General features: G+C 54.2%; 136 protein-coding genes across 136 annotated transcripts; 61 read left to right on the top strand and 75 right to left on the bottom strand.

The window, feature by feature from the left end:
- Positions 1-2,760: 2,760 nt before the first annotated feature.
- TRIREDRAFT_108559 (uncharacterized protein) lies at positions 2,761-3,642 on the bottom strand (the record flags this gene model as incomplete). Its single annotated transcript, XM_006966259.1, has 1 exon — positions 2,761-3,642. The coding sequence occupies one exon, from the start codon at positions 3,640-3,642 to the stop codon at positions 2,761-2,763; it is 882 nt and encodes a 293-aa protein (XP_006966321.1).
- A 7,943-nt stretch (positions 3,643-11,585) lies between these two features.
- TRIREDRAFT_49295 (uncharacterized protein) lies at positions 11,586-13,477 on the top strand. The gene is made up of 4 exons (XM_006966359.1): positions 11,586-11,633; positions 12,089-12,431; positions 12,491-12,840; positions 12,902-13,477. Exons 2-4 carry the CDS (start codon positions 12,239-12,241, stop codon positions 13,121-13,123), a joined length of 765 nt encoding a protein of 254 aa, XP_006966421.1. The 5' UTR covers positions 11,586-11,633; positions 12,089-12,238; the 3' UTR covers positions 13,124-13,477.
- An 891-nt stretch (positions 13,478-14,368) lies between these two features.
- TRIREDRAFT_108557 (uncharacterized protein) lies at positions 14,369-16,378 on the top strand (the record flags this gene model as incomplete). The annotated part of the gene is made up of 1 exon (XM_006966358.1): positions 14,369-16,378. The coding sequence occupies one exon, from the start codon at positions 14,369-14,371 to the stop codon at positions 16,376-16,378; it is 2,010 nt and encodes a 669-aa protein (XP_006966420.1).
- Positions 16,379-20,021: 3,643 nt separating this feature from the next.
- Positions 20,022-22,217, bottom strand: TRIREDRAFT_122448 (uncharacterized protein). Its single transcript, XM_006966258.1, has one exon. The coding sequence runs from the start codon at positions 21,868-21,870 to the stop codon at positions 20,329-20,331; it is 1,542 nt and encodes a 513-aa protein (XP_006966320.1). The 5' UTR covers positions 21,871-22,217; the 3' UTR covers positions 20,022-20,328.
- A 20,663-nt stretch (positions 22,218-42,880) lies between these two features.
- Positions 42,881-43,084, top strand: TRIREDRAFT_63868 (uncharacterized protein; the record flags this gene model as incomplete). The annotated part of the gene is made up of 1 exon (XM_006966357.1): positions 42,881-43,084. One exon carries the CDS (start codon positions 42,881-42,883, stop codon positions 43,082-43,084), a length of 204 nt encoding a protein of 67 aa, XP_006966419.1.
- A 1,280-nt stretch (positions 43,085-44,364) lies between these two features.
- TRIREDRAFT_108555 (uncharacterized protein) lies at positions 44,365-45,123 on the bottom strand (the record flags this gene model as incomplete). The annotated part of the gene is made up of 4 exons (XM_006966257.1): positions 44,365-44,543; positions 44,656-44,713; positions 44,780-44,814; positions 45,033-45,123. The coding sequence occupies 4 exons, from the start codon at positions 45,121-45,123 to the stop codon at positions 44,365-44,367; spliced, it is 363 nt and encodes a 120-aa protein (XP_006966319.1).
- Positions 45,124-45,496: 373 nt separating this feature from the next.
- TRIREDRAFT_4428 (uncharacterized protein) lies at positions 45,497-47,125 on the top strand (the record flags this gene model as incomplete). The annotated part of the gene is made up of 2 exons (XM_006966137.1): positions 45,497-45,834; positions 45,892-47,125. 2 exons carry the CDS (start codon positions 45,497-45,499, stop codon positions 47,123-47,125), a joined length of 1,572 nt encoding a protein of 523 aa, XP_006966199.1.
- A 533-nt stretch (positions 47,126-47,658) lies between these two features.
- TRIREDRAFT_108553 (uncharacterized protein) lies at positions 47,659-48,401 on the top strand (the record flags this gene model as incomplete). The annotated part of the gene is made up of 2 exons (XM_006966356.1): positions 47,659-48,150; positions 48,357-48,401. The coding sequence occupies 2 exons, from the start codon at positions 47,659-47,661 to the stop codon at positions 48,399-48,401; spliced, it is 537 nt and encodes a 178-aa protein (XP_006966418.1).
- Positions 48,402-49,269: 868 nt separating this feature from the next.
- Positions 49,270-50,910, bottom strand: TRIREDRAFT_122447 (DNA repair protein; the record flags this gene model as incomplete). The annotated part of the gene is made up of 3 exons (XM_006966256.1): positions 49,270-50,045; positions 50,096-50,838; positions 50,903-50,910. The coding sequence occupies 3 exons, from the start codon at positions 50,908-50,910 to the stop codon at positions 49,270-49,272; spliced, it is 1,527 nt and encodes a 508-aa protein (XP_006966318.1).
- A 942-nt stretch (positions 50,911-51,852) lies between these two features.
- Positions 51,853-53,228, bottom strand: TRIREDRAFT_22618 (uncharacterized protein; the record flags this gene model as incomplete). Its single annotated transcript, XM_006966154.1, has 2 exons — positions 52,816-53,228; positions 51,853-52,673 (listed from the first exon to the last, which is right to left on the bottom strand). Exons 1-2 carry the CDS (start codon positions 52,889-52,891, stop codon positions 51,853-51,855), a joined length of 897 nt encoding a protein of 298 aa, XP_006966216.1. The 5' UTR covers positions 52,892-53,228.
- Positions 53,229-56,090: 2,862 nt separating this feature from the next.
- On the top strand, positions 56,091-57,233 carry TRIREDRAFT_29333 (uncharacterized protein; the record flags this gene model as incomplete). The annotated part of the gene is made up of 1 exon (XM_006966164.2): positions 56,091-57,233. A coding segment is annotated over one exon (1,143 nt), but the record flags the coding sequence as incomplete, so codon positions are not given.
- A 1,044-nt stretch (positions 57,234-58,277) lies between these two features.
- TRIREDRAFT_4426 (uncharacterized protein) lies at positions 58,278-60,254 on the bottom strand (the record flags this gene model as incomplete). Its single annotated transcript, XM_006966136.1, has 1 exon — positions 58,278-60,254. The coding sequence occupies one exon, from the start codon at positions 60,252-60,254 to the stop codon at positions 58,278-58,280; it is 1,977 nt and encodes a 658-aa protein (XP_006966198.1).
- Positions 60,255-63,545: 3,291 nt separating this feature from the next.
- TRIREDRAFT_108548 (uncharacterized protein) lies at positions 63,546-65,883 on the bottom strand (the record flags this gene model as incomplete). Its single annotated transcript, XM_006966255.1, has 2 exons — positions 63,546-64,179; positions 64,289-65,883. 2 exons carry the CDS (start codon positions 65,881-65,883, stop codon positions 63,546-63,548), a joined length of 2,229 nt encoding a protein of 742 aa, XP_006966317.1.
- Positions 65,884-68,926: 3,043 nt separating this feature from the next.
- Positions 68,927-70,084, top strand: TRIREDRAFT_79075 (uncharacterized protein; the record flags this gene model as incomplete). The annotated part of the gene is made up of 3 exons (XM_006966355.1): positions 68,927-69,068; positions 69,163-69,521; positions 69,591-70,084. 3 exons carry the CDS (start codon positions 68,927-68,929, stop codon positions 69,648-69,650), a joined length of 561 nt encoding a protein of 186 aa, XP_006966417.1. The 3' UTR covers positions 69,651-70,084.
- Positions 70,085-70,368: 284 nt separating this feature from the next.
- Positions 70,369-71,136, top strand: TRIREDRAFT_108546 (uncharacterized protein; the record flags this gene model as incomplete). The annotated part of the gene is made up of 1 exon (XM_006966354.1): positions 70,369-71,136. The coding sequence occupies one exon, from the start codon at positions 70,369-70,371 to the stop codon at positions 71,134-71,136; it is 768 nt and encodes a 255-aa protein (XP_006966416.1).
- Positions 71,137-72,572: 1,436 nt separating this feature from the next.
- On the bottom strand, positions 72,573-75,457 carry TRIREDRAFT_63568 (uncharacterized protein; the record flags this gene model as incomplete). The annotated part of the gene is made up of 8 exons (XM_006966254.1): positions 72,573-72,714; positions 72,779-72,826; positions 72,888-73,073; positions 73,136-74,030; positions 74,094-74,287; positions 74,349-74,379; positions 74,456-74,670; positions 74,904-75,457. Coding segments are annotated over 8 exons (2,265 nt in total), but the record flags the coding sequence as incomplete, so codon positions are not given.
- Positions 75,458-76,175: 718 nt separating this feature from the next.
- TRIREDRAFT_35552 (uncharacterized protein) lies at positions 76,176-79,206 on the top strand (the record flags this gene model as incomplete). The annotated part of the gene is made up of 7 exons (XM_006966166.1): positions 76,176-76,478; positions 76,550-76,742; positions 76,809-77,455; positions 77,870-77,991; positions 78,061-78,301; positions 78,424-78,802; positions 78,983-79,206. Coding segments are annotated over 7 exons (2,109 nt in total), but the record flags the coding sequence as incomplete, so codon positions are not given.
- A 1,909-nt stretch (positions 79,207-81,115) lies between these two features.
- Positions 81,116-81,840, bottom strand: TRIREDRAFT_108543 (uncharacterized protein; the record flags this gene model as incomplete). Its single annotated transcript, XM_006966253.1, has 2 exons — positions 81,116-81,575; positions 81,650-81,840. The coding sequence occupies 2 exons, from the start codon at positions 81,838-81,840 to the stop codon at positions 81,116-81,118; spliced, it is 651 nt and encodes a 216-aa protein (XP_006966315.1).
- A 2,023-nt stretch (positions 81,841-83,863) lies between these two features.
- On the bottom strand, positions 83,864-84,776 carry TRIREDRAFT_108542 (uncharacterized protein; the record flags this gene model as incomplete). The annotated part of the gene is made up of 3 exons (XM_006966252.1): positions 83,864-83,927; positions 83,973-84,511; positions 84,612-84,776. The coding sequence occupies 3 exons, from the start codon at positions 84,774-84,776 to the stop codon at positions 83,864-83,866; spliced, it is 768 nt and encodes a 255-aa protein (XP_006966314.1).
- Positions 84,777-85,269: 493 nt separating this feature from the next.
- Positions 85,270-87,498, top strand: TRIREDRAFT_4422 (uncharacterized protein; the record flags this gene model as incomplete). The annotated part of the gene is made up of 3 exons (XM_006966135.1): positions 85,270-85,662; positions 85,720-87,101; positions 87,210-87,498. 3 exons carry the CDS (start codon positions 85,270-85,272, stop codon positions 87,496-87,498), a joined length of 2,064 nt encoding a protein of 687 aa, XP_006966197.1.
- Positions 87,499-87,629: 131 nt separating this feature from the next.
- TRIREDRAFT_108540 (uncharacterized protein) lies at positions 87,630-88,445 on the top strand (the record flags this gene model as incomplete). Its single annotated transcript, XM_006966353.1, has 2 exons — positions 87,630-87,674; positions 87,714-88,445. 2 exons carry the CDS (start codon positions 87,630-87,632, stop codon positions 88,443-88,445), a joined length of 777 nt encoding a protein of 258 aa, XP_006966415.1.
- A 1,515-nt stretch (positions 88,446-89,960) lies between these two features.
- On the bottom strand, positions 89,961-91,243 carry TRIREDRAFT_49274 (uncharacterized protein; the record flags this gene model as incomplete). Its single annotated transcript, XM_006966251.1, has 3 exons — positions 90,972-91,243; positions 90,384-90,897; positions 89,961-90,325 (listed from the first exon to the last, which is right to left on the bottom strand). Coding segments are annotated over exons 1-3 (1,005 nt in total), but the record flags the coding sequence as incomplete, so codon positions are not given.
- A 3,370-nt stretch (positions 91,244-94,613) lies between these two features.
- On the bottom strand, positions 94,614-95,928 carry TRIREDRAFT_4421 (uncharacterized protein; the record flags this gene model as incomplete). The annotated part of the gene is made up of 5 exons (XM_006966134.1): positions 94,614-94,766; positions 94,824-95,286; positions 95,352-95,467; positions 95,533-95,603; positions 95,667-95,928. 5 exons carry the CDS (start codon positions 95,926-95,928, stop codon positions 94,614-94,616), a joined length of 1,065 nt encoding a protein of 354 aa, XP_006966196.1.
- A 642-nt stretch (positions 95,929-96,570) lies between these two features.
- On the bottom strand, positions 96,571-97,386 carry TRIREDRAFT_108537 (uncharacterized protein; the record flags this gene model as incomplete). The annotated part of the gene is made up of 2 exons (XM_006966250.1): positions 96,571-97,265; positions 97,369-97,386. Coding segments are annotated over 2 exons (713 nt in total), but the record flags the coding sequence as incomplete, so codon positions are not given.
- A 1,101-nt stretch (positions 97,387-98,487) lies between these two features.
- On the bottom strand, positions 98,488-100,308 carry TRIREDRAFT_63382 (uncharacterized protein; the record flags this gene model as incomplete). Its single annotated transcript, XM_006966249.1, has 2 exons — positions 98,488-99,753; positions 99,934-100,308. Coding segments are annotated over 2 exons (1,641 nt in total), but the record flags the coding sequence as incomplete, so codon positions are not given.
- A 4,306-nt stretch (positions 100,309-104,614) lies between these two features.
- Positions 104,615-107,140, bottom strand: TRIREDRAFT_108535 (uncharacterized protein; the record flags this gene model as incomplete). Its single annotated transcript, XM_006966248.1, has 3 exons — positions 104,615-106,806; positions 106,901-106,960; positions 107,020-107,140. The coding sequence occupies 3 exons, from the start codon at positions 107,138-107,140 to the stop codon at positions 104,615-104,617; spliced, it is 2,373 nt and encodes a 790-aa protein (XP_006966310.1).
- A 5,335-nt stretch (positions 107,141-112,475) lies between these two features.
- Positions 112,476-114,752, top strand: ino1 (Myo-inositol-1-phosphate synthase). Its single transcript, XM_006966352.1, has 3 exons — positions 112,476-112,656; positions 112,728-114,204; positions 114,260-114,752. Exons 2-3 carry the CDS (start codon positions 112,880-112,882, stop codon positions 114,567-114,569), a joined length of 1,635 nt encoding a protein of 544 aa, XP_006966414.1. The 5' UTR covers positions 112,476-112,656; positions 112,728-112,879; the 3' UTR covers positions 114,570-114,752.
- A 603-nt stretch (positions 114,753-115,355) lies between these two features.
- Positions 115,356-119,727, top strand: TRIREDRAFT_108533 (uncharacterized protein; the record flags this gene model as incomplete). The annotated part of the gene is made up of 3 exons (XM_006966351.1): positions 115,356-118,294; positions 118,357-119,320; positions 119,677-119,727. 3 exons carry the CDS (start codon positions 115,356-115,358, stop codon positions 119,725-119,727), a joined length of 3,954 nt encoding a protein of 1,317 aa, XP_006966413.1.
- A 919-nt stretch (positions 119,728-120,646) lies between these two features.
- TRIREDRAFT_63653 (uncharacterized protein) lies at positions 120,647-121,153 on the top strand (the record flags this gene model as incomplete). Its single annotated transcript, XM_006966350.1, has 1 exon — positions 120,647-121,153. A coding segment is annotated over one exon (507 nt), but the record flags the coding sequence as incomplete, so codon positions are not given.
- A 1,611-nt stretch (positions 121,154-122,764) lies between these two features.
- On the bottom strand, positions 122,765-125,113 carry TRIREDRAFT_108530 (uncharacterized protein; the record flags this gene model as incomplete). Its single annotated transcript, XM_006966247.1, has 6 exons — positions 122,765-123,619; positions 123,673-124,201; positions 124,261-124,412; positions 124,483-124,602; positions 124,666-124,938; positions 125,000-125,113. The coding sequence occupies 6 exons, from the start codon at positions 125,111-125,113 to the stop codon at positions 122,765-122,767; spliced, it is 2,043 nt and encodes a 680-aa protein (XP_006966309.1).
- Positions 125,114-125,715: 602 nt separating this feature from the next.
- Positions 125,716-126,598, bottom strand: TRIREDRAFT_63378 (uncharacterized protein; the record flags this gene model as incomplete). Its single annotated transcript, XM_006966246.1, has 2 exons — positions 125,716-125,827; positions 125,892-126,598. The coding sequence occupies 2 exons, from the start codon at positions 126,596-126,598 to the stop codon at positions 125,716-125,718; spliced, it is 819 nt and encodes a 272-aa protein (XP_006966308.1).
- A 1,146-nt stretch (positions 126,599-127,744) lies between these two features.
- Positions 127,745-129,847, top strand: TRIREDRAFT_63441 (uncharacterized protein; the record flags this gene model as incomplete). The annotated part of the gene is made up of 3 exons (XM_006966349.1): positions 127,745-127,903; positions 128,126-129,539; positions 129,600-129,847. 3 exons carry the CDS (start codon positions 127,745-127,747, stop codon positions 129,845-129,847), a joined length of 1,821 nt encoding a protein of 606 aa, XP_006966411.1.
- Positions 129,848-131,362: 1,515 nt separating this feature from the next.
- Positions 131,363-132,607, bottom strand: sso1 (t-snare, syntaxin; the record flags this gene model as incomplete). Its single annotated transcript, XM_006966245.1, has 3 exons — positions 131,363-131,707; positions 131,847-132,353; positions 132,533-132,607. The coding sequence occupies 3 exons, from the start codon at positions 132,605-132,607 to the stop codon at positions 131,363-131,365; spliced, it is 927 nt and encodes a 308-aa protein (XP_006966307.1).
- Positions 132,608-134,964: 2,357 nt separating this feature from the next.
- TRIREDRAFT_22611 (uncharacterized protein) lies at positions 134,965-136,040 on the bottom strand (the record flags this gene model as incomplete). The annotated part of the gene is made up of 2 exons (XM_006966153.1): positions 134,965-135,967; positions 136,035-136,040. The coding sequence occupies 2 exons, from the start codon at positions 136,038-136,040 to the stop codon at positions 135,080-135,082; spliced, it is 894 nt and encodes a 297-aa protein (XP_006966215.1). The 3' UTR covers positions 134,965-135,079.
- Positions 136,041-140,542: 4,502 nt separating this feature from the next.
- On the bottom strand, positions 140,543-141,482 carry TRIREDRAFT_108524 (uncharacterized protein; the record flags this gene model as incomplete). Its single annotated transcript, XM_006966244.1, has 4 exons — positions 140,543-140,610; positions 140,896-140,978; positions 141,244-141,329; positions 141,477-141,482. The coding sequence occupies 4 exons, from the start codon at positions 141,480-141,482 to the stop codon at positions 140,543-140,545; spliced, it is 243 nt and encodes an 80-aa protein (XP_006966306.1).
- Positions 141,483-142,268: 786 nt separating this feature from the next.
- Positions 142,269-144,241, top strand: TRIREDRAFT_79044 (glycoside hydrolase family 47; the record flags this gene model as incomplete). The annotated part of the gene is made up of 2 exons (XM_006966348.1): positions 142,269-144,002; positions 144,080-144,241. Exons 1-2 carry the CDS (start codon positions 142,452-142,454, stop codon positions 144,239-144,241), a joined length of 1,713 nt encoding a protein of 570 aa, XP_006966410.1. The 5' UTR covers positions 142,269-142,451.
- Positions 144,242-145,030: 789 nt separating this feature from the next.
- TRIREDRAFT_63899 (uncharacterized protein) lies at positions 145,031-145,967 on the top strand (the record flags this gene model as incomplete). Its single annotated transcript, XM_006966347.1, has 2 exons — positions 145,031-145,089; positions 145,193-145,967. Coding segments are annotated over 2 exons (834 nt in total), but the record flags the coding sequence as incomplete, so codon positions are not given.
- A 599-nt stretch (positions 145,968-146,566) lies between these two features.
- Positions 146,567-148,034, bottom strand: TRIREDRAFT_22608 (uncharacterized protein; the record flags this gene model as incomplete). Its single annotated transcript, XM_006966152.1, has 5 exons — positions 147,937-148,034; positions 147,625-147,747; positions 147,435-147,465; positions 146,797-147,299; positions 146,567-146,716 (listed from the first exon to the last, which is right to left on the bottom strand). The coding sequence occupies exons 1-5, from the start codon at positions 147,979-147,981 to the stop codon at positions 146,567-146,569; spliced, it is 852 nt and encodes a 283-aa protein (XP_006966214.1). The 5' UTR covers positions 147,982-148,034.
- An 855-nt stretch (positions 148,035-148,889) lies between these two features.
- Positions 148,890-151,443, bottom strand: asn1 (asparagine synthase; the record flags this gene model as incomplete). The annotated part of the gene is made up of 10 exons (XM_006966243.1): positions 151,353-151,443; positions 151,099-151,149; positions 151,017-151,042; positions 150,886-150,912; positions 150,791-150,826; positions 150,589-150,737; positions 149,530-150,525; positions 149,178-149,461; positions 149,015-149,119; positions 148,890-148,932 (listed from the first exon to the last, which is right to left on the bottom strand). Exons 1-10 carry the CDS (start codon positions 151,376-151,378, stop codon positions 148,890-148,892), a joined length of 1,743 nt encoding a protein of 580 aa, XP_006966305.1. The 5' UTR covers positions 151,379-151,443.
- A 1,208-nt stretch (positions 151,444-152,651) lies between these two features.
- On the bottom strand, positions 152,652-153,323 carry TRIREDRAFT_108519 (uncharacterized protein; the record flags this gene model as incomplete). The annotated part of the gene is made up of 4 exons (XM_006966242.1): positions 152,652-152,905; positions 152,969-152,992; positions 153,060-153,220; positions 153,289-153,323. The coding sequence occupies 4 exons, from the start codon at positions 153,321-153,323 to the stop codon at positions 152,652-152,654; spliced, it is 474 nt and encodes a 157-aa protein (XP_006966304.1).
- Positions 153,324-154,026: 703 nt separating this feature from the next.
- Positions 154,027-155,575, top strand: TRIREDRAFT_122431 (uncharacterized protein; the record flags this gene model as incomplete). The annotated part of the gene is made up of 4 exons (XM_006966346.1): positions 154,027-154,461; positions 154,536-154,702; positions 154,767-155,414; positions 155,477-155,575. The coding sequence occupies exons 1-4, from the start codon at positions 154,263-154,265 to the stop codon at positions 155,573-155,575; spliced, it is 1,113 nt and encodes a 370-aa protein (XP_006966408.1). The 5' UTR covers positions 154,027-154,262.
- A 228-nt stretch (positions 155,576-155,803) lies between these two features.
- Positions 155,804-156,535, bottom strand: TRIREDRAFT_108517 (uncharacterized protein; the record flags this gene model as incomplete). The annotated part of the gene is made up of 2 exons (XM_006966241.1): positions 155,804-156,139; positions 156,218-156,535. The coding sequence occupies 2 exons, from the start codon at positions 156,533-156,535 to the stop codon at positions 155,804-155,806; spliced, it is 654 nt and encodes a 217-aa protein (XP_006966303.1).
- Positions 156,536-157,293: 758 nt separating this feature from the next.
- On the top strand, positions 157,294-159,246 carry TRIREDRAFT_79034 (uncharacterized protein; the record flags this gene model as incomplete). Its single annotated transcript, XM_006966345.1, has 3 exons — positions 157,294-157,640; positions 157,698-157,848; positions 157,912-159,246. 3 exons carry the CDS (start codon positions 157,294-157,296, stop codon positions 159,244-159,246), a joined length of 1,833 nt encoding a protein of 610 aa, XP_006966407.1.
- A 3,101-nt stretch (positions 159,247-162,347) lies between these two features.
- On the bottom strand, positions 162,348-163,709 carry TRIREDRAFT_63909 (uncharacterized protein; the record flags this gene model as incomplete). The annotated part of the gene is made up of 1 exon (XM_006966240.1): positions 162,348-163,709. A coding segment is annotated over one exon (1,362 nt), but the record flags the coding sequence as incomplete, so codon positions are not given.
- A 1,615-nt stretch (positions 163,710-165,324) lies between these two features.
- On the bottom strand, positions 165,325-166,920 carry TRIREDRAFT_79031 (uncharacterized protein; the record flags this gene model as incomplete). The annotated part of the gene is made up of 3 exons (XM_006966239.1): positions 165,325-165,396; positions 165,455-166,574; positions 166,823-166,920. 3 exons carry the CDS (start codon positions 166,918-166,920, stop codon positions 165,367-165,369), a joined length of 1,248 nt encoding a protein of 415 aa, XP_006966301.1. The 3' UTR covers positions 165,325-165,366.
- A 488-nt stretch (positions 166,921-167,408) lies between these two features.
- Positions 167,409-169,338, top strand: TRIREDRAFT_122428 (uncharacterized protein; the record flags this gene model as incomplete). The annotated part of the gene is made up of 4 exons (XM_006966344.1): positions 167,409-167,702; positions 167,776-167,964; positions 168,098-168,979; positions 169,225-169,338. Exons 1-4 carry the CDS (start codon positions 167,439-167,441, stop codon positions 169,336-169,338), a joined length of 1,449 nt encoding a protein of 482 aa, XP_006966406.1. The 5' UTR covers positions 167,409-167,438.
- Positions 169,339-172,823: 3,485 nt separating this feature from the next.
- Positions 172,824-176,163, top strand: TRIREDRAFT_49232 (N-terminal binuclear Zn cluster-containing/DNA binding domain-containing protein; the record flags this gene model as incomplete). The annotated part of the gene is made up of 3 exons (XM_006966343.1): positions 172,824-173,322; positions 173,461-174,416; positions 174,481-176,163. 3 exons carry the CDS (start codon positions 172,824-172,826, stop codon positions 175,672-175,674), a joined length of 2,649 nt encoding a protein of 882 aa, XP_006966405.1. The 3' UTR covers positions 175,675-176,163.
- Positions 176,164-178,303: 2,140 nt separating this feature from the next.
- Positions 178,304-179,700, top strand: TRIREDRAFT_63395 (uncharacterized protein; the record flags this gene model as incomplete). The annotated part of the gene is made up of 4 exons (XM_006966342.1): positions 178,304-178,459; positions 178,588-178,770; positions 178,904-179,008; positions 179,218-179,700. Coding segments are annotated over 4 exons (927 nt in total), but the record flags the coding sequence as incomplete, so codon positions are not given.
- Positions 179,701-180,479: 779 nt separating this feature from the next.
- Positions 180,480-182,257, bottom strand: TRIREDRAFT_63678 (uncharacterized protein; the record flags this gene model as incomplete). Its single annotated transcript, XM_006966238.1, has 4 exons — positions 180,480-180,680; positions 180,762-181,232; positions 181,297-181,433; positions 181,492-182,257. 4 exons carry the CDS (start codon positions 182,255-182,257, stop codon positions 180,480-180,482), a joined length of 1,575 nt encoding a protein of 524 aa, XP_006966300.1.
- A 938-nt stretch (positions 182,258-183,195) lies between these two features.
- TRIREDRAFT_63742 (demethoxyubiquinone hydroxylase) lies at positions 183,196-184,008 on the top strand (the record flags this gene model as incomplete). The annotated part of the gene is made up of 2 exons (XM_006966341.1): positions 183,196-183,393; positions 183,475-184,008. 2 exons carry the CDS (start codon positions 183,196-183,198, stop codon positions 184,006-184,008), a joined length of 732 nt encoding a protein of 243 aa, XP_006966403.1.
- Positions 184,009-184,457: 449 nt separating this feature from the next.
- On the bottom strand, positions 184,458-189,365 carry TRIREDRAFT_79019 (uncharacterized protein; the record flags this gene model as incomplete). Its single annotated transcript, XM_006966237.1, has 1 exon — positions 184,458-189,365. One exon carries the CDS (start codon positions 189,363-189,365, stop codon positions 184,458-184,460), a length of 4,908 nt encoding a protein of 1,635 aa, XP_006966299.1.
- A 2,819-nt stretch (positions 189,366-192,184) lies between these two features.
- TRIREDRAFT_71655 (uncharacterized protein) lies at positions 192,185-194,732 on the top strand. Its single transcript, XM_006966340.1, has 5 exons — positions 192,185-192,395; positions 192,560-193,684; positions 193,754-194,158; positions 194,241-194,382; positions 194,452-194,732. The coding sequence occupies exons 1-5, from the start codon at positions 192,361-192,363 to the stop codon at positions 194,461-194,463; spliced, it is 1,719 nt and encodes a 572-aa protein (XP_006966402.1). The 5' UTR covers positions 192,185-192,360; the 3' UTR covers positions 194,464-194,732.
- Positions 194,733-195,023: 291 nt separating this feature from the next.
- Positions 195,024-196,157, bottom strand: TRIREDRAFT_79014 (uncharacterized protein). The gene is made up of 5 exons (XM_006966236.1): positions 196,031-196,157; positions 195,851-195,863; positions 195,586-195,715; positions 195,267-195,527; positions 195,024-195,196 (listed from the first exon to the last, which is right to left on the bottom strand). Exons 1-5 carry the CDS (start codon positions 196,045-196,047, stop codon positions 195,129-195,131), a joined length of 489 nt encoding a protein of 162 aa, XP_006966298.1. The 5' UTR covers positions 196,048-196,157; the 3' UTR covers positions 195,024-195,128.
- A 1,380-nt stretch (positions 196,158-197,537) lies between these two features.
- Positions 197,538-198,610, top strand: TRIREDRAFT_122422 (uncharacterized protein; the record flags this gene model as incomplete). The annotated part of the gene is made up of 3 exons (XM_006966339.1): positions 197,538-198,176; positions 198,261-198,408; positions 198,599-198,610. The coding sequence occupies exons 1-3, from the start codon at positions 197,785-197,787 to the stop codon at positions 198,608-198,610; spliced, it is 552 nt and encodes a 183-aa protein (XP_006966401.1). The 5' UTR covers positions 197,538-197,784.
- A 673-nt stretch (positions 198,611-199,283) lies between these two features.
- TRIREDRAFT_79010 (uncharacterized protein) lies at positions 199,284-201,019 on the top strand. Its single transcript, XM_006966338.1, has one exon. The coding sequence runs from the start codon at positions 199,534-199,536 to the stop codon at positions 200,752-200,754; it is 1,221 nt and encodes a 406-aa protein (XP_006966400.1). The 5' UTR covers positions 199,284-199,533; the 3' UTR covers positions 200,755-201,019.
- A 3,519-nt stretch (positions 201,020-204,538) lies between these two features.
- ftt2 (14-3-3 class protein) lies at positions 204,539-206,864 on the top strand. Its single transcript, XM_006966337.1, has 4 exons — positions 204,539-204,661; positions 205,073-205,434; positions 205,568-205,655; positions 205,761-206,864. Exons 1-4 carry the CDS (start codon positions 204,650-204,652, stop codon positions 206,115-206,117), a joined length of 819 nt encoding a protein of 272 aa, XP_006966399.1. The 5' UTR covers positions 204,539-204,649; the 3' UTR covers positions 206,118-206,864.
- Positions 206,865-208,015: 1,151 nt separating this feature from the next.
- On the bottom strand, positions 208,016-208,507 carry TRIREDRAFT_108502 (uncharacterized protein; the record flags this gene model as incomplete). Its single annotated transcript, XM_006966235.1, has 1 exon — positions 208,016-208,507. The coding sequence occupies one exon, from the start codon at positions 208,505-208,507 to the stop codon at positions 208,016-208,018; it is 492 nt and encodes a 163-aa protein (XP_006966297.1).
- A 3,910-nt stretch (positions 208,508-212,417) lies between these two features.
- TRIREDRAFT_122419 (phosphatidylinositol 4,5-bisphosphate 5-phosphatase) lies at positions 212,418-216,836 on the bottom strand (the record flags this gene model as incomplete). Its single annotated transcript, XM_006966234.1, has 4 exons — positions 212,418-213,923; positions 214,005-214,224; positions 214,312-216,125; positions 216,196-216,836. The coding sequence occupies 4 exons, from the start codon at positions 216,834-216,836 to the stop codon at positions 212,615-212,617; spliced, it is 3,984 nt and encodes a 1,327-aa protein (XP_006966296.1). The 3' UTR covers positions 212,418-212,614.
- A 1,829-nt stretch (positions 216,837-218,665) lies between these two features.
- Positions 218,666-221,366, top strand: TRIREDRAFT_22598 (uncharacterized protein). The gene is made up of 5 exons (XM_006966151.1): positions 218,666-218,782; positions 218,878-219,093; positions 219,168-219,271; positions 219,654-220,862; positions 220,923-221,366. Exons 1-5 carry the CDS (start codon positions 218,711-218,713, stop codon positions 221,098-221,100), a joined length of 1,779 nt encoding a protein of 592 aa, XP_006966213.1. The 5' UTR covers positions 218,666-218,710; the 3' UTR covers positions 221,101-221,366.
- Positions 221,367-223,205: 1,839 nt separating this feature from the next.
- TRIREDRAFT_49205 (uncharacterized protein) lies at positions 223,206-224,394 on the top strand (the record flags this gene model as incomplete). Its single annotated transcript, XM_006966336.1, has 2 exons — positions 223,206-223,680; positions 223,744-224,394. The coding sequence occupies 2 exons, from the start codon at positions 223,206-223,208 to the stop codon at positions 224,334-224,336; spliced, it is 1,068 nt and encodes a 355-aa protein (XP_006966398.1). The 3' UTR covers positions 224,337-224,394.
- Positions 224,395-227,603: 3,209 nt separating this feature from the next.
- TRIREDRAFT_122416 (uncharacterized protein) lies at positions 227,604-229,171 on the top strand (the record flags this gene model as incomplete). The annotated part of the gene is made up of 2 exons (XM_006966335.1): positions 227,604-228,302; positions 228,379-229,171. 2 exons carry the CDS (start codon positions 227,604-227,606, stop codon positions 228,925-228,927), a joined length of 1,248 nt encoding a protein of 415 aa, XP_006966397.1. The 3' UTR covers positions 228,928-229,171.
- Positions 229,172-231,003: 1,832 nt separating this feature from the next.
- Positions 231,004-232,910, top strand: pdi1 (protein disulfide isomerase). Its single transcript, XM_006966334.1, has 3 exons — positions 231,004-231,245; positions 231,375-231,591; positions 231,659-232,910. Exons 1-3 carry the CDS (start codon positions 231,110-231,112, stop codon positions 232,812-232,814), a joined length of 1,509 nt encoding a protein of 502 aa, XP_006966396.1. The 5' UTR covers positions 231,004-231,109; the 3' UTR covers positions 232,815-232,910.
- Positions 232,911-233,316: 406 nt separating this feature from the next.
- Positions 233,317-233,913, bottom strand: TRIREDRAFT_63746 (uncharacterized protein; the record flags this gene model as incomplete). Its single annotated transcript, XM_006966233.1, has 3 exons — positions 233,317-233,394; positions 233,551-233,656; positions 233,768-233,913. 3 exons carry the CDS (start codon positions 233,911-233,913, stop codon positions 233,317-233,319), a joined length of 330 nt encoding a protein of 109 aa, XP_006966295.1.
- Positions 233,914-234,506: 593 nt separating this feature from the next.
- TRIREDRAFT_63632 (uncharacterized protein) lies at positions 234,507-235,393 on the top strand (the record flags this gene model as incomplete). Its single annotated transcript, XM_006966333.1, has 2 exons — positions 234,507-234,777; positions 234,849-235,393. The coding sequence occupies 2 exons, from the start codon at positions 234,507-234,509 to the stop codon at positions 235,391-235,393; spliced, it is 816 nt and encodes a 271-aa protein (XP_006966395.1).
- An 848-nt stretch (positions 235,394-236,241) lies between these two features.
- TRIREDRAFT_49197 (uncharacterized protein) lies at positions 236,242-239,166 on the top strand. Its single transcript, XM_006966332.1, has 8 exons — positions 236,242-236,435; positions 236,513-236,594; positions 236,687-236,902; positions 237,000-237,135; positions 237,191-237,458; positions 237,531-238,106; positions 238,165-238,825; positions 238,887-239,166. The coding sequence occupies exons 1-8, from the start codon at positions 236,313-236,315 to the stop codon at positions 239,039-239,041; spliced, it is 2,217 nt and encodes a 738-aa protein (XP_006966394.1). The 5' UTR covers positions 236,242-236,312; the 3' UTR covers positions 239,042-239,166.
- A 9,519-nt stretch (positions 239,167-248,685) lies between these two features.
- Positions 248,686-250,776, top strand: TRIREDRAFT_78988 (uncharacterized protein; the record flags this gene model as incomplete). The annotated part of the gene is made up of 2 exons (XM_006966331.1): positions 248,686-249,129; positions 249,287-250,776. 2 exons carry the CDS (start codon positions 248,686-248,688, stop codon positions 250,418-250,420), a joined length of 1,578 nt encoding a protein of 525 aa, XP_006966393.1. The 3' UTR covers positions 250,421-250,776.
- Positions 250,777-253,394: 2,618 nt separating this feature from the next.
- On the bottom strand, positions 253,395-255,348 carry TRIREDRAFT_49193 (glycoside hydrolase family 17; the record flags this gene model as incomplete). The annotated part of the gene is made up of 3 exons (XM_006966232.1): positions 255,084-255,348; positions 254,316-254,968; positions 253,395-254,231 (listed from the first exon to the last, which is right to left on the bottom strand). Coding segments are annotated over exons 1-3 (1,662 nt in total), but the record flags the coding sequence as incomplete, so codon positions are not given.
- Positions 255,349-258,616: 3,268 nt separating this feature from the next.
- On the top strand, positions 258,617-261,647 carry TRIREDRAFT_63400 (uncharacterized protein; the record flags this gene model as incomplete). The annotated part of the gene is made up of 3 exons (XM_006966330.1): positions 258,617-258,960; positions 259,016-260,552; positions 260,688-261,647. Coding segments are annotated over 3 exons (2,841 nt in total), but the record flags the coding sequence as incomplete, so codon positions are not given.
- A 2,468-nt stretch (positions 261,648-264,115) lies between these two features.
- TRIREDRAFT_78984 (uncharacterized protein) lies at positions 264,116-266,112 on the bottom strand (the record flags this gene model as incomplete). The annotated part of the gene is made up of 2 exons (XM_006966231.1): positions 264,116-265,340; positions 265,415-266,112. 2 exons carry the CDS (start codon positions 266,110-266,112, stop codon positions 264,299-264,301), a joined length of 1,740 nt encoding a protein of 579 aa, XP_006966293.1. The 3' UTR covers positions 264,116-264,298.
- A 12,364-nt stretch (positions 266,113-278,476) lies between these two features.
- On the bottom strand, positions 278,477-280,115 carry TRIREDRAFT_63419 (uncharacterized protein; the record flags this gene model as incomplete). Its single annotated transcript, XM_006966230.1, has 5 exons — positions 278,477-278,992; positions 279,058-279,476; positions 279,534-279,611; positions 279,676-279,777; positions 279,860-280,115. The coding sequence occupies 5 exons, from the start codon at positions 280,113-280,115 to the stop codon at positions 278,477-278,479; spliced, it is 1,371 nt and encodes a 456-aa protein (XP_006966292.1).
- Positions 280,116-280,543: 428 nt separating this feature from the next.
- TRIREDRAFT_63869 (uncharacterized protein) lies at positions 280,544-281,656 on the top strand (the record flags this gene model as incomplete). Its single annotated transcript, XM_006966329.1, has 3 exons — positions 280,544-280,648; positions 280,704-280,918; positions 281,029-281,656. The coding sequence occupies 3 exons, from the start codon at positions 280,544-280,546 to the stop codon at positions 281,654-281,656; spliced, it is 948 nt and encodes a 315-aa protein (XP_006966391.1).
- A 70-nt stretch (positions 281,657-281,726) lies between these two features.
- On the bottom strand, positions 281,727-282,834 carry TRIREDRAFT_63507 (uncharacterized protein; the record flags this gene model as incomplete). The annotated part of the gene is made up of 3 exons (XM_006966229.1): positions 281,727-282,205; positions 282,269-282,680; positions 282,739-282,834. The coding sequence occupies 3 exons, from the start codon at positions 282,832-282,834 to the stop codon at positions 281,727-281,729; spliced, it is 987 nt and encodes a 328-aa protein (XP_006966291.1).
- A 782-nt stretch (positions 282,835-283,616) lies between these two features.
- TRIREDRAFT_122410 (exocyst, sec10 subunit) lies at positions 283,617-286,230 on the top strand (the record flags this gene model as incomplete). The annotated part of the gene is made up of 2 exons (XM_006966328.1): positions 283,617-283,812; positions 283,892-286,230. The coding sequence occupies 2 exons, from the start codon at positions 283,617-283,619 to the stop codon at positions 286,228-286,230; spliced, it is 2,535 nt and encodes an 844-aa protein (XP_006966390.1).
- A 134-nt stretch (positions 286,231-286,364) lies between these two features.
- TRIREDRAFT_71649 (uncharacterized protein) lies at positions 286,365-288,092 on the bottom strand (the record flags this gene model as incomplete). Its single annotated transcript, XM_006966228.1, has 5 exons — positions 288,041-288,092; positions 287,824-287,902; positions 287,611-287,713; positions 287,214-287,538; positions 286,365-287,067 (listed from the first exon to the last, which is right to left on the bottom strand). Exons 1-5 carry the CDS (start codon positions 288,085-288,087, stop codon positions 286,365-286,367), a joined length of 1,257 nt encoding a protein of 418 aa, XP_006966290.1. The 5' UTR covers positions 288,088-288,092.
- A 701-nt stretch (positions 288,093-288,793) lies between these two features.
- On the bottom strand, positions 288,794-289,553 carry TRIREDRAFT_63416 (uncharacterized protein; the record flags this gene model as incomplete). The annotated part of the gene is made up of 3 exons (XM_006966227.1): positions 288,794-289,150; positions 289,232-289,350; positions 289,421-289,553. The coding sequence occupies 3 exons, from the start codon at positions 289,551-289,553 to the stop codon at positions 288,794-288,796; spliced, it is 609 nt and encodes a 202-aa protein (XP_006966289.1).
- A 2,698-nt stretch (positions 289,554-292,251) lies between these two features.
- Positions 292,252-294,529, bottom strand: TRIREDRAFT_22590 (uncharacterized protein; the record flags this gene model as incomplete). The annotated part of the gene is made up of 2 exons (XM_006966150.1): positions 292,252-293,695; positions 293,790-294,529. The coding sequence occupies 2 exons, from the start codon at positions 294,527-294,529 to the stop codon at positions 292,252-292,254; spliced, it is 2,184 nt and encodes a 727-aa protein (XP_006966212.1).
- A 1,153-nt stretch (positions 294,530-295,682) lies between these two features.
- TRIREDRAFT_108482 (uncharacterized protein) lies at positions 295,683-296,799 on the bottom strand (the record flags this gene model as incomplete). The annotated part of the gene is made up of 4 exons (XM_006966226.1): positions 295,683-295,725; positions 295,820-296,040; positions 296,095-296,715; positions 296,782-296,799. The coding sequence occupies 4 exons, from the start codon at positions 296,797-296,799 to the stop codon at positions 295,683-295,685; spliced, it is 903 nt and encodes a 300-aa protein (XP_006966288.1).
- Positions 296,800-297,381: 582 nt separating this feature from the next.
- On the top strand, positions 297,382-297,756 carry TRIREDRAFT_108481 (uncharacterized protein; the record flags this gene model as incomplete). Its single annotated transcript, XM_006966327.1, has 3 exons — positions 297,382-297,459; positions 297,542-297,573; positions 297,633-297,756. The coding sequence occupies 3 exons, from the start codon at positions 297,382-297,384 to the stop codon at positions 297,754-297,756; spliced, it is 234 nt and encodes a 77-aa protein (XP_006966389.1).
- A 3,214-nt stretch (positions 297,757-300,970) lies between these two features.
- On the bottom strand, positions 300,971-303,118 carry TRIREDRAFT_22589 (uncharacterized protein; the record flags this gene model as incomplete). The annotated part of the gene is made up of 5 exons (XM_006966149.1): positions 302,800-303,118; positions 302,359-302,673; positions 302,232-302,271; positions 301,737-302,095; positions 300,971-301,613 (listed from the first exon to the last, which is right to left on the bottom strand). Exons 1-5 carry the CDS (start codon positions 302,862-302,864, stop codon positions 300,971-300,973), a joined length of 1,422 nt encoding a protein of 473 aa, XP_006966211.1. The 5' UTR covers positions 302,865-303,118.
- A 605-nt stretch (positions 303,119-303,723) lies between these two features.
- On the top strand, positions 303,724-305,098 carry TRIREDRAFT_108479 (uncharacterized protein; the record flags this gene model as incomplete). Its single annotated transcript, XM_006966326.1, has 3 exons — positions 303,724-303,762; positions 303,817-303,876; positions 303,932-305,098. The coding sequence occupies 3 exons, from the start codon at positions 303,724-303,726 to the stop codon at positions 305,096-305,098; spliced, it is 1,266 nt and encodes a 421-aa protein (XP_006966388.1).
- A 678-nt stretch (positions 305,099-305,776) lies between these two features.
- TRIREDRAFT_63703 (uncharacterized protein) lies at positions 305,777-306,067 on the top strand (the record flags this gene model as incomplete). The annotated part of the gene is made up of 1 exon (XM_006966325.1): positions 305,777-306,067. The coding sequence occupies one exon, from the start codon at positions 305,777-305,779 to the stop codon at positions 306,065-306,067; it is 291 nt and encodes a 96-aa protein (XP_006966387.1).
- A 1,192-nt stretch (positions 306,068-307,259) lies between these two features.
- TRIREDRAFT_108477 (glycoside hydrolase family 13) lies at positions 307,260-309,325 on the bottom strand (the record flags this gene model as incomplete). The annotated part of the gene is made up of 5 exons (XM_006966225.1): positions 307,260-307,770; positions 307,855-308,193; positions 308,277-308,679; positions 308,778-309,045; positions 309,125-309,325. The coding sequence occupies 5 exons, from the start codon at positions 309,323-309,325 to the stop codon at positions 307,260-307,262; spliced, it is 1,722 nt and encodes a 573-aa protein (XP_006966287.1).
- A 5,905-nt stretch (positions 309,326-315,230) lies between these two features.
- On the top strand, positions 315,231-321,879 carry acy1 (adenylate cyclase; the record flags this gene model as incomplete). Its single annotated transcript, XM_006966324.1, has 5 exons — positions 315,231-315,812; positions 316,195-319,885; positions 319,937-321,552; positions 321,613-321,807; positions 321,850-321,879. The coding sequence occupies 5 exons, from the start codon at positions 315,231-315,233 to the stop codon at positions 321,877-321,879; spliced, it is 6,114 nt and encodes a 2,037-aa protein (XP_006966386.1).
- A 935-nt stretch (positions 321,880-322,814) lies between these two features.
- Positions 322,815-324,634, bottom strand: TRIREDRAFT_63828 (uncharacterized protein; the record flags this gene model as incomplete). Its single annotated transcript, XM_006966224.1, has 2 exons — positions 322,815-323,991; positions 324,183-324,634. Coding segments are annotated over 2 exons (1,629 nt in total), but the record flags the coding sequence as incomplete, so codon positions are not given.
- Positions 324,635-325,756: 1,122 nt separating this feature from the next.
- On the bottom strand, positions 325,757-328,569 carry creb (deubiquinating enzyme; the record flags this gene model as incomplete). Its single annotated transcript, XM_006966223.1, has 3 exons — positions 328,238-328,569; positions 327,948-328,091; positions 325,757-327,763 (listed from the first exon to the last, which is right to left on the bottom strand). Exons 1-3 carry the CDS (start codon positions 328,274-328,276, stop codon positions 325,757-325,759), a joined length of 2,190 nt encoding a protein of 729 aa, XP_006966285.1. The 5' UTR covers positions 328,277-328,569.
- A 4,600-nt stretch (positions 328,570-333,169) lies between these two features.
- On the bottom strand, positions 333,170-334,790 carry TRIREDRAFT_78970 (uncharacterized protein; the record flags this gene model as incomplete). Its single annotated transcript, XM_006966222.1, has 4 exons — positions 334,704-334,790; positions 334,155-334,487; positions 333,300-334,088; positions 333,170-333,238 (listed from the first exon to the last, which is right to left on the bottom strand). Exons 2-4 carry the CDS (start codon positions 334,440-334,442, stop codon positions 333,170-333,172), a joined length of 1,146 nt encoding a protein of 381 aa, XP_006966284.1. The 5' UTR covers positions 334,443-334,487; positions 334,704-334,790.
- Positions 334,791-336,097: 1,307 nt separating this feature from the next.
- Positions 336,098-336,698, top strand: TRIREDRAFT_63709 (uncharacterized protein; the record flags this gene model as incomplete). Its single annotated transcript, XM_006966323.1, has 2 exons — positions 336,098-336,205; positions 336,273-336,698. 2 exons carry the CDS (start codon positions 336,098-336,100, stop codon positions 336,696-336,698), a joined length of 534 nt encoding a protein of 177 aa, XP_006966385.1.
- A 429-nt stretch (positions 336,699-337,127) lies between these two features.
- Positions 337,128-338,182, bottom strand: TRIREDRAFT_78968 (uncharacterized protein; the record flags this gene model as incomplete). The annotated part of the gene is made up of 2 exons (XM_006966221.1): positions 338,023-338,182; positions 337,128-337,652 (listed from the first exon to the last, which is right to left on the bottom strand). Exons 1-2 carry the CDS (start codon positions 338,074-338,076, stop codon positions 337,128-337,130), a joined length of 579 nt encoding a protein of 192 aa, XP_006966283.1. The 5' UTR covers positions 338,077-338,182.
- A 712-nt stretch (positions 338,183-338,894) lies between these two features.
- Positions 338,895-340,714, bottom strand: TRIREDRAFT_78966 (uncharacterized protein; the record flags this gene model as incomplete). Its single annotated transcript, XM_006966220.1, has 3 exons — positions 338,895-340,058; positions 340,123-340,423; positions 340,510-340,714. 3 exons carry the CDS (start codon positions 340,712-340,714, stop codon positions 339,434-339,436), a joined length of 1,131 nt encoding a protein of 376 aa, XP_006966282.1. The 3' UTR covers positions 338,895-339,433.
- Positions 340,715-346,900: 6,186 nt separating this feature from the next.
- Positions 346,901-348,202, bottom strand: TRIREDRAFT_78961 (uncharacterized protein). Its single transcript, XM_006966219.1, has 3 exons — positions 348,141-348,202; positions 347,511-347,938; positions 346,901-347,406 (listed from the first exon to the last, which is right to left on the bottom strand). Exons 1-3 carry the CDS (start codon positions 348,167-348,169, stop codon positions 347,012-347,014), a joined length of 852 nt encoding a protein of 283 aa, XP_006966281.1. The 5' UTR covers positions 348,170-348,202; the 3' UTR covers positions 346,901-347,011.
- A 1,086-nt stretch (positions 348,203-349,288) lies between these two features.
- TRIREDRAFT_78960 (uncharacterized protein) lies at positions 349,289-350,875 on the bottom strand (the record flags this gene model as incomplete). Its single annotated transcript, XM_006966218.1, has 4 exons — positions 349,289-349,891; positions 349,965-350,095; positions 350,152-350,439; positions 350,527-350,875. 4 exons carry the CDS (start codon positions 350,873-350,875, stop codon positions 349,289-349,291), a joined length of 1,371 nt encoding a protein of 456 aa, XP_006966280.1.
- A 1,646-nt stretch (positions 350,876-352,521) lies between these two features.
- On the bottom strand, positions 352,522-354,841 carry TRIREDRAFT_78958 (uncharacterized protein; the record flags this gene model as incomplete). Its single annotated transcript, XM_006966217.1, has 2 exons — positions 352,522-354,401; positions 354,568-354,841. 2 exons carry the CDS (start codon positions 354,839-354,841, stop codon positions 352,732-352,734), a joined length of 1,944 nt encoding a protein of 647 aa, XP_006966279.1. The 3' UTR covers positions 352,522-352,731.
- A 1,532-nt stretch (positions 354,842-356,373) lies between these two features.
- On the bottom strand, positions 356,374-356,985 carry TRIREDRAFT_78956 (uncharacterized protein; the record flags this gene model as incomplete). Its single annotated transcript, XM_006966216.1, has 2 exons — positions 356,374-356,724; positions 356,847-356,985. The coding sequence occupies 2 exons, from the start codon at positions 356,983-356,985 to the stop codon at positions 356,489-356,491; spliced, it is 375 nt and encodes a 124-aa protein (XP_006966278.1). The 3' UTR covers positions 356,374-356,488.
- Positions 356,986-357,974: 989 nt separating this feature from the next.
- On the bottom strand, positions 357,975-359,137 carry TRIREDRAFT_78953 (uncharacterized protein; the record flags this gene model as incomplete). The annotated part of the gene is made up of 3 exons (XM_006966215.1): positions 357,975-358,293; positions 358,366-358,900; positions 359,029-359,137. The coding sequence occupies 3 exons, from the start codon at positions 359,132-359,134 to the stop codon at positions 357,975-357,977; spliced, it is 960 nt and encodes a 319-aa protein (XP_006966277.1).
- A 776-nt stretch (positions 359,138-359,913) lies between these two features.
- On the top strand, positions 359,914-360,293 carry TRIREDRAFT_4373 (uncharacterized protein; the record flags this gene model as incomplete). The annotated part of the gene is made up of 2 exons (XM_006966133.1): positions 359,914-360,108; positions 360,168-360,293. 2 exons carry the CDS (start codon positions 359,914-359,916, stop codon positions 360,291-360,293), a joined length of 321 nt encoding a protein of 106 aa, XP_006966195.1.
- An 84-nt stretch (positions 360,294-360,377) lies between these two features.
- Positions 360,378-361,544, bottom strand: TRIREDRAFT_108463 (uncharacterized protein; the record flags this gene model as incomplete). The annotated part of the gene is made up of 5 exons (XM_006966214.1): positions 360,378-360,613; positions 360,685-360,952; positions 361,045-361,070; positions 361,135-361,227; positions 361,343-361,544. The coding sequence occupies 5 exons, from the start codon at positions 361,542-361,544 to the stop codon at positions 360,378-360,380; spliced, it is 825 nt and encodes a 274-aa protein (XP_006966276.1).
- A 1,182-nt stretch (positions 361,545-362,726) lies between these two features.
- On the bottom strand, positions 362,727-363,358 carry TRIREDRAFT_63547 (uncharacterized protein; the record flags this gene model as incomplete). Its single annotated transcript, XM_006966213.1, has 3 exons — positions 362,727-362,909; positions 362,977-363,057; positions 363,110-363,358. The coding sequence occupies 3 exons, from the start codon at positions 363,356-363,358 to the stop codon at positions 362,727-362,729; spliced, it is 513 nt and encodes a 170-aa protein (XP_006966275.1).
- Positions 363,359-365,096: 1,738 nt separating this feature from the next.
- Positions 365,097-365,824, top strand: TRIREDRAFT_4370 (ER membrane protein; the record flags this gene model as incomplete). Its single annotated transcript, XM_006966132.1, has 3 exons — positions 365,097-365,129; positions 365,198-365,281; positions 365,369-365,824. The coding sequence occupies 3 exons, from the start codon at positions 365,097-365,099 to the stop codon at positions 365,822-365,824; spliced, it is 573 nt and encodes a 190-aa protein (XP_006966194.1).
- A 552-nt stretch (positions 365,825-366,376) lies between these two features.
- On the bottom strand, positions 366,377-367,935 carry TRIREDRAFT_108460 (uncharacterized protein; the record flags this gene model as incomplete). Its single annotated transcript, XM_006966212.1, has 2 exons — positions 366,377-367,614; positions 367,866-367,935. The coding sequence occupies 2 exons, from the start codon at positions 367,933-367,935 to the stop codon at positions 366,377-366,379; spliced, it is 1,308 nt and encodes a 435-aa protein (XP_006966274.1).
- A 2,028-nt stretch (positions 367,936-369,963) lies between these two features.
- On the top strand, positions 369,964-373,793 carry TRIREDRAFT_108459 (carbamoyl-phosphate synthase, arginine-specific large chain; the record flags this gene model as incomplete). Its single annotated transcript, XM_006966322.1, has 5 exons — positions 369,964-370,291; positions 370,406-370,582; positions 370,652-372,151; positions 372,245-373,620; positions 373,686-373,793. 5 exons carry the CDS (start codon positions 369,964-369,966, stop codon positions 373,791-373,793), a joined length of 3,489 nt encoding a protein of 1,162 aa, XP_006966384.1.
- A 2,486-nt stretch (positions 373,794-376,279) lies between these two features.
- TRIREDRAFT_108458 (uncharacterized protein) lies at positions 376,280-379,906 on the top strand (the record flags this gene model as incomplete). Its single annotated transcript, XM_006966321.1, has 1 exon — positions 376,280-379,906. The coding sequence occupies one exon, from the start codon at positions 376,280-376,282 to the stop codon at positions 379,904-379,906; it is 3,627 nt and encodes a 1,208-aa protein (XP_006966383.1).
- Positions 379,907-380,779: 873 nt separating this feature from the next.
- On the bottom strand, positions 380,780-381,815 carry TRIREDRAFT_108457 (uncharacterized protein; the record flags this gene model as incomplete). Its single annotated transcript, XM_006966211.1, has 2 exons — positions 380,780-381,636; positions 381,698-381,815. 2 exons carry the CDS (start codon positions 381,813-381,815, stop codon positions 380,780-380,782), a joined length of 975 nt encoding a protein of 324 aa, XP_006966273.1.
- Positions 381,816-382,510: 695 nt separating this feature from the next.
- On the bottom strand, positions 382,511-384,736 carry TRIREDRAFT_122396 (nuclear pore complex, npl4 component; the record flags this gene model as incomplete). The annotated part of the gene is made up of 4 exons (XM_006966210.1): positions 382,511-382,834; positions 382,918-384,376; positions 384,450-384,574; positions 384,653-384,736. 4 exons carry the CDS (start codon positions 384,734-384,736, stop codon positions 382,511-382,513), a joined length of 1,992 nt encoding a protein of 663 aa, XP_006966272.1.
- A 787-nt stretch (positions 384,737-385,523) lies between these two features.
- On the top strand, positions 385,524-386,929 carry TRIREDRAFT_49149 (uncharacterized protein). The gene is made up of 3 exons (XM_006966320.1): positions 385,524-385,829; positions 385,957-386,258; positions 386,348-386,929. Exons 1-3 carry the CDS (start codon positions 385,724-385,726, stop codon positions 386,609-386,611), a joined length of 672 nt encoding a protein of 223 aa, XP_006966382.1. The 5' UTR covers positions 385,524-385,723; the 3' UTR covers positions 386,612-386,929.
- A 375-nt stretch (positions 386,930-387,304) lies between these two features.
- Positions 387,305-387,760, bottom strand: TRIREDRAFT_63413 (uncharacterized protein; the record flags this gene model as incomplete). The annotated part of the gene is made up of 1 exon (XM_006966209.1): positions 387,305-387,760. One exon carries the CDS (start codon positions 387,758-387,760, stop codon positions 387,305-387,307), a length of 456 nt encoding a protein of 151 aa, XP_006966271.1.
- A 7,129-nt stretch (positions 387,761-394,889) lies between these two features.
- Positions 394,890-397,560, bottom strand: TRIREDRAFT_4366 (uncharacterized protein; the record flags this gene model as incomplete). The annotated part of the gene is made up of 7 exons (XM_006966131.1): positions 394,890-395,006; positions 395,100-396,140; positions 396,192-396,465; positions 396,533-396,907; positions 397,028-397,101; positions 397,182-397,415; positions 397,513-397,560. The coding sequence occupies 7 exons, from the start codon at positions 397,558-397,560 to the stop codon at positions 394,890-394,892; spliced, it is 2,163 nt and encodes a 720-aa protein (XP_006966193.1).
- Positions 397,561-398,605: 1,045 nt separating this feature from the next.
- Positions 398,606-400,370, bottom strand: TRIREDRAFT_63747 (uncharacterized protein; the record flags this gene model as incomplete). The annotated part of the gene is made up of 4 exons (XM_006966208.1): positions 398,606-399,118; positions 399,176-399,385; positions 399,456-399,783; positions 399,853-400,370. 4 exons carry the CDS (start codon positions 400,368-400,370, stop codon positions 398,606-398,608), a joined length of 1,569 nt encoding a protein of 522 aa, XP_006966270.1.
- Positions 400,371-400,569: 199 nt separating this feature from the next.
- On the bottom strand, positions 400,570-400,735 carry TRIREDRAFT_108451 (uncharacterized protein; the record flags this gene model as incomplete). The annotated part of the gene is made up of 1 exon (XM_006966207.1): positions 400,570-400,735. A coding segment is annotated over one exon (166 nt), but the record flags the coding sequence as incomplete, so codon positions are not given.
- Positions 400,736-401,645: 910 nt separating this feature from the next.
- Positions 401,646-408,306, bottom strand: TRIREDRAFT_78939 (uncharacterized protein; the record flags this gene model as incomplete). The annotated part of the gene is made up of 2 exons (XM_006966206.1): positions 401,646-402,177; positions 402,239-408,306. The coding sequence occupies 2 exons, from the start codon at positions 408,304-408,306 to the stop codon at positions 401,646-401,648; spliced, it is 6,600 nt and encodes a 2,199-aa protein (XP_006966268.1).
- Positions 408,307-408,847: 541 nt separating this feature from the next.
- On the top strand, positions 408,848-410,383 carry TRIREDRAFT_108449 (uncharacterized protein; the record flags this gene model as incomplete). Its single annotated transcript, XM_006966319.1, has 1 exon — positions 408,848-410,383. One exon carries the CDS (start codon positions 408,848-408,850, stop codon positions 410,381-410,383), a length of 1,536 nt encoding a protein of 511 aa, XP_006966381.1.
- A 168-nt stretch (positions 410,384-410,551) lies between these two features.
- TRIREDRAFT_122392 (uncharacterized protein) lies at positions 410,552-411,931 on the bottom strand (the record flags this gene model as incomplete). The annotated part of the gene is made up of 5 exons (XM_006966205.1): positions 411,772-411,931; positions 411,629-411,707; positions 411,011-411,562; positions 410,786-410,932; positions 410,552-410,716 (listed from the first exon to the last, which is right to left on the bottom strand). The coding sequence occupies exons 1-5, from the start codon at positions 411,882-411,884 to the stop codon at positions 410,552-410,554; spliced, it is 1,056 nt and encodes a 351-aa protein (XP_006966267.1). The 5' UTR covers positions 411,885-411,931.
- A 1,531-nt stretch (positions 411,932-413,462) lies between these two features.
- TRIREDRAFT_78935 (uncharacterized protein) lies at positions 413,463-415,275 on the top strand (the record flags this gene model as incomplete). Its single annotated transcript, XM_006966318.1, has 5 exons — positions 413,463-413,492; positions 413,657-413,781; positions 413,934-414,038; positions 414,170-414,338; positions 414,400-415,275. The coding sequence occupies 5 exons, from the start codon at positions 413,463-413,465 to the stop codon at positions 415,273-415,275; spliced, it is 1,305 nt and encodes a 434-aa protein (XP_006966380.1).
- Positions 415,276-416,165: 890 nt separating this feature from the next.
- TRIREDRAFT_42329 (uncharacterized protein) lies at positions 416,166-416,924 on the bottom strand (the record flags this gene model as incomplete). Its single annotated transcript, XM_006966170.1, has 1 exon — positions 416,166-416,924. A coding segment is annotated over one exon (759 nt), but the record flags the coding sequence as incomplete, so codon positions are not given.
- A 3,569-nt stretch (positions 416,925-420,493) lies between these two features.
- TRIREDRAFT_42858 (uncharacterized protein) lies at positions 420,494-420,823 on the top strand (the record flags this gene model as incomplete). The annotated part of the gene is made up of 1 exon (XM_006966172.1): positions 420,494-420,823. A coding segment is annotated over one exon (330 nt), but the record flags the coding sequence as incomplete, so codon positions are not given.
- A 1,256-nt stretch (positions 420,824-422,079) lies between these two features.
- On the top strand, positions 422,080-423,713 carry TRIREDRAFT_63914 (uncharacterized protein; the record flags this gene model as incomplete). The annotated part of the gene is made up of 2 exons (XM_006966317.1): positions 422,080-422,472; positions 422,553-423,713. 2 exons carry the CDS (start codon positions 422,080-422,082, stop codon positions 423,711-423,713), a joined length of 1,554 nt encoding a protein of 517 aa, XP_006966379.1.
- A 3,762-nt stretch (positions 423,714-427,475) lies between these two features.
- On the top strand, positions 427,476-430,819 carry TRIREDRAFT_25040 (uncharacterized protein; the record flags this gene model as incomplete). Its single annotated transcript, XM_006966161.1, has 4 exons — positions 427,476-427,637; positions 427,776-428,451; positions 428,550-430,528; positions 430,586-430,819. Coding segments are annotated over 4 exons (3,051 nt in total), but the record flags the coding sequence as incomplete, so codon positions are not given.
- A 1,480-nt stretch (positions 430,820-432,299) lies between these two features.
- Positions 432,300-433,725, bottom strand: TRIREDRAFT_78929 (3-beta hydroxysteroid dehydrogenase/isomerase; the record flags this gene model as incomplete). Its single annotated transcript, XM_006966204.1, has 2 exons — positions 432,300-433,120; positions 433,249-433,725. The coding sequence occupies 2 exons, from the start codon at positions 433,723-433,725 to the stop codon at positions 432,479-432,481; spliced, it is 1,119 nt and encodes a 372-aa protein (XP_006966266.1). The 3' UTR covers positions 432,300-432,478.
- A 646-nt stretch (positions 433,726-434,371) lies between these two features.
- On the top strand, positions 434,372-435,796 carry TRIREDRAFT_22573 (uncharacterized protein; the record flags this gene model as incomplete). Its single annotated transcript, XM_006966148.1, has 1 exon — positions 434,372-435,796. The coding sequence occupies one exon, from the start codon at positions 434,372-434,374 to the stop codon at positions 435,794-435,796; it is 1,425 nt and encodes a 474-aa protein (XP_006966210.1).
- A 468-nt stretch (positions 435,797-436,264) lies between these two features.
- Positions 436,265-437,422, bottom strand: TRIREDRAFT_122387 (uncharacterized protein; the record flags this gene model as incomplete). Its single annotated transcript, XM_006966203.1, has 2 exons — positions 436,774-437,422; positions 436,265-436,681 (listed from the first exon to the last, which is right to left on the bottom strand). Exons 1-2 carry the CDS (start codon positions 437,311-437,313, stop codon positions 436,265-436,267), a joined length of 957 nt encoding a protein of 318 aa, XP_006966265.1. The 5' UTR covers positions 437,314-437,422.
- Positions 437,423-437,970: 548 nt separating this feature from the next.
- psb4 (proteasome, subunit beta 4) lies at positions 437,971-439,131 on the top strand (the record flags this gene model as incomplete). Its single annotated transcript, XM_006966316.1, has 3 exons — positions 437,971-438,187; positions 438,252-438,399; positions 438,524-439,131. Exons 1-3 carry the CDS (start codon positions 438,158-438,160, stop codon positions 439,129-439,131), a joined length of 786 nt encoding a protein of 261 aa, XP_006966378.1. The 5' UTR covers positions 437,971-438,157.
- A 203-nt stretch (positions 439,132-439,334) lies between these two features.
- Positions 439,335-442,342, bottom strand: TRIREDRAFT_122385 (uncharacterized protein). The gene is made up of 5 exons (XM_006966202.1): positions 442,225-442,342; positions 442,007-442,077; positions 441,655-441,886; positions 440,006-441,579; positions 439,335-439,946 (listed from the first exon to the last, which is right to left on the bottom strand). Exons 1-5 carry the CDS (start codon positions 442,227-442,229, stop codon positions 439,726-439,728), a joined length of 2,103 nt encoding a protein of 700 aa, XP_006966264.1. The 5' UTR covers positions 442,230-442,342; the 3' UTR covers positions 439,335-439,725.
- Positions 442,343-446,979: 4,637 nt separating this feature from the next.
- On the bottom strand, positions 446,980-448,398 carry TRIREDRAFT_63751 (uncharacterized protein; the record flags this gene model as incomplete). The annotated part of the gene is made up of 4 exons (XM_006966201.1): positions 446,980-447,100; positions 447,178-447,634; positions 447,709-448,095; positions 448,188-448,398. 4 exons carry the CDS (start codon positions 448,396-448,398, stop codon positions 446,980-446,982), a joined length of 1,176 nt encoding a protein of 391 aa, XP_006966263.1.
- A 943-nt stretch (positions 448,399-449,341) lies between these two features.
- TRIREDRAFT_122384 (uncharacterized protein) lies at positions 449,342-450,127 on the bottom strand (the record flags this gene model as incomplete). Its single annotated transcript, XM_006966200.1, has 1 exon — positions 449,342-450,127. Exon 1 carries the CDS (start codon positions 449,960-449,962, stop codon positions 449,342-449,344), a length of 621 nt encoding a protein of 206 aa, XP_006966262.1. The 5' UTR covers positions 449,963-450,127.
- Positions 450,128-451,481: 1,354 nt separating this feature from the next.
- On the top strand, positions 451,482-451,779 carry TRIREDRAFT_43236 (uncharacterized protein; the record flags this gene model as incomplete). Its single annotated transcript, XM_006966173.2, has 3 exons — positions 451,482-451,546; positions 451,613-451,661; positions 451,723-451,779. Coding segments are annotated over 3 exons (171 nt in total), but the record flags the coding sequence as incomplete, so codon positions are not given.
- Positions 451,780-452,660: 881 nt separating this feature from the next.
- Positions 452,661-459,232, top strand: TRIREDRAFT_63702 (uncharacterized protein; the record flags this gene model as incomplete). Its single annotated transcript, XM_006966315.1, has 2 exons — positions 452,661-458,887; positions 458,965-459,232. The coding sequence occupies 2 exons, from the start codon at positions 452,661-452,663 to the stop codon at positions 459,230-459,232; spliced, it is 6,495 nt and encodes a 2,164-aa protein (XP_006966377.1).
- Positions 459,233-460,392: 1,160 nt separating this feature from the next.
- Positions 460,393-462,058, top strand: TRIREDRAFT_63772 (uncharacterized protein; the record flags this gene model as incomplete). Its single annotated transcript, XM_006966314.1, has 2 exons — positions 460,393-461,495; positions 461,581-462,058. 2 exons carry the CDS (start codon positions 460,393-460,395, stop codon positions 462,056-462,058), a joined length of 1,581 nt encoding a protein of 526 aa, XP_006966376.1.
- Positions 462,059-463,971: 1,913 nt separating this feature from the next.
- On the bottom strand, positions 463,972-465,109 carry TRIREDRAFT_63354 (uncharacterized protein; the record flags this gene model as incomplete). The annotated part of the gene is made up of 6 exons (XM_006966199.1): positions 463,972-464,106; positions 464,169-464,213; positions 464,278-464,291; positions 464,355-464,768; positions 464,868-464,908; positions 464,991-465,109. The coding sequence occupies 6 exons, from the start codon at positions 465,107-465,109 to the stop codon at positions 463,972-463,974; spliced, it is 768 nt and encodes a 255-aa protein (XP_006966261.1).
- An 11,418-nt stretch (positions 465,110-476,527) lies between these two features.
- On the top strand, positions 476,528-477,692 carry TRIREDRAFT_122381 (uncharacterized protein; the record flags this gene model as incomplete). Its single annotated transcript, XM_006966313.1, has 1 exon — positions 476,528-477,692. One exon carries the CDS (start codon positions 476,528-476,530, stop codon positions 477,524-477,526), a length of 999 nt encoding a protein of 332 aa, XP_006966375.1. The 3' UTR covers positions 477,527-477,692.
- Positions 477,693-478,921: 1,229 nt separating this feature from the next.
- On the bottom strand, positions 478,922-479,697 carry TRIREDRAFT_108431 (uncharacterized protein; the record flags this gene model as incomplete). Its single annotated transcript, XM_006966198.1, has 3 exons — positions 478,922-479,200; positions 479,294-479,446; positions 479,684-479,697. Coding segments are annotated over 3 exons (444 nt in total), but the record flags the coding sequence as incomplete, so codon positions are not given.
- A 142-nt stretch (positions 479,698-479,839) lies between these two features.
- Positions 479,840-480,822, top strand: TRIREDRAFT_108430 (uncharacterized protein; the record flags this gene model as incomplete). The annotated part of the gene is made up of 3 exons (XM_006966312.1): positions 479,840-480,119; positions 480,260-480,633; positions 480,763-480,822. The coding sequence occupies 3 exons, from the start codon at positions 479,840-479,842 to the stop codon at positions 480,820-480,822; spliced, it is 714 nt and encodes a 237-aa protein (XP_006966374.1).
- Positions 480,823-481,144: 322 nt separating this feature from the next.
- Positions 481,145-482,419, bottom strand: TRIREDRAFT_63780 (uncharacterized protein; the record flags this gene model as incomplete). Its single annotated transcript, XM_006966197.1, has 1 exon — positions 481,145-482,419. The coding sequence occupies one exon, from the start codon at positions 482,417-482,419 to the stop codon at positions 481,145-481,147; it is 1,275 nt and encodes a 424-aa protein (XP_006966259.1).
- Positions 482,420-484,648: 2,229 nt separating this feature from the next.
- cot1 (serine/threonine protein kinase) lies at positions 484,649-486,782 on the top strand (the record flags this gene model as incomplete). Its single annotated transcript, XM_006966311.1, has 4 exons — positions 484,649-485,253; positions 485,382-485,882; positions 485,937-486,410; positions 486,476-486,782. 4 exons carry the CDS (start codon positions 484,652-484,654, stop codon positions 486,780-486,782), a joined length of 1,884 nt encoding a protein of 627 aa, XP_006966373.1.
- An 855-nt stretch (positions 486,783-487,637) lies between these two features.
- TRIREDRAFT_63624 (uncharacterized protein) lies at positions 487,638-488,354 on the bottom strand (the record flags this gene model as incomplete). Its single annotated transcript, XM_006966196.1, has 1 exon — positions 487,638-488,354. The coding sequence occupies one exon, from the start codon at positions 488,352-488,354 to the stop codon at positions 487,638-487,640; it is 717 nt and encodes a 238-aa protein (XP_006966258.1).
- Positions 488,355-488,607: 253 nt separating this feature from the next.
- On the bottom strand, positions 488,608-490,161 carry TRIREDRAFT_49112 (glutamate-1-semialdehyde aminotransferase; the record flags this gene model as incomplete). Its single annotated transcript, XM_006966195.1, has 3 exons — positions 488,608-489,312; positions 489,384-489,876; positions 489,950-490,161. The coding sequence occupies 3 exons, from the start codon at positions 490,159-490,161 to the stop codon at positions 488,701-488,703; spliced, it is 1,317 nt and encodes a 438-aa protein (XP_006966257.1). The 3' UTR covers positions 488,608-488,700.
- An 853-nt stretch (positions 490,162-491,014) lies between these two features.
- On the top strand, positions 491,015-492,789 carry TRIREDRAFT_63774 (GTPase; the record flags this gene model as incomplete). The annotated part of the gene is made up of 2 exons (XM_006966310.1): positions 491,015-491,042; positions 491,117-492,789. 2 exons carry the CDS (start codon positions 491,015-491,017, stop codon positions 492,787-492,789), a joined length of 1,701 nt encoding a protein of 566 aa, XP_006966372.1.
- A 309-nt stretch (positions 492,790-493,098) lies between these two features.
- On the bottom strand, positions 493,099-496,233 carry TRIREDRAFT_122378 (uncharacterized protein). The gene is made up of 2 exons (XM_006966194.1): positions 495,983-496,233; positions 493,099-495,907 (listed from the first exon to the last, which is right to left on the bottom strand). The coding sequence occupies exons 1-2, from the start codon at positions 496,176-496,178 to the stop codon at positions 493,146-493,148; spliced, it is 2,958 nt and encodes a 985-aa protein (XP_006966256.1). The 5' UTR covers positions 496,179-496,233; the 3' UTR covers positions 493,099-493,145.
- Between the last annotated feature and the right edge of the window lie 5,895 nt (positions 496,234-502,128).

Genomic DNA, 502,128 nt, shown 5'->3' with positions numbered 1-502,128 from the left:
TTTGCATGTGTGTGGGGTGTTCCTATGCCAAAGGGTAACATGATCACCTGGCAGCAGCAACAGGCCTTCGCTCGGATCGGCCAGTGGATCGGGCCTCGAACATGCTGGTCGAGAACTGGCAGAGCTTTGGGGAGACGACGATCAGGATGAAACGATGCGATACGCGGCTCCGATGAGATGACCCTGCATATCGCCGGCCCTGGCAGCGGCAGCGGCAGCGGCCATGCACGGCGACGACAGCCAACTCACTCGTTCGCCCGTACTTCCGCCCTGCCTCTCGAGCAATTGCCGACTCGGCCTGTCTAGCTCGGTGCACTTGCAGCCAGCTCGTTTGCATTTCCATCGCCATCGTGAGCGTCGATCCTGCATCCCTGCGATCGAGTGCAACCGTACCTGTTCCTGGCTCCAGAAAGTTGAACCACCAAGACCATGCATAACCACGCGAGTGGTAGCAATGTTTCAGCGACGAATGTCATTGCCAAGTCAACAGCCGCCATCCAGGGAGGATGCCATTCGGCACCAGGACCGCTGGGCGGGTCCAGGCAACTGCCTCGAGCTCGTGCACAAAGGGCGGTGGTTCCCTAGAAGGCAGGGGAGGGGTGTTCGTGTCTCAAAAGATACAACTCGATCCTCTGTTTTAAGGATGTAGCACCGATCTCGCAAAGCCGTAGTCGTCCAGAGCCCATTCTAGTATCAGATCCGGAGCCTCAATGGCTCATCCAACACAATCTCGATCTGGCGTCCTGCCTCACAGGGATCACTCGACCCTCGCAGGTAGGGGAACCCCGTGGAGGAGATGAGAGAAAACAATGCGGAGACAGGGACGTAAGAGCCTCAGCATCCGAACATCTCACCAACTTGTCCAGCACGTGTCGGAGGGTGAGAAAGAGGCAATTTCCCTTGGGCGAGTGTAGCACCCATCTGGTGCCTGTGCTTGGGTTACACGACCCATGAAGCGGCTCTCGATTTCAGATTGAATCCGTCGATGCATCCGCTGTCTTTGCTGGTGCCTTGCAAACGCAGCCACCAAGCTCTCAGTCAACTCACCAGAAGGAGAGGGAGGAAGAGACAACAAAGGGCCCCAGCGTTGCGGTCCGGGACCTGCATACTGCAGATGCGCGCTGATTGGACAGAAAGTGGCCGCACAAGCTGTGCAGCAGGAAGCAAACAAACACGGTCACGACAAGAATAGAACAGACTGATGAGCTCATGCAGTAAGAGATGAAGGTCCTGTAGGTGTAGACGGTAGTTGGGGGGGAGAAAGGAAATGAAATCTGGAGCTCTAGAGGTAGCTTGGGGCAGATCAGCGGAAGAAGCTCACACCGCCTTCACTGCTTGCCCACGATAGTTACGGCAAGTGCTACTGAGAGTGACTAGCAAGTGGTTCTGTTAAGGTTAACTGCTAGATCGCTGCTAATCGCGGTTACCTTCCAGCTGGTAGAACCACAAAGTATCCCGTACCTGAATTGGCTCCAGAATTGCCCGCCAGCGCCCCAATCGGCGGCAGTACTAGGGACAAGCATCCGCACCGGTGCTAGTACGATGGAGCAGGTACCCGAGCCGAGCCCGGGCTGGCGGTAGTCTGGCGGATCCCATATCTAAGGTATGGTCCAAGTCGGACGCACAATCGCGATCCAGCAAGCACAGGTGGGATCATGAAGTAATACCCAAGGTACCATCCAATATCTATCTAAGTTGAACTCCGTCGGGGCCGTCGGCCGTTTGGCTTTGCATGCATCCGAGTGGACACACAATGAGTAGGAGAGACGCTGGCACCACGTGGATTGGGTAAGCAATACTGTAGCACGAAATGTGATATGTATGCACATGTACGGACTAACGATGCATATGTAGGACGACGGAGGCCGGGCGGGGCCACGCGAGAGGGCGAGTGAGAGAGGGTGAGATGACAGGAATCACTCAGTTTTCCATGTTCCATCTCCGTATCACGTCCAGCAGCCCGGTGCAAGAGCTACCAGTCATTACTACTAGCAGTGAAGCCATACTAGCTGTGCGAGCATGTGATAGTGCTCCTTAGTATAGGGAGGGAGGCAGTTCGCAGTGTCGTAGTATTGCTTGACCCCTACTCTGTCTGCATGTACGCGTGCTCTAGAGCAATCAGAATTTTCAGCACTTGATACGTCGCATCTCGTCCGTCTCCCACGTAGTGAAGCCATCCAAGTCCATGCATCGCAAGTCACACCGCGTCCCGTCCAACTCAGGTTGCTGTCAGTCCCAAAAGCATCCCAACCTAAATAGCCCGAATAACGCCGTACCCAGTCCAGTTATCAAAATGCACCTAGATGGATGCTTGCATGTTGCGCCATCCTTCCCCCGCCTGCACGGGACGAGTCAGACCCGACTCTTGCTCGGCCACCCCGGGACCGTATAAACCATGTATCCCACTCCGCTTGGCCATAACTCATGTCGTGGATGAGGAGCCGGTGCTTGCGTCCTCGTGAACAAGATCAAATAGAGGAGGGATTGAGACATCTTTTAGAAGAGTAGAAACAAGAGGCCAGTGTATGTGTTAGATGTGCCAAGGAGTTGACATCTTTCTTCTTTTGTAGTCCACATATGATGTGCACATGATGAATAGATAGCAACAATTTGAGAAATGAAAGGCCCGCCAAGCCCAAAACCATGCGCATACTAAATGCAATCCGATATGATTCCCCAAAACGCCACGTAAATATCGTGTTTTAGTCGTTGTTTGCGCGCCAACAACCGCTGTGAGAAGCCCATGTGTCGACTTCGTGATTAGCCTGCAGCCACTGTGGATGCCTGCGCTTGACTCGGCTCGCCGGTCGTGCCCTTCGACGCTCGGAGCCTGTGCTCCTTCTTCTTCTGCGTCCTCTTCCGCATTCGAGGAACATTCCGCACAAGCTTGGGGCATCGCATGGCCGCCTCGGCAGACGTGGTGAAGCTCAGAAGCCCTTGGCTTCTCAGGACTCCGGTGAGTCCACTAGAAGGCTTCTCGCCCAGCCATGGAAACTCGTCGGGTCCTTCGTCGTAGCCCTCATCGGCCTGCAAATCGGCGCCTGCCAGTTCACTCGGATCAATTTCGATAACAGGGGCCGGGCTTGAATTGGCAGGCAACGGAACAGAGTCCAATGCAGGCTGCGTGTTGGCCTGCATTCGGGCTAATACTCTGGAGGCAACGTCCGGATCAATGCTCGTCGCAGGAGCCACTGGTGCGATATGTGGAAGGGGACGGTACCGCCGCGATGGGCGGATGCTCTGAGTCCGTGATGATGATGTAGGTATAGAAGCATCGTTGTCGCATGTTTCGTCGACATCGATCTCCATGTGCATACTGTTGAAAGCACTCCAGCCGCTGTCAACCCGCGAGTGAGAGGACGAGTCCATGGGTGGTTGTGGTGATTGTGGGGCGAGAGGCGGCTGAGAGGTACGGGACTGGTTTTGCTGCTGCTGTAGAAGGGATTGTCGACTCATACGGCGAGAGAGCAACTCCATGAGAAGGCTGTCCTGTGATTGTTGGCGCTCCCGACCTCTGGGCCTGGGCATCGAGGAGGCATCCGAGGTGAAAATGGGCAAGGCCTCGGGCGTGAATGGCAGCTGGGGCACTGTCATGTCGTTGGTGACAGGCGCGCTGTGTGGCGAGGTCCGCTCAGGCTCCATGGTGGTGGTATTGTCGTCGTCCCGTCTCGGTGAGGGGTCACCTCATAACCAAGCATCCGCAGGTGAAAATGATGTCAGATATCCCAAGCTGCTGGCTCGCAGCAGCTGTCGACGGTAGCTGGGGCTTTGTCCCTTGATCCCCGCTATTACAGGCAATAGCCAACAACGTTGGTTTGGAAGTCGTCGTGCAGGGCAAAACACGATGATGGTGCAGTGATGCTCGGTGCAAGCGGCGATGTTGAACCCACGCTTTGGACAACCCGGTCTGTATCCGACAAGGCGGGTCAAAGTAGGTGAGTGCGTGTGTGGAGGAGGCGTCAGCTGGTGGTAAGGAGGAGGAGGAGAGGAAGAAGAAGAAGAAGAAAGGGACATGAAGTAAGAACCGAAGCCACAGAGAGGAGATCGGGGGGGCGGCTAAGATAGATGTACTCGTAGTGTTGCGGGCTAGAGGGAAAGCGCAAGCCCCCCCAGTCAATGATCTGGATGGGCAAGAGCTAAAAGTCTGCCACCTGGGAAGTGTCGACAGGTACCTAATGACCAGGTATCGACTGGGCCATGTGCTGGGATCCTGTACTTTTGGTGCCGGTCCGGACAGGGCGCTGTCGGCAGCGGCCGGGGGGGCAGCAGCGCGGTACCGGCTACAAGGGCGCGGCATGGCAGGTACAGGCATTGGATCGGCTTGTACATACGAGGACACCCCGTGCCTCGGGCCATCCAGGCTGGGCTGGCGCCAGCACCAGCACCAGCACCAGCACCAGCGCCAGCGCCAGCATCAGCACCTGTAGCGGCCAGCTGCTGTGCTGTAAAGGCGCCATCAGCAGCCCACTTGCCGAGACAAGACACTGTGCGCTACATGTATCGAATGGATGGGATCCAGGATCCATGGCATTTCATCGCTGCTGGGGCAGGGCTAGGCCAGGGATGGATGACAGCATGACACCTGGACAAGAGGCAGCGAGGCAGCAGGAAACCCTGGGTCCCGTTCCCACGGACAGCGGCGATGGTCCCGAAGGACGGGTCCAGGTGCTGAAGGGATGGATGGATAAATGCTGGGGGGGGCCAGTCCACGCCTGTGCACGCTGCACTGTGGGCACCTGGAACCGAGGCGGCCGACCGCAGCGCCGGGAACATTGAAGCCACTGAGCCCGCCGACGCCCACCTGCACCATTGAGTGCTCAGCGGACTGGATGGGGGTGGATTGGGCGCTACAGCTGCCACCGGCTAGCTGGAAGCGCCCTAGAGGGAGCTACGATCCGCTAATAGGGCAGTTCCGAGGGCTGGGACGAGTTGGGCAACGCCGCATCTGAGAAGATGAAAACATAAGTCGACCAGTCGCAGAATCCGATGAGTTTTCCGTTGATTCGACATGGGCAATGGCAGGGCAGCACAAGCAACGAGACGCATGGACGAGTTTTGGAAAAACCGGGCTGCTTTCTCCATGGCATCTGCTCTCCAGCACCTGAACCATTTCTGCCTTGCTCCGCTCTGTAGAGACCTAGGAATGGCAGTTCGGAGCCTAAGCAGCCAATCACCACCAGCTCCCGTTGTTGGAACTTTCATGGGCCCTCCATTTCGTCCCTCCAGCTGTAGGTTGTTTCCTATAATTAGGTGGATTCAACGCGACATAAAGCTACTTACGCCGCAGACAGTTGAAGCGCATCCGAGCTGGTCCAGATACCCGCCAGTGGTGTGCCAGCCCCCCTCCGCCTGCGCCTACAACAGAGAGTGACGCCGAGAGGACGAGTCCAATGTCCAGGTAGAGGTACAGCCAGTCGTGGCATCTCAGCCGCGTGTGAGTGAGCAAGCCGCACATACAAATTTGTATAGGCACATGTTCGGACCGGCTGAGTTGACTTGAGGTGCGCATCGGAGCGGGCTGGCTCGGAGTTTGATGGCAGTTGACCTCTTCTCATTCGTACGGCAACACCCTTTCGGTGCCTATTGGAGACGTCAGAGTGCGATATGGATGGAAAAGGCTGCACGAGGCTGCGCCTTGAGCGTTTCCCGTGCATCTGAAGGGCGGTTTTGCTTCTGTCTGAGTGTCGGTCGTCGGGAGATTCACATCAAGCCCTGTACAGTACTGTACAGATACTTGGCAGTACGGAGCCAACAGCGCCTTTCCCCGGGCCAAAGACGAGGTGGGTTAAACGAGGCAGGGCAGCAGTCCTGGGTACATGTACGTCTGGGGCTTTCAAAGGGGTCGAAGCAAGGCGTCGGGCTATGCAGCCGTTGAGAGACATCAAATGTCAGTGATTTATCACGATGAGCGTGACTTTTTGGGGTGATCTAGGATATGCGGTGCATATCCATTCATAGAGCCAAACGATCAAATGGTTCACATAATACATGTATAATATAAGTACTCGTGAGTGAGTGTGCGTGTCCTAGCGCTGCCAGTTTTGTTCTGGTCACATTTCCGTGCTCCCTCTTTATCGCCTCTTTACCATCCAATGTTACATAGGCGCCCTCTTCCCTCTCGTCACCATGTCCGGCCGCCAACTCGATGTTTCGGGCATACTTTTTGACACATGTCTCTCTTCCAGACCACTTTATGATATCACTTGACCACTCAAGCCCAAATAGCCGTGTGTTTGTGCAGCCTCGCGCGGCTCTTCTAGCGCCTGCGATGCCAGAGATTCCGACAATCTGGTTCTGGGTACTATCAGGGCTTTCTGTACATACCAGCAGCTTCCGCTTACCCACCCTCACAAGCAGGGTTCAGGCCAACTGGAAGGCGTCGGGTCGAATCTACATGTATCCGCTAGCCCATCCACTTACAATCCCGTTCAATATTCAATCTCTGCCTGTCTTCTTCTTTTCTTTTTCCTCTCTCTGCCGCCATCCCCAGAGTCCGTCCGCCCTGGGTCCGCAGTAAAATGGAGGCCAGGGTCGGGCTGGAGCAAATCCCGGTCTGCAGGGCTGTCGCGCCCTCTCCCGGTTTTCTTCACCTTGCTGTGACGCTGCCGGCTACCTACTATGTCCTCACTGACACCTGATGGTTTTAATCCATTATTACATAGGTATCCAAGGATGCAATCCCAGCGAATCGGCTCGGCGCCACTACGAAACGGTCTTGCGATTGGTCCATGTACGAGGCCTTCAAGGGGGCCTTCTCGGAACACGCTTCCCATCACGGCTAATATCTCCAGCAACCTGGTCCAATGATGCCTGTCGTTCGTGATGATTGCGGTACATACAAGGAGGTCACGGGCTCTCGAGTCAGAAAAGCACATGCGAGTATTATGGCACTAATCCCAGTGACAGATGTCCCCTTCAATCCCCCCCTTGACGGCATTGACTATCATCAATGCGGGTCAAATGCCACGCTCTCTGGTGTAGTGCCGAAGCGCGAGAGGCTCATCTCGTCCGTGCTGGTCGTGTTTCGAGGATCACTCTGACAAGGAGGCCGCGCTACCACATGGTCAAACAAGCATGAGGTTTGCACGCGTGCTTGCAGCCGCATAATATGCACCGTTGCTTCATGTTGTGTGCTTGTAGTACGGACCACAAATGCTTGACGGCCTTGTCGAAACATTCAAGGAACATCCGCAAGTGCTCAGTTACGAACATTGAGAATTAGAAATACACTGTTGATTTGCTCACCTGCATACATGTACATCACATACAGGATCACATAATCACTGTCGGCCACGGGGCTAATTATCTATCATTTCCTGCGTGAGTCCATCGGCTGCCGAATCTCTCCTTCATCCCCAAGGTCCCTCATGAGTTGTCCGAGATTAGGCGAGTTGACGTTCGCCAGTGGGAAAGCCAAGAGCCAAGAGGGCAAATTCACACAAGCAAGGTTGCCCAACGCTGGATGCTATTACTACTGTCAGAGTATGCTCCAATACGATGTTCGGGCAATCCTTGAGACCAGCATCTACCAACCCCGGCTGCATCACACGTGCTATCAACCTGGCATTCATGGTTCCAGTCAACTCTCGCTACTCCGTACTAGTAGTAACCTTGGCTTTTGCTTGTCTGACAAGCTGTTTAGGTACGTAGTACCATATGACCGCACTCCTTGGTACGAGTAATATATCGGAACCCGTTCCGTGGACCGAGCGTTTGGGTTCAGGGCACGACACCGCTTTCTTCAAGGCCCGAAGCCCATGCCGACTCCAAAGCAAAGCCATTCCAAAATCCGGGCAAATGCCGTACGATCCTCGTCGCTTGTCAAGAAGACGGATACTACCATGTAGAAGCACCGCACACTGTACGGAGTCGGGAGCAATCTATGGTTAGCAAAGTAACGTGTCGACACGATGGGACCAGCCACGAGGTAGGTTGTCAAGGATGATGTCAATCCAGAAGAGAAAAAGAAAGAAAGAAAAAACAGAGGTTTCGGTTGGATCCACGTCAATCACATTATGCCCCTCGTACGAAAGGGGCATTGGCTGCGGTGTCATTCGGCGTACCACCTTGATGCAAAATCTCGGCATCTTGCGGTGCCTACTGGTTGTGTTACATATACCGCTACCCCAGGGCAGCAGTTGAGCCTCGAGCATGACCGTCTGGTATAAGCATGTAGGCACTGCCTGTGTAAAAGCTCGAGTTACCTAGATCTTTGCAGTCCCTCTTCAGTAGGTAATGTCAACGGAAAATTTGTCCATTTCATTCGAACAACATCTAAGATATCACGACTCCATGGCCTATAACCTGCTCCCATAATCTATCAATGAGTAAGTAAACTACCGACATTTGTTTACTCATTACAACCTGAACTACTATATCACGCGAAGTAGGAGTATATACATGCATGTCTTTTGAGCAAAGGCACCTCCCTCATCACCCAAGATGAGACGAGGACGCCTTTGCTGTACCTGCATATAAAGAATACATAGTACGTACATGATGGTCACCTGAAATACCACCACATTGGTGTATCTATGTATTCCACCCTCCCTCACTATATGTCTGGAGCTTTCCATCACGGTCCGCCCTTCCGCTACCAGGGAATTTCGGAGCCGATACCTCACAATCATGTGTATAGCACCGGCCCAATCCTTGCAATGCTACCAGCGGGTTTGGCAATGCGTGGACGCCGGCCAATATCTTGATGGCCGTCGCTGTCTCCTGCAACAATCCAGCTGTTCCGGTGAACGACACGCGGAGCAGGGAGTCCATGTGCCATACCTACATGTTGGTAATGCCATGCGGCCGCATGAGTACTGTACTACACATGTACTGCAAGGGCTCTACGTATGCTCTCGGGGCCATTCCACAACTCCTACAAAACACGACGGATACTATACAAGTACATATATACGAACAGCCGAATCAGACGCCATTCCGGGGGAATACAACCCACTCCGTCGGTCCAGCGCTTGCCAGACAGCTCGCTTCCAGCTATCGGGTTCGTCTTTGACCAAACTCCCCAAATGTCAGAATTTTGCCCAGCCCACTCTCACTCCCTTGTTCCGAGGCTTCGGTTTCCAGATCAAAGCAGAAACTCCGGCCCTGGGTGACGATACCTCCAGAACCCATAGTACTACTAGTAGTACCTGGAGGCGGACCCTTGCCGGGAAGAGAGGCTCCGCTGAATTCCAATGTTCTTGTTCCAGCCCCCATGTCAGACCAAATTATCCCACAAACCAACAGCAATGCCGTGCCAAAAGGGGCAATGCTCGCTTTTCCCTGCCTGTCTAGAGAATGGCACAGCACACTAGCAGGGACCGATCAAAATCCTATTCATGGCAGGGACCTACTACCAAGCTATGAGAATGTAGCCGATGATATTAATACTACTACTGGGGAGTTGTGGGCAAATTCTGTTGGTGGCGTAGCTCGCCAAGCTCAATTCATTACTGAATGAGGCAGTTGAGCGGAGCAGTTGTGCTGGTGAGGCTTACAGCTGATGTTGCAAATGGGAGTAAATACGAAGAACCTGGAGCAACAGAATCCCGTCTCTTCGGGACCCCCTTCTTCTTTCTTTCACATGGCATGAGGTCTGCCGCGGTCATATTCGACAGAAGGCCGAGACGTTTATTGGGCCTCCATGCGCTTGAAACGCCTGCTGGCGGAGACCTCTGCCAGCCAAGAGCCAAGCTTTGCAGGCGACGGCGAGGCTGCTTGCTATTGTTTCTTGGCTGTTCTTACGTTTTTGTTTCTTCTGTGCTGATGTTGCCGGGTCTGGAATACGAGATATACGTCTTTCCCTTGTTTCTTTCTCTCCTGATTCCATCTGTCACTTGCACATCCCGAGTGCATTCCTAGCCTCCGGTCTGATCTCTGACGTCTCACGCGGCATATTCCCAACCAGTACATACATAAACCCGTCGCAGCAGCTAAGAAAGAAGAAGATGATGATGATGAGATAAAAATGTCTCCCCGACACGGATAGAGGACGGGCGCTCAATGCGGCATGTGGCATGGTCGTTTGCTCTTTCCGGTGCCCTTGAGAAGCCGGGTATCAGGCCCCCGTGTTCCTAACGTCTGCGTGTAGATGTATTGACATGCCGTCTGGGAACGTGTAAATATAGCTATCGGGCAGAGCTGCGATATACATGCACATACATGCCTGATAGTGTCAGCTGTATGCCTGAGTGAAGCCGCAAGCTTCTGAGACTTGCTAGCACAGCGATGATCTAATTGCGTGTCTTACCCTACACATAGATAGTTGCAGGAGGAAAAGAAGCAAAGAGAATAGATAGGTGCTGATGAAGAACAGAGAGTCGATCAATTACATCTGATACATCGATTGTAGTGCAAGTTGCGCATCACATATTGATTTGATCTTATACCTACACTGTCCACGGACAGGAGGTTTGGTGTCTGATGCACCCGACACGTTATAAAGATGTGAACCTCCTTTGACGTGGTGATCCGGAGAGTACTGCCATGCCCAGGCAGCGTTCAACAAATTGCTGTTTCGACACGGCTGGGAATCTTCAATACATGTATCAAGATTGCTGCGACGTGCGCTCACAGGTACACTCTGATGACACGGTCGTGGAAGTATTCATGGCAAAGTAATATCAGAGGTAGAATGAGGGCGTCAATACACACCTCAGGCATTTGCAAGTTGAGGCCATCTGTCTGGATTAGGTACAGCTTCAATAGGGGGAGACATTTCCGGACATGGGAAGAGAGCTTCAAGTCGAGTTGTTGCCGTAGCTGCCAGTGTGTGTTCTATTTCGAGCCCATAGCAACGTCAACGTCAACGGAAGTGATTAGGTGATGCATTGTGCAACCGTATTGGTGCACCTCAAATGTCCATCAACTGCCGTCCAGTCTGCAAGTGGCCCCCCTGTGCTGTAAACCGCCCTGTGAGCCTCGTGGTGGAAGCGCTGACGAAGGCGCCTAACGAGCGCTGCCGGCCAATGGAGGCGCAGAGGCGGGGGCGCTGAAGGGCGATTCCAAACCAAACCAACGGGGGGTTCGTTGGATTGATGGACCCGACACCTCTGGCGAGGCGCGGCGATGCAGCGCCTACGAGTAGATAGAGAGAGAGGATGGATGAATTGTGACGGCCTCCAAGATTCTATAATAGGTACCTAATGTACCCTCGCCTGGATGCCGTCCGTTGAGGAAATCCACAACTGTCGACTCCAGCGATATCGACTGCCAGAATAGAGTGCAGGTGGCGTGATTGTCAATCAATCAATCAATCAATCACTCATTCACTCATTCATCCAGTCATCAGATTGGTTGCATCCCTCCAGTCCTCGGCTGAGCTAATCGATAGGTACAATACATGTGCCCCAGCGCGCGGCCTCTCCAACTCTGTACAACACCCAACATACATAGCGGGGCTCTTGGCCGTCTTACATTTGAGCGACCTCGACCAGCTCCAACTGCGTCCTTTCGTCCTTTGCTTCCTCGTCGTCTTCTCTTGTCCCTCCTCCTTCGTCGTCGTCCTCCTCATTCTATCCGGCACATCGTCATCTTTCCGACTCCATCACCGTCGTCATGTCCGGCCAGCAGCAGCAGCACTTCTATCCGCGTATGTCTCCCCTCCCCAAGAATCGTCGGCTTCACCACCACAAGTCTCCAAATACTGACTCACGACATCACCACAGCTCCGCCTGGCGCTGGCGCAGGTCAAGGTCCGTCCGAGAAAGCCATTGCGACAAGACTCGACTCTACACTACAGTTCCAATCCTAACCCAACCAACCTACAGCGCCGCCTCCCCAGCAGCAGCAGCAATACGCTCCTCCTCCCCAGCAGTATCAGTCGCCGCCCCAGCATCAATATGCGCCTCCCCCGACCTCGCCCCCCGCGAACCAGACGCACTTCTACCCTCCTCCCCAGGGCACTCCCGGACAGCCCAGCTACGCTCCGCCGCCCCAGCACACGCCCTCTCCCCAGATCCAGCAGCCTACGCCGGGCCATTACCCGCCGCCTCCCAGTAGCCAGACGCCTCAACACCAACACTCGTCATCACAGCAGATGAACTTGGCCTTGCGCCCGGCGGCAACTCCCGACTCGGGCCACTACCAGCAGGTACAATCGCCGCCGCCGCCTCAGCAGCAGCAGCAACAACACCAGCAGCAACCGATTCAACATCAGCAGCAGCAATCACAGCAATTCTCTCCCCCGCCGTTCCCCCAACAGCAGCAGAATGCGCCCTATCCCCAGGAGAAGCCGCCGATGCAGACTAACCTCAATAACCCGGCGAATCTGGTCGGTGGAGCCCCGCCGCCGACACACTTTGTGGGAGCTGTTGCGACGAGTGACGACGTCGGAACCTTTAACGGCGGAAGCTATCGCATCAGCCACCGGGACACCAACACCATCTTGACCGTCCAGCTAGCCGTGGGCTGCCCACTGCATGCAAAGCCAGGTAGGTTGCCGAGGAGCGAGAATTGCTGCGTTGCTCTGCTCAAAGCTAACGTACGGTAGGTGCCATGGTTGCCATGTCTCCGACCATCACCCTCAAGGGCAATGTCAAATTTAGCGTCAAGAAGATTATCGCAGGCGGAGAGCTGTCAAGTTCAACGTACACGGGTCCGGGAGAGCTTATCCTCGCGCCCTCCGCTCTGGGCGACATCACCAGCATCAGACTGACCGGCCAGGAGCAGTGGTCAGTGGGACATGACGCTTACTTGGCGTCCACGCAAGCCGTTGTCAAGGATTACAAGCGTCAGGGTCTGGGCAAGGCCATCTTCAGTGGCGAGGGTCTGTTTGTCTACAAGATCTCGGGTACCGGCCTGCTCTGGGTCTCGAGTTTTGGCGCCATCATTAGGAAAGACGTGAGTATATGAATACCGCCCTCTGGGCTGTGCACGACGACATGCTAACCTGGATCCATAGCTCGCTGCAGGGGAAAAGTACATCGTGGACAATGGCCACCTTGTGGCATGGAATACCAGCTACGTCTTGGAGCGTGTAGCCTCTGGCGGTCTAATTTCTGGTCTCTCTTCAGGAGAAGGCCTAGTCTGCAAGTTTACCGGTCCTGGCACCGTCTTCCTGCAGACAAGGAACCCCAGAGAATTTGCTGTCTTCCTTGGCGGCATTGCCCCTCAGAATGCGTAAAGGGGGGCTGACGAATCTCTGGCCAGAGAGTTGCTATGATCTCTGGCACTTACACAAAATGGCTGACGATATATCTGCCGTTCGCTTTTTTTTTTCCCCTGGACAAAGCTTTTGGAATATTATTCACTGTTCTTTTGTATCATCTCGTTGGAAATTCAGCACTTGCTAGGATTTGAGTTCAGCGATGGAGGCCATTTCAAACTTGTTTACTATTTCATGACTCGCCTATGTATGTTTGCACCGGGTTGCCGTGTATCACGATCTCCCTGTTCACATGCTCGAGACTGTGTATACTATCCTTGTCTTTTTCTCATCGACTCAGCGTGTCCGTAACGAATGAGGCAGTTATAAGAGGCCAAGCAGCAGGATAGATTTACCTTTCTTTTCTGTGCCTGACAAGGCAGATAGATAAGCAAAGTGAGTTGCGACTACCAACCCAACAGATGCACTTGCCTACGTATCACAACACATGTCAAACGTGGGAACCAGCTGACTCGTGTACGCATTACAGTCTCGAGGTAGGCGTGATTGAGGCATACTGACGCCCTGGTTGCCATAGCAAGCACTCTTGAGGCTGGCCTGGAGCGAGTCCGCTCGTCCTTTGGATTCTTCTTCCGAACAACACTCAGTACGTCTGTACGGGAAGCCCATCGTTGCAGTTCCGCTTCTCTCATCAGCCGTTTCTTTTTGGCATTTGAGCGTCTTCGTTTCTTTTTCTTTTTGTCTTTCCACTTAAAGATTCAGCGCCTCCCCCCCCTCGCGAAATTTTTGGCCCCGGATATCTCCAGCTGTCTGCCAGTTGCCAGCTACTGTCAGACTCCAGCTCAGCCCTTCTTCTGCTCCGACATCGTCTGCCTCTCTTGCTTCCTTTCTCATCTCTTGGTTGCTCTTGGCGCAACTGCTTCCTTTTGCGCGGTTGTTGGGACAGCGCCTGGAGGGATTCACTTGAGCGGACTTTTGTTTGTTTCGCGGTTCTTTCTGTTTCGACATCATTGGATTAGAGAAGCGTTGCTATTCGAAGAAGGAGGAAAGGAAGAGGCTGCAGAAGAGCCATCTCCCAAGAATTCAGCCCCTAGGAGCCTTCGATTCCCACCAAGACAGCTCCAAGCTCCAGATATTGATCGAACCATCGACAACAACCTAGCACTCGACTGTTCCTCAGCCTGCCACCTGGTAATTAAACCAAGACACGCTCGCCCCTTTTGTGCTAAAAGCTTCAGCTGACATTGACCTGTCAGGCTTGAAATGGCCGTCGCCAGCATTCTCGGACAGTACAAACGGGCACAACCCTCTGCTGCCATGACCAAAGAGGGAACATCAAAGAACGAAACCCGCAGCAAGCCCTTGGGCCCCTCTCATGACTACCAACGATTGAAGAAGCTCAACTCTCAGCAGGCTCTTGACAACCCAGATTGGCGAACGCGCCCTTCCGACTCCAGTGGCTCGTCGACTCGGGACGACGAACAGAAGCTGCGCGCCCTGATCGGTGCTGCGAAGCAGTGGTCTGAGGTGGAAGCCTCCCCCATCACTCCATCAGCCGTGGACAAGGGCCACAGGAGACGCTCATACGGCCCTCAGCCAACCACTGACTCGTCCCAAGATGGTGCGACCGACAGCGAGTCGAAACACAAAAGGCGCAATGTGTATTCTCTGTCATCAGAGTTGGAGCCCGCAATCGTCAAGACCATGAACGAGGAAAAGCCCGTCCAGTACGAGGTGTTGAAGCAGATCTGCCTCTCGTCCTCGCGTGAGCATCCCTTGAGCCTCTTTGAAGTCGTCCCTCTCGGCACAGTCTCTGGCTACCTGTCGCCATCCGTCGTCGACATTCGGCCCCTGAAGGAAAATGTCGCACCGAGGAGATCATACACTGCTCAGAGTGAGCACATGTCAGCGGCACTCATGGTTGCCGGGAACACGCCCAACAAGGTTCGAGTCCTCCCAAAGCCTCCTGTGCACAAGGAAGAAGCACAGAAGAAGTATACCACCCCGGACCGGCTGCAACAACGGAGCAAGGCCACTGAGCAACCGGAAACGTCTATTACGCCAAATAACAGGAGCGATCCTCGTTCCAATGAGCGGCTGTCTCCTGGCCAGACAGCACGTTTGGTGACCGAAGGAGGGCCTGCGGCAGCGGCCGAGGCCGAGCGAGACCAGGCCTTTCGGCGATTTCTCAGAAGACTAGTCCAAAAGAACAAGGGCTTGCAGACTGAGAAGCCTCAGCAACGGACTGTTGGGTATCATGGCAATGCAAAAGAAGACGATCGACAGGGTTCAACTGACACCTGCGTGCTACGAAATCGGGTCAATGGGAGCGATGGACGGAAAGAGATTGCTTCGACATACTTCATGAACCATCAGGCACGAAGCTCCGAGATCTCTCCCAAGGACAAGCGAGCACGTCTTCCGGCTGGGGAAACTGTCAAGTTCAAGGACTTGAATCCCAAGGCACGAGAGTTTCTGTCTTTTGTTAACCAAAGCCCCAACGCAGGGAACGGCAGCACGTTGGCTTATCACCCGCTTCCACCTCTTCCAACCCAGGTAGCAAAGCCTGTCGTCGACAAGAATGGGCAGCCTGATGCCCCGTCTCTTTCCGGGTCTGGTCTGCCCAATATTTCTCCTCCTCCAGGACTCGGTCTGCCTAATGTCCCTCCCCATTTGGCGATTGGGCTGCCCACTGGTTCTACGTTTCAGCAGCAGCAACTGCCACCACCATATGGGTTTATGCCGTCTGCTGCCCCTGATACGACGATAGAGTCCATGGCTTTCAACAACTCGATACCAGGAAGATTGGTGCCGCTACCAATGACCACGGATCACTCAGGGGGCCCATTTCAGGCGCCTGCTATACCAATGCCGCCGCTGCCTCCGCTCCTCCCAGCAATGTTTAGACCGCAGACGGTGATGCAAAACATGATGGGAAATACAAGCACATGGGGCTTTCCGCCGGCGCCGATGACGAGTGCTGCGTACCCCTGGATGGGTGGTTCCATCAGCCCAGGCTTCAACATGCCTCCATACCAGATGCCGTCCATGGCGGACATCCACCAGCCACCGCAGCCGGTGCCCAAGCCTCGGCGTCCTGATCCAGGAGATCAACAGGCATACGAGGCGTGGATCGAGTGGCGCAAGGCCAACGAGCCGGGCTATGCCCTCGAGTGCCGTCTCCGACAACAGCGACGAGCTCAGCGGAGCATGACGGACAGGGGAGGGAGCAAGCACACCATGCAGAAGAGCGAAGCTTCTGCTGCGTCGTGAGGCGTACGGCATCGGACGTAGTGGTGATGCCTTCGGATACGAAGCTTGGCCCGACGCTCTTGGTGGCGCCTCAGGGAGCAGTACCCGTGTGGAGATGTCAGAGAGGAACGCCCCTTTCCCCCCAGCCCACTAGCTTTACATCCAAACGTTCTACTACTTCTGTTTCTTCTTGTTTCAATTTTCTTTATACTTTACACTGTTCGGCCGCATCATGCAGATCTTCGGAATCAGCCGCAACGGAGTGGATATGATTTGTTTTGAACATGTCTTCCGATTGCTCGTTTGGGGCCGTCAGGTGATGGCCGACTCCAGGGTTACCCCTTGATGGGGGTGGGTGGTCGGTTGTGGCCTGGTGGTGATTGGGCGGTGATTGGCACAATTACGAGCGGCGAGGTAATGGGCTGACTTGTATGGACTGGATTGTCAAGTTGCTTGGAGCAATTGTGTATGAATAGCTACGTTACGTTACGTTACTTGTGGCTTGGATTTTGGTGGCTCCAAGGCATGGGGAAGGAGACTGAAGTGAGGGAACTACGCCAGGGGCTGTGAGCTCTTGGGGTAACGGAGCGTCTTGTGTGGCACAGCAGTTAATCAGATTGTGAGATTAACTAGCCTTTAAAGCATACCATATGCATGGTTATCCCTCCACACCTCACTCTCTTGTCTACAAATGGTATCATCTGCCGCTCGTATGATATAGAAGTTGGGTAGGCAGCAGGTAAGAGGATCAAGCACGATGCTGCTACAGATTATAGGCTCCGAGTATTTGGAATCAAGAGACGTGAGTCTATCAAGCGAGACGGGGTGACTCAGGGGGATTCGGAAGGACTCAGGAAGAACGACAAGAAGGGTCTTGAATTCGAGGGAAAATGTAGGATGAATGTGGGATTGTGCATACTGGTAGCTTTTGTCTCTGATGCTGTGGAGAGGGGAACTTTTGATGCATATACGAAGAGTTTTGGCTATGTAGGGAGAACGTTTTTTTTTGCCGTGATGTGCGAGGCGTAGTGATTGTCGCGAAGGATTGATGAACAGGGCGCAAGGGTAGGTAATGAGTATGTAGGTAGGGAGGTAGGTAGGTAATACTGAGCCAAGGAAGACTACCTCTGACAAAGAGATTGGTGTTAGAGGCGTGGAGGATATATAACTTATTACGGGTATTTTTAGGAAAGGAATCTCAAGAGGAAGAGGGAGATTTCTTTTTTTATATTTGAGTGTATGTCTGAGACATACATGTACGGGCTTGACGGCATGGAAAAAGGGGGGGCTGAGGAGGGACTTTGTACGGTAGGAAGCTTTTTGTTACGCCACTTGGTTATTCATATAGTACTTGTTGTTTTTTGCGTCAACTTCGATGGCCATTGATAAGTGATTGGCTGTTTGCAGATAAGAGAATTCATCAGGAGGGCTAAATCTATCTTCTGATGAGATCGCGGGTTTGGGGAGGGAGGGATTTGTGTGGGCTAATTTGGTGGCTTTTGTTTTGATATTGTGCGACGGCGAGGCGTTTTTTGTGGTGATCTCGCTGTCTCCGATTTCCCCCTTTCAGTTGTCCACTACCTTGATATAGTAGCAGTGAATCGTGTTTTATGTGTACTTACCTATAAAGTGAATGATTGTCCTGTCTGTATGCGCGTTACTTTAGATGAGTTGGAATGGGGTCACACACGGGAGATGGCCATGCTGGGTTTCGATATCGCCTGAATTTCTGTTGTTCTCTGACGTGTATGTATGGAAATTCCCAAACTAATATATGATGTAGTGATTTAGTTTTGATTACACTTGCTTTTTTGTCGTGATGTTTGGCTTTGTGTGCTTGGCTGCTGATGGCGATGCATTTTTTTTTCCGGTAAGCCAGTCCAGATGTTTTCCCTTGCTTCTGTTCTTCACTCGCTTCGTGTCTAATGGTACAGTATCTGACATGCTTTTTACCTGCATCCTACAACCCGTCAGAAGGGCAAACGCCTTGCCCATCTGACCGAAATCGTCTCTCCTGGTCCGGTTGATCTTTTTTGTCCTGCCTTTTTTTCTCCCCCGGTGGCTTGCTCGCCTTCTTTTTTTGTTCTCTTTCAGAATGCTTCTGCCTGATGTACTTTGACGTACATCCATCTGCAGAGAAATATAGTCATTGTGGGAAAAAAAAAAAAGGCAACGCCTATTCGCAATGCACTCTGTGTGACACAGCATAAAAAGGAGGGGGAGGGGGGGGGGGGGGGCGTGTCTATAACTGTTCTCAGTCTGATTCGCTGGGTAAGCTTGGTGAATTTGGAGATGGCTGCTGGGTGCCAAATTGAAGGCACTTGTTCGAAGCTGCATATCACGCCTCGAGTGTTTTTATTTTTTATTTTTTTTTTGCCCAATGGTAGGACTTTGTCTTGGAGCAGAGCCGCAAAGAAATATGTAGAGTGATGGATATGAGAATCGATGTCCCAAGAGGGTTTCATTCTTGCCGATGCTTTTATTACACCTTGTCTTACTGCGTAGGCACATAACTCTGCTGTTCTGTCGTAATCTACGGGCTGGATCACGGTCCTAGGTATTGAATGATTTTTGAAGGCGCATGTGGGACAGTAAAGTACGTTTCCTGACGTATGCAGTCCAGCAGAGCTATTCGTTTGTTTGCGTATCAGTCACCTCGACATCTTTTCCTCTCGGCCAAAGACTCCCGACCACGAAATTGACCAACATCCTCCCCTATCTAACACCGATCAACACAACCTGATCCTTCACAGATCTCAAACAAGTCTGAAAGAACACCCCAGAACATCGCGGAAACAAATCTTAGAAACTCATCTGCCTGAAACGGGCAAAGTCCTATCTGGAAAAAGAAAAGTCATTCAAGATCCGCCAACATCGCCCCATTCTCCCTAGAACTACCTAGGACACAAGAAACCTATCAACAAGGACAACGTAATTTACTAACACACCCCGACACACAAAACACAGGGACACACAAGGAGATGAACACAACAAGCCCCAAAAAAAAAAAATGCAGAAAAAGATCCCCCAGTGTCGTACTGACCCAGAAAATCCTCCTTTAGGGCTGACAAGGCAGAAAAAAACAGCGAGATTCGCCCCCCTTCTCTCTCCCCCCTTTATCCACAAACTCTGAATATTCTCTCCCATCACCCTCTTAATCAAAAACATTACTGGGTTGCCTTTACAAGTGCTACTACCTTACCATTACATCACCCAAATGTCTACCTTTGTATCAGCAACATATACCTTCAGGCAAACCCATTGGCTCTCATCAATGTTCAGTGGCATCGTCCCAAGGCTGTCCCACAAAACGAATGAAATGAAGGAAGGGAAACAGGGGACCAGAAATCGTCCCTCCCTACGCCTTGCGTCAGGCCCCCACGGGGGGTCACTCCAACGTCAAAAAATCTAGAAGTGTCCCCCAATGTTGAGGCTCTGCATGTTCTTTCCCCCCTCCAGCAGGAACGTCTCCCGGCCAAAGAATCAACGGGAATCCTGGGCCGGCAGGACGTGCCCTGTTTCAGGTCTGCGAACCATGGGGGCCGATTCTCACAAGGCTACTACTAGTATGTGCGTGAATGTCGGTTTCATCGTGATAATGGAGGCGAAAAGCCTGCAGTACATCTTATCTAGTCTATCGTATCCATCCATCCCATCCAGTCTATCCCATGTTTTTTTGAAAGAGTTTCAGAAGCTTCGTGGGAGCACGTGTGTAGATTCAAGACGAACAGGAGAAATTTAGGAAAAAAAATTACAATGTAACAAATGGAAAACGATACAGTAAAGAAGGGCAGCGTGCCAGAATCCCATAGTCCGTACCAACAAGGTGTATACCCAAACTCTACCAAGCAAATCAAAACCACCAAAACCAAACAATAGACTGAAGGAAATAGGTAGTTGAACAATCTCAAATCCAGATTTTTTATCCCAATAACACACAAGGAGAAGACAAAGAAACATAGGGAACCAGACTACTCCTCGTCATCAGGAGTGGCCATTCTATACTCAGTGTCACCTTTAAGGGGGTCGCAGAGCTCCCAGCCCGTCTCCGTCTTCTTGACGATGCGGATGTCGGGGCGCTGAGCCCACTCGGTGAGAACGGTGTCATGGGGACCGCCAAACTCAACCGGAGGCTCCCTGCCGGCAGCTGCGTTGTCAAAGTGCTGCTGGGCCACGTGCTCCATCCGCTCATCCCAGGCGTTTGCGCCGGTAAAGGTCTTGTCGCACGACTGCACGGGGCAAGGCATCCAGGTCGGGAGCCTGCACCGGATGCGCAGGGCATCCTCCTGCATCTTCTTGACCATGCAGTCGGATCGCGCGTCCGCCCCCTTGTAGTCCGTCGTGTTCTGGCCAGTGATTGTGGCGTGCATCCGTCGGATGTGCTGCGTGTATAGATCCTTGCGGTTGAAGATGTTGCCGAACATAGGCAGGCCCGCGTATCGCTGGCAGGCTGACTGCCGCTCCTCGGCGCACTTGCCCTCGGTGCAGACCCAGTACCTCAGGCCGAGATGCTTCGTGCTGACGTGCCGCTTCCACTCGTTCTTTGCATCGAACCTAGCGGTGCAGCCGGCGTAGTGGAAGACGCAGATGTAGGGTCGAGGGTGCTCAAGGTTCGTGTGCTCCTCGAGCGTCGTTCGGCTTTGGAAGTTCTTCTTGCACTTGTGGCAGAACCGCTTGTTGGTGATGTGAGTCTTGCGCCTCTTGTCGCCCTGCGACGAACATTCGTTGTCGGGAGAGGCTCGCTTGTTGGAGACGGGCTCCAAGTCGCTTCGAGAGCTATACGGATGCCTTTTTGCGGGTTTGGCGATGGAGACCTTTTCGTCCGCACTCGATGACAGGCTCTCTTCTTTGATGTGTCTGCCTGAGTTGACGTAAGGAAGAGTGGTCGAGAAAGAGCCCATGTGACCATTGAATGCGTTGCCAGCGGGCATCAGGGGGCTGCCGTTGGGGGCTGAACCGAACACGTATGGGCCATTGAGCGTGACCATGTCCATGCCGCCATAGTACGATGAGTCTGGGTAGAAGCTGGCGTCTGACTGATCCACGTTGGAGTCGTAGGAGTAGTCAGAGTCGTATGAGTTTCCGAGCGAGAGATGCGCGTCCGGCGGCGTAGCTGGGTCCACAATCTCATAGTTGGCATCGCTGCCAATCGACGGGCTTTCAATCAAGCTGAAGGCCGGCGAAGGCTGAAAGGAGAAGGGCGAGTCATTTCGCCCGACTGCTGGCTGATAGAGGCTCGCGGCGCCGGGCGCAAGACTGGGGTCGAGACAAGCATCGCTGGATGGTTGCTGATAGTAGGACATGTCCTGCACTCCCCAGAGCTGCTGGCCACCATCTGTCGACTCTCGTAGCAACGGGTCGATTGGCTGATAGAGATGGTCTCCTCCCATGGATGCGTGGGGTAGGGAGACGGGCACTTCGTACTCATAGACAACCCGTCCACCCTGCACAATGGTTGGCGTGGAGTAAGGGGGAAGAGAGGAGGCAGCAGAGGTGGAAGTTTGTGCAGCCATTCTGATGAACTATATATAGTATATGTTTTCTTCTTCTTTTCCCTTGTGTTTGAAACAGGGCGATCGAAAAGGGCTGAACGGCACTTCCGAGGCGGCAAGGGTTGGCGTGAGTGTGCTGGCTCTCAGCTCAAGGTGCAAGGCGTGGAATTGTGGTTGACGAAGCAAGGGGTGCCATATAAGAGCAAAGCCGGAGATTGATGGTCGCCGTCCTGTATACAAAGTAGATGCGCGGGATGTAACACGGCGCTTGGTCTGCGAACAGGAACAGATCGTTGGAGACGACGAAGACGACGACGAAGAATAGTAAGGAAGTGAGAGAGACAGAGTGAGATAGACTTGAAAAGGTAAAGCAAGCTGACAAGGGGAAAACCTGACAGCAAGCGGGTTATTTGCCAGGACGAAGATGAATAGACGATCCAAGGCTCCAAGAGGATGGGAGCTCTGGGCTTGTTATATGGATCGGGCTGGGAGTCTGGGACCGAGATCCATCAAGCCGGTGACAAGTTGGCATACGTACAAGAACGAATAAGGCCAGCAGCTGGTACGCCGGGACTCGAGAAAACACAGAGCCTCACCTCACACATTTGCGCATAGTAGATGCATTACCAAGATAGGCACCATTGGCTGTCGCTAAGGGGACGTCTCTGGTAGGATCGGTGATACAATCCACACGCCCCCGGCCGCAGCTTGGGGATGGAGCAGTGGGCTGGCACAGATGGGGAACAGCGGCTGGTGTTCGACGCACACGCCCTGTAGGGGTACTCTCTGTGAGGAACCTGGACTCAGCCGGGGGGCGAAGTGCATCGCATGGAGGGGCATCGCAAATGGGGGGACCCCCCCCCCCCCCCCCCCCCCTGGCTGGTTGGACGGACGGACATCGACAGGCGATCTGAGCTGCTCGTACTTTGCATTTGGTACCCCGGCCTTGTCTCGCCTTGGGCTTGTCGTCGATGGCCCAGGACAGCTCTCCGTGGCAGTCTGCGTGAGCTGCTTCAGCGGGACATGGGCACATAAGCGGCCTAGCAGCAGCAGCAGCGCCCATCTGCCGGATTGCAAGAGGAGAGAGGACGTCGTCTTCAGCGGCACTCGTGGCCGTGAGTGAAGTGGTGCCGTCCAGCCTAGCCTGACCATCCCGCGCAACTATATGCAGAAGCAGTTAGATGGGGACGCAGTAGTATCAATTCTTCATGTCGACGACCAACAGCACAAAGAGCAGCAGCCGTGTATCATGTCCCGGCAGACGCGCTCAAAGGCATTGGCGAGCGGCTGACGGACCCGTTGACGGCAATGTAGTAGACATCTAATTCTGGGCTCGTCAAAGTCGCACTTTGCTCCAGGCCTCAGCAGAAGCAGGCAGACACAAGACACATGCAACCTCTGATGCATCACGCATGCCGCCTCGCGGCGCAGAGAATAGAAGCGTAGCTGGCCATCAGTGGTGGAGCGGGTGGTGGCCGAAAGCTGGCCGGGGCCCCGAGCTGGAACTGGAGGGGGGACAGCAGCAGAAGGAGGAGCACAAGAGGCGTCAAGGCAGGGAGTCGCATCGAATCGTCCTGTGGTCGGCCGCCAGAATCTCGGCGCAACTGGGCCCTGAGGCGCTGCGCCAGCCATGATGACGGTCCGTGGGCGCCGACCTGTGGTGCGCATGGTTCGCTGCTAGTGGAGGCGGGAGAAGACGAGGAGAAACAAGGGGCCCTGTTTTAGCCCCCGGAGGACTGCAGTCGTCTTTGTTTTGTTTCGGTTTGCATCGCCCAAGAAACGGAGGGGAGGATGGGTGGATGGATAAGGATGGATGCGGCCACAGATGGGGAGAGGGATCAGTGGGAGATGATGGTATTCAGAGAGTGACTTGGGCGAGCAGTGCCCTGGAGCCTGAGCAGCAAGGCGCCAAGGCAGAAACCGAAAGAGTCTGGTCCATCGAAGCGAGAGTGACTCGAGAGTTGATGTATCGATATCGAGGTACGTTCCGAGCTGCGCATCCAAGGTTTGCTTTCAGGTACGAGTACCTTGACGGGCCCACCCGCAGGTGTTCGCGCTTGTACATACATAAGGTAGGTACTCGGAGTCATCATCATCTACCTTACAGCAACATCAGACGATTGCCATTACGTGCATTTTCGTCTGCACCGTCGAATGCTGTGCTGGCTGAGACAGGATCCAAGCGCTGATCGGGACAGTCGAGATAGTACTACTAGTACCTGTAACAGCACCCACCCGCATCTGCCAGCAGCTCACAGCCCCTCGCCTTGCGAGCGTTGTACGGTTTCTGTGCAAATATGCTCGTATGTACTGTACTAGACTTATCTGCTACCTTACGTTACAGACACGCCCTCGTTTTCTCGCGGCCTCAACGGCATTCTCCATCCTTTCCCCACTGAAGCAGACCGGGGCGCATGCGAAGTGAGCGACAAACCCCCAAATAGGGCTTCGCTACAGCACAAGCGCGAACCGGCCCCAGAACCCTCGATGACCTCTTGGGAAAAGGCACTTAATCCGTTTTTCCAATTCCTCGCTCGCCTTTTCCCGACGTCCATTCATCTACGTACTAGTAGTAGTAGTACTGCTTAGCGGCCGTGACTGGTGTGGGGGCTCCTCCTCATGTGCGAAAGGGGAGCAGCAGGGGGGCCAGCAAACCGGCCGCGCACATGAAATACATCGTACGGTCCAAGTCGCAACTCCACACATAGAGACGCAGGGTGTTTTCCTCTTATTTCCGCCCTCTTACTGACAAGATATGATTTGATGTGATGTGCTGTAAGATGCTCGGCGGAATGAGTCAAGGGGTGTACATGGACGTGGCTGGGTCTGACCGGCAACTGCAAAGCGAAACCCACGCAAGTGGGAGCTGCGGTATCACTTGCAGCAACACTCGCAGCATCACTATGTATATTCACAGGTACGACAAGCCGGTAGTAGGCCATGGGGCGGCATAGATGTAGTGTCAAGTGGCGGGAGCATCTCCGGTGGTATCAGATGGGATGACGGCTTCAGAGAGACACAACAGTAACAGGATAGACTGCGTCTGCCTGTGGCCCTGAGTACGTGCGTCCGAGAGGGTGGGTAAGAAATCAAACAAACACCACACATCGCGGCAGGAAGAAATCAAGAGATGCACCAACGAAACCTCAAGAGACGGAGGAAGACGAAGGCAAATACCCCTGGCGCGCTGAGCAGAAGCGTGAGAAGTGCGTGAAGGGGGGTTGTAAGACCATCCGCAACGATGAGACACAAATGGCGGACCAACGTGATGATCCGAGGAGGGTCGGTCTCCAGTCAAATGTTTCCCTTTTGCTTGTGTAACCAGTGCTTCAGAGCCGGCGCTCCGCCGTTGCTGCGCGGTCAAGGCGCCCGAGACTGCGTAGAATGGCGGAGCGAAGCAGAATTGGGGACTGGCCGTGAGAAACATTCGATGACAATCTCGCTGGCTAGCGCTGCTGGGCTGCAGGACGCAATTTCGATTTGCTTGCTGCATGCTTGCCATGCTGCCAATTTTTTTGCTTGCTTCACGTTGCTTGCTTGCTTGCCTGCTTGCTTGCTTGATGTCTGTGGCACTAGGCATGGCCGTGAGCGGGTGGCGCCACTGCCCGACATCTTTGGCGGTGGCATTTCGGAACGCCAATGTTTCTGCATCGTCTTGATGTGCTCATTTGCTGTGCAGCGAGCCATCTGATGCAATGGGGCGTCGATGCGAGTGTGAAGTAGCGTCTGCGAGTCCCTGCAATGACGACGATGACGGCGATGACGATGATGCTCTTTCTGTTTCTTTTGCTTCATGTGCCGTCTCTCGCCTCTCTGCTGTCAAGTGACCGTTAGCAGTGCGACGGTGTTGGCGGTCGAGGAGCGGTGATGGCGAGGGCAATGCGACTCCGTACTGTACTGTACCGCGTGCACCGTTCGTGCCTGGATATAGGTAGGTAGCTCCTCATTGCACGCACGCTGTGTGGGTAGGTAGGTATCTGGGAGGGCTGTCACCACAAAGCCCATCGCCATGCTGTTGCCGACACTGCTGTGTTCGGTGCGCTCCAGCTCCCAGATCGGCGACCCAGGACGCATCCCGTTTCCTTTTCGACGTATCAGCGCCCGCCTTGAATCGCCGAGTCGCTGCAGCAAGAGGCGTTCAGCCCATCGGCAGGTCCGTCCACCGTCGATTCTGGTGTCGACTGTTCTGGGCGAGCTGCATCACGCCGCCCAGCCAGCAGCAGCCCGTACGTGCGCTCTCCCACGCACCACCCACCGCTAGTTGCGCCATCATGATCACTTTAATCAATGCTAGTGCGCGTCTTGTGCCGCAGTAGTCGTCGTTGTCGTCGTATGTCATATGTCGGGTATCATATGTACTCAGTACCATGAACATGGGAGCTGTGTCCATCTGCTGATAGCCGTCCCGTCCGTGGAGGTTGAAAGAATTGGATGACGCTGACCCGGTGCAGGTTGCAATCGTGCTGGACCCCACGCGCTAGCGGTGCCGTCTTTAGAACATTTTTAGGGCACTGGCAGCGCTCAAACTGTGGTGGAGCGACGGGGGGGCTGGGCCCTGGGGCGCCTTGGGGGGCTGCCGGATATCGATGGACGGCTCCCCGGGGCTGTACCTGAGTCCGGCGGGGGCCATCAGACGGCGGGGACTGAATCAGGTGAGACTTGAGGGCCTGTGCCGCCGCCACGGTTGATAGCATAAGGTATTGACGCCCGGATACATATTGTACGAGGGCGGAATAGAGTGCTGACGGCAGTCCACGGCCCAGTGTGGTGCTTTCAAGTTGCCTGTATCCATGCTGAAGCGTACCTACCTAGGAATGGGCAGAGTCGCAATATTGATTCCATCCATAGGTTGCTTCAAAGCGACGAGGATAAAGGGCAAAAGGAAGCCCAGATAGGGGAGCTGGCTCTCCGAGTACCTACATGTAGGATCCTAGCACCAACTCTGATGCTACTTTGGGACCTGATCTGGATGTCGTATGTCTGAGATGTAGCTTCACGTAGCCTAGTAGGTACTCCGTAGACATCCCTGGACGACAATTACTGCTGGCGAATGATGCTGCCCCCTTACAGCTGACATGCCGGGTGTCTTGCCCAGACACACTTGAGTCGATTCTTACACACACACACGCTCAACGCCATCCAATCCAATGCTCACGACAAGCAAGAGCTAAGACCACGGCAACCCCACGCTCTGCTCCAGATAGATTGCCCATGAGTCCCGGTGGCGTTGCCGTTGGCATTTAGTCCATCCTCTGCCGATATCTGTGTCCAGTTGCTACCACACGCAGTTGGATACACGCAGCTCCACGGGGTAAGTCACTGTCAGCATCACCCACATTGACCTCACATCGCATCAGAGTCTTGATATCGCTTGTCCTACCACCGTGTCTCAGCACGCATGGTTTCTTCCCACACAAGAGTGCCAGTTCTGTGCACAGTGGGTGCACTTTCATCCATAGGAATGCATGGCAAGGCCGTGGAAGCTTCCTTGAGGTTGCCATCTTGCTTCTAGCCTGCCACATCTGCGCGCGCCCGTCATCGTCAACAGCTGCTTCAAACTGGATAAGCAAATGGGTTAATTAGTCTCCTTTCCGACGGCGACTTTGCCTTCCTTACCTTACCTGGTATGATAAGGGTACTAGTAGAGCGATACACCTGTCGATTGAACCTTACGTCAACTTTGATCCTAGTCCCGGCAACATATCCCTTTCAACCAAGATACCGTACGCTAGATCTCGTAGGATTCGACATGGCCGTCTCCTCCCGAGGATCCAAGCCACACAACTGGTGCAGTCAGCAAAGCCAGAATCCCGCCCTGTTTGCCCTACGGCCAAGGCATCAGCAAATCGAGCAAGCCCTCGGAAAGAAAATAGGGAGGGGAGAAGACGTTCCAGCCCTACCCGCGCCGGTGGCTCGTCTTACATACCTACATCCTCCTGGGTAGGTACGTGCCAAAGGGATAGTCCAGCTCTACTACTGCCACCCTCCCCCCAAGCTGCCTGGCTCTCTCCCCTCTCTTCCCGATAGCAGTGCCACCATCACTCCGTACTCCGTCCTCCGTCCTCCCGTGCTCTGGCTCTTGTCTAAAAAGTGTCTGGCGCCAGTTCGCTGCCCTGCCCCATGTTCGCGTTGCCGCCGTAAAGTCGGTGTCGTAGGGCTGGCTGGGGGGGAAAGCTTCAAGGTTCTGTGTGCAGCTCGAGACAGGTTGACGGCCCTGTAATTGGTACCCATCTGTTTGGTCGGGTACATGAACCTTGGTGCTGATGCTGATGCTACGCTGCTTCTGGCGGTCAGGTCTTTCACATCCCGGCAGAGATGGCATGGCGACCACTCTAGCTCAGAACAGCAGAAAAACCAAGCATCGGCCGAAGTTAGCACGAGATATCTGCTGCCTCATGCCCCGGTAGTCTCGCCAACCTCTATCTCTTTTGCTAAGCCCCCAAAGTCCAGTCGAGGCGCTCCCTGGCCTGTCGTGGCCTTGCAGTCTTCATGTATGTTGGTTCGCAACAGCCCTCTGCCCGATCCCCGAAAACAGTAATGACCCATGGCACTACGACGTGGCTCGTCTCCTAACAGGGAAATAGAAGCAATAATGCAACGGAAGGCAAGGATAATCTTTCGTTACCGGGATTTCTGTTTTCCTGATGCTCTCCAGTGCTCTCGGGTTTGTGCATCGGCCGAGGCGGCGATACTTTACGCCGTTGCTGTGTTTGATGTCATTCAGGTACATATGATTCCCGACCAGCTTTCATGTCCCATAACGGCGTTCACAGCGATGCTCTTTGGCCACCAAACTGCGGCCAAAGGAACCTGGAAATGAAAAAGAAAAGAAGGCAAATGCTTGTGGCCATAATGACACCCGCTGCGGGGGAAACCACTAGGTACCTTCCTACACATCTGCATGTCTCACCCATTAGACGTACCTACCTAGGTAGGTACTATACTGTACCTTAACCTTCGAGTTAAGGTACCTTAGTAGTAGACTTGAATGAGATCTGCCATAGCCCCAGATTTTTTTTCCTCGTCACTTGCAGTGGCAGTAGCAGGACTCGCACCTTCTTTTTCAGCTTGCTCGCTTAAGAGCGCCAATGACGAGGCTTGAGACAGAGCGAGCACATGACCAGCCAATGGAACTGCCTTTAACCGCCAAACCTCGAACCGTCATGGGCAGAGATTTGAACCACAGTAAAGCAGCAGACTCAGACTCAGACTCAGACTCAGACTCAGACAAGAGCCCAAGACGAACAAACAGCCACTGATGCCAGGCGCTACCACATCCTCCTCTGTCTCTCAACTTCTCAACCCGCCGAGGCCTCCTCCCTAGACTGCCTACAACGACTCACTACAACGACTCCCTACTTCCAGCTTCTCGACAAAAAGGCCCATCTGCGGCTCCACACTTCATCAGCAGCCATGGTCCTGGTCAAGCCGTCTTTAAGCTTTTCAAGGGTATCGGAGCGGCGTCTTGGTTTTCCCCAAATCTTTCGGAGACTTCCAGGTGGACGGTTTGACAGTCGATGCTCGTCCACCTCGGGGCAAGATGCCTGTCATACGAAGCTGCCTAGTACTTCTTGGGGCAATGGCCGGGAGACAGTCAGCAGGCCATCAGGAAGACACACCTCGTTGCCGTGGCCCTGCTTTTGTTCAATGCCTGCTATTGCAGGACTTGAAGAGAGATGACTCTGCATGTTGTCTTTCGCACTATTATTATTCGTGTCCGGACTACACGCAGGGAGAGGAGTCTCGTTTCTGCTGTGCTGCCACCGCGGCAGACGAGTGTCTACAGGACGAGTGAGTACATCCCTCCAGGCACGGCGTCTTTCTTGACATTTTTATCTTGCTGCTCGACCTACGGAGGCGCATAGGTCAGTCACGAGAATGGATGGCGTATGGCTTACATCTCATCCCGTGTCGTCCATGTCCTGGGCATCAAGTGTTGCGACTCCTTCTCCTGGGGGTGCGCTACGCCAGCAGAAGCGCCCCTTCATGGACGGGGACACGTTCCTGGTTTTGGCTGCCGCCAACTGGGAGAGATCATTGCCAGGGAGAGAAGCGTCTGCCTTGACCGACCACGAACACAGCATTGGCGTCAAGCTCTAGCCTGACAGGATGCGATATGCCCGATGAAGCGCCACGGAGATCGCTCAACTTGCTCTCGGCAACCCTGAGAAGCCCGGAATGGCTTCTCGCAAAAGTGCATTAGCTTTGCCTCTTGACCCTGGTCTTGAGGCATTCCCGATCACCAATGCACTCCATTGGGTGACAGGGCGAGTATGAGGGCAGACTCAGTAGCTGAACTCTCTCCACAGCCCCCCCCCCCCCCCCCCCCCCCCCCCCCGACGCTGTGAAACCCTCCACACTCGTCATCTTGCCTATCCCCCCCGGCTGCCCCTCATCCCGAGGGGCCATGGAAATCCCATGCCGCTATTGGCAAATTTCCATCCCAAGATTCTACCCTAGCAGCTGGCTGTCGTCACGGCATTCGGTCCTCCTCTGACTTGCTCAACTCGGCATGTGGGCAGGGGCCTCGGACCCGTCAGCGTCCGAAGAACGTTGTGTGCCCGTTAGATGTTTGTCTTGTCGCGGCCAAGCCAAGTGAGGCCCGGTTGCTCAACGATACACGAGCTCACCTTGATGTTCTTCTCGCGAACTTGATCACAAGCTTACCTGATGACGGAAATAGAAGGCATGCATCTCTTTCTTCGTACAGACATGCTTCTGCACACCCACCCAGGACGCCGAGCCAGGGCCTGGCTCTCCTCGGGTTCATCAAGTTCGACGGTTGTGCTGAAGGCTCGGCATCCCTGTCACTACTCTTCTACAAGGACATGCCGGTATGCAGCTCACCCTCAGTCGGTGGGCCAATGGAAGACGACGATCTGCCTTGAGCGCTTATCCTCACACCCCCCCTTCCTTTGCTAGTAGGTCAACGTGCACACCCCATGCCCATCTATCCCCCCCCATTACAGGCACACCCAATATCCAGGTTGCGTAGAATGGTACAAACATTCTCGAGCAAGCGAGTGCATGGTGCCTTGTACTGTACATCTACGCAGCAGGATAGCCCTGATTGATCGGTTGGCTGCTGTCCCATGCCAGGCCGCCGCCGCTGCTTGGCACCATGACATATTGGCTCGGTCTCAGCGAAGTTCACATTATGACGGATCAAGTGCAAGGTTTCCGAGACGAGCAGCTCCCTGTTGTCTTGTGCTGCTCTTCCTCGTTTTCAGGCGGGTCGGCAGAACGGCCCCAGCAGTGCAATACCACCTGGAAAAGGGCAAGACAAGGCAAGAATGCGACGCCAGCAGGCCCGTTCTCGAGACCCTAGCGCTGGGCATAGGAAGGCTTGCTCCTCGTTCACCTGTTTTTAGCTTCCCAGCTGTCACTCAGCGGGTCCGGGCATTGTCAAATCGATGCTGATGCTCGACAGTCCTTTCTCTCGACGCCTGTACACCACACATGATAATATGATACGGACAACGTGGACCAGTTCCGGAAGGATCGTGTGCCTCCCAAGCTGATGGAGGTGCTCCAAAACGACCCCACGAAGTTGGGTTTCATCGTCTGAACTTTCCAAAACATATCCTCCAGCTGTTTTGCCTTGTCGTCGCTCAATGAAGCCTCTTTTGGGAAACAGGTCGCCCGCCACGGTCCTGTTCTACACCTCCATCCCCTGCAAATATCCCATGCCCTCACATCCTACCTCATGTCAGTGCCCGTACACCCGTCTGTCTGTCCTCCCATCTCCACGCTGCACTCTGCTCCTTGATCAAGACGAAACTGGCCCCAACCGCACCACACCCAATCACGGCATCCCGATGGCACGACGATGCGCGAGCATGACTATTCATCGAAGCACGGCATGTTGAGCCCGTACAAGCAAGACGAGGCACCGTAATTGCGGCCCCCAAATGGCCGCCTTTCAGCGGTTTGCTTGCTGCCTGGCAGGTACGGAGTATATGCTTCATACACATCCACTTGGGGATCACCTGAGAGCAGCAACTCGCAGATGTATCTGCAAACACATCTACATCTCCAACAGCCACCATCATGCCCAGCCCCCTGGTACCGATACATTGGTACTATTGCATTTCCCCGGTCTCATTTTTCTCGACTTACCTCTTCTGACACAGAGACAGGTGGACTAATGCAGCGGGCCAAGCCACGGCTCGCCTTGCATCATAGTATCCAGTACAATGAGCCAAGCGCAGGTCGAGGTCTAGCGGCTTGCAGGAGACCCTGGCTTCTGATGTCTCGTCGATTGGACCGCCAGGAGACGCGCAGCTGCTGCTGCTAAGCCATTTTGACCACACTCAGCTGAAGATGAGAAGCACATGGACGGGCAATCCATCTACCACCCCTCTCTTTTTATATACGTTGCGGTATGAATAGACACGAGAACTTTGCTCGGAACGTATCCGAATCTGCCCTTTCCTCCAGTATCCAATGCTAAGTATGCGCATGCAGGATAGCCTCAGAGTGCTACCATGTCTACCGGTCTGGACCTCACATTATTGCTATTTGTCTGTTCAGAACGACAGCCTCTCCAGGTACTTCGGGCGTACTTCATGGACGCATGCATGCACAGTTCAGGTAGGGCTTCAGCTACTCTCTCCAATGGCGAGGACTTGCAAACGGCGCTTATTATTCATGCTTCTCATTCCCATCCATGCCGGCCCCCTTTCCTTTTCTTTCTTTCTTTCTTTCTTTTTTTTCTATCTCTTTTCCGTTTTTCACCCTCCCTGGTCTTTCAGACGAATAGCTAATGGTATTGAGGATTTCTGATTGACAGCTCAGATCTACTCTGCAGCTGCTTGCAGATATGCGATAGGTTGTATTTTGCCGCTTTCAGTCCGCCTGTCTTCAGTTTTACTGCCTGCCAGGGACTTGCCTGCATGTACCATACAGTACACGGCCTTCCTCTCGTCGATTTCTCCCGTCCCCCTCCACGGCGACCACACCAGAGGTCGGCACTTCGTCACTCCCTCACACGTTGACGACCCCTGGAGACACCGACTAATGCAGCCAGCGGATGTCGCCCACTGGCACGGTATCATTGGCACAACACCACCCCTTCCCCCTCTCTCACTGTGTCTCTCTTGTACTCCCCTTTTCCCTTTCTCCCTTTTGCCGCAGTCACCACATTACTGCTTATGGCTTCGCTCCTGCCACCTCTGGCCCTTTTAGAGGGGGGCATCCCGTAGTATTTACTATCTTTATCACACACACTGACTCCAGATGAAACCCAACCTCTTTGGCTTCTCCCAAATAGGATTTCTTTTCTAGAAGTCAAGGAGAAGGAAAAACTTCATATCGCTCACACCCTTCTTCTTCTCTACATTTTCCCTTATGTCCAGTACCCACCTACACACTCAAACACCCTGCAAAGGCACCACCACGCGGGCAGAGTACAATTTTGGACTTCACTTTCATGTAGGGTAACATTCAGTCTGCCTTCGTCTGCCTAGTTTGTCTTCCGCTTCGTGCGTTGTGTGTCCCACTCTCGCCTCTTCCCAGATCCTCTCCCACGTGGGTATCACGGCCGCAAGGCCCGGAACTGGAACCGGAAACCGGGGGGCTGATGGGCGAAGGGACCGAAATACAAGCATACTCCGACTTTCCAAGTTGAGGCGAGGATATGTAACATCAGAAAGACGCAGACGCTGCTCTTTCCGCCATTCTAACGCTTCGTTGCACCGATGGGAGAGAGGCTGATATCATTGTACAGACTTGGATTTTCGTGTTCTGAGATGCATACGTTACGCTGCCTAATGGTTGGCTGAGGCTGTTTGTATATACGAGCCTTGGGGTCGATGAGAACCTTCGAGGCTGAACGGAACGAGAAGCAGAACACTTGGTCCAGTGTGAGCTTAAAGCTTTCTGCCCTTTTTGCCCTTTTATATCTTCAATCTCTTCTGTTTACCTTTCAACCACTCAAGACATCTCACGCAACTTATGTACCTATCCATTTACGTCCCGGATATGTACGTAAATACGAATGCAGGTCTAGCTCCAAAGTACGAAAATGCTTGGGATGAGGCAGACGCTGCCAATGCACGATTTTCTATTCGCGGAAATCACGCGCACAAGTCAGACCCCGTCTGACCCCAATGTAACACTGACTGCAAAGAAAGCAGAGTCGGATAACCGGCCAAGCAGAAAAAAGAAAGGAAAAAAAAAATCTGCCCCAAACAGAAAGAAAAAACACAAATACTTGTTCAGAAAGTGAGAAATCCTGTTGCTCTTGCACACATGATGGAGTTGCGTGCGAAGCGGCCGCAACTGTCATCCTGGGCCAGCTTTCTCACCTTCCCCCCTTTTTACCTTTCTGCCGTGTCCTCCTCGTCGGCAATCGTCTTTCTCAGAAATCCCTACTTCTTCCCTCGGACCGTGTTTCTTTCTTCTCGACTGGGTCTGACTCGGAAAGTTGTTGTCGCCATAATGGAGACGCATTAGTCGAGACAACAACACCAACAGAAAAGCAGCCAATACGTCAAATGTCTCACCGAATAAATACCAAAAATAAGATTAAAAAAACAAAAAAGGCATCCCCTTGTTAGGAAAGCCTTCCTAGGGTCCTTTCCGAGGCTGAAAACAAGGCAACCCGCTTGTTAATGCCAAGCGTGCAGGCACCAGGTTGCCTTTTTTTTTTTCCTTTTTTCCTCTTCCACCTTTCTCCCTACCTACCTAGATCATGTTGTTGATGGGCTTTACATTCTATATCTCGATTTCACCCTGCTTGTGGTTCCATCCACTCAGTAGGCTGTGCTGCTTGGTTGCATCATGGCATCATGGCATCATTGCCTGGCGTCTAATTCTTCTCGTGTTGCTGCTAACACTTGACGCGAGCTTCCTCTGCCCCAGATGACGGCGCTTATCCCACAGACATGGCTTTGGCTGCGCCTCAATCGCAATCGCTTCCGCCAACTTCTATGACATGGAGACAAAATGGCTACCAAACATCACTTGAGCCAGCTCGTAATCAATCCGGCCCGATCATTGCCCCCGTATGACCGTCATGCTCAGCAACTTACTGCCCGTGCGATGCTACACCATCCCACGCCGACAAGCCTCAATTGTATATACGATTTCGAACAGTAACAGGCGAATCCCCACAGTAGGAGGCAAGATATGGAAGGGGCCCTTCGCCGCCCGACGCTCAGCCACGGCCTCCATTCTTTGTCTCCAGCTCAGTCCTCATCCACCATTTCAGCATCCTCGTTGGGTACAAGCGTCACCTCGACACGGCAATTACCGCAACGTTGGTGTTGGCAATTGCTCTCCTGGCAGCTGGTGCTGGTGCTCAAGCTCTCCATGTGCTCACAGTGACACTGCTCTTTCGATTAGCTTTTGAGACGCAAGTTGAAAAGGGGGTGACCAGACTTACACATTCCCATCTGTAGTGCTTTCTTTTTGCAGGACGCGTATTCAAATCTTCCGTGGCCTTGCGCTTCTTGCTCGGCTCAGATGGCCTCTCCAACGCTGCACCTTCACGCTCTTCCTCTGCCAACTTGTCTTCAAGATAGCGCCACTCGCTCATGGCCTTCTTTTCCATTCCCTCTTTGCCGAACAGGTGATTGTCGATGTGGTCGCACCTCTTTGTCCATGAGTTGACCACTTCACCCTTGACTTCGACAAATTTATCGCAGAAACCGCACCAGAAGCGTGGATCGCAGTGCCGACCCAGTCTGCACTTTTCCAGCTTATTTTCGACCTCTTTACCATCTGTCAGCTTGTGGCGGTTGAGGAGATGCGACCTGAACAACTCTCGACGAGGCAACACCTTGTCGCAGCCCACCATGTCGCAGTTCCAGGACTCAAGCTGGAAATGCTGGCTACTTTCATGCCTTTTCCAGTCATTCTTACTACCAAAGTTCTTTTCGCATGTCTTATAAGTGCAGCCATAGGGTTTCTTGTGCCGTTTCATATGCTTCCTAGAATGCCGTATAAGTCGTGTGTCTGATGAGAAAGTGGCAAGCAAAGGAGTGAAATGTAGGGCAGCAGCAGGCGAAGGGGGGGAGGGTGAAGCATACCTAAGTTCACATTGCCGGAAGAATACTTTCCCACAATCTGATTCCTCGCACACTACTGTTGCTTTGTTCGAAGCTCCATGATCACTAGCAGGATTGCTCACTGTTCCTTCGTGATCCTCAGGGCTCAACGCCTTCTCCAGCAGATCTTTGGGAATGCTCCTGAGAAATGAAAGGATGTCCGACGTTCCATTCTTCAAGGCCACGTCCATGGGAACTTGCTTGAGAAAAGTGAACAGTTCTGAAGGGTTGCGTGAGTCAAATGTAACAGTGTCGGGAACCGCATCGCAAGGTGATCCAGGAGCGTCATGTGACCCGACTGTTGTTTGCTGGCCTTCGAGAGTGCAATCTTGAGAAGCACTGGGCTTGGACGGGAGAGATGTACCGGGGGCCTCGATTCTCGTCGGCGATGATTCTTGAGGATTGTGTGAATCCTCCTCGTCTCCAAGAAGATCGACTTCGTCTTGGTAAAATGCTTCCGCTCTAGCCCCGTCGCCTCGCAGAGTAATTCTGGAAGCTCCAATGGAAGCTTCAACCATTGGTGCTACCTCAACAGCGTGATTGTTACCAAGAGGGACGGAACCAGGTACCGGAGATAGGTCTAGGTCTTCAAAAGCATTTGACTGCATTGCGTCAGGTTTCTCACCGCTCGATGTGTACGGCGAGCTGCTATGGTCTGGGAGGTCATTGTGCGCTGCATCAGAGGGAGAAATCGAAGTTTGATCACCCCGCAAGTCAGGGGAATCTTGTAGCTGCGCCGGCCGCGGCCCAGGGTCAACATCAGCAACCGATGATCCAACACCTCGAAGCTCGGGGGCCTCTGTTGCTTCTGGCATAATCGCAGCTTCATCACGGCGGGCCTGAACGGGAGGCGAATCCTGCAGCTGCAGTGGTCGATGTCCCGGATTGACATTTGAAAGTGAGCCCCCATGGTGTCGGGACTCTCGAGGCTTTGCTACACCCAACCTGCTTACAACGTTTTAGAAGCCAGCTCACATTGGGAAATCCAACCGGGTCAGAGCTATTACCACATACTGATGACGGTACTCCCTGAGATCATTGTCTGCTTTGAGGTGTATACCATGAGCGCGTAACAGATGACTCCGGAAGTTATCGGCTCTTGGCCACGGCTTCTCCTTTTTGCGTGTGCAAGGGTCGTGACGACAGATATAAACGGGACTATTCGCGCTATACTCGCGGTGCACTGTTCTCTTGTGCCTGGACAGGTCGTTGGGTGTGCTGAATCCCTGTACAGCTTTGGGACAAGATTCGTAGTCGCACTTGTATGGCTTGTTATGCCTATGGCGATGCTTCCTGGATATGGATCAGCAACTGGTAGATACCGGAGCGGGTCGAAGTAGTCCAATTCTCTGTGTTGGCATGAGACATACTTGAGTTCCGATCTCGTATTGAGGATGGCAGGACACTGGTCGCAGGGATGTTTTACAGACGGACTGTGAGTATATGGCATCGGCGGCTGATATACCGGGATGGCGGAATTGATGTTCAAGTCGCCGATCAACTGTTCTGCGGTTTGTGTCTCGAGATACCCGGTGTCCGTGCATCTGTCATTCTCTGGTATAGACGCAGCACTCTCGACGAGGCTGTAAGTCGAGCGGGTCCCTCCATAACCAGAGTCTTCCGGAGCTGTGCCACTTTCAGATGGCAAGCCGGCGCTCCTGTAGCCCTGAAAGCTCCGCTCTCCGCTGCTGAAAGGCAGGCGAGACGATTGATTCAATGTTGCTGCTGGCGGAATGGCGGCGTTGGGGATCCAAGGACCATCTGATGCAGAGTAGAAAGCATAGAGATTGTACGGCTCTGGGGGAAACCGCGGGCTGTCTCGGGATTGTCGACTCATACTGGGCTAGTAGTAAGGCAACAGAGCTGCCAGCTGCAAAGTATCGGGTGTGGTCGCGCACAACTTGCCTCGATCTGCCTGAGCGAGCTTAGGGGGAACGGAGTCGAGTTATAGCCTGGGGCTTTCAGCAACGAGCATGAACAGAATTCCACCACGGGTCATTTGCTGGGCTGCTGAAGGAGTCGAGCCAATATCCGTCGAGACAAGAGCACGACGGGGCTAGGACAAACAGTGCGACAGCGTGAACTGGGCGGCGGGGATCATCGGGAGACTTGGAGTCGGTCTGCAGACGCTCACGGACTCAACGATTGGACTCGAACGTAACACCGAGTAACAGGTAGGAGCCAGGACGAGGGCCAGAACGAGTGTCGAGGCACACACACCTCGGCGCTGGGCAGCGTCGATGAGCGTAAAGGCACCCAAATGCTGAGCAGAGCATCACCGCTCTGCGCTCGTTGCTGTGGATGGATTGCGCGCCTCAGCAGGGCGTCCAAGACGAGGCAACCGCAGCGGCGGCGAGGCAACGGGCTAATAATAGTAGCTGGCAGTCGTGGTTCCTGTCTCAGCAGCGGTGAAAACACGCAAGCGACCTGACGCCCATGTCCCTTCAAGACTCGACGTCGCTCTTGTGCGATAAACGATGAGTCGGATCAGGTCGCTCGTGGCTGGCTATTGGCCGTCCGCCTGTCGTCGGTGGTGCCGGGCGCCTCCCGGTTTTTCTCAGTCGGATGCGCCGTATCGTGACCCGATTGCACCAGGGCTTCCGCGATTTGCTGGGCCTCGGATTCAGGGGCCGCAGCTGTGCATGATGACCGACGATGATGCTGAGGATGCGCTTCACCTGGACGCCTCACTTTTTTGCCTCAAGCCACTGCATGACCTCTTCAGGTCGTGCCAAGTAGTACTTCGTACGAGTACCTTACCTCCGCCTCGCTGCTTCCTACCCAGCTTGTTCGGTAAGCCGCAGGCAGGCGCAAGGGGACTGGACTTGCATGTGTGCGGTCTTGATTCATCCCATCCGGCCAATCAAAGGGCTGCTGTCCACCGATCAGCCCCGATTGCAGCTGGTGCGCGACTCCCAACGGCAGGAAGCACGGCAAGGCAGCCGCGACTAGGGGGAAAAGGCAACCGCGCCCTCGCAAGGCGTCCAAAAGGCGTCCAAAAGGCAGCCGCAGGCCAAATGTCACGAGCCAAGGCCTGACCACGACCCAAAGCCCAAAGCCCAACAACTCTCCAGGGGTTTGTCTCGATCAGCTCCGAAACAGCACAAACGGCGAAAACGGCCCCCAAATCAGATCCAACAGGCTCTTGTTTGCTACCTAATTACATACTATAGCCGGTCGTATTCGTACCACTGCTTCGTCGGCAGCAGGCCATGATTGGATTGGACGCCCACGACGCTGCGGCTGGCCTGTTCCATCCCCGACGATGCCTCCTGATTGATTTCCTCGGCCTCCCCTGGCGTCTCCAGCAGATGCGCGCACTTGGCCGAAGCCGGCTCTGGATAGCAAACGTGCATGTCGCGCAGCTCGTCAGTGCGAGCACAGCCCATGAGATCCATGTTCCACGTCACATATCACGGGTAATGCCAGCTACTGTGCCGGGCCAATGACCATCGCCAACGGCTGGTTCGGTCTGGCGTCGCTTGTCGCACGTCCACGTCGGCCATCTGATGAAGCTGCGGCCGCATAGGATCCGTTGGCCTCATTCTCGCCTGTCGTCGCAAGGGCCGAGACTCGCGACCCCGGTTTTCTCCCAAAGGCAAACAGTTGCCTTTTCAAACCCTTGAATTTGCGCGCCGACCGTTAGCGAAGTGGTAGGTCGATGTGATGCTCTGGTGATGTCTGTGATGTCTGTGATGTCTTTCGGGTGTGACATACTTTTGGGGAAATAGCCGAGTTGACTGTATCGCATCAACCAGAAGCGCAATCACAACTGGTCATCTGTGTGCAGTATAGCCATTCTTGTGCTACCTAGGTTGTTTTAGAGGGATAACCGTCATACGAACATGTGCCGAGGGAAAGTCAAATACAGAGAGCTACAGTATGATGATTTGCGTCGCCTCTGTGTGAGTGATGTTGCAGTAGATTTTCGAATGGATGGATATCAGGGAACCATGGGCATGCCTCATTTATAACAGCACTACTCTCAATTGCAGATCTGGTAATGAAACTATTAGACACCTATTGAGTAGAGCTACATTTGACCCATTGCTAAGAGGGATCGGATCGTACGGCATTATAAGTTGGGCTATCTAGCACTTTAGATGTCTCAACCACCGTCGTGATTCTACAATTAAAAATTGTTGATATCCTGGCAACATGAGGTATGGGCTCAGGGGTACTTTTCAAATGACATCGTCTTCTATCGTCATCTACGGCTTGATATGCATATCAACCACATCTTGCATTCGATTCGCAACTCCTTTTATGAAGCATCTTAGGTGCTCATCTATGGATTCCCTAGTCTCGACGTTTGCCATGGATCAGAGAGAATCCACGTGAGCCTTGGAAGCGTCTGGATAAATCATGGATTCAAAGCACTTGTTCCACTATATGTAATACTTATATCATCTCTTGCTTCACCTCTGAGTTCGATCAAGCTATAATACACTCCAAGATATTACGCTTGTGGTCGAACCGCTTGCTATTTGTATGCCACTTGTTACATACCAACAGCCTCTTTAGCCAAAGGAAATGCCTGAAATTTCGATGACTGGTCCACCTGATGAATCTTCTTCCAGCACTTTACCTTATACCGCAGCAAATATAACCCGAGGTCCAAAAAGGAATCATATAATGCCATGGGTATACAGGTGACCCGAAGGTGGTTCTTTCACTCTGCCTACAAGATTGTCTATCAAAGCTACATGCACCCCTTTGACTGAAAAGCATGCGTTCTTATGTAAAAGCGTAATACTCAACATGAATACCACATTCAGAAGCTATAGCATGAACAGAAAACGGTTCAGGCTTTCGCTCAGAATGAAATTGGACAGTGTGTCAAGTGTAATAGGCAGACCTCTAGGGTCTGGAGTCGATACATTGATGCTTCTGGACATAGCATTGATGTTTCTCAGACACAATACGTGGCTTCAATAAAATATTGACGCAATCATAACTTTCAGGTTCCGGATTTCGTAGCGGATTTGACTGACACGAATTAAACCCTTTGGTGAGTTTACTCTTTTAGATCCCTGAGATACTCGCACTATCGACAAACAGCCCAGCTCCGTAATCAGGTGAATATGGTGATAAAGCTAGTAATCATGCGGCAGCAAAGCGATTCAGTCCGCTTTTGCAGACGGGGAGACTCTTCCAGAGTTCCGGTTGGCTGCGGAAGCAAGCCGGCTGCAAGGAGCTGGATCCCAGCAGGAAAATGCAAGAGATGCCGCTTTCGTCTCTCTCTCGCTTCTTTTCAGCTTTGATTTCTCTTTGAATTGCGATATGTGAGGAGTAATTGCTTTAGAGAAGAAGAAAACAGAACAGAGACAGAGACGTCGTATGCCGTGTGTGAATTCAATTCCTGGCTCTTCACGAACACACATGGCAGTCATAGAGGGCTTATAACCAAGTGGGAAAAGGTCTTCTTAGGTACCTACCCCAGAGTTCGGTTTGACGTATAGTACAGAGTAGAAATCACATCACAAGACATTGCTGCCTTACAGCATCTAAGCGTACTGCCTGACCATCACAAAGGGTGACAATCCGAGCTCAGTAGGTTAGTTATGAAGAAGCAAGCCCATTCCATGTTGTCTCTCCTTAAGCGAAACCGGGTACCCGGAACCCGAACCGCTCCCGCCCACGAGCCAGCCGCAGCGGGACCGTCAGAGACATCCACGTAAGTTCAGGGCACAGGATGTCCTGGACCCCCCGTCAATTCAGCTCCTTTACCGTTGACATGAAGTGATCGATGCCTGTCCGATGCTGTTGTGTGTCACCGTAAGCGCCACCGCGGGACTCTCCCACCCTTGTCCCGCGCAGCTTTGCATTGCCCACCAGTTTCCAGTCGTCGCTTTTCCGAGCCCATGTATTTCGAAGAAGCGGGCCGAAAGGAAAATGGAGAGGAGATTCGGGATTAGTAGATCGTGGATAATGTTCGCGGGTTCGTTGTCTGTGATACACTCGGCGCCGTAAGAGGCTTTTGCGGAGATTGATGGATGCACGAGAAGAGGAAACAAACATGTTACGGAGCACAAAGCTGACAGGTGGAATGGTTGAGAGACGGACGGACGGGCTTTCTTTTCAATTCTTTCGCTTTCTGTTTCTGCTCTATTTGCTCGCTCGCTTGACATGATCTATTCTCGTTGTTGTTGTTGTTGTTGTTGTTGTTGTTGTTGTCGTTCTTGATTATGCATGCATGCTCTCAGCTCGCTAGCCGTCTCCGGACACGGGCAATGGTGGAGGTTGGGAGCTGTATTTTACCCATGCCCTCTCACGTATGCACATTACAGTATCCTGTGTTGATGATGGTACAGCTGCAAAGATCTCATATCGTGTTCTTCTCCTCGTAATCCTTAGCTACCCAGGCACAGTCCCCTCAACCAACACTCTGTGCAACTCTCATTGCTCCTTTTTGGAAGCCAGCCCCAGCTTTTGGTGATGAGAATCCAGAATCGACAACGGCCTTGTAGTACACGATGGAGCTCATTTGGATGATCTATCATTTTCCGATCAAGATGGCCTCCGGGGTTGGCCGATATGATGCCACAAGATCCCTCTTTTGTCTTTGAGCATTGTACGCTGCTTGATTGAATATTATGGCGCTAACCTACCTCCTTGCTTCGACCTCGCGCACATATTTCGGGGGTGGAGATGTTTGTCTGTATGCAGGATATCAGAAAGGTAGCTGTCGTGAAGGAGGCTCGGTGCCTGTATTGAGAGGGCATCGGGGACTTTTGCGTTGTCATGTTTGTTTGCACATAAAAGGCTCCCCAACTCCTAGACCCCCCCACCGTTTAAGGATTCTTTATCTTCTATTCACGATCTGGATACTCATTGACAAAACCCAATAGAGCAATTCTCTTTCTGAACCCGCCTGGTAAGCACGACAACACCCAAATGTAAAGATTGCTGTAGCATTACTAACGGCGTCCCGGATATAACGTTTGACCAGCCTCACCAAGTCCGATACTCTGCCCATAATGTGCGACTGGGAAGAATTCCTATTCACCTGCAATCACTCCCAGGTCCGGCTCAAGTCCTACTGCCACTTTGCGCGCAACGACCCCAACCACGGCTGTCTAGGGGTCAAAGTCCTCCGCAGCTCGTGGCGACAGGCGGTTCCGTGCGATGACTGCCTCCTCAAGGGCTACTCCGCTGGGATACCACACCGGGACTTTCAATGAAGGGCACTGTGTATTTTACGGACGAATACAGTGAGAAGCTACGGGGAAGGGGGGAGGGGGGAGGGGGGATGACGGGGACTTGGGGGGGGAACGACAGCTGGAAATCTTCAAGGTTCGAGGGAGTGTACATAACCCGTTTAAACGGTATGGGAGGGATGGATGCCAACGGTCTGCGGCTGATGGCGGGCCTACAAGGGCGGAAGAGACTATCACGGCAAAGGGTTGTTCAGGTGGACATGGAGAGGAGGGGAGAGGGGTGTTGGATCGGTTGCGCCGAGTACATGGGATGAGGAAGATTCCAGCGAATGAGTGATGCCCAACCTGTATTGGAGTCAAGCTAATGAATATGACTTACTCATGACACTCCTGTAAACAAAGTGACCATTCACATTCTGCATCCGCGTTAGTACTCGAATGTAGAGGAGCCAATATCGCTCTGGCGTTGGGGACGATATCTCCGCGAGTCACACCGGGGGTGTAACACTCGCTCGGGCATCCTCACTCCCGTCGCTTGCAGGTGCAATGTTGGCCTCCCTGGCCCCAGCCTGCAACGATACAATCGATACAAAGCTGCTGTATGGGAGCCCAAATGCAAGTGTATGCACGTTCTACCGAATTCGACTTATCCTTGCGACTTGGTGGGTATGCTGCTGAATGAGTGCATACAAGTATTTGTCAGGTGTATACGGACAAGGAGGGTGTGTGCCTTGGAGACGCCGTGCTTTGATTTTTTAACAGTTACTAATGATCATGTAGCTTATAAAGAATGAGCAGGTGTGTGCATGTCTGGTGTTGATACTCGCCTATGAGCAGCGCAGAGAATGATGTGGGCGTGTAAAACATAGACTTGGAGGTACAAGGGGGAATCAAGGATTGACACAAGGCATTTCACGCCCTTCTTCATGCCCATGATGAAGAGTCATTGCATAAGATTGTCAAATGAATAGATGCTGTGGCGTTAAAATCCATGCATTGTACGAATTTGTCGACGAGCCGCAGTCTGTCACATTGATGCTTTCCATACCTAGGTAAGCTACCGGCGACGTCAAGAACCGCCATTGGCAGCCGCCAGATAAACAGCAGCCTTGTCACTTGGAGAAGAGCCCAGCACTTGCCATGCAAATTGGAAATGAACAACGGATGGGAATTTGGGTGAAGAAGTATGCCGCCATTATCACACCGCACGCTATAGTGTCGTAGATCAAGCTCAGTAGATAAAGTACATTGGGACAAGCAACCACGCCTCGACGCCACGTTCAGAGAGATTCATCTGGATGCAACTAGAGATTTGTAGCGCCTTCAACAACTCCCACGACGTTGTATCGCTTGGAAAAGAAAGTGACCCAGTCTTCGAGAGTGTCCTTTTCCTTGTCTGTGAGGTCAGACCAGTCTGGCGAAACGTCCTCGGGCTTGGTGGATGTCTTGCCGAGTGCTCGGGAAGCGTCCTTGCCGGCGAAAACTGAGGCAACTTGTTAGTTTACCTTGTTTCAGGCTTGACTAGGTAGGTAGCGATCTTGAAGTGATACTGAGGAGATGGGTGCGAAGAAACCGAGTCATGACACAATACGTACCGTGGTATGAGCCTCCAGGTTGGTAGGCCTTGTTGCCCGTCACATCGTAAACTTTGCCCTGGAGAGGATTGTCAGCCGTGACTGCTAGCTTGACAAACATACAGATGTTGTGTCACGAACATACCTTGATTGCAACGTACGTCTTTGCTCCATCAACACCTATGGGGGGGACAGAGTCAGCCAAGGCCTGGAGCATGTGATGCCGGGAAGAGAAGAGTGTCGGCGGAGCAAGTGAAGGCCATCAAGGTGTCATTGATCCCAGTCAAACTTCGAATTTGAGCAGACGAAGCTTCGGATCATAGATTTAGAGCAGAGCTTGATTTGCTGGGAGATGCCATCCTAGATCCGCCGCAGTTAGAGTAACTCGAGCAACTCACCGTTGGCAGCGGCCAGAGTCTCGAGAGAAATGGGATCGCTCTTGGGAGGGTCCAGCTGGACGGGCACTTTGGGCTCGAATCTTCCGGCCATTTTTGCTGACAGAGATGAGATTGAGGTTGAGGGGGGGAGCAAGTCTGGAGTCTCGAGCGTCGAAGAAGAGTTGAGGAGCTGAAGAGCTGCAGAGCTGACCGAGGCTTGGTCTGATATTATCCGAATCCGACGAGATGCCCTATTATTGCATTACCATACCCCCCCACCTCGGCAACTTGAGTCGCGAATTCAAAGGCGGCAGCGCACGGACCACACGCCACCCGGATGCCGTCATGCCTCGACTCGGGCAAAATATCGAAATCTTTCCAGCTTCGAGCTTCGTTCGAGCTTCCACTCACCAACACCACGGCAAGCCACCGCAAGTCCAGGATATTGTCAGATACCGGCACAATTGGCTTGAACTCACTCCAACATGTCAATATCGGCAATCGCCTCGCTGCGGCCCGCCAGAGGCAACTGCATCCGCCATGCCACCACCGGCTTGCTCTCCGTCCAAGTCAAATCACCAGCTGCGACTGTCCACTTGCGAGCTGTCGTGGCTCTGCGACCCGAGCAGAAGCGGCATCAGTCGACCTCTCCATCCCCTCAGGAGAAAGATTCAGCATCCGACAAGCCCCAGATCACGTTCCGCCAGTTCGCCGGGCGCGCGCTCGGAGTCAGTCTGCGGAACCTCGTCGTTGCGCTGAGCCCTCGCGGCATTCGGCAGGCGTATCGCGAGAATCCCACGGCGACGACGCTGAACATCCTGCTGTATGTATTGCCAAACTACATCCACAAAAAGGGAACAAAGTATGCTAATCTGATCAGCCTCTTATTTACCTTTGCCTTCTCGGCGGTCGCCATTCGAGCATACGTCAACACGTTCTACAACTCGCAGTTTAGCAGATACCCCGAGCCAGTCGCAAACACTCTGCGCCGCGCCATCTACTACACCAACTACAAGCCAGACCCCGAACTCGCGCTGAGGTACTACAAGAAGGCGATGGAGCAGTGTGCTGAAATCGGCCTGGACCCCTTCTCCGACGAAGTGCTGGGCATCAGGATACAAGTGGCGTTTTGGCTCGAGAAGATCAACAGCCACAAGGCGGCCATTGACGTGCTCGAGTCTGTCCTGGGAGACTGCAGGAAGTGGATCGACGTCATGGAGCAATCCGTCAAGGACGGCAAGGTGGACGAGCAGGGGAGATACGTCGGCGATGCTCAACAACGGATTGCTGCGGCTGAGGCGGCTTCTGAGAGCAAGGCCGGACAAGCAGCTTCTGAGAGCAAAGATGGGCAAACAGAAGACTCAACTGAAGCTCCTCCAGAGCCCAGTGAGACACTATGGCGCAAACGCGAGAGACTGCTTCTCAAGGCAATCTCAACAAGCGTCAAGCTTGGTGAACTATACGCAGACGAGCATGTCCTCAACCCCGACAAGTCGCGATCTCATCTCGTCTGGGCGGTCGAGACCTCACTGAAAGAGTTTAGAAGACGGAGAACTGATGGCCCCAAACCGGGAGAGGAAAAGTGGCTCAGCCCGGAAGAGCTTGGAGGCTCAATGGAATCGCTTGGCCGCGACTACGAGCGGCGCTCCCAGTTCCAGCTTGCCATTCCTCTCTTCTTCCAGGCCCTCCGGCTGTGCGAAAGCCCGTGCCATCGTGCGGTCATCATGAACAATTTGGCAGCGGCATTTGCTCAGCAGCCCATCTACGCCGCTGGCACGACGGAGCCGGCCGAGGGATTGAAGGAGTTATTCGACGCTTCCATGCCCACGACGCGCAAGGAGTGCCTCGAGGCAGGTCTCAACTGGGCGAAGAACGCCTATGTCCATGCTCAAGACGTCAAGGGCGACGATCGGACACCGGAGTGTGACGAAGCCTGTGCCGTTGCGCTTTGCAACTGGGGAGACGTTGCAGCCATGCTCGGAAAGCCTGAGCTGGCAAAGAAGAAGTACGAGAAATGCATCGAGATGAGCAACAAGATGGAGTTTCCAGACGGGGTGAAGCAAGCTCAGCTGGGCCTCGCCAGGTTGGCTTCTGCATCCTCGGCCAAGGCATAGAGAAGAGAAGACTGGCCTTGAGATACATCATAGGTTTGGGGGGCTCATCTACGCGAGGGTTCCCGAACATGGCCAGTGTATAATACTTCCCAATTGTACTATTACCACGCATCACGCTGACCCGGCTGCTTCTGTTCGCGAAATCTCCCAACAGCACTGCAAAGGCAACCCTGGCCCAACTTGTGGATCGATACGAAAACACTAGACCTCACTCTGTTGTTTCCTTGTTGGTGGCTTGCTCTTTTTTTTTTTTTTTTTTCTTCTTCATCCGGCCTTGTGGAGTTGGCTGCCTGGTGGAATCGCGCATTGGTCCGGGTAGCAAACTCTGTTAAGATTGCAAGGAGAGGCTGCCTAAATAAAGGCAGACGACAATTGACGAGTATATATATACATATAAAGCGACAATATGACTTCCATGGTGGGAATGCATCCAAATACAACCAGATATCCCGAGTCATCTGATCAATCGTTTGGAAAATTAAGAACCATTGCTCGTCTTCAGTTACTACCTGCCTAGGTAGACCCCAGCAGCCATGAAGTCGACGGCAGACATGCACCCCTTCTACCGCGTCTTCTTCCTCAAACTCGATCCCCTCATCATGATATGCAGCGCCTACCGCAACATCTTCACAGCCACCTCCGCCGTCGACATGTACTACGACGCGCTGGAGGAGGAGCATGAGGCCATGTACATCAACAACAACGACAACTACTACTACAACAACTATAACAACAACATCTACCACGACCCTTACACCTCCCGGCAGCAGATATTCGCCCTCATCACCGCACTAGCAACCATGGCGGCCCTGCTGCAGCACTACTCGGACGACTACAACCTCTGGCGCATCGTCCAGTTGGTGCTGCTGGTCTGGAACTTTACCTTTTTCAACCAGACGACCTGTTGGGTGCTGTCGTGGTGGTGGAGGGCGGGTGATGATGATGATGGCAAGATGAAGGGGTGGTGGCGGCCGGTGAGGGTTGAGGATCTTTATTGCATGGAGGTGCTTACGCTGGTGATTCTGGTGAGGATTGCGTTTTTGGTCGGGGCGTGGACGAGGGGGCGGAGGGTTATTAAGAATGGCGTTCTTTATAATGCTTGGATATAGAGAGCTTTCTATGTGAATTAGTAGGCATTGGGAGGTTGTGGGAATACATACTTTGGGGATGGAAAGATATCACAGGGGTTTTGAGCCTAGAGTGATGAACATGTCAAATTAAATTGACATAGAAAGCAGTCACTGGTATAACAACAACCGAGATGTTTAAGCTGTAAACGAAGAAACAAACGAGAGGTCAAAGGGAAAAAAAAAAACAAAGATGAAGCTGGAGATTAGAAAGAAAAAGCCGGTATGAGAATGCGGCAAAAAAATGAAGTCCGACAGAGACAGGATTCGAACCTGTGAGGCCGAAGCCATATGATTTCTAGTCATACCCATTAACCACTCTGGCACTCTGCCTTGGTTGCTTGATGACCACCATAGCGCTAACATGCACTATGACTTGCAGCTTGTAAGAAGACAAAGTCCGTCCAGAGCGTCACGAGAGGAAAGTTGAATAGATATCCATTTACTTTCTGTCAATATTGGATACAATCATCAGATTTACTTGTGAATTTTCCCAACAGATATGTTTGGGTGTGTTGTGGGGAGTTGTGGTGAGGGTCCAGCCGCAAGGCGTCTTGTAGCGCTGAGGACTTGAGACCGCAAGCTGTGAGCAACGTCATACAGAAAACGGGATGCTTTTTGGCTTTCTTTACATAAACCATATCTTGATATTCTGGCTGTCAAGAATGCTCATAAATTTCGCATGCTCTGGTAATGATTCTCTCTCTCCAAACCTGTTCCCAGAGGCAGCAGTCTAGGCCCTCAAGCTGGAGGGTTGACGTGGACATACCGTACTTCAGAGAACCAAAGGGCACGGCCGGGAGAGTATCTAGACACGGCGGGAGAGTTTCTAGACACGGTGGGTGATAGATCGAACCTGGTCTCATTGGCGAGTCAAATACGCAATCAAAATATTGACATCTGTCTAAGCCCATAGAGGCCAAAATCAAGCACTGGCTACCGTCGTCCACCAACCCAAACTCCAAAAACTCCTTGCTCTTTGATGCCCGAACACTGTCTGTGCCCCAGTCGTAATGATCATGCTACTTTTTGCCTCTTTGCATCCAGCCCATCCCCGCCACTGGTATTGCCAGCATTTGTCGGAATGTCCACGAGCGGAGCCCTTGGTCCAGTAGCCGCGTTGCCCTCAGTTGGCAACGTTCGTTTCATTGTAGGGGGCTTATATTGACCTCGATTCGCAAGGGGACTGCCGGCACCGGGTGCTCCTATCCTGCGAGCTTGGTCCAGAGACGGATTCATCACGCTGCCCCTGGCCTGGGAGCTGCTGACTCCCTGCCGTAAGGGTGTGAAGCCGCTGGTGTTGCCGCTCTGCGCAGATGTCGCTTGACTGTTAGCGGGTGGGACATGCTGGCCGTTTCTCGCAACTGGCTTGGATGAAGTGTGGTCGATTCCGGGCGTCTTGCGTATCGACGGGCTTTCAGCCTTGGGGTTGAAGAGCTGCTTGGGCTGGTTCTGAGTACCAGCGGACTGATTTGCATCAGCTAGAGTAGATTTCGCCGAGAAGAAAGCTACAGGCTCTCCGGGGGGTGCCTGTGGAGGTGGCGCCATTCCTTGGTTCGAATACTCCTTGCCCTGCTGTGGATTGTGCGGCTGCTGCGGTGGACCCTGTCTGGGGGTGTGCGGTTGCGGCTGAGGCGGTCGGTTCATGTTGTTCCCTGGTGTAGGCTTTGCTGGCTGACCGGGCCGGGATTCGTTGGCAGCAGGCTTTTCGAGCGCGGGAACGGCACCGTTGGGGAGCATAATCTCGTCAGGATGGCCGTCTCCCGGAACGCAAAAATCGGCCTCATCGAGTTCTATAGATATTCAGCCTCGATCTCTTCAAAACCATCCGAGGACAGCATACCCCCTAGAAAGTCATCGAAGGAGTCCATTGGTTCCAGCTTGAAAGCCCCGGCTGCAGATGTAGGGCCACCAGCAGCGGTAGTGGTGGTCGCGTTAGTTGCAGTTGTGCTGTTGCTGTTGTTGGTGGTGGTGCCAGTGTTGCCCATGTTGCCAGTCGGTGGCTCCCTTTTGACAAAATCCGAGTGTCGATGCAGATTGTCCGGATCAAACTTCTTGTTCGTCTGCGTCTTAATCTTGGTCACCTGCTTGACGTAGTCCTGATCGTAGATGCAGTTGCCCAGCACGTTGCCAAAGTTCCGCAGCGTCCTCTTCAGCGCATCCGTCGTGCCCTCCTTCTTCGCCTTCTCAAAGGCCATGGCCTTGCCCTTTGCATTCTCAATCGACCCGTACCCGACATCCTCGTGGTACGTCCCGTCGCGCAGCGTGACGCGGACGATGACAGACAGGCCGATGCTCACGCGCTGCGACTGCGGGTTTTCGTCGGCAAAGTCCACCTGGATGTTTTGGATCGAGGACGACCAGCCGTTGAAGCCAAAGACCTCGTTGGCCAGCCCGATAACCTTTTCGGCCGTGAGATAGTGCACCCGTGAACCGCCCGGGCCGGCGCGAGAGGAGATGTACTCGGGCCCGAGCTGCTTGTCGAGCCGCGAGGCAATGGTGGCGATTTCTTTGGCCGTCCATTCTGCGATGCGCGGCTTTGTCTCTTCAAAGGGGTTGGCCCAGGCCTGGTGTTGATCGCCCGGACTGCAAAGAGCTGCTTGTTAACCGCTGTCGATTTCACCACAAGTTCGTTGGGAGAGGGGCATACGCAGGCATGGAGGGCAACCGTATTCACCCTGTCATCTATGTAGCAGATGGACAGAAAAGAACAAAAGACAGTGCACCGAGTTCGGTAGGTATACCTAGCAGCCGTCGGGACTGGTAGCTGGAGTGCCTCTAGTATTGCTGGCTGTTTAGGGTCGTCGTGCCAGATGATTCACGGTGTCGCGTCCAGCTGCGTGCCTCAACCCAAACAGGCGCGTCTTTGTTTAATTGACAACAGGAGAGCACGTGACCAGAATCGAAGCTGCGAGGTACCGAGGTACCTCTTGCGTAACCCCAGATCTCTCCATGTCCACGCCCTACCAAGGGACCTTACTAACATGGGCAAGCATGGATCTTGTCCGGCTGACCTCGAATAGCACTTGCAAGGAAGCCGGAAGCTTTACCAAGGTGTGTCGTCAGCCTCGAAAAGGTGGTTGTATAGGTTGTCATAGAGGGTTATGGTCAGATGTGGAAAAGAACTAAAGCCGAAGCTGGCAACTCACACTCAAGGATATCACAAGGAGGCACCATCTCATCTGATTACGAATATAGTACGGGGAGTTATTACATGCTCAGCCAAATAAAATCCACGCCTGTCGTCCATATTAGAGGTGCAAGTCTATGGACTGTTTTCGTATTTACAAAATGAGGATACGCCTGTACCAGGTACAAAATACACAAAATATGCCACACTGTAAAGCCCCCGTTGCCCACTTGAGTTTGATGAGGTAAGGTAGGGAAGGATATCAAAAAGGACAAAACAAAGGAAAGAAGAGAACGCCTGCCATCCAGTTGTGCGTAAAGAAAGAAAATGAGTGCCGAAGTCTATAAAAGCCCGTTGATGCGAATGAAAGATGATGTCGTGAGAGGATCCGATTAGCGTTGTGAATGCTCCGGTTCCGAGTGGAAAGAGGATGGGCCGACTGCTCTCGTCGTATGCTTTACGAGCAGCCGTTACCACGGCCCAACCCGAACGGGCGATCCAAACGACCCAGAAACAATCTGGTTCAGGATCGAGCTCTGCTCTGAGGAACCGCCATTCTCACCAGAACCCATCCAGCCGACGCTATTCGACATGGCCGTAATGGCGGTGCCTAGCCGTCCGCCAGACTGTTCGTTGTGCCTAGCCAGCTTATGGTCCCAACCGTCCGTGTGCAAATTGAATCCGCCACCCCGTTTCGCAGCCTCGTTGATGACCAATGCCCACGCTTTGGAAATGTCTTCGTACGCATTCTCCTTGTGGTGGCGGTAAGCCTGCGGTTGCCAGTTGGGAAGGTTGTGGATGAACTTTGTGGCACCGTCAAGGAAGTCGAGGGATTTTGTCGGCTGGGTTTCGATGGGCGGAAGGAACTGAGGGGTGAAGTCGGAGAGAGCGTCGATAAGGGCCATCAAGGGAGCCTTGACTCGGTTGTAGGTGTATTCGGCGCTGCTGTTGCCATACGGGGCGGCGGCGTTGAGCTTGTCCTGATATGACTGGAGCACATTCATGGCTGAGGCAACGCTGGGCCGGGGCGCCCCGGAAACCACCTCCTGGCCAATGTCGGGATGTCGCTCGCAAATGCGTTCCAGAACAGACCGGAGTTGATCGGTGTTGAGTGTTTCCAGAAGGCGTGGCAAAGGCAGCGGTCGTCCGATCAAGTCATTTGATCGAAACTTTTTCGACGGACGAATGAGAGGTCGAGAGGATACGGCGGGCGAGCTCATGGGTGACATGCTTTCGTCGCCATCGTCGTCGGCCTTTCGTTTTCGGCTGCTCATGTTGTGAAGAGGAGAGACTGCAGGGTAATGTGAGTCCAAGAACATGACGCGCGCATGTGCGGAAGAGACACCAGAGATCAAGAGATGGGCCGATATCCCCGATGGATCGAACCAAGAAAAAAAATCGAGGCTGTTGAAGGAAGGGACGATGCGACTTACGATTTCGCTGGGAGAGATGCGGGCTTTCGTGCTGGTGAGGGAAAACTGGCAACTGCGGCGAGAGCAGCACATTCATCGTGATGGGCGAAGCTGGTGGTGAATCGCACCGAACCCCGATGCGGATGGTGAAGCCGGCGGCGCTGGCGGATGGGCGAGTCCTGAAGAAAGATGTCGGCGTCTGTCGTCGGCGGCGGCAGCAGCGACGTCGTTGTTGTCGTCGTCGTCGTCCTTCAGCTGGCGTTCAGCTGGCGTTGTCGGAAGAAGAGTTTGGCCAAGCTTCAAACGGCCGTCTTCCACGAGCGTCCGGACGAGAGGGGCGAGGCAACGGAAGGCAAAGAGGAGAATGAGCCGAGAAAAACGGCGGCGGCAGCGCAATAAAGCGCCAGAGAGCGGTCAACGGGGCACTGCATGGGTGCCCGGCCAGTGCAAGGGCAGAAACGGCTCGAGTGAGTGGGTGAGTTGTTGTCAAGGGCAGAAAAAAAAAGAGAGAGGCGAGCGAGTGGGTGGGTAAAGGCAATCCGTGGTTAAAAAGGATCATCAGATGCGGAGACTGGAGCCGGCCTTGCCTTGCCTTCCATGTCTTGCCTCGCCTTGCTTTTTATTTTATTTTATTTTTTTTTTCCTATTTTTTGTAGGTACCAGTACCTCTTTTTGCCTGGAGGACGTGAGTCGAGTCGAGCTGCCAGGGAGGGCCAGACCAAGGCCACGCGCATACCACACCAAGTACCGGTACCTTAATGCCTTAGTAGTACTACTGCCTTACCAGCAACGGCTCCTTATTAGCCGCTGAATCCGCCGCAGTGGTCCACAGCTCGAGTGCCCCGACGAGGTCGTTTGCGTGCGTCCAGGAGCTGGGAGGCCACAGGCTCCTACTGCTAGGTAGTACTAGTAGCACAAGGTACCTCCTACAGGGCTAGGTGTTGATGCGCTGGAGGGCAGCGCTGTTGCCCGCTGCAACGTGGGCAAGGTGCAGGTGGGCTTGAGGCACTCGACCAGACAAGACCCGACAATGGAGGTGCGTCAGCGGCTCAGGCAAGCTACTAGAACGGCCAGCAGTACCGGTACTCACGCTAGTAATAAAGGGAATGGAAGGCCATGGCCAATCCTCCACCGCCGTTGGGCTGCAACGCTACTGTCATTGTACCGGTACGAGCACTTGCAAGTTGCGCTACCTTACCCTGCCTTAAGGTACCTAGCTGAAGCCAGCACTGCAAAGCTGCATGTGAGAGAGCATGGATGGACCAACTTGAAGATGGTGGCATCAACCCAAGCAAAAAAAAGGTACAGGTGAATGAAGCGGAAAAGCATCACGCACACAAGGTAGAGCGTGAAGCTATCAGAGTCTAGATCGGTCGCTTCAGCTATCACTCGATCTAGGAACGGCTCGGCTTCACCCCCAAGCTACTACCTACGTAAGGAACCTTACTATTGCCTACCTGATCCCTCTCCTTCCAAGGTTCTCGTTCATTTCCCATCTTCCCTTTTGGCATCAGATAATACTCTCAATGTTTTCTCCGGCGCTATTCGGCCCTCGTCCCTGCAGCGTGCCTTAGCTGTGCAAGGGAAATGTTTCATTCGCGCTGGCCCGCACACACAAGGAAGGGAGCCGATGCTGCGCGAGGCCTTGCGGGTCCCGATCTGCTTTGTTTGCTCCGGAAGACCGCATCGTGAGCCTTGCCTTTTAAGATGGGGGAGAGCAGTGAGCTGTAACAGCACGGTTGGCATCTCTTGGTGTCCTTTGTCGTGTGCTTTCACAGACAGGGGCGAGACGTGGTAGGATTCGATGGACATATAGTCGTGATCGGCAGTGTTTCTAGTAGTATTACCTACCTTACACATACCTGGTTGTGCAATCCTTTGCAACGACTGCCGATGGCGATCGAATGGAAGGGAGCAAGAGTCATCCCGCCTCTGCGCCTAATGTCGGTCGAAGCGCAGCAGCCCTGGACGACGAGCCGTCATCTATGCTATCCTTGCATCTCACAGCAAAAAAAAAAAAAACATGTTTCTCCTTTCATGTAGAGCATCTCCCGGGCAGGGCCTTGGTCATGGTCACAGTCGTCAATTGGACAGTCGTGGTCATACGCACATGCAATGTGAATGCCATCGCAATGACACACCACTAACAACTGGCCTGGCAGTGGGCCTCAGCCCGCACGATCCAACCCGAGATGAATTGTCATGTCCACGTCCACAATCGTCCACGCCATTCCACCATGACGGACCCGGTGCCATGTGGGCTGTTTCGCCTGGGATATTAACTGTAGTACTACCAAACACTAGTACTCCGCACTCAATATCAGCGTGGTAGTAATGGCTCGTATATGCTGCTGTTATAATACCACCTTACCTTGACAAGTCGAATCCCCCGACCAAGAGGCATTCCATTCCAGCAGTGCATTAACTCTGGTCGAGAAGCAAAAAAAAAAAACTCTCACCAAGGCCTCCTCCAGCCCTCGATTCATCCATCCGAAGCCCACGTCGCAGTCGCCAGAGTGCGCACACGACTCAGCCTGCATTAGGAAGCTCATGCGCCGCATCGCTAGCCGTCACATTTTCCCTCTCGCCCAGGCTCTCCTTCGCCCATGGTTACATAGCTGCCACTCGTCGACCGTCGTGTCCGTCGAGACGCTTTTTGCCATTCTTCCTCTCCTTGCCGTTGCAACGCTAATGCCGGGCAAAATAGACGTGGCTTTGCGCCAACATCGTCATGTCAGCCATTCACAGGCCTGGCTGTGCGCTGGCGGAGATGTAACACGGCCGCCGAGTGTGTGACGGCAAGATTACCTTCATTCCTATTGATGTTTCGGGTTCTTCCCGAATGGAGCCGTTGGTACTTTCTGTCGCATGCGCAGACAAAGCGATTGCTTTCGAGACGCAGCTTGCTTCATAGGCCGTACATACAGATGAGTACTCGTTTGCCCGTTGGGTGTTGCGCAGAACAAAAAAAGGACAAAGAAAACGGCTTCGTGGTTGGTTCCTTGGCTCAATGTTCCGTGGCCCGCTAAGCCCAATTCTTAGGGGGAAAGGCTCCACTTTAGCCACGGGTAGTTATCGCCTTATCGATTTGTGATTCTCCAAAAAATTTCTGATGAGACCGGCCTCACAGAGAAGGTAGATTTTCCGTGCGAAGCCATACACCTCCCTACTGTACGCATTACTTTTGTTCGTAGCACGGCCATTTAAAAGCTCCAATGGCAGCCACGGAACTGGAATCTCCTCAATTGGAGCAAGTCGACAAGTCGGCGTCTTCTTCCAAACGCAAGGCCGTGGTCGAGGAGATCGAGGTCGACGTAAACGCACCCGAGCCGCCGTCCAAGCGAGCGCGACGAGCCCTCAAGAAGGGAAAGCCTCTGCCGACCAAGCCCTCGAGCGACGATGAGAAGGAGGACAAGAACGGAGAAAAGGAGGGCAAGGAGAAGACGCGGTCCGAGCACGGCGTCTGGATCGGCAACCTGCCGTTCCGGCTGACGGCCGCGGAGCTGCGCACATGGCTGGTGGACAACTCGGGAGGCGTCATCACCCCCGAGGCGATTACGAGAATCAAGCTGCCGACGGTCAAGGATGCCACTCGGCGCAAGGACGAGAAGCCGGCGAACAAGGGCTTTGCGTATGTCGACTTCACAGACATTGGCGGCAAGGTCGCCGCCATTGCGCTCTCGGAGACGGACCTGAACGGACGCAAGCTGCTCATCAAGGACGCCAAGTCGTTCGAGGGCCGTCCGGCCAAGGAGAAGGAGCCCGAGGACGCGGCTGCCGGGAAGGCGGATGCAAAGGACCCGTCAAAGAACAAGACGGAGCAGCGCCAGGAGACCAACGCCAGCCGCAAGGTGTTTGTGGGCAACCTCAGCTTCAAGACGACCGAGGAGGACCTGATGCGCAACTTTGAAAAGTGCGGCGAGATTGAGTGGGCCAAGCTGGCGACGTTTGAGGACTCGGGAAAGTGCAAGGGCTACGGCTGGATCAAGTTCAAGGAGCCGGAGGCTGCGGCATGGGCCGTCAAGGGCTTTGTCAAGATCAAGGAGGCGGTGGAGACGGAAGATGACTTCCGGGATGACAAGAGCGACAACAACGAGGAGGCCGAGGATGAGGAGGGGGGAGAAAAGGGTAACAAGGCGGCGCAGAAGCAGTTCAAGACGCGCAAGTGGTGGGTGAACCGTATGCTGGGCCGCGAGCTCAAGCTGGAGCTTGCCGAGGACGACCAGGTGCGGTACAAGAAGCGGTTCGGCAAGGATGCTTCCAAGAGGATGGACGACACATCAAGACCTCCCCGGAGAAGCAGGACGGATGACAGAGATCATGGCAAGGGAGGCAAGGCGGAGGCTGCGACGCCGGCAAAGGCCGCGCCGGATATTGCTGTGGCTCGTTTGACGGGAGGACTGGTGGAGCATACGGGAACCAAGGTGACTTTTGACTAGCATTGGCTATCTTGTGAAAGAGATACCCTCAGCATTTGTTTTGCAACATTTTCAGTTCAGCAATCAACTTTCGTATTCATGAGAGATTTGAAATTGATTCAGTTGTGCCAATGTCGGGTCTTTTGTTATTGCATCAACCCATTGATATGCCATTTCCCCGCAATCTCTTAATTGAACAACAGTAAGGTTGAATCCTCATTGCAAGGCCCTTCCATATGATAGCTATAACATTGCCGCATATTCTATACTCAAAGTTTCATTCCAAGTCACATCATCGACCGAAAAACAGGTATGAACCGCAAGTTATCTATACACTAGATACGATCTGCCCTTGGTCCATATTCAGCCACGCAGAACTCCCTCCATCTCATACACCCTCATCTCCGCCCCCTTAGCTCAACGCGGACTTTCCCCCCGAAGCAGATAGAAAGAAGTGGTACCTCGAAAACAAGCCTTTAAAAAAGGGGAAGAATCCTTCCACGGACAAGATCTTGGTTAGGCCCTGTGTAGAAGCAGGTATCCCGAAAGAAGAAGCGAGAATAGGGGTAGAAGACAACGATATGGGAGTGGTAAAGGTGAGTGAAAATGAAGCTGAGGGAAGGTAGTCGCGATGTTGATGCCGGTGTCAATGGTGATGGTTGGAGGGAGAAAGAGGGATATCACGCTGATAGGGGCGAAGGAGGTGGATGATCATGTCAAGACGCTGGAGAGGATTGCGAATGAGAGTCGTTGATGATCGTGAGTAGAGTGTTTATTAATAGTACCAGCAGTAAATGATAAATCATGCCCTCCATCCGAATATCAATATCAATACAGATAGAAAGTACAACAAAGAGACTCGTTATCCCAAAGAGTGACAGAAGAGAAATCAAACAAAGAAAAAGTCATAAGCCGATAATCATTTCGTCGTATCGTCATGAAGAGTAAAAAGTCGTAAGGAGTCGTAAGAAAGAAAAGGCCCAAACAAGAAAGTCATGACAAGAAGAAATTCATAAGTCGTCACATCAGATAGCATCACCCCAGCCATTACCTCTCCCCCCTTCTTCAAGTCCGACTGAACATCAGGGGCACCAACGCACTCCTGCTCTCCAAGCCCCTCCAATCCTCAATCACCATCTCCCCGCTGCATCCGCTCACCTCTCTGGCGCCCATATACCGACACATGGACGCCGCATCCGCAACTCTCTCTTTCTTGTTGCTGTTGTTGTTGTTATTGTTATAAAACTCCTTGCCAAGCTTCGCCAGCACAGCCTCCTTGGCCTTGTGCAGAGCGCTCGCCCTTGCGTCTGCGTCCTCGGCAAACAGGCGGTGCGCCTTTTCCTGCTCGAGGTTGCGCTGCACGGTGGAGATGCCCTCGTCGGGGCCGGCTTGGCGGTGGGAGGACGGGGAGTAGATGGTTGGCTGGAGGAGGACGGGCTGGGGCTCGGATGTCATGATGGGGGACGTGATGAGGTTCAACGGCTCGGGGATGGCAGAGTAGGCAACCTGGCTGGACCCGGAAGAGAATCTGAAGCGCATCTTGAGCGACTTGTTATTACTGTGAGAAGACGGAGGAGGCGACAGAGGAGACGGGCTGTCGGGGGCTCGGTCTCCCGAATCCGTCGTCGTCGTCGTCGTCTTGGAGTGCTTTCTATGGCGCCGACGAACACGCTTCCGCGTGATCTTGGTGGAGAAGCTCGGCTCAGAGTCCCTTTGCTCAGGGGTGTCGCTCGTCGACATACCCCGAACGACATCCCTCTCGCTGTCGCTGAGTATGAGACTGTTCAGGTAACCAGCAGCCTCGACAGCCGCACTGGGGCTGGGCAAGCAGCCCTCTTCGCTGGCGCCCGTTACGACGGAGATATCCGAGGGCGCCTTGATGCTGCTCCGAGACCACTTGTCGTCGCCGTCTACAGGGGCGAGGGCCTCCTCCCAGCTGCCATTGTTCGCAAGGACGACGCTCTCGAAGCCAAACTGCTTGACGGTGCCCTGATGGGCGGCGATCAAGCCCTTGAGCTGAGGGGAATTCATGGTGGCATTACGGATCTGCAGGTAGCGCAGCTTGGGGAAGTGGATGGGACAGCGCGGAGGCCGCGTGGGCAGGGGCGACATGGGGGAGGTGACCTCGTGGAAGAGCTTCTTTGCGCTGCGCGGAGGCGCGAAGAGAGGGTCGGCGGAGAGGGCTATGGGACACGGCCCCTTGGCGCCGACCCAGGCGAAGGTGAGCTTCTCCAGGCCCGGGGCGAAGTTGCGGATGTAGTCGTCCATGACCTTGAGGTGGTCGAGGCCCGGGCAGGGGCCGTAAAAGTCCCACGCCTCGACGGAGATGTGCAGCTTGGTGATCTGGTGCCATCTGCGGCTGGCGGAGGGCACGCTGCCGATGCCGTTGATGTAGCGGAGGTAGTTGAAGGCCGACGGGTGCAGCGAGGCGAGGGACAGCTTGTTGAGCTTGGTCATGGGGGCGCGCTCGACGGCGATGCGCAGGCTGATGAGGGCATAGTCGACAATGTCGCGGCGGTATCGCTCGCGCGGATCCTGGCCGGGGCAGCGGATGGTCAGGTGGCGCATGTTGGGGATGTGGTTGAGGGCGTAGATGAAGCTGGGGACGTTTGTGGCGGCGTGGAAGAGCGGAGGGTACTGCTGCGTCAGGATCTCGCCCAGCTCCGTGTTGGCGTACTTGGGCCGGGTCAGGGCCGAGCCCATGCTCGTGTGCGGCTTGTACAAAAAGGCAATCTCGTCGCCCGTCAGCGGATGGACGAGCGGCGGCAAGAAGGTGGCCTCGGAGTGGGCAAAGTGGAACGTCAGGTGCTCGATGTGGTGTCCGATGCGGCCGAGGGCGGCGATGCGCGCCGGCCGCGTGAAGGTGGCCGCCGTGAAGGTGACGCGGATGCGGGTGAAGAGGCGCTTGGTGACGAGGTTGCAGCAGGCGGACGAGGCCGCGCGGACGGCGCAGAGGTCGGCCGTGGCAAGATGGGGGAAGAGGCAGTCCTTGATGTGGTCGCTCCTCAGCATGGCGATGAAGAGCTGTTGTGTGGACGCCATAGCCGTGTCATGTCGGGGGGGGAGAGAGATGAAGCACCCTCGACCAGTTTTTGGCTCTGTCTGTTTTGGTTTCTGCAGATGTTCAAGTGCAGGTTCTGGTTGCAGATGTTGTAATGTTCTGTTGTAATGGATGGTTGTTGACGTTGGGATATTATATATATATATATATGAGTCTGATGGAGAGAGCTGTGTCGTATAAGTGATGCGGACTCAATGAAGTCGTTCTCAACCGGAAGCACCAAGAGAAAACGGAATACAGTTTGCTTTTTCAAAACACCGTCATTTCATTCATACAATAAGAATTATCTGAAGAAGAAGAGAGATTTAAGAAAGAGAAAGAAGTCTAGAGCAAGTGTGGACGGAAACTCTTGTCGACCTCGCCTGTATATAACCCTGACCCTGACATACTCCCGAAAACCAAAACCCAATCGGGCACCTCTCTCACCTCTCTCCATAGGTAGCTTTACTAGCTCACCCCTTGCCGTATTTTCATGCCCAAGGGAATCAACAAGCACTTACAGCACACAAGCTCAAGCGAACAACAAAAAAAACCTTTCGACTTCCTAGAGTGAAAGTCGGAGAGGAACAAAAAGATCCATTAACTGCTCTCTCTATCCCCCCCTGTTTAGCGCCCATCTCTCCCGGCCCTCCGCGCTCCAATCGTTTAACACAACTTGCATGCTGGCTTCACGAAAACAACTGGCCAAGAGCATCGAGTGACTCACGGCAAGCAGCACAAGAAAAAAAGCCTTTCAGTCTCCATCAGAGAGCGAGCAACGCCAGCTGTCCCGCCTTTTTTGTTTTTCTTCCTTTCTCTCTCTTGTCTCTCACCGTGTCCTGTCCGCGTCGTTGTCACACACACACAGGATCCGCGCCCACAGCGAGTTACGTTGCAAGGTATTGCAGCAGCAAGTGGATGGACCAAGATGAAGCGGAAACGAAACGAGCTGCATGTGCCCACCCTTTTTTTGTTTCTCTCCTGCTGTCGTCCCACAGGGGCACCGTCTCGAGGTTGTGGGATCCAGAGCCAGTGGATGATGCCGAATGTGGAGGACGGGATGCATAAGCGTGGGACAGGGGGGAGCGTTGGTTCAACCTTTGGGTCGAGGTTGGGATTTTTTTTTTTTTTTTTCTTTTTCAATTCAACTTCTGCTCTAAGCTCACTTTCTACTCCTTGCTGTCTTCTGAAAGTGGAGGAAGATGATGTTGTACAATCAATAGCGGGATTCTTGACTCGACGCGGTGAGACAACGAAAGAGAATATGGGTGGTAAAGCAGGCAGTGGGAACATGTAGGTGAGAAGAGGTGGTGGCGACGCGATGCGACGACTTACACGCGAGAAAAAAAGAATGAAGCTTGATGGCGAAGCTTAAGCGCGACTGCGATTCGCGCGGATGCACGTTGGCCGACTTATGTCGCCTATTCTGACCCTCAACACCACGGATCGTCATACAGAGAGCTTACATGCCTACATACATACATTAGTACCGACAGCCATCAACGGTGACCAGTATCATCACTCTAGATATTCTTTTTCCCTTTGATAAACACACATACATACATGTGATATCCGTAGACGATCCTCTTACTCATCCCCCCCCCTGCAACAGTCAGGCACTCACTCTAATCGGGCACTTATTAGACTTTCATGTTGTCTCCTCTCAGGTCCCCTCCTCAGGCCGCAACTCATGCCCAACCCTTCCCATCTTTCTCCCCCCCTCCCATCCCAACCCAAACAAATCCTTTTTACCCATGAAATTCCCTCCTGGGCACTTCTCATTCCTTTACCACTAGCAAGTCAGAGACTAATCTCATGCTCAAAACCACGTCCATCCCCAGTCAGGACTCAGGACGCCTCCTCCTCCTCCTCCTCCTCCTCCTCCTCCCAACCTACCAAACCTGCAAAGGCTTCCTTCCCGTCACCTTCTTCACCCGCATCCTCCCTCGTGGCGCGTCGACACACCAATATGCACCTTTATCGACCTATTAGGTAGCGTCCTCCTCCTTCATGTATCTTGGCTCTGCATCTCGACAACCTTTCGGCAAATCACAAGAATGTGCTCCATCACGGCACGCTTTGAGTGGCTCGGGGCTCTGCTTCCATGACCTAGTCAACAGGCCACTTTCGTCGGAGCACTTACCGAAAAGGAGGCTATTCTGAAATCTGCATCTATTATTGATTGCTACCTGCTGTACATGCACACATACAACTTGTGCCACCGCTGGTACGACCCGAGATGCAGGATGCAGGAAAAGTGGCCATATATTTGGCAAGGCACCAGTAGTATCAACCGCGTATCATGTATGGCTTGTAAGAAATTGCATTTGACCATACTCTTGCGAATCACCTCCGGCGTGGCGAAACGCAGAGGACACAAGCACGGGAAGTGCCTCCAAGCGAAGGACCCCAAGCTAATGTGCTCCCTGCATCTATGCACCCCGCGGGAGACATCAAGAGCAAAGCAAGCAGTACTATTAGCCTCTCCTCCCCTCCCCTCCCTCCCCTTTCCCGATCTATCCCGTGTAGCTTCCGTCCTAATCTATCGTCTAGTGTCTGGGGATCTTTTCTCCATCGGTTAAGCATCCGGGCCGCAGAGTCGGCCGGTCCTACCGAGTCAGGGGTCTCATTGTACGTATTTGTATCTCTCTTTGAATGCTTGTGGCATATCGCCGGTCCGAAAGCGGAGAGGGGCATCAGAGCGTGTCTTTCCTTTCCATTGGCAAGTCGTAGTGTGATTATATCCACGAATCAGTCGTTGTCCCGTAGACTTCTCCACGCCTGTACGGCCTCCAGAGCTCCATCTCCTCTGGAATCGGCCGCCTCTGCTCCTCCGTGAGAACTCCGTGAAGGCTTCTGTATCCTCCTGGCCTTTGCCACCTTGGCCAATGTTGGCCTACTTGGCCTCCATGTGCACCTGGCTGTGCACCCTGTACAGGTTTGTCATCTTCCCTCATCGTTATGTAGTCGGGAAGCGATGGTAAATGCTTGGAACGTAAGCATGTAAAGGGCTTCAACTTGACACCAAAACCAATTACTAGATTTGCCGCATGATGTTGGTGTTATTGTCGAGGAATTGCTTCTTGGGTATAGAAAGGTTAATGTCTGGTTCGTGGATGGCGTCCAACTCCCTGCAAGGGATCACCAAGTCGTCTCAGTCTGGCGATATGGGCCTCCTTGGCGATCTCGTCCCCGACCTTTACCCCGTTTGCCTTGATGATTTTGCTCAACTGAGCCATCTTAGCCATCTTGGCCACCCTGCGGATCTTGAGGTGCCCAGTCTACTGGGCGTGTTAGGACCCAGTCCTCCAGGCCCCGTTCATTTTGGCCTTGGTGAATCTGTCCACGTCGTCCCTGTCTTGTAGCTCGTTTTCCCTGGCCGTTTTGTTCACCTGCGTCGACTTGGCCTGCTTGATCACCCTGATGAGCTGGGACATCTTGTGCAACTTGTCCGTCTTGGCCTCATTGGTGTCCATCTGAACTTCTTCGGCCACGTCGTGGCTTCTTTTTGCCTCGCTTTCCCTGGCCATTCTGTTGGCCTGGGCCGTTTTCGTCTTCTCGAACACCCTGGATATTGTGTACATCAGGGCCTTCATGATGTCCTTGTCCATCTTGACCTTTCTGGCCACCTCGTTTCCCGCTTTTGCCGCTTTTACCTCTGCCACGCCGGCCGCCTCGGCCAGTCTGCTCGCCTTGTCCACTCTGCACATGTTGGCCACCTTGCACTTGTTCCTCATGACGTCTCTGGACATCCTGAGCAGCCTGACCACTTTGTCCCTGTTGGCGACCTGGGCCACCATGATGGCCGCCTCGACCACGTCTTCCTCCTCCTCCGCCTCGACGAGATGGCACAGGATGCGGTGGAGGTGTCGGGGGGCGATATGGTGAACTGTCTCGTGACGACAATGAGCCAAGGGATGGCGATGACTGGCGTGTTGGCGGTGAATGGTAGGTGGCTGAAGGTGGTGATTGAAGGCACGGCGGGGGTGGTTCGCAGTTGTAGCTGCGGGAGGGCACCGTTGAGGTCACAACACACAGCCCTTCATCGGAATCGTCGCTGCCGGAGTAGTAGTGCACGTTGTCGACAGGCGAGGCCAAGACTTGGCCGTAGACCCTGAAACCTCCTGCCTTGGGAGCCACTCTGCATGCATCTGCGCCGATGATGGGGCCGGCACTGCTCGTCGGGTCCAGATACTGGCGCATATTGTCCAGGTGGAACCTGTGGTCACAACGCAGGGCGGGCATTCCATTTGGACGGCAGTCCCCGTGGAAATGCTTCTTACTCCCGCATTTGGCGCATGACACAGGCAGTGTATTGACCTTCTTGATAGTGTCTGGGCCGGGACGAAAGGACCTGTAGAGTGACATGCAGTCCGAAGACAAGTGGCTCTCGGCTGACCTGCAGTATGTGCAAAAAACCCAGTAGTGTTCCTCAGGATACCAACAGGCTTCATCCGAGTGGCCAACCCGATAACATTTTCCGCAGTTGGCCTGCCATAATGGGCAGCAAAGGTCCCAGTGGTCTTTTTTCCCGCAGAGTTGGCACGACCGGGTGCACTTGTCGGCAACATGGCCCTCTGCTCCACAGAGCAAGCACATGTTGAAGGGGTCCCTGGCCGAAGGGAAATACAGGCGCTGCTGCCTGAGGGCTTCGGCGCCGGAAGGGACAGCAGATGGGAGCGACATGGTGACTTTGACAGAGGCGTGTTGGGTCTGTCGAAGATGCTTCGGTTGTGGTTCTGGAAGCAAGTCTAGCTGTGATGCTGGCTGTGATCCTTGCTGTGATGCTGGTATTGTCTCGCACATCGTTGCGTCCTGGGGAAGCTGGGGGGCCACGTCTAATATATAGAGAGCGCCGGACTGCTCTGTAAGCAAACTAGGAGGCGCCGCAGCAGAAGAGAGGATTTGGCTTTGAGGCGGAAGCGCCAGCGGGCGAAGTGAGTCAAGTCGTATCTCGGATCCGGCCAAAGTTGCGTCCAAACCTTCTTCCAAAGTCTCCTGCACCGTAGCCTCGTTCTGGAGTGGCCGGAAGGCCCTTATCAGGTCAAGCAGTGACGAATCCTTGAACTGTTGGGCCACCAGTCGGGCAGCCCGCTTCTTGTTGGACTTGAGCCTGCTGTGGATGTCAATGTATTGCTTGTAAGCGGTGCGAATCAAGGCAGGCGTGATCTCCGCAGCACTGGGTGAGTCCCTGTTGGCGCTGCAGAGCAGCTGAGCCCACTCGGTGAATCTGGTGAGCCATGTTCCCTCTCTCTGTGGGGCAAACACAGGAAGCTGAAGAGAGATTGAGTGCAAGGTGAACATCGGAGGCGACTTGGGCAAGAAGACACTGTCCGGAGAGAAGCCTCCAGTTTTCTTCTTCTCGCCATGTGAGCCAAATGCGGGAATTCCGATATCAGAGCCTTCAACGACCTCGAGTTTTCCCGCCTTGAGCCCTTTGGCCCCGGTGATGCTATCCCCAGGGACTTGGCTTGTTCGAACACGCTTGGCTCGTCCTTGAGAATCCCTGTTTCTACCAGCGCTGGCTTGTTCTGCCACCGAGTACTTTCTCTTTCTGTTCAAGGGCGCTTCATCCTCGCTGCTGAGCAGGCTGATGAAATCGTCCGGGTTTGGTCGATGAGCAGTCCTCATGTTGGGCCGAGTGCGTCAGTCTGTGGCTCAAAAAGCCCCGAAAAATATCTCCGTAAACCCAGATTTAAATGAAAACCATCCAGACGCTAGGGAAAAGATCGTGGAAATTCTCCGAAGAGGCTTTTGACCGTGAAGGAAATAGCTGGGCTTGGACGCCTTGGGTATCTTCCCTGAGCAGCCCAAGGGCGAGTGGCGCAAGATCGGCGGGCGGCCCGAATTCTTCGTTATGTCATCCCTTCGGCGTTGGTACAAATCAGTGAAGTAGTATCTGCTGCAGACCAACAAGAAATTCGTAAATGTGCTGTAATGATGAGGATGAAAAGTTGCGATATTGCAAGAGGCGAGTGAAGCTGTGAAGTTGAGCCGTGCCATAACTTCGCCCACACACACACACAAAGGCAAGTATAAAATCTGTAAACGAATCAAAATCGAGACCGAGAGCAGGGGCGTTGCTCGCTTCCGAGGTTTAGCCCGATAGAGGCTGCAGGTGCAAGAGGCGTTAAGACATGTAGGTACGGAGTAGTACTTTATCCGACCTCACTCTGGTCTTCCCTCTTTCTCTACAATCCCCTCCCCTACGGTACACATAGTACACAGACCTAGGTATTTTACCACGGCAAGCACAAGATGTGCTGTCTCTTGAGTGCCTGAACTTGATGCTTGGGGAGAGGACTTGTCGTGGATGCCCTTTCGTGGACGATTCAAAGTCTGGGCGGAAGAGAGATGGCATCACAGGAGGACCTCCACCTACAAGCACAATCTCATGTGAGCTCAATTTCAATTTCGTAGGCATTGCCGCCGCCATCTCTTTACAGATGAGATAGGCGAGCAGGTCCGGATTCCAGTCTCCCGAAAGGACTGGCGGGCTGGGGCTCATGCCAGGAGCTGCTTGTACCAGGCCAAGGAGTGCAAATGAGGTCCCTAAAATAGATGAGAGATGTGGCACGTGGCGCTCGGCAATCAAGCACCTCCTAATTACTCTATTGGGAAGCATGTGATGTTGCATCTTGCGCAGCATTGCGGCGGGCTCGCTTCGTTGACACGCCTCAGGGAGGAACCGTCTCTGAGATCCACAGACAAAGCAATACTGTAGGTGTGTACAGTATGCTGACAATATGAGGCAGTCCGACCAAAGGCTTGCAGATAGTATTGCTCGGTCGTCAGAGAGCCTCGATGTTATCGCTGCGTTCAACTACATACATGTGGGCACGGTATGTAGCACTGAGGATCAATGTGTGGACCATTCGCTGCCAATAATAATAACGGCGAACCCCTGTCACCGAAATGATGAAGCAACTGGAGGTGCAGCCTTCTAGAAGGCCAGGGTGCGGCTCGTCTCCCTGCAGCCCCTTGGGGTGGTGATTTAGATGTAGATATTACGGGGTAGGTGGGACGCATACAGCCACAACGCCCGGCGGTCCTCATAGAGAAGCTACACTAACAGGCAATAGAACGCACTGGTCTCTCCAATGATCACCCGGATATGTAGATAACGGCTAGATGGCACATGGACGTGATTAGATGGGTAGGGGATGCCGTCAGGGGTGTGAGGTCGAGCCAATATGCCCCTCCGTCCCGGGTTGGAGGCGTATCAATGAACGGGCCTCGGCGTTCTCTTGGAGGCATTACTTGCATCGGCAACCAGACGTCAAGCTGAATTAGGTACTTACTGAGAGGCTTTTTGTGATTTGACAGAGCTGGTCAGCTGCTGTCTTCACTTCCTCCACAAGGGTAAATGGCCGTGCTGCTTCGTTACCTATGTTATTAGTCCGCATTAGCACCACTGCCATCAATTTTGCTGTCGGCTCATGTCTCCTGTTCCTGCAGGTACCGCGGCACCCCTTTCTAGGGTGTCTCCACAGCCTTTGACGGCCTGATCCCAGCAAGAAAACCGTCGTCAACCTGCCTGATTGTGCCAAAGTACGGAGTCGTACCAGGTAGTAGACAGTAGTAGTACGGAAGCACCGCCGCCGAGCATCTCCAAGTCCTCAGGACGCTCTCCTAAGCGAAAGAGCCCAGGGTTTGAGACGGAGTAGCGAGTCGTATCTGGCAATTGCTTCAAGCCCCTCTCCGAGACGGCAGAAGCCGCACGTCAGGCATATAATGCGCGTAATGCGCCATCTCTGTTTGCGTGAGACAACTCCATACCGCCCGTCACCTTATTTACATGTACCAGCCCCAACTCAGCTGCTGAAGAATCGAACCGGGAGAGAAAGCCTCAAACCCATCCGAAAGACCAAACCGAAGCCTCAACTCGAAACCCGCTGTGCAAACCACGGTGAAACGCGCAACTGTAACGCCTCTGAGAGAAGCTGCGTAACAGAAGGCAGCAAAAGGTAGCGTCGTATTCGCGTTCCTCCAGCCAAAAAGCCCCCCCACTCCGATGCTGATGAAGCCAGATAACCATCTGCCCGCTTCCCAAACGAGACGTCTGAAGCTGGTTCCTGAGCCTCGGTGGCTGTGCCAGACGTCACTCGCTTAGTTGCATAAAGCTTGTTCGCCTCGCTTCGACCCGCTGGCATCATCAACTTGGGATTTTCTCTTTTTTTTTTTCTCTCAAGGCCATCTGCACTGCAACTGCAAGTGCCTACCTACCTAGGTAATTGATTGATACAGGCGCTCAGGGCACTGTAAACTTCAGCACAGCACAGCTGGAGCCTCGAGAGCTTGAGCACGTCCCACCTTCTACTGAAGTACATAAGGTACCTACTACCTACGGTGCTAGAAGAGGCCCCGTCGAAGGTGCCTAGCTCCAAAGGGTACTGTACATATCCGGTACCTTCAACGCCTCGTTTAACGCCGCGCGCCGCCAAGTACTGCCGCTAGTACCCTTCGGCGCCCCGATTGAGCGGTCGGCCTCTGAACCTGCACAGCGACTTGCGCGTTGCCTTGCGAGTGACTTGGTTGAGCGTCTGCGGCTTGCTGGGCAAACACAAAAAACCACATCGCCAGACAACCGACCATGCCGTCGACCTGCCTTCCCGCATCCTCACAGACCTACGACGCAGGCGCGAAACCCGCCGCCGGCAGCCGATTCCTCGACATGACCGACCGCAGCGCTGGTGGCCGCCGGAGGAGGTCTAGCAGCATCCTCCAGGTCTACCACGAGCCCCCCGAGACGCTTGAGCAGATGAGCGACCAGGCCGTCATCCCCAACATGAACGCCAACTGGACAAATGCAAAGGGTAAGCCGCTGCGCTGCTGAAGAAACACATGCACTCTCGTACCCTTGGGAGCCTCTGTCCGCTGACCGCCGCCGCCGCCATGGCGACCAAATAGGGGCCTGGGCTGTCCACATCGTCATCATCGCCTGCCTCAAGATCCTCTACGATGTGATCCCGGGTAGTACCCAGGAGACGTCGTGGACTCTCACCAACATGACATACATGATTGGCTCCTACATCATGTTTCACTACGTCCGCGGCATCCCTTTTGACTTCAACGGCGGCGCCTTCGACAACCTCAACATGTGGGAGCAGATCGACAACGGAGCCCAGTACACGCCCACCAAGAAGTTCCTCCTCAGCGTCCCCATTGTGCTATTCCTCATCAGCACGCACTACACCCACTACGACTCGACATACTTTGTCATCAACTTCCTGGCCACTCTGGCTGTCGTTATCCCTAAGCTACCTTTTGTGAGTCAAGAACGCCAAAAAGCCATCCTTGGCGAGGTCGCGTGACGATCGCTAACGCCGCTTTTGCAGAGCCACCGAATGCGATTCAGTTTCTTTTCAGATATTCCCGAGGACGCGGAAGAAAACTAACGGCCCGCTTCGGGCTGCGCACGGCGTTATGGGGTTCACAATACATACGAGCTTAGGCAACAGGACGTACAGCACACACATACGAAAGTCACAAAACGGAGAAGCCAATCAACGACGAAAAGAAGCAGAGAGAAGAAGTAAAAAACAAAACAAAGAAGAAAAAAACTCAAAGAGGCAAAAAAACGTTACCACAATTGGGAGGTTAGGAGTAGCGGGGCAAATGGGTATCCGACACAACATAGCGAGCATATTCGTTCTATGATTCCAGCCAAAATTAAGGTTTTAGTGTTCATCAGCGATAATTTTCAACGGCAGCAATTGGTATTGGGTGTCTTTGCCCTTTTCACACTGAGCTCTCTGGGTATCGGCCCGTCGTCGACGAGGTGGTGATTGGGGGGTTTCGAGGCTTCGGGGCTGATGCGGTGGCAGACTGCAAGCCTTACACGATCTTGGCCCTGGCTTGCTCGGCTAAGATGTGAGGCTGAAGGGTTATTCCGACTACAGAGAGATATGAGGGCATTTCCTGTTAAAGATGGAAAGGATTTCATAGCAGCTCAATGATATAAAAAGGGGGCTTTCCTCGCATTCCATTCGAGTCTTTTCCTTTGATTTCGTCACCTCACTTTGCTACCTTCAAGCTCACACTGCACTCATATTCACTACAACACACAGTCACAACACATCTCACAACACAACACAACACAAGCAATCCTTCACCATGTTGGACCACCACGTCTTCGTCTTCGGCCTTGTCGCCGCCAGCTCCTCCCTGGTCACTGCCATCCCCGCGTCCAGCGACGGAGTCGAGGGCTCCATGACTACCTACGCCCAGACCATCATTCCCACCACGCCCGTCACCGGCTCCATGACCACCATGCTCACCAGCTCTGCCCCTACCGCTGCTCCCTCTGCCAAGGCGGCGTACAAGGACCGTCTCGGAGACCTTCTCCGCGACTGGCTGGACCAGCTCGAGGAGGCGGTGGGCGTCAACGACCACCTCCAGGCCAAGAAGCGTGCCGTCGTCGAGGTGCGCCAGACTGCGGACCCCATGCCGACCTTTACTCCCGATCCTCCCACTCACACGGCGGATCCGATGCCTACCTTCACCCCGGATCCTCCTACTCACACGGCGGATCCCATGCCGACTTTCACTCCTGATCCGCCCACTCACACCGCGGATCCCATGCCGACCTTCACTCCCGATCCTCCGGCCCTTGTCCCGGATCCCATGCCTACCATCCATCCGGACCCGACCAAGCCGCCTCGCTATGCGGCCACCCCGTCGCCCGTCCTGTTTGGCCTCCCCGAGTGGTGGCCTCTCTTCGTCTCCAACGCGACGCAGAGCGTGGCCTCTCGCACCAGCGCCAGCCCCTCTGCGGGCTTTCCCACCAACACTCTGCCTCCTTCTACGGGCATGGGCAAGAAGACTGCTGCTCCTCTGGTGGGCGCCATCGTCGCTGCTGCTGGGGCTTACTACCTGCTCTAAAGATTCCCCCCCCCCCCCCCCCCCCCCCCCCCAAGAGATCTGGTTCGGCTGTGTCTTAGCTCCTAATGAGTGGGAGGTGGGAATAAAGGGGTTGAGATCTAGCGTTCTGGACTTTGGTCTTGTGGATTGGGAGTCTACAATGGGAATCAGGGGTCAGAGACTGGGAGTGGCATCCTGGAGCAAGGTATTGGGAGTTGGCATCCTGGAGCAAGGTATTAGGAGTTGGGGTTTTGGGTTTGGTTTATGGTTCTCTCGTCTTCCTGGTGATTTTGGCTTCTATTTCGCCCTTTTGGGTTGGGGTTACTTGGAAGGTTAATGGCAGATTGGAGTTGGATGGAGGTTTACTTTAGGATTTAGACTAAACCTGGCAAAGGGTTTGGTTTTGGGTGGAAATGACGGGACTATGTGTGCCGGATGGGCTTCACAGGGTTTTGCATTCAGCAGGAGTTTGGGTCCAGCAGGACTCTCGGTTTAATGGGAGGCTTGGGTCTTGATGAGGAGTTTGGGTGGTCTTAATGGGAGTCGGGGATTAGTTTTAATTTTTGCACTGGGTAATAATAGTTTTGTTTTCTAAACGGTTTCAGTGTTTTCCATGTGATATACATGAAATGCTTTTGGTGTGGTTGTCGACCTTATCATGTTGAGGTTCCTACATGTCTCCTCGACATGCGCAGGAACAAGAGCGTACGCGTGTATGCCAACGCTGCAGTCCCCAAGAGTCGGTAGCGTCTCTTCCTTAGACTCATCACCATATGCCCATGAAAGATAGATAAAGGAAGAACAGTAGTGATCATTAGAAGAAAGTCTTCCGCCGCTTTGTAATTCGTTCGTTTCGAGGTATCTGACACTGCAATACGGGGTTGCGGATATCATATGACGCTATGCCTCGAGACCTTCCCCTGGAATCATGCCGCGTATCCGAAGCGCATATTCCTGTCAAAGAAAATGATCAAAGCTCACTCAATGGGCATGAAAAGTTTAGAGAACTCATCACAGCGAAACCGTAGATATCGACAGTTTGTACGATATGTGAGCGATCAACATCACCCGTTCGGGCCTCAACCAGCTCATGGCCCATTCAATTGCCTCTATGGATTGAAGACACATTGTATTAAACGGGAAAGGACTTAACGCTATAAATTTGGATACAGGAGATATGTGGTAAACGGATCATGACTGCTTACTTGTACAGTAAGCTTCTTTATCCTCCTTTACGATTCTCCGTGCCATCCGTTTCGTGAAGAGCGCTTAGATGAGTGCTTTCAGCCACTGCGTAGGGTCAGCTGTGGCATTATCAGATCAAGATATGGATATACGCACCTCCAATGGCTGTCGAGGCTCAGCTGACTGGCTGCTTTCGTTCTGACGTTGTATAACCTCGGCCAGATCAGTCTTGGATTGCTGCAATTCCACAACTCTCTGTGTAAACACTGATGTTAGTCGGAAAGTCGGCTGTGGTTCATCGAAACACAAACCTCTTCAAATGAGTCCTTGACGATGAATCGAATCGTAGTGACTTCTTTCGTTTGTCCAATGCGATGAATTCGTGCTAGCGCCTGGTCTTCAAGGGTTGGGTTCCTATACCATCTTATCATCAACATCTATTCTTACTGATGGAAGCTCACAAAGGCGTGTAACTTACCAGTGAGGTTCCATGAGGTAGGCTCTCGAGGCCTCTGTCAGCGTGAGACTGCGATTTAAATGGTGAGCATAAACCGAATATCTCTGGTTTTGTAGTAGATCAGACTCACCCAACAGCGCCACATGAGATTGTCAGTAGCAGCACTCTAATTGTTGGATCCTTGCGAAACCGTTCGACAACCTCATGTCTGTCCTTTTGTGCCACCTTGCCGTCGTATCGTAGGCAAGGTATGCCTGCCTGTTTCAGGCCAAGCTCAATAATCTCCAAGGTAGTTCGCCATGAAGAGAAGACAACACTGTCCAGTCCATCTGTTAGCCAAATTATCAGCTTTGTATAAATTGATCAGATATACTGCACCATTTCACATCATGAGGTTGGCTTTGAAGGTCCCGAATCAGCATAGATACCTTCGTCGGTAATCCGGCACTCAGCTGGCCCATGCTTAACCACGGTGCATCATCGGTGTCGAACATATCGGTCGATATGGACGCGGTGGGACACAGTGTCGCATGGGAGCAAGATCTCAGCACCTGGGAGCCTGAATGTGTAGACAGACATGTTGAGCACACAAACTCCAAGCACTGTGAGAAAAGAGACATTGGAGGCGACCCTGCGTCGTATATGACGCTCTCTGTCGAATCAACCACGCAAAAGCATAGGCGACAATGAATGCTGTTGAGTCCGCGGCGTATGTTGAATGTTTGCTGTGCTGCCTCTCTCCAACTCTGAGGCGTCTGTTCGTTGTAAGCCGGTAGATCATATCGCCGCTTATAATGCACGCCGAGATTGCAGATCATGCGCATCGCCTCGATCCTCTGTAACATGTTCGCATACGAGTATGCTTTGGTAGATTTGTCGTTCATAGAGAGGGCTTGTTCAATGTGAAATTTGGTACCCATTCTGAAGTCCTGATACAACTCTCTTTCCGCCGGGGCCAAGTCTACAAATCGCTTGAAGTCATGCCTTGGGGGCAGTTGAATGACAGTCTTCGGACGACGTAAGAGGATACAGCCAGCGAGCCGTTTCAAGCGCTTCACAGCCTCCTCGACTCTTCCCACTTTCCATAGATGAGAAATGTCAGCATTGAAGATGTGTTCATCTGAATATGGATACACCTGAAGAAACTTGAGGAGGGCTGTGAGGTCGCCAAGTCGGTTCTGAATCGGGGTGCCAGTCACAGCCCATCGCGAGACTGACTCTAACGAGCAGATGGCACGAGCCATGCGGGAATTGCTGTTTCGGATGAAATGAGCTGGTCATTGTCAACATGCCTCTGTGGATCTTTTAGTTATATCTCTCGTTGTGGGTTACAAACCTTCGTCTAGGACGATACGTCGCCATCGTGTATTGAACAGAAAGGAGTGCTGTTGATCTGAGTTGCTTCTCCAATCTGAAGACACGGTATGGTAAGTTGTCAAAACAACCAAGCATGCTGCAAGATCTGTCTCGTCTGCTATACGAGATTTTCCATGGTGTCTGCGCCAGGGGATGCTGTTGGAGAAGACATGTCTGGAGTCACAGCGTCAGTCTCCGTTGCTCGGCTTCCTTGAAAGGATGACGAGATCCTCACTGTTTCAATTGTTCCTCCCAAGAGTCAAGTACTTGGTAGATGATGGGAATGGTCAGCTTTTCTAAGCAATCGATAGGGAATGTAACATTGCTGGCTGTCAGACTCACGAGGTGGCGGCACGACAATCAGCGTCCGGCCAGATGATGCTTCAGAGTTGGCCCCGATGATAGAATTTGGATCATTCTTGTTCACCAAGAGATCGGAGGCTATCAGAGAGATCATGGATAACGTTTTGCCCAAGCCCATGGAGTCTGCGATAATCCCACCATAAAATTGCTGCGGAGACTCTGCCTGAATTGCAGACGATACCCTGTTGACGAAACTACATGCAGTTTATGAACTTAGTACAGGATCGCCAAACAGCTTCATCCCGGGTTACTTACTAAGATCCAGTACTCTCGCAACAGAATTCCCATAAGTCGGGCCGTCTCCCATCCCAAGCCCAGCCCTGCTCTCGTTGAAGCATGAATGTCAAGGCTTGCAACTGGTGACTATCCATGGAGAGTTCATCAGATCAATGGTCAAGAAACACATGGATGACTAGGGCAATTCCACTACCTTTTCATTACCGACCGAATAGAGCCCGGCTGATTTGCTTCAACTAGATCCTCCTGAGTGTTTAGTACGTCAATTAACTCGGGTCGGGGCTGTGTGCTGTCGATGAAGGCAGCTTTCGCATGCTCCCTAGCTAAACCTGAGGTCCAAACAACAGAGCCAGACTCATCAGACAGCTTGTGCGGATTCCGATATAAAACGTTCCGTGAGCAGCTCGGCGGGTCTTGGAGATAGAGCTCATGTTCTTCAAAAAAGCTTCCTATCTCCTCTAAAATATTGAGAGGTCCAAAAATTGTCACGCTCAGACAGCATGACGCTGAACAGGCTAATGCAGATCTTGTTTTGGATGGTCTGCTTGCCTCTATGGAGCAAACAATTTCGAGCTCGAGATCTTGCTCATCGAGTAGGGCAGCTATAATGTACGTAAAGCCTGGGTCTATGAGACCTTTGATAGACGCATCATCTCTGGATATAAAGCTCTGAGAGTCTTTCAATGTGACTGGAAATACCTGGGGCGGCGCAGGTCGTGCAAGTTGACAAACGCCACATATACTGGCGATCTCGAATCTACTGTTAACTATGCTAGGTGATACTGAACAGAGAGCAATCACTCACCATGCCGAAACATACAACTTGCTCTCCCGTATCATTGGAGATGGCCAGGCCGGGTAGGGTGGAGGAAACTGATGTATCAGGGTTTGTTGGATCAGAGGTTCCCCGCGTCGTCTGGGTAGGATCCTCATCATCAATAGTGAGGTCTAAAATATCAGCAATCGCAAGTCTATTGCGCTTCGGTTCATTGCCATGGACATGATGTGAAGCGCTGGATCGCCGTCGCTTGGGCTGATGAAGACCCCTCGAGCCATACTCCATTTTGGTGATGCTGATGTGAGTGAAAGCATTCCCCAACATCCTGAGCCGCTGAAACGTTTATCGGTAAGGTACATACATGTATTGACTGTTAATGACAATGGCTAATACCAGAGATTTCTGGCTAATGCAGCTCTTGTTTTCTGCCCAACGAAAAGCCGACAGCTACGTGGATGGCTGCCAGCCAATGGAAACTTGCACAGCCTTCCCCTGACACCGAAATTTGAGGAGTCAATGGAGGCCTTAGGCTCAGATATTCATCATTCCGGGTGTCATTGACAGTTATCTATATCTGCTACAGCTTAGTCGATTCTTCGTAGCTTGGGAATATTTCTGATGGTCATTTGTGTCTGGCCAAAGACCTTCTGCAGCTCCGTATACCTATGCAAGCAGAAGAAAAGGATGCCTTTGAGTCGGAGGGCGTCTCGCGAAGCCCATATCACGATGCGCGAAGCATTCATGGGCCTTGAAAGGATCATGATTGTCACCGATCGAGCGCAGCTGAAGGACGTGACGCTTGACGACGTCCGACAAGCCGCTCTCCAGATCGAAACACGGTTGGCGGCAAGCGGATCGCTCCGCAACATGCGACGACTGGCACCATTGTTCTCTGGCTTGAGTCACTACTCCCAGGCCATCGAGGTCCTGTGTAATGGAACGCCTTATCTACCCTGGATATGGGCTCCGATCAAACTTGTGTTGAAGGTATGCCTCCAACCCGATGCGGTCTCTTGAAGCAATATACTCATTACTACTGTGGCACATGCCGTCTTCAGATATCTGCCGACTACATCGAAGCATTTGAACAAATCATCAAAGTCTACAGCAAGCTGGCCGAACCGTTGGTCCGATTCAAACTGTTCCAACTGTCCTTCTCGACCAATCCAGAAATTCAGAGAACTTTGGCTGTTTATTACTCTGATATTCTCAAGTTTCACGGGGAGGCTTACAAGTTCGTCCGACGAAATGGTAAGATATCTCCAGGTGACCTCTACGTTCAACTTCATTCTAACACTTGCGCTCTCCTCACAATAGCTTGGCAGCGACTCTTTGCTACTTCGTGGGGCCGCTTCCAGCGGCGCTTCCATAATATCTTTGCTGATCTCAAAGCACATGAAGAGTTGGTTGACAAGACCGTCAGTGCCGTCGATATATTCGAGGCGAAGGAGATGAGAGAGAAGTTGGATGATTGGAGACAACAAGAGATGATGAAACTGACGAAAGAGGAGGAGGAACGAACGAGTACAGAGTTTCATGCCGTACTGAGCGTCTTGCGAGTTGATGAGACACGTCAGATAAACATATTTGACAATCTTGTTGCTGAAGCCAATCAACACCCCGGATCCTGCGGCTGGATACTCCAACAACCGAAGATAAAAGCATGGGCAAAGTCTGGCCGCGATACGCAGTCTGCTGTACTTCATGGTTGTGTCGGTAGCGGCAAAAGTGTCTTGGCTGCTCAGATCGCGTCATTTCTCCGGTCTTCAGAGCATTCTTGGGTAGCGGCGCACTTTTGCACATACCTCTATCCCGAGTCAACGGACTACAACAGCATATTGCGATCCCTGATGGTGCAGATGATTCGTCAAGATCCGGAGCTTATAGCCTTAGCCTACGACTGGCTTGTATTAAAGAAGAAACCCCCAAACTGTGCGGTTATCGAACAACTTCTACGCCTTTTGGTTGAAGCGTTGGGAACTACGCCATCTCAGCAGAGGACATTTCATATTGTTTTTGATGGCTTGAACGAATGCAATGACAGCACGGTGAGTAGCGTCGTGAAGACCCTTGATAAGCTGGTTGCCACCTCTTCGGATTCCGGAGCGACTATACTCAAGGTGCTCTTATGCGCTCAAATGACGCCTGCTGTGGCCAAAGTCGTCAAGAGGAAGCGCCAGATCTCATTAACAGATGAAAGAGTCCATCTGAACAAGGCCATCCAGGATTACACCCTGCAGAGGATCAACGCCATCCGTCCAACTCTATCTCAGCTACGCATAACGGAGGAAGATATCACAAGTTTGGCATCACAAATTACCGAAAAAGCAGACGGTAGGTACTTGATTAGCAGCTCGTTCATTCCGCTATCTAATCAGATGCTACCAGGCATGTTTCTCTGGGCCAAACTCGTCATGGAGTTTATAAGCAAGAACTTCTTCTACGGCCGTGATGAGATATTGGAAGCTGCCAGTAAGCTTCCTCGAGAACTGGGAAAGTTGTGAGTGAGCATCTGAACCTTTCTTCACCTTTTTTTATGTACCTATTGCCTAACCCTAGCGTCATTCAGCTATGGGCGGACATTGTCGCAGATTATGGCAAATTTTGACGAACGATCCGTTCAAAGGATCAGTTCTGTCCTGAGCTGGATATCATTTGCTAAACGGCCACTTCGCTCTCCAGAGCTTTTGTCTGCTTTGACATTTGACACCGGACACGAAGAAGTGAGTGAGCCAGTTCCGGCCTATATCCTCGATCGGTGTGAGCCTCTCATTCAGAAACAAGCCGACTCTACTTATGCATTTCTCCACGTGTCCGTTCGAGAGTAAGTTTATCCTTGGCTCGCTTGTTCTTCATCAAACTAACGGGCGGAAGCTTTCTCCAGAGCTCTGATAGTTCACTGTCAATCACGGCTGAAAACTCTAAGAGGCAGCATGGTTTAGCTACTGTTCATTGTCTCCTGTCTTGTCAGCAGATCTTTGCGCCCCCATACCCTGAAACCCAAAGGGTTGGGAGAATACTTCGTGGAACTCATGGATTCCACATGTATGCCACTCATTTCTGGGTTGAGTACCTCTTGGGATATCCTGAACTTGAAGAAACTCGCTTTCTTGAGTCGGAAATGTTTGTGTTGTCTTGTCGTTTGGCCAAAGGCTTTACCGGTGCGACACCAAGCCTGGAAGAGATTAGAGGTGAAGAACTCAATCCACGGCTTGCTCTGATACGGCAAAGGCATTATCCCCTATACAAGATGGCAAAAAGGGTAATCTTGGAGCAAAAGAAAGACACACTAGAACATGTGTTAATCAAGGGTACACTCCTTCCCTTCCTTTCCTCATGTGCTGTCAGGGTCCATGGCTAATGACATTGTGGGGAGGTAGAAGGCCAAGATCCCAATGGTAGTCCCCATGCAGTGGCATGCAACCTCATTGCCTTGAAGGAGAAACATCAAGCGATGATTCGAACACTATTGAACTATCCTACTTATCCAGGCATCAAATTTCAAGAACTCGAGCAATTCAAGCAGAACTTTCGAGCATCAGCGTTTACCTGTCGACTTTGGTCGTGTCCACATGCCGTCGTCGGCTTCAGCAACATGGACCGCCTCACTCAGCATGAGAAAGACCACATCAAGCACGTGTGTCGGGTTCCAGGCTGCCAATATCCGGCCTTCACCTCAGCAAGGATGCTTAAGGATCATATGGCCAAATGTCATGCCAATAGCGAACGAAGAGAGGTACGAGACACGATCAGGAGGCATTCTAAGAGAGCGATGTATTCTTTCCAGCGGGAGAGTCTCTCAGCAGAGGTAAAAGCAGATGACTCCCGGATATCCGCTCGTGACTACAACAACCTTGATTCACAAGCACCGGAGGTGCCGGCCGATACGAGTCTGGGTGTATCTAATCATCTTTCTTTTCCATACATGCGCGAAGCCTCGGAACCGGCATCAATATGGCCAACGCAAGGATTAACAGCCCCGAGGTCTTTACCACAGCCAACAGAACTACAGTCACTGAGTCACTCTGTAGACCCGGATGCAGATACTGTCAGACAACCCGACGGTGGCCTTGACTTTGATGCACCACCACCTAACAATCGACTTGAATTTTCGCTTGATTTGTCTCCTTTCGAGGAATCTGGTTTCCTACCATTCGACGAAAATGAAGCTTTCCTATTGCCGCCACCAGCACAAACGGAAGGAATGACACCGCTGCTGATAGCTTCACAACCACCAGAACTACAGTTACTGGCACCAATGTCACAGGGACCATCAATAGACCTTACAGCATCTACATCACCTGACCCATGGCGGTCATTGGGGGACTTTGGACTCGCAGAAGAATCGTTCCAGCCCAATATCGCGTCTGCGGCGCGAATGCAGGGCGAGGACGATGCCATTCCTTCGAATCAAGCGGCTACTCGAAATTCGAAGTGGGAGTTTGACTCTCAGCCAGGGGGGACTTGTGATGCAGACGTACCTGTAAGTTCTTCCTCAGTATATGCGGTCTCTGTACATATGCGTCCATCTTCGTTGCACGTCCATGACTTACGATTGAACTCCTTCGCTAGGCAACGTATCATCTTTCACTCTTTAGCTAAACCTTGTTTGACTATGTCACAAGAAGTGTACCCAAACGAGAAGATTGAGTTGGATTTCGTGTTAGAAAGAACAGACACCCATCCAAACAACGAGGAAGATTACCCCCGGGGAAGCAATATGCGCCCGCTCTTTAAGTGCCTAGCTTGCGACTTCATTGTGCAGATTTGGTCAGAAAGAGAGGTGAGGCAATTTCTGGACCACCTTGATTCCAGCAGCCACCGCAAAATGTTCAGTCACAAAAGAGTCGAGTTATTTAAAGGACTGGTTGACTTCCGATAGCCACCGCGAATATGTTGGGATGGGGCACTTGGGCTTTCTGGTTGGCGCCCAGGATGTTTTATTAGGGGATTAAATGAAAATGATATAGGAGGCGCAAGCTCGAGCGCAGCTACTGATTATGATGCGATGAATCACTTCCCGTTCCAGAGAGAAAAACAAGATGCTCGCATTGAGGAAACGTCGAATATGCACTTTCGCCAAGTCATGCGATATATAGAGCGCATTTGCTAGTCATTCGTGAATTATCTTGTGTGAATATTACGTCTCTCTCATACGCCTTCTCACAATGTCCCGCAATCTCTGGATTGATGCTGCCTTGAAACGCAAGACAACCATATTATCAGCCACGGTCCGCTAGTATGCAGATGGGATATATAAAAATTTGGTCGTTACAGTATTAAGCACTAGGTATATGTAATGTAAAGGGGGAAAAAAAGACAGTCGTTCAGGTCCCGGCACGAGCGACCTGTAGACTATCATGCCCCCCCTGGTGTGGTATCATGATCAATGGACTCTCCCCCATTCGCTCATAAGAACAAGCATCCATAAGACAAAAGTAAAACAAAGAGAATTCGCTGGTATCCATATGTCCTCGCCTTCTTCATATCTTCAGTCTTCTTTTTTAAAAGTCCTTTTTTTATGACGGGTGTCAGGGTGCTTTCATAACAATTGCCGGGTCGACACCGAGCAAGTGACTTCCGAGCCGGGTCGTCTAGACAGACGGAAGAATTCCAATCCATCTTTAGTACTCGGACTTGCTGCGACGAGTGCGGCGGTTCTTGACACGACCGGCACAGCAAGTGACAAACACCAAGATGGTCGCAATCAGCGTCAGCGCCGCAGCAGCCAGAATGCACCAGACGGCAGGTCCCCAGTGGGCCTCGACGTTGGCAGGGCCCCTGGTGTTGACGGCGTGCTTGATGATCTCGAAGCCGGCAAAGTCGCAGGCCATGGCGATGACGGTGGCGACAAAGGCCAGGAAGGAGAAGAAGGACGCGACAAAGGAGCCGAGGAAGCTGGTGCCCAGGCAGAGGAGGAAGGCCAAGAAGGTGAGGCCGGCGGCGATGGGGTGCAGGATCATGACCTTTGTGAGAATCCTGAAGCCATCGCGGTCGGACTTTGAGAAGTTGAGGGAGGTGACCTGGGTCAAGGCGTCGGTGCCCTCGTAGCCGATGTGAGAGTGGGTGCATGCATCGTGTCCGCTTTGTAGATGTTAGCTATTGTGTTTCTCATATGGTAGTGTTTGAGAGTAATGAGTAGATGAACCAAGACGTACTTTGCATTTTGGATGCAGTAACCAAAGGTACCAAATGTTATTCTGTCGACAGAGCTGCTGCCGCTGAAGTTGATCTTCAGGAGAGAGAGGTCGTTGACGACGGGCGCAGTCACGGACACGACGATGAGGAGCGCCGTGGCGGCAAGCAGCAGCACCGTGCCGAAGTAGTGAAAGAATGTTCCGACACCCATTGTGGTAAGAGATCGAGTCAAGCTACTATTACTTGCGTGTAGATGTCCTCGAGGATCAGTTGTGTAGTAGTAGTAGTAGTATCGTGGCTATATGACCGAGATGGTATAAGCTTGCAACTGATTGATGTCGTGTCTGGACAGAGACGGAAGATGAAAAAACGAGAGGTCTGGCTGGGAACAAATATGCAATCGCAAAAGAAGTGGTCAAAGCAAAGGGACAAGCACAATAGAGAAAAAGGGAGGGAAAGTGGTCAGCATATAAGCCAGCGCACGGCTTCGAGTTGTCTCACGAGGTGCCCAGCGGCCGCCGACGGCAGGTTGGGTGCCACAGGGCAGCGACGTCATGGAGACGAACGTGCCCAGAGCTGCCAAGCAGTGCCCTGTGCCGGCTTCTGGCCTCTGAGCCCGCGAGATGGGCAGGGCTGCGATGCGTGGATGCGTGGATGGCATCAGGATCCACCCCCGGCTGGCAAGATCGTTGGTCGATGGGGAGCAACGCGAAGCATCCCTGGTTTAGCGCGATGCCACGAGCGTACAGGTTCGTGTGAATGGGCAAGCAGAGACGAGGAGAAGCCTTTGGTGCTGGGGAGGTGATGCCCTCTGGTGTCCTGGTAAACATTGAACCAGGGCATATTACCATGTCTCGCATGTGCGGAGCTGGAATCCTCGACTCTCGACACTTCCCAGCTTCATATTACCTTCCCATCACTTGCACAACACCAACGATGCTTTGACCAGGTCCCATGAAAATCTCTTTTTTCGACGCGGCGCAGCTCCGCCCGTCAAATGTCTCGGGCCAACAATGGCACTGTGCTCGAGAGAAGCTTTGTTTCCCCTGTGCAACGGTGGAAAGATTCCAAGCAAGCACGGTCAAAGACACGGCCACGTACCGCTTCGCCCCCCCTGCGCACAAGTCCCGACAGTTCAGTACTGTAGGAAGGATGGTCTTTGGTGAGCACTTAGTAGTACTGTGCCGAATTGTATAGAGCAGCTCACTCGGATCACGGCTCCTGGACCCTCGGGAGTTCACGAGAGAGGCTGTGGGTGACGTAGAGCCCAGTGGCTTCGCTGCCCTGCTTTTGGAGCCACAACATGGGTCTGCTTTGTGCCAGGCCAAGCCCGATTCGACATGGAACAGGGGTCGTGGTGTGGCGGTCTGTCCAGGGTCAAAGACGGGCTGAGTGTCTCTGCTGTCAGAATCACATGGAACGCGTCGTGAAGCAGCTTGGACGCTCCTCTGCTTGCGTCTCCAGTTTCGGCCGCATCCAGACGTGAGGCCGATCTCGAAGCCGTCAACTCATCTTGATCGTGAGACAACGTGAGGTGAGGTCGAGGACACAGCAGCAGCGCAGCAGCCGGAATTTGGAGGGCGATGCGCCACTCCCCTGGGCCACAACCACCACGACCGTGTGATGGGCTGTGCTAGTCGTCGTAGCTCGCGTTGGATGGCTTGTTCCTCGTGACGTAAGTCGATGATTCTGGCGGTTCAAGCCTCGCTTGCTCTCCCATCCCCGTCGGCACAAGTACCCCCAAGTCCCCTTAGCCCCCCAAGCCCAATGCCTGGCCACATCATCGGCGATGGAGACGTCTCGTACGTTCCAGATTACAGCATGGTTACCTTATGCGCACATGATGGTGGTCCGACTTGGTACATTCTGTAGTCGCACTCTTGTGAACTGAAGCCGGGACGAGGAATCAAGTTGCAGAGCGAGCGCAGATCCATCATCATCGACTTCTTCATTTGGCAATTAGTCCATCCTTCATACACACTCTTGTTTTTGCGCGCTTTGTTCCATTTTCGCGAGGCCTTCAAATTTCTGTCTTTCAGCCGCTGCCCTGCCGTCGCTGGAGCGGCGTTTGTTTCCCTGCCTTGGTTTTTTCGCAAATGAATTGGCGTCACCTTCTGAGACATTGAGATTATGGAGTGGAGTGACATCGTGTGCGACAACCAGCCTCTTTGCAATCAATCCATGTGTCGCCATCTCCATTGTACTCCGTACTTTGTATGTACAGCACAAAGTGTTCAGCGTGGCCGGGCGGTGCGACGAGGGCCGGCGTAATGCTCCTCCTCCGCCGCCGCAGCAGCCCTGCGCGCATCTAGTAATATCGCGACGACGATCCCGCTGGCTTACTCAGTCGTGTCCTTCTTGATCTGGCTGGGCAGCCATTCCTTGATTTGCAGCCTCTTTTCCTTGCGAGGATTCTTTGGCCGGAGGTCAGCAGCCACCATCCGAGGGCTTGGCCGTACCATCCAGTGCACAAGCCCCTTGCTAGCGATGCTGTTGGGCAGCGATTGCTCTAGTGTCTTTGCAATGAAGGACTGATCTCGCTCGTAACCCTCAGGCCAGGAGCCGTGCAGCAGTGATCCGGCCATGGCAAATCTGTGGTTGTATTCGGGCAGAGGGAAGATTTCCAGCATAAACTCCCGCTGCCCTTGCTTCAAACCCTCTGCTGGTCCCTGGTTCGATCCGTTGGCACTGCGCTGCTGTTCCCCCGTGATCGTCGGCTGGGCCGTGTTGAAGCTCTCGGGCTCGTCCAGATCGGCGACGTAAATGTCTTCCACGGGGCTGCGAACGGGCTCCGTGATCTTGTATGTGAGAGGGCTGCTGGCAACCAATCGCTCGGCCGTCGTGGACTCTTTCGTGATCGATACGAAGTTGGAATGATAGCCCTGTAACATGATTCCACAAACTCCATGGTTAGGCACCTAGATCTTGCTTCACATATGTATCCCGGGTATGCGATCTCCCTCCCAATCGACGGGGCCTTACGGGAGTCATCCTGAAGAAGTCGACAGGGCCATACTGCTCCAGCACCTGCAGCACGGAGCGGCGCTCGGCAAAGGTGATTGGCGTTGGCGTCACGAGCACGCGTATCGATCGTTCGCTAAGGACCCGGTCCCGAACCTGCCGGGCCGCATTTCCAATCGCTGCCATCAAGATGCGATCTGGGATCTTTGCGGAAGAGAAGGAAGAATCAATTGAGATGCAGCCTCGCCATCAAATTGGAAAAGGCTAGCCCGGTACTCGCCTGCAGGCCACAGAATTGCGGGGGCCAAGGTACCCTCTTTCAGTGGGCTCTGCCGCTAAGCTGTCGGACCGGCACAAGGCTGTCAAATGCTCAAGCTCAACCTCTCCAACCTCCAGCAGTTGGATATCACAGCGTCAAGCATCACTACAGCAGCCATCAATCACTCAGTCTTGCTTGCTCTCCCGCTTTTCCATGTGCCCTTGCATGGGTTCGTAACTGATGGAATCGAAAGGCTGACCAACAGGCTAACGGCGCTCTCGCCTTTTCGTTCTCATCCCTCCAAACGATCGCCTCGACTCTCTCTCTCTCTCTCTCTCTCTCTCTCTCTCTTGTCCTGTTCGCCTCATCACGACTTCTACGATCTCGTCTCAGCTCTAGAGACAGGCACTCCGATTCACAATGGCAACTCCAACGCCCATGAGGCAGGCGCCCTCGCAGCAGGGCCGCACACCGTCGCATCAGGGCCCGACGCCATCGCAGATCGCCGGAGCGACGCCTCCCATCTCGACGCCCTTCTCGAATCCCGCCCAGGCCGCATTTTCTCCCCGCGGACAGCGCTCGTCGCCGCAGCAGGTTAAGAAATCGCCAGCCACGTCGACGCTGATGAGCCAGTCGGCCATCGGTGCTCTGAATTTCGATAGTCCCTCGACTGCTGCCGCCATGGGAGCACTGGGAATCGGCGGTAGCTTCGACATGGGCCTCGATCATGTCGGCGGGCTGGACACGCTGGGCGTATTCGCTACTGAGGATGACAAGCTTAAGAGGCTGGATAACATCCTCAAGCTTTTGAATGTTCGTGTGCTGTTTCTCTACGACGTGGAAATCTCCTAAGCTGACATGGCGCCGCAGCAGAAGAAGGGCTTCGTCAGCGAAGCTGGCCTGGAACGTCTTGCTCAGCGCCTCGGTCTCGAGTTACTCTCCGAAGAACACACCGCTGCGGACGGACGAAAGAAGAAGACACTGGCAATTGCAGGTTCTGCCATCGCCGTCGACATTGTGCTAGACAACAATATTGTTCAAAACGTATCACTAACCTACCACGGCTCGGCAACTTCAGTAGCCGCGCATATGGAGTCGGCTAGCCAGATCTTGCTGGCAGACCTAAAGCTCGGTCCCAACCAGAGCCCCTTGACAAAGACTCTGGACAAGTTTGCATCCAATTTTGGCTACATAGCCAACCTGGACAAGCTCAGCGTCATCCCTGGCCTCGACTGCTATGAAGCTTTGGCTGGCATCTTTACAAGCTTGGAGAGGCTGCATCAATGGGACCTCGCGAGCCTGCGCAAGGAGCCTGAGCTGGCTGGCAAGTCGGATCAGTACCTGTTCCTGACGGCGTTGTGTACGAGACACGGTTATCCTGTCATGCATGCACGAAACAAGGTCGGCCTCGCCTTGCAGTACTGGAAGGAGCTGAGATTCGTGCCCCCTTCAGACGACAGACTGGCATCATTCTCGGAGAAAGAAGAGAAGGTCTGGTCGCTTCTGATCGGTTGCGCGCCCATTGAATCACTAGGCATGTCACCCGTGAGGGTATCTGAAGACTGGATCTCCAAGGAAGTGGTCAAGCAGGATCTCCACCAGCAGGACCAAGCACTGAACCCGACCAACATTCCCATTCTCGATTGGCAGGAGCCAGAGAACATTTCGCTTCCATCGTCGGACGAGAATAAGAACAACGGCATGGAAGTGCTCCAGCTGCATCTCTCGACGCTGCCTCAAGTTGCGTTTACGGTCACGTTCGACCCGCCCGTCATCCTTCCGCAGAACGACTGCATGAGGCTCTACTCCTATGTCAACTCCACGCCTCCTAATCCGAATCCTTCAAACGACTTTAGCCAGCGCCCTCTCCCCCCGCCAACATTCGATGACTTGTTCTTCCCCGTAGCGGCGGGTAACAGGCAAGATCCCAGTGAACCGCGGACGGTTACACGCCTGCGTGACGTTCTTGTATTCGATCAGCAGGGACAGTCATTCACCAGGAGTCATCACAACACTCTTTTTGTCTATAAGCCTATCTATTCTCAAGAGGTCACTGAGATGTCCTTCTCGCATCCTCGCCAGCTCATTGACATGCTTCCTCTGCTGAGGCAGTATGCTTTCCTATCCACATTGCTCAACAATAGCTTTGGGCCAGGAACCAAGGAGGCCGTGCCAAAGTCGACCAAGGAGACGACGAATCCCTCTCCCGCTACTACCCAGACGGTTAAGGACGAACTAGCAGCGTTCATGGAGTCCAGCGATGACGAGGAGCCAAACAATGAGGCCACAACAGAAGCAGAGCCAAAGGTCAAGGAGGAAGCAGACCAAGGATCGAGCGGCCACCAAGGTACGAACGGCAGTATCAAGCGCGGAAAGAAGACGGGCAAAGACATGGACATTGATGTCATAATATGGGTTCATCCGTTGCCATACCTTCAAGTCGTCTTCCCCGTCAAAAACTCTACTATTGACATTACCCTTCGCATCCTCGAAGGCGGCGTGGTAGAAATCGTCAACGAGAATGTCGTTGAACACCAGGTTGCTCATGGAAAGAGCAAGGTGCTGAACAGACAGGACCTCGGCAGGGTGCTTGAACGGCTGGAGGATCTGTGCAAGTGGGCTGAATGGATACGCACGCGTTTGTGTTGAGTCGAGATTCCTGCATTGAATAAACACACTTGATACCCAACTGAACTGTCATCATCGTTTCCTATTTGTATTGTGTTTGTGCCTGTTCCATGTTTGAATTCAAGAGTGATCAAGTTTAGCCCCTATCAATGATGTTCAAAGCAACGTTTCGCCTGTGGACTTGTCGGGTTCCCCAGGTACGAACATTGAACACTTGCTGTACAATTCCAACGCAGCAAATGTCCGTCTGGCATGAACTCTTCCACCTCGTCTATATCATCATCATGATCCTCCCAGTCATCGTCTTCATTTCCATTTCCCTTCCATCCCCAAAACCAACCACATTCTCTCACATCACAACAAGCCACACCCACCATCCTACAGTCTTTACCACAACCACACAACACACACACAGCACACACACACCAACTCCAGCTCCCCCCCTCCCAAACACAGATCCCACTTCCTCCTCCCTCAACCCCTCCCCCCTCTCAAAGATGCCATCCTCCCCACCAACCCGTCCCACAAACCCAACCCCCTACTCCATCCGCAACCTCGTTCCCGCACCACTCTTCTCAACCCAACCCTCATCATCAACCGCCTCCGTCGCGCCCCTCCGCCTCACCACAAAACCAGACTCCTCCCTTCCGTCCTCCTCAAACAACCGATCCCTTCCCAACATCAACCACTACCACCGCATCTCCATCCACCCCGCCCACGGCTCGACCCCCGCAAAAGTCCAGTACTGGATCGCGGCCGACCATGTTCTCGGCGATCGCCTCAAGGAAACAAATGTCCCGAGGGGCCATTGGGCGCAGCTGGTGCAGCTTGCCAAGACGGCGTGTGACGAGTGGCAGCAGGGTCTGAGGGATGAAAAGGTGAGGGTTATTATTACGGCGTTGTATTGTCCTGATGGCGATGGCGAGGTGGAGATGGCTGTTGAGACGCATCTTTTGAATGAAGAGTAAAGGGGCTAAGAGGCGGTAACAAACTTATCGTTTTACTTGGGGTGCACCTGGGTAGTTGCTCAGGGAGTTGGGTTTTCTATAGCATCATTCGTTGACAGTAATATGAATCAAACACATTTATTACACATTCTGTGCAATGCTTACAAGGTCGAAGGAGTAAAAAGTAGAAAGTAAAAATTGTAACTGCCTATCAGAAGGTATGACAGATCCTCGGATCCATCTCTATAAAAATATATATATACGTCCACCCATAGTCAACAAAGGGGGCACAGACTAGTATCCGACACTAAACGCCTTGATTAGTTTGTAGCTACTTGACCAGAGCTTTGATTGCAATCCTCCATTTCCTCGCCTTCTTGTCTCATCCATGTCCTCTCGTCAGTATCATACCACCTACAACAGCATGACCGCCACGGCACCAACGAGAGCAAGAGTGCTCATGCCGGTGCGGGCGGCGCCGCTCAAGGGCAGACAGTCAAGACCAGTGCAGCCCGCGCCGTTGGAGGGAGTCGGAGCCTGGCCGGTAGGGACAGAGATCAGGGTAGAAGCAGTGCTGTTGCCGGGCGTGATAGGGGCCGGGGCAGGGGCAACAGGTGAAGCCGGAGCCGAAGCCGCAGGCGGAACAGGCACATAGCTAGGAACCGGGACAGGGGAAGCGGGAGGAGCAGGCTCGCCACTGGGTGCCGGAGCCGGAGCAGCGGGAGAACCAGGCTCAGAGCTGGGAGCAGGAGCAGGGGCAACAGGTGAAGCCGGAGCCGACGCCGCAGGGGGGAGGGGCAAATAGCTAGGAACCGGAACCGGGGCAACGGAGGGGGCAGGCTCAACGCTAGGAGCAGGAGCGGGAGCGACAGGAGGAGCAGGCGGCGACGCAACACCGGTGGGCTGAGGCGCAGGGTACGTAGTGTGAATGATCTCAGTAGAGTGACGAGCCGGGCAGTTGGTCACCTCGGGAGCGCAGCTGGTGATGGTGTGAACAATGGTAATGGCAGTGGTGATGGTCTCAGGGCCGCTGGGGCCGTTTGAAGGAGCCGGGCCCTCGGGGACGCTGTACGAGGGGCCAGGAGCACCAGGAACACCGCTGGAAGGAGCAGGGGCGCCGGCCGTAACGACAAGCGACGCAGAACCAGTTGGCTGAGGAGCAGGGAGGGTAGTGTGGATGACCTGGGTAGAGTGGCGGGCCGGGCAGTTGGTCACCTCAGGAGCACAGCTCGTGATGGTGTGGACAATGGTAATGTCAGTGGTGATGGTCTCAGGGCCGCTAGATCCGCCGCTCGAGGGGACGGGGTAGCCAGCGCCGCCGGTGGGGAGAACGGAGTATGCAGAGGTGCTGTTCTCGGGAACAGGGTAGAGAGGGCTACCGGGCTGGCTGGCAATCACGGAGGTCGGGACGGCGACTGCGGAGGAGGCAGCGGAAGTGGCAGCCACAGATGATGAAGCTTCAACGGAGGACGGAGCAGCAGCGGAGGATGAAGCGGCAACCGAAGACGAGGTAGCCGCAGAGGACGAAGCAGGCTTGCTGGAAGTGGCTGGCTGGCTGGCACCCTCCGTGAAGTAGCGGATATCCTGGATCTGGAAGAAGGACTCGGCAAAGTCGCCAGGGAACTTGGCGACGTAGTCGGCGCAGGTGGCCTGGCTGGTGGCGGCGGAGCAGCCCTGCTCCCAGAAGGCGGGAGTGCCCACGGGGTTGCCGCAGAAGTCGATGTCGAGGATCAGGCGCTGGCTGCTGAAGTGGCTGTCGATGTTGCAGTTGGAGTTCTGCAGGTTGACCGCGGGAGTGCCCCAGGTAGAGGTGTCGGGCGAGGACGAGGCCAGGTTGGCAGGCTCGGAGCCGCGAGCCCAGTTGTACAGCTTAATGTAGTCGCTGGTCCACTCGATGGCGTCTAGGTTGATGGTTAGATATATGATTGCCAGTGAATTATTGAAAAGCGTTATACTTACAGGTACCGCCGTTGCTGGAAGCCCAAGGGCCGTTGCCATCGCTGGCCGTGCACCCCTGGTTGAGGAACTGGGTAGGGGGGCTCTGGAAGGTGTTGTCACAGTTGCTCGTGGCCACAGGAGCCGTCTGGCCGGCGCTCTCAAGAATGCACTGGCCAAAGGTCTTGGTATCGCCGACGTGGAAGGCAGGCTGGTTGTTGACAATGTTGTTCCAGCCCTCGTACACGTCAATCTCTCCATCGTTGGGCCAGCTGTCACCCAGGGTCCAGAAGGAGGGCCAGCTTCCGCAGCGGTTGGCAGGAAGGTGGGTGAACCGGGCGACGATCAGGCCGTGCTTGTAGGAGGCCTTGGACTCGAGTCTCAGGGAGTTACGGCCGGGAAAGCCAGCGCCCTTGAGGACAGTGCTGTGATCAACACCGAGGTAGACCTCGTTGTTGCTGGTGATCTTTGCCAGGCCCTGGGATACAGCATTGGCTTGGTTCTGATAGACGACGAATCCCGAGTTGGTGTCAGGTTGCTGTATACAGACAATTGTTAGCAAGATGCATTGAACAACCAGCCAGAAGCCGTGGAACGGGAGGAGGGCCGTACGTCGTTGAAAGTGAACTTGTCAAAGAAGTTGGTATGGTCGTAGGTATCAGTCAATGTAAACTGAGTAGCAACAGCACTACCTGCGCAGGCCAGGAAGGCCGCGCTCAGGGCGTTGATAGAAGGCATTTCAAAAAGTTGTCTCGATAGTTTATGATGGTTTGAATCCCGAATTGGTTTGAATGAACGGCTGGGTCTCTCTTGGTGTTCGGTTGGAATGAGTGTGATTTGGACGTACGATACGTCAGAGGACGAGCATCAAGCTCAAAGTGGTCGTTGACGAAAGAACCAAAGAGAGCAAAAGAGCAAAACTGACGAAGGAACATGAATGAGACACTCGATGTGGGCAGTCGTCCTTCTTTTAGATAGAACATCGCCCACCCCTGGGTCCATTACGAGAAGCTTGCCCATGGGCGGCAATGCTTCATGCAACCAAGGCCAACAATGTTGCGGCATGTAAGTGAGTCCTCAACGGCCTCCTCGACTTGGTGGAGCCTTTGTTGTCCACTGTGAATTGCTATAGAGCCAGGGGTGTATCCGTAACGCGCACATGCGGGCAATACCCAGGAAGGTCAGGGGATGTTGCTGGCAGGGCCCCATCTTGGGCGTGTGGAAAACAGCAAGGCCTTGTCCAATCGCTCACTTGCAAAGAACATGGGGGGAGCGAATCAGGCAGCTGATCCGGCAGGAGAGCCGAGCCAGAGTGGCAACGAACACGAGCCCTATGCCTTGGATCGCAGACAAAACCGGACAGAAATAGCATGCCGAGATTGCAGTTCGACAGCGTGATGCTGAGCATTGGGACTAGGTGGGAGTATCCAGCGGGAATCAACTCTGATGCAAAAGCCAACCGTAGAATCTCAAGATCATGGCGACAAAGTTCGCATCCAGAAGATCAGTTACGAGAGACTGGGTACTGTGCCCATCCCAGCGTAGCAGCCGTGTTATCATTTTCAGGCATGGATCGTTGTCCAGCTTCGTACCGAAACCCATTTGCAAGTGCAGTCTGCAAAAGAATCAACCATCCCACCCCCCCTTCAGACGACGGAGCCGCTAATGCAGGAACTGCAGTGGTGCCAGGGGTCAAACTTTGACTCTGGACCTCTCGACTTCCCTGAAGATTTCTTCAGCACCCTTGCTCGGCCAAGCAAAGTCCGAGCCTGCACTCGTATGGGTGCGGCGTGCGAGGTTGGGTGGTATTGACAGTTGTTTGGTTGCCACCTTGCGCCCATACAGTACGGGGTGATATAGCGAGTGGTGCCCATGCTTTGTATTATACCAAGGTAGTCGACAGAGATATCGAAAGAAAGAGCCATCTCGTCAGCTTTCCAGGCAGCAAGTTGGTTCCGGCCATGCGCCGAGCCTCTCTTCCAGGGCGTCAGCATGGCGACAAGTAATAGTAGATGGGCTCTGGTACTCCATAATCACCCTCAATTTCAACGGAGTATCCCCGGCATAAGGATGCAAGGCCAATGCCTGCTTGATCCGGGAGAACAGGGCTTCGTATCCCCTTTAGGTTGCCGCCCTTTTGCCAGTGCGCAGAGGTGATGCTGCTGTAACAAGTCGTAGGCAGATGTACTTGTACGCATACGAGTACACACAGCTCTCTGCCTCGATACTCCGGCCTATCCGACCTTGGACGTCCGGTCCGCAGCAGAATGGATCAGAGCTGCCGTTGGTTCCAGCGGGCTCCTCCTCCTCCTGTCAACGAGCCAGTCCCACACGGGTATTCGCCGAAACATGAACGCTGCGCCACGCAGGATGGGCGGCACGAGGGGGATCGCGGGTATTGTTGCTTTGCTGGTCGTATCTGCTGTCTGTGCTTTGCGTGGCGAGTCCGCGGTTGACCTGAGGTTGACCTGTGATTTACCTGGTCTTGTCTTGTTTTGCAGAAAGATCAGCGCTTGGTGATGGACGAAAGACTTGTTGACTGGCCGTCACGTTAATCCTGGCGCAGCGATGCATCTTAGACGACCCGCAAGAGGCATCTCGGCCCCGGTGTCGAGGCGAGACGCATCAACCATCTTGCTTTTGTCGCTTCCGTCGAAATGCAAGTAATATCATGAACTCGAACGTTCAGCGTCTCTGTGAGATGAAATGCACGGCATCATGAATATCTCGTGTACCTAGAATGCAGATGCAAATGTCGATGCTGCTTGTTTCCATCGTCCCACGTTCCTTCCACTCCAAGTCCTGACCGAACGGAATCTCGGAGCCCGCGTTTCCGATCTCCCGTCTTCAATCGCCAGTAATTTGTTCGTACACCCGTCAGATACCTCCTACACCACACACCACACACCACACACCACACACGATACGCTCATACATAGTATGTCAACAACGTCCGGGATGGTTTCAGGGCGCCAAAAACAACCCAAACGCCCGCCAGCCCCAATGCTCTCCTATCGCTGAAGCACCAAGGCCCGCTGCTGATTGGCCAGCCTGCCCCCAAACCAGGGGCCCTCCACTGCTTCTGGCCCCCCAGCCGCGTTTCAGTTGCTGCACCTTGGCCACCAGACCTTTAACCACCGTCCATCCAATCAGATCAAACATCCCAACTCAGGTCCAACCACTGGTCGTCCAGTTCCTGACGACCCCCTGCTGTACAGTACAGCTTCGTTTTCATGCACCTCCACCCGCAAGAAGCCTGTTGTTGTGAAAACTCGACAAGTCAATCCAAGAAACACATCGCCAGCTGTGGAGACAAAGAACAAGGCAAGGCAAAGCCCACTTCCAACTTTTTGTTTCTAGCGATTCTGTTTCCTTTCCATCTTCCTTCCTCCTGGCTCCTAGGCACCAAGGCCATCCCATCAATTCGGCGAAACTCCACCCGTAGAAATCGAGGCCTCTTGCTTTCGAGGCTTCTTTCAGGGGGGAAGGCCCTCCAATGCTCAACCAATACCCCTTCTCGAATATTCCTTGCCTCCCATTTTTTCTTCCAGGTAGGTATCGTATTACTGTATACAATTCTGCAGACAATCAGCCAGCCAGCCAAGCATCGTCCGACCCCCCTAGAAGAAGCACCGAGTCACCTACATGGATTGTATGCAGCCGCAGCCGATTCGCTTCGCCATCCATGCCCTGCGAGTGAGAAGGGGGGGACAGCGAGCTTGCATGCGAGGCAGACCCTTTTCTTCATGCTAGTAGCTAGGTTCTTGTTATATAGTAAGTAAGTAGGTACGCGTATGTGACCTGTAAAATAGCATCGTACGTCTTTTCTTCTGCGTCTCATCTCCTTGCTGCATGTTGGGTTTCTGCAACTACCTAGTTGCTTCATTTGGAAATACGAGGTGCAGCTGCGAGAAAGCCGACTCCTGATTGCCGCCAAGGCAGGGCGAACACCCGGCAATTGGTTCTCAGCGCGGTCTAGGCTTTCATTCGGAAGGCTTATGTATATGCCTGCATTCTCATCATTCTTAAGTCTAACACGTTGGACAGAAAGCAAGTCTCATAGATCCGTAAACAAGGAGCCTGCTGAAGATGTTCTCGTATCCAGTATGACTTTGTGCAATCACCTCTTGTTTCTCTATGTATGCATCCCGATTCTTTAGACAGATGCTTCCCATCGCATGAAATAAACCTACCCCTGATGGGAATGCAGATGGAACAGTCATCATGACAGGTACTCTAGCATCGTCACTCCATTCATCTCCTCATAAACTCCCTCAGCCCAATCCTCGCCTTCTGCGCCGTCTTCCCATCAACCTTGACACTCCTCACACGCACCCAGCCCCCATGCGCCGTCTGAACATAAACCACATCACGCTCCTCATCGACCCTAACAGTTCTCGGGACATCCTTTCCTTCAGTCCCAGCTTCCACCCGGAACACCACTTCCTCTTCTCGTCCCGCCACCTCGTCTGCAGACACGCTCTCTGCATCCAAAAAGAGCACCCTCTTGAACTTGCCCTTGTCGTTCCTCGCATGCGTCCAAACTGTGCCGAAAATGTTGACAAAACGCTCGAAATCTGAAGGCTTCCATTCCAGCCAGTTGATCTGTGATTCGCCCTTCCCAACTTTCGGCGCGTGAATCAGGTCCTCCCCGTGAAGCTGCTCGGCCATCCATCCTGCATCCCTATAAGGCGGCACATGCAGTCCGTCTCGCAGTCCCTGGACGAGCATCTCTGCGCCAACCTTGGCAAGGTCTTCTGTAAGATGCTGGAGCGTGGCATTGGCCGGTATCGGTAAGCCGGGGGAAGGTGTTTGGGCGAGGACGGTGCCATGGTCGAAAGCCTTGGGGTCAAGCGTCTGGAGAGAGACTCCCGTGTACTTCTCTCCACGCATCATGGCATGGTGTATCGGAGCTGGTCCACGTAGGCTGCAGTATATCGGTCAACTTGACCTGTTATCAAGCCACAAGTCTTTGCAAAGGACGAGACCTACTGTGGTAGGAGTGACGGATGCACATTCAGTCCTCCATATTTTGCCGACTTTAATATTCTCGGGGGCACAAAGAGTCCGAACGAAACTACCACAATAAGATTGGTTCCTTCCGGCATCTATACTGCGTTTAGCTTCTAAACATAAGGGAAGAGAGAGAGAGAGAGAGAAAGAGAGAGCTTACACTCCAGCCTCTGAATGTCTCCCGCTGGTGTATCCTCAACCCCAGATGCTCTGCAACAGATTTACACGGCACTGTCTCGTCATTAGCAGATGCCGCATCTCCGAGTATGTCTCCTTCTCTGGAGGAACACGTACCCTCCTTGATCTCCTTGAACCCCCTCCCCGTCCGCCTCGGCGGCAAAACCATCACATCCAAACTCTCCACAAGCCCCCTATTCGTCTCATGCTCCCGATGCAACGCCCGCAGAGATTCGCAGCTAAAGGCATCCGAGCCGCAAAACAGTATCCGCAGCGGATCAGAAGCTTTTCTTGTAAATTCAGAGGAAAAGCACCGCCGTTGCTGAAAGGCTGGCCTCAGCCGCGGCGCAAACGTGACACCGCAAGACAGTCGAAGCATTATGAATGTGTCATTGCAGATATGTGTAATAAAAGGAAAATGCACAATATGAGAAAGACTCTTTTCTTGCAAGAGCCCTTCTCTTTCTGTTGAGATGGGCGTTGCTTCAAGGTTGTGTGCTGAGCTGCTGCTCCAGGGTACATGTACGGCGATGCGCGGTGCTCAACTTCAATTGGCCCCTCATTCGCGCTTGATGCAAATACCGCCTAACTGCATCAACAGACCTCATGAACACGCAAATAACCATGGGATATCACATCCAACCAGACTGCAAAACATGAGATACAAAGAACCCATCCAAGCCATCCTCAACAGCCCTCCACACTCCATTCGCAGGCAACATTCCATACTCCCCCCTCAACCTCAACATCCCACACCGGCTGCCCAACAACAACCACACTCCCCTCCTTCACTTCCGCCCTCCTCCCCAATCCCGTCAGTCTCCCCTCCCCAGCCAGGATCCATCTCTTAGACGTCTCCTCCGAGGCCACACGCCCTTCCACGAGATACATCCTCCTCCCGGGCCGAATCCGCTCCACGTGCAGCCTGAGCACCGACTCAGCCTTGTCATTGCTTTCGTCCCACATCCTGACTTCCGATAGCCAACCCTGCAGCTGAGACGCCATGCCGCCAGAGACATACCTCGCTCCTCTCCTCTGCGGCGAGAACGCCGCCGGAAGACCTCCGCTCAGCGTATCTTCGGCGTCGAGGGCTTTGAAGCGCGGCGCCTGCTGAAAGACGGGCTGCCGCGGGACTTTGGAGTTGCCGCGCATCGTTATGGGCGAAGCCTCGCTGCTGCTGCTGCTGCTGCTGTTTGTGCTCATCACCGATGCTCCGTCTTCAATATCCGCGTCGGCATCGTCATTGTGGTGTCCGAGTGTAGCTTCTTCTGCATCCCCCGCATCCGGAGACCCAAGCACCGACGAGGGGGAGATGGACATTTTGCGCCTCTTGGCTTCCCTCCCCATCTCTGTATCAAAAGACTCCTCAATATCGAAGCGCAAAGGAGCTCTTGTTCTGCCATCTTCGTCTCCAGGAAAATCCTCTTCCTGCGAAGCAACCCCGGCATCAGACTCAATCTCAAGCACACGCCGTCGTGAACCACCACCCAGAGGCCCCCCTTCATCCCCTGACAAACTCGACTCATACACAACCTCCTCCTCTTCCTCCTCATCAGACTCCTCGATATCAAGCTCCCTCCGCTGCGCCGACTTGACCGCCGAAGACGAACCAAACCGCGGCGTGACCTGAAATCGCGGAGGCGCACCCGGCGTTTGCGACGACGACGACGACTGGGTTGATCGCCCGGGCAGCAAGAACCGTCGCGGCGTGGGCGTCTATCAAACATACACGCAAAGCATAGCAGCACAAATGTCAGATTTTCCGCTTTTCCTTTGTCAAGTGAGCTACAAAACTTTTGAGGGGTGTGGATGTTCTCACGCTGGGAAACGGATTCATCGTGAATCGAGGTGGGATGAACGCATTTGCCTTCCTTGGGACAAAAGGCTCGCTCGCTTCACCCTGATGGGGGGCACAGGAGCTCTGCAGTAGACGAGATGCCGAATCATTACTGAGTGTGTTTATATCTTGTCAATCAATGAATGGGATTCATTTGGCAGGTGTGGCCATGATATCCTTGTATGAGAGAAACAACAAACTGTCTGGTCCAAGTTTCACACACTGTCGGATTCAAACATGATTCGACATGCATTTAGCGGAATCTGTCGTGGGGCACAAGTGAATTAATCCGGCCCCGAATTCGCCATTTGATATGAAGCAACGTGAACCTTGGGTTTCGCCCAGGACTGCACCTCAAGTCAGGACTGATGACTCAAATCAAAAGCAAGTCGCATCACTTTCGTTTGGAAGCGATGTTGGAACATGAAACTCAGTGCATTTGGGAATGCTTTTGCAGGACACTCTTCCTAGTCGTTCTTTCGTTCTTATAAAACATTAGGTATTCAGAGGAACATCAACCTCCATCCACTCCCTTCTCCTGTTCTTTGTACGGAAACAATGCCAGTAAGACATGATATAAGGTAATTCTTGAACACGAAACTCCGTTCGAATCTCCCACACACAAGGTGAAAGATAACCCTCGTCTCGCCACATCGCCATGCCAAAATAATACGCAGAATAAACCATCGACCGCCCCAGGAAATAACCGTCCGGTGGCATCATAAGAAAAACTGTAAACGCCGGGCTTGTTCGCATCTCGCCCATTTCCTTCGTCCGTTTACCTAAAGTTGCCATGAACATTTGCGTTTGTCAACAATCATAGTACATCCTTTCCTCCTGTTGGAAGCGCCCACCAACCCGGCAGACTGCTCGAGCTGGTGGCAACCATTTGTCATTTGCTGAGAAGTTTCATAAAGGGGTATCCTGAAAGGACAGTAATAGGGGGAGCACAAGAAGAGAAGAATAATAAAAGGGAGAAACGGAATGGCGAAAACTGTTCGAAGCAGCAGCTGCCAGAGCAGAATGAAGCCCGGTCAGGTCGGAAATGCACCAGACCGAAGCTAACGGAAATTCAATGTGCGCATATGCAGAAGGGACTTTTTAGCCGTAGAAGAGCTCGAAGCCAGTCTTGTGGCCTTCCTTGGTGGGCTTTGTGTCCTTGACGGGATGCAGCAAGATGGACGGCAGGCAAGGTCGTCCGTGTTCCTTCTCCCAGGCCTCACCTCCCATATCAGTGTCGACCCAGCCCATCCAGTTGTTGTACATTCGGTTCGGCGGCTCCGCTCGATAGTACCAAGAATGGCCCTGGAATCGTCGCTCTCTACCCCAGCCAAAGGGGCTTCCGTAGCCGCCAGATTCTCCCCTGGGGCCCGGGTTGAACCACGACTGGAGAAACTTGCCGTTCCAATCGCGATCGGTAAAGACGGGATGAGGCGCGAAGATGGCCTTGAAGCCGTGGAGCAAGGCAACGGTCTGAGGGGTCATCTCGGATGCGACATGGTTTCCACGCAAGTTCTCCACGTGCATAATGTCCAACAAACGCTTCGAGAGGCGAGAGTGGGTGACGATGGTGGTGCGGCGAGGAAGGTCACGGGCCCTGTGTGTTGCGTCTGAATAACCCCAAACATTATCGCGGATGATCCAGTTGCTGTTGACAGGGTCGAAGATGGGGCCGAGGGCGATGTAGTCGGCATCTTCGCCTACACCCCAAGTGTAGTTATCCTCCTCGGGCGTCTTCACGGGGGGCTTGGGGCCGACGGGCGTGATAAAGGGCAGCTCAGGTGCACCCCAGACGGTGTCACCGGCATAAGCCTCCTCGATTTCCTTTCGGAAGGTCGTGTCGTAATCACCGTGATATTCAGGGATGTAGAACCGATCGCTCCTTTCCCAGGCACCTCGACGCGGCTGCTTGGCGGCAAACTTGCTGATGCTGTCAAGCATCTCATAATGATGGCCGGTGAAGCGGAAGTCCATCTCCCAGTTCCAGATGAAGTCGTATTCGGGGTGGTCCTGGCTGAATTTCTGAACAGAGAGCCACTGCGCCGTGTGGACGCTTCGCTCATTGTCGTCCTTGAGCTCCGTGTAGATATCCCACACCTGCTGGTCATTCCACAGGACGGTGATGCCGTGGAATTCCGGAGGGATGTGCTTCTGCAGAATATCTTGGTATACTTCGCGGTCGTCGAACGGGTTGAGCTTGTTGTCTTTGACTTGGACGAGGAGGAAGACTTCCATTTCGCCGCCAGACTTGAGAGAGAGCTCGCTGATCATGGCACGAATCGTCTCCTTGTCGTTCTTGGTGTATACCTTTCCTGTGTAGGAACGCAGCAAGATGGCGGATCGTTTCTCCTTGACATACTTGGGCTCCTCAGCCCCCGAGTCTGCTGGCGACCGACCCTTGATCTTGATCTTGGTCGTCTTATCATCCAGGTTGACGGGTGCGGCTGTCGACTCCTTATCCTTCTGAGCATCGTTGGCGCTCTTCGCTTCTCCGTCCTTGTTACCCTCGTCTTTGGGGGCCGCAGGCTTGACGAGGCCCGGGTAGACATCCAGGTACGGGTTCTTCTTCTCCTTTGTCAAATCGAACCTCGCAGCGTTTGATTCGACGCAGCGTCGCACAAGATCGCCCCAGTTGACATTGTCCCAATCGATGACTTCGACCTCGCCGCCCACCTTCTTGGTCTGTTGCAGGAGGCCATAGGGGCCGAGACGTGTCTCTCTCTCCCAGCAGATGTTGGGATCCATGTCGAACAGAGCATAGCTTCCAAACTTGGGTTCGGGAAAGTCGTGAGGGCGGCCCTTGAAAACCAGCAAGTCCTCGACAGGCTCTCCGGTCGGACCTTTGCAGGTAACGTGAGGGGCGTGCTTGAGCTTCTTCCATTCGTCGCTATTGTAGTCTGGGTACGGGTTGAAGCGAACGGGCTTGTCCACGCTAAAGTCTACAGTCACCTCGCTACCCTCCTTGAGCTTGCGTCGGAGGGACTCGGTACGGTTCTCCTTGAAGTCGAGAGTCGAGAGCGTGTTCCCGTAGATCTTGTTGGAAGACTCGAGGCTGGAGCGCAAACATGGTTAGCTTGATACGTTACGCAAGTTGGGCGCGGAGGACTCACTCGGCTGTGGTTTTATACGCATATCTCCACATCTTCCTCATGTCCTTCTCGTGCTGAAGTCTGCTGATGGTGCCCGAGTCTCTCCCCTGGCCATCGGTCTCGTAGCCTGGGGCTACGTCGTCGTAGTTCTCCTTGTCAGTGGGATCTTTCCACTTTCTCAACTCTTCAATCGTCATGTCCCAAGACTCGAGCATCTCAACCTCCTTGTTGTAGGTCTCAAGATCCATGTTGAGCGGCTTCTGTTCCTTCTCAGCATCGGAGGGCGATTTGGGAGGCTCGTTCTTGGGGGCATCATTGCTAGGGTGGTCGTCATGCTGCTTCTCTTCAGCCGATGGCTTGCCGTTCTGAATAGAACCGTCGTCCTCGTCTTTTGCGGGAGTTTCGCTGCTCTTGTCTTCGCTCTCATCCTTGGCTGGGGCATCGTTGCCGACAGGCGCACTGCCGGGTTTGCTTTCTGGGCCATTGTCTTTGTCTTTGGTAGCCGAGGGAACTGCAGGTGTCAGGGAAGCTTGAGGCGCTCCAGATGGAAGTGCCTGGTCGCCCTTGGTCTCTGGCGCTTCTGACTGATAGGGCACAATGTTGAAGCGCGGGGTCGGGCCGCTGAAGAGCAGGTAATAGGAGGTAACGGAGGCGAAGATGATGAGGAGGATGAACCTCACCCGAGGCCGGCGCGCGTGGGGGCTCAACATGGTGCCGGATCCCCCTGAAGCGATGGCTTCGACTGAAACAGATTATTCGGGACGTGTCGCGGGAACTGGTCGGCGCTGGACCAAGGCGTCGAGCGCTGCCGGATATATAACTTGATTTGCGGGCTGCCAGAGCTCTCAAGTTTGCATGTTGCGGTGTCGCACAGAGGGGGCCTTGTTTGCCAGCGACCGTTGCGACTGAGTGACGCAGCCTGTGTTGGCGTAACTCTGCCGTCTGATGTGTTTTGCCGGCAGAAGCCGATCGGGTCGCGCGCGTAAGAACTCGGACGGGATGCGCCTGGTTGTGCGATCGTAGGAACGGGCGCGGACACAAGGCGCGATTCTGATGTCGAGGTCTCACCGTCGCGGGGAGGGGCGTGGAAAAGAGCAGAGCAGGTCTTCAAAAGAGTGACTAGGGGGGCTGATGAACCACAGCGAAGGGGAGTAAAGAAGAAGAAGAAAGAAGAAGAAGAAGAAGAAGACAAAAGTCCGCTCCAATTCCAGCCTCTAGGATTGCTGTTGCAGAGGGAGCCAGACAAGGCGTGAGGCGTGTGCGGTCTGGAGAAGGAAGGGGAGGACGAAAAAGGATTGAACGGGGTCAAGTGGCACAGGGACGAGGCGAGGGAAGGATGGATGGCAGTTCGGAGGAATAACCAGCACACACGCAATCTGGCAGATGTCGTGCCACGGTGGGAACATGCCCGGACATTGATGAATGGCGGAGGGATCACTGATCCATTGGCTGAGGTGGCCGAAAGTGCCCCCGTCTGGTGCAGCCAGTTTGAGTGCAACGGACCAGACCGGTGTGGCAGGCGCTGAGTGATGCGCTGAACTGCACTGTAGCTGCCCTTTGCCTCCCGCTAGATCGCCTCCAGCTTGAATTAGGGGACCGCACCCAACGCCTGAACTGAACTGAATGGCGTCCAGTGGCCACAGGTTCCAGCATGGATTGGATGCTTCTGCTTCTTCTGCCATGGCGCGAGTGTCACTCTAGCGGGGATCCAAGATTGCGGCGGGGTGGATTCGTCTTAGTGGCTACATGTAAGGGGGGGAAACAGAGGGATTTCAACGTCTGGTTTGCCACAGCAGCTCCGGCTCGTTCAGTCAGCAGCCACCAGCCCACAAGGTGCTGCAAAGCCAGATTCATGCCGTCGATCAGGAGGGATCATTACGCGTAGGTAGGAGCACCAAACCACGCCTACCGAATCCATACAGTGCTGCTCTAACCGGCGACCGGCAGTTGGTAGGCTCTCTCTCCTAATATAGTAGTATCTCTATATGTTCTCTGCTCGTCTTCTACTAGTCAGGGGTAACAATTCAAGAGAAGCTGTACATACTGGATTAGTTCTCAAATTCTCCATACCTACTACCTACCTATTGTACTCTGCAAAAGTCGGAACTCTTGGACTGTTATATTTCACGTGTACTGTATAGGGCGATTCCCCGAGCATCCATCAAATCTCAGTTCAATTGCAGCAAAGGTCCCTTACCTATACGGTACCTTAACTTACCTATATAACACAAATCCTGCACCACCCCGTTAAAATCCCATCCCTACCTACCAACCTTCCAACAGCCGACTAGTCCGCTGTTTGCGTAGCACGTCGGCCCATCTCCTCCCCGACACAGAGAGAGAGAAAAGAAAAATCTCAACGGCTGACCCGTCAAGGTGATGCTCTCCATCTGCCATGCCGGCTCTGCTCCAGCCCAAACGCGGGCCTAGCCAGGTACCTTCCTAGTGGCGCCTGGCCCAGGGGCAATTTCGTCACCTGCAGCACCGTGTCCACACAGCGACCACTTCAAAGTCTTCTCCTGACGATCAGTCGCAGCAAACAGGAGGGAGCACCCCCAATTCTCATGCACTCAGATAAGGTACAGATACGTGCTATTATGACAGAAGATGGCAATTGCCGATTACGTACAGGGAGAATTGATGGCAGAATACATGCTCTCTCTCAGCTGAGCAGACACCGACGCTCTTGAACAGACTTCAAAAAAAAAAAAAAAAAAAAAAAAAAAAAAAAAAAAAAAACCCAAAGATAATGTAGAAAGGCACCTGAAAGCTCTTGTGAGAAAAGAAAACTGTGAAGGAGATGTTGGTACTTTCACATGCCACAAGCCCAGCCCGATTTTCCTTCAATCCCCCCCACCAACCTGTATGTACATGTTGTTCTTCTTCCACCTCGCCAACAAGCGAAGCCGATTCCAAAAGCGGCCGTCTCAATGATACACACAAGCGGCCAGTCTACAGTGCAAAGCCGCAGATGGCTTCACGTATTACGGTAAAGTATCATCAAAATCCCACAATGCCTTTTTCCAAGATCATTCACGTGCCAATATCAGTATGTTCATAAGATAAGGTAGGTAAGATTTATCTCGTACAACGAACAAAGATAAGAAGATACGAGTTCAAGTCGACGCCTTCAAGAGCCAAAACACATCAGCTGCACCACGCATTCCAGCCCACATCACACCCATGGATCCCATTCTTTTTTACCGTCTCACCATTATCCAAAAAGACTACCAGCTGCATACACATATAATCATGAGCACGTGTCAGCAGAAACTTCTTTTCTTACACAAGGGGAAGCATCGTATTAATATCAATGAAATCTCAACCCGATTTCAAAAGTCTGCTTTTCGACAAGCGGCAGTCTATTTCCATTTCAAAGCTTGAACTAAATCGGGCACCGCACACCAAGCCACCATCGTCATACTGCAGGCTCTCTCTCTTTCTTTACTTGTTGCCATCGGATAATATCATCTCCATGCACACTTGATATCCCTGGCAGCAGCGAATCTTTAACAAGACTTCTCTTTTATAGCGGCATTTACGTTCGCTATCACATTGGATGGGAAGACTTTGGAATTCAGGCACTATAGTAGACATTATGACCCCAAAAGATCGGTATAGTTTCTGCAGACATAAAAAGAAGAGACGAGATAAAACTTGTTACAAGAACCCACATGTTTTGCCTCCCATCCAGATAGCTAGGATAGGTACCCAACATCTGCTCGAGGTATATCGGTTGAATTTCGATATCAACGAATTAACAGAGTTGTCGGTACATCCAAGGCTAAAAAACACGAAAGAAAGGAGAAAACGCCATCTATAATGAGGACAGGATATAGATAAACAACATGGACTGAAAACGCATGTGGGATTCGGATACATTCGTAAGCATAACTTGGATTATAGCCAAAATGAGATATATCCACCAAACAAAGCCCAGCCGGTACATCGCCGGTGAAACGACAAGCAAGAAAGAACTGGGTATATAACCAAAAACAAACAGATTATGCATTGGTTTCCATGATTTCCGGGGAAGAGGGTCTGAGAGGATATGTCCTGCTCTGCTCTGCAGAGTGAACGTGGCTGGGAATACAAAGACATTATGCAGTAAGACGGATAGAGAACGCTACGCAGGCATTTTACATCATGCCCAATCGTGTCATCCTCTTGTTCATCTTGGGTCGCGGGTTTAGGCCGGGTCCCATCATGCCGGGTCCCATACCGGGTCCCATACCGGGGCCCATGCCTGGTCCCATGCCGGGTCCGGGGCGGCCGGGCCGTGGGCCACCGTAAGGGGCAGGTCCTCTGGGTAGGCCAGGAGGGCCGTAGCCCGGTCGGGGTCCCGGGCCTCCTGGACCTCCTGGGCCTCCCGGTCCCATGCGTCCTGGTGGTCCGTATGGTCGTGGGCCAGGGCCTCCAGGGCCTCCGTAGCCGCCTCGTCCCGGCGGTCCTCGAGGGTAGGGGGCGGGCGGTGGCGGCTGGGTTCTCCTCAGGGCGTCTCGCTCGCAATAGGCCCTGCCGTCGACCTCAAAGTAGCCGTTCGCAAGCGGCTGGCGGCAGTCCTGGCAGCAGAAGCAGTTCAGGTGGTGCTTGGTCTGAGACTCATCTTCAAGGAACTGCCCCTCAATACCGCGTCCACAGCTTCCGCACAGGCTGCCGTTGAGCTTGTGATAATGCTGCTCGCAGTAGGGCTTGTCGTTCAGAACGTAAAACTCTGCCGAGGTGAACGGGTTTGCGCATGTGGCACAGACAAAGCAGGCCTTGTGGTATCTTCCAGTCAGTCTACCATCAGCCGAAGAGACACTCTTGCCAGTAATGGGCTGCCCGCAGGCCTTGCAGTCGCCGCGAGACGAAAGTTTGAGATCTTTGGACCCCTTCCGGTCTTCGGACTTGCGGGGCGATTCCCGCGCCGCAGGCTGGGATTGTCTTGGCGGTGATTGTCTCGGGGGCGATACTGCCGGTGCAGGCTGCGATTGTCTTGGTGGTGACTGTCTCGGGGTCGATGCCACCGGTGCGGGCTGGGACTGCCTTGGAGGAGATTGCACGGGAGTGGACTGCCTGGGAAGAGATTCCCCGGGAGGAGACTGTTTAGGGATTGACTGCCTGGGAGAAGGCTGTTTAGGGGTAGATTGTCTGGGAGAAGGCTGTTTAGGGGTAGATTGTCTGGGAGAAGGCTGTTTGGGAGAGCTTTCATTCTTGGGTCCCAAGTCCAGCTCCGGTGGTTCCTGGCTTGGCGCAGGGGTCGAGGACATGGCTGGGCTAAAAGCTCTGTATGGCTTGAACGGCTGCTGACCAAGGCCAGGTTGGATGGCCGGGTCAACTCGTTCGTCATCTCCGTCCGGAATGAGATACGGCGATCGCGGCACAGGGGATCGAGCAGGCGGGGCGATCTCCGCTGCCGGGTCGAGTCGGAGATTGGATGGACGCGGTTTGTCCTGTGATCTGACTCTGAGCGCGTCCGGTATGCTGTTGCGCGCCTCGGACCTTGCCGGGCTTGTCTGCGCTGTGCCCTGGCTCTGGTTGCTAAAAGTCGAGTAGCCTGAAGAGGCAGAGTCTGTAGAGTTGTGATACGGGTTGCTGGCACCAAACTCGGCGGCCAAGTTGAGGGAGGCCGTCGGCAAGTGCTGGGGGATGAGGCTCTTGCGCGGCGGAGGTTTTCTCGACGTGTCAGGAGCCAGGGAAGGTCGTCGCTCGCCTTGGGGGGCTCCCGCGGTAGCCAGCGGACCGGATCTGGGACTCGAATACGATGGTCGCCGCGGGGTTTCGCCGTTCGATGGGCCCGGAAAGGTCTCGGCTCTCAACGGCGGCGCCATGCCGTTGGGATCTAGCCCGCGCCCAGACGGCGGACCGAATCCTTCGTAGTTGTTCCTCCGGGGCTGCTGCGGGGTGGAAGGGACGCCGCTGCTCCCAGAAGACAAGCTGGAGCTGCTTGTTCCTGGTCGCTCATTCATAAAGGCCGGCTCTGCTGATACAGGCATGTCGAACCGTGAGGTCGACTCCTTCTTCGCCGGGAAGGCCCCGTGGGACGTCGAGGGTCGCTGGGTGGCGTCAAATGGCCCAGGAGCAATGGTGTTCATGCGTTCCATGAAACCCAGAGGTTTGGTGGAAGCTGGTGTGGATGTCACAGCGGCCACGCTCTTCGAGCTGCGATGGCCATTTATGTCGAGTTTATTGGGCGCCTGTGAGGGCTCGTCCGCTTTCGCAGCGCCGAACGAGAAGAAGTCTCTTGCTTGGTCGGCAAAGGATGGTCTGGATGGTGTTGCTGGTGAGACGCTCCGCGAACCTCCGGCGCTCACAGGGGTCAACGGCCCTGGAGCCATGTACATCTTGTCTATTGTAAGTTAGTAGTCTGCTGCTAATCGGAGAGGGTTCAGGTCGTCGGGTGATCGTACTCGCTGCGCCGACGTCGACTGGGCCAGGCATACGGTCGGCTGACCTGGGAGGCGGATCTTGGAACTTGGCGTTGCTGTCAGGAGGCGGCGATACTAGGAAATCGAGCTTAGCACAAAACCATACTCAACCGCGACAGCAAAAGGAAGCTTACGCTCAACCGCCGGGCCAGGCCCGGGACACGCGTGTTCTCCCATCATGGAGATTTCCACCTGCATGCCGCATGACGAACACTTGATCGTCGGCAGAAAAGCCGACTCCCTCAGTCCGGACATGACGGCGGTGCAGGGCTTGTCGTGTAATGGTTCAAGTCGTGTTATTCAGGCGTGAAGGGAAACATTGGATATGCCGACATCGACACCCGCTACAGAGCGGCCACAGGCAATCGTTATGGCGGCGTTTAGAAGGAGGGTGGCCGACTGGCAGTGTGCGTTGTGTGATATAAAAGGCGAAGAGTTGAGCGAAGAAACGAAACGAAGGAAACGCCGCCCACGCCGCCTCCGGTTTCTGCTGCCTCTTTCCAGATGCTTTGCGCAGAGGCTTCAGGCTGCGGATGTCAAGCTGACAACAAAAGCACAGCCTCGCCGTCGGCGACAGCGTTATTGCAGAGACGACCTAATCGTGTTTCCGACAAAGAAGGCGGCGGCGGGAGAGCCAGGATCCTATGAAAGCAGCTGTCGAGCCCACGGCCGAGACGCCGGCAAAATCCTGCGTTGGGTCGACGCTTGACGCCTCGCCTGATGTGCCAGGAGGATGGTTTGGCGAGGAAGAGAAGAGGGCACGAGGCAGAAGGGGGAAAAGGTCGCAAGTTTTGGAGGAACGGCTACCTGCAAGCGGTGATGTTGCGCATAGTGTCTCGAGTTGTGGAGGTCACGGAAAGCGTCGCTGGGGGTGGTGGCAGACCCCTGACTAGAGGTTCGCCCTGAACCCTGTCGCTGGCCTGCGGATGGCCAGGGTTTTTTGATGGGAGCTAATTGCGATCAGGTCGCGAATCCCTGCAAGCAGCCTCGCAGTGCCGTGGCTAGACGTTGGCGGTGGTTGCGGTGTGGATGTTTGCCCTTTTTTGTGCCCAAGAGCGCTGCTGGAGAGGCACCGAAGCAGACACGAGTTGCGAGGTGAACAAATAGTAATACGAGGTGAGGCGAGGCGAGGCGAGGCTGGAGGAGGGCGAGGCCACGGTTTGTGAGGTTCATCACCGCTTGTCGTGGCTCCTCCCAGCTTCATGAGGCGTTGCTTCCAAGACGTCTGTATCAGAGCCAGACTGACGCATCCGTCCTGCTCTCGGACAGGGAACACGACACACGAGCCCGAGCATGAGCACATCGCAATGCGGTCGGTCCCAGTCATTCTGGCGGGAGGTCGCACACCGTACAACTAGTAGTTGTAGTATTGGAACCCCGGACGGTGGTGGCTTCGTAGGGCAGAGGGTCCTGTCTGGAGTCCTCGAGACCGCTCCCTTGCCAGGGAAATGGGCTCAATATCCAGACTCCGGTCGTGCTTCGTCGCTCCCAATATCCACTCCCTTGGATGCCAGTCTCCTCCAGCCGTCATCGAGCGCGTTCGCGAGGCCATCAAGGCCCCAAACGCCGCCGGTGTCCAATCCAGACTAAACCCAAGGGCATCGCTGCAGATTGTCCAGAAGACGTCGTTCGCATCGTCGCGCTGCGCAGCGAACCGGTGCCCCAATTGGCCGTCCTAGCCTGCCACTAAATCCGTATCAGACGGACTAGCAGGGCCTCATTTCACCTTCTTCATCGTTGAATCCCGGCTGGTCGTGAACAAACAGCGCACCCAAGCCGGACGGTTCGCTGGAAGAAGACAGCTGCGTAAATGAGGCCGCAGTAGCGCCAATGTGGCTCGCCCTTTCGGGCGCCGTACCTTGCAGGGACGCCCCTGCAGCCGCCCCGCCCAGTGCCTGTGCGCCAGTTGATAAGGGGGGGGGAGGGGGACCGCTGGAGCGCTGAGGGGCCCTGGGGGAGTCCCTTTTCGGGGGACGGTCAGCAGCTTCGGTGCCCACACGGGTGCGCTGCAGGTCGCCAACGGCGCTGAGGCCAAATTTCCATGCCCACATGCACCTGCATCAGGAGCTCGCCCAGTCGAAGTCGGGAGGATCCATCCACACTCAATCACACCTCACCTCAAGTTGTTCCGTCTCGTCGGCCTGACGCTGGAACCATTGGACGGACGGCCGCGCCTCTGCTGCTTCAGCCTCGAGCCTCGAGCCCTCAACGCTTCGTTCAGTAACAAACCGAACGTGCCCGGCCCTCCGTTAGGCGCCCCTCGACTCGGCCGGCTGTCTCGCATGGTGCGAGTATTGGATGTGAATTAAGATTGATTTGCTGGTGGTTGGAGGCCACAAAGAACAGGAACAGGCGCCGCACGTGGATGGTCGACCCAATGTCTCAAACGGCGCATGCACGATTGTGGAGGAGGAGGAGGATGATGATGATGATGATGGACTGGGAACTCGGAACTGGCTGGAAGGACGTCTGTTGGTCCCATACGCATGACACGAACCGGCGCAGTCTCGGTTATACAACGTACAAGCTTCTGCTATCATGTACCTGCCATTACTACTAGTAGGTAGGCGACGAGGCTGCCATCGCGCCGCTGCCGAGCCGCTCTCCGCACATCGCCGGTGGTCTCATTTCCTCTTTCGAGCTCGATCGGTGATCATTATCTCTGTTCGGCTCAAGTGCGGTTTGTCGCTCCTCCACAGGGAGGAGTATGGGGTACTAAGCTTGTATTTCACCTACCAATGTGAGATACTGGTGGTTACCATCCTGGCTGGTCTCTGTTCGCGAGAGACCCTGGCACGTCGCATGAGGCGGTTCAGCGTCTCATCAAGATGCTGCCCAATGCCATCATGTATGGGTACGGATGTGCCATGGGGCACACCCTTCCTTTGTGAAGCACTCTGGACAGGCAACTCCAGGGGGAAAACATGAAGTCTCTTGCTCTTCCTTTTGGGAGGCTCTGTCACTCACTCGTTGGCCTCTGGTCTTGGCTCGGAGCAGGATGACTGTTCCGAGAACGAAAGAGTAACACAAGACGACGCCACGTATCGCAGATCGGCGCATCAGTCACGGCACATATATTTGTACGACTCTCCTGCAGGCTGCTCATGGACTCTACCGACGCGATAGCATAAAGTACTGGTACTGGTAGAGGCACTTGGTTTTGCGCGAGAGCTCCATTCTGGTGCAGCCTTGGCTACTCCGTGATTGTAACACCACCAGAGATCCCTGTCGACGTCGTCGTGACTGGGGGTTTGACAAGTCTTGCTGCGACATGACGCGTTGTTTGAAGCTGACCGTTCCGGTTTCATGTGCTATGTCCGAAGGGGTTGTTCTATAATGCTCTGACTTGCCGAGGCGGACGACAAGACAAATGCTCAGCTGCTGAGCCGCCTCGGGGTTGAGGCTGATGCACATCGCAAGCAGTTCTGCGGGTTGATCGAGGGACGGGAACCAGCCTCACACAAGACATCGCTGGTGATACAAACAAACCGTGGTACAGTATGCCGCTATTATCTTCCCCGGGCTGCAACAGGGTAGCAGCACAGGATGCGATCCCATACGAGTACGTGGTACGTAAAACCGTGACTGTATGAACACTCTGTACGACAGGTCATAAACCCACCGACTGTCGTCCTTGCACACCTCAACCCAATACAATTTAGCCGTGTATGCTGTTGGGACTGCTTTGAATGACCACTGCAGTGTTCCAGGACAATACCTTGCACGTATACTAGGTTTAGGCTACCTATGCTGGTTTTTGTGTCATTAAAAGGTCCATACATTACAACAGCTTGATACTACCTACATAGGTAGTGGGTAAGCTTTCATGCCATCAACGATTGTTAACAGAGTTACAGACTCCTGAATAGATGCCACAGAATTGATCTCCAGCTGCTAGGAGGTTATTACTATTTGTACCTACCAATGTGAGACCGCTTTTGGCATGAATCTGACCTGTCGGTCAATTGATCAATGGAGGGTGACTTCGGGCACGATAATACCAGGCACCGCCATATTGGACGAATCACAATTACAGGCAACCTGCAGGATTGCAGCATCGCCAACTGTCTACCTGCAGGTACTGCGTGCTTCGTGTCATTGCGTCGACGTGATTTATCCGAATCCTTCTGACAGGGTCCCATTCAATGACCGCCTGTCAGCCTCACGCATTTTCTAGAGCGATGAATGAGCGATTGGCCGGTCTGAGGCATCAGGCGAAAGGCTAGCACCACCTTACATGATGCTCACGGTTACGTGTCAACTGTGAATACCTCATGCAATACCCTGCAACGACGGAAGGAGATGGAATCTCCCAACCGAAACGAAATGCAGCAGGTGCGGTCAAGAAAGGCGGTCGATGGTGATCTCTTCCATATACTGCCGTTTTGGACACTTGTCAGCCAACACGGGCATACGAGACATGCTGTCCTCTTGCTGCATCTAATTACGAAGAACCTCTTGGCCAAGAGCACGCGAACCACCTACCTATGTAAGTATTACCTAAGGCTTCGTCAAGGTTGGCACCGAAGCACCGAGGCATCAAAGGGACCCCTGCTGCATGCAGGCGAGGTGCTTCTGGCGCCGCGTCAACGCGTCCGATGTGCAGGTTGAGTAGAAACCAGTACTTGTAATAACATCCAAGACTAATCAGACGATAAAGACTTGGGCTTTCAATGGTTCGGGGCTGCTGATGCGCCTCTTTGACGTGTCGAGCAATGGCCCCCACACGGGGATGGGAACTCACGCCATTTGGCCTCTACTTGTACTACTATGGAAGCAGTATTACTACCCGACCTACTTGGTAGAGAGTATGAAGCGTGAAGCACGAAGCACGAATGCGCATCTTGTCAACACGCTGGCAAAGTAAGACGAGGAAGCCTGATGCTCGTGACATTTGACAGCCATCACAGTAGAATTCCCTAATTGTGGTACACCCTCAACAAGTGATCAACCACCATCGTCAAAGTTCGATTTCATGTATGGAAGAACGAAAGAACCCGTAAAATCCTCTTGCTAGCAGTAAGCTATGGAAGATAGACGGCTGGAAGCTTTCAGGGTCCCGAAATCCGCTCCGCTCGTCACTCGTCCGTCCGATCCGGACGCACCACGACCCAGAGCTGCCGCCCGACTTTCTGTATGTAGGTACCTTGATACACATCAGAGCAATACTATCTAATATGCAACTCGGACGGCTCAATCTCTCGCCCGCCCAATCATCAACTGTCATTTCGATCCCGCAATTTCTTAGCACAGGCAGCAGACGTGAGGGCTTTTCACCGCCTGCACGCGCGGGCCAGGCCAAGATGATGAGGGCTGCTAGCTGTCCTCCGGCGCCGGCCTAAGGCGCTTTGTTAGCGCTGGTGCTTTCGATTGCACACGTCGACCCGAGAGGTGACCTAAGAATTGGCTGGATGTACATTGTAGGCATATGTATTGAGGTGGCCTTAGCCGACGAAAGCCTACCTAGGTACAGCAGGTGCCTTAGCTACCTATAAGATCCAACCCCTCCCCCTGCTAACCGGACGCTTCTCTTCTCTCTTCCTCTTCTCATCACCACAAAAGTCAAGTTCGAAAGTTTACCTCGCAGACAAGTCAGCCGACTTCTCTTCCAGAACCCATTTCTGAAATCTCTTGAATAGCTGCTTTGTCGCGACCCCAATTCGCCGGAATACCCTCCCTCTCCTTTACCTTTTCACAGGTCTAAAGTTGGTCGAGGAGTCAAAGCCTCGATCACAAACAGTCGACAAGACGTTTTCCAATCTTCTAAACTCGTATGTTCTTGTCTCGGCGGAGAATGGAGGAGAAGGAAGACAAGAGTAGACCTGGGACTGACTCTTCCCAGGATTCACCACCCGTTCGCCGGAGCCCGCTGCTCTGCCTCTGGAGGGTTAGCGGACTCGATCTTTGCCAAATAAAGATCGAATATAGAGAAAAAGAACCCGTACAACCCTTCAACTAGACCAACTCTCTCCCGCGCCGCGCCCCATAGTCGCAATGGCACCGCACGCGGAAGTTAGCACGGGCTCCTCGAACGGGAATGGCTATGCCCAACGCCAGACGGCGTCCCCTGGTGCTGCTCGGAGCACCTTCGTCGTCAACTCCCCCAACGTCACCTACACGGACTCGGAAATCCGTTCCAAGTACACCTACCGCACCACCAGCGTTGAGACCGACGCCAATGGCAACTTTGTGGCGACTCCCAAGGAGACGCTCTACGACTTCAAGGTCGACCGCAAGGTTCCCAAGGTCGGCATGATGCTGGTGGGCTGGGGCGGAAACAATGGTACCACTGTTACCGCCGGTATCATTGCCAACCGCCGCAACCTCACCTGGGACACCAAGGAGGGCGTCCAGGAGGCCAACTACTACGGCTCCGTCGTCATGAGCTCCACCGTCAAGCTCGGAGCCGACGCCAAGACCAACAAGGAGATCAACATCCCCTTCCACAGCTTGCTGCCCATGGTCCACCCCAACGACCTCGTCATTGGTGGCTGGGACATCAGCTCGCTCAACCTGGCCGAGGCCATGGATCGGGCCAAGGTCCTTGAGCCTGCTCTCAAGTCCCTTGTCCGGAAGGAGATGGCGGAGATGACCCCCCTCCCCTCCATCTACTACCCCGACTTCATTGCCGCCAACCAGGAGGACCGCGCCGACAACCTCATTGAGGGCTCCAAGGCTTCAATGGCTCACGTTGAGCAGATCCGAAAGGACATTCGTGACTTCAAGGCTAACAATGGCCTCGATAAGGTCATCGTCCTCTGGACTGCCAACACCGAGCGATACGCCGACATCATTGACGGAGTCAACGACACCGCTGATAACCTTCTCAAGGCTATCGAGCAGGGTCACGAGGAGGTCTCTCCCTCCACCGTCTTTGCCGTTGCGTGTATCCTGGAGAACGCCCCCTTCATCAACGGCTCTCCCCAGAACACCTTCGTCCCCGGTGCCATTGAGCTTGCTGAGAAGCACAATGCCTACATTGGCGGTGACGACTTCAAGTCTGGTCAGACCAAGATGAAGTCGGCTCTGGTGGACTTCCTCATCAATGCCGGTATCAAGTTGACCTCGATTGCCAGCTACAACCACCTGGGCAACAACGACGGCAAGAACTTGAGCTCCCAGAAGCAGTTCCGCTCCAAGGAGATCTCCAAGTCCAACGTGGTGGATGACATGGTCGAGGCCAACAGCATCCTGTACAAGAAGGGTGAACACCCCGATCACTGCGTTGTCATCAAGTACATGCCCGCTGTCGGCGACAACAAGCGGGCGCTTGACGAGTACTACGCTGAGATCTTCCTCGGTGGTCACCAAACCATTTCGTAAGTTTCTTTCAAGTGGTCCGTTTTTGCGAATGACACTAACCGGCAACACTAGGCTGTTCAATATCTGCGAGGACTCTCTCCTGGCCTCGCCTCTGATCATTGACCTTGTCGTGGTGGCTGAGATGATGACCCGTATCCAGTGGAAGGCTGCCTCCAACGATGGCCACGAGACTGCCGAGTTCAAGCACTTCCACAGTGTCTTGAGCGTCCTGAGCTACATGCTCAAGGCTCCTCTGACTCCTCCGGGAACGCCCGTTGTGAATGCTCTGGCCAAGCAGCGCGCGGCTTTGACCAACATCTTCCGTGCCTGCGTCGGCCTGGAGCCCGAGTCCGAGATGACCCTGGAGCACAAGCTCTTCTAGGCCAATCTCCAGACTCCCAACTCCAGAACAAAAGGCCCGTGGGGGCTAGTTGCCCGAGGAGGAGGAACATCATCGGCACATTGGACAGTCATTACCGGATACTTAGATAGCCCTTAAAACGGCAGAATTGGGCCGCAAGCTGATACTGCATAGCTGACAATTGAATCAAGCTCTTTCGCCACCACTTGACGTTTCATTGAACCATGTCCGTGAGGTCGAACTGTTGACGGTAGATGTTGCAAAGGAAGAACATGCACTTTTCCTCCAATTGGTATAGCACTCTTTTACCTGGCGCATCATAGCTCTTCTCCACCGTTGCAATTAACCGTCATCCTTTGCATGATTCGCAGAATTCATGTTTATCTCGCCTCTGTTGTCCAACCTGTTCCTAATCGTGTGTATAGTTACTTGAGGTGGTAATAAGTACTAGGTACTTGATTCGGCCAGGCTCTGGTGGTACCTTTGCCGCGATTTTTGTATGCGGGGAAACGGCAGCCGCACAGCCTGTTATGTCACTGAGTCGCTTGTCCTGCGCGTTGACATGCGTCGCGTCGGGAGCGCGTAAAATGTTCCCCACGCAATTTGACGTGTCTCTCTTCTTTTGCACCTCCCATCAGCCAGCACTTTGCTTGGAACTGGCGCCAGTCAAGTCTTAGAAGTCATTATGCGTGCCATGTCTTGAGTATTTGATATATTTTTTTCAGTCTCTTTCCAACATTGCCTATAGACTCGCAAGCGCCAGCTCTTTACGACTTGTGAATTCTATGCGGGCCGTTGGTATTTACAATGGCTGCGCTACGCTCTCCCACACCCGCATCTCGCGATGCCACTCCAGAGTTCATGACGCCGCGGTCCAAAATCAGAGCCTTACTTGCGACTGTGGGCGACAGTGACGACGAGGACGCCCTTCAGAATGGAGTACTCAAGCCGGACTCGCCCAGAAACAGCGCAATTGCCCAGCGAAACACCAGTGGTTCGGACTCGGATGCAGACTCGGATTCAGATGTCCAGATACGGCCACGGGGGAAGCTGGCTTCTCGGATGCAGGGCCCTTCGGATGCAGCCGACAAGCCAAAGACTGCGCATCACGGCGAAACTGCGAGAGACCGCGTGAAGCGGATGCTGGAGCAAGAAAACGAGCAGTCTAGACAGGCGGATACGGAAATGGCCGATGCCGATGGCGCTGAGAAGGAGGGCGATGTCGATGTCGATGACGAGGATGAGGACTTGCCCGTCGCACCACGACGATTGCAGCGCCGTGCTGTCAACGCCACCGCTACAGCGCTCCCGGCCAGATCACCCAGCCCCGGACTCTTCGTTTCCTCACCAGTTCGCCCATCACCTACAAAGGCACCGCAAGCCCAGTCAGACTCCGACGACGACCTACCACCCGTCAAGTCGGATCGCTTCAAAGCCCTGGTGGAGCGAAAGCGACAGGAGCGTCTTGCCAAAGAGGCCGAAGAAGAAGCACGGATAGCAGAGCGCCGGGCTCTGCAGGAGAAGCTGGCCTCTGAACTTGAAGAGCTGGACTCTGGAGATGACGACGCCGGGGGCATAACGGACGATGAAGGTGGTCGCCGGTTGACTCAGGAAGCTCGTCCAACGAGGAAAGCGAGTAAGAAGGCGCTCGAAGAGATGAATCGCGAGACGCAGCGGATGGCAAGAAACATGCAACTTGCCCATGAGGCCAGGACACGAAAGAAGCTTTCCAAAGCAAGCCTGTTCGAGCGCTTCAACTTCAGGCCAGATGGAGAGGCGCTACCCGGCGAGCCTTCGGCAAACAGCTCCAGCAGACCGGTGTCGCCCCCAACTGATGCGGACGCGAATAAAGAGACGCCGCCTAGCTCACCACCTGTTGGGGAGAAACAGGATTCAGTCCAGGTTGAGGAGAATGTCTCCGCAAGCCTTGATATTCCAATGACAGATGCAAGGGCGGAACACGACCACCCATCAGAACCTACACATCTAGACAAGGGCAAGGGACCAGCTATCGATGTGGAAGAACCAAGCAAGCCTGCCCAGACTAAGCGCCGGGTGCGGGTAAGAATACCGATTCCAACAAAAGCTGGCACAGCAGGCTCGGACGACGAACTCGAGATTACAACTACGACCAAAGATAAAATAAACGCCGTCTTTGACAGCATCCCTTTCCGAAAAGCACAAGAGTCGCACTCAATACTGGCTCTGCGGGCTTTGGCTCATGTCACGTCTCCCGGCAAAGAGAAAAAGCGCAAGAACGAGCGCGAGGGAATGACCCCCGGCGAGTTTCAGGCTTCACTGCTGCAAAAGGCGAGGGAGCAAGCGAGGCTCGAGCGGGACCGAAGGCTTGAGATGCTAAAGGCCCAAGGTGTTGTCATTCAGACATCGGAAGAGCGAGAACGGCAGATGCAAGAAGTGGAGGACATCCTTGCCAAAGCTAGGGAAGAGGCTCAGCGTATCAAGGAGGAGGAATTAGCAGCGGAGAAGAAAGAGAGAAAGGAGAATGGTGAAGCTGACCCTCTGGCTTGGGACGATAGTGATGACGAAGAGTACGTCGATGGTGATGCCGACGAGGAGGCACCTGACGTGGAGCTTTCAGGGTCTGATGAAGAAGACGAAGAAGGCGACGAGGAGGAAGATGAGGGGGAATCCAACGATGTCGTTGCGGGCATGGCCATGTTTGAGGCCGAAGCGGAAGACGCGCAGTCCGAAACCTCAGAGATCCTCCCCACGCTTCATAACGAGGGGGCAGAAGACGAGGCCATCGAAAGAGCAACTCCCTTGAAAAGGAGGAGGGCACGGAACAAGACCGTCATTCTGTCCGATGACGAAGCCAATCCCGTCGAATCTACTCCAAAGCCCAAGAAGACTCCCGTCAACTCATCCTTCATGTCACCCGCTGCACCTACGTCTGTGCTGCGATCCGCCAAGAAGACCTTCATTCCTGGGCTTCCTGTACAGGGGCCTGCCGGACTGAGCCTTACCCAGATATTTGCAGGGACCATGGACGATAACCAGGGAAGCCAGCTCAACGAGCCGACACAGTCAATGATGCCCGACTTCGACAATTTCCCCGACTCAAACTTTTCAGCTACCATGGACGACAACGCGGACGACATGGTGCTCGATTCCCAGCGGGATGAAACCCAAGGGGAGACTCAAGCCGTTCAGCTGAACCTCGCACAGACGCAGATGCATGGTCTGGACAGCCTCCTGCGGGATGACGTGAACTCCCAGATCTCGGACATGATTGAGCCCTCGCAGGATGGAGGACTCCAGCGATACACGCCGCTGAAGTCGAGATTTGTCGAGCCTCCCACCTCAACCGTAGAGACCATCTCACTGGACCAAAGCGGCGAGGCAGTTCAGAGCTCCCCACTAGTGCGCAAGGGAAGACTTCGCCGAAAGATGGAGATGACATCTCTTGATGATGAGGATGCCATCCCCATGAGCGGCGAAAAGGGGGCGAAGGAAGAGGCGGCATCCTCAAAGACGGCATTCAATTTACTGAAGGACGCCGCTGCTGCACAGAAGAAGAAGAAGCTCATTGAGGAGTTCAACAAGAAGAAGAGCAAGGCAAAGGAGATGGTGGAAGAGCAGGCCGAGGAATCCGAGGACGAGTACGCGGGACTCGGCGGAGCGGACGGCGAGGCCAGCGATGACGAGTCCGATGCTTCCATACAAGACATTATTGATGATGGGGCCGGAAACGACGTGGATGAGCGCAAGCTGGCCGCATTCTACGCGTAAGTGCTCACTCGCTTCTTCTACTCCCAGGCAAGGGGCAAGAAAGACTAACAGTCGGCAGTGACCGGGAACGAATGAATGATGAGAAGGAAGTCGAGAAGCTGTACAAGGACATCACGTCAGGCATGCTCCGTCGCAAGCGCGGAGCCCACTATGACCTGTCCGACTCGGACGACGACGGTGAAGCTCGTCGGAGAATGAAGCGGCGGCAGTTTGCCAAGATGCAAAAGGCCTTGTTTTCTGACGAGCGGGTCAAGAAGATGGCTGAAAACCCGGGCAACCAGGCCTTCCTACGCACCATCGAGGACCGTGGCAGCGACGATGAAATGGACTTCTTAGAGATTACAGATGTCCCGACATTGCAGTCGGAAGAGTCTCAGTCACAGAGCGAGAGCTCTGAGCAACCGCAGCAGCCGCGGACGATTCCGGATAGTCAGCCGCGCAAACCGCTCGGAAGTGCTGGTGAGAATCGAGCTCCGGCTCACATGAGGAGGACCAAGGACGGCAAGAAGCCTTCCAACATTGGGGAGGTTCGTGAGACGCTGTCTGACCTGCTGGAAGACGGACGACACGCCTCTGTGATCCCGGCTACCGAAGTTGGTTCGGACAGCGAGGACGAAGAAGACAGACCCGCGTCTCGAGGCAACAAGGAGAACAAGTCTCCCGCATCCCGTCGAACGAGGAACGTCGTCGTCGATCGCATCAGCCTCAAGCGCAACGCATCCTCCAGCATGTCGTCTACCGGCCGCCTTGCCTTTACCGCATCGGGCAGCTCGTCGTTCCGGGTCCCTGGCTCGCTTCTGCGCCGAGCAACGACCAACTCGTCGCTGCTTTCCACGGCCAGCACGTCGTCATCCTCGACAACGACGACGACGGCAGCAGGAGGCGGCTCTGGCAGCGGGTTTGGCGAAGAGGCCAAGATCAAGAAGGGGGCGGGCAAGAAGAGCGGCATCAACGGCTTCGCGAGGGACAATGAGAAGCTGGCGAGGATGCAGGAGAATGAGCGGAGGAGGGAGGAGAAGAAGGTGCGTGGAGCGGAGAGCAGGGCCGGACTTGTGGGTGGTTTGCTCGGTAAGGGGTCGTTTGAGTAGGGAGCTCACGATTATATGTGGATGTTGACTGGATGAACGATTATGCTTCTTGGTATGGCGTTTAGGAGGGCTGCGTGTGCTTGAACACGAGCGACATACAACGTGGCGTTTTGGATCCTGTGTTTTGATTGTGGATCGATGATGGATGGCTTGGTATGTTGTTGAGCTACTCACTGGTAGAGTCTAGAAGACCTGGACAGATGATGATCATGTCTTGCTGTATGCTTGTTCAACTGATTGAATCACTACTTGTCGTATAAGCAGCCATCAGAACGATGTCCGCTTATCAGGCCATCCTCACTCTTTCAACCTCTTTTGACATGGGTTTCCTCAGCCCATGATCACGCGTTTCCTGCTTATGCTGGTAACTTCGGACTAGAAGCCTTGGTGACCGCTCTTACTATGTACAAACATTGAAGTGGTGGTGGCTGGAGAGACTATCGATTTCCTCGTGGCAGCTCAATAAGCTCTCGGGTAGCACAATCTCAGTGAAGAGACGGCATCGTGGAGACACAGGTCGTTGAAAGCTACAGGCTGAGATTGTTCATACAAGATGATGCATAAAACAATGTGTACGAGTAAACGTGGATGCAAGGAGAATTGTAGGGCAGTCTTACTGCAGCTTGTTTAGGTAGACCAGCTGCGACTTGCATGGCTGCATGTACGAAATGCGAAGCGCATGTCCTTATTGGGTACCAGCTCGAGTCTCAAGCCTCAAATGTGACAAGGGAGAAAAGGGGGGGAAACATGCCTACAAACTTACATAAAATTGAGACGAATCGAAGAAGGTCTTCTATCAAGCATTCATATGACCCTACTTTTTGTCTTTCAATGACACTATTATGTCAACGTTGTGTTTCGAGATTTTGTTAATGTTCAGCTACTGTCTCCCTGCCTTGAAGTGGCTCTGGCTGCTGCCAGCTCGTCCTATCACGTCTGCATCTTGACATGCCGTCTGCGCATCCCTACTTTTCATCAAAGACCAATCATGACTGAAAACCTTCATTTACATTTTGGGCTGCGATTGGGACTCATGATACTAATCTTCAGGCCAACCGCTGAGAATCCCGCGAATTGACTTTGCTTTTGGAAGTCTGACCCAGTGACATCACTCCTCTCCCCTCCCCCTTCCCTTCCCTTACCTTACTTACCTTACCTTTCACACAAATCACCAACTATAAAACCCACCCAAACTTCCATCATCCTCCTCTTCACCACCGTAACTCGTCCCTCACTATATACACAAGAGAAGAAGTCCAAATGAAGCTGGACGCCATCCCGCCAGAGCTGCTCACCACCATCGCCGACTTCTCCTCCACCCACCGCGACACAAACGCCCTCGCCCGATGCAGCTCCCGCTTACACGCCATCCTCAACCCCTTGCTCTACCGCCAAAACGCAAAGTCCTCCCACAGCGACGCCCTCGCCTGGGCCGCGAGAACAGGCAACATGGCGACGGCCAACAAGGCCCTGGCCTACGGAGCCGATCCCAACGCATCCAAAAGGGGCGAGTTCGGCGCCCTTCGATGGGCTGTTGCGCAGGGCCACTTGGACATTGTCCGGCTGCTGCTTGAGCATGGGGCTTCCCTGAGGGACTCGATGCTCATCGTCACCGCCGCAGGCCGTGGATTCGACGACATTGCCAGACTGCTTCTGGATAACGGCGCAGACGTAAACGCCCTGGGATATCTAGGCAAGACGCCGCTGCTCTTCGCCGCCCATGAAGGCAACGAAAGGACCTTTGACCTCCTCCTGCGTCGAGGCGCCGACCCATTCGCAAGATGCTCCGCCGGATCATCAGCCTTGTTCTACGCCGTCGAGGGTGGCAGCGTCAGCATCCTCGGGAAGCTGCTGGACCTCGGCGTCGACATGCTGCAGACCGACTACGAGTCACGCATCGCCCAGTCTCACGCCGCAGAGCTGGGCAGGCAGGACGCCATCAAGCTCTTCATCCAGTGCGGCATTGACGTCGACCATCCCGACCGAGAGGGCCGGACCGCGCTGTCCTGGGCTGCGAGAAAGGGGCATCACGAGCTGGTTCGGTATCTGCTCCAGGAGGGCGCCTCGGTGCATGCGGCCGACATCTGGGGCCACACGCCGGCGCTGCACGCCGCCATGACGGGCATGACGGACGTCGTGGAGACGCTGCTGGAGCACGGCGTCGCTCTCGAGTGCAAAGCCAGCGATGGGCGGACGATGCTCGCGTGGGCTGCCGTCAACGGACATGTCAAGACGGCGAAGCTGCTCGTCGACAAGGGGGCAGACATGGAGTCGCTCGACAAGGACGGATGGACGCCTCTCGTGCTCGTGGCCAACGCCGGAACTCTCCTCACGGCCAAGATGCTCGTCGAACAGGGCGCAGACGTCAACTCGAGCAATGGCCACGACGGATCGCCCTTGACGCTGGCCGTTGCTCGCGGACACATCCGCATGGTCGATGTCCTTCTCGACCACGGCGCCGACCTGGGAGCCAGAGACGAAGACGGCAAGACGCCCCTTTTCCTGGCGCTTGGGCAGCTAGGCGGCGAGATGTTCCACCATCTCATCCGGCGAGGTGCACGGATTGACGTCAAGGGTATCAACGGCGTATCGCTGCTTCACGAGGCGGCAAGGTACGGGGGCGTCTCGTACATTGAGTATCTCGTCGACAACGGGTTGGACGTAAATCACACTGATGAGTCTGGCCGTACGCCTCTGCACATTGCTGTGCTCAACGATGCGAAGACTTGCTTTCCGGCGTTGCTGATGCACGGGGCTGACCCGGAGTTGCGCGATGCCGATGGATACTCTGCCATTGAGAGGGCGAGGCTGGAGGGGAATGACGCGGATTTGCTCTTTGCCGTTGAGCAGGTTTGGGATTGTTAGGGTGTGAAGAGGAGGAGGAGGAGATGGCCATCCATGTAGATACCCCCTTTTATGACGACATGCTGCGTGTAGTGTTTGAGCTTTTGTTTGCAATGAGTTATTGCGAATATATGGGATGTAGGAAACGGAGGAGTTTGAGAGGAGTTTGGGCATGGGAACGATTGATCTTGTTGGGACAGTCTGATAGCTTGACTCGCATGGTTGTGGTCATGCCTACGGGATTGGTTGACTTGCGTTCACACAAGGACTCAACAAATCAGTGAGAGGCTCAGAGAATATTACCCTTTGAGAACGAATCTCACTCCTGTCAGGCATAGAGATCCCCATAGCAGATCGCGTCACTGTCATGCCAGTTTTTTTTCGTCTCACAGCATGCACCCAACCGAGCCTCTATCTCCCTAGGCCATGAAAAATACTGCTTCACCGCAATGGAGATAAGCCCAAGGGGGCTTAGAAAGGTAGTGTTCCCAAACATGAGCGGCCCGCACTCACAGTGGTATTTACAGCTCATATCTAATCCTCCTTCAAGACCAACGGCCACTTGGGTAACCGCTTCTCCCATACCAGATCCACCCCCTTCTGCTTGGCCAGTTCCCGGATCCTCTCAAATGCCATGCCAGAAATCTGCGGAATGTAGGCTGACTTGAGCTTTACGAGATTGAGGATGTCGCGCAGGGTGACGATGAAGTCAGACGTGTCAAAATGATTTGACGTGATCCTCACTTCCTCCAGGCATGGGAGCTTGTTCAGAAAGTTGATGAGGGGATGATCTGCCATGTAGATGTAGCTCTTGAAGTAAAAGTCGTATAAGCCAATGCTTCGAATGCTTTCGGCCCCTTCGAGCCACTGGTACTTCTTGATGTGCTCCGCGCTGGACTCCCCGAGTGGCTCCTGAAGCTTGGGCAGAGGAAAGACAATGTCAAAGGAATGCAGCTTGCCGGCTCTGATAGGCCCCTCAAACAGGTCCTGTGCAACCTGCGGTGAAACGACCAACTTAGAGGCTCGAAACTCCTCCAGGTTTGCGTATTCGTATGCAGGGTTCCCGTGCATGTGGCCGAATATGTCGGTAGCCTCCAGGTTGCGGCCGGTGTAGTCCCAGCCGTAGTGCAAGTCTAAAACTCTGAGATTCCTCCCGGCATTCAAAACCATCAAGTGTCGATATGCCTCGAGGGCGGCCACATTATGGTTCCATGCCAGTTGCTGGTGATGAGTCTGGGATACATATGCTTTTGTATCAACGATTGTGAGAGCCTTGAGATTGGGGAGACAGTAAATGTCAAAGGACTCATCCTGTGAAAGTATGCAGTTGAGGTTGATGTCCTCTACGTGCAGCTGCTCAAGATTCGGCGTGCTTCTCAACAAGTGAACCTAATGTGCGTCAGTCTCTCGTGCTACACATGCTATTTCACCAGAGTGCTTACCACGGACAACGCCCACGGCTGCTCTCTGCCCTTAGAAAGCCTGAGATGCTTCAAATTAGGCATCATAGGTATCTGCGCATCGGTGAACCATTGCCTGGGAATTCCTGCGAGATCCAAGGTCTCGAGTGTGGGGGCAACAGCCAGCAACATAGCCCGATATGGGTCGTTGCCTGTATGATGACTCTTGAAGAACCTTTGGAATCCGTCAAGCTTCAGGTGTTTGAGATGCTTCGGGACCTGAGTGACAATCAGAGCGTCAGACGGGTTGCTGATCTCCAGGTGCTCCAGGTTGGTCCCCGCCTTCAGGATGATGTCGAATTTTCTCCGGTCCAGGACGAACCTTCGACCATCCTCTACCAAGAGCTCTCGAATATCGTTTGATGAGTAAGAGAGTAACCTCCTCAGAGCTCTTACTGGGACGGGTTTCCTGGGGTTTGAAGCGCCGGTGAACAGCAGCGACCTCCAATAGGGCACGCTTGCTGGACCTGCCAACAGCCTCCTCCAACTTTTTGAGACGCGCAGACAAGGACTGGGGAGGATTGAGAATTAGTAATGGCTAAGGATGTGAGCAAGATTCTGCGACATTACCATAGCGCTGCGAGATCCATACGACCAAATATGTTCCAGATAAGCTCGAACGGTAGATGAGCTGTTGACATCCAACTAAGACTCAAAAAGCTACCGAGAGGATCGACCTTGGCATACTTGAGTTTGAGAGGATTGCGAGCCTTGTCAAGGATCTATAATGCTGTTAGCATGTCCACCAGATTTACCGCCGAGGGGTCACTGATGCGAGAAGAATCGGCATACCCGTAAATGCTCTGGTTCGAACGGCCCTTCCAAGCACGCTAGAATACCTTCCGTCAGCACGTTGAAGGCTTCTAATGACTTGTTTTCTGCCCGCAGCAGCTTGGCTGCACGGAGATAACCCTATCATGCATACATGGTCAGGAGAAGGTCTTTCATGCTGTATCTCATCGTGTGCATGCTTACCTCGGGGGAACGCGGCGCAATGTCCATCATCCGCCGCGCATCAGCTTGCGCACGACGAATATCGGGTACCTTTTCGAAGGTGCCAGACCGGTAGTTGAGGGCTTGGAGGTGAAGCGGGTTGAGACATTCCAGCGGAGGAGGTCTGGCTCTGGTGGCCGTGAGGCTTGCTAGGAGTGCTCGTGTATGTTCGGGGAGCTCTGGGTTCTCCAAGTCCTCAAGCTCCTCTCGTTTCCTTTTCCTCTTTGCGACTTCACATGGGCAGTGCTTAATTGCCTACGAGCAGTCAGCATAGATGGCTTGCATGGGGGGCCCATGGTGAACGAGAACGACTGACCTCGGTAAACGAGGCAAGGGCCTGCTTGTAACGCTGCTCGACATATTTGGCACGACCAGCCGCGATGGCCTCCATCATGGAGCGGCCAACATCAGGCGTGATGATCATGGCCATGGTGAGTGTGATGAAGGATTGACGTGCACTCTAGCTGATGGCTGATGGATTGAGGTGAAGCGGGATGTCGAGACCAGAGGCCTCGGGGTAAAAGATGTTTCGAGGACAGTAACATCAGTTGATCGCTGGAGTGATGTAAGAGAAATACTATCGGAAATCAACAACCTCAACGCCAGCTATGCAGATAAAAAAAACAATAAGGCTGAGCGGTGTACTGGCGAGCCGAAAAGCACGGCGCTGATTGTTTGTTCACAGAAGAGACAGACGCGACTGTGTAGACGCGAACGAGGTGTGCTATTTTACAGGCCTTTTTTTTTCTAAGGTGGCGTCACCGCCAAAAGCGACAAACTGCAGGTCTCACTCAGCTCTTGCCGGCCTACCTATGCCATGCATCTAAGGTAGGTACATATTGCTCAGCGCCAAAAGAAATTGCGAGAATAAGGTAACATGACACGAGTCTACATGTGTATATCACATTAGCTACCTCCATCTCTTGTTTAGATTAACGAAACTGCTGCAATTATATCTGCCTGTCCGACTGCATCTCAGTCTCACCCATCAGGCGCCTCATCAGGTTCGATACCCCTTCCTAGTACTACCTACTACTCAAGTCGTACAACACCAGCGATGAACCCCCTCACCCCGTTGCTTATCCAGCACTCTTCGCCATCCACCAAGGAGTTTGCCGGAATGGCTTGCTCAACAGCCAGCCCTCTGTTGCCTTGATTAGCCGTCTCGCACCATTAAAGGCTGGTTCAGTCGACAATCGGCAGCTCACCTTTCCAAAGCCCATCGTCTCGAGGTCCCGTCTTGGCCACCGCTCCCGGCCCCCGAGTTGAAGGTCGCAGCAACAGGCGGAGTGACCCATCGCCCATCTCGCCAGAAATACGGCGTCGTCAAGCTCCCTTCCATGATGGACCCGTCATCATGGTTCACCAGCAGGACTTCTCGCTCATCTGTCAAAGCAATGGCGCGCCTCTCGCGAGAAGAGTTATACATGTCTCTCTTGGTAGTCTTGAAGTGAGTGTACTCTGAAGCTGCCGTCTGATCGTTATCAAGCACTATTGTCCAGCTAGGAGTTTTCCTGGGCTCTTGAGGGCCGGACGGAGACCCGGGAGGAGGCAGCCGTAGCGGAAACAAATTCTCGAGGCCAACAGGGGCCGTGTTGTTCTTCTCGAAGCTGACGACACCTTCGCGGCTGACGAGGATCTTGAAGCGCAGCGGAGTCGTTTGGCATGGACCGATAAACTCTTCCGCTGCCTTTCTCAATGCTTCCAGACCCTCCTCGCCCGAGAGGACTTGGATGGCCTTTTCCCATTTCCAGTGAGTTGCTGCCCGTAGCATGCGATCGCGATGATAGTCGAGCATGTAGAACGGGGAGCGATTTGCAGAGTTCCATCCTGCGTAGTCGATGTTCTTGGACGGGAGCTCTAACAAGGCCGGGTCATACCGAAGAGAGGTGAAGAGAGAGAAGTCGTCGGCCATGATGCTCAACTACCTTGCCTACCTATGTAAGCATCTACTCAAGGCGTTGAAATGAAGGTGATCCTCGGGTACGCAATGAGACCTTTTGGAAATACTACATCATGAGCACATTTGATGGAAATGAAATTGACTGCGCTCACGCAACGAGGAGCTGCTGAATGACACAGTGCGCATCTCATCGTCTTGGCCATCGTCCGGGGTTCTCGTCAGTAAGTCAGATATGTTAGTGCACGAAACCTACTCTCCGGACACAGATAGAGACGAATCAGCTGTAAAATAACTGCGGTGACTAGCGATACCAGATCCATTCTCGGTGTCCAGCCTTACGCTCACAGCAAGAGCTTGGACAAGACACATGGGCGTACCAGGTAGTACATATGTACAGTGCAAGCATCTCATACGCATGGCACCATCTCAAGAGCAGGGTTGTGATAATACGTGCATACAAGCACAGACAAGGCGGCAGATCCTGGCGTGCAACGGGCCAATGGCGTGAGCAAGAGTTCTCGGGCTTGATCCCCGCGAAGTGGCAGCGGTTTTGCCTCCAGCTATGACGATGCCATTCGGCACCACCTCGCACTAGGGTTGATATACTAGGTTCATCTCTATCTCAGGTAGAAGCTTCATGTCGAGGTGAATGGCTGCTAAGTAGGTACTCCAAGAGTTGATAGTCAATGTCAAACAATGAGACTAGAGATCCTTTCTTGACGCTGCCTCAGGCATCTGCTCTGCGTCTCCATGCGATCCGAAAGCACCTGCGCATTGCATTGCGACCTTCTCTGGATTTTCCCTGTGCTGGTTTTTCTCGGTCTCGCCCTTGTAAATTCTCTCACAGCGGCTGGAGCTGGGTGGAGAAGGCAAAAAAACAGCAGCGTCAGTGGGCTGGAATTTTTCAGTTAGTAACCCGAGCCGCTGGTGCGAAATTTCGAACTAAGGCAGACGAGGACCGAACCTCGTTTGTGCCATCATTGTTCTGTTATCTCGATAATTATTCCTCCATCTCTCGTCCTGCTGCGCGTTCCTTGCCGCAGCTCTTCCCCGACTTCACATCGACGGCTCTTCCAGCTGCGCCTTCTCGCCTTCCCCCCCGGCAGCGCCTCTTGATCTCGATCCGCCATCCCGACCATGTCCAACCCGCTGCCGTCAATGCCTGCGGGCGCCATCCCCGTCGACGCGAGCTCGTCGTCCACCTGGGACCGGATATCCTCGTGGGTGTCGGAGCACAAGGCCGTCGTCTACACCATTGCCGGCGTGGCGGTTGTCGTCACCGGCGCGGGCGTCGTCTATTACCTGAATAACGACTCGGTACGTTGTCGCCATCATCACCGGGTGGAGGGGTTGCAAAAGTGTGGTAGATGCTCGACCAGGGCGGGCATGACGACATCACGGGCCATCGCATAGCTGCGTTGCCGCCGTTGCCCGCCGCATTGGTCGAGCAGCAGTGAGAAAAGGATGCTGTGGACGTCCGGATTTGAACCTTGAACTTGAGAAACAGTTGATCTCTAACCCCAAGCCCTTTCGCAACAGAAATCCGATGCGTCACCAAAGCTCAGCAAGAAGGAGAGGAGGAAGCGCAAGGAGGCCGAGCGCAAGGCCGCCGACACAAAGGCCACCCAGTCCAAGGCCGCCGTCGTCGAGCCCGAGTCAGAGCTGCCCGAGATCAACGAGTCCTCGGTCCTGCAGCTGGCCCCCGAGGTTCGAGAGCAGTACGCCGCCCGCCTGAAGCAGGCCGGCAACAAGGCCTACGGAGATAAGGCCTACAACAAGGCCATCGAGCTCTACTCCCAGGCCATCCTTTGCAAGCCCGATGCCGTCTTCTACTCCAACCGAGCCGCCTGCTACAGCGCCATGAGCGAGTGGGAAAAGGTCGTCGAGGACACCACCGCCGCCATCGCCATGGACCCCGAGTACATCAAGGCTATCAATCGCCGTGCCACCGCCTACGAGCACCTCAAGATGTACTCCGAGGCCCTGCTCGACTTCACTGCCTCGTGCATCATCGACAACTTCAAGAGCGAGTCGACTGCCCAGGCCGTCGAGAGGCTGCTCAAGGTCTTCGCTGAGCACAAGGCCAAGGAGGTCATGGCTTCCAGGCCCGCCAAGCTCCCCAGCCCCATCTTCGTTGGCAACTACCTCCAGAGCTTCCGCCAGAAGCCTCGACCGGCCGCTCTCGACGACTCGGTCGAGCTCTCCCCCGACACCGGTCTCGGACAGCTGCAGCTCGGATTCCAGGGGCTGGAGCAGAAGACGGCCGAGGGGTATGAGGAGGCCCGACAGGCGTTCGAGAAGGCCATTGAGCTGGGCGATCTCGGCGAGCACGAGGCCCTCGCCTACAACCTGCGGGGTACCATGCGCACCCTGCTGGGCAACCACACGGAAGCGACCCAGGACTTTGACCGAAGCATCGAGCTCGACCCCAAAATGACCCAGAGCTACATTAAGCGGGCTAGCATCTTCTTGGAGTTGGGCGAGCCGGATAAGGCAGATGCCGAGTTCGCCAAGGCCCTCGAGCAGGACAGCGAGGATCCCGATGTCTACTACCACCGCGCCCAGGCTCACTTCATCAAGGGCGATCTCGCGAGCGCGCAGAAGGACTACCAAAAGTCCATCGACCTGGACAAGGACTTTATCTTCTCCCACATTCAGCTGGGTGTTACGCAGTACAAGATGGGCTCCATCGCTTCGTCCATGGCCACCTTCCGTCGCTGCATCAAGAACTTCCCCAAGGTGCCCGACGTCTACAACTACTACGGTGAGCTGCTGCTGGATCAGGGCAACTTCGCCGAAGCCATTGAGAAGTTCGACACGGCCATGGAGATGGAGAAGCAGTCCAAGCCCATGTCCATGAACGTGCTGCCCCTCATCAACAAGGCTCTGGCTCTCTTCCAGTCAAGTCAGGACTTTAAGGAGGCGGAGAAGCTGTGCCAGAAGGCCCTCATCAGTGAGTATCCCTTGCTTTTTATTGGTAAATCATATCGCAAAAGGCTAACAATATCTACAGTCGACCCCGAGTGTGACATTGCCGTCGCCACCATGGCCCAGCTCCTGCTGCAGCAGAACAAGGTGACCGAGGCACTCAAGTACTTTGAGCGCGCCGCGGAGCTTGCCCGAACCGAGGGCGAGATTGTCAACGCTCTGTCCTACGCCGAGGCTACCCGAACCCAGGTCAAGGTGACGGAGAAGTACCCCAAGCTGGCAGAGAAGCTGGCCGGCGGCCCAGGCGGCCCTGCAGGACTCCGTATGCCTTAAAGCCTTGCGTCTCACCAGAGCTACCAGGCGAATTAGCCTGAGAGTAGCGAGACAAGAGACCAGGCAGGAGAAGAGGAGAGACAAAACAGAAAAAGAGAAAAGAAAAGAAACAAAAAGGAGAAGCAATCCATGAGGGAGAAATATTGCCCTCTTGACACGCAGAATGCACGCATATAAGGCGTGCGCATGTAACAACCAAATGTACATGCCACTACCATGTTTCTATACTAACTAGGTACCTAAGGTACGCTGTGGGAGGAGAGATGCAAACTGAGATGATATGAGTTCTTGTTGGTCTTTATTCAGTCCACATCCCATACCTTTTCTTTTTTTTTTTCCGTGGTGGTCAAAACTCAACTCACACGGCAATGACGAGCTCATGATTCAGGAGGCATTATCTTTGAATCAACGGCAACAAAGAGAACGGGGGGATTAAAAAGGGGAACTCGCAAAACAGAAGAAGTGTATGGAAAGAAAGGCGGGAGGGGGTGGTATGTGCTGGTGTGGTGGAGGAGGAAAAAGAACCTGGGGGAAAATCAACAAATGCGTCTTGGTAATGCAGATATGAAACACAATCTCTGTACCATTTTCCACTCTGCAAATGGCATCTTTCCTTTCGTCGTTCGATAGGTAGGTATGTAACGGTGTCGTTACGATGCTTTTACCAGCTAGGTAGGTACCTTTTTGTTCGTCTGTATTTGTATATGTATATGTATCTTAACTACCTATCTTTGCATGATTTCTGCGTTCTCCTTGTCTTGTGTAACTTGTCCTTTTTCCCCCCTTCCGCATCATGGCATGAGGGCTTCGTATCACAGAAAGCCAGGGGAACATGGGACGACATTGTACTACCTCAGGTATCACTTGTGCACAACTCCCGAGGTAAATAGGAACACGCACTCTCATGATTCAACGTGAACAAAAGAAAACTTCATCATAATTGTCCACTTCATAAGCTATAAAAGGAAGCCCTATCCTATGTTCATCCATGCCGTCACATAAACTCCCCCTTCCGTCGCCCCCCTATCGGCCTATGTCCACCATTCCTTGACGCCATGCAGCATCTGGGAGTTCATGGCATTAATAAGGGCTCGTCATCCATCGCAGCCCCAAACTTCCACTTAACGTCAATGTCATGTTTGGTTTTCGCGTGGTGTTTTTTCTTTTCCTCCTCTCTCTCAGATGTGACTCCATTCTCCCCATCCCCCTTGCCGCCGCAATCAACGCTACTGTTCGCCATCCTCCCCCCCCTTGTAGCGTCTCGAAGAGTTAGAATTAAGGTTGTGTAGAAGATCGTTCCGCTGCGGAAAAAGGCATATGCCTTCCTCCTGTTGCAGTTTGAATACATGTGTCATGGTCTAAGCAGGGAATAAAACGAAAGAAGAAAGAGAGAAAGAAAAAGAAAAGAGTTGCGCCCCGTGAGCCAGAGAAGGTGGCTCTCCCCCTTTGAAGATTTTGAAAACACGAATACCAAAAAGTAGCAAACAATCGACACCGCAATCGCAATGAGGCAAACTAGTTCTTGTTTGTCAAAGCGACACCCAAGCCGACGCCCAGAGCGATGGCGAGAACAATGAGGAAGCAGATGAGGAAGCACCACCACTTGAGGCGGCGGGTGCGGCGGGCGTGCTCGATGCCCTGGCTAACCTGCTCGTTGCCCTTCTCAATGTTCTGCACCGTGTTCTCGGCGTTGACCTCGGCAGAGACAACGACGTTCTCCTGCTGCTCAACCATGGCGGCGAGTTCCTGGAAGAGAATGGCAAGCTCGGAGAGAGTCTGCTCGATGCGCTGGAGCTCATTGTGGCGCGCGCGCACGTTGCCCAGCAGGGAGGCGGCGTGGCCGGTGCGGTTGGTGCGAAGCTGCAGATAATCGAGTCAGCATTGCTTACGCTCGTACACGCGCAAACAGGCTCCGCAAGAGCTGGGAAAGTGTGGCCCCAAAAGGTTGATCCCCGGTATCGAACGTATTTCTGTTTGGACCGGGAGAGGAAGGATAAACACTTACAGCTGTCTGGAAAACACCCTCGTTGTTCCAATCGGCCTCTGTAGCTTGTCGCACTTCGTCCTCCGATGCATCCGGGTTCACGATGCGATACTGCCGGGCAATCTGTTCCCGGTAGCGCTGCTGGTAGTCGCGCTCAATGCTCTGGTACTTGTCGAGCTCAGACTTGAAGAACGTCTTGAGAGACTCCAGCTGGGTCTTCTTGGTGTTGCGCGAGGAGTCATTGGTCTTGAGCAGGTCGCGCTCCAGGCCCTTGATGCCGTCCTTGATGGCGGTGTTGCGAATCTGCGTCTGCGCCACGTAGTGCTCCAGCTGCTGGGTGGCCTCCTGGTCGGTGGTGCTGAGCGTGCGCTGGTGCAGCTGTCCGATGTAGTCAATGTCGCCGGTCAGCGCCTTGATGTCGTTGCGCAGGTTCTGCACGCGGTTGAGGAAGTCCTGCTGCGACAGCACAGTAGGCTGCCGGGACGCCTGCTCCTGGGCGTAGCCATTGCCGCCGGCGGTGCCCTGGTTGTTGTAGTCCTGCATCTCGTAGTTGTTGTTGCCGCCGTACGGCGAGGCGTTGTCGCTCGCATTGGTGGCATACGGGTTCAGCTGCCGGGCGCATCTTGTTAGCATCCATCGTCTTGGCTCTTCGCGAAACAGCAAGCGGGTGTCGCAGCGCCGAGAGAACGCCTCTTGCTTACCTGACCATAGCCGCCGCCGCCGTATCCAGACTCCTGGGAAGGGCCTTGCGAATAAGGATTCTGCCCGCTCGACATGCTGGAGGGAGCGCCTATCGAGATTTTCGTGTGTGGTGGTGGTGGTGGTGGTGTAGAAGAAGAAGGAGGAGGAGGAGGAGGAGGAGGAGAGGGAGGACAAGAAGGGCAGAAGTACCCAGCGATGGCTTTTTGGGCGAAAGATACCACTACCTAGGTAGAAGCAGGTCCAAGAGCTTTGGCCCTTTTTTTTTCTTTTGCGGTGTCGCAGCTGCTGCCGGCACGTACAAATAAGGTGGTTCGACAGAGATTCGAGTAATTAGCACAAAGCAGGGAGGAAGCGGGAGGGACGGCCTCGTGCTTTGAAAGTTGGAGAATGCGTGAACAAGCACAGACTGGAGAGGTTCTAATTGGTGGGGGGGGAGCTGCGGCACAAAAGAAGCAGTAACAGTAACAGTAACAATTACTACCAGTCAAGTAGCAGTAGCTCAGGTATACCGAAGCTGCTTCGGGTGGCGCGGAGGTGGAGGAAGAGCGAGAAAGGTCAGAGGACGGCAATATGTTTTTCAGCGTTCCTAATGCGGACGACGGCAGAGGCGCAGAAATAAAGGCCGAATGAGACGGGTGAGAATGAGAAAATGGAAGGGTAAAAGAGGTGACTTGTGGAGGTACGAAGTTACATGCAGACATGCGGACATGCAGACATGCGCCGGCTGTGATGACGTACAACAACGGCCAGCTTCCCAGACTGGATTGCTACAAGGTACATGCAAGCATAGTCGATATCACATGTACCTAGGTAGTACCTCTATAGATAGGTAATGGCCTATAATAGCTTCAAAACCCATGGTTTCCCCTCCAATTCTCTACCTACATTATACCGGTGACCCGAGGCCGGAGAGAAAGTCTGCTTCCCAGGGTTGCGGGCAGTTGTTTGCTTGTCCTCGACGTCCGTGTCCGAGGGTTGAGGTGCTGCTGCGGATGGGCGGAGCCTTTGTCAGCGCCGCTGCGCCCAGTGGTCGTTAGTGCTGCCAGTGCCCTGGAGCTGCTGAACAGATGGAACACTGAAGCTGGCTGGGCACCTCAGTTCGGCGCCATTACGAAGCCCGCTACTAATAGTAATAAAACATTTTTTCTCGTTCAAGGTTGAGCATCCATTGATCCATCAATCCCATGCGAATTGAATCATTCTCAGAACCCCGTTGACAAGCTCCACTGCCCAGCTTCCTCCAGTCCCTCTGGGGTCCCTTGATCGCTGGCCCATGCGCCCGCCAATCGAGTCGCATCGCGGCCACGGCCACGAGCCCATGCCCGCGACTGGAGACGGGGTCTGACTTGTCATCAGCCCGTGGCTTGGCCGCCGCCGCCGCCGCTGCCCTTGTCAACAAACATAAGGGACCTAACGAGCCAATGGACGGCAGCACTGTAGGATGTCATCATTGCGCGTCGACAGCGGTGCTGTATCTGCATCTGCATCTGCATGCAGAGACGACCTGGACTCTCCAGGGTGCGTAAATCTCACAAACGTTGTCACAGTCGGTCGAATACCAAGACCATCGTCAATTAGTAGACTGTCAAAGGTGTAGAAACTCATGTTAAAGAATCGGCATAGAGCGAACAAGATTCTCTTGGAATTCTTCTAGTAGCCGAGTATTACGTCAATTGACGCTGAAAGCCGGAGAAGCCTCGCGGGTCGAATGCTTGCAAGATCAGATGATAGACAGGGGTCTGCTGTGGCTTCGTATTCTTCCAGGCGGTTACGGCTATTCTGGTAATATTCCGCTTTGATTCATTGCTACCTTACCAGAGGGTGCAAGCATCAGTGTTCACGTAGTATCTGCCAAAGGATGGATGCCTGCTGGCAATCTAATAACTAAGGTAGTCAATGTAATGGTGAGTGCAGGTAGGCCCTCTCTTAGTACCTTAGGTATAATAGTATGGAATTCAGCTGGCGAGTCATCCTCACAGCTTGGGTTGCACGTGCAAATCAGTAGTCTATTTAGCTTACCTTACGTCTCAGTCAAGATGCAATGATGAACCAGTAACATGGAAAATCACTAAACTGATCCGTTTCGAACATTAGGTATTTACAGTATCCTCAAAGACCCTATATACAATCGCTAACCCGTACTGCGTCTTGACCATCCGCTACCTGAAGTCGTCAGTCGACATGGCGCATGCATTGGCCTCCATCGGCCAATTAAATTCATGCAGTAATTCCTCGGCTCTCGCCTCTACTGAACCGTTGCTGGCGTACAGGTTTGTGGCTCACAAGCCTTCGCATGAAGCTTTACGTCGCCGTCGTGGCGAAGCACCCTCGACGTGAAGCCGTCTCAGACCGACATCGTACTACAGTCAGCCATGGCGGCCACCGTCAGCCTCGACCGTCGTTCTGATCCCGCATCCATTTACAACGCTGGATAGCGGATTCTGCCCCAAGCAAACGTCGAATATTGTAGGAAGCAGCCATTCTGCGCGCGCACAACGGACGCGCTAAGAGTTTCGTCCACCATATGAGAGATACCCAATACTGATTCAAAGGTAATTCTTCTTCTTGGACGTCCGTGTATACTGCGACAGATGCCACTCGACGTCGCCGTCCTTGTTCTCTAGTGTACCGCCACGAATTTCAAAGACTCTCATGGTCATCCGAGGGCCAACCTCGGCCAACTCAACGCTGTCGTAGCCCGTCCGCACGAAAACATGATGCCTGACTTCGATGCTGTCGTCAATGTTCTTGAAGGTCACCACTCGGTTGCCGATTTTGCTCTTGCTGGTGATTGGCTCCCTGGGCGGGAACAGGTGCTTCAGAACCTTGACAACTCTCTCTCCCAGGCGTGTCGTGAAGCCGTCAAAGATGAGGTGGGGGTATGACTCGGAAACTGTTCCTCTGACGCTGCCGGGAATGTCGTGGCGTAGCACAACATTATGCAACGAGAATGACACTGTCGGTCCGTGAGGGAAATGGGAAATCGTCAAGGCTGTGGGTGTACCGCGATGCTCGTGGAGCAGGAGCATGTCGGACAGGCCTGCAGACTGGGCGGATTTGACAAGGTCTGGCAAGATGAGATTACCACGGTTCATTCGGATTGATGTCGGTAGGAGGAGTCTGATTTCTTTCGCAAAAGCCGATAGTCTGGCCGACGGATCGCGAGAAGTCGTTACGAGAACTCGGGGGTCGACGATGCCGGACAGCTGCGCATACTCGTCGTCCAGATCCAGTTGCTCATTCGTAGTGAGGTCTCGCGACTCGTCATACTGGTAGTCTTTCCTCAGCGACTTGTCGTTGGCGATGGTCGGGTCCAATGGCTTTCCCGAGGCCAGAGACGCTCTCAGCTTCGCCCTCTTTTCGCTGATTTCGGCATCCCGCAGCAGAAGTGCCCGCCGGTAGAGGTAGTCGCGCCGCTGGCGAGCTTGTTTGCGCTGCAATAGTCGTGTTAGCAATTGACATACAACAAGAATTAGACAGCATGGGTTGACATCAACGTACAATCATGTTGGCTGCTTCAACTCGAACCACTTGACGGCTGGGTTCCAGATCCGCAGGCTTTGGCGTGAAGAACAGCCAGAAGAAAAAAAAGTTGGCTTATCGGTTCTGCCGACATTCTAGCTTATCGATAACGCGCCGCCACCTTATCACGTGGGCGCATTATCCCACCAAAGGCTTCGCATGTTAGCGACCGCAGTCTTGCCGAGTCACTCTAACCGCTTCCACTTGCTTGATAACAGATCCAGCCTGTCAAGTGCAGAAAAACGCTTTCTGCCTCTTGAATCACCGCTCGCTCGGCAGCGAATTCTTTGCCTGAAAGGCCAATATTGAGTGACTCTCATAGTCTACTTGCTGCTCATTTTTGTTTCCTTGCTTTCTCCAACCCCGCCCGGCGTCTGCGGCGATGATGTGAGGCCGGCCAACGACTCCATCGAATCCTTCCCTTAATATCCGCGCCGAAGCTTCACGCACCGGATATCTACATAAATCACCTTTACTCTCCAGGTAATTGCCCCCTTCATTCTCTTGAAATTAAAAGCCGAAGCTTGGGCAAATTTTCACTCGCCTGGCCGCCGCTCTGTCTTTCTCTCTCCTCCTCTCTCGTGCGTCACACTCAAAGGCAGATTCATATCAGAGGCTGACTTGTCATCGGCTTCACAGAACGATCCGGCGCACCTGCCCGAGTGTCAATCCACCATGGAGGGCGCCTTCACCCATGTTGGCAATCACCTCATTTCCGACTCCGCTGCGGCCATCAAGGCTGGCGCAGACGACTTGTCCGCGCTCGATCCCGACGAGGCTCTCCTTTACGGCAAATACGGTGGCCAAAGTGGCCGGCGCCGAGCCGACGATGACGACAACCAGACGGAGGCCTTCGAGGAGGACGACAACGACAGTCTCAACAGCGTCCCCATTGACCAGATGATGGGCATGAAACTGAAAAGCCCCGAGGAGGAGAAGGAGCTTCCCCCTCATGCATGCGCGTAAGTAACAACATGCAGCTGTACGCGCTGGACGCCAAGCTAATCAGGGGTCTTACAGATACTGCGGCATCCACTCTCCGGCCTGTGTCGTCAAATGCCTGACCTGCAGCAAATGGTTCTGCAGCGCCCGTGGCAGCGGCTCCTCCACCCACATCGTCAACCACCTGGTTCGCGCTCGACACAAGGAAGTTCAACTACATCCCGAATCGACCCTCGGAGACACCGTGCTGGAGTGCTATAGCTGTGGAACGAAAAATGTCTTCATTCTTGGCTTTATCCCTGCGAAATCCGATGCCGTGGTCGTCTTGCTGTGTCGCCAACCTTGCGCCGCCCCCCATTCGAACAAGGACATGGCCTGGGACACCTCGCGATGGGAGCCTCTCATCGAAGAGCGCGCATTCCTGCCGTGGCTTGTGAGCCCGCCATCCGATGCCGAACAGTTACGCGCCCGCCACCTTACGCCGAACACGATTGCTAAGCTCGAAGAGATGTGGAAGCTCGAGCCAGATGCGACGATTGAAGACTTGGAAAAGGCTTCCAACATTGACGACGATCCTCTCCCCGTTCAGTTGACCTATGACGATCCGTACCACTATCAAAACATCTTTGGCCCCCTTGTCAAGATGGAGTCCGACTATGACAAGAAGCTCAAGGAAGCACAGTCGGAAGACGGCCTGACTGTCCGCTGGGATTACGCTCTCAACAACAAGCATATTGCCAGCTTCAACCTGCAAAAAATCGAGTCGGGTGATGTCAAGCTCGCAGTCGGCGACGAGATGCGACTTCGCTACACCGGCGAGCTCCGAGAAGAATGGGAGGGAGTTGGCTATGTCATTAAGATTCCAAACAGTCAATCCGACGAAGTCTGTCTCGAGCTCCGCAAGACTGGCAACGACAAGTCCGTCCCGATTGATCTCTCTCACAACTTCTCGGCCGACTACGTTTGGAAAGCCACCTCGTACGATCGCATGCAACTCGCCATGAAGACATTTGCCGTCGACGATATGAGTGTTTCGGGATACATCTTCCACATCCTGCTCGGCCACATCTGCCAGCCGCCGCCCATGAAAGTTACGCTACCTAAGAAATGGTCTGCTCCCGGGCTGCCTGACCTGAACCAGGGCCAGGTTGACGCGATCAGGGCCGTTCTGCAGAAGCCCCTCAGCCTCATCCAGGGACCCCCAGGAACGGGCAAGACCGTGACCTCTGCCACCATCATCTACCACCTTGCGAAGATGAGCGGCAGCCAAGTCTTGGTGTGCGCCCCATCGAACGTTGCCGTGGACCAGCTCTGCGAACGTGTGCACCGCACTGGCCTCAAGGTGGTTCGGCTCACGGCCAAGTCGCGCGAAGACGTGGAGTCGTCTGTCAGCTTCCTGGCTCTGCATGAGCAGGTCCGCCTGTCCGAGCACAACACCGAGCTAGTGAAGCTGTCGCAACTCAAAAGCGAAGTCGGCGAACTTTCGAGCCAGGATGAGAAGAAGCTGAGGCAACTGACCAAGGCTGCCGAACGAGAGATCCTGACCAACGCAGACGTCATCTGCTGCACCTGCGTCGGCGCAGGCGACCCGCGACTCTCCAAGATGAAGTTCCGGAATGTCCTGATCGACGAGTCTACGCAGTCTGCCGAGCCCGAGTGCATGATTCCTCTCGTCCTCGGGTGCAAGCAAGTCGTCCTGGTCGGTGACCACAAGCAACTCGGCCCTGTCATCATGAACAAGAAGGCGGCCAAGGCCGGTCTCAACAGGTCCCTGTTTGAGCGACTCATCAACCTGAAGATCAACCCGATCCCGCTCAAGACGCAATACCGAATGCACCCATGCCTTTCGGAGTTCCCTTCCAACATGTTTTACGACGGCACTCTGCAGAATGGTATCACCCACGAGCAACGAATCCGCAAGGATGTTGACTTCCCCTGGCCCGTTGCGGAGATGCCCATGATGTTCTGGTCCAACATTGGCCACGAAGAAATTTCCACATCTGGCACTTCCTACTTGAACAGGACCGAGGCATCGAACGTTGAGAAGACCGTGACGCGATTCTTCAAGGCCGGCGTGAAGCCATCCGAAATCGGAGTCATCACGCCGTATGAGGGCCAGCGCAGCTATATCGTTTCGACCATGCAGAACTCGGGCTCGTACAAGAAGGAGTGGTACAAGGATGTCGAGGTGGCCTCGGTGGATGCGTTCCAAGGTCGTGAAAAGGACTTTATCGTTCTGTCCTGCGTGCGATCCAATGACAACCAAGGCATCGGTTTCTTGTCGGATCCCCGCCGTCTTAACGTCGCCCTGACCCGAGCCAAATACGGACTTGTCATTCTCGGCAACCCCAAGGTCCTCTCCAAGCATGAGCTTTGGCACAACCTTCTCACCCACTTCAAGGATCGCAAGTGCTTCGTCGAGGGACCCCTCACCAACCTGCAGGCCTGCCTGCTGCAGTTCAGCCGCCCCAGGGTGAGCTACCGCCAGAAGAACAGCCAGCCGTTCCAGTATCCCGGTGCGAGGCAGCAAAGTGGCCGACTCAACGGCGGTCCTCCCGGCCGCGACTTTGATGCGGGCTCCATGGTCTCGTACATTCCGGACGATGTGTCGTCGATTCAGGGTTCGGCCTTTGGAGGCGCAGCTCTCAACACGGCTTTCCCACCAATGTTCTCCAGCTTTGCCCCCGAGCAGTGGCCCGGGCTGCCTGGAGTGTCGGCGCCGGGACGAGGACATAAGAGTCGCAACCGAGCGCCCGAAAGCGTTGCTGGCGAAAGCGTGGCCAATTCTGAGCTGACCGATGCCTCGGCCAGCGTCATTGGCGCCAAGGGCATCGGCCAAGGTGGCGTCAGTCTGGGAGCTGGCCTGCACGACGTCGTTACGGGAATGCGAGCAGTTTCGTACAGCCAGAGCGATCGGCTGAAGCATTACGTGGAAAGCAATGGCCGCATGACACTCGGTAGCGGTTATGGGCGACGCTATGACGACGACGAGAAGAGCATCAGCACTGCTTTCCACAGCCAGATCGGCGGAGGCTACGATTGAGTGACAGACGCAGGACTATAAAGGAAAACTTGCTTGCACGAGCAAGTGATGCGAATAAGGATATCCCCCAAAGGGCTCTACTAACGAGCAATAACTGTCACGGGACTCATCAACATCGTGATGGCTACAACAGCCGCTCCGCCGAAACGGTCGTTGGAGAAGCAAATTTCTCCAACAGACTTAAGGTGAATGCAACCACCCCGAGTCTGGTGATGCAGCTGATTGCTTCGGACGCGCATCGGAGTTGAAGCTGGTACACCATCGAGATGAGGTGTGCTTCTGGTCAAGGCTTGTCGAGGAAACATGCTTGACTCTCGCCATTCACGAAAATGGGCAGTGACAGCTTCTGTGACTGTTCTTTCGAGGTACACGACGAGCAGCAGGGTATGGGCGGCCATGGTGTGGCGAGGAGGGATTGAGAATTCTTTGTTTTATTCGACGGGGCAGTGAGGCGATGTCGAGCGCAGACTGCCGGAATGGAGAGCCATGCGTTGGCAGCTCGCTAGTTCTGAGAGCTTCTGCCCAACACGAACGCACTGGCAAACTTCCCGGCCGTTGCCCGACGATTATCTGGAAGATGCAAGTTGATGTTAATTACCGCCAACTATTAGACGCTCTCTTTTACTTGAACTAGTCAGAAGAAAATCAGTCATTCCTTGAATATCGACAGTCTTGGTGAGACGTGAATCATATGCAAGTCTTGGTGAGACTCTTGAGGCTTGTCCAGCAGAAGGGTGAAACGATCTCTGATCTCTGACGTCTACGAGTATATATATGGCACGGCATGCAAGCAACCCTCTTAGTTGCCCCCCCCCCCCCCCCCCCAAGAATAATCGGTACCAAGGTGGCACTCACTTGAACCTGTGGAGAGGAACCATTGCCGTTTGGTGTAGATATACTCTTCAAAGGGGTTACTGTACCCAGGACTACGTGGGCACCTATCATGTCTATCAGGGATAGCGGTGTGATTCTTATTCATGCGTGCGGATCTCTTGCAGATACCTTCTGTGTTCGCGGCTCGGAGGCAGCCCGCATCCTGTTGGTAGGTACTTGTGTGACCAAACAATGAAGGCGGTTTGGAAATATGGAGTGCTGGTGGCAGTGAAGCGAAGGGAAGCAAAAGGGGTCGTGCTGGGGGGGAAAGGTTGGACAAGTCTGTGTATGCTTCTTGCTAAAGCATAACTCCTCCTCCTTTCTACATACCTTAAGCAGGCGGGTAACTGGAAAAGGAGTGTAGTGAGCTTTGAGTAACCTTCTTTTTGAGTTGGGTAGCCAAAACGCTGACGTCGCTGTGAAATTGATGTAAAGGGTTTTAATCACATATCAAGCTGTCACAATCTGACATATTCAGTGGCGACAATGACTACCCTGGATTAAGCCAATTCTCCATCACCAATCCGTCTCTGCACAAGAAGCGGGAGTTTCCGCCCACGGACATACATAATGGAGGGGTTATGGTACCAATGTGTAAGAGCAGCCAATGAGACAAGGCGACGCCGTCCTCCGCATTCTTTGGGGGGGGGGGGGGGGGTTGTTTCTTTGGGTGTGGCGTTTTTTTGTGCGGATTTGGGGCGAGTTTTGGGAAAGGATGAGGGCAAAGGAGGGTTGGAGCGTATTCCGGCGACTGGACTCTGGTAAACGGGACAGGGCTGACAAGGGGGAGAAGGAACAGTGATTCGGCAGTGATTGATACCAGACTTGAATACCTAGAGACCTGAAAGGCAAGCTATCAGATCAGCATGACAGGCCACACTGCGTAAAGGTGATATTACGATACTCTCATTGATGTGTAATCGACGCATCATGAAAAGAGGCGTATTCAAGGATCTCGCTGGTATTTGCATGTCCGGATTTGGGGGCAGCTGAACGGCTAAAAGTACCAGTGGCACATCATCCTTACAGGGGGGTCTCATCCAGCACAGCCCTCTACTACTTACCTATGTACAGTAGCATCCTCCCAGTAATAATTCATACCTAGGTACCTAACAGTAGCCGCTTTTATAGGGGACTTTGTGCCAAGACGGGCTGCCAAGGCCCAAGAAGGACCGCAGCTTCCCGCCAGACGGTGACGGCCCTATTGGCTGCTGCTTACATTGTTAATAGGTAATACTTGCTCACCTCTCGTCTCTGCCCAGTCCTTTTCTTTTCCTTTTCCTCCTCTCCCTCCTCCGCTTCTGCGTTGCCGTGGTTCGTCTTTTGCTTGCTTCTTGTTCCTTTGGCGCTGCGGTGTGCGGTGCTCTTTTGGTTACTGCATTATTCTCACGCTCGCTCCCTATTCCCCCAAGTTGACCGAACCTCGAGCCAGCCCTGACTATCTCCTCCCGCGGCTTGATCGGGATCTGTCTTGGAAACATTGGCATTTGGTATAAACGAAACCATGTACCCGTCATAAGGAAACAACAAAAGTCGCCATGTTGAACCAGCTGCAGGGCCGAGTCCCTCGCCGCTACATCGCCCTCGTGGCCTTTGCCTTCTTTGTCGCCTTCTTGCTCTGGAGCGGCTATGACTTTGTCCCTCGAACAGCCACCGTCGGCAGGTTCAAGTACGTGCCCAGCAGCTATGACTGGAGCAAGGCCAAAGTCTACTATCCTGTCAAGGACATGAAGACACTTCCCCAGGGCACGCCCGTTACCTTTCCCAGGTTGCAGCTCAGGAACCAGTCGGAGGCCCAGGACGACACTACCAAGGCCCGGAAGCAGGCTGTCAAGGATGCCTTTGTCAAGAGCTGGGAGGCGTACAAGACATACGCTTGGACCAAGGACCAGCTGCAGCCGCTTTCGCTCAGTGGCAAGGAGACCTTCAGCGGGTGGTCGGCACAGCTCGTGGATGCCCTGGATACCCTGTGGATCATGGATCTCAAGGACGACTTCTTCCTCGCCGTCAAAGAGGTGGCGGTGATTGACTGGTCCAAGACCAAGGACAACAAGGTGATCAACTTATTCGAGGTGACGATTCGATATCTCGGCGGTCTGATTGCCGCGTACGATCTTTCCCAGGAGCCCGTCTTGCGCGCAAAAGCCATTGAACTTGGCGACACCCTCTACGCTACGTTTGACACACCAAATCGCCTGCCGTCTCACTGGCTCGACTACAGCAAGGCCAAGAAGGGCACCCAACGCGCCGACGACAGCATGTCGGGCGCTGCCGGTGGCACCCTCTGCATGGAGTTTACTCGCCTGTCGCAGATTACGGGCGACCCCAAGTATTACGATGCCACGGAGCGCATCAAGCAATTCTTCTACCGCTTCCAGAACGAAACCACGCTCCCCGGCATGTGGCCAGTTATGATGAACTACCGCGAAGAGACAATGGTTGAAAGTCGATATTCCATGGGAGGCAGCGCAGACTCCCTGTACGAGTATCTGGTCAAGATGCCTGCTCTTCTCGGTGGATTGGACCCCCAGTACCCAGAAATGGCCATCAGGGCGCTCGATACCGCCAGGGACAACCTGCTGTTCCGCCCCATGACTGAAAAGGGGGACAACATCTTGGCACTGGGAAATGCGTTGGTTGACCACGGCAATGTTCAGCGGATTACCGAGATGCAACACCTCACGTGCTTCGCCGGCGGCATGTACGCAATGGCCGGCAAGCTGTTCAAGCGAGACGACTACGTCGACCTGGGCTCACGTATTTCATCCGGCTGTGTATGGGCGTATGACTCTTTCCCCTCCGGCATCATGCCCGAATCGGCAGATATGGCAGCTTGCGCGAAGCTTGATGGGCCCTGTCCGTACGATGAGGTCAAAGCGCCCGTTGATCCTGACGGCAGGAGACCGCATGGTTTCATACACGTCAAGAGCAGACACTATCTCTTGCGGCCAGAAGCTATTGAGAGCGTGTTTTACATGTGGCGTATCACGGGCGATCAGGTCTGGAGGGACACGGCCTGGAGAATGTGGGAGAACATTGTCCGGGAGGCGGAGACGGAGCACGCGTTTGCCATTGTGGAAGACGTTACGGTTCGCATGGGCGGAAATGGCGATGTTATGGAGGTGAGCTTTATACCCTCGACTGCCCAACTTTTGCAAGATCGAAGCGGACGGCAAGCAAGCTAACAAACAATTACTTACTACAGACATTCTGGCTGGCCGAGACACTCAAGTACTTTTACCTGATATTCGATGACGAAAGCGCCATTGACCTGGACAAGTGGGTTTTCAACACGGAAGCCCATCCATTCAAGAGGCCGGCTGTGTAAATAAGGCCGTCGGAGGCTGGCTTGTTTTGGGCGGTGATGTTTGCGTGTGTCTTTTGGAAAAATCGTGATACTACCTACAAGGTTAGGGTATAAGAGACGAGTGAGAACCGCGTGCTTGGATGGAGGGCCATGTTGATATCGGCTCATCAAGACACCATTGGAGATTCATGAAGCTTGGTGACATCTGCTTAGACTTGAAGATACACAGTCCACATACATTCTGATGCCTGAATACAATCAGCAGTGATCAATCTGATGCACCTTTCTTTCTTTACTGTCAAAATGGTTGCTTGTGACGGCATAGCCAACATGTAAGTCTCCGCCCCGCTACCGGCTCAAAACTCTGGGATTGCATACGGGTACATGTATGGAGACCCGCCACCGTCGATTACATCACCTCCCGCGATCACTTCTCTCTTAGACGACACACCAGATAACGATTTATCGCCCTTTCTCTCTTCTCCCCGACCTCAATCCTCCTTCTTCCTTTCCCGCCTCCCGAGAACAAGTAATGAGGATACGCAAGGCATGCCACCCCGCTTCCCGCACACTCTCGCCGCCGTCCCGAGCTCTTCCCTGGTGCAATTGCCAACACTGTCGTCACGGCGGCGGCTTTGCGTGAACGCGGGAGATGTCGTCCCGAGGGCGCATTTCCACGGACGATGCCGGCTTGATTCTCCAGCCAGTCTTGGTCATTGCGGTGGCTTCTTCTTCTTCTTCTTCTTCGAGGTGGATGGGAAGCGGAGCTTTCATGCGTCGAGGCATCTGAGGAAGAGCGCCCTCGAGGGCAAGAATCATTACGAGCGGCTAAAGGTGTCGACGAATGCGACGCCCGCCGAGATCAAAAAGTATTAGAAAACAAGAAACCTCTCTCTCTCTCTCTCTCTCCCGAAAAAAAGCCCACCTAAAGACAAAAAAAAAAAAAACATCTCAAACTGACACCGTTCAAAGATCCTTCTACGCCCTCTCCAAAACGCACCACCCCGACGCGAACCGCTCCGACCCAAACGCCTCGCACAACTTCTCCCTCCTGTCCGAGTCCTACACCATCCTCTCCAACGCCTCGCGCCGAGCAACCTACGACCGCGACGTCCTGCGCCTGCACGAGCACGGGCACGGGCACCATGGACATCACCATCCTCATCACCACCATCATGGATCCTACCACAGCACTAATCCCGCCGGCGGCCGTCCCCCCTCCGGCCTGAGCCGTCGAAGGGGAACATTCCGCGGACCCCCGCCGAGCTTCTATCGCAGCGGCGGATATGGCGCGCACGCCGAGAAGCGACACCAAGCGCACGAAGAGTCTACCGGCGGCGCCGCATCATCGTCATCGTCATCGTCAACGCGCGCAAACCCCTGGGACACGAGCGCCTTTCACCACGCCCACACTTCCTCTTCTTCGTCAGGAGGAGGAGGAGGAGGTGGTGGTACATACGGCGGCATGGGCCCCGGCTCGTCGCCGTTCCGGCAGGACGACGACAGGGACGTGCCGCCGCACTGGGACAGGGCGGGCCACGCCCGGACGCACGAGCACCAGGACCGCCGCCGGTGGCAGCGCCAGCGGAGGGCCGTCGGCGACGACGGCATCGAGTTCGAGCCGCAGACGAGCCTGGCCGGCCACTTCTTGATCGTGGCGGGTATCTTGGCGGCGACGTTTGTGGCGCCGGCGGTGTATTTGCAGTTTATGCGGCTGGGGAGGAGGAAGAAGGAGGAGGGTGGGTGAAGACGAGGGAGGAGGGGGAGGGGGGAAAGCGCAGAAGGATAGGAGCTGTGGTGTGCTCTTTACGGAGTAAAAGTGGGTGAACGTGTCTTGTACGATATAGATAGAGACGTGACGATACAGGGATGAGCATATCATCATTAAAGAGAGTACCTATCAATACACAGGCGGTTGAGATAGAGACAACGAGCGTGTGCTAATATACACATATTTGCATCATCATACTTTTCAAATACCAGCAGAGCGCAAAGAAAGAAAAAAAAAAGCATCACAGAACGGAGCAGTAACACAACAGAACAAGACAGAACGACCGGCAACCGCATTGTTTCACTTGCGCAAAATACTCTTTATTTCCTTTTTGTTTTTTTGCTTGATCCCCAGTTGCTCGAAGAAGACAAAGAATGGCATCTATCTACCCACCAGAGATCAAATCGCGAGTCTCCCTTTGGGGCAGCGTGTGAGCCCTTCAGGGGCAACTCAATCGGGGACGCAGTCGCGGAAAAGCAACCAGGCCCACCTCATCACTCACAGCTCACATGTACATTGTATACATATATGGAATGTCAATGATCGTAGAGGCGATCGGCAGGGGTTTCGGAGGCTTAACCCTCGAAGGTGAAGCTAGCACCGAGCTTGTGGGTAGCCTGGTCGAGCTTCTGGGTGTCGAAAGAGCCACCGAGACCCAGGGTGACACCCTCGCGGAGGAGGACGTTGTAGGCAAGGGCAGCGATACCGCGGTCGTTGATCTTGACCTGTTGATTGGGGGAAAACAAGGTGTCAGCGGAGTCTCACAGAAATAGGGCGGTTGGGGCGGAGGAGAAAAAAAACGAACCTTGGCGAAGGAGACGGGGTCAATGCGGTACTTGCTGGCGACCTCGAGGCCGACGGTGTTGCTGGTCTTGGAGTTCCAGGTGGCCTTGGCACCGGCCTCGACCTGGCTGTTGACCTTGTGGTAGTAGGAAGCGGCAAAGGTGCTCAGGTTGTCGGTGGCGGTGATGGCGGCGCTGTACTGGGGAGCGACGTAGCCGACGGCGGCGCTGTAGCCGGTCAGGGCAGCCTTGTTGACATCATAGCCGGCGCTGGCACCGGCCAGGAAGCCCTCGTTGCCGACAACGGCATCGACGTTGGCGGTAGGGCCCTTGAGCAGGTCGAAGAAGGCGCGGCCGTGGAAGCCGGGCTGCTTGAAGAACAGGTTGAACTTGGCGCCCTTGGCGGCGGTGGCGGGCAGGAAGTTGAAGAGACCCTCGAGCTTGAGGCCCTTGGCGAGCGAGTCGCTGACCTCGATCTTGGTGTCCAGGGCGTTGGCGGTGTTCCAGGTCTGGGTCAGGGTCAGGCCTATGGGCGCGGAGCTGCGTTAGCATCGTCATTGGCCTCGGAATTGCATGCGGCGGCGAGCGTCGGAAGAGCGCGCTAGGGGGTTGAAGAAGACAGCGTGTTTCAGTTGGGACTGGGCTGGTTAGGAGGCCGTACCAGTAGGCTTGTCGGTGTATTTTCCCTCAATCTATTCCATGGCAATGGCACCAGTCAGTCTTCTGCAATCTTGGATTCCAACCCCGCGACATGCGCCCCGTTCGCCCTCGGACAATGGCCGGGGGAGTTAGGGCGAACAGAGACACACAGAGGCAGAGCTCGGCATTGGGCGAGTAGGAGGAAGACTTACAGCAGCAGAGGTGACCTTCTCGTGGCTGGACTTGCCAGTCACCTTGAAGGCGACGCCATTGGGAGCGGTGTCCTTGAACTCGAAGGTGGTGGCGGACAGGTGGTAGAAGTCCTTGTTGAGGAGCTATAGAGCGCGAAGAAGAAAGAAGCACACGTCAGTCGTCATCGTCTGTAAGTCGGGAGAGACGCTGTCGCCGCAGCAGCTGGAAGCTATCCCCTGGAGCTATATAGCCGAGGGGGTAAAGCAACGCCGGGACGGCAGCGAGAAAATAAAAACACAAGCAACAGAAGCGGCGTGGAAAGGAGCGCATACGTCGTTGGCCGGCTTGGCAATGTCGGAGAAGGCGGGGATGGACATTTTGGCGGTGTTTTGGAGTGAGGAGAGGAAGAAGAGAGAGGAAGACGGTAAGCTGAGAGCTGGTGACGAAGGGGAAGAGGCTGGAGCAATTGCGGTGTGCTGATAGGATCAGGCCAAGAGGGAAGAGGTTCTTAGTTTGGAGGTTTGGAGAGGGAAAATGTTTTGGGCGCAGCCGCGGCGCCTGATTGGCCGGGCCGGTTTTTGGTTGGGGGAAGGCGGGAGAAGCAGCGTCGGCTGATGTCGGGCCGAACTCAATTGGACGGCATTGAGGCCACGTGGGGGGAGACGGGGAGAGAGAGAGAGCTGGGAAAGGAGATTGAGGGCAATGTTCGCGATGATGCAATGAGCTGAGAGTTCGAGTTGTTGCTTGTTGCATTATTGCTCGTACTGTAATTTATCTGATAGCAAATGCACACCTAGTAATAGTGCTACATCTCTGCATTGACAGCTTTGGCAGCTTGGACGCGTGCTGTGTCTCTCCTGCTTACGCGGGGCAAGCTCTCACTTAGTAGTACTAATATCAACCACCAGATGTTAAGCCGCCATCCTCGGATCTCTGTGATATACAGTAGTATTATAGGCCGATCCTAACCCGACCCTTTCATTATTGGCCATCGTCGCGTGCGTACGACCAGCAGAACACCTCATACTCAGATCCATCCGAGCTGATACACGTCGTCAAGTCGAGCAATGGCGCAATTGCGCTCCATGTGTATTTCTCTCCAATGCCGAGCCATGTCCGCACCTCGGGTATATACACAGCACTACAAAGTACCGACTACCCGCCATTGGAGACCTTTTGTCTGTTCTATACTCTTTGCTTTTCTGTCTACTACCCTCATAGTGTGTCTTTTGATCTCCCAAGTCAAAGTTCCTTCCAGCCTCCAGCAATACCACACTCAAGCCATCTACTCGGCAGTTTCGTACTTGGCGTTGTGGGTAGCGATGGCTCTGCAAAGCACATGTTAGTGACTTGAACTTCCCTCGACCCTGATCAATGCAAACGGAGGAGGAGAAGAATAAGAATACGCACCTGCCGCTGGGGTCCGTCTGCTTGGACCAAGTAGGCGTCCATCGCTCGACGGTGGAAGCACAGCGAGGAGGGAAGTGCTCGTCAAACATGAGGCGGTACCAGTACCTGGGTCGCGAGTTAGCCTTGTGCCATGACATTCTGCTGCCCTTTCCACAATACGTACGCCTCCTTGGTGTCCGGAATGTCGGTTCCCCACTCGGCCTTGGGGTTCTTGAGCATCTCGTCGGTGACGTGTAGCTCGGCGTTGTCCTTGAGGGCATCGATCCATCCGTATCCGACACCGTCGGAGAACTGCTCCTTCTGTCTCCACAGGATGGAGTCGGGCAGGTAGGCCGGAGTGTCGGGCTCGTCGCTCGTGTCGAAAGCCTTTCGGAGGATGTACTTCTCCATCCTGTCCTTGGTAATCATCTTCTCCTGGGGATCGATGCTCATGGCAGTCTCGATGAACTAATAGAAATTTGTTAGCACAAGGGTGATGTTTCCAAGTTGAGAAGCCAAGGTGAGTTTCGACATACCTTCTTGTCCAGGAAAGGCACTCGCGCCTCGAGACCCCAAGCCGAGGTGGACTTGTTGGCTCGCAGACAGTCCGCAAGGTGCAGGTTCTTGATACGGCGGACCGTCTCCGCGTGGAAAGCCTCCTTGCTAGGGGCGGCGTGGAAGTAGAGGTAGCCACCAAAGATCTCGTCACTGCCTTCGCCACTGAGGACCATCTTGATGCCCATTGCCTTGATCTTGCGTGACAGCAAGAACATGGGTGTTGAAGCTCGGATGGTCGTGACGTCGTACGTCTCCAAGTGGTAGATGACATCAGACAGGGCGTTGAGACCCTCCTCAATGGTGAAGGTCATGACGTGGTGCTTCGTGCCGAGGAACTTGGCAACCTTGAGAGCGGCCTTGTTGTCAGGGGATCCAGGCAGACCGATGGAGAAGGAGTTGAGCTGCGGGAGGTAGGTAACGGTGGACAGGTTGTCGTCGTCGTCGACACCGACGAGACCCTCGCCCGCATCAGGGTCGGCCTCCGCCGGGGTGGCCGTGCCGTTGGACTCCTCAGCCTTCTTCTTGAGCCTCAGCATCTCCCGCTGCGCGATAGACGCAACCAGACTGGAGTCGAGACCACCGGAGAGAAGCACACCGTAGGGTACTTCAGCCATCAAGCGCTTTCTTACGGCCGCCTCGAGCGAAGTTCGGATGGCCATCAGGTCAACCGGGGCAGAGGGGACGTTGGTGGGATCCCACCAGCTAGGGTTGAAGTAACGGGTGGTCTGGCCGGTTTTTGAGTCGTAGACGTGGCCGGGGGGGAAGGCAACGATCTTGTCGCAGACGGGGTGCAGGCACTTGAGCTCCGAGGCAAAGTACACCGCGCCGGGCTCCTTCCATGACCATCCCTGGTAGAGCGTTGTGATGCCGATCGGGTCGCGCGCGGCAATGGTGCGGTCCTGGTTCTTGTCGTACAGGACAAAGGAGAACATGCCGTCCAGGTGGTTGGGGGCGTCGAGGTCGTGCTCCAGGTACTGGTGCAGAGCGTGTTAGTCCGGACACTTCTCCCTCTAGGTATTCAACGCTCTGCGACCTACCAAGGGAATGATGACCTCGCAGTCGGACGTCGTCTTGAAGTGATACGGCTCCTTCAAGTGCTTCCGGACCTGTCGGTGGTTGTAGATCTCGCCGTTGGCGGCGAGGATGATGGTCTCATCGGCGTTGGTCAGGGGCTGGGCGCCAGACTCTGTCTCCTGTGTGAGCGGGCGCCGGGGCTCGCATTCGAGGAGCAAGACTTACCAACACCAACGATACTGAGACGCTCATGGCAGAGGACTGCGAGGAATGTCAGCCCGAGCCCGCAATGCGATGCGCCTCGTCGCCAGCAGACTTACTTGTGTTGTGAGAGATGACGCTGCCGCCTAGAAACCGAAGCCAAAATCATCCACGGTCAGCCTCAAACAGCTCTTCTTTTCGCTACACTATACATCATAGCATAGAATCGAATCAATCGGATCAAACGTACTCCAATCGGGTCCGCGGTGTCGAATCCTGACGCATATACTTGTCAATTGAAGCTTCCATCGGCAGATACTGCATGTACTCACGCCTTGGACAGTTTCAGCGCAGTCGGCTTGAACTTTTGGACGTCGGGATGACTGTTTGGACGCAGAGAATCTGTCAGCTCTGGCTCCGTGTCTTGTTCGCGATAAGCCGAAGCGATGGCGGGGTGTCGAGGTTCTCCAAAATGCCCCTCCAAAAACCACCGTGTGTGGGAAGGATTAGAGAGGTACAAGTTGCCTCTGTCCGCTGCACGCGATCGCCGGGCGAAAGAAGACCAGGGCAGCAGGTTGCGACGTACCAATGGCAAGCGAAAATGCCACACATGATTGCGGTTGGTTGACGAGACAATGCTTCCTCAATGAGTTACACGAAAATTCTCACGAGAGGTGCAGAGAGAAGAAAGGAAGAAGTCTGGTCCAGGTAGGTAGTAGGTTGCTAGAAAGTTTTAGAGCGGCGAGACTATAGTCGGATAGTATAAATGGTCATGACTCTTGTTTCGTAGCCACGCACCTCCAGTCTTTTTCTATCTACTTGTGCTTCTTACCCAGAGTTTTAACGACGCCCAGGCCCGAGCTAATCGGTTTTTTTGCCCGGCCGACTTCGGCTAATGCTCAAGAGTCACCTTTTCCCCCCAGCTGTCTCGCCTTTGCCTCGACGGTCATTGGCGGCCAGTGGCAATTACCTAAAGCCAACGACCTGGTGGGCGTCTGGATGGCTGCTGATAAGGGAATTTGGGGGGACCCTGAGCCGCTTTTTTGCCCTTGGTGTGGAAGCTGGGAATGCAGTGGTATGTATGAGCATGTATCAGCTTTGCAACGACCTCCCTAGAAGAGAGCGGCCGTGCTGACGGCTTATCGCCAACGGCCGGTCGAGGGTACAAGATGATTCACCTTCCACGGCCCTGCAGTATAGGGACACTCTGTCTCACAACGTGGCATTACTATTCTCGAGGTCGTCCCTACTAGGTAGTAAGAGTAGCTGTGCTAACTTGTATGGAAGCCGTATCTCGGAGGTCTGAATCAGGCAGATCCCATTGAAGAATATGCACGTGGCGAACTGGGATATGGCTCTTCTATGCCCTTGATGATATCAAACAGGGCGGGCGATATTGTCCGGATCATCTGACGACATGACATGAATTTCACTTATAAGGTTATTCTGCTTCTCCATAGCTCCATAGATCTATTCCGGACTGTGTCTGTAAATTCTCTCTCTCAAATGCTACTAAACTAACTAACGTGCCAGTATCTGCGGCGGACGCTCTTCCGTCGGACCGAACGAACAGTCATGCCCAGCCCGTGAAACTGGAGCAGCGTCTCCGATGCTACCCCGTTTCTGATACCGTCTCCATCTGGTGATTCAACTTCACAAGCCGGCTGTAGCCACCGCGATACCAATCTTTCGTTGAATCTGCCAATAAAAAGAAGGAAAACACAAGATGAAAATCGAAAACCATTTTGTCCTGGTATTGCCCCATCCAACGCCATGACCAATCTTCTCAATCAGAATGTCCTCCTCGTCTAGAATGCTAAGGCAAGGGAAAAAAGAAAAAAAAAAAAAGGTAGTGTGCCCATCTGCTTGTCGAGAAGAAGAGACTTTACGGCGCCGGATTCTCGCGAACTACGCGCCGGATGCGCTTTTCGTACTCGATCTTGTCTTTCTTGAACAGATTGTAGGCGTCGGCTTGGGCGGGCGACTCGGGGTTGGGGTCGTTGAGCAGGTCTTGGATGCCCAGAAGAATCTGCTTGACCGTGATGGCCGGCTTCCAGGCCTCTTCCTCGTTGAGAATCGACAGGCAGACGGTGCCCGAGGGGTAGACGTTGGGATGGAACAGCGGAGGGACAAATTTGCCTGCCAGTACAGTTAGATACCGATTGACACCGTAAAGCACCTGGGATCGATGTCTGTACTCACATTTCGGCGGCTTTGTTGGGTACTCTGGACAAACGGGACTGATGTCAGTTTCTGCCCAACCAAGACGTTATTAGGCACGGCGAGCACTCACCGTCGGGAAACGCAATGTTGAGCTTGAACAACCCTCCCTCCCAGATCGTCTTTTCCTTGCCCGGAATTCCGCATTCCCAGTTCTTCAGGTCGAGCACGCCCTCCTTTGTCCGGGACGGTTTGGCAAAGAATCCGAACGGGTGGTCACGTCGCCATTGCTTGCTAAGGGTTGGGTATCCGTCAGCATCGTGGATCCATCTGAGGCGCTGTGAAGAGTCTGCATCGCCTACCGCTCCTCCTGTAACCTGTTCTGGCAAAGAGCCATGGTGGACTGCTAGACAATATTGTCCAACAACGGATCCCGAGACGTGATGGTAGTCGCGCTGCCTCACCCGGTGGGTAAGCGTCGAACTGCCTGCTGCAGGTGACGACGGATCTTGCACGGATGAAGAAAGGAAAAACGCCTTGTCGTTGTTGAGAATCTCGTGAGGGAAGAAAGAAGAGGGACAACACAAACCCAGGGCGTGAATTAGAATGGCGGAAGATGATAGAAGAGGCAAACAGTCGGATTAAAAATGGATGGAAAAAGAAGCCCGGGATAAAGGCGAGGCTGCGGATAGCGCCGCGATCTGCCTAGTGCGATTCCCTGGGAGGGCAGAGATCTCTTGAGTCCCGTCGGTCCCTTGCAGTCAATCGTAGCGAAAAGAGCCTCCATGTCCCGGTCACTTGATGACCTGCGGCGGCGGGGCAGCGCGCGACGGTGTAGCGGTGCAGGGACCAGGCTACAGGGCTGCACAGGCCTGGGGAGCGAGGCCTACAGCGGACGTATCCCCTAAAGCCGGCCGCTGACGAGGACTGACACAGCGGCTGTCTGGCGTCGCGGGGCAGCGAGCTGTTCCCTCGGCTCGTCTGTGGTGACGCTGCATGTCACCAACCACGGGCCGAGCTCTGGAACTTTGAGAACATACAACATTAGTAGATAGCACAAGCACCAAAGCGTCCTGGTTGCACCTCTACTTTCACATCTGGCCACGGCCACACCGTTTCTGTTTTGGATACTGTTGCTGTTGCTGCGGCTGCTGTGACACCCAGCGCTTTTCTTTGTACCGCCATTGCTTATTGCGATTCCTCCTCAGAAGCTCCAACTTTGCTCGTCTCCTCCCCCTCCATTAGCGCCGCAGCTTAGACCGAACGTCTGCAATACCGAATCTTGCGCATGTGGCTTGTTGCGTCGACGACACTCCGATCGTGAACGAGAAGCACAATGAGCTCCCCGTCTGAGGCGGCAGACCCGACGAAGCGGGAAGAGTCTGGGGCGAAACAAGGAGAGGCTCAGCCAGCACCGGCACCGGCACCGGCACCGACAACAGCTGCAGCTGCAGCGGCGCCGCCTGCGGCCACGGTATCGGACGATGTTGACGATGTTCCCGATCCAGACGAGGATGACCTGGATGATCTCGACGGTATGCTTGCTTCTGCTCTCCTCGGATGTTGCCAATTGGGTGTGCAACATGATGCTGACTTCAGCCATGTCTAGAGTTACTTGACGGCTTCAAGGCCGTTCGACAGGAGATGATCAACGACGACACGTTAAAAGAAGGCCCTGAAGCCGCGGAGCTCGACTACGACAACATGTCAGAAGAGGAGGTTACAAAGAGGATGCAAGCAGGCATAGCCGGTTTGTTGGCTAACTTGGAGCAATCTGTATGTGGACTTATAACTCTTCCGCGCAACGACCTCGATGCTGACACTGAATTCTTTGCGACAGCCCGAGCTGCAAGCTCAGTTCGAAGAGATGTTTAAGCAGATGGGCGCAGAAATGGGCGCCGCGATGGAAGAGGAGGAGCAGCAACAGGAGCAGCAATCCAGCAGCAAAGACAAGAGCACGCCCGCCCCAAGCGCCACCTCCAGTGCCGCCGCACCTGCTCCGGCCGCTGCTCCGGCCGCTGCCCCGGCCATCCCTTCGACGGGAACCCCTCAGCCGCCTCGTGAAGGCTCCGGTGGCGCGGCATTTCAGGACACCATCCGCCGTACCATGGAGCGCATGCATGCTTCTGGCGAGCAAGCTACCGCGGCGGCGGCGGCGGGAGGCGACGATGACTTCCTCTCCGAGATGCTCAAGCAGCTGACGTCTGGCGAGTTTGCGGGCGGCAGCGAAGAGGACTTTTCCAAGATGCTCATGGGCATGATGGAGCAGCTGACCAACAAGGAGATTCTGTACGAGCCGATGAAGGAGCTGCACGACAAGTTCCCCGCCTGGATCGCCAAGAACAAGGACTCGGTTCCCGCCGACGATCTGAAGAGATACATGGAGCAAAAGGTCATTGTAGAGGAGATTGTGGCCAAGTTTAACGAGCCCACCTACTCGGACTCTAACGCGGCCGATAGGGAGTACATCGTCGACAGGATGCAGAAGGTCAGTACTTGAGTGTCCCCCCCGTTCTTGTTTGTACATGTTTGACGACTAACACCTATCAGATGCAAGCAGCAGGCTCGCCACCGTCAGACCTGGTCGGGGACATGGCCTCTGCTCAGGAAGCATTCAACTCGGCAGAAGACCAGTGCACCCCGCAATAAATCATTATCATATAATTGCCACAATGCCCTCATATACACGCGCACACTCACTCATATATACCCATAGTGCGCACTCTAAATGCAAGCACATTCCGCCGTATACCAAACCCAAACGCCAGTGGAATTCCCTTCCAAGAGAGCCCTGAAACTAGTTACCAAACTCCATATCGCCAATGTGCGGACATCTCGCCGTTCTGACGTGACCAGATTTTCCGAGCGCTGATCCAATTAATCAATATCCATCTGGCTTGAAGGCTGCGACGAATGATGCTGCTGTGAAAGATGCTGCTCTTGTGAGATGAGCTCGGCAAATATGTCGTCGTACTCATCGCTCTCCTCGGCCAGAGTGGGCAGCGCATGCCCTCGTTGAGCCAGTACTTCCTCTTCGTAAGACGTAAGCATGTGCTCCTCCTCGACGAGCTCCTCCGGAATCAAGTCGTCGTCCATCTGGGGCTGCGCAGACTCCTGCGAAAAGGCCATGGCATCCTCGATATCCGCCTCAGACAGCGAGGGGGCATCATAGGACAGACGGCCGACGTTAGCAAGCCAGTTTGTCTTGAGAAACTAGGTTGAAAACGTCAGTAAATCCACGTCACAGCAGACAAGCCATCCCATCCAGTAATGGCATTTGCAGTTGCTTACCTGGCCCTCAATGTCTCTCCTCTGCCAGGACTTGTCCTCGGCCTTTTGGCGGACGTTCTGCAGAAAGTTGCGCCGCCTCTGCTCCTGGGCCTCCTCGCGCCTCTTGATGACGGGGTTCGGCCGCGCGGGACGCGCCTGGTACTTGAAGTTGATGGGCCTGATGGGCGACGACTGGATCTGGCGAGGGTGGCTGCTCTGCGCCGGCTCGTCGGCGGCAGAAAGAGGCGATGAGGCGCGGACTGGAGATGAGGATAGCGGGGAGGAGACGGCGGGACGGTTGTCCCATGAGAAGACGGGCTTTGGCGTGAAGGACAGCATCTTGTTCGTGTCTGGGGCGGGTTGTTCTGACGGCGGTTGCATGAACTTCCGAGTGGTCGATAAGAACAAGACAAGAGACAAAAAGCCTTGAAAAGCGGTGTGATATTCAATAGAGCCCGTCAAATAATCCTCTTTCTTCCTTGCTAGGCTTGAGCAAGATGACAATATACCAATGAGCTTGTTCCCGGTCTTGTTCTTGTTCATGTCTCGTCTCTTCTCACTCCCCGTCCAGCTGCAAGTTCGGCTCAGCTTTACACGAAACAGGCCGACGCGGTGCATCAGTCGCGCAATCACGTGCTGCAGACGCACATGTCAGAGACGGGCGACAGCGCGGACTATCGGGCGAATCAGGAGCCGGCGGGCGAAAATCTGGCGATGATGTCGTTCGAAGGCCGCCAAAATTATCCACCGCAAAAAAGACGTCCCAACAAAAATAGACTACTATTATCGTGCGTCCCCTTATTTTTTTACCTTGTATATGATCTCCCTTCCTCTTTTTTCCCAGTATTATTGCGCCATGATAATTGCGACAAGCACCTGAAGTGGATTGGCTGCTTACTTGATTTCCATTGCTTCTTTCCTTTGTTACTCTCTGGAAGCGAAAGGCAGGCGCTCTGTGTATAGGTACCTGTTCGTTTCTATCTGTTACTACCATTTGCCACGATATACCTTTTATATATAATACCTATGCCGAATCGCGCCCATTGAAATCCACTCCATGTCGACACATCCCTAAAAGAAGCCCCTCGGCACCACCAATGAACATCCTTTCGAGATCGACCTTTGCGACGGCTCGCATAGGTGACCGAACATCATCATGGACCTGCTCCATCTGTCGCGGCCAACTGGCTCGCACTGCGACTAAGCCGCCGCCTCGACACTCTATCGCGCGCCGATTCGCCTCTGGACGGACGTGGTCGCAGGGCAAAGGGAAAGCCCACGACGGCGCAAAGTCTGGGCCGAACGCCCGGCTGATTCTCTTTGCGTCGACCGGGGCGGCGGCTGGGACGGCGGCGCTGGCGTTTACCGACGAGATCAAGAACAGCTACGAGGCTGCGGAGAGGACGGGGAGGGTCGTTGTCGCGCTGGCCGTCTGTATCAATGAGTGAGTTGCGCATCGATGTCTGGAAGGCGAGACAGCGGACTAACTCGAGTTCAACAGCTACCGGACGACGCTGAACGCAAAGTCGTCGGTTGAGGAACCGGAAAGGCAGGCGGAGCTGCTCAAGGCTTGCCACAAGCGATGCGCCGAGCGCACCCTCAGGGTCCTGGAGAAGAACGGCGGCATCTTTATCAAGCTGGGACAGCACCTGGTAAGACGAGAACGCACTCGAGCGATGCAGCTGGACGAGGAGCGACTGACGCGGCGGTGACAGAGTGCCATGAACTACCTCCTACCTCCCGAGTGGACGACGACCTTTATACCATTGCAGGACAAGTGCCCCGTCTCATCCTTTGAATCCATCCAGGACATGTTCCGGAGGGACACCAACGAAGATCTATGGGACTACTTTTCTGAGTTCTCTGAGGAACCAATTGGCGCCGCCTCGCTTGCGCAGGTGCATCTGGCGACCATCAAAGATACAGGGCGCAGAGTGGCCGTCAAGGTCCAGCACCCCGAGCTGGAAGCCTGGGCGCCCCTCGACCTCGCCCTCACCAGGTACACTTTCTCGACGCTCAAGAGATTCTTCCCCGAGTACGACCTTGAATGGCTCTCGTCGGAAATGGACTACTCCCTGCCCAAGGAGCTCGACTTTCGAGAGGAGGCGGAAAACGCACGTCGCATGAAGGCGCATTTCGCCAAGATACCTGCGCTGCCTCTTGTCATTCCCGAGGTCATGTGGGCGAAGAAGCGCATTCTCGTCATGGCCTGCGAATCTGGCCGGCGACCGGATGATCTTGAGTATCTGGACAAGAACGGCATCGACCGCGACGAGGTGTCGGCAACCTTGGCGCGCATCTTCAACGAGATGATCTTTGGCGACGGCGCCCCCCTGCACTGCGATCCCCACGGCGGCAATCTCGCGATCCGCAAGAACAATACTCGCCGGGGTCTCGGCCGTGGGCCCAACTTTGACATTATCCTGTACGACCACGGCCTATATCGCGACATTCCGTTGCCCTTAAGGCGCTCTTACGCCAAGATGTGGCTCGCCGTAATCGATGGAGACATGGACCGGATGAAAAAGTACGCCCATGAGGTGGCCGGCATCAGCGAGGAGGACTTCCCGCTCTTTGCCTCTGCCATCACCGGCCGGGACTTTAGCATCGTCAGCCAGGAGGGGTCCATCCTCAAGACGCGCACGCCAGATGAAGAGAAGAACATGAGCGGCGCTCTGCAGGAAGGACTCATTGTCGATCTCGTGCAGATGCTCGGCCGAGTCCCCCGCATCATCCTTCTCATCCTCAAGACCAACGACCTGACGCGTAGCTTGGACGAGAACCTCCACACTACTCAAGGCCCTATTCGCACGTTTATGATTCTGGCGCGATACTGCACCCGGACCGTCTTCCACGAGCAGCTCGAGGAGATTCTCCGCAACGGCTCGATGCTGTGGCCGCCGAACGCCGTGCGTGTCTTCGCTGCCTGGCTCGGATTTGTGAGGGTTGAGGTCAAGCTGGAGGCGTTTGAGCTGTGGCTGAGGTTCAAGAGGATCTTGGGGCTGCGGAGCGTGGAGTTTGGCGGCGGGCCGCTGAGACAGGAGCAGTAATGGTGTCTATTCAAGGGGGCGACGATTTTTAGAAGGGTGAAAGACTGTTGGCATTGCGGTATTAGACTTTGATAGACTGCTGGCTTGTATACTACTGAAAAGGAGGGAAAGGGGGGGAGGGCAGGATAGAACGTGTGCAAACATGGGATGATGGGAGTGCGTTTGTTGGCACGATTTACGAGAACATGTTAGACGCTGTATACTGGTAATCAAAAGTTTGTATAACTCTATCAAAAAGTTATCTCTCAGCAGAGCTCCAGCGGTTGATATGCCCTCTTAGTGCCTATAGTTGACAAAAACAAAAAAAGAGAGCAGCATTGTTGCTATATTTCGCCTCAGTGGATAAGAGGCAAAAAGAGAAAGTGGTGATTCCGCCCGGGCTCGAACCGGGGACCTTTTCGGTGGCGTTAAACGTGTTAACGAAATGTCATAACCAACTAGACCACGGAACCAGTTATCTTTCTGATGCTTGGAGAGTGCGGTATTTTCGTACATGATGGTGGCTCTCTCTGGAGGTGGAGTTTTGTTGGAAAAATTTGCCCTAATTGTGTACCTATGCTCTGTTGATGGGACGCTTCAATGCAATGGGTATTATTAGCTAAATGGCCATTCAAGAACATGTTACTCTATGGTATCTCCCTGAAATTATAGGCAGGATGCTGAGTTTCTAGTATCATGTTTTATTTCTTTCGGCTCTGTTTTGCTGTTGTGCTTCTTTGTTCTCTGATCATTTTGATCGCGGTGTTCCGGAGTCCGGGTTCCGCTTTTTCGGGTCCGGTCCGGGATGTGGTACCCTAGAGGAAGTTCTGTAGGATGGATGAACAAGACATGAGACACAAGCCGTGGAATAGTGAATTATTTTGGGACTTAGAAAGCTTGTGCTTGATGAAGGAGGCTCACTTCCATCCTCCAGACTGGTTGAATCGTTGACATGAACGCACAACGAAATCTATCGAAACGCCGGAAACGCCGAGGAAACATGAAGATGACAAGCAAATATAGATAGGATCCAATCTGTTCATGTTCCCCGTACTATCATGCCACTATACCAATACTCTCAACAAATTCCTTCCTCTACTCAGGAGGGAATCCTCATCGTAGCCTGTACATCCCTCAGCCTCCTCACAAAATCCACCGCCATCTCCTCACTTTCCAAGCACTCCGCAACAACACCCAACGATGTCCTGATGCAAAGCCGACTTCCCTCAACATGCCAACTCAACGACTCTTCAAGAGCTTCGTTCAACCACAGCCGGTAGACGGCAGACAAGTCTTCCTCTCCCAGACGCACCACGAGTCCCATGATCCCCGAAGCAGGGTACTTGAGCACGCCTTTCACAGCCCAATTCTTGATATGCGAGTTCTCTGCCTTGGGAGAGGTCAGTGCCTGAGCCGCGATATCCCGAATCAGCCCACACAGCTCTGGGGGGAACGCCCCAATGCGCCCATTTTCGTTTGGAACTCGGAACCTGGCCAGCAACATGTCCATCAACTTTGCGTGCTCCCACTCCGTCGCTAAGAACAGGAGAGCGCACTCTCTCACACGGCCCTCCCAAACGTCCAGGTTGTCAAGTAGCATTTCCCCAGACGCAGGAGGGCAGACGAGGATGCTGGTCCATGATCATCGCGGCGACTGCTTTGTGTAGAGGCCCTGAACCACCCAGCAAGGCAGCCACGCTGTTGAATATGGCATCTGGTGCAACTATCGGCGCATCAAGGCGTCGACGCTGGAGCTTTGCTGCCACCTCTGCCAATGCATCTTCTTGGCCCCTGAAGTACGCAAAGAGCATGTCAAAGATGTCGTAGTACATCCCTCCGCTCGTCAGGAACTTGGCGAGTCCTTCCAGATGTGAGGCACTAAGCCCATTCTTCCTAGTGTCGAGGATGTCGAACAAAGTATCGACCATGAACCCGTCCAGCGTCAATGTTCCAAATTCTTCGTCACTGTAATTCGAACGACTGAGGCGCTGGAACAGCACATCTTCAATGCTTTCCAGTTTGGCCACGTAAATTGAATTGTACATCTCATCCTTCCAGCGTCGAAGAGTGTTCGAGATAATCTCTGCCCTGTCTCCCAGAGGTGCTTCCGTCTCTTCCCCCTCGACACCGTCTGAAACGCTCAACCTGATGGACTCAACCTTTGCAGTCTCTGCCAACTCTACGAGCGCCTTCCTCATCTTCTCCGGCTGCTCATAGAGCGGTGCCGTATCGACGACTTCGTAAGCCCTCAACCACAGCGGACGCTGACGTGCCAACTGTTGCAAGCGCTCGCATGTGGCTGCCGGCAAGTCCAGAATTGTCCTCAACAGCGACAAGACGCTCACTCTGGTGTCATCGTTTCGAACACTGAGGCATTCAATTAGACCCTTTACAATCAGCGGACTGTACTCCGTCTCGGTCCGGTTTTCTGCAACCTTCCATACAGTGACTGCTGCATGTTGGTATATGTGCCTGTCCGGGTGGTCGAGGAGCTTTGAGAAAAGCGCAAATGTAGAAGGAGTCCATCTTGGCGCGTGCCAGAGGAGGCTCGTCGTTGCAAGACACAGGTGGAAAGCCTCCTCTTCGTATAGCTCATCGTTGTAGTCATCGATGAACTGCCGGGACCATTCAACCACAAAGTCCACCAAGCTCGGGCTGACTCTCGGGCGAGCTGAGAGTCCGTAGACGAAGGACATCCGCAGGCTGGCCTTGTCAGGACCCATCATGCCAGCCGCCTCACGCAGCAATTCTTCTGGATATTCTGGTTCTCCCACCAGACGTTGCACCGTTTTTGTCGAGATATCACAATCTAGGAAGAGCCAGCCCTTCATCCTGGTTTGCACAGACTGGCGAATGTTCGCAAAGGAGGCCGGCTCATATGCCCTGCTGTTAACCTCCGCTAAGCAGTGCATCGTTAATCGTAGGTGAGCGGGCCCAAGCAGGTCCCTCGGCTCTTGCTCCATTACCTGGAAGAAGCGGCACAAGGCTCTTTCGTCCCTTTGTAGCTGAATGATGCCGGAAACGAAGCGCCAGAAGACATCATAGCTTGGATTGTACTTTTCCCTGAGCAGAAACGCCTCCGTTCCAACAGGGGCTGTATCCTTGCCCTCATAATCAAAGACCATGAGATCCTTCTTCAACATCCAGTGTTGGACAAAGAACTGCGCGGCAAACAGCTCCTGGAACGTTAGATGCAGAAAGTGATAGCTTCGAGTGGCTGGTGTTAGCGGTCCGTCTGAGGTCCTCAGAAAAGAGAGCTTGTCCAAGTCTGTAAACCATGGCTGTGCTTTGGGTGTAGAGAGATGACTCGTAATGTTACTCTGCACGTCATGGAAGCTTCTGAGAAAGGCCGGGTCGAATTCAACAATGCTGTTAAAGAGTCCGGTGAAAGAAAGAGCCTGGAGGGCATTGATCTCAGCCTGGCACAGACGTTTGACATCGTCTGGATAAGAAGCCTGTGCTTCATGTTTCAACACCGGTTCATCACTGCCTTCGCGACGCTTCTCAAGCATCTCGACATCCTTGTGCCAAAGCGACGTCTCTATGGCGTGGTAAAGCTCGGTCATAGTCTCTGGGGGGCTATTGCCATCCAGCGTCCCGGCCATCATGCTGTAGCAGATGGCGTCGAGCTGGATGGGAATACGAGCCAAGCCAGCCACCACAGGGTGGCGCTCGATGAACGAATGAACCTCTGTTGCGTGATCGCCGGCATGCTTCTCGATGTATTCCTTCACTTGGATCGGATAGAATCCAATTGTTTCGAGCTCCAAATGAATGTCCTGGAAGAGCTCGCGATTGACACCACGCGGGCGAGCGGTTATGAAGACCCGAGGCACATTGATTAGCTTGCGAAGCAGTTCGTTGCCGGCAGTAAACAGTTCACGATAGACCTCGTCAAAACCGTCTAGTATAAAGAGCGTCCTGCTGGGGTCCTCCGTGAACGATCTATCCAGGGCCTCGCCGAGCGTGCCCTCTCCGGCCTTTTCAGCATCGGGGAGCGGCCCACTCAGGAGATTCGCGATGCTCTGTCCTCCTAAAAAGAGGCTGCTTTTGATCTGGCGTAGCGGGATCCAGATGACACGGTCTATGGCCTCAGCCCACATATCCTTGTAGAGGAATTCGTACACCATCTTCTTGCAGAGCGTCGTCTTTCCCACGCCGGCTTGGCCACGGATGAGGATTCGCATGGGAATATCACGAGAAGAGCCGTCCATCGCTGCGCCAACTGATACACCGTTTCTCCTCTCGAATAATGTTTCCAAGTCGACACGTTCCGACTTTGGCGGCTCCCAGATATCCAGGCGGCGTAGGATAGAGAAGGGAGACGGCGATGGAGTGTCGGAATCCGTTCCTAAAGCATTGTCCCCGGAGGCTCGAACAACAGCGAGGTTGATATAGCACTCGTCCAGGGATATTCTGCTGCCGTCGAGGCGTTCGATCCTCAACAACTTGAGGTCCTCATCGGCATAATGGTCTCGAAGCATCTGGTCGGCATAAAACTCGCGGACTCTGTGACACTTTCGCCATGCATTGTCCAGCAACTGTCTTCGAGGCTGCTGACTTATGACCCTCGCTCGTTCAACGTCTGAGTGGTAGACTTTGCGGCGACGGTACCTTGGCAAGTTCGGAGAGTCAAGCTGCGGTGACCTGGTAACGAGTCGAGCCCATTCTAGGACACGGCAGGATTTGGTTCGACTCGCTTGGGCGGTTATGAATGCCTGCAGCACGTCGCATACTTGTTCATGGTTCAAGCTCCTTGCCATCTCAAGCTGTGCACAAAGACCGCAGAGAAAGCCCTTGACTTCTCGACACGACAGATCGGGGTGCCGCAGCAAAGCCTCCAAATGCTTCGGGGCATTCGCCCAAACCAAGCCATCAGTCGCCCGCAACGCAATATACCAGTCTTTGGGCTTCTTCATCGTCTTGAACGCCTTGTCAGTACCGGGCGCATCCCCCACCAAGTCGCCGCACGACTTGATGACCTCGATGATGGAGCTGATCAGTACGGGCACCTCCGTCAAGTCGACCAGTCCCTCGACAAGTTTCGATGGATCAAGAGACGAGACAGAGCCAGCAACCTTGGCGCCGCCCATGAGAGTCTTGGCAACGCTGCTTCCAATCTTTTTCCAGGGGCTCACGTCCGTCGGGATGGCCAGCAGCGCCTGATACGAGTAGCTTGCGGCCTCTGCGAGACGCAGCTCTTTATGGTACCTCAGCTTCTCCAGCCGCCTGAGCAAGTTCTGCACTTTCACATCAGCGATACCCTCCGCCTTGACTTCGTTCATCGCATCCAAGACGGCGGAAAGCGCACGGATGGAGGTGTACTTTGTCTGGTCGTGGGCGGCGTCAACGGCCCTATCCAGCGCCTTTTGTATGGACAGCATGGCGCTTCCGAGATTGAGCTTTGTGCCAGCCAGGCCCGTCTGGCGGCAGTGCAGGAAAGCCTCGAATGCGCGCAGAAGCTCCGTGTAGACGATCTTGCCGTCCACTGCGGCGGCGGAGATGACATTGTGGAATGTACCAAACAGGCGCACATAGTCGTCCACATTGACCAAGGACGCCAGCGGAGTGATTTCAATGGCATATGTTTCGCTCGGGTTCTGGGTAAACTCGTCAATCATGGACAGTTGTAGGGCTTGTTATGCTTTCAGGTCTTTCGCGGAGCGGGCAGTTGGCTGCCTCCCAACAACATTCTGGGTTGACGGCTGTCCCGCCAGGCTGAGTCGATGACAGAGATCATTTGTGGACGTCGGACGGCGGAAGCTCTCTGTTGACCCTGCCATCAGATTTGCATGGTAGAGCAAGTTTGCTGCTGTCGTGAGTGGCAGGATGTTGGAGCAAAGTTGCGAGCTGTGATTATCCCGTGACAGCTGCAGCTTGGTGTTGGTGGGTTCTTTCAGCTCCCAATTAATACCTTGGCAATGGGATATCCCGCGGTATTTCAGCTCTGTATCCCAGCGATACAAGGCAACGATCCAGATTGTCAGTGATGGCCATCTTCTGAGCAGGTTTCCAGTATTCTCAATCATGATACTGAAGGCTATATGTGGAATTCAGGAAATATAGATGGATGTATTATGCATTCCTCTATCCCGCGCATGCTTGAAACCAGTCATCTATCCCAACTCTCTGCGGCTTTCTTCATGTCCGTCCGACCTTGAATGATAGAATCTAGAATAAAGTTAGCATCTATCTCTCCCATAGCTGATGTACATGGGTTACCACTCACATCATTCTTCCCTACCGCGACAGGATCATCTTCAGAGACCCTCATGTTTCCAACTCCTTCCACAAATGCAATTGGCGCGTCGCCCATCACCTTGCGAGCGACATCGCCCACTGTCAAACCCTTCCTTACCAACACACAGTCTCTAAAGACAAATTTGGATTCGGACGCTCCTGAGCTGAACGTGGTCGTATTTCGGACGGGGAAAACGGGCACCAAGCCGAGCAGCTCAGCTGCCTTGGACAGCACCTGCACGACTCCTGTAGATCCGAAGCGGTACAGCACCATATCCTTGAGATTCTCTATTCGGTTCCGGTTCTTTTCGTCGAGTTCCTTGAGGCCGCCGCCCGTGGGGTCGCCCTGCTCGATGAGGTCCTCTCTCGTGTCGACAAACTCGCTTCCCTCCACATATTTGATGTATCCTTGCTTCGCCATCTTTCTCAGGAAAATCTCCGAGATGGCCGAGCAGAGAACAACAGTATTGGGGTCCTGCATCTTGGCAATCTTGGCGATGTTCTTGTCCGCGTCGGGATGGTCGATCTTGTTCAGCGCTATTACTGTCGGGAACTTTTCGTCGATGAAGCAGTTGACAATGTGCTCAATCGTCTCGTCGGACCACTCCTCCAGCGGCTCCTTGACGCCCGACCGGTCCAACGTCCGCTGCACCGTTACCGGCGTGGATCCGTAGCCGGAAAACTGGTTCTGTAGTGTCTCGACGGCTGTGGCCTTGACTGCGATATGCCGCCGCTTGATGCCTCCCCATTTCTGCATCAGGTTGCCCAATATCCACGCCACAATCTCGCTGCGCAGCCAGGCAATGTCGACCGAAGGGTCGTAGCCTCTCGTCTCCTTGCCCTCGGCGTCGACCGTCCCGGACGCATCAACGACGTGAATGAGCGCATCGGCATGTCGCAGGTCGTCCAAGAACTTGTTTCCCAGGCCGCGACCCTGATGCGCACCAGGCACCAGTCCCGCAACGTCGAGAAGCTCAATGGGCACCGACCGTCGACCGTCGACGCAGGAGCCGTAGTTGGGCTTGCACTTGTCTTGTAGGTTGAAGCGCGCACATGCGCAGTCGATCTGGAGGTATCCTATCGCTCGCTGAGGATCAATGGTGGTGAATCTGCCGCATAAGAACCAAGACGAGAAATGTCCATGTCAGCTTGGCGAGCTTTTTCATTTTGGTTTTCTCGAGCGGAATGGGGTAGGAGGGCGACTATTTACGGGAAGTTGCCTGTAGGAAAGGTGGTTAGCAGCAGCGTACGAGTGCATCAATCAGGCAGAGGAGTTGTGGCGTGTCTGTCGCTGTCGCGTCCACGTTCACGTCGTCTTTCAGATACTCCAAGCTGGTGGCAAATGAGAGGGCAATACTGACCAACTTTGGAGGAAGCATCCGTTAAGCTGTTGAGCATGCTGCTCTTGCCGGCAGAAGGCTTGCCTACAAGCCCAATGAGGGGATCGCGAGGCATGGCGGGGTGCGCGGAAGCTCGATTCAAAGGGAGAGTGAATACGTATCGGTTTGATGATGCTAATGAGGCTCTGAAGTGAGGGAAGCGTATAACAATGGGCTTATCAATGAAAGATATAGACGTGCTTGTAGAAGTTCGCCGAAGTGACACCAGGTGAGATATCGTAGAAATTATTCAGAAAAAAAATGGACCGACGATAAAGTTGGCGCAAGTGAGTGGACGCTTGTTGATATGACGATCAAAGTAGCCGCTAAGCGCAGCTGTTGGGAAATCATGTACCAGCTGGGGAGAAATACCTGGCAGGATCCCAGTTTTCACGCCAAGAGAAAGGTACTCTTCGTCGACCTCTACAAGCCCCTCCAAGCCTTGCATCTCCTTGTAGTACTAGGTACTTTCAACGTTCCATGTTGAGCACATGTCAGGACGACTCTTTGTTGACGACTTCATCCTCAGGTAAAGAATCTCGCCAATAGCGGTGATCATCTTGACATCAAGCCGACCTCTTGTCGTACTCCGAAATGGCGCAATTACCGATTGAGGCTTTCCCAGCCTGGGCCCTTTTGAACAATGTCGACTTTGTGGACGCAGAGATACGGAATATTGAAGGCAAAGGGTTCGGCCTCGTCGCCAAGCATGATATCACAGACGAGAGCCGCGATGCTTCCGGCCCAGCAACGATCCTTCGAATACCGCGAGACCTTGTCTTATCTGCCGAGGCAGTAGAGGAGTATGCCAAGGTCGATCAAAATTTCAAGCAGCTGCTTGATGTTGCTGGGCATCAGGTAGGTACCGTCAGGTTCAGCTGCACTCATGGTGACGGAACCTTCATGACGACAGGTGCTGACATCTGGAGAGAGCACCAGGGGCGATATCATGCTATATTTGTTGACTCATCTCGTTCAATCAAAAGCAACGTCTCCAGGTACCAGGGCGTTTGCCTCGACGCCATGGACTGAGTACATCAGGTTCCTGCCTCGGCCCATCCCCGTTCCCACCATGTGGACGAATGACGAGAGGGAACTACTCAAGGGGACTTCTCTCGAGGTAAACTCAAATATTTCCCCAATCATATATCAACCTATCGGGGGATTTCTTGCATTTGACCGTCCAATGGCGGGTCGTAACGCACGAGGTTGTGCCATGCAGTTATTGCTCAACGCTCACAATCCCTATACAGGCCGCCGTGAGTGCCAAGCTATCTGCACTCTCAAGCGAATACGACAAGCTGTGCGAAGAGGCATCAGCCCTATCCTTCTGGAGCACCCTCCTCTCTGAATCTGCAACGCTGGAGGATTGGGTCTTGGCTGATGCCTGGTACCGCTCGCGATGTCTGGAGCTTCCCCGGGCCGGTCATGCCATGGTACCCGGACTGGACATGGCAAACCACTCGCAGAGCCATTCGGCATACTACGATGAAAGCTCCGATGGCGATGTAGTATTGCTTCCGAGACCAGGGTCAAAGATTCCAGCAGGTGCAGAGATTACCATCTCATATGGAGAAGCTAAACCGGCAGCTGAGATGCTGTTTAGCTACGGATTCATTGACAAAGACTCGACCGTCAAAGAGCTCACATTACACCTTGAGGCATTGCCTGATGATCCCCTGGGGAGGGCCAAGTTTCACATCTACAAAGGGCCACCCACTGTACGACTATCGATAATCAACGACAACGTCCACTGGGCCAGCCCGTTTCTGTATCTTCTAATCCTGAACGAGGAAGATGGCCTTGCGTTCCGGGTACTGCAAGACACATCAGGCGGCCGCCAGTTGAAACTATTCTGGCAAGAGGAAGATGTCACAGAGAGGACGGGCGAGTTCGAGACGCTGGTGCAGAACCACCCTCTCCACCAAGTGTTTAAGCTTCGCGCAGTTGCCGTGCTGGAGGAGCGGGTTGCGATGCAGCTGGACAGAATCTCCTCCGGGCCCTCGTACGGGGCAACGGAGCAATCTCACGCGGCAGCAAACGAGCCCCGTGGGGAGTGCAGGCTAGCGGCTGAGACCTTGCGAGATCTCGAAACCCAGGTCCTGCAGGGTGTGGCACAGGCGCTAGAAAACGAGGTACGGATGCCCTCTTCTTTTGTTGTTTATTTCATGTTTGTTGTGAGACGGACAGGCACCCCAATCCCCCCCTCTGCTGTGATACTACCTACATATTACTAGGTGTTCCTGCGGTCCAAGGGGCTCAGTCAAGTGGTCGACGGCGGCAGACGGCCATGCCCAAACAAGACCAAGTCCCCAAGCTTAAACGCAGAGCGAGGCCATTGAGAAAACGAATGCTAATGCAAGCACGTAATATTCTACAGAAGGCGAGGCTGCTTCAGGATGAAGCCGTAGTGACATATCTCGGGTCGACGGAAGACGTCCAAAACGAGCAAGCGCCTGGCCCGGCGTCCAATGACGATGACGAGTTCAGCTAGGCGGCCGGAATAGCCACGCGTGCGTGGGATGAACAGCCGGGGAAGCGCTGATTTGCCCTCGACTGTATGTATGCATCTGAGACTTGCTGGCACGATGCGGCAGCGGGGAGGGATCGACGGCTTCTGATTCATGGGGTTTGCGCCGGCTTGACCCGATGAAGGGATGATGGGGGATGTGAGGCATCTTGTCCCCTCTACTGGCTATTGCCTGTAGTTTACTGTGGCTTTGAGGCTTTGGTGTTGAATCTGTCCACCATGATCCCGCTCGAATCGACGAACTACGGTTGCGGAGGGAGAGGGTGGGAGCGAATGGACTAGCCCTGAGCTATCGATTGAAGAGGATCCAAATCGTGGCCTGAACATGCGATGAATGCGTTCCATGTTGCAGGAGATTGCCAGTGGCTTGGAAATCGCTTCACCCCCTTGATCATGAAGCTTTTGGGCGGACTCGGGAGCTACGATCATGTTCAAAGATCTCTTGATAAAGCCTAAAGTTGAATCTGGATCCAGGCCAACCCGTGATGTCCCGTTGTGCTTGGCAGTTAGTTGTATGGCATGACCAGAAAGCTGGGATGATTTTAGACTTCAAGCTTTTCCCTTGCGATGCACCCCATGTCCCAGGTTTGTTGCTAACGCTTTCCTAACCTTGGCATGGAGATGCCACTACCCCAAATTTTGGCGCAAGAAATACGGGGATCAAGGAGCGCTAGAGATGGCCATGGAGGATAATAGATGTGCCGACAAGACACAACATTGACAGTTGCCGATCTGACGATGACCTGGCACAGTGAATAATACCTGGAAGAGAAGAATAAAATGGGTGTGAACGTTGGACTGGTTCCCTTTGAAGCTTGAGCAAAGACACACAATTCCAGCACCCGGGAGGGCTTCAATTGCCAGCACTTGCAAAGGACAAAGCAGCACATACGATTGGCATCCGAGCCAACTCCCGTGTCTCGTGGCCTCGAGCTGGGGCTGTGAAGGAAGCTGACGGCATCCTGGCAAGGGTCCGGCTGTGCCGGCCAATATCCGCTGAACATGCACCTCCTCTAGGTAGACGCTCACCCGCTGGTCGGGGCGTTGAAGAAACACGCCGATTCCATTGCGGCAACAAGAGAGACTGATGGTCCAACTGTCGACTCTCCGGCAACGCCGTCTGCTTCTGCATGCGAGTCGGCTGGCGATGGAAGCATCACGTTGTTCTGCAACGGCTTTGCAAGTCACGTTGTCGAGGACAAGGACGAGTCGGAGGCGAATGACAGCATCGGTCGGTACCCGGGTGGATGTACACCGTGCCAAAGCCAGGTCAGGTCTGCAATGCGCATACGAAACGCCACCAGGCATGGAGGAGATTCCGCTCCGTGTCCAGTCCACCATGACCGTCGTCATCAGTTCCCGCTCTCCTCGTACGAACAGTACATACTTGCTTTACACGGTATTCTCGTCCAAGCCCTAAGCTTGCCAGGCAAAGAAGAAGGGCGAACGAGCTGCTTCCCCCGGCTTTTCCCACCCCGCACCATGTGCGCCTCAGGAAGGGGGGGCAAACCCGCGGGAAATCTGGGGTAAATCAGGCCACGAGTCCATGTTTCCCTCGGCGCTAGCTGTTGACAAGGACTAGGAGGCGTTGTTCTAGAGCGAGTTCGAAGAGTTCCTGCGTGATATGGCTTGGCAGCAGAAGGAGGGAAAAAAAGATAGAGAAAGGCCGGGTTCTACGGTGAGATTAACAGGTATCGGAATGGAAGAAAAGAGTTACTGCATGTCTGCATGTATGGCGATGGGACGGGCTGCTCGCTGTGAGTTGTTGGGGGAACACTGGGTTGCATTTGTTTCCCGACTTGACTTGCGCTCGACCTGAATCCCGCGTCAGACCCTCCACGCCGCCGTATATCGGAAGGGACAGCGCTCGATCTGACTGAAGAGCCAGCCCAAGTGGGTTCCGGATTGGCAGTGCGAGGTGCGGCGGTCGGGGCTAAAATGTCGCGATGCTGGGTACGGGTTTTCGTGTGTGCTGTCTTTCAGCGCGCGAGACAACGGTGCTTTGTCTCAGCGTCTTGTTTGCTGGAAATGGGAATGATGATAGTGATGACAACCTGCCATTATCGCCAAACAAACATGGTTTTCGCTCGGTATCGATGGCAAAACACTTGGCAAGCTAGAAAACCAGCTGGATCGTTAGTACAAGTCCAAAGTTGATCCCAGCAGCCATCAATCGCCAATGGCTAAAGAGGAAGAGCCGGAGTGGGGGGGCGACCCTCGCATCTTGTGGTGGCCCTACTACTACCTAGTAGGCAGTACTGTATACTGTACGTACGTACCAGGGGCCACTAGCCGAGCGAAGAAGATGAAGAAAAAGACGACCTACACACGTTGAAGAAGAACGAAACAACGTCAGGAGCCCACGACCCGAGGATAGACCCAACAGCGAGTTGCAGAGCGGTGGAGCACGGCCTAGTCAAGGGCGACGATGTGCCTCTTTAGGGGCGTGCGGCTTTGCCATCAGCAACTGGGCGGGCTGGCGTGGCTTTTGGTGGTGCTGGGAGGTAGGTACCTAGGTAAGTTAGCTGTGCATGCCAGCAGGTAATAGTAGGTACCTTGTGCAGCCTGCGGAAGACGTCGATGCGATGCGATGCTGCTTCTGCCGTCTAAACGAGGCACGAAGCGAGGCGTGTCATGATACATATGCACGAGTAATACATGTAAGGTAGATAGATAGGTAGTCACCTACCTGGTAGGTTCGCCGTCTGGGATTCGAGGGCCGTTTAACTCGCCATCGCCGGCTGGCAGTTGGTTGCAACCCTCGTGGGCGCGCCGAAGCTACAGGCCGCCCAGGCGCTGGTTAGCAGCGCAGCTTAGCGTCCGGGTCGGAGCACCCCAGCGGACAGTAGCGCTCGAGGGCGCTGCCTTACAGCAGCCCAGCAGCCCAGCTCCAGCGCATTGCATTGCATGTCATCTCACCGGCCAATCCCCTTCCCCGGGATTTGATTCATGTTGCCTGCGAACCTTCATGCGGCGCTCCTTTGTCCTTTTTTAGGCTCCACTTCGCCTTTCTCTGCCTCCTCGCTTCTGTTCCCTTTCCCTTCCATCTCATCTCTCACACCCCCACAATATTCTTTCGCGGCCGATCCGCATCTTTGTCGACCGCCAACCAGGAGAACAAACGCTTTTGTCTCTTCAACTTCGCATGACCTCAGCACTTCGCAACAACAACAACCACCACTGCTACTGCTGCTGCTACGACGTCGCCGTGCTTCTCGAAGAGCGACCCGACCCGAGCCTCGTCCAACTTTCCATAGTCCCTGCTGCTACCGCGCATCCTTTGCCATCCGCCCTGTTGCGCCAACCAACGGCTGGTGGGCGAAGCAAGCCCCGGTCCCCCAAGCGTTTGCTCCCGTAGAGCCTTGACCAACAACACTCCCGATCGATCTCTTGACCTCGTCTCCTCCCAATAGCATCTCCCAAGCGACGCTCGGATCGCTGCCGCCACCATGCCGGGCATCCTGCCTATGAAAGTCATCAAGGTGGGCAACAGCGCCCAGAGCCGCATCGCCCAGGCCTGCGACCGCTGCCGCAGCAAGAAGATTCGCTGCGACGGCGTCCGGCCGACATGTTCACAATGTGCCTCAGTCGGCTTCGAGTGCCGCACCAGCGACAAGCTGAGCCGGCGTGCTTTCCCGCGCGGATACACGGAGTCGCTGGAGGAGCGGGTGCGCGCGCTCGAGAGCGAGGTCCGCGAGCTCAAGGACCTGCTAGACGAGAAGGATGAGAAAATCGAAATGTTGTCGACGATGCACTCAAACAATCACAACGGCCCACGACGGAGGCCGTCAGTCACATCCATGGCCACGCCCGTGTCTCCGGATGGCCCAAGGGACTCGCCCACCATGAAGGAGGACACGTTCCGAGTGCAGGCTACACAATTGTTGCTGGGCGTCGAGAACTCAGAATCGTACTTTATGGGTTCTTCAAGCGGGCGCGCCTTTATCGGTATGTCCATGCCCTTGATCCTTTGCCACACATGACGTTCCCTTCGCATTCTCCAGTGCACATCGTATAGATGCACACGCATCGCTCTTTGCTCCCCAACGCCCGTGGCCTCAAATTCTGACGTATCTCTCTTTATAGCCTCCCTCAAGCGCAAGATGCAAGAGAGCGGCAAGCCATGCAGTGACTTTACCCCAGATGCCTTTCTACACATCCAAGGCTGCACTCCGCTCGTAGCCAAGCTGCCAGACCACATCTCCAGAATCCCTCCTCGCATCTTCTCGGACAGATGCGTCAACGTCTTCTTCCAGGAATGGGCACCCCTCTTCCCTGTCCTCCACAAGCCCACCTTTCTCCGCATCTATGAAGAGTTTGTCAATGACCCCGAGAGGGTCAAGTGCAACTACAAGCTCGCACAGCTCTACCTCGTCTTTTCCCTTGCCGGCCTCTCGTCCGAGTCTCCAGACATTCCGCAGGTGGCTGCCTGCGAGTACCAATGGACGAGAGCGCTCGAGTCTCTGATGCTTGAGAACACCATGAGCACGTTACAGTGCCTTGTGTTGGCTCTGCTGTACTGCACCGTTCGAGCCGACTATCGTCGCCTCCAGCACTACAAGTGCGTAGCCGTGGGCCTTTCTCACCGGCTGGGTCTGCACCAGAGCCAAAAGCGCTTCTCCTTTGGCGCCTTGACGCTTGAGACTAGGAAAAAGGTCTTTTGGACGCTGTACGCCCTGGACACCATGACGGCTGCCATCACTGGCCTCCCCAAGATGCTCAAGGAGGATGACGTCCAAGCGGAATATCCATCCGACACTGATGACGAGTACGTGACGGAGAAGGGATTCCTGCCCACGCTGCCAGGAGAGTTTACCCGCATCTCGAGCGCCCTGGCCCTGTTCAAGGCAACCCGCATTCTCGCTCGTGTCTTGGACAAGAACTATCCTGCGAGTGCCAGCTATGAGCTCTCATTGCAGCAGATGGGCGCCTTTGAGGCCGAGCTGGATGGCTGGTACCAAGACTTGCCAGCCCACTTGAGGCTCAACTTTGCCCAGGGCAAGCCGTCGCGAGATGTCACTGGCAGCCGGTCACCTCTTTTGGTAAGTGAAAGCATGGTATGGTTTCCAATATACTGAGCAAGGGGCTAACACAGACGGGCGACAGTCACTCACTTACTACTATATCCGCACCCTCATCTACCGCCCGGCCGTTGGATCCAACCTCGGCCCCAAGGCTGCGCCGGCACTCATTTCCATCAGCGAATCCAGCAAGCACATTATCCAGATTGCGCAGCTCCTGGAAGAGCGGAGCCTGTCCTTTTCCTTTTGCATGAACAAGTGCGATCTGCTGGCCGTGTGCGCTCTTACTCTCCTCTACCAGGCCATTGACCTGAAGCGCGACAGCAAGCTATTGCGCGAGGACGAGCGCCTGGTTAATGACGTCCTTCAGACGCTCCGCAAGAACCAGTCGCCGGGGTTTGTGGACCTGGAACGAGCCGCCAGCGTGCTCATCACCGTCACCGACCCGTCGTCGCCATCGCTGATGAACAAGCACGTCCGCAAGTCGTCGATGACATCGGGTCCCCGTCGCTCATCGCCTCCGACGAGCTTCCCCAAGCAAAACTCGCCGCAAATGGCCGGGCAGTTCCCGGCATCGGCGAGCGAGACGGACTTGACCCGTCAGCAGGACAAGCGCTGGATGGGCAACGTGGCCGTCCTTCAAGGCCCCAATGTAAATGGCCAGCAGGCGCCGTCGCGCCAGTCGTTTGATGGGCACCGGCAAGAGCGCCAGCCGTCGGTATCGCAGATGGCTAGAGTTTCTCCCAGCGCCCAGCCAAGGCAGAATCTCGACTATCTGTCGCTCAATGACGCTTCCTTCACGAACAAGCACGCCACGTCTCCCTCCGGCAGCATGCAGGGACAGCACATGGGGGTGCAGAACGGCGGCCAGGGCTACATGAACCACGGACAGCAGGGTGCCAAAACGCCCAACATGTCCAGCTCCGACTGGGAAGCGCTGGTTGGATCCATGGACAGTGGGATGAACAACGTGTACGACGTGATTTACGGAGGCGCCAGCATCGAGGCTGCCATGGCGAGTCACTCGACTGGCAGCGACTGGTCGCCAGACGCATTTGACCTAAGCAACTTCAACATTGGCGAGTTCGGAAGCAACCCGGCGCCGCCGCAGAGCGTGCTGAGCATGAGCGACGAGAGCCTCAGCTCGGGGGAGGAAGTTTCGCCTTCAGAGCTGGGGCTGAGCCTGGGAAACGTTGACTACGGCAAGCAGCTGCAGGGAGTCAACTACCACAACGGCGACGGATTTTCAACAAACGGGCTTCACGGGCTGTCCTTGTGAAGGATGGCGTGTCAAGTCAGGGGGGATGTTTTTTCTGTTTCCATGGCGCTATGGTGCGGTGGCGATATGAGGCGCTTGGTTTATCTGAAACTGCTTTTCGATGTAACGGTTCCTTTTCAATCAGTCGTTTTGCTGGGTTGGCGCACATGCTGGAGCGATTTGTTGTGGACTTTTCTGCTGCTTTCTTCTCGCGTTCTCTTGTGTTTTCTCCCTCTTTTTCCTTTTATGACTCGGCAGACCACAAGAACCCAGGTAGTGTGGCTTCCAAGGCTGCCACGAGGATATGAGGGATTACAAGCCTATTGGATGGCTGCCCGATATGGAGGATATGGATGGAATGGATGGATGGATGGATGGATGGAAGGGCGAACAATTGGAGTGCACATGTCTGTTGATTTCCATTAGTACATGATTTTTTTGTGGACGCCGCATGGTCTCGTTGGATCAGTATTACCACTGTCGCGACGAATCGAAAAGAAGTTTGATTGATCTCCGTGGTCCCTGATGCGTGATGCCTGATTCGTGATGGTTTGACGGCATCTTATCAGTGCATGAACCGGCATGTTGAATCAAGGCTACAAGTGCCTGGACCCCTACAGTAGGTACTTGCTTTACCCACCTGGTTGACGACGATGCGGGCATGGATCGATGACAGTACACTCTACTGCTAGGTAATAGTCCGAGTACATACAACAAGGCACTTGTCAAGCTGCATGAAAGACGCTTAAAGACCCTGCGTCGGAAGGACACGGAAAAAAGAGGAATTTTGCTACAAGCTGATGCAGGATGAAAACCCAACGGATGAAGCCAAGGCATGTATCTCCATTACGCAGCAAAGCACGTTTTGCATTGTTTGGTCGGCAATCACGGTACATATCTACTTTATGGGCCTTTTGACCCTTTTTTTTTTTCTCTCTGTTCTCTCTTGTCGTTTTGCCTCCTGATTCGGAAGAGGGAACTTGATCGGGACGATGACTCGCGGCTGTGCTGGACAGGGGATCAAGGAGGGAAGGGGGGGGGCGTGTATGAAGAAGGACAAGAAGACGAAGAAGAAGAAGAAGAAGAAGGAAAAGAGATATCCAGTTTATTAGCGGGTTGAAGGGTATTGTAACGTAGCACTTTGGGGAGCCCTCGAGCTTTGCGGTGATTTTCAGATGCTATGCATAGGGGCGTGGGGTGTGGTTTTGTAAATGACTGCGGTGAGGAGGAGCTGTTGACCTGAGGTGAAATGGAGGGGGAGTTGTGGTGCTGAATAAATAGGTAGGTAGTAGATACAGATGGGATTGTTTGTACTGTGAGAGTAAATGAGCTGAATGTATGTACGCATGTATGTGAGCGTGCTTTACTATCAGCCAAAAGGTGCAATTAAGGGAGAAGAGAGAGAGAGAGAGAGAGAGAGAGCAACAGATAAATAGTTACCAAGGATCAATATGAGTGGCGTGAGACGGGTGAGATGTTTACTTTACACTTGTCGCCGCCGGGAGACAAGGTGCTTATCGTGTCCGGCAGCTAAACTTGACATGTTGAAGCACACGTTTCTGCACAGAATAGTTACTATAGTAGTATTGTAATAATTGATTACCTTGATAGGTACATGCTCGTACGTTGGCAACTGGACAAAACAAGATATAAAACCGGGTGGCGACACGACACCTTGTTCAGGGGCAACTAAGAAGCAAAATGATATTAACCTGATAAAATTCTCAAGATGGGTCACCTCGGGAGGCGCGCATGTGGTTTGATTCCCATGGCCTCTTTTTTTCTTCTTCTTGGTTCATGCCCACTTGATGATATGCGAGATTTGGGAAGCCTCTATTTAGTGGATTTCCCTTGTCCTGAGCGGCTCTATGTTTAGATGCGGCGTGGATTTTGGTTTCTGGACTGGTCTAGATGGGATGGATGGATGGAGATGCCATTTCTTTCGTGACAGCGTACAAGTACAAAAAGCGAGATGGCAAAGAATGCCATGTATTCCCTCTCTCTATCTCTCTCTCTCTTTTCTCTCTCGGACTTCTTTTTCTCTTCTTCCTCGCCTTGTGTGATATAAATCAGTAAAAACCCGACCTGATCGCTCTACAGCACCCCGAGAGGCAACAACAGCAGCAGCAACAACCATCGGAAGTCCGGACTTTTGAGCTGCGACTTATATCCGCCCAAACGACACGGGTTTGCCCTTGCGTGACGACGAGACCAGCTGGACAAAGTCCGCCACCCTCCTCCTCCTCCTCCTTCTCCGTCTTCTTCTTCCACTGCATCTCCAAATTATTAATACCAAAGATACACAAACCGCCGTTATTGTGTTTACCCATTCTTGCTCTCATTTCATTGCTGTATCTTTTGATCTCAGGTACTCCAACCGGAGGAAGTCATAGAACAAGACATATACATAGAAGGAAGATCTGAAGATGACGACGGCTTCTGCGGAGAGACAGCCCTTGATGCGTCCCCTCCACCGCAGCATCACCGCCCCAAAGCGTATGTTCCTCCCATACGAAACCAGTTTCTCTCCCATCCACTTTATCAACCATTTCCATCACCATCATCATCATCTTTATCATCATCATCAACAACAACAACAACAGCATCACACACTCCACGAAAACTGACAAACAACAATAAACAAACAGCCGCAAAATGGGCCTCGGCCATCCCCTCCCGCCGCAACCCCTCGCGCTCCCTCCCGCAGGCCATCGCCCACCGCGGCTTCAAGGCCCTGCTGCCCGAGAACAGCATGGCCGCGTTCCGCAAGGCGGTCGACGTCGGTGCGCATGCCCTCGAGACGGATGTGCATCTTTCCAAGGATGGCGTCGTTGTGCTTTCTCATGTAGGTTTGCTGATGACTTAGACAACATGAGAATGAGAATGAGATGAGATGAACTCGAGAGGCTAATGTCAAGTACCTTATCATTATAGGATCCCTCCCTCAAGAGATGCTTTGGCGTCGATCTGCTGATCAAGGACTGCACCTGGTCCTACCTCTCCAGTCTGCGGACGCTGCAAGAGCCGCATGAGGCGCTGCCTCGACTCGTCGATCTGCTAGAGTATCTCGTCTCCGGCCCAGAAACGGAAAACATCTGGATCCTGCTAGACATCAAGGTGAGAGAGAAAGCAATCTTTTGTTCCTTCTTTTTTTCTCTCCTCCCTCATGGCTCGTATCCGTCGTCTTCATGTGCTTTGCAAGACTTTTTTGCTGATTATCGACTTTGAAAACCCTTGTCTTTGTCTTTAGATCGATGACAATGCCAATGACCTGCTGAGGGCCATCTCCTGTGCTCTGACAGAAGTCTCGTCTGCGACTCCCTGGGACGAACGCATCATCCTTGGATGCTGGAACGTAAGTTTCACCCCTCGTCTTGCCTTCAACACCTACCCCTTCATCTATCTGAATCCATCCCCCTTTACCCCCAATACTCGCCCATTTCCAGACTCAATTCATCTTCATCCCCCTCCCCTCACCCTCCCCCCCTATCCACCACCCCTACGCCCGTCATCATCACCATCACAACATCTCCCACAACTAAGACAACAAAGAACTAACATAAGAAAAAAAAAACACAGGCAACATTCATCAAAGCCGCCCTCCACCACCTCCCCTCCTACCCCCTCGCCCACATCTCCACCTCCCTCTCCTACTCAAACCACTTCCTCCCCATCCCCAACCTCGCCTTCAACATGCTCCAGCTCATCCTCGTCGGGCCCCTCGGCACATGGTTCCTCAAGAAAGCCAAAGCCGCCGACCGCCCCGTCTTTGCATGGACCGTCAACCAGCCCAAATGGATGGAGTGGTGCGTCCGCAAAAACATTCCCAGCTCCTGCTCCTCCTCCTCCTCACCTCCTCACCCCTTATCATCATCGTCGTCATCATCGACGTCCTCCCTCCCAGACGACAAAGGCAAACTCGCCGCTCTTCAATCTTCTTCTTCTTCTTCTTCACCATCTTCATCACCCGCCCTCATCGACGGCGTCATCACAGACAACCCCCAACTCTTCCTCCAAGTCTGCTCCCGCATCGAAGACGACCTCGACGACGACGACAAAGCACAAGCAACCTCGAATTCCTCCAACAACAATAAGAACACCAGCGAGACCGCCATAGTATCCCGCCGCCCAAAGACCAGCAACAGCCTCGGCAACATCTTCGGCGCCCTCAGGTCCGGTCTCGGCACCACCTCCACCGTCATCCTCGTCAACGCCATCGCCACCGGCTTCTTCTGGTACAGGCGTCTGCAGGGCCGGCTGGACAAGTTTGACGTTAGCTTTTTCAGGAACTTTCAGGGGTAGATGGCCTTTCTCTCTCTCTCTCTCCTCTTGAACTAGAATTCTCCTTTACTGGTTTATTGTTTCATTTTTCCAAGTTTGGCTTTTGGCATTGCATTTGATCGCCAAGCGGAAAAAAAACGAGTTTGCTTGCGTTTAGAATGAATTGCGTTTTACATCCTCATTGACTGATAGACAAGACGACTCAAATCAAACAATAGACAGCGCACGGCGGAACAATACAGCATAAATCATCATCAAGTCGTTGATCTTCAGAATTCTCACCATCTATGTACATGCTCTACCTCACTACTTGCTCTGCCCTCTCGCCGTCTCGCTCACTTTCGCGGCGGGAGAGGAGCAACCGTTTGTGCTAAAAATCCAGTCCGTTCCGTCCAACTCCAAGTATGCCCTTCTGTCTTTTCCCCTGCCCGCTTTTCTGTTCGCAGAAACCACTCGTCAATAAAGGGGAGTACGTAAGGTTCAGGTAGTAGAAGCAATAGTGATCCAAGTCCCTGCAACAGAAAGCCGAAGCTGAGCCCAGTGGCTCAGATTTCCACGTCAATCTCCAAGTCCAGCGCTCCAATAACGTCGTCATCCATGATGGGCTTGTGGATCGTCGGCAGACCCTTGTTCTCAGAGTAGTGCTTCTCTTGCAGCTTCGCCAGGTGCGGCAGTATCTGAGATGACGAAGGGCCCTTGGTCCCGTTGGTCGCCGCGGCCGAGCCGTTGTCCTTTGGAGCTTCTGGCTTCTCGCCCACCTTTTCGTTGACGTCGTGCACGAACTTGGCCTTGGTTCGTAGTCGTCGCGAGTAGTCTTCCTCAATGACCTCGCCGCGCTTAAGGGCCATCTCGATCTCTCGCGCCTTGGCCTTTTCTTTGAGCTGAGCCTTTCGGACTGCCTCCTGGTTGAGCCGACGATTCTCGCGGTTACGTTCCGCCAGTCGGTCCTGTTCCGAAGAAGCTTTGGTGGCCTCTGGGTTTTTCGACGGTCCCAAGCTAGTTTTGAAGGCAAGCCGTTCTCTACCCAGCTTCTCCAGTTCTGCTTGGAGCTCCTCAACCCTTTGGTCGTCGCCTCGCCGGGCCGCTTCCTCCACAAGGTTGGCCAGCCGCTGGCGTTCCTGTGGGTCGAAGCGTTTACGCAGCTCGTTGCGCTTCGCCAGTCTAGCCTTGATCTCCTCATTCGTCCACTTGTGATTGATCAAGGCGTTAATATCATCAATCTTGTTGACCAGGAATTCTTTGGTAGGCAACGGGACACCATCGTTATTGCACGTCACTTTGTATCGGTTCAGCTCGGCCTAGGTCGTCACTATGTTAGCATGATGGTTCGCAAATGAGGAAATGCGATTCAGACAACGGTACCTCTGTGAACGAGCCACCTGACGCTGCAATGAAGGGGAATTCTTTTACGGCCTTGCCGTGAGCAGCCTTGACGTATTGGTCGGTTACGAAAGAGCCTTGAGGGCCGTTTAAAGCGTATGGTCGGCTGGTTGTAAATCCTGCACAGCATCGTCAGCACATGCAGCAAGCGACGATGTCAAACAAAAAGAAACTCACCCTTGATCAGAGCCATGCGATACTGCTCGATACCCGTCTCGGGGTGCGGCCCCAAAGCGATGCGGATGTAGCATCCGGTGATGGCCGCCTCGAAGCCAGGGGTAGAGCAAACCTGCGCAAACTCGTTGCGGCCGAGACGGACCCTCTCGAAGTCGCGAAGCTCCGGTGGCGGCAGCTCCCTAGCTGCAGCTTTCTCCGGCGAGCGAGTGCGCGTCTGTCCAAACTCATCGTCACTGTCCTCTGGATCTCTAGACTCACGGCCATCTGGCGACACGTCATCCCTCCGCCTCTCTCGGTCCTCTTGTCGTCTCTGCTTCTCGGCACGAGCCCGGCGAAAGGAATCAATGGCCGACTCGCCGCTCTTGCCCGTCTTCGTCCTCGATGCCTTGCGCAGGCCGTCCTCGAGCTCAGCCGTGTCGGCGCTGCGCTTCTTTTTGACCTGTTTGCGCTCCTCAATCTCCACGTTGTTGACCATCTGTCGCAAAAGGCGGTTTTGTCGCTGACGCTCTATCTCAGAAACTCGCTCCGCGATGATCTGCTCTCGCTCGACTTCTCGCATGGCCATGATCTCGGCCTTTTCCGCCTCGCTCATGAACATGCCGTCGACAGGATACTTGTCATCATCGTTGGCACCGGCGGCAGGGGCAGAGCGAGTCGTGCCGCGCGCAGGCTCCGCATCGGAGTCGGACTCGTCCATCGAAGCTGATTCTAGGGAATTGTGTGAAGGAGCATCGGATCTGAAGAGAGAAAGATGGGACAGTCGCATGTTAATAAATGCTCGATGGCTGACGAGGAGGGGAATTGACTCCATTGTGAGGAGAAACTGAGCGGCCGCGACGTCTATTGTTCGCTCTGAATGACCCCCCAGTTGCTCGGCAGCACAATGTGAGGCGGAAACGATTCACTTACGCCTCGCCCTCATCCTCCGAATCGTCCTGTTTTGATCGCCGCTTTGACTTGGTCTCTGGTGATTTGGGCGTCTCATCCTCGGAAGCAGGCGGCGGCGACGCCGAGGGTTCTCGGCTCTCGCTCACGGATCCCTCCTCGTCCGAGTCACCGCCCGCAAGAGCAAGGAGCTCGTCGTCGATATCGGCCATGATGGAAGTCTTGCCGTGGTCCCGACAGTCAATGGCCAAGAGATGCCTTCAGGGGGTGAGAGTAGTGGCGAGAAAGCCCGACGATGTTGACAGCGTTTGATGAAAGCAAAGCAAACGCGACGGCGCTTCGGTTCGAGTCGGTGGATGAGGCGTCTAAGCGCCAAAGGCAGCAGAGAATGATAGAAAGAGAAATTATCACTGTTTTCCCAATCCCTGTGTATCGCTGTCGACGTCTTTCTGAAGCACGGGATTCGCACGGCAAATGAGCCAGCAGGAGAGAATAAAGGAGAGGGAGGAAGAGAAGAGAGAGAGAGAGAGAGAGAGAGACGCCTTAGAAACTCGGCGGCCAGCCTTTCCCAGCGACTCGCTACTGCTTCGCCTGCCAATTAACGCGACCAGCGCTCTCGTGGCGGAAAAGCAATATTCCGCGCCCGACCGAGGCCAGCCAATCGGCAGTCTTGCCGTATGCAGGCCGGCATCATGCGTGCATGGCCCGAGTTTCTTAGACTCGATGATGCCGAGAGAGCTGCTTCGCCGGTGATGCAATCAATAATATCTCCCATTCCTCGCCATCAAATTGGCAGTCTGCTCTGCACCCAATTGCACAATGTCATCCACACGATGCCTCGCTAAACAGGCCACTGGCCTCAGCAGACGCCTCCTCCAAGCTCCCTCTCGCCCTCTCTCTACCAGCGCCGTCCTTCGAGCAACGACACCTCCGTCCTCCGAGAACCCGAGCACAGAATCACCAAAGAAGAAGCTCAAGCCTCTCACCCAAGAACAGCGCGACTTTCTCTCCTCCGCCGTATGATTGAGCCCTATTGCATTCTTCTCATTAACCAGTGCATTCCAAAAGCATACCAGGCCGCTAACCAAGCAAACACAGCTCCGAGTCAACCAAGCCGGCGAGCTCGCCGCAACCCTCATCTACTCCTCCCAGACCCCCGTCATCACCCGCAAGCACCCTCACCTCCGCCCCCTCATGGCCCACATGTACGACCAGGAGGCCGCCCATCTCACCACCTTCAACGACCTCATCCACAAGCACCGCGTCCGCCCCACGGCCCTCTACCCGCTCTGGTCCGTCCTCGCCAGCGGCCTCGGCTGGTCCACCGCCGTCATGGGCCGTGAGGCCGCCATGGCCTGTACCGAGGCCGTCGAGACCGAAATCGGGAGCCACTACAACGAGCAGATCCGCTCCATACTCGAGATGATTGCCCAGTGGGAAGCGCAGGGGTACGACGTCAGCGGCGAGGTCAAGCAGCTCGTGGACACGCTGCGCAGGATACGGGACGAGGAACTGGAGCATCTAGACCATGCCGTGGAGAACGACGCCAAAAAGGCTGAGCCTCATTGGCTATTGACAAATGTCATAAGAGCTGGTTGCCGCGGCGCAATATGGGTGAGTGAAAGGGTGTAAATTGAGGTTTCTGCAGCTACACAGCGTGCGTGCCAGAAGAGTACCTATATATAGGTAGGAAACATGCTGTATGTATTATTATCTATGCAACTTGCTTCGAGTATGCATGGCGTCAAAGCGAAAGAAGAAAAAAAAGATTTTACAGAGACCTTGACTTCTATATAGAAATGTGATAACGTGCCATCAGAGCTGAATGGCTCCCACTCTCGCCTTTGCCCAGACAGACTTGTGACCAGTTTTCACTACTGTATGTATGTGATGAAAACCTCTCTATCCCGCTATAAATGCCAGAATCAAGGGCGTACGTCGCAGCTCGCTGCGCCGACCCAAGGAGGAAACAAAGAGAGAACAAGAAATGTAGAGTCAGAGAAGAGAAAGATCGATTAATTACTGTGAAACATGCGGTTAGCATCGTCTTCGAGAATGAGGTTGTTCACAATCGGCACTTACTAAATGGCAATCGGCGCCACGCCATCCACCTGGTAGCCCCAGTTCCCGTTGTGCTCTTCTGTGAGCAGCCAGTCGTAAGGGAACTCGACTAGATGTCCTTGAATCAGCCCCAGAAGCTGTTCGGCCTCGTTCCGCGTAGGCATCTCTTCGATCAAGAGCCCGCGGCGGCTCCCCTTCGTGGTCGCTCGGCGACGGCGCTTGACTGGCGCGCTACCAGATGGCGTCGGAGGAGGAGCGGCATTGGTGTCCTTGGACGTCGGCTTTTCCAGCGTCGAAAAGTTCGCTCTACGATCCTTGCTCTTGCTTCGCGAGACTGGCTTTGAAGGGGACGAATCCAGTGCAGGGAACGGCACCTCTCCCGCAGTATAAACGGGCGACGGAGGTTCTAGTGAACTCTGGTTATCCGTTGATCCATCCACAGGCGGAGGGCGGAGGACCGGATCCGCTCCATTGCTACTCCCCGAAGCTGGTTTCTCGGTCTCTTCCTCCTCCTCGTCTTCAGGCAGCTGAATCGTCGGCTGGTCGCCCTGCTTCGGTACTGCCTCGTCACCCGCGGCACCTTGCTGCCGGCTCGCCTCACGACGGAGTTCGTTTTCGTTGCCGGCGCAATTTCCCTCCATCATCGCCTTGAACTTCGCGTTGTAGTCCATATATTCACGGTACTCGGCCCAAGTGCCCACCTTGGAGTCGGGCATGCATCGGAATACTCTGCGATAGAGCAGTGTGTTGTTGCGCGCAGCCCGGTTCCAGACTTCGTCCACGAAGGTCGAGTCCAGTGGATCGCGCATGCAGTCCTTGTTAATGACCGCCGGTTGAATATCCGCTGCCATCGGATGGAATGGCTCGTTTGTCGGACGGCCTGTCTTGGGATCAACATGAGCAGCAGGGCCACCAATGTTAGTGTCGTCAAGGACAGGCAGGGGCACCGCTGGTGCACCCGGATTCAATCCTAGCTGATCAGCCCTATCCGCTCCATCCCGGCTAGCCGGGGGCAGAGGTGCGGGCGGGATACCAGACTTATCGCTGGGCTCGTGGTGAGCCGTGTGCTGGCGCGGTTGATGAGACTCCGCGAGCCCCTTGCCGCCGTGCAAGAGCATCTCGCGGCCGTCAACCACAACCGTGTCTAGGCGATCATCGACACCGGCCTCTTCCGCTGACTTCCAATGATCCGGGCCGTACCCGGACACATCCAGCTGGTGTCCCTCGTTCATGACACGCGGGTCGGTCTCGGCTTCTTTCCCCTTCACAGAGGACGCGGACGAGGATGAAGTGGTCTCCAATTTCACGAGATCAATGTCGTGGTTGAAACTAGGCAGACGAAGGTTATTAGGAGGCAGTACCGGGCTCTTGGCCTCGTTGGAGCTTATGCTCGAGTTGTCGTCGGCTGCAGCGGCACCCTCTTCGTATATAGCGTCCATGTCCCGCTCATACGCAGACTCGTTCATCTCTTCTTCCTCTCGCTCTTGTTCCAGGATTTCATCCACGTCCAGGCCGAGATGCTCTCGCATCAACCTCATCCGAAGAGTATGGGCAAACCTGCCCACCTTGTACGGCTTGCCGGCCATGGTAGACGAAATCATATCGGTATCGCGGACGATGGCGGCAACTTCCGAGTCCCTGCTACCGAGCAAGGACCGCTCGTTGATGTTGGCAGAACCAATGAGCGCAACCCTGTCGTCTACGATGATGGTCTTCGCGTGAATGTAGAGCTGCTCAGTCACCAGCACATCATTCGCCATCATCCCCCATTGACGGAGGGAGTAGAAGCTAATGTAGTCTTCGGGCTCAATGCCTGCGGCGCGAAGGCGTCCAAAGATTGAGTGCTCTCCGCGGCAGATGCTGCGATATTGGCACATGATGATCAATCGGACGCTGGTTCCTTCCTGCTCGTCCACGGTGTTTTGGAAACCCGGCATGAGAGGTATGAGAATGACGGCCCGCCAGTCTTCATTGTTCTGATGAGCGCGAATGATGCGGTCGACCAGGGCGTCTCCGATGCGGTTGATAATTCTGGTTCCATAAGCTTCGGTGCTTGTAATGAAGAACTGGTTTTCCATATAGACAAAGTGGTCCGACTCCTCAATTAGGTGAACGTAAGCTGTCTGGATGCTGTGTTCGGTTTCATTGATCCCTAGAGACCAGTTGGACGCGGACCGAAGCATTTGCACCTCACAAGTACCCGTCAACCCAAGGGCCTCAAGGTCTTCGAATTTCGCATCCGGGGGCGGCAACAAGAAGGGCAAGGGCCTCGTTGGCTTTCGACCTCGGCGCAGGTAGTTCCATCGCTGTACGAAATGGCGAGTCAAGTCTCGAGCGGGCTGTCCGACAACTTGCATGGAAATGTCGTGCCAAGGCATCCTTGGAACCTTACCCCTGTCGTACATCTCCTCATACGGCTCGTTGAGGTTGAAGAAGTCCTGAACTCTCGGGTTGGAATAGTCCTTTCCAGGGAACAGCTGCACGTGCTCAGCATCCTTGGGCATCTCAGACGGCTCGAATCCCGTCGGTTTGTCGTCAACAATGGGGTGCTGCGGGCTGTCCCACCGACCAAAACAGAGGTCGATACCACCGAGGAATGCGACGTCGTGGTCGACAATGCAAATCTTTTCGTGGTGGGCGAAGAAGAACTGGTTCTTCTTGAACTGATTGGGGGATCGTTGGACAAAGATATTGGGATGGAGGTTGAGGAGCGAAAACTTGGTGTATTCGGAGTCGATGGGGACAGCCGCTTCCACATTTCGGTAGATGATCACAAAGACCTTGACGCCTTCTCTTGCCTTCTTCTGGAGCAGTCGATCCAGACGCCATTTTTGGCTGATGCACGCAGGCCGGCGCATATAGAGCTCGGGACTCAGCCACCAGTCATGGATATAGATGACGTCCCGAGCCATGTTGATGGCTCTTGACACATTCCACATGTAGTCACGGCCATCGACCAGCCATTGTGCGAACACACCGGTCCGAACCGGCGCAAAGCTGTCGAACCGTTTCTTCTCATACCAGACGGTCTGTTTCAGCATTTCATTGATTGAGTCTTCAAACTGCCGCATGACCGACTGATAGCGAGAAAAGAGTCGGATTTTTCGATCCGACGTGCGCATTTTGAGAGTGTGGTGTTTTTCGTGAGATGGCTCCATGTTCAGGTCGTCTTCGGCATTCTTGTCCTTGTTCTTGGAACCGAACCTCTTCAGCGCCTTTTTCTTAGAAACAATGCTAAACTTGGTGTCGACAAGGTAGACATCGTAGATGTTCATGTTCTCCGGCGACTCCACGCACACAATGTAGCTCTGCCTGACGAGGAACCATTTGCGACTCTGCCGGGATATGACTTTGGCAGGTGTCAGGACATGGCGGAAATCGAGGCCTTTGGACATCTGAAGGTGAAGGTAGCCCTCTTTCCCATGGTAGCTTCCCTCGGCAGCGAGACGAACGCCCAAGGCTGACAGCTCGAGGAATCTGCAGAGACGGTTGCTATCGGCTCTGAACATTAACCAATGAATCATCTCCGAGAGATACTTCTCCAGAATGCGCCTCTGCTTCTCTACGTAGCGCTGCCGGCGAGTCTGTGTGTCGACGCCCTGGTTGCCCTCGGCAACAGACAGCTCGCCTCCGTCGGTGAAGCCGGTAGATCGTCGCCGCATGCCGAGGAAATTGCTTCGGGACTTCTTTCTCGAGTGACTATGAGGCCCTTCGCCCGCGTCTTCTGCAGCCGTCATCTCAGCACCCGTCTCATCACCACGACCACTAGCCTGCTCATCTTCGTCGCTTTCGTCCCCCTTGTTGCGAGCACCACGAAGGTAAGGAAACGCAGAGTAAGGGAATTTGGGCTGTTTGGGGCGACCACCGAGGTCCTTGCCAAGCATGTATTTATCGTTGTTCAGGGCGAACTTGTACCGAAAGTGCAGGTTATAGATATCCCTGATGGTTCTGATCACACACCAGTTCATCCGGCTTGGGCCACTGCCGTACTCCAGCTCGATTGTGAAAATCCAGTGGCGTTCTTTGTCATCATCCGGCATGGGCTTGCTGTCCTTGATCTTCAGCTTCAGCTGTTCCAGCAGGACCGGTATCCTTTTGTTGCCGTGCTCGTCCCGCTGAATCATACTGGCAAGCATAAGAACAGCGGGAGCACCGGCTCTCAGCTCAGCCATCAGCTCTGCAGACTTGTAGTACTCGAAACGGTCCTCCTTCTTCTGTCGGAGGAGCTTCAGTGTGCTTTTCACTTGCTTCCACTTCTGTGCGCCATAGCTAGAAGCTCGATCCGTCTTGAAGAAGTGCCTCTTAGGGGTAAGCGCATCTCCATCAGACAGACCACCACCGCCAAAGACGGTGATGCGGCGTAGATGTCCATTGCGTCGGCCAACGACGGCAGAGTTCTCCATTTCCTCCATGTCATCCTCCCCCGGAGGGCTCATTGCATTGCTCATGTAGGAATGGCCTCTGCGAAACGGCTTTCGTCTAGGGTTGCCGCGAATTTCGCCGTCGGACACGGCATGGTCATGTTGGGTGGTATCAGGCATGCTTGCTCGGCGCCTGAGCAGCCGATCATACGTGCTGATTGCGTCCAGATCGCTTGGGAACCTGCTTGGATTCGGAAAGCCGGACATGGAGTGCTTCTTGAAACGTCGGCTCTTCCTTTTGTTCTTCTTGGCAGCAGCAGGTATAGCAGCCTCATCTGCGGTCTCAACGTCGGCGTCGGCGTCGGATTGTTCTCCATTGAGGCCGTCGGGAGCTCGAGTCGTGACTCTAGAGACTGTAGGAGAGTTCGGGATCGATAGCGAGCCAAATTCGGATGAAAACGTCGGTCCATTAAGGGACTTTGGTGTCTGGGGGCCACTGGCTGCGAAAGCTTTGATCTTGGACATGAACCGCGTTCGAGACCGGGTTGGCGTATCGGGCTCTTCCATAGGCATGGATTCTGGAGGCTGGAGGGGGAGCTCATGGTAATCGGGCTGAGCAAAATGAATGCTACGGCCCCCTTCTACCTGCAAGGTCTCCTGTGTGCTGGAAACGAGTCCAGCTGGTATGTCTTGCCGTTCTTCAGCATCGAGTCTTAACTCCCCAGAGCCCAGAGGCGATGGATCAGGATGTGCCTGTCCGTTATTCCAGTAGTCGCCGGTCGATTTCGGTGATGCTCTGCCGTCCACCTGTTGCTCTGATGAGTTGGGCGTCGGAGCCAACATGCCATCGTTCGACTTGGGCGGCTGGAACCGGGACTGTGATTCTGCGTTTGCCGGGGATGGAGCGTTGGGGGTTCTTGTCATTGGCGAGACGGACTCGTCCAGGCGATCGGGAGCCATGGTGACTCTTGGATAGCTCACTGTTCTGGGAGGTGAGAGGAGGTTGTGACAAAGACGATACGTGCAAGGAAATCGCGGCCAACTGCGTGGCGACTGTGCCTTTGTCTGGCTCTGCTACCTGATCTTGTGGCTCGTAATCGGATGCAAAGCCACCGCGCAGAAGGTGCTGGAGAGAGTAATCCTTCCCAATTCTGAATCGCAGTCCTATCATGCAACCGAGAAGTTGGTGGAACGACTATTGACGAGCGTGGTTGTATGTTCTGCACGCGACGCTGTAGCTCGCCGCAGTGGCCGAGGCGGAAAAGGGAGGGACGGTCAAAGGCCCTGTCAGCTTTTCATCAACAATGACAGGCGAGCAAGCTGATATCGCTAGGCATGTGATGCACCAAGTGCCGAAATTGAGGCCCGTAGACGAAGAAGCAATCAACAATCCCCAAACAACAGCGACTTCTTCACGTGGGGACGAGAATGGTTGAGGCGAGGTCTAACTTTGGTGCCGCCTCAGGATGTGGTGACGATAATGACCGAATGACCACCTCCTGTGGCACAAGTCTTAGCGGCAGGGGGCCACGGGCGTTATCGATTAACGCGCATAGCGTACGGAGACCGCTGTAGGGGGCATTAGCGGACATGGAGTCTTGCGCAACTGGACCTCCAGGGGCACTACATGCGCCACATGGCTACCTATGTTGGTTCAAGCAAGAGCACCCGTACCTACCCAATAATTCCATCTGGGAGTGTCACTCTAGATACCAGGCATTGAATCACCTTATTACCCCGTACGTTTCGATGCAAAGCATGTTTGATTCGCGCCCAGATGTAGACTCGGGGTCGATATTCAAAACATCTTGTCTTGATTGCCAAAGAATCGCTGACTTCGGAAAGAGAGGGGAGACGCGGTCGCGGCAGTGCCCCAGAGCGGACCTGCTATGGACGTTTTTGGATCTCCGGTACCTCATATTCGCATCGTACCAGCTATGTGGGCGAATTGATCGATAGAGTGCCTGAGAGAGGAATCTCAGCCTCGTCCCAAGCTCGTGGTTGAACCCTCCAAATCACTTCAAGCAGCGTCATTGAGTGTTTGCAGCCATACACCCTTTTGACCCCGTCACCCAGTAGACCTTATCTTACCTTAGCCCTCCATCTTGCCACTTCATATAGCCAAAGTATCTCAAAGTAACGCTTCCGGGTGGGAACGGTTCTTGTTCTCATTTCCCAACATATTCGAGCGTCCAAAATATAAATAATTATCAGCCTCGCTGGTAGATGCAATAATCGCTATTTGAGCGAAGGGTTCATGCTTAACCGAGACTGTCCGTATAGGAAGTGCTGAGACCAAACGCCCAAAGTGCTCCGTACCCGAGACACCATCACCAAGGAGATGTAGGAATGTTTTGTAACGGTGCCCATTCTCATGAAATGAAAGAATCGAGCCTCTATGCATGCAATTAGAATACAAAACTCGCACATTCAAGCAGCTGAGTGAACCATATACAGGTGCTTCCTCATTGGATGTCAACTTCGGTTTAATCACCTGGCCACGCGATGGGCTGCAGTATGCGGCATCTGCCATGCATGGCATAAGGAGCCGGTCGACAGATCCAATGACGGAGACCAATCACTATTTCTCCAGATAGCACCAAGACCTAATCTGGTACTTCTACAAGGTTCGGGTAGGTTGACAGCGTGCCATGGGCTTCCAATCGTGACTCGGTGATCTGGGGTAATATACATGTAACCTACAACGATCGGGTCGGCACCTCGCTGATGGGGAGATGGTACCTTATTTATCCAGAGCTCTACCAACCCGCACACGATACTAGTACCTAGGAACGTAAGGTAAACAAGCTAGAACGCAGCACTTCATTGTAGGTAAACAAATTTCAGAGAACACAGTAAAAGAATAACATCCAGCATTTGTCATCCCGTCTCACTCATCCCCCTTCTTGGCGCACCGTATCCAGAGGAAAGGAATCCTGCCCAATCACCGTGACACCAGTTTGTCTGACGCTCTCGTATTCCGATCAAGAGTACGACCCCCCCAGCGATACGAATACGGCAGAGATCTGGCAAAGAAGAGCCGCTCAATGGGCCGAGTCCGAGATCCATAAATCGCCTCCGATGCCTCGCTCCCGGCCACTTAAACTCGAGCGCCTTTAAATCCTCGCAGCTGCTAACGTCAGGATCCCGCGTATATTCCACCGGGGCTAAATTAAGCGGCAAGGCACGCAAGTACCGGCACGCACTGTCTTGCCCGTCAAGGTACATCCTCGGCCCGCCTACCCCTGAAATCCCAGCTCGACCATCCCGGTCGCTGAGCGGGCCAATAGCGTTACATCACGATTCCAGAAAGTGTCCCGTCTCTGGCTTCTTCCACGCGGTTCGCGACGGAGGGCAATTTTCTGCGTCTTGCTTCCTCCATCATTCCTCAATCAGACTGAAAGCGCTGCTTGTTCCCGTTGGCCCGAACGAAGCGCCATTACCAGCGGGACTGAAGCACCAAACCTTTGAAGCTCCGGCTCGACCTCGAGCAGATTTGCTTTCGATCCAGATCACCTAAACCTCGACAAGTGTCCTCGACACACAAGAGTCGCCCGTTACTATGGCGACCCGTTATTCTCTCCGGCAGACGCCGAGGTAAGTCAAAGAACAGCAGCTCATCACGCCTTGGATCGCGTGAGGCAAGCAATTGGTTCACGCTGAGGCTGCTGGCAATTCATCTCTGCCCGTGGCCTGGAAGACCCAAATGGCGCCACGTCGCGACTGTCAACTTCAAGGGATGTGCTAACATTCCACCCAAGGAAGAAGGAGCTCTTTGACGGCTTGGTCGAGACGCCAAAGAGGCAGTCCACGCGCGCTCGCCAATCCTCACAAGCCCCCGAATCCTCAGACGCGCAAGACTCAGCCGAGCCGGCCCCTCGCGAGCGCATCACCCGCCGACGAACCGCCAAGTTCATTGAGAACTTGGACGAGGAGGACGAGGATCCCAAGCCCACCGCCAATGGCCACACCAATGGCCACACCAACGGCCACGCGAACGGACATGCCAATGGCCACAGTAACGGCGCCGCGCCGAACGGCAAGGACGTCGCTCACACGAACGGGACATCGGCCGGGACCAAGGTGGTGGACGGCTGGTTGCCGGGCCAGGACCCCAAGATTGACTACTCGGGCGAGTTCGAGTTCGGCGGCTCGCTCGGTACCGCCACCATGATGATCTTCTTCCCCATCCTCATGTGGTACATGTGGATTGGCGCCACCTTCTACGACGGCAAGTTTCCCTCTCGAGCTCCCGGCCAGAGCTGGGCTGAGTTCGGAGCTCACCTGTTGAACCTCGTCTACACCCATGGGTTCCCCCACGCAAAGGCTTGGCTGTGGTACTGGAGCTACCTCGTCTTCGAGGGCGCGTGCTACTGCCTGCTTCCCGGCGTCTGGGGCAAGGGCAAGCCTCTCCCCCACGAGGGCGGCAAGCAGCTCGACTACTTCTGCAACGCCTATGTCAGCCTGTACACCACCCTGGCCGTCCTCGCCGGCCTGCACTTCTCCGGCATCTGGCCCATCTACACGGCCCTCGACGAGTTCGGCCCGCTGCTGTCCGTCGCCATCTGCAGCGGCTTCCTCGTCAGCTTCGTCGCCTATTTCTCCGCCATCTGGAGGGGCAAGCAGCACCGCATGACGGGCTACCCCATCTACGATTTCTTCATGGGTGCCGAGCTGAACCCTCGCATGTTTGGCATCCTCGACTTCAAGATGTTCTTCGAGGTCCGCATGCCCTGGTACATTCTGCTTATCCTGAGTCTCGGCGCGGCTGCGCGCCAGTACGAGCAGTATGGCTACGTCTCTGGCGAGGTCATGTTCCTCGTCATGGCGCACTACCTCTACGCCAACGCCTGCGCCAAGGGCGAGGAGCTCATCATCACGACCTGGTAAGAAATGGCAATCCCTTTTGCCTGTAGACTCACTTGTCGCATTTTCACAAAACTAACTTGCGTCAGGGATATGTACTACGAGAAATGGGGCTTCATGCTCATCTTCTGGAACCTCGCCGGCGTCCCCCTGTCCTACTGCCACTGCACCCTCTACCTGGCCAACCACGACCCCGCCACGTACCGCTGGAACCGCTACGCCCTCGTGGCCATGTACGTCTGCTACCTCTTCTGGTACTGGGTCTGGGACAGCTGCAACAGCCAGAAGAACCGCTTCCGCGCTATGGAGAAGGGCAACCTCATCCAGCGCAAGACCTTCCCCCAGGTCCCCTGGCAGACGCTCAAGAACCCCAAGACCATCGAGACCCCGCAGGGCACCATCCTCGTCGACGGCTGGTATGGCCTCGCTCGCAAGATCCACTATACTTCGGATCTGTGGTTCTCTTTGTCCTGGGGCCTCATCACCGGCTTCGAGTAAGTGACCTTTCCAACAGAGAACAGAGGAGCCCTCTATTTAGATACACTTGGCTGACGTGTTTCCCTTTCCTTTTAATAGGAGCCCCTTTCCCTGGTTCTACCCCGTCTTCTTCGCATGCATGATTGCGCACCGCGCGCACCGAGACATTACCCGCTGCCGCGCCAAGTACGGCGAGGCCTGGCTCGAATATGAGCGACAGGTTCCTTACCTCTTCATTCCCGTAAGCTCTCCGTCTCTTGCCGTCCTCCCCCTTTTCACCTTGGGCCTCCTCCTAACACAGCATCCGCAGTATGTCATCTAAAGAGCATTCGCTCATTGTACCGAGATCTGCTTCTCCCGTACATATACATCTAAAGAGTCACCTCTCTCTGACAAGGAGAGGGTTTCTAATTTCTCAGCAAGCATGCGAAATAATAATGCGCAAAAGGAAGGGGAGGGAATGATAAGAACGGTCAGACTGGGATCAGGGAATTAGAAAATCATCTATAACCATTAATGTTTGTATTACGTGTTGAAGAAGGACGACGAAACGGCTTTAGTAGCATTAATCAACGATTGGCGTGGCGTATCACGAAGCTGGCAGTCTCGGTTGACGTGTGATGAAACACCAGGAACGACTGGATTAGGAAAAAAAAAAATAGGGCAGATAGAATTGAGCACCTGCTTACACTAGATCCTTCACCTTCACCGTCTATGAAGAGAAACTCACAGCAAGCAACCGCGTCCCGTCACTAGTATACAGATACTGTTTATAAGGCTCCCTCCTACTCATCCATTAACGCGACTGTTGTCGCGACCGACATCATGATTCGCCATTCCCCAAGCAAGCTTGCTCCTTCTCACACCGTCATTCGACTCCGAGTTATCATCTTGTTGACCAGAAACCAATTTTTTTCATACCAGGGGTAACGAGGTTGGCAAAGGCAAATGTGTCTTGTTTTTTGGCCGGAAATGGATTGACTCGTTCTACGCGCAGACAGCATCCTGACTGGCCTTTGAGTTCATCAGAAGGGCGACAATGAGACCGTACAGACCTAGGTGACATGTTAGCAAATGCCTTTGTTGTGGTAGAAAAAAGAAACAGTAGACGAGCGACGTGCGTACCCAAGACTTCGGCGAAAATGAGAATCAGAATCATTCCAACGAAGAGGCGAGGCTGTTGAGCAGTTCCACGGACACCGGCATCACCGACGATACCAATGGCAAAACCAGCAGCGAGACCAGCAAGACCGACGGAGAGACCAGCACCGAATTGGATGAAACCAGTGTACAGAGGGAGGTCCTGCTTGAGACCGTCGGAGATGAGGACGGAGACGACCAGACCGTAGATACCAATAATACCAGCCATAATGACGGGAACAATGTCTGAGTAGCACGTTAGCAAATCAATGACCCGCGCGTTGGGGAAACCAGGGCGACGCACTCTTGACGATAAGATCAGGGCGGAGGACACCCATGGCGGCAATACCAACACCAGACTTGGCAGTGCCGTAGGAGGCACCCAAGCAGGTGAAGACAATGGCGCAGGTGCAGCCCATGGCACCAAAGAAGGGCTGTGCGATGAGTTAGCAGGTCTGTTCATCATATCGGAGAGCCAAGTCTTCGAAGGTGATGTTTTGGCTCGGTGTCGCCGCGGATATTTATCGGTGACGTCGTTGGTACGAATGGAACAGGTGGTGGTTACTGACCGCGTAGACGGGGCTATACGGCAATCAAGTCAGTTCTCAAATACGAAAACCAAATGTTGAATCAATTGCAGGCGGAAGCTGGAGGTAGCGATGATGCCGGGGACTCCAAAGGATGCAATCCGAAGCTCCATGGCGATGGTAGGGGGTTTGAAGGATGCTCAACGCGCTGACGCAACATACCAAAGTTCGGTGGACATTGTGGCGATGACGGGTTATCGAAGCGATAAAGTGTGAGAGTAGACGGAAGACGAGGTCGTTGTTAGGGGCGGTGAGAAGCTACCGGAGTCGGGCAGATGCGCGAGAGACGACGGTGGATGGGCTGTGATCTGCTGGGAGCTGAATATGTAGCTGGCTGGTGAGGATGATTGAGGGTGCCAGTTCCGACGCCGATGCCTGGTTGCTAAGGTTTTGCTGCAGAGTGGCCGCTTGGGCATTACATAATTCGGAGGCGGATAATTACCTCACCCGCTGGGTCTTTGCTCTGCGCGCCAGGTGCTTGTCCTAATGGGGTAATGGATTTGGCGGGCTTGGGGCAGTTCGATGATGCGTCGCTGATAAGAGTTCTGTTGCGTTGATGAAGGCTACAGAGGACGACGTTACTCGATTTATTTGTGTTTAGTTGCGATATCTTGTTGTCTTCAAATCCCTTTTCTGGCAACTCAGTGTGATTTTTATTCCATTTTATTTTTGTCATAATCATTACTTTGCTGGTCAATGTCGGTAGAGATAAATACACTTGTGCGTACCTAGGTATTGTCATCATCTGTTCGTCGAGTCTCGCCTTGAGCTGGCTTGTTGCCGAGCTTCAGCGCCTCGCACTTGCCAATAAACTTTGATGCTTCCCGTGTCGACTTGCCCTGTGTCAATGAAGCAATGTCTCCATCGGTCCTTCTCTGTTCATCTTTGAATATTCTTTTACAGCTCCGGAAGCCATGACCGAGATAAAATTGGACACCAAAACGGTAGCATTGAGCGATTAGGTCGTGAAATCGGAGTGCAGATTACGACTCCGCCCCGTGCAGCATACGAACCAGAAAGCTCCCAACATAAACAAGCTTTCTTTGTCATTTATAAAGAGGCGCCCCAAGAGACAGCCTTAACCTACGAGCCTAAACTCACGTCTTGAGCCGCGCAGCCTCGTACAGAATATGCAAGATTTCTTCAGCTTTGCATCGAGTGCAACTGCACTGGAAAGTACAGAGCCATGTCAGCCAACCGCTTCTTTTTTCCCTTTTCAATTGCAAGGGTTGGTGCACACTTTCCTCCTACCTTGCATGTCGCTTACTACGGTGTCCGACGTTCCTCGGCAGCCCCTGGAAGAGAAAGGGTGAAGCAACCGCCAAACCAAACCGTGTCTCGTAACCAGCAGAAGCCTTCGATTTGAATCAACTCGAGGTCGGCGGCAATCAAGGCAACATACCTCTACCTGTAGCAGTAACAATGGGCCCCAGCTGAAGCCCTGAGCCATACAGTATCAGCACATTCAACGCACCTCCCTGCGTCAATGAGAACAGCATGAATCGCACGTTGAAACTGCGCCTCAAAGGGCAGGTCGGCATCCAATCCTCGCCCCTTGCAGCTGCGAGTGCCGCGCACGGCACTTGGATCGACACTCGACTCTACCCTTTGGCGTCGTCTTGTCCCAATTTTTGTCCGACGTTCCTGTGCCCTTACTTGCCATACCTGCTGTTCCGGCCCACGTAAATCAAGGGGCTGAACGGAGCTGTTTGCACGTTCCCACGTCATGGACCGGAAGCCTCGTACCGTATTAAAGCAAACATTGACGTTGCAGATCCCACGGCCGTAGACTTTCTCAATCCTTTTGCCTCTTTCACCTCACCCAACTATCCGCTTGAGCCCAGTCCTCGCCGAATTCGAACTCGTCGCATAATCGATCCGAAATTGAGCATACCGATACATCGGCCTCCCTCACAATGCGTTTCCAAGTCGTCTCCTTCCTGGCCGCTCTGCCATTCTCCCTAGCCAACCTCGCCGACCTGTCCTACTCTGCGCCGCCGGAGCGTCTGGCCGCAGCTCAGAAAGAAGCCGGATGCAATCTTCCAGCAGGCTTCCAGATCAGCGACTTTTCGGCCAAGACGAATGGCACTGGGCCGACACCGGCTCTTACCGCGTATAGCTTCGCCTACTCTGATCCGGACACAGACGTTGCTGTTAAGTGCTCCTACAACTCGAGCTCCGTCTCCACCACGCCGGGGAGCTTGACACCGCGGTACGCGTGCGAGAACAGCGATGTCAAGTTCATCTTGAGCGGTGCCACGGGGAGGACGTTGACTCTGATTGAGAGGATCTGCCCCGGCCCCAATGGGTATGTTATGTCACATCAGAACACCAGAGGCTGCTTCCAGACGTCGAGTGAGGAGTATCATGCTAATATTTGTTCTCGTCACAGTGTCAAGGGGTACGAGGTCGCCGGCGCAGTGGACCTTGCCCTGAATTGCTCAACGACACCGGCTTCGTGTAAGACTTCTTCGAACGATGTCCGGGGAAATTTTACCTCGCTGGACCCTGTGACCGATCCGACCCGAATCAAGCGCTGGGTGAGCTAGAGGGTATTGATATAGGATATTGGCGAACGGCCATGTCGGCTCTGAAAGAAAAAGATATAAACCCTAGGATAAGGAGGTTAATGGGAAATAATTCATAGACGGATACAGGTAAACCGTTGTACTGGCCTCAAGTCAGAGACAATACAAAGACTAGAGTCACCTCTAAAATGTCACTTTATAGGTACCTAGGTAGGCAAGATGATTCTTGCCCACTACTTCCATATCGTGGTTTGTATAGAAGCCATCAATCTTGGTCTTTGTTGGCTATAAATTATGCCATACACCGAGTCAGTCGTGCCGAGACAATTCAATAGTGTGCTTCTAGCGACAAAGCGAAGGACAGCCCAAACGGGGCGCCAGCTTCCGGAGTCCATGCCTGGAGCTCTATTGAATGACCCTATATTAGGCATGTATAGACTTTACTTTCTTCCAGATCTTCCATTGCTCCAAAAATGTCATTCCAAACGAGCCTCCAGCTCGAGTTGCCGATTACATCCATCAAATCCAATGCACACGCCGTGTCGCCATTTATTACTATACCGCTAGACTCGGCCACTACTGGCCCGCCTCCAGCGCTCTTCCCTGCCATCACCCGCCCTGAGCTTCCAGCTTCAGCACCAAACCCCAGATTATCGGCCCCTGGCCCTGGTCGGCCCCACCCAGTTGTGCATGCCCACCTCGTGATCTCGACCATTTGGGGTCTTGCCACCAGCTTTCCATGAGACCAAGTCGCATACTATCAAGTAATAATAACAACCTCTCCTCATGCCTCGCTGAAATTTTCCTCTGACTTCTCTTCAAGACTCATTCACCTCTTGCGGGAACAGCAGAGAGATTCACTGGCCATCATGCAATAAAAGCAGGAAGCGCGCGCTGTTCTGCAACTCACCTTCGCGCCGGAGCGGTGTCACGAATTGCGCCCATTTGCCACAGCGACATCGTCCCAGCCTCCCTTGCGTCAAGCCGGATCCGACGAGCCGCATCGCGATTGGCGACTGCCTTTGCTCAGCCGAGACGAGGCGCTCAGTCTCTTTGCTCAGCAATATCCTGCGATTTTCGCCGGCTGTGACACTCTGCTACTTCATGCTTTGATCACCGCCATCGCAATCCGATCAGATGGGGTGGGCAACGCTGGGCCGCTTCAGGCTGTTGCTGCTCATCCAGCTCGCCGCCGTCTTCTTCGTCGAGGCGACATACATCGGCCACCAAGTACCATTGGGCATCAAAGATGAGCCGCCGGCTGTCTCAGGCATCTCGGTATCGTTGTTCTCATCCCTCGAGCGGCTGGCGAGGCTCGTCGACGTCTCGTATTGCCTCGGCAACTCTGGGATCCGGAAGCCGTTCGAATGCATCTCCCGATGCGATGAGTTTCCCAACATGACGTTGGTCAATACCTGGAGCACGGGCTTTCTCTTTGGCGACAACTGTGGGTTCATTGCCGTGGACCAAGGCTCGGAGCAGCGACGGCGACAAAGCGATGATGGTGACGACAAGCCAGGCGCCATCATGGTTGCGTTTCGCGGGACTTACAGCATCACCAATACCATTGTTGACCTGAGCACCCTCGCGCAGAAATACGTGCCATATCCGTCTCCAGACCACGGGGGAGAATCGCCGGAGAAACCGAGCCATGAATGCACAAACTGCACCGTTCACATGGGCTTCCTCCAGTCATGGCAGAGCGCCCGAAAAGCAGTTCTACCGGAGCTCAAGGCGCTCCGCGCCCAGTACCCGTCGTATGCCATTCACCTTGTCGGCCACAGCCTTGGAGGCGCCGTGGCTTGCCTCGCGGCGCTCGAGCTGAAAGTCTCGCTCGGCTGGGACGACGTGACGGTCACGACCTTTGGGGAGCCTCGCGCCGGCAATGCGCAGTTCGCCCGCTTCGTCGACGACGTGTTTGATCTGGACGGCATCATCGACCTCGAGACGCGATCCTACCGCCGAGTCACCCACGCCGATGACCCCGTGCCCTTGCTTCCGCCGGGAGAGTTTGGCTACACGTCTCACGGCGGTGAAATCTTCATCTCAAAGCCTGCTCTGTCGCCGTCCGAGACAGATGTGCAGCTGTGCATCGGCGACGCGGATCCCAATTGCAGTGCCAAGGACGACAGCTCCGTGGAGGGCCTGCTATATCGCCTCCTACACTTTCGCTGGACGACTTCCTCCCTGGAAGAGTATACCCAGAGGATGAGCTTCCCAGCGCGGTTTAAGCTATGGCAGTTATTTTTCGCTCATCGGGACTATTTCTGGAGGCTTGGGCTCTGCGTTCCCGGCGGCGATCCTTCCAACTGGGGTCGGCTTCCGTATTCCTATGAGCCTCGCGAGGAAGAGCTATAGCCTGTTGGGCGTGCTTCATGAGTGAAGAGCGAGTCAATATCGACCTAGTGATTGAGGTGTAATTGTTAGGGGGTTAAATAAGGACGTCCATTACGACAGGCCAGTAAAGGTTACTGGACAATATATCGAACTCAAGCCGCGAGGACGACTTTAGTGAAACAACACCCATTTGGTCGGGCGTTTTCTCTTGCTTTTCTTTTCTCTTTCATTTGGATACCTGGCTGTATGATAAGCTATTCAGAATACCACTATCGCGTTTGTTGATATTGTCGGATCAACTTTCGTGGCATAAGACATGACACTTTACATCTTCCATCAAGGAGGGCCGGTATCGGCACATACAAGGTGGTGTATAAGTAGTATGTATTGCCTCAACGAGCCCTGCACTTTGTGTGCATCGTCATCGAAGTAGTCGAGGCCGCAGAGCACCGCTGCATCGCCATGTGACAAGTATCAAATACCTAGTACATCACGATGACCACCGCGGGTGCCCAACGTACAAGCGGTTGAGGTTGGGTACAGATCAAAGCAAGCCGCACCCAAAGACCTCAGACCACTATTACAATACGTACGCTGTTACAGTCCATAGGGCAGGCTCTTGGCCTTCAAATACGTCATTCGCAATATATTGTAGGCTCCTCTCCAAACTCAGGATCCTTCTCTGCAGCTTTGAAGCAATCGGATCGGAAGCGCCAAGCACAGAGGCATAAAGAGCAGCTTCTGGGCGACTCCGAGAGGTGGGGGTTCGAATACATCCATGTAAGGTAAGGTAGGTAGGTAATATAAGGGCCTGTGTGCGCAAGTGCTGAATGTGTGATGTTCGGCTGCAGGCCAATGGCATCATCCTCCGCCCATGGGCTGTCTCTTTCAGCTGGTTGAGACGATCGAAGTCAGCCGAAAGCAACATGGAAAAAAGAACCCAGCAGCAAATCACCAGTTCTCCTAGGGCCGCCACGAAAACTGGCCCCTCCCGGCACACACACACACACTCACACTCACACATGCTTGCCGCTGTGCCACGCGATGGGCGATAAGAGAAGGAGGGGGAAAAGGGGGGGGGGGGTTCCGAGGGCGAGCAAGTGAGTCACAGACTACCTACTATTCCGAACGGGAGAGCTGGCCACAGGCACAGCAACCGCGGGATTTGGCCAGTGCCACGCCAGGTTATTCTGCCCTGTTGGCATGGATGGGCGAGGCAAGGACAGCAGCATGTCAACCAGGGGGGGGTGGCAGCCACGGCATCATGTGAACAGCAGAACACTTCTGGTTCGAAAAAAAAAAAGCTTGAGACATGACGCCGGACATCTATCCAACGGACGAGCAGGACGGAGACAAGCGAGATAGTATCAAGTAAGCCATGCATGCATTCCCGTGCTTTGGGACGGATCGGCTGGTGTCGAAAGGGGGCCGCTAGACGACTGCGGCGGCCAATGTTGCTTGGAGCCGCATCGTCCCTGCTCACACCAAGCATTGCAGCAGACTACTATTACCATTACATACATCAAGAGCAAGGGATTGATGGTGGGATGTTGTCGTAAGGACATGCAGAGTGGCGTCCGAGCAGAGGCATCACCACGAGGCGGTCCTTGCCTCGACACCCAAGGCCGGGAACGCTCCCCGCGTTCAAGGTGGAGGCTGAGAGACATTCAGAGACAAGCGTTGAACCGACGTGGCCAGCGGGGGAGCAGAGAAGGGAGCACATGCCTCGGCCGGGGTGCCCCGAAGCCATCCGACTCTCGCGTGACGAGGGACGGGCAGCCTGTCGTCCTCGATGGCAAAGTAGAGGCTTCCCTGGAGATTGCAGAAGCCATCGTGTCTGTCACAGGTAGTAATACTGCTGTTATAGTTATAGCAGCACTGCCAAAGAAGAGCAGCAGCCTCCGTGCGCCTCTGGAGAAAACGGAGCAGAGAGGAGGCACTAGGCTCGTAGTCGCCGTCTGCTCGGACAGCTAAAGGGAATTAGTAGCAACGGGATCTGCTGGGACGGGACCACTGAGCCAGCTACTAGGGGGGGAACCCCAATCGGCCGGGTTCTGTCGACTGCGATCCATTCCTGGCAGATGAAAAGCCAAGGCAAATGCCATCTGGGCCGAGTCCCAAGACCTTGACGGCAGTACAAGTATTATTGCATCGCAGTAGGTAGGTAGTACTACGACAAAGACGGAGACTTTTGCCTCGTCCTCTTGTCGCGGCGATTCTGGCTGTCGGGGGGTGGGGTCTAGATGGGAACGACGACTTGACCGACAGTCAAAGCTGGGCGACCTCTAATAAGCCAATTTGCAGCCCCTGGCCACACTTTATGACGCCTTTCCGGCAGCGCTGGGAGGGCAAGGAGGGGAGCCGCTGGCTTGGTTGGACGACAAAGCACCATGCGGCGGGTTTCGCAAGGCCTGAGGCCCCGGGAGAAGCAACAAGGGAGAGCAGACATAACGGCCTTGAAAGGAAGACGATGCCATCGACAGACAAAACTGTGTGTTATTAGCGCCCAGCCTCAGTCGACGCGGCGCATCGCGGCAGCAAATCAGCTGGATCGCCAGTGAGGTGAGGTGATGGGAAGGATTTGCCCTTTTGATGAATGTCTCATGGCAAAGCGGGACTCTGATCACTCGGTAACCCTTTTTTTCTGCCGCCCAAAAAAAGCAAAGAGCCCCGCCCTCCTTGGGCAGCACGTATGTACAGTAATACTGTAGTACTCGTATGTAGCAGGGAGGCAGAAGGAAGAAGAACTTGAGTTAATGACAAGGCTGGAGCTCCGAGAGACGTGACCTCTGGAGGACGGACAGCCGTGTATCTCAGGAAGCTGTATTGATGTCCAGTGTCCTGCGGTTTGGCCGACGTAGCATTTGGACCGCGGCGTTGGTGCCGGATCTTGATGGCATGCCTGCATCGCAGTACGGCTGTGCCCAGCAACTGGAGGTAGGGCAGCATCAGGGCAGGATGTGCATGCGTGTGGAAGATGCCAGAAGCTTGGGAGTGAAGGAGAGCAGCAGGAAACAAGGAAGCAAAGCCATCATAAGGGGTCTGTGGTGCTGGAGACGTTTACGGTTCCAGTATGAGGTCGGGCTCAATCTTAGCTATGCATTCCCCTTGCTTAATGGGCACCACGACAGACTCACGCCAACCTCAAGCCATCAGTGGCTGGCGGAAGCTGGCTATTTGAGTACCAAGTAGTATACGGAACATCAAGACTTGCGCCATGTGAATATACCAGTAGATCGGTACCTGGTCGAGAGAGTTCTCTACATGTACCTACCCAGGCAGCAAGCTCCCTGCCATTGTGTGTACCAGAGCAATACCGCAACTTTAGTGCAGGCCGTGCAGAGTGAGCACAAGCTGAGGATAGTACCCAAAGTGAGAAGACGAGCATGGAGAGAGAGAGAGAGGGGAAGAATCTCGACTCACTTCTCTGCCTTCTGATAGCAACGAGACAGCGCCCGTGCACAGAGCCGCCCAATTCGGGCACATCGCGTCTACCTGCTAACAGGACCAGTGGACGCGGCGCGGCCGAGTACCGCCAAGGTACCGCCGGCCAGAATCAGCAGCGGGAGGCAAACTCCAGGCTGCTAGAGCACCGGCTTAGCGGCCTAGGGGCGGGGTGCCAGGCGGCTGGCTAGCTGGCTAGGCCTCAAACTCCACTGCAGGCCGGCGCGCTCATCACCTGGCAGTGGGCTCAGCGCTCCCAAGCTCCGCCCCGAGAGCCCCCCAAACCCCAAAAACCAATTCAAATCTCAATCCACAATCAAAATATAAACACTCTTCTCGCCCCATCCTCAACCGCATCCCACCTCAGACACCCGCATCCATCCTCTGCCTCTGCCACCCGCCATCGCCGCACAACTCCCGCCGCCTTCCCGCCCTCTCCGTCTTCCAAAACAGCATCACCGACGCCGTCGAAATGGCCACCGAGGTACGTCAAGCTCTCTGCACAGCGCTGCCGTTGCTGCTCCGACCGCCGCCTTCCGCTGCCTTGCGTTGCCATTCTCCCTCCCAAAGCAACCCCCCCTCGTTCTCGCAACCCCTCAGCCCGCCTCCTCGCCACGGAGCTGCGCGGGCTCTGGGGGACAACGCGCGACCGAGCCCATAAACCACATGCAAAAACCCCCCATTTCCTCGCCCGCCTCTGCTGCCTCGTTTCTCCTACTTTTGTCTTTCTCTTCGCTGAAATGCAACTGCTAACCTCCTATCTAGCGTGAAAGGTTTGTGCCAGCAGTCCGACCCCGTGACCCCACTCACCTCTCATGACGAGAATCCATACACCTCTTCTCTGCCCCCCCTTTTCCACCTCCCGCTCGAACGCAGCCGGCTGACCGGGCTTCCCGATGACAGCAAGACCTTCCTGGCCCGCCTCTGCGAGCAGGCCGAGCGCTACGATGAGATGGTCACCTACATGAAGGAGGTGGCCCAGCTCGGCGGTGAGCTCAGCGTCGACGAGCGCAACCTCCTCAGCGTCGCCTACAAGAACGTCGTCGGCACCCGCCGTGCCTCGTGGCGCATCATCTCCTCCATCGAGCAGAAGGAGGAGTCCAAGGGCTCCGACAAGCACGTTGCCACCATCAAGGAGTACCGCAGCAAGATCGAGCTCGAGCTCGAGAAGGTCTGCGAGGATGTCCTCAACGTCCTGGACACTAGCCTCATCCCCAACGCCGCCACTGGCGAGTCCAAGGTCTTTTACCACAAGATGTATGTTTCCAACTCTCTCCTCTCTTGTGCTCGCTGCAATCCAATGCTTGGGTTTCATAAAAATTTTCACCCAATCACGTCTCAGCTCGCATATTTCGAAAATTTCAGAAGCTAATGCAAATCGCTCTTCTAGGAAGGGTGACTACCACCGCTACCTTGCCGAGTTCGCCTCTGGCGAGAAGCGCAAGGTCGCTGCCACTGCCGCTCACGAGGCCTACAAGGTATGCACCGACTCCCATGCGTCTGCCAGCGCCGTGGGGAGACAAGACAGCCAGCCTGTAAACAAGAGACAGACAAAGAGGTGATACTGACTACTCTTTGTGCAGAACGCTACCGACGTTGCCCAGACCGAGCTGACTCCCACTCACCCCATCCGCCTGGGTCTCGCCCTCAACTTCTCCGTGTTCTACTACGAGATCCTCAACTCCCCCGACCGTGCTTGCCACCTTGCCAAGCAGGCCTTCGATGATGCCATCGCCGAGCTCGACTCCCTCTCTGAGGAGTCCTACCGCGACAGCACTCTCATCATGCAGCTCCTGCGTGACAACCTGACCCTGTGGACTTCATCCGACAGCGGTGAGGCCGAGCAGGCCGGCGAGGCCAAGAAGGACGAGGGTGAAGCGGCCAAGCCTGCCGAGGAAGAACCCAAGGCTGAGGAGCCCGCTCCCGAGGCTACTTCCTAAATCCTTCTTACCTCTGTCGCGCTCAAAACTCGGCACAAGAACCGAGGGTCGTTTTTAAACTCGTTTTGTTTTATATCTGGATGCTCTCGCCCCGCCCTTTCAACATGGCGATAGATGGAATCATGTTGGAGGGCTGGCCTAGCAGACGCAGCACCGGTACGCATGCGCGTTGCTTCTCTGGTTTGAGGGGAGAGTGGTCATGGAACTTCGGATTTGTTTTCGGTTAGGGAAATTAGGAGAGACGGTTGGCGCAGGGTGATTGTCCGTTATTACTGCCTGTTGATCCGGTGACGGAACCCGTCTGGTGTGTTCGCTGCTGAATGATGGACGCTTCTGTTGCCCTCTTTCGCCTCCACCGCCCCTCTACCCAACGTGCCCGGTATTCGTTCCCCTGTTTATGTTTGTTTTGACGCTATCACCTACCTAGTTTACATCTGGTCCCGGTCTTGGTGGATCACTATGGAAATGTTGTTTTCCCATCTGATGTCGTCGTTTTCTCTCTCTCTCGCAATATGCTGCTTGCTTTTTTGTTGTGTCTTCACGTGTCGTCTTTGGTCTCTCTTTTTCTTTTCCCCCGACCCCTCCTCGACCCCTCTTCACCACAAGTGGTCTTACAATCCCGTGCCCATGTTGGTGTCGCCCCGCAGGGAGGGGAGGGAAGACGAGAGAACAAAGGAACGTCTGAAGATGATGACAGCAGCAATTCCCCCCCCATTGAAAAAATGGCAAAAGAAATTTCAATTTCAATTCAACGTAGTTTGATAATTTTGTACCTAGTAGTCGTAGATCACAAGTAACCCTACCTACCTACCTAAGTTAAATCCGGGAAGGTGGTGGTGTTGTTACTTTGGTTCTAGGGTGACAACTTGACAGCTTGGCATTTGACACTTTGTCTTGGGGCTTGAATGAGTCGAGTGATTAACCGTATCAGCTCCCTCTTGAGGTAGGTAAGGTAAGCTTGACCTCGGCAACTGCCTAGAGCTATTGTGCTGGCTTTTTTTTTTTTTTTTTTTTTTTTTTATAGAGATGCCAACTCTTCTACGCGACTTTTAATGGGCCGTTTCTTGTCAACGTCAATTCTGAGCGGATTCATCATGCTGAACTGCCCTGTTTCGCATATGTAATTGAAGCACACACCAAGAGAAAAGAAGAGAGAAGAAGTTGTAAAGCTACCTTCGATATGGTAACCAGATGATATGGCGAATGTATATATGGCTGATACTCCAATGACCCTCAAACAACTTCACGGTATCAAAGGCCCATCATCTCGTGATAGCGGTACGTGCAAGCAGACAAGCGCCCACAATATTGACCGCCTCACAAATTGACAAACCTAAACAGCAGACGTATTCAGATAGATTTTGAATTCTTGATTTGATTTAAACGGTATGGTGGGAATCTCTGTAAAAAAAAATAACACAACAAAAGCCCGACAATCAACAGACCCGTCTATAAACGCACAGATCCCGCGCAGGTCGACAGATGCACAAACAAACGCCACGCGAAAACAGGGAGCAACACCGAAACCCGGAAACGAAAACGCACAAAGAAAAGAAAGTGATATAAAAGCGAGAGAGGGAGAGGTGGAGGAAGAGGGGGAAAGGGAGGGCGAGAGGGCGAAAGGGTGAGATTAGGCTTTAGTAAAAAGAGAAGCGTGCTGAGGCTTGTGTGTAAGAGGTAAAAGAAGAAGAAAAAACAAGATCGCTTTCCCCCATGTGATGGATCACCCTGGTAGAGAACATGGCAACGTTATATTATGGGCCCATCCCGATCATCTTGTAAGTCGGTGGGAAGGTGGTTTGGGAGTCGTATCGAGTCGTGTTCGTCGTTATTGAAGCAGCCGTGTAAGTATGTTTTTGGTTGAATACACTCTCTTTTCGGTTTTTGCGTTCGACCGGCTAGACGTTTTGGCTCAGTAGCCTCGATGCCCTCAGCAGCCTCTTCTGCTTCTCCCACAGACGCCGTCCGCGGCCGTTGCTGCTGTCTTGGCCAGGCACGACTTCGTCGTCGCCGCTGTCGGGCCTGGGCTCTCCCGGCCGCAGGCTCTGGTACATGGCCGTCCGCGTCACGTCGCCCTTCCGCGGAGGCATCAGGAAGTCTGGCAGCTCGGCAGTGTTGACCGTCACGCTGCTGCGGCGGCGCGCCTTGCCCGCCAACTGCGCCTTGACCTTGTACCACAGCCGTGAGCCGCGCGACATGGTGGCAAGCTCCTCGGGCGACAGCGACGTCGAGGACGCGGTGGTTGTGGTGACGAGTGACGGAGCGGAATAGTTGCTGGCAGCGGTATAGGAGGCGGATGCCGACACCACCTCGTCGCGCCAGATGACGATGCGGTTGTGCTTGGAGGCAGAGATGAGGGAGCAGGCTGGAGGTGGTGGCAGGTCGGCCATTGTTGCGGTTGGATTCGATCAATGACTCGGGTGGTAGTTTGTTGTCTTGATGCGGCTGCGACTGCGGCTGCTGCTGTCTCTGCTGTCTCTGCTGCTGCTATCACCAACCGAGGTCTGCAGTTTGTAAAAGGAAGATGTGAGCTCTTTTTTCGGGACTCGGAAGGTTTGATTGCCAGCCAGCCGCCGAAGCACGCACTTCTCAAAACGTCGGTGAATCGGCTTGGTTGGTACACGAGCAGTGACTGAGAGCCGGCCGTCAATTGGAATTGGTCCTTAAAAAGGCGCCGTCGAATCTCGTCCGTGTCCAGATGCCAATGGATCTGCAGGTTGCTCGAGTCGGCGATTCACAAGCTTGGGATCGCCCCAAGCTCGGCAAGGCCCAGATTAACACCAGCGGCGCGTAATAAAAAAAGGCCAAGGTCGTTATCGCTTCCCCTTAAGGCAGCTGTTCATGCAACCCTTGTAAGCCGCAGAGGATCCAGACGACGTCCCCCACCAGGCAATCTCTCGATGCTTCTCCGGCGTCCGGGGGTTGACGTTGGACAGGGTGCAGCAAGTAAAATCAGAAGCTGAGGCGAGGGGGGGGAGGACAAGTAATATAAAGATGGATTGATGGGAGGAAATCAAGGCGGCGGTGGCTTTTCGGGATGCTCCGAGTCTAGGCCGTTCCTCAACGCCCTTTCCTTGTCCGCTGTGCAAGCCCAGATCTTTTGTTCTGCTCCAGCTACCCGACTTATTATATGCAAAGTTCTGCAATGGGCGGGAGAGTGCCGTTCGCCTTGCTTCCTGCTTCTCGTTTGGTCTCGCTTCTTGCGGGTGGAGGCGCGAAAAGAGGAAGCCCCGGTTATATGGACGCTGTAGATGCAGAGAAAAGGCCGGTTCAAGACTCCGTCAATGCAGGCAAAAAAAAATCTTGTGGCGCCACTGAGGTCAAGCGGCTCGAGGCCGGCGGCTGGTGTAAGAGAGAGGTGGATGGATCCCACGATTCCAAGGTTAGGTCCTTTGTGGGCTCCACCGCGAGGGTGAGGGAGGGTCAGAGCAAACGCAGGCGAGGGCGTGATACTCGTAGCAGTAGTTCTCAAAGTACTATCTCAGGTGCCTGGGATAGGTAGGATAGAGATGAGGGCGTCGGCCAGAAGGAAGAGACAGAAGAGGACGAGGATGATAAGGGAGCACGGAAGGGAAATGAACAGGTCGTTTTGCGCTGCTTGCCGTCGTTGGTTGGTTGGTTGATCTGCAGGAAAAGGGAAGGAAAAGAAATACGAGCAGGGGAGCAAAAGAGGCTTGGGAGAGAGCAGGAGACGGGATGAAGAATGACGGGGAGAGCCTGTCGATGTTCAAGTGTCGAGAGGAAGAAGAGGAAAAAAAAGAGAAGCCGTGCAGAGGACTAACACTTGAGATTTGAGGGACATGGCGCTAGACAGGGAAAAGGCCGCCGGAAAGTGGAGCGCGCAGGGGCGGTTTCAGTGGACGGACTCGCTAGCGGACGCTGGAGGTCTGGGGGATGTCAGTGGGCTTCGGCTGGTGTTAGTGGGCTGGGGGTGCTGATCGCGGTGGCGGCACATGGGGGGAGGAGGGCCATGTGAGCCAGTCACGGACCGTTCCAAGGTTGCTTTGTATCTGTACATGTACCTACCTACTACTAACTTGACTGCGGTCCCTTCAGGTTCTCTCTCCCCGACCTCATCAATTCATGTCCATGTCGTCAAGGCTCCCGTCCCCAAGGTCGTGCGAGAGCGCTCAGGCGGCAGGCCGCGTGTGGGGGTTCGCAGGTGCAGAGACGGCATTGAGGGGAGCTGGTCGTGCGTGTCTCGGCCGTTTAAGATTGAGGCCGTGGTGGTGGCTGATCTGGGATCTGCCTCGAGGAGTGCTCTTCTGTTCACTCTCTCTCGTGCCTCTTGTCTCTTGTTCAAGTGCCGGGGATTGAGCTGCTGACACCACAGTTGCATCGTTTCTACCCCGAGCACTACTAGGTCTACTGGCAGATCGATGTACTGCTACTAGTAGTACGATGATGCCATTCAACTGGTCTGGGGCCGCTGTCGAAGAATCAAGTCTGGAGAAGCCATCTACTGGTAACTCGCATCTCCCTCGGAGCACGCCGACCAACTACAAACTACATAGTGCTAACCGTCTGGCACTATCGCCACCACCTCGAGTCTACAGGCGCCGATTGATCCATCTGCGACACATTCCACCACCCTCAATGGTCCAATTGCCGTTTAGCACCAAGCCCGACTTACTCGCGTGCCCTCCTTCAACGCAACCCGGTGGCTTCTGACCTGGAAGAAGAAAGAAGATGATAAGAAGAAAAAGGCTCAACCGCAACGCTGGCTGACTGACTGACTGACTGACTGAAGTGCTTGAGACGTTTCCCCCATGCTGTCATGGGCCATGTACTGGACTACTAATATCCTGGCAAATTTGACAGCTGGGGAGCAGGGAGGTGCTCACATCTTCCACTCGCCCCGGGACTCGCTTCTTTAAATACCAACATGCCGTGATTGGCGCCCTAGTATCTTGGATGTGCAATCAATCAAATTAGATTGGATTGGATTGAATTGGATTGGATTGATTAGCCACGATGGCCCGTCGTTCGCTTCTACAAATAGACAGACACGGCACAAGACAGGGCTGAACAAACGGGACAAGTACCTACCTATGATGATATTGGCATCTTCCTCTATTGTCTCTCCCCTTTGGCAAGCGCCAACAATCATATGCAGTATTGATCAATGGACTGCGGAGTGTGAATGCTCGAGACATACATACAAGACACCAAAAAAAATGTCTCGCTACTGCTGCTGCTGCTGCTGCTATGAGGTATCTTCCAGCATCCGGTCGACACAACTCGACTGGCGCGACGGTCACGCGCCATATGCATCCAATGATCCGATTCGACTTTGCCCTCATGGCCATATCTGAGGTATCACCTTAGCTTTGGGTTGCAATACTTGCTACAGCTCACGCATTTCCAGCCGATCGAGTCCCCCCTTCCCCTTCATTTCAATTTTTCTTCTTCTTACTTTCTTTTGCTTGGTTCTTCTCGTGATGCAAAGCGGGAAATAGTTTGAGCCACAAGAGGTGGTGTAACTCGCGGTCCGGGAAACGAAACAAAGCAAGCAAGCAAACAATAACGCGCAAAAGACCAATCTCATCAAGTTACGCAGGTATTCAAGGCACCCAGCAATATACCAATTATTCACTTATTCACTTGATTCGTGATATCGTCCGTTTACCTTTCCTTGCTAGGTAGGTATCGACATCAACGACATGTAGATGTAATACGACTACTCGTATCTCCCCATGTGGCAATGGAGTAATGCTAGCAGAAGCATTTCGCATCCCACCCTCGCCCCCCGCGTCTGGCGCCAGAAATAAAAAGTCCAAATACCTCTTCTTCTTCCCACACCTCACCATCCTTTGACCTCAGCTACCTACCTACCTATAAGTCGCTTTCACATATCACCGTTTCCTAGCGTCTACCTAGGTAGTAATACTACATGTATGCATCCCTTCCCCCCCTAAACTCAAAAGCAGCGGGAGAAGACAGAGAAAATAGTACAACAGTCGTTTTGTTTGTTTGTTTGTTTTCTGTTTCATCCCGTAATATAGCAGTGTAACCAAGGAATCTCTTCCACAACCAATCACCCAAGCAAAGAGGGAAGAAAAAAAACCTCCTTTTGGTACAACCGAAATCGCCGGGTGGCTGCGGGCACTGAAACTCGCAGAGAACACAAAAGATATCGCGAGACTACAGGTAGGTACGATGTCCATACAGCGTACAATTACTCCAATGATCAAGGTTCAGAGTTCGAATCTACGTTCGTTCAAAAGCTGTAGATACACTGAACACAAATACACAGCCCCTATTCTTTTTCTCCGATCAGCAAGGTCTCGAAGCCGCCTACGCTATATGCTAAAGACCTACATCATGAGCTCGCTTTCACAAGTCAATATCCAACTTCTAGCATGGCAGTAGGACGCGTGCTCTAAGAGTCGTATTCATCCATGTCAAGCAGCAGGCAAACCATTCGACAATTCAAACATCATCCCACGTTCGCCAACTGACTGCGCTATTGTGTCCTCTTCCTTTTTTCCCTTCTCCTATGCTGTGCTTGGCTGCAACGTCTCCCAGCCTCCCATCTCTTCCTCTCCTCCTTCGTTCAATGAATCCAACAAGTCAACGGGACCGTGGTTTGCCTGTCTCAATCGCTGCGGCAGGACAGGAGGCCCTCTAGTCGTCGCACTTGTGCTCGTATTCGTGCTTGTAGCTGTGCTTGTGCGCATGTTTACATTCAGCTGAGGCTTAGGAGGGGCGACGGGCTTCTTCCCAGAGCCCAAGCCCGCGGATTGTGTCTGCCACTGCGCATCCTCTGGCGTTGCCGCCATCGTGGATGCGCGAGCCGGCAGCCGTGGTTGGAACTCATCGCCCCCATGGTGGTCTTGATAGCGGCCACCTGCGGCTGTCATCGAGGACGCTGAGGCTGGGGACGTGGAAAGCAGATGGGCTGGCTTCTTCGCCACAGGGGGTGCGGGCTTCCCGGCTTTCAGCTGCTGAGACAGCTGCGATGTCTGAGAAGCCGTCGAAGCGGGCCGAGACTGCATCCACACTGGCTGCGTCCCAGCCTTGTCTGCTCCTCCCGCCGCCGCCGAAGAGTTTGAGTTCGCCGGCTTGCTGCCTGGCCCTGCACCCGAGGCGGTTTCCGCCGTGGTCGCTGAACGCCGGGGAGGCGGAGGTGGCGGAGGCACGCCAGACCTGTCTCCATAAACACTCCGCGTGCTGCTGTCGCCGTCGCCAAGCTTCAGCCGTCCGACCTGCGCAGGGAGTGTCGTCGGGTCATATTGCGGAGGCACTTTCCTGGGCCCACCAGGTGCACCCGAAATCATGCCCCTCGGAGGCATCACTTTCTCGTACGGAGAGCTGGACATGCTCGAGAGCGACGCCCCTGGTGACGATCGTGAAACGGAGATCCAGTCTGGTTCTTCGCTTTGCCCAAATGGATTGGAAGGGCGGTTCGGGTTCAGCGCCATCGGCTGGCCGTCTCGCCCGGTGGGTATCGGAATCTGTGCTCGAGCTGGCTGTCGATTGTCAAGCCACCACTTTTGGCGGTCTGAGCTCGCTGGTGGAAGACCGGGCTCGATTGCGTCGTACCCAATCAGGTCTTCATCTTCCGAGTCTTCGCCCTCGCCTTGGGCAGCTATGTCTCCAACTTCCGCCTTCCGCCGTTCGTATAGTTCGTGGCTAATGGCGTCTCGGCGAGCTTCGTCAATGAGGCTCACCCGGCAGTCAAATGTGGCGTAGACGGGTCTGTGATCCGAAAACAACAGCGGTGCCGAGTCGTAGGACGTCTGGCGGAGAATAGCCCCCTTTTTCAGTACTCGGTCTGTCCAGGCAGGAATCCTCGCTTTTTCACTGAGAATTTCTTGTCAGTACAACTGTAGCCAGCAGCAAGTCATCTCATTGGGCAGGCGTGAAAGGGAAAAGGGGGCTTACGAGGTATCATAGACATCGGTTCCGATGTCGAATCTGTAAGTCGGCAGGAAGTTGATGCGGGCTTCAGAATAGAACTGAAACGCCAGCCCGGCTACCATTTGTAGATTCAACTGGTCGTTTTCGTACAATGTCTGCAGGTCTCGTTTCTTTACCAGGGCGCGAACAACCTCGGAACTCAATCCGATACGGTAATTGAAGTCGCCTAGCCAGATGATGGCATCTGGTGCGTCGTGAGTTAGCCAGCGCGTCCGCATAGTCCTCCTCCTTCTTTCTCCCTTGGCTACGGGGAAAAGGGGGGGTCACTCACCATGATCCTCGATGCCCCGATTCCTCTGAAATCGCAGGCCACCGTGAATTGTAGCGTAATCGCGATTGCGCTCATCGTAGTTGGAAAATCCCGCCGCCAGATGCGCCGTCACAAAGCAGAGGTGAGTGTTCGCGTAGTCGAACCGAATAGCAACAGCTCCCTTGTTTCCAGCCATCCCAGAAAGGCCTGTTTTCTTGACACTTCCTTCAACGTTCTTGATGTGGTCAAGAGATGACGACTTCACAAAGATGCATAACGCCGCTCCCACGAGCTGTCCGCTCCGTAGCAGCACGTACTTCTTTCCTCCAAGGGCAGCCTGACGCTGGTTCAGGGCTCGTTTCACCGCCGCCTCCCAGAGGCTCTTTCTCGTCGGGTCGCTGTTCATGATCTGCTGCGGGCTCAGCTCCACTATCTCCTGAAACGCAACAACATATATCTCCGGCTGCGACGACCCGAGCGACGGCGGGAACAGCCATGGCGATAGGTCGTGATCGATGCCTTCGGTGCGTCCGTTGAGGTTGAAGGTGCCGACCCATATACTGATATTCTTGTACGAAGTAAACTCTTCACTTCGCCTGGCCAGCTCTAGCGACACAAAGTCGCTGATGGGATCAAACAGGTGCACGGGGCTTTGCCCAACTAGGAGGCCCAGCAGCATGTCGATGGTGATTTGCCGAGATGGGTCGACAAAATTGTTGTGGTAGATGCGCTGAACGGACTTTCGCACGTCTGCCATGGCACCGGCTAGAGACATCTTTCCGTGTCTGGTGAAGGACGTCTTCAAGGCCCCTGTTCCGGCATACGTCTTGGAGAGCGCATCTCCATTATCGGCCCACAAGCTGGAGTGCCTCATCCAGAAGTCGGAAGCTGCAAACTCCCCTCGGTGGCCCAGGAACGCCTCAACTGCCATTTGGGAGATGAGAGTCTGGATCAAGTTTGTGCGGTCCAGACAATCCAAGCAATTGGTGCGGAAGACGCCCTCTTGCTGAAGCACAACCACCATGCGTTCATCGGCCTTCTCGTTAGAATCGTGATGGTTCTCGGCCAAGAAGTAGGCGAAGCCATCGGCGGAGTTTTCTATGTATCTACGAATGCCGCGGGCAGCCTCGTACCCAGCTGGACCCTTTGTCTCCGCGTGAAAGTCATAGTGCGTCTCACGCAGCAGGGCGTGGTCTTCTGATTGGTCTTGACCAGGCCGCCTCAGCGGGCAGCGTCTTATACACTCCCGATACATGCTGGCAAGTTCAACTTCGCCTGGCTTGGTGTCGCTCAATAGGTTCACCACATGAACGGCGCCATAAGCCTGTTCGAGATCCTCGAAATGCTTGTTGAACGTCGGCTGCGTTGCGTCCAGGGGTCGGGTGATTGTGATTTTTTGACGGCCAGGTATGAGATCCGCGACCTGCTCCCAAAAGACTGGCACCGAGCCTCGGACCTGTGCGTAGGAGAACAAAACACCGGCGGGGGACCAGAATGTGGTCTCTGTCTCGACGAAATTTGCAACATTGCCGTTGTCGTCCATGCCTCTCGCGTTGAAGCGAGTACCTGCCCGTCGGCACGAGAGCCGTGAAACTAGTGTCAAGAAGGACGGCATGCCGCTCCTGGCTGCCTTGAGGGGCGATGCGCTCTGCGGGATGGTCATGGTCTTACAGAAGCCCCGAATAGCAGACGTGAGAATACGTGAAGCATCCAGCGCCTCGCGCTCGGAGGCCATCAGCCGAGAGCGGAATTGCACCAACGGACTGATCATGAAGGAGTTCCATAAGTAGGTGTCGTCAAAGTTGTCTATCTCGAAGGAGTCTGAGTTAATAGGTCTTCACATAAGAGTCAGTAGAGGTCAACACAACTGGCCCAATTCACATGCAGCTTGGGAGAAGGCCATACCGGTCTTGTACCCTGTTGGTGAGATCGAAATCCGTGCTGTAGTAGAAGGATCCATTGCTGAGGAGCCGGCGCAAGTCATGACACGGATGCTCGATGGCCACCTCTCGCCGACTCAGTCCTTGTCCATAAGGCGAGGACGAGTTGTATCCAAACACATCCGACGAATCCGCATCCCCCGGCTCCAGGGGCACGACATCGTCGTAGTTGGCGCTGCTCAGGCAGTAAAAGTCCACGCTCGCAATCCGCTCCACCGTCTCGCCGGGCCGGACCGTTGCGGCTCTGACGGCCTGAGTGATGACGGACAAAAAGACCTCTCCATTGATCGCAATCAGGCCCAAGGTGCCGTACACAGGCCTCGGCGTCAGCGGGCGGTAGTCCTTGAGCAGCTTCTTGGATATGGCGGAAAACTCCACCATGCACTTGGCGGTTGCAGAGTCGCCTCCGCGCGGCTTGCTGGACGGCAGCGAGACGGGCGATCCGCTGCCAAAGGCCTCGCTGGCAGACGAGCTGTAGCGCAGGATCAGGGCGTGAGACGACGAGACGATGGCGATGGAGCGGTGCGGATAGTCGCGGATGTACAGCTCGCTCGACTTCTCAGGCGCGGGCGCTTGCGCGCTCCACGAGCCCGGCGGAGTGTCCATGGGTATGGCGACGATGGACTCGTGGCATCAAGTCAAGAGTCGGGGTTGGGGCTGGCAGGGGCGCAGAGCTGGAGCGAGAGCTGGAGAGAGAGCAGAGCGGTTTTAGGGTCCCTGTTGATCCATGGTCTCCTTGCAACTGGGTGGAGCGATCGCGGGCCTTGCCGCAGCGCTGTCTGCTGCGGTTGATGCGCTCCCTCTTTACTTTTCTGCGCGACAGGCAATCTGTGTTCCTCGAGGCCAGAGGTTCGGGTTCAATGTCGATGTTGCGAGGTGGCTGTCGGTGTAATAGCGCGTTATGTCATTGGTGACATCGGCTATGTAAAGAGCTTACCTTGGGCGGAGCTGGAGTCGAGGTCGCTCAACTTAACAGGTGGAGGCTACCTTGGTACCTACTGTGGTAGTGCCCTGTAGCGAGGTAGGTAGGTATTGTGCACCACCAGCCTTGCGGCTCGATTCGATCACCGTCTTGCCCGTCAGAATGCAAATGAGTTGTGTGGAGAGAATGTGAAGCAAGACATACTAGGTAGAATTTTATAGGCTACAAGAGGTAAATATAATATTATCTTGACACACAGAATTATAGTAGTATCATATACAGATGGCCCTACTAATCAAGTTTTCGAAATGCTCCATGGCATTGCCCACCCTAGAACCACCTGCTCCAAAAATGCAGCAGACATGCTGTGTCCTGGGCTTGAACGATAAACAAGCAGATCATGTTGGAGGCTTCTAGGTATCTGCGAGTCGACATCATGTCCATCAACTCGCCTATCGAAATTCCGCAGACAACTGTCTCTCTGAGAGCAACACAACGGCTCCTACCTAGGTAGGTATGATGGGATGCCTACATAGGTAGCTACCTTTTAAGTAGATAGTCATCAAAATGGATGGGAGATACTTCTGCTTCAACTGGGCTCAACATACATGTGGTATGTATGCTGACAAGAGTATTTACGAGCGACTACATTTGGGTTCAAGGGCGAGTATAGAGTATAGCATGCCTATCACGGCCAGAATGCTTCTCAGCGCAGAGAGATCTCATTGACAGCGTTGGCACACCTCATTGCCTGTGAAAGCCCGAGTATCGTAAGCCAAGTACGCAACCCTGCGGCTGAACCAAAGCACCGTTACATCCAAAGACGAGCTCGAATGGACGCGTGGAACAGTAACGCTACTCTCCATGTCCACCTGCAATAGTGCCCATAGATTTCCCTGTCAGAGCCAGACTTCTGGAACGAAGGAACCGGGAGCGCCAGGACTTGCAGCCTAGATACATCAACGGCCTCGCTGCACAAGAGATTCGGAACGAAACGGCAGTAAATAAACTGTCCGATATTCGCCAGACCTCAGATCCATTTTGAGATCATGCTCGCCATGAATGGAGAGCGTTCATTCTCTTCCTATCATATGTTTTGTTTTGGAATCATCACTGGTCATGTTTGGAGAAGAAAAAGAAGAATTTTGCAACCCCAGCCGTGGGTTAAATCTGAAATTGACTGTAGCTTACTCATCCGAACGCGCTAGTAGTAAGGTACTTCGAAAAGCCAATCTCCAAGCACGCGCCGGTACCTGCGCACAAGGTCCTCCTGCTCCGCCATTCGCGCTGCAGGCCCCGCTCGCGATACGAGGCTCGCTACTTTGGCGACAAGTACCTGCTGATCTGTGCTCTTTTTGGCCAATCAGAGCCAAGCAGCCGAGCTCTCCAGCTGGGTACCTCTGGTACTTCGTACCTTTTCTCTCGGAACTCGTCCTTCATTCTTCCATCATCAACTTTACCTTCTCATCCTGCGCTTCAACAGTTCTACCTCGCGCCGTCTCTTGACGCCTGTATCCATACCGCCCTGCCCTCCGTCGCGTCCGACCAGCATCCTTCCATGAGCGATTTCAACAGTTTTGGCGGCTCCGAGGAGGAGTACGCGTCGGTTCGCAAATATCAAGCGGAAACGGTATGTCAGCCTTCTTCGACAATCGCTCGCTGCCATCCAACAGCCTCGTGTTGGTCCGTAGCGTATCGCTGCTAACAGAGTATTTCTCGCTTTAGGAGGCCAATCCTGACAACTTCGAGAGCTGGGAGAACCTTATCAAAGCATGCGAAGCTCTCGATGGTGGTCTGAACAGGAACTCGAGCCCTCAGGCGCTCTCCACCGTCCGCGATGCCTACGACCGACTTCTGCTCAAGTTCCCGCTCTTTTTTGGGTACTGGAAGAAATATGCCGATCTTGAATTCAACATCGCAGGCCCGGAATCGGCTGAAATGGTGGGCTGCCCCGTCCCCCTGCGCTCTCTGACGCCACTGTTGTTGCGATACACTGCTAATGGCGCTGAATCCAGGTTTATGAGCGAGGATGCGCCAGCATAACCAATTCGGTCGACCTCTGGACCGACTACTGCTCCTTCAAGATGGAGACGACGCATGACCCCACGTTGGTCAGAGAGTAAGTATTCAGGGCACTTTTTTCCTTCCCCCATAACGGCTTCTGCCAATGCAGCATCGCGCTCAAGCACCATGATTTCGGTTGCCCACCTACCAAGAGCTCTGCAGCTCACTATCGACCGTGTCGGATGGTGAGATATGCCACAGCGCCCTCCCCCACCCTCCAACCGGGATCTCTCTCTCACACTTCTTCCCAGACTTTGTTGATGTGCTCTCTTCGTCCCATAACCTTGCGTCGTGCTCCTACCGTTGTCCCCTCTGGGGACGGAGAAACCCGATCTCTGCACTCACAAATGGCCACCCCTCTTGTGTACTGACCCTCTCTGTTCCCATGCTCGCCTGACCCTTTCCCCCATGAGCTGAGTACTGACAGGCACACGCAGGCTTTTCGAACGCGGAGCTACCCTTGTTGGGCTGGATTTCCTCGCTCATCCCTTTTGGGACAAGTACATCGAATACGAAGAGCGACAGGAGGCTGAGGATCGCATCTTTGCCATCCATGCGCGCATTATTCGCATCCCCCTGCATCAGTATGCTCGCTACTATGAAAGGTTCCGAAACCTGTCCCACACCCAACCCCTGGCTGAGCTCGTACCGGCAGAAACCCTTGCGAAGTTCCAGGCCGAGGTTGCGGCGGAGGCGGCAGCCTACGGCGGAGGTCCGCGACCCGAGCTGGAGGTTGAGCGGGATGTCCGAGCCAAGATTGATGCCATGTACTATGAAGTCTTTACCCAGACGCAGGCCGAGGTGTCGAAGCGCTGGACCTACGAGTCCGAGAACAAACGACCGTACTTCCACGTGACGGAGCTGGAGGCTAGCCAGCTCAACAATTGGCGAAAGTACTTGGACTTTGAGGAGGCTGAGGGTGACTATAGCCGAATCGTGGCTCTGTACGAACGGTGCCTCGTTACCTGCGCTTTCTATGACGAGTTCTGGTTCCGATATGCCCGATGGATGGCAGAGCAGCCTGGAAAGGAGGAGGAGGTCCGCAACATCTACATCAGGGCCTCCACACTTTACGTCCCCATCAGCCGCCCGGGCATCCGCATGCAGTGGGCTTATTTCGAAGAGAGCTGCGGTCGCATCGACGTGGCGCTTGACATTCACGCCGCCATCCTCATCAAGCTTCCGGACTGCGTGGAGGTGATCGTCTCCTGGGCGAACCTGCAGCGCCGCCAGAACGGGGTCGAGGCTGCTATCCAGGTTCTCAAGGATCACATCGAGGCGCCCACCGTTGACCTGTTCACCAAGGCCGCCCTGGTGGCCGAGTGGGCCATGCTCCTGTGGAAGGGCAAGAACTCTCCCGAAGAAGCCCGCGCAGTGTTCCTCAAGAATGTGCAGTGGTATGCCGACAGCAGGGTTTTCTGGGACAAGTGGTTCCAATTTGAACTGGAGCAAGATGGCAAGGACAAGGACGGGGAGCCGGGCCAGGCAGAGCTCGTCAAGAACGTTTTCGACGAATTCCGTAGCCGAACCCGGCTGCCCGGCCCTGTCAAGCGGGAGCTAGCTCAACTGTACATGAACTTCCTGGTCCAGCGCGGCGGCAAGGATGCCATGAAGGAGTTCCTGACCGTGGACAGACAGATGTTTGGGTCCGTCAATCCTGCGAGCTACCGAGAGACTGAAGGAAACCAGCTAACCCTTACTCACAGGCCCGTGTCCATTACAGCCGCGTCCAAGGGTGGAAGTGGCGCGAAGGAGAACGGAGCGTCGCCTGTCGGCGAGCTCGATGAGGCCAGCAAGCGCAAGGCCCAGACCAGATACCTGAATTTCTACGAGGCTCACCAGGAGCCCGCTGCGGACGCTCAAGGCGCAGCTGACTTCAACTAGGGAAATTGGAAGCCGGCTTTTTGGGGTTTTGGCGGAAGACAGCAGGACGTCAGACGACGCCGGGTTTCAGGCAATAGGCATTTTGGGGGGGCGTCAAATTAGGATGTTTTCATCTTTCAAGTGGCGGATGGTTGTACTATACGCATTTGCTGGACACTTATAAGGAGCGGCAACTTTGCTTGCAGACGTATTTGGATGCGGGCCGCGAGTGGTACGGATGATTTCTATTTAATGTACGGAGTTTATAGTTTCTCGATGAGACACGCAGATGGCTGACTCTCTGCTCCTCGGGGCAAGGGAGCACCCTGCTGAATACGAATGATTCTCAAATACTTAATGACATATGATCAAGACTGGTGAACGGGGCGTGAAGAAGGGGTAGCAAGAGGCAAGTTTCGATATTCTCCTAGCCGGCTTTAAGAGTTGAACAAGTAGAATGGCAGTCAGTCCACGGTCGGATACTAGGTAGGTACATACAATACAAATCGTAGCTTTAACAACGGATCTGCACAAGTGGCGATGATCTTCGATGACAGGACACAGGCACGTCTCATCACATGCAATGCGGACAATCCAGGGACCAATTCTAATACTAGTAACTTTTTTTTGTCCGTGCCAGTTCAGTCAGAGGCGGAAAAAGAAGCTCCACGTGGCTCGCCGACGCATACCGTAAAGAGAAGCTCTTCGCGAATTACATAATCATACTTGACCAATCGCTCTGAGATGAATGACAAAGTACTTTCGGATTTTGCCTCTTCCATCAGGGTCCTCGTCAGGTACAAGCGCGAGCGAGGCTAAGACTGGTTTTTGGATCGATGTTTGTCTAAGCCAAAGACGGGCGGGCTGGGGAAAGTAAAATAAAAAAGGAATGAAAGAGCAGGATGGCGATTGTGAGAGGTGGAATGGTGAGATTATGGATATTACTAGAATGAGAAGAGAACACAGAGGGAGAGAGAGAGAAGAAGTATGTACAAGCATATACATACCTAGAGGGACGGCATCGGAGGGGGGAAACCCTGACATGGCATGATTTGGAGTTGAGGACCAGAAGCGGCATCTTTTTGAGTTGCGGCATTGGATTGGCGGCTCTGATTGGCTGCGTCTTGCGGCAACAACAAACGCCATCGGCCGATACCGTCAGAGAGGGAAGAGAAGAGAAGGCTTGTGTTATAGAACGTCAATCCGGCGGCTTGTCGTTATCTGGGCTTATTAGGAGGTAGTACCTCTGGCAGTCGCTGAGGGTGTGAATGCGCCCGGCCGAGGGGGGACTAGGTACCTTACTGTACATACATAGAGCTGGCGTACCTATGAGCTGTCATACGGGTCTGACTTTTTTTTTTTTTTTTTTTTTTTTTTTTTTTTTTTTTTTTTTTTTTTTTTCGGTTTCTTCTTCTTTCGCCTCCCAAGAACGTGGGTGGGCTTATCGAGATGCTTTTTTACTCTCGACGAGGCTCATGGTGGCGCAACAAACAGCTCGCTCACCCAGAACAGAACAAACCTCGCTATCTATAGCAACCATCCTCGTTGGCATATCCCCCATACAGTAGCTCTACTCCGTACTAGTCCATAGTACTTCATGTATCTGATAGACCACTAAGCCGATACTATCACGAAAGAGCAGGACGTGGAGCGGCTCCGCTAGACTGCGGGTCTCGACAACGCCCGGCTGGCCACTCAGGCGATGGCAATTTGCATCGTTTCACTCTCGCGCTCTTTGTGACTGAGGGCCTTTTTAGAAATCCCGAAATCCTTTTCCCCTTCTTCTGGGGCGTGAGACGCTCTTCTTTGCTCTTCCATTCTTTCCATCCCGTCTTCTTTATCAATCCTCCTCTTCCCCTTCACTTCCTTTTCCTGCTTCCCCATATCCTTCTCTAACCCACGCATATCAAAGGTGAGTTGACAGCTCCATCGTCTTGTCTCTCTTGCTATTTCTTTTTGATTCCGTCAGGCCGGTAGAAGGACAGCTGGTGCTTCGGGCTCGATTCGGACTTGATACCCATTGTTGCTTCTTTGGCCAAGCTGTCATCCACCGTCCAGACACCCTATATCAACTCGTCTGCTCAGCCAGGCCACTGCTAACGTCCACCTCGTGTCAATTTGTCTAGATGGCCTCCTCTGCCCGTCAGTTCGCCCGCGTGGCAACCCGCACAACCACCCGCTCCTTCGCCGCCGTCCCTCGACAGGCTTTCCGCCAGCAGGGCCGCCGCTTCTACTCCTCCGAGCCTGAGAAGAAGTCCTCCTCCTCCCTCCTGTACCTTGGCGCCGCCGCCGCCGCCGGTGGCCTGGGCATCTGGTACTTCACCTCTGGCGCCTCTGCCTCCTCCAAGGAGTTTGTTCCCACCCAGGCCGACTACCAGAAGGTGTACAACGACATCGCAGAGCGTCTCGAGGTCGACGACTATGACGATGGCAGCTACGGCCCCGTCCTGGTGCGTCTCGCCTGGCACGCCAGCGGCACCTACGACAAGGAGACCGGGACCGGTGGCAGCAACGGCGCCACTATGCGATTTGCTCCCGAGAGCGCTCACGGTGCCAACGCCGGTCTGATTGCTGCTCGTGACTTCCTCGAGCCTATCAAGGGTAAGCCTCTTGTCGTTTGTGCGCATAGAGTTAGGGACGTCAGCTAACAGCCGAAACCAATAGCCAAGTACCCCTGGATCAGCTACTCCGATCTCTGGATCCTCGGCGGCGTTTGCGCCATCCAGGAGATGCACGGCCCCATCATCCCCTACCGACCCGGCCGCCGCGACGCCGACGCTGCCGCCTGCACCCCCGACGGCCGCCTGCCCGACGCCAGCAAGGGCGCCAGGCACCTGCGTGACATCTTCTACCGCATGGGCTTCAACGACCAGGAGATTGTCGCCCTCAGCGGTGGCCACGCCATCGGCCGATGCCACCGCGACCGATCCGGCTACGATGGCCCCTGGACCTTCTCCCCCACCATGCTGACCAACGACTTCTACAAGCTGCTGCTGGAGGAGAAGTGGCAGGTCAAGAAGTGGGACGGCCCCAAGCAGTTCGAGGACAAGACCACCAAGTCCCTCATGATGCTGCCCACCGACATGGTTCTGGTCCAGGACAAGGCCTTCAAGCCCTGGGTTGAGAAGTACGCTGCCGACAACGAGCTCTTCTTCCGCGACTTCTCCAACGTCGTTCTCCGCCTGTTTGAGCTTGGTGTTCCTTTTGCCGAGGGCACCGAGAACAACCGCTGGACCTTCAAGCCCACCCACTCTTAAGCTTGTATATATGCATGAGGGCGAGGACGGGGAGTTGATCGATGTACGAAAACAAGGGGAGACTAGCGTTGTCAATACTAGAGAGCGAGGACATAGAATTTTGCACATACCTTAGTTTAGACATATAGGGCCATCTTACGAGATGAAGCCGATTGTCGGCCGGCCACATAAGGAAAAAAAAAGTTGAAACGGCTACTTGATAGGCAGGCTTAGAAAGCTTTGCAAGACTCGTTGTGATCTATACTCGCAGACTGCTGATACTCAGAGCACGACATTGACTCGTGCTGTCTTGTGATTTGAACGGCCCATGCCTCTGCCAACTCCCTGCACTCAGCACGAAATCAAGAACACGGGCTTCTCAGTTTTCGATGCTTTCGTGGAGTCGAGATTGTTGTGATGCTGGTTTGTGTCTTAGAAGACAGAGCGAGGTGATGCAGTGGAAAAGCAGAAGGGCAGCAATGTGTTTTGAATGGGGGAGGAAAAGAGGAGGTGAAGACACCCGCCGAGCCACAGTACTACTACCTCGTTTTACTTCGTGCTACTCTAGCTACTACTACTATACGAAGTATCTTGCCTGTGAATATTCCAGGTTGTGCTATTCGACCAGCGGCTGTAACTGAAGCCATGACGATATGGAGTGTACTTACATGCCAGGTTCCCCGCACTTTCCCTAAGACTTAGGTAGAATGGGCATCTTTGGCCAGTACTTGGGGGGCCTCTATCTCGGCCACCCCTACATCTCGTTCCTCGATGTAGGGGGGTTCACTGAATAGCAAAAAGCCTGTTGATTCGCAAAGGAAAAGGTACTTCAGATTGTAGTGCAGCTTATATACTGAAGTAAGTATAGAGGTCTGCTGGAGACCCGCTTTTAAAAATGCGATTATGGTGAGAGGCGATACCTTTTTTAGTAAGTAAATCATGTGCCTCGCGGGGTATTTTTTCTTTGCGAATCATCAAGCTTTTTGCTATTCAGTGACCCCCCCTACATCGAGGAACGAGATGTAGGGGTGGCCGAGATAGAGGCCCCCCAAGTAGTCGTGAGCCTCTCAATTTGCACATAAAAGTCAGCCATTTGCACATAACACTAAACTGTTTATAGCAAGATGCACCCCTCATAGTAGTAATCGATATCTCTCACTTACTGTCTTCTTCCTTTATGTATCTCCTCTATCACAGCCATAGCAATAAAAGCTATGTCTCCTGCTATTATAGCGGCTGTAACTGCTAAAATATAAGAGAAAAATCGCTTGCAATAAAGGCAAAATTATACATTCTGCAAGCTGCAGCTCCTTATCCCCATTAGCGTTCTGCAAGGGTTCAGTAAACAGACCATTTACAGTAGGCTTAATACTTGGAGACAGTACCTCAAAGAAGAGAACAGTAAGTCAAGAAGACCAGTTATTACTGTAGGAGAATGACTAGGCTAGCATTAGTTTAGTTTTATGTGCAAATGGCTGATTTTTATGTGCAAATTGAGAGGCTCAGTAGTCGTACCTGGCTAGATTGGATCTGGGCCGAAGATCAACCTGAAAGGAGTCGAAGAGATCATTTCAAGGCCCTGGGAAACTTTGGGATTAACGTTACGAATTCCAGGTTGTCTAGGTAGCTGTTACGTTGCTCTGCTCTACTCGTATATATTGCAGCGATTTGGAGGATGTAGTAGCACTGGGAGGATGGCGAAGCCCTACCAGGTGTCTACCTAAGGTAGTTCCACCGATGACTCTTTTGAGGGCATCCTGCGAGCGCCTTGGTCTGCATCTTTATTTCGACACCAAAAGTCTAGAAAGAGGACGGCAAGAAAGACTACCTTAGAAGACGTGACAGGTCAGGTTCACAAAGAGCACGCAGTCCTCCGTACATGCATCGAACAGTGAAACCACGGGGATGAAGCAAGAACCTCTAGGGATCGATCACCACAATGGGTGCAGCAGATTCCTCGGAGTATCCTTAAATACTTGCTCATACCTCAGGTACCTTAACCGCTCCCGATCTGCACCTGGCCAATGAATGACCCAGCCAACAGCCTTGTCAAGACAAGGTGCTTACGAATGACCTTCCTCTGGGCTTCGATTGTAAATCAAGAAAGATAGAGTTTTGCCGTCCCGAGGAGACATGACGACTTCTTGCTTACAGGGAATGTCCCGTGCCTGGAGCATCCTCGTTATCAATTAGCGCTGGAGCGAGAACGATCTTTCCATGCGAAAGCGAGAACGAAGAGGCACCCGGCTAGTATTTTCTAGGTATGTACCTTCTGTATTTCTGTCCAGTCGGATATAGCGAAGCGCGAGCGAAAGGCAGCGCCTAAAAGCCTTTATTGGTCAAAGAGGAGTGAGTGGGTGGGGATCAAGAACGTCGAAGACTGGAGAAGAAATACCCAGATACTGTACAAACCGGCCAAGACAGAGAGCAAGCAGCCAGACAATCGATTATCACGGCTTAGACGCGATTCGAGAGGAGACTATAGTACGGATAGAGGTGGAGAATTTGCTGGACAGACAAAAGAACACTCAAAGCCGGGTTATCGCCGCCGCAGTGGAATGGAATGGGAGTGCGACTGAGTAAGGATCAAGGGCAACTATGGCCGCATTTCTTTGCAAGCATATTGAATTATTCAGCAACCCCTCTTGAGAACTGGAGTCTATGGGGAGATCTTGCTTGAACACACATCAACTGACCAGTCGGAGCGCCTCGATCCAGGTGGTACATGGAATGATAGATGGGGATTCCGTCGCTTTTCGCCCTGATGATACGGCATGCCGAGGCCGAGAGTTGTCAATTGCTTGGGCCATGTTCGTATTTTTGGTAGCATGCTGGCAATGGAAGGACGCAGAATCTTTGGCTCATTGATGGGGACGAGGATTGAGCCGGCACCGAACAGCTTGATTCGCAATGTCGCCGTACATCCGCCTGTATGTAGGGTCTAGCGTTTGGTTACCTACCTACCTACCTATATAAAGGTCCATGGGAAGAACACGCACCTTGTCATGATGAATCACTACTATTCTCCCAACTCATCCGACTCACGAAGACTCCTCTTCTGGTCATCAAGCCCCCTTTTGACTTATACCCAACCCGCAGTAGCTTCTGGAAGTCATTTGCAAGCGCTCGTCCGTATATAAGGCGCATATCTCGCAGATACATACAGTCGATCGATATACCTTGCCTTTCATCGGTGCATCTACTATACCATAGTCCACGCACCTGTCCTCAGAAACGAGGCTCTCAAGGACAAACTCTCGACGAGAAACAGACCCCATCAACTTCAAAATGGGCAGCGTCAGCACAAACTACGAAAACACGGCCGCCCCCGGCGTGCCCTTCTACACACCGGCTCAGATCCCTCCGCCCGGCACCCCGCTGGACAAGGCCTCGGCGCCGACGCTCTTTCAGCCGCTCAAGATCCGCTCTCTCGAGCTGCACAACCGCTTCGTCGTGTCTCCCATGTGCCAGTACAGCGCTGACGATGGCCATCTGACGGACTACCACCTGGTGCACCTGGGCCAGCTGGCGCTCCACGGCACGGGCCTCATCATCGTCGAGGCCACGGCCGTGGAGCCGCGCGGCCGCATCTCGCCCCAGGATGCCGGCCTGTGGAAGGACTCACACATTGCGCCCATGCGCCGCGTCGTCGACTTCATCCACAGCCAGGGCGTCAAGGCGGGCATCCAGATTGCGCACGCCGGCCGCAAGGCGAGCACTCTTGCTCCCTGGATCGGCGGAACAGCCACCAAGACGCTGGCGGACGAGAGCGTGGGCGGATGGCCCGAGGATGTGGTTGGGCCGAGCCCGATCCCCTTCTACGAGGACCATGCTCTGCCCAAGGAGCTGACCAAGGAAGAGATCAAGGGCCTTGTGCGCAAGTTTGCCGAGGCGGCGGAGCGGGCTGTCAAGGCCGGGTTCGACATGATTGAGATCCACGGTGCCCACGGCTACCTGATCTCGAGCTTTTTGTCTCCCCGAAGCAACGTAAGTGATCCTCCTCCGTACACGGGGAGAATGACCGCCCTCCCAGGACATGTGAAAGCTAACACGTTGGCCTCAGAAACGAACCGACGAGTACGGCGGAAGCTTTGATAACCGCATCCGCTTCGTGCGCGAGGTCACCGAGGCCGTCCGCGCCGTGATCCCCGAGACGATGCCGCTCTCGCTGCGCGTGTCCGCCACGGAGCTGATGGAGTGGACCGGCGAGGAGTCGTGGACCGTCGAGGACACCATCAAGCTGGCCAAGCTGGTGCCCTCATGGGGCATCGACATCTTCGACGTCAGCAGCAGCGGCAACAGCTACGAGCAGCGCTTCCCCGAGAACCCGCACTTCCAGCTCGACATTGCGCGCACCATCCGCAAGGCCCTCCGCGCGGACGGCATCGACATGGTCGTCGCCGCCGTGGGCAACATCACGGACGCGCAGACGGCGCGCGACGTCGTCCAGGAGGGGCCCGAGGCGGCGGGCGAGCTGGCGCTGGTGGCGAGGCAGTTTTTGAGGGAGCCCGAGTGGGTGCTGAGGGTTGCGCATGAGCTCAAGGTGGGCGTCAAGTGGGCGAACCAGTATTCAAGGGCTGGGCCGCGGACGGACTTTAGCAAGAAGTTTTGAGGGCTGGTGATGGCGTGATGAGGGAGAGGAAGAGGGAGAGATGTAGGAGGGAGACAACGAGGGCGCAAACTGGGATAAAAGTTGTAATACACATTTAGACTTGCACTTTGAGCGTCATATGTATTCAAGGATTACCTAGATATACGATGTAATGCGCCATGCTTGCTTAATTTTTCCCCTCTCAATAGGTACGGCATGCGGAGGGTGAAGCTGCATCAGCACTAGATGAATCATATATATGTCTCTACACGAGCTTGCCGCCAATAACATCTGGACATGAACTCTCCACAAAGGACAATATACTTGCGATCCTCATATCTGTGAGAGTGGAAAGTGTTTGTCTGGCACCTGGCAGTTGATTATCGAAAGCAGTCAGGAAACGCCATTACCATTAGCAGGACGTCGCAAAGATCTGGACAGATCACCAACACCATGCATCGGAAGCCGGTTAAGGTGCATCTGCACGAAGGGTTCATATTGCCGCGCAGTGCATTTAACCTCCGGAAGTTGAGGGGAGACCCTTGAACAAAGAGGGAGGTGCAGTTGGATAAATGTCCAAGCTAGGGTCGGGGTTTGGTGAGACGGGAATCCACATGCTGGAGGCTACAGCTTTGTAGTAGTACTGGTATATCCAATATAGCCACGACACAGGGAGGAGGGATTGGTTTGTGTAATGGGCAGAAATAGAGACAGCCATCACTGGATGAAACTATCGTCGTCTGTGATACTCGAGTTGCTGAAAAACTTACGAGGGATACACACATTCCAGTCGTTGTTCGAGGTCGAGGTGGGACTGGTATTTGATCGTGACAGCGGGGATGGTCAATTGCTCGCCTTGATGATGTCTGACCGTCTTACTACATGTACTCGTACCTACCTACTTAGGTAGGTAGATATCTACTGTTTTGTTTCTGATACGTGCAGCAAAAGTGGCCTATCGAGATTCTAGCATTGGTAACTCTCTTGTTTTTTGCGAGTATCGTAAGGTATTTCCAAGTGATGGGCACAACCTGTAGTCCATCTCCATCTGGTGGCAAACACAAGCCGCAGAGCCGCAACGCCTTCAGCAAGACCCTTCGCCATCGAAGACTTGAATGCTCTAGATATCTCGACACAAACAAGAGTACGATTGCCGCTCTGATGCTGTACTACTACCTAATTACTCCACAAGTCCGCCCAGCCATCGAATATATGAATAAAGAGGTACCTTGGCAGGCTCGTGTTGCTGACTTGACCACATCTCGCAGCCGCCCTGCTGATATTCTGCCTCTTTGTCTCATTCTCCTTGCGGCCAGCACAGGCCGCTATTGGTGGCTGTGAAGGCTGCGAGGCTATCGTGCAAGGGGGAGGCGTTAGCGCTTGGCGTGCCTCTTTGAGCTGCAGCCAACGCTCCGGAGGGGTGGGCAGCTGTTATGGAGTTACATGCAGGCGGCTGCCGTGGCGGTGGGGGAAACCAGAGGCGCATCGTGTACCGGCAAACAGCATGAGGCGAGGTGGCCAGTTGTTCTTCTGATCAGCAGCTGCCCATCTCGTCTCAGACAGTCAAGAACAACTGTGGGAAGGGAGTATTACTAGTAGGGCATTTAAATAATCACAGCATCGAGACAGGGACAGGTCACAAAAACGACTTCTTCAAGCGGCGGAATAAGCTCAAAGATAGGTGGATTTGTCAGGTGGCAACGAGAAACAAAGGGAAAAAAGGCAATACCCAAGATACTAGGTACTAGGAAAGGTAATACTGTATGTATCCATCAGTATGTATCCAGTGTCTGAGTTGAGCGTCTCCAGTCCAATCCATGCCCTGGGGGATGTGCTGGAGCGGCCTTCCTTTAGCGGGTGAGTTTAGCACCCACTACCAGAGGCACAGAGAGGGGGCCCCCCAGTTTTAGGCTGCACAGGGTGTGGTTCAGGGACTCAACTGGGCCCGGCTGAACCAGCGCGGCAGCCAGATGTGGCCAAAGGGACACTTGTTCAATTGAAGTGAGTGCGTCTAAGTCATCAAGGCCACTGCAAGTACAAAACCTCGCCCGTCCATCCGTCTTTCGTGCAACTGCATTTTGCACTTCCGCATCACCACTTTTTTTTCTTCTTCTTCTTTTTCTATTTTCTTTTTCTTCTCGAATCCTCCCTCTCCCCCGTCCATCTGTGATACCCGCTTGATACCCCAATCACAACCGTCGCCATGCAACAGAAGCGTCTTACTGCTGCCCTGGTGGCCGCTTTGGCCGCTGTGGTCTCTGCCGAGTCGGATGTCAAGTCCTTGACCAAGGACACCTTCAACGACTTCATCAACTCCAATGACCTCGTCCTGGCTGAGTGTATGTCTCTCTCTCTCTCTCTCCCCCCCTCCCCTTTGCCTTCTGCCCTCTCAAGCTTCTGCATCTCTCGACCCCTCCCCCGCCAGCCCCCCGGCATCGAGATCCCCGCTAACAGCTGCAATCTTCCAGTCTTCGCTCCCTGGTGCGGCCACTGCAAGGCTCTCGCCCCCGAGTACGAGGAGGCGGCCACGACTCTCAAGGACAAGAGCATCAAGCTCGCCAAGGTCGACTGTGTCGAGGAGGCTGACCTCTGCAAGGAGCATGGAGTTGAGGGCTACCCCACGCTCAAGGTCTTCCGTGGCCTCGATAAGGTCGCTCCCTACACTGGTCCCCGCAAGGCTGACGGGTAAGCTTTGAATTGCACTGTTCTTTGCATCAATCCATTCATTCGCTAACGTTGGTTGTCCTTTCAGCATCACCTCCTACATGGTGAAGCAGTCCCTGCCTGCCGTCTCCGCCCTCACCAAGGATACCCTCGAGGACTTCAAGACCGCCGACAAGGTCGTCCTGGTCGCCTACATCGCCGCCGATGACAAGGCCTCCAACGAGACCTTCACTGCTCTGGCCAACGAGCTGCGTGACACCTACCTCTTTGGTGGCGTCAACGATGCTGCCGTTGCTGAGGCTGAGGGCGTCAAGTTCCCTTCCATTGTCCTCTACAAGTCCTTCGACGAGGGCAAGAACGTCTTCAGCGAGAAGTTCGATGCTGAGGCCATTCGCAACTTTGCTCAGGTTGCCGCCACTCCCCTCGTTGGCGAAGTTGGCCCTGAGACCTACGCCGGCTACATGTCTGCCGGTATCCCTCTGGCTTACATCTTCGCCGAGACCGCCGAGGAGCGTGAGAACCTGGCCAAGACCCTCAAGCCCGTCGCCGAGAAGTACAAGGGCAAGATCAACTTCGCCACCATCGACGCCAAGAACTTTGGCTCGCACGCCGGCAACATCAACCTCAAGACCGACAAGTTCCCCGCCTTTGCCATTCACGACATTGAGAAGAACCTCAAGTTCCCCTTTGACCAGTCCAAGGAGATCACCGAGAAGGACATTGCCGCCTTTGTCGACGGCTTCTCCTCTGGCAAGATTGAGGCCAGCATCAAGTCCGAGCCCATCCCCGAGACCCAGGAGGGCCCCGTCACCGTTGTCGTTGCCCACTCTTACAAGGACATTGTCCTTGACGACAAGAAGGACGTCCTGATTGAGTTCTACGCTCCCTGGTGCGGTCACTGCAAGGCTCTCGCCCCCAAGTACGATGAGCTCGCCAGCCTGTATGCCAAGAGCGACTTCAAGGACAAGGTTGTCATCGCCAAGGTTGATGCCACTGCCAACGACGTCCCCGACGAGATCCAGGGCTTCCCCACCATCAAGCTCTACCCCGCCGGTGACAAGAAGAACCCCGTCACCTACAGCGGTGCCCGCACTGTTGAGGACTTCATCGAGTTCATCAAGGAGAACGGCAAGTACAAGGCCGGCGTCGAGATCCCCGCCGAGCCCACCGAGGAGGCTGAGGCTTCCGAGTCCAAGGCCTCTGAGGAGGCCAAGGCTTCCGAGGAGACTCACGATGAGCTGTAAAGAAGTCCAAAAAAATTGGAGGTGAAAAGACAAAAAAACAAACTGTATAATTGTGGGTATTGCTTCTTGACGAGAAAAACAAATCGTCGGCGCTGGTTTACGGATCCTTTCAATAAGTACTAGCAATTGCATACTGGCGGAACGCCCATATGAAGCATTGCTTTGATGATAGCACCTGAATTTGATCACCGAGTTTCCTTGAGAATATGCGTCCCGAGAGTGCTCCTGAATGTATTCGTGTAGTGGCAAGATTGTGTGCCCAGAGAGAGCTCTACGATGCTTCCCTTGATTTGTGACAATACAATTCGGAGGCTAGATTGATACCGAAGGTTCAGATTTACAGGATGTGTTTTGTTACAAATGAAAACAACACAGGCGTTGCCATAATGCTCGTTTTCGCCTAGAACTCTCTCCACTGGCGAGGAAGTGCTGAAGTTCGTCCTCCAAACGACGATGCGCTATTCGTTAATTTGTTTCTCTTTCCGTTTCGCCAACTTGCAATTTACTTCCTCTTCTGCTGGATCTTGTCCTCGAGGAGCTTGATGTGGTTTGTCAGCCGGGTGACGGAAGCTTGCAGAGTCTAATCAATGAGGGTATTAGCAATGCTCTTGTTTCACGTTGCGTTCGGATGATGTAGGAGAAATGGGTGAAGGGAAAGAGTAGGATGATAGCGCGGCAATCGCTCGACATGTCAGGCTACATGGACAGAGGTAGGTATCCAGGGGGAAGAACGCACGTAGATGTCCTCAGTGAGCAGCTCGTTGGATGCCCGGTATTCTTGCAGGACGTAGCTGTAGACGGCGCCGCCGGCCAGTACACTTCCGAACAAGAAACCAAAAAGACTAAGAGAATGTCGAGGTCAGCTAGCGACTCTCTCTTCGGGTACGCAATCGTAGCCGAGGCTAATTCGCGCGCCCCAATTTGCGTCGGCAAATATCTGGTGTTCGACATACCCTCCTCTGAAAGCGCCCATGGGTTTGCGCGCCGGCAGGGGCGCAGAATCGGCCATGCGCCGAGCGGAGGCGTGGAAGCCGCGAGACGAGAGCAGCGCACGGCGGGTGCCGCTGGCGAGTATTCTTGAGGAGGCGGGCGAGAGCATTGCGGAGCGTTTGTGTGGTGGTGCTGTGGTGGCGAGGGGAGGAGAATGCGGAGGTTTGCGGACGAGGGACCACTGGAAAGGACGGTATTAGTATGAGCTTGACGCTTTGAGAGGTGAATTCGGATCTGGCAGCTTACAAGAGTTAGTTATTCGCAAGGCTGCTCGAGTGCAATCGGGAGTGGCCTGTAATGTCGAGTATTGAACCGGGAGCTCTGAAGGTATCACGACAGAGCCAAGGTGTTGCCCAGCTTGGCGGCGGATTACGGGTTGTTCCGGCGCTGGATAGCCCGAGCGCAAGACAGCTGGAGAGAGCTGTCGCCACCTGGAGCACTTTTGCCCCACGGGTCATTTGGTGGAACTGACGTGCGTCCTGTGAGCTTGCATCGCGGAGCGGGTTCGTTCCTCTTTTCTTTTTCGATCTATTAATAATTCGATCGGAGCCGACTTCTCATTCGGGAACGACGGGACGCTTTCTAGGGCATTGTTGTTTATGATCTAAGCATCAATTGCTTCTTTTCCATTCTTTCAGCGACCTCGAGCTCCAGCCAAGACGCCCACGCGACACCATCCCACCGCGGGGACAGATCCGAACCATGAACAACTTCGGCGTCATCGAGATCGCGAGCGCAAAGACGACCTCGGCTCCCGGATGGGCCTACGTCCCCGATACGGGCGCGCTGCCCGGAGCAAACGCCCTGCAGCCGGCGAACCGGAAGAGAGCTCGCAATGCGCCCGCGGGCGTGACGGCTGGCGATTTGACGGCGCGCCAGGAGGCCAAGATTCGGAAGGAGATTGAGGCGCTGGAGAGGGATGGCGGGAAGGACAGTCTGATTCCCATCCCTGCGAAGAGCGGTAAAGGTATGTGTGTGAACGCGGTCACATCGTGCTGTAGCAGGGAGAGTTTGAGGTTGGCTAATTGAGGATTCGCTGTGCAGCTGCAGGAAAACACACGCCCAATGTGCGAAAGATATTACAGTCGCAAAAGACGTTCTCGAATCACCTGGACGACTTTCTGGCAATGCAGGCGCAGGCCGAAGGCGGTCCAACAGCGGCGAGCAATAACCGGCCGACCAATGCCAGCTCGAAACGCCCAGCCGGCAAACGAGACGCCGCTTCAGCTACTCCCACGGTCACAACGAAAGACGAGGATACGGCAATGGTTGATGCGGATCTGCCTCCTATCTTGGTAGGCTCATACAGGCCGCCGCCGGCTGCCCATCCCGGCGACAACGACCCGCTGCTGGTATCCCGCGTGCCGCCGGTGCCATCGGACGCAGAGCTGAGGAAGCTGCTCGCCCACCCGCCGCTTACATACTACGAGGCCAGGGGCAAGTGGGAAGATAACTACCCGACGCGGACGTTTTGCGAGGTGTGCGGGTACTGGGGACGTGTGCGGTGCATGAAGTGCGGGACAAGAGTCTGCGCGCTGGACTGCATGGAGACGCATAGGGAGGAATGTGTTACTCGGTATGGGTTGTGAGTCACTGACTCTATCTGCGGTGTTGGGTCTGCTTTTGAGAGTCTAGCTTTGATGATGATTATGACTCGAGGCTCAAGACGGAAAGGATGTTGGTCCTGGACAGGGACAGTTGAAGGGGGACTTGATGGGGGTGAATTTGAGATTGCATTTCGCGGAGTTTGGGCGGACTTCCATGTTTAGGATGAGAAGCGGATTTGATACCCAGTCTTTCTGTTTAGACAAGATATTCACATGCATATGGTTTACGAGTTGCTCCTGATGCTACTACAGCGGCTCCGATGTACGGCCAAGTTGTGTCAGACGCGGATATAGGATGGATGACTCAAAGTGAAGGGTTGAGTTTGATGGCGTAGCAATACGCTGTCCTATGGCTTGAGAGGGCTACATACACGGATCGGGGCAGATACTGGGCTTCACAATACTTGAAGGAGGCAATCCATATGTGAACAAGGAGTTTGGAGCTGTATCGAGCAACTTGGAGTGCACTTGCCAGGCCATCGAAATTGTAACTCGCCTCAGGCATAACGCAACATGCCGCACAAGGATTGGCACTCCTTTCTCATGTAGACGGACATAGATAGGCAGATACTAGTAGCAGCCTGGGGCACAATGCTCTTGTGATCCCCCGCGCCGTATCATCTTCCGCCTTTTTCAATGTCTCATCTTACAAGCCAGCTTGACTCACTGAAGTTGGATTCAACTGATACCGCCGCGCGCATTCCGAAGATCTGCCGCCACTGCTGCGATAAACTGTGACTCAACCCCACCTCGCGCCTAACTGATAAAGAGACCAAAGTATTTCCTGCCCCTCCATCGAACGACCGGCCTCCAAGACAAGCCAGTCATTTCTGTCTTTTACGATCTCGATTTCCATCTTCTGTTCCAGCCCACAGAACGAAGCCGAGAGAATTCGATCGCCATGTCTTCCGACAACGCCGACGTCCCGAAGGCGGCCGAGGGCGCTCCTGTCCAGAGCCTGCCTTCGCGGCCTGCGAAGCAGCCCAAAGAGAAGAAGGCGGCTGGAGGAAAGGCTTCACTGGAGGTTTGTTACCGAGACATGCTTTCGTTTCTCGCAAGGAGATATGGGGATGGAACATGTGCTAATGTGAATGCTTGCAGCTCCCCGTCCTCCCCGAGTTCATCCAGCACCGTATCGAGATCTACGACAAGATCAAGGCCAAGCGCGAGGCCGAGATAGCTGGTTCGTTCTGCGCCACGGCGATTTTCCCCATCCAAGCCCCTGGACAATTGTTTTGTAACGGCTGGGATGCTGACAATTGCTTGTTTCCGCAGCCAAGCCTCGTGAGGAAATCACCATTTCTTTGCCCAATGGCAAGGAGGAGAAGGGCATTGCCTGGGAGACCACCCCTGGCGCCATTGCCCGAGGCATCTCCAAGTCACTGTTCGAGCGCACCGTCATCTCCAGGGTCGATGGCGAGCTCTGGGATCTTACCCGACCTCTTGAGAAGAGCTGCAAGCTGGAGTTTCTTGACTTTGAGGACGAGGAGGGTATGTGACACAAATACCTACGACTCTGTCAAGAGGCATACCTGGAGAAAGGCATACCTGGAGAAGGGGATGGATTTGGGGACTGACTGGTGTACAGGCAAGAAGGTCTTCTGGCACTCTTCCGCTCACGTTCTCGGCGAGGCTTGCGAGAAGCGATTCGGCTGCTACCTCTGCAACGGACCCCCTACCACCGACCCTCCCGGATTCTACTACGATATGGCCAACATGGAAGGGTAAGCGATCATTTAGATCCTTTGGCCAAGCGCAGTCTACTGACCGGCTCTCCAGAAAAGTTGTTCAGGAGGAGGACAAGAAGGCGCTGGAGTCGCTGGCCAGCTCCATCATCAAGGAGAAGCAGCCCTTTGAGCGTCTGGAGATGACCAAGGAAGAGCTCCTCGAGATGTTCAAATACAGCAAATACAAGGAGTACTTCATCAACCAGCGCGTCCCTGACGGCACCACCAGCACCGTCTACCGATGCGGCCCTCTCATCGATCTTTGCAGAGGTCCTCACGTCCCTCACACCGGAAACATCAAGGCGTTCTCCGTCCTCAAGGTAAGATGTCGTCAGCTGTCGCAAATTTGTTTGCGACGGGGGGCTATCGACCTACTAACACGTCTGCGGTAGAACTCGGCCGCCTACTGGCTCGGTAACAGCTCCAACGAGTCTGTCCAGCGTATTTCCGGAGTCTCATTCCCCGACAAGAAGCAACTTGAGGAGTACAAGACCTTCCTTGAGGAAGCGGCCAAGCGCAACCACCGAAAGATTGGCCTCGAGCAGAAGTTGTTCTTCTTCGACGAGGTCTCCCCCGGTTCCACCTTCTTCCTGCCCCATGGCACCAGGATCTACAATGCCATGATGGAGTTGATCCGCAGCGAGTACAAGAAGAGGGCTTTCGACGAAGTCATCAGCCCCAACGTCTACAAGTCCGATCTGTGGAAGACGTCAGGTCACTGGGGACACTACTCCGAGAACATGTTTACCTTTGAGGTCGAGAAGGAGACCTATGGCCTCAAGCCGATGAACTGCCCTGGCCACTGCAGGATCTTTGCCCACTCAGATGTCAACTACAAGGATCTGCCATGGAGGATGGCTGACTTTGGTGTCCTTCACCGAAACGAGTTCTCGGGTGCCCTCACTGGTCTCACCCGTGTGCGCAGGTTCCAGCAGGACGATGCCCACATCTTCTGCACAGTCGATCAGGTATGCTCGGACAACATGACGTACGTCAAGGAAGCGGCTATTGGCTAACCATTACCAGATTCGTGACGAGATTGAGGGTTGCTTTGACTTCCTGTACAGCGTCTACGGCCTGTTTGGCTTCGCTTTCAAGCTGAAGCTCTCGACCCGGCCCGAGAAGTTCATCGGCGAGGTGGCTATCTGGGATATGGCTGAGGGCAAGCTGAAGGAGGCTCTGGACAACTTCACACAGAAGATTGACTCCAAGTGGGAGGAGAACCCCGGTGACGGTGCCTTCTATGGCCCCAAGATCGACATCACCGTCTACGATGCCCTGCGACGAGAGCACCAGTGCGGCACCATCCAGCTCGACTTCAACCTGCCTCAGCGATTCAAGCTGCGTTACCTTGCCGCCAAGGACGAGAGCAGCGCCAACCGGGACGCAAGCGACCCCGACCTGCCTGTCGGCTATGCCCGACCAGTCATGATTCACCGAGCCGTCATGGGCAGCTTCGAGCGAATGTTTGGCATTCTTACGGAGCACTTTGCCGGCAAGTGGCCGTTCTGGCTGAGCCCTCGCCAGGTCCTGGTTGTCCCGGTGATGCCCGCCGTCAACGACTACGCCAAGGAGCTCCAGAAGACGTTCCAGAGCAAGGGCATCTACATTGATGTTGATCTGAGCAGCAACACATTCCAGAAGAAGATTCGGACTGGGCAGCTGGAGCAGTACAACTTCATCTTTGGTAAGAATCCCCAACGCCTTTCACATTGAAATAGCTGCTAACGTGCTCTTCTTCTCTTCAGTCGTCGGAGCGGAGGAGGCCAGCTCACGCACCGTCAACATCCGAAACCGAGATGACCAGAGCACACAGAGCAAGGGAGCGCTGATCCCCGTGGACGAGGCTCTGGAGAAGCTGCTGGCCTTGAAAGAGGAGAGGAGACTTGTCAACAAGATCTAAGTGCTGTCGTTGGGCCGGGATATGTGCGCGAGCGTGGGGGGACTGGCAGAAGTGATGTCGTCAGAGCGAGACGTGCATGGACTTTTACCTCTTGCGTATGTACACGTGGCTACCGGCAGACCAGGAAAAATGAAAGGGACATACAAAAAAAAAGGAAACAAACGAAAGAATATCATTATCTGTACTTGAGAAGAACTGTGTGGTTGCTGCCTCTTGTGGTATGAGAAGGGATGAGAATTAGAGTACATACATCTGAAGAGGGTTTCGGCGTCTGCGGGGTGTGAGGGGAAAGGGAGAACTGAGCCGTTAGAGGAGTCGGAGGGTTATGGGATGGACAAATGAGAAGAAAGGTCAGCCTGAAAGAAGAGGGATGAGTCGCGTGATGCTGCAAAGCCTGGTTGGTGTGTGAAGAGAGGGGGGGGGCATGAAGGCCCGGGTTGGGCATTTACGGCTTTCTGGCGTTGTAGTCATGTTTGCGAATGAATGCGTCTGTTGGGAGAGTCTTGGCCACACGCCCCCAAGGGAATACGTGCTAGTACTTGGTTTTGTGTGATTTGACTGAATGTGTCTCTCTCTGGGTGTTCGTATTTTTGACCATTCTGATGGCGAGAAAAAGGGTCGGTGTTGTGTATAGGCTGCGGATGCTTGAGTAGCGTTGCTCGTACAGGTATGTATCAAAAGCACATTGGTTAGTTATGGGTGTGTAGGCGTATCGGGGCTCGGTGAGTGTAAGGGGGTTGGTGCGCGGCATCGGGGCATCAGGCATGCATTTTAGGAGTATGTAGTATGAGGTTTCAGGCTTGGTGAGCAGCATGCTCACGCACTTTGCTCCTTGTTTGGGACTGTTACATGTAATATGTAAGTAGGTACGAGTAGGTACAGTATGACGCAGTTGAATTAACCTTCTGAAAGATGGTGATTTAAGGGTATCTACCTATGAATGAGAGATGGAGGTTTGGGGGAAGTTTTGTGAAAAAGGCCGGGTCTGCGTCTTTGATGTAGGGACTTTGAGATAAATAAACAGATATGTGAAACTGTGTGATGTTGATTTGGGTGTTCTTTTTTCCATTCTAGTGTGCTTTTGTAGGGGAAAAGAGGGTTTGCGGAATACAATAACAACAGGTTATTTCAGGATGTAATAGAGAGAGGGTGATGGTTACGGATTGTTGTGTGGCTCGCTTTTTGATTACACATGATGCTGGTGCTGTTGCTGATTTAGACACACCTGTTGTTATTATCCTGCTGCTGCTGCTGCTGCTGCTGCTGCTGATGATGATGATGATGAATATAGACTACGGTTATTTTACTAATACGACCTATTGCCGTAGGAGAAAGGAGGGTGGTGGTGGTGGTGGTTGGCAGTATGACGGGAATATCTAGTGCAAGGGGAACATGGCGACAAAGTTCACGTTGACAAGAACGTGGCGGGCGGGAACGGGATGAGGCGTTCGTTCCGCTGGTCTCGTCATTAATCCTTTTTTTCTTAATTTCTTACCGTACATAGGTACTGTTGGTAGGTGGGTAGGTACTTGGTTGGGATGGTTTACCTATCAGCGGAGGAGCAGTTCCGAATTGGTCGCATGTCACCTCTGATGAGGGGGGGGAAGTTGGGGCCGGTCTGTCTCCCTTTTGGCGCGAAAGGCAAAAGGCAAAAGGTAGGGTAGGGTAGCATCTTGTTCCCCGTTTGGCGATGAGAGATGACAGTTTTGGAGGGGGAGGCAAGCGGACTGGGGGGTTGTGTCGGGTTGGGGGGGGGACATGTCATTTGTAGTAGTACTGCTAGTATTACTCGCTCTTTGCGCGTTTTGGCAAGCCTTTTGACGAGAAGAGGAGATGATGATGATGATGAGGGGAAAGCGAGAGAGAACGAGGAGAAAGGGGAGTTGAATGCGGCGTGATGTGTCACATATGCGGGACGAGGCAAGAAATGATATACAAGGACAAGGCCGAGTTGGGAGGGAAAGAAGAAAAGGGCTTTCTTGTTTGGGGAACGGTGCTCCGGTGGTTTTTTTTTTTTTTTTTTTTTCTTTTTTTTTCTTCTTCTTTGAGGGCTGTGTGTTTGTGTGTGGTGGTGGTGGTGGTGGTGATGTTCTGCAGTGTGGGAATCTTGTACAGGATCGTGGTTGAAACCGGGGAATCGGTCTGAGCGGTATAAACCAACAATCTGAGAAAAATAAATGGACACGGTTTATCTTCAACAGGCTGTAAGAGGGAGGTGAGGAGCGTGCCGATGACCTAGCTGGTCCCGAAGAGGGAGAGAGCTGATGGTGATTTTGCAGAGTCCGCGGAGAAATATGGAGATGGAATACAGCCTCTTTTTGGGTGTTTGAAGGACGATCTTCTTTTTTCTTTTCTTTTTTTGATTGATGATTTGGGGTCAGGCCTTCTTTTCTTTTCTGACGAGGTAATAGTAATAATGTTAGATGGAGCTGGGCTGACCAGGGCTTGACGGCAAATAAAGTAAGGCCGAGACGGGCCATGTTTCTGGCATTCGTCTCTTCTTTAACCGTCTTTTTTCTTGTTGTTCTTTTGTGATACTACTCTTTTGGCGGTATGACCGAGATCATCCACGTGGGGAAGTGAGTTGTCGATTTCCCTCTGCCATTTCACGTCATTCTTGTGTGCTCTTCTTCGGACTACTCCGTGTGTCTCTTGTGTGCTTGCCTTGTGGTCGTATTAGATAGAACCTTTGAAATGTTCCCAATGTGGAAGATGCAGAGTGGGAGAGAGAAAGAGAGAGTGTGTGTGTGTGCGGCATGATGATGATGATAATGACATGGACGAGCTTCATGCCCTCGTGCGGCATCGCGTCGTCTTTCTCAGACGTAGTCAATGTAGGTATCATGCACGGACGTCCATGCCGGATGCTGGGTTCTGAAAAGTTGGGGGGATTTCCGGGCACACATGCTTTCGAGAGCTCGCATGCTCTGGACAAGCCTGTAGATGCGAAAAGCCGGGACTAGGGCATGGCATCAATGTACAGACAGGACTTGTAATACTAACTCGTAGGTATGTAGATGAGATAACTAATACCTAGGGGTCGAGGGCATCCTCAGCCATGATACAAGCAGAGATACATACCTACACACTGTAGAGCACAGGCATGATCCGACAATGGCCTTGCCTATTCTTGCTGGGCTTGCGAACATTTGTTTGCATGACAAGTCAACTGATGAATGGTCTGGCGTTTTGGGGATTTGACCAGTAACAATATCATGACCTAGAAGTGCTGATACTAAGGTAATAGTAGGTCGGTGGTAATAGGTAAGGACCAGGTACGGGAGTTGACGTGGAGCCACAAGCCCATACTATTCCATGCCTTCGTTTCTTGTGCTCCATACTGTTAGTATTTCGTGTGAGGAGTCTGGATGGGCTGATGGCCGAGGTGAAAAACAAGCTTGTTCGTTGTCGGCCGTCTTGATATGGTATTACGGAATGTCGCCGCAATGGACTGATGTGCGACTCGCAGCAATGAGCTTGGCTGCTTGGGCAGCATGACAGACGTCGACGTCGATACAGACGAGCTCAGAAGATGAGCAAATGCAGCACGCAGCACGCATCAAACAACCCTACATATTATCGTATAATAACGCGTCCTGCTATAATATCCAACCAGGGTTTAAGAGGCTGTCCGGTCTGTTTGTGTGTTGCTGTAATATCCACCGGCACGCGGGAAGTCGAGCGCCGCCAGACAATTCTGATGGACTGCAGTCGCCTCTCCACTGAGCAAATGATCCGTCCCTTCACCATCGCGATGGCCGTTCTGTTTGTATGCAATCGAGCATCACTGCTACTGCATGATTCGTACAAGCTACTACAGTGCTCGTGCATATATTAATCCGGTGGCTGCTGCCCAAGCCTCGGCGGCTGTGATATTACACGTACACGTACCAATCAATCAGCCAGCCATGGCCCTCCTTGGCACAATCTCTCATCATGTCTCTTTGTTGTTCCCTCCGCCACGAGACGGGCTGGGAGGGGCGAGGTCCATAAGAGGAGAGACGGCATGTTATTAATACTATGTATATATGGAGTGACGGGGACGAGTTGGTTGGCAAGAGGGGACCTTTTTTTTTCTCTTGAGATTTCTTCTTCTTTTGTCTGAGGGGGCCAAAACGGGACATTGAGGCAATAGGTCATCTATCACAAACTACAGCGCGACCGGTGAAGGAAAATATGGATCCTGTATGCGGGCAGGGCTGCAAGGTGGCCACACCCCTTTGCGGTGGTCCAGCATGTTCCCGGACCCTCTCAGCTGGACGGAGGGCCGATGCAGAGGCAGAGTGAGGCAGACTCGTGGCTTGTGATATCACGGGCATGGCATGGCATGGGGGGGAGGGGATGAGGATGGGATGGGATGGAGGGATGGAGGGATGGAGGGAGGGGGTGATGGGACGACGAAGGGGGGAGGGGGAGGAGGGAAGGGCAAGATGCAGTGAAGCCCAACAAGAGGGACGATGGCGTCTTTTTTGGGGAGAAAGATAGGGAAAAGAGACGAGTGACGGGCTGCTCCTGTTTTGGGGAAGAGGCCGAAGGAAGAGGCGATGATGCTACTACTACTAGTACATGTATGGAGGAATAGCACATGCTGGATGGGGATGACGGGATGACGAGAGGAGACAGCATATGAGAAGACAAGAGACAAGAGAGACAAGAGGGCTTGAGGACTGCATGACTTTGTTCCGAGTTTGGTGATGCTCTTCCCATCAAGATGAGCAGGATGTGGCAGGACCCTGGCTGGCAAGACAAGGCCTTGAATAACACGTATTGCCAGACCCTGACAAGAAGGAGGACGGCTCAGCCAGCTAGTAGAGAGAGCGTGTGAGTGTGTGAGTGTGCGCGCGCGTGGCTGTCACACATATTCCCGCAATGCTGGAATACATGTATGTAGTACTATCGTAGTCGTAGTAGTGCCCATTGCTATTTCCACTGGTGCGCATCGAGGCCCAGGAGAGGGAGAGACGACGTGCCTCGGCGGTGACGAGCATGCATGTAAGTATGTAGCCAGGCCAGGCCAGACCCGAGGACAAGCATCAAAAGCCTGGGGGAAGCAAGAATTGAAGCTTGTCAGGGATCTAGTAGTATCTCTCTTCTGCAAGGACATGCATGCAGCAGTGCCCTGTTCTCGTCTTTTTTTTTCTTCTTCTTCTCCTCTCTTTCTGCTGCTTGGCAATTTGTTTTCCTCTGTGATATCATTCATTCGGATGGATCCTCTTGTTCGCCCAATTGTTTGCATGAATCGGGCCAGAACGAAAACGAACGCCTCGTGCGTCGTCAATGCATGGAGACGCCGACGAGGAGGAGGAGGAGGAGGAGGAGCATGTCACTTTTTTTCATCGAGGAGATCCTGGCAGAAGATGGAAGGTCAAACAGGGCCTTTTGTCCAGTACTCGATAGTAGTAATAATAGTATGCGGCAATTTCGTCCACCTGGCCGTGTCGTGATTGTGCTGTATCACAAGCCGAATTCGGAATTTCATTTCATTTTATGATAGAAACGATGGAAGAGGCAAAGATGGAACGGGGGACAAAGAAGACGAGTGGCTTTTTGGGAAATGTGAGAGATGAGATGCCGTGAGGTGATGAAGTAAAGAAGGAAGTGGGCGATGAGATTTTGGTGACTGGATCACAAACCCGCGAAAAAAAAAAGGGAATCGGGTACTGACGTCTCTTGTGTTCCTACTTTCCAGGCTTATTTCTCTTGATGCTTTGTGTTACATACCATCTACTACTATAGTCGACTGTCTTCAGACGATAGACTCGGGACGGCTGGTGAGTGGTGAGGTACTTGTTGAATACCTAACACACTCTGCTCGCCGTCGTTCTCGTTGTCGGAGTGCAAGTCGGCATTTTGGAGACCGAGGAACAGGGCAGGGAAGAGCCGTCTGGTCGATGATGGCGCATGCACGATGCCCTGTGCTTGTGCTTTGTTTGTACCTTGGGTAGTTGTCATCCAGCCCATCAACCCTGACAAGACGCACCCCCCCAAAACAACCTTGAATCTGCGGCAGCGGATATATTACAGGGGGGGGGGCGAGACAAGAAGCGGGCACCAAGTCCGCACACTTGCAGTTGAGAGTCCATATTCGTGCCGTGCCTGTCTGTAACTGTGCCTGTCCCTGGGGATGTGTATCGTATTGGGTACATACATACCTAGGTAGGACTCATTACTGGACATGACTGATGGACGAGATCAGCCAAAGATCACCTGCAGATGAATGAGCACCAACGTGCAATGGATCATCACCATGTATTCTACCTAGGTATGGAACTGATTTTGACCTCTTGCCGCCCTGTCTGTCTGTCTGTCTGTCTGTTTGTTCGCCCAACAATAATAATAACCAGCGACATCCGGCGCTGTTTGCGCCACCACAATCCGCCAGCCTCGCTCACAGACCCAGTCATCATCATCATCATCCTCCTCCTCATCCTCCTCCCGTCCACCCAGCAGCAAGCCATCGTCAACCTGCTCACGCAGGCTGCAGCTCCCAGCGCCACTTCTGTCGCCGCTGGCCAATGCCGCGGGCGTCGTCCGGGCTGTTGTGCGACGCTCCAGCATAAAAAGGCCCGTCTAGGCGCCGGGCTCGCACGTGCAGCTCTCGAGGCCGTCGCTGGGCGTCGAGTGATTCAAGGATTGGCCGAGCAATAACGAGGGAGGGTCGTGGTGTAATACCTTGCCTCCATACCTGCTCGTACATACCTCTGTACATACATGCATATTAGATACAGTATCATCACTCCAGGCAATTGCAGTGCAGCAGTGCAGTGAAAGCGGTCCACCTTGTCATGTAGGTAAGGTAGGTATGAAGTATGTATGTACAGAATGCTTGGACAGACCCCGGCCCGGCTGTGAGTATGAACCTAGGTAATAGGTGATAGTTGTATGTCCAGGGGGGTGGGTGTTTGTTGATGGGTATCTGGGCTCGTACATGTATGGCGTGCGTCTCCGTGGCGGACAGTCAAACGGCATCGTCCCCAGCAGAGGCAGCAAGGCATTCGTGTCTTACAGTAAGTAGGTTCTGCTTTTCTGTAAAAGGCATTCTGCAAGTTTATTACCTAGAGAAAGACGAAATCGAGGTAACGTGCACGACGAGCGGCGTCCATCATATTTTGGGAGGGGGAACCGCCCCCAGTCCCGGTTTTGGCGCCTATTTTGGCAGTGCTCGGAGAGTGGCCTCCTCACCAAACAGGCCGCGCATATGATGTGTCTGATTCTGGACCTTCTGTCTGATGCATCTTCTTCTCTCCCGCAAATTAAATCAGAAATCCTCGCGACGACAACGACGGCCAGGCCGCAACCGGCGCTAACGTCGCCTGTCTTATTTGATCTCTCTTTTTTTTTTTTTTCTTTGGCTGTCTTGATTGATTGTCTGATTGATTGATTGATTGATTTGTGCGCCCCCTCGACCGCAAGCTGGCGAACAGCATCGCGTTCTGCCAGCCATCGGCGTCAGCCCTACGTAGCTCGACGCTTCCTCTCAATTCTCTCCTTGTTGTCTCTTCTCTCAAACAGCAGTGCAGCCGGAGGGCCCAACTGAAGAAAAAGTGACAGCTGAGCCAAAGGTGACCAGGAGGCGAGAGGGGACAACTTGACTCGCACCAAACGAGTCGCTGCTCTTGTTCTTGTTCAACACACACCTCTTTTCTCTCTCTCGTTTTCCCGCTTCCTCGTCTCTGATTCGTACTTTTTGATACATCCATGCGGCAGCCGGTATTAAAGCTGGGGCCTGTCCACAACCTCGCGCCAGCCCGTTGAGCCTCTCTGCGACTCAAGAACGCCCTTTTCTGCATGCCGCCACCGCAACCCAACTCTCCCAACTGCAACCTTTGCCCAACATTTAGTACATACCTACATACATACGTACATCGCATAGCAGGGCGGCCATATCGATAACGAAGAACGACTTGGACGCTCGCACTACCTTCCTCGCCCGCTCCAATCCTCAAATCACCTACTCTCCTCCATCATCGGCATTGTCGCCGAGCGCCTTCACACCCACCATCACGAGAGCCGTCTCGGCCGGTGTGCCTTTCGTCAGAGCACAAGCCAGCTCTTCCAGGCCCACCGCCATCCGCTGCCGACTCCGAACCCAGCATCCTCGCCAGCATTGCCTGTCATCGCCATCGGCGACCTGACGGAATCCCATTCCACAAGCAGTGCTGAGGAAGAGCTGCCTCGCCTCTGTATCGTCCCTTATAGGTGCCTGTCTTCCATCTTCGACCTCGCCTCAGGTACCCGGTCAGTCATTCGACCCTGCGCGCCAGACAACGCCTGTATACCGAGGCTGCGACTACGGCGCCGGTGGAGGCTTTGCAGCAAGCAGCCAAGCCCCAGCGTTTGAGAGACTAGTGCGTGGGCGAGTCAACTAGGATACATCAGGTACCCAGCTGGGGCTCCCTCCGCCTGAGGACGGGAGCAGCAAACGGCGGTATACCGGCATCCAATCGCGATCTTGGGGCGGTTCTCCAGCCTCGGCCATCGCAAGACATTGGGAAGACACTCCAGGAGGACCAGGACAAGGTGCCGTTGCAGCAGCAAGGGCAGTAGCTCTTCGACGACGCTGGAATACCTAGAGTAGCGCACGGCTGCCGGGTCACTCGTGCCTCCGACGGCTTGGATCGTTGCGCCAAATCAAAGCAGGCAAAAACAGAGAGCGCGCGACAGGCCCCTGCTTGTGTATCCAATTCTACCAGGGGAACAGCGGCCAGGGCCCAGCAACCGGCGGCAGAAAACGAAAGCGGACAAGGCACAAGTCGGAAAGCAGGCCGGCTGTGCGCGTGCGCTGCCGCTGTCCCGTAACACCTGGCTCCCGAGCCTTGTCGTCGCTGACAGTCATGCGATCCGAATCCCTTCCACTGCCGCAGGACGATGGGATCGACGAGTTAGACGACTACGACGAGACCGATGTCCCTCCTCCTGAGCGCTGCGTCTACTGCATCCGCTATCACAGCTGCCACATCCACGTTGGGCAGCCGAAGCACGAGGACAATAGGGACCAGGTTCAGGCACAGGATGCGACCTTTCATAGCCCCGAGAGCAGCAATAACATTAGCACATACGGCGACCAGCACGATCAGCACCACGAATACGACCAAGACGACATTTACGACGCAGAGGAGGTCATGACGCCAGCGCCAGTCGAAGCTGCCCCCGCCGACGGCGCTGCCAATGGCAGTGGTAACGGCAATGGCAGCTTGGAGTTTCAGGCAAATCCAAGCTTCCCCTACACGACCGTGTACTACGGACATGCCTACGGACAGTCTTACGCCCAGAGCCACCAGTATCCTCCACCACAGGCGAATCACGACCAAGAAATGAGTGACAGTGATGGGGGCGCGCCTCTCGACAGTCACAATGGGGCTGCTCCCATCAACCCCGTGGCCAGCGGCGCAATGGCTCCCAGTCACTACTTCTACCACGCCAACGCCATGGACGACGAAGACGATATGGAGAGGGAAGACGACGACGACGACCTCGATGGCGATGAGGACTTGGACGATGAGGATCTGGACGAGGAATTTGACGCCGAGGTATTGGCGCTGATGGAAGAAGATCTCTATCTACCGCCGGAGCAGACACCGACCGCCTCAACCACTCCATTACCGTCCCTCATGCAATACCTGCAAGGGGCAGGTCCGCAGCCAATGGCGTCCGTTGCCGCCCTCACACAGGCTCTGGTCAACCAAGCCGCGAATCAGCTGCCGGGACAAGGACTGACGGATGACGAGCTATCCCTCGACGAGGAAGAACAAGCACTGCTGCTCGACCCATTCCCTCCCGTCCACATCAGCAATCCAAACCCCAGCATCTTGGGGTCCGAGAACTACGGCCTGATTGACTTTTTGCGCATTTGGGCATACGGCCACATCGTCATTCGCGGCAAAAAGCTGCCAGTCCCGGGCCTCCACAGAGTCCTGAAGCAAGCCACCAGCGGAGTCGAGCGGGTGCACTACCATGATCTGCGCGGCGACGGCTGTGACATGCAAGGGCTGGATTGGGACAGCATGAATACGACGCGCCATGCCGCCAGGCGCATCCGTCGGCTCACATATAAGAACTACGTCAACAGACTGGGCTCCGATACCTTTGTAAGTTCTCATTTTTACTTTCTTGCACCACGCCAAACTCAGCTATGCTTCCTTACCCATTATGCGTAAATCCAGCGTCTCCTGTTCTACCCCCTTTTTCGTTCTTTCTTTCTTTCTTTCTTCTTCTTCCCCCTCTTTTAACACAAAGATTCTATAGTCTTCAGCGGAGGCACAGCTCCCTTCCACCGACAGCTTCTTCAGATTCAGGAGAATGGACATACGGAAAGACATCAGCCTGGCCCATTTCCAGCTTCGGAGCGTGCTGGCATGTCCCACTCGGACGCATGCGTACTATCCCAGCACCCAGGGCATCAATGTGATGAACACATCGACCAACAGGACGAGCCTGGCCATGAACCTCCGTGCGTTTGCCGGCATGACGGCCCCTGCAGTTTCCACTCTCGATGCCGGCTGCGGCGTCTTGATGGCCGGCACCTTTAACGGAGATTATTTCCTGCAGTCGCTGAGCACCCAGGACAAAAGGGCCTATTCCGAGGGGCAGATATCAAACGACATCAGTGGGATAACCAACCACATCAAGATATATAAGCCCAGGAGATCGGGAAGTCCTGTTGCCGCCATCGCAAGCAACGATCAGGGATTCCGCCTATTGGACTTGCAGACGGAAAAGTTTACCGCCAAATTCACCTATCCGTTTGCCCTGAATTGCTCAGCCATGTCACCGGATGGTCGGCTGAGGGTCGTTGTGGGTGACGACCTGAACGTCCTCATCACCAACGCAGAGACGGGAGAGATTCTGCAGCAGCTAGGCGGACACCGCGACTACGGATTCGCCTGCGACTGGTCAGATAACGGCTACACGGTTGCCACCGGATTCCAGGACAGGACGGTCAAGATCTGGGACGCCCGCTACTGGCGCAACGCCAACGGGGTCAGCGCGCCGCTCACCACGATATCCACCGAGATGGCCGGTGTCCGGAATCTGCGCTTCTCCCCGTCCGGCAGTGGCAGGCCCGTCCTCGCCGCGGCCGAAGAGGCCGACTTTGTCAACCTGATTGACGCCCAGACCTTCACCACCAAGCAGACCATTGACGTCTTTGGCGAGATTGGTGGCGTGGCCTTTACCAACGACGGGCAGGATCTCAACGTCCTCTGCTGCGACGCCCACCGCGGCGGCCTGCTGCAGTTTGAGCGCTGCAGCTTTGGCGTCGACGAGCCTCTCTCGGGAGGCCGCCAGCGCACGCACGGAGAGGGAGGGCCATTCAACCAATGGGACTTTGTGAAACGGCGCCGGCCGCCAATGTACATGGACGGCCCGGGTGTGTTTTAAGCGGATGTTGCCCTCCGGCTGGTTATGACGTTACGATATTCTCCTATGCATATTCCCCCCCTTTCCTTGTCCCTCTGTCGCGTCACATGCTCGCTCAAGCTGTCCCTTTTAGGCTTGTACAACCCTGTTTTGTTTCATTATTCCCTCTACGCCTGTGATGACTTGACTTTCTGCCCGCCGTTCCTCTTGTCAATTAACACCTTTGTCGGCATGATCCATTGTGGTATTTCCATTCTTGTTTCTCAAAGTCTATGGTTTACGGGTTGCCACTTGGCAATTGCCGTTTAGTAGTTATGTTTGTGGAACATATTGGTTTTCCTTTCTCTTCTTCATTCTCCTTGTCGATAGGGCACAAGGACTTATGATGATTTTGAGGTTCCTTCTTGTTGAATCTTGCGCACGATGATTCCGGCTTCCATATGTTGCAGATGGCGGACGCAGATGTAGAAAAGGAACATCAAAGAAAGAAAGAAAAGAAATAGGGAAATTTGAGGAAAAGGGAAAGGAAAAGGTAAAATGTTGAAACAGAAAAAAAAAAGCGTATAGCCTTGATAGGTGGCTCAAACGCTTTTCTCTTTTTTCTTTCAAATACCTCGCTCATCACATATTTTCTTCTGTTAATTCTTCATTCTGGGCATTGGTAATTTTTATGTATTGGAGTCGAATACACGAGGACGTGCATGCAAGGGCGCCACAAGCGAGCCAATCTTCCTTCTTCTTTTTCTTCCTTCACTCTCATCGTCCGTCATCATCATCATCTTCTTCTTCTTCTCCGATTCTTTACTCGGTGTCTTCTTCGTTATGCGTATGCATAACTGAAGAACTCTTCTCCTTGCACTCTGTTTTCTCCTCGAGTTCTGTTTCTACGCTCGATTTAGGGAAAGGAAAGGGTTCATATCAACAATGCAAATTGGGCTCTCTGATGGGAAATCCGGGAAGGGTGTTATAAGGATATATGCCGCCTGCCTAGGGTAGGTAAGATGAATAACAAAAAAAAAACAAAGGGGATCATGGAATCGAATTTATTGAAAGGGCTACATGGGTATATCCAGCAATACACGATGGAATACGCACTGCATCTCGACTATAACCCTGTACTTGGTAGCCAAGTCAATCTCTGAACTTGGGACCCATCGACATCTGCATGTATACCGCTTCAAGGAGTCCCCTTATATGTACTAGATCTAGCAGGGCGGGCATTCGATCAGCAGGGTGACAAGCAATAGATCGAGGGGGGGGTAGGTAGGTATGTTCAGTTTGAGCTTACACCCGTTGTCCTAAGAAGAATTTCAACGTAGCTCTCTCTAATCCTCCTCCTCGTCTGCTATTGCGAATGCTGCGTAGGTACCTTCTGTCCACGCCCATCGGGTCAACGGAAAAAAAAAAAAAAAAAAAAGGAATCGGAGCGAAAACAAAAAGGGTGTGCATCAGAGAGATATCACCGCATTGTCATGGCATTGCCATATATATATGAAAAAAACATTCCCAAAGTTCCTAGCCAAGTGTATTCCAAACACGTAATTACATCATAATCTTTGAGTAATGCTATTTGAACCGTACCATATTGCTATTTGGACCGTAGTGGTCCGTGCCTGTACTGAAATTGTTATGCTCACACCACTTTGACCACAAGTTGCACACCCATTTACAGTGTGGAATAATGGCAAGGCCGGTAGCCCACACAACAACACCACGACTTGGTCATCTTCGGTCGTCAAGGTAGAGGGCGGCGGCGCCTTGTCCTCATTCTCATCTACGGTTGCAGCAGCAGCAGTGGCAGCAGCAGCAGCAGCAGCGGCAGCGGCAGCAGGGCCTCATCCCAGTTGTTTGTGTTCGCGTCTAGCTAGAGGTCATCCCGGCCACCCAGCCGGCGTCAGCAGCCCTTATGCCCTTCTTCTGGTGACCTCTCCTTGACGGTAATGACCGCCAGTGTGCTACACTGTATTTTGGTGTGTGGGCGTGGACCTTAGTACTTGGGGGTGTTCCTCTAGCTGTGGCACGGACCACTACGGTCCAAATAGCAATATGGTACGGTTCAAATAGCATTACTCTAATCTTTTCTATTTGACCCCGTACATAGAGCAACAACAAACAGCAGGCAGTTGTGAGTATGGCCAACTATGCCTCCACATGACGCGTAGTCAAATTGCTTCTCTTGAGGTTCTAAAGACTAATGTGCGTAGAAGAAGAAGAAGAAGAAGAAGAGGAAGAAGGGGGAGAAGAAGTGATTGTAGTTTTAGATTTGTGAGGTTTTAGGGTAGGAACGGCGGGTTTAGAGGTTATTGAACTCGGCACATTTGGCCAATCTACCTAGGTAGATTTCAGACATTATCCGCGGTAATTGCTCTTGGCCGACCAACGTGTATCGGAGGTCGTGAATCAAATGTCTTACGGAACGGTTCATAGTCGGAATCGTAATAGTTTGAATGATATATGTAGAGCGTAGAGACAGAGAATGATCCGGTGAGTATCAATGAGCGAGTGTTGGACGTGTACAGCTTCCTGTTTACTACTTTAAAGTACTGCTCTTGTGGTCATCTCGGTTCAAGGTCACGATGCAAACATTTCATCGAATATTAAATAATTACAGCATTACGATCAGATGCTAAATGTACACCCGGATCTATGGCGACTTCATATACAGAAAACCGTGTAGTTGCCAAAACACACGCCACAAGACCCGCTATCACACAATACCACAAAAGACACAAGGAAAGTTGCAGCCAACCAAGTTCCATCTCGTGTCAATAAACGGCCCCCGACGCTGTTATGACCGCCTAAACTTCCAAATCGGCATCAGGATATCTTCGTGGTCCCGGTCTAGTGGCAGAAAATACACAAGGGGGGGCTGGCGGACAGAGCCGGGCGAGGTTGACCTTTGGATACATTCAGTAAATGATGTTCAGCTGAAGTAAAAACCCATCACGCGTTGCAATTGCTTGAATCCCAAAACACCTCCTTAGGCAGAGATGGCGAAGGCCGCGGCGGCACCCCAGCTCTGCTCACAGCCGAAGCTGCCAGGCTGCTTCCACAGGTCGTCATCGTAGGAGAAGAAGACGGTCTTGCTACCGCAGCTCTCACGGATGGACTTGATGGCGGTGGCCTGCTCGCTGTCGCCGGGGCAGGCGGCACCGTTGCAAGAACCCTGCTTGGGCCAGCCACACTCCAGGTTGATGACGTCGTTGCCAGGGCAGATCTTGCCAAGGAGGTCGAGCTGTCCGGAGACGAAGTCACCCGCGTTCTCGGGAGTGGTGGCGGAGTTGAAGAAGGGGTGGATGTTGGCACCGGTGACGTCGACAACACCGCAGATGGCGGACGAGACGTCAGAGCGCTGCCAGATGTTGAGGGTCTCGGAGATGGTGTAAGGGCCGTTGTAGCCGCTGCACTTCTCCTTGACGGTGGAGACGAGGCTGGCGAGCTGGGAAGGAGAGCAGAAGTTGTTCATAATAGCCTCGTTACCAACCACAAAGAGCTTGACCATATCCCACTGAGCCCAGGAAGAGATGGCGTCGACCTGGCTCTTGATGTCGGGGGTGTCGTAGCTGCAGCCATCACCCTTGACGAAGACTCCAATGATCAAGTCAATGCCGTACTTCTTGGCGGCGCTGCCAACGTTCTCGAGAGTGTTGCAGTCAGTCGAGTAGACACGGATAACCTGGAAGCCGGCGGCCTTGAGCTTGGCAATGTCGGCATCAACCTCGGAGGCGGCCTTGCAGTTGCCGCTGGAAGCCTCATAAGGAGTGTAGGTGATACCGTAGTGGTCGTTGCTGCCGCTCAGGCCACCGCTAGGAGCGTGAGGCTGGGGCTTGGGCTTGGGGGCAGCCTGGCTGGGCTTAGGCGTGGAGACAGAAACGGAAACCAGAGGAGGAGGAGCGTAGGCGGGAGCGCTGGAGACAGCCTGGATGGAGGGAGCAGCCTGAGTAGTCTCAGCTGGAGCAGGAGCAGGAGGGGCGTAGGCGGGGCTGGTGGTCACAGGGGCGGGGGCAGCCGTCGTCGTGGGGAGGCCAGAGCTGGCAAAGGGGCAGTAGGTGACGTAGTCGGTCTCGGTGACGGTGACGACCTGCTCGGGAGCAGTGTAGGTGCCGGGCTCGTAGCTGGTCGGAACGGGGTAGACCAGGAGGGTGGACGAGGGGACCACGGTGGTGATGGGAGCAATGGTGTAGGTACCGGCGGCAGGGCAGACGTAGGTGGTCTGCACAATGACGCTGGTAACCACGGTGCCGCTGGTTGAGATGCTGGCAACGGGGCAGACAACGGTGGTGGCCGTCTCAACGACAGTGGTGACACCGCCGACGGTGTGAGTTCCGGGAGGAACCTGGGTAGAGCTGGCACCGCAGACGGTGGTGGTGTCGGTCAGGGTGATGGTCGTGGCCGGGATCGTGTAGGTTCCAGGCGTAGGGAAGGTGACCGGCGCAGGAGTCGGCACAGGGACGACGACGACCTCAGAAGTAGGAGGGGGAGCCGGGGCCTCGGTGGTGGTGACCGGCGCAGCGGCGGTCGTGGGCTCAACGGGAGCCGCAGAGGTCGTAGGGACCTTGGCGGGAACCACTTCAGGATCATGTCAGCTCAAGGCCACTTACACCGGGTGCTCGGAGGGAGGGGGGCCGGCATCTCTGCTCTTTTTCTTCCCCTCAATGAGGAATCCATGGGGTTATCAACATACAAGTAGGCTCGCCCGTAATGGTCGACCAGATGGTGGTGCATCCCGGAACACAGACCTCGCCAGTCTGGAACCTCTTCGCGGCGAAGAGCTCGTGGGCGTGGCGGTGGGCGTGAGAGGCGCTGGCGGCGCCGGTCAGGGCAGCCACGGCAGCGGCGGCGAACGTTCCCTTCATCGTGGAAAATATCAAGTACAAAAAAGAATGCCCGCTAAAAGAGTGAAGCGGTAAGTTGGTTTACTGGAGAACAACAGCAGGAAAGGCGAATGGAAGCAGCTTCCTTCAAGACCTCGCTTTGACGATCCGTGGGGAGTGAGGAAAAGAAGAAACAAGAGACGTCAAGGCCAGGTGGGCAGAGCGGCCATTATTATGAGTACGGGCGGTGCGCGTGCAGGCGGGTGACATGGCTCGTTGTTGTTATTAGACTTGGCCAGGTAGCATGGGAGGTGTGCTCACCAACAGTCGGCCGGAACGTGCAATACCTGGTCGGCTGTGGAATCCTTTGCTGCAGACGAGGTACCGGCCCAGCTGGCAGAGGAATGACAGGGGGGTCGACAGAGAAGGGGGGTGGAAGGAAGACGAGCCACTGTGGCTACCTCTGCGCCCATTACTGGTCGCTTCCGACACAAGCAGCTGCTGGGCCAAGGCGGCTTCTCGACGCCAAATAGGGGGAGGGTGGAGCTTGGCCAAGCAATTACGATTTTGCGCCCAGAGTCCTCCTTGAAAGGGGGCAGCGAGCACTCGGCGCGGCTAGCTGAAACAAATCATGGACTTGGTCGATGTCCTTGCCTATTGCTAGTACCCGAGCAGCGAGGAGCTGAGCTGCGAACAATGAAGGAGAGCTGCGACATTGAGGCTTCTGAGCTTTGCAGAACTGGACCAGGGGGGGAATGCTCTTCATCAGCGAAGACCAGTGCCCGATGTAGAACACCCAAACATGCCTTCGTATTGCGATTGTGTGAATCAGAGCTCCAAGGGTCCGTCACTCTGCATGTTCGGGATCCCGGTGATGAGTGGTTGATCACCTCCGTGCTAGGAGATGAGCATCGCCTTGTCATCTGAGATGTTTAGCTGGCGCCGCTCCCTTCCATGTTGGAGGTACAGGAGACTAGAAGCTCTGGCAAATCAACGCTGGGGGACGATCCTCTGGCCAATCTCGGACGCGGGTTGGCTCGACACTACTGTTAGCTTGGGAGGCTGCGAGATTGTTCCTGCGTCTGCCTACTCCGCTTGGCGCATGAGCGGGCCAGGCACACAGAGCGCCTCACATCTTGCTAGGCCCAGTTTGTGCGCCGTCCCTTGCCTAAGCGTAGTGTCCGGCCTGTCGGGCGTTTCTGATGTTGGCAATGGCGTCAGCCGCAGTTCATGGCCGATGGCTGTCTCTTCCGGCGAGCGCCATTTCTGGGAGCTAGGGGCGCTGAAGATGATGGAGAGACCCGTGCAAGTCTTCATCGCCAGGTCCGCATAGGAAGTATGGGGAATTGCAGCGGTCTCGCTGCTCTCGACGCCTGGACCTCCGACTCAATCTCAGCGGTGGGTTGCATTTGTGCCATTTTAAGCTTAGATTCTCCGCACCGCTCAAGGGCATTTTCCCTGCCACCCCCGGCCTTGAGTCCAAACTTGAGCTCTTGCAAGGGATTCGTTTGGAGATGTCTTGGCCCGATCTGAGCCCGGTCCGCATGAAATCTTCGAAGCAATGGCCGTAATGTCAACGGAGGCGTAAGAAGCACCTTGGAAGCTTGACCGCTACGCTGCACGAACTGCTCATTTCGAGAAAGGGGCACCAGGTCTGGTTCGAGGAAAAAGCCGGTCCGATGCTGTCCAATCATGGCGACCTGCTCGCTGTTAGCCCTTACTATTCTGGTAATTCTCGTATTTGCAGAATGGGCTCATACCCCTGCCATTCAAGGGGGTCGCTTGGGTTGACCCATGGCAAAAGGCAATCCTCAATTTGCGACGCAGGGTCGTCAAAGAGCCGGGCACGCCGTAGAGCCGTGTTGAGTCCCTGTGCTTCGGTCTGACGAGCAACAGACCGCTGGTTCCCGCAGGCCCAGATGAGAAAAGTCGCTCGTGCCGTGATGGTAGCATTCGTCTGTCTGTCTGTCTGTCTGTCTGTCTGCATCGCTTGGGCGTGGGACCGCGACGGTGCCCAGGAGAGCAGATTAGCAGTAATAGAATGTGTAGATTATACACAAGGCGATGCTCAGGCGAAATAAGAGAAATCAACGTCTGCGAATAGAATCAATTAGAACGACAGAGCGGCGAGACGGGACTTGGGTGAAACGATGCGCAATTGCAACTGAGGCTTCACCGCTGTCAAAGTATCATTACCGTGTGTTCTGTGCTGTGCGTGGGAGAGAAAAAACCTTCTTCTTCCTTTCTTTTCCTGTAAGCGAGGGCTGAGTCGCGAGCAGATTTTTCTTTCATCTCGTCGTCCCTTCCGATCCCTGGCGCCTGCCTTGTCTGCTCCTTTGGATCCCCAGTGCTGCTGCCATTCTTGGAGCGAACATTCGGTGCAGGAGCAAGGGACGTCAGCACCTTGCCTGCCTTGTCTGGCATCTGGGACTACAGAATCGACAAAGAGCGCTATAGAATACCTACTAGGTACTGACCTATTAAAGCCGGGGGATCTGCGTCACCACTAAGCATCTAGATTTCTCCCTAGCAAGACGCTTAAACGCTCGATTTCTGGCGATAAAAACGCCACCATCTGCCAAATGCTCCATAGGCGACCCCCATTTGGGAGTTGACATTTAACGGTTGTTAAATATCTGCTATCTACAGCTGCTGTAGTCAAGACAACTGTCTAGGTACTGACGAGTATCACGGGCTGCTTCAGCATTTGCAAGCGTGGAGAGACCGATCTGACATGATGGCTGTTGTGCAACCTGTTGCTGGGGCAATCGTGTCAAGTATTACGTCGTTGACCGAGTCTGCATTGAGTAGCACACGCAATGGGTTTCTTACTGCACTCATCCCCCATTCGCAGAGGAGCAGATATTTGCATCTACTGCATGGCTTCCGAAAGGCTTTTATTGGATTCTCAATTGGTGACCTGCTGCAACTCCCCTTACGTCAAGGTGCCTATTCCTACCTATTCTTTGCATGGCTGATTGCGATATCATCTGCAGCGACACAAGCCACAGCCTACTACTACTAGTCTAGTAGGTAAGTACTGTATTTAAGATGCTCCTGCCGTACAGTAGAAGTGTCACGTGACTCACAACGCCACCAACAACAACGCCACACTCCCATGAAAAGCTCAGAAGAGGCTTGAAAAATTCACTGTCCTTTGAACTTTTGATATGTGAATGCCGTATGCCCGCCATGCTGGCTTGTCAGTCTTTTCAGAGGCAGTGTCTGTCGCGTAGCCGCTGTCGTGCCATTACAAATGGGCTGACGAGAGCTCATTCTGTTTCATCAACCAAGACAGCCTATCTTGGCCTTCAGAGAGTGAGTTTCATCCTGGCCGCATCATAAGCTTCAACTTACACAGACTGCATAGCATTGGGCGAGCACAAACAGCGAGTCTCAGCCTCAACCGAAATATGGGCAAAGTCATGTACCCCAATCCGCCCCTCAACTAGAATCAGCAGATCAATATGCTTCCTATCTGCCAATCCGCAAGCGGCTGCGGCTATGGACTGCCCAGTATGGCGAACAAACCAATCCCGATAGCATGCCTCCCGATATGGTCCTGTATGGAGGAGTATCAAACGACCTCAGTCGAACTCAGTCAACAGGTTCTTCCGAGATGGACCAGCTGCGGCCTGTTCAGACCGGAATGACAGACGCAATTGAAGAGGACTTGGGGGATGGCGAGCCGGAGACGGCTGCTGTTGGTGTGAGCACCAGACAGCCCGGTGATTTCGTTGAATTGAAGTGAGAAGTCGACATGCCCCTGTCATTTTCGTACGCTTGCTGACGGTTTAACCAGACAAATTGGCTCGAGAGTGCCCCTGTTCGCAATCTATCTGGGATACTTTGGAGAGAGACACCATTTCTACGCCTCCAACGGTAGATGGTTAACCAGCATGGGATACTCGCCGCTGTTCACGGTTGCCAAGTTTGTGACCCAGGAGGAGTTGGCGCCTGTGATTGCCAAGATGCCCAAGAACGGGACACCGGAGCTGTTTGAGGAGCTCCGTCGCAACGACAACGGCCCTTCCAGAGACGACGGCGCTCGGCTGATCGAGAAGATGGTGGACTTTAGACTCAAAGCAGATGCAGTGCGCCAAGGCAACCTCGCAAAGCTGGATGCCGTTCGGACGTTCTTGTCAAACCGGCGACAGGTCAGCTACCTCAGTCTTTTCGAAATCGCCGACATACTGCTGCCGGCGTCTCTGAAGAAGGACGGCCGGTTCCCGCCCTTTGCCCTTTATGCGGTCCATGCAGCTCTTTACCAGAACGAAATTGGCTTCCGGCCGCTCAGCCCGACTAGCGACTGCCACCGGCGAGATCATTTATTCGAAATCTTCCCTCATTATCAAGCGAATGTCATCAACAGAGTCGTTACCATGGTGCGTGATTACACGGCAACGAGCGGGAAACGCTTTAGGCAGCCCACCCGTGATGAGCTGGAAGACACTGCCCTGGGTCTGTTCATACTGGAGGCACGCAGGACCGTCCTTGCCAGTCGCTCGAAGAGACAATGGACGCCGCATGGCATCCTCACCCCTGCAGATGGTATGGAGCTGCCGCAGCCAGAGTGGTCCCAGCCTAGCAAGGATATCATTTCATTCTTAGAATGGTGGGCGAGCTACGATCTCTTCGAACCTGGATCGAAGTTTCACGGCCACGGCGCCTTGATCCTCCGTGCTCTCCAGCTCTACGACGACGCTGTCCTCGACCAGAGCACTGCTTGGACTTTTCTGCAGGAGATCGGCATCATTCCCCCGTGGGAAGTCCCGTCACGTTACAAAGTGCGCTTCCCAGAAGTCAAAATCACTAGGGGTGGTGGACTGGAACGTGACATTCCCAAAGATATCGAAGCCTCGAAGCGGCCAGATATTGCAGCAGGATTCAGGCGAGCACACACGCAATCCACCATATTCTGCATCGACGCAGTTTCTACCATGGTTATTGACGACGGCATCTCGCTAGAACGCACGGATAACCCTGATGAGTTTTGGCTTCACGTCCACGCGGCTGATCCTGCGTCGAGCATCAAGCCCAACTCTGACCTGTGCAAGTTTATGGAGCTGATACCCGAAAACATTTACCTGCCTGGGCACTTTCAAGCTATGCTTCCCTCCAACCTAGGAGAAGAGGACGATGCCAAGGACTATGCCTCGGACGGTCTCGTTGGCCAGTTCTCACTCAAGCCAGGTAGCCCAGCATTGACTTTCAGTGCGAAGGTCAACAGGGCCGGCGACTTGCTGGATTTCAAGGTCGAGCCTAGCACGCTTGACAAAGTTGTTTATCTGGATCCCGAAGATGTATCTCGTTTCTGCAATGAGCCGCCACCGCCGCCAGTCCCCAGCTACAGTCTGACCGTTGGAACCCTAGAAGGGAATGGAGAACCAGAGGTCAACCGGCCAATGACTGCCCCCGAAGATCTAGATGCGTCGAGCAAAGAAGATTTGTTGGTACTATATCAGCTCGCCGAGGCCCTACGGAGCAAGCGCCTTTCCAAGGGCGCATGGCCGTACTTCTTTCCGCGCCCCTCCGTCTCCGTGAAGCAAGGTGATGCCCCTGATACCACAGACACGTCCAGGTTTCTGCCCGCGGATCCTTACATCAAGGCTGCCTATGAGCCATCAACTGGCTGTTCCGTCGTCTCCAACACAATGGTTCTGGCCGGTGAAATCGCGGCACGCTGGTGTTCATCTCGCGGCATCCCTATTCCCTATCGGAGGGACGTCAAGTTCCGGCATGGTTGGAAGGAGGCATTTGACTATGCAACAAAGAACATTTACCCTCTGGTTCAGAAAGGAATCGAACCAAGCAGCAGCCAGCGGCAAGAACTGATCCGACACACTGGCGGAATCGAAATAGCCAGTCAACCTGGCCCGTATTTCCTCCTTGGCCTCGATATGTACGCCAAAGCTACGTCGCCCCTCCGCCGCTTCTCTGACCTGCTGGTTCACTGGCAGATCCATGCTGCCTTGGCACACGAGCGGAAGATTCAGCGGACCATCGACCCCATCACTGACGACCTGGATGCCATTCTCCCCTTTACCACCAGCCAGCTTGCAACGACGCTCCCACTGTTACAGGTGCGCGAGAAGATGGCGCGAACAGTCTCTCGTGGCATTCTCGAGTGGATCCTTATGGCCCTTGTCCGCGCATGGCGCTTCGAGAAGACGGCGCCTGAAAAGCTCCGGTTTACCGTCGATTCTCGCTGGCGACAGGGCTGCATTGGCAGGGTGGACTTGTTCGATCTGCAAGCGGTGATGGATATTGAAGGCTTGAACAAGAAGATGCTCATCAAAGACGTCCGGGTCGGAGACCAATTTGAAGTCGAGCTTGCAGACGTCAACGTTCATTCTCGGCGCATCTCCGTGAAGGCACTGAAGTATCTCGGTTCCAATGCTGACAAGAATTCGTCAATGCCGGCTTTGACATGAGTATTCCACTCGCAAGCCCACAGCACCAGAGGGGTGCATGCCCAAGCTCCCAGAATGGGAGTGCCCTTGGGCCGAATTGGCGGCAACAACAGCAGCAGCAACAACGACGATGCAAGCTGGCCAAGTGCATAACACAGCACCCCATGTCCCGACCATGCTCACCATTCTCGACCGGCGGAGATGAGCAAAAGCTTGCGTGATACCAGCTATTGCAGACTACGACATCTCTTCAACCCAATGCACCGAACATGTGCATATACAACCCCCTTTTCCCTGCCTTTCCCCCGTCGGCCTTCTATCCGCAACTGGAGCTTCTGGTTGGTTCTGTTTTGCTAGTACTGCCTAATACTAGTACTAGTAGTAGCATTGCCTCCTCTCCCCCGCACAGGGCTTCAAGTTTTACCCCATACTCTGGGCTGCATCTGACGAGGGGCCCCGGCTCCACCCACATCAAGGGTCTTTTGTTGGGAACCAAGCAAGTAAAAAAAACCCTGGAGACGACACGACGAATGTCTTGGTTTCCCGCATGCAGACGCTGGCACACGGCGGCGCCTGACTCCGACGACCTACATACGAGTACAGGTACCTGCGAGGGAGCGCTCCTTTTCATTTGTCTTGTTCTGGTTGTTTGCTGGCAAGCTTCTTCTTCTTCTTCTTCTCCTCCTCCTCCTCGGGCTCACCACGGAAATTGACCGCAAGGAGGCTTTCTAGTTTGACAACAACAACCATCCCAACACCTGCGCCGTTTAGTCTCTTGTAGGTATGTTGGGCCACACATGTACACAATACTCTCTCCTGTACCATACTGTACCATACCACTCACACACAAATGGGCACACACATACCTCCCCTCTGTCCGGTTTCCTTGCTGCACCAAGTTTATTCATCTGTTGTACCAATATGTTATAGCATCATCAAGATAGGCATTTCTCACAAGTAGTAGCGTAGATTGACGCGGCCTCCCACCGCAATACATATAGACAAACTCCCAAAGAAAGAAACAGTACGAAACACATGCTCCAACATTAATTGTTATCCTGCCATCCGGCTTCTCACAATCGTCTGGTTGCCCGCTCATCTTTACCCAAACCGCCATGTATTGTAATATGTAAGAGCGTGTGCCCAACCTCCTGCAACTAACCGCTCCCTCTCCTCTTTACCTTCTGCTGATGTAAACAATGAGAGCCCAACGGCTTGATCCCCAACTGCGTTGAACAACTGCGTTGAACAACTGCGTCGAACAGACTTATTTGTCAAGCACCTCCAGGTACCTTAGTTTGCGCATACAGTGCATATCACTGCTAGTACGCCTGACGGCTCAATGCTGAGGTCTCACGATGGAAACCCCAGGCCTCCCATTGGCTTCATACAGTCAATGCCCTGACTCAGACAAAAAAGTCTAGATCAGGCATTGCCTTTCACCCTCAAGGTTATCCCCCGTACAGCCAAGACAGTAGGTAGGTAGGTATTACTTAGGTAGGTTAGTAGAGACATTGGGTCGCCCAAAACAGCCCTCGCGCGCATCATCTTCACGGAACAACGCAGCGTCTTTTTATATCTTGATTTCTTGTCTTTTATTTCGTTTGCTTGTGTCCTGTGGAAGCCTATGTACAAACGATGCATCTACTTGTCCAAACCCCAAGAATCCATTCCGGTTTTTTTGTGCCCATCTCATGAAAACCAATGAAAGAAAAAGAGAAAAAGGAAAACCCAATTCCATGCCATATGTTGCCCCGGATTCTTTGCCGAGGAATATTGTCCCTCTTCCACATTTGCTCGTACAACAAGTTTTCAGCGACAATTAGGGAGTAAAAAAGAGAAAGACAACAAACCACAAGTTTTCCTTTTTTCTTTTTCTGGCACACAGACAAACGCCGGCAACACAATTGAGAAGCAATGACAAGCCCTTGAACCGCCCAGATATTTTAATATAACGTGACCCAGAAAAAGAAAAAACACAAAGGGGAGACAAATGGTATGAGAACAACTGAAAGAGCAGCTCTTCGCAATCGTCAGATTAGGTATATGACGGCGCAAAAACAAAAGCAGAGTAGACGAGATGAAACGGACAGTACAGAGACAGTGTCATGAGCCGTCGTATAGCCGGGATACCCTGGCCCTCAGTCGTCGAACCAAGGGAAGAAGAAAGAAGAGCTAATAGCTGAAGGAAAATTAGGCGGCCGAGGTGAAGTCACCCGACCACCACAAGTGGTATCTCGTGACATGTCCGTGTCCACAGTGACAAGATTGCCGTTGCGGCCTTCGTCGTGCTTTTGCCTCCCGATGACGCCGGACTGGCAGCGCCAACGGCTTAGTTGTCGTTGACCGGCCCCAACAAAAAAAGGGGACTCGGCGTCCCGCTCGAGGCTCAGTTAGACCAAGGCAATTATGTAATGTTTGGATTGAATGACTGCATCCAAGACAGGGGACGCATATCACCGGAATGCGACACAGGCAAGACAGGTACCCCGGATCTGCGGTCGCTGGACGGGGCCTGGAGGTGGAAACGGTTGTTTGCCTGGGACTGATGGCGCCGGGCGCGCAAAATCCAGCCAAGCGCTCGGATCGCTGCGCTGCCCGTGGCATCGTATGTATGTACCGTTGACGTCGGCCAACGGCTAATTGCATCGTCGGTGATGATCTCTGTCCGGTTACTTTCGCCACCCGACGTTCCAGATGACATGGGCAATGTCGCGGGCGGTGTTGACCGTGTCAATGACCCGGCCAAAGATGCCCTCGCTGGATGACGTCTCGGGTTGGTCGCATGGCATGAACATGCCCGATGGCGTTCGACGCATGCCCGCCGGCTCGTCAAGGAGGCTGTTTGACGACGTCGATCTGTGCAATCCGCCAGCGCCAGTGTCCTTTGGCGGGGAGAGCCAGCCAACGCTGGGAGCCTGGATCGCTGCATCGAGATCGTCCTCGTCTTCGTCAAAGAAGAAACCGCCCGACGGCTTGGAAGGGCGAAGCGTCTCCTGAGAGGATGAAGGGGATAACAGAGGGCTGCGGGCACCGGTGCTGTGCTTCATGGCCGAATCGCGAGAATCGGGGCTGTCCTCTTGATATTTGAGCGTTGTGGACGGGAGCATGGCGATGATCTTTCCCTCGGCAGTGTACGACTTCCTCGAGGCGCGCTGCTTTGTCAATGGGCGTCGTTTTGACCTGACCCGCTTCATCATGACTCCATCGTCAGAATCGCTCTCGTCACCAAAGACGTCCATGTCCATATCGACATCGTCTTCGTCCTCGCCCTTGACGTCGACGGCAATGCACTGCTCCACCTGCTCGTTGAAGTGAATATGCTTGCGCTCGGGGCAAGGCGACGTAATGCTCGACGACTCAGTAGACGTAGCAAAGGCGCTGCTGTTTTCGTGGCTCATGCGCCTGGAGGAGAAAGAGAGCGAGACGTAATCTGTGTGCGCCCGCCCCAGGCCAGGTCTCATTGCGCTTTTCCGATACTCCTGAGCGTGGACGGCGGCGGCGGCCTGCTTGAGGAGAGAGGCGCTCGACAGAGACCTCTGGAGCATGATTTCCGACATGCTTCTCTTCTTGAGGATGGTCTTCTTGTTGAGGTTGACTAAAGAGCTCGATTTTGATAATGAGACGCTGGGCGGGCCAGTCTTGTTAGCAGACATGTTGCGCTTTCCAGACTGAAGAGGGCCGTAAAGCCAGGTGACGTCGTAGTCTTTGAGCCTAGGTAAGAAGAGATCAGCATACAGGAAGACAGCAATGGCGAGGAGCCACTCAAAGGGGGAGGGAAAGCATACCAGTTGAGTGTTTCCGGAGATATCGTCTTCAGGTTGTTCTTGGCCTTCATCCATGTCCTCCAAGAGGCATTCTCCAGCCGGGCACTGTTGGGAAATTCCCCTCTTTTCGATATTATGTACCTCCACGATGACCAGATGTCCTCTTCCCTCCAGTCGTGGGACAGGTAGTCGACTTGGCGGGACGGCTTGGCCGCAATCGCCGTGTCGTCTTCGGCATGGTCGCTGAGCTGTGGGCTGTCCGGCCGTGAGGTGCTGACGGAGCTTTCGTGTTCGACAGGCGAGACGTTGTAGGAGTCCCCAGTGCGAGGACTCGGCGGAGGTTCTAGGTTGTCATCTGGCCGGATCTGCGGGTGCAGATACAGCTTGTCGGCCGTGAAAGGCGGCAGGCCAAAGTGGTCCTCGGGGGACTCGTCTATTGAGAAGGTCTCTTCAGAATCGGAGGCAATGGAGAGGTTGCTGGAGGGAGTGGAGGTGTAGGAGACGTCTGCCGATTCAATGTGGGCAGTGCGAGGCGAGGAGGGCGCTGAGGAGTGGTCGGAGTCGGAAAAGGACTTGTTTGGAGGATGGGCGTATGGGTTCGACAGGTGGTCGGCCATGTGGTGATATGACAGCGAGCTGCTGCCCAGGTTGGACTGGGAGTGAGACCGCCGCATCGGAGCTGAGAAGTAACTGTCGTCGCTGGAGAGCACCGCGGTCATGGTGAGTTCTGCAGGCAATGATGCACCGACGTGCGTGCGCGGCTCGACAGCACAAGAGCCCTCTGTTGCCGGATCACAAAGTCATGAGAAGCAGCAGCCTGCTTCAGCATGCACCGACGGTCTTGTTTGTCGAGAGACGGGGTTGTGTGGTTTGTGTAAGTTGTCTTGGGCGCGGGCGAATGAGAGGGCGAGGCCGATGCCGTCAGCGCTGCAGGTTCGGTCGGTAGTGGGAGCCGATTTTCAGGTCACCTGCGCACCCACACAAAACACGCAGCGCAGAGAAAAATGACAACAAGACGAGGTCTCGGTTCCTGTTCCTGGCCAAGTACACGCGGGAGAGACGGGCCACCGATCACGGACCAGGGAGGGAAGCTGCTGGCAGGGTGTGGCGGGATGCGATTGAGGACGGAAAGAGGCGAGAAGACGAGAAAGAAGAAAAGAAGAAGAGACTCGATTCCCGAATGCAAAAAGAGGCAGCGTGCAAGAAAGGCAGTGCCGGCAAAGCAAATTGATGGACCAGGTGACTTGATGACAGGAGATGGCGATGCCGAACGGCTGTGGGTTCCGGCGTAGCGTTCTGGAGCTGGTGAAATTGGAGGTGGCCAGCGAGTCCGGGGTGGAGCGAGGGTAGCAGCCGCAGTGGTGAAACGAGAGTTCGGCTCAAGAAAGAGGACGGCGAGAGGGATCAGCTGCAGGGGACCGGAGCCTAAGAAAAGGAAGGGAAAAAAAAAACAAGAGGACGAAAGGGAGGAGGCGGAAGATATCGAGCAGGCGAGTAAGAGGGAAGGGTGGAGGAGAGGAAAAGGGTCCCAGGCCAGAGTCAAGAGTCAGCGTCGAGATAAGAAGAGGTCGAGAGTTAAAGGGCAGGCTTTCTCGTTCCAGCCGATCCAGTCTAACACAATCGGGGACGAGCAGACAGTGCAAGAAAATCTGGACGTGAGGAAAAGTCGACCGGACGGCGACAAAGCGGATCGCAGCTGGGGAGCCGGAGGCGTAATAAGTGGTTGACGGGCCTCGCAGAAATAAAAACGGAGGCCCGGCCAGATGGTTGCTGGCGATGGCATTTTTAGCGCAGAGGCCGCTAGTCGCTCCCAGGTTCCAGCGCTGGAGGGTCGCCAATGGGGGAGCAGCGTTTTGGGAAGAGCCGGAGAGAGCAAGACGAGACCAGACCAGACCACCTGCAGAACCAACAGGGTTCCTACGGGTATTGGGTACGAGTACCTAACATGCACTCGGAGCGAGGGTTCCAAAGGGCAGGGCAGCCGTTGCATTGTAGGTACCACCTACATACAGGTAGTACTCGCTACTCGGCCGCTGCCAGAGCCCAAGGTGCGCTGCCCACGTATGCGGTACGACTGCCGAGCCACGCACACGCACGGCTGTCACCCCGGTCCGGGTCTCGAGCTTCTCTCCCTTCTCCTCACTTTTCATCTTTTTTTTTTCTTCTTTCCCTGCCCTCACTTCCAGGTACGCGCAACGATACAGTACAAGTACATACACCCACGCGCTGCTGCCTTAGTACAAACTTTTTTTTTTTTTTTCTTTTCTCCTCCCCTCTCCCGCTGCCCTGTTTTCGCCTCTTTGTGCGGATTCGCCGCTTGGTGACGGGTGGAGTAGCGGTACCAGGGAGTACCAAGTGCGTGCAAACAAGTGCGCGCACCAGCAAAACTCTGGCCCGGCACTGTGCCTGTTTTAGCACCGCGGTAGCCCAGCGCTAGGCCCTCTGCGCCCTTGGCTTCGTTGGCTTTCCCACTGTCGACGGAATCCGGATGGCTCTTGCGCGGGCCACTAGCACGAGTTCCAGAAGCGCATTGAGGGGCCTCCTCCACCTCCACCTCCCTCAAAGCCACGACACGGCCATGTACAGGTACCGCTCGCCGAGACGGGCAAGAGGGCGGTCGTCGCACGAGGTGAAGAGCACGAGCGGCGTGCTGGTTCCGGCAAGGTCACGGATACGGCGCCCTGGGCGTTGCCAGGCATGCGGCACGAGGTATCGTGGCGACGGGGAATACCTGACGCATCGTACCTAGGTACCTACCTTATGCGAGAAGGAATTGGGTTCGTCCGGTCACAAGCGAAGCCAGAGTTCGAGGCATCCGATGCAGTACAGTACCTACTAATCAAGGCACGTATCGTAATAAAACTTCAGCCCGCAATCATGCCAGCCACGGCATGTTCACCAGGTCACAACAACGCTGAAAACAATGCTGCTAACCTCCAGGTCGCCTTGGTCCAACTGCCCAAGGTACTGTACCCTACCTACTGCTACTACTGCTGCTAGTATGTAGGTAATACTGCCTACATGTAGTATCGCTGCTACTAATACTACTACTACCTCGTCCCATACATACCTACCACACGACCTGATCCTTGGGCCCACGCGCGCATCGGCATGTTGTATCGATTCAGACCCAGCCCAACTGCAGCGGCACTGCTCGACGACCGCTGTGGGTGTACCTGCTCGCGATGCTACTGGGCGCGGCTCCCTCCTGTGTCCTCGTTCCGGTGCGGCGACCAATCTCGCGGCTCTGCCCTCGACAGACCCGGGCCCTGGCTATAACACTGGATGGAGGGCACCCCAAAAAGTAACATGGCTTGCAGCATTATTATGTATTACGAGCCCAGCTTTCGGTCTGAATGGGTGCACCACACCGCATGCACGGGCGGTATGAAGTACATGGATCTATTGAGCCAGAGCTGCCATATGACCAGCTTTTCTATATTGCGGCTGCATACATGTATACAAGCATCCAACCCGTGGACGCGGAGAGCTGCGAACGTCGTCACTGTCCCGTCACTCAGGTTGCAACATGCACGCGAAGAAGCAATGTGGACAGCCTCCTGTCGCCATGGCCATGTCATCCTCACCTCTGGGCAAATGCAAAGCTCTCATTTCATATTACTACTACTACCTACAGTACCCCGTCTCCTGTGTCAAGAGATTGGCAAAGGCACAGTGCAGCCGCCCACGCGTCGAACACGCAAGGCATGCAATTGCTCCATACCCGAGCCGATGAGGTGCGAGCACGACTTGGGAAGAACAAGAAAAAAAAAAGCCACCGGCTCGAATTGATGCAACCAGACTAATTTACAACGTTTCCCGCATCGGCCCCAGGGTTGGCACAGACGAAGACGGCCGTTGCTCGTGTCTCGTCTGGCGTTGCGTATTACTATCTGGCGCTTGTCTGATAGGGAATCGGATACTACAGGGCTCTTCCATGCCTTGACCTAGTATTGCCTCTTATCACTGCGTGGGCTATGGAGTATTATTCGACCTACGTGCTGTAGAAATTCCAAGGCTTCGTGATGGATATATACTGTACTCGAGTGTCCTCCATCATATTGATTTCATCCACATATACCTACCTAGTTCTTCTCACAAACCCCGCAGACATACACAGCCCTCCCGTGTAAGCGGCGCATAGAGGCCTTCTGGTCGTGAGCACTTCACCTCAGTCTTCTCCCATTCTACTAGCTGTGGAGTTTCGAGGATTCCGCCGCCCAACTCCCATCCGGACAGGGGTCTTGCGCCGTTGACTCGCAAAAGCGCTGCCTGCTTGCCCTGCTGCCACCGTTTGTGTATAGTACATGTACCGTCGAGAGACACCATGGCGGCCTGTATGCACGCCAGCTTCTCGGCTCGCTTGCTGCGAGTGCGATTGGCGATCTGCATCGTTTTCACCGCTGGAAGAGAAGACTACGAGGATGTACATACCTAGTGGTAGTAGTAGCAAGTTGGTAGGCATATTTCTCCCTACCTAGGTACTTTACTTACTACTACCTACCTAGTAGCTACCTAAGGTAGTAGCTCCTAGAGGACGTATGCAGTTTCAGAGAGGAGATAACTCGTTACAACAGAAAGCACGCGATTCACATGAGAATGCCAGACTGGAAATTGGCCCGAAACCTCCCATTACGGGCCCGGTGGCTCGGTCAGGGCAGCGCCTCAAGCTAACAAAAAAGCTCTCAGGGTTAATTTAGAGTCGTCGAATCCATTGATGCCCAAGGTCCCATGTCCAGGTAAGATTTTTTTTTTCTCTCTCTTCATCTCTTGGCCGCGATATCGTGCTCGCCCAGGAATGGATGGAGTCAAGGTCAGCTGCCCTGCTATTACGGGACAGCATCCTTGTCGTCGTCGACGGTAGTCGGTCGTCGCCCTGCTTGATGTGAACAAGGCAAAGCTGCTGCAGAGGGAAAATCTTACAAGTCCACCGTGATGCTACCTTGGATGCTAAGCTTGTAGGAGTAATAAGTACCTACCTTCTATACTGCATCAAACGTCCCCGTAAGCCCTTGCGAGTGCCACAGCTGCCGCAAGATAAGAGACCGGCGGCTATGTGCGAGCTGCGTTGTATGTATGTCTGTTGATGTGAGGAGGAGCAGGACAGTGCCTCATCCTCGGGACCAATGTAGTACTTACACCGCCAGATAATGGCTGAAGACAACGAGACAAAACAGGTTCAATCTGAGTACGCCCACAAGAGATCGGACCGGTAGTACTTCTACTAGTAAAGCCTCCACTGAGATCGGTATTGGGTCCCCTGGTGTTGTCTGAGGGAGAGAGTTTGTCATTTTGACCTGCCACATGGCGTGAAAGAGCATAAGGTAGGCAGTGGTGCGAACAGAGACAGTGGACGCTGTCAGCCGCTGATCAAAGAGTCGAGACCTTGACAATGTCTCGCTCCATTCATTTTTTGTGTTGATTTTTCCTTTTGTTACCGACCTTTGCTCGTATGTACTTTGCTTTTTCAAGCTCCAATCTCACCTTGCCGCTGCCGCATGTGTGGGCATCCGGAGGTGGGCCTGGGGCGGGAGACAAGCAGAGAGAGAGAAAAAAAAATTCTAACCCTATCCCTGCAGCCTCCCCCTCCTCCCATCTTGCAACCAAAGAACATTGATGCTTGGGAGAGCAGGGTGACAGGACGGGGCCGTGTGTGGCTCCTCTCATGGAGCTCCGTATCACCTCGTGCATACTGTAGACTTGTCCACGGCATGGCTCTCAGCCTTGGAAACGCCAAAAACCATGCTTGATGGCATGGAGAGCTTGGTCGCCAAGCTACAACTCTTCCTTCGCGGTGAAGCGAACAGACTTCAGTAGATCTCACACGCTCATGAGGCGTATAGAGAATAACACGAGTGTGTACCATGTATGCACCACAACGAAGCTGGCAGAAAACTCTTCTTCCCCCTCGAACTTTTCCACTAGAGCTGACTATTACTCGTACCTCTCACAAGATTTTCGCCGCTTGGTACATATTCATGGTGAGCAAAGGGGCGAATAGCCAGCGACCGGACCTGAGAAGACTTCATAAGGGCAGAGTTGATGGTTGCGACTCCTGGGCCGTGACGAGCTCTGATTCGCCATCCCGCTGGTGGCGGCTGGCTTCGAGTAAGTGCAAAGGCCGAGGCTTTCATGATCGTCCGTGGGCCAAGGGAAGGACCACAAGCTGCCCAGACAGGGGCCCTGGTGGAATATTTCGCCGCAACCGAACATTCCTATCCTTCGGCCCCGGCTCGGGGAGAAGGCCAGGCATGGCGTCCAACCACCTAGATCCCCATTATCCACACAAGGCACCGCCATTGACGATTGCAGGTGTTGAGGATACGATATGGTGGATTAATGGCCAAACTCGTACTGCTTCTTAGAATTAGTAATAGGAGCTGGATGCTATGGGAAAACGCTTACGCGGTCGAGAAGCCTGCGCCTGCAACGCTCCTCGGAAAGCCCCATTATCAATGCTAAGACTCCAGATTCTCTAGCTCTAGTTCTCCAGATTAGCTTGCGAAAAAGCTGGAGTACGCTAATCTTGGTAGGGGTTCTGGAGAAGAAGACGAACAGAATATTCCCCGACCTCAACTGAACCTGGAACTCTGCTGTTCTCAAGGCCTATGCAGGAGGTAGCGGCTGGCACAAAGCTTGTCGACGCCCGCTCGAGCTCCAACAATGAGGTCCAGAAATTCTCGCAATTTCCAAGCTAGATGAACCGGACTGTGTGGTGAAGCTGACATTTCATCTAAGTTCTCGTACGCAATCATAATTACCATCTGAGGAACACCACCCGTTCTAGGTAGCTGTGGCTGCTGGTCCCCTGTTTTCCTGCGCCTTCGAGGCTTCAGCCACCAAAGGAAAGGCCGTTTGCCGCCATCCCAGAATCCGACTTCTCCCGTTCCCGTCAAGGACCGTCGACCGCGCCAAAGGAGGGCGCCGCGGCAGCTCTACCTTTGGCTGTGGCTTTGTGGCTTCTCGCTTTCGTCTCATTCCCCTTTGATGTCCATTCCCCCTTTCCCTATGATGACGAAGAACCAAGAGCATCAGAAGCAGGTGGGGAAGACAAACTCAAAAGAAGTCGTCTTCAGCTAAGGGTTCGGCACAGAGTTCACATTACCATATCGATGGTAAAAGAGCGGTGGTGCTGGCCAACCTTGAGCTTTCGATCTATACCGCTGAATCGATCATTGGAACGTCCCATCGAGATCCGCGAGGAACAGTGCGTGCTGCCGTATGTTGAAGTCCTCTCGACGTTGGCCGTCCCATACAGATCATGCCTATCTGGACCCGTTGGCTCCCGTGGAAGGCCGTCCTGCTGGCGGCACTAATTGCACCTGTTGTAAATCAAGATCGGCATTGTGTGGAGGATCATCACCCTCTGTGGCTGGTGAACCTGAGCCTCGGGTTTGCCATACGCAGCACCCCTGTCGCGGCAGACCCGTCCGCATGGTGCCTTTTGAGTTCTGTATGGGTGGCAATGCCGGCGTCTTCATCAGAGTGTCGAGGTATCATGTACATATCTCGGATACCTTATGAAAGTGCGCCAGTCCTGACAGTGATTTGCCTATTAGTAGTTAAGGTACAGGAAATGCTTTGGACGATCAAAAACTGATTGATTGATGAAATTGAACTTTCGGTTCCAGTTTCTACCACAACGTTCAGGCGGCTTATGTAACGCGGTAAGGCAGGTAGCACCTACGTCGTGAGCACGTTCCGTCGTTTATACACTCTGAGGAAAGAGCAGCTGAAGTTGCTGCCGAAACATGCATTGGCCTTGATATCCAGGCCAAGCTGGTCAAGCATCTCGATTCTTTTTCTTGATACCTACTACCTCTTCAAGTCAACCCCTGCCTCGAACAAGCATTTCTCAGCCCCAAAGAGCAATCCTTCGGCTCCAACTATTACGTCTTCGTACACACTTGTATATTATGCTTTGCAAGGGCCTCCATCTTACACTTCATTACGCACTAGTACCTGGGTGACACCATTACAACGGTTACAGCTTCGTCATGAAAAAAACCGGCTGGGAGTCCTTCTTGATTCATTCTCTCCTTCGTCCGTACCCCCCTACTCACATCTGATTTGTCTGCCTGGACACCGCTTCGACACGGGCTCCCCCTCTCAAACAGACACCTAATGGTGATGCAAGCGATATGTAGCCACAAGGGAGCTACTGGAATCCGGATGCATGCTCCCATCTGATTGTGACTCCAAAGGCCACTGCCACGAACTTTGCGCGGCCAATCACGCCTTGCCCTCCTCGACGCGGCATCATACGGTCAAGCAGACGCTTGCTGAGAAGCTTCCTTGCTTTGGGAATAACCTCTGGGCGGCCAAGTCACCACTGCAGTCGTCAACGGCCTATCAAGCTGCATCGTGGTGGGATGGCTAGCGTACAGCCCCCTGGCTATGCGGCACCGAAGCCTGTTTCCCCCACAATTCACGACGCCCCGGCTTCTCCCCAGCACTCCCGCCAGGGATCCACGAGTCGAACCAGTGTGCAGCCGTCAGGGATGTTAACGGCTGCCTTGAGGACGTTGATAACGGCAGCTGCGTCCTTCTCATTCAACCAGCTACTATGTGTTAGGTATGTTTCATCAACCAACACCTGATCACAGAGCTGCAGCTATAGCGCGGTGGCAAACATCTGCGGCTGCTTCCAGCTCGAGGAGTTAAGGTCACTGAAAGTCAGCGCAGCAGAAGACCCCGCTGGGCGAGGAGCTTCCTGATGCTCGATACAACCCTGCTACGCTCACTTGGAAAAAGTTCCGAAAGCTGAACATCTCGCCGTTTGACTTGATACTGTGGTTGCCATTGCACCCTGTACCCCGATCGTTCCGATGCCTGGTCGATACAACATGATGGAGGACGTTTCCTACAGCTCCTCGGTTCCTTTACTTGCAATATTGACATTCAGCACAAGCACAAGGTCGAATGCTGCTCATGCACACAGTAGGATTCCACGGGATATGAATCGTGAAATGTTGAAAGAGGGGCAACTGGCCAGAAGCGATTGGAAGCGCCCCGCAGGATGGCTCTCTATCGCGGCACAGACTCCATGAAAGGGGGGCGTACGAGTGGTCGGACATGCAAGACAGAATGGCACCACGCCCTCTGCCGGGACATTGAACGGACGAGACCTTGAGGAATTGCTACATCTAGTACGTGTATGTATGCAACCACAAGGCCTACACCCTCCCCGCACAGCTTCTACTGCAGCAAGATGCCTGCTCGACCCGCCTCTTCCTTGCCCCACTGCCAGCACTGAAGAACCTCGTCGAGTGAGAGGGGGCATTGCAGGATTTTTGGACAGGCTGGGAAGCTTCACCTGCGGAGCGAAGGTTACTCGTGCTGACACGATTCGCTAATATGGCATACGAGAGGTAGCAGCAGTACGAGACATCATGGCCCAACACCATCATGTCAACACCATGGCTCCAAAGGGCTGGCGCACCTCCAAGGTACAGCCACCTTGTCATGTGAGCTAATTCAGGACCCGATACTATGTCGCTTCGTCAAACAGAGAGGCAAATATACGGAATGCGGCCAGCTGTAATGCATATTCCATCGTCTGCCGCACATCCCTGGCTCTCTCATCTTGATGCCGCTGGGCCGTTGACTGCCTAGGTACTACTGGTATATACTACGATATACACTTTAGCTTATATTGACCAAGCACTTCGTACAGTAAAGACGGCCCCGAAGCTGTTGCGCTTTGCCAGCACACAATTTTCCTTCATCACATTTCACATCTCGGTTCTGGTTTTCCAGATCCCTGTTGTTCAAGGACAGAGATGGGGCCGGTTGACAAGTGATATCGGTTGCATGAGGTCCAATGGCACCATTCAGACATGTCACTGTGAATTTACCTTTTGTCACAAGAGTGTCTACCAAGGTACGAGCGAGGAAGCTACGGCAACTGTGTGTGCGCCGCCCGGCTCGGCCGCGATCCCCGTTCCGTACCTACCTTCATGAAAAGAGCTGGCTGGAATGGAGCAGAGTGACGGTCCATTGCTAGCTGACTCGGCGATAGACTATCCCCTTCCCCTTGGGCCTGCGTTGGCTCTGTCAATATCAATTGGCTTGGGAGCACATCACGCATTGTCATCTCACGAGGTATCTACCTATTCACGGAATAGGTAGGTAAGTAGGTAGTATCCCGGCCTCGGCGACGGAACAAAAGCTTTCAAGGTCCGCTCTTCCCTGCATGTCCTCTGTCCACGAGACGAGGCAGCTGCAAACATCCACGGAGGCTTGAATGGAATGTAACCTCCTGGATGTAGATGTGTTACACAAGAGTGCATTAGCCCTTGCATTGTGCAGCCGGTCAGAGCAGAAATATATTAACTGCGGTGTGAAGTTCCCGGGCTATTTGCAAATCCGGGGTGTTTTGTTGCCTATCTTGCTTCATGGTTGTTGCAAGCTAGGCACGGCACCTTATCTCGAACCCCGGCTGCGCTGCATGTTGTGCAGAACGAACATTTGCTCCGCCAGACAGATAACCACCCAGCTAGGGGAGAAGAAGGGGGGAAAGGGATTACTACAAAAGAATTACTACGCTGCAAGGGTGGCTTTTCTTTTGCTTGTTATCTCCCTCCTGCTTGATCCGTGCTTGAGGGAGGGAGGGATACGACCAAAGGAGAGGTAGCAGGAGCAAAACCTGTTTTTGATGCCCTAGGAATCAGTCTCGATACTTGCTCAACTTTCATGTCTCCTCACGGCGAACCCCGTGTCAAATTTTCAAAATTGCTATACCGGTAATATGTGATACTCCTTGGACTTGGTATGCAAGATTTGTACTTATACCTTCACACCGGGGAGCTCCCGGGTGTGGGAAGCTTGGGGAGAGGTCAATTTCTATTGATGAAAGCGCAGAACCAAGCTTTTTTGAGTTCTTTGCCTTTTCCCCTTTCTTTCATCGTGTCGTGGCAGATTGGCAGAGCCTTTGCTCCTCTCCTCTTTCTGCGTCATGACCTTGAAGGGTCGCATAAGCCTTGTAATTGCTGCGTAGGTTTTCGAACTCCAATATGTATCTTGGAAGAGGCTGAAAGATCTGCCTCTTGCGTGTTCATCTATGGATATGCTGGGAGCGTTATATGCAGTGGTCTTCCATGGCACAAGGAGAGGGGGGGGCAGCTCTTTGAGTGCCGCAGACGAGGTACAGGTACTGATTAGTATTCGGACCTCACAGTCGTATGGTAAGGTAAGGTAAGGTAGGTAAGGTAAGGTATGGTGCAATAGCAGCTTCATCACCAGACAAATTCGACGAATGGGCTTCCTGAGGTGTGATGTGCTCAAGCCCAGAATCGCGCCTCACTATCCTCGGATAAGGAAGAGGGCTTGAACGAGGTTCGCTTCTCTTTTTTTTTCGGCCCCTAACTCGCTTCTTCTGCTGTCTCCTATCCCGTCATTGAGCAATTGATCTTGTACAAGTCGCGGCGTAAAATCTCACGCCAACGTGCTCTCCCTACCGAGCTCTCAATTGCTTGCAGAAAGTAAGATCGAACTAGAATCAACAGAAACGGTGGCGAAAAAAAGGACGTTGTTTTGCTTTCGGTGGGGGTACATGCGAGAGAAATGGCTGGCATGCGAGAGAGGAGAGAGAGAGAGACAATGAGGAGATAACTGTGCGGGTGAGTGGCTTGTGGAGTGGCTTGAGATTACGATGCGAAACGGACGATGGATGGATGGCTTGGGTTGCTGTGAAGCTGAACGTCTGTAACAGTGCTGCTGCTTTTCCATTCTTGATATCAATGGCTTTTTCATTTGCGTTTTCTGTGATGCGGTCGTTGAAATGGAGGGGGAAAAAGTCGAATGATGTCGTGAGTTGAGGTCGGGTGGTTCATATCTTTGCCGGGCAATATCAAGTCATGCAAGAGGTGAGTATTGCTCATCCATACCTTGAGTCCATGAGACAATGCACATGGATTGGTAAGTATGAATACATGGGCAGGTATCTGGCGCTGGCCCTTGGCTTTTTTTGGCTTGCTCTTTTTTTAGCATCACATCTTCAAAACGAGCAATTGCTGGGTCAGAAGTTATTCTCTCTTTTTTTTTACATACATGGCTGAAGTAAGTCCGCCTCCATGCCCTGAACGATGACCGCGACAGCCGAAACCATTCTCGTCCGGGTAACCCAAGCTCCTGTTGCTCGTCCCCAAGAACAGAAAATCATCACGCCATGCATAGCCCTGATAAGTGGGATCTCATGATATCTGACTTAAAAAAAAAAAAAAAAAGAGCGGTGCCTTGATACATTCAGCTCCTAGTATATACCTACGATATTACAATTTGTCGGTGTAGATGATGCGGGATGCCAGACTCCTGTCCTGTCAGTCTCTTGTCCACCAAACCCCCCCTTAGCGTACCTTGACGGGTAGACTCATGTGAAATCGCAGTTCAAGCATATTATGCCATTGAGTAATCGCCAAGTTATGCTTTCCGCTGCATCCATCAAAGGAGAGAAAAAAAAGAAGACAGAGCTTTTTGCTAGCTTTTGGAGCTTCCGAATGCAATGCGCTTCGCCATAGCGTGAGAAAAAAGAGGCACTGTTTCTCGACCAAACATGCAGGGCGCGAAGAGGACTTGCATTATCATGGTTTCGACTGGCACATGGAGGAGGACAAAAAAAAAAAAATAACTGGAACCAGCCAGCTTATCTTGGGGGAATGAAAAAACTTCAGATGCAAGAAAAAAACCGGAGACGGCGCTGGTTTCTCAGACTTTGTTACGGCAGTCCGGCTTCAACGCCTCCTTTTGTCGTCATGGCGGCGCCCACCAACAAGCCGTCCTCCTTGGCAAGATAAGGTTCATATCCGCGTCTCTCCCCCCCTCCTTTGTTCTCATCCTCTTTTGCGGCTGCCGATCTGTAGACCACAGGTACCTCGCTCCGTGCGGGCATCGACGTGAGCCCTGTATCGAGTACGAGTACGAGGGTACGTCGTCGTCGTCGTCGTCTTCTTCTTCTTCCTCTCGTTGCAGCCTAAGCAGTGTATGAGGCGTTTTGCACCCTTGCGTACTGTAGGGCCGGTTGCGTTCCAGAGACCCGACACTCTGGAAACGGTGGTGTTTTTCAAGGGGGAATAATAATCGGTCCTAGGATCGCGGAGCAAAGGCGACTTCTGACGGGAGACGGAAGCTCGCGCAAAACATTCGCTTCGCGGGAGCCACGTCCCTGACCTCGTGGATGAGCACCTGGCCGTCCTTTTCCGCGTCACCCGGCGTGAGAAGCACCCCAATCTCCTTGTAGATGCGCTGGCAGATGTCGTCCAGGGGAGTCGCGTCGTCCGCCTTGACGGCGAAGCAATGGACGTGGATGAGCGGGAGCTTCGCCTCGGTGTGGGGGGCGAAAAGCTTCTCGTGGCCCTCGTACAGACCGCGGAAGTTGTGCAGGAACTCAATTGCAGAGGCAGGAAGGTTCATCACAAAGTGTGAGACCGTGGGAGGGACGGGGATCCGGATGGGTTCCGGACGGGGGCCTGGGGCGTTCCTTGATGCTTTCTGAGGGATGACGGCGCAGTCTCCCCGGCGGGACGCTTCCAGAACCAGGTCGGTGCCTTTCTTGATGAAGTCATGTCCGTCGTAGTTGAAGGGTTTGACAAATTCCGAGACCTGCATCTTTACGTTAGTCCGGTGAACGATGGTGGATGAGAGAGGGGGAAAGAGTCTTTGCTTACCTTGTTCCGCTTGATCACGTCTGTAAGGTACTTGTAACTCTCGGGGTTCTTGTCGTTTGCCCAGACAAAGACTCCCTTCTTGCCCGCAGGAGCGGCAAACGGCCCAATGCCAGCCATGACATCGACAACGACCTCGCCAGGCTTGAACAAGCTGACGATCCGCTGGTGCTCTGTGCCGAGCTTCGTATTCCAGTAAACTTTTGAGTAATCGAATTTGAATGTGCATCCGGCCTCGCTGACTTCGACGAGCATGTCGTCGGGCCCGGCCAAGACCTCGTAGCTGAAGGTTCGGTACTCGCTCTCTGTGCCGACGTTGTCGACCTTGTTGATGACGGTGCGGATGGTGGGGTTCTTGTCCATTATGACCTGAGCAATGATGTGCTTGTAGGGGAGGTATTGGCCCCGGATGTTGAGATGAGCTTTCAAGAGGTGAGCTTGTTTGGACAGGTTATACCAGGATGAAGGGGATGACTCACCAACATGACCAGCGGTGTTGAAGCCAACGGGAATCTCTCCGTGTAATTCTTCTGGCAGAATTGACCTCATGACATCGACTGTTTACACGAGTTAGAACCCATCTTCGTATTACATGCCAGGACGATGTCAAGCATCTCATACGGTAACTCCATAGGTCGTAGCCAATGTGCACATCATAAGGCACAATTTTCAGGTCCCCCAGCTTCGATGCCTCCTGCAGCACGGGGCTCCATGTCTCCGGTACTTGAAAAATATGAGTTAGCATTCGATCTCTCATGATATTGGGAGGAGAAAAGGTCATGTCAACGTGGGAATGTAAACGTACCGTCAGGCTTGATATGCGGCTTCAACACAAGACACTTTTTCCCCTGCGCCGCAAGAGCAGGATCTGGATCCGCAGCACAGACGTCAAACCGATCCAGTGAGAACACTTCCTTGGTCTTCTCAAGCTGCTTGCGGTACTTTGAAATGAGCCTGTTGTCTCGTATTGAAGCCGCAGCCGTCGGCAGCGTTCTGGAAAAGAGCGATCTGTCGAGCACTTTGGCAGCTCTGGCAGCGGCAGGGGCTCGGAAGAGATTCATTAGAACTTGCTTATCCGAATCCTTTCAGAATTCCATATGAGACTCATGATTAGTGATTCGTCTTTGTATGATATGGGTATATCAAGGTGTTTGACCACTTACCTCCATGTCGACTAGAAAAGTGCCCTTTCTTTACAGGTTACTCACTCGTGAGACCGGGGCTTGCAAGGCTGCGGTGGTTGAAATTTTGCGTGCGGAGTACGTACATCGTAGCACCGCCACATCTCTGATTTTCCCAGGGTCCGAGTGGGGCTGGATCTGTGGCGCGAGCTTTGAGTGACAAGGCTGAGATGGTGGTGATGTCACAAATCTATGCTCTCAAAGGCATGTGAACGCGCTTCGATCTTCCACAACTTCAATTCTTCATTTACTATACATGTTTTGTAATGTTGAACTTGACAAGAAGTGCGCGATATTGTCTGAAGAGAATGTCACAGAAGCGAACAATTGACGCCTTCTTTGGACCTCCTCCAAAGCGGTCCCGTAGCGATGTCACCAAAGGAACAATCATTCCGGAAGAGCAAGATGAAACAGTGAGATTCTGCATACCAGACAATATCCTCCCTCACCTCGCTGACAAGCATCCAGATTCTCAAAACTCACCATCCGAATTACCCATTCCCAATTGCCGAACTTCCTGCATCTATAAGCAAAGAGCTGTCATCTCTACCAGCTCGGCCTCCTCGGACCGTCAACAATGAGCCAGACCTAGATCTCCTCTACTTCGAGCCTTATGTGCCGGATTATCTAGCACGCCAGCTTTTCCAGTTCTTACGAGCAGAGTTACCGTTTTACAAGGTAGAGTATCAAATAAGACGAGGGGGTACTGCCACGCAGATACGCACGCCAAGGCAAGTCTTTGTGTACCAACTCAGCGCTGGGCAGGTCATTAGCTAATATGCGGATGCAAAAGATGGACTACAGTCTTTGGTCTTGACGAAACATCAAAGTTCGACAAAGAAGGCGTCGTGGTAGACGCAATGACAGGAGTCAAGGTTTCGTCAGATAGACGTTACGACAAATACCCCCCTCGACCCATCCCTAAATGCCTCGACGACCTTCGCCAGTCCACCGAGGCGGCTACGGGGTGCAAGTTCAACTTTTGCCTGGTCAACTACTACTCTTCGGGTGCGGATAGCATCTCATTCCACAGCGATGACGAAAGGTTCCTTGGCCCGGATCCTGCCATTGCCTCCTTTTCGTTGGGCGCGCGACGGGACTTTCTCATGAAGCATAAACCAGTTGCGGCAGGCCAAGGCGAAACCCCAGCTTCCAAGTCGCCTACGCTGAAGTTCCCCCTGAATAGCGGCGACATGATACTTATGCGAGGCAAGACACAGTCCAACTGGCTTCATTCCATACCGAAGCGCACGGGGAAGAACCAAGAAGACGGGGGCAGAATCAACATTACGTTCAGAAGGGCCATGGTCAAAGGGGGGACGGAAAATTATTACAACTATAATGTCGGGAGTGGTCCCGTGTATCGCTGGGACAAAGCGAGCGGCGCTATGATGCCCTGGAAGCCCTCATCAAAAAGTTAGGAATAATAATACATCGATCTATATGAAAAAAAAAAAATGGACATCTGCAAAGGCTTTTCTTCGAGTTGATCTATTTCCCACGACGCATCTGAGCAGAAGCAAAATTCCTCAGGGCTCGCAGGAACACCTGGTAGCCAAACGTCTCGTTGTCTTGCAGGCAGAAGATCTCAGTCAATCGGATTTGCCATGGCGGATAGCCCGACAGCTCGACGTAAGGGGTGAAGAGGATCAACAGGTCCGGCTCCGGGAGGATGCCCTCTGAGAGTTCGGCATCAATCAGCTCCTGAGAGATGTCTCGCGGGGAAATCTTGCCCCGTTGTGACATGTCCGCAAGGGTTCGCGTGAGGTCGACGATGGATTCTCGGCCGTCCTGGTAAGAGATGAGGTGGAGCTGTAGATGGCCGTGCTTGCTCTCCTCAAGCATTCGCGTGGGGAAGTCGTCTCTGTGGGGAGAGGTGACTGACAGGGTCGGGTGTTCAGCACCAAAATAAAAGGTGAACTTTTGTATGACGGCTTCGTAGACTCGAGGCATGTGCTTCTTCAAGACTCCTGTTATAGCCATGTTAGCTTCTGATGAGACTGAAACATGTTCGCTTCCAGAGATGCGCTTACCTGACTTTTCGTAGATGGAGAGCATGGGAATCTCTGCGCAGGCACACCACGTTGCAAGCTCGGCCGTCTCCTCAATCAGTCGATCGACATCAGTCTTTGCCCTGTGATCCACCTCGGTCTTCAGAATGGCACTGAGATGCTTGGGTTTCTTGTTCAGCCCCTCAACGTCCCGTCGGATGTACTGCGGCGTGGCGTGGTGATAGTAGAGTATCGAGGAGATCTGATAAGCCACGCCGTGCCAGGTCTGCCGCGACTTGATGTATAGGGAGAAGATGCCGTGCATGAGGGCGAAGACGAAGACGAAGACTTGGTTCTTCAGGAAGCGTCTAACTCCAAGCCGGGATCTGCGCTGAACGTGTGCGCCTTTGCTGTTCATGCCGGCCGGTCCATCGTTTGGGGCGGGAAGCGAAGCCTGCGCGCGGTGTCAGAGTTGCTGCCGTTGAGCTGGGACTGCCGCAAGATGCCCGTACCTTGAAGATGGCCTGCCTCTGGGCCTCGGTAAGAAGGGCATGGCCATGTCTTTCGTCGGCTCTGTAGGCCTTTGTATCCCGAACAGAGATGGGCATGCTGAATCTCGGCAGCCTCGAAAGACTGACTGACTGAGTGAAAGCAGTGGAGTAGGTATTGGGAGCGGAATGCCGTCAATGTAACGATTAGGTGGTTCGCCGCAGGTATGTAGGATGTAAAGTAGTAGTAGTACCTAGTAGGTAGGTAGGTAGGTAGGTCGGTCGGTAGATGTTGGCCTGAAGGAAGACGACACAAAGCTGCGCACCGGTGAATTGTGGCAGCTGCCGCTATGGCGAATCGAGGCGGGAGACTGACGACGTGTCCATGCAGCAGAAGTGCTGGGGAGGGAGAAGAAGGTTGGGGGAAGAGAGGCGAAGCAGATGAGCTGCTGCTTGTCTCTGGGCGAAACAAATTAGCACCAAGCGCCCAGTAATAATAGCTTGTAAGCCTGATTTTGGCGGGATTTGCATGTGTCCTCTCTCCTGAGTGGCCGCACCAGCCACGACATTGTGTGGCGCAGTCGGCAGGTCTGTTGGAAAGCAGTGGCGTGGCGGGGCTTCAGGCATCATACCTAGTAGTACCTTAGCCTCTAGACAGCTTCTAGTACTGTACATACAGCAACTGGAGGTCACGTCTTAGGGGACAATTCAGCAGTGAAGCAACTGACGGGCGTTTTTCGCGACGACGCAACGCGGCACCTCTGGCCTCGGCGGGATTGTCGCACGACTGAGCGCGGCAGATGCACCTCGACTGACTGAAGCATCACGGCACATCGCATCTCCCTCGACAGACGACATACATGTAGCCCGCTGATGCGCCTTCGCCCTGCCGCTTGCCAACCATGGACCGGTCCAGCGGGCCCAAGAGCATCTTCCCCAAGGGCCCCAACTTCACCCTCGAGGACTTTTCCAACAAGGACTTCATAGTCAGGGACTTTGTTGACAGTCTGGCCGAGAGTGCTATGCCCTCTGCCCGTCGCTCGGGACCGTCACAATCCACCACCTTTGACCCGAAGCCGCTGATCAGGAGCTTTGAAAGTATGGCATGCGATGCGACGCCCGGGGCGAGGGGGCCGGAACAGAAATGGGAGCGTTGGCTGACTGAAAGCTTTCGCAGATGCCTTGTCTCAGCTTGCCGTCCTTGGGGATGAGCTTCAGGAGAAGGAGTCCGAACTCCTTTCCCAAGTGCGCCGGGCCGAAATACAGCACGACCAGACCCTCGATACCCTCGGCCGGAAACTCGACGAAACCATGGAATCGTTCGAAGCTCTGGACATATCATTAAACCCAAACGGCACCAACGGCGCGGACGGAAAGGCCGATAGTGGAGGCAACATTGCCGTGCAGATTGGAGAGAAGCTGGACGACCTGGACAAGAAGAGGAGGAGAGCACAGGACACCATCTTCCTGATCAATTGCTGGACAGAGCTCAGCGAGACCGGCCTGCTGTCGTCGCTGGAAGACATTAGGCGGCAAGGCGGCGCAGAGAACAAGGTGCGGTGCGCCGTCATTGCCCGTCAACTCATGAGAATCAGCCAACAGCTCGACCCGCTGGCCTGGGGAACACGCAACGGCAACAGGGCCAGCATAGCCAGTTTCGCCACGTTGACCAACAGGGCGCGGAACACGCGAGAGATCCTCGAAAAGTTTTGCGAGACGCTGGAGCAGGATCTGCTGCAGCAGTTCAACAACAGCTACAGGCGGCAGAACTTCAACGACATGAGGGAGTGCGCAAAGGTGCTGTACGATTTCAACGGAGGCGCCAGTGTCATTGCCATCTTTGTCAACCAGCATCAGTTCTTCATCGACAGGGATCAGCTGATGAGCGACGAGATGGCAGCCGACGGGGAGATGTGGGAGGCTTTGGCCGACCCGGATGCGGAGCCGCCTGGGATCGAGCCCAGTCTGCAATCGCTCATTGACGAGGTCAAGATTGTGATGCAAGAGGAGTCGTTTATCATCAAGCGGGCGTTCCCGTACTACGAGACGGTGCTGATCAAGTTCATTCAGCGCGTGTTCCAGCAGTCTATACAGCAGCGGCTAGAAAAGGTCCTCGACAAGGCCGAATCGGTCTCTACTCTGGCCTTTCTCCGGTCATTACACTCGTCAAGAAGCTACATCGGCTCCCTGGTGGAAGACTTGAAGATGCACGGCTTGACTGAACACCCAGAACCTTGCTCGGCGCAGATTGCACAGGCCTTGGACCAGCAGCTGGACGAGCTCTTCGTCCCCTTCCTCGTTGGAAGTGTCTATATCGACCGGGAAAAGAAGAGCCTGGAGGAGTTGTACGGCTCTCTGCTCTTCAAGTTTAACCTCTTCCACTCGAGGCGGAAGAAGGCGCCGTCTAGCTTCATGGCGTCCCTGGCCCAGCAGGGCACACAGCTCATACAGTCTGCCAAGGACGCCTATCTTGAGCGTCTCGAGTCGTCCGACCTATCGGCCACCCAAAAGGCGATGATGCTGCGGGTTGCCGGCCTCCAGGACAAAGACGATGACAACGAGATTGAAGTATCCGATGAGGACGGGATACTCTCAGTGGCCAACGCCAAGAGGATGCTGAAATGGCTGGCGGAGAGTGTTCAGAGAGTGCTCGAGTTGGGCTCTCAGCTGGATACGCCAAAGGACGTCAACATACTGCTCAACCTGCTGCTCACAAACATGGGCCAGGTCTACATTGAGACTGCGCTGGACGCAGCACACTATCAAGCCACCCTGCTGGAGAACTCCAAGACGGAGCCGGACATGTCATATCTACCGCCGATCCGGGCTGGTGTGACGATATCGGGCCTCATGGAACGCTTCATCAGCACGGTGCTCATCCGACTCGCCGAGTCCAACACGACGGTGCGCAAGAGCATGGAGGCGCAGAAGAAGATGGCCATTGACACCATCGAGAAGAAGACCAACGCCATCATGAAGATCTCCATCGACGTCATCGTCAACTGGGTCATCAAGTCGCTGGGCACGCAGAAGAAGCAGGACTTCCGGCCCAAGGACGGCGAGCTGGAGTCGCTGCAGACGGCGACGTGCCTGCACATCTGCACGTTTCTGGCGCGGGCGAGCCAGCAGGCGATGCAGGCCGTCGACGGGCACAACGCGGACAAGTTCTTCAGCGAGCTGGGCCAGGTGCTGCACGCGCAGCTGTTTGAGCACTTCAAGCGCTTCCAGGTCAACGCGACGGGCGGGCTGATGGTGACGCAGGACATTGCAAAGTACGTGGCGACGCTGCGGGCGTGGCCGCTGGCCAAGGACGTCGAGACGGCGATTGAGATGCTTACGGAGATTGGGTCGCTCTTCATCGTCGGGCCGGAGGCGCTGCGGGAGAAGGTCAGGACGCTGGCCCCCGGATCGAGCTCCGTCAGGGGGAAGCTGAGCAAGGCGGATTTCAAGGCGTTTGTGCAGAAGAGGGACGATTCGGGATCTGCGGGCATACAGGGCATTTTGAGCGGTTTATAATCTATATAGGAGGGGTAAAACTAAGTAATAACGTAGATGCTTTATCCTGTGTCTTGTTCTTTTGATCTTCTCTTCTTTCCTTTAATATCCTTTTTTTTTTTCAATGCGTTCTTCAAAGGTTGATAACTGTCTACCTACAAATCTCTCCTCATGCCCCCCTTTTGCCCCGTATGCTCCTCAATCTTTTCATCCAAAAAGTCAATCAGATCCGCCATGTTTGTAAAGTCCACGAAGCTCGCCCTCTCCTTCTTGTTGAGCAGCGCAGTCTTGTCGTCGCCCATGCCCGGCCCGCACATTTCCTGGACGTGGTGCACGACGAGCTTGAGCGGCAGGGGACAGCGGGCGACGTTGCACATGAAGGTCTCGACGGCCTCCCAGGGGCAGCGGGGGTGGCCGGCGAAGAGGGCCGGGTTGGCGAGGAGGCCGCGGGCGGACATGAAGCCGGCGAGGTTCGTGTTGCTGGGCTTTGGCAGGACTTTTGCTGCTTCTGCTGCTGCTGTGTCTGTATCTGTGTCTGTGTCTGAAGTGAATGTGCTTGTGGGATGATTTTCTTCCTTGAGGGTTAGAGTGGCGAGGTCAGGGGGGACGATGGTGGAAGGAGAAGAAGATGATGTGGGAGAAGAGGTTGCTCGTATTGGGAGGGCGGCGAGATCAAAGACGTCGCCGGAGAGGAGGATGGGGAGCGTGCGGGAGTACTTTTCGGTGAGGATCTCGAGGGCTTCGGTGCGGATGGGGGTGGTGGAGGGGGTGTGGCGGGTGCGAGGGTGGATGGTGATCCAGTCGACGAGGCGGTTCTGGGGGTGACCGATGACGGTGTCGAGGAAGTCCATTGTTCGCCTTGGGAAGGGGTCTACTGTTAGCTAATGTATCGTTTTGAAAGAGGCCAAGCCTGGACAATGTATGAGATGCTTCATTCTCTCTCTCTCATGGCGGTGATTCTCAGATCAGTGATGCATCACCATCTCCATCATCAGAGAACTCACCTCAAATCATCGTGAACGCGAATCTTGACGCTCACGCTCCTGCCCCTCGGACTGTCCACATCCTTCTCCAGCCCGACGGCCCATCCATCCCTCGCGAGATGCTGCCTCGTCTCGACGACCATGTCACGCACCAGCTCGCGCTTGTTCATGAGCGCCGCGCCGAGCGTCTCCGCGCAGGCCCACGACTGGGGGCAGCCGCAGTTGAGGTCCACGCCGGAGACGTAGGGCGCGACGAGGGTCGACGCGCGGGCGAGTTCCAGGGGCACGTTTGCGCCGAACTGGACGATGGTTGGGGGTTGGATGCCGGTTGTTGAGATTGTGAAGTCTGTGGTGGTGATTGTGTGAGCTTTCATGTGAGTGAGAGAGTGTGAGAGAGAAAGAGAGAGAGAAGGCGTACCGCTGTCTCGGGCGAATTGATTCCTGTTAAACTCTTTGGCGAGAATCATGGGCGTCCAGCATAGATCAACGCCATACTTGTGTACGGTTTGGCGAAAGGCGAGCTACATGTAGATTCGAGAAAAAACAATCAGCTTTTTTTCAGTCCCTTTTTAAGTAAACTCATATAAGAGAGAGAAAGAGAGGGCAAGGTAGGTATATGACGAATTCTTACCTTGCTGTAGCGCACCATGGGCGCACAGGCATAGAGAAACCGATCCTCCCTCCTCGCCGCATCAAAGATCTTGAGGGGACTGGGGAGATTTGTCCATTAGCATCTCTTCAGTCACATTGCTTACCCTGCAGCGGTTGATGGAGATTTTTCTTAAGACATGCAAGGGAAACTTGATGTGTCTTGATGTCTGATGAGACGGGGGAAAGAAGAGACTTACTGTGAGGGAGGGATGAGTGCGTCTTCGTCTCTGCTGAGTGAGCCCATGATGCTGGTTGATGAAGTTGGGATGATGTTTTGCGTGTCTATAAGTTTTTGATGAGCGGCGATGATGACATGCCGTGGCGTATGAATCAGCTTTGTTTTTTTTTTTTTCTTTCTTTTTTTCTTCTTTTTTCCCCCCCAGCATCTTGGTTCACTGTCAGGCTAGGACTGCAGCCCCACCGCTTGTATCGACGTTTACATGTACCTTGGGCGCTAAAACTGTATGCTGAATCGAGGCCAAAACGATGTCGACGTCTTTGAAACGGACTGAAACAAATCATATCAGCAAGCATTTATTAGATATCTAGTCTCAACAAGGGGTTCCGTTCATCATCCAAATGCTCGATAAGCCAGATTCACATCTGCTATTCACTGCGTATTTATATGGAATGTAAAATCAAGAGTCATGCTCTTGTGTTGAATCCCGTCTCTCTCTCTCTCTCTCTCTATATATATATATATCTCGCCCGGACCAATTGGTATAATAACAGAAAATGAGGCCAGTCGCAGCAGGGACAAAGACATTATCGTTTTGGCTTTTCTCGGCACGCTGCCTCTCCTCAAAAACAAACAAGACAAGGAAACAAGAGGAAATGAAGAACCAACACCGGAGACCAAACCGTTGACACATCGTACATGTCGACGTATACATATAATTTCACACAACTTCGCCCATCATGGAACCCTCCCCCCTCCTCTAGCATCAAATTTAGACGGCAAACGCAACGGCAGCACCAACAACGGCCAGAGCCATGCCGCCGACGGAGCCAAGAGCGGCGGCAGCGTTGGTGGTGGTCGCAGCAGAAGGAGAGCCAGTGGTAGTGGTGCTGCTGCCGCTGGACTGGGTGGCGGCCGAGGCGGACAGGATGCGGCCGCCAAAGGGTCCGCTGCTGGGGGACTGGTTGGAGCTCTCCTTCTCGGCGGCAGACTTGAACATGGCCAGCGTCTTGTCGGCGTTTGCGTTGACGGCGCCGACCATGCCGGCGCTGCAGTGGTTGCCGACGGTCTGGGAGCAGTAGAACCAGATGGGGGTGGTGTCGTTGACCGTGACCTGGAAGACGTTTTTCTGCAGACACGGAGAGAGTCAGTTTGCTCTTTTTGTCGTTCCACCCAGATACGTGTTCCATCAATGGCGGGGGAGACTCACGTTCTCGCCGGACGAGGTAGGGAAGAAGCCCGAGTAGAAGCCGCCCGAGGCCTTGGGCTGGCACGGCTTTGCAAAGTCGGCAGCAACAACGGAGTGGTTAATGGCGTGGTAATGGAACTCTAGGAAAGGCATTGTTAGTTGATGATGACTTGAACAACGGGCAGAACGAGGGTGTGTTGGTGAGGATACCTAGAACGTCGCCCTTGTCCGCCTTGATGTCGTTGGGGGAGAAGCTGAGGCCGCTCTTGCCGACGTCGACGCGGATCGTCTTTGCGCTGGCGACGGCGGAGAGGGCAGCAACGGCGAGAGTTGAGAAGAGCATCCTGGCGGTTGTTTGTTTGTTTGGTTGTGTTTCGAGAAGATTGTTCAAAGGAAGAGTTGGAAAGGGGTGCAGGAGGATGTCTGTTATAGAAGTTGGAGGTGATACTCGGGTGGATTGTGGTTGTCTGGCTTGGGCGATAGATATGTCAAGCTTCAACCACGGAAGCTGAGGGTGTGATGGGCTTATATGCATCCCAACAAAGAACCCTCCCATTCCTCGTCGTCCCAGCAGCATATAGTAAGCGTCTCCCCATCCCAAGGAGGGCCTGAAGCACAGCATAGCGCCCGATGATTGAAACCCAAGTTCGCGCCTCGTCCGTCCAGGTTCCCGAAACGCTTGCCGGGAAATAAACCAGCCTGCGACTTTGGACTCACGCTACGCAGCACATTGCTCCCCTCCCCCTGATGGGTTCCGTTGTTTCCGTGCTAGATCGAGCTTCATCACAACTTTTGAGTACGGGCGAGACTGAACTTTGGGCAAGTCAGGCGGTAACTGGGGGCTTCACGGAGACGCGCAGGGGGCGTGTGGTTGAGGGCTGGCAAGGCATTGATTGGCCTGGCCGGGCCTGACCAAGCACGCTGACGCCTCGAAGATCTGTTTATAGAAACACCTGGATGCTGCAGTATGTTTTCCGTTTCCCGGAGGAGCTAGAACAGGCACCACGACTAAGCACCTTACCCCGTATATTGCAAGTGAGGGCGGCTGGTGGCATCGACTTGTCGAGTATGTAGTAGTATGTATGTACAAGACAAGCAATGCCCCTGCCAGACTTGTTTCTCCAAGGCCATATGGAGCTGCTAAGGAGGGCCGCTTTGCCCCGATCCGGAGAGCGGCGTCCCAAGTTGAACGTCGCATTGACCATTAAATCGTCCGGAGCCAAGCGGCAACCTCCCTCACCTCCAGCTGAGACGACTGCGATCTCAGATTGGGTGTCTTTGTCTGCATGAAGGGGGTTTCCAAGGGGGGCTTCATGGCGGTGTCTCTTTGGCATTGGGAAGACGGAGGGCTTGGTTGTTGAAAGCAAACTTCACGTTCCATGTGAGAAGCCACCTGTAAGGACTAACACCGCCACCGGGGGGGCCTAGCGGTTGTCTCCTGGGATCTCGTTCGCTCGCTTGCCTGCCTGCTGCTGGAACGTCCAGTGTCTGTCGTGGCTCCAACCAGTAGCCAAAGGGGCATTGAAAAGAGGCTCCGGTGTTGGAGCTCGTCGAGGCTCCGTGTTCCAGGTGTTAGCCGCGGGCATGGGCTCCAGAAGTCTGCACCCGCTCATGCAGCGCCCGTCTATGGAGTCTGATGCGGTAGTACTGTAGTTGGACAGGAAGAAGACTGATGTCATCCAGCTTTCGAGTCTGTGATTGCTATGTCGATCAGCAGTGTTGGGCTCTGGCCTCTTCCCCACGATCTCTTGACTCGACTGGGGAGACGCCCGGTTGGCAGAGCCCAGCAGCTACCTCTCGAACCCCCATCACCACCATGACCGCCATCTCTTCTCACCCGTTTCCCGTTTGTTTCACATCTTGTTTCTCTCCTGTTTTGGGCTTCTCACGCCCGTCAAAGCCAAAGCGCCAAACCCATCGCGCGACGGTCCGTCACCTGCGCTGCTGATACACTTTGCGCCTCGAAATAAATTGCCCCGACTCGGATCCAAGAAGTGCCGGCCCTGGCCAGACTCGGGCTGCAGCATTGGCCCGGCCGCCCTTGGTCGAGGCCTATGGGGGGGGGACCTGAACCCTATCAGACGCCGGCACTTCCCGCCCAAACATAGGAGGAAGAGGCGCCCTCGAAATAGCTGACGGGGGCAGTGACTATGCAGTGGAGGTATTGCCGCTGACCCGACAGGCCGGACGAGAAGAGTTGGAACCAGTTGGAGATGCAAGAGGACGAGGAGAGAAATATGATAATACCTAGCCACGGGAAGAGAAAACGGTCTGGTGGGAGAGATTCAGGATCAGTGCCAAATGCGGGGAGTCGAGACCTCTGAGTGGCTGCAACTGGATCCAATGTTTTAGCGCCTGCTTCACTGCGTGAGACGCCTGGAAGCGGCGCGTTTTAGTGGCCTCGGACACGTTTTGGCGGCACTCGGGAGCGCCATCAAAGGGGCCCGGGCGTCGGCGTTGATGCCTTCATGTTACTGTGCCTGAATGCTGGACAAGCAAACATAAAGGAGCTGATATCAAATAATAGCATCACCACGACAATATGTATACAGCGGTGTCATTGGTATGGCTTGCAAACAGAGACTTGGAAACGATTTTGACTAAGCCCCGTGTTTTAACTCCAATTACTACTCCGGATAAACGCCTTGAAACACCGCCGTTCAATTTCCAGGAGCACCCACCGACTCTCGCAAACTATTGCCTGAGCCATGTGTGCTGCCGACGCATAAGGTAGGAAAAGTCGAGTCTTGCTTATACCAGTATGCGATCAATGCATCCATCATATATCACATCCAATCCAACCGCTGTCGCCTTGTTCTTCTAGTCTTGCTGCTCGTATATACTTCCATTTCTCGTGAATAGAGTATCTAGAAGCAAACGGAGTATACAGCACTTCTATTTCCTGTAATTAGAGTACACATATAGCACTTCTATTTCTGATACATCGAGTATACATAAGAAGAAAAAAGTCTTGCTCTCTAAGGTATAATTCGGGAGTCATGAAACAGCAGTCCCTTACACAAAACCCTCCAAGCAATCATCTACTCGTTAAAACTCTCAGTAGCAAACAAACTATCCGCATCATCCTCCGTCTCCTGAAGTTCCATCCCAACAAGCAGCCGCTCCCTCTCGAGAAAAACCTCTCTAATCCACCTCTTCTCCGCCACCATCCGTCTCGCAAGCTGCGCCTCCCTACCCGCAAACGCTGCCTCCATTCTCCTCCTCAAGCTGTACATGAGCTCCTCCTTCACAGTCCGCTCCTCATCAAGCTTGCTCTGATAATGCTGTAACTGGTCGTCTCTCCACCTCTGCCACGTCCGATGCGCCACGTCCATGCGCTGGCGCAAGGGCAGCATGCTTGCCTGCACCCGTTCCTCTCCCCCGTCGACCTTGTCGGCCCAGAAGCTGCGGAGCTGTGCCAGATAATCTTCCTCCAGTTGGCGCTCCCAGGCTGCTCGAGCAGCGTACTCTTTATCGTATTGGTCCTCTCTGGCCCTGAGCTTGGTCGATAACAGCGAGTCGAGGCTCTCGCGCTCGGCCTGCTGCTTCTCTTTGAGTTGGCCTTTGGCCACTTCGGCTTCCACAGCCAGATCCTTGGTGCTCTCGTCTTGTCTTGCGTCGGCCATGATCTGCTGGAGCTCGTTTAGCCCATTCAGCATCTCGCGCAGCTGCTGATACTTGATCTCAATCTCCTGGCGGCGAACCTGCTCCATCCTGAGCCTCTCCTCCACTTCAGCCTGCCATCGTTCCATCTCCAGCCTTTCCTTCTCCAGTCGTTCAATCTCCAGCCTCAAAGCCTCCTGACGCTCAAATTCTTCAATCTGTGCGAGCATCTCACGTAGCTCTTCTGCTTCCGCCCGCTCGTCCACGAGCCTTTGTGCCCTGCGGGCTTCGGCCGCCTCCTTGATGGCGTGTAGCTGCTCGATCGTGCAGCCGCATGTCCTCCAGCGCAGGCCGCAGACGTAGCAGAACTGAGCACCGCATCTGCACGTCATATGCTGACAGGCCTCTTTGTGTTCCACCAAAGCATGGCAGGAAAAACAATGCTTCCAACCTTCTTCCTCTGCCAGCAGGTTGGTCAGATTGAGGTCCCGATCTTGAGGGCATTCGTCGTTCCCGTGAGCCTGACAGCGACAGATGGTACAGGTGACATGGCCGTGCTCGCAACGGGCCTGACGCCTGGTGAGACTGATACTGCCGGGCTTGATCCAGACGCCGCAGTCGGCGTGGTGGCAGTATACCCGCTCGCTGACGGGAATCTCCCATTCTGACGACCTTTCGTGGAACCTTCTTTTGAGGTCCTCGGGGATGTTCTTGAGAACGGTCTTGAAGGGGATCTGGTTCAAGCAGCATTTTGGCGGCCACTGCTGTTCGGTCTGGACTGCTGCCGATACCAGACGGACGAAACAGGGACGGCAGTAGCTATGGCACGGAGCCTTGACTGTGTCTTTGACGGCAACATCGTCGAGGCACGAAACGCATTCTCTGGTAAGAGGCCGAGGTATGGTCAGCCAGCGGACAAGACAGACTCTGCGAAGGACGTCAAACCGATTACTTAGTAGGCCATCAAAAGACTTACACGAGGGCATTGGCATCCGCAGTCTTGAACAGCTTCGTCTTCCTGAGGACAGCAATGGCTTCCAACGTCTTTGGGTTGGCTGATTTCGGGTCGACTGACTGGATCTGGGCCTCGATCTTGTTTCGAAGAGCCTCTCGCGCATGCCCGGCCGCACTGCTCTCGCCCCCGTCCGGATGATTGCGCTGGAACAAGTTGCGAAGAGCAAACTTTCGACGCTTCTCGATCTTTTCTGCCTTGGTTGGGGCTTCCTGGCCACCGGAGACGGTCGACTCCGGTGCTGGACCTTTGAAGCTGGGCCTTGATGGCTCGGCTGGCGGTCCCTCAGATGGAATGATAATGGGCAGATACGGCTCCTTTCCTTTAGCCTTGTGCTTCTCTTTCGCTGCCAGACGAGCAGCAGCTTCGTCTGCAGCCTCCTTTCTCAAGCGCTGCTCTCCAGCTACCCGACTTTTGACATTCTCGATGGAAGAGAAGACAATGTCAAGGAGAACCTGCGATGTGACGTTGGGCGTTTTTCTGAGAGCCGTGGGAGGTTCGTAGTCTTGCCAATCGACGTCGTCCATGTCACCATCGACTGCATGTGGTTTCTCCGTCGTCACTGGTGGCACAATGTCTTTGTCTTTCCCAGCATCTTGAAGCTTGCCTAGCGCCGTGTACGGGTTCTGGTAGAAGTCGAGACAGTCTTCTGGCCCGAGGGAGGCTGACGTGAGTGTCTTGATCTCGACGGTGGATGTAGCCATCGTGCTCCTTCAGCTATTCTCGAGCACAAGTTGTGATTTGCGTGGCTGATGGTAACTTGGTAAAAGGATTCAAGCCGGACACATGTACACACACCACAGAAAGTTGTAGAGCTGTAGGTATGTAGGCACATGTATGTGACTCTTCAAAAAAAAGCTTCGTCCAGAAGACGAGAGAGCATGTGTACACGAGGAACTGCGCAACAGCTCCAAGCAGAATGCAACCACTCCTCCGACATGGCGCTATAAATGGCCTCGTGCTACTTGCATCTCACGACTTCATATGTGTACATGTAGCCAAGAGCCGCAAGCATCCTGGGTTGCTGCCCATCCATCGATCTGCATCGAGCAAGGCACCCTGACACCCAAGCGAATCAGCGGATGCTGTCCGGCCGCTTCGATGCCAGTCAGTTTAAACTGCATCAACCGGCTGCAGGGCGTCGGTGAAGCCGAATTCAGCAATGAATCTATCTTGCGGGGCAACATAGTCTCGCAAAAGGCTGAGCGCCGCTTAGGCATTGGATGGTAGTGGTGGGTTGATTGTGCCCGTACATGTACATGTATGTAAGTGCCAGGTTGAGCTGAGTGCATGAGCTGGACGAGATGGATGCGCCTCAGCCGCACGAGCGGTTGGCTGGCGTCCACTCAAGGCTTCCACGTGGGCGCCCTGGAGGCACCCATCAAAGACGGGGAGCTATTGTTTAGGCAGCCTACATGTAGGTATAGACAGCATGATGCTAGCAAGCAATGCCACGCTTGGTATAATAGTAGTACGAAAGGGGTGGTGTGTTTTGCCAGGATTCGAGGCTTCTGGCGAATCTTGCTGCAAGCAGCATCGACGTTGTATACTCGTTGCAAAAAATGGAGTTTAGATGACGACCAAGCATTCATCGGTATTAGAAGCATTGCCGCAGATATACTCTATGGAAAAGGTATCTGGCATCGTGAAAAGAGTCAATATGCGATATCAATCAACATGAAGTAAGCTTCTTCTAGTCTAGTCAAGGGAGATGGGCAACCGTGGCAGCCACTCCTCCACCATCCATCTACATACGCCAACAGCTTGTATCACCTTTCTTCGTCACCGATATTTACCTCTGAGCCATCTTTGCCATTCTCATACCTGAAAAGCCTTGCTGCGTCATAGACGGCTCATCTAGATCTTGGCCTTTGGAGCCTCAAACTCCACCTTGTTGGTACTATGTCAGAGCGCGGCAAAGGTGCCCATGGTTAGCATCGTCCTGACATCATCACCTCGCCAAAGATCAGGAAGAAGGGGCTTGGACAACGTACCACGTGCCAACGTTCTCGAGGCCGACCTCGACAACGTCTCCATCCTTGAGCCAGACCTGCGGCTTCCGGCCCATTCCAACGCCTTCGGGAGTGCCAGTGAAGATGACGTCGCCAGGCATGAGAGTCACCCCGCGACTGAGGAGAGATATCGTCTTTCGGACACCAAAGATCTGGTCGGCAGTGGTTCCGTTCTTTGTTTCACGAGTCAGCTTGATGATGCACTAATCACATCGAATTTCTTCGTTGTCAGCCCAGTGGGAGACAAAGTCACATACCTGGACCGTCTGTCCGTTGAGCTTCGTCCAGATCCTGAGATTCTGGGGATCCCTGACGACCTCGCCCGTCACAATGGCCGGCCCAAACGGCGCCCAGCCGTCAAAGCCCTTGCCGTGGGACCACTGGCCCCCGCCGTTCTTGATCTGCCAGTCTCGGTGAGAGACGTCGTTGCCAACCGAGTATCCAAGCACATAGTCGAGCGCCTCGGCCTCCGTCACATCAGAGCACCTCTTGCCGATGACGATGACGAGCTCGCACTCATAGTCCAGCCCAGTATCCTCCTGCGCCATCAACGGCACGGGGATAGGGTCAAGGGGGCCTGACAGAGCGGTGACGGGCTTGTAGAACAGCACGGGATACTTTGGCTCCGGCAGGTTGGATTCTTTGGCGTGTTTGGCGTAGTTGAGCCCCAGGCATCGGACCGTCTTGACCTGGGACTGCGACAGCGGCGAGAGCAGCAGACGCACGCCGACTTCCTGGTCCGTGACGTGATACCTGCCAAAGATGTCGCCCTCGATGATGCGGGCGCGCTGGACCTTGGCCACGTCGGTGACGCCTTGGGGCAGGATGGCGTCGCCGTAGTATGTGCGGCCGTCCTTGGCCAGGAAGCGGATGAGACGCTGAAGATGCTGTTAGTCCAGTCTTTTGCTTGCTTGTGTTGTGTGAAGCTGTGAATGTAGACGTACAGTGAACCTGCCGGACATGGTGACGCAACGAAGAGACGCTCTGCGATGCCTGCAGCAAACTTGAACGCTGTAGAAACCAAAGGCAGCTGTATTGACAGTAGTCGAAATCAATCAAACACGACGCAACGCTCTATGAGAATGATTAACGGAAGAAAATCTCTTTATCCGGCATCGCCATGCCCATCAAGATACTACGTAGCACAGCACCTGCATGCTACTCCCCAGATCGACGCGGCTGATCATTTACCCTCCACTCTCTCTCTCTCTGTCTCCCTTTCTCTCTCTCTCTCTCTCTTTCTCTCCATCGGTCTCCGCCCCCCTGGCGCCGAAATCCCCCCACGCAGCAAGTTGAAGCTCTCCGGACATTCCCCAGTTTGGCGGCTGAACTGGCTGGGAAATATTCCACCAACGATGAACCGATGATTTGCCAGCTTCCGGACTTTCAAGAGACCTTCAACCTTTCACCAGCAACTTTTTTGTTCCCCAACAGCGGCAATTCACGGCGCAGACAGGACTTGTGTTTGCGTGTGAGAGAGAGGTGGTAGCACTGCAACTGGAATCTATCGCCTTGCAAAACCAACAGTCATCAAAATAAACATCATGCGTCTGTCAGGCTTGCAGAAGGAGGTGCTGGCGCTGTATCGCCAGTGCCTGCGCGAGTGCCGAAAGAAGCCGCAGGTGTGTACAACAAGCAACAAGTCTTGCAGTTGCGAGATGCAGTTTTCAACTTGCCTATATTTGTCACTGACGCCATGCACAGGACACGCGAGCTCACTTTGAAAAGTTTGTGAGGTAAGGGGGGAGCTGTTGTTGGGCATCATCATGGGTTGAAGCTCATCAGCCTCCCGCAGGGCCGAATTCTCACGCAACATCACCATTGAAAAGCGCGACTTTGCCGCCATCGAGTTCCTGCTGCGCAAGGGCCATCGCCAGCTCGACGTCTACTCCTCTCCTGGCATCAAGGATATCAGGTAATCAGAGTATACAGAGTATCTCTCGCCTACCTACCTTAGGTAGATACTCGGTGCATCTGGACCTGCACCTTGAAGCATCGTCCCCCCGGCAACTCCGAGATACGTGGGCGCCTGCGTCACGATGTTATCAAGACACCAAAGCACCTCCCTACCTATGTTCTACTCCGGTATCTGCGATGGACTCACGGGCAACAGCAGTCGAGTCTCGTCTCGGCCTCTACTGCTCACTTCTTCATCCGTCTCCCGTCGCTCCTGTCTCCATCAATATGCCAGCCATCATGGCTCTTCTCCCCTCAAAAGCTTATCGTCCATATGACAACATTGCTGCATTACCTTCGCTTCATGCCTATATCACCGCCGAAGCAACTTCTTTAGCTATCGCAACAAAGGACTATCGTCGTCACTACTCCCCCATCAGCTTTCCAGTAGCTTCATCGCGTCAAGCTCTCATTATCGTTGACCCTCGTTTCAAATGGCTACATTAGCAGCTATCCCCGAGGCGGCCTCTACTTTGCTCGATAGGAACAGGTTTCGCTTCCGAGACAGCGCTGCGACGGCATCATTCCAGAGGCTGCGGCCGAAATCTCGTGTTGTCATTCTCTCTAGACGAAACAGCCGGGCGCCCACTCCAATCAGCAAGGCCTCTCCTCCCCCGACGTCTCCTGGGTCGGTGTACAGCAGTGATGTTCGGCGAGCTTCTGAGCAGCACCATGCAGAGTTGCCGTCTTGCGAGCCGCCCATTCCGCCTTTGGACCCTTCTCGTCGCGCTCAGCCTGATCTTCGCTCGACATATGACGGAGCAACCTCGTACCAAAGAGCTACTGTGAGGTCTATCGATGAGGTATCCTCTCTCGACAACGCGTGGGAGCCTTCCTCACCATCCATCGATTTGGACACTTTTCCGCTGCCGCCGGTGATCAGACCTTTGGGCGTGCCCAGCTACGAGGGCCCCCCTAGGGTTTTGGCTGCGAATCGCTCACGCAATCCTGCATCAGCACCGCCAAAATCCGCGTTGCCGACAAGCTTCGCCAATGTCAATTTCTCGCCTCCAAACACCAGGCGGAGGCCTCATGTGGGCATATCTAGGAGCCCACGTTCTTCGCATAGTTTTCTCGATGGTGCGGCCGACGTTGCGAGCGCTTCGAAACACACTTCCATCGACTCGGCTCTTGTGGAAGCCATTTCGCGAAGCGTATGCCAGCAGCTCAGCCTCTTCAACGCCATATCAAAGAAGAATCAAGAGAAGCAAGATCCACGGACGTCCAGAGAGGCACCCCCTGGCCGGCACGGAAACCATTCGAGGGTGTATGACAAGCCTCTTCCGTCCACGGCTCACGCAGAAAGACAACATAGGCACCCACCAAGAGCCAGGAATCCGCCAACAACACCAACAAAGTCTAGTATATCGCTGCATACAGTATCCGAACTAATGCCCTTTCGCCCGGAATTCAAAGCAGCAGGACTGGCAGTCACATCAAAGGAGCAGAAGCGCGGGTTTCCCGCGTACATTGCAAGGCTCATCTCATCAAAGCCACGCCAAGGACGAGTACATCCCTCTCGTAGCAAGCATTCAAAGGTGCCAGGATTCGACGGCCCCAAGGACCAATTCTCGAGCGGGAGCTCAGGAAGCGAGATATCATTTGCCGTCTCACAGGACATGGACGAATGGAGATTGGCACTGATCGAAGAAGCACCCGTTCGGAAGCAGAAGCGGCGGCCCGCCAAGGAAAAGAAGAAGAAGAAGAAGAAGCATAGGCGGCGTTGGTTTCCCTGCTTCCGCAAGGGCGATGACTCTGCTGCGGATGGGGACGCCTTGTCGAGATTGTCAAGGGACTTACCTCCAACACCCCCTCCCAAGCCCACGCCTCTCAAGATGTCCCAGCGTAGTGATCGAGGAAATGGTTCTCGACCAAGGGTCGATTCGATTCCACGCAGCCCGCGTCACAGAAGCATCGCGGCAAGAGATGCAGATCGGGGAGCATGCGATTTCTGTCTGTACAGAGAACCAGCAACCGGTCAGGGCTACCGTGGAGGCCATTACGACGGCAAGGGAAGCTCGCACGAGCATTATTGCCTGCGGCAGCATGGCAGGAGGAGAGCGCAGACGACGCAAAACCCCCCTGCCCGCCATCTCCATCCACAGGCAGGCCAGAGCCACCAAAGACCGTATCAAAGTCTCCCTAATCACAACTTGAGAAGAGACATCAAATCGAGTCATCCTCGTCCAAGTTTCGATCCTGATCACATTGGCGTATGCTGCAGGGGTGGTCGCGACGTCTCCAATCAGGCCAAAGCGCCACCCAATGTTCCCGTGAGAACATCGTCGGTCCGAGAGAGCCTTCCGCACTCGGAAGACGGCCGCCGAGGCGACGACGTCGGCGTAGTTGATCGAGATGTACTCCGGGGCCTGCATATAGCCGCATCCGCAGCCTGTGACGAAGAAGTGGACGCCTTTGTGCGGAACAAGACTGGCTTGCGGATACGTCGGTTTCTGGCAGACTTGATGGTGCTGGAGACGCTGCGTGACGGAGATGCCGATCAAGGCCACGGCCAGGGTGCGAGGCGGAAGAGGGCAACCTTGAGGCAATTGAAGCAGCAGGTCCGCCGATCTCGCGAGATGAGAGGTCCTGAATCCAGTGCTTGATGGGATAGAGTGTCCTTTGGTCTCAGGGTCGATGTCTGCCAAAACTCATGGCGGGAGGGAGTAAAAGCCACACTTCTCGAGCTTTTGGGTATGATGCAGATTGGAGAATGATGGCTTATATATGTATATGTATTTCCTGCTGTCCACTTCGAATCATTGCAGTAGAGGTTACCTGGGCTGATCTGTCTATTCTTATGTTTTGGCTATTGTTATAATACGAAACACAATTCCATGTCAAGTTGAGCGCTCACTCGTTGGCATCGTGCTGTAGGAGGAATCCATCGTCAACTGCTGGGTATATTTCATTTGACAGCCAGAGTTACTACCTACCTACCTAGACACAACCTATCCTAATGTACCAAGGGCGGGATCCTTTACACGAGCTCCCCAAGCAGATGACCGAGCTTGATGGCGACACATATCGCTCCAACCATTTCATAACATCATTCGTACACCTGCTCCAACGGAAACGTTTCTCTCCCTTCCTTCCCCCGATACCCCAACGAAAACAAAACACACGCACCAAAGAGAGCAAGACTTTTTTTTTCTTTCCCAAATTCACACACCCCATTCAACGCACCTCCGGATGCACCAAGCCTCCCAGGTCCTTGGTCTCTTCAAGGATCCGCCTCGCCTTCTCCGGCGAGACGCGCATGTCCTCCATGATGAGCCGCACGCCCAGCTCGGCCACGAGCACCGACTCGATGAACATGGGCACGCCCCTACCGGCAATGACCTTGTCGCGGGCGGCCTTCTTCATGAGCATGTCGCTGAACTCGCGGACGAGGTAGTCCGTCATGGCGTTGAAGCCGCGCGGGCCGTAGTAGCCCGGGATCATGTTGCCCTGCTTCTTGGCGGTGCGCTCCTGGCCGAGCTCGATCTTGTCCGCGAGGGCGGCGCGGTAGTGCGAGGCGCCGCCGTTGATGATGGCCAGCAGGTGGTCGCGGTGCTTGGCGAAGCGGGCCTCGAGCTCGGGGCCCCATTCGACCTGCGGGTATGCCTTGGATTCCCAGGTCGCCATGGCCGACTTCTGCTTGTGCGAGGTGCAGAACCTCTGCTGGCGCTCGACGTTGAGGCGCTTGCCCTTTGAGAAGTCGGCGAGCTGCTTGGAGTCGACGGCTGCGCCGCACCAGGGGCACGGGGCGCTCGTGTCCTTTTCGCTGTCCCTGGAGAAGACGGAGCCGAGGGAGCTGAGGGAGCTGCTGCTGCTGCTGCTGGAATCGGAGAGGTTGCCGTCGTTGGCTGTGGCACCGTTGTTGTTGTTGGCGGGTTTTGTGAAGACGAAGTCCGAGGGCTGTGCGGGCGTCACGAAGCTCGGTGCTGGCGGCGATGATGACTTTAGCTCTTCTTCTGCTGCTGCTGCTTCTTCTTCGTCGTCGTCGTCGGCCTTCTTCTTCTTCCTTCCGCCTATCGGCTTCTTTCTAGGAAGCAAAGGGTTGGCCTTCTTCTTGAGTTTCGAATTGAAATTGGTAGCAAAGTCGTCGGCTTCATCTGGGAGGTCTTTTGGGTTGTTGAAGCTGAGAGCAGGGGTATCGTCATCGTCTGCGGTGTCAAATCTGCTCTTTGGCGGATAATGTAGTAAGCGTCTCAGTGGTCGGATAGGAGAAGGCTCAGGGCTACCGTCCACGATGAACTGGGAACTTTTCCGGACCGATTGGCCAGGGCCAGGGAGCGGGTGAGGAGGAAGAACATTGGGCTTTGGCTCGTCTGGGACTATACAACGTCAGTCATTTGGCGGTATACAAGCAGCGGGGAAAGGATGCAGTGTGCGAACCTCTGAGCTTCCGGTTCGCCTGATAGGTGGCGCTCTTCTTGCCAAAGGTGGCCTTTACCTTGGCCTGCTTCGTGAAGCCGAGGTCGTCGGTGAGGTGGCTGGCGGAGCGCGAAGGCAGTACAGGTGCATTGACGAAGGCGTTCTTCTTATTAATATTCTTGTTGTTGTTGTTGGGAGAGTCAGACTTCCTCTTCCTCTTCCTACTTCCCGCCTGTGCCTCCTCCTCGGATTCCGGCTCTGTGTTTGTGTCTTGGCCTGCAGATTGACGGTCTCGTCTTCCACCTTCTCGGCCTTGAAGTTTGAAAATGGTAGGCTTGATGGCGCCTCGACTAACAGGACCATCTGAGTCCGAGCTATCGCCAAGGAGATCGTCGAGCTCAGCTTGGGTCTCTGTGTGTTCAGCATTCTCGTCGTCGTTGTCGTCATCGTCGTTGTTTTCGAGGTCGCTAGACGCGAGAGGTGGCGCGGTTATATCTTCTTCTTCTTCTTCGTCGTCATCGCTGCTGGGGACAGGGTCTGGAACCTTGAGCGAAGAGCGCCGACTTCGAGTCTTGGGCTCCGGTTCGGGTGCCGTTGTCGCTTTCGCTGCGGTTGCTGTCGTGGATCCGTTCCTATTCCTGACCGACTTGAGCAGCGGCTGCGGCGCGTTGCGGACGCTCAAGCCTACTCGTCTCGCGGGCTGAGGACGCATGATGCCGCTTCCTCTGTACCTCGCAAAGAGGGCACCTCCAGGATCGACGTGGCCTCGAACGAAGCCGCAGCCTGGTTTTGTTTATGCCCGGACACGCCCAATGGCCGTGAGCCCTATGTCTCCAGGACCTGAAATGCCGCTGCTAGACCGCCCGCCTGCGGCACCTGGTAAGATTTGAGGGCTCTCAGCAGCCAATTGCGTTGCGAGGCAGTGGGAGTCGTGGCCGGGCGATGTTACACACGGCGCGTCCTGGACGACGCGTGCGTTATTGCGACTTGGAGGCGGGATGGCGTCGTTAGTTCAAGTTGGGTACAAGTCGGCCAGTTCAGGCTGAGTTCAGGTTGGTTGTCTGGTGTGGGCGGCCCATCGCTATAAAGCTTGGATATCGCCTTTGCGGGGTTCTTTTTGCATGGGACAGCAACGGCAGCTGATAACAGCAGTTGATACCCTGGAGCTGTGCAGCTAAGATGTTGTGTAGGTCTGTATCTTGAGTAGATGGACGACTCCTTTTACTGAAGAGATTAGTTGACATTTCTGAAATACATACCTTATTGTCAGTGGAGGTGTTGTGAAAGGGTACATATCAGTATCAGAGCTGGAAGGCTTTCGCCATGAAGGTCCCTTTAGCGCCCCGCGATAATAGCACCAGACCAGCTGCAAGGCTGTCAGCGCCTGTACTTACAGGGAGGTGGTGACCCCTGGCAGCAACCTAGGTAGAGACCCGGACCTCGACTGTCAATATTCCATGGTGGAAAGCTCTCATCTTTCAAGGTTCCATCATCTCGACAGCCACCACTCACAATTCTAAGCGGGCTGCACCTCTTTCAAGCCTGCTCTGAATCACATTCCGCCGCTCACTATGGCGCTCAACCGCAAATACGCGGCGCTGCCAGATCTCGTATGCTCTCCCGTGTCAGACACACCGCACCTTCACACTCTGACCCGCCCATAGGACTCTGCGCCAGACATCTACGAGACCCCAGAGCTCACAGACGACAACTCGACGGTTCCGGTAACAGCTCCAGCTGCTCCCTTTCTTGGTAAACGGCAGCTAACGACATGAACAGACGACCGCGGCTCGGACCCATTCCGACGATGAGTTCTATGGAGAAGACGACGAGTCACAAAACATCTCGCGGTCGAGGTTGCGCATTGACGAAGCACGCTCTCGCTTCTCTCCAGCCACCATCGACATCAGCGGAGCCGACTTTTCAGATCGCGTGGACGGCAAGCGACGATCGTACAAGGCCTCCAGTCGCCGCCAACGGATACTGCAGGATGGGACAGAAGAGCTGGGAGATCTTTCGGACGATGACGATGTGGAGAGCCTGGAACGCAAGATTGCTCGTCTGAAGCGAGAGGTAGAAGAGACCAAGGACGAATACGCCAAGCGAAAGGGAGCTGCGGCCGGCGAGGCTGATGGTTCTCCGGACGACACGAGGCTGGAGTCGCTAAGCCAGACGCTGGACGATCTCTCTAGGCGCTCTGGCATCACGAGCATTCAAAAGATTGAGCCGACAGGCTCTGGCGCAAACGAGCCAGTCACGGAACCACTCGAAGCCGGGCCTACGTACACCATCACCTACGCGCCGACGTACGAGCAGACGCATGCTCTCGCCAAGGCGGCGGATTTCGATCGCAGGCTGCTGATCTTGGAGAGAAGCCTCGGCATCAGCTCCTCGTCCATAACAGAGGCCGGCGAGGGCGGGCTTCCTCGGGCAATCCTTCCCACTCTCGACTCGTTGGAAAAGCAGATCTCGACGCTGTCGCAGGCCTCGACTGCCAACCTGGACACCATCAGTCGCCGAGTCCGCGCACTAGCTACCGAGCAGGACAAGCTAAACGAGTCGCGCGAGAAGGCAAAGGCTCTGCGGGAGGAGCTTGGCAAGCACGCCGGATCGCCGCCGACGGACACGTCTGAGCAGGAGGCCAAGATCAACGCCCTGTATGCGATCCTGCCGGCCATTGAGAACCTCACGCCCATACTGCCCCCTCTTCTCGACCGCTTGCGATCGCTCCGGGCGATTCACGCCGATGCCGCAACAGCAAGCCAGACATTAGACCAGATCGAGAAGCAGCAGGCAGAGATTACAGCAGAAGTCAAGCTGTGGAAGGAAGGCATTGAGAAGCTTGAAGAGACTGTGAGCAACGGCGACAAGGTCATGAAGACGAATGTAGAGGTCATGGAAGGCTGGGTCAAGGACCTGGAGCAGCGACTAGAGAAGTTGTCATAGATGCAGTTGCGATTACTTGTCTTGTTACCATTTTGACACTGCAAGGAAATGATACCCAAGATTATGAGAAGCCCTTCCGTTACCTGACGCTGGAATCTCTTGTAATAGGTAACAATATCAATTGAAGCTCCTGAAGAGGCTAGTATTTTACAGTACAGCTCCAATCATTAGCGCCCGCTATTCAGTCCTCGATTTCATTGGGTTGAATGCCTAGGGCAGTCGTGTGGAGACACTGACGATGGATATTTAAAGCCTCTCTGAACCGCACCCAGTCATCTTTTTTTCCCTTTCGCTTCTTTCTCTTCATCACGATTCTTCTTCCAGAACAAGATACAAACTGTTCGCCAAACAGGATGTTGTAAGTGCAAATTCTCCCTTTTGCAGCTCGCCATCCTACTTTCTAGCATGATGTCAAAAATAAACAGCATGTATTACCTGAACTACATTGATGTTATATTTTATCACCAAGATCTCTGATCCTAGAACCTTTCTCTTCACCTTTTTGTCTCCTACAACTCCATGTTGAGAAGCATCTACGCTAACAGACATTGAACACAAAAGCAGCAGCTAGAATCTAATAAATATTTCCTATTTTTCAATAATCCCGCCTCAATCACAAGTTCTCATCATTTATTCTCCTGCTTCACGTAGTTCTCCTTGATCAAAACCACCCTCGTCATGACATCATCCGCACCCAAACCCCCGCGCGGCCACTTCAGCATCCTCTACTTCGCCAGCGCCGGCTCCTTCACCGGACGAGACTCCGAGAGTCTGCCCGCGCCATTGCCCCTTTCGAAGCTCTTCTCCGAGCTGGAGACGCGGCATCCCGGCTTCAAGGCCAAGATTCTGGATTCGTCTCTGGTGACGGTCAACCTGGACTATGTAGACGTGCCGGGCGAGGGCGAGGAAGGCCCCGTCATCCAGGAGGGCGATGAGGTTGCCATTATTCCGCCCGTGAGCTCTGGCTGAAGGGGGAATCTTCTTCGGCCTTTGCTTCCTTTTTCCCCCCATAAATCCTCCAAGTCTTTGCGGGTTTGTGATTGAAGTTGGGGAAAGAGTTTCTTCACGTAAAGACGCGCCGGGACGTCTTCATGAGAGATTTTCAGGCGAGTCCTGCTGCCGTGGAGAGAGCAACGGATCGCGCTCTGCATCATCAGCTCTGCCGCCTCGCTCTGGGAACAACACCTGCTTCCACCGAGGAGCCCAGCCCCAACTCATCACTTTACGTCCTGAATTCCGCATTCTCCGGACCGTTAGCACCGCCGCCGCGATAATCGACACCGCCGTCAACGTCGCCAAGACGGTCACCACGATTGCCAGCGCCATGCCAGAGGACACGTCGCATCCGAGAGGCCTCGTCCTGATCTCCCATCTTTCATCTGGATGCGGACAGATGGTCTTGTCAAAGGCCGGTGCCAGCATTGGGATGGCGGCTTCATTTGGCACGCATGACCATGTCTGCCCATTAAAGAGCGTCAATATCCGTTCTTCGGGAAGAGATGTAGTATATATAGATATAGTATAGACTTACATAGGGACACCAGCTGCAGCCTTTGCTGTTGAGGCATCCTCCGCACGCCTGCTCAGCCCAGCATCGCCGGAAATGCTCATCCGCAGTCTCGGCGGCTGAAAAGTTGGCTTTGAAGGCCTCGTATGTACTCATTTTATTTTTATAAATCAATACGTAGGGATGAACAAAGTCGACTTGGGAAATGAATTTGCGAGCTGTAAATGAAGCGAGTTTGTCGTTGAGGTTCAGACTGCTACTTTTCACAAGACACTGGGCAAAGACGACAGACTTTCAGGGCCATGGAAGGGATACAAAGGTAAGGTAAAAGGTGCAATGCGGGGAAACAAAAGAGATGGAACGGAATAAAGTTTCCATGGCAAGTAGCAACGTCAGCCCATAAACACATCCGGAGACGGATAGGGTATGAGCCACACTCTCGTAGCTTCACTTCTACATTACTTAGGTCTCTTGCAAGTATACGTATCCCAATACACCAAGAAACTCGATGTGACGAGAGCAATCAGAGACTCTTTAGCTTTTCCCTACATCTATCATCTGATTGATAGAACCAAAGGATCGTAATGTAACGTCTAGATCAGTCCATGGCAGCAGACCAACTCATCAACTGCGTAATGGCCATCGCCATTCATCTCAAAGCAGCACCGCAATCGCCTCAAGCCCAGCCAACGACATCTTTTCACCACTCACCTCACTCAGCGTTCGATCATGCGTGCTCAAAAGCACCTCCTTCGGGACATCCCCCACAGGAATCTCCCACTCAACCTCGTCAAGCGAGAAATTACACACAACCAGCGCCGCCACCGATCCATCCGCAGCCCTCCTCCTGTACGCAAACACCTTTTCGTTCGGCTCATCGACGAGCTCAAAGCTACCGTACACAAACAGGTCCTTGTGCTCCTTGCGCGTCTGCAGGACCCGGCGGTACGTGTGGTAGACGGATCGCGGGTTGCCCGTCTGGGAGGCGGCGTTGACGGCCTTGTAGTTGTCGTTCACCCGCATCCAGGGGTGGGTGCTGGTGGTGAAGCCTGCTTGGGGGGACGAGTCCCACTGCATCGGCGTGCGGGCGTTGTCGCGGGACTTCTTTTGGTATTCTGCCTTGACGAGCTTTTTGGTCTCTTCGTCGGCGGTGTCCTTGTATAAGCTATGTGAAGCACGATGGCCTCTGATCAGTAACACGAAATTCGACCGAGCTCCTTGTGATGCTCATCCAGTATCAGCGACTTACTTCCAGTGATTGAGGCAGTCGACGTCTTTATATTCCTCAATGGGCCACTCCTTGGGGACGTTTGTCATGCCAATCTCCTGTCCCTGGTATATAAACGGCGTGCCCGCCTGCAACACATGGAACAGGGCAATGAGCTTTGCGCTGGCCTCGCGGTGCTCGGGGTCGTCGTATAAGAAGCGGCTGATGACGCGCGGCTGGTCGTGGTTCTCCAGGTACAGGGCGTTCCAGCCGTTGTTCTCGTACATGAACTTTTGCCACTTGTTGACGACTGTCTTGAGCTTTGCGAGGCTGTAGGTGCCTGGGGAGAACTTTCCTTTCGGGCCGTAGTCGAGATCCATGCTGGGTTTTTGGGAGTTAGCTTTGGTGTCTTCAAACGACTTCCAATTGTTGGGCTGATGGGCTCCTTGGGGAGGGCCTCTTACTGTTCAAAGTGGAAAATCATGTTGAGCTCGCCGCGGTCAGCACCCACAGCCTTGATCAATTCCTTCTCGTCCTGCACACACGGCATCTCCCCCACGTTGAACGCATCATATTCCTTGAGGATAGCCCCCAGTTCTGCCAAGAACTCATGGCAGCGAGGCCCGCAAGCATAGTACTCGTGCCCCTTCAGGACCGGCTTGTCAGAGTCTGGGAAACGCTGATCCTTGCTGATGAAGTTGATCACGTCCATCCGGAAGCCGTCTATTCCTCGGTCGAGCCAGAAGCGCATGACGTCGTGGACAGCTTCGCGCACGGCCGGGTTTTCCCAGTTGAGATCCGGCTGTTCTTTGCAGAAGAGACGGAGGTAGTACTCGTCTGTTTGCGGGTCGTATTCCCAGGCGCTGCCTTGAGTTGTAGCAGTTGATGTCAGAACGAACCCAGCAGTACATTCAACACTTTCACATCACCTTTGTGAATCTCTTCTGTCGTCATGGCGGACGTACCTTGGAAGTGGCTCTCCCAGTTGTTGGGGGGTTGCCGATTGCCCTGAGCATCGTATCTGGGAGGACGCCAGATGTACCAGTCTCTGAAAGGGTTGTCCTTTGACTTTCGTGATTCCTTGAACCACGCGTGCTGATCGCTCGTGTGATTCACAACCAGGTCAAGGACGAGCTTCATCCCTCGTTCATGCAGTTGATCTTTGAGGGCATCGACGTCACTAATGTCTCCGTAGATGGGATCGATCTTCTTGTAGTCGCTGATGTCGTATCCCTGAGCAGCTGCTGATCAGAACAAACATTCTCGAGGAGGGAGTCCATCAACATGTAGGGTAGGGCAATCTCAGACGAACCATGTCTTTCTGAGGGCTCTCGAATATGGGCGACAGCCATACTATGTCGACGCCGAGGCCCTTGAGATGGTCTACGCGTGAAATGATGCCCTTGATGTCGCCGGTGCCGGAGCCTGTGGTGTCTTGGAAGGATGCCGGGTAGATCTGATACACCGAACTCTCCTTCCACCAGGTTTGGAGCTGTTCCGTGGTTGAGCCCATTGTCGGCACCCTTTCACAAAGGACTGGTATACGGTAGGATGTAATTGATTCAATGTAATGACAGAGGATCAAGTATCAAGAGCATGAGAGAAGCTTCACACAAGGGCATTTCTATGCCTCGTTCAGGCCAAGTTGAAGAAACCGCAACTAAAGCGGTTATGCGGGGGGGATTCGCGGGGAACGGAATCCACTGTAAGAGCACTATGTCGTCGCCATCTCCATATAGTGGAGGTGGTTTCATCATCTCACAGCAGAAGGCATGATACATCATTCGGAGATACTACAGAAGCACCGTGGACAGAGATGGCAGATTCGAGTCTATCAGACAGATTTATCCGTGGAATTTGTCCGTCTGTATTTCCAGACACAGAGGAGGCACCTATAGATAGAAGCCTCAGGACCGAGACAGACCGCGCCGGATATCTCCCCGCATCATGCGCCGAGTGCACGTTAGTGCCACATACCATATACAAGAGGTAGTGCTACTATAGGTACCTTATAGCAAAATGGCTTCAAGATCTTGGCCGCCGTGATGGAGAGACGCTGTGCGCACCAACATCAGGGTACATGTAGGTAGGTAATACATGTAATGACTGGTTCGTAGCGAGATGACGAGAACAATGGGCTGCGGTTCTGAAACAAAACAACCTTAATTCGGAAACTTGATGCCCTCGTACATCGTACAAAGGACGACACCAGCCTCAGGCTAGCCAGCCTCGACGTCCTCAAAATAGCATCATGCAATCTCCACGCTGCGACCAACGCACAGCAGCTCTCTATTCTAGCCTCCATCCGTGCACCAAAGGATGAAGTAGTACTTACTAGTATACTACAGTAGTAGTCGCAATCCTCCGCATGAAACAAAGATCACTTTATGCCCCAATGCATCTTTCGTCTGTGCGGCCATGCAGTACTGTACTATGTAAAAAATGATCGATCTCTCCTGGGCTGATGCAACTGACTCGATGTGGGCACATTTGGGTCGTTTCAGGTTCGTTCCTTGTTTCCTCGGGATGAAGGAAGAGAACGACGTTTGAAACTGGGCGACCGCCACCAGCCAGCGGGGGATGTTCCTGCCTCTCACGACAATGAGCTGCCATGTAATTGATCTGATTCAGGGCTGCATCGTCTTTGTCCAATGCATGCGTCGATTATTACATAGGAGGCCTTCTTAGGTTTGGTTGCAAGTGGCTTCCTCTTCGGCTCTACAAGAGTCCGATAACATCAGACTTTCGAGCACTGGCTCAAAAGCCCGCTTATCTGACCGCCGTCATAGCACAGGCAGTCAGGCGATTTGACATGTGCTTCTGCAGAAGACGCAGAGCTGTCATCACTCGATCCCCCCTGGGCTTAGATGTTTCTGAGCTGACCTCGATTAGAGCCCATACATACCTACTACTAGTAGTAGGTAATATAGCTTCAGGGTGTCTTGGTCAGGATATTACCAGCGCTAGCGGCTCGGCTGGGTAAGGACCCAAGATTCGAGATTCCATGTCCGCGGCCGTACAGCGAGATTACGGTATTAGCTGAGCTGGTGTATTAGAAGACGCTGGGGGATTCGACAAGCGCAGAAAAGGGACGTGTTGCGTGTTGCGCGCAGCAGTGAGTCGAGCGTTGGCAGCCAATGCTTGGTGGCGGTTGTCATGACGCAGGCTTATGGAAACTGGTGCTGGATGACTTTGGATGACTGGTATGAAGACTGGACACTTGCTCTAGCCATCCGGAGGAGAGGGAAGTCTATCTACCCGAGCAGCATTTCCGCCGCAAGCCTCCCGATACGGGCGAATCCGCTCATGCTGCGGCCAATGCCTGTCTGGTGATGGCGGGTTAGTGTCATTCAGCACTGATGCCGCGGCCGCTGTCCAATCTTACTGTGAGCTACCGTGACCTACTATCATTTGTACATATCAACCTAAGCATACCTACCTAGGGTACATAAGGCAAGCGGGCATGGACGAAAGCTGGAAGATGTTTCAATGACATTTGACTAGCCCGCCCTGGCCCGTATCCCCGGCCACTGTATGTACAATTGGTAGTCGTATAATACTGTATACCTAAGATATGGTTGTCCTCGACCCCGGCAGCGGCCTCGGCGAGATGCGCGACCTGTCAGCGCAGCTGGTGTTATCAAGAGGGCGAAAATGTCAGTGTACCTCACGACAGCATACTGGTACCTAGGTAGGCAACGCGGTATTACATTACCTACTAGGTAGTAGTACTTCTCCAATCGAGGTATGATGTGAAGACAGCGTGACCACGACGACCAGACATCAACATCAGCAAGTCAGCTCGACTCGAAAAGAGATGAGATGGAGAGGGGCAGCGGCTAACAAAGGATGAAGGAAAAAAGCAAAACAGAAATGCGCTGGGCGGGTACAAAGCGTCTCTGTAGCTATACCTTGAAGCACACACGACAGATGACTTGAGCAGAGGTACCCGTACTTGTTTGGAGCCATGCTGGAAAGTGCCGTAGCCGCGGAATACGCCCACTTGGAAGCGGCAGCCCATTTGGCGGGTGCCGTGATCCGCCTGCCCCGAGCGGGGAGAACGTCATTTTGCCGTATTCAGCCCGAGCTTCACGAGTACCTTTTTTTTCTTAGCTGACGTACCTTGGCAAGCGGCTGTTGAATTGAAGAACTGAAAAAATTTGATTGACTGAACCGGTTCAATGGCTTTCTGAAGCTGATGAAAGATCACCAGCTCCTTGGCCTCCTTGGACGAGCGTACTGGACGAGGCAAGACCAGCAAGACCAGGCAAGGCAAAGAAAGAGAAGGCATCTTGATGTGAGCCCGTATTAGTACTTGATTCTCCCAAGCTGCTATTAGAGAGAGAAAAAAAAAAGGCCAACAATTGGGGTTGGGGCGATCCCGTTTGATTGGCGCCCATGCAGGTGCCACGCCATTGGATGCTGGCGCTAGTCCGCAGTCCCGGGCTGCCGATGGACCGTTTGGAAAAAGGCGCTGTAATCTGTACCTATCTACAGGTACCTATTATGCAGCAGTAACAAACGAAGGAGGGACACAGCAAGAAACAGAAACCAGTGGAAACGAAACAAAGGGCCGTTTGTAAGGTGCTTCGTATCAGGGCCAATCTCCGAGTCGTGCCTCTCTTCGTTTGTCGTGCCTGCGTGTGTATGACGGCGACGCTTGATGGACGCATGCAGATTGCACCTGAACCACTTACACAACGCTCCCACTTACACACACGCCCCCCCTCCTCTCCTCCCCCCATCTGACCGCTCTGCCATCCGCGACTCTTTGTGCTTCGTCCCGGCAATGGCAGCTTGAAACCGTATAAAATACGAGGATCAGGACAGACAAAGCAATTGATTGATTGACCGATGCCTAAACAACTTGTTTGTGCACCCTCAAGAGCTTTTTTTTGCTCTGGGATATGGTGTCCCTATCAGATTCAATGGTACGTAGGTCGCACCATTCCGGCTCCTGGATGTTGATGAATGCGCATAGACTCCCTTGGCGCAAGCTGCTCTGTGCACCAGCCAACGGGAGGACAAGCCCGACACGGTTCGAGGTTGACAGGCAGCAGTATTTCGCTGCCATCTGATTCGATTCATCCAAGCTCCTCGCTCTTGCGCAAGCCTTGACCACCACCACCACCATCCCTCCCTTTCTGTGCCCGCGCGCCCATTATCATACCAACAACGCACGCGGCTGACGGGCTGTGTCTGCGCTGTGCTGCCCGTCGATTTGCGTCTGAACAAGTCTGGAGTCTCACCTTCTTCACGTCATGTTGCTAAATTCGGTACCCTTGAATGACTGAGCGGGAAATGCTCCAAGATGAGACAGGACCAGGGCGCTGAGCTGCAGCTGTGCGAATTGACGCATGTAATAATACCCGCCATAAAATACCTTACCATGTACATGTACAAGTACCGGGCTTGTCCGTACGTGCATATGCCGTGCTTAGCAGAGGCACCCTGGACGCTAAATCGCTTGGGGGGGTGCAGCGTCATGCTACATTGGATTTGATGGCATGCTTTTCGAGCTACGACAAGCATGGAATATGGAGTAATGGACCCGACCACTAATAATATGGAGTATCAACTACTATTACCTAGTATTATGGAGTGCTACCAGAGAGGTAAAGCTGTTCGGTTCGGCCCCTCTCAGTCGGAAGAGCAGACAGGCGAGAGAAAAAAAAAGCACAAGAGAGAACGAAAGAGAGAGAGAGGGTTTCCCCTCATTGTGGCTTACCGCCGAAAATTGTGATAGAAAATTGTCTCGCCGTGGGTGACAGCGAGAAATGGTAGAGTATTAAGTGACTTGTAACACCCCTTGTCCAAGCCATGGGACACGCGAGGGGCCATCGGTGGCACATGTGATTCGATTCAATCTGGATTGCGTGCGAGTTCTGAGCCAGTTTACCTTATGGTATTAGCGAGGCGTTGGTCAAGCCATATGAGCAGCTATATGCCTACCTTACCTTACTACAAACGCGCCAAGAGGTGCTTGTTGTTGTTGTTGTTGTTGCTGTATTCGTACAAGGTACATGTACATGCCATATCATCTCGACGTCGGATGGTTTGTACATTTTCGGCACCGCTGCCCGGGAGCATCTTGAGGTTGTGCCGGCGGCTACGAGAATACTACATGTACCATGTGCGGTACATCCAGCAGATGAATGTGGCCGAATCGGACGATAACTCGAGTGCGCATGTCAAGCCGTAAGGTGCCTTATGTAGGTACTAGTAGGTACCTAGTAATACTACCTACTTGTATCAATTGCAAGCTGTCTGCGTGTGTGCGCGAGACTTTTTGGGTGCGTTCGTGTGCCTGTCCGCTTTCTGCCACCGAGCCTCCGCCTCGCCTCGATTTTGCATCGAGTCCCAAGTCCAGTCAAGCCAACCCTCCGCCCACCCCCTCACACCCCCTCAGAGCTAAGCAGCAAACTGTTCAGCCCTGCCAAACCGGCTCTGGGGCTGGCAAAGCCGCTGCTCTGGTCAAGCCTCTGACTCTCTGCTCTCTGCTCTCTGCCTCTGCTCTCTTTGCCCTCTGCCTGTGACATTTTTCGTTACTTGGATAATCCCGCGCCGCAGCCGGCATTCCCCCAGCTCCTCCATCCAGCCCCTCGTCATACTTCGCCCGCCGACAAGACGTCGAAAAATCTCTTTTGCTTCTGGCCGGGCCCGACAGCGCAGACAGACGACGGGAAACTGCAGACAGACGACCACCAGACAAGACAAGACAAGACAAGACAAGACTAGACAGCTCCTGCGGCACGGCGTCGAGCCCAAGCATGACGTGAATGCGCCTCGCCACGACTCCAGCACCGGTTCTCTTGCAACGCATGGTAGTGGCCTGGAGCTGTCGACAATGACGGAGAAGGACGCTGCGTTCCGCATCAGCTCCGGCACCAGCGCCAGCAACAGCAGCACTCGCTCCTCCATCACGGCCAAGCCCTCGACCCCGACCGCGGCTTCAGCCGATGCTGCTGCGCGCAACGGTAACGGTAACGGTGCCGGCGCCGGGTCCAGCGCTGGTGCCGGCGCAGGCGCAGGCGCAAACGCAAACGCAAATGCAAACGCAGGTCAAGATGCCGGTACCGACATTGGCGCAGGCGTAGGAATGGGGATCGGTATCGGCATCGACCCAGCCCAGCTCGACTCGGATGTTCCCACGCCTCATCACCACAAGTAAGTGTCACGTTTGCCAGCTTCGCTCATCTCCCCCTCTCGCTCATCCAGCCCGTCTTCCTACCCTGGCGAGCCTCGTGCCGCCCGCCCGTCCCGTCGTCGCCTCTTTTGCTCTCCATCCAAACTCTGGCAACGAGGAAGCAATGTCTAACGCGGGCCCCTGCGCCGTTGCGGCTGTGTGTAGGAGCCTCTCACGAGATGACGACCTTCAGATCTCGCCCACCTCGACCAATACCACTCGCGGCGCCGCGATGACGCCCTCGTCGTCCAGTCAGGGAGGCCGTCGACTGAGCGATCTCACAAACTACCGCCGCGACCTGGCCGTGCTCGATCCGCCGCGAGGCCACCCCAACCCCAACTACCCTCCGAGCCTCGTCGACGAGTCCGCCGACAACATGTCCATCTTCTCGCAATTCTCTCCCGGGCTGCACGGCATGGGATCTCGCACCGGCGCCAGCTCGTCGCTGGGCCTGCAGGACTCTCCCGAGCAGCTCTACTACACAGACGGCCGACGGCCCTCGGCTGCTAGTGTCACCACGACGGCTAGCAGTACTGGCTCCAAGGCTAGCGGTCCCCGTGGCGGCTTTCGCAAGCTGCAGGGCTTCTTCGGCGAGGAGTTTCCTGGGCGCGACAGCTCCGAGAGCAGCCTCCCAAACTCTTATATGGGCAAGGACCAGCGATCGCGCTCCTACAGTCACACTCGCCCAACGCACCGCGATCGCAACTACTCCAATGCCACCGATCATACCAGGGATGCCTCGCCTGCTTCGTCACGGCCCAGGACCCCAGTTCCGGCCCCTGAAGTAGTGCCCTTTCTGTATCAGGATAACAATGTAAGTCAGCCGTGTGTTTCTGATCCATCTCTCTTCTTCTCCTCTATTTCCCCTCCCCACCTCCTTGATCTCGACCTCCATCTCTTCTTCATTCCCCCCACCCCCCTTTCACGCATCATTTTTTTTTTCTTCTTCTTCTTCCTTTTCTCTTCATGATCTTGTTTTTTTTTCTCTTCTTGTCTGTCTTATTTCTCAGCCTCTAAATGTCCCTGCCTCCCTTTTCCCAAAACGGCGTAAGCTCTCTTGTTTGCCTCACCTCCTGGTCCACTCTTTTTTCGTTATGGGGCCGCCTGCGATCCACGAATAGTGGGGGTCGAAATTGGAAATCGGTTTCGCCTGCAATCGTGACACGGAATCTAACCTGCTCGTCTCTCTTCTCTAGGACATTGCGCGATATGGAGAGGCGCCAGTCAGAGACATCATGACGGGCCCCGATCGGGAACGATACATGTCGGATGGCGCGCCCCAGGTGCCGCCCAAGTCCTCGTCCTCGTCTCGCCCCGGCATCGTCCACCTCCCCGGCCACCATCACCGCCATAACAAGAGCATCGATGATCCCAGGAGCCTGCGGCCGACCACCTCTCGGGAGGACTCCACGAGCAGCTCATATCCGCGCGACCGAGGGGGCATGGCCGGCACGCTCTTCAGCAGCTCGCGCTCCCGAGCCCAGAGCCCGACGCCGAGCGTCGGCAGCGGACATGCGCCCTACTCCAGGTCTGGCCAGGCCGAGGGACACGCTTCCCCTGGCCACCATGGCAAGCTTGGCTTCATTGGCCGTCTGCGACGGCAGCACAAGGACAAGGACGATGGCGCCGGCGGCGGCTCCAAGTTGAAGGATCTTCCTCAGTCTACCAGGTCTTTGCAGGCAAAGTCTTCCAAGACGGACTTGACGCGCCCCGAGCTGTCGCCATCTGCCTTCCCTTCCTCCTTCGTCCTCCCCTCTGGCGACGTGTCCGATGCCTCGGAAACCCGGTCCCTGACGGCGCCCCGCGCGACCTTCAAGAACACCTTTCCATTCTCCAAGAAGCAGCGACCCGCCCGGCTCAACGACGCTGACGAGACCATCGGACCGACCGACCGCGCGGAAACGGGCCACATCCACCATCTCGACACCAACTTGAACGATATGGAAGGTATTCTGGCCAAGCCACCCCCATTGACCCCCATGGACACATCCTTCGTAAATAACATCGACCCTGACCCCATCGATTCGGCAGTTTCACCGCCGAAGGGAGGAAGCTGGGATGCCCCTGACAGCTGGGCCGTCCGCCGAGGCACCGAGGACACCACGATACAGCAGCCCGAGGTGGAAGAGCTCTCGAGCCCCCCGCGGCCCGAGGAGAAGCTGACGCCCTACTTCATTCGCATCTTCCGATCGGACGGGACCTTTTCGACACATTCCATGGCTCTGGACGCCACAGTGGCCGAGGTCATATCCCAAGTGATTAAGAAGACATATGTTGTTGATGGCCTCGAAAACTACCACATCATCATGAAGAAGCACGATCTCATCCGCGTCCTGACGCCGGGCGAGCGGCCCCTGCTCATACAGAAGCGCCTCTTGCAGCAGGTCGGCTACGAGGAGAAGGACAGGATAGAGGAGCTGGGTCGGGAGGACAACGGCTACCTGTGCCGTTTCATGTTCCTGTCTGCTCGGGAGAGCGACTTCCACTCAAAGACTGCGGACCTGGGCATCAAGGCCACGCAAAAGGTTAACTACGTCGACCTCTCTGGTCGCAATCTCGTCACCATCCCCATCTCCCTCTACCTCAAGGCTAACGATATCATTTCTCTCAACCTTTCCCGTAACCTGTCTCTGGATGTGCCCAGGGACTTTATCCAATCCTGCAAGAACCTCCGAGACATCAAGTTCAATAACAATGAAGCAAGAAAACTGCCCCTCAGTCTTGGCCGCGCTGCAAGGTTGACATATCTGGACGCGTCGAACAATCGGCTGGAGCAACTGGACAATGCCGAACTCAACGCGCTGACCGGCCTGCTGAGGATGAACCTTGCCAACAACCGATTGACGCATCTGCCTCCTTACTTTGGCGCATACCAGGCGCTGAGGAGCTTGAACATCTCCTCCAACTTCCTGGAATCGTTCCCGCCCTTCTTGTGCGACCTGCATAGCCTGGTCGACTTGGATCTCAGCTTCAACTCCATCGCCGAGCTACCGGAGGAGATTGGCCAGCTCAAGAGCCTGGAGAAGCTGTTGATCACCAACAACCATCTCAGCGGAGGCGTTCCGCGCACGTTCCGCGACCTCATCAGCTTGCGCGAGCTCGACATCAAGTACAACTACATCACCAACATCGACGTCATATCGGAGCTGCCGAAGCTGGAGATCTTGTACGCCGCGCACAACCACATCTCGGCCTTTGTCGGCAAGTTTGAGCGCATTCGACAACTCAAGCTGAACTCGAATCCGCTCAACAAGTTCGAAATCACGGAGCCTATCCCGACCCTCAAGACGCTCAACCTTTCACAAGGCCAGCTGGCGAGCATCGACTCCGCATTCTCCAACATGCCCAATTTGGAGCGCCTCATCCTCGACAAGAACCATTTCGTTTCGTTGCCGCCCCAGATCGGCGCGCTGGGCCGTCTGGAGCACTTCAGCATCGCCCACAACTCCGTTGGCGAACTGCCACCCCAGATTGGCTGCCTGACGGAGCTGAGGGTCCTCGATGTCCGGGACAACAACATCTCCAAGCTGCCCATGGAGATATGGTGGGCCAACAAGCTCGAGACCTTCAACGCCTCCTCCAACATGCTGGAAGCCTTCCCCAAGGCCGCGTCAAGGGCGCCCAGGCTGCCCGGCGAAGAGCTTCAGGGGCCGCCCTCTACGAATGGCAAGTCGGCTCCATTGGGCACGCTTTCCACCTCGGGCAGCTCTGAAGAACTGGAAGAGGAGCGCCGGCCCAGCCAAGCATCTAGCACCACTCTGCTGAGCGTGGGCCCGTCGCCCAATATACCCGGAGCAGACCGAAAGAGCTCCGTCGTATCCGTCTATGGCAAGGGCGGACGTAAGACGTCTGTCATGTCAAAGAGCACCTCACAATCGCACAACACGGTCTCCACTTCGAATCAGTCTCTGAGAAAGGACTCAGGCTTGTCGTCGAGATTGACCAACACGTTTGCCGGATCGTTGCGCAATCTTTACCTGGCAGACAATCGACTCGACGATGACGTGTTTGACCAGATCACTCTTCTCGCCGAGCTCCGGGTGCTTAACCTATCGTACAACTGGGAAATCAGCGATATGCCCCAGAGATCAATGAAGAGCTGGCCGCAGCTGGTGGAGCTCTATCTATCCGGAAACGTGTTGACGAGCCTACCGGCAGATGACTTGGAAGAATCCAGTCTTCTTCAAACGCTGTACATCAATGGCAACAAATTTACGAATCTGCCAGCCGACATTTCGAGAGCGAAGAAGCTTGCGGTTCTGGACTGCGGTAATAACTCGCTAAAGTACAACATTGCCAACGTTCCATACGACTGGAACTGGAACCTGAACCCCAACCTGAGATACCTCAACCTTTCAGGCAACAAGCGACTCGAGATCAAACAGACGGCATGGGGCGGCATCGACGGCCCCGGCGCCGTGAATCGGGAGGAGTACACCGACTTCAGCCGACTGACCAACCTGAGGATCCTGGGACTGATGGACGTGACTCTAACGCAGCCCAGCATACCCGACCAAAGCGAAGACAGGCGAGTCAGAACATCTGGCTCTCTGGCAGGCCACTTGCCATATGGTATGGCCGACACTCTGGGTAAGAACGAGCACCTGTCGACCGTCGACCTCGTCGTTCCGCGCTTCAACTCTTCCGAGACGGAGATGCTCCTTGGCCTCTTTGACGGCCAGGCTTTGTCAAACAGCGGGTCCAAGATTGCCAAGTATCTCCACGAGAACTTTGGACACATCTTTGCTCAGGAGCTCAAGGCTCTGAAGACGCGCCAAAACGAAACGCCCGTCGACGCGCTCCGAAGGGCATTCTTGGCCCTCAACAAGGAACTGGTGACGGTCGCCGTCCAGTACTCGGAGGATCGGAAAAAGAAGTCGCATCGGGGTGTATCTCAGCCTGTCATTCTCAGCAGAGAGGACTTGAACTCTGGTGGAGTCGCCACCGTTTTGTACCTTCAGGGCACGGAACTATACGTGGCAAACGTCGGAGATGTGCAAGCCATGGTTATCAAGACCGATAGCAAGCACCACATCCTGACCCGAAAACACGATCCTGCAGAGCCTTCGGAACGATCGAGGATCCGCGAAGCCGGCGGGTGGGTGTCGCGCAATGGGCGACTCAACGATGTGCTGCAGGTCTCACGAGCCTTTGGATATGTCGATATGATGCCCGCTGTCATGGCCGCACCCCATGTAACCAACATGACCATCCGAGAGAACGACGACATCATTGTCATGGCCACAAGCGAGCTGTGGGAGTATCTGCCACCCGGCCTCGTCACTGATATTGCGCGAGCCGAGCGCCAGGATCTCATGCGTGCCGCCCAGAAGCTCCGCGACATCGCAATGGCATACGGCGCATCCGGGAAGATCATGGTCATGATGATCAGCGTCGTTGACCTTAAGAGGAGGGTGGAGCGCTCCCGCCTTCATCGTGGCACGAGTATGTCTCTGTACCCTTCGGGCGTGCCCGCAGAGGCCCCCTATCTCCTCTCGACGAGGAGGGGACGGAAGGGCAAGGCGGACGTCCTCGACTCCTCCCTCAACCGTCTCGAAGCCGAGATCCCCGCTCCGACTGGCAACGTCTCCATCGTCTTTACAGATATCAAGAACTCGACGACACTCTGGGAGATGTACCCAAATGCGATGCGCTCAGCTATCAAGCTGCACAACGAGGTTATGCGGCGACAACTGCGTCGGATCGGAGGATACGAAGTCAAGACGGAAGGCGACGCCTTCATGGTGTCGTTTCCCACTGCGACTTCGGCTCTCCTCTGGTGCTTTGCCGTGCAGATGGAACTTCTCGAAGTCCCTTGGCCGTCCGAGGTTCTCAACTCCATGTCGTGTCAGCCAATCCATGACAAGGAGAACGCACTCATCTTCAAGGGTCTGTCTGTTCGCATGGGCATTCATTACGGAGACTGCGTGTCCGAAACAGACCCCGTCACCCGCCGCATGGACTACTTTGGCCCCATGGTCAACAAGGCATCGCGAATTTCCGCTTGTGCTGATGGTGGCCAGATCACCGTATCTTCAGACTTTATCTCTGAAATCCAGCGCTGTCTTGAGAACTTCCAGGACACGGACCGAAATGTATCCACCGGGTCGGAAGCCTCCTTTGACGACGTGTCGCTTGCAACTGCTATCCGCAAGGATCTGAGATCTCTGACCTCTCAGGGATTCGAGGTCAAGGAGATGGGAGAAAAGAAGCTCAAGGGCCTCGAAAACCCAGAGGTTGTTTATTCGCTGTACCCGCATGCCTTGACTGGCCGCATTGAATATCACTTACAGCATGAGCGTCAAGATCTGTTGGCGGACAAGCCGACCTCAGTCATGCCCGGCGGCGAGCTTCCGTTTGATCCGGACATGATATGGTCCTTGTGGCGAGTCAGCTTGCGTCTCGAGATGCTGTGCAGCACTTTGGAGGAAGTCAGGGGCCCCGGACTTCAGCCGCCCGAAACGGAACTTTTGGAACGCATGAAGACTCGGGGTGGTGAAGTCACTGAACGCTTCTTGATCAACTTTATGGAACATCAAGTAAGCCGGATAGAGGTAAGTAATGTTGACATCTGTCTCGGTATATTTACGCTCTGGTGTTAACATGTAAATCAGACTTGTGTATCGACCCTGACGATGCGCCATCTTGCTATTGGAGGCGGGGCTCTTCGAGAGCTGAACCAGCTTCGTGCTCCCATGGCTGCGGTTTTCGACTACTTCCTCAAGCAGAAGGAAGAGCTGGAGCGCTACAAGCAAAAGTACGGCGAGCTCAGCGACGCTGAACCGAGCAACGGGGCGACTGAGAACGGTGTCGAGTACGACGACGAGCTGGAAATCGAGGAGGTGTCGGAGGATGGAAGCGACACTGAGCAGGAGAAATAAGCTGCTCAGCTGTACATTACGAACCTGCAGATGAATGCCCTTGTCTTATATTATTGGTTTTGGGTCTTAATTGGGGGCCGTTTTGCGGAAATGGGGCGGGGCAACAGAAGCGACGAGCTGGCGGAGTTGAGAAGAGGAGGTTTTGGATATCTCTCCTGTCTCACTCTATTTTGTTTTTTTCTCCTTTCTCTTCATTTCCCCATTACTCATTGCATTGTGGATCAATCATGGTCGGGAGGGATCATACATATCAGAGACTGTGCGTCGGCGCGCAAGTCTACTACGGCGAACGTTGTCTTTTCTGTTTTTTACTCTTTGTTTGTATAACTCCTTTCAGGAGAGAGGATTGGGACGAGTTCGATATGCGCGCTCGGGAAGCAGCTGTGTTCTTTTCTCATTATATTACTATACCTCTTTACATATATTGTTATGAGTCATTTGTATAATCTGGTTTTTCTTTCTGTGGGAGAGGCGGGAGAGAATTCGTCCCATTGTCTGTCTTATTGCAGGTTTGCCATGCGAGAGCAGCAGAGACTGGATTTGCCTTGAACAAAGTGCTGCAAGCGGGTCTTGAGTTTGCTCTGTTTCCGTCTACCTGGTTTGATTGATATGTGTGACTGATTGTTTGCGTTTGTGCTGTGCTTGTTGCTTGGGGGTGAAGTGACTTTATTGAGTGAGTGAGCCGCCGTGTGGTAGTTGTTGAGTCGGGGAGGTAAGCTTGTGGGAGAAGGAAGCTGGGGGAATTAGTCAAGTTGAATAAGAACAGATGGGAAAGATGGCATTTATTTGCACGAATTATCAATTCAAACGTTACTTTATCAACAAACTGGCGAACCTTTGAAACTTGCAATGTTTGGTTGAAAATCGATAATTAAGAAACGCAGAAGCTGTTCTCTGCAATAAGCTATCCTCAAGAAATCTGTACTTGTCACTTCTCATCTTGACCCCTTTACAGCATCGTCATGTCGGACTTGCTTCATAATGTGTATCCGGGGCGCCATCCGGGGGCCAATCCACCACCCTCCGGTATATTTCCTCACTGAGTTCCTCACGGCAGCAATAGTGGCTCCCCGACCGAGAATTTTACCCTGCGCTTCCTCATCCCGCGAGGGTTCTGATGTGGATGTTTGGCCAGGGCGCAGGAGTTCTATACCATCGTAGCCGTGGACCCGACCAACGGTGTCCCATCTTCCGAGGGCGAGAGACGGGTCTTCCATGAGGATGTAGTCGAACTGGGACCAGAATTCTGGCCGGAGCAGTTTCTCGTCTGATTCCGTCTTGTCAAAAATCAGAGCTGGGGGCGGCGGTGATGACGACGATGGAAGAGAAGAGCTGCGACTACGGCCAAGCGAGGAGTTGCGCAGGTTTTGGCCAAAGAGGGTGAGTCCGGTCATGCAGGTAAGGACGTCTGCGTGGACCCACAGCTGCGAAGGGGCTGATGAAGTGACGTTTGCGGTGATGGCGTAGAGCTGTGAGAGGGCGTCGCCGCCGGGGTAGTTGAGCGATGAGAGGAGTAGCATGGTTGTGCTGGATGCAAAGGCAGCGAGGACAGAGAGGACAATGGCAAGCGTGGCGAGACGGTAGAAGATGGACTTTGACCAGCGGGAAGAGATATGGTCGGCGCCCACGGCTGCGGCTGCGGTCAGGGCAGGGACGACATAGAAGATGAAGCGCGTCTCCTTGTGCGGCTGGAGGGAATATATGGCGACAAAGGCCAGAGATGGAATGACGAGGTCCTGCACTCGGCGCGACGTCCCCGGCTGGTAGAGCGCCAGCCCCATGAGCGGAAAGCACAGCGGATTGACCAGCAGCCGCGGCAGCGCAGACGTAAAGTAGTAATGCCACGGCGAGACGCCCCAGTTGGACGACGACCCCAGCACGGCGTTGTAGTAGAAGCCCGCGAGCTCGGGCCACAGCGGCCGCTGCCAAAAGTACGAGTCGACGGGCACGGAGATGGCCAGCGCGGTGGCAAAGGCCCCGAGGAAGACGACGACGAGCTCGCGCAGGCCGAGCTGCGACCGGGCGAGGAGGTGGAGGCCCGTGGCGGCGAGGAGGATGGCGAGTTCGGAGCGGAAGATTGCGGTTGCGAAGACGAGGAGGCCAATGGCTTGCCTGCGGCGGATTTGAGACTTCTTGGTGTCGTTTTTGGGGAGGAGAAAGGCGGAGGCCAGTGTTGCTGCCAAAGAAATGAGAATCAACTCACGAAACCGGCTCAGGAAGACGTGGTGGACACGAGACATAGGTCAAGCTCTCCGATATGAGGTACATGATTTATACGGAGGGAATAGGGGGGGGGTTTCAACTCACTCAGCCCAAAGGCAAACATGTTGGGCAACGTCCTGCTCAAGTAAAACATCAAATGGAACTGGCTCACGCTCAACAAAACCCACCACCTCCCCGCCGCCCTCCCAAACGCCGTCCTTACAGCTCCCGCAAAGACCGCCAAACAGACGGCGTTGAAGCAGCCCAGCACCGCCCTCACAATGAGCTGCGCATGCTCAAAGCCGCCGCCGCCGCCGCCGAGCAGCGCGACCAGCGGCTGGCTCACGCCCGCGAGGAGCACCGGCCCAATGAACGTCCGCGGCACGGCGCCGGGGAACGCAAAGTGGTCGTACGTCGAGGACAGCCGGGCATGGACGTTGCGCGTGGGCGTGCCGTAGGCGAGGATGTCGTGCGTGGCCTGCAGGTTGAAGGATTCTTCGACTTTGGTGTAGGGGGCGCAGAGGAGGTGCAGGAGGGGGACTGCGAAGAGGAGGATGTCTGCGGGTTGCGGTTAGTAAAGTAAATGGTCTACGAGGGCAGTGTTGGGATGGCAGAGTGATGGGCTGATGCTTGCCTATGGGTTCCATGTTGAGGTTATCTGGATTGATAGTCATTCATTGTCGTGTGAACCAGTGTCGTTGGAGCCGCCTTGCTAGAGCATGTAAAACGATACAGGCAGTGACCAAAGTCCTTTGGACGCGGTTCACGATATCAGTTCAGTCGCTTATAATGGAGATACAGCAGCGCATCAGGCCATTGACTGACAGATATCTTTGGTTTAACGTGGTGAGAACGGACACTTGTCTCATTCCTCTGGCAAGGGGTTGTTCAGGTGAGATGAAGTCCAGACTCCAGAGCTGCTCCTTCAGCGATTACAAGGCAAGATGTGTCGGAACGGCACAACCATCCGCCGCAACTGGACCACTGGGTGCTTGCCAGTATCAACAACATGCGCCGATAATGCCATATGGAAGATGGACTGTCACAGACAACACGAGACGATCATTGTTGCTTTTTTTATCATCAACCGCTGTCTCAGTGTCTTTTGTCTGCCAGCAATCTCAGTCCAAGTCGGTAGAAGCTAGGGTGCTAGTAGCTACTAAGCTCGGGACTTCTCCTCCATGTAGCCACTGCTGTATTATGAGGTACTCCTGCATTATTGAACAGCTAAATTATATGATACAAATTTTGAAGGAAACCATCCACAAATGCATATTCAATTAGGAGATCCCCTGTGGAAGATATTAATGGTGAAAATTTAAGAGAAGAAAGCAATAAAGGCATCGGCTCGCCGTGGTGAGCTTGATGTTACTCCCCCAACCAAATACACGATGCAAAAGCCGTTGAGCAGGTATCACCGCTGTCCTTGGTCATCTGCTCCTCAAGACAATGAGATGCTAGCCTCCTTCATGCCTGGGTGTGGAAGAGCTTGCCCCTCCAGTGAAGGCTGTAAATGCAATATATCCCATCATCAATCATACACACCAATTCGCCATACGCCGTCATCGCACACCATTCTGGTGGCGTCTGATTGTTGTCTGTCCATCTCCTTCTCTCGCTTGGCAACATCTTCTGAAAGCCAATATAACCCGAAAGGAGAACGTCCTCACTGTGATTATGAAAGAAAAGGCATGCTCTTCTTCCTGCCTAGGCCCATGCTAATGCGCCCCTTCTTCTCCTTTTCCGGAGCATCTCCGTTAACGGGACTGTCTGGCACGGGCGGCCCATTCTTGTCTCTGAAGAAGCTGAAGCTCCGCTTCGACATGGACTTGCTACCCTTCTTGGATCGGTCGAGGAATCCCGTGGATCCGCCCTCTTCCTTCTTTCTCACAGCTTCTTCTTGGGCCGCAGACTTCTTGCTGGCCTCGAGTGCTTTCTGCAGCTCCTCATGCTCGTTTCTTCGCGCCTGCATGGCCTTGGCCTGGTCTTCTCTGCGCTTCTTTTCGTCTTCCTTATACTGCTTCTCCTTGAGCTTTTCCTTCTCTTTTTCGGCTTGTCTAGCTGCCTTTTCCGCAGCTTCACGCTCCTTCTTTTCTCTCTTCAAGTCGTCTTTCGACTTGGTCTCTATCTTGGCTGTGCTCGACCTTATGAGACCCGAGCTCGATGGACCTGCAGATGGCAGCTCGCTCGCTACTGGCGTCTCGACGGCTGGTGATGTCGGCGCGTTTGCCAACCCAGGAGCAGTGGCGGCATGTGCAAGATTCGCCAGAGACTCGTGTTCCGGCATTATGACGGGCTGCGTAACTTGCCGCTTCAGGGGAGCAGTTTCTGCCTTATCCACGCTTTCGTCTTGTGCGACATTGGCGGCCTGCGTTGCGAGCTTCACTTCCTCCATGCCTTCCCTCTCTTGCTCTTCTCGGACCTTTTCAAAAGTGGTTTCCTGATAGAAGAGGACGTAGGCGGTCGCCATACCGGGCTTGTCACCAAAGAAATTGCGCACAAAGTGCTTGTCTACGGGCTCAACCATTTCGTCGTCGAACAGTACCCAGCCACGGTCGGGCGTCTTGATGATGGAGACGTAGTGGCCATGGTACGCGTTGCCGCCAATGTGGACAACGACCGCATAGAGCTCGTACATCCTGTCGGGGTCCTCTGCGTCTTCCGTAGTATTGAACATGCGCAGATGGTAGGGGTATACGACGCGGTGAAAGAGTTTCTGGAGGCGGCTGTAGTCCTCGGTGTACTTGAAACGCTTGAGATGCAGAGTCAGTACTTTGGGTAGCCGCTTCACCTTCATGCGCTTTTCGGCCTCCTGCAGGCCGCCGCAGTGGTCGCAGTGGAACTTGTTCCGCTCGCAGAGCATTTCCTCGGCCGAGAATTTTCGCAGGCACGACGTCACAGACGAGTGCTCTTCCAGGTCGATGGACAGGTCGAGGAAGGTCTCGTCTCTCTGAGATGCCGTCTCGCAGGTCAGGCACTTGGTTTCGGATGTCAACACGCCCTCGAATATGTCGTGAACCCATCCTGTCCCGGGAGTGCGGTAGCCCGTCGCGTTGTTCACCAATGCTGACCCCAAGGCATTTTCTACCGACTGCACAAGATCACTTTGGCCGTTGACTTCGAGGCGTTCCTGGATCTTCCTCGCGTTTGCCTCGACGTTGGCAATGACGTCGTTCAATACCAGGCCATAAAACTCATGAGCATCCTGGTGCATCGAGTTCCGAAACATTTCGTTGTCGCGCTTGAAGATCTCGAGGAAGCGCTGAGGGCTTAGGACGCCAGTTCTGGTGTTGCTCTGGAGGACGGCCAAGAAGATGTCCTTGAGGCCGGTAAAAGTACACTCGTCCATGCCGTAAGGCATGGCATTCTCCTGAGCCAGTTCCAGTATAGGGCCCTTGAGCATGGCCTGCTTCTTCTTATACTCGGGGGTATCCGGCTTGTCCTCGGGCTTTACGGCGGGCTGTCCCGGCGCCGGCTGCCCAGCACTCAGAGCCTGCTTCTGCTTCATCGCCTCCTTGGCACTGATGCCCTTCTTGGTCTGCTGCTGGGGAGCCACGGTGGGGTTGAGGGGTGGACGGAGAGTGACGTTGACCCTTGGTCGGCTGCCATTGGGAGAGTCTGAGGGCGAGAGCGATGGATAGTTGATGACGCTTTCTCGAAACAGGTCGGAGTAAAAAAGAGCCTGTACGATGGAGTTACAGTAGCTAGACAAATTCCAGTTAGTAAGGCTGCAGTTCTGCGCCGGTTGGGTCTACAAGATGAGGCGAACCAGGTGTTTCCAAACTACGGCTCGACGTTAGCATGGTGACAGTCACACAGGCAAGGGGGGGACCTAATCCGCAGATGGGATGGAATGATCAACATACGTTTTCGAAGCCAAAGAACTTGTCAGTCGCATCTTCCCGCAACGGGCCCGCATTCTGCAGCATCTTCTCCAGCGGGGTCAACTCGGGGACGATCTCATCCTTCTTCTTCGACACCAGTTCTTTGGAGGTCTGCGCTGTCGAGGGCTGCAGAGAGGCTTTGTCAGCGACTACAGATGTCTTGACTCGGGATATGCTAGGGTCTGATCGGAAAATGGCACTCAACGTCGGAAGTTGCCGCGGACAATGAGGAACACGACTATCTTTGGGTGGAAGGGGCCATCTTATCATACCGTGCTCGCGTTTCTAATCTTGTTGAAGAACCCGGCCATGGTGTCGGTGTATTCGCGCAACGTCGATTGTCAGGTATGGTCGGTATAACGGGCGTATAGGAGAGGGAGGGAAAAGGACAATAAGATGCAGCAGCCAGAGCCGCGCAACAGCCGCTCAACGGATTCGGAGACGGCAGGCGAAAGTATTCATTCGACGTATGCAGGCGGCGGACGAGGAGACGGGCCAAGCAAGCGCATCTATAGCCAGAGGCGGCTGATCAACGAGAGAAGCGTAAGTCGGAGGACTGCCTGGTCGGTTGTTTCAGGCGGTCGGTCTCTCTTCGAATCCTGCGTATGTCGACCGAACTGCGAGGCTGCGACGAGGCACCGAGGAGGCGCTGCTTCGGGTGTGCGAGAGATGAGCGTAGGAGAGAAGAGCGAATCCGGATCGGCGCCGACCAACGAGGGAACCGGGAAACGAGCGGAAGACAGACGAAGATGCCGCACCGAGTCGCAAGGAATAACAGAAGAGAAGAGAGAGCAAGAGACGGCAGAAGCGGCAGGCAAAGCAGAGGCGCAGGTCGAGCAGCCGGAGAGGGAGAGTTTCGGGGGGAGGGAAAAGAGCACAGAAGCGATGGATGCGTTGCGTTGCGTTGCGTTGCGTTGCGTCTGGACGCGGAACCTGGAAGACGCTGGAGCCAGGACTGGCACAGCAGCCGCAGTTTGGCTTCTGGAACCCGGCAATACAGTAGGTAGGTACCTACCTGTATGTATGGCCCTGGAATTAGGCGCAAAGCCCGCAACGGTGGAAGTCCAGGCACTGTTCCAGTCCAGCCCAGGTTGCCTCGGGGGGGCTCCCCCAGCCTGGGAGTGTGGGCCGGTGGGGTTGGGAAAAGGCCGCTTGCAGGGCCCCGGGGGCTGTCGTCGGGGTACTTTGCGCTACACCAGCGCAGCGGCGGCGCACACGGTACCACGCAGACGGCCAGCAGCACTCTCTGTTGGGCGTTACAAGGACGCACTTTGTTCGATGCGGCACAGTCGCAGCAACTCCGTACAGTACGTGGAGCAAAGGGTCAACTGGATTTCCATCAGAGAAGCCAAAACGTCTGCCAGAAGGATGCTAGCGCCGAGTTAACGCAGCGGCCAGCAGGCAAACAGGCAAGGCTTGGGACGACTAAACGGGGGCCTGGCTGTTCTGGCGCTGCGCTAGAGCGGCGACATGCTCGGAACACGCTCGCTGTGGGGGAAGCGATAAGACTCGAGCAGGACGGGAGGAGATGGAGAAGAATAGCGAGACAGCAATGGGCTACGATGAGAACTGGAAGTTTATTACATGTATCCAGCCTGGCGGGAGTTAACTTTTCGGCTCAGGTCGGTCTTTTCTGTTCATACGGCAGCTGAAGAGACGGTGACATTGCAATGGATGACGGTTCGATCAAGGGAAGAGACATGGGCACTGCAAGACCTGGATTGTCTGCAAACCTCGAGTCAGTCCGACACTGGCTGTTTGTAATCCCCCGTTATTACTGTCCAGTACTATGGACGACTGACTTGCGCAAGCGAATCTCTGCGGTCGAGTTCAGATCCGGGATCGGATTTGTCATTCAGTGATTCTCCATCGTGGAACAGCTTCAACCAGTATTACTCCGTACTACCTGCGAAGCTGCAGACTCGTCTCTGACCTGTTCGTATTCCAGTTGCTTCAACACAAGTCTCGCAACAAGCTCCTCACATTTCACCTCAAGCCACGCCTTGTATTGTATTTATCAACCCCTTGATCCCAGTTCGGCCAGGCCAGACCCATCCAGCTGGACTGGACCAACCCAGTTGCATGCAAATGCACTCGTTGTCGTATGATGTATCCGGGGTAATTGGATGCCTTAAGCCACGCGGAGGCCATCGTCCCTCCCTCTCCTGCATGCGACGCTATGCACACCATGCAGCCGTGGTGGCCCTTGTAGGGGCTCGGGATGGAGTCTGTATGGCACGCTTGCCCCAAGCACTAATGCATCGATGTCAGCTAATATCTTCAACTCGCCCAGTCAAGGAACCACCCCCCCTTGATACCTAGTAGAGCAAAAGGAGGGGAACATCACCTCAACCTTGGAACACGATGTTTCTAGCGGGGAACTTCAGTTATAGCACTACAAGGTGGCACTACAAGGTGGTAGAGAAACAAGAAAGTATCAAAAGAAAGTCAATTCCACCAAACACACTCGCCACTTTGGGTTTCTCCTGTTCCTATTCTACTTGGGCAACGCCTCGTTCGTCAGCGGGCCATTTTAGGTGCCACATCCTCCGTTATTGTTGCCGCACGCTGAAAAGTGAATTAACAATGGGCGTCGAAAACAAGGGGATAATAAGAAAGGGTGCCCGGGAAGAAAGTTGGGATATTTCCTATTAGCCGAGTGTGGTTGGGGGAAATACATGTAAGGTATGTATGTAAGAACATGACCCCAGCCAAATAGCGAGCGGTTTCCGCCTCCGCCCTTCTTCTTCGGATGGGAGGCAGAGGAAGAGGGAGAAAACGAGGCGCTGATGGAGAATGCAACTGTGCCTCATGGCTCTTTGATTGCAGCAGTAGATTGTCCACCTGCAGAGCATGGCGGGCTTTCCATTACCTTCACTCTGCTGCACCCACTGCACACTACAATACAGCACCAACCGATACAGGCACCTCACGTATCGGTGGACACGATCCCCCATCAGCTCCCCAAGTCGATGGACGGCACCATTCCATCTCGCCAGCAGAGCGGCTGCTGAACCTCGCCTCGCCCGTGATGATGTCCATCTATCATCAATCACCCTGATGCCTTCCCCGCACAATCAATCATACCAGTTCAGGCTTACTCGCGACGATGTGCTCGTATGCGCAAGGCATCTTCAACAGACGAACCACCGACGAATCACCAGCCGCCTCTTGCTCTCGTCGCCATGATGGTGCTGTGGAGAAGACTAAACCCCCTGCTGTGCTCGCAAGTAGCCCAGAACAGAAGAACGTGGCCCAAGACACTATTTAAAGAACCTTTGCGATGCGCTCCTGGGACGTCGACGCACAAACTCCGCCAGTCTTTCACGTTGATGATACCTTTACCATCTGAGCGCTTAAGCTTCCTTGTAGTCATAACTTCATGTTAGGTAGGTAGTTCAGGTAGAAAATTCGGTAACATCCCAGCTCGTATACCTCTTTCAACTTGTTGTGTATCGGCACTCAAGCTGGATCTGTAAGGCATTCTTTACCTGACATACAGACTCCTACCAAAGGCTTCGGTTCAAAAGACCACGTATAGCGACAGCATCCAATACAAGAACTCATACAATTCAGCACGAAGCTGGCAGTCCCTGAGCAGCTCAAGGTCGTGTGTCCATCACACGCTCCAATAAAAGAAACATGACGCTTCCAGTTCGTCCTGCGCACCCCATTATCGATCACCTGCATGCCATCCACTCCACTTGGAGGGAATCCTCCTCAACTCCTCGCCCCATTTTGCAGCTTTCCACTTGTCACGCAACCTTCGTCACGAAGCAATACAGTAACTAAGGTACTCTGAGATAACCTACAACTACAGCCCTACTTATCGCCCATTCTTCCAAACGGCAGATGAGTCCAAAACGAAACAAGAAGCCAACATCACCCAAAGGCCAAAAAAACAATCTCCGCCACACTACCTCAGCTATCTTCAGAACTGTCTCTACTCCACAGGACGTCATCCCACAGATCGATAATGCAACGACAACCCAATAATCAAAGAACATACATAGTAGTAACCTAAATCACAGCACAATTATCCCCCCACCAGTCCATCTCCTCCTCCCCTGCCCCGTCCTCCCGTAACGACACCGTATCTCTGGCTGTATGCAGCCCCCCAACCAGTGCCATCCGGCTCGGAATCAAACACACTGACAAACCTCCCCTTCCTCGCTCTCGGCGTCCAGATCTAGCTTTCCATCTCAAAACCCGCACACCGAGCCTTCGTCCACCAATTCCCACAAGCACAACACCATTTCTAACAACAACAGGCCAGCAAGCAATAACAGTGTATGAACATACCTAGGTAGTAGTAGTATTAACTATCGACCCTTGATCACCAAAGAAAGGCCAAGTTTCTACGAAAGCACTTTACCCGCTCACCCAACACCAACACCAACGCCAAACGCCAAATCACCCACCAGAAAACCCCCCAACCAACCAACCAACATACATGTACATACCTGATCCTTGGCAAACAACCCCCCTCAACCCTCTTCCTCCCTCTTCCTCACACATGCATGTCATTTCTCTCTTTTGCCATTCCTCAGCCCGATTCGGCCCTTTCTCTGGTCCGCCACTATCTCTCCCATCTGCCGCCCGTTTTTGTGGAGTGGGCACATGGACCTTTCTTCATACTAGGAGTACGGAGTACCTTGCCCATGAATGAAACGGAACGGGAACGGCATCGGGCATTCAAGGCTGGTCGCGCCTTTTGCTAAGACGTACTGTAGGACAGCTTTGTGCTAGATAGATGGCGCTCAGGACTCTCCGTTTCATGATGAGTGAAGAATGAGCTCTTGCAATATGTCGGAGTAAAGCAAATAACTCCGTACAGCAGGTGGGTAGAATGACGATACCCAAGACCAATCGGACATGTCTCCTCGGATATCCAGTGCCGCCTTGGCTGTGGCTTCGCCAAGAATCTCGGTTCAGCTCACCCATCTTCCAACGAGGCGGACGCTCAATACTACACATTAGCCCAGCAGTACATCATCCGCGGCTTTTCTTCCGGTGTTTTGGCAAATGCATATCATGCTTCACACCCTAGGTCTTTACAGCTTTCGACTGAAGCGAGAATGCGCTTACTTTTCCAAAATGAGAATGAATTGCTCGATGAACACAAGTTCGTTCCAATAATACATGATAGAAAGACCCCACGACAAAGAAACATCCGTCCACCAGCATCTCCGGCCATCTACCCTCTATTTCTTCTCTGGCGGCGGAGCGGGACCACCGGTGGTGGGCAAGCCCATAAAGATCTTGAAGTAGTCCTATTGCGCGGTCAGTACAGCGTCGACAACTCTCTCGTCGCCTCCTGAAAGAGATACTTACGTAGATCATCCACTGGAGACCAGTCAAAGTGCCAATCATGACAATACGCATGGGCAAGCCGTTCCACAGACCGGTGAAGCCAATGTCCTTGTAGATGCGACCCATGGCAGATCCAAAGGCCTCGCCGGGCTCGCGCACCGAGTTGAGCTTACTGACCATGACATCTGCCGGGTGGGAGACGATAGCGCAGAGAATACCGGCGAGGTAGCCACCAGTGAAGGAGACACCAGTCTGGGCAGCCTTGCTGTACTCACTCTTCTCTCCAGGCAGGCGGTCATAGATCATCTCGACAATGGTTTCGAACGAGGCAAACTTCATCATGGTGTAAGGGATCTGGCGGCCCCACAGGGGATAGAGACCTTTGTAGAGACCAGCGTAGCCCTCCTTTGCGGTGATCTTGGTGAATCCATCAATGGCACCAGTGTACGGGTTGGGCGAGCCTCCTTGCATTCGGACCTTGACGGCTTCCATGGGGCAGAGGGCAATGTCTGCCAAGAACTCAGCCGAGGCCGAGGCAGCGAGATACAGACCAGTCTTGTACTTGTGGGCAGCTTCCGGGCCAGCGAGGTCGGAATATGTCTTTTTGAAGTACTCATACCATCCATATTTGAAGGCGCCTTGGGCCGAGTAACCCAAGAAGGTTGGGCTCCAGCCGGTGAAGATGCCGCGGATGCCCTGAGCGCGGTAAATCTTTCCCCATGCCTCAAAGTTGCTCTTGTAGAGTTTTGAGTCGACCTGGCGGCGAGTCTTGACGAAATCGAGAGGAGTTACCGCAGTGTGCGTGAGACCCTGGAAAAGACGTGTAAGCTCTTACAAGCCCTCGCAAACCATGGGGAAGAGACAGCCGCGACTTACGCATGCCAAAAGACCTCCAAAGGTACACGCCGCATAATACTTTCCAGAGTAAAGCTCAATCTTTCCAGCCTTGGCCTGGGCGGCGGAGCTGGCCTTTTCAAACTCCCTGGTGGCCTCGTTGCTCAGCTTCGCGGCCTTGTCTTTGGCGCTGTCTACGACGGAATAGGCTCCGTAAAGTTCGGGACGAGCCTGGAGAGGCGTCGCCTTCATCTGCGAGTTAGGATTCGTAGTCGATGGACTGAAGAAGGAGCCCCTTAGGGCATCAGCCTTGGGGTAGAGGTGTGACATGATGAGGTGGACTGGCGACCGAGGTATCCGAAACCTGAGTGCTGCCTAGAAAAGAGAGTAAGATGGCAATTAGGATGCTGTACGTCTTGATGGTATATGATATGCAGGATCGTGAGGTGTTTAGGGGTCCTTAGGGACGAGGAGATGGCGTGCTGGTGAGTGATGACGCCCGCTGTAGCTCACGGGGATATCGTGGAAAAGCAAGTCGGCGCAATAGGAAGCTCTGCAGCAGCCACTTCCGGTCAATGGGGAGCAACTTACAGAGTTGGACCTGCCACTAGCAGAGTTGGCACGCGACAATGCCTGCGCTGCGAAGCTCGCAATCTGTAAAGTCTAGAGGAGACAGGAAGTGAGGCAATCGAGAGGAATCGCGCAGACGGGCTCGACGGATATAAATGTCGCAGCAGGGAAATGACTGGAAGGTGCCTGTGCCTCGCTGCTGGGTGCATCCTTCCGGACATAGGCCGCGGTCGCCTGGTTCCGCGGGCTGGAGGAAGCGAAGGCAGTGACATCACTGGGCGTCAAGAGCCGTCACCGATGGCAGCACCTGCAAGCTCTCTGTACAAGCAGGTACTGTTCCGTAGGTGGTACTGCGACACGGCAGGCAGGTACGGGGCCGTTGCGGGTGGAAGCGCCGTGGTTCATGTAGCTATTTGCCCCACCAATGTCCCGATCCAAGGTCGTCTTGCAGTGAGCAACACGATGAGCTCTTGCGACAAATCGCAGACTTGGAGTGAGCTGTTTCCACTTGAGACTGTTTTATACCTAAGGCACTTAGGTAATGATTCGGAGCCTGGAGCAACAAGCCTATATCTCTCTTCCTTCACGATATTGAAAGGCACCTATCCACTCGTGCGCATCCCATAGATACATGTTACGAAGTGCAACCGGAAGCAGACGGCAAGCTGCGTGCATCATCCCTGGAGGCCGATGAAATCGATCGCGGAGCCGCACGGACCGGCTGAAGCTGCAAAGGCTGCTCCACTTCCCAAGAGTGCCGAAAGGCGATGCGAAGACGAGGCGGGACTGTCCGGAGATAAAACAGGTTCTGCATAGCAAAGGCGATCCGGTTTGTTGAAAAAGGCTCATACATACGTTGGATGAACCGATAACGTGGGAGATTACCGGATGAAGGTAGGTAGTAGGTAGCTATCTACTACACTCGGGTATCATGTCGGCATCTGAGCATCAACGGAACAGCTTGCCGGTATGCCTCATCCTAGTAGAACGCAATGCAGGACAGTCTTCATGTGATAAGCACCTGGGGAATACCAAGTTCCTGTCTTGCCATGAGCCCTCATTTATCTGCCATGTCTACCACAGATATTGCTTGGCTGACAACATAAAGAAACGCAAACTCAATCGCTGTAAAAGACGGTTATTATAGGTATTAGTACTTCTCCAAAGCATGACAGTCACATGTGTAGGTTCACCCAGTCTTACGGCCCCGCCAGGCCATGCTGAGCTAATCACACACCCCGCGGTGGCTCAATTGACCCCATCCATTCGACCATCTCTCTGCGACTTTCGGAGTCAAAACGCTTATTTCTCAACCACAGAATCAAGACATCAACCTCTCTATTCCGCGCAACAGCACCGTGCCCGGCATCAAACGCACACAAATCAAAGCCTCCCACCTACTCAGACATCGAGCCATGGCCACCACATTGACGCATCAGCCCGCCGCGGCCGGCCCAGCAGCAACAACAACAACAACAACAACCGCTCCCTTCTCCACGTCCTGGTCCTCAAGATATCGAGGCGTACGTTCAAACCCATCCCGATGCGCTCCAATCCGAGCCCTCAGCTAAGCCCTCTCAAACCTCACAGGCCACAGTCGAAGACCTCGACCCCCCAGCCGCCCTCTCCCTCAACCCCTCCGACGCAATCTCCCTCGCCCTCCTCTCCGCCTTTGAGCGCGAATACACCCACCTCACCGTCGTCGACTCCGAAACCCGCGCCCTCCTCGGCTACATCTCCATCCCGCACCTGCAGTCCCTCCTCGAGGCCGGCCGCGTCAAGCCCTCCGATCCCCTCTCCGCCGCCATGACGCGCTTCCAGCGCAAGGGCCGCACCTATCGCGTCATCACCATGCAGACCCCGCTGGAGGAGCTCGAGGCCTTCTTCCGGGGTAACAAGCCCGATGGCGAGTGGCAGGAGGAGTTTGCGGTCATTACGGACGAGAATAGGCGGTTTGTGCTGGGCGTTGCGACGGTGCAGGATTTGGAGGAGTTTGTCAAGAGGAGGCCTGCTTAGAGACTGGGTCTCCCACCAATGGAATGACGAAGAGCCAGAAGCAAAGTCTGGCTGAATAGATCAGGGGCTATGATATCTACGGGGTAGCGGGAGGCATGGAAGGAAATGCGCTGTTTCTTGGCCCTAAGACGGCGTTTGGAAAAGAATAGTTGGCCATATTCAACATACCGCACGCCATGAAGTTCTTCGTTGGTTTGCGATGAATCTAAGAGCCAGAGAATTGCTCGCAACAGTGTGGTAGAGGGATCGTTTCTGCTATACAGCGGTATGCTTATCATGCAGAGGACAATTACCTCATGGCGTAGGGATTCAACACATGTCAGCATCAATTCGTTCTATGAAACGTCTGTTAATGTACCGTATCATGATGTATCCTTCAAGCTCATCTTCTCTTGACCTTGTCAAACCGAGATAGCAGCATAAAACCTCTCATTTCTCCTCCAGTTCCCCATCAAAATCATACACCAACCGAATCTGCGCCCTCTCCTCCCCCTTGGTCACAACAACATGCCGGCAATACCTCCTCTCGCCATCCACAATCTGGAACCCCCAGACCTGCTCCGCAACCCACCCTCTCTCCGCATTCTTGGCAACGTTGGTGATGAAGCTCTTGCCCTCGCCCTCGACCTCCCAGCCCGTCTTCAAAAACTCGTCGGCCACCTCGTCCAGCGACACCCACCGGCTCGAGCCCTCCACCGTGCCAAACAGCCAGTCCGTGTGCCCGCGCGTGAAGCCGTCCATGCACCGGTTCTCCTGCGTGCTCGACAGCTTCGACGCCGACTGCACAATGTCAATGTGCGTCACGGGGTCCGTCGACGTGTTGGGCGGGCTCGGCGGGCCCTCGTACTGGCGCACCTCGATGGTGATGGTCGCCAGGCCAATGGCCTTGCGCGTGATGTAGCCGATGCCCTGCAGGGCGAGGACAGGCTCCGACGAGTCGGAGAGGGACTTGTTCTGTTTAAAATGTCAGCTTAGGTTGTTGCGTGCTTGGTGTGATCGAAAGCGCGGCCCCTGGCGAAGAGATGATGGAACTGTGCGCAACGCGCCAAGCTGATCGTCAATGCGACCGAGGCCAGTCATGACGCCCTCAATGGCAACTCTTCCGACGAGAGCCCGTCGTCTTTCCGAGAAAAGCGCATTGCTGGAGAGAGATTCCCTGGCGATGACAAGAAGGCATTGTAGCTCTCGCCATGGCGGGGGAGGGGTAATGAAACAACAGGCTACATCTCCAGATTCCTCTTGTCAAGAACTTGGCGGAAAAGGCTCGAGGAACAGACCAAGCGACAGGAACAGACAGACAAAAAGAGGCGCTCAGTCAACATACCATAGTCCAGTGACCATTGAGGTTCTTGGTAGTCTTGTTCGCCGGAGCAGCCATGGTTGCGAAATCTCGTCTTTGCAGATTGTCTAAAGTCGACTTCTATGACGATACAGAAAGACACCCGATCAAAGAAAGAAAAGAGCGTTCACAATGTCAAAGGAAGAAGAATCGCTTTTTTGTTGGGGTTTATCTTCAACAACGCTGACAGGCAACAGGAAAAAGAGTTGAAAGACCTGGAGGCAACGGGCAAGTCCTGGGGCATTTAAATGCACATCAATCAGTTCCCACCCTCCCCCAGCACCTACCTTATGTACCTTACTAGTAGTATTTTCTTACCTGACCTCCCACTATCACAAGCTTGCTGAGCAAACAGCTTCCGAGGCGCAACCACCGACCGGGAATCCACGCCCTGTTGTGTGACACACGCCCCCCCTCCCCTCCCCTCATCATCCCCTTGGGTTTCCTTACCTCACCTCGCCTTTAGGCAACTTCGTAAAAGCTGCGTGATTGACGGCTTAGGAAACTTGAATTGCGCCTCTCCTCCCCCATTTCGACTGGCGCCTTTTCTGCTCGTTATTGATCATGGTACTTAATTGACGAATGGGCCATCTCCAGCTCGTCATTGTCTGCCACCGACGCAGCCAAGTGTGCCCTGCTCCGTATGGGTTGCACTCAGCCCTTTTGACGGTCAACTTCATGCGCCAACATTTACCGGCCCTACAGCGCCTGCCTACTGCCTCACGCATTGACGATGGTGCTGCAAGGATTCTATCGCTCGGACGCTTCTTCCGAAAAAGTTGGAATCAAGTCAGAGGTTGTCATGTCATATTGGGGACAAATTCTCTCTCCAGTTATTCGTGTACAGCAGGGTAAACCAGCATGCCTCCACGGAGACTCGCAACCAGGCCACACCAACCACAGGCAACAGACCACAGACCACATCCTATTATTCGCATTCCACCAGCCCTTGTAAACCTCCAGAAGCGAATAAGAAACATGAAGTAGAAGCAAAAGTATATGGTAAGATGAAAATGGGGGGGAACAAAAGGACAAAGAAAAAAAAGACAAGCCCTGCAGCTGTAGTTGAACTCAACTCCCGGGCGGATATCGTGCTACTCTTTCGGAACCGTGTGAATATCTAATGATACAAAAGACCAGAGGTTGTTTGCTGGCTCCTTCGGGTCCTCAATCGGCATCTTCGTAGATCCAATCTCCACCACGCCTGGTGTATCCTTGCTTCCAAGGGCTATCCCGCGCTCGTCTGCAAGCTGTTCAACCACGACGTCTGCGTGGGCGTCAATCGGCCGCTTGCTTTTCAAATATGCTCATGTGTCGAAATGTAATCGGCATCGAATCAGTCATGCTTTGGATGTGTCGCGCATCAAGCGTTACGTGGGGTCCTGCTCGACACTCCTCATGGCCACCACTTCATCTGCTTGTAGCTCTCAATGACCTCTTCAACAAGCTCCTTGGTGATGACAGGCTTCTCGTACTTGAAGCCCACGACGCTCTCCAATCTGCTGCCATCCATGCTGAGGTCCGTGTCCTTAAGAAGCTCCTTCTCCATGAAGGGCGTCAGCGGGCCTGGCCGTGTGATGCCGGCGTCGGAGAGCAAATCAGCCCAGGGTCCAAGAATCTCGTCGTTGACGTCGTCGACAACGCTGTCGAGGTTCATCTTGGCAAAAGTGCTGATCAGCTGCCCTTGGAAGCCCGTCTCGATCTTGAAGATTTCGCCGATGATGTCGGCCATGGTGCCCTGTGTAGTGGCGCCCTTGTCCACCACATTGAAGATGGGCACTTTGCCCATCTCGCTCTCGTTCCAGTTGGGCTTGCCGGCGTCGTACCAGGCGGCAATGTCCCAAAGGGCTCGGGATACGTCATGAATATGCGCCGTGTTGGTTCGCAAATCCTTAGACCACAGCCACTTCATCTCGCCCTCAATGTGCTGGTAGACGCGGGCCATGCATAGAGCTGTCGCAACCCACTGAGAAGCGTACGGGCCGTACACATGGGGTAGGCGGACGATGACGAGATTAAGCCTGTAGACACGACACGGTCAGATACACAGGGCTTGGGGTAGGGGTTAGTCCGGGTGTGGCTTACCCCTCGATCTTGGCCAATGCCTCCTCTGCCTGCAGCTTGAAGATGGCAATCTTGCTCCATGGCTTCAACTTGTCCCCTTCCTTGCTGGGGGAAGAATCCGGCTTGTAGACCATGCCCGTGCTTAGCTCGACAAAGACCTTGACCTTGCGCTTGGCCGCCTCCTGGCCAACGGCAAGGGACAGGTCCAGGGACCTGAGCTTGTAAACCTCGTCTTCCTGGGAGTATCGCGTTTCGCCACCACAGTTGAAAACATAGTCCCACTGCTTGCCGTCGGGTCGGTCGAAGACTTTAACTAGAGCCTCTATTGAGAGCGGCGCGCAAACTTGTCAGTGACGGCCATTCGTGGAGGTAAGAGGGCAACCAAGAGCGAAAAGGACAGCTACGTACCCGGCTTGCTAGCGTCGGCCTGCATGAACTTGCTCTGGGCGCATGCTTCCGAAAACTCGGGCGCCAGCCAGGCGAGCTGCGGCAACACCTTGTCGACGATTCGGACTTCTGAGGCAAGGTTGTTCTTGTGGATGTGCTGGGCGAGGAAGCGGCCGATATAGCCCAGGCCGCCAATGATGAGGACCGACGGCTTCTCGTCAGCCATTTTCGAAGCTGCTGCTATCGCGTTCGAGAAGGCGGAGGCTGTATAGTAGCGTTGTTATCAGGTTGCGTATTGGCAGGCTACAGCTTTGAGCGAAGCGATTGCCTTTGTCCGATTTTGTACGCCTTTGTCGGCCTTTAGTCGAGCCCGGAAAGAAGCAGCTTCGCTAAGAAGATGCGGAAGGGGGTCAAGTTGTCGTAGCGTTGGGCTGAGTAGGTAGGAGATGCTGCGAGCTGTGCTCGTCTTTCTGAAGCTCGAGAAAGGCAAGGCGGTAGGAGGGAGGGGGGACAGAGAAGAGGGGGGAGGAAGAGAGGGGGGAGGAAGAGAGAGAGAGAGAGAGAGAAGAGAAAGAGGGAGGTCGAAGGCTGCCTTGGGTACTAAAGGCTAAGGTAAGGGTAAGCTCTTGACCTTTTGAGGAGGTGGTTCGGTCCAGGGACCCGGATCACCCACGCAAAGTGCCGGAGAGCAGGGAAAAAAAAAAAAAAAAAGCAGCAGCGGCAGCAGCAGCAGCAACAGCAAAAGCAGAGCAGAGAAAGCGGTAGAGCAACACGCAGAGTAAGACGCAGAGCAAGAAACACAGCAATGCAAAGGGCTAGAGCCAATAGTAATACTAGAAGGGCAAAGAGCCCAAGAGGAGGACCAGGGCAGAGGCGCACTGTGTCAGGGAAGCTGAAGCGGGAGCCGAAGCGAGAGGCAGGAGACAAGAGGCAAACTCGGGTTTTTTGGTCCTCGCAGACAAAAGAGAGTACCTACCCAAGGTAGACAGAGTCCAATGTCAAGAGAGAGCGACAAGAGACAAGCCAAGCAAGTGCCTGAGACGGAGTGGATGGGATGTGTGGATTGTCCAAGGCAAGGCAAGGGAACTTGTATGGAGAGACTGGGCCATGGAGGGGTTCTGCCTTCATTTATTACCGCCGCCTTGAAGAATCCGGCGCATGCACTGCAGAGCAAAGAAAAAGACAAGGAGAGGCCCCTCCACTGCGGACAGCAGACAAGAACCAGATACTACTCGTACGTACCTGAAGCATCCCTGTCAGTGCCGCCCTTGTTCCACCGCCAGAACCACGGCCATGAACTCAAGATGGTGGTTTGTCATGCCGTGTTATTTTTGTTTTCTTTGCAGGTGTTGCGCAGATGGACTGGAGGGTTGCAATATAGAAGAGCGATGCATCGGTCAGAGTCGTAGAAAAGGAACGAGGCAGTGACGATGTCTCAGGCAAGGAGGAGCGAGCACAACTGCAGGTACCACCACCTCTACTAACCGGCAACTGAGTCTTCAGCGTTTATTGCTGCTCGTACCTACTAAGGTAGGTACTCAGTAGGTAAGGTACCTTAAAAGTACGGATACCTTGCTCTGTATCAACCTACCTAGTACCTACTTACTAAAGTACAGTGCTCTGCATCCCGTACGAGCACACGCACCACCAGCCTGCAATCACAGGTGGACAACATACATGACAGTTATTACAGGTGTCACAGGTGCTACCGTCCACTAACTTCAAGTACGGGCTTGACGGGGTACAAGACTCTCAGGCCCTGGGGACATACCTACTGAAGTACTTACCTGGTAAATAATGTAAGGTAGGTACATACCTACCTAGGTACTCCCCCAAGTTAGCCGAAGCTCGACTGGGCTTCTCTGCTTCCATCAATCTCAACTGCAACATGGAACCTGGACGCAGGTCGTCATCTTTGTCGCCATCCCAGCGCGAGTGCGACACTGCCCGCGCCGCCCAACAAGTCACCATACGAAGTACCGAGCCTTTGCGGGAGAAGCTCCAGGCACCATCCAGGCACGCATGGGCTGTGACTGGCCGGCGAGACAAGGGAGCGGAAGACGACACAACACAGTGCTGATGGATTGACGATGGCTTCCACCCCAGGCATGGGTCTGGATTCGTATGTACAGCGGCCCATGGCCAAGGCTCCAACCCGAGTCGCTGGTCTCTCGCCCCCTCGCTGCCGCTTCTCCAGGCCGGCCGCACAGAGACTCGCCCCAGCAAACAACTGACAGCTGCTGTGGGCGCAATTCTGCAGCCCCAAGCCAACGACTCGCCTGTACGAGGACGGATGCGTTACGCTGGTCCTACCAGACAAGAGGCCAGGGCACACGACACGTCTGGTACCTACTGTACTCGTATGTACTGTATCTACAGGGACGAAGACAAGAGGTGCTGAACCTCGAAGCGGCTAACCGCTGCCAGGTCCCAGCATTCTCCCAGCACCCCCCTGCCTGCCTGATATCCCCACCGCTCTGGCGGGTTAAGCGGGCTGTTGTCATTTGCCAGGCAAGTCGGTCGAGTCTCCATCTCATGTCTCGACTCTCAAGAGGCTCTGGCTCTGGCTCTGGCTCTCATTGCCAAGCACAGCGAGTGTCTGGTCGCTTCCTCTCATCATGTAATAGTATCGTGTCTCCCTTCTTCGAGTGGGAGCTAAAGATGGCCAAAGTTGACCGCAGCGCATGTCAGCTCCCGCGGGTTGGGGCGCCGACTCAGCCATTATGCGTGTCAAGTATGTTGCATGCGTCGCGGCGCCGCCACCACCACCACCACCAAATAATGCTTGCTAACTCCTACTTGACAGTTGCAATAGCGCCTTGAACGCCCATGGCTCATGTCCTTTGCCGTTCCGTCATTGCGGCCCAGGATTCTTTGCTCGTTGCCAGCACTTCTCGGGCCCAATATGCCTTGCCTACGACTCTCGTGCCCACAAGTCAAAGTCGCAACTCCATGCCCACGGCTTGACTAACACGAACGGATACCTGAGATCCCGTCTGCGAATCCCTCGGCGGCTGCACTGTCGAGCGTGCGTTCTGCAATCCAATCTACGACCCGACCCGACGCCGCCGCCCGACCGGAACAATGAGTGGCGCCACCACCTTGGAAGCCATCGCTTTTGGGTCTCTGCCCTTGTGACACTAGGCAGTGGGACTGTTGTTGCGCCATGTGCAGCCTTCAGGTGGGACGAACCGCTCCGAACGGGGGCCATGACATGGACATGTTAATCAGAGCAGATGCTAGGGTAATGGGGAGCTCTCTTGCGTCTTGGCTATGACGGGTTCTACCTCTGATTTTGGCCCCGAATCGGCCGCAGAGCGAGGTTCGCTGAGACGCCCGCTCTCTCCTGCTCGACAATGTCCAACGGACGAGGATGCGCACGCATCACGTACCTGACGCTGTCTTATTGCAACGGCCTTTTCAACGAGACAACAGACGAGACGTGGGGTGCGGGGTTCGCTGCATATTGTTCCAAGCATCGTTCTAGAAGGGGGCACCTCAGCCAATGACTCGACGTCCGAGACAAAAAACCAAAACTGACCGCATTTTTGTCGCACAGGCTTCAAGACGCTTCGGCGTATGGGCTCCCCCCTCTACATGCGCTCTCTCCCCCTCCAACCGCCAGGTCGTGGGCAACATACTCGGAGTGTGCAGCCTATCACTGCAAGCATTACCCGGAGCCAAAGTACATGTTCCTTGTCTCTGCAGATTCCAACTGAATACAGTCGAGAGACCCGTGGCTTACAAACAAGCAGACAAGCAACCCACCAGCCTGCTTTTTAATCTCGGAGGACAGGGGATACTACTCGATTTCAATAAGGCCCACACCTCTGATATGGATGTGTCTCTTGTCCGTCCACAGGTACGGACGTGTACCGAATCAAACACGCTTTCTCGACTGCCACACGCACGAGGCAGCCCTTGCGCGGCTTGTTCGCCTGTTGCCGAAGGGTGCCGTGTCCAAGACAGCAATGCGCGGGGTCTTGGGAGCAGGGAGACGCATTGTCCAACTTACAAGGCATAACCACAGCCGCCATGTCTGCAGATGGTACTCATGCTACATAGTACTTGGACACGCAAGACACGAAATATTAGTAGCACTACAACTACTAACTCATATCGAATTAGTCTGCACATCATGTCTGCCGAGTATGGGGGCGCTGCAGGTCAATATGTACGTGACCGGCAAGGGTTGTTGCTACCACCTCGCCAATACAAGTACTATAGTACTTGGGGCATGTACTTTGTAGGCAAAGACGACTCGACAGCGACAATCTTCGAGGTTGGAAATGTCAAATCTTTCTTGCTGTGCTCTTTACAGCACGCCACCAGTGCAGCAACGGGAGGGACAACGACGAGTCATGGGCAGCAACGTCGTGCTGCTTTGACATGCTTCACCGTCAGGGCTTTTTGTCCACTCCGCTCTAGCCGCACGTCTAGACCGAGGTGAGCACGCACAAGTGAGCGGAGCTCTGCGTGCGTGTGTACAACGGGTTGAAGCGACTGAGCTTACCTTTGAAAGCGTAGATAGTATCCCATCGTCGCCCGACTTCCAGCCACTCACAACGACTCCCATCTAGGTGTTATGAGTGCAAGATATCCCTCAACAGGACTCATCAGGTACGGCTAAAAGCAAAGATGCCCTTCCCTAGCAAGACAGATCGCCCTCATCTCGAACCGTGTGGGATACCTTTGGCAACTCTGTCAGGGGGGGGGGGCCAACTTTGAATGATCCAACTGGCACGCTAGCATCAGCCGCAGGAAACGGGCCACCGTATGACGGTGTTGCATCTTTTGGCCAGCACTTGACCACACCAGAGCATCTGCGCATGGAAAGAAGAGCAACATGGCAAGGGGATCCGCAGAGGTGCAGCGAGCAATCTACCGTCCATCGTCACGGGGGTCGAGCCTCGAGTTGCGTCGGGTGTTTGCTTCCAGGGGAGCCATGCGGACAAGGGGGGTTTGATGCCTACGAGGAGATGGATACCAAACTGCGTAAGGTACAGTATGCACGACGAGTATGCGTCGGGTATTTTCCCCCTCAGTTGCATTGCATGCGAGGCAATCTCTCGAGTCTCTCTCTCACTCCGGACTCTGTCTAGGCATGTTCTACCAGGTTATAAGTCATAAGATATGACGGCGTCTGGGTACTAGAAGCCCAGGGGAGGCCGGAAATTCGCTGCGCTCCGCTCCGTCCGTTCCTATCCGCACCAGGGCTTTGCCCGCGGGCGCAGTTGAGCATGGGTCTCGGTGAAAGGACTGGAAATCAGGCACAATCTGATGATCTCCGACTGAGTCCTGATTAGCAAACAGTCATAAATACATGCTACCCGCGCATGTTCCTCTAACTGTTGAAGGAGATGTGGGAAAGCGGGCTAAAACCCGCGAATATCACGATCAACATTCCTCGTTATACACATTGCAAGTTCAAAGTACAGAGGAGGCGGTTTAGTATGTTCGAGTGATTTTACGGCGATGATCTTATCCGCCATCACAATGGGTAACTCGTACTCCCTAGATGTGCGGAATTCTACGCTGACATGATGAGGGGGACATACGTATGGCATGCAATGTGCTGGCCGATTGGCTCCCTATTGGCGTGCAAGGCAATACCCTCGACTCTTTGTTCATCAACCGAGCTTTGTGTTTTCTACCTAATTCTAAATTCATACCTAGGCTTGTCTTGCAGATGGCGATTAGCAGTACCGGGTTTGAAGCATGGTTGTCTGACTGGCCTACCTAGACATTATCTGAGGCCATGGACTTGGAATCTGTAAAGAAACACCTTGCTAGTGTAGGTAGAACGAAGTAATACCAAGTGGTAGGAATGTTTTTATTCAGGAGAGTCGCAGGTAGTAGGTACAGCAGGCTTTGGATTGATACGTTATTCACCTTATCTGCAGCAGTCCGAGCAATACAACGCTTCGATACCTTAGGTAGGTAGGTATGATGGCCTTTCCGAGGGAAATGGTCGCTTTTCCTTTTAACGGCAGAATGTAAGTGGAGCGTTGTCGAACGATTCTTACCTTGATTTCACATTTGCTGCTTCTGCTACGACTCTATGCTGCTATGTATGGTACAGAGCCATTGCTAGGATTGTCTTGTCCTCCTCTCGGATTTTGTGGAAAGACAGAAGCAAACGTAATTCGGCTCTACCAAGTACATGTAGGCCTGGTAGACCTCGAGTGAGAAGACCTTATTACCACATATAGAGACTTCGACGCTCAAAAGCGGGAATACACTCAATGGGAAAGAGTCCTTCCAGAGCATCGCAAGATGGTGGTATTTGTATAAAGCAGACAGAAGGACAGACACGATAGCAAAGTACGCCCCCCTGCTCGATACCAAGCACACAGATATATATCCATGTCGGCTCTCAAAACAAGAGAAGAAATAAAGAAACGCTTCATTCAAGCAAGCTCTTTCAAAAAGTAAAACAAACAACAACATCTCGCTATCTCCCAAACATCTAAACACACATCATCATAGTACATCCCACAGCATAAAACGTGAGAAATCAATATCACCGCTTCATGCTCCCAATGAGCTCCCTCTGCGTCTCCCTCTCCCTCGCGCCCTCGCTCAAGCTGCCGACGCTCCGCAAGTCGCCCACGACGTCCTTTGCCTTGCCGAAATAGACGTCCTGCAGCAGGTTGCGCATCTTGAGCTCCATGTCCTCGACGAGGCGGCCGACGTTTGCAATGTGGCTGTCGTCGTTTTCGACGGGCAGGTCCTGCTCGACCTGGCGCGTCATGTTGCCGCTGAGGTCCATGTCGCCGACGGTGCCCTCGACGTTGGTCGACAGGGAGAGGATGACGGTCGAGGTGAGCTTGTAGTGCGTCGTGCGGCCGCGCTCAATGGCTTCGAAGACGTGGATCGAGTCCCAGACGCCTTCGGTGTTGGTGCCGGGGGTGGCGGCTGCCAAAAAGGAATTAACACAAACAAGCTGTTAGTTACATTGCATGCATGCATACACCATGGCACAGTAATCATCCCATATGTGAGGGGGGGGCACAACGCACCTTTCTTAACCAACACCACGCCCGCAAAGCCATCGTCCAGGTTCCAGAGATAGACGCTGCTCACACCGCCCTCGTAGTACAGCTCCCGGTAAATGTCAAAGGCCTCATTGGCCTTGACCTCCATCTTGCGCACCCTCTCGTTGGGGATCGCGCCCTCGCCGGCGCCCTCGCTGCCGCCGGGCCCGACGCCGCCCACGCCGCCCTCGTCCAGCGGCGGGTCGAACTGGTTGCTCCATGGCGAGCGGTAGCTGTCGCCGTCGCGGTTGTAGTCGCAGAGGAGGTAGTCGCGGCCCGTCTGCTTGCAGCGCTTGACGGTGAGGGGCTGGTCGACGGACGACAGGAGGTCCTCGGTCAGGTCCGGGGCCAGGGAGATGATTGCGTTGAGGTGCTCGCTCGTGTGCTTGGGGTTGAGGCGGCGGAGGAGGTCGCTTTGACGAAGGGGTATCAGTGGATGGAATTTTTCATACGTGACTTTTGGAGGCTACGTGTTGGGATCGTAGAAAGGGCAGAAATGGTCGTGAGAAGGCATCAAGGGGGGCGGAGAGAGCTGGTTGGGAGATGCTTGGCATGGAGGGGACAACGAGAGGATAGGGAAAGGATAGGATTAGGGGAGGAAGGGGGAAAGCTCACAGCGCCGAGTCAAAGGGATCCGCAGCCATTGCAATTGCCGGTTTGCCGCGGTGGACGCAGCCTCAAGTCACAATTTCGAAAGGCGCCGTAAGTGGTGATTGTCAGTGTTGAGAGAGGCGTCGAGGTCGGTCAAAGCAGTGTTGAAGCTTAAGGAAGGTTGCTGTTCAAGGTCGCGGGGTTTCGACTCCATGGTAGGTAGGGGTCGGGTCGCCAACAAGGGGGGGTTCACGTCACCGGTAAACGGACCTGTAAGACGCCGGCTAGCGGCAGAGCAGCTGCTGATAGGAGCTGGAGCTGGACTGACCCCGCCAAAAGCGATGGATGAGCTGTTGGTGCTTGAGCAAGGACAACAACAGCTAAGGTACAGATTGACGATGGATAAATGGAGATATGCATCATGTTCCTCAAGTCCACGCATCGAGAATTATAGTTGTAACAATTGGGGCAACATTTATACAGAAAAATCAGTTGGCACTCACTGACTCTTCATCATGCATCCATTATCTATCTCTGCAATCTACTACCTCTCTCTGTCTCCAGGGCAAAATAGAACCAAGACAGACAAATGCTCCTTAAAAGGGCTTTCCTTTCCCCCCTTTGCCTTTAACATCCAAGGCAAGAGATCCAACAAGAAGCATCAAAACACACAGGTAGACACTCAAATCCTAAACTACCAAGCGCCCCTTTCCCAGACCCTCTAGCCAAAGAGACAACAGAACAAGCCAACACTGTTTCCGCCCTTGACCTTGACCCTGACCCTGACCCTGACCATGTATAGCCCGGCCCGAACCGTAACGTAGGTAAATCGTCCCAAGAACGCCCCGCCGGTTTCTTCATTCTTTCTTTCTTGCTTTTTTAGAGTCGCGCATCACATAACCGCAGCATATATCTGCGCTGCGTTTCTTTCTTCTTTCGTTTTTGTCTCTTCGGCATTTGCTTGCTGCTTTACATTATGTCAACATAGACAGTTGCTCAGGTAAACAAAACTGGTAACCCTAAGGGAGGGGGGGGGAAAGCGAAGCAGCACCACTGCTCTCTTCCCAGGAAACGAGAAAAAAAATAACAGACATAAACAAATTCCTTGCCAATGCACAAACCAGCACCAGAGAAAGGTATGAACTCCAGATTCTGGTCGACGCCCTCGTCAATCACTCAATCACAGTGTCGCATAGCAGGCAGTACGCCTGCTCCGTCCACTGCTTGTCTCCTCCTTCGAGGTCTCTCAGGTCCGTTATCTGCCAGACAGTCGGGCCTTCGTTCATCTTCAGGGTGGCTTCGAAGAGGCCCTCCCAAGGCTTCTTGGACGACTTCTTTCGCTTGCCCTTCTTGGCCGGGGCTGCTTTGGAAGACTTGTCCGAGCCGTTGGGCAGAGCCGGCGTTGGCGTTTCTGTGTCCTTGGACGACTCATCATCTCGCTGCTTGACGAGCACCTGGTCTTTGATCTCGGTGCTGGCCACAATGGGGGATTTTCTGTCTTCTCCCTCGACCGAAGGGCTCGGTAGACGGTACGGCAGGTCTTCCTTGGCTGCCTCCTTTGGCTCCTCTTTTGTGTCCTCTTTCGTCTCTTCCTTAATGACCGGTTCTCCCGACTTATGGGGGATATCGGTCCCCAGTCGGTCGTACACTCGGGAGAGGACATCGTCGAGCAGGCAGTCGTAATGCATCCATTCCTCGCACGCCTTGTTTGAGCAGCCAACGAGCGTCTTATCGGGGTTGGCGGGGGTCTTGCACTTGCAAACAAGAGCGACTGACTAGATAGAAATGTCAATATCAACCATGCCACATATACAACAAGGCTCGACAGTCGTCACAGCATGTACATACCGACAACTCCGACGTCCTGGTGTTGAACGCCTGTCTCCAATACAGAGACTCTTGTATATCATCGTCGTTTGACTCTATCCACTGCTTGACATTGACGCCCATGACCACACTTACAACATTAATAATGTCCACTGCTCGACTGTTAGCCAAACGGATGCGCATTCATTTGTGTCTCGGGTCTGCTCACTATGGTTGGAGGCGATCAGCTCGTGCTGCCCATGGTATGGCTGACGACCGGCTATTTGTTTCTTCCCATCCAGGGTACCCAGAGGCAGCTCCTCGGGCCAGTACATCCAGTAGACGCGGGCGTATACGTGATGCTCGTCCGAGGCCCGAACCTCGAGTATCCGAGCCACCCAGTAGTCGGCCTTCTTGGCAACCTTGGTAGCACCGGCGGGCAGGGAGTTTTGTCGTTCCATGGTGGCCTCGTTCGCTACATAGACAAAGTCTTCGGTATAATACTTGACGCCGTTGACTACACGGATTTATACAATTAGATATCAAAGTCTTATCGTCGGGCTTCTCTGGGACAACTGAGCAGCGAGGTTGGAAGGACAGTGACGGGGGCAGGATGGCAACTTACGAACGAAGCTGTTGTAGCGTGTCATGTCGAGCCATTGCTTGCGGGGTTCCACGGCGTAGTAGAGCTTCAGCGACTGGCTTGTCCTGAACTTGCCCTCCGGGTGGAAGACTGCGTTCTGCGTCTGGACCTTCTTGTTGGTGTCCTCGTCGGACTTGTCGTGCTTCCGCTTCTTCGACTTGGGCCCGTCCCTCTCGCTGCGCTCCGGCTCCGAGACGACGGTGACGGTGAAGGGGCAGTCGGCACGGTTCTCGTCCGCGACGGCACCGTCGGTATGACTAGCGGCGCCATCCGAGGCAGGGCGAGAGCGCTTCTTGGGCTTGGAACTCATCGCAGGGCCGGTTTTGGGCAGCGCGCCTGCGTCTTGTCGCGCGCAAAATCTAGAGAGCGCCGCGCGTTTCGTGGGATTTTCCGGGCTGGCCGATTGGTCGCTTTTCAGGGCGCGGCGACGGCTTGTCGACGAGCTGCTGCCTCGCTTTGGGTCGAGGGCGTGAGAGAGACGGGAGCCGCAAACGATGCAACGGGGAGGTGTGTGGGTGTGATGTTGATTGCGTCGGCCTCGGTCGGTATTAATCTGTCTGTATGTAAACACAAGCGCCCTCCCGATCGAGTGCCTGAGGTCACACAGGGCAGGTTTCTGCAACGGCGGCGGCGGGCCCTGGTAAAATCGGGGGAGCAACGAGATAAGGTGGGATTCCGTTATGCACCCAATCTCGTCGATGACAGCAACGGCTCCTCTCTGCGAGTCTGGCAGAAATAAACAGAGAGGCGCGGGCTGGAGCTGAGCCGGGGGAGGCGTCAAGCCACCGCAATCCGGGGTCGAACGAAGAACAAGACAAAGGGGAGGGGGGAGGCTTCTCCGAGTGCTGAGGGAGCAAAGATGGACGGGGGGACAAGTGAATCGCGCAAAGAAGTCGGGAAATGGTTGAATAATTCTTCGTTTCCTTCTGCGAACTTTTGGTCCGGGGATTTTTTTGGGCTTTTCGGTTTTTGGCCTACCGAGCAGAAGTGGGTTTTGTTTCGACAGCAGCGTTTGGCGACGAGCCAACAGTCGGTCCCTGCACGGCGGAGGCGGGGATGAAGGAGAAGAGGAGGGAGGAAGAGAGAGAGAGAGAGAGAGAGAGAGAAGATTGATATACCAAAGGGTGCTGTGAAGAGAGGTCGGGTCTGTTGGGTAATGGCAGTTGATTTCTCTCATTCAATTGTGATCTCCAAGTCAATCTGTTTTTGCTACCTAGGCCAAGATAGCAGTGATGAGCAAGATTACAAAAAAGGTCGTCCAAGAAGAGACGGGATGGAGACGGAGAGACGGGAGAGACAGCCGGCTGTACCAGCCCAGGCGCTTACAGTGGCCGGGTACCTCATACGGGTAATACTATCCGTACCTACCTATGTAGGTATACTAACACGAAAGCACAGCGGAATACCTGACAAGACGGGAACAACAACAGCCTGGGAGACGGCTCGATAGAACGCGTAACAAGAGGCCCCAACTGGGGGACGACCAACGTGAAACCCCGCTGTAGTCAAGTCACTAGCTTCCATTCGCTGCAATCAATTCCTTTTAGCGGCCTGGGGGTCCTACCTATTTAGCCGCATGGCCTAGATCCAGTCCGATCCTATTCGCGTCCATCCATTCAACTGAATACCTCCTAGCGTGGCGGTCGGACTCTCTTTACACTGTAAAGGGATCCCCGAACTAGAATGTCACTCCGAGTAAACCCGGGCAAACATGCCTGTTGTATGCAGCTGGATGATATAGAGCGCTGGTTGCTGGGACTGATGGCATTGGATATCTGCCATGTTGACGCAGATGCTGCGCTCAAGGGACCCTATACATACATACCTTTAGGTACACAAGCTTCACACCATGCGCCAACAGTAGACATATCATCCTCGAGCCAAGAGAGTCGCGTAACAAGAAACCACCAAATTATTACTGCATAGCCCTATCCATAAATCAAACCAAGATTCTCGCAGATCTCAAGGCAGAAAGAGGCCAAGTAGCCTCCAAATCAATATCCCAGGATTCCATGGCAACATCCAAAGCTCACTGACCAAACAAAAACGCCTACGCTATGCACAGCAAGTCGTTAATGCATCCCTACCCATTCGGGACGGCAACGACCAAGAGGAGAAAATTCGGCCCTCGCGACCACCGATAGATGCTATCCAAACTTCCGAATCTTACCGTCGATGTGAGGCGCTGCCATTGCCCTCCGCCGCCTCATAATCTGCCAGTATGCCTCGGGCCGCTTCCTCGTCGCTTTCGTCTTCCTCCGCATGGTCCTCAGGGTCAAAACCCTCAATGGTTTCAGCAAGCTTCTCGCCCTCTCTCTTGCCACGCTCAACATTGATGAAATAGATGAGAGGAGCTGGAAGGCCAACAAGTGCGCCGAGGAACCAAAACGCAGGTCTGATACTTCCAGTCCTGTCAATGATGGCCCCCACTATCGCAGGGCCGAAAACACTGGACCCCTTGTCGGTGATGGCATACAGAGCGTAAAACGCGGCCTCCGATCCGGGCGGGATCAGCTCGCCAAACAGGGAGCGGCAGTAGCTGCTCAGGCCGCCCATGACGAGACCGTACACGGCGGCCAGGGGATACATTTCCCACGGCTGCTGTAGTCCAACAACACCCCACCGCTTAATGAATGGCAGGTAGCCCAGGAGGCCGTAGATTGGGATGAGCTCAAACAGCCCAATGCAGACGAGAATTGTCTGATGGGGTCTCAAGTTGAACGCCCGAGAAATCCACGACCAGCCAAAGGCACCAAAGATTCCAGCCATGGTGGCGATGACATTGATCATGCCCAAAGCCCATGGCTCCATGTGGAGCTGGGTCTTGGCGAACAGAACGGCAGTGGAAGAGGTGGTAGCAATGGCATCCGAGAGGAGGAACCAGCCGCAGAGAAAGAGGGTGATATCCAGCAGACGCCTGGCCAGCTGAATCGTGCGAAACAGAGACTTCCACGCAAACTTTAGGTATACCCACCAGGAGGCGCCATCTTTGCGGCCATGTATCGTCAGAGCTGGCCCCGGCCTTGGCCTCAGCCACAGCGCAGCAGGGATGGTGAAGATGGACCACCAAGCTCCAATAATGAACAGCACAACCCTTTGGGACCATGTCGTATTTTTCATAGCAATCAGGATAGCGATGGAGGCACACTGCACGAACAAGGCAGCACTGTAGCCGATGCCGATGCCTAAAGAGGATATGTGCGTGGAAAGCTGAAGCTCCTTGGAAGTAATTTCTTCGTGGGTTGCGACTCGCTTGAGTCCATACCTTTGATGCCGATCGTTGGAAGGTAGCAGGCCCGAAGTGGAATTGATCGAGGCTCCGTCCAAATCATCGGTTGAATCTCCCATATGGCGGGAATCAAGCGGCCCATCAACCGACTCGGGCGATTCCGGCACGTACGCCTCCATCACTTCGGGATGGTTTCGAACCAGCAGCGGGAGAAATGAGTTGAGCAGGACAAAGGATGCGCCAAACGACGTGTTGGAGATGATGGTCAACACGGCGCCGAGCAGGTACGTCGTCTTGCTAATGAAGATGAAGGCCATGACGGAAATGCCGCCGAGCCAGGCAAAGGCGAGGAGCAGCCGCTTTCGATAGTTGCCGTGGTCGGCAGCGCAGCTGATGCTGACGACCAAAAGCGCCTGCAGCAAGACACTGGCGGAAAAGGTGTACATGGCAAAGCTCGCCGTGTTGATCTGGATGCCCAATACATAGACGACACACTGGCCGTCATCCTCCGATTTGCTGTCGCTGGAGCCGCACGGCTTGTCGGGGTTGGATAGAAGGACGCCATTCTCTCGAGCAAGCGTTTCTAGGAGAATTGGGATGAAGGAGGCTGTAGGAGATGATGTTAGCCGGCGACTTCTCCTTCGTCTTCGTCCAAGGGGTTAAAGGAGCTGATGGCCTAGCAACAACACGATGGATACTCATTTACACGAGTAGATTCCAAAGGCATCACGAGCAAACCAGCGCCGTACTGCAAGACAGACAAACAGACTCACCAATGCCGCAAATGACATACGTCTCGGCCGCGAAGCCGTACATGTACCAGCCCCAGATCTCCTTCTTGCTGGTCGGTCTGGCATCGTGGCCCGCATACGCCGGCACGCCCGGCCGCACGTCGCTGTCGAAGCTGTCGCGCAGGCTCATCTCGTCGTCGCCCGAGGAGTGCTCGTCGTCGGCCTCAAAGGACGAAGTCGCGTAGGATCGCTTGGACAGGATGGACAGTCCCGACCAGAAGCGCCGTCCTTGCAGCTCCGGGCGATGCGGCGGCATGGTCGCGGTCTGGCCAGGCAGTGACAGCACAGTGACAGGCCGGCCCACGTGATTGATTATGGTACTACCCGTAAGTACCTAGCAGGAGGTACTACCTACTGCCCCAGCCCAGTCGGAAGCGGTCTGTGCCTGTGCCTGCTGGCTTTTAATGCTAATGCACCCCGCGCCGTTGCAGCAATTCGCGGTGGACACAAACAATCATGAGCCGGCCAGAGGCTGGAGCTCGCATCCGTGCGTCAAAAGTCCGTGCGATTTCGGTCTGTTGTTGCTCGGTTCGAGGTTTGAAGACTGGCATCAGCTGTTTCTCCGGCCGGATGCTGCCTCTTGCTGACGACCAGGGCGGTGCCGGCCAAAGGCTGAGCAAATCAGGCTCAACAGAAGCACACCGTGGCTAGTATGTAAGGTAATAGGTAAGCCTCCAGACAAGCTCAAATCTCCAACAGCAGCAGGCGGCCCAACCAGAGGATCAAATCCCAGGCACACATCCTCGTGTTTCCGGCGGGCGAGATGCAACCCTTTATGTGCCTGCTGCACGATGAAGCAGCTCGATCACGTCTCCCCCCCTCCTCTTTCTCTTGCATGCGCTGCCCTTCGCTTATTCGCTCCCGGGCGGCCCTAACGGTTGAAGACGCCTCTCGTTTGCCGACGGTCCTGCTTGAGCCTATCTACACTTCTAAACATGGACCTGGCCCTGGTTTAGCCCTCTTCTGTTCCAGGAACTAAAGGCCGTTTAGCATTGCTCGGGTGGAGAGCTCCCGCGTCACTGACCCCGTTGTGCCAGTTTAGCTGATGCTACGCCGTGCTGCTGCTCTCCAGCTTTGCTGGGTGACGCGCTTTTTACTTGCGACTTTTGCAGGTCAGCTGAGGTTTAGACATGGTTCTGCAGGAGGCGCTGAAACCAAAATGTCGAACAAAGTCCGCCTCGTTTTTCCTAGGACCAGAGTTTCGATTATTCCCGGGTTTGGCGCCCATGAGACCAAGCTGCTGCGTTTGACGGCGGCTTAAGTGGGGGAATTGCAGTGTGAAGGCGACCAACGACATGGGCAAGATTGGCGGGCGACGATCATGGCCCGTCTTTTTGCTTTTGGTGGCGTGATGAGAGCTTTGGGTGCTGCCGGGTTCTCATTCTGTGATTGCGAGGACGTTCAGTTGCCAGCCACTGGTGCAATGAGAGAGACAAAAGGATGTTGAACATACTATATCCTATAACCAGTGGACGCCTGAGCCAAGAAGGAACATTGAAGGCATTGTACTACACACTTTCCTCGACGTCACCTATATCCCAGAGGTGACTTCTTCTCACCGCACCCATCGATCCGTCAACTTACTCGTACAGCTTTCTGCTATATGTACAGCACGAGCACGCAAAGTCTAGAGGAGTGGATGTGGCGCAACTTGACTCATGAGATTTATTCCGCTTCTTATAATTCGTGTCATCACCTTGGAATGACAGCATCGCAATAGCAATATAACTCAAGTGCGACAAAATCGAAACTCAACGACGGGGATATCATATGTGTACTCCAACAAGGGCGACTGGCGGAATCCATAACCCAACATCGTCAAACACCCCTACCGACAATGCTTTTGTTTTTCTCTCCTCTCTGGCCGCAACGATTTCGCAATCCCCGATAGTAAAGTCGCCTATTAGTGCTTGAATGCGCCAAACAACTTGGACTTGAGCTTGTCCGCCAGCCCGACCGGCGCCACAGGCCGAGGCTTTGCATGAGCCGGCTCGTCAACACGATGCTCGTTGCCTGCGCCGCCGCGGCCTGTGTGGTATCCTTGCCCATCCTGGCTCACGCGAACAGCAGCTTCGGGGACAACGTCCGTATCGTTGCGATGCTTCGACGTGGTCCCTACGTCGGCGATATTGCCGGCACCTGTTTCCAAAGTGAACAAGTTCATTATTAGCTGCGATTTGCTTACATGAAGATGATATTGGCAGGTCATGGGGCCGGAAAGTCATTGCAAATGCGCAGTTTCAAAAGAAAAGTAAACGCACCTCCTCGGCCAGCGCTGAATGCGCCATCACCATGGCTGCCCATGATTCCGGTGCGCACCACCTCGCCGTCGACATATTTCGTATCGTCCACGTCAATGTTGCCCGCGCCGCCGCGGCCGTGGGACACTTCGGTTGCCATGATGGAGAGAGGTGTTGTAGGTTTTATCGCAGCTCCGCCTGTGCGTGCGTGAGAGAGTAATACCTATGAGTTTCAACTGGAGCTGAGGGGGGAGAACTCGATTCTTGCTTGATTCGAGATGTTATGAGAGCTGTTGAGCGGCACCTCTATGTTGTACAAGGTAAGATTGAAAGATAATGAAAGCTGATCCCTTTTAACTTTGTCTTTTTCACAATCTACTACATCCTAGGGATTCCGGGTGGCGCCCCGACAATCTTTATAGCATCAACGCCCTCGAGCGATAAGCCGAGAAGAGGGAAATGGGTTGCCCAAAACGAATGCGCCACATGGCTGCTCACGTCGGAAAGTCAGTCGATTGACATTGTTGGAAACGACTGGCACTAGTAGCGGGATAAAACGAGGCAAGCAGACAACATTGGACGAGCATGTGGCAGAGACCCCGTTATCGGCAGCCCGTCTCTCCTCTCTCTCTCTCTCTCTGTCTCTCTCTTGCTTGCTACTTTTCAGCCGCGGCCATCGATTTCATCATACCTGAGGTATGTAGAGAGAGAGAGAGAGAGATAACATTCGCGAGTTCTGCTTTATCGCACCAGCGCCAAGACTAGTGGGGAGCCAGTGAGAGGCTGCGGGGGGAATGGCCGTGTTTACGTACCTGAATTTGGTGACATTCGCCGACAGGGTTGCTTATCAATGGCCCGAGAGCACCGATTAGGCACTATCATTATCAGCCCTTCTTTTCGATCTGATGCTGGCACCATGCATATGAGCTCATACATAGCTGGTCGACTGATTGATTCACCTTGTTGGCTGAACCATGTGCTGCCATGCAGCTTAAGTCGCAAACAAGCTTGTAATATTACCGGCAGTCACTCACACACGACCTGCACCCGGCTACAATCTCCACGCTAACACTGTCCCTGTTCTGACGGTAATATCATCATGTTCATGTATATATTTTTTTTGCTATAGCCCCGACCACCCACCCCTAGCTACACCTTGCCCGCCCGGCCAACCTGCAGAATCTCGCCCGTCAACTGCTCGTCGCTCCGCAGCACCGGCCAAGAAGCCCCGTCAGCCTTGGCGAGAAGCAGCTCCAGCTTCGTGCCGAGGACCTTGAACGACGAGCCTTCCGGGTTGACTGTCCCGTACAGCGGGAACGTCGCCGTGTATCGCTTCGGTGTCGGGTCGCTGGTCGTGAGGTCGAGGTCGACTTCCTTTTCCTTGATGTCGACCTTTGATGTGTCCTTGTTGATCTTCTTGAGGAAGAGCGATGCGATGACCTGTGTGGGGGTCTGGTAAAAGTCGTGTCTGGACACCCAAGGTCAGGCGAGATTGCTCATATGGTACCGCAGGTCATGGTTGGATGATGAGTAGACTTACCGGACTGTCGTGAGTATTTCCTCGCTGCCTGATTCCGCCTTGTCCTTCTTCCCACTGCCGACAAAGAGATGCTTGTCCTTGGTCTTGCACCCCTCAATCTTCATAAACTGGTCAAACTCTAGCACCCTCCTCTTGCAGCACGAATACCCCTTGCTGCCCTCGTGAAAGATGGGCACGCCAGGATGGTGCACGCACTTCTCCCCTTCCCTCGCAGACCCCTTCTTGTACTTTGCGCTGCAAGCCTTGCGGCGGCACTCGGCCCCGTCTGGAATGTCCAAGCTCGGGTCGTCGTCCTCGGAGTCCGGGGGCGGCGGCGGAGGCGTGGGGACGTGCTGCGCGGGCTGGATCGGCCGCCGCGTCGGGGCGGATACGCTGGCCTCTGAGATCTTCTGCGCGAGGGCGGCCTCGTCGAACTGCTGCGGCCCTTCCTCGACCGGAGGGGGCTTCTCGGTGGTGGAGTGCGTGCCTGTTGTGCAGGGGGGGATCTCCATGAATTCGTCAAAGGTTAGGACTCGCGGCTTGCAGCACTTCCATCCTGGAACATGGTCAATTCAGACTGTACATTGAGGGTCGATGACATGGAGTAAGGGAGGGGGGGTCTAGTTTGTTTTGTATGTATCACGAGACGGTGCAGAAGGGGAGCTTGAAATCAATCATCGTTACCTTTCTGCCCCTCGTGGAAGATGGGTGGACCGGGGTGATATTGGCACTTTTCGTTCGGGTCAGTGAACTCTTTGCCGCAGCCCTGACGGACACACTTTTGCGCCATTGTGACTTTGTAGAGCTGCAGGAGATTGAGAATGGACAAGCTGGTATTATAAGGGGCTTATGATATCGTGCAACATGGAGAAGACTGGGGAGATGGAGAAGGAAAAGAGCAAAGGCAGTTAAAAGCCCATGGACGAGCTGATGTGGGTATTAGACCCGATGGGATCTTCTAGAAGTGCGAGGATGACGGAGCTGTGTGGTCTCACCGCTTTCCTATTTCGATGCGGGGTTCGGCGATGCTGGAGCTTGGTCTGGATCAGGATCGCGATTTGGACGGGAGTTGACTGGCAAAGTGGCTAATTAGTCGAGGAAGCTCCATTGGTAGGTTATATCTTGGGTACTACAGCAGTTACAATTCTTGAATACGAGAAAGAGCTTGTAAGATGAGGGTCGCGAGCGTATACATGCTGCATATGATGAGTAGCTAAGGCATTCGACTCAACATAGGACTCTGACAGCCATTCACGCTACAATTGAAGTTCTATCCAAATAACATGATAATAAATGCCCCTTAATTGTCCGTCTAAAGCCTCTGCAACCTAATCAAAGCTGCGCCAGAATTGACATCGATGTAATTCATCCCATATCAGAAGAGCAGAAAGCCCACCTTGCCCAACTTACACGAAGCATCTGAATCGGCTTCTCCCGGCTTAGTCATCACATCAGCCCACCTGCTGCACAAGTCACTCGCAAAGCTTCACGATTCGAGTGAAACGAAAACTCATCGCTCAGACCATCACTGTAATTGATAGTACTCAGATTTATCTACAGCTGCTGAAAATGTTTGCCACCAGACGCCTCTTGCAAGCCTGCAGAGTCACTCTTTTTTCCAGGGACGACTGCGGTCTCTGCACGCAGGCCAAGGGCGTGCTTTCCAACGTATGGGACAAGCGGCCGTTTCTATACACGGAGGTGAATCTGGCCAAGGAGGAGTCTAAGCACTGGAGGAACTTGTACGATTTTGATATCCCTGTCGTAAGTGCTCTATTTAATTCTTGGGGTCAAGTGGTCACTTCTTGACGGTAATTGTTCAGGTCCATATAAGCAAAGCGGAAGCCGGCGAGGAAGACATCAACAAGGCCAGCAAAGCCATCAAACTAATGCACCGCTTCACGGAAGACCAAGTTGAAGCCAAAATGGACCAAGTGGAAGGCAAATAGTCTCTGTTGTCTCTTTCTTTGTTGTCTTTATCCTTCTAATCTACTACCTATAATAGACAATCCAAAATAAGCGCTTCCCTCTATCTAACTCCTGGCCACGGTGAGAGACTGCTTCGCAATCTCTTCGATGCCCATGTAATCCGTGACAATGTGCACCATGTCGAAGCCTTGCTTCCGGCACGTCTTGGCGTGCTCCGGGTCGAGGGTGTAGATGCCGCTCTTCTTGCCGGCCTTTTTGGCGGCAGCTTGGATCTTGAGGAGGGCTTCTTCGAGTTGTTGGGGGATGCCTTCCGCGGTGATGCGGTGGCCGATGTTGTTTCCTGGGGATTGTTCGTAAGTCACGAGTTGGAGATCTCTTACCGGACATGGGGGTTTTAAGGGGGCGACGTACCCAGATCAAAGGGTCCGACGAACAGCACGTCGATGCCCTCGACAGCAGCAATCTCATCGACCGCCTCGAGAGCCTCCTTGGTCTCGATCTGGACCATGGTCAGGACAGACTCGTTGGCTTGCTCCAGGTAATCGGCAGAGCTAATGGTGCGCCCAAACTGCTTGGCCGAGTAAGGAGATCCGAAGCCTCGCTTTCCCCAAGGGGGGAACTTGGAGGCCTGGACGAGGTCCTTGGCCTCTTGGACGGTACGTAGTAGGGGGACAAGGACCTGAGTGCCGTATCAGCATCAGTTCATTAGCGATCCAAATCAGCTTCTGGATGTCCGTTGCAAAAGTAATGGTCGTCGATAGAAGCACGTACGCCGTGAGCTCCAGTGTCCAAAGCACCTGTGTTCCATCCAGTCAGCTTCAATTTCCCAGCATCTCATGTAAAACTCAAATGATAACTCACGCTTCACCATCCAAGGCTCCATGCCTGGAATTCTAACAACAGGAGACACTCCCAAAGCCGCAATAGCAGGAACAGCCTCATGCATTGCCCGGTCTGCCACGCTCCAGCAACAAATTTCACACCGTCAGCTCAAACCCTTCATCGCCATCTACACAAACTCGCATCATCACAGAGAAAAGTCAGGCTCAAGCCATAAGTAAGAACGCACCATCCAAGCCTCCGTGCTCACAATCCACCACCACCCAGTCCACGCCCGACTGCGCCAAGAGCCTCGAAATCGTCGACCCGGGAATCATCTGCCATCCGCCCAGGGCAGGCTTGTTGGCGTCGAACAGCGCCTTGAGCTTGTTGCCGTCGCGTAGCGTCGCCTGCGAGCCGCCGGGGGTTGCTCCCGCTGCGATGTAGGACATTTTGAATGGATTGCTGAGGTGAAGGGCTGGACGGTTTCGGAGTATCAAGCGGGGGGTTGCGGTTCTAAGAAGGATGGAATTCATGCCTGTTTTAGTTGTGTGACCTCTAAGAAATACACACATAGAGAGAGGGGGGGAGTTGAGGATGGTAGTAGGTGTGTAAATGGATCTTGAAATGAGAGTGGACTGAGGGGCTGGCACGTCAGAGGAAATGGGGTAAATCGTCCCTGTCTTCTTTCGCGTAATTCGTGATTGGACCGGCTGCTCGAAATTGGGTTGTTTGGGTGTGGGAATGGCACGTTTTCTGGGAGATCTGGCTCGGATTGGACTTACACACTGAGGGGGTCATGGGTCTCCTGTTGCCGATATCGTAGGGGAGAGTGCGGGGAGAGCGGCGGCGGTGCCAATATGAGTGTGGGGGAAATAAGGGGGAATAAAGTGACACCTAGGACGGGGAATCCATCTACCGACGAGCTGTCACCGGCATTATGAGGTGATTGACTGCTTATGGATGTCGGCGATGATTGTCTGCTCCAACACGGTTGCACAAAGCGAATGAATATACACGTAAGTATCTGAGTGGCAATGGATGTAAGACGCATAAAGATACGGAGCTCTCGTCAGCCGAGATGGACGCCAGATAGCGAGCAAAAATCAGGTGATATCCATTGGTCTATCAGATTGGATCGGTCTTTCGGTACATGCAGAAACGACTCTGGCTCCGGGTTTTCGTTCATTTATTTTTCCCATTCCCATACGCCAAAAAAAAGAAGTCCATCCGTTGATTATGATCGAGTCCAGTCTCAAAATCTAATCATCAGTGGGGGGAGAGACTGCCTGTCCGTTCATTCTATCCGGAAAAAAAAAAGGGAGGACATGGAAAAAAGCGTCCACAAGCACGCATAGCTGATAGTGGTCTTTTCTGCTTTGTTCGAAACTCCAAAGGGGGAATTACCCAATCTCCTTTGGCCGAACTCCTGCGAGATCAAGGCATGCCAATGAGCTGATGACGCGACTGCAATGTCTTTGGCCGTTGACATTCGTCTCACATAGTAGCTTTGACGCACTCAATCGTGTGCTTGATCGCTGTCAGGCTCGAGGGATGTATGGATGTTTATAATCCATTAGTCTTGGAGGCATCTGTTCACCAGCGTTAGTAGTCCATACGCACAAGAATTCACATCATCCAGCATACCCTAGGTAGTCCTCCTTGATGCTTCCAATGGCCCACATTTCGCCGACTTCTGTTCGCGTGCCAATAATCTTGACGCGCACATGCGTGCCCGGCTCGATGACGGTGTCTTCGTTGTTGGTAAATTGAGGGGGGGTCGCGTTGGGATCCCATTTGATGTCGCTAGGTATCAGCTGCGATACTGCGGATCAGCAAAGCTCCAAGTCGCCATGACGGATTGCTTGAGGGACAAGAACGCACATGGGCAGACACAAAGAGTCTGAGCGGGCCGGCCTGGGCGAAGAAACCCTGCGGATTGATGGAGTAGACAACGGCATCAACCTGATCAGGGTCAGACAACTGCTTCCCACAACGGGCGCAGATTTCGCCTTACCGTCTCTCCTTTGAACGGCCGCCACACGACGGCACGGTAGCCAACCGTAAACTCTGCAAGTCCGTTGCCTGGCAAGATCTTGCCTTCGGAAATGTCAAACGTGTCCATGATGGAGATGATGTAGTAGCTGCCGGCGCAGGTGCCTTCGACATCTTTCAGCAGCTTGCTAGTAACAAGCTCGTGCATGTTGCGGCCGAAGTAGGACGGATGCAGGGTCACCCTGCGCTCCATGTTGTAGAGGAAGAACATGATGGGCGGCGAGAGAGAGAGAGAGGATTTCGTGGGAACCAGGACTCCAGAAAACGGCGGGACGAGCGATTGAGGGCCTGGGCAGAAAGCGACGGATGAGCCTCTCTAGATGTAGCTTCACTTTCCCATGTGCAGTCGTATCTCGATCTCGCGTGGGCGCACGCGCGCGGCAGGGTATGTCAGATGGTCAATCGGGGGAGGCAAGGAGAGGCAATCGACGTCGGCGGAGAGAGGGAGGGCGGTTGGATCGAGACCGGCGACAAGGCGGGAGACGGATGATGAGACGATGAGGGATGGAAGCCGTCGAAGCAGACGCAACACGCACAGCTGGATCTCTGCGCTTTCGGGTGTGCGTTGCTGCCTCGGCTGGACTGAAGGAGCTGGCGCTGAGGTAGATGAAGATGGAACGCGACGAGGCTGCGATGATTTGGTTGGGACCTGGAATTTCTCTAGAGCCGGCGCTAAGGGACTCGCAGGTGGCCTGTGCGGCAGTTCATCATGCGGTCGAGCTGATTAGGTAAGGCTGCCGTGCAGTGCATCGATGAGGATTGCCTTTGGGGCTAATCGGCCGCATGGGACGAGCAGCGGAAAACCGCAGCCTGAGGTCATTCGTGCGATTGCGCTGCATTGAAGGTTGGGGTAAGACGCAGAGCCTATTTACTCCGCATACAAGCCAGAGTAGGGGTCTGTCACATGTCTTTGGAAAGTTGGAGTGAAGAGGTGAATGCCGTGATATTGTCTGGTACCTACATGTAGAGGTAGGTTGGTAGGGTAGCACAAGCTGTACATATGCAGCCTGTTATGTAAGATGAGATTAAGATGAGCAGGAACCGACAACAGAACCCAATTGCTGAGCTACTGCGTGACATGGAATTCTGCTACCGTGAAGCAGCGCAAAGAGGTAAACATGAATGACTTGACCATGACGCCGTCCACTTGCTATGGGGGCTTGTTCAGGCTATAGGCAGCCTCGTGCGATCCGATGGCTTCGCGCCTGATTCGAGTAATGTCCATGGTGTTCCATGGCGAGAGTCGCAACCCAGCACAGGAGCTGAAGGCTTCTGACTACTCGTACCTCAAACAAGACGGTTGAGTCACGGTCAGAAGAGACCCCCTTTTCGAGCGTCGCATCGTGTCATGTACAGCTCTGTTGATATGCATCAATCCCCTCCCACCGCGCTCTGAATCCCGTCCATCTCACCGTGTCTTGCACACTGCTGACCCCCCCAGGCTCGCGGCGGGAGTGGAGAGGATTGACCCGAGGCTCCAGCTGCTCAACTCGCTGAATCCCCACCACCTTCGGGGGCCATCAGCGCATTAAGTTCCTCCACAGCGGCCTTCAGCACAGAGGCCCGCACAGCACAGCACAGCACAGCACAGCTTTCAGCGCTTCCGGCGCCGCGACGTTTCCACCATCCTCCTGACCTCTTGCATCCAATTCATCGCAGCTCCAGCCTGTCGCTTCCAGCTTTTCCTCCCTCCTCTGCTCTCCCATGCCGGACCGGCTCTCATCGCTTCCACCTCGATAGCACGCTGCCCTGCGCCGATTCCGCGTCGCATCTCTCGCGCCTCCTCCGCCGTGCCACCGTGTCCGATTGCTTTTCTTCCCTACGTGCCCGGCTGGTTCGCGCCAATTCTTCGGACTGGCGGCAGGACTCCAGGTTGGCCATCCGCATTTTGTTGAGCACTTCCCGGCCTTGTCCCTCGCCTCCTTTCTCCCGCTCCGGGCCGCGTGAAAATGTCTCTGGATCTGGAAAGGCACTTGACGTTTGTGAGCACACCTCGCCTCTTCTGAGCCTCGCTCGGGCATTCCGGCTGACTGTAGAACTCCCCTCTCAGTATGGCGCCTATCACCATAACTCGGTCAATGTGGCCATTCACATGGTCTGCGTGCCGCTGCTCCTTGTATCAGGGTTCACTCTGGTACGTTCAGGCCCCTTGCCATCTCAACAACGTTCAGCTAGCTGGTATTTCTGACATTCTCCTTTTTCTACTTACTCTCTAATCCAGGCCACGTATACGGGCACGCTCATTCACACGCCTAGCTGGCTCACCGTCCCGTACCTGGATCTCAACCTTGGCACGATCGCTGCCTTTCTGTATGCAGCGCTTTACCTGCTATTAGAGCCGGTGGCGGGCTTTGTGCTGGCCGCTTTCTGCCTCGGCAGCACCGCGTTTGTCAACTCATGGCACCTCCGTGATCCCACCACGACCTTCCAGGTTGCCCTTGGAGTTCACATCGTCTGCTGGATCGCACAGTTTATCGGTCACGGTGCTTTCGAGGGTCGCGCCCCTGCCCTGGTGGACAATCTCATCCAGGCCATCTTCCTGGCCCCCATGTTCGTCTGGCTCGAGATGCTCTTCAAGCTTGGATACCGGCGCGAGCTCCAGGCTCGTGTCGAGAAAGCCGTTTCGAGGGAGATTGCCAAGTTCAAGAACGCGTCGAAGAACGGCAAGGCCAACTGAACCAGCATGGCCTCATGGCTCGAGGCTTTGTCCTTGAGAGTGGCAGCTGACAATTTTTGGTCAATGCTCAAGGCGTGAATCATTTTTTACAAGTCACCACGACAACCCACTCTTTACCCTTCAATCAACGAACTTGGCGCTGGAACCGGGACCGGATAAAACCGCAAACATGATCCAATCGACCAAGTCTTCCATTGCGTCAACTTGCAATCTACAAGCCACCCATCTCATTAATCTGATCTTAGCGGAGAATCTTGATGTTGCAAGCAAGCGCTCTCAATCATCTGCATTGCCAGATGGGCTAAAGCCGCCAAAAAAGTTTTTCATTTCTACAGCGACTACAAGCAGCGACGGTGCGGTACTTCGATGCTACCTACAATGGACAAGTGCACAGCATCTGCACTCATACATATCACGCACAATGTATCAAAGGATGTGGTGGGCACACGGAAAAAGTACGGTATGCCATTTTGTTTGATTAATCGACATTTGTAACATTTACCAGCCATAGGCTCTGAACAAAACGAATAAAAATCATCAAAACTACAATTCTTATTCTTCGCCTCTCTCCACCTCTCGTGCTGATGCGCAGACAAATGATTCCATCGAAGGCTGTCTTTGGAGACCCCTTTGAAGCATCTTCAGAACCGAAGTCGACCGGCTGAGCCTACCAAGCGATAAGGTTGACACGTTTCGGTTGCCCTGGCTGTACTCTAGCAGACCAGTGACGCTGGTAGGGCTTGTTGGAGACCTCTCGCAGAGCGGGACCAAGGAGGAGGCGAACCAGTCCAAGTCGAGATTTTGCGTGACTATGTCCTCTGGGCGGTGTCTTCGACCACGACGAGCCCCAAAGCCAAGATTCCGGGGTGGTACGAGACGAGCGTCGGTATGAGGTTCGGTATGCGATGCAGTTCGTGGTTCGGGGCGTGGCGCAGGACGTGGATCAAGATGCGGCTCGAGACGATTATACTCGTTGCGCAGTGAGCTGTTGCCCGTATCCCGAACTCGCCTCAGACGGGGAGGAGGAGATCTTACCGGATAAGATACTGAACGGCCGACGCTCGCACTCACCTTGGTGGCCGTGCTTTTCTCGCCCTGCTGCACCGACTTGGGCTCCCGCCCTGCCGCGAACGGAGGAGCGCTTGCCCGCCTTGTACCGTTTACATACACTTTACCGTCTTCGCCTTTTGCTTCGCATTTTGGGCAGAGAGTAGCACGCCGCTCGAGCTTGGGCGTCTCGTGGCGCTCTGGTTCGTAGGAGTGGAGGGAGAGGGCAGAGAAGCAGGTGAGTGAGTGGTGGTGCTTGGGCTCTCGCTGGATGCAGGGGATCATGCGACGGCACATGTGGCCGCAGTCGTATCTGATGATTTGTTCGCACATCATTTCTGTCGACATCACTAGTCGGAGGAGTGTGTTCGCAGACGAGCTCGGGGGATGCTGCGAATAGACGTGGTGGTCAGGTTGGAATCTTTGACTGGCACGCCCGTGCGTCTTATAAAGTCGGTTTGCTTTGCAAAAACATGCAGAGAGATGTTGTTCAATACGGAGGGCGTTTTGTGGTTCGATTTCGTGAACTCCATTGTGTTCTGAAGGAATGTCGAACAGCATGTGACGAGCGTCCGAGCAGTCGACGTGAGGAGATGTGAGTTGGGTTGTCTTGCGAGTCACTGCGAGTAGGTCGTTGGACTTTTGGAAGGGGGTTCGGTGAATAGATGCAGTGTTCTCAAGGTGGCGGGCGAGAATTTGCTGGAGCTTGCAACGGTTCGTTTTGCTATAATGAACGAGTGTATCTGATGGGATGGGATGGTCCTGAAATGTACTGAACAAGTTGCTTGAGATAAGATAAATGTTTGCAGGTATCTAGGCTTGGAGATGGAGTTACTCTACGGCGGTCCTATGGGATTCTAAGGAGTCCGTCATCAAGAAGTAGAAGTTCGTTTCTACACATTTGCAACAGTAACATTGGATCCAGAGCCATGATGCTTAACATATCTGATATTGGTGAAGCAGCGCGTATACTTGCATTCACAGTCGCACTTACAAGCAGTGAAGACGCGGATCCGGGTGAGATGAAACTGAAGAAATGGCGCGGCAGTAACAGCAACTCGCATGTTGAACCTGCAAGCAACACTCTAAGGAGGCGAGTGCCCTAAAGCTATATTATCTCGCCCCAGAAGGTGTTTAAAGGCAGTCGAGAAGCTATATATACTTAATCTACCTAGAGTAAATATCAGTTATCTAAGCTATTTCTTTCACTTAGCATATAGAATAAAGCTATATACCTACACTATACATATCATGTCTTATATCTCTATAAGCATAATATAGCTAACTATTGCCATAAGTAAGATAATACTCAGCTTATTCCTACAGACGACAATGTTCTGCCAGAAACGCAGCAAGCTATTAGCCAGTAGAGACAGCTTTCCGTTACTCTTTCTTCACAATAGCCAGTGGGCGTGTTTTTTAACCCAGTTACATAATAATGTTCAGCGTGAAAGGCAAATAATATTATCAATATCGAGGCATTACACTACAAATTATACACAGTGGTTTCCATTACTCTCATACATCCTCCAGCATGGCAACCTTCTCGGCGTCTGCATCGTCGACCACTGTTTCGCCCGACTTGTAGAAGCACAGGATTGAGAATAACCATTCTTGTTTGTTTCTTTCGGCAGCCAACTGACATGCAGCACCTGGGACTTCTGGTATGGCGCTTGCATTCGCTGTCTGATGTCTTTGTGGTTCATTCTTGATACGGTCACGGCCGGTCCAACATTCAACGTCCCGATCCGCGATTCATATGCAGGTTTCTAGCACTAATGTTGGACTCAGGAACCCGCAAGGTCAACTTTGTAGAAGCATGCAACATACACCTGCCGAAGCATCCAAAGTGAGTTTGGCTGCACGTCAAGACTCAAGACTCATAACATCAAGTTGATCCGCAAATTGAATCATCGTCAGAGTCATGGCCAGTCTTGTAGAGGTTCGACTCATTCGGGTGTGCGATACCGGAGCTAGACGCAAGCGCGGTGAAGCGAGGTGCAAAGAGACGCAGATGGGGCCAGCGGCAGCTACGGTTGAATTGATCTGAGCGATGGCCCGTGCAGTCGCCGATTCAGACAGGGATTCGGTTGATGCAGTGTGAGATTGGCTCCAGCCTAGCTCCGGTGTCTGAGCCGGGATTCTGCTGGGGGGCCGGTTGACTGGTCTTGCTGGTCTTGTGGTAGTAGTAGTAGTAATACTATGGGCTGCGATAAGAACGGGCGAGAGAGGCTAACAGCCGCAACGTCTTGATGCTCATTGGCCGGCTGAGATATGGCTGGGATGGCATCAGGTAGATCGAGTAGTAGTGACATTAGTAGCCTGCTCTAACAGGTCGAACCAAAGTCTGTGCTAACTGCTAGGGTTAGATTCTGTCAACCCGGCTGGAGATGTTCGCACAACAACAATCTCCCAATCGCTATTTCGATATAGTATATAAAAGAAGACGGCTGTTTCTAAGAGCTGACGATCAGATCAGGCCCTCATGGATAATGCCAATGCTCTGGCAAACTCATAATGATTGCAATTGATATGACAAACTCGTAGTGTAGTCCAACTCTCATGACGATAGGGACTCATCTTCCCCTGGTGACGCTCCCCACAACGTCATATTTTTTTCTCTCTCTTTGGGGTGGAAATTTTTCTGCTGGGTCGACTCCGATGGAGCCCGCGTCAGAATCCATCTCGGATTGGATCTGCTCCACAGCTTCTGCCGGGGTTTCGACTTGTTCTTGGTTTTTATCTCTCGCCAGAATAGGCTCATATCAAGAGAAAGCGGACCAAGGCAGCCAGGGAAAAAGCTGGGGGACTCTCCGATCGTTATCTAATCGGTGACTCGTTGTGCTCCAGAAATCGGCGGCCGCTCTGCTATTTTTTTTGGTCCAATCCTGCAAACGCCCGTGCAACCTCTTAAACTCCCCACCCCAATATAAACATTTTTCCCCCTCGACACCAGCCAACGTCCCGTCTTCCTTCTCTTTTCCCTTCTTCTCAGCTCACAAACCGGTCAATTGGGAAACCTGGAATAGGGGCCACGGCTGCTCGTTGGACGGAGCAACTCTCGCATTGATCAGCTTGCAATGCCTGCGACAATGTCTTCTGCCGCGCTGGCCGCTGCCCGGGCGCCGGCTCTGCTCCGGAGCGGCGCCCGACTCCCGCGAACGCTCCCGACTCGTCTCTTCACCACAGCCGCTCTGCGGACGCAGGCCAGGGCTTCATTGCCGGCCAAGGCTCCCAAGAGGCTGGGCACGATCTCCGTCTTCCGACCGTACTCCTCGACCACTCAGGCGGCGCCCAACCCCAAGGCCTATCTCGACAGCGGCGTCATCAAGCCCAAGGTCAACGTCGATGTCAAGAAGGTCCTGGTTATTGGCAGTGGTGGTCTGGCGATTGGACAGGCCGGTGAATTCGACTACTCAGGTGAGTTCTTGCTTCATGGCTCTCCTCCTTGCCACTTGCTGCCGCTCCCTTCCCAAACCCACTACTCTCTATCGCTATACCGTGCATATTTGCTAACAACACCACGCTTCATAGGTGCACAAGCTCTGAAGGCCCTCAAAGAGGCCGGCGTCGCGTCCGTCCTCATCAACCCCAACATTGCCACTATCCAAACCAACCATTCCCTTGCGGACGAGGTGTATTATCTGCCCGTCACCCCCGAATATGTCAGCTATGTCATCGAGCGTGAACGTCCCGATGGAATCTATCTGAGTTTCGGCAAGTGGACCTCCGTTGCGAAGCGAATACGTGTATGACGATGAGCTAATATTTCGCGAATAGGCGGCCAGACTGCTCTCAACCTGGGTGTCCAGATGCAGCGACTCGGCCTCTTTGAGAAGTACGGCGTCAAGGTCCTCGGAACCAGCGTGAGAACCCTCGAGGTCAGCGAGGATCGAGATCTTTTCGCAAAGGCTCTTGAGGAGATCAACATTCCCATCGCCAAGTCAATTGCTGTCAACACCGTGGATGAGGCGCTCGATGCTGCCTCAAAAATCGGATATCCCATCATTGTCCGCGCTGCCTATGCCCTGGGTGGTCTGGGTTCGGGCTTTGCCAACAACGAGGAGGAGCTTCGCAACATGGCCGCTCGATCTCTCACTCTTTCTCCTCAGATCCTGGTCGAGAAGTCCCTCAAGGGCTGGAAGGAAGTGGAGTATGAGGTTGTCCGAGACGCCAACAACAACTGCATCACCGTCTGCAACATGGAGAACTTTGACCCCCTGGGCATCCATACCGGTGATTCAATTGTCGTCGCGCCTTCCCAGACTCTTTCGGACGAAGAGTATCACATGCTTCGTACAGCCGCCATTAAGATCGTCCGCCATCTGGGAGTTGTTGGGGAGTGCAATGTTCAATATGCCTTGCAGCCAGATGGTCTGGATTACAGGGTTATCGAAGTCAACGCCCGTCTTTCTCGATCTTCTGCCCTTGCTTCTAAGGCTACCGGATATCCTCTTGCTTACACCGCGGCCAAGATCGGCTTGGGACACAGCTTGCCCGAGCTTCCCAACGCTGTGACCAAGACCACCACTGCCAACTTTGAGCCCTCGCTGGACTACATTGTCACCAAGATTCCCCGATGGGATCTCTCCAAATTCCAGCACGTGAAGCGAGACATTGGAAGCGCCATGAAATCGGTGGGAGAAGTGATGGCCATCGGACGAACTTTTGAAGAGTCTTTCCAGAAGGCCATCCGGCAGGTTGACCCCAAGTTTGTCGGCTTCCAGGGCGACAAGTTCGAGGACCTCGATTATGAGCTCCAAAACCCCACCGATCGTCGATGGCTCGCTGTCGGACAGGCCATGCTGCACGAGAACTACTCTGTTGACAAGGTGCACGAGTTGACCAAGATTGACAAGTGGTTCCTGTACAAGCTCCAGAACCTTGTTGACTGCACCCGCGAGCTCGAAGCTGCTGGTAGCCTCGATGCGCTGCAGAAGGAGCAGATCTTGAAGGCGAAGAAGATGGGCTTCTCTGACAAGCAAATCGCGAACGCTGTCAACAGCACTGAGGATGAAGTCCGAGCCCGTCGTCGCAGCTTCAACATTCACCCTTGGGTCAAGAAGATTGATACCCTGGCTGCGGAATTCCCTGCTGACACCAACTATCTTTACACTACTTACAACGGCTCCTCTCACGACGTCACCTTCGATGATAAGGGCACTATTATTCTCGGCAGTGGTGTCTACCGTATCGGCAGCTCCGTCGAGTTTGATTGGTGCGCTGTTGGCGCTACTCAGGCCCTGCGAAAGCTTGGAGAGAAGACCATCATGATCAATTGTAAGTCCACCCCCCTGACCCCCCAAACCTCCAAAACACCCACGCAACCCAACGCAACCCCCAGAACACCAGAACCTAACTAACATTCCCGAGATAACCCGGAAACGATGAGCACCGATTACGACAGTGCTGATAGACTCTATTTCGATGAGTTGAGCTATGAGCGTGTCATGGATATTTACGAGCTGGAGGCGGCCCAAGGTGTGGTGGTGTCTGTAGGAGGCCAGCTCCCCCAGAACATCGCACTGCGCCTGCAGGAAGCTGGCGGCGCTAAAGTTTTGGGAACCGATCCCAAGGACATTGACAAGGCTGAGGACCGCCAAAAGTTCTCTGAGATCCTCGACAGCATCGGCGTTGATCAGCCTGCGTGGAAGGAACTCACCTCTGTTGAAGAGGCTGCGCAGTTCGCCGAGCAGGTGGGCTACCCCGTTCTGGTTCGTCCCAGTTACGTCCTGTCTGGAGCTGCCATGACCGTCATCCGCAGCAAGGAGGACCTCAAGGAGAAGCTTGAGGCTGCAGCCGATGTCTCTCCCGACCACCCCGTTGTCATAACCAAGTTTATCGAGGGCGCGCAGGAGATTGATGTCGATGGCGTTGCCTCTCAGGGTAACCTGATCCTTCACGCCGTCAGTGAACACGTTGAACAGGCTGGTGTCCATTCTGGTGACGCTACCCTGGTCCTGCCCCCCGTCAACCTTGATGCCAGCACCATGGAACGCCTCAAGGAGATTGCTCAGAAGGTCGCCAAGGCATGGAAGATCACCGGTCCTTTCAACATGCAGATCATCAAGGCCGACAACCCCGAGGGTGGTGAGCCGCTGCTCAAGGTCATCGAGTGCAACCTCCGTGCTTCCCGATCCTTCCCCTTCGTCAGCAAGGTTCTTGGCACCAACTTCATCGACGTCGCCACCAAGGCTCTCGTTGGCAAGGATGTCCCTGAGCCTACCGATGTCATGACTGTCAAGCGTGACTACGTTGCCACCAAGGTTCCTCAATTCTCATGGACTCGACTCGCTGGCGCGGATCCCTTCCTGGGCGTTGAGATGGCTTCTACTGGTGAGATTGCTTGCTTTGGCAAGGACCTCGTTGACGCCTACTGGACTTCCCTGCAGTCCACCATGAACTTCCGCGTTCCTGAGCCTGGCGAGGGTCTGCTGTTTGGTGGTGAGCTCAACAAGCCTTGGTTGACCCAGGTCGTCGACTACCTGGCCCCTCTCGGCTACACCCTGTACGCCGCCAGCAACGACGTCAAGAAGTTCATTGAGTCCAGCTCAAAACACAACGTCAAGGTTGAGGTGATTGAGTTCCCTACCGACGACAAGCGTGCCCTCCGCGAGGTGTTCAAGAAGTACGACATCCGCGGCGTCTTCAACCTCGCTCTTGCCCGCGGCAAGACCACACAGGACGTCGACTACGTGATGCGCCGAAATGCCGTCGACTTTGGCGTGCCCCTCTTCATGGAGCCCCAGGTGAGTCCTACACTCCATCTCTGTGCCATCATGTCAAGTAACACCTATGCTAACGATTTGCCTAGACCGCCATCCTGTTCGCTCAGTGCATGAGCGAGAAGCTCCCTCGCCCCGAGGGCATCCCCTCGGAGGTCCGGGCATGGTCTGAGTTCATTGGCGGCAAGCCTCTGTAAATCATATACCCTTGTATAACAACCATCTTCGTTTCTAGTTTGTTTCTGTAATAACCCTTGAGGTAACGAATCTTCTACGTCACCTATATGCAAAAGGGCAGGGTAGAGGAGAAAACATTAGGGGGTAGGTAGGAAAAAATGGACGGATGGGTAAGCGGGAAGAGAGAAGAAAAATATAGGATAACTAGGCGTTCTTTTTCACATTTAGAAAGCTTTTGTCTTTGCGAATGATTGTTGTTTGTTCCTATGACCAGTGATTGCTACCGTCATTCGCGAAGCTGGGTAGGCAACCTTCTGTCAGCAATGCTCTGTCAGTAACGTTCTGTTAACGGCATTATCAAGCATCAGCCTACACCACGACAAGTCATATAACAGTAATAAGCAAGAGTAAAATATATAACCTATTTAATATCATAGGCTATATATATATATCTATATATTTATACTCTTTATAGCTACTATATATATCTATATATATTTATTTTTATATAATACTAATATATTTATTAAGATAAGTGTAGGTTATTTATTACTATATATAGAATATATAGAATTTAATATTTTATAATATATTTACTAGATTTACTTTTTTACTTTCTCTATCTTCTTATTACCTTATTCTGTCTAGAATTAATAAAAGTCTAGCTGGATCCTACTATTCCATATTCTAGAGATCATTCCCTTCCAGTCAAGGTTCAAGGCTTTACTTTGCACTACGACAGATGGAGAGATGGAAGCAGAGGTTCGCCTCGAACTTTATGCTGCCTCATGGATATAAAAGCCGGACACATCCCAGGCCTTTGGAGCCTACGGAGACATTTGAGGCTTCTTTCTACCATCTTCCATAAGTATTTAAGCGACTCGTCCTCCCGTCATTCATCCATCCTCTGTCTGCCTACCTATCTTCGCTTCATCTTCACCCAACAACATCAATCACAAACAGTCTCTCATCAAAACAAGACTGCAAACACAACAACCCACCTTCCAACCATGTCAACCCAGCCCACCGCAGCCGCCCTCACAGACCGCTTCAGCAGGGCCTACGCCGTACTGAGGCAAAAAAGGCTGGTCTACCTCCGCGAGGCCTCCGCCCTACAGCGGCAGACGGAGGACCCGTGGCTGGTCTCACGAGGGCTGCGCGAGGTGGCGTACGAGCTGGTGAGGGTGTCGGAGCGCCTGCTTCACCTGCGAGAGCTCATGAGGGACTGCCGGGTTGACTGTGGCGTGTTGGGCGAGGACATGGAGAGTCTTACGCTGGAGATTGAGGATGACTTTGTGCGGCTGATGAGGGAGGCTGGAGAGGTGTCTCGTGGGAGAGGCGCTGGGACACAGGTCCACCACTTTTTCTGGTTTTATGGACACGCATGATTACCTATGCTGCATACATGCACATTTTCTTTTCTCTTTTTCAAAGATTCCATGATAGATATTGCGTGATGGTTACAGAGCATTTTCCCATACGCGAAGTTGGAATGTAAGCGCGAGTTCCATTGCTGTTCCGCCCCCCCCTTATTTCAACAACCCAACACCATGGAACCAACTTCTCGTTAGGAATGATGGAAACTCACAAATAGCAGAATAACCACAATCTACTGAGATGATTTCCCATCTGTTATAACGAGACTAGAGTAGAAGACACGTTCCCACCCAAAAATCGATGGTATGCCCGGCCGGATGCACCATATCACCTATTTACCCCTGAGTTTCTGAGCATTGGACTAAGCAGATGTCGACACGACACGATACAGTATATTTTGGGACTTGGGCTTGTACAGCTATAAATATCGTGGTAACCTGCGCGATTCCCGCAGAGCAATTCCACGTCACCAGCTGTTTCTTCCTTATCCGCATCCCGAGTCAAGGGAGAGAACGTGTTGCAGCGGATAGTCCCTTGCTCCCTTCTTCTCCCGAAGTGCGTGTGAGACTGCGTTGGATCAAGACAATGGAATGCATCCTAATCAAGCTTTTCAGGGCAGATTGTGGTCGATTTCTACTTGCACGCCGATTCCTGTTGCACGCTACCCAGTGTTAGAGACACGGGATTGAATACTCCCGCCTGAATCATTGGGAATTCCCGACGACATGGCTCTGGCTTTCTTTTCTCGGCTACAATCAAATACCGACAGTATTGTTTGCCCATTGGCTCCTGGTTCATCCTCATCTAGTCCACGTTCCATACAGGAGTGTTGGTAGTAGCAGTCTGCCGAAAGCTGCGTTCTCCCCCCCCAAAACATCGTCAACAGGCATGAAGATCCCCAGAGGACCGCGGACTGTTTCTCCCGAGACACAGGAGGTTGATTATTATCAAGTCATGGAATCTTTAATTATAAGAGGAGAGACCCCTTCGGTCCATGTCAGGCCATTCGAAGGAATTGTCTCTCTGTGCTTTCTTATCTGGCTTGGCATCTCGGCGCCTCCAGTTTCTTTTGCAACTCATTGATCTTCTCTTGATATCTTTGGTTTTTTTTTGAATCACAAGATTCAAGATGAAGCTGAGCGCGGCTCTTGTTCTCGTCGCTGCTCTTGCGGGAAGCTCAGTGGCAGCGCCTGCCAAGTCTTCTGCTCTTCAAGCTCAAGGGCCCAACTCGGACGCCCTGAAGCTCTTGGCTTCTCATATTTCGACGGGTCAACTCACTCAGTCAGACCGCAAACTCCTGAATAGCCTCCTGGTGACGGCTTCGTTCGGGAAGCGAGATGAAGCAGGCACGTTTGGTGATCTAGGTGGTACTGTAGGCAACATCTTGGGGACCAGCTTCGGCAACGTCATCGATAGACTCCTTGGCCTCCTCAACAGCCTCCTTGGCGGCCAGGGTAGCGGCACTGGACTCAGCCTTGGTCTGAACGGTTCTGTCAGCATTCCAGGGGGTCCCAGTTTGGCCCAGCTGCTGGTTGATCTCGGCATTGACGTCCAAGGCAACATCAACCTGAACAACCTCATCAGCAAGCTCGGACTCGCCCCAGCAAATTTCTCCGACATCTTCAGACAGCTTGGGGCCGATGCCAACGGAATCGTGCCTCTGGGCACTCTGCTGAAGAATCTTGGCCTCGGAAGCAACATTGGCAACTTGGACTTGAGCAATGCCCTGAACAACCTTGGCGGGTCAGGCGGTAACGGCACGCTCAACTTGACCGGTCTTCTGCGAGGGCTTGGTCTCGATGACAATGCCATTGCAAGCCTCCTCAACAGCCTTGGTGCTTCTCCAAACGGCAACATCTCGACGCCTGATCTGCTCAGGGGTCTTGGCCTCACCGGCCAAGGAGACGTTAACCTTGGCTCAATCCTTCAGGGGCTGAATGGAGCTGCTACGAGGGCTGGTCTAGACTTGCGCAACGTGTTGGGTGGCTTGACTGGCATTCTCAACGGCCTGTCGAGTGCTGCCCCAAGTGGCTCAACTACAAACATTCCTATTGCTATTCCTATCCCTATTCCTTTGAGTGCCCCGGCGGCGATTCCCAACCTGAACGACCTTCGCAACAGCATCACGAACGGGGTTTTCAGGGGCCTGGTAGGAGGGCTGGACGACGCAACACTCAAGGACCTCACCGACATCATCAAGAAAGCCAATGGCAACACGCAAAAGGCCACAGACGACATCAAGCTGTACGCTACCTTGCACGGCCTTGACCCCGGCGCACTCTTCCAGAGCCTGAAGAACGTCCTGGCGTTCGGCAGCTCAGATGACAGTCTCGGCAAGGTACTCGAAGGATCAAAGGGTATTCTCGGCGGACTTGTAGAGGCTCTCGACGGCCTGAGCAGCGGCAGAGGCGGCCTTTCTGGAATCGGCATTCCAGGCGTAATGGACCAGGGCCTCGGCACCTTGACCTCCGCACTTACAAACATCACCAACGGCAGCGGCACTGTTGCCAACGGAACCGTTACCAATGGCACCCTAATCAACGCCCCGAGGCTGACCAGAGAGGAGCTCCAGCAGCTGCTCGACTTTGTCCGGAATGCCACCAGCCAGGACACTGTTACGCAAGTCGTCAGGCAATTCGCTGCCTCACACAACCTTGACCCTGTAGCGCTTGCTCGTCTCCTGCAGCGGCTGTTGGACGCCAGCAACCCTGGAAGCGGAAACAATGGTGGCTCAAACGGCACTGTACCGCTGAACCTGCCGCCTATTCTCAACGGAACTCTTGGTGGCCTGAACAATTCCATCGGTGGCCTCCCCGTTGGAAACGCCGGCAACGGCGGACTCAACCTGGGTCCCATTCTGAACGGGACCCTTGGCAATCTGACCAGCATTCTCGGTGGTCTTGCCGGCGGCAGCAATGGCGGAATCAACCCAGCTGCTGGCGTTCCTGGAGCTTTGATCCCGAACCTCGGCGGGCTCAACGGAACCCTTGGCAACTTGACCAACATTCTCGGCGGTCTGGGAGGTCTGGGTGGCCTCGGCGGGTTGACTCTTCAGGGTGCTCTTGGACTGCGTCTTGCACTCGCCCTGAGAATCGCGATAATTCTGAACGCGGGCGGCGCCGGACTTGGTGGAGGGCTTGGTGGACTTGGACTGGGAGGTCTAGGGAACTTGACGGGCCTTCCCACAGGGGCTCTTGGAAACCTGACAAACCCTCTGGGATCTATACCGCTTGGAAGCCTAGGAAACTTGACTGGCCTTCCAACAGGAGCTCTTGGTAACCTGACAGGAGGAGGTCTGCCTATCGCCAATCCTGCCGCCGTTATTGCAGGACTTTTGGGCTCTCTCCCTATCGGAGGACTGGGGAACTTGACTGGGTTACCCACTGGGGTTCTTGGTAACCTGACGGGAACTTTGGGTTCTCTACTGCCTGGGGGCCTAGGAAACTTGACTGGTCTTCCCACAGGGGCCCTTGGAAACCTGACTGGTCTGCCCGCTGGGATTATTGGTAACCTGACAGGAGGTGTCCCTGGCCTGAATCCCGCAGCCCTTCTTGCAGGACTTCTGGGCTCTCTCCCCATCGGAAGCCTGGGGAATCTGACTGGGCTCCCTACCGGCGCTCTTGGAAACCTGACAAACTTGCCCGCCGGAGCCCTCGGTAACCTGACAGGACTTCTGGGTTCTCTCCCTGCTGGAGGCCTAGGAAACCTGACTGGGCTGCCCACTGGAGTTCTGGGTAACCTGACGGGAGCTCTTGGAAACCTCACGGGTAATCCTTCCGCAGCTGTCGGCAACCTGACAGCGCCTATCGGGAATCTCACGAGCGACATTACCGCAGCTCTCGGGAACCTCACCGGCGGCGCCCCCCTTCCAAACCCTGGCAACCTCGTTGGAAGCCTGACAGGAGCTCTCCCAGTTGGAGGCCTGCTCCCCAGCCCGTCCAATGCCACGGGTGCCCTTGGGAACCTGACCTCCACCCCTGCCGCCATTATCGGCAACATCACCAACGCCATCGGCAACCTCACCGGCGGCGGCCTTCCGTCCACCCTTGGGTCTGTTGCCGGAGGTATCGGATCGGTCGTTCCCGGCGTCGGATCTATAGTTCCTGCTGTGGGAGCAGCTCTCGGCAATCTCGCCGGCGCTGTCCCAGGTCTTGGACTCGGTCTGGGAGCCAACGTCGGAGCCAACGTCGGACTCGGCCTGGGAGGAGCTCTTCCACCCCTTGACCTCGGATCCGTCATCTCTGCCGTCGGCTCGACAGTCTCCGGCCTCGGGTCAGGCCTCGGATCTACCGTCTCAGGCTTGGGATCAGCCCTCTCCGGCCTCGGCTCGTCATTGTCCCCTGCAGCTGCCGTCCCCGCCGCCGTCCTTGGATCTGCTTTGGCTGCTGGTGCTGCTGCTAACCCTGCTGCTGCTCTGGGAGTAGCTCTGCCTGTCGCAGCCGACGTGGCCGCAGCAGCTAATGTCGCCGCCGCAGCCAACGTGGCCTCGGCCGTTGCTGGCCTGCTGCCCGCCGTCAACGTCACGGCAAACCTCGGCCTCGGCCTTGGGCTCCTCAACTCGACAGCTCCTGGCCTTGGGTTGGGTCTAGGATTGACTGCCCAGGGACTGGCCACCGCGCCTCCATCCAACAAGACGGCACTGGTCACTGAGCCTAGCGAGGCCGATGAGGAGAGCTCTTCAGGGTCCAACGTCAGACGGTCTCGTGCTGCACGATTCAGGGCCGCGATTCGCAAGACCAACGCTGGAGCGGCTTAAGTCTGCTTGCAAAAGATGTGTAGCTTTCCGTAACTCTTGTCGAATGTTGACGGGATGAAAGAGACGAGACGGGAGAGAAGAGGCTATCTGGTCATTGCCGAAGCCCCCTCGCAAGAGAATCATGGTGTGTTGAAAAATTCAAAAGGGTTAAATTTCACTACTTTTGTCGTTTACCGGCTGACAAGGTTCACGTTATTGGCAACGCCTCCCCCCTTTTATTTTGTACCATTATATGTGTTGTCATGTGGTTAGCTCACCTTGTGCCGTATGGAATTCAGTGAATGCGAAATATACATGTCTGAACTACTTGCGGTTTTAGAATACCGTCCTCCATTGACTATTAGACTTGCTTCTGATTCCTCCACGTACTTTCATACTTTGGCCTTCCACAAGACCAGCCCCTGAGAAAGGGAGTCGGCTATCCAGCGTCCCCCCAATTCATACAGACGGCGTCAAAGTGCTAGTATGGATTTCTCTAGCTACTATATCTACTGAGCAGGTGTCAAATGATGCTTCTACTAAGATCAGAAGAAAGGAGCGATAGTAGCACAGAGTAGATTATGATATCTACTTAGAGCATTATAGCAGCAACAGCAGCATGCAGCCATCGAGATCTGATTCTGCTAGAATGGTGAGTATCCTAATTAGGGGTGCTGGATAGCCAATTCCCCTGAAAGATATTGAGCGGCCGTGTCTTGGACCCGACACCATTTGAATCACACCCTCTCTCAGCTCTATCCTGGGGCTGTACACATGTCATGATGTCTGCAGGTTATCAATTTTCTTGTATGAATATGCAATATATGCCCCGTTATGAGTATCCCGAGAAACCCATGTTGATCCTTCCGCCCCATCTCAATGCGTATCCCATACTCAAACTCCATTCTGATGCTTCACCAAGTTCCCAAGCTGAACAAGCCCCATGCAGAGCTTCTCCAGCTTCTCCTCCTGCTTGCGGTACTTTTCCTCCAACGCCTTGTGCTTCTCCCAAAGAGTCTCGTGTGCCAACTGCAACGCTTCGTGCTTTGCCTTGAGCCCCTGCAACTCTCCATCCGTCTTCAAAGGAATTCGGGCGTTGAAAGCCTCGCTGAAATCCGCGGCATCAAGCTGGGCCCATATATCCCCCTCGACCGCCGCCTCCTCCTGCGGCTGTGGAGCAGGAGTAGATGCTCTGGGCGTCTTTCTGGGCCGTGGGTTAGAGGTGCTCTCGGCAGCAGCCTCTCGCTTCGCCCGTGCGACAGCCAGGGCATCAGGCCGCTCCATGGTCTTCGGCGTCGCAGGCTCCCAGTCCTCCTGCCCAGACTTGATGATCGTGTATGCCGTTGAAGGAACGACGCCCCCGGGGGCTTCGTCGAGCATCCAAGGGTGCTTATCGACCAGCTCCGCAAACCAGAGCTGCCTCGAGCACGCTCGCGGGCCAAACATGACGCGCAGGAACCAGAAATGAACCCAGGTGGCGCCGTTGTTCCTCGCTTTTCTGCCGATGATGTGGCTGGTGATGGATCCCGTCTGCGCGTAGACGGAGAAGTTGAGCGTCGGCGCGGTGTGTCTGAACTCGAGGCTCATCTCCCACGACCAGCTTCGGGATTCCTCCAGATACGCTCTCTTGAGTGCTTTTCCCACTTGTCGCGTGATGACATTGGAGCAGTGGTTTACCCACGGGAAGAGGTGTCCGATGGCCAAGTCAACCGCATCCTCTATGGATCTCGGGCGGTCCTTTGGATTTGTGCCTATATGAGTGTCAATACTGGCAACGATGGTTGTCGTACATTGGAAGGCTTGTCAGCTTACGATCAATGATAGACACTTCCGAGCTACATGACAACTTGTCGTCCATGTCTTCCATGTCACCAATGTCCTCGGTGTCCTCCGTAATATCCATGCCCTCCATGTCCTCCATGTCCGCCATCTTGCTTGTGGGAGGTTTCAAGGGCAAGGTAAGAAGGAAACCGAAGGAGGAAGAGGAAGGTGAGGAAGAAGAAGAAGAAGAAGAAGAAGCGAAGGAGATGCTCTGCCAAACGAGACTTTATATTACTACCGGGCCAAGGCAGCTGGCAGCCTGATGCCTTGAATTAAAGGCCAAGAACATGAGACACATGCCAGCTGCTACCTACCTACTCATAGGAGATGTTACGCTCCCAAGTAGATAATCCAGTAACACTCGATCTCGATAATCTATCAGACAGCTCTGTCAACACCATGTCTTAGAGCCGCCCTCCACTCAAGGCTGGCTTTAGAGATATCGCGATCCTATCCAGCATATCTAAGGACTTGAATCGACATCTTCATTAACCCCGAATAGTATAACATATAGCACCGCAACTCTGCATACACTTATTTACGTGTCAACTCAAATGCATATCAACTGTTTCCTATGCCGAATCTATGCCCGCGCTGTCCCTAAGCAATATTGCCGCCTGCCCAAGCCCGTTATCAAACCATTAAGGTCCAGTATACATCATGATGCTTCTGAAGATCCATTTCACCCAATCCATATACGATATAAGCCCGGTCTTCCAAACCCACTCTGCAAGCAGTGCTCCGGCTTTGAGAAACACCAGCAGTCAACGTTGTATCACGCTCTTCAAACTCCTGGTTGGAAGCTCAGGGAGGCGGCGGCGAAGAATTGCTTGGGGTCGCGGCACGACGCTCGTTCAGCCTGAAGGCAGCAAACCGTTTAGCTAGTGGCTCATCCCGCTCACCGACAATAGAAGGGGTTGTGTAATGATGTGAAGACGATGGAGGCGGCGCGACCGATGATGAGGTCTTTGGCGGACCTCCACCGTCCTCTCGTGGACGCTTGGGGATTCGCTCACCAGTCGAGTTCAGGATGACTTGTAGTGTCTGCCAGCCTCCCGTAGAGCGGAGCTGGAACGAGTCGGCGAGGTCATGCTGGGTAGCGACGCGACAGAGAAGGGCCTCCTCATCCTACAGTGGGCGTAAAGATCACGGTTAGTTAGATGTTCCATTGATACGTGCACTTTTGCAAGGAACGTCGTAAGAAGGCAAACCTTTGAGAGAACTCCGAGCTGATGAATGAAGCAGAGAATGTGAAAGTTTGACACCTCTTGGCCGTTATCACTAGGCTTCTGGCCAGGTCGCAGATTCAGGGCCCGCGCTAGAGCAGAGTGCTCCTGACTTTCGCCAATGTACTCGCGGTTCTCGATAGGGAACCCTGTCTGGGTAGCGAACGTGGGCTTGGGCTCGTCGGGAAAGCCGTGTGTCAGGGTGACGAAGAGGTACTCGACGGGGAACGCTGGCTTGGCGTTCTGCTGTACCTTGGCTCCGTACTCGTTGATCTTGGAGTAGAAGACTTCAGGAATGTACCTCGTACGACTGACGGAGCCGTCGTCCTCCTCTTCTTCGCGAACAAGCATGGAGTTGGGGTCTGCCGACGGCTCCACAATGTCAGCTCTCACCATCTCAACAGCCTCGTTAGACATCTGGTATGCTGAGATGCCAATGTTTCCATCTTCATCGCCTGTAATCACACAGGTGACAAAGTTGGAACCGAACTGGCCAGAGTCACTCCATTTTGACGGCTTAGGGTACTGTGCTTGTAGTCTGGAGGAAAAGCAAATCTCGAGAGATGAGAGATAGTATGATTCGAGGTGACGCTTGCAGACAACGGATCCGTCGCCACGGCCTGAGTCGAGTAAGTCGGTCCAGATGACGCCTACAGGTTCCAGCCCGCAGAGCTTGGCAATGTGATCAACCTCCTTCTGGTTCTCCCAAGCGTTCATGGTGATGCCATCGATTTCATCAACTTGTGGCGGCTCATAGATGGCCTCCACGATAGCCTTGACGCCCAGTGGAACCTTGGTGTACTCTGCATATCGCCCATAGAGATAACCCAGTCGCTGCGACCCAGTCTTCCGCCAGGCGTCAATAAAGCCATCGATAATGGAAGGAGTGGAGAACTCGACATGGTCCACCATTCGAAAAGGCTGAGGGTTCAGCGTGATGGCGCTTGGTTGGCACTTTGTGCAAATACCTTCTGGCCAAGCCGGATGACCGGACGGACAATCGCGCCTGACTCGGAAGTACGGCTCGACAAGAGGCGGTATGTAAGACGTTCCGGACTCGGGTTTGTTCGTCGCGGCGTTGATCTTGCGCAAATATGAGTGAAAGGAAAGGTACTTGATGCCGTTGTCTGCCAGATAGTTTGGATCGAAAGGGTCCATAGGTTGGCAGTAATCACACATGCCTTTGGGGCCGTGTCGGCACATCCTACCCCGTCCCCGAGGAATCTTTCCATCCAGCTTGTCTAGCCGGTCATCCAGCGCCGACTGCTTCACAACTTCCCACGGCTTCGAGATTCTTTCGGGTTTAGGGTCAATCGGGTGGTCCTCCGTGGGCAGCACCGGCTTGCCGTTCAGCCTGGCAGAGATGACCGGCGCGGGAACATCGCCGTTCGTAGCATCACCATCGGACTGGTGTTGGTAGGTGAGGAATATCAAGTCGCCATGTCTGTAGGTCGATATATTAGCAGCATGTCCCGGGCCTCCACGTTGAACGAGAAGGGTCATGTCCAGCGGCGTACTTGAGGCCGATCTGCCCGATCTGGAACTGAACAATATCACCTAGTCTCTTGGCGTCGCGGCCTGTTGGTGAGTTGGACAGGACGATGGTCGTGGGATCGACGGTCGATGGTAGATGAGTGAGCAGCTATAGCAAGATTCGGTCAGGATGCCTTTCTTCCCACCGTGAGGTCACATCAACGGCCAGGAATGCGGTCCTCCTCACCTGTTGACCCAAGTCGCCAAAGGTAGTGATTGGCTCGACCGTCAGGCGGATCATGCCGTCCGGCCCGCGCAGTCTGATCAACATGATGGGCGAGGTTTGACTGCGAACGAGACGTTGCGAGGTGTTCGTTGGGTAGTGGGAAGATTCCGGGCCTACGTCAGCTTTATGTAGGCAATTCGGCACGAGCCGTGATGTGTTAAAGCAGAAACGTGACTCGAGATATTATAGATGGAGCCAAAAAGGAAATAGAAGGAAGAAGAAGGAAGACAAGGCGCAAGAGGGTTGTGAATCGGCAAAGAAGCCGCGCTACAGCCACATCAAAGCTGCACGGCGGAGGAGATGGCAAGAGAAGAATGGCAAAGAAGAGGCGGTTGGAGCTTATTGAATCATGAGAGCTCCAGCTCGGGAACGGGTCTGGTGGCAGTACAGAGTTATGTACGTCAAGCAAGCAAGAGCGTCATTCACAGTGTGCCTGAAGCGGGCGCCACCTAGATGAGGTAAGCACGCTGTCGTCTGTGAATGGAGGGGGAAGATCTGACGGTCCGCTTGATTACTAAGGCAAGGCACGAACCTAGGTACTCTGGTCCAAGCTGCTTCCATGTCGCTGGAATTGTGGACCCGCAGCTCCGAGTTCTGCTGGAAGCGGCAGTTGCCAATCGGTAGGTACCTAGGTAGCCGGTACGTACCCCAAAGTACCTCCCCGCGACAGCCTTGCAAGCGCTGCCGCCAATCTGGCCAGAAGAAACCGGTGGCATGTGTGCGACGTGTCGATAAGCCGCCAGTAATCTTATGTCGAGGGCCAGCGCACTCTGTTCTTTACCATCGCCAGGGAGCTTCAGCCTGCAACCCTCGACATACAACTAGCAAATATCACAAGCGCTGCACCTTTTCTGCGCTTCTTCTTCGTCCGCTCATTTTGTCCTCTTGCGTGCGACTTCTTAGTATCTGGAGATACAACGCATCTTACCGGAGAGGAACACCAACGCCCGAAAATTCCATTTTCGATACCGCATCCCGCGATAGGTAGACGACCATCCAGCGACACAAAAGTCCACCAAACACACAGTCAAAATGCTCGACATTGACTGGAAGGGCCTTGCCCTTCCATTCGCCTACCTCATCGTCCTCGGCGGCGCCCTCATGACCTTTTCCACAATCTATCGAAGACGGAAAGCCGGTACGCAAGAAAAGAGCAAAACACCCCAACCCATTCTTCCTCTTGTTCCCCCCTCCCCTCCAAAACGCCATCATCGTCATTTCATCGCCGCAAACGCTAACCCCAAATAACTTGTTTTTCCATACAGCTGAAAGCGCAAACCTCGCGCCGTGGTTCGGCCCTCACCTCCAGCGCGACATCTACCTCTCCCTGCTGCATCTCGATTCCGAAGAGGGCGCCGAAAAGGCCCCCAAGGTCCCCGACGGTGTCCTCCGAGCCGCCCTGCTCCGGCGCGCGGTCGAGGACATTGAGCGCCTGATCCACATTAAGACCGCGAAGCAGGCTTGCGGAGCGCTGCTCCAGAGGGGAAGCGTCGGCGACGACCTGTGGCAGCGGTTTCTGCGCGCAGAGAAGGAGATGGAGGAGGAGCTACGAGACGTCGTTACCGAGGTACGTCTTTGTGCCCTAACAGTGTCATCAAGCACACTTTCTATCCTCTCAGGATCCTTCAAACAAGATTGCTAATGCAGGTACTGCAGGCCAACGCCCTGGCACCAAACTGGGGCCCCGTCATCTTCCAGTCTGCGCACGAAATCGCCGCCAACACCAAGCTCCGTCAGCGCCTTGAGGAGATACAATCCCAAACCGAGGCCGAGAAGGCTTGGTGGTTGAAGAAGCGGAGTCAGATCCAGGCCGAGTTCATGAAGGAGCTCGACGAGTCTGAAAAGGGCTCAACAAAGGACGGCCATGAGGATGATGCCGTGGTGGTCGACTCTCCTTCGAAGAAGGGTAGCAAGAAATGAGAAAACAGCAGAGGGGGCCAGACGGCAGCAGAAGGGAGGGACTTGAGGGCAGAAGATCGCTGTGGCACAAGATGGTGCCAGTGTACATATATAGACATGATGAGGGAGGGAGAGAGGAACGATCAGGATGACGACTGGGCATTCGCGCGCACCGCAACTGCATCTGCATCACATCGACAGGTGCAGCGGTCTCTTGATGGGTTAGAAAAATTCCAAGGCGTTTGACTGGGCATCACAGATGAAAAGAAGAAGGATGATGATTGATTTGTCTTGTATTGTCTTAATAGAGTAAGGGATTATATCATGCCAAATCATTGCTGAAGTTGTTCTACACAGGTCGCTCCCAGTGATGAATCCACCTCTCCCTCCGATGCTCCGTGTATGCTGTAATTGCACATTCCAGCCAACGCAACCTGTAGTCCAACACCAGGATATATACATGATATGTACGAAAGCAACATATGGGGTGGCCGGTGACGGTCTCAAGTTGCCAATCTAAAATGCAAGTAACAGCCGTTCCGGGGGAAACGCCTCATCCAATGGCAAACACAAAAAGCATAGAAAAAGAAAAACAGACGCCATAAACCTTCAAACTCCAGGACCAGGATGCTGATTCTAGACCGTTGGTGGGTGAATAGGGAACCACATGTGTGGAGTCGTAAAGAAAAAGGAGGAGGAGGAGGGCATCTTCCGTCATGGCTGAGAGAAGGGGTTCATCTTCCGCCTCAAGGCATCCTCATCGGCCGCGTTTCTGCTGGCATCTCTAGCAATTTGCTCCTCTGTCTTGAGCATAAGAGCCGGGCTATCACAGCCTCTCAGACCAATGAATCTGCCCATCTTGCGACGCTTCTCTTCCAGCGGTGCGTCAGATCGCCAGTTGACCGGGCAAGGGTATTGTCGAGACCAGGGGGAGGGGGTGCGCTGGTGGTAGAAGTGGGCGAGAGACTCGAGTTGAGCATCTGTGAGAAGCCAAAACTGCAGCACGGTGCGCGGGAAGTGAGGATGAACGGCGCCAGTTGTGAGCTGGACGAGAGGAGAGAGGGGCAGAGCCATCTGATGTAGTTTATGAGCGAGCTCGGGGTTCTTGGCGAGACGGCGCCGAAGGGCGCTTTGGCTGTGGTGGTGAGAGGGCAGGCGGCGGTGATGCATCATGATGAGGTAAAGTGTGTCGCAAAAGAATAGACTTTGGTGGATTCCCTTCTTTTCCCTTATCCGTCCTTGTGTCCCTTGGATGTCAACTTTCCGATACTTGGCGGAGGATGATGACGATGGTGGTGGTGGTGGTAGTGGTGGAGGTGATTTCGCTGTCGATGTGCCCAGCTCGACGATGCAAACCCAGTAGATGTCTGTCGGAAATGATGCACGACAGGGAAGATTGGTTCGATTTAAATAAGGTCCGAGAGTCTTCAGCCCTCGATCGATCTTTAGATCGCGATTTAAAATCGTTTGTTGCTGCGTTGTTGCTTTTGCGCTCAGACTGACCGTTCTCGGAAGGGCGCTGTGTGAATGCGGAGCGTCTGTCCCGGGTGACGCTGGCGGTTTTGGCGTCCACAAAGTACGAGTCCGTTCAAAGACTAGGTAGAGACAAAGTCCGGAGACAAGGCGAACGAGGCTTGTTCAGCTCGGGCTTCCCACCCCTTTGTATGCAAACGAAAGAGGAAGTGAAGAGAAGAAAAAAGAAAGGAAATGCGGTTTGTCTGAAAGCAAAGCTGCGGATATAGCCCCTGGCTGCTTATAGATGGAAGGAGCACCACTTGCGGTTGTTGGTTCTTTCCGTATTCACACCGCAGCCGCCGTGCACCGGATGCGAGGCAGTCGCGAGCAGTCAGACAGACAATCAATGGCAGTTGCCCGTCACCGCAGGTCCTAGCTTCCCTTTTAAATGACGGACTGGTTGGCTGCTGGTCTTTCCGTTTTCCTTGTCGGCGGCAACCGGCAAGAGCGCTGGACGACAGGACGAGGCTGCTTCCTGCTGGTGCTGGTGCTGGTGCTGGTGCTGGTGCTGTCACTGGTAGGGCGGAGAATCCGAGGTCAGGTGCTGACTGATTCGGGCAAAGGAATATGGATGGAATCAAATAAGGATACTTTGTCTTTCCAAGTCAAGACTCCTTGGAAGTTGGTGATGAGGGTGTAGCAGTACTTGGGCGTGACAGGAGCAAACAGGTGAGGGATTCCGAGGTCAGCTCTTGAATACACCTTCTTATATACATACAGCGATGAGACGGCACTTCGGCTGCCCAGGCAGACAGATCCAAGGCCTGGCTTATATACATATACCTCCTCTGCAGGCAATCGACATGTGCTCACTCGTACAGCCTTAGACTCACCTCCTACTCGTACTCCATACCGTACCATTCCCTGCCTTACCTTACCTACCTAAGTATACCTTACCTTAACCTGCACGGCGCTCCTGGTTCTGCATCGTCATCAGGCCGGGGCTTATACCGCCTCGGGGGGGGTGGCAGTAGTCCCATGAGCGAGCCCAGGAGTCTGGAGCGCAGGCGTCTAGGCCGGAGTCTGGAGCCGGGATGCTGGCAACCCTGGCAGCTGGCCCTCAGCCTCTGCCCGCCTGCCAGCCACGCCATGCCATTGGGAGCGCCTCGTTCTGCTGGCCGCGAGATTCACGCAAATCACTGCAAGGCGACGCTCCCCACCATCCACGCAGCTGCTACTGCTCTGGGCAAGGCGCCGCGCCGGTGTCGTCGCCAGCGGTAGCGGTACCTGGCCTGTAGGCGACGGAGCCGCCGCTCGCGTGCGCTGCATCTCTGGGGACGCTCTAGGGGTTGTAGGGGCCCCCGCCCGCTGGTCTGGTAGGGTGGCCACTGAGTTACAGGCGGGACAACCACTACCATGGAGTCCTGAACTCACTAAAGCGGCCACCTGGAACACCTGGGCTGGAACCTCGACCCTCAGCGCTGCGACAAAGTTGCAAACTTGCTGCCCGTCCAATTTCCGCGGCTTCGTGCCGCATTCCCCTGTCCTTGTGCTCTCCAGATGCAGACTCTGCCATCACTCGATCTGGGCTGCGAGTGTGCGGCAAGCTGACGAGAGCTGATGGGTGCTCCGGCCAATGCCACTTTGTAGGTACCTACACGCCCTGAAAAATCACTACGTGTACCTGCGAGTTTACGTGTACGAAGAGCCAGGAATGACATACGACTGCTCATACGCGCGCTGCCACTCCGAGCCAACCTTTACCACAATGACGGTCGGACGCTACCTCGCCTGGGGGGGTTCATCCTCCATGGGGGGGTTGAGCTTTGCGACGGACGCAGCGACGACGCCCAGAGTGAGACATTGCTAGCCAGAGCTGACCCTCCCAGAGGAGAACCCTGGGCGCAAGCCCCAAAGGAACAAACAGAAGCGTGACGATGGATGATGGATGAATGCTACCGTACGAGTACGAGGACCGACTTTGGCTGTGTGCATGAGCAGCGGGAGATTCGCTTGCTCCGTCGGCGGTGACATCGTGCTGCCAGCGAACAATGGCCGAGTTCATTCTCGTACTGGCTTCGCATACAGCGTCACTTGGCCAACGCCGGCCATGGAACCCAACAGCCTGGGGATGCCCGAGACCGCCAAAAATGTCTCCGTCGACGTTGGGCCGGGAGTCTTCGGTACCGGATCCTCGTGCCCTCGTGCCTCGAGGCTTTGGAGGACGCTGCACAGCGTATCAGTCGTACTCTTTACCTTTGTACGACACACACAGTTGACAGGGTCCAAGGGCGATGCTGGTTCCGGGCAGAGGCTCCAACCGTCCAAGACCGGATCAGAAGCCGCCCCACGTCTCGTCTCGAGTGATGAGCACAGCGACAGCACAGAGCACCTGAAGGACGCGGAAGCAAAAGACGAGAGAAGGAGACCCGGGCTGAGTCCGGCCACCAGAGACGGCCAGTATGGAGACGCCGTACATGAAGGAGAGACAGCGCCAGGTCCCCCAAGTCGCGCCGGTGCGCTGGGCTGGAATGCTCTGCGGAGACGGCACCTTTACGAATCCCATGAGCGTCCTATTTTCGGCATGCTGCTCGCCCTTTGATCCCTCGCGCGTTGCTCTTCTTTCTCCCCTCCTTTCCGGCACGCCGGCTTCATTCGTGGATTTCAGTAGTACTCGGTCACAGATGCTCAAACTATGTACGAAGCTACGAACCAGAGCACGTTTGCAGACAGTTGGTGCCCTACATGGTTTGCCTGTGCCCTTGCACACCACACGATCTGCAATTTGCCCATGCCGTCAAAGGATCGGGTGGCACATGGGCGTCTAGACCGTCCAGCCATGTGGCCGCCAGACACGCCGGACACCAGCCGCCAGCCACTCGCCACTTGTTGACCCGAATACTTGCATATAAGATGGCCTGCATACGACTATTGCACTCTCCCTGCGGATTGGTTTGAAGGTGTCTGATGGGCAGAGGCAAGTCGCCGTGGATGGCGTCCAATCCTTTGCTTGGATCCCACTGCTCCGTGCAGCCGAGTTGGGTGCTTGTCCGCCGTTGCTGCTGCTGCTGCTGCTGCTGCTGCTGCAAGCTCGACCCGAGCCCCGAGCGGCTGTTCTCAAACCAACAGAGCCGAGTCTAATGTATGTACAAGGTGTTGTCAACAGCCGGTTCTGGGAGCGTGATCGACAGCGCATGTGCAGTACTTGTTACTCTCCGGCCGGCGTTTCTTGCTTGTCCAACCCCCGAATGTGCAAGTTCCATTGGCTTTCCGCCAATCCCTATTGCCAGCCTCAAATGGCATGGATCACGCTTGTCTGCCTCTTTCTTTGCCTGTTGCTTCCAGAAAAACCGCGGCCCACTGGCTAAACGGCCGCTTGAAGTGAAGAGAAAAAACGTCCCTTGAGGCAGCCTGTCACCATTGGATGGACCGTCTGTCTACGGCACAGCCGCTCAGCCGGCCTGCGTAGTAGTCGAAGCTTCTGCGTGTGTCACCATGAGACATGCACTAGCAGAGACAATAAACAGAAATAGACCACGGCCGGGTTGAGCCAGCTGCAGGGCGAGTCGAGAGAGTCATTGTGGTGGCACTCTGGGCTTGGTGAGCATCAAAGCTCACTTGAGTCAGTCAGTCGACGCCTGCATTGGAGGCGATTCACGATGCTCCTCCTGAGCCGCACCTCGTCCTGCGACATGCCTTGGGTCGATGAGTTGGCACCTCTCTCCGAGTGCGGTTTCATCTGCAGGCTGAATACAACTCATTTCTCACAAAGGCCACCTATTCTCCTACACACAGCATACGTGGCAGCCGTGAAGGCAACGACAGCCATCAACACAACACAACACAACACAACACAACACAACACAGCACAGCACATCCCGCCGGAGAGTCGCATGAGAGGCGTCACCTCTCTCCCCTCGCCTAAACGACTCATTGCGCTGCACCCGGCTGTTGCACATACATACATACACGTAGGGCGCCGCGCAGGTGAGATTTCTCCGTGCCCAATGCCACTGTTACCCCATCACCATCTCTCAATCTTACATGTCTCAAATCCGCCCCCCCAGCGCGGTGGAACCAGCAAGCCCAATTTCGCCTTGCAACTGCCCGCCTGCTGGTGGTGACTTGGCCGTCTCCCGATACGACTCTGGACAACGGAGGAGCAAAAAACGCCTGTGTTGCTCCTTTGTGCCCTGAAGGGCCCTCACCCCCATGTTGGTGGTGCTGTGACCCGAGCTGAGGGAACAGGAGCAACTTGGAGATGCATCGTGATGTGATTCGTTTTCCGGCCCCCTCCAATTACATCGAGCTGGGCTTCCTTGTCTTCAGCTGGGGAAAGGGACCCCTGGGTGAAAGGCGAGGAAAGAGGATGAGCAGAAAGAGTCATTTGAGAAACAAACTGACAAACCCAAATCTTCTGCTGCTGGATTCCGGGTCCATCTTGTTCTTTTCCCTCCGAGACAGCCCAACTGTTGCCCGCAACCTCGGCCAACTTGACTTATTAGTAGTAGTAGTAGTACATGTAGTAGATGTGATGTGAGTACACGGAATTTCCGCTGCTGTTCACCGGACCGTGATTCAACCCAGATGCTCCGGCATCACCAACGTGAATCACTCAGGCAAGCGGCACTCGGTCCCGTGTGCCCGGACAGACCGCCCTTGCATGGTCATGCCGTTTGCTCTTCTTTTTTTTTTTTTTCCTTCTCCTTTTTTCTTTTCTTTTTTCAGCTTTCAGCCTCTTTCTGTCCCTTGGACCCTGCGGCATGTTTTTTTACGCCATGAGCGAAAAATAGAAACAAGCCACCATACCTGCCGCTTCATGTTAGAGAGTGACACTCTGTGTCAGGCATTCCGTCTCTGCCCGGTACCTAGAAATATCTGTTATTTGATTTTTAGTTCTTCTTGATTTTTGAAAAGGCCTCTTTTCGGTTCAATTTCTTTACCAACTTTTGGATCTGCATTATTGGTGAGAGGTTATCAAGACCGCATCCATAGTACCCTATCCTACCTGGTAGGTAGTTACCGTATGAGATGCTTCTGCAGCTGGAGCCGTTTGGGGTTATCAAACGACGACAAGACACGAGCGTAGCACTACATAATACCAACTCAACGCAGACACATACGACTCTAATCCTTGCCCGCCTTTTGTCTCGTGTCAATCCAGCTTCTAGGCAATTGTCGGTGAGAAGATTTGACCGAGTACAACCTCAATTTGGCAGCGTAATACTGTCGGTGCAAGTGACGAGACAAATCCGGCGTAGTGCCATTCATCAAATGTCATGTCCATTGCTCCAACAGCGAGAATACTACTCTATGCTTACTATTCCATCATGTTTTACCTTGCTTTCTTGTCACAAAGAGTCACTTGCCGTGATATGTACCGATTTTCCCATCATTGCTGACTACCTACTACCTTACTTTTACCTTTCCGTTTTCTGCTTCACCTGCATCAGGCATGTTTCTTCCATCTGTCTACTATGTAGTATCACTCCGACTGCTGTTATCGCTACCTTATTGTAAGGCGTCTAGTAGTACTACTACTACCAACAAGCATCAGGTTTGCCTACCTTGAAAGGTGACGTACAATGTACTCGACCAGAAACACGCAACACAAACCCAAGACATTTTTTATTTTCCCAATGAAACGTCCGATGCCCTTGTCGTTTGTTTATTCTTTCTCTTCTCACCTTATTTCCCCATTATTTATTCTGATATTATTATTTTTTTGTTCTTAATTGTTTGTCTCGCTTGATTGACGCGGCCGTTTTTTGAGTCAGTGGAAAATGATTTGGCAGCCCCCCCAATATCATTTCGGCAACTTTTCTTACCTACCTTATCTGAACTTTATAAGAATCTTTTGTCTTTCCTTTGGCATTTGCTTTTACAAATACTACCTATAGTACTCTCCGCTGTCTAGAACAAAAGTGTCCGTCGCAATGTAATTGTGAATTGTAATTGTAACTGTAAGTGTAAGTGTGTAAGTAACACATGTACCTGTACTTGAAATCTCCCCTTTCGGACACAAAATCCCCGTAAACACTTTCTTAAACATGTCATGCCATGTCCACACACACACACACCCAAGATGGGGGGAAAAAAAGACAAATCCTCAGGGCATACTAAGTAGGTAGTAGTACCTTGGTTAAACGTGATCAAAAAGCGACGACGGGAAGGGCTGGATTCAGCGAGCGAGTGTGTGTGTGTGTGTGTGTGTTTGTAGAGTGGTGAGTGCTTGGCGCTGCTCAGCTGATCAAGAGAAAAGCTGTACCGGTTTTGCTTGATTCATTCATTCATTCCAACTGCTTTGACTAATTCAGCCGCACGTGGCGACAATCCAAGAGGCTCGCCTTATTTTTTTTCTAATAGTGAGGCGCCGGGTTTCTTTCTCGTTTGGGGGAGAGGGGTCTTTTCCTCTTTCACTGGGTACTTGTTGAAGGATGAGGGAAGATCTTGTGTGTGAGGGGAGAAGAGGGGCCAGACAGATGAGGACGAGGAGGAGGAGGAGAAGGAGGAGGGGGATGCCATGAAGCCATTGTAGATGGATGGATACTGGGCATCCCATCATGTGTAATATAATATATGTAAATTCAGTCAGATTGCCTTGATCGATGTGTCATTTGTTGATTCCGCATCCTTTGCCGCCCCCCCCCCCCCCCCCCCCCTTCTTACTGTAGTCAAACACGTTCCCATCGTCTCCTCCTCTCGATCCATCACCATGTCTTGATGCCTTGTACTTTCGCATCCCCCAGAATCCTTCCATCGTCCAACATCCCAAACAGAAAAACAGCTCCCCGTCTTCACTTGTACATCCCCCCCCCCTCCCCTCTATGCGATCCCCCCCTTTTCACAGCCATCTCACCTTTGCAATGTGGTCCGCCTTCTTCTTGCTGCTCTTGACGAACCCCATGGCCTTCAACTCCGCCAGCCCGCGATAGAACTGCACCAGCGCCCTCCGCTCGTCCTTTTGCCGCCGAAGCTCCCTCTGCTCGCCATCGTCGTCGTCGTCCTCTTGCTCGCCCTCAACACCATCCTCTCCCTCCTTCTCCTCGCGCACTAGCGCATAAAACGCTGACCACAAGTCAGCCACGTTGATCAGGCTCCCCGCCTCGAGATACAAGTGGTACAGGATCGAAACCGCCGGAAGCGTCGCCTGCACAACACCGCCAGCACCAGCACCAGCACCAGCACCAGCATCGTCGCCGTTGCTGCCCCTGCAGCAGCCGCAGGAGAGATAGTCGTACGGTCGCGCCAAGCTGCGCCTAAACGTCACCCGCGGCCGTGGCACCATGACGTCCCGCAGGGGCGACCTGCTGTCGTACAGCCACGCCTCCGAGAAGAGCTCCCACTCGGGGCGTCTCGACCCGAAGTGAGCCGTCAGCCGCTCTGACACGGCGTCTACCAGGCTCGTCAACTGCTTGTCCTCGTCGCGGAGGGCCGCCGAGTCGCGGCTCAGCTGGACGCGCTGCGCAATGACTGTCGTGCGCATCACCTTGCTCTGACTGCTGTACTTTGTGTGGAGTGTCATGCCCGCGCCCTCTGCGTCCGCTTCCAGCTTCTCCAGGCGGGAGAGCGTATCCTCTAGGAAGCTCAGCAATGCGGTGTCGTGCTCCTTCGACGCGGGCTTCAGGCGGAGGCTCGTTTCTCCATCCCTGAAGATGGAGATGACCCGACGCAGCATGCTGGCGAGCGCACCCGAGCCCATCCGTCGGATGTGTTCCGTCAAGCTGCCGTTTCCAAACTCGGGATAAGCCGTAGAGAGTGAGTCGACGTACGCCCGCGAGAATGGGGGCTGAACCGCTCCGGCGGCCTCCCTGACCAGGAGTAAGCGTAGGTGGTTGTCCATCCAATCCTGTCGACGCTCGTTACTGGCCCGAGCTTGCGCGAGCAGATACTCGTCGTCCTCCAGCAGCGAGCGCGCATGCCGGAGGCTATCGGCCGTTGCACGCTCAACGGCCGTCTCCACCTCGTGTCGGAACGAGGGGAGATGCCGCAGCGCTTCGAGGTGCCCGTCCTGAAGGATTCCTTCCTCCTCTGCCGTTTCAGGAGCCATCAAGACGCTGAGCGCGTTGGCGTAAAAGTGGCACATGTAAACGTACTAGAATCGTCAGCTTCGTAGCCGAGCTTCAATCACCATCGTTATACATACCTTCAACGAGCTGATAAATGCCTGGATACCTGCCATCTGGTCTCGTTGACGGTCAAGCATGCCCCGAAGGATGTGCGGCCCTAGCCTCAGGGGAATATCGCTGGCTACCACTGCCCCCATGAAGACGCTCTCCAAGATAGTCTCCGTCTGCACACAGTCAAATTGCGCGCCGTGAATCAACCGGCACGCTGACTTGAGGAGACGGCTCTCCAGTAGGTCGATAGATGTAGCAATGCCGAAGAGCAGAGTAAAAGGTATCTGTGGCCGCCATGAACTGATACCACCGTTAACACGACAAGAAGCAATTAGAGGCTTCAGCGGCAAAGGGGAAAAAAACGTACCTCAGCAGGGTAATCATATCAGACAGCAACCCACTATCAAACCCTTCACTGTCCTGAAACGCCACAAAAATGTTTTCTTGCGGCTGGTGCTCCAGAAAGACACGCAGCGCCTCAAGATCGTACGGCAGGTAGCGTCGGCCCGATGCCTGCGCAAGCTGCAAGTCTTCCTCGCCGTCGACCACCAGCGACCTGGAGGTGGCGTCTTGGATGATCTTCTTCAGGGCGTTCTTCAGGTTGGTCGCTTCTGAAGACCGCAGCCGGATGAACTTGCTGGTCGACGCTCGCTGGAGGGAATCAGACAGCTGTTCAAAGAGCAGGTCCTGGGAGGCAATGTTGGGCCCCGTGATGATGAAGGCAGATGGAATCTTGTCGCCGCTGGAGTCCATTGATTAGCCTCACCCTGTCTTTCATCTCATTACATTTCATCTCATCTCATGGAGTTTATCTCCCTCTTCTGAAGAAGAAAGGACAAAGGGAAGGGAACTCGGCTCTCACCACTCCGACTTCGCATCCCGAACAAACCGCGACACCCCATCCAACGTCGCAGAATTGGAGTCCCTCAAAATCTCCTGGACATTTTCTCACTCAATCAGCATCAAGGCTTCATTCACAAACTCATTGCCGCCCAAAACGTTTTCATAAGACTCACCTGTATTCGCGCATCAACCATGGCCCAACTCTCCTCTAGCAGCCTCTCCCTCCGCCGCGCACAAGCCATGCTTTCGCCCAGCAACGGGGCAAACCACGACGACGAGCGCAAGCCGCCGTCTTCATCCTCTTCGTCGTCTTCGGCTACCGCAGAGCGGCGAGCTGTTTTCCGCCTCTTTGGCGGCCTTTCGCGGCGCGGTGGCTCGTCTTCTTCGGGGTTGAAGATGAAGGCCACCTGTATGCGTATAAACAAAGGGTTCAGTTAGCTAGCCAGCAAGCAAACGACGAGGCAGACGCGGTGAAAAGGGGGGGTTTTCAAGATTGCAACGCACTTGATGGTCTTCTTGGCCAAACACGCTCTGTAGCTCTTCAGTAGACATTTGGGCCCTGTTGTACCGACCACATCAAACAATTTCGGTTGGTGTTGGATTAGAGATGGAAATGGTTGATTCTCGATGGATGTCGTTCAGATGGTGTTCATGTAAAACGCGGTTTGGCAGAAACACGGTCACCGTACAGTACTCCCCTTACAGTACGAACACTGTATCTTATGCTACTGAGTCTCTACCTTAATCCAGCACTCCATAAAACACTTCATCATCAAGCGCTTCATACCCTACATCTCGACAGCAAACCAACCAATTCGGTACACCGCCATCCTTGTTCCAAATGCTCGCCTTCAATTGATACAATCATCGTACATGCTAAATTCATCATACTAGAAGAGAGCCTTGATTCTCAAACACGAAAACACGCCTACCTAGGTTGTCTCTCACCCCCCTCCCAAACCAAGAGTCCTTTTGGCCCGCCAGCAGCAATCGCACTCCTCCCGACCGAGCTGCGTGAATAAACAAGCGTGTCTTGCATAGTCTCCCAGGTATGCCCCCTTGCATGCATGCACTGCAACTGACTCCTCATCTCGTCGTCCATCCCGTCCGCTGCACATGCTGGGCTAAACCGTTCGATATCCCTTTTCGTCAGTCTCTAGCAACCAGAGACCTCTCACATGCCACGTCAATAAACGGCTCCTCCACGAGAAAGAAGACACAAGCTGAGCCTTCTTTGTTTCCTTCCGTCTTGCTCGTCCATAATGGTGATTACTTGTACACCACAAATCGAAAACACAGTAGGGGACGGCCCCTTTTATAGTATAGGAAAAGGTACGTCAATAGTGAGAAAAAAAAAGATAGAAAAAAAAACAAGAAACCTTGTGCGCCGCAGGGGTAGCTTTAAGGAAGCGCGTGAACCAGAAAACCAAGGAGAAGCAGTGCAACCCCAGACAGCACGTTCTGGGGTGGAGATCGTACTGTCCGTGATCGAATGTCGCGTGTTCCGAGTGCTTAAGCAGTGGCCTCGACGGCTGCGGATGCGGGAGCCTATTGCACAAATCATTAGGATATAGCCCAGAAATACCCGAGAGTGGTGTCATCTCACCGCTTCAGGCTCGGCCTTTTCGCCCTTTTCCAAACTCACATCTTCTTTCGTCTCAGCTTCATCATCCTTGGCAGTGGCTGCGGCAGCGGACTCTTCGGCAGCCTCCTTGGCCTTTTCGTCCTGGGTCTCCTTATCCTTGTCGCCGCTCTCTTTTTCACCGCTGTTTTCAGCCGGCTTGCTAGATTCTTTGGCTTCCGAGGCGCCGTTGACGCCATTCGCCGGGGCAGACTCGGTGGAGAGCAGCTTATTCCACTTGTCCAGGAGAGCCTGAGACCTCTTTTTGAAGTGGAATTCGTCCTCCTTGGGAATCGAGTCGAGCTTCAGGATAGCCTTGAAGACCTTGTTGATCTTGGTGCTCTTGATGATGGAGACCTCGAGATCGTCGTAGTTCTTCTCCAGGACGTCAATGAAGCTGGACATGGATTTCATCTCCTCTTCACGCGGCTGCTGTTCTCTGGTCAGAAGGCCTCTCTGAAGCTTGTGGCGCAGATAAAGAATCTCCTTCTGTACAACTAGTTAGCGCAATTCTTTGATTCAGGGCAAGGGTCATGCTCGACGCACCTCCTTGCGAGCGTGTCGCTCCTCGGGCGTCAGCTTGGCTTCCTTGGGCGCGTCCTTCTTGTCCGAAGCCTTCTTTGGCTTGGCCTTTGCAACCTTTGCGGCCTTATCTTCCTTGGCCTTGGGCGCTGCCGTGCCGTTCGCCGCCTTGGATGAGGATGACGTGTTGAGCTTGATCTTGGGCTTCTTGACAGAGTCAGAACGCTGAGGAACCTGCGCATGCTTCTTTGTCAGTAAACGTAGACACTCCCGTCATGGCCTTGAAAGGGGAAGGAAAACTTACGGCAGCATCTTCCTCCGAAGCCTTTCGCTTCTTAGTCTTGGGCTTCGGGGCCTCATCCACATCGTCCATGTCCACGTCTTCATCGTCGCTCGCCTTAGCCTTGCCCTTCTTGGACTTCTTGGGCGTAGCCGCGGCTTCTTTCTTAGCCTCTTCTTGCGCAATCAGCTCCTCCTGGAAGCTCTGCAAGATTTCCTTGTAGTGCTCAAGAGGGTTCTGCTCAGCGGCAAGCTCAAAGGCGAGCTTCAAGTCCTTGCGCATCTTGTCTCCAATCGACTCGCGAGCCTTCTCCGCAGTCAACTCGGAGAGGGCCGTGTTCGTAACCCATCCACTAGAACCAATCAGCTACAGCCACGACAGCAGGCGCCTGGCCGGGTTGCATGTAGGGTTGAATACTCACAATTCGTTTGTGGAGAGGTACATGACGGGGAAGCTTCGATCGTTGACCCGCTTGCCGCCATCCGCGTAGGCTTCGGAATATGTTCCATCGGGGCGAGCGGCGGAGACTGGTCGGGTGTTGATGAGGGCTTGGGGGAGCATGTCCTCGTCGCAGATGATGGCGGGCCAGGCCGGGAAGCCCTTGAGCTTCACGAGGAAGTGGTCGCCAGGCTGGGCATCAATGTGGGTTAGGCGCGCCTTGGAGCCCTTCTTGCTCAGCGTCTTGCCCTTGGACTCTCCAGCGCTCGACTTTCGTCGGCTCTTGCTCTTCGCACCAGGGGTCTCGGTGGCAGCGGCAGCGGTCGCATCGGCCTCAGGCTCAGCAGCGGTGTCGGCGGCGTCCTTCATCTCGGCGTCGCCATCAGCGTCGGTCTTCTTCTCAGCCTCGGCGGGCTTAGCAGCGGCCGCCTCATCAGCGGTTTCGGCGTTCTCAGGCGCCTTGGGTTCTACTGCGGCAGCTGCGATTAGCGCAAAGTCCATTGGCGTGCACAGAGTAACGTCAACAAACAGCAAAGGGAAGGGGAAAGAAAAAAAAAACCAAAACAAACAAACAGCAGCTCGTGACCGCAACGCCACAAAGCCAGAAGCTGTTGTGATCAAAGCAGTGAAACTCGCAAGCTGAAGACTTGAAGAAAATGCGCGCGAAGACGCCTGCTAGAAGCGCGTTGCAGGAGCTTACCTTCAGCGCCCTTTGCTTCTTCCATGACTGCGTCTCCCTCAGACTTGACCGCAGCCTTGGCAGTCAATTCGCCCTCGCCAGCAACCTTGGCTCCAGAATCAGGCACGTCCTCGTTGCCGACAACGGGCGCGGCGGCGTCGGGCTTCTCAGGCGAGTTATCGGCCATGGCAGACGCTGGGTGGCGACGGCGCAGCTTCCAATGCTCAGCTCAGCTCAATGACTCGAGAGCTCTCAACGCGAAGATGGGCACGAGCGATGACCGGGGCCAAGCTCCAAAACAGGTGCGGCGGACGCGTTTCGCGGCGTGTTGCTGCGTGTTCAATGGCGGCGCAGGGCGGGTTGCGTGAAGCTCGGGGCGATGGAAAGGCGCGGGTTTGGTTCTCGTTCAGCGTTTTGCCCGCGTTGTGCGAAGAATCAAATGGATGGGGGAGAGAAGGAAAAACATGGAGCGAATAGCGAGACGAAGCGCAGGAACACGTCAAACGTCACCGAGTCGCGTCACGTGACCCGTCTCCAGGTGTGGCATTAATGACGACTCCAGAATAAGCACCTCACACTGCCGAGGCGGCAACCCCGGCGGGCCAACTGGCGGCTGGCAGCTGGAGCTGGAGCTGGAGCTGGAGCTGGAGCTGCTCTGCACGCTCACTGGCTGTCGTCGACTCGACGGCACTCGCAGAGGCAGAGGCCGTGCGACCGTCGCCATTTGACCGCCGTGATGCCTCGCTGGGCCCCCAAACCGTAGCCCGCAGAGGTCTCTCTCGCGCCTTCGCCCTAGACAAGCCCAACCAACCAACCACCTTGGGCCTCGAAACCGCTGTTCCACAGCCGTTGCGCCACCACAACCCCTGCTTTGTCCGGAACACAATACGCAAGGAGCTGATCGTCGTCATTAGACTCGCCCAGAGCCAAGACCGGGGCCGGGGGCTCGCGAGAAGAGTCCGGGCAGCTGAGCAACAATGAATCACACATTAAGATTTGTATCCGTAGCTTGCCTTTACTGTACATAGGTAATCGACTTTTCTCTTCTCTGCAGTCTGCAGAGTCATCAAACCGGTGGGAGAGCGCGCGCCGGCAATCTACTCCTCGTCTTCGTCCTCGTCGTCCTCGTCCACGTCCATGCTCTCTGCTGCCGTCACCGAAAACTCCCGCTCCTGGTCCACGCCGACGTAACTATCGCTCATTAGGAACAGCTTGAGATTGTGCTCACCAGGAGATGGCACAGTGTATTCAAGCCGGACGCTTAATTCGCGGCCAATCGTGACCCTCTTGATTGCCAGAAGGTTCCGGGTCTTATCGTCGCCCACCACTAACCACCAATTCTCAATCTTCTTCGCCGGGTAGAAAGGCGCGTGCACCGTAGGGTCGTGCTCGTCGTCCTCTTCAATGTTACGCGTGATTTTGATGTTCAGGTGAGCCGGCTCGCCGGCCCTGATCTCGTCTGCATCGAGAACCTCGTGCTCAAGCTCCAAGTCGGGATACTTGTCGTTTGTAAACTCTGCTGCCTGTGCCAGTTGCTTCTGCGAAAGACCCAGTTGCTTGACCAGCTTGTTGTAGTCCGGGTTCTCATCGGGGTTCATCGCTTCCATGAAGTCGAAGATGTCCTTGATTCTAAACATGAAGTTAGTACATGGCTACTGGTATAAGTGGTAAAAAGAGAAAGGCAACTCACCCAAAGTCATTTGCAACCTTGACAACCTCTGGCGAAAAGTGCGGAATCTGCTTGAGAGGGCTGTCGCGATCCCACATGGCTTGGACAACCATCTGCGACATTTCCATGGCATTCATGGCGTTGAGATGGCCATCCGATGAAAGAATGTCGACCATGGCGCTGAGGAGACTGAGAATTCTGCAGAGAAGGACTTCTTGGTCTTTGGCGAGATCGATGGGAAGTTGCATCCGAGAGAAATGCGCCTGGAGCAGAACAAAGGCCTTGAAGTGAGGCGAGTCGTAGCTGGGCTGTGCCATCTTGACGGGCACGCGATCGTAGATGCGTCGCAAAAGACTGTCCTCGTGTCGACGGACCTGGATCGTCTCAAACTCGGTGGCTGATGTGACGATTTCCAAGATGCCCTTGAGCTTTGTCCGTGCCGTGAGTGAGAGTAAGAAGGTCTGCATCGTGATGTAGGAGATGTTGTAGTAGGCTCCGATCATGGCTGCATTCTGTGGCGCCACAGATCCATCGTCCTCATCGAATTCGATAATCTTGGACTCGGCCAGTTCACGCAGCGTCGTTTCCACCAGGTCTGACATGAAGTTGCTAAGGCCTTCGTGAGTTGTGCTGGTCAAGCCGTAGTAGCTTGGGTTACCGAGCAGTCTTCGATAGAAGTATGTGAACGTGGTCCAGTTGATGGCATCGTCGCCGGACTCGATCATCTTGGTGCTAATCTCCGTGACGAAGGCATCGTGGAGGTAGTTGTGCAAGTGCGACTCGATGGGTAGGGCCTCGTTCAGGAACTTCTTGTAATACTCACGCTTTACCTGGGGCAACATGAGCACTCCACGGCCGCGGCCGTCCTTTGATGGTCGCAATGCCTTGCCAAACATCTGTAGGATTTCGCTCAGGGGGTAGTCCACATATCTGTGTTCACGGCCCTCAAAGTACTGTGTCCCCATGACGATAACGAGATGAGCAGTGTTTGTCAGTTCCCAGCAGACGTCTCGAGACGCGATAAGAACCTGAATGGCGCCGTTATCGTAAAGATGCTTGACGATACGCTTGTCACTCTGACTTAGAGCTTCGTGGTAGTAGCCGATACCATGAGATAGGGCTTCAGCCAGGGCCTCTTCGTGAACGCGATCGAGGAGGGGTCGCATTTGCTCAACATCAGCGTGCAGGAAGCGGTCGTCGTCATCATCCGCAGCACAGGCCACCAGCAAGTCGCGCGCAGTGCTTCTCGTCTGTTTTCGACTGGGCACGAAGATCATCGCCGGCTTGTCTGGCGACATCTGGGTGATGGCCAGATATGCGGGCTTTGCCATGGCCAGCATCAGGGATGGGAAATGGGGGATTGAGTAGGATTGGATGTGAAGCTCGAGGGGGACGGGTCTGACGTGAGGGCTGAAGTTGTAAATGTCGTGCTTCTTGGCGTCAATCCACTCGCCAATATCCCGTGCATTGGCCAGAGAGACACTCAGAGCAACAATTCTCATGGGCAGCTCGGTCTGGGTACGGATGTAGTGCATACGCGAGACGATGATCTCGTAGATGTAGCCCATAGAACCGCCCAGGAGATGGATCTCATCGGCGATGAAGAGCTGTACCGTCTGGACATTCTTTCGTCGCTTCCACTGCCTGGACAAAACATCCCACTGCGTCGGTGTAGCGAGGATCAAGTCGCCGGCTTCCAGGATCTTGAGATCTGCGGCGGTTTCGCCCGTCAACTTCACAATCTGTTTTCCACCGCCCAAGTGGCCCAGCCTCTTTTGCCAGTCTTGGAGACGAGCGTCGACAAGCTCCTGGAAAGGAGCGATGTAGACTGCTCGACCAGCCTCGCCCTGCGACCAGTGTCGCAAGAGAGCAAACTCGGCACATACCGTCTTGCCGCTTCCCGTTGGAGCGCCGATAAAGACATTCTGATCAGTCTTGTACAGCGAGTTGAAGGTTTGTGTTTGAACTTTGTTGAACTGCCTCCATTCCGGATACAGGTTAATGTAGTCCTGGACTTTGAGCGCTGACACGAGGAGAGGTTGAAGATCGAGCAGCTCAGTGTGAGGGGGGAACTTTTCCGGCAAGATGAGCTTGTGGAAGGGAACGGCCAACCTCGTCTCCGAATGCATCCACCTGTCGGAGATGACTGAGACGAAGTAGTTGGGTGGCATAGGATCAGTGATCGGGACGGTAAAGTCGACAATGTGTTCGTTTGCTTCGGCCTCCGCATAGTCCTTGCGAAGGAGGAACGTGTCATGATACAGAATGTCCTCGCCATCACAGTCCTCGACAATGATCCAGAAGCTCTCGGCCGCGCCATGGATGCTATCATCCCACTCGAAGTTTGGCGTGATGCTAAGCTCGACTCGCAGCATGGACCTGGTCATGGGCTGGACTTGCGCCTGAACGTCGAGTCTGGGGAATTTGGCAACCAGTCCACAGACGGTGCGGCCTGCCTTGGGCATGCCCAGCAGCTCGCCCATCCTGGGAGGATCAAGATCGAAGTAGCTGCTCCATGAGACCTCGATTCTTTCCGCTTTCTGAACAATGTCACGCGGGCAGGAGGGGAACTGGCGCAGCGGCGACATGGTGGGCCACATCCGCTTCTCAGCCATCTTGCACAAATCCAAGGCAGTCTTCGCAACGGACGCCCAGCCCTTCTTGAGCGTAATCTCAAAGATGGCGCGCAGGATTCGGCCGGCACTCTGCGTGACATAGACCATGTCTGCCATGAGAGCCAGGCCCTCCAGCTTCAAGCGCGAGATATAGGCCTGAAGCAGAACATTGATCTTTGCGTGTGGTTCTTCGATGCTTTCCTTGACGGGGATCGGCACTCTGCCCATCAGCTTAGCAAGCTCCAGCTTCTCGTCTTGACGGACAGGAATGTATTTGAATTCTGCGCTGAGAGCGAAGACGCGGAAGAGCTCAATGGTGGTAATGGATGGCTGGATGAGGTTGTTGTAGGTGTCCATGGAGCTGGCGGTAATGTAGTAGTGCGAAGCAATGCGGCCCAATTCTGTAGACTGCATCCTGCCCGTCTTCTCATCATATTTGACAAGGTTAGACTTCCTCAAGACCATTGCTGCAGAATGTATCAGATCGACACGCTTCTGTTCTAGCGCCTCGTCGTCCTCATATTCCGGACCAACTTGGTACAGTCCAGGAGACCGAAGCATTCGAACAAAGAGATATGTGTATCCAAGCCACTCGACGCCTTCATCTCGAGTCCTGACGTTGCCAAGTACAATTTCGGCATTGAGGTTATCTACCAATTTGCTCACAAACTGACTCTCAATGGGAAGTTGCTGGTTCAGAAGCGAAAGGTAGTACTGTATCTCGCTCTGCGTTGTGATGATGATGCCCTCGCCATAAGTGTCGAATTGTGGTCGACCTGCACGGCCCAGCATCTGGAGAACATCTTGAGGACTCAGCTCAACCCAGCTACCCTTTTCGGGAGAGTAGATCTGTGTACCCTTGATGATGACGGTGTGAGCAGGCAAGTTGACACCCCAGGCAAGCGTGGCAGTGGACACGAGAACCTGAATGGCGCCTCTGGCGAACAAATCCTCAACGTCGGTTCTGTCGATTCGGTTCATACCGGCGTGATGGATTCCGAAACCATAGGGCAGGATGTCCTTGAGATCCGCATCGGTGGCCTGGCTTGCAGCTTCAGCCAAGACCTCTCGGCTACCAGCATCGTGGCGCAGAATCTGGTTGATTGTGTCCAGTTCCAAAGCCTTGTCTCGGATATACCGAGCCGTCTTTGCGGTTTCTTTACGAGAGTGGACAAAGATGATCATCTGATTCCGGTGAGTGCCGACGTGCTCAATGACCTTGTTGTACGTGACATCGTTCATCGTCTTGAGCTGCTTGATTGCCTTGCGTTCTGTGACGCCGATGAACTCTTGTCGGAGGGGACACGGTCTGAAGGAACCGTCAAAGTGGAACATGGCCTTCTTGGTGTCGACGCGGAGGAAGCTGGCGACATCTCGGTAGTTTGGAAGGGTTGCAGACAGACCGACGATTCGCACTGGCTCTCCCGTTTGTTCGGTTTTGCGAATGGTTCTGGCGACGATACTCTCCAGAACGGGACCACGGTCGTCGTGGAGCAGATGGATTTCGTCAATGATGATCAAGCGCACCAGGTTGGTGTAGGACAGATCGTTGGCCTTGCGCGTGATGACGTCCCATTTTTCAGGCGTAGTCACGATGATTTGGGTTTCTGCAATCTGTTGCTTAGTGAGTTGGCGATCACCAGTCAACTCAGACACGCGGATTCCGTAAGGCTCGAGGCGTTTTCCAAAGTTTCCAACTTGCTCCTGAACGAGGGCCTTGAGAGGGGCAATGTAGACTATCTTGAAAGCATCAAGATCGATGTCACCAGTTTCAGGGTTCCGGTTCTTGCCAATTTCTCTTAGGATAGTCAACATCGCCACGTTTGTTTTCCCACTACCAGTGGGGGCACAAACAAGCATGTTGCCATCGTCCTCGAAAGCCGCTGGAAAGCATTTGGACTGTATCTTGTTTAGGGACTTGGCCGTGCTAAAGGGCAGCCGTGACCACTCCGGCATGTCTGTGATGGGGATGAGGACATCGTCTGGATCGCTGCGTTTCTTCGGAGCGGGCACGTGGATCTCTTCGTAGCCCTTGAAAGATCTCTTCGTCGATCCCTCTGGCAATCTGACCTTGGGGTTGGTCATCAAGTGATTTCCTTGGTCGAAGACGAGGTTCTCCAGGTTGATGAGCTTCTTCGGCTGCAGACCACCCACCAGTTGGCCTTCAGGGCGTTCCGCCTTGGGGCCTTCTGCGGTAAAGGAGGCGGGTACATCGATATCCATTTTGATAGTCCCCTTTCCTGCCTTGTCCCCGTCGGGCCCTGTCTTGCCGCGCAGTTCGTTGAGAATCCACTGCAGACCCTCCGAGGCCATTTCCCTTTCGACATTGGCACGCTGCTCCGCGTCTGGTGCTCTGGCAAGCTTCGTAAGCCAAAACACCTTTTCCCTGTTCTCGACCAGCTTCTGGACGAGCTCGTGATGCTCGAAGTCGAAGAGCTCCATCAGATCGTTTTCAATCTCACGGAGTGACTTCTCTTCGCCGCCGACCTCGTCAGGTTCTCCAGACAATATGCGCAGCGCCTCCTTTGTCTTGTCTGCTTGCTCGTGCGCATCCGGGTATAACATGCCAATCTGTCGCTGTAGCCAGAAAGCATCCACATCTCGCGCAGGTATTGTGGTCTTGTCGCTCTTCTTCTGCTTGTCTTCAGAAGGTGCTGCATCGAGGATCATTTCCTCCTCGGCATCGATGGCATCATCATCTGCCTTGGCCGCCCCTTCTTCTTCCTCCGCTTCGTCTTCGTCCTCGGAAGACTCATCCCGAACTTCATTGACGATGTCGTCCTCTTCGTCGTCCTCGTCAAAGGCAACAGCCACACCCTGCCGCTCGTCGATTTCGGCGTCATCATCGTTGTTATCTCCCATGTTGACATCCTCATCATCGTCTTGGGCGTCGTAATCTGTGATCTTCTTCCCCAAGTTGACCAGTTCGTTGAACTGCTTGGGGCTCAGAGTTGTGCCGAGAATCTCATCAATTTCCTTCTTCTTATCCAAGTCCTTCATGTCATCGTCCTTCAGATATTCCAGCACGGCATCTGCAGCACTGCGAACGACATCGTACGGGACGTCGCCAAGGCTGTTCGCCACAAGTGTCAGGATCAGGTCAAAGGTCGCCCGTGTCGCAGCAGTTCGAGGTCGATATGTGATGCCTTCGATCAAGGTGTCATTCGTGCCCAGGACACCAGTTTGCGGCGCATCGGGTCTTCGCTTTCGCTGCTCTCTCAGCAAGACGTCCTGGCCTTCTTGAAGGCTCCCGCGCTCGATGTCGGGCATCCCCGATTGCTTCTTCGGCTTCGGTGCTTCATCGCGAGCGACTCGAGAGCCCATGTCGTTGATGCTCAGGCGCCCAGCAAGAGACTCTGGGTCGCCCGTGGCCTCGTCCGTTCGACGTGTGACAAACCGACGGTCCGCCTGGAGGACCAGGTTGGACATGGCCGAGTACTTGTACTGGGAGACATCGCGATGGGGGTCGGACATCGTGGCGGTTGTGTCGAAAGATTAGGATGTACAGAAAGGTGGAGGAGTGGAAAGAGAACGTCGATGTCCTCGACAACCGCTCGGTGAGCCCAGCGTCTACTTCACCATGTGCTTGTCCCCCAGATCGAGGCAACCAGGTCGAAAGCGGAGGGCAGCTGCCTTAGGTGTCTCAACACTGCGAGGTCGCTGAATTGGTTGAGGCCGCTTCTGCTGGGAGGTTGATCGCGATAAATTTCCTTGAGCCAGCATCTGCCTGGACGCGCCAGGCTAGCAAAGTGCCTTCGTAGTGCGCTGCGCCACATGTGAGGTGGCGCCTCAGCCACATTGTGGGACCTTTCGGCTGCCGGCCAGACAGCTCACTCAGTGGTCCCCCCCTGTATTTGTACTTGGAAGCCCAGCGAGTCGTGATAGGCTGGATGCAGCTGCTGGGGGTAGCTGTAACTTGGAGCTTGCATGTGCCAGTTCGATATAAGGCAACACATGTGCAGCCCAACGCTGGCAGGTCGGAGACGAGGACGATGAACAGCTTCAGGAGCCCAACATGTCTGACCAGCAGCCGGAACTCCTGACGAGGTTTCAGAAGCAGCTTGAGCCATACATCAAGCCTCGCGAACAGGTCAACTACATCAGGCGCGTCTTGGCTCTTCATCTGGGAACCTGTGCCGGCAATGGCGCCATCCAGAGCCCTCTGTTTCTTGTCGACAGCTCAAAAGAAGTCACCACGCCTTCGGACTTGAAGGGTGTGTTCAAGGAATACGTCGAAGCCCTTCAGGCGAATTCGGCAGCTCGCCGACAGTTCGAGGGCCTGTTACAGAAGAGTGCCCCTGAGGATGCCGAGCCGCCAAAAGCAAAGGCAGGCAGCGCCGATCTCCTGGAAGAACGACTGTGCCTGTTGAAGCTGCGGCAGAAGAGGGAAAGTCTTCTCGCGGTTCGCCAGTCTCTGGACCTCCTAATGGAGAAGCCTGCTGCCACGCGCGAGTTTCTAGATGCCAGGCACGTCTTCCAGGGCAGCCCCGGCGTGCCAAGTGCCCCTGACGATGTCATCAACAGCCTAGCTTCCGATCAGACTCCTCCTGGCGCGGGTCTCAGTGATCGGATACAACAGCTGGAGAAGACGGTCTTGAGAGCAAAGCTGCTGCTGAAGCAAGAGGAGCAGACCCTGCGTGAGACAAGAGCTCGGTCCAAGAACCAGTTCGACATGGTCAGCAACGGTGCTCGCCTGGAAGCCTTGACGACGACTCGCAACGAGCTCATCACTTGGATGGAGACTGAACTTGGCAAGGCGCCTACTGGAGGAGGCTCGAGGGCGGGCAAAAGCGGCAGTCAGAAGTCGAGAGACGATCCGTCGAAAATCGCCGCCCATCTCGAGGCAATCAGCAAGAAATACGCCAGATACGTGTCCTTGAGGAAGACCCTCCTGGAGCTGGAAACACAACAAGCTCAGCTATCTCAACCCTCCCACCCAACACTACTTCCGCCAGCACAGCTCGTTGCCGGATTGGATCGCAGCAGCAGCAAACCTCCGATTCCTACGGAACATCTTCTTACCCCCTATCTGAAGGCCCTTGCCTCCATTTCCGTCAGTCAAAAGTCAGCCATCAGCCAGAAATCATTCTTTACGTCAGCATTGTCCAAGCAGACTCAGGATGCCTGCCAAGTCCTCGGCCGCCTCGGCGAGGAGAGCCATTTGCTGCCGGCTTACCCGATGAAGGACTCTCTCCGCCGGAGGTCTGGCATACAGACGGAGATAGCATCAAAGTCTGAACAGCCAGACATATCCAAGCGCATCAAGCCATGGGTGTTTGCCGCTGATGCGGCCAAGATTGCACTCCTTGAGTATGCTGCAGAGACTGTTGACATCGGACAGGTAGCTCTCGAGAACTGCTTGGAGAACCTCCGAGAGATTGACCTTCTCTTGGGATTTCCTGAAGAAGGAGAGGATGCGGGCACGGGCTCTACTCGGCAAGCAAGACTTGGGTCCCGGAAGAATACATCAAAGAATAGCGTCTCAGATGACGGGTACGATGTCTGGTCCAGGCTACATGGAAACTTGGGAGTGCTGAAAGATGCGGCTTGAGACGGCCCTGAAGGGCTTCTGGCATGTCGAAGAGGAAATTCCAGTGTAGTTGCACATCTCTGGTAGTTAAATGATACAAACGCCGTCTAGTCAGAATAACACATGGTGTCCCTACTCCCCCAAATTTTGATCCCCTATACGCATTAGATCCTTTGTAGTAGTTGTGGTCTATTTTTCAGACAAGATGGCCGCTATCCGCATTGCCAAATCGAGAATTGAGAGATGCTCGTCCGCTCCGTCAACAAGTCGTTTGTCTATTTCGGAGAAGACGAGGACAATCTTGTTCTTTTGAATGTCGGGGATTGTCTCGTCGAAAACAAGATCTTGGTAAAGCTATGTAAATTCACAGGTCAGTATCAGCTTTGAACGCCATGTAAGGGGAAAACTTGCCTGGTTGACGACCTGGCCGGCACTCCAGCCATCTGCTACCAAGTCCTCGACCACCTTGGATATGGACTGATATGTCTGGCCTGATGTACGAGGACGCATAGCCTTGACGAGATCGCCAATAGTGGCATCAGGAATCACACCGGCAATGTCCTCGACAATCTTGATCGTCACCGGCCTTTTGTCCACGTCCATCGAGTCATCCCCATCGCTGTCTTTTGCCGGCAGCTTAGCCCCGACTAATCGGGCAGCACTCTGAAGATAAGTAATGGCCTTTCGCAAGTCACCCTCGCTGCACTTGATGAGTGTATCCACAGCACCGTCTTCGAGCGCCACACCTTCTGCCTCTGCTATTGACTCGAGCCGCTTCTTTGCGTTGCCCTGGTCCAGACTCTTGAAGCGGAACTTGCTACATCTACTGGCCAGGGGGTCGATGATTCTGGTGACGTAGTTGCAGATCAGACAAAAGCGCGTGATTTTGCTGTACGTCTCCATTGTCCGTCTCAGGGCGCTCTGGGCATCCTGTGTCATGGAATCGGCCTCGTCGAGGATGATGATCTTGAACGGTGGACAGGGGTATTTGTCTTTGTAATGAGGCGGCGGGTTGGTCAATTGCATCCGCGCGAAATCTTTGACCTTTTGCCGAACGATCGATATGCCACGCTCGTCGGACGCGTTGAGTTCGAGAACTCGGGACTTGATCATCTCGGGGCCGTAGAGCTCCTTGGCAAGGGCCAGGATGGTCGAGGTTTTGCCCGTGCCGGGAGGGCCGTAGAATAGCATGTGCGGAAGCTGCAGGAAAGAAAGCCATTAGTATGATCATGCTTGCCGGGTTCGATTGCGAACAGGTCCACCGACATTTGAAGCTTGCAGTGTTCTCTGGAGAACCGTGACCGTGTGATCTTGCGCTGTGACATCGTCTAAGCTCTTGGGACGGCTGAGCACTCAGTGTCAGCAAGAAAAAGCCTCCTGGATTCATATTTGATGACGAATTGACTGACTATTTCTCGACCCAGGGCTGTACTCGCACGTCGGCCGGCTTGTCGTGTTTCTGCGATGAAGTTCCGTTTGCAGCGGCGGCCTTTCTGGCCTTGAGGTCGAAGAAGCTGGCCATGCTGAATCCACTGCTCAATGAAGAGGTGTGCAACTGACGATGACGATGCTTATTGATGATAGGTATCAGAAAGAATGGATGGTATCAACAGCTCGGCGGGGAGTCATTCGTAGAAATCAATGCCGAGATTCCTTGCTTGGTGCCAAGACGAGCGTGAACAGAAAACGGCCAAAATCCATTAACGCGTCGGTCAGATCGGGCGCGAGGCGCGTGGCCCCGAAATTCGCTGCAAGGCTGAAGAACCCCGCGCCTCAGCGCATCAATCACCGAGCTGCAGCCCCATACTAGCATAACCCCACCCTCTGCTGAGCCTCCATAGATCCCTAAGGTGTGAAGCTTAGGTTCACCTCGTCTGTTCCAGCCTGGAGGCCATACGTTCACCTGACGAGAAAGATTTCTGGCCGCCATAGTTTCACCAAAGGAGGGTCAAGAGAGGAACAAGAGCTGGTCGGATGCATGCCATTGGTAATTGTAATACAAGAAGTACTAGGCAGCAAAAGGTCGGCATGGAGATTGTATGGATGCCGTCAAGGTGCAGGCAGATAAGGAACCTGAAGACTTGGTCCGGGGACGGTGCATGTGGTCAAGAACTCAAGGTGAAGATGGATGATGCTGAACGTGGCGTTTCCGTCGGTTGCTTCATGCAAAGGAGTGAAGAATTTCTCGTTGCTCGATCACGATTCCATTGTAGCTCTGCGTAGCCCGGCAATTTTAGACATGATTTGATACCTCGATACTGATCAAAAGGCACTGCGTGTTTCGAGGACATGATAGACCCTCATCGCGAACCGAGCAAATACATGGAAGTAGCCGGCATCAACAATCGCCCTCAAGCTTGATGTTGCTACGAGCCGCCTGTGGCGTCACTCCCGTCCCCTGCAACTGCTGTAACTCTCCTCTACTACCTACCTAGTTGGCCTTGAGCCGCAACGGCTGTGCTGAACAGAGCTAGAGGTACCTGTACTGGACCCGCGAGAGTCCCCGCCTGTAAATGCAAGTACCCCCGCCGGAGAGCTCTTCCAAGGTTCTTTTGATGCATTCAGCAGCCCTCCAGTTTGCCTTGGGACCTTCACTTTGTCACTGGACCATCCATACCTGATGGAATCAACCTTCTCTTCATTTTTCCTTCCCTTCCAGCACATCAGTCCCCGGGCCAACTGAGTCAATTCCCTCCGATCTTATACATCACATCTCACATCGTCTCGTTCCGGCCCGACTGCCTGCCAAAGCTCCAGTGCTTCGTCTCTCGCACCCTCAGGCCAATCGGCAAGGCAGATACATGTACCCGCTAACTCGCATTCACCTTGTTGGGCCAACCCCTCCTTGCCTGACAACCTTCCATCTTCTACCACTCGCAAGACCAGGCAGGGCAGTGACATAAAAGTTATAAATCCTTTACTCTCGACTGCGTCCAGCCTGGCACAACTCAGCCCTCTGCATACGAGTCTTCCGGCTGCCAGAGGCTGTCTCGCGCTGCAATTCTCACGCCTGGTCGCCTCTTGCCGATGCCCACCTCAGTCTGATACGTCCCCGTCACAGCCTCTCGCCCTCAAGCCCGACGACTTCAAGGCCAGCATCATGGATCAGTCCATCATTCGAATCTCCAAGGTTTGGCTCACTCTCCAGTCGACGTGCTTCTGTCACATGGCTGATCAGCGGTGCCTCATTAGGAACTCAGCGACATCCAGAAGGGCTCAGATCTGGGTACGTGACGTCTCCATGCTCAAGATGGCTCTGATGGATATTTGATCAGTGGGGGGGCTAACCGAGAGCTGCTCACCACCACAGCCATTGCAGTTGCCTGCCGTGATGTCGACGTTCGCAATGTCAGGGCCCTGATCATGGGCCCACACGAGACGCCGTATGAGTTTGGTTTCTTCGAGGTAAGCTTACGGCAGTTTAGTAGCCTGGCATACATGCGATGGCATCGCATGCATACTCGCATCTTTCGCTAACGTCATGATCAAGTTTGCAATAAGGTTCAACAGAGGTGAGTCCCCACGTCTTTCGCCCTTCTCCATTTGTCTACACGCAGATAACTGACATCAGGTACCAAGATTACCCTTCAAAATCACCCAGTGTCCAGTGCCTCACCACCAACGGAGGGCGTTGCCGGTTCAACCCCAACATTTACTCGACGGGCAAAGTTTGTCTGTAAGTTTACGCCAGAACTACTCACGTCCATGACCGCGTGCTAACAACCAACGAAAGATCAATCCTAGGGTAACGTTCCTCAAAATGGTCAGAACAGGCAGTGCAGCAGAAAGAATCTAACTCTTCAACAGCACATGGAGAGGTGAGCGCGGTGAAGAGTGGTCATCAGCACAAGGCTTGGAGTCGATCCTGTTATCAATACAGAGTCTGATGTCAGCCAATCCTTATGAAAACGAGCCTGGTTTCGAAGACGCAAATGGAGAGGCGGATAAGAAGTTGCAGCAGCACTACATTCAAAAGGTTTGGCTACGTTCTCCGCCCATACCGCGCAGACGTCGAGGGGTGACTAATTTGTCTGCAGATACGTCACGAAACCTTGAGAATCTCTGTTATCCAGCGTCTCGAAGGCTACCTAGGATTGCAAAGCTATGCTGCCAACACGCTCTTCACCCCCCTCAGATCCGGCGATTTGGACAAGGAAGACTTGGACGAAGCCAATGTACCCTTTGAGCCATTCAAGGATCTCTGCAAACGTCGTTTTCTTTGGTACTACGACTCATATATGGCTAGCGTGGCGCGAGGCAAATCGGAGGTGGCAGATCTGTCGCCGTTTGTCAAGATGCCCTTTGAGACCCCCAACTCCAACTCGATGGATGGTCGCTTCAACTATACGGAGCTTGAGGGTAGGCTCAAGGCCATCAAAGAAGCGCTTGACCAAGAAACAGCACGCTGGGCTGAAGAAGGCCTCGCGTCCAAGGCAGGAGAGTCGACAGTTGCCGTCAATTTGCAGCATCAATTTGACCAAGTGTCGACCTACCTGAAACAGGGCGATATGCCTCATAGCGTGGTTCTCGAGAACGGAAATCCTTTCGTCTGGTTGATTACTTACTTTGGAAGGCCCATGACGAACCTCGACGGCGGACTCTTTCGCATCAGAATGCACTTTAGCACTCGTTTCCCAGACGAACAACCGCGCGTTAAGTTTGAGACCAAGATCTTCCATCACCATATCGCATCCGATGGAACGGCATGCTACACCCCCAATCCTATGAAGCTAGAGGACGTCAAGTCTCACATCGATGCCATCTTTGGTGTGCTTGAAGAAGAGGAGCCTGCATACGACCCGAGAAAGATTGTCAACCCTGAAGCCACCAAGATGTTCTGGGGGAACAAGCCCGAGGACAAGAAACAGTACAATCGCCGCCTGCGTAGATCAGTGCAGCAGAGCATGGAGTAAGATACCCTCCTTTTACCTTTGACCTTTTCTCAGTATATTCTATTCTCCCATCCGGCAGAGTGACTGACCCGGCTACAGAGACTTTCCCGAGTGATCTTGACCAAGGTATCTCTTGATTGGCGCGGCCATGATGCCATTTGCCAAGCTTCTTCCCCCCTTTTTCTTATTATGGTTTCCTGCCTTTGGTCTTCATTTTCTTTTACAGGTGCATAACACAATAGGGTGGCGGCGTTCCAGTGATCCCAATCATTTTTCTTTGCCTCCCTCGTCCGTTTTGTCTTCTCTTTCTTTATTCTCTCGGACGGACAGTCGGGCATTTCAGTGCGCCTGGCGATCATGGGGCGTTTGACCTTGAATTCTAAGACTTGTTGATGGCGCGGAGAGAGATTAGATTGATATGGCTGCTCGTCATGGACGACTCATCTCTCAACGACAGCTGGGGCACAGGAGAGTGGCGACGCCTTTGCAGGCTAACACCCGAGGATCAAGAGTACGAGATACATTTGCTATACCATTGTCTTGGTTCATATTGATGCGTTATTTTCATTATAGCTCCTAATAGGGGGGGAAGCATCCCTAAGCAGAGATTAAAGTTGACTGGTCCAGTCGTTTCTTCCTGGTGCGGCTACACGTTCATGTAGTACCCAAACGCCGTATTGTATGCAATCTCCCATGACTTCCGTCCCAGATGCCGTCCCATAAAACATGATGCCGCGATACAAGAATCAATAATAAAGCTGTGCTCAACAGCACACCACCCTCATCGGTGGCGCTCATTTCCTGCTCTTGGATTTCCTTTCAATCTTGTCCTTCAACGGCGCATACGGCGCCGCCACGCCAGGATACTCCTCCTGCTTTCCATCACCTCCCTTGAACTGATACACGCCCCCAGCGCCAAGCGTAGCCGGCGTGCCCTGCGTGGGCCGGCGCACCTGTTCGTTGTGGAGCTTATCGAGGGACTCTCCGACGACTGCGTACTGCGACCAGTTGATGGGCGGACAGCGGACAACGTCCTGGGCCTTTGGTATGGAATGCGCGATCCACGGCGGCTCGCGATCCCGAGCCTCGTTGTTGTTGTTGTTGTTGTTGTTGTTGTTGTTGTTGTTGGCGCCAGCGGAGGAGGCAGAGGCAGAGGCAGAGGCAGAGGCAGAGGAGGATTGCGCCTGCGCTTGCGCTCCCTGCCCGACTTTGCCCTGGACGAGGTCGCGGACGAATTCGTCCGGGTGCTCGATGGCGGCGTTCTTGATCTGGCTGAGGGTCTGGATGTCTGCCGTCGCGCGGTTCTTTTGGATCTGGAGGACGGTGATTGCGGAGCGGAGGGCGATGACGTCGGGATTCGTGTCGAACTCGATGGGGCGCGGGGGAGGTGGCGGTACGCCGACTTGGTCTGGCTGTTGCGAATGCGCATATGTTGGCCGCCTAGACGAGGAGGAGGGCTGTGACTGTTGCGCCGCCGCAGCGGCGGTGGTGGTGGTGGTGGTGGTAGTGGTCGCGGGAGGAGGGAGAGGCTGGATGGCGGCGGGGGCTCTGCTGGTGTCGCTGGCGAGGTGCGCGGGCGGGAGAGTCGGTGTGATGGGCGACATCGGGGGCGGGACGGGGGAGGATGGTCGGGAGGAGGAGGCCATTGTTGTTGAGATTGTGAGTGCCGGGGCCATGGTTCAGCGCGGGATGCGCCGAGGCCAAGCGGCGGGGGGGGAGAAAGAGGGCAGATCCCAGATGCGAAGAGGGTGGTTTGTCTGGTTTTGTTTGTTTTGAGGGGTTGAGGTTCGGGTGTGGTTTTGGAGGGTTGAGGCGGGCTTTCGGTGAGGTTTGAGGGAGGGGGTGAGGCGAGAGGAGATGGTTTGGTGTAGAGGGTCTGGAGGTGATGGGACGATGTCATCGTTGAGCTGCTGCCTTAGTAAGCTCGTGATGCGACGCTGTCGCTTGTCGCAAGAGAAGTCAACCGCGGCTTGGTGAGGTTAGCGAAGGCTAACACGGTCTTGAAGTTCCCTTTATCTAAAGATGTCGAATTACCCGGCATTTGCGATTTTTTTTTTCTCAATATTCACCCTGTGAATTTTACCATGAAAGTCACGGGCTATAGAGAAGCTACCATTCTAGCCCAGGACGCCGTTTGAAAGGAGTCATTATCAGTGAACTTTGAAGATTCAAGGCCGTTGCAGGGTAGCTGTAGCTAAGCCGTCAGCGATGCTGGCCTTACTGCGACGAGATGACACGCACAGGCGAAACGTCACAGCAATGGGCTGCTGATACGGTACTCGCATCTCGTGGCAGGGCCCTACTAGTGTGATACACGTAGCAGTGCAAGGCAAGAATTGGCGTGCGGCTGAATGCTTTACGGTGAGTGTGAGCAGACCGAGGTTGCACACATGCACAATGCCCTTGGCGGTGCAACCAACTCCAGGGTTCAATGCTGCCAGGTTCCATCTCAGCTTGAACATCTTTCTGAATAGAATCAAGGCATGTTAATACATTCTTATATGGATCTGCCAGTTGCCCGAGTCTAGACTCTTCTCTGCCTCAAAGCTTGCAGACGTGGTTATCAACGGGGATCGACCAGCATCTCGATTTGCCGCTCCACCCTCGGGAACTAGCAGTAGTAGGTACCTAGTAGTACTAGAAGCTCTCCAAAACAACAACCCTGCCGCGGCAACGGGTTCCCAGGCAGAGCCAACAACAGGCCAATTGACTCGACGACACTGGGTATTTCAGTACCGAGACACCGCGGTCCTTATCTGCTGTTGCATGTTTATCTAACATTTGGTAGTGAAGTCGTGGTATCAATCAAGGGGATGCGTGCCCAAGCACTTTTTGTTCGCGTTTATGCGGCGCAAGTTGATCCTCTCAATGGACACGATAGCTAGAAACATGAACTCAGCAGGAGAATGACAATGAATACACTCCTACCTTCTTCTACGATGCTCTGCTTTGTTCCCAAAGGTCGCTACTTGATGCTAACGCAGACCGGCTGCTAGGTCTCATGACGAAGTGGCTGGCGGTACGCACGACGTTTGGAACTTCTGGCTCTTCCCTATGTGGAGATGCGCCTTGTCGCTCCAATCGGCATGCTGAGCATGTCTACTTCCCCCATTCCGCCGCTACCTAGTACATCTTGACCCTCCAAAGGGGGTCATTGTGGCTTGCGGAAACAATATTCTTATCGACCTTCTTTTGCCCTGGGGATCCATGGCAACGTGGGCGCCACATGATGCTCAGCTCTGGCCGCGGATGCTGCCGGGCTTCCCCTTCCAGAGCCTGTGCTGCGTACGTTGCGCAGCACATGGGCACATATCCAAGGGTGAAACCACTAGTCGCATGCATCTGCTGTTGACTAGACGTGAAGCGAAGGTCCGGCGCAAGGGAGAACGGCCTGAGAATATGACAGAAGTGCTGTTGGGAGAGTCGGACTATTGGGCGGCCATCTGCAGCATGCCGCCCTGAGGGAGATCTAGGTCCATTATCGCACAAGGCCGGTGACCAATGCGAGAAGCCGTTGCTGATGCTGAACCAGAATGCTTCGCCTCTAGTGCCGGATATCGATCTAGAAGGGTCATGGTGTGGAAGCCGCTCGTGCGAGGACATGTGAGTGATCGCTTTCTGGGTGCGGACGGCCGGGGCGGGAAGAACAAGTGACGATGCAAGGTGAGGTGAGGCCGAAGAGACGATAAATACCTAGGTAGGTAGGCAGAGATGAAGAGTCTTCTTCAGTGAAGTTCTTCGGCGAGCTCTCCATTGTCTTCGGCGCTCAATGGCGACCAACATGTCCGAAGCTTATACATCATTGTTGACAATACACGAACAGTTGACAGCCATAATATGGTGATTGTTGCCGTCGACAATAGCAGAAATGCCAAAGAAGAGCGAGAGGTGAAAATCACACCCCTCTGCCTACAAAGGTGCCCACAGCCTCTGCCGCTCGCCACCTCGTGGGCTGGGAGCCACGATTTGTTTATACTAGTAATTCCCAGAATCTTTACCACCCCTCTGGGCCAGCCCTCTTCACTCCCACATCCCGACAACTTTGGTTCCTCGTCCTGCCCAGCTCTTTCTAGTCTTTGACTCGTCCGCCCAACGGCTTCCTTGGTTCAACTCTTCAACTTGACAAAGAAACTATTCAAGGTTCTGCCATCAGCGGCGCATTTTCCCTACATTTCCTGCACCTCTTCGCCGACATCGCACGAGTGATTCCTTGGCCAACATCGTCTCCTCGTCGCGTCGCCTCTGCCCTTTCCCCTTACTCTGAGCATCTTGTCCTTGGTCAACACCTTGTCGTCTTCCATACCATTTTGGAAGTCTACCCAACCGCCATCTGTTTTGATCGTTGGGAGCACCTCCTACCTACGTATTCTATCGACTCCAAGGCATACCCTCATCTTTCATCCAGCTCATCGAATGCTACTGAAAGACTATGTCTGCACCTCCATCGCCAGTCGACGCTTCTCCGCCTTGCTCAAACAATCAGCTCGCCTTGCGGCCAACTTCGCTGACCCGAACCACTGGAGTTCGCAACTTCTCGTACCCCTTCTATCTCACTAGAAAGACGACTCCCCTCCCATCCGCCTCGCTGTCGCCGGACACGGCGCGGACCCCCTACGCAACTCCAACCCCTATCAACTACCTTCGCCCGGCCATCGTCGAGAGCGCCCTCCCGACTCAAAGCCCGCCCTCGGCCTCTCAGATATACGGCGGATAGCATCCGGCATTGTCTGATGTGGACAGAAGCCCGCTCCTGAACCGCTTCCTCTCGCGGAGCTCCTCCAGCAATCCTACCCCTGGCCAGGCGTACACGTACTCGTCGCCGAGCACAGGCAGCCAAGGCCCATCGCCAACCGGCGCGACACTGCCAAACTCAGATCGGCAGTTCAAGGGATTTCCGTCCTCTCAAAGGCTGTCTCTGGGTCAGTGTCAGTACAGTTCCCTCCGCCATCAAGACAAGGCATTGGCCGCCCATGAGGTCCAAGTCGATGGCCGACCGGTGTCTTTCTCTACAGACGCTCCTCTAGATAACCCCTTGAACTGGGCAGCTACGGGCTCAACCTCTCGCAGCTCCAGATACGACCCAATCTTCCTCTTTCAGTCCAAGCCAGCGGCCAAGATGACGACCTCGGCATCGGCTGGTAACAGCTCGGGCTCCATGACCACGTCAAACCTCTCGCGCGTCGAGTACGAGGCCTCTTTGAGCAGCGAGGAGCCTCGCTCCGAATTTGCGCTGTCCAGCAAAAGCGAGAAGAAGCGACCTCGATGGATGTCGCAGGTCAAAAACTGGCTGGCGACCAGCGAGCCCTCCGTCCAGGCGATGAAGGACCAGAAGAAGAACGTCTTCAAGAAGCACGGCATCGACTTGAACGATCCGCTCGCTGCTGCCAAGATGCACTCTCCCATGGGAAAGGTGCCCACGGATGCCGTCACGTCCACATCGGGCCCTACTCCTGAGCAAGCTCTCAAGGAGAAGGGCCGGGCAAAGGATAGAGCGGCGTCCTTTGGCAGACATGGCCGCGGTACTCAGTCGTCGGTGTCGAGCAGCTTCTCTTCGCTGCCGAGCGTGAAGAGCGCGCCGAGCGTGAACAGTGGCAAGGGCAGCAGCAACATCATCACGCCCTGGGCCGAGTGAGGAGCCTAGACAGATGGCTCCAAGGGTTTCAGACTTTTTCCTTCTTCGTCCATTCTTCCTTTCCGCAGCTTCTCTGAATGCACCTGTATTTATCTTGTATGAGCTTTATGAGGCTATGATTTACGTCGAGAAGGAACTGATGCCTCTCAGTACGGTTTACGGTTTATCTTCAACCATCTCGCATTCACGTTCCCACATTGCATCGAAAGGGCTCGAACATCCAACGGCTGATCTGGGCTTTGGAGAGAGACCCATCTTTGCATGAGCAGCTGGGAACCTGCACCCAGAAAGGTGTTAACAGTATCCCATTGCTTGCTTTTATCTATACTGGAAACGGTGGTTAAAGAAGATCTAAGGTAGATAGCTATGAGTTCGAATTGATATCCTGATGCAGCTTGCCTGCTGCCGAGACGCTTTCTCCAGATACCATGCAATTTAAACTTGAATTGGCTTCATCCTTGACAAAAAGTAGCACCATCCATCTGTCTTGTGCATTTCCAATCGCAGATCAGCATCTCGAGCCAACGCGTCATACATTTGCGCTGCCAAGCCCATCTCCAATTCAGCTCCCCCCCACCCATTCGAACCCTAAAACAGAAGCCAGTCAACGCATCACATGCGCATCAGCCACGCCAATTCCCGCCGCCTCAATTAGCACGTTACAGTAACACACTGAACAAGACAAGCTTGGGGAAAAAAAGAAAAAAAACCTGAGCTTCCCGTAGAAAGGCAACGCCTCCAACAGAGCTGCAAACTGGGACGATCCAATCGACCAGCCCGGAGCAAAGCTAAAATGATGGGCGAGGGACAAAGGCGATTGGGTGGAGGGCCGGGTTACAGCGGTACATAGCACATGGTGTCGGCGGAATGACGTATGCACTTTTTGCTGCTTGGCTGTGATTCCGAGGTTCTGGTTGCGATTTTGGGGAATGATGGGATGCCAACTATGACACTGCTTTGACGATTCGGTGCACTAAAAGGATGGCGCGGATGGCGATTTTTTCTTCTTTGTATTCTCTTCTCCTTCCTTCTTTAAGCGACGGGCCTTTCGAATTGAAGCTGTTCGAATCTGAGAGATTGGGATATATGGGGTAGCTGCTGGTTCCAGATACCTAGCCTCCATCATCCACCATCCCTCACAAGAGCCTCTCCAAACAACACCAACGATGCCACTGTTTTCCTCCTCCACTAGAATGGACGACGACGAACAGGTATCCCGCCCCGACTACCGAGCCGACAGCGGCGAGGGCGAGCGCCCTCCCCCAGACGAGTACACCCGCCTGCTGCCCAACCGCGTCAACTCCAACAGAGAGTTCCTCTCTCCCGACGACCCTGCCGTGTCGCCGTACAACCTCTTTAGCATCCGCGTCCTCCGCTACCTGACGTTCCTCTTCTCGGCGCTGACGTTTCTGTGGTGGCTGGTCCTGCTCATCTCTGTGTTCGCGACGCCGCCCGGGTTTCACCAAAAGGGGAGCGGCTTCCTTGCGTTTGGCTACACGAGTTTGACCTTTGCCAACTTGTTCTTTGCCCTGCTCTTCTTCAGCGTGCCGTCCAAAGCGGTCAGGGTGCCGGCAATTGTCATTTCCGTAAGTACTGTTCCATTCCTACAGCTCCAGAGAGCTCCATCACTTGATGGGAGACACTAACCTGACGACCTGGACTGTAGGCCTTCCTTGCGCTCGACGTGATCCTCCTCCTTGCGGTCCAGAAAACGAGGTACGAGGAAGGATGGGTTGGAGTCGTTAGTGTTGTATGGGCGCTGCTCATGAGCGTGTGGTCCATCATCACGGACAGAACCGTCCAATGGGGCAAGGCCGAGGAGGAGGAACGGTTGACGGGCCGCGCCGAGACGAGGAAATCACTCGCGGAATGGCTCGAGGTGCTGCTCTCGACCATTGCCTACTCGGTCATGGTGGTGGCTGTGGCCCTGATCACGCTGAACATCATCCTGCGGGCCCTCGACGCGAGGATTGCGCCTCCTGGAAAGCTGTACTGGGTTGACGACAACAAATATCGTATCCATTTGTACTGCCATGGCAACAAGACGGACGACAACGGCAAGACGGTCACGACGGTGCTGTTCGAGGGGGGCGAGTGGCCCGTCGAGCACAGCCTATGGGACTTTGCAGACAATGCGGTCAAGAACGGGTCCATTTCTCGCTATTGCTTCGCAGACCGGCCGGGCCTGGCTTGGTCTGATACCGCCCCGTCGCCGTCATCTGCGGGCTTTGTCGTGGACGCCTTGAGCGAGGCCCTGGCCAAGGCAGGAGAGGGAGGTCCCTGGGTCCTCGCTGGCGCAGGCATCGGCTCACTGTACTCGCGCGTGTTTTCAGCCCGCCACAGTCACGACGTTCGGGGCTTGCTGCTGATCGATCCCCTGCACGAAGATCTGCTGGGCCCCGGCGCGGCGCCAGGCAGAGGCTTCTGGCTGTGGTTGAGAGGCGCCATCTCGCCGCTTGGCCTGGATCGCCTTTCCGGTGCGCTCTTCAGAGGACGCAGCAGCCGTGACCGCATCTACGGCCGCTCCTCGCCGCAGTCTGGCAAGTTCATCTTTGCCAAGCTGCAGGAGAGCTTGGTGCTCAACTCCTTCACGAAGCGCGACGTCGACAGCAGCCGCCAGATCCAGGAGAGGGACACGGCGCTGGCCGTCATCAGCTCGGGCGACAAGATCAAGCACGACGACAAGTGGGCGAGCAAGCAGAAGGACCTGACGGGGCTGACTGACAAGCTGCTGGGCTGGGACATTGTCGACGGGGCACCCCACGAAGTGTGGCGGACGCTGGAAGGGCGGGAGAAGATTGAGAAAAGGCTGAAGAAGATGGTCTAAAAATAAAGCTGAGGCTTACTCGTACCTATTGGGCTTGCTGGCAAGGGGTGAAGGGGTTGCCCGGAAGGACAAAGAGCGAATACGGCGGGAGTTTCTTTTGTTTTCGACGCCTGGACGCAGGTACGAAGTACGACGCACCGAGCAGCACAAACGGTGCCTGGCAGGACAAGAACCGAGGGGAGGTCGACGATACCGCCATGTAGGACTTTGGGTGTGTCGATGCCTGATTGATGGATCTTCTTTGTGTGGTTGGATGAATACGATTGCATGCATGCACTGTGGGGGGGAGGTCTTTGAGGTTTACCAGTTGAAATGTCTTTTTGTTGCTGCGGCACTGTACTAGTACTGCCTCTTGAAGCCTTGAACATATGTACCAAGATTGTAGCGTTGCTTACTTACCGCTTGAATGCCATATTTCTCATTCATTTGCGAATCTCGCTCGACCTGCAAAGTACCTAGGTATTTGCTGAGTACGAGGTGTTCACTGTAGTTATCCGCAAAAATCTGCAGCATGGGGTGGGTTCATGACGGAGTGACGCAGCGGCCCCTGACAGCAGGCCCCGGGGTGGGTAGTGGTATACCTTACATGTAACTGCCGAGAATAGCTGCAGGCTACGTGCCTCGAAGGGCGGACTCGTTCTTCGTAATCGTACTACCGCCTCGTTCTGGTGGATACGAGAAAAGAGAAAGAAATCAAGATTTTAAGAATGTCTGAATCCCAAGAGCAATGATTGAAGTTGTGAGAGTTGCGGGATCTCGTGATGAGGATTCATGTTGCTTCATGGGTGGTGGTGGTGGTGGTGGTGACACTTGGCGTCTTGTCGCAAAGGACGTAGTATTGGAGAAAAAAAAAGAGAGAGAGAGTCAGGACAAGCATTCAAAGCATGTGGCTAGACGTCATAGCAAAGACGGTTCGCCTCCTTTTTAGGGATGCCGGCCGAATAAGCGCGCAGGGTTGCACATTGAAGCACTGCAGTGCCGTGCAGGTGCCGCGCCGCCAGGAAGCACGAAAAGACGAGGAGAGAGGGGGGAGACGAGGCGGGTTTAGAGATACGTGTAAGTTTGTGTGGCCCAGGCACATGCGATGGTACTAGATCTGAATATATTTCAGGAGCTGTGCTTTATGTGCAAGATACGAAGTACGAAGCATTGGACCGGGAGACGAGAGACGGACAGGGGGGGGGGGGGGGGGGGGGGAGAGAGAGAGAGAGGGAAGACCCATGTTCTTGTCAAGCAAAATGCGACAGACGCTGAAAGCAGTTTTGTCGCATTTACAAAACGCAAGGCCCAAGAACTTGAGCCCCTAATTCGTAATAAGTGTGAGGAATCGCGGTCCCCTGTCGTCTAAGCGTGGTGATCGACTTTCTCGTCTACATACCTATCGGGCCCTCATGTCTGCAAAATGTTTCCAATAGTAAAGAGGAAGCATGATATTACTACATGAACAGAAGGGGAGAAAATTGAATGGAAAATAAGAAATAAAAATGGGAGCCGTTTATGCTTACGCAGATTATGCTCAGACAGCAAGGGGATCTAATGGAACGGGCCGGTTTGTAGGTGTGTGTTCGTTGCTGCTCCGGGTTGATCTCGGCTGTAATAAGGCGAACTCCGTATTGGCAATGAATATCGAAATCTAAACAAGCAACTGGAGCGCTTGGCCTGATTTCCAAACGGCTCTGAAACCGGGCGTCCTTTTTAGGGGAGCCTCGTGTGTGTCGGCGGTGTTTTGGTGTCGCTTTGAGCCGTCACGATGGGTGGAGGGCTGGGTTATTATAGATAGTGGCTGTCTTTTTCTGTTGGATTTCGATTTGTCTTTGTCTTTTGTTTTTTGATGGTTTGCAGGCTTTGTTGTAGAGTGACGTCGGGGTAATAATTCCTGTCGGGTCTGCTCTGTGCTGTTTCGCTCAGAGGTTAGATGGCGACAGGGATCAGGAAACAGACGGACGTATTCAAAAGAGAGCCGCATGCAAGACCACCCAAAGAACATCCCGCAGCGATAGCTACCAATATGGTAGTGAGCGCAATCTTGAACTGGCCAAGCAATGAATTCCGCCTCTTTCTTCCGTTCTTCGCGTGTAATACCATGACATGTGAGGACGAGGCGTATCAAGAGCATTCATGTTTGCCCTCCCTCCCCTCTCTGTAGCATTCAGTCACCCAGTTTATGCATGAATCAGCTGTGTGGAATTCTTCTAGATACGCCGTACATCCACTGCTACGAGTACCTTGTGTATTGGCTGCTATGGTATTCATCATCTCTTCCAGACGAGCAGCACAGCCTTGCGTACCTTACCTACTAGTAGGTACCTATATCAGCTTCACTCGGAGCGCATATCGTTGTCAAGAAACATGAAGTCTTCAGTCCGCCTTACTCATCCCGCCCTCAGGGATAGTGCCTGAAAAGTTTCAGTGCCTGCCGCGGGTTTCCACACCTTGAGCTGGGAATCTAGATGTGGCGCAGCCTCTAGCAGACCGAGACGAAGTGCGCCTTGTTTGAGGATATCGGCGAGGCGGCTCTCATCAGCGACCTGCTGCAGAAATCATCGTACATGTACCGTACATGCCTTACATGGAGGTAAAGTACCTAAGGTAGTATTTAAGCGTCATGATGCTTCAATCCAACACTCCAGAGCCCTACAGCTCCTATTCCGTCACTGCTTGATGCACGGCTGCGCCCCGGCAGCTGCAGAGTAAACAGTACATGCCCGCCCGCGGCCTGCGACGCGCCGCACGGAGTATCAGCGACCTGGACGGGGAGCTCAGTAGCGGCCCAAGCCTTAGAAAGAGCTGGAGCTCAGCACTTGAGGCCTGGAAATTACCTCTAAACTAGCCGCCCCTCAGCAGCAACCACAGCGACCACAGGCCACAGAGGCCACAGCGACTCCACGCGCTGTCAGCAGCCGCCCTCGACCGCCCTCTCCCCCCCCAGGCCAGCGAGTCCCGTGAGTCCAACAATCCATCCAACAAAGTGCGCCCAGCTCTCCTCCACCGACGGGCCTGGCCGAGTCTCGACGGCACTGCTCTGCTGCTGCTTCTGCCATCACGGGCTGCTTCTACGCTCTCTCTGCGGCTCTGCAACTCCTCCTTCTCTTCGCATCCCCTCGTTTCCTGACCCGGCGCCGTCGTTTCATCCGCCGCTATTTCGCTCCCGCCCCCCTCCAGACGAGAGCGTATGTTGACGCTACGCGGATCTGATCTGACCTCTCCCCATCTCAGCACACTCCGCGATCCTCTGCGAGCCCTTCCCTCGACCTGACCCTCGGTGCGAAGCGAGGCCAACTCTGTCGTTAGCTGGGCAGCCACGCGAATGCTGCCTGTCGCGCTCTGCTCTGGACCCTGAGAGACTACCTGAGGAACGCTACCCGCGCATCGCTCTGCCTGCGGCCGTGGCCTCGCTCCCAATTGGACCGTATCTCACCCACGAGCGCCCGTCCCAGCTCATGCCGGCCGTTGCCGCCACCCCTCGCCGACGACTGCTAGAACCCTGGCGTTGAAGACGGGGCAGCATCGCCATCTCCGTCCCCTGGGCTGCACGACGAGCACGCGTTCGGGAGGAAACACGCAGCTACATCCGCCATGGCAACCGACCACAGCAACGGACCGCCTGTGGACGCTGCCCGCGGCGAGGGCCCCAACGACCACGCGAACGAGCACGCCGGCCACGCAGACGCCAGCTGGCAGAACGGATCAGCACAGGCGCCCAACCCGCCGGCATCAGGTCCCAGCGGCCCCTTACCGCCGCCCCCAGCAGGATACGCCGACGAGCCCACAAATGGCGGCGATGCGAGCCGGCCTCGACCGCGAAACGGAGGACGATCCGCGAGTGCCCAGGCGCGAGTTTGCAAAAAGTGCGGCCTGCAATTGACGGGACAGTTTGTGCGGGCTCTGGATGGAACATTTCATCTGGACTGCTTCAAGTGCCGAGTAATGCCTTTCCCCCCCTCTCCTCCACCTCTCTGTTCTTGGCCCCCGTCCTTTGCTCTTTGATCCCATCTCCTTTCTTCCCACCCCCACTTTACCACCTCTCTGCCCGCGAGGATGTGTACTAACTTCGCTTGACAGGACTGCGGCGAGATCGTGGCGTCCAAGTTCTTCCCCGCCGAAGACGAAGATGGACAATATCCTCTCTGCGAGACGGATTACTTTCGACGTCTTGGCCTCCTATGCCACCAGTGTGGTGGGGCGCTCCGTGGGTCATACATAACCGCCCTCGACCACAAGTATCATGTTGATCATTTCACCTGCTCCCTCTGTGCCACCGTCTTTGGCGCCCAGGACAGCTACTACGAACACGATGGACATGTCTACTGTCACTACCACTACTCGACCCAGTTTGCCCAGCGGTGCAATGGCTGCCAGACGGCTATCCTCAAGCAGTTTGTCGAGATCTTCCGCAACGGACAGAACCAGCACTGGCATCCAGAGTGTTACATGATACACAAGTTCTGGAACGTGCGCCTGGCCCAACCGGCCGAGGCGCCGCAGATTCAGGAGGGCGATGTGAGCGACCTCGACAGGGATCGTATCCGCGAGGACGAGGAGCGCATGGAAGACAAGGTCTTCAGGATATGGAGTGTGCTGTCAACGTTTGAAGAGTCATCTGCCGCGTGCATATCCGACATGCTGCTTCACGTCAGCAATGCCTCGTATGTGGACGGTGTGCTGGTTGCGAAGCGTTTCATCTGGCACGTTGAAATACTCTTCCAATCTGCGGATAGATTAGATGCCTCTGTTTCGAGTAAAAGTGAGAAAGGTAAGCTCTTCAGGAGGGGGGGGAGGGGCGCGTGAAGAAAGACCGACGTCGAGTGCCACAAGGGGGGAGATGAACTTACAGAGCTTGGCGCGCTAACTGGATCATCTTTACAGGCATGTCTTATGGCCGGGAGGCCAAGCTTCTCTGCAAGAAGATTGTAGCCTTCTTCTCTTTGCTTTCAAAGACTCAGGACAATGGAACGAGGCAGCTTGGTGTCACGCAGGAACTCTTGTCCCTCGTCACTGGCTTGGCCCATTACCTCAAGCTGCTGATCCGGATTTGCCTCCAAGGGGCATTGCGCCTTGAGCGAGAAGCGACTTCCAGCGATGGTCTTCACCAATTCCTCGACGACCTGAACGATTTTGAGAGCTACAAGGGTGACGAAGGCCTCTTGCAAGTCACCATGGGTGGCAAGCGGCTTTCGGCCAAAGACTCCGATCACTGTGCGCAGTGTGGCAGATCCGTCGAAGATGAATGCGCTAAAACCGGAGAATCGAGATGGCATCTCAGCTGCGTCAACTGCTCTCGTTGCCAACGCGAGCTTGGTCGCAAACTGTCCGAAGCGCACTTCAACGCGCTAGAGCGCAAGATTTACTGCGTCACATGTGTCGGAGGCAGACTCGACGGCCTCGCGCCGTTCACTCACATCTCCAAACTTCAACAATACGTTTTCCTCCTCAAAGTAGCTCTGGCACGACTGCTGGACATCCTGAGGAGCAACGGCGCCCTGACGTCTGGCGACATCGGCCCCGACGGAAAGAATGGCAACTTCCGCCAAAACGCAGATGCCAGGCCAGGGCAACCAGGCGGTCCAAATGACAAGAGCCGCCGCCGCGAGTCAACTTATGAGACTACCCTTAATGAGGTTCGAAGACTTCGCAGCACGCGTCTCGACCGACACTTGTCATCTAGTGTCAGGCAGGCCCGATCGTCTCGCGTCATGGACGCTGATGGGCAAGGTCCCCGTCCTGCATCTTCCGGAGGAGAGGATAGAACACAGGCTTCCACCGACCAGATGTTTGGACAAAACGACGCCATCACCTTGGACGACATCTCCCGTATTGTTGCTGTTGAGCAGTCTCGTGAGCAGCAACAGCGCCGAGACAAGTTACCACCCAGCGATGTGCTGCGGTCTGGCGGCCAAGACCAAGGTCTCGGCCTCGGTCACTCCAGGACACAGTCGATTGGGCCGGATCTCCAGCCAACCGAAACCGTGGCGCCCCGAGTTGGCAGGAAATTCTTCACCGAGCTGTCGGGCCTCGAATATTTCAACGTCCGACACCTTGCCGTCTTGATTATGCACCCCGTGGTCGAACAGGACTTTACATTAGAGGAGTTGTTGAGCTTTATCGAGTCCAGGAAACCCGCCACGTTCTGGAAGAATTTGGGCAAGGCATTCAAAAACGACAAGAACAAGAGCGTCAAGAAGAAGGGCGTCTTTGGCGTGCCCCTGGAGGTCATCATCGAGCGAGACGGCGCCGACTCTACGGATGGCGTGGGACCTGGCACTCTGCGGATTCCCGCAGTGGTGGACGACATCATCTCGTCCATGCGCAAGATGGACCTCTCCGTCGAAGGCGTGTTCCGAAAGAATGGCAACATCAAGAAGCAGCAAGCAATGGTGGACAAGATCAACGCGGAAGGCTGCGATGCCGTCAACTTCATGGAACAGCCAGTGATACAGCTGGCAGCGGTGCTGAAGAGGTACTTGCGGGACCTTCCGGATCCCCTCATGACTCACAAGCTCTATCGGCTGTGGATTACTGTCGCCAAAATACAGGACCCCGTTCGAAAGCTGCAGTGTCTTCACATGGCCACCTGCCTTCTCCCCAAGTGCCATCGGGATTGCCTGGAAGTTCTCCTCAGCTTTCTCAAATGGGCGGGAACCTTCCACCAACTGGATGAGGAGGTTGGGTCCAAGATGGATGTTCGTAATCTGGCGACGGTTATTGCCCCCAACATTTTGATGAACCCTGCGAGGACTCTTTCCATGGATAGCGAGACCATTTATGTCATTGATGCAGTGGAGATGCTCATTGACAATATCGAAGAGATGTGCCAGGTAAGTGAAACCCCGACACGAAACATTGCGATGAAGCAAACCTAATGAGCTGTTCAGGTCCCGGACGAGATCCTCACACTGCTCAACGACCCCCACCTCTTTGGCAACAATGGCGAGATCTCCACCAAGGAGATTATGAAACGATATCAGGAGATCAGGGGACAGGCCCATTCTGAGCCCAGCGAGGTTTACAACAGGCAGGAGACGTCGACGCGCTCGCCACCGAAGCCAGGCCAGACGGATCCCTCCGTCTGGCAGGGCGAGAGATCAGTCCGGCCTATGCAGGACAACCATACGCTCCCTCCGGGCGGTGCCAGCACACCGGTACCGCCGCCGCGGTTCAGGCCCCCCGAAGACCAGCCCTCTCCATATGATGCCACTCCACATGATCACCCGGACCCCCGGGCGGAGAACCCTGAGCACAGTCAACGTGGAGAGTGGCGGAATTCCGGCGTTTGGGGCCGCCAACAAGGCGGCGGGGTAGGTGTTGGCGAACCCTTTTGATTTTCCCTCAAGCATCGATTTTGTGCTTTGTTTACTGATTTGGCAGGGGAGGGGCCAGGCATGATATGTTTGGTATGTCTGTGTGTGTTCATGTGTGTTTAGTCTTGTCCCTTTTATAGGAAACACGGCCCGGAAACGGTTGTCATTTGTTCGTTTCTTGTAGCATTTCTTCAGGCGTTTTATTGATCGCTTTTTGTCCCGTCTTCATTGCATGCAACAGTCAGGACCAAAGTCTCTCTACGTTTTGACGTTTGACACAACAAGTCTGGCGATGCTCTTCTTCCTATTGTTCGTTGTCGCTATACTTTTCTTCTTCAACCCCCCTTTTTTTTTTCTTTATGCTCATATCTTTTCCCTTTTCAACCTAAACCCCGCTTCTTGAACTTTGAATCCGATATTACTTCCCCCTCTTGAGACGGTCCTGGTTGGCACTTTTCAAAAAGTCTACATTTTTCTGTACGAGCGAGTTGGATGTTGGTGGTTGTCTGTAGCAAAGCGAGAGAGAGAGAGAGGAAAAACAAAAGTGGCATAATGCAGTCCCGCGAGCGAGCGAGTTTTTGTCGCCATGTTGCAGTTCGCTTACCCCCTTTTTTGTTTGTTTCTCTGGTGTAGTCTTTCTTTTAGCTGTAGGGAAATGATGAAGAACTGGAAAAGACGATTTCTCCGCCGGGATCTTGACTTGCCTTTCTTTTTTTTTTTTTCTTTTTTTTTCCCCTCTCAGTCTTCCTCTTGTCTTCCTTTGCCCTTTTGAGAGACTGTGTGTGATGTTGCTGGTGGTATGTCGTGAAGGCAAAAAGATAAGAAAGAGCCCCAAATCTTTCTTTCTTCAAAACTGCTTTTGCTGGTTGTTCAAGGACTGAAGAGGACTGGTTGCTACATTTGAAGGAGGGGGGAGGGGGGGAATATGGAACATGAGCAGGATCCGTCTACATGTAGTCTTACGGTCATAAGAGTCGTCTTCTTGCCATTTGTTTAGGTTTCCACTTTCTTCACTGTTGATTGTTTGAGTATACTTTCTTGAGACGCAAGGGGAGAAACACTTGTAAATTCTGAGGTGTTGGGATGGTGAGGTTGGGTTTTCATCTCTCATAAAGACAGAAAGACAGAGGGAGATTGGGGATACTGTGAGGATATGTGAAAAAGAAACCCCTTGCTTGGCTTCACTGCTTCTTCGCCCTTGACAGTCTGTGAGACCGTTAGGTAGGTAAATTATATCATGTTCTGCTTGCTCAACTTCCATATCCACTCTGTCATTCTTGAAAACAAAGGGGATATGTATTAATGTATAAGATATATGTTGATGTGCTTATATGTCAACGCACACGGCTAAATAACCTTGCTTCATGCGCATCCAAATCGTGCCACTCATCCAGAATTGGGTAACCCCTTCCCACCTCCTTTTATATACTCAACCACGTTTCAAACACTCACTCCTCACACGCCCTCTCACTGCGCCTTCTTGGCCTCGTCCTTCTTCCTCTCCTCCATGAACCATCCCACGCCCCGATCGATGCCCTCCTGCAGCGTCCACAGCGGCTCATACCGCAGCACCCTCTTCGCCTTGCTAATGTTGTAGTAGCGCGTCATGGTCGACACCATGGCCCTCAGCCTCGTAAACGTGGGCGGCTTGCCGATCAAGCCGAAGAAGGCCTCGCTCGCAGCCCCGAGCGCGATGCTCATGCCGCGCGAAATCTCCCACACGCCCTCGGTGCCCTTGTCGCTGCCGGCCGCCCTCCACACGGCGCGCGCAAAGTCCCAAAAGTAGACGGGCGAGTCGTTGGTGACGAAGAAGATCTCGCCGTCGACGCGCTCGTGGCTGAGGGGGATCATGGGCGAGGCGGCGGTGGCGAGCAGCAGGCGGGCGGCGAGCAGGTGCGCGTGGGCGACGTTGCCGACGTAGGTGAAGTCGAAGATGTTGGTGTTGTCGCCGAGCTGGACGTGCGACTTGTTGTTGTCGTAGGCGCGGAGGAAGCCGGCCAGCGTCTGGACGTCGCCCTCGCCGAAGATGCCCGCGGGGCGGAGGGAGGTGGTGAGCAGCTTGGAGGGCTCTTGGCGGTTGGCTTTGATGACGAGCTCTTCGGCGGCGGCCTACAGATTGGGATTTCATCAACTTAGTTTTGATTGTTTGCGTAGGTTTGTGTCGGGCTTTTGTGGTGTATATATAATTATAACGAGCAGATCCGTGATGATGGGCGGAGGGTTAGGGGAATCGCTACCTTTGTCTCGGAGTAGTACTCCTTCTGCTGGGCGCCCCTTATGACGGGCCAGTCCTCGTCCGCATTGTACAAGTCGTTCTCGTTGTCGCTGATGACGCTGGCCGAGCTGGTGTAGACGAGGGCCTTGACGCCCGAGTTCTGGCAGGCCTCGATGACGGCCTGGGTGCCGCCGACGTTGACCTTGCGGAACAGGTCGTGGGCCGTCTTGCTGTCGCCGCTGGCCACGGGCGAGGCGGTGTGGATGACGACGTCGGGCTTGATCTTGCTGAGTATCTCCGTCAGCTTGGCGGCGTCGGTGATGTCGCACTCGTGGTACGAGGCCCGGTCGTTGATGTTGCGCGTGCAGCGCAGGTCGACCGAGGCGACGGCCGAGCAGTTCCACGAGGACAGCGCCTGGTTGACAATGTGGTGGCCCAGGAATCCGTTGCCGCCAATGACCAGGACGCTGCCGAGGTCGCCTCTCTTTTCGCTGGCCATTGCTGCGAGGGGAGGGTTTTGGGGGGGTATAAGGGGGGGGGAGGGAGATGGTTGTTCGTGGAGGATGAGGTTGATGTCGGACTAGTATCACGACAACGACATGAAGGGTCGGGTCGCATTCAGTAGTGGGTTCAGGGACTGAACTCCATGCCCGTGCCTGGAATTATAGTGACAGTTAGTGGGGGGGTGCACCTGAAGCTTAGCGGTCTTTGGAGAACGTGGCATCAGTTCAGTGGGGGGGATACGGCTGGCTACAGGCGCTAGGATTGCCGTCGGCTTCTCAATTCCGGTCTGGTTCGTCCACGATTCGTCTTCATGCGCTCCCGTCCTTTCACCATCGTCAAGAGACCAACGTCTCATCTTTCTCAACTCAAGAAGTTGCTCAATTACGCAACTCACAGTTGGTAATCGACAGCTGTCATCCAATACTGCGAATTAGACGGAGTTCTTGAAACACAGGCACTCGGCATCACACAACCACCGCCCTCCACTTCAACATGTATAGATGATGCATCATCGTGATTCGTCTGCATCGCCTGATCGATTCCGCCATCCTCCTCACAGCTGATGAGGCCGACAAGTGCCATGCTCTTGTCATCTCTGCAATGTCCTGTCGATTAGCTCGGTCACGGATAATAACCACCAAATGGCGGCATCTCGGGAGCTTCAGCCCCCCGAGGTCGAGATTCTAGTGCACGTCACAGCACCGAGCAGGACGGCAGACGACGCTGCCTACAGACAGCTGGCCCAATCCTACCTTTCGTTCCAGCCGCAGCATCGGCTCCTCATCACCGCAGATGCCTCTCAGCAGCAGCATCCTTCAGACACGCAACTTGCCGGCCAACTGGGGGATGCTCCCACGCAAGAGCAGCAACAGAGCACCGCCGCTTCGGCGCCCAAAGAGTTCCCAGCGCCATCAAGACAGCCCTGGCTTCCAGAGTCTCAGGACTTGAGCTTCCGGAGCGTCTACGACAACCGCTTCTCGCCACCGCTGCAAGAGAGGCGCAACCTGATAGACAAGGCTCAGCCAAACCAGGAAGAGGATGGCGAGTCCTTGTCAACCCAGCTCGCGTCCCCATGGCAAGCGCCTCCAAGCCAAATCAGCGATTCTTACCCCTTGCCGGATGCCGAGCTACGCCATGCCACACCAACGAGGGTCCTAGAGCATTGGATGAAGAAGCCAGTCCCATCTCCTCCCTGGAATCACAAATCCGGTTCTGCAGCCGCCGCACCAGACCATGCGCATGGAGAGAACACTCACATTCCGTCGTCTGTTCCCATACCCCCCGACGTTGGCGAAGACGGAAGCCATTCCCTCGGACACGAGAAGATCGCAAACATCATCCCCGTCACCCCCGGAGTATCGAAAGAGGCATCGACTAGAAAGCGAGACGCATTCTCCCCTACCGTGATCGACGAGACCATCTACATATCAAGCGGTGCTCAAGACGATGACGCAGTCTCCGAAGAAGCCTCACCCAGAGCTGAGTCCGCACCACCTCTGTCGAAGCGCCAAAGGGGTCTCATAGAGGAAGCCGCATCGACGAATCTGCAGCGGAGCTCCAGTGACGCCGGGCCAGCCCTAAACACCCGACCAACAAGCTCTCACCCAGCTGTGTCAAGGAATTCTCTCGACGCCTTGGAGATTCGACCTCCCTCACCTCCCGCAGGCATCGTGGACCTCGAGCCTGCCGACCTGGTCCCCGACAAACTGGCCAAACTAGCCCAAGACCTCTCCTCTCGATATCGCCCTGTAGCGCGACGCGATCTGGAGCCCCTCGAGCGAGGCTACTGGCTCATCGACTGCACCGGCTGGTCCGACGACGTCTTCCGCGAAGGCTGGCTCTTTCTGGGCAACTACCTCCGCAGCGGCCTGGCCGGCTGGGGCGTGTGGTGTCGCCGGGACGAGTCGCGTAGCTGGATCCGACTCTACTGCTGGGCGCACGTCGCGAAGCATACGTATCTGCTGCTGTATCTTGCCAGCGGTCGGCAGATGAAGGGTACTGGGGGGAAATGGATTGGCGCCGATGGGGAGGTTGCTTTGGAAGTGCTGCCCGTGGAGAAGAAGTAGCAACTGTAGCTGCTTCGTACACAGTGAAATACATATTCTTCGAGAGGGGGGAATGGGCGAGAGCTATATCAACAGTCGACCCTTTCCAAGAGATCGGGTTTGGGGGCTATGCATCTCTCACTCTCGACCTTTCTCTTGAAATCAGGGGTGCTCTACGGAACAATGTAATCATTCTCTGCAAAAGAGAAATAGCTGAGGCATGAAATAATATTCAACGACTGAACATCGTAAAGCATACAAAACATTACTGTTACACTCCGCGGAAAGAAAGCTTCCCATGAATCTCAAAGAAAAATCAATTCCAATGAAAACCAACGGATTTTTAGAGAGTACTTCATCCTTCCCTTTTCCCTCGCTCTGCGCACTCCTTCTTCCAATTCCAGGGGTAGGGGGACGGATATACCATGCAGCACACTACCTCAAGGCCGACTATGGGGAAAGGCTGCTTGAATAGAAGAAGAAGCCCTATTACGCAGGTGACGGAGAGGCGAGCTTCTCCTTCCAGTACAACTCGCCCTTCTTCCGCAGGTCCTTGACCTTGTCCCCATTCACCTTGTTCTGCTCGGTAGCTACCTTCACGTAAGGAGCCTTTTCGTCATCGCTCAACGACTTCCAGCGCTCGCTTATCGCGCGCATGGCGTCCTTGGCCGAGTCGGCGCCTGATTGGCTAAATTGCTCCTTGATGTAAAGGGTGAAGCCGGATCCGCCGCGGTGGGGGAGTCGCTCGTCGTGGAGCAAGTAGAGCTTGCTCTTGTCAGTCTTGCGAGCGAGGCGACGGCGGGCCAGGTTGGCCGTGTAAATCGCCTCAGGGGGGAAAGATTCGATCCATTTCTTCTTGGCCTCCTGGTTGGCAATCTTGTTGGAGTTGCCGATTGCCGTCAAGCGCTGCGAGAAAGTTCAAGTCAGTATGACGGCGTCATGGAATGAGAGTCAAGTCATGGAGAAACGAAGAAAAGAAGGGGAAAAAAAAAACCTACCTCCTTCTCAGCCGCGGGCAAGTTCTTGAAGCTCGTAGAAAGCGCCTTGACCTTGTCCCCCAGAGCGTCGCCGCCCGTACCGCCGCGCATGTTGTCCACCATGTAGACGCTCCACGCCGTCTCGGGGAGGAACGTCGGTCCCTTGAGCAGCGCCATCTGCTTCAGCTTCCGAATCTCCAGCCTCTCCTTCTGCTCATCCGTCAACACCTTCTTCTTGGCCGCCTTGGGCTTCTTGGTCGCGGCCTTCTTCTTGACGGCCTTCTTGGCGGGCTTCTTGGCCTTGGGCTTGGCCGCCTTCTTCGTCGTCGACTTCTTGGTGGTGCTGGCGCTCTTTGCCTTTGTCGTCGTCTTCTTGGCAGCGGTGGCCTTTGCCGCTGGCGAGCGCATAGACGCCGACAAGCTGATGGTGCGCACCGAGGGCGCGGCGAGGCGCAGGACGAGGGCGCGCGTGGCCTGGCCGGAGAATTGATGCCATGGAGCTGCTGCGCCGGGGCTGGCGAGCACGCGACGGGCGGCCGCGAGACCTGCGGACGACAGCATCTTGACGGATCGAGCTGTGGACGTGGAGTTGTGTACTGCGCAGTCGCGAGAAGCGGCGAGACGTTGCTGAAGCTGCAAATGTAGACGCTCAGTCTGTGTCGGAACTCGTAGCCGTAAAGAGTCTCCCAGACGTTCTGATTGCTGTTGTTATGTTTACTTTTTTTTTGTGTTTTTTTCTCCTTCAAGTTTCCCTTGCTTGAAAAGCTGGTGGAGTTGTGGAATGATTGTGTGTCGAGAAATGACGAGGGTTCTGAGAGGGGGAGGAGACGCTATCAATTGCAAGGTCAACAGCCAGGTAGGTGCGACTCAAAGCTTATTGCTTGCAGCTTCCCTCCAGTTCTCGCCTTTGACGTCGTTTATCGGGGACAGCTCAGAGGTATTGAAAACTCGGCCTGCTGCTACAGTCCCCGCCGTCTGGCAGGTATGCTGTACCTACGACCTGGAGCTGGTCCAAGCTTCTCTGGCTGTGGCCAATCACCAGCTGCGACATCTGCTTATGTAACGCCCCTCGCTGCTGGCTGGTAACTCGGTACCTTTCTGGCTTGCAGGCACCGCTGGGACGCGCGACCACGGACTGACTGGCTGCATCACCAGCTTTCCAGCCAAGCACCGTCTCTCTCACTCATACCATACAGCTATTTTTGCCTTGCTCATCCTCCGCCTTCAATCACTCCGAGTCCCGTATCTACTAGACCCGGGCAGACTCGGAGACAAGCGAACAGTCTCTGTGACTTCAATCTCTGGAGCGCTGCCGCAGAATCAACCAGCCCAGCTTCCAATTCTTACCCCACGTCGCCGCTCTTCTTCGAAAGCAACAATCTCACATCTCCTCAAATAGCCCAAAATGGATCACCGTCCGCAAGCTTGGGGCCGAGTACGCAGCAATCCTCCAATTTCCCAGCTTCAAGTGGTGCAAGTCACTGACTTCTGTTCCCTAGCCGAGAGACGACGTCTACGGCGCCTACGACCACTCCTACATGCAGGACAATGGGCCCAAGCAAAACACCCAGCAGCCCATCGTCACCGGCACCTCAGTAGTAGGCATCAAGTTCAAGGACGGCGTCGTCATGGCCGCCGATAACCTTGGTCAGTTCTCCTCTCCCCTTCTACACCACCCCCCGCAAAGCGAGAATCAAACGGACCTCAATAACCCCATCCCGCGTCGGCATCCCATCGCTAACCATTCCCCCCCCCCCTTCCCCCAAATCAGCATCATACGGCTCCCTCGCCCGCTTCACCGACGTCAAGCGCCTCCGCCCCTTCGCAGGCACCTCCATCCTCGGCTTCAGCGGCGACATCTCCGACATGCAGTACCTCGACCGCCACCTCATCGACCTCTCCCTCTCCGAGGCCTACGAGTCCCCCGACAAGCCCCGCCTCAGCGCCGCCAACCTCCACCGCTACCTCGCCAAGCTCCTCTACAGCCGCCGCTCAAAGTTCGACCCCCTCTGGAACCACCTGCTCGTTGGCGGCCTCGACGACGCAGGCGAGCCCTTCCTCGCCGCCGCCGACCTCCTCGGCAGCACCTACTCTGCCCCGTCTCTCGCTACCGGCTTCGGCGCCATGCTCGCCCAGCCCATCATGAGGCGCTACGTCCCCGACGAGGAATCCGCCAAGAATCTCTCCCGCGAGGAGGCCGTCAACATCGTCAAGGAGGCCATGAAGGTGCTCTTCTACCGTGACGCTCGAAGTCTCGACTCCTACTCATTAGCCGTGGTTACCAAGGACGGCGTCGAGCTGAAGGAGAATGAGAAGCTAGAGGATCAGAGCTGGGCGTTCGCAGACAGGATCAAGGGCTATGGCACTCAGACGGTCTAAGGGGTCACGGAATAGTCACCAAAGATACAGATGTGGCGTGTCGCGTTATTTATAGTGCAAAAGAAATAAAGATTGCTTTTGGCTCTACAACCACAAGGCCAATAAAATATCGAAAAGTCTCTGCCTCTAGGAACACTTGACCTAGACAAGCTCTGAGTTTCTTCACAGGTGGGTGGAATAGAACTGCACTGTTTTGTTTTACTCTTTGTCAATTCTTCTCTAGATATTCAACTAGAAGATGGCGCATCGTATACGCATACACGCACAGCAGCACACATGTGGCGTCCATCAGAAAGACAGATACACCAAGACGCTCTGCCACCCGCGTGTTCATGCAGAACAGTAACAATCCGCCCTGCGCTCGTCTAAAATCGAGCCCGGCCTCCCTGAACAATGGAATCCCTGTCGGGTTCCTCATTACATACAAAAAAAAACGAAGAGAGCATCCTCCTAAAACAGAAAATCATTGCTGAGCCGTTAAAATGTTCCCTGACAGCCAACTCCTCATTATCTTTTTTTATTCCTGTGGCAGTATAAGTAGGGACGCTCTGCCTAGACGTCACCTTAGCCTAGAGCCGACCGGCGTCTCTTTCTTTACTCGACAGTGACAGACTTGGCCAGGTTGCGAGGGAAGTCCACGTTAAGGCCCTCGAGAACGGCCAGCCAGTAGGCAATCAGCTGCAGAGGAATAACGTTCAGGATGCCCTGCAGGCAGTCGACCGTCTTGGGGATCTCAATCTTGAGAGCATCGGAAGCCTTGAACTCCTCATCGCCAGGGTTGCAGATGACAATGGGCTTGCCGCCACGAGCAATGACTATCACTACCGTTAGCTTCATGCATGCAGAAAGGGGGGGGATATGATTCAAGACTTACCCTGCTGGTAGGCGTTGAGAGACTTGGTGAAGATGTCGTCACGCGTGAGGATCATGATGATGGGGAGGTTCTCGTCGACCAGGGCCAAGACACCGTGCTTCAGCTCACCAGACATGACGGCCTCGCAGTGCAGGTAGGAAATCTCCTTAATCTTCAAGGCACCCTCAAGGGCAGTGGAGAACTGGCTGCCGCGGCCAAGCAGCAACAGGGACTTCTGATCCTTGAAGACCTTCTGGCAGAGGTCCTTGATGGGTTGGTCTAGCTCAAGGATCTGCTTGATCTGGGCGGAGACGTTGGCCAGGCCCTCCATGATCTCCTCTCGGCGGGCCTTCTTCGACAGTCGGTCCTCGCTAAGGGAGAGTGCGAACATGACCATGGCAATGAACTGGGAGGTGTAGGCCTTGGTGGAGGCGACACCAATCTCGGGGCCAGCGTTGACGTGGACACCGCAGTGGGTGAGGAGAGAGATGGAGGAGCCAACCACGTTGACGATGCCGACAGTGAGGGCACCACGCTCCAGGCAGTAGCGGAGGGCCATCAGAGAGTCGGCAGTCTCACCAGACTGGGAGACGAAGACGCAGGTGTCGTCTCGGAAGACGGGGGCCTTGCGGTCAAGGAAGTCAGAGGCCAGCTCGACAGAGATGGGAATCTCGGCAAGTTCCTCAAAGATACCACGGACGGCCATGCAAGAGTGGTAGCTGGTACCGCAAGCAATGAAGATGATTCTGCGGCATCGGCGGATGGTGGCAATGTAGGAACGGAGACCGCCCAGAGTGACAGTCTTGTTGGCAATGTCAAGGCGACCACGCATGGTGTTGACAACGGACTCGGGCTGCTCGAAAATCTCCTTCTGCATGAAGTGGTCGAACTTGCCCTTCATGATCTCCTGAAGCTCAAGCTCCAGAGTGTGGATGGCGCGGACGTTGGAGCTGCCATCAGCCTTCTTCAGGCGGTGGATGTTGAGGGAGCCCTCGTGGATGTGAGCAATGTCGTCATCCTCGAGGTACAGAACCTTCTTGGTGTGCTCAACGATGGCAGCAGGGTCAGAAGAGAGGAAGAACTCAGTGGGCATGGGCATGCCATCGTCGGTCATGAAAGCACGCGACTGAGAGCGGTGCAGGAGAGACTTGTCGGGGGCACCCAGGGCGCTGGAGGGGGCGAGGAGCTCGCCGTCCTTCTTGAGGGCAACGGTCTGAGAGGCAGCCTCTGCGGAGAGGGGAAGGTTGTCCTCGCCATACTCGACATCGACGAAGTCGACCTTCATGCGGCGCTGAGTCTTGACGCCAATGACGAGGGGAGAGCCCTTTCGGGCAGCAATCACCTCATGGGGGTAGTGGACAGACTTGATCAACAGACCATAGGCACCTTCAAGCTCCTGGATGACGGCCTTGATGAGGTCGGTGAAGCCAATCTGGGGGTGCTGGTCGTAGATGTACTTGGCGAGCTTGGCAATGCACTCGGTGTCGGTCTCCGTCTCGAACTTGAAGCCCTTGCTGGTCAGGAGAGTCTTGAGCTCCTTGTAGTTGGTGATGATACCGTTGTGGACAACGGTGAACTCCCAGTTGGGGTCAGATCTGTTTGTTGAAACGCGTTCTATCAGCTAGCCCGTTCTCGATTTCCTATGCGCAGATGCTCGGGGAGAGACAAACCGGTGAGGGTGGCAGTTGACGGTGGAGGGGGGGCCGTGAGTAGCCCATCGAGTGTGGGCAATGCCGGCATGTGAGTCAAAGACCTTGGTCAGGTCCAATGGGGCCTCCTCGATGAGCTTCCGCAGCTTGGCCACCTTGCCAACCTCCTTGAAAGCCAGGACCTCGTTCTTCTTGTCGCCATCGATGGCCAGACCGGCGGAGTCGTATCCTCTGTACTCGAGACGGGAGAGACCTGCAAAACGAGCAAAAGTTAGCCATCAACTGCTCTCCATCCATGCGTGATGCCTCGTTTGCAGGGCAATCGCCTCCCAACGAAGCCCAGGTAACGAGGTGGAGGCTACTTCGTCCTTACCGTTGAGCAGAGTCTCGAGAATGAACTTGCGGTCCTTCTCGACCAGGTAGTTGACGTATCCGAAAATACCACTAACAGAGAAGAAGCAGAATATGTCAGTCGTAGTCCAATTGCCAATTGCCGTCCGTCATCATCACCATCAAGGCCATTGGCAGCATCACGGCAGAGACGACAGATGCGGAGCGGGGCGGTGAAATGTGTGGGATGGGAGAACTCACCACATGGTTGCTGCTGGTTGCTTGAATGGGAATAAAGATCAGGGAGAACGAGTGGCGGTGATGAAGGCGACGAGGATAAACGAGAGTCGAGCGCGGAGTGAGATGAAGAGAAGAGGTAGAAAGAAGGAGGAGAGAGGCCGGCAGCACAAGTTTATAAGGGTAGGCAAAGCAGACGAGATAAGGTAAGGGGAAGGTCTGGTCTGGTCTGGTCTGGTCTGGTGTAAGAGCGAAAAGGAGGGGAGGCGCGGACAGATGACGGGAGTTTTTGGCTTTGGGCTGCACGCGCAGGAGGGACGCCCTCGTCTCTATATGTACTTGCGGCCGGTACCAGTACTGCGATGACTTGGTCTCTTTGACCTTATCTGACTGGCCATCGTCGAGCCGTGCTGGCTGGGCAGTGACTGCAGTGCAGTGCTAAGCAGAGCAGGACCCAGGAACACCCGCTCTCGTATGTACCAGTGACTCCCTTGGCTGGTGAGTGGGAAAAGGAGCACTGGCCAGAAGTAGCGGAGCGAGGCTTGGGGCTCAGCTTAATGTGGAGAGGGGGGGGAAGAGGAGAGGGTCAGAGGTGGGCAAGCAGCCGGTACGCGGACAATACGCCGGACACAGTGCTGCTGCTGCCGCCGACCGTGTACTCCGGAGGTTTCTCCTGATGCGCCGAGCAGGATGACGGAGAGCGTCGTCGAGCTGCTGCCCCTCCTGCCCTCCCTCGGATGCTGGCTAAGGCCTGGCTTTTTCGTCGCTGCGGTACCCGGTACCTCGTACCTGCGTCGCAGGCCCAGGTTGTTGTTTTTTTACGAGCTTCCAGCCTGTTGCTGTTGCTTGGCGTGGTGATTGACCAGTTGGTTGATTGATTGATTGACTGATTGATGGGCATTCACTCAGCTGCGTTGCCTTGCTTATCTTGTCTTGCCTTGTCTTGCCTTGCTTTGGCCGATCTGGGGTTCTCATCTGATGCAAGTTCGAGGGACGGGGGGCGGCGTTTTGTCTTGGCCACAACGTCACCGCCCTCTGACCACCAACAAAACAGCCTGAACAAATTGCAATTGGTGAGAGTTACGTGCTCCCCAAGGTACCTACTCTGTCCATCAGCACGACAGAACCAAGCCATTCACGCCTGATATCAGCACGGGGGCTGCGTGAAGCAACCTCGACAACCACTTATCACCCGTCGGTAAGCTCGATTGCCGAATGCGGCTCACGGCCCAAGGCGTCAGTTCGCCCATGGCTGCAGTTGATTGATGCCCAGGGGGCGTGTGACTTGGAGCTGCGCGTGCCACAGACGCGGACGGCCTCGGCAGCTCATCGTCGGCAGCTTTTGACGAGGCCTTGGACACATGCTTTACTCGGAGAGGCTGGCTGCGTGCGCCATCGCCTGGCAGCTACTGGCCGCATTGGCTTCAACGAGGCGGGGTTGAGGCGTCTGCTCTGTGCAGATCCAGAGACGAGCAACGCCCTCGGACGACAAACAAACGACGGGCAGATCGACGCCCAAAAACTTGTTGGCATACACTTGTTGCATCTCGTTGCCATCCACAGCGCCTGCGGGTGTGCATACGAAGCACTTGCCGTCGATATCGGGCAGCCATGCCTCTCGTCGTGAGCAGAGCAGCATACTAGAGTCCCTTGAGTCCATATGTCGAGACAGGGACTGGACACCAGCCCTGCACCTCTCCCGCACTAAGAAGAAGCGCCCCTCTCTCGAGGTATTCTCGACATCTTCAGACTGGTGGGGCTCCGTCGTCAGCGGGCAAAGCATGTATGACAGACGAGCTGCGACCTCCCAACCGCTGCCACTGATGTTCTCATCAAAGCTTTAGTGGCACTCCGTGTTGTCCAGTCCACGGCTCGAACGCCCAACGAGGGGCTCGGCTCCGACAACGACCAGCTGGTGGCAGGCCATCAAAAAGAAGCTTCCCTGGCCAGGGCAACCGCCAGCCACGGCTGAGTTGAGCGTTCCACTGCTGGCACGCAAGACCAGAGCCTAGGACTAAATATCCCGCGACTCACCCCCTCCGTGATAGAGCGACTGTGTACGCCAAATCCTATAGAAATTTATATGCAAGGTCAGGTTCCCCGCTAGTCCTCATCTAGTCAGACGCAGATTGCACGTCAAAGGCAACTTGACATTTAAACCCCTGCTAAATAGCTGCTTACAGACTTAAAAAAGAAAAAAAAATGCGCTTGAGATATTAAGTAATAGTATCTTTATTACTTTGGCTTTTTTTTTCTTTAAAAAATAGGCATGCGTTACTGTATTATGGGTGGAAATTAGCCATGATGCTGCAATCTTGGTGTTTTGCAGCGAAAACCGGTACATGACCTTGTATGTGAGTTTGGCTGCGGCGCGGGGTACACTGAGTCGCTCTATCACGGAGGGGGTGAGTCGCGGGATTGTTAGTCAGAGCCTAGCCCTCGCCAACCGGACGCTAGCATTTGTGGCCATCCCATGTCTCCTCGGAATGCGTTAGATCAAGGGGAAAAGGAGCCTCGTGTGGCGTCCACCAGCGACTCACCACCGATGCCCACCGACCGACCGTTTGAGCCTGGCCAATCGCGGCCCTCGAGTTCGTGCAAGACGTCTTACACAGGATCCGTGCCATGTTCCGTCCGGGATTCGTTCACCAGCTTTTCTGCGTAACGGCTCGCCAGTATCTAATACTCCGTAGCCTTGCCGTTTCTGAGTGGGCGAGGCAATACGTATGTCAGCCGCTGGCGCAGTTCTGCTACGACTACTACCTACCTAGTACCTACCTAGTAGTACTACTCGAGTTCCATCAAAGCATGTGCGCAAGTAGCAGTACACCAAGCACAGACAGACCCATTGAAACGGCCGGCACAAGTTTCACGATTTGGACCTGGGAAAATCTGGAAACAAGCACAAAAAGGAGGGATTCTGTCGCGGCTGTGGCACCTCGAGAGGACGTCATCAGTTCGTATTTGCCCCCCCTCCCCCGGTGAAGGTGAAGCACCCCGTCAAGGTAGCAGCAGTGCCATTGATACGGACCTGTTCAGGGCTGCATTGGGATGTGGTGTGCGGTGTGTCGCATTTACACAGATCCTTCCATCTCTCCCTTTTCCGCTCCTCTTCAGATAGAGAAGCAGACCCCTGTCCGTCTCTGCCGGCACCGTGCCTAGAAGCATGCCGGCAGCTTCCAGGTTCCATTGCTCCCCAAAATACGGAGTCGCAGTGCTGAAAATAGCCCACCCGGTCCATTGGTGAAATTGCAGCCTCGTATGCCCGTGATGCGAACGCTACCACTCCGACTCGCCGGGCGCCGATTGCACCAAGAAAGGACGGGAGAACGAGCCAGGGCTCTCGACTAATGCGTGGCGCACGCCTTCCGATTGTCATGATCAAGAAAAGAAACAAGGCCCTCCCCTACGGCCCTAAAAAAAACAAAAGTCAATCAATCAATCTGGACCCTTTTGCCTTGTCGCGACAGCCAAGAAAAATATTTCCAGATCGCGCTCACAGCCTCACTGATTTTGCCCCTAGGCACCCCTAGCAACGAACGGCCTCTTTTAGCTTGGCCCTCTACTAGTAGCACCTTTTGCCTAAGATTTCCAAGAATAGCATCGTAAACTGGCTGCGCTGCTGAGATATGGAGTTGTCGACAATTGCGTACAGTACATAGATGTTCTGCATGCTTCCGCTCTTCCAATCTGCCCTTCCGAGAAACCAATCTCAAGACTGCTGCTTTTCCAAAAACTTTATTATTAGCAAGCGCCTAAGTACCTATTTGGTTCCGGCATATCAGCAAAGCCACCCGCCATCGTGGATCAACCACCTTACTTATTGTCCCTCTGTAGGGTTTATGGCTGAAAGATCTGCTGATCACGCAGCATTTTCGAACATGAACGAGGCGCCAGATGAGGTATGCACAATGATAACGATGGCAAAGCCGATGAGGCAAAGAGGGGAAAAGAATTACCAAACGTCATCTCGAGTGGCCTTTTTGTCCTTTCTCTTGTTATTCTCCGCCATGGGAAAGCCTTCGTCTCCAGCTGCTACCTACCTAAGGTACCTGATAACCCGCCGCCTTGCTGCTAGTGGTATCATCTGGGTAATGGCCTGTGATATCTGACATCAGCACAACCATGACCAGTCTGCCTTACCTACCTACCTACCTACCTCCTCCTTCTACTAGTACCTACCTAGTAGTTGGTTTGGCAGCCAGTGAGAAGTCGTGAACAGTAAACAGACCGAGAGAGAGAGAGAGAGAGAGAGAGAGAGAGAGAGAGAGAGCGCTTTTCAGCCGCTCTTTTAATGTGTGCCATGCTAAGCGGCATTGCATCCCTAACTTAGTAGGTAGGCTCATGATACCGCATGACTTGAAGAGCTGACATGTGCTCAAGCTACATGTACACACGCAGCCCACTCATAATGCTGTTCTTGATCCCTGAGGACCAGCATGGCACCACCCCTGGAAGCCCTCTGTAACTATTTGCTATTCATATCAGGATTACCCAGCAATACCATGCCTTCGACATCTGATCAATCACCATCATCGACATATTCCTTTCTGTTAAGGTAGGGCTGGGGCGTGTAGGTACTTCCACGTAGCCCTCCAGCTCCCGTCTCAGCTGATGCATGTCATTTCTATGCCAGAGCTCACTCAGCATTTGCTTCTAACCTGCTTCGTTAATGTTACAGTCCCTAGGAGAATATGCCCATAATTGGTTTGCTTTGTGTTGTTCGCCGGCGCCAGAAACCCTTCTCGACAGCCCTTCCCTCACACCCGCGGGGGGTCTTTACAGCTTCTGGTACTCGAGCTTGCCTTCCAGCTTCTTCGCCTCCATCACCTTGCGCACCGCCCTGTTGAAGTCATCCTGGTTGACCGACTCTCGGTAGTCTTTGATGGCAAACAGGCCGCTGTTATATAGTCTCTCGTTAGCAAAGAGCACTTCGTAGAGCCATCTTTTGAGGAGTGGTGGGAATCAAAAACTCACGCTTCAGTGACCACGTTTCGCAAGTCGGCTCCGTTCAGTCCATCACTCATCTTGACCACGCTCTCAAAATCAATATCTCCATCAATCACGACAGAAGAGGCATGGATCTTGAGAATCTCCAGACGTCCAACCTCATTCGGCAGGGGAATCTCAATCTTCCGGTCCAGACGACCGGCACGCAGCAGCGCCGGGTCCAGGGTATCCGGTCTGTTCGTAGCCATGATGATCTTTGTCTTGCCCAGGTAGTCGAAACCGTCCAGCTGGTTGAGGAGCTCCATCAGCGTTCTCTGGATTTCACGGTCGGCACTGGTGCCTTCGGAGAATCGTCGGCCGCCGATGGCATCAATTTCGTCCATGAAGATGATGCACGGCTCGTGTTCCTTGGCGTAGCCGAACATTTCGCGGATCAATCTTGCTGATTCTCCGATGTACTTGTCGACGATGGCAGATGACACGACTGGAAGCTGTCAGCCTGGTTCATCCACACACACACAAAGATTTTTGAAATCATGTATCAAAACACCAACGCACCTTTCAGGAAATTTGTCTCCAGACTGCTTGCAACGGCTCTGGCTAGAAGCGTCTTGCCCGTTCCGGGAGGGCCATAGAGCAGGACACCCTTGGGCGGCTTGATGCCGACTCTGAGGAAGAGCTCTGGGTTTTTCAGAGGGAGCTCGATAACTTCTCGCAGCTCTCGAATCTGGTCGTTCAATCCACCGATTCCCGCAAAGCTGACCTGGCCAGGGTCCTCCAGTGACATGTTGTAGACTAACGGGTCGACCTCTCGCGGGAGCATACGCATAATGGTCAGTGTCGTCATATCGAGCGCGACACGTGTGCCCTGCTTCATCTTTGACTTGTCGACCTTGGATCTGCAGCCGACGACATATCGAGGACCCGACGACGCCTTGACGATAACTGGAAAGCAACCAGCTGTTAGCACCATCCTGTGTGAATGAACCCAGCTTGCCCTCATCCCCTCAGGACCCGTAGCAGCGGATTGCGCTTACATCTCTCGTCGTCCAGCTGCTTGAGGACTTCGCCAATGATCTGCCCTACACTCTGCAGTGCCTTGATGTTCTCCTCTGTCCGGTCGTACTCCTTCTGCAGGTCCTTAATCTCTAGCCGCAGGTTCTTGAGCTTTGCTTCCCATTCGCGGGACTCGATGAGCTTCGCCCGGTAGGCGTTGAGGGCCGCCTGGCGCTCTTCTTCGGCAGACATGGTTGGGCGAGCTGCGACGATGGCGGGTTTGTGATCTCGGTTATGCTGTCTCTGATTCCGGGCTTCGTTCTTGTCGGTTCACTGGGAGCTTGGCGGGAGTTCAGTTGTGCTAGATCGGGTCGTGGCGGGCTGCTTGTTTGCAATCGTGGAGGCTTACCTCACTCGCTGGAGCCTTGAGCTGATCCCTGCTGCCGCCTCTCGGCAAAAGGTCGGCTATACTTACAGCTCCAATTTGGTGGCTTGTGCCAACTCTTCTCGATGAAGAAGATGATGGACCATTCGATGTATCTTATAGATAGGTGTTATCAGATCAAAGAGGCCTAGAGTTTCTTCTTCCTCAAATTCGGCGTCGACCTGGTGAGCGGGCAAGTAATTTGTGCTTTGCAAATCTCTAAGACGTCATCCGCAAGGTACCTAGGTACCTAGGTAGGTAGATATGGAGCACAGACGACACAAAGAAGGTACCTTCCAAGTCGGACGTGATAGAGCTTGTGCGTCTGCCCAAGTAATTAAGATGTCTATATAGGTAGATAGCAATCTAAGATCGATACCCATGACTCCAATTTATAGGCTGTTGGCGCGCAATTTTTCCTTTTTTACATGTGCATACAAGTAGCCGATTTCTCGAGCCTTCAATTGCTCTACGCTTCATGCGTCATAACTCTCGGGATAGAGGTACAGGGGTCTTCCAGTGCCCCGCTATCAAGACTCTCGAGCCTGATGAAGTCCTTGAGCCCCTCGTTGCCAGACATCTCCAACCATGTGCCTTCAAACAAGCGAGCGGGACTCTGACTTTGGTGAGGATACCATGATACCTTCCGCAAGGGCCGCGCAAAGCTGTGATTGGTGTGGCATAACGTGCCATCATCGACGGCACGGGTCGTCTCGGCTATGAGGAACAGCAGAGTCCTTTGTCCAGGTGGTCCTTGTGCCATATTGCCCTTCATTTCGTGGTCTCACCACTCTCTGCCGCGGCTTCTTTCGCGTCGCTTTTCGGTTCGCCGTCGGCATCGAATCCAAGGGCGTCCAATTCGCGGATAAGCTCATTGATCTTGATGACCTTTGCAATCTGTTCGGGTAGTAGGCCCTCGCCGCCATCCTTCTTCATCTTGAGTTCCTTGGCTTGCTTGAGCTTCTTCTTGAGGCTCCTGGCCTTCTTCTCGCGCTCAACCTCAGGGTCGACCTCTTCCGCCTTGGGCTGTTCGTCCTTCGCCATGGTCGCCGCAGCAGCATCAGCCTTGGCCTCGCCTTCGCCGTCACCACCCGAGGCCTTGGCCTTCTTCCGAGCCTCTCGTCGCTTTGCGTTCTTATTGCTGGCGGCAGAGCCCTGATCCGGCTTCTCGTCCTGGGCCGCAGCGCCAGGTATTCCTATCCGCTTCCCGCGCTCTCGAAAGGCTTCGGCGGTTCGGTTCTTGTAGACTTCGACATCCTCGGGGGGCTGGTAGCCGGGACGGATCTTGATGGCCTTGCGCTTGCTGCCGTCGGCTCGGATCGACTCAGGGATGTGGCGCTCTCCGCTGGCCTCGTCTGTCGCAATGCCGGATCTCGTCGTGGAGGGCGCCATTGTCGCGGCTGCAGGGAGGTCGATAGGTAGATTGCCGGTGACTCAGCAGCGCCCAATCACAGCCCGTTTGACGACGATGGTGGTGATGCACAAGATGGTTTCTTACGGCAGCAAGGCTTCCGGTGCAACAGTTTTGGTGCTCTCGGGCACAGCTCGCAGATTGGCCAGGCAATTGGTAGCACAGTGCCTGTGGTGTGTTGATTGCTGGAGGCTCGGATGGAACCGAGGATGTGACTTGACGACAGCAGCCGGCAAACGGGCAGAAATATGTACAGTAGAGCCCTCAAGGGTCTGCTGCTGCTGCAACCCCACTATTCCTTCTGCATCGATCTCCCAGTGGCTGAGCTTGTTTCAATGTCTGAATGAGGCGCCAGATGACTCGTGCTTCCCATCGACAAGCATGCTTACCTACTACCTACTCACGTAGTACCTTAGTTGTGTTCTCTCGGTGAGGCGAGATACATTGAATAGACTCTCTATGCCCCTTGCGAGGCGTCAACTGAAGTAAGGTAAGATAGGCGCCTCCGTCAAGCCACCGCACGAAACACAAGCAGCTTGGATGGCTGACTCTCAAAGTTAGGAGCAGCTTCCATTACGTCTCTTGCTTGAATGGCAATACCTGGGTAAGGTAGGGCATAATGAAATCATTTAGAAACAGGTTAGATGACCTTGTTTAATAACAAAATCATGAGCCACAGGACTCATCTCAGTTATTATCCGACATCAAAGTTGTCATCTGTGAAAATCCAGCTCTCTAAATCTTCAATATAAGCACACACAAGTAGTTGTAAAGGAGCAATTGCATCGCAGAATCTAGATACCTCCTGATTTGTTCAAGGGCAAAATAGATCAACAAGTGCATACGAGAGAGAAGAAGCATCATGGCGCATCTTCTGAAAACGGCCGGTGAGAAGCCCAGTCCGGTCCGCAGCCGATACCTAGGTAGTATTGCTCGTGGCCGCACCAGAAAACACAAGCCTCGCCGTGACCTGATGAGGCGGCAATTAAACTAAATTTACAATCTAGAATCTAGCTTCTCTCGCAGAGTAGTCCAGCAGATTCATCTACCTAGATAGCATTATAAGATGGACAAGACTTCCTTCCATCATGGCCAAGGCTACGAGCAATGATAACGGCAATTAAGAGGCGGGAGACGCCGGGAGAAAAGTGTGGGGCGGCATTGCAGACTGCTGCTGGCCAATCAGCGTTGCTTACTTCCTGCTTGCAACTTCGCGCATTTCCCTAGCAGAACTTCTTCTGAGGCCATTCCTAACCTCGAAAAAACCCGCCAAAGGCAGTACCTCGGTCTCTACGCACGCTTGACTGCACCCGAAGCTTTCAATTGCTCGTCATCGCCAACATGGTAAGCATCAACAAGGCCCGGCCTGCTCCGTGACCGCGTCATCGGCTAATCGCGCACATGCGCAGTCTCTCGCACAGTCAATCTACAGGCAAGTCGCAGCGACAGCGAACGAACCGGCGAACGTCGAACCGGCACTCTAACACATTACTCTGCAGCACCGTCTTCCGCAAGAACTGGACCATGCTTGCGGCCGTCTTTGGTGCGGGCTTTGCCTGGGAGATGTACGAACAACCTTTACCATCGATCGAGCACCCGAACAAGGCAAACAGCTAACAAACGGTCAACAGCGGTTTCAACTCCACCATGAACAAGATCTGGGACAGCAACAACCGAGGCGTAAGTTCCGAGTCGACCTGACAACCAAAGCTGTCGGACGGGGGGCTAACCAGGGAACCAGCGCCAATGGAAGGACATCCGACACAAGTACATTGAGGGCGGCGAGGACGAGGAGTAAGGATGGCATCGCAGATCAAGCTTCCGGTTACTATGGCTAGAATGGGCGCGGCGTGGGAGTGTCTGAGGAAAATGTACAAAAGCAACGAAAAATAGAACAATTCGCATCCTCCTTTACTGGCCCATGTCATTGTTTGCTGATATGTCTGGGGTCATACGATGCTCAGACCCGGCCCCCTGCGGCTGGTGCACAAACTCTTGAATGCTCTCCACGAGATGATTCTCTGCTGATTATTCCTGGCGCTCTTTGGTCTCACATACCGTAAACGAAACCACCGTGATGAACGTACCTATGCATCCGACTTCCGTGGGGTCATTCCGGCGATGCCTCAGCATCAACTGACGTCGTCGAACTAGAGAGGGGCAGCGCAGGCAGGCAATTAAGGCCGGGCTGAGAAAAGCAGCCGCTATCACAGCTGACCTGCGGCACCGTCAAAACGGGTGACCTGCAGCAAGCTACCTACCTATTACCTCAGGTAGGTAGATACCTCCGCCCAGCCCCTGCTCGCCACTGCTCGTAGGTACCCCAATAGCAATACAGTGTGGGCTACCGCGATAGACTACCTTATCTTCAACGTAAGGTTCTCTGACCTTGATCCTACTGCAACCAAGAATTATCAACATTTGATATCATACCTTCCACTCCTCTGCATACGTGCGCTCCCGACGCCACAGACAGCTTGCGCGCTTCTCTTTTAGCCCTCGTCTACCGGATCGGGCCATTTATTTCCAGCTCTTGTCTCCATCAAACTTACCCTTCTTCACAGCTTCCTTTATACGCCGGACCAGCGCTGACGTTACCAACCCAAACTCCCCACCTCCCGCCATCGCCCAGCGCCGTCTGCCAGTTGCACAGCGTCGCTGCATCATGAGCTCGTGAGAATGGAGAACTCTTTGTCTACTCAAGAGCAGCAGCTCTGTCAGCTACTGGCAGATCTGCCTGCGCGGTTCGCCCATCGGTACACGGAGGAAGCTTCCCGAGAGCTCCTAACCAGCCTTTTTTGGTCCTTAGCCGGTGGCAACCATGAATACATGCGGCTTCTCTTCCCCGAGGGCAGGCCGTCCGACAGCCTGAAGCTGAGCGATGCCCAAGGAGCCGTAGAGGGCGCCGAATACACAGAGGCAGCTCGAGGGAAGCGGTGTGGCCACATCTTCAAGCCAGGCGAGGCATCCTACATGTGCAGGACCTGTGGGACAGACGAGACGTGCTGTCTCTGTAGCCGATGCTTCGATGCTACCGATCATACAGGGCACATGGTCAGAATCCAGCTTTCGGTGGGAAACAGCGGCTGCTGCGACTGCGGAGATGACGAAGCTTGGAAGAAGCCGCTGTATTGCACCATCCACTCCGAAGTGGCCTCCGACTCGCACGCGACCAAGCCCCGACTTCCCGAAGAGCTTCCCGAAGAGCTAGTGAACAGCATACAGATGACGATTAGCAGGGCGTTCGACTACATGTGCGACGTTATATCTTGCTCCCCCGAACAGCTGCGCCTGGAAAAAACAAAGGAAACGATCTTGAAGGATGAAGAAGTATCCCGCCTCAAGTCAGACTATTATGGCTCGGATAGTGAGGCGTGCTCAGAGTTTGCATTAGTGCTATGGAACGATGAGAAGCACACTGTGGATGAAGTGCGAGATCAGGTTGCCAGAGCTTGCAGAAAGTCTCGGCGGCAAGCCAACAAAGATGCATGGGAAACCGACGCAGTTGGACGAAGCCTCTTGATCTTCATGGACGACATTGACAAATTGCTGCAAATGTCAAAGATATTGGAGGCAATCAGGGTCACTGTCACCATTCGATCGGCAAGAGACACGTTTCGAGAACAGATGTGCGGCACTTTGATTGAGTGGCTGAGTGATATTTCTGGCTGCTCTGTCGGTCATGACAACCACATCCTTCGACGAACCATCTGCCAAGAGCTCATGAAGCCGTGGAGGCAAGGGAGCGCCGCGGCTCATACTACGGGCCTTATTGACGACGAGGAGGCAGACGATCAACGCCTTGAGACAAGAGCCAGATTGCACACCGTTAACGCCCGGTTCATTCGCGCCTTGCAAGTTGCGGCTGGGGCTCCGGGCTTGACTTTTGAGATTGTCGATGAAGGCGATGCCGATGACGATGACGATGCCGACGATGATGATCCCGACGCCGACATGGATGAACACGACCTTGATGAGGAGGATTTTGAAGACGATGAGGATCACTCCGACTCGGATGATGGCGATGACGATGTTATCATGGTTGATGCACAGGGCGAACTGAGTGAACTGGACTTGACGGAACGGCAAAACGATGCGTTGGAAGAAGAGGAAGCGACTTTGGCTGGATATCCGCCCCCTCCACCCCCTCCGCCTGCTCGTGCCCAAACGGTTGCTCCCGAGCAGGAGCAGGGGGAACCCTCGCAGGCTGCTCGGCAGCGTGAGGGTACACCGTCCGACTCAGACATGCAAGAACCTCTCATCTCTCACAACATATACACAAAAGCGAATATCGATATACCCAAGACCCCCGGCAAGACGGAGAAGGTGTTGCCTAACCCGGGTCTCTATTGGCTGGAAACCCCAGCCGCGTACACGCAACCTGGAGACGTGCCGCCGGCAGAAGACGTTTTCCAGCGGGTTCGCTTAGACTGGCTGTTACTTTTCGATTTGCGAATGTGGAAGAGGGCGAGGAACGATCTCCGCGCCCTCTACATATCTACGGTGGTCCAGATCCCAGAGTTCAAGCGAATCGTGGCCCTCCGATTTGCTAGTCTGTACACCGTCTTGGCCCAGCTCTATCTCATCGGCGACAGAGAGCCAGATCACTCCATCATCAATCTCTCTCTTCAGATGCTCACGACGCCATCCATCACTGCCGAGGTGATAGAGCGAGGAAACTTCCTGACCAACTTACTGGCGATCCTGTACACGTTCCTAACAACCAGGCAAGTCGGCCACCCGTGGGATGTCTCCCCGTCAGCCGTTCTCGCTTTTGACAGCGGCTCTGTCACCAACCGGCGCATGTATCACTTTTACCAAGACCTCAAGTACCTCCTCAGTTCCCAACATGTGCAGGAGCGAATCAGGCGCGAGCCGAGATATCTCATGCAGTTTCTGGACTTGGTAAAACTTCATCAGGGCATTGGACCCAATGTTCGCGCAGTGGTCGAACACGTGGAATATGAAGCCGACTCCTGGATCACGGCTTCCCTCGTCACTAGACAGATCAACTTGCAAGCAAGAAACCTAACCGAAGCGTTTCGCAACTGCCCACCCGACGAGATGCGCCACCTCATGCGTGCCATCCGAATCGCCGCCAAAGCTGCCATTTTCAACTCTGTTGGTGCGGACCGGCTGCGGTTCAAACAGGCAGAGATCAAGGACGAAGTGAAGTTCAAGACGATAAGCGACCTGGAGTTTGATGCTGGGGACAGATTATATCAAGTCGTCAAATTCGTCGTCGAAAAGGAAGCCATCAGCTTCCACCATGGACTGCACTATACTTTGTCCTGGCTGATCGAGTGCGGAAGGTCACTGCCGGCGTCAAAGATGCGCGCTCTCCTGAGCTTTACTAGGCATGAGCTCAAGTCCAAGCCGAGACTCATGACAGTAGGGCCTTCGCAAATTCCCAAGGCGGACTATAGCCCCGAGGATTACATGATGGCCCTCTTTGACTACCCGCTCCGAGTTTGTGCCTGGCTAGCTCAGATCAAGGCCAACATGTGGGTTCGAAACGGAATCAGTCTTCGCCATCAAGCCAGTACCTACCGTGGCGTTGGGCAGAGAGATGTCTCCCATCATCGAGACATTTTCCTTTTGCAAACGGCAATGGTGGTCTGCGACCCCTCTCGAGTCCTGGCCTCCATTATCGACCGGTTCGGCATGGAGAACTGGGTCAAAGGAATCTTCGAAGTTTTGTCGGAAGCTCAAGACGACATCCAGCACCTCGACGTTGTTGAGGACATGATTCACCTCCTCATTGTTCTCCTGAGCGACCGAACATGCCTCATTGCCCCCGAGGACGAGCCAAACTCTCGTCTACTGGCTATGCGCAGAGACATTATCCATGTTCTGTGCCTCAAGCCGATGTCCTTCAATGAAATCTCTCTGAAGCTTCCTGAGAAATATCAGGAATCAGAGGAATTCCACCAAGTACTAGACGAGATGGCCACATTCAAGCCACCAGAGGGCGTGTCTGACGTGGGTACTTTTGAGCTCCGCCAGGAGTTTATCGAAGAGATTGATCCCTACATTGCCCACTACAACAAGAATCAACGCGAGGAGTCCGAGCTGGCCTATCGTAGAAAGATGGCCAAGAAGACGGGAAAGTCTCTGGAAGAAATTGTCTTTGAGCCTAAGCTTCGACCGATCCCGTCTGGGCTATTCCAGCATCTCGCGGACTTCACCAGCACGGGCGTCTTTGCGCAGGTCATCTACTACTCGTTGCTATATGCACTCAGCGCGCAAAAGTTTACACCGCTTGTGCCCGTCACCCGAGTCGAGACGTTTCTACAAGTTGTTCTTCACCTCGTTCTCCTTGCCACCTTGGAAGATAAGAGTACCGAAAATGATGGTCCGGGAAAGGCTTCCAAGTCCTTTGTTTACACCGCAGTCACGCGAGTGGCTCGGAGCAACTTCATGCCTGACGCAAGTAACGCGAGGACCATCGTTTCGCTGTTGAATATGCTATCCACCCGCGATGAATTTAAAGCAGTGCATCCCAAGATAGCCCTCATCCTCAAGCGTCTTAAGCAGAAACGGCCAGGGGCGTTCAATGCGGAATTCACAAAGCTAGGTCTGCCTGTAGATCGCATCAACACTGCGTCGCCAGCAAATGCTTCAGTTGACGAGGAACGCGAAAGGAGGAAGCAAGCGGCGATGAGTCGCCAGGCCAAAGTCATGGCGCAGTTCCAGCAGCAGCAAAAGAGCTTCTTGGAGAATCAGGGCGCCATTGACTGGGGCTCGGACCTCGATGAGGACGAAGAGTCCATGGGCCAAGCCGAAGACCGCAAGCACAACTGGAAATACCCGTCGGGGACTTGTATCCTTTGCCAGGAGGAAGCTGACGATCGACGTCTGTATGGTACATTTGCGCTCCTGAACGAGAGCCTCATCCTTCGCCAAACGGACTTCCAGGATCCCGACCTTGTTCGGGAAGCTTCGCAAACCCCGTGCAATCTCGACAGGTCGGCAGAGGACATTCGCCCTTTTGGTATCGCCCAAGAAAACAGAAGGATGGTCGAGAAGCTGAATTCCAAGGGAGAGGTATTCCTTGCCGAAAGGCAGACCATTGGCAGGGGATTCAAGGCATCGCTTTCACGAGCAGGGCCCGTGGCGAGCAGTTGTGGGCACATGATGCACTACCGTTGCTTCGAGCAGTACTACGAGGCTACCAATCGTCGTCATTCCCATCAGATCGCGCGGCATCATCCAGAGAATATCCTTCGAAACGAGTTCGTATGCCCTCTTTGCAAGGCCTTGGGTAATACCTTTATTCCCATCGTGTGGAAAGGGCTGGAGGAGTCCTATCCAGGCAGCCTGCAGGTAGAGGAAAATTTTGAAGATTTTCTCGACAAGCAGATGTCGTCCTACCCATTCGGCGGTAGCAAGGCTCGTGAGGTGGATGATTCAAGACTGCCCGATATCTACACGCCAAGCCTCCCTGGCAGCCTACTGCAGACAATGACGCCAGCGAAGCCTCGCCCCCTGGATTCGATCTGGAACAAGGAGGGTCCGGAGCCGCGATCCTCAGTGCCGCCAGGACCTTCGGGTAGCTCTTCGGCCTCCGCCGCTGCTGAGACTTCGGAAGCAGGGGCAAGCCAGGCATCCAGCGCCGGCAGTGGTCAGCCCTTATTTGAACTTGTCGCCGCCTACCATCGACTGAGAGATACGATGGTTCTCAACAGGCTTGACACGCGGTATCCCGTGAACAAGCTTCGAGCAGGAGATGAGCTCCATGGAAGCGATACGCTGGTTCAAGTGGTTGGATACACGATCTCTGCAGTGGAGATACAGCAGCGTGGAATCGAAGCTCAGCCGGGAATGACGCTGATTGAGAAGATTCCGGAGCAAGTCATTGCTCATTTGCGAATCATGGCAGAAACCACCTCGGCATACATCAAGATAGGGGGCATGCGCCCGCAGCCGGGAAGTCTGATTGAGACTGAATTTATCGCGGACGCAGAGCAGCAGCACGGTCAACTGTTCATGGCGCAGCATTTTGGAGCAGAGGTTGGGGATGCGCGTCGGCGGCTGTACAGCTACCCGCCTTTGCTGTCTCTGGATCCCTTTCTCTTCTTGGTAGAATGCAGCTACGCTCTAGTGCCGGCTCGAAATGTCGACATCATGCACGTTGTCCGGCTATGCTACCTGGCGGAGATTGTCAAGGTTGTCTTTCACATGGGCCGCAACATGCCCGTGGGCTTGTGGCTGGGAACGCTGGCAAACCGCCAGACCCAGGACCCAGCCATGAACAACTTTGCCGACTTCGCCCTGGCTCTCAGCAAGCTCAGCTTGGAGTTTCAAGCAAGGCTGAGCAACGCCAATCTCCCGGACATGGGAGAGAACCGAGGCTTCCAGCAGCCGGGAGTCGACACCTTGGAAGGATGGTACTCGTTTGTGAAGAAGTACGCGACGACATTTTTGCGAAAATGCACCATTTTCCTCCACGTCAAGTACGGCGTGGACTTTAACAGCCACGTCTCGGCCGACAACAGCGCCGATGAGCTGGACCGCCTCACCGAGGCTCTGCGGCTACCGTCGTTTGATGAAATGTGCGCCGTCATGACGGCTGACTCGATGGCTTGTGGATGGCCCAATGCGACACTGGGCCTGGTGACAGGCTGGGTTAAGCATCAGGTGCTCTGGACTAAAGGCTCGCCCACCCTGGTCCCTTCGGCCATGGTCAGCCATCCGGGCATCTTCGAGCTCATTGGCCTTCCGCGAACATTCGACACCTTGATTGAAGAATCAACGAGGAGGAAGTGTCCGACCACGGGCAAAGATCTTACAGATCCCATCCTCTGCCTCTTCTGCGGAGAGATGCTCTGCAGCCAGAGCACATGCTGTCAGAGAATGGATGCTGACGGCACCAAGATTGGCGGTGCCCAGCAACACATGCGAAGGTACAGTTGTCTCTTTTGTCTTTTTCTGTGAAAGGTTATTCTGTGACTAACTGGCATTTTTATCCCCTTCTCTTTAGGTGTCAGAGGATCATTGGAGTGTTTCTGAATGTGCGCAAGTGCTCTACGGTCTATCTATACCACAGGTCCGGGTCCTTTACACCGGCACCATACATTGACAAGTACGGCGAGACGGACCAGCAGCTGCGGCACGGGCGACAGCTGTTTTTGAACCAAAAACGATACGACTCCATGATCAGGAGCACTGTGCTCAAGCATGGAGTCCCGAGTCTCATTAGCCGGAAGCTGGAGGCGGAAATCAACAATGGAGGATGGGACACGCTGTGAGGCGTTTCTGGACACTCGTATGGCCGAAAGAGAAGGGGGTTTGCTGGGACCTGACAGGACGCTGCCGCTTCGACAGACTCGAGGTGAGATTTGGCAAGATTGGCATTATTTCGGCGTATGGAGGAGAATGGGCCCTTTGAGGTGATTTTGTAGGAGTTTATAGAAGGGGACATTATTTCGTTTGCCGTGTAGGGACCATTAATGTCTTACGCAGGGGGCATGTTGTTCAAGAAACTTGGAAGACGAGGTGCCTTTTCCATGGTGTAGGATATTCGGGTTCATGGGCCTTGACGCCTGCGGATGTGCTTTGAAACACGGGAGACTTGGGTGTGTTCATAGCAAACTGATCGAGGTATCATCTTTGTCTTTGCATGAGGTGACTCTGTCTGCGTGTGGCCTCGTAAACATACCTACCCAGAGGTAGGTAGTCTAAGGTATGAGACTTTCTATCACGCTCAGTTGTTGCTCTCAAACTGCGGTTGCGAGTCTGGTCCGAGACAGTGCGTAAATACAGTGTGATTTAATTAGCGCACCGTGCTTATGTCACTCCCTTTGGCCAATCGGATCGCCGACTGCAACCGCTAACAAGCAACGAACGCGCGCCGCGAAAAAAAGACCAATCGCAAGGGAAGGGCAAACGAACAGCGGCGGCAGCTGGATCGACAACTCTCGCGCGGCTCTGCATCTTCCTCTCCGACTTCAGCTCTCCAAATCCCCCAACCACGATCTTTAATCCTGATCAAAACCGAATTCTTACCCGTCAATCTACCTGTTTGTTTCTCTCACTTTTCAGTTTACAAATCCGGGGAAAGAGCGGAAAAAACGAGCTTGTCTGGCGGGGGAAGTGATTGCTTTGCTTTTGACAAAGGGAAGCGACGATATGCCTAGTCGCAGGTCGGGTCGCGCGGCGGCCAAGAAGGCTGCTGCAGCTCTTGGTACGTTGATTTTTACCTTTATTACCTATATGTCCTCCAAGGGCTTCGATAGACGGCCTCTTCCTGCCGCTTGGTGTGTCTGCGCGGTAGGGAAGGAATCTGGCTGCGCTGCTCTCAAAATGGGCCTACCTTCCTGGTTGTTTCCGAGTCTCTTCCACCATCGCACTTGGAACGAAACATCACGATCGACTCTTTGAATTGTTGAAGCAGACAAACATCACGGCAATGGACATCCAACGGAAGCTAACTTGCGGTCCCCCGCCTACAGGAAGCACGCCCAAGGGTTATGCCGACATCGAAGACGAGCCGATGCCTGACGTCGACGCGGGCGCGGGCGCGAACACTGCCGACGAAAAGGACGAGGACGTCGACGAGAACGAGGCCAGGGAAGAGGAGTCTGGTGACGATGGAGAAGGCGCGGACAACGACGATGACGGTGGTGAGGGCGACGAGGAGGAAGAGCACGACGAGTCAGAGGCTTCGGCCAAGGAGCCGACGCCGCCTCCGCAGCCCGTGATCCGCCGGAAGCGCCTGGGACGCCCGCCCAAGAACCGGCCGCCGGACTGGGACAACATGGTGACCGTCACCAAGGAGGAGGCCGACACGCCGCGCCGAAGAGGTCGCGGCGGCTGGAGGGGACGGGGTGGCCGCAAGGGAGGGCCGGCGGCGCCCAAGATGGAGCAGGTGATTGACGCCGAGGGAACCGTTGCCGACATTGTCGACGACGAATGCGTGCTGCCCGAGGACCCCGAAGGCGAGACCAAGGTGGATAAGATGGGCAACCTGAAGGGCGGGCGCGAATACCGCTGCCGGACGTTCAAGGTGCTGGGCCGAGGCAATCGGCTCTACATGCTGTCGACGGAGCCGGCGCGATGCGTCGGCTTCAGGGACAGCTACCTCTTCTTCACCAAGCACCGCAAGCTGTACAAGATCATTGTGGACGACGAGGAGAAGCGCGACATGATTGAGCGGGACATCATCCCCCACTCGTACAAGGGCCGGTCAATAGGAATCGTCACGGCCCGGTCGGTGTTCCGCGAGTTTGGAGCCCGGATCGTCGTGGGCGGCAAGCGCATCATTGACGACTACGCCGTGGCGCAGGCTCGCGCGGAGGGCGCGGTCGAGGGAGAGCTGGCGGACCCGGAGGATCGTTATGTGGTGGGAGAGCCGTACAACAAGAACCAGTACGTTGCGTGGCACGGCGCCAGCTCAGTGTATCACACCAACGCCCCTTCAGCGCCGGTGCCCACTGGCAAGGTCGAGTCGAAGAAGCGCAAGGTCAACGTCAACGACACCAACTGGATGCTGGAGCATGCGCGAGAGGCCAGGTATGTGAAAGGACACTTGATGCATCATGGATCGAAGAGAGAGAAAGAGAGAAAAGAAAAGAGAGAGGCTAATGTTGGTTTGCAGTGCTTTCAACGCGGGCATCAATGCTATCAGGAAGCTGAACAATGCCGGCGTCTACGACATTCACACAAACATCATGCAGTATCCGGCCGCGATGCAGCCAACACTCGCGCGCATCGAGCAAGTGGCGCCACAGGACGAAGAGGCCACCAGAGGCGATCCCAAGTTCCCCCCGGTTCCTCTCAAGATGGCCAGGAACTTTTGCGTCATGGACACGTACTTTGAGACGCCAGCGGCAGGCGGAGCGCTGTCGGCCAGCAAGAGGTCGGATCCGGCAGACTTTGTCGCGCAGTTCAACGGGCTGAGCGCCGTGTCGGATGAGATTAAGGATCTGCTGCCTCCGGAATGCCGCGAGGCTTTTGACAAGGCGCTGCAGAGAGAGGAGGAGTGGAGATCACGCTGGGGTCCCGAGGCAACACACATGTCGCGGAGGGATCCCATCATTGACAAGGCCATTGTTCCATACAATATGACTGGATAAGTGCCTTGGATCACGGGAGCGTTTACGGGGTTTTCCAAATCCAAGGCTGAATAATGTGCTTGGGACTCTTTCATTTTCGAAGGATGCCTCTGTTCTGGTTTGTTTTGTTTTTCTTCGTCTTGACTGCTTGTTCAGGACGGACGGATAGCCGGGTCCAAAGATGGCGTTGGGAGTACTATCACCGAGGCAGGCGGCGAGGCTGGTCAGGAGATTTCTCTAATACCATAGGATTATCTCACACACGTAGCTGAGGCTGAAGTGAGGATTGCTAGCTTGGGGGGTAGCCTTGATACGATTGATGATGGTCTTGTATGTTTCCTCGTCACTCGACTATGGCCCCTTGATTCCACATTCCAGTATTGCCTCTGCGTCTGCGTCTGCATGAGTAGTTGAGTGGCTGTAATTCAAGCGGTGACAAGTGTGGGAATTAGTATATGTGATATGAGTGAAGAGGGCGATTGGCTGGGTTGGTAAAGGGGCTGTGCGAGATGCGGGATGTCATGTGAAATGGCTGGATGAGTGGGTGAGGGAGTGATGATGAGGCCTCTCGGTTCGCTGTGTAGGGTTACAGATTGTATGTGATGGGACCTTGTGAACTAGTATCTCATAGTGAGGGGTGGAATGAATGGTTGTGTGTTGTTTTTGTTTGTCTCTCTGTATATATATTAGAGGTTGTCATGTCGCATCACATCTAGACTCGGTCACACTCTTTGAGCAAACGTTGCTGGTGGTGTATAGATCATTTACGTGCATTTATACTCGCCCACCAACAACAGTTCCTCCTTCACAATTCGATGATGGAAAGGCTTGCCATGTCTCACCACCACTTTTAGTTCTCCATTCGAAGCTCGAAACAACAAGTCTCTCTTCCCTCCCTCCCCCCCTTTGTCATACTCCAACTAGGTACTACACTGCACACACATACACACACACATACATATATACATACATACCACTCATACATACAGTTTGAAAACTCCCTCCATCACACAGAAGACAGGGCACACACAAAATACCAAAGATACAAGCAAAAAAAGCATCCCCATTATAGACTTCCCCTCAACGAGTGGGAAATATCGAGCGCGCGTTTGTAACAACCAGCCTCGTCCTATGAGACGGCATCTTCTTGCTGGTGCTACCCAACCTCCCCTTCATCTTCGTGCGTGACATCCTCCCATCCCCCCCCCCCCCCCCCCCCTTTAGTAGGGGTCATGCTGCACGGATTTGTGTGCTTGCACATACATACATACACTTGTTGCATATCTACCTGTTTTACCAAAGCCCCAGTCAGAAGACATCTTTAATAATAGTGAGGTCAATTCGGCTTCGTTTGGGTATAAAGGGCAAAGGGTTGAGTCTACCCTAAAACGACGGGTTCGAACTCTCTCAAGTCGGCCAATCTCATCATTGATAGCCAACTCCGACAGCCAAGGTAATGTAAACATGTAGGAAAAGTACACACGATGGGGACATCTAGACAGAGAGCAGCAGCTCAAGATCACTCTGATTTTCATATATATTCTTTATGGTTATGTCTCCACCTTGCATCTTCCAATAACCAAAACTAGCCCCCCCATCAGAAGACAAGACGATATATCTGCCATCTCTGTAAATAGCATACCTTATAGCAGAGCGATAAATGTAAAGTGAATAATGTGTCATGGCTGATTCTCTATCCCGCAACGCCATACACCTAAAAAGATTTAAAAACCCATGCGTAACCCTCCCCTCGATATCTAATCCCTCCAAATCTTCCCATGTTGTTAATTATATAATGTTTGATGATGGTGAAGAATTCTCCATCCCAGCCTGCTGTGCTTGAGAGATGGTAAATGACGAGAAATGTAAGTAAGGAGCGCCCCCCATTGCCAAGGAGCATGAAGCCATCGCCAGGCATCTCCCCGCCCGCCCCTTCATCTACGCCGGCCAAGTCGCTCCTCGTCGTCCTCTACCAACTCGTACGCGGGTCGAAACCCATCATCGCTGCCCTGTTTCTTCAGCCGCGGGTTCGGCAGCGTATCTTTTCTGCCTCCCAGGCTCGTGTATCCCTTTTCACGCTCGTCAGCCCCCCTCCCCTTCATTCTCACTCTGCGTGACGCATCCAACATACCTGATCATATAGAGGGCAATAAGGAAGCTCCAAATGCCGAGTAAACTGCATCATCACGTCAGTGACCAATTCAATGTAAAAGCATCCCACTATAGAGACAAAAACTCACAGCCCAAATCTCCGCTATTGCCAAATCGATTAGCACATTTCATAACCAAAGAAGACCCCTGGATGGCAAAAACTCACTGTAATGCCAGTCAATCACCGGATGTATCCGCATGAAGTCAGGCCACCCCTCGTCTGTCGGATCGAAATGCTTGAGCTTCTCGCCGTGCGGATCCGTCCGCCGCGTCCCCACGAAAATGGCCCGCACGCTCGGGTTCTGCGCCTTGAACACCTCCAGCCCCTTCTTCATCGGCAGCATGAAGCGGCTGACGTCGAGGTGGTAGTCGGCGCTGCTCGCCTCGACAAAGTCGTCCACCTCGGCAAACGGATCCGTGGACACAATGTAGACGGCGCGCAGCTTCTCGGGGAAGGGCGGCAGGTGGGAGGAGGAGGAGGAGGAGGATGGTCCGTTGGGGGCGGTTGCGCCGAGGGCGGGTTTCGGGGCCGAGTATCGGCGGGCGAAGCATGCGAGCAGCACGATGAGCATGACGAGGCCTGTATTTCAACCACAATTAGCAATTGTCTCGTTGAACCCCTCGGGAGGGGGGCATAAAAAGTTGTGCTCGGATCAGGTCGGCTCAAGCATCAACGTACAGTCTTTGCCGCCGTTGTATGATATAGAGAGCTCCTCCGGCCTGTGTTCAGATATCCCAAGTCAGCCCACCATGCAACCCTCGCCAGAGCGCATCCTGCGCATATAAACAACAAGAAACACACCGATATCTCTCCAGCGCCTCCTCCACGACACGCACCGACACGCGCGCCTGCTCCTGCGCCCTCCGCAGCAGCGCTGTCGCCGGCTCCTCCGCCAGAAAGGCGTCCACCTTGGCCCTCATGGCGACGCACGCATCGTACAGCGAGCCGTATGCCGGGCCGGACTCGCGCTTGTGGGTGTGATGGAGAATGGAAGGAAGAATGTGCTTGTCGTGGTTCTTGTTGCTGTGGTGGTGGTGGTTGTTGCCCTCGGTCGAGAGGCCGTTGACGCTGGCCATGACGGCGATGGAGGGAGCGGGAACTGCGTGCATTCGAGGCTCGTCGACGGATATCGTCATTGTCTGAGTGGAGGTTTTGGCTCGGCTTAGTTGGTTATTATGAGGGCGTCAGGCGGGACACGGGCATGCTGCGAATGATGGAGCAGAAGAGGAGGAGGAGGAGAGTAAGAGCATAAAAAGAAAGAAAAGAAGGACGTGCGGCTGCGTATTCCTTTGGCTGCGCAGATCCGAGGCTCTAGTTGTTGTGGTATTGATCTATCCGATCAAGTCAAAAGGCGTTGTTGCAAGCGAACAATACAGTACCTACCTTAGTAGGCCAACGGAGCCGCAATCCGCATGTCAGCGCTTGCACTTGCACTTGCACTTGCACATGCCGAGCCCCGGCCGGCCAAATCTGGCCCTTTTGCGCAACCCCTCCAGAAAAAGACTCTTTGACAGGCCCAGCAAAAAGCTCGACTCTTGACACTACGAACTGGACGGAAGATTCTACGCTGCTTCTATTCCGCTTGCTGGTGCTTTCCCCCCCTTCCACCTTGGTTGGATGTATTGAGACTGCTTTTTTTGCTTGTGTCTGACGGGCTTGTCTGGTGATAAAGATAGATGGCCTGAGCGAGCGAGTATTACCTGTGATGGATTCGAAGGGGATTGGGGGCAGAATCCTCACGGCCATTCACATTCCCCATCAGCCATTCTTCTTCCTTCATCCTTCAGACATGCCCGGAAGCACGCGCAGCTTTACTCGAGACCAACAACACTGCCCGTCAATGTCCTCTCCATTGGTCAGCCCAAAAGCATCCCGCCAGACATGCTCTGATACTCCGCCAATAAAGGCCACTGCAGTGTCACCGAACAAAACAACCTTCGAGCGCAGGCTGCGTCTTGAACACGGACAAAGGCCGGCCATCGCTAACGACAGAAGATGATATCGCTCGGTGCGCACAACGCAGGACGACGTCTCTAGTCTTGCAGAATAACCTTTCCCATTGGACCCAGCAACGAGCGAGGCAACCGAGAGGCATCAATGGTCTTGCAGCGTCATACACACACACAGAGAGAGAGAGAGACATGTTGGACGGCTCTGGGCATAGATGCGTATGCGTATGCGTATGCGTGGGCTGGGGCTGGGTTGGGACGCAATGAGCTCAGCCAGAATGTCATCTCGGCTTCGATCTGGGCCTTCATCCCTTTGACGTCGGCTTTTGTGACTTTGGGTACCATTTCGACTGCTGTTTTTGCGGCTTCCCCCGGGATAGGCCTGTTCAAGAACTCAAGCACACTGCGTAAACACCAACAGTGAGGCATCGCGGTGTACAAGAGCCCGTCCACCGCCCGTAGGCACCATCAAAAACACCCTAGCAGGTGTTCACCAGCCTCGTCCGTTTCATGTGATGCTCACTCACCCAAAACATGCCCACTCACTCTCTCTCTTGCTTCTCTACAAGCATTCGTACACCGTAGTTATAACAGTACCTAAGGCAGCTTCAGGAGCAACCACCAAGCAGCGACTCCCAACCCTCACCAGCTGGCGTCATACTGGATCCACGAGTATTATAGCAGCCTCTTTTTGCAACACGGACAAGCTAGAGGCATCTTCTTTTCACACACACACACATACACACACACATATCCTTCCCCCCCCCCCCCCCTCACTTTTCGCATTCATGGCACCAGGCGGATACAGTAAGGTTGCCGCGTTCCTGGGCAGCCGAGAGGAAGTGAGAGGAGCCCAACAAAAGAGAGAGAAAAAGAAAAAGAAAAAAAAAAAAAAAAAAAAGAGAGAGAGAGAGAGAGAGAGAGAGAGAGAGAGAGACCCCGTCCAAGGAAAAGCAACTAGTGATGCAGTCGTATGTGGCTTTTGCCTGTGATAAGACCTGCAGTTGACTTGCATGACTGCCTATGTACATACTCCCTCCCCTCTTCTAAGAGCAGGGATCAGGGAGGAGAAGGAGGTAAAATAGAAAAGGGAAAGGAAGCGAAAAAAGAACAAGATAAAATCTGCAACGCAAGAAAAGAAAAAAAAGAAGAAAAAGAAAAAATAAGGAAAAAAGAAAAAAAAAAAAAGAGGCTCCCCCGACTTGCAGCCTGTCGATAGACTCATGCACCCGGGGTTGCTTCATCGTGAGAAATCACGCAGTTTCCCCCCTCTCCCCTCTTTCATTGCCCGAATCATTGGTTCGTTTCCCCCACGCTGCTGACGAGGGGGAAGCCCTGCCTGCAGAATCTTCGTTCCTTTGCTATTTTTTCTTTCCTTTTTCCTCTCTAGCTGCATGTTTCACGAGAGGGGGAGGCTTCGTACGTACAGGATGAGATCGGGGGGGTTAGTATTAGCCAAAGAACCGAGCCTCCCTTGCTTCCTTTCGGGCCTGATCTCGGGTATGCTGCTCGATTATGTCACAGACATCGTTGCTCCTGTCAATCTTCCTCGCCTCTCCTTCGACTTGCTTCCAGCAGCGACGTGATTGTCATCCTATTTCCATACACTCACGCATCAGGATGATGATGATGAGGATCCAGTTGCTGCCAAGGCATAACATCCACTCATACCGAAAATGGTCCAAGACAACATAATAATATCTCTCGTAAGCGTTCGATCCCAGGCATCAACCAGCTGCTTTACCCGCTTGATTGGTCACCCCCTTCTTCCCCCTCACCTCCCTCCACACGCACGCCGGACATTGTGCGCGTCACAGGCGAAGTGATCATTGTTCTGCGTCGCGGAACCCTTTCTTTGCCTTGCACCGCCCGGGGTCCACCGCAAACGGGTGGAAGAAGATGATGGAAGAAGGCGAAAAAAAAAAAACTGAACAAGCTTCGGGTCCCTCCGTGGTTCCACGCTTAGTACAACACTGAAGATCCTGTTCAGTAACTCGTACGAACTCGTACGAGATCACTTTGGGTGAGTTGCGAGGCGACGGCCGGTGCGGGCTTGAACCTGCTTGGGCCAGAGATCGGCTCCCTCGGCGGATACCCCCGGAGGCCGGAGGAGGTGGGGAGATGCAACGAAAAAAAAGAGGCGTGACCAACTTGCGTCCAAACCAAGCCAAGCTCATCTGCATTGCTTGCACTGGAGAGGCCAGAGGATGTTGTCAGCCCAGCCAGCCAGCCAGCCAGCCATCACATCGGCATGCCGGGGTCGAGCGAGCCCTCCCTGAGCCCGTGGGCGCCAATCACAACGCGCACAACCCATTCACATCAACTCGAGGGGCCGCCGACGTACGACAAGCACCCAGCATTGCCTGTAGGCGACGCCGAAGCACCAGAGAGAGAGAAGAAAAGCCGACGAAATCCTCCCTCCCTTGGAATGCTCGTTGTATCCCCCGCCGGTCCAGGTCGACCCCGTCAAACCGGACAGCCAAGTCATCTGCTGCTCGACTTCCCACGACTTTTTGCGGTATTGGGCGTGGCGTCTGCACTCGGCCGTGACTGGTGTCGATGACTCGTCCAGTGTTCAACGCAGAGCTGACCACACCGTGATCATCACAACTGTCTGCTCCATTGCCTGGATGATACAAATGTATGACTCTTTTCGTTGCGTGTACACGTACGAGTATGTACCAGGTTCAGGCTGCCTAAACTCTGCCTGCTGACGAAGCGGTGGCAATGTCTCGCAAGATGGAGTTGAGCACATCCTTGCTGGCGTTGCACTTTGCAGGGACTTGGTGAACCTGCATCAAAGCACGGCGGACAGTATCAGGTACAGTGTTCGGTGTTGGCCACTCTCAAGCAATGCGATCACCCACTCACTCCAGCAGCCTTGCGGAGCACATCTCTCCTCGATCGCAGGTCGATCGACGAGATGCCCGTTCGCTAGGCACCGATTAACATTGTCCAGGGTAGTAAAACAGGCTTTTTGGCTTCACAGCCTCGCATCGACCAGGTCACTTGCGAAAACAGTGACTTACTGTATGTACGAGTGGTCGCGAGCCATCAATAGTCTTTGGCCAGTTCGGGCAACAGTTCTATGTAGCATGGCGGCGCTACCGTAAGAATTACGTCGACGTAGTACTTTGCTATAAGTGGTAGCATTAGGTCGTGTTTGGCAGCGTCAACGTACACGTCTGCCATCCCGAGTCTATACGCAAACAGTTCAGAGGCGTCCAAGGCTTCAATGTTGGGCAGGCGTCCGTCGAGAGCGTAACGGCAGCACTCCACATGCACGTTTCTGTAGGCGGTCCTTGAAGGGGGGCTCTTTTCCATCATAGACTCAGCTTGGTAAGCTGTCCGGTAACACTTATAGAAGAAATATTGTATAAGCCACCGCCGGACAAGCGCAGTCATAAGCACGACGATGGATTATTTTGGGACGGCCAGGACCCTGAAGCTGGGGCTGAGAGTCGATTACCATGGGGAATGATCGTCGTCGTCATCCGTATCGTATCGGGATAGGCTTGGCGTGTCCTCTCCTCCCTCCTGGCGGCGCAATCGAGTGCAACAAGGAGGACGACTTGTCTGTAGCAACACCAATGCGAGAGGCCTGCCCTGTAGGTACTGTACCTGTACCGAGGTCAGAAGTTGTGCTTAGCAAAGGCAAACCGGGACCTCGGTCGATATCGCACTACGAGACTGATGAGGGACTCATCTCAGCTGTACGGCTGAAGCCCTCACCAGTCTTGAATGCAGGCATGTACCCGGTCTCAAATCGTACTTGTATACGTACGATACACATACGCGCGCGCACCCAGGGGTCCACCCAGACACATTGGCACGAACTGTTGGAAGCAGACTGGCCAACCGGCGCGTGATGGTTTGCAGGTCGATTTTCCTGCCCAACCATCGGCATGCCAGACTCTTGCATGAGCTCGAGAAAGGCACGGAAGCAGGCTGGGCAGATATCCTGCACCACTGCTCTAGCATGGCGCCTGTCAACCTGTGTGAAGCTCGTACTCGATAGTGTAGATACTGTGAGCCACGGTGTTGGGAGCCGTGCGTGCGGTACTCGTACGGCGCACGATAGCAACTTATACAGACTTCGTACGAGTACATACAGTATGTACAGGTGACCACGACAGAAACGAGACGGGCTGATCTGTACCCAAGCTGTCCCCAGGAGGCATGGGACTGGTATAGCCGGCCCAGGCCATCGCAAGAGCTCAAGAACGACGTCCTGGATTGAAGGCCGATAGTTGTTTGTCGGATTTGAAGCAGGGAACAATGGTCCCAAAGGCTGCAAGCAGAGATCACGGTACTCCGTACTCGTAGGTATTGTAACGCCAGGGCGTTTGGGTAACAGCCTGACCGCCATGTCCAAGTCCACACGCGATCTGAACGGAGTTCGGCGAACGGGGTTCAGCGTCATTAGTCGTCGACCTGCGAAATCGCCAATCCTGCCGTGTTGATTGGGCATCTGACCCAGCGCTTCTGGATCAAGTCAGCCCGCATAGAGCACAGGAGAAACAATAACAAACCACACATAGAGAAAAGGGCGTCGAGACGTTAGGAGAAGCTGAAACTGGGTCGACGCATTCAATGAAATTGGATTTCGAGGTGAGAACGTGCCCTTGCAAGGGTCGATTCACCAGTGCTAGCAACGGAGGTAGTTGGGCAGGTCTTCAAGTACTTCATCAGGTACCGGCATCTGCACTCCCTGCTTCTGCTTCCCGTGATCTCCTATTCTTATCGCTCGGCTGGGAGGAGGAGAAATTCGCAGGCTGGAAACGAGCACTCTGGCAGGTTGATTGATGTCAGCCCAGGCCAAGTGGCAGATCTTTTCTCGGTCCAAGTGCTGGGCAGCTTCTGAGACGGTGTCAGTGACTTTCCGGTCCTCTCCTGTGCACCGACAAGGACAGGAGCCATCAATACGATACCGCCTTGTGCTAGCTGTCCGCGCCGTCGTAGCTCAAACGGCGACAAGGTCGTGGAGCCCGTCTAAAATTGGAGTAATCTCCAGGGTCAGGATCCGCCCTCCGACTTTCTCTTGTTGAAACCCACGGCTCTGGGACCTCGTCGGCGGATGCTTGTGTTACGGTCAAGGATCAAAACACGGCGCCAGAATCTTTGTCCTTGACAGCGTTCCATTTCCCACGCCTTTATTTCGTATGCGTAGTCTGTGCAATGCGAAACGCGCGCAGAGATAATGAAGGGCCACGCACAAAGTGAACGTGCCCATGCTTCGCAGCCACCTCTTCTGGCACATCCTTCTCTGTCCCAGCAAGTCGCGCTGGGACGGCTCTAGCACATTGGCAGCAGACAGGGACAGTTGATTTGAAGAATTGATTCTGCTTCGTAGGCACTCCGTAATACTCGTCCGAGTACGCAGAACAGAATGCTGAAAGCAGCGACAACTGCCTGCAGGTTTTGCGGGGGTAAATAATCAATCTGCCAGCCTCCCATGGAACAAGATGCTGCTCGCTTCGCACAGCACGGTGGACTGGCCTGTCGGTCGTCATGTGTTCGGAGAAAAACACTTCTTGTCCTCGTACGTAGGCACGCATACATGCTGTAGGTATGTATCTATGTGCTAGTGGACTAGTAGCAGGAAAATAACGAGGCGTGCATCAAGAGTCGGCAAAGCGCTCACCAGTAGTAGTACTCCGTAGTCGCAGTTCGCCTCGTGAGCTGTGAAAAACAGACATTCAGTATTACATAGTACTAGCCGGCCGATTCTCCTTTCGCCTCCTCCGGCCGTCGGCCGTAAAAGCCGGAGCCAAAGCGCGAATCGCGCGTCTGTTGGAAATCCCATCACCTCGACAGCGGACAGCGCCCTGTTCGTTGTCCAGTTGACTCACAGCGTACGACGAGCTGCTCAATCATGATTGACGGATAGGACAGCATTGCAGAAAGGACAGAAATTGCCTTGCCACTGGTTGTCTGGCTGCATATGGCCCACCACCTCAGAATGTTGATAGGCGACGCGTCTTTGTCTCTTTGCAAAAGCGCTGAAGGGCTGCCTACAGTACTTGTGCTCGTACTCGGATGTGTACTCGTACAATGCAAGTCGACTCTGTACCTGGCAAATGAACCTGGTGCTTGTCCAGGGCAGGAGGAAGCGTACGAGCTGATCGGCCTTTGACCTCGCACATCGCAGGAAAATAGACTTGTCGTTTTTTGGTGGGCATCTGAGGGATTTCTCTCCGCATTCTCCATCACCTAAAACCGTGGCGGATTTTTTTTTCCCTATTTTTTTTTCTTTTTCCCGTTTTCTTTTTATGCGCTAGCCCGGCGAAACGGGTAAGATGAAGACTCTGCGATCAGGCGTGCATTGTACAGGATTGTTGATGTGGCAGAAGTACAGTACAAACCCCCCTTGCAAATGCGCCGCTGATTGAATCAAGCAAGGGATGGGACCAAACAATCGAGGCGGTTGCCGGTGAACTAATCTGACTGGACCACTCATGAGACGCTGCGGCGAGAGCCTTCACTACTCGTGCCTATGTTGTTTGTGGCCTTGCTCTGTCCTGGGCTGTGAGTACAAGGTTAGCAAAGCGGTGGACCAATTTTGATTCAATAAGTCTCTCCAAGTGAGGTACCTAATGAGCGCCCCTGTGGAAGGAGAGCAAGCAGCAACTTGGACGTCGCTCTGCAAGATGGCCAATACCAGAACTACAACGGGCTCTTCTTCGGGCCACCCAAGGAATCCAAAGTGTCGATCAGGGCTTGGACTGCCTCGGCGAGGGTGCAGCACCGCCACGAGAGAAGCACTGCAGTGTCGACGAGACGGACTGGACCACACCAGAGACTTCTCACACGAAAGACGCCGCGCCGGCGCCGATTCCCACTTGAGAATGCAGGGTCTTTGGACCTTATCCAGATGAACATTTGCTGGCGCTATTACCAATACCACTGTGTTTGTGCAGGGAACAACGCTGCTCCGGCAAAGCGCGATGCGACTGCTTGGTGTGATCCGGTGGTAGCTCGAGAAGAGAAGCAAGGCGCCTAGAAGGGTTCGCTCCGTGACTCGCAGATAGGACACCTCGTTCGAGAACGGACAGGGCCCCGTGCCAGGGACTTGGCGGATTGGTGGACCCGGCCCATTCCCTTTTGACAAGATTGTGCAGTGAGTGACGACGGCTTTGTTGGAGACGGTGCTGAGGACGTCTGTTCCAGGCACGCCTTGGGTCGCCCGTTCCGGCCACCCCTTCAATTTTGCTTTGCGTCACATCCCATCAGACGACCGGCCAAGTCGCCAAAGATGCCTGCATGTGAGTCGTCATTCCGACCCCAGAAGGGCGAGTGAGTGAGCAAGCATCTGCCAAAGTGCAGTCACCAGAGCTCGCACGGGCTTTTGGTCGAGTCTTACCCGTACGATACACACACAGACGCACACACACGAGAAGCTCGGAAGTCGAAGCTCAAACATCGGCTCTGGTTCTTGTCACGAGAGTGATTGAACCAAGTGAGGGCGTCTCGTCTGATGGGGCCGTTGTGCTAGCCTGGGTGTTGAATAGGGGCAGAAACGCAGATAGAAAAAATTGAACAGAGAAAGGGCAGCTAATAGCGGAGGAAGAAAAAAAAAACGAAAAAAATCATCGTGCCACAGTTGCTCAAGTTCAATCGGTCGCAGCTTCCAACAAGAATCAAGTCGAGCTCCAGCCGTCCCGGACAGGCAGGCACTACCAGCCAGCGTCTGGTGGCAATGGCACTGCGTTGACGCCCCTCGTGTGCCGGAAACAGCCCACCTCACCACAGAAGAACCTGAAAGAGGCTTCAGGCGGGACTTCAGGTTGTTGAGCCGGAGGTACCAGAAGTTCTCCCAGTGCAAGCAAAGAGAACCCCAACCCTCCCCAGCCATCTGCCTGCAGTAGGGGCACGAGTCTGGAGTACGAGTATGTACTTTTGCCGGTACTTCGAACAGGGCATGTCATGGGGGTGCGCCGCCCTACAACTGAATGTGCGGAATGAACGTCCAAGGCGTCTCATGCGAAGTCTCTTGTACTCTTACACGTCCTTCCAGGTAGTGACCGGAATCCTTGGGTGCATGGCTCGCACTGGCGGTACGCACAAGTGACCTGGGCGAGGAGGCGAGGCACGCTGATGTATTTGCGGAGCAGCCCGTGTCCAATCAGGCGGCGCTCAATTTCTTCTGGCGCCCCCCTTGAGTGCAAAATTATCCAGAACCGCCCCATCCCCCATTTGACGCCAGGATGTGGAGAAGGGGTCCGGCGGGCAAGTACCGTCCCAGCCCCTTCTGCGCCCCGGGGTACCTGCCCGACCTTTTGTGGCAGTCCAGCCTGCGACCCCCATTCCGCTACTCCGTTGAGTCTTAGTTGTCCCGTCAGTGGCTCTGCGAGGGCCCCACCAGCTCCGGGGCAAAAAAGAGCGAGAAAAATAAAAATAAAGAAAACGAAAAAGAAAAAAGGAAGGAGAAAGACCGACACGACGCAATGCAAGTGCTGTAGTTGTACAACCGAAGTCACTCGTATCGGAGAGTACCTAGGTACCTAGTAGCATTAATACCTGCAACGTAGGTACTTTCACCGGAGCGTCGCCTAGGTATAAACACGCCATGATGCTTTATATGCTAAGGTACCTTAGAAGGCAAGTCGAGCAAGTCCTGCATCTGCTGTCTGCCACGCCCAAATGCCATGCGCTGGTACCTGTGGCCACGATGCGGTAAAGATGGAAAGCACGTTGGGCGGACTAGCACTGGCAGAAGCAAGCGGCAGAAAAGGACTCGGGGAGCCAGAGACCAAAAAAAGCCGCTGGTCCCAGGCGTGCATGGCGCGGAGCCCACTAAATACCGGCTTGGTACGAGTGCTGGAGCGGTACCCGCGCTGGTACCAGCCCCAGCCCAGCCCAGCAGGTTCCATGTTCCATGTTCCATGTTCCTGCCACCTGCCACTCCCACCCAGCCGCCTAGCACATGGCCAGCGCCCAGTAATAGTGGCTACCACCTACCACCTAGCGCCGGCTGCTCTCTGCTACCCACTGCCCGTCCACTGTCCTGCCCACTGTCCACTCACTGCCCACCGTCCACACTCGCTCGCTGTGTCCCACCGCCCATGCCTTCCATCCTTGCCCACTGCATGCCTTGCCCATGCCATGCCATGCCATACCAGGCCAGGCCAGGCCATGCCCTAACGACGCCTGTGCCGCCCGTAGCCTTCATCATCTCGAGCCCGCGCTCCTGTTTCTGCTTTCTGCTTCCCACACCTCACCCTCTTCTTTTCATCTTTTCCTCTTCAACCCTTTCCCTTCCCCTTCCTCCACCGAATTCCGAATCCGCCGATTCTCGACAAGCCTCGTCGCGAACTCGTCATCGTTCGTCGACGTCTGGATTCAGGTTCTTCGCGTGAGCCTATCCCTTTTGTTTGCCTCCAGCTCGCTGCTGTGCAGGTCGTTTCTCTGTGTTCCCACGGCTTGTCTGCAGTGGCCGCTTCCCCCAAGCCGGTCACGTCTATACATCCGTTCGACGTTCACATCGTTGGAGGGTTCTGAAAAGCTCCTCTCGGGACCTCTCTATCACATAGAGGTTAGTAGCCGCTCTTCTAGTTGCATCACCGACCCTCGTCGCAGCGATCCTGCCCATCGAACGTACCGCGTTGTCCCACCGCGAAGCCAGCCAGACGGCTCTTCTGTTTTGTCTTGCTTTCGCTCCTCCTACCTACTGCAATGCCCAACACCATCGACCGGTCGCTGCTCGGCACTGCGTCACGACGAAGAGTCAGTTGATTGACGAGTTGGCATTGTTCTATCTGCCAGTGGCGAAACGTGGTTGATGCGTAATGCCTGGCTCCTTTGGTCCGATGATTTCCTCTCTTACACGATTTCGTGTCGTCTGATTTGCAACGCTTTCCTTGCATTCATTTTGCGCGCCGACCCTCCAATATTCTTGTCATCACACAAGTCATTTCGACTAATATACTAACAACCTGGCACAGAAAAGCTTTCCTCCATCCCGCCTTTGCATCTTTTCTTTCCCCATCTCTTCTCCGGTCTCGCTTCTCGCCCCCGTTGAATAACGACGACGTTTATACTCGACGTTGAGCGAACTCTTCCTGCACCTTGGACGGCCATATCCTTCGACCGACTGCTTCACTGCGATACTTTTTTGTCACGGTTCCTTTCCCATTTCAAATCACGCTCATCCAGCTTTTCGTCGTACCCTCGACCCACCGACATACACCGTTAGATGGCTTTTGCGTCACAGTAGAGCCACATCGACGTTTTCCTTTCGCGCGCCGCCTCGTCGTCTTCGCTTTCTTGTCCCGAGACCATCCACAAGACAGCCGTGCGTAGTCGCGAGCTGTTTTACGTCTCGACAAGAAATCATCGCCCGACAAAGATCAGCTCGATCTTCGTCGGACCTCTTCCACTACCGTCATCATGCCCGGAGGCGTTTGTGCCGTCCTCGATTACGAGGTCGACATGATGGCTGAGTATGTCGCCGAGATGGCAACCCGCGTTGTCACTCCGGAGGCCAGCGTCACTTCGCCGTTTCGCAAGTTTGTGTCGCAGATTCTCACCTCCACGAGACTGCCTAGTACGACCATTCTCCTCGGGATGAACTACCTCGCCAAGAGGATCAACTCGATGAAGAGCCAGGGCCCGTACAAGGCCTCCGAGGGTCAAGTCTGGCGGTTCCTTACCGTTTCGCTTCTCCTCGGCAGCAAATTCTTGGACGACAACACCTTTCAGAACCGATCCTGGTCTGAGGTCAGCGGCATCCCCGTCTCCGAGCTCAACACCCTGGAGTATGACTGGCTCCAGGCGATGAACTGGCGGCTCTACGTCAATCTTGATCATAGCAAGGACTACCAGGCCTGGCTTGACAACTGGCGTGAGTGGCAGCAGATGAAGAAGCGACGAGCTGCCCAGGCCAGCCGAGAGCGTCTGGCTGCTCTGGTTCCCGCCATCGACACCGACCTGGCGAGGTACAACAGCAACCGCTGCTCACCTCACTTCCGCTACATCCAGGCTCAGGTCGCAGAGTATGAGCGCTACCAGGCGATGAAGACCCAGCAGCAGAGCTACCGCTCTCGCGAGACCACGTGGGCCAACAACCCGTGGAACGCGCCTCTCACTCCGCCGGATTCCGGCTATGGCACTCCCGAGTACGCCGTGTCGGCTGCCTCCAGCAACGCTCGCTACAATGAGTGGTTCGCTCAGGCCGCTGCTCAGTACAGCAGCCGGTACCCCCAGCCTCCCGCTCACAATACGTTTTACCCCAACCGCCAATCGCCGTATTCCTCTCACTACCCCTACAACCACCACAGCGGATGGGAGCACGGCGTTGCCGAATGCAGCTGCTCGGGCTGTGTCGAGCCCATGAAACAGACGCCTTACTTCATGTCCCATGGATATGGTCAGCCCGTCATGGGTTAATGTTTGCAACGATTTTCCTTTTCATCATTCAACTGGGCTTCAATAGGGCCCTCCTTTTCTTTCTCTGTTCGGTTTCGGAAAAAAACGGTGCGGATTTCGAGTTTCTAATGGCTACGAGTTTTCGCCATCTTCTCTGTTCAAGAAGACGCGTGTTTTTTCAGATACCCCCGGCACGAAAAAAAGTCCTCCACGCGCGTTCAGTTTCAGCACGTCTTTCTTCAGCCACTTGTACGATGCCATCATGACAGATTTCGATCTCAACGTGCTCTGTGGAATTTTCTCCGTACTCACGGCACAGGCACTGTGGTCATTGGTGGCTTATCTTATACACGGCTTTTTCTTCTCCTTTTCACGGTACATGTTTTATAATGGTTTGGTACGGCGCAGGATTGACACCTTACTTGTCACTACACAATGTTCTCGGCACGACGACGACGAGTCTGCTGCCTCCGCCACGAGATCGCGAACCCTGCTGTTCCTCTCGCCTAGGCCTCGACAGCGGGTCCAAATGGATGGAGGCCACATCTCGTTACGGTTCAGCACCGGAAGCGAACATTATCCACTCTTTTATCACGTCTTTCTATCTTTTTACTCCCTTGATACCATTCTCGATGGGATCCCTTGCGTTTGCGCGCGCTGCACATATAGACCTGGCATTGGTACCGTTTATTGGTACCTGGATAGATCTGGAAAACAGTCTTTGCACTGCCTACACTCGGGGGCTCCTCACCTTCGACAGCAAGTGCGGTTTTCGGCAGAAGCTTGAAACCAAGAAAAAGAAAAAAACAAACAAACAAACACAAAAGGTCGGAACCGTGTCGTCGAAAGTGTTCCTGCTGGCTTCGCCCCGTGCTTGCGGATTGGTTGGAACACCAAGTTCTCCGCGCTGGCTCCTAGCGACATTGTTCACGACGCAACAAAAGCAACAAAGTTTCAAAAGTTTGGGGAAAGTACATATGACACTATACTTGTTTGACTGTGGTGGGATTCGGTGTCTGTGAAAATGGGTTTTTATGAGGGCGCTTTTCATGCATTGTCTTCAGCGGGTAAAACGGAAGATTGGACCGGCTATACTTTTTTTTATTCTTCTTTGCGGCGCATTTTTGTCATTCCGATTTCTCTTCTTCAGCCGTCCCGCGACCACACCTCTCAAACATCATTCGGCATCTGCCGAGGTTGGTCGAGCATCACGGATGCATTCTCGGACGTTTTCTTCCATGAGATGTTAAGACGCCTTTTTCCAATGGGTTGGTTTTGTAGAGAAGGAGACCTGGCTTTGGTGGTGAGGGGATTACTTTTCTTTGTTCGATTAATGAGCTTTCCTTTCATTTCTTTCCATCGCACGAATGCGATATATTCTGTATCCTTATGCTCAATTCCATGTCGTTGTGGAGATCATGGTTGGCGGAGCGGGTTGGCAGATCGTGAGCGAGCGAGTGAGCGAGCGAGCGGCGTGGTGATGAGAGTGAGCGGATCAGTTGGTATGGGTGGGCGAAGACGTTTTCTGCTTGCATCCTTCCCATGGCAGCAACAGAGACGGGCAGCGTTTGTGGGTGTGCGGGAAGATGGACGATGGTTGAGAAGTTGCATCACGGGAGGCTCTGTCATGGCATGGGCGGCAATCTGAAGGTCGACGAGAAGGCTACGCCTCCTCTGGCGATTCCGATGGCAATCCTATTGTGGCATTATAGTACAATTAAACCGATGAGCAGCCCTGGCTGACCTTCATTTGTATATTTAATGAAATCGTGCCTTTTCTCGACACACTCTGAACGTGTGGCTGCCACTCCGTCTCTTCCGTCGTGAGCCAAGGGGCGACTCGGCTGAATGTCGGAACGTTTGACCGAGAGAACATTTGCCTTTATCTCTGAACTCGTTCCCCGAACTTGACTTGGAGCTTCTCATGTCTTTGGTCCACAACTATATTGAATCCATTGGCTCAATTGACTCCATTGACAAGATACATGTAATATACTCCTTCACTTCCCTCGTGATCGCTCTTGTTATTTGCTGCCAAGACGCTCCTGATCACGCGTCTTCTCCGCGTCGCCTTCCATCTCATCGTGTGAGCCGCTCAGTACCTCCTCGCCCGAGTCCATCTTCGATTACACCATCAAACACAACTACATATTTTTACAGTACACGACAGTCACTCACCAAACCGAACCTACCTAGATTAAGCCCAAACAAAGACTTAGGGCGGAAATCTACGGAAGCTACCTACCTACCTACTTATATCGAACCCCATTGCCACGCAAGTTCAGTATTGAAAGGGATACCTGCTGTGGAAAAGAAAAGAATTAACACGCCATCATGTCTGGCCGCTTCGTTTCCGGCGGGACGATCAGCAGCGGCGGCGGCGGCGCCGCGGACAACGACTCAAATGACACAAGCACCACGGCTGCTGCCGCCGCCTCTTCTGTAGCAGCGAGAGAGCCGCTGGCGAAGAAGAAGAGCGTGGTGGAATGGGAGGCGGTGCAGCGGGAGCTTGAGGAGGAGAGGAGGAAGAGGGAGCGGGCGAGGGCGGAGTTGGCGGGGGAAGCAGGGGGACAGCAGCAGCAGAGCTTGTATGATATATTGCAGGCGAATAAAGGTTTGTTTTTTTTTTGCCCCCCTCCCCCTTTTTTTTCTATTGCTTTTGCTCTGTAATTTTGGTGATAGAACCGCAGATGAGAGGAATTATGGATTTGCTGATTGGTTCTGTGCTTTTCTTTTCTTTTGGCGAGGATATAGCGGCGAAACAGGCGGCGTTTGAGGAGCAGAATAAGCTCAAGAATCAGTTCCGTGCGCTGGACGACGATGAGATTGAGTTCTTGGATGAAGTGAGGGCGAGGGAAAAGGCTGAGGAGGAGCGTGCGAGGAGGGAGATTGAGGAGGGGCTGAAGGCGTTTCGGGAGAGGCAGAAGAGCACGGGTAGTGGTGGCGCTGGTGGTGGTAGCGGTGGAGATGGATCTTTGACGGCGAGCGAGGATATGGGAGGTGGAGGAGGAGGGGGGGAGGAGGCGGAGGAGTGGGTTGTTGGGGGGCGGAAGAGGAAGAGGCATCACGAGAGGGAGGTTTTGGGGGTGAAGAAGAAGGTTGCTGTTGGTGCTGAGGGGAAGGATGGGGTGAAGAGGGGTGGTCACGGTGATGGTCCTGAAAAGAAGGAGGTTGAGAGTGGTGGTAGTAAGAAGGAGGGGAAGATTGAGGGTGGTGGTGATGAGAGTGAGAAAAGGGGGGGGCCTCCAAAGGAAGAGAAGAAGCCGAGCTTGGGGCTTGTGAGTTATGGTTCGGACAGTGACGAGGACGAGGATTGACACGATGGATGCGAGAGCGAGAGACTGGACGCGGCTCGAGTGACAAGAGGAGACTGCACGTGTGATATTAATACAGCTGGCAAAGCTAGGTAAATGTGTACATACGCCCTCTATCATGAGCCATTCCGTCATCCATCCATAAATCAATTTCTCAATATGGTGGGGATTTTTTTTTATTTTCAAGCTTCAAGCCTTGTATCCAATCCACACACTTCACTCATACATATTCGTACAGCACATGCTTGTTGATACAGGATAACCCACAATAACCCTACCTCTGTTTGAGCACATCTTCAACCAACTTCTCGTAGGCTCCTCGACTTCAATCATCATCCAAGTTTCCCACATTGGGACCCTTGGGCTTGCTCGCAAAGGAGCTGGCTCCCCAATGATACAGACTCCTCAGGTTGCGCTTCATCCATCCCTCAATCTCCGCCTCCGGAACCACAATCTCCTTTGCGCGCGCCTCATCCTCGGGCCGGATCTCGAAGCGCCGCATCCTCCCCGCGATGCGCGAGTCAATCACCACGGGCGAGGCCCAGATGCGCTCCTTGGGCGGCTCGGCGGCCTTGCCAGCCTTTTCCGCGTCGTCGGCCGGTTCCGGCTCGTCCTTCCAGACGAACTTGGGCCAGTCGTCTTCCTCCTGCTTCAGGACGAGCTGCTGCTCGTATTGGCCGTCGACTTCGCGCCAGTCGCGGGCTGCGGCAAAGCAGACTGCGGCGACTTCCCGGCCAATGTCGTCTGCCAGGTGGCGGCGTGTCAGGAAGCGGCCCAGACGGACAAACGTGTGACGGAAGCCCAGGCGGTGAGGGAAGGGTACAGGAGCGGAGGGCGAGAATTCGGCGGGGATGCTGGCCGGCAGCGTGGCAGAGGGGTAGTCGTCGGGGGAGTTGTGAGGTCGAGGCTGCGGTGGTCGCTTCGGCGCTTCATCCTTTTTCTCTTCTTCAGGCTTCTTCTCCTCTGGCTTCTTGTCGGGATCACCCCCGGTCGAGGTGCTTTCGAAATCGGATTTCTCTTGAGGAGTTTCGATGACTGGCAATGGCGGTGGGTCGAGCGGTCCTAGCCATCCTTCGTGAAGTCCCCGGACGTACTCTTTCCAGGTATGCCGGCCGATGACGATGTCGCCCTTGATGCCTTCGTATTCTGGCAGCCCAATCTTCTTCCTCTGCTGTTCTATGATGGCATCATCCGTCTGAGGAAGCTCTTCACCGGGCCGCTCCTGGGCCTTCCTGGATCTCCTAATCTTCTCGGCCACCGCCGCTCGCACATCGCCTTGCTGCCGGCCCTGGACAAACTCCCAATCAAGACCCGAAGCCGCCAGAATCGGCTTGACGTACTCGATGAAGTGATCCTGAGCAGTGCGCAGACCGTCTCCTGGGGGAGCCTCGAGGTAGACTGTGAGCTTGCGGGGCAGCTGGCTCGCGTTGGCCAGCGGCTCTTTGGCGAGCGGCGCAACGGCCCGGCGCCATTTCGCCGTCGCGCGGTTCTTCTCGCGCTTGTCGTAGATGATTGCGGCGGCGATGGAGGAGGACAGGGTCCAGAAGATGAGCCAGTTGCGGGAGGGCAGCTTGCGAGGGAGAGCCGGGAGGCCCATCATCTTGAAGACGGGGTTGCGCGGGCGAGGCGTTGGGGTGGTTGCCGAGGCCGGGGTCGGCGGGGGAGGAGGTTTGGAGTCGGCCATGGTGGTGCGGCCTGGATTGTTGTGACTTGAATAAAAGAGCGAAGAGGTTCGGATTGGAAAAGTAATAGAATGGTTGCGAGGGGCTATGTGAGTCTTTGCATGGTTTGTTCGGGGTATGTGCGCGAGCTATTATTACTAGAGATGTCTTGTAAGCTCTCGTAGGTTGATGCTGTCATGAGGTTGGAAAAAAATCGGATGCGATAAGGATGCGGGACGCGATAAGGGTGGCCCTCAATGCCGCCAAACATGGTGGACCAGCCTTTCAAGACTTTTCTGGTTCAACTTGCTGTGTTCAGGAGTCTCCCTCAAGGTACAAGAAGGATTGCACCGCTCCGCTTATAAACTGACAAGATGAGAACAAGTTTGTCTGCTTTTGGCCCTTGACCTGCTTCACGTTGACCGTCGGGATTCGGGCAACCTTTGAAGCCAAAGTACCGCTGGAAGTGACACAGTGCAACGGTCACGGCCATGCCTCCCGTCTCTTGCGATGACACAGCAAAACGAGGATAATCATTGGCAAGCATGTCAACTACAGTGCTTCTCATATAATTAGTTAGTTGATTGAATCTCGTCTTTGTCACACTCTGTAAAATGAGTAGTCAAGATGATTAAGCCCTGTTCTTGCTTTGAACAAGGGTTTGCCTTCGCTCACATGTCATCCCTGTTATGCCAGGTTAGAGCATAATCGGACTGCAAGAGACTGGATAGAGAGTGATGCTTGGCAAATGCTAGACGAAATAAATCCTGCAGGAATCCTTGGGCATATGAATCTATCAGAACAACTGCGGAAGGCATGTGGTAGGTGTGGTAGCACAATGCGTTGGTTCCTTGGGGATTCGGTTTCTGTAGGGCTTCCATCTCTGACCAAGGACATGGCTGGTTGCACAAGCTAGTAGCGTTGCAGGTCAACCTGAGATCCAATCAATGACTAGCAGAACGGGTTATAGCGTCTGGAATCATGCCGGGGATATTGGGAACAAGACTGGCTTGTTTCTGGTGGTGAGAGAGGCTTGATTTTGATACATAGATGGCTAATATATGCCGTACAGGACGGGATTGGAGGCTGGACCCCTGAATGGAAACGGCAAGAGGCTAGCAGATGATGAACAAGTGGCATCACAGAAACTGTGGCGAAACGGATCGAAAACGGGACAAGATTAGCAGACGTAGGAGAAGAAGAGGAAATCCGAAACAAGATAAACAAGATCCAAGAGCGAACCTACATTTGCAGGATTAGCAGCATGAAGTCGGGAGTTGCATGTGTTACAGTCGTACACGCAGTCTAGGTATGCGGGCAGTGATGGTTCCTGTCCCTTGCCGTGATAGCCTCGAGCCGTGCTCGCACCCATCGATCCCTCCCCATTTGGCATCAGAACTGAAACAAAGCAGTTGTATAATATTCTCACTCATATGCCGTCCAGCCAAACCAGAACCTTTTGCTTCGCTCTGTTGACTCGGCATCATCAGCAGGCAAAGTCGACCTGTCGCCAGGCCTGACATATCATGAGGTCCCCCAAGCTGCTAGCGGCCAATTTTAGCGGCCACCCAGCACTGTGCCCACCTGCAGCAGCCCCTGCGACTTGCAGGATACCTGCAACACCGACTGCGTGCCGCGCAACTCTGCGCAGCTGCACCGCGCCAGACAAGTACCGCGCCAGTACCGTCATGCACCACCCCGCCCCGTTGTCGCGGTTGACCGCCCCCCATTCTCCCCCCCCCCCCCCTTGCCCCCCCTACTAGTACTACTGAGATGCTACCTCCTACTAGACCCTTCAAGCCCACAATCCCAATCCATCGTCAAAAGGAGCTGTGCTTGTTGTTTTCAAGCTGCAAGACTGCCACGGCACGGCACAGCTCACGCCCCAATCAGCGACCCAGACCCTTGCCTTCTGCTCCCCCGAAAACTGGGCCAGCCCGCCCTTTTCGCTTCGAATTGGCCACTCAGGCAGCGGCCGCTGCAGCGTCTCCAGCGTCTCCAGCGCCTCTCTCCCCCTTTCCGCCAACCCCTCAGGCCAGGCCCGTCAGGCTCGCATACAGCTGGCCCTGCCTGCCTGCTCACCTGCCCAGTCCAGCTCAGCCCAGCCCAGCCCGGCCCTCTGTTCTGACGACGTGGGATTTCGATCTGATTTGATTGCCTTATCGCCGGATATGGATTCCAGTCGCCTGCACCTCAACTTCGACAACTCACGGCCGGCCGCCAACGATCGAGCCTTTCCCACGACGCCCTCGACCTTCCCCCAGCCCGTCTTCCCGGGTCCTCAGTCTGGCAGCATGCAGTCACAGCAGCAGCAGCAGCAGCAGCCCTACGGCGCCGGCTACCCTCAGCAGGGCTACTTCCCGCAGGGCCAGTATGGCCAGCAGCAGTATCCTGGCCAGGCCGTCACCAGCGACTATCCCAACGCCGCCTACCCCCCGCAGGCTGGCAACGACCCGAACACGGGCCTCGCTCACCAGTTCTCCCACCAGAACCTTGGCGGCGGTGCCGCGAGGGGAGGACAATATGCTGCGCGAGGCCCGTCGTCAGGACGTCCGCGCACTGCTGGCGGCTCGGGGCAGCAGGCCAGCTACGGCAACTACGCGCCTCCTATGCCCTCCCAGGGCGCTGTCTCGTCGCCCGAGTTCCAGCCCATCCCAGAGAGGAACCCTGATAAATACGGCACCAATGCCAACAGCAACCAGAAGAAGTGCTCTCAGCTGGCCGCAGACTTCTTCAAGGACAGCGTAAAGCGGGCCCGCGAGCGCAACCAAAGGTACGTTCGACCCCCTCGTGCATAGTGCTGCCCTTATTGCCTTTATCTGAACCCAGCCCATAATCGCCCCCTCTCGAAACTTTCCCCATCATTGATCCGTCCACTGACGCGTGCCAACACGACAACAGACAGAATGAGCTGGAGCAGAAGCTGCAGGACCCCGGCCAGAGCGCAACTAGGAGGGAGCAGCTGTGGTCGACCGCTGGCCGGAAGGAAGGCCAGTACCTGCGGTTCCTGCGTACCAAGGACAAGCCCGAAAACTACAACACCGTCAAGATTATCGGAAAGGGTGCTTTTGGCGAGGTTAAGTTGGTGCAGAAGAAGGGAGATGGCAAAGTCTACGCCATGAAGTCTCTGATTAAGACCGAAATGTTCAAGAAGGACCAGCTGGCCCACGTCCGCTCAGAACGTGATATCCTGGCCGAGTCCGACAGCCCCTGGGTCGTCAAGCTCTACACCACCTTCCAGGACGCCTACTTCCTCTACATGCTCATGGAGTTCTTGCCGGGTGGAGATTTGATGACCATGCTCATCAAGTATGAAATCTTCTCCGAGGATATCACGCGGTTCTACATTGCTGAGATTGTCTTGGCCATTGAGGCTGTCCACAAGCTCGGCTTTATCCACCGGTAGGTTCCCATGCCAGTCGCAAGAAGCTGCTCGTTAACTGACCTTGCAAACAGCGATATCAAGCCTGACAACATCCTGCTGGACCGTGGCGGCCACGTCAAGCTGACCGACTTTGGTCTCTCCACGGGCTTCCACCGTCTGCACGACAACAACTACTACCAGCAGCTGCTGCAGGGCCGCTCCAACCGCCCGCGTGACCGCACCTCGGTTGCCATTGATCAGATTAACCTCACAGTCAGCAACCGATCTCAGATTAACGACTGGAGACGATCTCGACGGCTGATGGCTTACTCCACCGTCGGTACACCAGACTACATTGCCCCCGAAATCTTCACAGGCCACGGCTACACCTTTGACTGCGACTGGTGGTCGCTGGGCACCATCATGTTTGAGTGCTTGGTGGGCTGGCCGCCGTTCTGTGCCGAGGACAGCCACGACACGTACCGCAAGATTGTCAACTGGAGACAAACTCTGTACTTCCCCGATGACATTACGCTGGGCGCTGAGGCAGAGAATCTGATTCGAAGGTGAGTGTCGCTTCTTTTCCCTTGTAAACTTCCTGAAGCAGACAGTCGCTGATTCCCCCTTACAGCATGGTCTGCAATACCGAGAACCGACTTGGACGCGGCGGTGCTCACGAGATCAAGAGCCACGCATTCTTCCGGGGAGTCGACTTTGACAGCCTGCGCCGCATCCGCGCTCCCTTCGAGCCCCGGTTGACGTCCAACATTGACACGACCTACTTCCCAACCGACGAGATTGACCAGACCGACAACGCGACTCTGCTCAAGGCCCAGGCCATCCAGAACCGCAATGGCCAGCCCCCCGAGGAGTCGCCCGAGATGAGCCTGCCCTTCATTGGCTATACCTTCAAGCGGTTCGATAACAACTTCCGATAAAAGATGAAAAGCAGGGCACCATCAATCAATGCACTAGAGGTTTTGAAATTCGAAGCGAATTAGAGCTGCGACTAGAGTGGCATGAGACGATGACGAGTTTGCAAGGGAGGGTTCACGCTTAATCGGCTGACCACAACACGACAGAGCAATCTGCATCAAGAGCCAAGGTTGATACAATCAAGAAGATCGTTGTTTCGTTGAAATGCGTTTGGTAATTAATGCTTGGCATTGGGAGGAGGAAAAAGAATTGTGCTGACATCGCGTCCCCTTTACATATTGCTGAAAGATACGTTATCCTTTTTGTTTTCTTCTCCCTCACATGCACCGGAATCAGTTTGAGAGCTGTGGATATATGAGATGCGAAAGAAGCCATTCTTTGGCACTATAGTATATGATTTAAGCATCAGGAAAGAGACTTTGTTTTTTCCCCAAATGTCCAAATTCAGAGATATGTACATGTGTGTGCTTGTGGTATTCTAAACTTGATGTTCCTAAGCCAGTTGCGCCAATGCCGAATTCACCCAATTTGCCCTGTTCTTGATGTTGCCTCGTTCCGAGGCTGAACTGCCCTTGGAGACGACAGCTATTATACGAGGTGCGAGTCAGCCAACACGAGCGCTGCTTCTCAAGACGGACAGCGTCTTACCACATGTGTCGTGATATGATTGTGTGCCAAGATCTCCATCGCGTGCGCCGCGAGTGCTGAAAATTCCGCCGTGATTGAATAAGTAGTAATCGAGAGCCCTCCGTAATACCCATAGAAGGAAGGCTCTCGATTAGCATGTTTATTGTCTGCCTTCTCCATGCTCTCTGCGTTTTGGAAAGACCAACAAAGAAAAAAAAAAGAAAAAAACATCATCTCCGCGCCGTCAAGCCAGGCGCAGCATTGAACCGCTCCTCGCGCTCCGTCATGAACATGACCTGGATCCAATACTCCTTGGAATCGGGATCCCAAAAGCTAAACTGCTTATCCTCGCGCTTATCCAGCTCCCTCGCGGGGATTTTGAAGCCGACGCTCTCATACGGCTCGGCCGCGACGACGAGATACTGGAAGTTCTTGTCGGGCTCCTCGGCGCGCTGCGTGAAGGCGTTCATGACCTGCCACTTGGGCGCCAAATCAGGCGTGGCATCCGGGTACTGCAGCTGGAAGAGCAGTCCCTGCTGGCGGGTGACGGGGTCGCGGATCTTTGTAATCTTGTAACCGGGGCGGCCAATCTTGACGACGTTGCGGCGGGCGGTGAGGTTGGCGGCGACGCTGGCGGGCAGGCCGGTGGCCGGGTCAATGTTCTGCTTGCCCTCGCGCTGCTCGCGGGCGGCGCGGCGGGCGAGGTTGGTCTGGTGTTTCTTGCCCTGGGTGTGGGCGAGGTAGGAGCCGTCGTTTTGGTGGACGGTGAGGCAGAGGCGGCACTCGAAGGAGCCGACGTGGTTCTTGAAGAAGTAAGGGTCCTTGTCGAGGTCGATGGTCTCGAGGGCGAGCTTGCGGAGGCGCTCGCGGCGGTCGGCGTTTGTGGCGGAGTGGGAGGCGACGCCGCCGCCGCCGAATTTTGATCCTGCGCGGTTCTGGTAGTCCATTGCGCTTGAAATTTCGATGTGATGATGGTGGTTGTGTGGAGGTTGAGAGGGCGCGTTGGAAGATGTTGTGGTTATTGGGAGGGGGAGAGGGAAGGGCGAGGAAGGATGGCGAAAAAGATACAAGGTTGCGCGAGGCTGACGAGTTGGACTGCTAGATCAGTTGGTGAGGCTGGCCACTAAGCGTGCAGTTACAGGTGCGCTGGTACGTAGGTACCTACGTATCCACCATATTTCAGTCCTCTCGACTCGAATTGAACTCAACTTCTATCTACTAATCACCTACACTATCAACGAGCAATGACGCCGAGAGTTGCCCTGTCTAGTTTTTCAACTGACCGACTTCGTCTCAAAGCGCCAAAACTTCTCTATACTTTAATACAAATGCCTGCACAGCGTCGACGAACCTGTCGAGCTCCGACTGCGGCGTCTCCAAAACCAGCGCAATGAAGCCTCTTCGCGTAACCCAGTAGCCTTGTTCCAGCATCTCGAACCAAAAGAGGTCCTTGAGCAGCTCATTTTCCTGAACATCATCCGCACTTCTCAGGTCCGTGATCTCAGCACTTCCTTCGACAAAGTGAGAGCACATGACGGAGCCGAGGCCCGTAAAGACGATCCTTGTTCCCTTGACGGCCTCCTGAAGCTTGGCCAAAAACTGCGACCCCCTCTCGGTAAACTTGTCCGCTGCTTCGGGGGTGTAGACGTGCTTCAGGCCTGCGTAGCCGGCATGAGTGACGAGGGTGTTGTTGTTGAAGGTGCCCGAGTGCGAAATCGAGGTGGACAGTCTCGGGTCAAAGGCTGCCATGATGTCGGCCCTGCCACCGAGGGCGCCGAAGGCTAGACCGCCGCCGAGATACTTGCCAAAGGTCTTTAGGTCTGGCTTGACGCCGCGAAGGCCTGCGAAGCCGGAGCCTGAGATGCGGGACGTCATGACCTCGTCGAGGATGAAGACGACGCCGGCCTGTATATGAAACCGTGTGAGAGCCGTGCATATATATATCTATATAGTAGTAGTAGCTGGATATTGCTCACCTTTGCAGCGGCATTCTGGATCCCAATGAGAAACTCCTCGGTTGAGACGATGCATCCTCCGTTCCCTTGCATGCCCTCGACCAAGACGGCGGCCACTCCCTCGCCCTCAATGGCCTTGGTGGCAGCATCAAGATCATTATACTTGACGACAATCCAATCATTGGGGTCGACGTTGTTCGGCGCCGGCTTCCCACCCTTGAAGCCCAGGACTCCTCCATGGTAGCCCCTGTTGAATACCACCACCTTTCTCTTGTTGGTGAAGAGCCTCGCGGCGGCCAGGGCATGGAGGTTGGCCTCGGTGCCGGAGTTGGTAAAGCGGACTCGTTCCAGATCAAAGCGCTGGCACAGCTCCTTGGCGAACAGCTGCTCCTGGGACGTCGTTGCCCCGACATTCATGCCCACGTTTTGGAGGACATTGTTGATGGCTTCAAGGATGACGGGGTTGGAGTGGCCATAGAGCGCTGCTGTGAACTCGCCGGTAAAGTCTGTGTAGCTGCAAGAGTTGTATACGTGTTAGCATACGAAAACACACTTTGACACGTGTATGTCTTGTGGGCAAAACGTACGTTTTATCGTCCTCGGAAGTTACTTGATAGCCTTTAGCGGACTTCATGCAGATGGGAAAGGGATCCGTGTAAAGCACCGTCCGGGTGTTGCCGCCGGGCAGCGATCTCGTGGCGTCTTGGTGGATGGCCTGGGATCTGGGGTTGCGGGCTACGTAGAGCGCCCTGGCTTCATGATGGGCAATGGATATCCTTTGAGACGCATCTTCTGCCATTGTTTTTGTTATTGCGGGGGAATGTGATTTTGAGTAGAATTAACTCTGAAGGTGTGTACAGCCATGCAGATTGTAAGAGAGGGGATCGTCGTCAACACCACGCATCTTATATACGAGACGGTGCCATGTCATTTATACTGCACCGAGTTTGACACTTCAAGCGGGGTACGCCTCTCCAAGGTAGTACCAATTGGCATCAAATCATCGGGCATAGCAGTGACATGAAAGCATGCAAGGCTCCAGACTGTATCTCGGACGGGTGTTGATGGCGAGTTGATTTTATCACATATCGCCCGACATCGGAAGCAAATGCTTGCCTGCCGCGAGTCTAACGGCTCGTCCAGCAGCAGGAAAGGCAACTCACGTCGAATATCTACCCAATTGGGCATCTCAGGCGGCGCTTGGGAGCGCTGGACTCGTCACTAAGACGCGGAGAAGATGAGCTCATGGCACCGATTCGCCCTTTAGCTACTTCCTACAGTATATGCTTGACAAATCATTGAGTAATTTTCCTATGACTGCTCATGACGAGAGGCTCATGGTAACACGAACAAGTTGCCGGTTTCAAACCTCAACCAATGGCTTTCCTACATGTACGGATACTCTTGTCAACTACTGACAAAACATAAACTAGGTAGAATAGAATCTCCAAAATGCGATGCCGCTCTATCGTAGACAGACATGTGGGGCTGATAGGAAGGCGGTGTGCAGCCGCGCCGGCAGAATCGTTATCCCACTCAATTTTTTTTTCTTAGCACGGCAACAACCACCAAGTTGGAGGAGAGCCGTCCGTCTCTCGAGAGCAAACCATCGCTGCCAATCTCCATCAGTCCGTTGACAGCAACTATTCACAATGGCGGGCAGTATCAACAAGCCAAAGAGTATGTCCAACGCTGGCCTCATCAATCAACAATCAATCACTGTAACGCATCCGGCTAACCGAACCCTTGCGCAGAACCAAAGTCCAAGCGGACGACAACCCGCCTCCGCAACAAGATTCAAAAGGCCTCGGCCGCCAAGCAGCGAAAAGACCGCAAGCTGGCCAAGAAGAACCCGGAATGGCGCTCCAAGCTGAAGAAGGACCCCGGCATCCCCAACCTGTTCCCCTACAAGGAGAAGATCCTGGAGGAGATTGAGCAGAAGCGCGCCAAGAAGGCCGAGGAGGCCCAGCGGAGGAAAGAGATGGCAAAGGCCGCCAAGACGGGCGGCGCCGCTGCCGAGGCCAAGGAGGACGAGGATGCCATGGCCGACGACGGCGATGTGGCGGACGAGGACCAGATGGACGAGGACGGCGACCTGGACGAGGACATTGACGAGTCGAACCCGATGGCGGCCCTGATTGCCAGCGCTCGCGCCGCGGCGGCAAAGTACGACAAGTCGCTTGCCGCCAGCGACGACGACATGGAGGACGATGACGACGACGACGACGAGGATAGTGACAGCGACGCCTCGGACGACGGCGCACATGTTTCCGCCGGTCAGGCCTCTTCGCGCAAGACGTTTGACAAGGTCTTCAAGCAGGTCGTCGACGAGGCCGACGTGGTGCTCTACGTGCTCGACGCCCGCGATCCCGAGGGCACCCGCTCGCGCGAGGTCGAGCGCAGCGTCATGGCCGCCGCCTCGGGGGGCAAGCGCCTGATCCTGATCCTCAACAAGGTCGACCTGATCCCGCCCAAGGTGCTGCGCGACTGGCTCGTCTACCTGCGCCGGTACTTCCCCACGCTGCCGGTGCGGGCGTCGCACGCGGCCGCCAACGCGCACGTCTTTAACCACCGCGACCTGACGGTCCAGAGCACGTCGGCCGCGCTCTTCAAGGCGCTCAAGAGCTACGCCGCCAGCCGCAACCTGAAGCGCGCCGTGTCCGTGGGCGTCATCGGGTACCCCAACGTCGGCAAGAGCTCCGTCATCAACGCGCTGCTGAGCCGCATGGGCGGCAAGGGCAGCGGCGGCGCCTCCAAGGCCTGCCCGGCCGGCGCCGAGGCGGGCGTCACGACGAGCATCCGCAAGGTCAAGATCGACAGCAAGCTGACGCTGCTCGACTCCCCCGGCGTCGTCTTCCCGTCCAGCTCGTCCCTGCAGTCCGGCGGGCTCGTCGCCATCAAGAACGCCACCGAGGCCCACGCCCACCTCGTCCTCCTCAACGCCGTGCCCCCGAAGCAGATTGACGACCCCGTCCCCGCCGTCAGCCTCCTCCTGCGCCGCCTCTCCGCCACGCCCGACCTGCTGCAGAAGCTCACCGACGTCTACGACATCCCCGCCCTGCTCCCCAGCGCCGCCGACGGCGACATCACCACCGACTTCCTCGTCCAGGTCGCCCGCAAGCGCGGCAGGCTCGGCCGCGGCGGCGTCCCCAACATCAACGCCGCCGCCATGACCGTCGTCACCGACTGGCGCGACGGCCGCATCCAGGGCTGGGTTGAGGCCCCCGTCCTGGCCGTCGAGTCCGCTGCCGGCGCTGCTGCTTCTGCTGCTGCCAAGCCGGCCATCAAGAACGCCGGCGAGGAGGACGTCATGCCCGACCAGAAGCAGATTGTGACTGAGTGGGCGGCCGAGTTCAAGCTCGACGGCCTGTGGGGCGATGATTCGGCTGGTAATAATGCGGATGAGGGGGATGCCATGGAGCAGTGAAGGGAGGAGAAGCTTATCATGATTTGCGAGGTTTTCCCTTTTTCCTTTTTGGCTCTTACATGGCAATGGTTACTTTTTCAAAACTACTTGGGCAGTTGTTTCATTCATCTTATTTCTCATCACGAGTTTGGCGTTGTAGGCTGGTTTGGCAAGAAAAGCAAACGGACATGGGGCCGGATGTACGCATTAGATATGTTGATACATATAAAATGTACAGGTCTTTCGCAGAAAAAGAAGCCTATTTGAGTCACAGATCTCTTAATGTATTCAGTATGACTCTAGTAGCAGTTCTCTAGGTAAAAACTCATGACAAGTCCCAAATCCGCGTTCCAAGAGAGAAAAATGATGTTGCCCCTTTACGCACTCACCAACTCCATCTTGACACCCCTCTTCCCCGTCCTCTCATCCTTATCATCATGCACCCTCACGACAACCTTCTGGAAGAGCTCCACCCTGACGCTCCTCTCGCCCTTTGTCGTAAGCGTATACGTCTCCGCGTCGTACTCGCTCTCCGGCTCGGGCTCGGCCAAGTCGCGCAGGCGAATCAGCCCCTCGATGCCGAACCGCGGCACCAGCACGACGAAGCCGTTGCTGAAGATCTTCATCACAAAGGCCTCCTCCTCGGCGACCTTACCCTTGAGGGCCTGCCCGACGTAGTACGCGATGCTCGCCCGGCCGGCCATCTGCGCGTTGCGGTGGCGCACGTTGATGTTCTTGCAGACGGCCTCCAGGCGGCCCCGGCTGCGGACGGAAGGGTGCACGGCCTCGTAGCCGATGGCGGCGGCGAGCTGCCTGTGGGCGAGAAGGTCCGCGTAGCGACGGATGGGGGAGGTGAAGTGCGTGTAAATCTCCGAGGCGAGGCCGTAGTGGCGGAACTCGGGATACGCCTGGGTCCCGGAGCAGAAGTACTCTGCGCTCATCATGCAGCGCGTGGCCATGATGCGCACCAGCGTGTTGAAGAAGGGCTCCTTGGGGTCGACGCACTTGTCCAGGGAGTCGGCCAGCGCCTTGCTCGAGTCGGTGCGCAGCTCCAGGCCGCGCTTGATGCGCAGCTGGTCGGCCAGCTCGTCAAAGTTGGTCTTGGGAGGAGCGGCGTGGCGACGCAGGATGGCCGTCTGGGGGAACGCCTCGTAGATCTTGGCGGCGACGCTGACGTTGGCGAACAGCATGAACTCTTCGACGAGCGAGTTGGTGTCGAGAAGCTCCTTCGTCTTGACGTCGATGGGGTCCGAGGACTCGGATTCCATGTGCACCTTGATCTCGGGGGATGACAGGCTCAGGGCACCGGCGTCCATACGCTTCTTCTTGAGCTTCTTTGAGAGCATGAGCAGCATTCGCATGCCCTTTGTGAGGTCATCCTGCTGCGACGCGTCGTCGATGCGGAGCTGTGCTTGTTCGTAGCTGAATGCCTCGCGGGACTTGATCACCGACTTTGTGAAGCGCACGTTGACAATGTCGGCGTTCTCGTCAAGCTCCCAGATGACTGTGAATGCGAAGCGCTCGACGTAGGGCTTGAGAGAGCAGAGATCCGTCCCGAGCAGCATCGGAAGCATGTCTATGCGCTTGTCGACCAGGTAAACGGTGGTACCACGAATGCTCGCCTCCGTGTCCATTGCGTTGGCGGGCTTGACAAAGTGTGATACGTCCGCAATGTGAACACCGACCTCGTAGTTGCCATTCGGTAGCAGCCTGGCATGAAGAGCATCGTCGATGTCTTGACACCCCGGGGGGTCGATACTGCAGATGAGGAGATCCCGAAGGTCTTCTCGGTCTCTCCAGCCAGGATCCTCTTTGCTCTCTGGCACTCTCCAGTCGTGGCCCTCCTTTGGAAGGCAATCGAGCACCGTCTTGGGAAAAGGCCGGTACTGGACGTCCCACTCCAAGAGCAACGCTTCGGTCGCCGCCGCCTTGGTCTCGAGCTCTCCCAGGGAGCGAACCAGATGCCCCACGGGATGTCTTGAATCTCTATCCCAAGAATCAACTGTAACCAAGAGTCTCTTGCCCAACAACTCAGACACTTGGCGGGTACGAAGACGGATCTTGGGGATCTTCTTGTCCATCGGGATGAGGAAGACGCTGTCTAGTCTCCGGCCTTGTGACGGAGCCTTGCTGGCCGTTGACGGGTCGATGTGGCCAACGTACTGTCGCCAGTTACGCTTCACCACGCCCACAACCTTGGCTGTCGGCTGCAGTTGGTTCTCTCCTGTGGCCTTTTGTGTCCTTTTCACCTCCTCCTGAAGTGCCTTCCGCTCCTTATCCGAGATAAAGTCTTGGCGCTCCTCTGTGTCCGCATTCTCATTCTTCGTGATGGTGTCTTCTTCGATAATCTTTGTCGACGGTGACTTCCATTGATCCTGCGGCAGCAGCTCGACAACGACAACGTCGCCGTCAATAGACCGGTTGATGTTCTCGCGACCCAGAATAAGCAAAGGTTTCGGGAAAGCAGGCACCTTGATCGAACCCTCGAGATAATTATACGGAGACACATTGAAGATGCCCTGATGCAGCAGGCCCGCCTTGACCCCCGTCATCATTCTCGAAGAAGTGTAGTACTCCGGATACAGGGGCTGAGTAGATGGCTTGAAGCCACCCTGCGCCTGAAGCTGTGACTCGGCAATCATGTCCAAGAGCCTATCGCCGTCTTCCAGCTCGCTAACGTAGTCCGCCAGCGAAGAAGCCTGCAGGCCTTGCTCCCGGGCTTTTCTGAGATTCTCCCTGTCGTCGCTCAACATGACCACGGCCGGGACCCGCGCGGCCTTGGTCAGCGCAAGGTGCTCTCCGTACCACTTGACAGCCTGCCTCACGGCACGGTCATTCCTGTCGTTGACGGTCTCGTTGGCTTCGCGGTTGACATACGTCTCCAGCCGGAACTCGTTGAAGAAGACATAGAATCGCTTGTCTTCGCTCTTGGTCAGCCCGACGAGGCGGTTGTAGAGCGGTAGTGAGCGGTTCTTAAGCTCTTCCAGGACGGTCTGCAAGATGATGACGTCGTAGAATGACGAGCTCTGCTCGAATAAGTCCATGGCGTTGAGCAGCGCGTTGGTATCGGGAACCAAGTAGTGACCCTGCGGATACGACTTGGTTCCAGCCGGTCTGGCCGACAGAACAAACGGTAAGGCTACCAACAAAGCCGTCAGTCTCACTCATCGCCCTAAGAGCTTGAGAAATCATGAGCTCATTGAAGGCAACTCACCTTGATTGACCGCATTTCGGGGTGCCTGGCTCAAGCAGGCCCTGCACAGGTTGGATGAGCATGGAATATCCGTTCTCAGATAGACCTCCCGGACAATCTTCTGCACCTTTCCGCTGCGCGTCGACCGGACATAGACCTTGTTGGAGATGTTCTGGGACAGCTGGTCCGACCCCTGAGGTCTCTTGAGGCTCGTCATGACGGGCTGCCTCTTGTTTTCTTCTTTGCTCGGCGTGAAGTTCTCACACCTGCTCAGAAAAATGCTGATGTGAAATGAGATGCTAAGGCGCTTCCGATCTGCAAGTCGACAGTGGGGCGCCTTATCGATACGTGAGCAAGCAGCGCGCAAAACAGCCTCTAGAATCTAGACGACACGCCTGAACAAGCAAATCACTACATACTACTACAGATGAGATTACAGAAGCTTCATGCCCTTGGAAATGCACAGCTCTGATGAGCGAAATCCTTCTCTTGACGCGACAGTGTCCAGCCTGTTCTTCGGGAGCCGATTCGAGCGAGGTTGATATCACGTGATGCAGCTCTGATCATGGCGTCACGTGACTATCTATATGGCCTCCTGGGACTTAACAATGCGGTCCAGATCTCACCTGACAGGAGACTTGGGCTTTGGTTGATCTTTGCATGGAGGATGTTCCAAGGCTCGAAGAGGGGCCTTTCTTGTCACGGAACATGAAACTACATCGCTTTTGAGGCTATACCTACGTGAAGATGCCCCGGACTCGAACCAAGATCGACATGCAATGAGACCCTGACATCAGCTGGAGTTGATCCCCTACTGTGAGATTCCTCCCACCTGCGACATCATCCACACCAGCCCAGCCATAGAATAGGATACTAACATCATCCAGAGAATGAGGGTCCAAGCATCGTCACAGATGCAACCTCAGCCTGCACCAAGTCACTCGCCCAGCTTACACCCATACCGCCACTCAACATGACCGACTCAGCCAAGCAGAAGACGCAGAGGGGCAGCTCCCCCCTCGCAACTCGGCACACAACCTGACCCCAATGTGAACGGATGCTGTGTCCTCATTGACCAGTGGTCGTACCGCGTTGTAGGAGGATTCATGTGGTCCTCTCAACGAATCTTGCTACCTGTGGACCCCCCCCCCCCCCCCCTCCCCCTCGGGGTCTACACACACTCGGAGGAATGGACCTCTATTGGAATCTGGGCTGCTTTATTTGTATGACTCTTGAGTCCCCCGAAATAGGTCCTTGAATCGCCGCTGTGGAGATAGGACTCCATACTCGTGAGACATGACCTTGCCACGCCTTCGAGGCGGACGACTCATGGCCACGCTGTTGCCATGGCTGCAGGTATGCATCGTCCCAAGACTCTGCAGTTGTACGCCAACTGCTGGCCCCATCTCATGGGCGTTTTCAAGCTGATAATAGCAGCAGTGTCCATGGTAATTCCCGGTCAGCCAATCCAAGTCGGTACGATTTCGACCGCTTGCTGGTTATGGCGGCTACATGTACCCAGCGTACATCCATCTCTGGACGTACAACATGAGCTGGACAGGGTGACGCGCCATATTATCCATGACAGAAGGAAGTGGGCGTTGATCTATCGGGCTCGTATGTGTCGCCATCCCCTCATCTGATGGAGTGTGCTTGGGTGCGAGCTGGGTGAAACGTGTCCTTCGAGCCCGATGTTGCTTCTGGTTATGATTATTCTCGCAGTCGTCATCATCATGCCATGTAGATCCAAGCAAAGGCAGATTGGCCTATCCCTGGCGGTGAGTCTCAGCCAACCGAGCAGCAAGCAAGAGGTCTTTGCCTCGCCTCGTACCCCCGTATGATAGGGCAAGGGGCATGTGTGCGTCTTTGACTTCGACTAGCAGAGCCAGATGACCATCTACCTCATGCACGCTTTCATCATCCAAGACTGCGGCGCAACACTTGCCGACGTTCTCGACTAGTCCATCCGGCGCTATCAACGGTCTTCTGTGGATCTAGATGTTTCAAGGAAACAGTACTGACCTATGCTTTTGCCGTTGCAGAGCATCAGGAGCGTGCCGGGACACCAGGCTGTAGCGCGCCGGCATGGGAGAACGAGAACCTGCTCTACTGAACCTGGAGCCGCACAACTAACTCTGGCCTGGTCTACTGGCGAAACGAATGTCACATGAGCAGCCCAGTAGAAAATACCGTGTTAACATGTATACTGGCCTCAAGTGTCATATGAAAAGGATGCGGGTGTTTATGTCAAAGACCCCCTTTCTTCCTTCCCCCGTCGAACTTTTCGAGCTAACGGGGGAATCAACGGGTTCAAGTCCATAAGCTCAACAGCTCGGCTCTTTGGGCCTGGATCCATGTTGCTGCTGTGGAAGCGCCACGAGCCTGTCGACGAAGAGCTGTGCAGACGAACTCGTCTCATGGTGGGGGAGCAGCATGTACATGATTCCACTGCTAGCACTATCGTACTGTTCAACATGTGCCAAGGCAGCGTAGCGTTCTGCTTTGCTTTTCGCTCGAGAGGAGCCGCCTCGAAATGCATGCCTGCTGACTTCAGAGCCAATAGTAGCAGGGGCTATCATGGCCAACGGTTCGAGAAGGCAGAAGAAAAGGGGACCTCGCCTCGTCGCAATAACCGACGAGTCTCCCATCTCGGGTGTTGAGGGACGTAAACCTGGCCGACGAGCTTACATTAGGTAACCTTTGAGGCCCCCAGATATGCATCCTTGCCTTGGCAACCGTCCGGTTGACCCGCAGTCACATGGCTTGACGCGCTGTCCGGTGTGGACTCGATGAACGCTATTTCTTCGAGTCAGGAGTCTCGTGAGAGAATAGGGTAGTATCGCGAACGATGCATCCGATGCTAGAAGCAGCAAGGATTGATCAGGTCTGCAGCTTCTTGAGCAGTGGTTAGAAGTCCAACAGGATTCGCTAGCCCGGGGGGGTAACTATAATCAGGTTTCGGACAACAGGCGTACTCGCTTGCACCAAGTACGGAGCACATGCCGTGCAGGAGACGCCATTCTGCGGTGCTCGCAATATGTCTTTGTCCCAAGTGAGGTGGTTGCAGTAGTATGAACAGGATCTGCAGTCGTGTGTACTTGTGATCCACAGGGGAGGGAGCGGGGAGGGTGAGAATGGCTGGCAGCCTGGAATATCCAAGGTGGCGGCGAAGTCATGCATAGCATTGCATGGTAAAGAATATGCTGCTGCTTGAACCCAGCTCTTCATCTTCAATAGCCAGTCGCCAATCAAGAGAATACAGTGGTGAGATACTGCAGCTGCCACACACCCCGGACCATCTGCCTTGCTGTCGTCTGCAAATTTGCATTCTCACATGATGCTCGATAACTACCTCCCTAGGGTAGCTGATAGGTGGTACACTGGGCTTCAACTTTGCGTGCCCATGATATTGCTGAACATGCCTTACTTGGGGCGGTGACGCATCGAGAAGATGGATGCCAATTGCGGCAAGTTGCCGAGCGGGTGGGTTGCCGGCGACGCCTTCACAATAACCTCTCAGCCATTGGAAATCCTAGCCATTAACAGGCCTCATGGTACAACGACGAGGACGAGCGCTGCTCCGAAGACAATGATAGCATAGGCGGGGGCGGATAACGATGCCAATAAGATGGAAATGCTCCGACACCAAACCGCCCTCCATCCCCTTCGGAGCTTCAGCGAGGTAACGATCTGGAGTCACCGGCAATCGTAGAATGGGGGTTATCCTGGTGTGTGCGTCACTGGTTTAGATCCGCAGAGTTACCCCTGACTCTTTAGGAAAAGAATTTTGATGGTGGCCATGAAGTACGAAAGCCCACGAGCCACCTTTCACATCGGAGGGGGGGAAGTACAACAAATCGCATGCTAGTGTAGCTCTGGTGCGACTGTCGCGAGGAATACAGGCGTGACATGTGCTCATGAGATCCAGGCCATGATTCCCTTGGTGGCAGTAGGTAGGATGTGGGGTGGCATATCCCGACATCCTTGGCTGCATTCTGCACCTTTCCATTGTCCCACCACTATGCATGCCGGGCGTAACAGCACCGGGAAAGACTCAAGCCATGAGTACTTACGTACGTCGCATATAAGTGTCAGTCGCTCACGCGCCGAAGGAGTTGAGAGTTGTCTGATACATGTATGCAGCTTGTCATGACTCGGCAAAACTGGCTTCTCGTTGACGGTGTAATGCCCGGCTCAGAATAACCGTAGAGGACATGAGAGGGATGCCACACTTGGGGTGCGGCACAGTATGACCGGTGCATCGCAAGGAGACCCTGAAAGCCAGAAGGGTCCCCGAGAGAGACTGAATGCAGTTTCGTGGCTAAGGTAGAGACCACGAGCAGTATGACGCATGAGCAAACTAGCGCATGGGGCATGAAGCAAAGCATGCCTCCTTCGGCAGCAACCAAGATCTCGATAGTATCCATCCAACAGGAGGCTACACTTCTTCTCGGGGACTGAGATCTTGATATACAAAGACACCCAAATGCGGAGGCGTGTCACCGTTTCGTACTTCCAGTGAAGCCCGTATTGGTCAACAATGGGAACAGGTTTGTCGACCGATATCTCCGTGTACTTCGTATACTGTCCAGTACATGTGTCCATGATGTAGGTGATCCCCGTATAAGTGCCTCGTACCATCAGCCAAAACAGCAATGCTTCCTGCACAACGAAAGAAAGCTGGGAACTGTTGGGCCTAATCCTCATTGACGTACATAGGAAGTATTACTCGTACGTCAAGCGTCAATATCCCCACGCCCAGCACACTTATACCGCAAGCCGCCTCCCGCAACAGCTTTGATGCAAGAAGTGCTCCTTTTCACAATAGTGTGAGATTGTAGTGGCCGTTGGAGCAGCGCTAGAGCCGGCGGGAAGATGCTGATGGTGGGGGCGATGGAATGGAGCCTTGATCTGTTGCAAGAACAACTGACGATGTATTATGCATGCAAGGACCAGAGGAAGTAAGTGCCTGGCGGTCGACCAGACAAAAAGCAGTCTCACTGCCTCATGATGCGTATAATGCATTGTTGTCGATACCAAAGTACTGTGTACTTCAGGCGTGTACGAAGTGTTTTCTTCGTCCGGAACGGCAGCAAGGCTAGTATCGTGCTCGTCGAAGTAGGAGCTGTAGTACTTCGTACGGAGTAAACCTGTACGAGTTGTCGTCACTGACGCCATCCGCGGATAGGTGGAGTATGCTTCGGGCTGTGGATTACTAGATGCTATCAGCAGACAACTCCAGCTCCGCAGCTCCGCAGATATCGTCTTTAAGCCAACGGCGGAGTAATATGTGCGAAAACGGAGCATATCATCCGCAAGAAAGAGAAAGCCAGGCAATCAGAGGAAAGGCATCAGCAGGTAGCCGATAGCGTCTGTCATGACCGCGGCAGCAGTTGAATATTTTTGAATGCCACCTTGGCCGCACATGGTGGCGCCCCCTAGACCTGTGCGCGGGGACAGAATCCAAGCGGCCGTTGATCTCGCCAAACTTGGAGTCAAATAGGGCAGGAGAGAATAGAGCAGTGATAGTCGGTAGGTACCTTGGGGATACCTAGCGTGGCGCATACCGGGTTGCGGGTACTCGATGCAAGCCTAAAGACTGCTTTTTCTAGGTACTGCGTGCTTCGTGCGTCGTAGGAAGGGTGGTAGAGGATGAGGTAGGTGCTGGAAAGACCAGGTAGTAACCCAAGGAATGCCAGCCATCAAGGGGGGGGGGGGTTGTGGCTGTGGGGGACGAACATTCCCGATGCCGTTGGTCGCGCTGTGAGACGGCCCTTGGAGGGCTTTTTTGGCTTGTCTGGGGTCAGCGCGATCGCATCGTTCCCGCACCACACACTCAGAGCAGACGTACCCACGCAGAGGCCGCCACCCTTGCAGCCACAACCCTGGTCTGATCCCCATGTTCGCGATCACCTCGTGAACGCCTGGGGCCACTGATAGAGAGGCGCGTCTCCTATTAGTGTTGGCCTTCCTACATAAAGTATGACAAAGGTGTAATAATAAGCTCTCTTCTTCTATAGAAGGCTAGCTAGAGAGAAAGAAGGAAAATAAATAAACGGCTATAAATGTATTATAGGCCTAAGGCCTGTAGTGTTATAGGGTGGTCTTAAGTTATTAAGGTAAGGACTACTTAATATATCCCCTTTAAGACTAATATACTATAATAT

The sequence above is a fragment of the Trichoderma reesei genome (genome assembly GCF_000167675.1).
Source record: "Trichoderma reesei QM6a unplaced genomic scaffold TRIREscaffold_12, whole genome shotgun sequence".
In the NCBI taxonomy this organism is placed as follows: Eukaryota; Fungi; Ascomycota; class Sordariomycetes; order Hypocreales; family Hypocreaceae; genus Trichoderma; species Trichoderma reesei.
This window is presented reverse-complemented; position numbering and strand designations above follow the sequence as displayed.

Coding starts and splice junctions, on each gene's coding strand:
- TRIREDRAFT_79010 (XM_006966338.1), top strand. CDS start 199,534: ATGGGGTGGGCAACGCTGGGCCGCTTCAGGCTGTTGCTGCTCATCCAG.
- TRIREDRAFT_79014 (XM_006966236.1), bottom strand. Junction 195,528..195,585: donor CCCTGATCTTATCGTCAAGA/GTGCGTCGCCCT, acceptor CGTGCTACTCAG/ACATTGTTCCCGTCATTATG. Junction 195,197..195,266: donor CATTTTCGCCGAAGTCTTGG/GTACGCACGTCG, acceptor CATGTCACCTAG/GTCTGTACGGTCTCATTGTC.
- TRIREDRAFT_78961 (XM_006966219.1), bottom strand. CDS start 348,169: ATGGCTGCGGATCCCTTTGACTCGGCGCT. Junction 347,939..348,140: donor GATCCCTTTGACTCGGCGCT/GTGAGCTTTCCC, acceptor CCTTCGTCAAAG/CGACCTCCTCCGCCGCCTCA. Junction 347,407..347,510: donor CGTGGTGTTGGTTAAGAAAG/GTGCGTTGTGCC, acceptor CCTTTTTGGCAG/CCGCCACCCCCGGCACCAAC.
- TRIREDRAFT_22598 (XM_006966151.1), top strand. CDS start 218,711: ATGAGCGATTTCAACAGTTTTGGCGGCTCCGAGGAGGAGTACGCGTCG. Junction 219,094..219,167: donor GCCCGGAATCGGCTGAAATG/GTGGGCTGCCCC, acceptor CGCTGAATCCAG/GTTTATGAGCGAGGATGCGC. Junction 220,863..220,922: donor GTGGACAGACAGATGTTTGG/GTCCGTCAATCC, acceptor CCTTACTCACAG/GCCCGTGTCCATTACAGCCG.
- TRIREDRAFT_122448 (XM_006966258.1), bottom strand. CDS start 21,870: ATGGCTGCACAAACTTCCACCTCTGCTGCCTCCTCTCTTCCCCCTTAC.
- TRIREDRAFT_49197 (XM_006966332.1), top strand. CDS start 236,313: ATGTCTTCCGACAACGCCGACGTCCCGAAGGCGGCCGAGGGCGCTCCT. Junction 236,436..236,512: donor GAGGAAAGGCTTCACTGGAG/GTTTGTTACCGA, acceptor GAATGCTTGCAG/CTCCCCGTCCTCCCCGAGTT. Junction 238,107..238,164: donor TCTTCTGCACAGTCGATCAG/GTATGCTCGGAC, acceptor AACCATTACCAG/ATTCGTGACGAGATTGAGGG.
- TRIREDRAFT_122385 (XM_006966202.1), bottom strand. Junction 441,887..442,006: donor TCTCGAGACTCTGCTCAACG/GTAAGGACGAAG, acceptor CTCGTTTTGCAG/GTCTCTCCCGTCTCGAGTAC. Junction 441,580..441,654: donor GTCAACTGCCACCCTCACCG/GTTTGTCTCTCC, acceptor TTCAACAAACAG/ATCTGACCCCAACTGGGAGT.
- TRIREDRAFT_49149 (XM_006966320.1), top strand. CDS start 385,724: ATGCTCGACATTGACTGGAAGGGCCTTGCCCTTCCATTCGCCTACCTC. Junction 385,830..385,956: donor CTATCGAAGACGGAAAGCCG/GTACGCAAGAAA, acceptor TTTTCCATACAG/CTGAAAGCGCAAACCTCGCG. Junction 386,259..386,347: donor TACGAGACGTCGTTACCGAG/GTACGTCTTTGT, acceptor CAGGTACTGCAG/GCCAACGCCCTGGCACCAAA.
- TRIREDRAFT_71655 (XM_006966340.1), top strand. CDS start 192,361: ATGGCGACCCGTTATTCTCTCCGGCAGACGCCGAG. Junction 193,685..193,753: donor GAGCTCATCATCACGACCTG/GTAAGAAATGGC, acceptor AACTTGCGTCAG/GGATATGTACTACGAGAAAT. Junction 194,159..194,240: donor GGCCTCATCACCGGCTTCGA/GTAAGTGACCTT, acceptor TCCTTTTAATAG/GAGCCCCTTTCCCTGGTTCT.
- TRIREDRAFT_122378 (XM_006966194.1), bottom strand. CDS start 496,178: ATGACGAGCCTCAAGAGACCTCAGGGGTCGGACCAGCTGTCCCAGAAC. Junction 495,908..495,982: donor CCGAAATGCGGTCAATCAAG/GTGAGTTGCCTT, acceptor CTTTGTTGGTAG/CCTTACCGTTTGTTCTGTCG.
- ino1 (XM_006966352.1), top strand. CDS start 112,880: ATGGCACCGCACGCGGAAGTTAGCACGGGCTCCTCGAACGGGAATGGC. Junction 114,205..114,259: donor GGTGGTCACCAAACCATTTC/GTAAGTTTCTTT, acceptor CGGCAACACTAG/GCTGTTCAATATCTGCGAGG.
- pdi1 (XM_006966334.1), top strand. CDS start 231,110: ATGCAACAGAAGCGTCTTACTGCTGCCCTGGTGGCCGCTTTGGCCGCT. Junction 231,246..231,374: donor TGACCTCGTCCTGGCTGAGT/GTATGTCTCTCT, acceptor GCAATCTTCCAG/TCTTCGCTCCCTGGTGCGGC. Junction 231,592..231,658: donor GGTCCCCGCAAGGCTGACGG/GTAAGCTTTGAA, acceptor TTGTCCTTTCAG/CATCACCTCCTACATGGTGA.
- ftt2 (XM_006966337.1), top strand. Junction 205,435..205,567: donor AAGGTCTTTTACCACAAGAT/GTATGTTTCCAA, acceptor TCGCTCTTCTAG/GAAGGGTGACTACCACCGCT. Junction 205,656..205,760: donor CCGCTCACGAGGCCTACAAG/GTATGCACCGAC, acceptor CTCTTTGTGCAG/AACGCTACCGACGTTGCCCA.
- TRIREDRAFT_49295 (XM_006966359.1), top strand. CDS start 12,239: ATGCAGACTAACCTCAATAACCCGGCGAATCTGGTCGGTGGAGCCCCG. Junction 12,432..12,490: donor CCCACTGCATGCAAAGCCAG/GTAGGTTGCCGA, acceptor AACGTACGGTAG/GTGCCATGGTTGCCATGTCT. Junction 12,841..12,901: donor GCGCCATCATTAGGAAAGAC/GTGAGTATATGA, acceptor CTGGATCCATAG/CTCGCTGCAGGGGAAAAGTA.